Consider the following 576,716-nt stretch of genomic DNA (forward strand, 5'->3'; position numbering starts at 1 on the left):
GCTTTTCCAGCAACTTGCTCCTCCTGCATTGTTTCCTCCCCTGCACCCCCATATTCTAAAAGGCTCATAAAAACCTCTGCCATTTATGGGGCCAACTATTCATGCAGCCTCTTTCTGCACATCATCCGTGATTCTTGCATCAACTGGGAGAAGTGGATCATGACTCTGTTTTATAGATGAGGAAACTGAGGCTCCCAGAGGTGAAGAGATTTGCCCAAGGTCACAGCTGAAGTCAGTGAGTGACAAAGCTAGGAATCTGACCAGGAAGAGCAGGCTCAACTCACCTCTCCAGTCCTCTCAGTGGACGCAGTCAAGCAGGGGATGAATGTCTCGGAGGTGGATGTGGGGACACAGCTCCTCTGACCCCCGCCCCCGGCATACTTTCTTTATTTTCTCTGATGTTTGCTTCTGCGGTACTGAGGATTGGACCCTGGGGTGCACCACCACTGAATGACATCCCCAGCCCTTTTTGGTTTTTAGTTTGAGACAGGACCTTGAACTTGCGATCCTCCTACAGCAGCCTCTTAAATTGCTAGATCACAGGCCTGCATCCTTGGGCTCAGACAGGATGGAACTGCAGGAATCCCAGATGCCCTAGAGTTGGTCTGGCCATACTTGTGGAGAAGGGGTGGCCCCTGTAAGATATGAGCTCAGATGCCCCAAATCTGATTCACCCCAAGGACCTAGAACCTGCTATGAGCATTTTATGACTTTTGAACCCTAGTACAGCCAGGACTCCAGCCGTCTAATTCCCAGTTCTCAGTCACTGTGGCCACTTTAAGGCATCAGCCTTACCCTCCCCTCCTGGAGCGGGGTATGGAAGTGCCTAAGGGCTTCCGAGCCCAATAGCCAGGACTCAGGTGCCAGCTCCACTGTTTTCTGCTTGTGCTACCAGGGGCCAGTCAGCTACTTCTCTGTACGTCAGTTTCCTCCTCTGTGAAAGTGTGATTAAAGGCAGCCCTTCCTGCCTCTGTGGTGCATGGTTAGAGATGTTTCTTAGCCCACTGGGCTGCGGTGAGGACCAAGTGAATTTATACCCTCTCAGGCAGCACTTGGTGCAGAACAAGGTCCATACATGTCAGTTACAGTGAGTCTTCCTTGTTCTGCAAGAGTGAGCTCAAGAAACCAAGCCTCGGCCCCAGCACATTGCCGAAGCTCTCTCGGAGCCTTCCAGACCTCTTTGGAAAGCACTCCCTCATAGGCTTTGAAGTTGGGGGTTGCAGCACCTCATCTTTAAACCAGCAACCAAGGATCTCCTGGGCTCTGGGAGTCTCCAGTGGGTCCCATCTCTGCCCCAGGAGGTAAGGTTCATGGGCAACATCCATGACTACATGTCCCCTGGGATCCAACCCTTCCCAAATCTGGGCCTATCCCAAGGTAGATGCACCCATCTGACCCAGGAGGATAGGGGTAAGAGGAGGCATGCAGGACACTCACCCTGGTTGAGCGCTCTCTATGCTGGACCGTGTAGGAGGTGCTTTGAAATATTATTTAATTTTCACCTGTCCTGTGAGATGGGTGGAATCAAACATCATCTTATTATAGTTGTGAAGAAGAGACTTAGAGAGTTTAAGTAATATACCCAAGGTCACACAGTACTGGGATTCAGACTGGGCCCACCTGGCTTCAGAATCTGGGTTTCTTTGTGCAACTCACTACCCTAAAGTGGACAGCTTTCTGGGGTTAGCTGTGGATCATCCTGAGGGAATGAAAGTGAACCTCCCAACTTTCCCCAAAGAGAGGACCCCATTCTTACTTCACAATTGAAGACATTTCAGGATCTTAGGAGATGGGAATCATGTTTCATCTCTAGAGCAATTTGAAGTGTGTTGCCATTCCAACTGTACTGTCTCTGATTCATGAACATGGTATGCCTTTTCAATTTTAATTTTTAATTTTTCAACAATGGTGTAACTTTCAGAATACAAATTCTACATTTCTCTTGTTGAATTTATACCAAATATTTTATTCTTTATGCTATCATAAGTGGAATTGTTTTCTTAATTTTTTTTTTTTTTTTTTTTGGTACTGGGGATTGAACCCAGGAGTCTTAACCACTGAGCCACATCCCCAGCCCTTTTGTTATATATTATTTAGAGACAGGGTCTCACTGAGTTGCTTAGAGTCTGGCTAAGTTGTTGAGGCTAGCTTTGAGTTCTTGATCCTCCCACCTCAGCCTCTCTAGCTACTGGGATTACAGCCATGTGCCACCGTGCCTGGCTTCTTAATTTCATTTTGTATTGCTCATTCCTGGTATACAGAAACCAAGTTGACTTCATATATTGATTTTTCCATGTTGCAAATTTGCTGAAATTGTTTATTAGTTCTAATATTTATTTATTTAAGTGCTGGAGATTGAACCCAGGGCTGTGCACATGCCAGGCAAGTGCTCTACCACTACATTACCCCCAGCCTTCTAATCATATTTTAATGAATCATTTAGGGTTTTCTCTCTGTAGATCATATCATCTGCAAACAGAGATAGTTCTATTTCTTCCTTTCCACTCTGGACGCCTTCCATTTCATTTCTTGCCTGCTCACCCTGGCTAGGACCCCCAGCACAAGGTTGGATAGGAGAGGGGACGGCAAAATCCTGCTTCATTCCCAACTGGGGGAAACCACCCAGTCTGCGCCAATAAGCATGATGTCAGTAATGAGTTTTCTGGAGAACACCTTGGGTTGAGGAGGTTCCTTCTCATTCCTAATTTGATGTGTTTTTATCATAAGAAATGTCACGCTATCTTAATATCATAAGACTGTGTAAGCAATGACAAGAGGGCACATAGTCCCTTCCTTGCTTGGGCTTGTCTGTTCCACAGAGGGGACTCAGCGCTATCCCTCCTCCTGCTGCCTCCTGGCTGGAGCGGTGACCTGTCAGAGCCCACAGGTTCCACTCAAGTCTCAGGGTGAGAACTCCTCCCCAGGACAAAAAAAATCACAACCCCGAGACTCGGTGGGGCCAGGCTTGCCCCGCCTGGCTTTGAGTGGATTCAGCCCCCTCTCCTGCTGGGGGCAGGCAGGCTGGGGGCTGGGTGGGGGCAGAAAAGGGAGGGAGGGAGAGCTGTCAGCCTGCCACCTTCTCAGGGGTTCCCTGGCCTGAAGAGGGAAGAGAGACTGGCAAGGGCCTATCTAGGGGCACCTGTAGGTCTCCTGTCACCAACTCAGGGAGCCTTGGGGGACAAGAGACAGGACAGTCCATGAGTTGCTTTGGCACCCTGAGCTTCAGGACACATACGCCGCCAGACACACTGGAGCGTGAGGCCTGGGCTCCAGGCTCATGGGTGGCCTGGGGCATCTGGTCGGCTCCTCCAGTCCATCCCCCTGGCTCTGCAGTGGCAGCGCCACTTTACCCCTTTCACCCCTGGCCTGTGTCCTTCCCTCCCTCTCCTCAGTTCTTTCTCTGGAAACAGCTTCACCAGGGAGAACCCATCCCTTCCTAATAAGGGTCACCTCTTGGTCCCTTAGGATGCTGGGCAGCCTTATCACAGGGGGCTTGGTACACAGCAGGTGCTCAATAAATGTTCTCTTCCCTGGATACCCAAGCAGAGGCACACTTACATGGATACATGTGTGGGGACACAGGAAGGGCACGGGCTGACTCGGAGGGTCCTCAGATGGCCCTGGTCAGGGAGCCTCTCCTGGCTGCGACAGGCCGTTCCTTCCCCCAGCCCAGGACAGCGGTTCTCCTGGGTCTGCGCTCAGCTCTGCAGGCCGAGAGCCTGGGCTCCGGCGGGGGAGGTGTTCAGGGCTTTCTGGAGGAACCTCCTGGCTTCACGCTCATGACCTAGTGCTCAAGGGGACAGCCACAAGCACACTAGGCAGGGGCCACCCTGAAGTAGGAGGAAACTGAGGCCCAAAAGGGAGACAGTTCATCTGCAGATGTCACCGTGGGGCCAGAGGGTCTCAGGAAATAGGAGCCGGCCCTCCTTTACCAAAGCCCCGTGAGGGCAGCTAGAACAAAGGGCCCCGTTAGGCCTGCCCAGCAGGTCGGGAAACTAGGGGAAACCAAGGCAGAGCTTCGCCCTCTTCCCAGGGTGTGTGAGGAGCGCGGGAACCCAGGGACGCCCAGAGAGGGGCAGGAGTGGGCTGGCTGTGCACGTGGGAGCTGCTGAGCTCAACTCCGGCCCTGGGGGCCTGGGCCTGGGCCCCCAAAGCAGGGACTCTGCCTTCCGTTCTCTAACCCCTGGTGTCTGCTCCACCAGAGACCTGTCAGCGCTCTGCAACTTCCTGCCCCTGCCCATGGCCCTGCTCAGGACAGGGAGGACAGGTCCGCACAGCCCCATTTATGTCCAGTTCTGGGGGATCTGCATTGAGGGCAGCTAGTCCACAGAATCCTCTGCACCCCCTTAGCAGTGGCCAGCAGGCTCTGCCCGGGCAGAGCTGCCCCCCACGCCCCACACAGCCGAGCAGCTGGAAACCTGGGGACTTGTGCTGGCTGGTCAGCCACCTGCAACTCAGCCTGCATGGCTGGGGAACGGAGGCCACTGTGACCTGGGCCCGCCTCGGGTTAATAGTTTCATCTCCTGCACTGCCGAGCACGCCTGAAGCCTGCGGCGGGTCTGACCACATTCAGCCCTCACGGGACCTTTACCTCTGCTCTCCAAGTCCCCAGAATTCTGAGGATTCAGGTGGTCTGGAATTGTCTATCCTGTCTTTGGGGACTCTTTGGACACCCCAGTTCTGGCCTCCCAGGAGTCCAGACTTGTGCCTCCAGGATTGTCTGCGCACGTGCACAGGGACGTTCCGTGCCTTCGGTCTCTTCATCCCCACCCCACATTAGGGACCACTTCCCCGACGGATGCCCTCTCCCCAGCCCCAGTGGGGCCTCTTCCAGAGGCCAGGCTCTTTCCTCCTCCTCCTCCATCCATAACTGGAGCTGAGCTCCGGCCTCTGCCAGAGGTGGCTGCTGACCAGTCGCTGAGGGAAGGCCCTGCTCCGAGCGTGTGACCTGGATCTCAGAGCTCCCCCTGGAGCCTCGGGGCACAGCCTTCGTGAGGGCCCCTTCCCCAGCGCAGCTCGGGACGCTTGCCGGGTCACGTCCCAGCCGAGACCCCTGAAGGCTGGCATCTGTTGAGAGCCAGCTGGCCACATGCTCACGGGGGACCCGACTTCCATCCAGCATTTCCCTACGCCGTCCCCACTCCTGGGTGAAGAGGGCAACCCAGCTCTGGCCTCAGTGCCCCTCGCCCTCAGTGCCCTCGCTTCCCCTCATGCTCCCTCAGGGCCCCAGGCCCCTGGCTCTGTCAGTGGAGGGAAAGGAGGCAGGGCCTCGGCGCCCAGGAAGATGCGCAGTCAACAAGGAAGCGGGCGGCTGGATGCTCAGGTCTCCAGGTCAAGGCAAAGGAGCTCCGGGAAACATGAGCTCAGCGGCCACGCCCCAGGGAGGGGACGGGCCCTTCCCTGCCTGATGGCAGGGCCAGTGGTGGACACGACCCATGAGCTCACCTCTCCTGGCTCCAGGCAGCAGCCCTGCCCACCTCTGGAGAATTCCATGACTCAGGTGAAAGGGCGGGGCCCTGCCAAAGTCTCAGAGCCAAGGTCACACCACCCTGTACCCCACCATCTCTGCAGCATCTGTGGGAGGTGCAGGTCGGGACTGTGGGCACTGCCTTCCCACTGGGCAGAGGGAGCAGGAGGGGCCTGGAGCAGAGCTCTGGAGCGTGGGGTGCTGGGGAGCTGGGAGCCGCGAGCTCCTTCCTGGCTCTGCCCCAGCAGCCTGCAGGGTGGGAGCTTGGGTTGCAGCTGGGGCAGGCAGAGCCTGGGACCTGGGAGGTGGGGACCTGGCCTGGCCTTAGGGAGCTTCCCTAGCAGATGGAAGGCCAGGTGTGTGCCCAGCCCACACCCACACAAAGGCTGCCAAACCTGGCTGCCTGGGTTGTGCACTGCCAAACTCCAGGGGGCGCCCCATACATGGACTTGATAAGCTGGTCATGGGTTATGGGATGTCGCTGATTATCTCAAGAACACACTCACACACACACACACACACACACACACACGCATGCACAAACATTTGGTCACACAGTATCTTGAAAGTAAATTCACACCAATGTCCTCCTCCCTGCCTAATGACACCAACAGCAAAGTAAAGGGGTGACTATGGCCTGGGGCAGAGTTCAGAATGGAAGAGCTAAGCTGCCTTCCTACCAAAACCCCTCTGTGGGGTCTGCTTCAGGTTCTCAAAGGTCAAAATCATTGTCACAATCCTAATTGGGACCTCTCTAGGCCAGTGCTGGGCCATCAGGCTCCACTTGGCTGGGCCGCGGGAGCGGGGCGCTCTGTTGGTCCCTTGCTCCGGGGTGGGCCTGGCCCTTGCTCCTAGTGCCCCTGACCAGTCCTGGTCCACTGGGAGTTGGAGGCACAGTTGAAAGGTGACCTGGTGCACAGGGGCTGCCTGGCGCCCTGACCGTCACCCGGTCCTGCACTGCCATCTCTCCTTCCCTGGCCTTCCCCTCAGCCCGGACACGCCCCTCTGGGTGATGCGCTGGTCAACAGTGGGAAGCAGACGGAAGGCTCCAGACCCTGCTGAGGGTGCCTCTTAGCAAAGGCTAAATGTGAGGATCAGCACTACGCTGTCTCATAGAGCAGGGCTTGAGGTCCCTGCAGCCAGCCGGTGGCAACTGTCTCCAGGCCCGAGTTCCTTAACCCTTCTTCTTTTTTTTTTTTTTGCGGTGCTGGGGATGGAACCCGGGGCCTCATGCCCACGAGCAAGCGCTCTACCCACTGAGCTGCATCCCCAGCCCTCAAGACCCTCCTAGTGTCCCCACTTTCCCTTTCAAGTTTCCAGGGGGAGTTGGTGGAGTCGCTTCTGCTTCACTGGCCTGTGTCCCCCTCTCCAGGGCTGCCCGCGGCAAAGAGGCCCAGGCGGGAGCCGCGGTCCCAGCCTCAGCCCCGCCGAGCTTGCGGACAGCCAGCAGCAGTCCTCGGTCGGCTGAGGGCAGCTCCGGGGCCTCTTGACCCTGGCGTTGAGTCACCCCAGCCTTGGTGTCTTGCCAGCAAGCCCCAGACGTCACGGGCAGGCGTGAGCCACCCCTTCTACGCCCTGTCAACCTCCTGACCCAAACTCCGGACAATGGCTGTTTGAAGCCACTAAGTTTCGGGGTTATCTGAGGTGCAGTATCAGATAAATGGAACAGCTGCCATCTGCTCCTGGTCCCGCTGTCACTGAAACCCTCTCAGCACACTGGCCCAGGACTTCCAGGTGGCTAAATTCCACGGGCTCATTTCTGCTGGCCTTTCTTTACCTCTCAGCCACCATCAGGGCCGTCTTGGAAACACCTGGCTCTTGGCTTCTATGACAGTCTCTCCCTCCTGGCCTTCTCCCTCACTGCCTGTGCCTTGGTCCCCTCATGGGACTCCTGTCAACTGCCCTTGAATGCAGGTGTCCCCCAGGGTTTCTGCCTTGTCTGTTCTTATCTCCCCCACACAGGGCTGTGATTCCACGTCGCCGATGGCCCTTGGACACCAGTCGGCAGCTGGCGGCCTCTAGCCTCTGTCCCTGCACCACCCCAGACTTCCTGTGGCCCAGTTCCTGCCGTCACATCACTCCCCAGGCAAGGCCTGGACACTGTGGCCACAGAACTGGCATCTGGGAAGGCCACGGGTTCTGTGATGACGCTGATGATCACCCACAGGGAGACGGTGCCAGGCTAGGGCAGAGGCGGTGGCTCCTCTGTCACCCGCACAGCCTTATCTGATGGTAACTGCCGTTGCTCTTTCGCTGTCCCGCCCGCTGGTCTGCTCAAGGGCCCAGTGCCCAGGCTGAGGTTGTGCTGACCATCGGTCAGTCAGTTCACACGGAGTGAAAACCAGGGCCCGCGCTCCCTGGGCCCTTCCTCTTGATTCTGCCTTGTGCGAGCACAGTGGCCAACGGGACTCCTCGGGTGAGCTGGCCATTCTGTGGTGGAGGACGGAAATGCCCCTGGGCTCGTCCTGGGTTCTGCTGTGCCCTTCTGGAGCTGCCCCCGAGGACAGACGATGCTAACAAAGTAATAAGCAGGTACCCTCGGGGCAGAAGGAGGGTCTGGAGGTCAAGAGCAACGGGCAGGTAGTGGGGCAGTGGGGCCTGGGAGGCGGGTGGGTCGGGAGAGCCCCTAGAGGGGCCGATGGTAGAACAGACCCACAGGTGACTCCATTTAGGGCGTGACCTCCGCCTTGGGAGCAGCAGGGAGTCAGGGTTCCCGGGGAGCAGGAGCATCCATGTTCCCACGCCAGAGCTGGAGAGTGGCAAGCCTGCCTGGATGCGCACGTCCATTTGAGAGTGGGAGTCGGGGTGTGTGTGTTTGGGGGACCTAACGGAAGAGGACAGCAAGGAAGTGCAGTTAAAAATGAAGCGGGGGAAGGTTCGGCCAAGTGGGGCAACTCAGGGGTGGCATCTGGGGTCACAGGCAGAACTGCATCCCTCAAACTCAGGGACTGAAGTCGACCCCCACCCGGCCCCTGAGATTGGGACGGTCATCAGAGACAGGGCTTTAAGGAGGTAATTAGGGCAAAACAAGGTCACCGGCGGCCTCACCCCACCTGACTGGTAACCTTCTGTGCGGTGGCTTTGTGGTGCTGGGGATGGAACCCTGGGTCTCCCACGTGCCAGGCCAAAGCTCTACCACTGAGCCACATCCCCAGCCCTGCGTGATGTCCTTTGAAGACGAAGAGATTAGGACAAAAACATGCAGGGAGGGAAGAGGAGGCGAGGACCAGGAGGAGGAAGGCGGCCCTGGGCAAGCCTGGCAGACTGCAGAAGAAACTGGTTTCCCAGCGGGCGACCGGGACCCTGGAATGCAGCTCCCAGAACGGCCGGGAAGGAGGTGCTTGTTGTTGGAGCCCCTTCCCCGCCCGTGGGCTCCGCAGGTGGCCCCAGCACGCGAGCACACCTGGATCCCAGTCAAGACAGAAGGGCATGGTGGGTGGCTGGTGACAGGATCTCAGATGGGCTGTGCTTCCTGCCCCACGGAGCCGCAGGGCGAGTCACGCCCACCTTAGCGTCGCCCCCAGTTCCTGAAGCTTCAGCTCCTTTGCACCAGCAGAGAAGCCGGAAGTGACCCTGGCTGCCCTTTAAGAACAAGCACCTCACCTCCTCAGATGCCGCAGCTCCAGAGCCACCAAGGGCCCGCGCACATGCGCACACGCACAAATATGTCATCCATTAAAATTCCAGTTTTACAGACTTGTTCTGAAATTGCCCAGAGGACATGGAAAATAGGCCTCTTTGAAGCTGCGTGCCTTTTGGAATGGCTGCCTCAGCCAGCATCTGGTTTCCTGGTCCCTGGGCTGAGGGGGAGGCTGGGTCTGGGCCCTGTTCCCTGACAGCAGGGGCTGGTTGGGGTGTTCTCCCTGCCCCGGGGCCCCTCTACTCTGCCTGTGTCATCTGGGTGGACGTGACTGTCCCTGTGTGGTGCCACTCTCCACTCCGTGCTGCCAGCAGACCTCAGCCTCCTCCAGCCCCAGGCCTGGCATCCCTCATCCGGAGGTCCTGCCTCAGTCCCCACAGTGCCACCGTCTCTGAGCCCAGCCCTGACACTCGGGCAGGCTGACCTCCGCCAGGTGGCAGGGCAGGGTGGGGAGCAGGTCCGCTATGAGAGGGCCGCTCTTCTGTGTGCCCCAGGCTCCTGTCCAGGCGGTGGGGACCGTGGTCCACCTGTAGACCCCAGGCTGCTCCGAGGGCCTGGTGGGCCCTGGAGGCCAGAGGGGAGGCTGGCCCACGCTGAGGCGGGGCGCTGCCAGCTTCTGTTGGGGAAGAGGCTGGCGAGGCTGCGGTGCAGCCGTGGAGGCCAGCAGGGCGGGGCTGGTGCGGACGGCTCCTGGAGGAGGCGGGGTTACACGGGTTACCGCGAGCCTTCCTCAGAGGTGACCAGGACCCCTGCACCCTCTGCCCCCACCTGAAGACAGACAGCCCCACCGCAGGGCCCACCTGCCAGGCTCTGGGTCGGGGCTCAGGTGTTCCCTCGCCAGGCCTGTCCCCCATCTCTTCAACGGACACCAGGGAAGTCCCCTCCAGGGGTTGTCAGGTGGGTTCGGGTCAGGGCGGACATCCCTGGCAGCCTGCGGGGAGAGCTGCCCGTGCAATCCCCTGCCCTCTGGGGAGCCTCCACTTCCCACCGCTCCTGTCCTGCCCTGTGGCCCTGCACCCTGGGCATGTCGGGTTTTTTTTTTTTTTTTTTTTTTTTTTTCATTTAATTTTTTTTTGATTCATTGTACACATATTGGATACAACTTTTTTTTTTTTTTTTTTTTTGGGTGCTGGGGTTCGAACCCAGGGCCTTGTGCTTACAAGGCAAGCACTCTACCAACTGAGCTATCTCCCCAGTCCCCTGGATACAACTTTTCATTTCTCTACAGGATGTAGATTCACACCATTTGTGTAATCATACATGTACACAGGGTAATGATGTCTGTCTCATTCCCCTGTCTTTCCTTCCCCCGCTCCCTTCCCTCTCCTCATTTTCCTCTGCACAATCGAACATTCCTCCATTCTTCCCTTACCCGCCCCCACCCCCGTTGTGTATCGGTATCCACTTATCAGAGAAAACATTCGGTCTTTGGATTTTAGGGAATTGGTTTATTTCACTTAGCATGATATTCTCCAACTCCGTCCATTTACCTGCAAATGACATGGTTTTATTTTTCTTTATGGCTGAATAATATTCCATTGTGTATATATACCACAGTTTCTTTATCCATTCATCTATTGAAGGGCATCTAGGTTGGTTCCACAAACTAGCTATTGTGAATTGAGCTGCTATAAACACTGATGTGGCTGCATCACTGTAGTATTCTGATTTTAAGTTCTTTGTGTATAAACCAAGGAGTGGGATAGCTGGGTCAAAGGGTGGGTCCATTCCAAGTTTTCTGAGGATTCTGCACACTGCTTTCCAGAGTGGCTGCACCAATTTGCAACTCCACCAGCAATGTATGAGTGTGCCTTTTTCCCCACATCTTTGCCGACATCTTGTTGCTCGTATCCTTGATAATCACCATTCTAATTGGGGTGAGATGGAATCTTAGGGTAGTTTTGATTTGCATTTCTCTTATTACTAGAGATGTTGAACATTTTTTCATATGTTTGTTGATTGCTTGTAGATCTTCGGTGAAGTGTCTGCCCATTTCCTTAGCCTATTTATTGACTGGGTTATTTGTGTTCTTGGTGTAGAGTTTTTTGAGTTCTTTGTAGATTCTGGAGACTAATGCTCTGTCTGAAGTGTGTGTGGCAAAGATTTTCTCCGGCTCTCTAGGCTCCCTCTTCACATGGCTGATTGCTTCCTTTGCTGAGAGAAAGCTGTTTTAGTTTGACTCCGTCCCACTTGTTGATTGCTGCCCTCATTTCTTGTCTTCTCCCTGCTCAGCACAACAAGGTTGGGAGTCCGTGAGACGACCGGCTCCAGGACCCAGAGCTGGAGACCACGGGCGGGTGGGGGCTCCAGTGTGCTCGGCCCAGGTAGGCTGGACGGCCTCAGGCGCCGGGCTGTGGCAGGGTGGGAGCTGTGCAACGGCAAGGACGAGGCCCAGGTCTGAGGGCCTGGGCCCCCCAAACTCTGTTCCCTATTAAGCAGACCTGGGAGGTGCAGTGGCCGCTGTGCATCCTGCAGACGTGCGGGGAGCCCTGAAGGGCGTGGGCTGGCAGGCCGAGGTGGCTGTGGGTGCTGTGAGCACATCCCTCCTCGCGGCTCCTGCCCCCCACAGGCAGGCTGGCCTCTGTCCTGGGAACTGGGACTCTGAGCAGCCTCATTCAACGGGAGGGTGGGAGCTGGGACTCAGGCATCCCTGGATGGGTTTTCATTAAGATCCTTGCACCATCCCCGCCCCATGGCCTGGTGGCCTGCGTGGGTACCCGGCCGCCCTGACGCTCCCTCCCTCCCACAGCAGACTGGCTTACGGGTTCTGTATTCCCTTCACGTGGCCAGTCAGCCTGGCTCCAGCACCGGATTAGTTTGCCATGCTAATGGATCCCTCTCCTTGCCAGTGTTGCTTTAGGAACTGGGCATGGAAATGTGCGGGGGCTTCTGGGATCAGATCTCATCTTGATGGAACACCAGGAACTGTGGCAGCCGTCTTGTAACTGAGGGGAGCTGGCCGGAGGGTGTCAAATGACAGATGGGCGGAGCTTGGTTCTGTTAAGATGGCGCTGAGCTGCCGTGTAAACCGTTAGTGGGTTCCTATCATGTAAGGTAATACTAGTTGTTATTTATTGGGTACTTGCCATTTTTAGAAATGATGCTGGAGTTAGTCAACAGATGCTTTTTTTTCTGTACTGGGGGTCAAATGCAGGGGCACTTTAAAACCGAGGTACATCCGTGGCCCTTTTTATTTTTTGAGACAGGGTCTCATTGAGTTGCCCAGATTGGCCTTGAACTTGTGATCCCACTGCTGTGCGCCACTGCACGGGGCCAACAAATACTTCTTGAGGTCGGATGCTGTTAAGGGGCATTGGCTGCAGATGTGTAGGAATCACAAAGTCTCTGCTCTCAGAGTTTACATTCTCCGTGCCTTCAATACTGTATCACTGAAGACTCAAACAACACACACCTGGAATCCCAGCGCCTCGGGAGGCTGAGGCAGGAGGATTGCAAGTTCAAAACCAGCCTCAGCAGCTTAGTGAGGCCCAAAGCAACTTGGCGAGACCCCATCTCTAAATAAAATATATATATAAAAAAAGGACTGGGGATGTGGCTTAGTGATTAAGGGCCTAATCCTCACTACAAAAAAAAAAAAAAAAAAAAAAGACTCGAACAACTGCCTGATGTCCAGTGACGGACACCACAGTTGGGCTCAAGAGGTCCCAGGAACGGGGTTTTCCTGAGGCTAGGGGCTGGAGAGCAGAAGGTGTCTCTGGCTCCCCTGCAGCTGGTGTTCTTCCCTAGCTGAGGCTTGAAAGGTGGGAGGGATTATCAGGGGTAACAGGTAACAGGCATTAGGGATAAGTGGTGGCACTTGGTTCCTCTGGGGCCGCTGTAGGCCGAGTTTAGTGACGGGGCTGTCACTGCATGGATGGATGCTGGGTGCTGGGTGGGACAGCACCAAAGCTCTGTGCTGGGGAGCCACTGGGCATTCCTCTGGCCATGTGTCATCCAAGCCGAGGTCCCTGGCCCACCGCAGAATTGGGCAATTACCCAATACCCAGAAGTGAATCCTTTTCTGCTCAAGTAGCTCACATGCTTGCCACGAATACCACCTCCTCAAATGCCCCACTGGTTTAGGGGAGATAGCTGGTGGTGGATGAGACTCCGCCCACCGTGGGTGAGAGGCTGGTGGCTCTTGACCTGTGGTGGGAAAGAACCTGGTCGGGGGGTTGCCTCCAGTATTCAGGGAGGGAGGCAACAGGACACAGGGCCGGCAGAGGAACAGGCTGGGCTTGGGCATAACTTCTTTGCAGAGGGAGCCTGGTGCTTTGCTGGGGAATGTGGGTGGACAAGGCTGAGGCCAGTAAGGGGACAAGGCCTCAGTCACTCAGCCAGTCTCTCCAGCTCCCAAGACAGCACAGGGTTGAGCAGTCAGTCTTACTGCGCTCATGAGACAGAGATGGCAGGTCCCGCAGCCAGCATAGCTGGAAGTAGAAGAAAAGAGTACCAGAGAGAAGGGAGCCACGTTTTTTTTACTAATTAAAGTCATTGACTCTAAAGCTGAGTCCGTAGAGGGGAATTCTCCAACCTGGAATTCTGTATGCAGCGAAATTACCTTCAAAGATGAAGGCGAATAAAGACTTTTCATGTAGACAGAAGCTGGATTTATCACAGCACTGTAACGACCCTTGTCATGGGCCCTCTAAACTATGATCAAGGTATAAATGACATTATTTTTAAACATCACCCTGTGTAAAGCAACTGAGAGAGACTGGTTTTATTAAGCTCAAATTTTTGAACCCAAAGGTTGAGCTTCACAATTATTCCTGCTACATTTCATCTTGTCACATCAGCCTATTGCTCTTTGGATTCTCCCTCTATCACTTCCCAATTTCAGGTCATTCACAGATCTGGAGAACATTTTTTCCAAACTTTCATCCAAAGTGCACACACACACACACACACACACACACACACACACACACATAAAATTGATTAAGAAGGTTGAGGGGGCTGGAGATAAAGCTCAGTTGGTAGAGTGCTTGCCTATTAAGCACAAGGCCCTGGGTTCAATCCCCAGCATTGCATAACAAAAAAGAAGGTTGAACAGGCATGGCTGAGACCAGAGACCAGAACCATCTAGAGGACTTCCCTTAGATCAGTGGTTCTCAAAGTTTCTGGAATCAACAACCTTTGTACTCTTAAAAATGACTGAGGACCCCAAAAAGATATGTTCATATGGGTTATGTCATTGATATTTACTAAAAAAATTGAGAAATTAAAAGAAACTTAACAATTCAGTAAAGTATAACAATACTAAACACATGACATGTTAACTCAATGTATTTTAATAGAAATCCTTTAAAAATTGTGAGAAGGGAAAGTGGCATAGTCTTGCATTTTTTGCAAACTGCTCTCCTGTCGGCTTAAGAAGAGCTGGGTCTCAGTCAGGTTCTGCATGTGGTCTTGCGACACCACTCACTGTGAAACTTCTGGAAAACTCCACAAACCCTCTTGGGAAAATGAAAGTGAAAAAGAAAATGACTGCTGATGATGGTGAGGCCTCAAGGAGCCCGGAGTGGGCGCGCTGGGAAAGGGCTGACCGCGTCTCAGAGGAGCCAGAGCCAAGGCGCTGAGGTTCTATCACACTATTTAGAAATTCACACCTGGAGCTTTCCATTAATATATCAGAGGTAACCGAAATTGCGAAGAATGATAAGGGACAATACTGCGCTGCCCTTTGTTTGTACATTCTGCCTTTGATGACCCCTGGGTGCTTCTGGTTTCGAGGCGTTATGAACAATGCTGTCTCCTGGTGCACGCGTCTGCATTTCTGTTGGGTGTCTTCCCAGCCCTGGGATTGCTAGGTCTTAGGGTACCAACATCGTCAACTATGGTGCCCAAGTTTCCTGAAGTCTTTCCATTTATATTCCTACATGCAGTATATGCGATTTCTATTACTCTAAATCTTCACCCACGCTGGATGTTTTGGAGAGCTTTGATCTTTTTAAAAAAATGAGTTTGTTCATTTTGGTAAAAATAGAAAAATAACTTTACTGAGGCATATTTGACATCAAAACTGCATGTAAAATGTATTATTTGATTAATTTGACACAAATATGGCCCTCACCATAATTTAGATCATTTAATCGAGATTTAAAATAAACTAGTATGCGTAATTGCTATGGTTTGAATGTCTCCTCCAAAGTGCATGTTGAAATTTATTGCCATTGCGTTCGGAGGGAGCAGACCCGACGAAGGGATGAAGTTTGGCCTCAGATTCTCTCCATACCCCACCAAGCTTTCCACCATGTCGTGACAGAGCAAGGCGGCCCTCAAAATCCTGATGTTGGAGTCCTAGCTTTCTGAACTGTGAGAAGTCATCTTATTTATTTATTTATTTATTTTGCGGTGCTGGGGATCAACCCAGGGCCTTGTGCTTGCAAGGCAAGCACTCTACCGACTGAGCTATCTCCCCAGCCCCTTATTTTCTTTATAAATCACTCAGTCTGTGGAATTCTGTTATGCCGGCAGGAAATGGATGAATGCAACACTACTATATTTTCAATGTCTGCACATGGTCTGAAGGAATCCACTCATTCTCTTCTGATACTGGCTATTTCTCCTCTCCCATGCTGTTTCTTCTTTGATCAGTGTTGTGTGTGTGTGGGGGGGGTTTCAATAAGTTCTTTTAAAGAAACAACTTTTGACTGTTTTGATTTCCTTCATTGTATGTTAGTGTTCTTCTGCATCAATAGTTTTGGCTTTTATATTTATTTTTGGGTTTCATTTGTTGTGAGCGTGGGTGTGTTTTAAATTTTGAGATGGTTGCTAGGATAACTGATTTTCAAAATTTTCTTTTTTCTAACACATGTATTTAACAGAATACACTTCTAAGAACAGTTTCAGTCACCTCCCATAAGTTGTTTATCCATTAGTTTTCATTTCAGTATGGGGGACTGAACCCAGGGCACTTCACCTCTAAGCTATTATATTCCTAGCCTGTTTTGTTTTTTGACACAAAAGCTGCCCAGGCTAGCCCAAATTCAGGGCCTGCTGTCTCTGAAGTGGCTGGGATTACAGGCATATACCACCCTAACCATGCATTAGTTTTAGCATGTACTTATTTTTATTATCATTCAGTTCAAAATACTTCATATTTCCTTAGTGATTTCTTTGCCTGATGGATTTAGAAATCTAATTTCCAAACATATGAGGATTGTAACATTTTTAAATAACTGATTTCCAGTTTAATTGCATTGTGGTCAGAGAATATATTCCCTTTTAGTTTTTTTAAAGTTTGTTGAGACTTTTATAGTCAGCATTTTGGAGCAAATGCCATTTGTGTTTGAAAAGTACGCTACTGAATGTTCCACATATATCCACTTGGCCAAGTTTGCTAATTGCATTGCTTAAATCTTCTATGACTTGATTTTTGTATGCTAGTTTTAAATGATCAAAATAGTCATGTTAAAATCTGACTCTCATTACATATATGCTAAGTTTCTTACTTCTATCATATTATTTCATGTATTTTCAAATTATATCATTAAGTGCATATACATTTAGTATTATTTCCTCTTGAACCTTTTACTTCTGAAAAAAAAAAACAACTTTTTTTTTGCCATGAAGTTTGCTTTCATACATTTATACCAGTTTCTTCATAATTACTTGTTTGCTGGGTATATAGTTCTCCATTTTTCTTTCATAATTTCTAAATACATGTTTTAAAGGTTCAAAATCAAGCTTGATAATCCTTGTCAACATTTGCACATTAGTTCATTTGCATTTAATGCAACAAAGGGTTTGTCACGAATACATAGCTTTGTATTTTTTCCATCTGTTCTGCTTTTTCTTATTCCCTTTATCAACTTTTGTGACTCTTAAACCTGTTCGCTGAATTGATTATTCCAATTCCCCTTACTGGGTTGAAAATTACGTTCTCTTTTACTAATATGTCAATTATTACAATATACGCACATATCTAAGTCTCTTATCAAGTGGATTTTTACCTCCTTGAATGTTTCGAGGGTCTTAGAATGCTCACCCCTGCTTTGACTCATGCATTTTATTTCTACTCCATATTCGAAACTCTGTATAACAGACTTGTTATTGTTTTATGTAGTCAATGTTTATGTTGAACTCCATGTTTCTCCTTTTTGTTGCTTTCACATCTTTCCTGAAGCTGTCTTCATGTTTGGGATCATTTTCCTTCAGCCTTTAAAACACCTTTTTTAGTACTTGTTTAGGGTAGGTGTGCTGATGAATTCTTCCAGCTGTTTCTCTAAAAATGTCTATTTCTCCTCATTCTTGAAGGATATGTCCCGATTAAAAATTTTTAGGTTGACAATCATTTCCAGTCCTTCGAAAGGCAGGATTTCGCGTTTCCACTGTTTCTATGAAATTGGCTGTCAGTCCAACTGTTGCTTCTTGATGGTTCCATCTGCCCACCCCTCCCCAGCAGGCTGGATATTTTTCTTTGGTTTTCAACAGATTTACTATGATGCATATAGGTGTGGATTGTCTATTTTTATTTATCCCGCTTGGGGTTTATAGGAGGGCTTTTTGAATTTATTACTTGATAACTGTCTTGAGTTTTAGGAAAGTTCTATTTATTTAACTATCCCATGCTCCTACCCTTTTGGGATTCCAACTGCACTTTGATCAGGAATTCTGGTGTGCCCTTTATGTCTCTTACTCATAGTCTCTGTTTTCTATCCTTGACTCTGCTTCACACCCCCAGATTTTTACTGTCCACATTCTCTTTACTCATGTCTAATCTGCTTTTAAATCCATTCAATGAATTATGCTTAAGTTCTTGTTATAGTATTTCCAACTTAAAAAAAAGTCTCCAATTCTCTGCTGAAATTCTTGGCAATACATTTAGTTTTTTGAACATAGTAAGCACAGCTGTTTAAAACGCAGCGACTGACTGATCTGGGTGTTTGTGGGTCCCCCCCACCTTGAATTTTAATTGAAGTCATTCATATTGTTTGGTCTTCCATACCTGAATCTTCTTCTTCTTCTTTTTTTTTTTTTTTTTTTTTGGCGGTACTGGAGATTGAACTCAGGGCCTTGTGCTTGTGAGGCAAGCACTCTACCAGCTGAGCCATCTCCCCAGCCCACTGAATCCTCTGATTGTAGTATTGTAGAAGTAATTCAAGGACTTGGGTTATGTCCACTTTCTTCAGAGAGAAGGCACATGTGCTTTGGGAGGTTACTCTTGAGCTAGTTACACTTTAATCCACATTCAGACCCTGTGGTGGCTTAGGACGTGAGCTTCAGTGTGCAGGACGTTTGGTCTAGACATAGTAATGGAGGTAATCCAAACCAACTCTCTAGCTAAGGACAGTTTCAAAATCTGGTCAAAATACTTAACAAAACAAAAAAACAAACAAACAAACAAACAAACAAACTTGTTTGGAGGAATTCCAGAGCCAGCAGGACGGTGAAAGGTCACTTTAGCTGGGTGGGGCTGTGTCATGGTTTCAACATTTGTCCTTTCTAAAACTGGTGTTTAAATCCAACTGCCACTGTAACACTATGAGGAGGTGTGCCCTTAAGAAGTGATTAGGCCATGAAGGACCTGCCCTCTAGGAAGGAGTTTAGAAGTGGTTCTCTTTTCGGTCCTCTGTCCTTTTGTCATAGGATGAAACAGCAAGAAGACCTCACCAGATGCTGGCACCTTGATATGGGACCTCCCAGCCTCCAAAATTGTGAGAAATAAAATTCTTTTTCTTTACAAATTGCCTACTGTGTGCTACTCGCACCACAGAACAGACTGAGACAGGATGCAGTCAACGGGGGTTGGATCATGACCTGATCAAGGGGATGGGGATGCTGATGAGTCTCCCCTGCTCTGCTTTGGGGCCCTGACTAGCTATACCCTGATGATTAAATTTTGTGCTTTAACATAATTTTTAATAAAAGAAAAAAAAAATGCATTGCTTGCTGTGGATTGTGTGCCCAGGTCTTCCCGCTGATAGAAAGCTTGGCTCATCAGAGAACAGAACCCTGGCCTCCTTAACTTCAGGTGATGGGCCCTGGAGTAGCCCTGAAGTTGTCACTGCAAGGCCCAAGAATCAGTCCCTGCTATCAAGTGGTAACTACTGAAATAGCAGCAGGCACAGTACCTCAAGGGAACCAAGAGACTCGCAGGGTTGACTTCATGCACAGGCTGGGAAGTGTCAGCCAGGACCCAACTCTAATTCATGGCCTGCCACACACAGGGGCTCGGTTATGTAGGCTTCATGCCTGGTGTAAAACCTGGCTCCCCCGCGTCTCAAGGATGGCATGGCTCCTGAAGAATGATATACCAAGAAAGTCAGCACCTAAAAGCACACTTCTCTTGGAAAAATACCTTCACCCGTGTTCGTGGTAGGGGCGAACACTGTCCAAGGTTGCTCCTCTGTTCTCTCCTCTTCCATCTTCCACTTTCCCGCGCTGCAATTCCCTCTGGAGAGAAGTGCGTGCACAGTGTGCCTACTGCGCTGCCCTGCCCCTCCAGAGGTCCTGTTTTCTTTACTTTCTGCCTTTGCCCTTGAGCTCCCTGGTGGGCCCCGCTTAACGGAGGCATGGGCCTGTTCAAGGTCGCTCCTGTGCCCTGTGACACCAGACCCAGTGGGTGGTTGTGGGAACCAGAGTTATAATTCTGACGCTTTGTGCCAAGTACCTTGAACTCTTGATAGAGAAGGTGCGATTGAAAGGGGCACATTCTTTTAAAATAAATACAGTGGCAGAACCCTTTGTTCATACAAGGACAAGCTGCAATAATGGTTTCATGCCTCGGGTAAAATCACAAGTTAACTTCCATCTGACCACAAGATGATCCTGTGTTGCTTCATTTTACACACTTTTACTTTGGGTAAAACAAAAAGATTTCTAAACAAATTAATACTCAAAATGAATTCGAGCAGGGCTGGGGATGTGGCTCAGTGGCAGAGCATGTGCCCAGCACATGCAAGGCCCCAGGTTCAATCCCCAGCACCGAAAAAAAAATTAATTCAAGCATAATTCAAGCGTTATCACTTAAATTTATTGCCATCTGAAAAATATTTCACAAAAATAAGGAAAAAACTCCGGGTGGTTTTGCAGAGCTGAGGCAGTGATGCAGGTAGAGGCTTCGGTGCTGGCAGCCCAGGTGGAGGAGGCTGTACTGAGACCCCTTTGGAGGCTGCTGTCCCAGGGGAGCTCTTAGGCTCACACTTGTGCTGTGTGGCAGGTTGTCGAGGAGGAGAGGGAGGTATGTCTGAGGCCAGGGCCTTTGGGGACCATATTCTCCCCCTGTTCCCACCACATGAACTGAAAGTCCTGTGTCAGTCCTGTGTCATGGTTGTTCCTTGGAACTACCCAGCCCTTGGACTAAGAGGAAAATCCTGTGGCTTTTTTTTTTTTTTTTTTTTTTGGCACCAGGGATTGAACTCAGAGGCACTCAACCACTTAGCCACATCCCCAGCCTGTTTTTCTATTTTATTCTCACTGAGTTGCTCAGCACCCTGCCATTGCTGAGGCTGGCTTTGAACTCAAGATCCTCCTGCCTCAGCCTCTAGAGTTGCTGGGATTACAGGTGTGTGCCACCTTGCCTGGCAATCCTGTGGTCTTAACAGAGATCAAGATGCTTCACATGACACTTAAATTCTTTTTTATTTTTTTTGCTATTGTTTGTTCAAAGGAAAAAGGAAACAAATTAGAAATGCTCTGGAAACAAATTAAAGCTGTAAATCATTTCCCACATAGGAAATAGGCGTAATTGCTACTTGAAGTTACAATTAAATCATTTCCACCTTCAGATCACCTGTCCCCCAGAGCTGGATGGAGAAGGTGTGAGCCACAGCACTAGCCAGAGATCCCGCGTGAACCACAGGATGGAGTCCGTGGCCATTCCTGGGACAGAGGGGCCTGAAAGTACAAGCATTGATGGGCAGGTGGCCCAGTCATGTGAAGTGCCGAGTCTCCGGAAGGACCTCTGGGAGGGCCACGGGACGGTCACTGGATGCATTTGCTTCCTGTACCCACCTGTCCAGGCACAGTTAACCCCTGCCCTTAGTCTTCTGGCCTCAGGGGCTTCTGCTTCATCCTGTCCAGATGAGGGTAAGGAAATGCTGACCTAGGTCAGTGGCCCATGAGGGCGGCTCAGCCTGGGCTTCTCACAGGTGGAAACCACATAGCTGTGCACTGAAGTGCTGGCATGGTTTTTAACCTTTACAGCAGGTGTGGTGACTGAGGATGTGACAGGCCAAAATGACCAGACTCCCAGTCCTGGTGTGGGGGGACAGGCAGAGGGCTGGTCCTGAAGAATTGAAGGGGTGACTGCTGGTTGAAGCAGCCGCCCAGCCTCATTGGGATTATGTGCTTCCTCTGCAGGAAACCTGGGGACACTTTTTTGCATCCTTGTGGAGGAGGAAAAACTGGGTTCCTCATCTACACTGGGCAGGGACCAGCCAGGGACATAGTATGTGACTTGAAAGGACAGTCCTATGGTCCTCACACTACTATTCTGCTCCACACAGCCTGCAGCATGTTCCTCAGAGAAGCCCCTTACTCCAGCTCAGGGACCAAACCCACAGTTTTCATAGCCCCAAAGCATTTTTAAAGTATCAGAAACAAAGAGAAAATCATGTTTTTCATTCCGCTTGGTGTACAGCATTGATAAATGAGTCTCCTTTCGCCTTGACTAGCCTGGTTGAAGGAAAACAACTGCTTTCAAAATTAAGCTTTTCTTTCCCAGTGCTGAATACAGTGCTTAACTTGAGCTCCACTCGAGTTGAATTCCAGCTGTAGTTCGGAGGCCAACTCTCCCCAAAGGAACCTTTTTCCTTCTTTGAAGGAAAGACAAAGAGCCTTGAAAGGTTAGTACTGTATTGCCCCGGCACCGTGTTTAAGAAACCATGGACCGCTGACACACACACACACACACACACACACACACACACACACACACACGTATGTGTGCACACGTGGCCAAAACAAATGTGTGAAAAAAAAAAAAAGGGGTGCACTGCTGTGTTTGTTATGTGTCTAGGGCATCAGGATCCTGGGAAGCTCTAGATTTTTGGTTTAGAAATAAAACTGCATGTTGACTAGCAGGTTTCCATGTTTATTATTGTTGTGTACCCCCAACCCCTTGCGCTACAATCTACGCTGAGTGATCTACTGCCAACTGGCACCAATTCTCCAAATCTAAGCGTGTGAGGGAAACACGTTTGTGTGATCCTCTCCGATGGAAGACACACTGGGCACTCTGTCTGCTTCTGTTCCCCAGAAATAAAGTAACTAGCAGGGCTGTTTGGCTGGGGGGTGGTGGGAGGTGCCTCCTGCCTCAGTCAGAATCCATTGTGAACAGCTGGACGTCCTGTGGGTTCCAGTACAGGCCTACTGCTGAGTTGTAGACCAGAGACCAGACGTAGGGGATGAAAAACTCCTCCGGCTGTTCCTCTTCCACATATTTGAATTTCAATTCTGGAAATTTCTGGAACAAAAACAAGATGATTTTATCACCTCCTGGTTCTACACACAAGCAAAAGCAGCAGGAGTTTGAGTGGTGTCGTGTACCGGGAGTCCCCTCCCTTGGTCGGTCCCCAGCTTTTGGGACACTTTGGTTGTCCAGGGGCTCCCCAGGAAATGTAAATCACCTGTGGCCGTAGTGAACTCACATGAGTTCTGGTCAGTTAATGCCAGTGTGGCCACCAGTTTGCTGAGGAGGGACCCAAACGGGGCATATGACTAAGATGAGACCCATCTCAGCTAAGCGACAGCTCCTGTTGGGGTCAGAAAGGGCTTCGGCAGGCGTCCTCTGGTGTACAAGGCTGAGGGCGGGTCCTTCCTGAGACCTCATCTTTAGGGTCGAGTCATTCTGGAGATGAGGACCCTCCCCTCACAAGACCTGAGCCTTGAACTAAAGAGGCCGGTGCCGGCTACAGGACGGAGTGGGCAGCTTTCTCCATAGCCTTGGCTTTGCAGAGGGGAGCCCAAGCTCACCCCTCCCCTGGGTCTGGCTCTGCACAGCACTGCAGGTGCTCTGGGCCTGGCCTCCTCAGTCTTGTACCACAGGGAGCTGATTTCGTTTATGAATTTGTTTACTTGTGTACCATGTGTCCCCTATTAGAATACAGGCTCTAGGAAGATGGCAGCCATGTGAGCATCTGCCATATTAATGACACGAAATGTTCGTTGAACTGAATGAATGACCTCACATTTGCACAACAATCTGGTGATAGGTATGATTAACCCTACTGAGGAGATAAGAAATGTGAGGCTCAAGCAGGGTAAGCAACGTGCCAGAGGCCACGGCCAGACCTGCTGGAGGCAGACGTGAAGGAAAGTCACACCTTCCCTCTGCAGCCTCCTAGTCACTAGGGGCCCAGTGCACTCTTTTTTATTTTTTAATTTTAAAATTTTATTTGTTCTAATTAGATATACATGACAGTAGAATGCACTTTATACTTTTTGATAGAAAATACATATAGTGCAATCTCTCATTTTTCTGATTATACATATTGCAGGATCACATTTGTCATGCAGTCTTACATGTACATGAGGTAATAATGTCTGTTTCACTCTACTGTCATTCCCTCCCCTATTACCCCTTCCCTCCCTTCACTCACCTCTACCTAGTAATATAAAGTAACTTTATTCTTCCCTATCCACCCTACCCTTATTGTGAATTAGCTTCTGCATTTAAGAGAAAACATCCAGCCTTTGGATTCTAGGTTTGGCTTATTTCACTTAGCACGATATTCTCTAACTCCATCCATTTACCAGCAAATGCCAGAATTTCATTCTTCTTTAAAGCTGAGTAATATTATATCATATATATATGTATATATCACATTTTCTTTATCCATTCATCTGTTGAAGGGCATCTAGGTTGGTTCCATAGTTTAGCTATTGTGAATTGAGCTGCTATAAACATTGATGTGGCTGTGTTACTGTAGTATGTTGATTTTTAAGTCCTTGGGGTATAAATCAAGGAGTGGGATAACTGGGTCAAATGGTGGTTCCATTCCAAGTTTTCTGAGGAATCTCCATACTGCTTTCTATAATGGTTGCACCAATTTTCATTCCTACCAGCAATGTATGAGTGTGCCTTTTTCCCCATATCCTCGCCAACATTTATTGTCACTCATATTCTTGATAATTGCCATCTGATTAGAATGAGAGAAAATCTTAGAATAGTTTTGATTTGCATTTCTCTAATTGCTAGGATGTTGAACATTTTTTCATAGATTTGTTGATCAATTGTATATATTCTTCTGTGAAGTGTCTGTTCAGTTCCTTAGCCCATTTATTGATTGGGTTATAAAATAAAACACTTGGGAGTCAATCTGATAAAAGAGGTGAAAGACCTCTACAATAAAAACTACAGAACACTAAAAAAAAAAAAGAAATTGAAGAAGACCTCAGAAGATGGAAAGACTTCCCATGTTCCTGGATAGGCAGAATTAATATTGTCAAAATGGCCATACTACCAAAAGTGTCATACAAATTTTAATGCAATTCCTACTAAAATACCAATGTCAGTCTTCATAGAACTAGAAAAAGCAGACATGAAATTCATTGGAAAAATAGGAGACCCAGAAGAGCCAAAACAATCCTTAGCAAGAAAAGTGAAGCAGGAGGCATCATAATACCAGACCCCAAACTACACTACAGAGCTATAGTAATAAAAACAACATGGTATTGGCACCAAAACAGACACATAGACCAATGGAATAGAATAGAAGACAAAACCACATAAATACAGATATCACATCCTAGACAAAGGTGCCAAAAATACTCACTGGAGAAAAGATAGCTTATCCAACAAATGGTGCTAGGAAAACTGGAAAGCCACATGTAACAAAATGAAATTAAACCCTTATCTCTCACTCTGCATGAAACTCAACTCACTGTGGATCAAAGACTTAGGCACTAGAATAGAGACCCTGCACCTAATAGAAGAAAAAGTAGGCCCAAATCTTCACTATGTCAGCCTAGGATCTGACTTCCTTAACAAGAGTCCTAAAGAACAAGAAGTTAAATCAAGAATCAATAAATGGGATAGACTCAAACTAAAAAGCTGCTTTTTTAGCAAAAGAAACAATTAATGTGAAGAGCGAGCCTACAGACTGGGAGAAAATCTTTACTACATGCACCTCAGAAATAGCATTAATCTCTAGGATATATAAAAAAACTCAAAAACAACCCAAAAAAACAAATAACCCAATCAATAAATAGGCTGAGGAACTGCCCAGTGCACACTTGTTTAGAACATGTACAGGTTTCCAAGTTTCCCAACAAATGACAAGGAGCTTCAATGTTAAGTCACTTAACCTTTGTGCTGAGTGTCGACATTGTGAACAGAAGGGACTGCTCTGCTGGAGCCCCAGGCTCAGGAGGCCTGGGCTCTGTCCTGACAGCTACTGCTATGCTAGGCAGTTTGGGGCAAGTCACAGCTTTTTGCTAGAATGTGATTTTCTTACCTTGTGAAAGTGAAGGACCTCTGAGCTTCTTCTAGTTATGACTGGGTGTGGCTTTATGAGGTGACCCCAGTAAGGTCTAAACATTTGTATCCCCTGTCTGTCTCTGGGCTCTGCTGGGCTGGTCCAGAGAAAAGCCTGAATGGACAGGGTTTGGGCTCAGCTGAGGTCAAGTAGCCCTGAGGCCCAGTGGTGCTGATTCTGCTCAGCCAGTCTCCACAGCAGGGACTGTGTTCCTGCACTGTCCTGGGTATAGACAAGAGATGGTTTGAAAGGCCAAGTCTCTCAACTGCTTATAACAGCACGAAGTTGCTGTTGAGGAGCTCTCTGGTCTGAAAGCTTACAGGTAAGCGGGCTGGGTTCCAAGGTTCAGCCCCCAGAGATGGGGCCTTTGGAGCATCTGGCATATTATTGACATATGTCAATATTGTGTTGGCTAGTTAAGGTCTGATGCTTTCCACTGATATGTTCCCAAATTACTATTTCCCACATGTGTGCCACTGGGGAAAATCGGGGAACCAAAAGAGCAGGCCGACAGAGCAATATCACTACCGGCAGAAAATCACCTGAACACCTAGACAGCTCATGCGCACGTCCCCGAGTCCACAGCACCAGCTCTCTATGTCCCAGAGTAAACGCTGAGCTCTGACCTAGTATTTCTTGGGTTGTTTGCTTGAAACTTTACCTGCACTTGAACAGTTCAGCAAAGGGAATCATCATGCACAAAAAAACCAAAAAACAAAAAACCAAGGGCTGTTCTCCAAACTGGCTACATTAGGCTAACACTTGAAAGCACAAGGTAAGGAGCTTCCTCTACTGAAATGAATTGTTTATAAGACCAGTGTCCTGGGAGCACTCTGCAAGGGTGAAAAGTCAGCATAAATCACAGGAGTTTTCACAATGCCATTCGCCAACCTGATGAGTGTGATGAGGCTGCTGAGGGGCTGGGCAAGAGTCACATTTAATTGAACCCCTTCCCAAATCAATCTGTCAGTCTCTCCAGCTGCAGGGAGACTGAAACAGACATCCTTCAACCATGAGCTCCTCTGAGATGTCTCAGAAGTCTGAAGAGCCAAGGAAAAGAAAGACAAAAGGTTTTATTTAGCACTAAGGACACTGGGGACACATTTCTTGGGACCCAGTCCAAGAAATGTCATGTCTGAAAGTCAAATCAACAACCCAGAAAAAGTCACCCTTTCCTTTATGTTCCTTTGCAAGCCTGTGGAGAACAATAATGCCATCCTGTGGGGCTGAGGGAAGTCCAGCTTCCTCACTCCGGAGTGCCTTTGTCCCTGACACCACCAGCAAATGCCGCTTAACAGTGCGTGAGGGCCACATGGGGATTTTGAGGCCTTCCCTGCTCTGATATGTATCCAGTGCTTCTCTCCCACTTTCTCCTCCTTGGTTTCTCAGGACCCGTATGGGCTCCAGGGCTGTAGAGTGCCGTGTCCTGAGGACCATCGGGGCTCTGGAAGGCAGGGTAGGTGCTAGGAAAGGAGAGGCCTTGGTTTGCTAGTTAGGAACTGGCCAGCAAAGGGCAGGGTGCTGGTAATCTCAGTCTAGGATAACCTAGGAAAGTCCTTGGCGTCCACTCCTTTCTGAGGTCCTTGTCCCCTGACTCAGCCCAACAAGGAGAGAAAACCCGTCTCTGAAGCTCGGAGTTTGGTGTTGATCCAAAGCTACTTACAACAATCCTGTTGTTTTGATTTTTGGAGCCAGAGGTAATGCTAGACTCTCAGTGTGGCCGGAACATTTTTATCAGTTCCAGCAACTCAACCTACCACAGTGGGACATCCGGACGCCCAGCTCAGACAAAGCAGAGGTCTGATTCAGTGGCGGAGACCTGGATATAACAAACAGACCAAGAGCCGTACAGCCTGACTCTGCTGTCAGTTATGTGACCTGATGAAAACCCACAGGAAGTTCAGTGCTGAGAGGTAGGGCACAACTGTCATAATTTTATTACCACAAAAGTTCAATGGAGATTTCCAGCTTCCACGTAAAGGTTATACAGATAGCATCAGAAACTCCAGCGAGCACCTGGCATGGCTCCAGGGAAGTTTAATACAATTTAAAATCAAACGGCTACACAGCACATTAAAAACTTAAGCCTGTATTAAGCCTCTGAACAGACGAATAGATGGGTGACCGCTGGCAGTGAGGCTGCCGGGGAGCTGCCGGCAGCGGGTTGCCCCACTGGATGGGCTGAGCCACCTCAACAGCATGTGCAGGGTCTGTGGTGGGCAGTCCTGTTAATCCTCTCCACAGACTACTGCACGTGACTTTGGTCCACCCTTCAACTAAAGGTTGGTCAGCATCATGACACGGAGGTGCTGTGTTGGGGCTGCAGAGGAAGGAGAGGAATGACGCTCTACTTCAATGGTGTGGGATTTAGGAAGAGGAAAAGGATTAAGCGGGGAGGGTGCTTCAAGATGGGGAAAAGGGGCGCCCCAGGGGCCCGCTCCCAGGTAGCTCTGGCTAACCCTGGGGCCAGCAGGGTTTAGGTAGGTTTGGATAGCAAAAGATCGGGAAACATCTATGGTATAAACTCAGTTGAATTACTGGCTGAGCAAGACTACAGAAAAGGCTCTGCCATGTGTAAGGGACAAGTTACAATGTATCAAACACTATAAGCACTGGCAAAAAGAAAAGTGGGCTGGTCTATGAGTAATAGCATTGAATATGGAGTATTCTACTTTATGTGAATTTGTTTATTTTATTTTATTTTTTTGCAGTGCTGGGAATTGAACCCAGGGCCTTATGCTTGTGAGGCAAGAACTCTACCACCTGAGCTATATATCCCCAGCCCTGTTTATTTTTTTTTGATGGGGTCTTGCTTTGCCCATGCTGACCTTGAACAGTCCTGCCTCACTTCCTGAGCAACTAGGAGTACAGGTGCATACCACCATGCCTGGCTATGAATTCTTTAAAGAGGATCCAGAACTAAATTCAAAATATAGAAAATCATGAAGGGTCACTTTCTGGAAGTTACACATTAAGAAAGACAAAGATAAAAGTAAGTAAGCCCATAATGTGGGCACTCAGAAGACAGGACACTTTGCATTTCAGGAATGCAGTCACTGGCCATGCACAGGGCCCGTGGGGGCTCTCTGGAAGTGTGTTGCCTCAGGAGGGATGATCATGAAGCTGGAAGACACCACCCTGAAAGCCCAGGCCACCTGGAGCTCAGGAAGCGATTTCTCCACTTCTGAGTGTCTACGAGTGATACTAATGACTTCCGTATTGGGGACAAAAAGACTCCCCCCAAAAGTGGGAAAGATACAGAATAAGGTTGAAGTCCTCCCAGGTGACAAACTCTCCATGCTTGCCATCATTTCACCAACCAGAATTTGAAGCCCATGAGAGCCTGAAGCCTGGCATATGCCCCTGTGGACCTTCCTTGCCAGGTGTGGAGCCCGGGGAAGGAGAGCTTTTCTGTCTCTAGTTTTTATTGTCTTTCTCTTCACCTGAAGAGCAGCCTGGAGCAGAAGGAAGGACAGGTCTGGGAGGGGACCTAATGGTGCAGGGACCCTTGTGAGCATGATGGCTCTCCATGGACTAGCTGGTAGCAAGGTGCAGGGGGCAGCTGGAGGTTGGAAAATGGGGTGCAGGGAGGTGGCCTCAAGGATTGGGTGAAAAGTGTGCTCATTTGCTGAGCAGAGTAGAGAGCAGGTTGAGGATATTTATAATTAAAAAGTCACTAGCTTCCATGTGTAACTCCTTGTCAAGACAACTATCCCTGGGCCAACTCCAACACAGGAGGCTGGAGGGCAGATGTTTTGATCCCGAGGTAGGAGGGGTACAAAAGTGCAGAGGTTACCGTAGAACTTATTGTGCTGAAAGGTGGCCCAGAGGAGAGCTAGGAATGTCTGAAACTATTTGTCCTTCTGTTGTAGGTTCACTGTCACAAAGACCCAGATGCCATCCAAGAGCAAGCTCTCAGGAAACCAATGTGTTTCTATGATATGAAATTCTAACTAGAATATAAGCTCCATGAGGGCAGGGATTCCCCTGCCCCCGACAACCAGGGCTGCCCTAGTGCTTAGAATATCGCCAAAGGCTTAACAGATATTTGCTGAGCAAATGAATTAGCAAACAACAAACAAATAAATGGGTAAAAATTATCTGTGGACAAATTTAGAATTACATATAAAATAAAATGTTGGGAAAATTTGGTCCCGTATATTAAGTGAAATTAATGGAATAACTGCCCAAAGTTATTTGGGATCAATATTTATTAACTATACATTATAGTTATTTAGGCAATATTTAGTCCATGGTCCTTTAAGAAATAAGTGAGCTGTGCTATTTAGAATTTGGGGGACAATAGTCTAACAGATTAATTTATTTCTCAAATTGCCCAATATACTACCACTGTGAAAGTTTCACCTAGGAAAATTCAGCTCACGGATAATGGATAATGTTGACAAAGGGTCACCTGTCATATTTCTCACACATACACACACACAAATTATGAAAAGGAAATGAACTCCTTAACAAAGTGCATGAGTTATAGGTAGTAATGGGCTAGACTGATGCATAAAACATAAGCTGAGAAGTTCCATGGTTATGACTCCTATACCTTTGACTCTTGTCAAGGCTGTAGTAAGGTTGAAAAAAAAAAAAAAGGAAAGCTTATGACCTCAAAATGAGAGTTAAACCCTAACTACTAAATCTGTGATAATCTTTCTTTTTGGTAAATTTTTTTCCAGACTAATCTGTGAACCAGAGTGGTAGGAGATGAGAAGTTGGAAGAAGATTCGGAATCTTGTTTAGACAAGTTGTTGTTTGCCATATCTGAGACACTTTTGCTGGGAGTTACATGTGAAAGGACATACAGAAGATGAGGGAACAAGGGCAGAAGTCTGCCAGTGACCTGCCCAGATGGTGTGTCACTACGTAAAGGGGAGTCTGGGTGATTTTATCAGGTGGGGACATAGCCTTTGCCACAGGATGTCAAAAAGAATTCCAACCAAGACAAATATGGAGATAAGAAATTAATTTTCAGGAGCTCTCTTCTGGGAGCATCCTAGGATTTACACTGTAAACACACTTGAGTTTTCAAGTCTCCAATGGGCACCACCCACTACTAGAAGCAAGAAGCAGAAACCAGGCTTCAATATTACTACGCATCCTTGACAGAAGAGGATTTTTTTCTTTCTGCTTATGGAAAGAACAACCTACTCTTGGTGGTGTGTGGAAATCCTGTGGTTGCTAAGCCAGTGATGCTTTCTCCCATCTATGTGGAGAAAATCAGACTTAAACCCCATAACTCTTTATTTTGTTGTTTTTTTGTATGCTGGGGATCAAACCCGGGCCTAAAGGATACTAGGCCAACACTGGCACAATTCTGATGAATATTTTAGAGTGAAGAGGAGGAAGCTCAATCTATACTTCTCATGGCCGTATTTCCCAGGGATTCAAGCATGCTCCAAGACTGACTGAGCTAGTACTGTGGCTTTCCTGCCCAGTATGACAGTCCTGGCTCCACAGTTATCCCAAAATGTGTCACTGACGAATCAGAAAGTACATAATGCCATCTGTGTACTTTTTCATAGCCATGAGGACTAACAAAGAGAATCAGGAAATCTAGAAATCAGCCTCTTGGACCTTGGGCTAGGCAGGCCCCATGACACAGAAAGATGGAGAAACATATGCCTAGGATCTAGAACACAGTTAAGGTGAACACCAAGAATACATGGGAAAAGGTGGACAAAATCAATGCAGGACAATCTAGTTGGTTCAAATTTTGCTAGGAGTTTCCTAGTTACACTAGTTTGCAAATAATTGAGCAAATAATTATTTTTATGTCACCGTTGTATCTTCAGAGATGATCATGTTAATGGGAATTAGAATCTGAATATGATGTGCTAGGAGTTATAACACAGAGTAGTAAGACTCCTTTTTGCTTTGAAGTCCTGAAGATCCTCCACGGGATCCTGCTATGGCCCAGCCCCTGCACAGCTTCACGCCATGCTGCAAGCTTCTCCAAGTGCAGGGGCTGAACAGGCAGAACATTAGCCACAGTGGGGCAGAGTGCTTTGGGTAAATAATCTGAATTCCCTTTATTGGACAAAGGTCTCTCTCAGAAAGAATGGAAAGGCAAAGACCATGCTGAGCTGGAGACTGGCAAGGCTGGGCAGATAAAGGTCTCTCTCCAGGGTTCCAAGAAACGTCCTGGGAGGGCTCATAGAAAATGAATGAACAGTACTCAGGGAGGCTGACTACAATGTAACAGCAGGGCCTGCTGCCAGTGGAGATGACTTTGGGCTGGTAAGGCCACAGGAACACTGTGTGCCTGGCTTGGGCAAGTGAGTAATGGGGATGGAGGGAGAGGGTAGAAGGGGACTTGGGTATTTCTTAAGTCATGCCTGTCTCTTCAACTGTTACCCTTCCCTTCTACCTCCCTGAAATAGAGGCAGAACCATTCAGATAACTCAGATTCAAGAGCCACAAAATGTGCTCAGGGTCCTTCCTTATTCTGGCACTGCCCAGAGCAACTAAAGAGTCAGCAAAAGAGAGTGCATTTTTATTATCAATATTGTGACAGAAAAGAAAAATAATACTTCAAATTCTCTCTTTCCAAAACCAGTGCAGAGACAGGATAATAAACAGGTGATGTGACTGTGAATCAAACATGATCCAATTTCAGCCTGCTTGCCCCCAAGGAAAATACTCACAGAAAGCTAATGAATGTGAAAGTACTGATATTTATAAACTGAAAGGTTGAATCTTTCATTTACAAGTCTGTTCTTTGCCATTCCGGAGTCTGCTTTTACCCTTTCTTAGACAATAACCCATCAGTGCTGTTCATTACTCAGTGGGTGAGCAGTTTAAACAAATGGGCCACTATATCCAAGCTGGAGACTTGAATTGGTTTCGGGGACATTAGACACTCAACTACATAGGTACCAACCTATGCAATTTGAATTTTTTCTCTAATTTTTTATGAAGAGAACATTTTCATATTTTATAACATTATGAACAAGCAACAACATGGCAAACAGCTTAAAGGAAAATTATGTTGCCAGGTGGCAGAGGGATGATAACGGCTGGGGCTAGGACACCAGAGTAGATGAAGAGGCTGCTGCTGGAGCCCTGGCCCTTCATGACTGCTGGAGTCCTGGTCACTCAGGTCCACAGAGGAGCACACCTGGACTCTCAGAAATGGTGGCCAGAAGCAGCCAGGTGAGGAAGCTGGAGGCATGCTTGATTTGTGTGCTGCAAATATGGGGTCCAGGTGGTATAATTCCAGCTATCTACTCAGGACCCTGGAAGGGCCTTGGGAGTTACCCTGCCCTGTGCCATTTGTAGTCTGAAAGCTGAAGCTGTGCCAGATATGATGCTTTGCGTTCTGCCCTGCTCTAATTCCCCAGGTGAGACAGACTGGAGGTGGCAAGAGGCAGGAAGTTGACACTTAATGCTCTCTAAGTCAGCTGTCACAGTTACCAATTATTTGAAATTTAAATCAATGTCATAAAGAAGCATAAACTTTTATGACTGATATGTACACCTGCCATCTAGAATAAGAATGGCAGAATGGAGGGAAATTTAGGATGTCTGAATTTTAGAGTTGGCCCCAATACTAAGCCAACTTGGACAAATAATGTCACCTCTTTGACACTGAGTTACTTCATCTGTAAACCATCATGGATGACCAGGCCTGCTCTGACTGGTGGCTGAAGACTGGTCCTGATGAAGTGATTCACACAGGGCTGCAGGCCCAACACGGGCCAGGTGGGGCTCCTGGCTGAACTCGCTTAGCCCTGTGCCTGGCCTTGTCTAAATGATGCCATCAAAGAGGCCTCAGAGAACTCATATCCTGCCAGTGACATAGGTCACAGCCAAAGGAACGCTGAAAAGTAGAGCGCCTCTTCCCTTCTTTATTTCGGTCTCTAACACTACTTTTTCAAATCAACATCCCAGAAAGCAATAAAACTCAAAAATATATAGTCATTTCCAAGACATGACAGTGGTCTAAGAGTAAGTCAACATATTTTATAGTACAAGCTCTGATTATTCCAAATTTACATCTTCCAATAAAGAAAGATGCACTGCTTATCTCTTTCTGGCATCAAGCATGAATAGTTTGGTTGTTAAACACTGCAAGCATCAACATTAAAAATATTGGAATTTACCTTAAAATATTCACAAAACATTTTAAAGGATCTTTTGAAGTGAAATTCTAAATTTAAATAATCAACATATGATGTTTTAGGATTTGGTTACAGGAAACAATAAGATATTCTTTTATATGTGGGTTTATTTAGAGTAACAGAATGCAAAACTTCATTTTTGTAAAAACAAGTCACAAAAAAAACTCCCATGATCCTGGATAGGCAGAATCAATATTGTCAAAATGGCCAAACTAACAAAAGTGCTATACAGATTTAATGCAATCCTATTAAAATTCCAATGACATTCTTCACAAAACTGGAAAAAGCAGTTCTGAAGTTCATTTGGAAAAATAAGAGACCCAGAATAGCTAAAGCCATCCTTTGCAAGAAAAGTGAAGCAGGAGATATCACAATACTGGATCTCAAATTATAAGACAGAACTATAGTAACAAAACCAGCATGGTACTGCAACCAAAACAGGTACCAATGAAGACCAATGGAATAGGATAGAGAACACACAGACAAACCCACATAAATACAATTAACTGCCAATACTAGACAAAGGTGCCAAAAACATACACTGGAGAAAAGATAGTCTTTTTAACAAATGGTGCTGGGAAAACTGGGAATCTATTACATGGAAAAATGATATTTAACCCCTGTCTCTCAGCCTGCACAAAACTCAACTCAAAGTGGATCAAGGACTAGGAATTAGGCCAGAAACCCTGCAATTGCTAGAAGAAAATGTAGGCCCAATACTACAACATGTCACACAGGAACTGACTTCCTTAACGAGATTCTTAAAGCACAAACAATAAAATAAAAAATCAGTAAGTGGGATGACATCAAATCAAAGAGCTTCTGCGTAGCAAAGGAAACAAGAGTGTGAAGAGAGAGCCTACAGGATGGGAGATCTTTGCCACCTGCTCCTCAGGGCATTAATGTCCAGAATATAAAAAGAACTAAAAAACATCAGAAAACCAAATAACTCACTTGATAATATTGACAGATGCTTCTCAAAAGAAGAAATACAAATGGTTAACAAATGAAAAAATGTTCAACATCTCTAGCAGTTAGGGAAATACAAATCAAAACTACAATGAGATTTCATCTTATTACCGTCAGAATGGCAATTATCAAGAATACAAATAATAATAAACATGGGAGAGGCTGAGGCAGGAGGATTGCAAGTTCAAATCCAACCACAGCAATTTAGCAAGGCCCTAAGCAACTTAGTGAGACCCTGTCTCAAAACAAAAATAAGGAGAGATCCAAGATGGTGAACTAAAGGGAGGCTGTGTTCCTTGTCCCTCCATAATTCTGCATTTCAAGCAGAGGCTATCTGTTTCTTGGTGAGGCAGTTTTTGCTGCTTGTCAATTCCCTGCTGTTTACCCCATGTGTCTACTGCGATCACCTGCAGTCTGCCAGCATATCGACTACTTTTTGAGTGCAGATTGCTCACTATCTGGCATCTACCATCCGCCATTTGCCTGCCTCTTGCCTGTCCATCACCTGCCTTTCACCCCATCACTCACCGCCTGAGGTTCACCTCCCGATTGTCTAACAGCAGCCAGCAGACTGACCGCAGATTGCCAGAGGAGCGCTAGCTGCTCGCTGTTGCCTGGAAGTCCAATGTCACAGTACCTGCAGGTTTGGTTGCACGTGGCTGCCGCCATTTTGAGAAAACAGCCAGGACCTGTAGGACCCCTGACCTGACTGACTGAGCCCCATCTCCAGGACCCCGCAGCCCAACTGACCACTCCCTGCCTCTGGGGCCCTCAGACCAACTGACTGCTCCCCACTGCCAGGACCCCCAGACCGACTGACTATGCCATGCCTTCAGGATCCCGCAACCAGACCGTCCACACCCCGCCTCCAGCATCCCTGCCCGACCAACTGCACCCCGTCTCCAGGACATCCAGCTGAACACACTCACACCCTGTGCTGCAGCTTCCCATTTGCCAAAACATTTGGAAGCCAGAGCAGCCATCTTGGATAATCCTGGAAGCCGTATCTCCCATCTTTAGGTGGAGCAAATCCCATCCTGAGATGCCTGCTGGAGACTGGAAGCTCATTGACAGGTATCTCTCATATGTAAGGCTACTGAAGACTGGGAGGTTTGAATACTGTATGACTGTTAATAGTGTAGATTTTTTTCTCCTTATTGAAAAATTTTAAGTTTTCATTTCTTTACTTTTCTTGCTCTATTTTCCTTTTGTTTACCTGTTCCCTCAGAGTCTCTTTCTCTCTTTATACTAACAACCAACTTCTTTTGATTATACTTTCACTTCCTATGATCTAGAACTTCTATATATTCTTTTCTTATTATCTCATTAACAGCTATATTCTACACCCCTCCCCATCCTCTTTGTCCTCCATTAGAAACTGCAGACCTTATTGCAAATCTATTTGTTATACTATAGATAATAATTAAACTCATTCTATTTATTATGATAATATTGTTAATGTCCTCATAGGGGCTATTTGGTTTAGGGTTGCATATTCTCTGTACTGGGCACTGCTGATATAGATCTCCCCCTTAAAGAAAAGGATTTGGAAACCTATAGGGTCACTATAGGCCTATAGGTGGGAAACTGCAATACCCCATATCTGCACTGCTACAAGGGAAGATATATGAACAACATGAAAAAACAAGGGAAGAAAATGATCCTAACAAACCTAGATTCTATATTAACAGAATCCAGTGACAGCATGGTAGAAGAAATGTCAGAAAAGGAGTTCAGAATATACATAATTAAAATGATTTGTGAAGCAAAGGATGAGATAAGAGAGCAAATGCAGGCAATGAATGATCACTCCAATAAGCAGTTGAAAGAGCAATTGCAGGAAGCAAAAGATCATTTCAACAAAGAGATATTCTCAAAAACAAAAACAAAACAAACAAACAAACAAAAAACACCAAATGAAAATCCTTGAAATGAAGGAAACAATAAACCAAATAAAAAACTCAACAGAAAGCATCACCAACAGACTAGACCTCAGACAATGAAGATAAAATATTTAATCTTGAAAATAAAGTTGCCCAAACAGAGAATATGGTAAGAAATTATGAACAGAACCTCCAAGAACTATGGGACATCATGAAAACACCAAATTTAAGAATTATTGGAATTGACGAAGGGACAGAGATACAAACCAAAGGAATGAACAACCTATTCGATGAAATAATATCAGAAAATTTCCCAAATCTGAAGAATGAAATGGAAAATCAAATACAAGAGGCTTACAGAATACCAAATGCACAAAATCACAACAGATCCATACCAAGGCATATTATAATGAAAATGTCTAACATACAAAGTAAAGATAGGATTTTGAAGGCTGCAAGAGAAAAGCAGCAGATTACATATAGGGGGAAACCAATATGGATATCAGCAGATTTCTCAGCCCAGACTCCAAAAGCTAGAAGGGCCTGGAACAACATATTTCAAGCTCTGAAAGAACATGGTTGCCAACCAACAATCCTATACCCAGCAAAACTAACCTTCAGATTTGAAGACAAAATAAATCTTTCCATGATAAACAAAAGTTAAAAGAATTTACAAACAGAAAGCCTGCGCTACAGAATATTCTCAACAAAATATTCTAAGAGGAGGAAATGAAAAACAACAATGTAGGTCAGCAAAGGGAGGAACTACCTTAAAGGAAAAGCAAATCAAAGGAGAAAACCAAGTCAAGTTAAAAACCAAAATAAGCCCAAATGACTGGGAATACAAATCATATCTCGATAATAACCCTGAACGCTAGTGGTCTAAACTCATCAATTGAAAGACATAGACTGGCAGATTGGATTAAAAAGAAAGACCCAACAATATGCTGCCTTCAAGAGACTCATCTCATAGATAAGAACATCCACAGACTAAAGGTTGAAAGGAAGGGAAAAAACCTACCTCGCACACAGACTCAGTAAAAACATGGGCTTTTCCTTCCTTATTTCAGATAAAGTGGACTTCAAGCCAAAGTTAGTCAGAAGGGATAAAGAAGGACATTTCATACTCCTTAAGGGAACCATAAATCAGGAAGACATATGATCATAAATATTTATGCTCCAAACAATGGTGCATCCATGTACATCAAACAAATTCTTCTCAATGCTAGGAATCAAATAGACCACAACACAATAATTCTGGGTGACTTTAACATACCGCTGTCACCACTGGATGAATCTTCCAAACAAAAACTAAACAAAGAAACCATAGAACTCAATAACACAATCAGTAACTTAGACGTAACAGATATATATAGAATATTCTATCCATCAATGAGCGAATTCCCTTTCTTCTCAGAAGCAAATGGAACCTTCTGGAAAATAGACCATACGTTATACCACTAAGCAGCCCTTAGTAAATGCTCTCTCAGAGCATTATCTTAGTAAATGTTCTATCAGATCATAATGAAATGAAATTAGATATCAATGACAAAATGAAAAACAGGAATTACTCCAACACCTGGAGACTAAATAATATGCTATTGAATGAAGCATGGACAACAGAAAACATCAGGGAGGAGATAAAAAAAAATTCTTAGAGGTAAATGAGAATGATTCTACAACATATCAAAATCTCTGGGACACAATAAAAGCAGTACTAAGAGGAAAATTCATTGCATGGGGCGCATTTAAGAAAAGAATAAAAAGTCAACAACTAAATGACTTAATATTACAGCCCAAAGCCCTAGAAAAAGAAGAACAGAACAACACCAAAAGTAGTAGAAGACAGGAAATAATTAAAATCAGAGCTGAAATAAATGAAATTGAAACAAAAGAAACAATTCAAAAAATTGACAAAACAAAAAGTTGGTTCTTTGAAAAAGTAAACAAAATAGACAAACCCTTAGTCACACTAACAAAGAGACAGAAAATTCAAATTACTAAAATTCGTGATGAAAAAGGAAATATCATGATAGACACCACTGAAATACATAACATAATGAGAAGCTACTTTGAAAATCTATACTCCAACAAAATAGAAAATACTGAAGACACTGACAAATTTCTAGAGACATAAGATCCTCCCAAACTGGACGAGGAGGACATACACAATTTAAACAGATCAATATCAAGCAATGAAATAGAAGAAGCCATCAAAAGCCTACCAACCAAGAAAAGCCCAGGACCAGACAGATTTTCAGTCAAGTTCTACAAGACCTTCAAAGAAGAACTCATTCCAATACTTCTCAAAGTATTCCAGGAAATAGAAAAGGAGGGAACCCTACAAAACTCATTCTATGAAGCTAATATCACTCTCATACCCAAACCAGAGAAAGACACATCAAGAAAAGAAAATTTTAGATCAATATCCTTGATGAATATAGATGCAAAAATCCTTAACAAAATCCTGGCAAACTGCATCCAAAAATATATTAAGAAGATAGTGCATCACGATCAAGTGGGGTTCATCCTGGGAACACAAGGTTGGTTCAACATCCACAAATCAATAAATGTAATCCATCATATCAACAGACTTAAGGATAAGAATCATATGGTTATTTCCATTGATGCAAAAAAAGCGTTCGACAAAATACAACACCTCTTCATGCTCAAAACACTATAAAAAATAGGGATAGTAGGAACATACCTGAACATTGTAAAGGCTATTTATGCTAAGCCCACGGCCAACATCATTCTTAATGGAGAAAAACTGAAACCATTCCCTTTAAAAACGGGAACAAGACAGGGATGCCCTCTTTCACCACTTCTATTCAACATCATCCTTGAAATACTAGCCAGAGCAATTAAACAGACTAAAGAAATTAAAGGGATACAAATAGGAAAAGAGAAACTCAAGCTGTCTCTATTTGCTGATGTCATGATTCTCTATTTAGAGGATCCAAAAAATTCCACCAGAAAACTTCCAGACCTCATAAATGAATTCAGCAAAACAGCAGGATATAAAATCAACATGCATAAATCTAAAGCATTTTTATACATAAGCAATGAAACATCTGAAAGGGAAATGAGGAAAACAACTCCATTTGCAATAGCCTCAAAAAAAATAAAATACTTGGGAATCAATCTAACCAAAGAGGTGAAAGATCTCTACAATGAAAACTACAAAACACTGAAGAAAAAAATTAGGAAGACCTTAGAAGATGGAAAGATCTCCCATGTTCTTGGATAGGCAGAATTAATATTATCAAAATGGCCATACTCCCAAAGGCGTTATACAAATTTAACACAATTCCAATTAAAATTCCTATGACATTTCTCATAGAAACAGAAAAAGCAATCATGAAATTCATGTGGAAGAACAAAAGACCTAGGATAGCCAAAGCAATCGTGGGCAGGAAGAGTGATGCAGGAGGTATCACAATACCAGACCTTAAACTCTACTATAGAGCAATAGTAACAAAAACGGCATGGTATTGGCACCAAAATAGACAGGTAGATCAATGTACAGGATAGAAGACAGGTAGACATACCCACATAAGTACAGTTATCTCATACTAGAAAAAGGTGCCAAAAACTTACGATGGAGAAAAGATAGCCTCTTCAACAAATGGTACTGGAAAAACTGGAAATCCATAAGCAGTAAAATGAAACTAAACTCCTATCTCTCACCCTGTACAAAACTCAACTCTAAATGGATCAAGGATCTAGGAATTAGACCTGAAACCCTTCACCAAATAGAAGAAAAAGTAGGCCCAAATCTCCATCACGTTGGCTTAGGACCAGACTTCCTTAACAAGACCCCCATAGCGTAAGAAATAAAGGCAGGAATCAATAAATGGGATAGATTCAAACTAAAAAGTTTTTTCTCAGCACAGGAAACAATCAATAATGTGAAAAGAGAGCCTACAGAGTGGGAGAAAATCTTTTCCACACGCACTTCGGACAGAGCACACTCATCTCCAAAGTTTATAAAGAACTTAAAACACTTTACACCCAAAATACAAAGAACCCATTCAACAAATGTGCTAAGAAAATGGGCAGACACTTCACAGAAGATACACAGGTGATCAACAAATATATAAAAAAGTGCTCATTATCCCTAGTAATTAGAGAAATGCAAATTAAAACCACCCTAAGAGTTCATCTAACTCCAATGAGAATGGTTATTATCAAGAATATAAGCAATAATAAGTGTTGGCATGGATGTGGGGAAAAAGGCACACTCATAAATTTGCTGGTGGAGTTGCAAATTGGTGCAGCCACTCTGGAAAGCAGTGTGGAGAATCCTCAGAAAACTTGGAATGGACCCACCTTTTGACTGAACTATCCCACTCTTTGGTTTATACCCAAAGGACTTAAAATCAGCATACTACAGTGATGCAGCCACATCAATGATTGTAGCAACTCAATTCACAATAGCTGGATTGTGGAACCAACCTAGATGTCCTTCAATTAACAAATGGATAAAGAAACTGTGGTATATATACAAAATGGCATATTACTCAGCCATAAAGAAGAATAAAATTATGGCATTTGCTGGTAAATGGATGAAGTTGGAAAATATCATGCTAAGTGAAATAGGCCAAGCCCAAAAAAACCAAAGGTCTAATGTTTTCTCTATAAGTGTGTGACAATATATAACGAGGGGGGGTGGTGGGGGGAAGAGAAGAATGAAGGAATTTTGATGGTGTAGAGGAAAACGGGGTGGGAGGGGGTGGAGGACAGAAAGATAGTTGAATGAAACAGACAGTATTACCCTATGTATAAAAAAATTAATGCTTTTTTGAGATATAATTCACATGCCATAAAATTCACCTACTTAAAGCATGCAAATTAATGGTTTTAGTATTTTCCTGGAATCGTGCAATCTTCACGATTAAATTTCTAACACTTTTGTCACCCTGAAGGGAAATGCTCTATCCATTAGTAGACGCCCATCTACCTCAACCCTTCCAGCCCTACACAACCACCGTCTACTTCCTGTTGCTATGAGTCTGCCTGTTCTGGACATTTTATTTAAATAGATCATGCAGTATGTGACTATTGTGTCTGGCTGCATTCCCTTAGCATAATGTATTTAAGGTTCATAATATTATAGTATCATTACTTCATTTCTTTTTATTGATGTTTTATGATTCACTGTATAGATATGCTACATTTTCTTAATCCATTCATCAGTTGATACATGTTTGGGTTATTTCTGCTTTTTGGTTATTATAAATTATGCTGCTATGAACATTCGTGTAAAAATAATAATAAATATGGGTGAGGATGTGGGGGGAAAGGTACACTCATGCACTACTGGTAGAACTGCAAATTAGTGCAACCACTCTGGAATGGAACTATCATATAACCATATCCATATCTAGTTATCCCACTCCTTGGGATATATTCAAAAGATTTAATTGATGCAACCACATAAATGTTTATAGCATCATAATTCACAATAGCCAAGCCATGGAACCAACTTACATGCCCTTCAACAGATGAATGGATAAAGAAAATTTGGTATGTATACACAAGGGAATATTACTCAGCCATAAAGAAGAATGATATTATGGTATTTGCTGGTAAGTGGATGGAACTGAAGATTATCAAGCTAAGTGAAATAAGCCAGTCCCAAAAGTCAAAGGCCAAATGATATCAAAAAGCTAATCCAGGGGCTGGGGAGATAGCTCAGCTGGTAGAGTGCTTGCCTCACAAGTACAAGGCCCTGAGTTCGATCCCCAGTACCGCAAAAAAAAAAAAAAAAAAAAAAAAAAGCTAATCCAAAATTGGGGGGGGGGGGTAAAAATCAAAGAGAGAAAGGGAAAAAAAGGAGAAGGAATTTCACCAAAATAGAGGGAAGATTAATGGAGTAGATAAAGAGATTTGAGAAGGAAGAAGGAATGGGAAAAGAAAAGAACAGTGGAATTAATCTGACCAAACTTTCATATGTGCATGCATGGATGTGGCCCAGTGGACCCCAGCATCAGGTGTATCCATAGGAACCTAATCTTAAAAAAAGTATACTGTATATCCTGGCATTGTTTATAACCAAACAATTAAAATAAATAAATAAAATTTTGGTCTCAATAAGAAAACAAGGTGAAAACTATGAACCTCCCCTGTGTAGTAGCTGGAAGTATAGCTCAGTGGAAGGACCCTTGCCTAGCACGTTCAAGGCTCTGGGCTCAGTCCCCAGCACTGGGGGTGGGGGACTGGGGGAGAAAGAGGACCCATGTATACTCATCATCAAAAGCATGATGATATGAACTTCTGGGACTTTTAAAATGTTGCTTTACTTTCACAAAAGTAGCAGATTTAAAAAGAAAATGTGCCTATTTAAAAGTAATTTACATACACTGTAGAAACATCTTTCATGGTTTCTCCACTCTAGTGAACATAAAAAATACTTTCTGATGAGAAAGATGTGTTAAGATAAAACTTCTGATTAAATTCCTCCTGTGAGGGGCTGTGATCTGAATATTGGTGTCCCCATCCAATTCATATGTTGAGATTAAAGTGATCTTAGATGCGGGGCCTCTGGGAGGTGGATGGGATTAGTGACCTCATAAAAGAGACCAGAGCTCGCGACCCACTGTCTTCCACCATGGGAGGATACAGCTAGAAGGATGCTGTCTATGGGACAAAAAGTGGGCTCTCACCAGAAACCAAGTCTGCCAGTGCCTTGATCTTGAACTTCTAGCCTCCGTAACTGCGAGAAATCCATTTCCAGTATCTTTATAAGCCACCCAGTCTGTGGTATTTTGTTAGAGCAGCCTGCATAGACTAAGACAAAAAGTGACCTGCTCACCCATTCATCTGTCCTTCCTTTTCATTAATTTTACCTTATAATTATATAAACACATGCTTTAAAAACAGTATTTTTAATTCAATGGTGGATACAAAATAGTGGTCTTCTTTGGCATCAGGCGGCTGGATCCTTATCATTTGCCTGTGACTCTATCAACCAAATGGTGGATCCTCAGATATTTCCCTGGCTCTTCTGGGGATCAGGGCAGTAGCAGTGGGCTGGACTGGCAGTGAGAGGTGTAGGTGGCCGCTAGCCAGGGAAGCGAGGAAGTGGGAAAGGGCTGGGGCCCTGCAAGCTGAAGGCTTACTGGGCCCTACTGCACACCCAGGGTTTTATCAGGGAGAATTATCTACAGACAGAAGTGGAGAGGATAGTACCGTGGGCCTGTGTGTCCACTGGCCAGCTCCAAGTCACTAACTCATGGTCATTCTTGTTTCAACTACTTCCATTTTCCTCCTCTGAACTGTTCTGGTACCAGTTCTGGATATTATATAATTTTGCCCTTAAGTATTATCAAATAAGTAAGAACTTTTTGCTCCACTTTAAGATAACTCAATATGAGAATAGATTAAAGGGTGACCCTGGTACCATAAAAGCATTTAATAAAATATGAAACATGGTCCTTGCCCTTCAGGATCTTAACATTTACTTGGAGAGCTAAGATAAATGCAAATGGAAAAAAAAAATCACTAAAAAGCAATCTCCAATGTAACCTATCATTAGAAGGTACCATGTAATAATTGCCAGTTCTGATTTGAATGGATTCTAGGATCTCCACAAAGTGGCTGCATGAGATCTCTTAGCTTTATCTGCTTTCTCTCACACAAACCCATCAGCTCTGTGCAAAGGAACTCCACAAGACCTCTGCGCCCTCTAGGCTGATGCCACCTCCATCTCTGGGAACCAGGTTCCATATCAATAAACTCTGAGCTGGCCCCAATACTCCCCCTCCCACGGATCGTCCTGCATGGTCCTCCCCAGGTTCAGTCCTACCTGCCTGTTTATAGCATTTATTTGCAAATTTCCCACAAGGTAACCTGGCTGGATCCAGGTCTGGATATGGTTTCCACTCACAATGGACATAAATGTTTTGAAAGCTGTGCGTAGCCAGCTACAGCTCAGGTAAGGCTTTGCTGATTGAGGAACAGCACTCTACCAAGGGCTGTGGTGGCTTAGGGGAAGAGACCCTGTGGACCAGAGCAGTGAGGGGAGGCTCACAAGACACAGAATCTGGTGTGGTTCTGAGGGACAAGGGAGTGTGGCAAGGCTCTTGGGGCAGAGAGGGTCATGTAGAAGCCTGGCCAACTAAGAACAGGGACCTCTCTGAGGAGTGCCTGGGGAGTGGGGGAGCATGAGCAAAAAGTCCCATAATGAAATCTGATTGTGCTACTCTGAGCTTTAAAAAGCCCTTCCTGATGGCAGCCACTGCCACGGAAGGTACAAAAGCACAGACAAAACCTCTGCACTGGTTGTGCACAACTGAGGCACGGAGCTAAGACATTAAAAAAATTATGGGACAAGATGTGAAAAGGTTCCTGTAGGGTACTCTAGAAAGTGTGACTCGTGGGGCTCTGGGAAAGAGACTCAAGTTGAGGGTACCAAGAAGGGCTTCAAGAAGCAAGTGGCACATGGGGGGTTTGCACACAAGGGGCAGGATTCAGGCTGTGGAGGTGGGAGGAAGGCAAAGTAGACAGGACTAATGAGCCCACAGAGCTGGTGCTCAGGGGTGTGCAGCACAGGGTGGGTTGTATGAAGAGAGCGTGAGGGCGGGTTTACAGAGACCCACTGGGCTGGAGCCTAGACTGCGTTCTGTGTGCAGAGGGCATACTCATGCCTGTGAGCAGGGCAGTGCCCAGGGCCAGAGTGTGGCTCTGGAAGGCTACTCAGGAAAGAGTGTGGGGTACGGTTCATGTGGTTCAGAGGTGGAGCACAGCCTAGGGGAGGAGCCCCTGGAGGACTATTGTCCAGGAAACAGAGGACAAGGGATTGGGCCCAAGAGATGGCAGAAGGAACAGAAGAGGGTGAAGAGCAGGGAGTCTGGGCAGTTCCTCTCAGCTAGTGTCTTTCCCCAGAAAGGAAAATCAGGCTGAGAAAAGACATCAGGAAAAATTCAAGGGCCTCCTCTCTCCACCATCAAATTTCATGTTTTAAATCCAGTGACCTTTGTTACTTTTGCTTTTCACTAGAAACAAAGATGCAGACAAATATTATTCTGTTTCCATCCCCTGTCTGGTTCCATTCTAATGTGTCTTTATCTTTCTGCCATGGCTTCTCTAGTTGGCTTGTCTTTGGGAAAGGGCCTCTGTGCTGCAGACTGCACGGGCCTTGACTATGCACCCAGGCTGGACAGCCTGAGAGCCCAGATTAAGCAAAATGTCTGGAAGACTTGACAAAATTGTAATTCTTTTGCTGTCTTCAAGAGCTAGACAAGAGGGAAAGAGGTTCTGGGAGAAAGTCCCAATCCACCTTCCCGAAGGAAGACATTTTACTTAGTTCTGCACATTTTAATCAGGGATCATCAGCCCTACATGTAAACATTACAGTGCAACGACAATGGCTTAGGAAAAAGGAGAGACTACTGTCCCTGATGAAGACCTTCTGACCAGGGTCTGGGAAGCATCCTTATCTAGCTTGAGCTCAGGACCCATTGACTAATGCCCTCAGTGGTCCCTGGACTTGATAGGGAGCGCTGGTACCTACAAATGCAGTGACTGATGGGCCTGGTTAGTCCTGCCCAAAGTGGGAAGCCAGTAAAATACTCCCACAGGCTTTGGAAACACATCAAGTCCTAAGATTCAGAGGCTAAAGACAAAATGGACTGGACTTGGGGTGTTTCAGGCCCATGGCACAGCACCAAGCCTGTTTCCCACACACAGAACACACATGGATAGTCATACCGTTTGCATGTGCCCCCTCCTCTGTGAATTATTTGGAAAGGAAGTAGGAATCCTTGAGAAACACTAGGATTAAGGGTTTCAGCTTAGAAAAGCTCCCCTCCAGGAATGCGTGGGCAGTGCACCCTTTCCTTTTCACTTCTGGAAACGATGATTGGGAACGAGGCCAGGGAGAGGAGTTTATGGTAAGCTTGGAAAGTCATTTAGCTAACCTGCCTTATTCTGAGGGTGGGATGCTCCAAACAGGAGCTCTTGTGCATCTGCACTGTTCAGTCACTGCCAGTTTTTACGTACCGCTCCTCTTCCTCTCTCCAGTGTGGCAAATCTAGGTAGAACCCTACTAATTAGAACTGTCCCTAGAACACATCTCTTATTAGGACAAATGAACTAATATGAGAACAAGCACATATTCATCATAGGTCAGTAACACACACACACCAACTCCCGAGGAGCCCACCACTGAAGGGATTGTATACGCTGCCCCGTTTCCCAGGCCTCACTCACGCAGGCCTCCACAGGAGCCCTCAAGGCAGGAGGAGGCTCCTACCACTCTGAGAGTTCCCCCTGCTGAAAAGCTTGGGGAATAAGTCTGCCTTTGTGTTTTGTAAAAGAAAGAAATAAATGAAACTACAGAAATAGGTAAATGAAAGGTACTATGTCACGAGGAGGAAACTGGAGGTGGAACAGGACAGTTCCTGCTTGAGAGGTGCATTCTCTGCAGGACAGACCACCTGTAGGACACACAGACAGTTCAAAGTGGGAGGCCCTTTTGGAGCTGGGCAGCTGAGGGGTGACACAGGCTTGAAAGGGCTGAGCGGTGTGGGGAAGAAGACTCAGAGGTGGGAAAAGGCAAGTGCGCAGCAGGTGCGGTAACAGCTTCATCCTCAGAGGGAGACAGTACAAATGGCCCCTCATGAAGGGACTAGGCTTTAATTTTTTCACTCTTTATAAACAGACTGCTCACACTATATAACCCTGTAGAGACCTCCTATCATCTGCATTACGAAAACTGCCATGCGTAGGAAAGGAGCTTTCTCCGGCAGACTCCTGCCTGGAAATATAAATCCTTGGCCTGCAAAACAGGATGTTTCAAAAACCTATTCCCTGGCCAATAAAAATTAACTTCTGAGATTTCAATTATTTATAACTATCCTTTTTTACTCTATCTTCTCCAAAAGTCACCACTGATAAAGAAAACACCTTCAGATAAACATGAAAACATTTGTATCAGACACACAATTCTGAAAACAGATTCATTCGTGAAGCTCTCTAGAAGGGTTCAAACTCCTCAAAGGAACTGTTAATGGTCGGAAATGTCACATTCACTCACTGAGGGCCACAGAGAATTTTCAGTCATGATGGATTTGATTAGATCCCACTCGAATGTGTATATACACACACACATATATATATATTTACACACACACACACACACACACATATAAAAAGGTATACATGCTTTCAGACTTCTAAATCTACAACTAAATTTATTTTTCCATGTTCAAAAATTACAGTTTTCTCTTTACTTTTACACACTATTTTGCAATCCAGCCCTTTTTGTTGCTTATTATATATGTAGTATTAATTTGCAGTCATCTTATGACATAATATTGCCTCTTAAAAACACAGATGTCCTACCCTTAAGGGTTGTTAATCTATAAACAAATTATTTTCTCAAACTTTTTACTTACTTCCATGATTTAAATTAGCTACAGTCTCATTTCTGAAAGTACTAAACTGTTTAAGGTATACTTAAAAGATACTTGTTTAGCTAATTCATTGCTACATCAGAGAGAATAACTCAAAAACACAAATTGTCTCTAAGTGCTCACAGACAAATCACAGCTTTGCCTTGGGGTTCCTTGCACAGCATGTCACTAAAGTACCCACAGGAGGCCTGGGCCTTTATGTTAGAGGGATGGAATCTATTTCCCTATTCTCAATTGCTTCAAAACCATTAACTGCACATTCATTATAATCTCCTCTAACTCATACTGCCTGGACCATCTTTTCTTTACTTTCTTCTTTTTTTTTTTTTATGAAAAACTATCACAAAATTTTTACTACATGCCTTACAGTAGAATAAAATATACTATACTATTCATTGAAGGAAAGTTTTAAAACAGATTCAAATACTTTTACTGAATTGTAAAAACTGAAACATGGTGCTCTTTCTCTGTCTTGTCCTTTTGGGGGAGGGGCATAGATCATATTTTAGAAGAGAGAAAAGAGGTGAACATTTGATTTTCATACCCAAATGAAATACGGAAGAATTACTTTTTTTTTTTTGAAACCTGGGATTGAACTCTGGGCTACTTGACCACTGAGTCACATCCCCAGCAGCCCTATTTTGTATTTTATTTAGAGACAGGTTCTCACTGAGTTGCTCAGTGCTTTGCTTCTGCAGAGGCAGGCTTTGAACTCCCAATCCTCTGCCTCAGCCTCCTGAGCTGCTGGGATTACAGGCATGCACCACTACGACTGGCCCGAATTACACTGTCGATAAAAATATTCTTGCCTTCAGTGGAATCCCCTTAACATTTCTATCACTTGCACACTTTGTTCATTTTCAAATAATGGAGTCTATGGAAAGTTCCTCACCCCATACCTCTTCTTACCCTTTTCTCTTGTGAACCATACCACACATCCACAGAAGCATGCAGACCTGAAAATGGAGCAACTGAATTAGAGGATGGCAAGCACCGGAGTCTGGACGAGGGGACTCAAAGGCACCCCTTTACACCATCCTGGCTGCCATGGGCATCACTTCCTTGTTCTTTCTCACATTTCTCTCACCTGTATCTACATTCCCCAACACTACAGTACGTTCTACTTATCTCTGATGGAATCATATAGTATGCACCCTTAGGTGTCTGGATTTTTTCCTTTTACCACTATGTGTGTGAGATTCATAAGGTTAGGGTTAGCCAGGATTCAACCATTTTCACTGCTGTGGAGATTTCTACTGTTTCAATATACCACAGTGTATGAATTAATTCTACTGTTGATGAACATCAGGTTGTTTCCAGGGTTCGCCTATTCACAACGATGGTATGGGCATTCTTACACGTCTCCTCATATACAAGGGCAAGCATTTAGGCCAGTTAGATTCCTAGGGGTGAAATAGAGCACAAGAGTCCCTCTTTATCTGCAGCGGACACTTGAAACTGTGTAGTACCAAACTTCGAAACTAAGTAGTAGTATACTATAACCACTGATCTGGTAACAGAGATGCTGGATGTTTGGGATATAAGAAGGCAGATGGCAAGCTTCTGTTACAATGGAGTCTTAACAGAGGTAGTATAATAATAAGCAGCAAATAATCAGTGTAGCCAAAGAGTGCTGTGGAAGCACAGCAGAGGAAAGTGTGGGGTGATAGGTGAAAATCTTGACGAGGAGATCACCCTTATGGGGAAAACAGGGCTGAAACAAGCAAAGGCAGAGGCTGGGAACCTGTAGGCCATGTTTAGGATACAGAGAAGGCTGAATGATATCTTGTGACAACTGGATGTGGTCCCTTCAAGGCCTAGATAGATCTGGGATGTTCACATACTACCAAGTACTCCAAACTGGCCCTCTTACAAAGATAGTCCCTTAATCACAAAGGAGACAGGTCAGTGAAAGAATCTAATGAACATGAATGAATTGAGAACATGAAGCCAACACTCACCACATCCTCTTTGTACACAAAGATCAGCAGAGGGCTAATTACTACAAGCAGCAGGACTTCCCAGATTTTCAGGGCTCCTTTCAGAGAAGACTTTAGACTGACACTAGTCATCACTGTTTCCCCAAGTGCAAGGAAGAGTCATGCAGAACACAGAAATGGTACCAATCAGGGTCAGGAAACCTGGAGCCTGCCCCATCAGCCTTGTGACCTCGGACAAGTCAATTCTCATTTCCCTACTGATAAAATAAAGGGTTTGAAACAGAGAGTTTCTGACATACCTCTTCTCTCTTTATTCTAATTACTGATGGTGAGCAATGAGATGTTTTCATTCTACTTCCTTAAGAATGGAGGAAGCCCAGGCCTTGCTCCTCCATACTTTTTTTTCCTTTTTGCAGTGCTGGGGATTGAACCCAGGACCTTGTGCTTGCAAGGCAAGTACTCTACCAACTGAGCTATATCCCCAGGCCTCCTCTGTACTTTCTTTAAACATTCCCTCAAACTGTAAAGTTTACAATGGAGAAAGGCCCCAGTTTGATGCTGCTCCTTAGAAATGGTTCTGAGAGTATCGTTTTGAATCATTTTAGTACAGTTTTTGTTAGGCTGGGTTGCTGGAGGCAAGACACGCGAGACAAATCAAAACAACCAAAAAGATGAACTAGGCATCCTGACACTTGGCTGCTTTTGTTAAAACTTAAAAAAATCACACGTAGTGCTCATATGCAGAAGACAAAAATAGACATTTAAAATAAGAAAGTGGGTGCTGTATTCAGTTCCTCGCCATGTCGTCTCACAAGACTTTCCGAATCAAGCGATTTTTGGCCAAGAAACAAAAGCAAAATCGTCCCATTCCCCAGTGGATTCGAATGAAAACTGGTAATAAAATCAGGTACAATTCCAAGAGGAGACATTGGAGGAGAACCAAGCTGGGTCTATAAGGAATTACATGAAATGGCACACATTTATGCTGTATCAAGACTGTGGTTGATCATCTTGTCATGTCTGCATTATCAGGACAGTTGGGAAGAATTAACTGGGAATATGAGCTTTGTTACAAAGGTGCTGTAGTACTGGTTTTGTTTGGTTTGGTAATAAATATGTGAAACATTAAAAAAAAAAATAAGAAAGTGGCTTCTCCTGTTTCCTCTCTAGGAGTGATTTACATTCTAAACCATCTTGTTTCCCTGCCCCCCTATTTATGACATTCAGAATCATGCTCAACTTTAAGGAGGTCACATGAACACGCCTGCATGGAATTAAGAAGGCTTTTCATAAATAAACATACTAAAGCACTAAAGGATCTTAAAACCACCAGAATCAGGGAACAATCTATAATCCCAAATATTCAGTTTTTGTATATTGAGAATAGAATGTATACTAAGGAAATATGGGCAAAAGAGAAGTACAATAAATTGATATGGAAATAAAAAAGATATTCAGTTAGGTTAGCTCAGCCTCAATCTGTATCATATCAATAAAATATTTATCTGCCTAGTGGGGCAATTATGAGTTAGATTAGATAACTTAATTTTGATAGTTATTAATGTTTTCATGGAAAATGGTGAATAAACCATTTATTATAAACCAAAACATTTTTAAGGGGCTGGGGTTGTGGCTCAGTGGTAGAGGACTTGCCTAGCACATGTGAGGCACTGGGTTTGATCCTCAGCAACACATAAAAATAAATAAATGAAATAAAGGTATTGTGTCCATCTATAACTAAAAAAAAAAAAAAAAAATTAAAACATTTTTAAGAATCTTGCTATGCTTCTTTCCAAAATAAAAGAACAAGCAATCTAACCAACTAACAAGTCCCTCAGAAATCTGTGCTCTGAAAGGTCAGACCAGTGGAGGCTTCTCTGGCCATAGGTCCTCCCTTTGCTGTTCAGCTGTGTGTCCTGGAATCATCCCAACTTTTCCTCAGGTCATGACCTTTCCAGACTTGCACATTTTTCTGATGTCTTTACAGAAGTAGAATGTAAAAGTGTTTTTGTTTGTTTGTTTGTTTGTTTTTGTTTTTTGTACTGGGGATTGAACCCAGGGATGCTTAATCACTGAGCCACATCCCCAGCCCTTCTTTATATTTTATTTAGAGACGGGGTCTCCCGTAGTTACTTAGGGCCTTGCTAAATTGCTGAGATTGACTTTGAACTTGTGATCTTCCTGCTTCAGCCTCCTAAGTTCCCACTGAGATTACAGGCATGTACCACCTTGCCAGGCAGGATGTAAAAGATCTTAATAGACACCACAGGGAGCATTCACATATGTTGCTTTCTGTCCCTTCCCTGGCTAATGAGTACAAGTGGCCCTCCATTTCCACTGCATTGCTGTATGCACTTGAAGTGAGAAGTGTCAGATTGTAAGGGGCTCACAGCCCTCTACTAATAAAGTACACTGAGGGGACGTTGAGCCACTGCTTCCATTGTTCGGAGCTGATGGCCCTAGTTCAAGTTTTTGTTCTAGAAAAGTGAAGCTGATTCACTCTCATGCCCTGCAGCATCCTGCCTGCCGGTCCTCTTAGGCCTGTCAGGGTATTGGCTTCAGGGTCTGTACTCTGCCCACAGCCCTTTCTCATTTCAAGAAAATCAAGGCATCCCGAAGTCCCCAGGGTTTGGCAGTCTCCTTCCCCATCTTTCCCCTCCCCTGACTATTTGCATTCCTAATTTGCTTAAGATTCATTCCTTACCTTTGAAAGAGGAGAGTAGGGAAGCTGTTTCTTTGAATGTTACTTTAAAAATGACACCCTCCTAAATGGAGGGGCCCTTTAAGGGATAACTCCTGCCGGGGCAGGAGTTGCTCCATGAATATTAGTTGAACAAATAAATGAAAGGCAAGAAAATCACTATTGCAAACAGTAGCTTTGTAAAAAGAGAAATGTCAGGCACTGGATATTGGAGATGTCTACTCAAGAACTCAGAGGTCTCAGGACTTTGAGAACACCTTCAATATATATAATGACCACAGGATTGCATGGGTCCTTGTACCCCATTGTGTCCTGACTTGGAAAACCTCCCGTACTGGATCTGGGGTTTTCTCTTAATCTGTTAATGAGAGGCCATACAGTGGAATGCACAGAACAAGTATAGAGAACTAGCATGCTCACCGTTTTCCTGTTTCAGTTCCTGCAAGTTGGGGTGAGGGTACAGAGAGCCAGAGATGAAGGTGAATTTTTTACAGTACTTGCCTGTTATTATTTTTCATGTCTGCATCAGCCAGAAGAATGCAGAATGCACACAGCTGATAAGACTGATGTTTATTTAATGGCAGAGGTTGTTAAAAACAATAAAATGAACTAAACATACTCTTTGAATATTTCATTAGTGAAATTCATCTAATGCACATTTTTAATAAAAGACTGTACTTTTCATTTCCAAAAATATGGTCTTTTGCTATAAACATATTATAATTGAATAAAAAAAATAAGAACATCCTTGACAAAAAGCAACCACCCACTTCAGTCTGTGTAACATTCTGGGATACAATTGAAACCATGGACACAATGGTCTAAAAGCAATTCAAGTTCACAAAAGCTTATCTCCCTGTGATGAATAAAGAAAATGATTCATTCATTTACCCTTTATGGAACCAGTGTCTCTCTTCAGGGCTCAGATTATGAGCAAAGTCACCAGCTGGCAGAGGCTAAGGGCTGGCTTTGTGACCATAAGCACATTTTTAGCTAATAGAAGCCACAACAGGCAAGGCTAACAGGGCTCACCGACAGTAATTGTCTACTTGTATAGCCTAATACAATCAAGGCAAAGAGCTGAATGACAAGAAAGGGGGAGAGTAAGTTGAAGGAATTCACTCCTGAATTTTATCAAATATATACCTTAACTATCACATTTAATGACAGAGAGAGAAAGGACAATAACAGTAGGACTACAAAGGGACCCATTTATTGCATCCTGTCATAGGGACTACTGAAAATTAAATAAGGCTGTCTCTAGCTGCTACTGCTATCAATTAGCCAGCAACTACTCCACAGCCATGACAGCTGCCACATGCCTACTGTGTGTTTACCTCTGGGCTAATTCCAAACACTGGAGGTCGTAGTTGGAGACAGCACCAAGCACACTAGCCTGTGACAGAATGCCTTGCTCCACTGACTTTGCTTTACAAAATGCAACAATTCAGTACGTCACAATATTTTGGATAACGTAGCCTCGTTCTGTTCCTTACACATATGAACTAGATTATACACTTGGCCACGGTTTCACCTTCCCTCACCCAAACCATTTCTGTGCCACACAACTACATGCTCCTTTTTGTGTTCCTTCCAGCTTCACAAAATTTAAACAATAACCAGTTTATGCTGCCAATAAGGTGACTGTGTCATGTTTAAAGGCTTTCATTTTTGAAAGTGAAAAAGTCCTGTGAAAGTGAGACTGAAGTTTGAAAGATGATGATGTCAACATGAAAAAAATATCCCATGCCCAAGGGCCATCTTTTAATATCAATGAAAGTAACCCCCAGACTCACTCCACTCCCTGCGGCGTGGCTCAGACCCTTGTTATTGACAGGGCTCCCAGGGACAAAGGCTGCAGTGCTGACCAACAATAGTTAATGCTTCCCCTGAACTTTGGAAGAAGTCAGCTGTCGTCAGTGAGGTTTGGCAATGTGAAAAACTCTGTAACCAATTTCATTTCCTGATAAATGAACGGTCCACAGGGAACGTCAGTCAGTGAGTTTGGGAACTTTACTGAAGGCTCCTTAAAAGATCCAGACTGACTCTGCTTATCATTGCTGGGCCAGACAGCTTCATGCTAACAACCAGGCTCCATTTCCAGCCTTCTGAAGCAGCTGTGATAGGGCTTCCCTGGCATGCAGTATCCTCCAAGAAAGGACACTAGTGTCCCTTCCATCAGATGAGGCCTTTTAATCTGTAGGATTGGGAATGTGGGCCTATTAAAATTATTTCAGAAGAGCAGGCTTAATGTCTCCATCATTTAAACTTAATCCCCCTTATGCAGCCCCAAATGAAATATCCTCAGCCTTCAGTTTCAGTTCGGAGTTGGAGAAATGCAATGTACCCAAACACAGAGGGGAGTTACAAAGAATACCAAGCATCACAAAGTGTTGGGAAAAAAAAAAATTCATCTGAAATGTGAAAAACCTCATCAATCACAAGATCATTTATATTTTAGGCTTGAAATGAATACTTTTGTGTATGAGGAAATTAAAAGTCAATTCTCATAAATATAGCCCTATATGTTGAATTTATGCTGAAAATTAAAAAAAAAAACTTAAAGAACATTTTTCATATTACTTCAGAATTGGTCAAAGCACATCCTTAAAAGTATATTCACTGAATTCAAGTAACTTTTTGTCAAAGGTTCACTGGAGAGATTTAAGGTATCTAATTTGGTCTTGCTTAGAATGCATACACGGTTACCCCTCATAAAATAGTCAAATGAACACTTGGAGGCAAGAGAAAGGGGAAAGTCTTAAATAATGGCTTCAGGCCCTAATTATAAAAAATAAAGAAAACAAAGGCTGAGACCTCGAGCTTCCCGGAGACTGGCAGGCTCAGGCTGGCAGTGGGGAACCTGGAGCTGATTAGCCTCACCCTGCAACGTGGCCCAGCAGCATGGAGGAAGCACTGGAGGTCTGCAGAGAGGGGGACACTAACTTCATCCGCCAATAAAAATGATGTATAAAATAAGGGAGGCGGGAGCACCAAGGAGCCCTTTAGCTTCCTTGGTAACCTTTTAATCCATTTTCTCCTCTTCCATGATTTTGGAACCATGAGATTCATTCTTTGTTTGACTTCAATTTTAGACTCTTGGTGACACTGATTGAGTTGTTTCCAGGCCCAGGCCAAGAAGAGATGGAGTCGTGCACTTCCCTGCAGGAAATCAGCACTATGATTTATTAAGATCAAATAATTTGATAACAAAAAGGAAAAGTCAGTTCCCTAGGCATTTTAAAACCAGCTGAGGTGTGGGGTGAAAAGAGTAATCACCTTCACACCAGGGCTCTTTCAGTCTCCACAATTTAAAAATAAAGAGGAAAAGTAGCTGGGTGTGGTGGGGCATACCTGTAATCCTAGTGGTTCAGAAGTCTGAGACAGGAGGATTGCAAGATTGCAGACAGCCTCAGTCATTCAGTGAGACCCTGTCTTAAATTAATAATAATAATGGCTGGGGGTATAGCTCAGTGGCATCATGCTCCTATATTCAATGCCCAGTACCAGGGGAAAAAAAAATAAGAGTAAAAATAAGTTTTGGGCATGATATTTTCAAATTCAGAAAATAAGCAAAACTAGAAAAATGGAAAGGTTTAATTTAAAAACAGAGCTTGTTACCTGTGGTGGGTGAATTAGTCTGTTTCCTAACATGAAGGCTGAGTTGGTTAAAGGATAACCATCAGTGCTTTGTACAACAGACTCCTGAGTTTAATGGCCAAAAGTGAATCTGAGACTTCTATTGAATCTCAAGGACCATTTCTTGTAAATATTCTGCAAAGCATATGAGTTTCTTATACAATGAATTCCAAGAGAACTAAATGTTTTTCTGTTTGCTTCTGAGTGTGACTGCTTTCGGATGGTTTCAAATTCAGCAGCCAGATGGGATGGCAGTGAGGGAGAAAGGGGTGGAAGGCTGAAGGCCAATATGTTGAGGCTGCCATGGAACAGGCCCGACAGGACAGCAGCAGAGGCTGCTGAAGGGCCACGAGGGAGGGAGAAGAACTGGATTCTCCTCAGATGCTCATCAATCCCAGATCCTGGAGGTCAGGGATCTGGCTTTGACTTCTGCCTCCATGCTGGACAGGATCAATAAGGTTGTTTTTATATTTATTTAAAAAAAATTTTTTTAGTTGTCCATAGACCTTTGTTTTAATTTATTATTTATATGTGGTGCTGAGAATTGAACCTAGTGCTTCACACATGCTAGGCAAGTGCTCTATACCACTGAGCCACAACCCCAACAAGGTATTTGCTGCCAGTGAATGAAGGCCCCTGACCCGTGGGTCTGGACACAGGAATCTGAGGTACTCATAAGCAGGCACTGGTGAGATTCCCCCTATCAGTATGCTTCTCCCTGCTTGCAGGTTCTCATGGATCAATGCAAGTCACAAAACTCCCCTCTGAGGGCTGAGGTGTGGGTCCTGTGGAGGAGTGGTGCAGGTGGCAAGGGGCAGAGAGGCCTGCACGTGGGAGGTGTGCATGCTCTCCCACTCCCCACACCTCTTTTCAGATTGTCATCAAAGCACCAGGGTCACTCAGAAATGTGTAATTACAGTGAGCAATGTCTATTTTAGAGCTGAGGATATGTAGGGACAGAGAGATTCAGTGAAGGGGAAAAGGCATCAGTGGCAGGGTCAGAGGAAAACACACATTTCTGGAGTCTGACTGGGGACACTGGCAACAGTTATGAGCAAGACCACAGCCAGAGCCTCCCGCCCACATTTCGATGGCGGGGCTCATGGGTAATGCTATGAAATGCCAGAAATTTTCCAACACTGAGAATTCAAAACATTTACTACTGTGAGTCTTGGAAACAAGGAATAGGCAGTTGAAGTTGCGAGGTGGGGAAGCGGAAGGATCAAAGACTGTTTACTTTGTTTTGTAGAGAAAAAAGTTTTATGAAGTGCTCCTTCCAGTGGAAGACATAATTATTATTTTCTGCTGGGAAACTTTCTGGCTAGTTTACAGTAAAGATCTAATATAACATGTGAAGATTTTAAACCCTATACACTTAAAAGTCTGCTAGCACATATTTTCCTGTTGAGGCTGTGGCAATGTTAACCCTCTAGTTTGATAGGGCAATGTTGGAAATGTGTTCACAGGGCACCCTGTTACAGAAGAAGCGTAATAACATTAAAGAACGTTTTAACAAAGCAAAACAAAGCAAAATAGGCAAACAACCCACTCACTCTTAACCCTACTCTAAGTAAGTAAATTTTCATTTTGGGGAAAAATCTTTCTGTCCCTCTGTGCATATACATATAAATATATATATATATATATATATTTATATATGAACACAGTTGCAATCATATGAAAAACATTATGATGTTTTAAATTTTGCGTCTGGAAGACACATTAAGAAAAACTGCCATGCCTTTCTACTTGTAGATGACAGAAATTATTTCCTACTTTTGATTTATTCTCCATGCTACAGAGATTATGCCAAAAGTAAACTACTGAAATGTGTTTGGTGAAACATACTATTGTAATTGTTTAAGTAATCCACAACTCCAGCTAACAGCAAGCACAGTGTTATTTAGGTTTTGAGACTACAGTCACGTAAAATGGTTTTTCTGGAGTCATTTTGCTTTCCACTAGCTATCATATAAATATGTAGTAACAGTAGAAAGTGCAGAACCCTCACATCCTGAAGACACTGGGAAGAAGTGAATTGTACATTCCACTTTAAAACAACCCTTGAAGGTACTACAAAAATATGGTATCAGTTACTGCCAGAATTCTCCCTGGGAGTGCCAAAGAGAGGCGATGGATCCACAGAACACAGCTGCTGTCAGCCCCCATCACTTTTTGACAGATAATAAGCTTAGGTGGAAAATCTTTTTTTTTTTTTTTTTTTTTTTAATTCCACATAAAAAAGCTCATTTTTAAAGGGTGGGTATTATATAGCTTTTACTCTCTGTTATAAGAACTGACTCTGGGCTGTATGAGAATATGGAGAAAGAATGGTCTTAGGTCCTTGTCAGGAGCTTAGCTTGTATAGCTCCTTTTTCCAAAATCTGATCTCTTTAAATGTTCTAACCATGAATTAGCTCTTTTTTCAACTTGTGAGACACATAGTACCCTGCACAATATGGGAGCATGGGACCTTCAAGTACTTTTTGGCAATGTTTTTCTGGTCTCCAATTATATTTTTGGAATTCAACTCTGCCCAAATACATTCTTTTCCTCCTTTTTTCTTTTCTTTTCTTTTTTTCTTATTGAGGTTATCAGACAATAAAACCATTCAATTTCATAAATTTCATTACTTGAACATCATGTGATCACTGCCACAATCATATACAGAACAGGTGCCTCTGCGCTTGACTCCTTGCACTGTTGCCCTGGTCCAAGGCAGTCTGCTTTCTGTTACATACAACTTTGCCTTTACTAGCATTTTAGTGATTTCTAATCATGTGTTTTGACTTTGATGATTCTAATGATTTTAATTTTTGTTTAGATTAGTTCTAAGGCTCAGAATAGGGTTTACTTTGGTAAATGTGCCATGTACATTTGAAAAGAATGTGAATTCTGCCACCATTACGGGAAATACTCTATAACTATCAATCACATGAAGGTGGCTGATATGATAGTACCTTTCAGATCTCCTATGTCTTCACTGATTTTTTTGGTCTAGTTTTACTAATTACTGAGGGAGGGATGTTAAAATCTCCAGCAAATATAGTGTATTATCCATTTCTCCCTTCAATTCTGTCAACTTTTTGTTTCATGATTCAGAACTTTGTTATGTTTGTGATTATTGTATCTGCCTATGGGTCAGTCCCTTTAATCATTAAGCAGTATCACCCTTTGCCTTAGGTCTTGTTTTGAAATCTGTATTAGCCGATATTAATATAGTTACTTTAACCTTATACTTACTGCTCACATGGTATCTGCTGTTCCACCCACTTGCTTTCAACCTAGTTTTATAAGCAAAGAAAGTAGCTTTGCACACATCATGGAGTTGGGTCTTATTATATCCATCTGACAATCACGCCTCTTAATGTGTTGGTGCATTAACATTTAATGTACTTATCTATGTGGTTATGTTTGGGTCAGTCATCTCATTTTCTGTTTTCTACTTGGATTCTCTCTTGTTGCTTCATTCCACTTTTCCTGCCTTAGTGGTGGTGAGGGTTATAAAAATATTTTCTAGTATTCCAATCTTTCTGTTCATTTAAAAATATTTTTATAGTGGTTGCTCTAGAGATTACAAAAGATATCCTTAATTTTTCATAGTATATCTACAAATAATAATATACTACTTCATGTATACAGCCATACAGGACCATATCCCTTCTCTCCTTTCCTTTATACTATAGTTCTTATATATAATTCACCTACATATATTATAAACCCTAAAAGGCAATATGATGATTCTAGTTTAAGAAATGTTATATAGTTTATTAAAAATTGGGGGTGGTGGAGGAAAAGAGAATGAAAGTATAAATATGAACATTTTGCATTTATCTAGGCATTTATCACTTCTTATAAATAGTTCTCATTCATCTCTGAAATCTGAGTTTCCATCTGGTATCATTTCTGCTCAGTCTGAACTTCCTTCAGTGTTTTTTTTTTTTTTTTTTCCTTACAGAGCAAGTGTGCTGGCACCAAGTTCTTTCAGCTTTCTTTCACCTGATAATGTCTTCATTTCACTTTCATTCTTGAATGATCTTTTCACTGGATACAGAATTTTGGGTTGATAATTGTTTTCTTTCAGCACTTTAGACTTTGTTCCCCTCTCTTTGAGACTGGTTTCTCATGAGAAGTGAGATGTCAACTGGACTGTTGTTCTACCCATGGTGTTGTACTATGTGGTTTTTTTCTTGGTCTTCCTCACTTGCTTTCAATGGTTTTGACGCTAATGTGCCTTGACATGAGATTCTGTGCATTTATTCCGCTTGGTATTAGCATCTCATATCTGCACATTTCTGCCCTTTTTCCATTTGGTTCTTTCTTATTGTTTCTGTTGCTCAGTGGAGACATCTCATTTCTCTACTGAAATTTTCATGCATTGAAAATGTTTCATGCTATGAAACAACCGAGGAGTTATAGTAGTCACTGTAAATCCTTGTCTGTTAGTTCTAACATCTGGTTCATTTTGGGATTGAACTTAATTGATTTTCTTTTATGTAAGGAATGTGTTCAATTTTCTTGATTCCTTGGATGTTAGGAAATTTTGGATTGTATCCTGAATAAAATTAATGTTATGTTGTTGAGATTCTTGTCTACGTTTGAACTGCAAACTTTTTTTTTTTTTTTTTTTCCTGGCTATGCTGGGGATTGAATCCAAGGTCTCACACATGCTAGGTGAGTGCTCTGCCACTGTACAAACTGTATTCTGAGTAGCAGCTCTGGTCTCTGTGCAGATCTTCTGTCTTTAGCTGGGATGCTCATTTCTGCAGATATGTGGTTCAAAGTCTCATTCAGAGATTTGGTAGACAGTGTTTAAGGATACCCTTGGACTCTTTCTCTTCTGGGATTCCCCCGCTATTTTCAGGGTTCCTGGATTCTCAGCTTCTCTTTCCTGATTTATCAGGCCAGGGAGGCTTCAACTTTTGCACATATACCCCATTTCTGTTGTAAGTGTCATGACTACAGCAAGTCCAAGGCTAAAAGCCTCAGTGACCGGAAGTCTGCTATTTTCCATTCTTCAAGTGAACAATATACATCCTTCCCTACAGGCTTTCTGCATCTGTTCACACTTCCCAGCTTCAGAGCTGCAAGTCTGGTCTTAGTTCAGATTTCTGGTCTTAGGTTGAGCTGCTTTGAGTCTGTATCTTACATGTGGTTCAGGTATCAATCAGAGATCTGGATAGATACAGTTTGGGGATCCCTCCTCTGGCTCTTTCCCTCCTGGGATTCCTCTACTCTTCAGCATTCGTGCTTTCTCAGGTTCACTTTTGTGGCTTCCTAGACCAGAAATATTAAAGTTTTTCTATGAGAGCTCCTCCTTACCATGCTGGAAGCTATGCAGATTGTACTCAGCCCCAGGTCACGGAAAGACACATGTACTCATATAGCGTCCTACCTCCCCTCTTCTAAATGGGCATGAACTCACTGTAGAGTCTGTTTCTACTCACTCTCCAGAACCCTCAGGTAGTTATGTTTTGAATTATTTCTCTAGACTCTTTTCTTCCTTCCCTGCCTCCCTACCTCTATCTCTTTCTTCTTTTGTTATAGGGGATTGAGCCTAAGGGTCCTTAATCACTGAGCCACATCCCCAGCCCTTTTTATTTTGAGAGAGGGTCTTGCTAAGTTGTGTAGGGCCTCCCTAAGTTGCTGAGGCTGGTTTTGAACTTGTGATCCTCCTGCCTAAGGCTCTTGAGTTGCTGGGATTAAAGGCATGCACCATCACACCTGGCTTCATAGCTGTCTTCTGAAGGAGGTATTACCTGAAAGATGCTTAGACCAGGATACATGGAAGCAGAAAATATTAATTCCCCCACTAATTTTTAACCATTTCACATTAATTCATTCAAGAATGTTTAATGATTAGCTAGTCTGTGCAGGGTAGTATGTTAAGATGTTATTGGGAGACAGAAACAGAAAACACAGCAAAGAACAAAATGAAATAAAGAGAAATTAAAACATGCACATACACATTAACATATAAAGTAGCATGGAATAAAACAGTACAAGAAGGTAAAGAAGAACTTGGAGACTTAAGACAAGGGTTTTGGTCATGCCTCTGAAATGGATAGAATTTCAAAGGAAGGCATATAAAGGCAAAGAGGTGGAAAAATGCAAGCAATGTTTTCACAAGAATGCATGGCTCAGTGCACGAAGAGGAGAGGGTTAGATGAGACTGGCATGCCCAAGAATGTGAGGACATAATGACAGGGCACATGAATACATGGGTAAAGATAGAGGGGGAACCTCCAGGCAGTTTAGGAGCCAAAATAGCAAAATAGCTTCATTTTAGGCGGTGTTTCCAGAATGAAGAGATAATTCTAAGAAGCAGAAAATGGAATAGAATCACAAGGAGATGCTCAAACACATCCACTGGGTTAATCAAAATAAGGGAGATGACTTTTTTTTTTTTTTTTTAAGAAAAAGAACTATAAACACACTGCTGATGAAATGATACAACCAATCTGGGGAACAGTTTGACACTGAAATTGAACATACCTATGTTATACAATCCACCCTTGAGTATATCATTGTTAATACAATACTGTTTTTAGTATAAAGAAACATAACAGTTTTTGTACGTGAATTCTTTATCTAGCAACATTTTTGGGGTGAGTACCGAGGACTGAACCCAGGAGCACCTAACCACTGAGCCACATCCCCAGCCCTTTTTTACCTTTTAATTTGAGACTGGGTCTTGCTAAGTTGCTGAGGCTGGCTTTGAACTTGCAATCCTTCTGCCTTAGCCTCCTGAGCTGCTGGGATTACAGGTGTGCACCACCATACCTGATTCTAGCAACATTTTAAACTCATTTATTAGTTCTAGTAGTTGTGTTGTGGAGTCATTAACATTTTGTAAATATAGGATAATTTCACATGCAAATAAAGACAGTTTTACTTCTTCATTTCCAATGGGTACACATTTGATTTTTAAAAAATATTTTTTAGATGTTGATGGATCTTTATTTTATTCATTTATTTTTATGTGGTGCTGAGAATAGAACCCAGTGCCCCATACATTCGAGGCAAGCGCTCTACCACTGAGCCGCAACCCCAGCCCCCACATTTATTTTGTTCATCCCATCTTAATGACCACCGTTCAATGCTGAACAGATGTGCTGAGAGAAGACATCCTTGTCTTCTTCCTGATCCTAGAGGAAAAAGCATTCTGCCTTTCATGACCATGTGTGGCATTGGCTGTGAGTTTTTCATATATGCCCATTACCATTTCTAGTTTTTTGAGAATTTTTATCATGAAAAGATAAAATAGTTCTGTCTGCTACAGGGACTAAACACTTTTTCTGTAAAGGACCAGATAATAAATATTTTAGATCTTGTGAGCCACATGATCTATATCACAACTACTGGATTTTGCTACTGTAGTGTGAAAGTAGCCATAAACAATATGTGAGTGGATGGAGCTATGAACCACAGGACTCCGCCTGTGGGTCATCCATCACTTGTTGATCTCTGGTCTATGAAGATGGTCATGTTTTTTTTTTTTCCCCCCTGCAGTGCTGGGGATTGAACCCAGGACTTTATGCTTGTGAGGCAAGCACTCTACCAACTGACCTATACCCCCAGTCCATGATCATGTGGTTTTGTACTTTATCAGTAAGGCATACTGCATTATTTGATTTTTGAATATAAACCAGATTTTGCATTCCTGAGATAAATCTCATTTAGTCAAGGTATATAATCCTTTGTGTTGCTGATGTTGGCTTGCCAATATTTTGTAAAAGATTTTTGTGTCTGTTCATGAGAGACGTGACATGTACAAAGTTCATGGTCTGTACTTTTCTTTGATCTCTTTATCTGGTTTCGGTATCAAGGTAGTACTGGCCTCGCGGATGAGTTGGGGAGCATTCCTCCCTCCTGTAGTTTCTGAAAGAGTTTGTGGAAGATTTATATTATTTCTTTTTAAAAACTATAAGTGAAGCTACATGAGTCCGTTTTGTTTTTCCTTATAGGAAGATTTTAATTACTAATTATTTTTATTTTAATTTTTAAACTAGTGATGTGTCTATTCAAACTTTCTAATTCTTAAATCAGTTTTGATCATTTGTGTCTAAAAATTTCCTATTTCATCTACAATGTTTAATTTTTTGGTTTAAAGTTGTTCTTAATATTCCCTTACATTTCTTTTTATTCTACAGGGTCGATGATGAGATCCCCACTTTCAGTCTTCACTTTGGTAATCTGTGTTTTCTCTTTTTTGTGTGTTCACTCAAGGTAAATGTTTATTCATTTTATTGATCTTCTAAAAAAAAAACGGATTTTGATTTCACTGATATTTTTACAGTTTTTCTCTTTTTTATTTCATTGATTGGCACTATGAGCTTTAATTTCTATTCTTTTGTTTTTGGCCTTAATTTGCTTTTCTTCTTTTAGTTTCTTTTGGTAGAAGCTTAAATTATTTATTTGATATACACAACCCCCCTACCCCCACCAATACAGGTATTTAAAGCTATAAAAGTTCCTCTAAGCACCACTTGGGCTGCATACCGTAACTTTTCATAAGCTGTGTGTTCATTTTCATTCAGGTAAAAGTGTTTTCTAATTCCCCCTGTGATTTCTTCTTTGATTCATTGAACGTGTGTTGCTTAATTTTCAAATATTTGGGAATTTCTCAAACTTCTCTCCATTGCTGACTTCTAATTTAATTCTGTTGTTGTCCATGAACACATTTGTTTGACTTCAACCCTTTCAAATTTAAGATCTGGCTTGTGACCTACCGCATGGACTACCCTGGAGAATGTTCCATATGCACTTAAAAAGATTATGCATATTCGGCTACCACTGGGTAGAATGCTCTACCATTCAGATCAAGTTGGTTGATGGTGTTGTTCAGATCTCTATTCTTGCTGACTACTTAATTATTCTATTATGGAGGAACTGAAATCTACATCTATTAGTTTTGGACTATCTCTATTCCTTTTCAATTTTGTTTAAGTTTTGCTAAACTTATTGTTTTTAGTAGCTCAGAATTTGAAATAATCTAAATGTCTGCCAATAATAGAATGGATAAACTTTGAACTATTTATATGATGTCATATTAATGCATCAGAGGAAACAATATGTATAACAACATAAATGTCTCTCATAAATGCAATACTGAGTAAAAGGAGAAAGTTGAAAAGGAAAATACAGTGCATGATTTCATTTATGAAAAGTTCAAAATCAGAAACCATATTGTTTGGGAATATACACACAGACGGTGAAATGATGAAGAATGAGATGACTGTCTCTAAAGAAAGGACAGTGCTTATTTCTAGGAGGACACGGTATATGGCGATTTCTGGGATGTTGACAACATTCCATCCTTGATCACAGCAGTGATCATATGGATATTCACCTTATAGTTACTCTTTTCAAGTGTATGTCTATTATGTAGTCATCTGTATTGTGATATCTTTCTCAATTAGAATAGTAAAAAAAAATAAGGGAGGGATTTCTTTTTTTTTGTGGTCTGGGGATTGAACTCAGAGCCTCATTCCATGTGTAATATTTCTGAACTGCATCCCCAACCCTTTTTATTTTTTTATTTTAAGACAGGGCCTGACTAAGTTGCCTAGGCTGGCCTTGAACTTGATATTCTCCTGCCTCAGCCTCTTGAGCAAGTGGGATTATAGATGAGTGTCACTATGCCTTGCTGGAGGAGGTTTTATTAGTAGAGAGAACCTTGACTATGTTTTAGATATGATGTTTGACCAGAAACAGGTATCATTTCTGTGACTCGATCAACATCTGAAATTAGCAATAATATACGTTCCTTCCAATTTCATTCTAAGATTATTGAACAACAGTATAATTCTTACCTAATACTAAAGAAAAGCTAATGTAAGGGTTTTTTTTTTTTTTTTTTAAACTTTCATATTTGAAGTGTAATAGGGTCATTTCTAGTTGAAAGAGTGCACAAGAAATCTTTCTGATGAACAAAGATAATTTCTGGACACAAATAATTAAGCCTATGATTTATCATTTTTAATATGAGAGTTTCTGTACAGTGGATATTCTTGAAGTGGGGCATATTGGTAGTGATCTTTAAAATCTAGTAACTGACATTACATTAGCCAAAGATTAGGAAATCCCCTGAAATATTTATCCACACTCATATTTTAAACTGGGCGTGGGGGTTAAAGATCATATCATTATTTTTAAGTTTTCAAAATGAATTTGGTTCCTACTTATTAAAGTGTGTAATGTCTAAGTACTTCAACTGCCTTCAGAGCTGCCAGGCAAGAATTCTATAGAGAACTTATTTGTAATGAAGTGCCAAGAAAACAAAACAAAACATTACATGAACTAATAATAATAATCGGGGGGAAGGGAAAAAAAATAATGAATCAAACACATCATTGCCCTATGTAAATGTATGATTACACAAATGGTATGCCTTGACTCCATGTACAAATAGAGAAACAACATGTATCTCATTTGTATACAATAATAATAAAAAAAAAGAAAAGAAAAGAAAAAAAAATAATAATCTCAAACTCACTTTTAGGCAACAATATTATCCATATTCTTCACAGAGCTAGGCTAGATTTCAGGACCTCAAATCCTCTAAAAATCAGCAAATGCAGTGCACCAGGAAATGTGAACCACTTGTCCAGATGCTCACCAGCAGCCTCCGTGTGATCATCTATATGTCAATCACTGCTACCTCCAATTTCCCTCAAAAACAAAAATCATTAAAGAAAGTGGCCTTATTCCTTCAAATGACAAATTTTTCTGTGTAAGGTATTACAGTAGTATTTAAGACAATGAACATTGTCTTTTTTTTTTTTTTAAAGTCTTATATCCCCTTCAAAGTTTTCAGAAACTTTTGGGCTCTCTGTATGTTAAGAATACCCCTTCAAAAATCATAAGAACCAAATGCAATCATTTTGTTTCCTTATATTACTTAAAAAAGTCTATATGAAAAAGCTAAATTGAGAATATTAATAAAATAAGCAGAACCTATAGGACAAATCATTATGATCTATTAGCTTTCTTCTTATCAAAATAATTCATTAGTCACTGATGCATTAAAATAATTTTATAACTATCTGGGAACCACTAGTTTTTGGCATATGTTAGCAGTTCAAAATGTTTTGTAAGAATTGAAATAAATAGCTTGAATGGTAACTACTTAGGCAATGAAAGTCTCAGTGACACTCATATAGTCAATCCCAGAACAGTCAAGGTTGGGACAGATGAATGATGATACTAGGTTTATTTTTTAAACTACCATAGGAGATTCTCTTTTTTAGGAAATTTTAGTTTGTGACTCACAAGTTTCTTACCAAAGAAAACCCTATCAAAACTAATAGCAGGGATTTAAAGATGAAATCACACAGAATAAAATTTCATTTTCTACCAAAGAGGATCAGCATGTCCCATTGCTACCCTTGTACTGTGAACCTTGTTTCTTAGTCACTGGAAACCATGGTTTGGAGAACTAGGTGATACAGACTGAATGTTTATGTTCCCCACAACTTCTTTTAAGATATTATAATCTAAGACATTATAACAAATATCATCTTGATTGTTTATCAAGAATGGCTATGACAGGCACAGTGGCTCAAATCTGTCATCTCAGCTACTCAGGAGGCTGAGGCAGAAGGTTTACAAATTCAAGGCTACCTGGGTAACACAGTGAGATCCCATCTCAAAAAACTGTTGGTGGTACAGTTCAGTGGGTGAGTACAGGCCTAGCCTGCACGAGGCCATGGGTACAATTTCAGTATCTCCAAACAAACAAACAACAACAAACCTCCCTAAAAGTAAATATGTCGTGAGACCATGTGTTTAGTACAATTTCTATGTTATGTATGAAAAAGGTCTAATAGCCTTGTAGTATTCCTTACAGCAGTGACATCGCAGAGATTATAACACAGTGTATGGATATTGTCAAACCAAGAAGCTAATCTGGCATATTGTGAAGGAGTTAGGTTAAACAAATTGATCTAATTGTCAGAAGTGACAGGCACAGGCTCCTATCAGTTTCTGTCAGAACCCAAGAACATGCATGCTGTACACACATTGGAGGAGGCAGACAAAAATCAATCAGAAAAAAAGCACAGTGGCTCTTTGCTAGACCTTCTACCATGTTCTGAGAAAGAACCAGAAATAGGAAAAAACTAAGATCATTTCCCAAATTGATGCTAATAACATAAATCAGAATATTTTACTGTTTGAACTATAATGAAATCACTGTGAGTAACAGCCAAGAGCACCCTGAGAAATATTAAAAATTTAGTAAGGCCAGACTACACAGGAACTACCTTCCCCATGAGGAGAACTAAAATGGAGGTCCTCATGTTAGGCTTTTGTACAAAGCTATAAGAAAGCATGAGTGTAGGGGCTGGGGAGATAGCTCAGTCGGTAGTGTGCTTGCCTTGTAAGCACAAGGCCCTGGGTTCAATCCCCAGCACCCAAAAAAAGAAAGCATGAGTGTGGAATATTATCACAGAATTAAGTAACTATTCCACCAGTCACACCTGAGCTTCTCTATTACATGTTGGCTTGGAAGCAGACTCTTCAAGAGTCTATGGAGAACTGTTCTTCAAAGAATGTTTTCAAAACAGCATTACAGGCCATTACATGTTGGCTTGGAAGAGTCTGCTTCCAAGCCAACATGTAATAGAGAAGCTCAGGTGTGACTGGTGGAATAGTTACTTAATTCTGTGATAATATTCCACACTCATGCTTTCTTTTTTTGGGTGCTGGGGATTGAACCCAGGGCCTTGTGCTTACAAGGCAAGCATGCTACCGTCAATGGGCCTATTCTTCTTTTTCTCTCCTTCCTCCCTCTTCCCTTCCTCACAAACAGCAAATAGCAAAGTGTCCAGGATATAGCAGATATGCTTCAGATACTCCAGAGCAAAGTGTAAAGACCCCTGACCTCCTGGAGTTTATGTCATCCTGCAGAATAATAACAAATAACTATATAGTATGCTGGTGAGAAACGCTGTGGACAGAGAGAAAAACATAGTAGGGTTAGAGGGGCTGGGAATGCTGGAAGAAAAACGAGACAGCCAGGGCAGGCCTCATCTGCTCAGGTGAAGAAATGTGAAGACAGTGCAGGAGTGAGGTGAGAGGTACCTGAAGGGGGAGTGACCCAGGTCCAAGTCCTAGGGGTAGAGAGCAGGGGTGCTGTCCAGTGCTGTGCTTCTCCAATTTGAGCAGGCAGCAGAACCGCCGGAAGGCCTGGTATAGCACAGGCCCCCATTGCTGGGTTCCAGCACCACTTCTTCTGATTTAGCAGGTGTCAGGTGGGGCCTAGGAAACTGCATTTCTAACAAGTTCTCAGGGGATGCTGATGCTCCTAGTCCAAGGATCACACTTTGAAAACCACCGATTAAATGCACTGTTTTTAACCTCTGAATCACTAAGTGACAATTGATCATTAAATCAATCTAACAAGCCTGTCCAGCAATTAAAAAAAAAAGAATAGGAAATATGGCAGCATATTGCATTTAATGAGGGTAGTACTATTCTATGAAGTTTTTGTTTCAGTTACATACAAATGTGCATATTGCATTAATAGCGTAAAATGTACTTTTTAATGGGAATGGCAGTCAAAAAAGATCAAAAGCCATTGGTCTAATGACTATTGTAGCACTGAATGACAAAAGCCACATTAATTTGGCAGAGGGAATTGAGGAGCCCTACTGTTTCTGTTGAGTACTAAGCCGATCTGGCCTTGGGCCCTCTCTTCCACTCACAGGTGCATTTCCTCTGCCTGCATTTCTCCTCTTTCATCTTTGCCTAGAATCCTTCCAAGACAGAATGTAAGTTCAGGTTCCTCCTTAACCTTTCTGACAAGCTCTTCCAGTGATGTCTCTGTTCCTTCCTCCTGACTTATTCTCTACACCTGTCACTGGACACACAGCATAAGCTACCCAGCTTGGTTAATTATCTTTCTCTCCTGAAATGGGATACACACACACACACACACACACACACACACACACACACACGCACACATACTTTGAGGGCACTGCTTGTGTCTTTTTGTTCCCTCAATATTGTCCTAGCAATGTCCTGTTCAAAGTGAAGTCAAATAACTAACTGTGGGCAGAAAGAACAGTCAAGCCACGTTTGTTAATTATAATGTATTATTTCTAAGTTAAAGGTAATGAGAGACCTGACAGAGAAATGAAAGATATTTGGTGGAGGGGAACGAGGGAGATCCCAACAGAAGAAAGTTTTTAAGCAAGTCAATACTAAGAAGCTATGAAAAAACTCTTGGAGCTGGTTGTGGTGGTTCATACCTGTCCCAACAACTCAGGAGGCTGAGGCAGGAGGATGGCAAGTTTGAGGATAGCCTGGGCAACTAGTGAGACTGTCTCAAATTAAAATTTTTAAAAGGGGGGGGGTAGCTCAGTGGTGGTGCTTGCCTAGCATGTGCAAGGTCCTGGGTTCGATCACTAATAATGAAAACCAAAACCAAAACCAAAAAACACCACTTGAAATTTCTGTGTAACTTTCTATATTTCTCTTTGAGTAAGTGTAGACAATGGTGAAAGTACTCTAAAAGGAGCATACAAAAATGAAGGTTTTTAAGTCAGTGTGAAACTGGTTATCACTTTTAATTTCTGATTTACCAAGTGTCTTAAGCAAATGAAAAGTTCATTTAATGTCATAACTTAAACTATTCCAAAGCTTCCTACTTATACTAAAAGAGAAGCTATCTTCTGGTTAGTTCCTCTTGAAAAGCATGATCTCATTTGTGTATTTGAGAACACGCGTGCGCGCGCACGTGTATGTGTGTGTGTGTGTGTGTTACTGGGGACTGAACCCAGGGCCTCATTCAGGCTAGGCAAGTGCTTTTGCTTTTCCATTTAGTTACACCTTCAGCCCTGGTAAAATCCTTAATCCTCAAATGATGTAGACAGTTCACCAAATTGACAGAGACAGGGAACCTGGGAACTACACATAATTGAATATGAGGTGGTGTGGTTGTGAACATGCATGCAACTGGGTGAACTGTGCCCTGTCACCATGACATTCAAATTGTCCCACAATAAGTGAAGTAGGAGCCAGGAGCTGTTGTGGACACAGACAGTGAGAGCTTTGAGCTGTGGCTTCTAACTCAGCTCCCAGGGGACATACTGACTTTCTTTATTTCCTTCTGAACCCTAAAGGAGAAATAAGCAATTAAGGATTTCAGAGCTTGTTCTTTAAGTCTCTGTTTAAGCAGGAGGGTCCAGAAAAAATAATTACCTGGAATTGCCTTTCCCAGACTTCACAGAATACAAGTAAGAAGAGAATGTTTAGAATGATATTAATACTATTTACTCTGAACAGCCAAGTTGTTTAACTATAGAGACAGATTTATTCAAAGAGTATATATTCCCACACAGGATATTCTACAAATATTTTAGAAGACTATGTCAAATAGTATTTGATTGAAAAATATTTTATTTGGTTGAAAGTAAGTTACTATGCCTTGGGCTTCCAGATTTTAATGTTTACTTGCCCAAAAGTGGAAGAATAATTTTTCTACAAATTTGGCTAGAGGTCTACAGTACAAGGGAAACATCGAAAACTTTTGACTCATCTGCTTTAGCTGACATTAGTGAATTCATGAGTAAGGGGCACTGTGATCCTCTTAACAACCCACAAGGTAGCTAGAAAGAACTCTGAATTTTTTAATGTTTACTATACATATTTCAAGAAAGGTGAATCAATAAGCGTACACTATTCTGCACTTTCATAGAGAGCTCACAAAAACAGCATTTTCTCAATTTAAAACCAACTCTTCCATTAAAAACTCATATACAAAGCTATTATTATATACCCAACAATTATTTTATCAGTATATATTAGTAAACCACCCCAAAAGACTATGATGTGCTCTTATATGGTATAATACAAATATTATTCAACACACAGCTTGAATTTTCAATCAATTTTAGATAACATAGTATTCTGTGAATTAACGCTAGAGGTTTTAAGTGATTCATTTTATTATAAACATTCAATCCAAAAAGATGATTAAAATAATTGAGATAAGATAAGCCTTGATTATAAGTATAAAGAGACTTTTTTTCTAGAAACATCTGTGGTAATAATATGCTATCATTTAAACCAACTGAGGATGACTCACCATCTGTGAGTAAATGTAATTTTTGTTTCCTTTCCCAGTACTGGTGACGGTTTTTTTTTTTTTTTTCTTTGTTTTTTAAGACAGAATCATCCATCTTCTGTCCTTTTTTGCAATCACAGAGTGAGAGGGGAAGCTGGATCAGGAGCACAATTTCTTATTGTGCTTCAGAACAAAATTAACTCACTCACTTAAGGGATTTAGTCATGACCTTGGCCTCAGCAAGATCTAACTTTAAGTAAGAGCTAACTTTCCTAGGACCTCCCACAGATCGATTAATTTCTCTATTTAGTTGTAATCCTAAAAAACACAGAGTTATATTTTCAATTACATGCCACTATCTCAAAGATAAAGAATAGTTGCTCTCTGAACATGGTAGAGTAAATGAGCATTCAAGCAGTAGACTGCACACTACAGTTAATTTCACTTTAAGGTCAGTGTTACAGTGAACTAAATACAAGGTTAATCTTTTGTATCTACTGTGGCCCATGGAGGGGCTCTTGGGCCCCAAGTGTTCATTAAAGGAATTAGAAAATAAATCTGGAATTGCATTAAGTAGAAAAAAATGGGACAAGGACACAGTGAGAGATAAGCCAAAGATAAGAGAAAAGATTTATCAAAAAGAAGAAATACAGGGCTTGGGTTGTGGCTCAGTGGTAGAGCACTTGCCTCGGACGTGTGAGGCACCAGGTTTGATCCTCAGCACCACATAAAAATAAATGAAGAAGATAAAGGTATTGTGTCTCTCTACAACTAAAAAAAAAAGGCACAAAAGGAAAAAGTTTGGGTATTTATATGGCAGTGGAATGAGAAAGTACTTCAGCTGTAGAGGGAGATGGGAGAGGAGGGCGGGCAAGGCTCTAAGAAGGTGGTGACCTACTACACACACACCAGGTCTTGGCTCCTAAAAAGAAAACCTAAAAGGAACTGGAGCTTATTGGAACAGTGGCTGACTTCTGAGCTGAGCCTGAGGCAGGAAAAATGCAGGATTACTCTGCAGCATCCCGTGGAGCCAGGAAGTAAGGAAGTTCTCAGAACAAGATGGGGTCACATGGAATGATAGGGGATTCAACTTGGAGAAGCCACACTGGCCAAAGCTGGAACAACCTGAGTAACAAAATAAACAAGTGCTAAAACTGAGTTATAACCCATGGAATAAAATACAAAATCACCATTAAGTAAGTACCATGGTAGTTAGGTGTTATTATGTAGGTAAGATCCACCCATGATGATAAAATCAGTGGGCAAAACTGTGAGGAGACACAGGATCCTAGTAAAAACTCAAGTATCAACACCAAGATATTTATCAATGACAAAGGGAAAATGACTTTTCACTGGAGAAACCTGGAGACAGCACCTTAATCAAATGACAAAAGACAACCTCCCAGTCACGAGATGTGCTGCCCTCACACATCTCCTGATAACGCACTGAGGACACAACACTTCTGCGGTGTTTTGCCAAATATGCTTAACTTCAGTAGACTGATGAGAAAAAAATCAGAAAAACTAAATTGAGAGACATGCTGGAATGCAAAAAAGGGCACTGGGAGAGGAAAAAAGGCAAAATTCAAGGTAGGTCTGAATCAACTGAATTATGCTAATTTAGTTAGTGATCTGGGGGTTTCGATCACTGTACTATATAGCTACACAAGCTGTTAACATTATGGGAAGCTGGATGAAGATTCATGTGAACTCTACAATCCTTACAACTGGTGCCTACCACAAACAGGGAGGGACGGGGAAGTTAAAATTCCAAAGAGGATGGTGGAATAAAATTTGAAAAGCAGGTCTAGAAATTGAAAATTTTACTTCCCAACTCCTGAGTTCTGGAAGACCCCCTTTCCTCTGCAGAGCATAAAGTGAGCTTTGCCCTTATCTGTTACCATAGTGACTGAACAGCTACTCTGTACGAAACACTGAACGTCAGGGCAAGCACGCGTATTGCTGATCCTACCCCGGAGGAAGTTAGAGGTGAGGGGAGAGAAGCACTGAAGACCAGATGCACAGCAGGACACAAGCTACAGGCTAGGATGCTGTGGGTGCTTTGAGGAGGGAGGCATATGTAGATTGAGGAGTAAAAGTAAAGGTTTCACAAAGTTGTTGGCTTCATCAGGTACTTTAATGAATACCAGAACTTGGCTGAGCAAAAAGCGAAGTGGGGGAAGCAAGTCAACCAATGTAGAAAAGGACAAAGCAAGGCACAGGCAGCTGGTTGGCTGGAGTGGTGGGTGGAGAAAGAGAAGAGGGAGGAGAGAGGGGGCTGGGTTCAAACTGGGAGGGTCTAGAATTCCAAGCTAGGACTCCAGACTTTATCTAGTAGTAAGAGATCACTCACCCCCGAATCTTTTTAAGTAGGAGATGGAAGATACTAGAACACTCTTAAGAACTGCAAGAAACTTTTGGGTTCTTCTTGTGTGACTTCTGTCAACCGCATCTCCTGTGCCATGGATTTGATATCCCTGCAGTACGTATACACACACTGACTATTATTCAACTATAAAAAGAAAAAAAAAATCTGCCATTTATAGCAACATGAATGGAACTAGAGAGGACACTGTATTAAGTGAAATAAGGTACAGAAAGATACATACTGCATGTCTCACTTGTATATGGAAGCAAAAGGTTGATCTCAAAGAAGCAGAGAAGAGTAGAACAGTGGTCACTAGAGTCTAACAAGGTCACTAGAGTCTTGGGTGTACAAGGGGTGGAGACAGGGGTTAACAAACGGGGTGCAGGCGGACAGGAGACATAACTGCTAGCATTCTGTTGCACAGTAGGGTAACTATTGTTGACAATGATTAATTATTTCAAAATAGCTAGTAGAAAAGATTTTGAATGTACCCAACCAAGCAATGATAAATGTCTGAAATTGCAGGCATGCCAATTACCCTTATCTGATCATTATATCTTGTATATATGTATTGAAATGTCACACTGTACTCCATAAGTAAGTACAATTATTATGCATCAATTTAAAAATAAAAAGATACTAAAAATAAAATAAAAGTGCTGCCAGTTCTTTTACCATTCATTTACTTATTTTGGGTTTCAATTTTGTTTAAAGGACATATTCTTCCAGTTTGAGATTATTCTCACTGAAGGAGATAAAAGAACTGAACTAGAATTAAAAATGGGAGAATGTATAAACAAATAAATCATGCAGTAACCTTTCTGTGCTAAAGACCCACAGCTTCTGGTTTCCCCACAAGAGGATCAAAATCCCTTTCCAATTTGAGTCTTATGATGATGCTGTGTAAGCCCGCACCACTCCATCACATCTGGCCTCCACACACTGCTCCCTCCGTCTTTCGTACACATCCTTTCAGAAAGCCCACGCTGTCTGGGAGGCGCTTTACTACTTCTCACGCTGCTTTACCAGTGTGTTTACATCCTGTGCCACATTTTAAGGGGCAACTTAAACACCCTCCTCTCTGTCTCTCACGCTTTCCCCTGTGGGCAAGCTCTAGGTGAACAGGACCTTTCCTATCTTATCTCCAGCAGGGCTTGGGGGTTGACTGTGGCAATGAGAGGAACTTATATTTTGGGAGGCAGAAAAAGAAACCCGGGTCTGGTGTCAGTGTGGCAGGACTGTGGGCGTCAGCCAGAAGCTTAGAGGTCCTGCAGACCCTCACTTTGATGCTCTGGGCAGGCCAGGTCATTTGTGGTGCCGTTCCTGCCACTTCTGATTTCCTCTACCAGCAGTGGCTTGCTGTCAACTTTGCTCTCCAGTCCTTTCAGTGATTTTGAATTCTTCAAGTTACACCTTTGACTGTTTGAAATCAGACAGGTCTGGTAGGAAAAAACAGAAGCTACTCTGTAGCAGTCAAGTGTAAGGGATTCACTGTGAAATAGGCTGATGAAGCTGTCGGGAAGGGTGCAGGCATGGAGTGGGAAGCAGTGACAGAGACAGCCGATGGCGCTGCCTTCTCAAGAGCACACTGCGAGCTGCTGACAATACTCAGCATCCCTTAGTCCTCAGCCACTGATACCCTGAGCTAGCTGCCACACCAAGAGTGGGGCTCTATTGGCATGTAGAATGTCTCCCAAAGGCCCAAGTGCCCATGTCCCCAGTTCACGGTGTTACTGGGAGGTATTGAAACCATGAAGAGGAGGGGCCTGGTGGAAGTTTTTAGGTTACTGGGTGTGTGCCTATGAAGGGGATGGCAGGACACTGGCCCCTTCCTCTTCCTCTATTTTGCTCCCTAGCTTGTAATGAGGTGAGCTCTGCCATGTGTTTTCTGTATAAATATGATGCCTTGTCACTGGCCCTAGCAGTGGAATCAACTGATCATGGACCAAAACTTCTAGAACCGTGAGCCAAAAGAAGTCTTTATCAGTTCATTAGTTCAGTCATTTTATTACAGTAACAAAAAATGTGACTAACACAGCAGGTGAGGGCAGAGGCCTGATTCTGGAGAATGATGGGTTTTCTTTTTCTTTTGCCCTCCAAATCTCATGCAAGTACCTCTCCCTGGCAGACTACAACCTAGAATGATGAGGAGGACTCTGGGAAATGTAATAATCTTGGCCCCTCCTCTGTGACACAGAAAGACAGAAGAGGGTAACAGTGATGCACAGATGATACTAGTTACTCCAGTACAAACGTATCTCTCGTATTTGCACAAAATAATCACTAAGTATGTGATCAAGACCTCCCAGACCCACCTTCCCCAGTTTTCTAGCTTTCTTGAACCAAATTCTTTTTCTTGTTATGAGTGATACACAACTTCTAGCACGCAGGTCTGTCATCTGCTTTCACAAACTGAAAAGTGAATTCTTTGTAATGTAAATCTGCCCACAGTCACAGCTTTTCTTACTGTTTTTTTGCATTTTCTGAGAGTGATAACAGTCACCAAAATTTATGTGGTTCCCCCTTTGGGAGGAATGACAATTTTAGTACATGCTTAGACAAAATTAAACTCGTAGGAATGGAAAAATCTTTAGCAGTAACATAGTTGGATTTCCCAACCAGTGTTTGAATCTTTACAATCAGAATGGCGAAGAACAAGGAATACATGTGCTCCTTGCTTTCTGCTCTTGCTGCCAGTGGCAGACCTTGGTAACAGACCTCAGTGCTTTTCTTGTTAAACCTGAACTGAGTCTTAGAATCCTTCTCTATTCACTTCCATCCAGCTAGCACCAAAAGTTAAGAGCTGCATTCAAGATGGAACTTATTCACTTCCCTGCCAAAGGGCCATCAGTCTGTTACCCTCATACTCTAGTGAGAGTGAACATTTCACCTCCCCAAACTTGCCCATTCCATCTGTTAGAAAATTCTTCCTTCTATGGGACTGAAATGTGTGCCCCTGTATGTGGCTTCCACTGGTCCTAGTCCTGCTCCTTGAGAGCACACATAAAAAGACCCAATCTGTTTCCATAAACGATTTTTCCAGTACTTGAAGACAAGTCTTTTCTTCTTGAATCTTTTCTCCTTAAGGTAATAACCACAGTCTGAGTTCCTGTAGTCAGTCACTCCTTGTGTTCTTTCACAATTTTGGTGATCATCTGAAAAGTCCCCCAACTGGCATTCACTAAGTTTGTCTACAGTCTGTCTACACTAGCAACACTCGGCTGAGCCCACAATACTTAGGAAAGCAGAGGCAGGCTGCTATCCCTGGCACATTTGGCTGACCAACCTCTGAAAGTTTTCTACACTGTTTTCAAGGTATCCTTGAGACCATACAGACCAAGTCCAAATCCACTTTCATCAACAACTCTTCCAGTGTTCAACCTGTTCTCTAATCCTCTGGCAGAACTTAGGTTGCTCTAGTCATGGAGCAGAGCTTTTGTAACCAAGGCAGATGGCGGCTCTCTCGTAGGGGGCCTGAGTGCTCTCCTCACCCCTCCAGATATCCATCCTCTTGGATGACTTCGGTTGGTACTTCCACTCTTAGCACCGTGGTCCAATACAAGTAATAGTTTTTTAACTGGTTTGTTTCTCAACCCAGTTGCCAGAGTTATTCTATTAAATTTCTATTAGTGATTCATATAATTTCTCTTCTCAAATCTTACAAAGTTTCCCATTTCACTCAGGAAAAAAAAATCTAAAAAACAAATTACTAAAATAGTCTAAAGGCCACACTGTGTGACTGTTGCGTGCCTCCCGCTCCCGTCAGCTCTGTCCACACTCTTCCCCTCCCGGCCTTGCTTGCCCAGCTCTCACTGTGCTGGTCTCCTTGTTTTCATCACATGCAGCATCCTCCTGCTGTAGGAGCCCTTGAGTGGCTCTCGTCCTGTGGTGTCAGCCTGTTTAAGTCCCTCACCTTCTTGTCTTTGCTAAATGTCGCTCAGACTGTTCTCTAATTCTACAACTTTCTCCCACCACAGCCTCACTGATCCGCCCAACCCCTTAACCTGGCCACGTTTCCTTCTTTTCCACAGCACTCACTATGCTCTAACACACTAGATGCATTGTTATTTATCACGCTTCTTGCTTACTGTCCGCCCCTTCCTGCTGTACAGTAAGCCCTGTAAAGGCATGGCATTGGTCACTGAGGTAGCCCAGGCACCTACAGCAATGGCTGTCACAGAGCAGATGCTTGAGGATTTATTCAGTGTTGATGGGGCCTGTGGCAAGCTTAAAGCTAACATATCATATGACTTAATCTCCCTGGCTTTGCTTTAGACATAAGCCCTCCAGCCAGCCATCCTCTCCTACACTTTGGTCCTCTACTGCTTTTTGCCTTCTCTCCCCTGCCCAGACTCGTTTCTTCACTTCCTCCTAGACCATGGTACCGTTTCAAGCCTGTTCATGCCCACATCCTACACCCTTACCTCTTTGATTGAAGTGGGGCTCTATTCAGTACTCCGATCCCCTGAGGTTTTCATACTCTATATTCTTCAGGTCTGGAAGTAGGGTTGATGATCTTTTTGCTTTCTTTACTTCTTCCTATTACTCTTCTACCCTGAAGCAAAATACAAGGCTGGTAGCTGCCTCTTTTCTTCCATGAAGCTGTCTGTCATTGACTTCCAGGTGGCTGCCCCATAGCTCCCAGTTCCTCACCTGGCTCAATCATGCTTTCATTCACATCTATACCATCTCTGTCCCTCACACTCATGGTCAAATTCAGATCATGTGATCATGAAAATTTGTCTCACTTTTGAAATCATAGTCTAAATACACTTCTCTCCAATCACAATCTTTTTTACTCCCACTATACAAATTCTTTAAACTTATGAAAAATCTTCCTTCTCCCATCTCTGCATTATCCTTTTTCTGATGGCCTACTGATATTTCTTTCTTGACTAAGCTTAGAAACCAAGATCCATCACTTCCTGTGAAGAGCCACTCTGGTCTTCACGGATTTTTGTACTCGTTCATATGGCATAGTGCAAACAAATATAAATAGTGCAAAAACCAAAATCCAACACACCAGTGTCTTAGTTTATGTAAGAATGGGAATAAGTGAATTCTTGTATTTAAAAAATTGTCAGGAATAGAATAATGTGAAAGCCAAAGGGTCCAGTGAACTGTTTTTATGCTGTTAGTACATGTGGTGCCACTTAGTTGATCAACAGAAACATCTGCCATTTTTGCTCAGGACTGTGTGAGTCTCACTACTGTTTATGCACAGGGGAACTTCTGTAAGTGATTAAAATGACTAATGTGCTGTTATTTTACAAACTCTGTTATTATAACTGAAAATATTTTTATAACCTACAATAATATCTCTCAAGCATTCATTAATCAATGGTTCTAGTGATAGTACAGAAAAACACAGCCCCAAACAGCAAATACGGAACAAAGTTGGTTGCGATAAAACATGACGAAGGTGGCCAAATATCCACTATGTTGATAATTTAGGAAAAAGCATTCTGCAAAATTAGACCTAACGAAGGACAAACTTATTGAGAAGTATTAAAATAAAACTATGTTACAATACTATTCATTCATACATCTCCCAAAATAGCCCATTTGTATTTTTTCCTATGGGAAAGTTAGTCTTAACGAATGAATTTTAAATCATGAGATCACTTCAGGAATACATCTATCACACAAATGTAAATGACTTCCCCAAATCCAGTATTCCTCCTACCTTTTCCTCGAAATGCTTTCTTTCCCTTGCTATATTGCTGGCATATAGTAAATGGTGCAGAGATTATGAGCAGAGGCTTGTAGCCAGACTTCCTGGACCTGAATCCCCCAGCACAATCATTTTCTAGTTGTGTGGCTTTGGGTAGGTTTCTTCACCTCTCTCTACATCAGTTTCCTCATCTGAAAGACTCAGATGATAACACTGCCCACTGTACAGGACTGTTGTGAAGGCAGATGGGCTGATGCAGGTGAGAAACACTGTGTAAGGATCAGCTACTGTGGCAGCTGCCATCACCACCACCTTCCCATTGACACTTGATACTTTTACACGGAATTTGCTTAATTGGGTTAAAATAATTAGGTGCCTCTCTGTTAATGACATATGAATTACTCACAGGACATACAGGGGTCACTTAAAGGATGTGCTGTGGTATCCTTCTTTTGCTGTTTTCTTTTGAAAGGCTGCAGAAACCTCCACAATTCTGAGTAGCAGTACACAGAAAAGTAGGGACTACTTGGCCTTCTAGCACATGTACTGGATAAATGGTACAACTCTAAGTAGAGTTTGCTTAGGGGATGACGATTCATAAAGTGACATGGCAGGAAGTACCAACAGAGCATTTTTCTAGCCATCTTACCTTCAGTCTGTCTTTGGGCAGTGCAACAACCCCTTGCTTAATGATCTCTAAAACTCGCTCCACAGATAGCTCAGCTCCAGCTTGTAGCAACCTTGAGCTAAAGAAGGTGATCACCTGCAATACAAAGATAATTTTTTTTCAACAGGTAATTTTAAGAAATGTATTTTCAGTAGATGTCTTCCCACGTGGTAGTCGAATGATCATAATTCCATTTCTGAGTGACCTGGCATTCACTTCACCTGCCTTGCTACATGCAGTCCTGTCTTTACAGGGTTTAATGACTACATCAGGACCAACCCTGATTATTCAACGCAGGGCTGATTATTCATTCTGTGAATTAGGTAGCTTCCTAAATTCTGCTCTTTCTTGGGTTGCCCCATCCTGCATTTGTATTTCATTTAGAGAGCAACACTCAGGAGATGGTGGGAAGGGAAAGCTCAATCTTAAAGTCTGTCAATTTTGAAGCTTAACAGGGAGGGCTCAGAAAAAGGCTTAATAGGAAAGGAATTTAAAGTTAATGGCTAAAATGATGTTTTGGGGATTATCTGTTAAATTAAATTTATCCACATCATCCTCATCCCTGATCACCAGAGGTAATCAACAGCAAGCTATAATTACTCTTGTTTCATGTCACAGCACAACCTCAACTATGTAGCAAGACATTCACACAGTAGCATTCTGGAAATAACATCTAAATATTTGTCATTGTAGTTCAGTGGTAGAATACTTGTCTAGCATGTGATAGGCCCTTGATTTAATCTTCAGTACTGCCAAGAAACAAAACAGAGCAAAACAAATAAACAAAAATGAAACAAAAAAACCTAAAGAATGCCATCATTTTTTAACAAACCATGTTTAAAATCACGATATTAACAAATCAAGATTTGTGTTGAACTGATGATACATGCATATAATCCCAGCTACTTGGGAGGCTGAGGCAGAAGAATCACAAATTTGAGATCAGTCTCAGCAACTTAGTGAGATGCTGTCTGAAAATTATAAAAAGAACCAAACAAATGGAGGAGGGATGGTGGCTGGGAATGTAGCTGAGTGGTAAAGAACCTCTGGGTTCAATTCTCAGTAAGCCACCCCCTCCCAACCAAAAGGCCACTTCTGACCCTTTTTATTCAGGAGAGTAACACTGAGATGTTAATAGTCAAATATGCAAAAATAGAAAACTTCATTTTTTAAAACAACTTTCCTTTTTACATGTTTTAATTTTATGGGTAAAATGCATTATAAGTAATACCTGGCAAACATTTTAATATGTTTTCTTTTTAACTGCTCTTCTAAATATTATTGAAGAGCACAGGACTAAAACTTTTAACTATTCTGTGCAAAGCATGCTATATTACATGAATGCCGCTGAAATGCATTTGCTCTGCAAACAAAAGACATGGGGTGGGGAGCAGCACCATCTCCAAGCCTGGGCCTCACAACTCAGGTAATCAGCAAATACAAAGGGAGCCCATGGCTGGCTACACTGCGTTTGATTCTAGATAAATCATTGTTTTATCTCAAGCAAATTGTTGGCACAGCTCCTTTACAAGTTGCTTATTTTGTCCATAACAGGTTAGTTGTGCTTATGCAGTATGTGCTTACTGGGTCTTGTTTTTCCCAAATCAGATTTTAAATTCCCTTTGGTATTCTGGAATTAAGTCTGTTTAAGAGTTTAGATAGAAGTACATAAATAATTTTTAATATAGTGAATAAATTTTTGAAGAAAGACACAAATAGGAAACATACTGCAATAATTCCACTAAAATCTTATTTTAAAATATGCTAGAAAGATGTGAAATAAATGCTACCCTTTTGTATAAATATCCTCACAGGTTTTATTTTAAAATTTTAGCATTATTTTATTTTTTAGGGACAGGGTCTTGCTGTGTTGCCCAGGCTGGCTTCAAACTTGTAACCCTCTTGCTTCAGCCTCCCACGCAGCTGGGATTATAGGCACTTGCCATCATAACCAGCCAGGTTTGAAACATATACAATTTTTCTGAGGAAAAACATTGATTAACCATATAAAATAACATTTTTTTAAATTTTAATTTATTTTTATTGTAAACAAATGGGATACATGTTGTTTCTGTTTGTACATGGAGTAAAAGCATACCATTTGCGTAATCATACATTTACATAGGGTAATGATGTTTGATTCATTCTGTTATTTTTTCCTTCCCCCCACCCCTCCCACCCCTCTTTTCCCTCCATACAGTCCCTCTTTCCTCCATTCTTGCACCCCTCCTACCCCCCATTATGTGTCATCATTCGCTTATCAGTGAGATCATTCGCCTTTTGGATTTTTGAGATCGGCTTATCTTACTTAGCATGATATTCTCCAATTCCAACCATTTGCCTGTAAAATAACATTTTTGTTGGTAGAAAAAAAATGGCTGAATATTGGCAGTTTCATATGGTTTAAATTAATACCTGTACATAAAATTCTCTTCTTTGACCAAAAAATAGTTAGAGAATAGGAACATATTTGTTAAAAACACATTCTAAGAAATGAAACACTATCAGTGAAACAGTAGATATTGCTTGAGGCTTACAAATGGTTTTCTTTTTAATATTTACTAAAAGCTGAGATTTTGTTATTGGATGATGTTTAGCTTATAGCAATGGAGACAAGGGTAGTTCCCAAATATGGCTGACCATCAAAAGTGGCTGGGAAGCTTATGGAACACTGATCCTGTAGCCTAGCCAGAGGCCTTCTGTGTTGATCTCTCCAGGAGGTTATGACCATTAACCAGAATCTAGATTGGAGGTCTCCAAACTTCTGATTACATATGTCTACAGGTTAAAAAAAAAAAGAGACGGTACTTGCAATACATGTTCTATTTATTTATAAATTATGTAATAAAGTACAGCATTAATGTTTTATATATCAAAAATGCACACAGAAGGAATAAAAAGAATGAGATAAATACAAATAAACTAATATAAAAATACTTAACCAATAAGAAAACACTTTTTTTGTACTCATTAAATATTATTGAAATAATTTGAGCCAGGTTCAACAGAAGGATTGCAAGTTTGAGGCCAGTGTCAGTAACTTAAGGAGACCCTGGGTGCAGTCCCCAGTACCACAGAAAGGAAAATAATCTGGACAACTTGTTATATCCTATGTTTTGCTAATCACAAAGGCTTCACATTATCATCAGCAAGCAAAGTATATATATGCACAGTAAGACACACTTTATTATAGTGGATACAAACCCATAATGGAAATAGTCTTCTGGATAATGTTTATGGATCCATTTCTTGTGAGATTAGGTGGGTTTGTCACTGTTTCTACCTTGAAATGCGGTACCTGTTCTAGGAGGAGGGGAATGTCAGCTCTACCACTGTCTTCTGTCATGTGCGTTGATATTATTACTGTGTGACCTTCAGTCTTGGGGGCAAGTACCAGAAATGCAATACACGATGTCAACTGTAGGGAAGCGACAAGGCGAGAGCCCATGTGCCAGGCTGCGTGCCAACTCTCCTCTCTTCCTCAGGGCACCTGGAGCTCTGGAGCTGATCCCTGGTGTGTTGTCTATGCCAATACCATCAGTAAAATGATATCTCTTTATTTTTAAGTGAACAAATAAAGCATTGGCATATTCTTCCCTTGCTTCTCTGAACTGCTGGTGCATCCATTTACTCAGGAGATTGATGATCGAGATAACAAATGCCCGTAATCAGAGTTGAGTGGAACACATGGCATTCATATCCTCGCAGACATTATGAGCCAACAAAAGAGTGAGTACTCACATGTCACATCACTAAATAACAAAGTGATGCAATGACAGTTCTGTTTTGTTCTCTCTGTGGCCTACGCTGGCTTGCCTCTAAGCCCTAAGCAGTTTTCACCCCACCAGGACACCTGCAGAGGGGGCATGAGGCTTAGGTTCTAAGAAGACTTCTTCTTTCAAGCTCTCATTTGTATATTTTAAAGCTGACATTCTAATGTTTTTGCATTCAAATTGACACTATTTTAGCAAACTACCACTTCCAGAAGGAAGTATAATTTATACATCAAGAAGGAAGAAAACGAACCTGCACTGAATGCTTACTATGGACCATGTGCTCTACCTATACTATTTATTTCATTCTCCCAGAAATTCTATGAGGCTGATAAACAGTCCTTTTCCTATAGAGGAGTAAACAGGATCAGAGACAGAGGAGGGGCTGGAGTATGCCTGTGTCAGGAGCAGAACAGCACTCAGGTTAGGTCTCCAGCGTTTTTTATGTACAAACTGGAACACAGGTTTAATTAGGATTTTCATTTTTGTTTTGTTTCCCAGTAGTGGGGACTGAACCCAGGAGGGTTCTATCATTGAGCTACATACCAGATTCTTTCCCCACCATCCCCATTTATTTTTGAGACAGGGTCTTGCTAAATTGTCCAAGCTGGCCTGGAACTTGCAATTCTTCTGCCTCAGTCTCCCAAGTAGCTGGAATACAGGTATATGTGCCAAGCTTAGTTGTTGTTATCATTTTTTTTTTTTAAACAGGAAATATTTGAGCCAAAAGGTATAGATTACTTAACCAAAAAATTCAGACAGAATTAAGACTATAATACCAGCAAAGAATGTGAAAAAATTCATCCAGATATGAACTTGTATTTCCTACTCCCAGTTTAGAATTTTTATGCACTAGTAACTTTAGTGATGAGATTACAACAGATAATGTAGTTTTCATGAACTTGCACAGCAAACTGTTAAAATTGTTCAAAAGGATAAACTTTTTTTCCTCTGAAAATGTCTGCACAATATGTAGCAATAGAAAAAAACAAAACCTTCAACTAAAATGGGAATGAGTGCTTTGCTAGTATAACTCAAGGAAGGTACTTTCCATAGTGCATGCTTTACAACTTTCTCTGCCTGCTGAATTTGTCTGCAACTCATGAAATCCAAGTATAACAAGTTATCTCCCACTATGCTATTAGCCTGGAACCCTGACTGCCCAATGCCATGTTCTGATTAATCAGTGTACTCTTCAAGTAATGTCAAAATCACAGTTGACTACCTGTCATGAAACCAGTGAATGATCATTCCATCCAGGTTTATGGAAATGAGCTTTTGTGGGGTAGATGGGGGTAAAACAGGAGCTAGTATGTGCTAGTCAGGTAAACATTCTTCCTTAGCCACTCTCCCAAAAGTCAAACATAGAGAGATTATTTGTTTTTGTTTTTAAAGATAATAATAAATAGGTTTTAGAAAGTAGAATATGTATGTATTTCTGCATCAATTTCTTTTGGTTTTCTCTGAGATTTTTGTGTTTTAATCAATACATGCATGGATAACCTACTCAGCAGAGAATATCTCCAGAGGATTTACAAGGGAAAAAGATAATTTTCTGTCTTCAAGAAAGATGCAATATAAGTGGGAAGATAGGACACAGCTCAAACATGTAAAATCAATAGGTCAGACACACAGTACACTAGACTCTAAACTACTCCAAGTGAAATGGCCCGAGTTGGGTCTTGCCTTGGATACATACTAGCAATGTGCCTTGTACGACACCTAACTTCTTCCAGAGGTGGCATCATGCAGTGGTTCAAGGAACCTACCCAGTGTCAGAAACTTGGGGTTAAATTCTAGCTCCACTTTAAGCCTTGGTAAGTTATTTCAATCTCTATGTCTCAGTGTCCTGATCCACAAGCAAGGAAAAAATATAGTGCCTGCCTCATGGGCCTACTGTGAAAATTAAATGTTACCATCTGCAAAGTGAGGAGTGCTTTGCACATAGTAGGTGCTTGTATGATGTCAACTACTATCATTATTAAGTGTATTTCAGTACTGCCATTTACAAAATGACAGAGTTGCTCTGTGCAAGGCGTAGAAACCAGCAATGATAAAGCACGTGAAACAGTCTGTTAATGATGAAACCCATACACGTTACTATCACCATTGCCAGTTTATACCATCAATGATCTTTGTTGGAATTGTATTTCCTGATTTTATACTGCATGCAGGTGAAAGATTTGACAGAACTGAGTTTGGTGGCAAAGGTCATCTTACCCAAACCAAACAGAACAGCAAGTAAAATCTATCAAAAGTAAATTCCAGGAAAATCTGCAGGTTAAAACCAACAAGATCGCCACTAGCTTAATACATTGCTGAGGGCCAACTAAAACCTCTTGGATTTTTAGTTGAATGTATGCATAAATCTTTTCTTTCAGAAAAAGTAGTTTAGTTTTATTATTTTAAGAAAAATTAAACAGTATCAGATTGAGGTAATTTTCTTTAAAATTTAGTTTGCAGAAATTTTTTTTTTCTATTGTGAAAAATGCTGGATTTTAACAAAGGCTTTTTCTGCATGTATTGATATGATCAGATAGTTTTTCCTTTTTGGTTTGCTAATATGAAGAATTACATTTTTCTAATGCTAAATATAGTTTTCTAAAGCAGAACCAGCCTTCATTCCTGGGATTAATGCCAACTGATTACAATATATTACTCCTTTGATATATGGCAAATCTGCTAAGCTTTTGTCGAGGATTTCTGAAACCATGTCCAAGAGCAACCTATAGCCTATAGGACAATTCTGGCCTGTTGTCTGAAGTTCTAAATGAAGTCCTACTGGAATACAGCCATGCCCACTTGTTTACATATTGCCTATGACTGCTACTAAAGTCTACCAGCAGGGCTGGGTAGTTGTGACAGAGACAATGTAGCCCTTAAAGTCTAAAATATTTACTATCTGGCCACTTTCAGGGAAAGTCTGATAACCCCTTTAGAAAGTCAATTGTTGTACAGAGTGAATCAACATAACAAAAAGTCTTTTATGTTTGCTTTAGTTTTACCATTTCAGGAACTCTTACTTTCTGTTTGTTAATTTCTAAGTTTCTGTCAGGTACGTTATTTCTCGTGTTTGAATGATGTCTTTTAGTAGTTCTTTATGGTACTGTTAGCAATACCTGCTCTCCATTTTTGTCTGAAAATGTATTTATTGTGTTTGCAGTTTTTAAAGATATTTGTAGGAGGTCTAAATTCTGGGTTAGTAAGACTGCTTTATCTTGATATTTAAAAGATGGCACTCTGTTAGTCTGACTTGCAGAGTTTCTGTTATTATCTTTATTCCTGTTATAAACATTGTATATAACATTTTTCTCTTCTCTGTGTTTTCTCTTTTTTCATTGTTTCTCAGATATTTAAATATAAAGTGTGTTGTGGGTTTTTTTAGGGGGTGGGGTGGAGATTGAACCCAGGATTGAAGCATGCTGTGCAAGTGTTCTACCACTGACCTATACCCACACCCTTTATTCTTATTTATCTATTTTTAATGGACTTATCCTGACTGGAGTTCTCTGAGATTCTTGGATCTGTGGCTTAATATCTTTCAGTATTTTGAAATTCTCAGTCACTCTCTTTTCTAATATTTCTTCTGACCAGTTCTTTTTCTCTTTTCCTTCTAGGACTTCAATTATGTATATTGATCATTTGATATTGCCCTGCAGTTCTTGGATGTCCTGTTCTCAGCCCCTGCCTGCCATACTGGGGACTGAATGCAGGGGCACTTTACCCCTGAGGGGTATCTCCAGCCTTTTTATTTTTGAGACAGGGTCTCACTAAGTTGCTAAGGCTGGCCTCAAACTTGTGATCCCCCAGACTCAGTCTTTCAGCTAGCTGGGATTGAAGGTGTTTGCCACCATACCTGGCTCTGCTCTCATTTTTCACAGTTTTTCTCACTTTGTTTGTTCACATACTTTATAATGACCTATATTCAAAATCACATATTTTCCCCCTTTGACTACACCCAAGCATACCAATGAGCCAGATATGGAAACTCTGTCATATCATGTTTTTTATTTCTAGCATTCCCATTTGATTTTTTTCTTGATGTTTCTATCTCTCTGGTGTCAGAGAGAGATATTTATACATCTGTTTACACAACTCTATTATGCCAGGGCACAACTCTATTATGCCCTGGCATAATATGTGATTTTGAATATAGGTCATTATAAAGTATGTGAACAAACAAAGTGAGAAAAACTGTGAAAAATGAGAGCAGAGCCAGGTATGGTGGCAAACTTTCTATAAAGGACAGGTAGTACATGACTTAAGTTCTGTGGTCACAACACAGACTCTGATACACATTCTTCTTTGTTTAAATACATCTTCAAAATGCAGAAAACATCCTTGGTTCACGGGTTGTACAAAGACCAGTCTCGGGCTGTACAAAGACTAGTCTCAGGCTGAATTTGGGCCATGGTTCACACTTTGCTGACTGTCACACTAGATCCTCTATCTGTATTAATCATAAAGTCCCTTTCTGATAGTTCCAACATCTGAATCATCACTGAATCTGGTTTGGCTGTCTCTAGACAATTACTTTTTTCTTGCCTTTTTGTGTCTCATAATGTATGACTGAATGTTGAACACAGCGTGTAGAATGTAGAGACTGAGATGAATTCTACGCTAGAGGGAACACCTCTTCCCAGCTCAGGTTTGGCACAGGCTAATTTACTCAGAAGGTGAGCTAGATTTGAGTTTTTGTTGCTATGGCTGCCCTCAGTACACCATGTCCTCTAACGATGCCTTGTGCTTAGTTAGGACCTGACGTGCCTAACTGTGTTTTTCCATGCTCTGGCTCCACTCTCTGCTTTCTCTGCATGCCTGGGTGATGGAGCAGGGTGGGCACCCCTGCTCTTGATCCTTTCCCAGTGGTAGACTGCTCTGCTACTGCTTGTAACTCAGAACTTGCTAGCCTGGTGATAGGAGGTATTGGGTCTTGTGTTGTCCTGGCCCTGATGTCCTAAGACTTCAGTCTTAAGTGGGCTACATACAGCTGGGCCTAGAGCGTGAGGTTTTCTCAGCTTTTTCTTCCCTTTCTTCCAATGACAACGGAACTTTGCCTGTGGTGAGTCTTGGGGTAGGACACCTCTAATGGTGCTCTTGGAAGATACTGGGGTTAGGGCAGTTTCCTGCCCCTTTCCCACAAGTAGAGGGTGTTCTTTCTATCCTTCCCTGTCACAAAGGGTCTCCATCCATGCCAGAGGGCAGTAAGGAGTGGTTCTTTCCTAGTTACATAAGGCTCTTGTACCATGAGAGAAGGGCTGGTATGGACACAGGACTAGATATTTTTCAATTGCCGGCATCTCCTTGAGAGGCTCTCTTTAGTTTCCTGCTGACCACCAGTCTCAGAGCCTTCCAGTGCAAATTCCTCTAGTACCTGGGTGTCCTTGGTGTTTTATAATGTCATTCTGGTTCACATTCAACCTTTAGCAAACTCTTAAACTGCATCTAATTTCTTTTTATGCACTTGTATGTTGGTTACCTGGATCTAGTCCTGGTGTCTCACAGCTTTGGGGGTGGATGGGCCCATCTCTCCTTGGTTTCCAAGTTACCTGGCTGCCCTATGACCTCAGTTCATTGATGGGTTCAAAAGAAGTTATGATTTCATAGTTCAACTCTTTTTCTCTTTGTCAAGGAGTGGGAATTTGTACTAGTTTTCTGCATCTTAGGCAAAACCCCACTCCAGAAAATTTATTTTTAATGGTAAATTTACTGAGGTACAATTTGCATACCATATAATAAATCCACTCATTTTATCAAACAGTTCAGTGAATATTGACAAATATCCTGTAACTACCATTATCTCAGAACACTCTGCCTCCAGAAAGTTCACTTTCCACCTTTTGCACATCTTGGCTTAAATGTACCTTCTGAGAGGACTTGCCCGACCACTCTCTGTAATACAAAGCTGCTCCCCCTGCCCTTTCCGTTGCATCACAACCTAGCTTGTCAGTCTGAAAGCTGCTCTCCCCACCCTTTCTGGTGCAGCCATTTTCCCCACCTCCCAACTACTGTCAGTCTGTGAACATCCTAGCTAGCTATTGGTTCATCAGTCAGCTTGCAAGTATCCTTCTCCATTAGTGGTCCCCTGTTAGCCCAGCAGGATTCTTAAAGATAGCTTCACTGCCATCTTTTCTCTCCCCCTGCTTTCTTTCTCTTCCTCGCTTTCCACTCTCTCTAGCGCTTGCCCTTTCTCTTTCCCTTTCTTTTCCTCTCATTTTCTCTCTCACCCTGCAGGAAGACACTCTGTTTGCTTAATAAACTCCCTTATGTGATTTCCCATGTCTGGCGTGGTTTTTGTGGGATTCCTTACACTCTCTAAATCTGTAATTTCCCATTTCTACTCCAATTCATTCTCATTTACCTTTTTTATTTTTTTTAGGGTGGGGTGTGGGAGTTTTACCAAGGATTGAATTCAGGGGCACTTGACTACTGAGCCACATCCCCAGTTCTAGTTTTTGTATTTCATTTAGAGACAGGGTCTCAGTTGCTTAGTGCCTCACTGTTGCTGAGGCTGGCTTTGAACTTGCAATCCTCCAGCCTCAGGCTCCTGAGCCACTGGGTTTCCTTTCTTTTTGTTGTTCTTTTTCCCCATAAGCAAATGGGTAGATATTGATGCTATTTAGTAAGATAAAAGAAGACAGCAGAAGAAAACTTTCTTTTTTTGTATTTGTGTTTTGGACAAAGTCAAGAATTATGATTGAACCTGTTGAACATTTATGAACTGTCAAATGGGCAACTGAATATGCTAGCCTGGTGCTCAGTAAGGACAGTCAGGTCTAGAAGTACTCAGGCTCTGAGGTCAATTTTGCATTGCCCAGAGATAAAATAGTTCTTGCCTTTACCATATTATATGACTACTGCAGTTCACTGTATCTGTTCTCTACTCACATTCAGCCACTTCTTGCCTTAAGCAACTAGAAAACTCTTCTCCTGAACTCTCCTGTTTGGTGTGGAAGTTCTGCTTTGTCCTGCTGCTTAAGTCAACCAGATCACAACATCCCATGTTTGGGATGGGAGGGAGAGGTGCCAAAGGGTAATAAAAATGTGGGTACTTGGAAAACATGTCTTGTTCCTTTTGCCAAACTTAGAAGTACTCCAGCATTAGTCACTTCTGCCTCAGATATTCAGTACTGCTGGATGTCTTAATGAAAAATATCAACTCTCAACTCGTCAGCTAAAATAACAGTAGATTCCTAGTCTCCTCTACTAACACTTTTCAAGGTTAACTCCATGGAAAAAGAAAGCAGCAAAGGTGAGCTTAAGTCCAAATTTCAGGGCAGTTAGGAAAGTAGGAGGAAGGTGAAGTGCTGAAAGAGGCAAAAAGTAGAAATGTTATTTTTACCTGTATCAACTACCATTCTTTTCTAAATATATGAAAAGAGTTCAAAAAATTTTAAGCGAATTTCCAGTGTGCCCAGCACATTTTTGATGATAGTATTCAACAAAAAAATCGGTGAAAACCCTGTTCATTTTGAATCTTATGTTTCTCCAAGTGAATAATGAAAACATGGGATTTAGAATGAGAAGACCTAGATTCACATGGTCAAGTGACTCAGCAGTTAAGTGACACTCCACCAACTATTTCCCCTCTCTAGGTACTGCACTGCCTCCCTCCCAGGGACAGAGGAAAGGTCAATGAGATATGGGTATGCAAATAACCAGCAAGGATGAAGGCTGAGCAGATAAAGTGATCACCTAAGACAGGGATGCTTAGGGAGGGGTCTGTGTGTTGGTTTTCTTATCTGTCAAATGGGATGATAACTGTGGTTTAAAGGGAGCAAAAGAGATAATCTACATAAAGGTACTTGGCCTCACAAGACAGTAGCTAGCCTGACAATGCATTTTCTGCTGTATACTGGTGAAGTATCAGGAAGTCACTTATTCTTGTGACAATGATAGGAAAGTAGGCACAGGATATATGTCCAAATGAACACACTGCTTTTATTTCCACATGGCCCTTCCTGTACTTCCTCACCTACACACTGTACTGTTCCCTGAGACTGTTTCAAATGGATATAATTTAAGTCCTTTGATGGTTCTTGTGTGTCCTCACAAAAAGTAGTACAGTGGTTCGAAGACATTTTTAAGGATATCAATAGCTTTGTCACTAAGAATGTTCTTCATTTTTATGAATGGTGGAATAAAGACGGATTTGACACTGTGAGAAGTGATCTTGAGGGAGAAAGTAAAAAATGGAAGCTTGAGGCATGGAGGTCTGATCAGACACTTTCAGGGAGCGAACATGTGAACCAATGAAAAACTGCAGGTGCAGCTGGCAAACAGGAACGCAGTCAGGCGCAATGACTACAAATGCTGGCCTTATCGCCAGACTGTCTGAGTTTGACTGCTGGCTCTAGCACTTTCTGAATGTGTGACTGTGAACAAGTTAATTAATCTTTCTAAACCGGTTTCTTTATCTGTAACTTGAGGATTAAAATGAAATACACCTCACAGGTTTATTTTTAAATGAGGATTAAGATAATGCATGTAAATGCTTAGCAGGCATGCAATAAAAGCTAGCAATGACAATGAGAAGGAGGTAAAGGAGGGGGAGGAGGAGGAGAAAAGAAACAAATGGTTTTCAATGTGGTATAAACAAGAATTTAAAGCTAAATAATTGAAATGATGTGTTATCATATAATAATCTATCACCTATTACATCTGTGACCATGGGAGGGGATAGGAGGAACTCTGGGTTATTTTTTTGGGAAATGCAAGAAAATATTGGCAATCACAATGAAAGCTATTTGGAATTGAACAGAGTATTTCTCCCTAATATATCATTGATGTATATTATCAGACATATATAGTAGATAGCTCAGGTGCCTGTCCTGTCCTGAAAAAAGAAGACAAAACCAAAAGGAAGGTATGGAAAAAGAAACTGAAATCAGAGAGAGTCAGAGAAAGGCATAAGTTAGGATGATAGAGGTGATAGAGGACTGTTATAAAGACAGACTAAAATGAACAGGACAACAAAGATCAGAAACAAAAGGTTGAAAAGTCAGCTTTTTATTGCTGTGACCAAAAAACTCAATGAGAACAATTTAGAGGAGGAAGTTTATTTAGGCTCATGGTATCAAAGGCATGCTGAGTATATAGCTCTGGGCCCAAGGTGAGGCAGGACATCATTGTGGAAGGCCCAGCAGAGGAAAGCTGCTCCCCTCATGGCTGGCCAGGAAGCAGAGAGAAAGGGGGAAGGGCGGGGCATAGTTGTATTCCCAGCAGCTCGGGAGGCTGAGGCAGGAGGATTGCAAGTTCAAAGCCAGTCTTAGCGACTTAGCAAGACTGTTTCAAAATAAAAAATAAGAAGGGGCTGGGGAGGTTAAATGCCCCTGAGTTCAAACCCTTGTATCCAAAAAAAAAAAAAAAAAGGGAAAAAAATAAAAATGGGGAAGGGGCCACAGAGAACAACCCTTTCCAGGGTATGACCCTAGTGACCCACTTCTTCCTGCCACCTGTCCATAGTTACTATTCAAACTACGATGGATTAATCAGGTTAGAGCTCTCACAATCCAATCACTTTACCTCTGAACTCCTGTATTAACACAAGAGCTTTTCAGGGACATCTCATATCCAAACCATAACAAGGAAATATTAAATATTTTTATGACGTAAAGATCTGGATAAATCCTGGAAAACTAGGAATAATCTCTATCCTAGAGCTTGAAAGTGATACATTTATAAATAAATACAAGAACATACTATCTCACCATTGTAATGCCTACTCCGAGGTGATATTCTTAGGCCCAATTAGATATGAAGAATATTGAGACCATAAAAGGCCACACTTAGCATCAGGTTAATTTAAAAGGATAGAAGGACAGAAAAAAAGAGCATGCTAACAGCATAGTCACAGATTTTTGTTTTCACTGAGAATCCTTACAATAGTTTTGGGACTAAAATTTGGTCCCTCATATGACAGTTCAGATGCAAGAGAATGAGACTGCTGTGGTGGGTGCAGCAGGCACCCTCGCTTAGAACTCTGACAGTCTCAGCTTTTGGATCATGCCTGAGTATCAGAGTTATCTTGCTCAGAGAAGCCCAAAGCTATTGCTTCCTACCAGGTATTTATAGTTCCTTTCAGTGCCGACTCAACTTATCAATCAAATGTCATTTTATCATTTTCCCATAGCAGGGATGCTGGTGATGCAGCTGACATCACCTTCATTGGTTTTCCAGGGACCTGAGTGAGAAGCAGCTAACCTCAAGGCCAATTTCTCATGTAAAAGGAGGAAACATTTTGTTAAACTTTTATTCAGAGACATCATGAATATTAAACTCAGTATTTTACTTCTAAAAATAGTACTAGCAAGAAACAGAAAGGAATTTGGACAAATCTACAATGGTACAAAGTAGTTCTTTTAGAAATAAATAGTCTATAAAGTTGCCTTTACAGTAAAAACCAGCTTCTGCTCAGCATTATAATCCTTAAGACTGCTGTTAGGAGTCAACTGTTAGAAAGGGATGAAGGCTCTGCCTTCCTTCTCCACAGTTTCTTTGTAAACCAGGATCATTCTGCCCATTCCTGGTGTTCTGTATTCTCATCTTTTACCAAAGCATACAATTAACATTAATTATTAAACTACGAACCACAGTCGACCCAGCCTAGAGTTTAGTCTCCCCCTCTAAATGCCTAGTACAAATAACCAAGGTTCAGGAAATCATGAAATCTCATGAGAATACAAGATCAAGAGGCCAGAAATGCTTCTCAAGAGAACAGGCAAGGGCTGGGGATATAGCTTAGTTGGTAGAGTGCTTGCCTTGCAAGCACAAGGCCCTGGGTTCAAATCCCCGGCACCACAAAAAAAAAAAAAAAAAAAGAACAGGCCATACACAAAGGAAGAAGAATAACATTTTCAGACAGAAAGTTAAAACATTTAAAAAAATCTTTATTTCAAAATAACTAGGAGCTGAGTGTGGTGGCACACGCCTGTAAATCCAGTGACTCAGGAGGCTGAAGCGCAGGAAGATGGCAAGTTTAAGATCAGCCTCAACAACTTAGTGAGGCTCTAAGCAACTCATATGAGACCCTGCCTCTAAATAAAATAAAAAAGTAGTCTGGAGATGTGGCTCACCGGTTAAGTGCCCTAGAATTCAATTCCCAGTACCAAAAAATAAAAATAAAAAAAAAATAAATGAATGAATAATAATATCTAGAAGAGAGAACTCCGAACATTCTCAACAAATAAATGATATATATTTGAGGTAATAAGGATGCAAATTACCCATATTTAATCATTACACATTATATACATGTACTGAAATAAATGTACAATTATGTATCAACTTTTAAAAAAAATCTATATCATACCATTCTTTTCCCAGAAAGTTAATGTAGTGTATGCTCCACAAACATGAAACCATAAACCAAGAAAGGGGAAGACACAGGAGCTAGGTTTGACCAAAGGAAAACAGTGAAGGAAATTCCCAGGAAGCCAGTGCAGCTGTGCAGGAGAACCAGAACACAGTGTGTGTGGCAGGAATCAGGTTCCCAAGGAAAGATGGAGCAGAATGTCCCCTGATCTGTTTTATCATTTTGAGAGGACTTTTAAAGTACTGTCAGAAGACTGTAGCTGTGTTAGTGACTGCTAAAGACTGAGAATCTAGAGCATAATGGAATAATAATAATAAAATGCAATATTAATAAGAAACAGATAAATACCTGAACAGAAAAACTGGCAAAAGATTTGCATAGGCACTTTACAAAAGAAAAAATCCAAATGAACACTAAACATATGAAACATGCTCATACTCAGTAATAAAGGAACTATAAACAAAACTATAACAAGATACCATTACAAAATTGGCAAAACTATTAAGGTTAGAATGTTAAGCAACAGGAACTCTTTAACGCTGTGTGCTGGAATGTAAAATGGTAGTATTGTGGTATGATTTGAATATGAGATGTTCCCCCAAAGCCTGTGTGTTAATGCAGAAATATTCAAGGTGAAATAATTGGATTGTGAGAGCTGTAACCTAATCAGCCATCCTAGTGTGAATGAACTGGGTGGTTAACTGCAGGCAGGTGGGGCGTGGCTAGAGGCATTGGGTCCCTTCTCGACTTCCCTCTCTCTGCTTCCTGATTGTCACTCCTCCACCACATCCTTCTTTTTTTTTTTTGCAGTGCTGGGGATTGAACCCAGGGCCTTGTGCTTGCAAAACAAGCACTCTACCAACTGAGCTATATCCCCAGCCCCTCCACCACATCCTTCTGCCACGAAGCATGAAGTTCTGTTTCATCTTAGGACCAAAGATATCTCTGAAACCATGACCCAAAATAAACTTTCCCTTCTTTAAGTTGTTCTTGTCAGACATTTTGGTTACAGCGATGCAAAATTGATTAACACATACCCCAGGGTAAACCCTTTGGGGTATGAGACAGGTCATGTAACAACTGCACCATTGTGAAGACACCCTAGAGAAAGGTATATATACTTATGCTTACTTACTACTGAAATCATAATATTTGCTTGTGTGACAGTTTATTATCAAAACTTTCCTAAATGTAAGTAACATTACATTAGTTGATTTTGGTGTCTACCACCATGAATCATATCAGCCATTCAAAAACATTTATGAAACCAAACTGGATCAGAAAACACTCAATTAGCAATAGAAAATTTAACCAAAATCCTTTTCGAAAGGACAGAAAGCAAAAGTTCATCGACCTATAAAAAATGTTCAACCATACTAGTAATTAGAGAAATTAAAAATAATGATGAAATATCATTTTTTCTATAAAAAGACAAACATTAAAATAATTTTAATGCTCCAAGCTGCAAGAGCACAGTGAGATAGGTTCTCTCACAGGTCACTTGCGGAAGTATACAATGATATACAGATGCATAAACTGTACAATGTTTCTGGAAAGCAATTTAGCTTTGTGTTGAATCGTGAAAATATACGTACTCTCTGATGGCAAAAAGCAGCAAAATTCTAGCTTTAAAATAATACTAAAAATATAATTTAAAAATGTGAGCTAAGATTTATTTATAAACTGTTCATTAACTATGAATTGATATAAAACAACCTGAAACAATCAAAATGAGCAACAATGGGATAATGGTTAATATATTTTAGGACATTTACAAGGCTAGCCAGATAGATACTAAAGTGTGAGATTCAAAGAACTGATTATACCACAGAAAAAGGTTGATGATCTAAATGTTAAGTAGAACACAATAGAGAATTATTTAAAATTAAGTACGATCTCAATTCTATTAAATGTGTGTGTTTAAGACACACGTGCACACAGGGAATGCAACATTTGTTACATAAAATTATGATCAAGGAATTACAAATTAAAACTATACTGAGATGCCATTACAAAATTGGCAAAACCATCAAAACTAGGATGCAAAGCAACGATAATTCTTATACACCATGGGCCACAAATACAGTTTAAGGAAAGGACTCAGTGTTATAGAGTTCATAGCAAGGTTTGTTAAATTAAACTTTTTCTGCTTTAGTACTTAAAAAAGAATTATAATAAATACCTCCATTTACACTTACTAGATCAATATTTTGCATTATATCCTGAAATGAAGGATGGGTTCGAAACTGTTCAAAGAGATCTCTTTTGTAAAGCAGTGCATACACCAAATTTGGGTTGTGGTGAAGAGAATTTGTCAGGCAGGAATTGATGATCTCCAACATCATTCGAATCACTTCTTCAATGACGTTGAGGTCCTGTGCCTAAAGAGAAAGTAAACCCCAACAGAGTCAGTGTTTTTCTCCTTGCTATAGAAGTAATCAAAATTCAAGTGATTATTTAAAACTACAGCAGCATTAAAAGATCATGCAGGAAAGCTCTTCAAGGTTATTTCTATCAAGAGTCTTTAGAATTAGTTTTATCGGTTACTAAAGGATTTGAATTAAAATTATTTGAATTTATTATGGTGATAATTAGGAATTTCATATAATAAATATGAATAAATGATAGACTAGCCAATTTAGCGGCAAATTTGGAGCTTGCTCAGCTTCAACAGATCCTTATTTATATTCTCATCCTAAATCATTAGACTTTCACAATGTAAATTAGTAAGGGGGTCTTACTGTTTCCCAGAAAAGTGCCTAAATCAGAAAATGACCTCAGTTTTCTATACTGTCATTTCAATCTTTATATTTACAGATAAATAAGCTGTGGTTTTGTCATTGTTTCTTAGAGTTAGCAGTCTTTGAGAATCTGAACGTAAAATAATTTACAACATCAAAACTCAAAGCAAGCAATGAACAAATTTTTCAGTGAAAGATCTACAATAGCTCCCAACTTCCAGCAGCGACTGTGGCCCAGTGTGGTCCTGGTACCTTGGGGATCTTGAGGGCTCTTCCCTTCAGTAGGCTGAGCTCCCAACCAGTCTTGCTGTCTGACAGTCCAAGGCTCAGCAGGCTCCTGGAAACGCAGGGTTCCCTGCTTTGATTGCTCTTTCTGTTTTGGGTCCATCAAGAAACATCCCTATCATTTTTAGGTGTGGCTATGTATTTTAAATGTTTTCTTATCATGGCTCATCTCTTACTGGTATATTTTTGTAGCAAAGGGGAGGAGATCAGGCTTCAAATTTGGAACTGACAACATAATCTCAACAGTAAGTTTTCTCAAATGTATTTTCATTTATTTCACCTGCTGTTTGAATGACTAGTGGAGGAGAAGACTTCAGAGTTTCAGAATATTCTCTCAGGTCATTTAAAAGCAATTCAGTGAGACAGTACACTTCAGAAATAAAGGTCAATCAAAATACTATCTTTCTGTAGAATTTTATGTTAATAAATATTTCATATACTCATTTATGTTGTCTAATATATTAAATTTATTTCCACAGAATTATCTGTTGATAGATTACAATTTCTGCTTTCGAACACATTGTTTATTTTCAATATTTAATTAAGTAATTTGCTGAAGCAAACAGGGTGACATACCCAACCCTCAAATAGGACTTGCTCATTTAAACCTAAGTTAAAATACTGACCATTTATTTCATTCCCACGTCAGGAAAGTATAAATGGAAACTTTAGATCAATATGCAATGCTCTGCATTAATTTTTACTATGCATCAATCTGACTGAAGGCTCTTTAAGAATCATAGTAACCCTTTTATGTTTAAAGGAGTTTCTAGATACTTTATTTAACTTATTTTGTTTCTCTGGTAAGTTCTAATACTATCTTTTATAGACTATATTCAGTTACAGGTATATAAACTGAATGACAATAATACATAGTTTCTAATGTTATTCAAATTGATTGAAAATGTAATGTGGGAAGAAGTAGCAATGATATATAATATCAAATTTTGCTGTATTGTCAAAATAAAAGGCGCTTCTATATTTTAATGTGAAACAAGGGAAAATGAGAAATTATACACAATTTAGAACACTAAGTGTAACTTAAAGAGTAGCTGATTATAATTTTCTGTCAAAATCTATTTTAACATGTAACATTATCAATTATTTAGGTTATGAAAATTTCTATACAAAGAGTCTCTAATCCTCAGCCCAACTACCCTTTTTATAAGATAAGGTCAGTTTCCTTCCTGGCTATACCCAGGGGTGAAATTCTAAATATTTAACAACTAGTAGACACGGTTAGTTCTATTAGATGTGGGCTGTACACAACCCAGGCAGCCCCACCAGCTTGCACCAGCTGGATGTCAATTACAGTTATTTTCACAACTACTCTCAAAGGAATGATTCCTTGAGAAATTAAATGGGGTTTACTTGAAGTCAGTTATCTACATTGATTACTTTTATTATGTTCCAAACACTATACCAAAAATTGCTACATGTATCATTTCATTCAATTTAGTAATTCTTTAGGTTAATTCTGAGTTAGAAAGCTTAGAATTTGATCAAAAGAATCAACATCACAAAACATACTCAGCACTAGACACTAAAGCTACTTCCTTTAGTGTTAGAATCTCTTGCCTTTTATAAGGTTCATCTCAAGTGGTCAATCAGCTTATCCTTGAACACAGAACATATAATCTTTGCAACTAATTCATTTCCATTTTTAAGTGACAACAGTTCTCTGCTAACCACTACTTTAATTATCTTTAAGAAACAGAGTTCCTACTGTGCAAGTTGTTTCCTACAAACCATGCTGTGTGGGGTCCTTTCATTTCTGTTGGAAGATCATTTGCAGCTTCAAGATATGAAGAAGACTGTGAAATAATTATGGGCCAGAGGGGTAAACTATGTTTACTAAAAACAAGACAATCAAACTTTTGGCTAATTCTAATTTCCAAGAAAAATATAAAAATAAATATAATTTGTAAGACTATTTGCATTTTTAAGTTGCTACTATGATTAGATTCTGGTGCAGGTCACTACTGGATATGGCAGTAAACCATATCTTTCATGATTCATTTAAAAAAAGCATTATTGGGCAATAATCATCACTTGTAAAAAGATGAAAAATTAGAATGAACTGATTAGAGTTTTTAGAAAAACTACAAATTCATCCAAATCTCGACATTTAAATATACCTAAAGGGTTGTTCAATTTAATCATTACTTAGGTGCCAACATTTCAAATGGTATTTAACAGTTTTGTTGTTGTTGATTTTTCTTTTTGGTACCTGAAGACTGAATCCAGGGCTTTGCACATGCTAAGCATGAGCTCTACCACTAGCTATGTCCCTGTGCCCATTCAATATTTTTTTTAAGGTTGTATTTGTTAAATTCTTAAAACTGTGTAGCATCAGCTAAGCACCATGTGAATATGCTCCAAAATAAAACAAAAATATTATTAAAGTACTTTAAGAGGGAAAAATCAATGCAACTTTAGACATTATTACAAAAGAGCAAAAAGGTAAATGCCTTTCCAAAGTTGCTACATTAATATAATTACCATAAATGCAAAGAACTCAGAAATCATATTTCTAAGCCTTAAATCTGAGTCACATTTTTTTACTTTTATTTATAAAACCAGTCTTTTAGGGGATGCTGTGTAGAAAACTGACTTATACTTAAAGAATAAGGTTTTATAAAATTGATATGGTTTTAAAAGTTAACCATGTTTAAAAAAAGTTAACCATGTTTCCTCCGAACTGTATCAAAATTAGCTTTGTCAGACATAAAATCTCATTGACAGAGCAAGAAAATATGGAGAGATAACAAGATATGTGTTATCTCATATATCTCATTCATGGTCTTTGCTTTTTAGTACATATAGCTTCCATAACAGGAATAAGGTCCAGATCAAAAAAAGGTGGGGTGCATACTTACTTTATTGCAAACAATTTCAATCTAAAAACAAGTACGCTGAGAAAAAGATTCCCATTTTCACATGTCTGACTGTTTGTACATGTTGGGACTGAAAGTCTAACAAATTTTACTTTAAGTAGTAATTTAATATCTAACAGACAAGTTGGCAGTTGTGGGAATATTTTACCTAGTTAACAGCACTCAGAGATGCCTTTCATTCTATAAACTTCCCTTTCCTTTTAAGAGGGAATTTATACAGTTAAATAGTTTCAAATAATTTATTTTTAGTTTCCTTAAGAGGAGCATATGTATCTTGTTTGTATTAGTTTTGGGGGGATTCCAAGAGAGTTGTCTAAATTTCCTGCATTTTCAGCAGAAAATAAAACCTTCAACAAAATTAATGGGACTTTGCCAAAGGCAGGGAGGGAGAGGAAACATGCAGGCAAGGCCCTTTTTAAAGTCACTGAGCCAATGGCCTTCAAGGGCAATCCTCCAGTGATAGACTTGTTATCTTTATGTTGTTAATTCACTGGCACACACACTGAAAAGCTTTGTGACCATGTTATTTCCAGACGGAACTGGATTTGTCTCAAAATATCTAATTGAAAGAATCAGCTTTATGTTAAACACAAAATCACAGCCAATGAACAAATCCTGTGACCAACTTAGACAATGGGTAACCTTAATCAAAGGGTGGGAGGGGCAGGTGGAGAGAAGACAGCAGAGTTCTGGTCTCACTGTTCCTGCGTGTGAATGGAAACCACGTGGTCTTCACTTATCCTGGGGCACTGTCTGAATGAGACCCATGCTAGGACCCTGGAAAGTGGCTATTCACATACAACACACTGGTGTACAGGCAGTGGTGGCATGGGCAATGGTGACCACTAGGGCACTGGTTAACTTTGATGGTTTCCCATATCTGGAAAATGATCAAAATCCAATGAAGCTGCAGCCCCCAACAATCAGAATATCTTAGCAGGCCATGGCACAGAAAGTGGGTACAAAACAGTGCTGCCCGCCCTTCTTCTAGAAGAGACTAAGCATACACCAGAGCCTGGTGTTTTTAGCTTTTTAACTCAAATGCATTACTTTAAGAATTAATGTTCATTTTCATTCTTTTAAAAATATATTAGGGGCTGGGATTGTGGCTCAGTGTAGCGTGCTTGCCTAGCACACGTGAGGCCCTGGGTTCGATCCTCAGCACCACATAAAAATAAAATAACGGTATTATGTCCACCTACAACTAAAAAATATATTTAAAATAATTAAATAATAAAAAGAAATACCCTTTCATGTTCTATAAAAGGTAAAATAGTACTCTGGGAAGGTGTGCATTTGTGGATTTGACTTTCTCCTGAGTGCCTCCTTTTGCTCCAACTTAGGTCTCAGTGTTCCAGCTGGGTCCCAGCTCTACTAATAACTAGCTTTGTGACCTTTGGTAAGTCACTTGAAGTTACAGTTATGTGCCAAAACAAGTGCTCTACTCTCAAGTCTCAATTTCATAAAGAATGTAAAAAATACTGAATTTAGAAAGAAAATTATATGAGTATAACCAATAATGCAATTAGTAAAGAAAAATCTTTACAGTGACCTCAAACCTCAGTGAAGTTCAGAATTTACTTTCAATTACCCCACCACCTTGAATAGAATCATTGTTAGTTTTTAGAAGAAAATGCAATGCCCCTTGAAAGGACAAAAGTGCAAGGCTAAGTTCCAAAATGACCATTCTCTAGACCAAAGAACCTACTTCTGCTTCTGTTCTCCATGCATGTTAATTATCTTTGCCATTGTTAACATGGGAACAGCAGGGGATCATCTCTAAACCTGTCTGTCATGGACTCTGCACTGACTTCAGAGACCTATGATATTTGGTACCATTTTTCATTCTTGTTTGAGAAAGAGAGTCAGTGACGCTAAGAAAGGCAGTGAAGAATCACACATGGGGGTTTTGTTACCCTGAAGTAAAAAGGAAAAATGTAGCTGCAAGTTAGCAGAGAGCAGCTGTAGATTGGGTCAAGTCCCAGTTTTGCCACCGACTGGGCAAGTCACTTTCTTGGACCTCAGTTTCTTTAAGTGTAAAATAAATGGGTTCTCTGGGACAATGTCAGGAAGCATTATCAGGGACTTGGATTGGGCTTCTGCTTAGGATATGGAAGGAGAGGGAAAAAATGCCCCTCTATCCAACCCTAACAATGAAAAATAGCCAGACAATTTAGAAAATCTCAAGTCTTGTTCTCAGAGAGCAATTCTTCAAGTGAAATGAATTCCTTCTCTGTAAGAAGAGAAGGAAGACAGGCACTCTCACACCCTGCGCTGAGTGCGGAAGGAAGCTGTGTTTTCTGCTAAACTTCCAATGAATTTGTAAGAGCTAAGTGTGGTCAGCTGGGTGAGACTGAGAAACCAGGCCCCAGGTGGAATGAAGGCCTTCACTTGAGAGCTCTTTTCCACAGGCCTCCAACAGAACACATGAGAAAGGCTGTGTGTGGAACAGGAGACCTAAGGGAGTCGCTCCATCAGTCAAGCTTACAGAAGGTGGTCAGCTGCTGCTGGGGACAGATGCCAGACTCATGGGCTTCCCAGACTCTTCTCTCATGCTATGCAAAAGCCTAGAGCCTTAAGCTAAGCCAAGAGCACAGGCATTTCCACTGCTTCTAGGCGAGAAGTATAGACTTAACCCATCCTGCCCCTGAATGGGTAAGAAAAACACCCTTATGCCTCCAGGATATGGGCAAAGTCCACTCTGCTGGTGGAGGAATAAAAGCAAAAGAAATTCTAAAACTGGGATTTGAGGTCGGGAACCAGCTTGGGTTCGGGATCTCACACCTGTATCGAGCAGGGGCTATCCACGGGAAGGGACAGGACGTCTGAGAATGCCTCGCCTCTAAGATTCAGCACACTCAGGGACTCCCCAAGATTGAGACAAGGACGACAAAGAGATCCCTCTTCAACCTCACTGCAGGAACTGCTGAAAGCAGAGGGCAACAAAGGAACACTTAAACAAACAAATAAAACAAAAAACCTCCCTCTGACACCCAGACAGACCTCTCTCATGAAGTAGAAAATAACAACTGTGGGGAGAATTTGAAGCTATTCTCACCTATATAAAACCCACTCACCTATAGCAGAGGCATAAGGACTTCAAATCCCAGTCTCTTCTGTTCTATTCATAATGTCCAGCATTCAACAGAAAATTATGAGATGCATAAAAAAAACCATACAGTCCCCGAGCACAGTGGCCTATATGATGGGTAGGCACTGTGGCAGGTGCTGGTGAGGAAGTGATGATTCAGACATATCTGCCTCACAAAGGTTAGCACTTAGGGGAGAGACACCCTAAATGGATGGAAGTATGGGCACCCTGGGGTAGGGTAGGGTTGGCCTGGGATGGGGAGTACAGCAGAGTGATTAGGAACATGAGTTCTGGAGCCAGGCCAGGATTTGAGTCCCAGCTTTAGCATATACTAGCTGTGTGTTCTTAACTCACTGAATCTCTCTGAGCCTCAGCTTTCCCATCTGAAAAATGGGAATACTACCAATTTTAGAGAAAGTGAGGATTAAATAATGTAATGTATTAAAAAACATTTGCAGTCTTACTTAGCAGATAAAAAGGGCTCATTACATGACAGTTTTTATGATCGCCTATTTTATGAATAGGCAGAGATCTGTGTGAGATGTGGGTAAGGGGAAAGGTAGAGGGAAGTACATGTACAAAAAGCCTAACAGTGAAATGGAACACAGCATGTAGGGGACAAAAAAATGAAACTAGATCAAGCAGGCCTCACAGATCAGTCTGATGAGTGCAGGACTTCATCCTTAGTGCAAAGACAACCTTCAGGGTTTCTCTCCACTAGGAGATATCCAGAAGAGAATTTAAAAACTTCTGGCTAAGAAGCAGCACTGGGGAACTCTAAGCGACTAGTGGAGAAGAGAGGCTCCAGGAGGTCCAGGGAGAACACTGTGCAAATCTCTCAAGGGGTACTAGCTCCCAGGTCAGTGCAAAAGGTTCTAGAGATGGAAAGGAGATGGCAGAGACTGAGAATGAAGGTTGGAGCTTTGGGATTACTATCAAAAATTCTGAAAAGGAGCCAAGGGGAGACATGTTCTACCACAACGCGTAGTACAAAACTACACCAAAAGTCTTCAAAAATGCAAAGTTTTTTTTGTCCCTGCAAATCTAATGTTACAAATTTATCCTAACAAAAGAAATAAGGCTGTGTCCAAAGATTTAGCCCCATGGATATTTATTATATAATTACCCTAGAATTTGATCATAAAATTTGAATTTAGTCTTCAATTCAGTTTGACGTAACAAACTACTACAAATTTAGGGCGTTACTACAACATAAAATTTATCTCATAGTTCTGCAGGTGTTTAGGTAGATTTGGCTGGGTTCAGTCTCACCAGGCCAAAATCAGCTAGGCGGGCCTCTTTTCTGGAAGCTGGGAGAGAATCCAATTCCAAGTTCATTCAGATTGTTGGCAACATTCAGTTCCTGCGATGGCAGAGCTGAGTTTCCTATTTTCTTTTGGGGTAGCCCTAGGAGTCTGTTAGCAGCTCAGGCTGCCTGAACTTCTCATCACATTGCTCCTTCCACCTTTATACCAGGAACAGCCTGCCAGACCCTAGTCAAGCTCCGACTCTCTCTGAGGTCCTCTTCTGGTATAGCTCCTCTACTTCAGCTGGAGGAAGTTCTTTGCTCTAAGGACTCATGTGTTTGGATTAGGTCCACATGGACAAACTAGGTCTTCTCTCCCTATTTTAAAGTCCATAACCTCAGTTCTGTCTCCAAAGTCCCTCTTGCTACATAACCTAACATATCTGCAGGTTCTGAGATGGGATGGGATCATTTTCCAGGGACCATTATTTTACCTACCACAATCCCAGTTGCCCAACAGTAGATGAAATGAACAATGAATACTATGAGGCTATTAAAATGATGAAAATAACTTTGAAATGCATAAAAATAGGACAGATTGATGGAAGAACAGAGAGATGAACAGGTAATGATAAAGTAAGCTGAATAAAATGTTAATTGGAGAATAAGGGTGGTGGGTACATAGGCATTCACTGTAAATATATTTTTTCCAATGTTTTTGTATATTTGAAATTTTTTCATAATAAAATATTGAGGAAAAATCAGATCAGCCCAATGATCTTTCGAGTCCTCTTCAAGTTTAAGCTTTATTGGGTAAAAATCTAAATATCTGTAAGGATATATTTTTTTCAACAAAGCAGCAGGAAATAAGGTATTGCTTAAGGTTTATAAGGAAATTAATCTCAAACAGCATTAATTATCACTCCACTTTATTTTTCAAATAATTACCAAACTAAAATAGAAAGACAATAGTATAGAGTGCATTGTTGAATTATTAAAGAAAAACCAAATAATACCTCGTTTGAGGAATTTTATTCCCAAAAGTCAAGTTCTTACTGTAATAATTAACATATAAAACTAATGATATCTTGATTTAATTGTTTCTAGACAGGAATAACCAAATCTACTTCACAATTTAACAAAATTCGACAACACAGATCCACTCTATTGAAAAAGATACAATGAAATGAACATAAAACAATGAAAACACACAAGACAGTGGTTTTACAGACATCAACTAGGGGTCAACACCATGACATGAGTACTGTCCTAAGCATGGGGAACAGATGCTGTGGAGATAAAATGAAATGCAATCCTTCTCCTTTACTTTACCTTGGAGTTATACAACATTATCTAGTTTTGTAATGCAGAAATATCTCAAAAACATTTCTTTCAAGATACTTAAGGAATTTAACATTAAAGGAAAAAGAAGAAGGAGAAGTAGAAGAAAAGAAAAACTGATTTTTTTTTTCATTTGGAAATATTGCCAGTGTAACTGAGGAATACTAAACCTCACTGGGCTCAGAAGCTAGTGGCCCAGTCTCTGGCCAACCTGACTTGCCTCTGAATCCTTGTTCTACTACTTATTACTTATGTAACCTTGGGTAAGAGTCTAAACTTGATTTATTTACCAGCAAGACTATTATAGTAGAATGAAAATGAATATGTAAGACACCTACCTCAATGTCTAATACATCGTATTAGCTCAAGAAACTCTTGTTCCTATTAGTAAAAGCAACAGCAATCATGAGTGAGTTTCTCATTAGACACAGATGTGCCTGGGAGGTGCATTAATGCTCTCGGCTACTAAGATAAACTGTCCCTTTCTTTGACTTTTACTTTAGTGTATACTTACAAAGAAGTGCTTCCATGATGCTGAAATTTGGATTTAGAACAAGTACATGCAGTACAAAGAAATGCTCTGAGCTGTGAACCAGAGATCTTTAAGAACCTAAATGCCACTGTTACACTAAATGGTTAATCTCCTTAGGGAATATGTTTAAAAATATTCCAAGTCTAATGTTGAAATATAGGCAATCCCTGATTGAAGACAGCTTGATTTGACACCCAGTGAATTATAATCATATTCCATAATAAGGACCAAAAGTTGTAGTTACAGTTGCCTAATGAATGGTACCAGTGCCTACATTTTGTCCAAATAACCACTAAATGCTCCTGATTCAGTCAAGGTCAATGGCAATGGGGTGACTCAGTCTGCTGCTACAATTAGAGCAAAAGATAACTAAAGTTGCAATGGAAACTGTCTATTGCCCAGCAATTACCATTCAAAACTTTGGGAGGCAATACTGCATTAAATTTGTAGTTTATTTTTTTTTGTGGTGCTGGGGATTAAACCCAGGGCCTTGTGTATGTGAGGCAAGCACTCTACCAACTGAGGTATATCCCCAGCCCTGCAGTTTATTTCTTGAGGCAGAAAATAATTTTAAAGCTTGAAGGTCCTTAGAGTAACAATAAATGTTTGCGATAGAAAGCATTACTATAAGATACCATGAGTCCAAATGTCAGTGAATTTACATTTTTCAAAATCTCAAAGGCACCTAAAAGCATATATATCACCCAATTTTTAGTTGTCAATGTTTGTGATTATATGGTCATAAAATAAAAATTTTCATACCTATTTCTGGGTTTTCATGGTATGAAATTAGTCTTTTGGGTGGAACTTATTAATATGTATAACATTTATAAGGGTCTAACTGAACATGGCTCAACTTAGGATCATATTCTAGCAATCAATTCATGGGTTAGGGTAGCCTATCATTTTGCTAAGTAGTGCCAATTTTGGGGGTGGAGGGAGACAGATGCCTAATTTTATTTTCCTGGGATGGTTTTAGAAACAACTATGAATATATAAAAGAATAATCAAAATAAAAAAACAAACTCTTAATCAGAATGAAGGGAATCTTCCTCCTAGGGGAAATAGAGTTGATATTAAAGAGGAAAAACAGAAAAAGGCTTTATTCAAGGAGCATTCCATTCAAAATTTTATCTAGCAAGAAGGAATGTGACCCCCTCACCTCCTCCTTTCTTCTATAGCACTTATTCAGTCTATCTGTATCAATTTGGGGATAAGGAAGAGACCTTATCAGGGCTAAGACATGAAATGCAAGTAAAAGACATAATGATTATGTAAAGAAAAATTGTGAATACCTGTACCAGTATCAAGAGCAACAAAGACAAGATTCACTTGGTAGTGTTTCTCATCAAAGCATAATGACTATACAAGGAAGTAACATAATGAAGATACAGGTATTTTTCTACAAGTTATGAACACTTTAAATAATATTTGTGTATTCCCATTACCTATTGCAGAATGCACCAAACTGTCACATCATGACCTCTGCTGTGACAAGTAACCACTTCCTTCCTATATCTACCTCAGGGTGACAGGAAAGGATCGGATGAGTTAAGGCACTCAGAACAAGGCCTGGCCCTGGTGAAATGGAAAGAATACTGGGCTAGGGGTCAAAGGACCTCAGTCCTGGACCTGACTCTGATAAAACAGTTGCTTCTGAGCTTGATCCATCAAATCCCATGTTTTCAATTTTGTGAACATAATCAATATTCAAACATTATTTGAAGTTACTTTAAGTGGTATATTTGTTGCTCAATTTAAGTTTTTATAGGTGTTCCACATCTGGCACAATGGGACAAAATTGGTTAAACAACTCATTTAACTTATCTAGGTGGAATTTCCTCTCCTGTTAAGTAGAAATACAGTGCTTGCCTATGCTGCAAAGTTATGAGTATTGACTGATTTGAAAATGACTTGTTAACATTGAATTTTGTAGAGGGAATTGAGGGGTGGGGAAGGGGCAGGGGGAAGGAAAGATAATGGGATGTGACAAACATTATTATTCTGTGTACATCTATGATTACACAGTGTGACTCTACATTGTGTACAACCAGAGGAATGAAGTTATACCCCATTTGTGTACAATGAATCAAAAAAGAAAAAAAAAAAGACTTAACTATAAATGCTATAGAAATGTGTAATCAACTATAACTATTGAACTCCTTTGCCTTTGACTCTAGAAATCCTGCCTTTTCCTAATTTTGTTTGAATATTAAGAAAAAGCAAAGAAGTTAGTGAATTTAGCATCAGATCAACAAAAGTGGCCACGATTCCCTTTGTTCAACTGTCCTTAAGTTTGTAAATAAGAAACAGGCAGTTCTGGGGTTTTCTTTAGTCAAAGGCAAACCATGCTCTCCCTAAGACCCAGCGTCAGAGACAGTATGAGACAAACACCACTCAAGTCCCGTCTCACAGCAGACTGCACACACTGCACCACTCACACTACAGCCACGGGGACAGGAGGGACTATCCTGCCTAACACCTGCAACTCATTTAACTTTGGCAAGGACCTACACATGCACAGGAGCAATTACAGAAAATCTCTATCAGGTTCTATCAATAAAGTCAATGATTGGTTAAAACCTTCTTGAAAACCTCTTGGTTTTACCAAGAAATCACACTAGGCGTTAGATGAACATCTCCGAAGAACTGGGGAAAAGGTAGTATCAAACTAATTTTAGTAATTTAACTGCCTTCTTAATAAAAATAACTCTCCAAGTAAAAATTTTAGAAAGGTGTTTTTCTCCTACACATCTGATAATATGTAAGAAAAATGTTGTAACATTATTTGAACTAATTTATTGGTGATTATCCAATAGGCACTGCTAACTCTTTGATCTGTCAACAAGTCAAATAAAAGAATGATTATAACCTTTTAATGGTTTCTTTGTGTTAATTAAAATATGAGTAGATTGGATAAGGAATCAGACATATTGAGTAAAAAGAATAAGAAAACAAAGACAAATGGAGAAATTAAAAATGCATCCACCTCACACACAAAAAACCATAGTTACAAACTGACTTTTATAAAAGATCTCAAAACAGTCGCTATCTGAATATCCCTTGCAGCTCCTAAGAGCCTCAATACCATGAACACTGAACACCTACTCAGGATTCTAGGATTCACTGTGATCTTCTGGCTGTGGAGGTCTGGGTCAATGTAATTTAAGCAGGTGGGAAAGTTTTGTTAATTCCTTCAGATTACCAATCTAAGTGAAGCAATTAAATCAGTTTTTCCAATGGCAACCCATGAGCCACCTCAATGTTTCCAGATAAAATGTGTTGTTCATTTAAAAAAATAGCCTTAACCGACTTTATAAGGTGGAGCTTAGAGCCCAGTAGGAAAACTGTGAATTGTGGGGAACATTATAAAGGTTAAAAAAAAGGGAGACTAAGTAAAAGCAATTTAGACTTAGACCTGAATAAAGTACAGGAAGTGTTCCATTTAAAACTGCACATTATAATATTTTCAAGAGTTTCATCAGTTAAGTGTCATTAGAGATTTTTACTTAACTGAAGCAGGATGCCAGAAGCAGGAGAAAATGCCTAACGGTGGAATACAAAATGTATCAGTCATTTTTGCCAGTCTTTCCTGAAAGACCAAAAGTCAGACTATGCTTAACCGAGTGAGGGTGCTGATGAGTTTATTACTTTAAAAGCTAAGCTTCAAGAATACAGTACATTAAAAACAATTTTGAGAAGTGGTGCCTATTAGTGTAAATTTCCCTCTACCTTTGCTAATATCATGGCAGAACTTTTCTTACCCCTCGTGAGGCAGTTGTTGACTGAGTTTTTCATCCTTACAATCCTGTCCCATGGTATTTAACATAAAAAAAATAAAACTGTTAACAGAAAAAAAAAAAAAAACAATTTTGAAGATGATTCCAAATAGTTACTGTATATGAGAGTTTGTTTTCCTGTTCTTGTATTTCTTTTCCCTAAATTTCTGCTTTAATTTTTAAAGTAATAAACACAGTTTAAATGCCCAGAAAACTATTAAATTAAAACAAAAAGAGTCATTCCCTGACCTGTCCTTCGCCTTCCTCTCATGCGCACCTAGGGAAAAGTACTCTGAACCATTTTAGTTGTTTCCTCCAATATTTTTGTCTTCTATTCTGAAATAATGTATGCTGTTATTTCTGAATTTTTAATTCCATATTTTAAAGTTATCTACTGACTTCTTTTAAAAGATAAGGCTTTTCCTCCTTTAAAGTAATTCTGAATTAGGCTCAAGTTTTTACTGATTTACTAAACTATGAAAATAACTTTTTTTTTTTTTAATTCACTGTATGAAGAAGATACTAAAAAGAAACGAATATTCTTCCAGGCTAAATTGTTGAAAGAAATGAAACCAAGATTTAACAAGGAATCTGAGAATAAGAGGGTGCTTCAAACTTTATGATTCTGCATTGAGACAATGGCAGTGAACCAAACCCCCTTCTATCTGCATGTCTATTTGTCGGATGAGGGAGAGAGAACAGGAATTTCTCATGGTTGGTTACTGGAGTAAAATATGGGTCTGGGAGGCTACAGCATGTTCCAGAGTGCCCTCTAAGTTTAATTAGGCCTCTCTGAATTGCACTCCATGGTCATTCCCTCCCTTTGACTGACAAATTCATTTTGTAGCTCTCAAATATGATGAATCCTAGGTTGTTGATTTTTTTCCTTTTCTAATTCTCTTTTGTTTTCTCTTCTTTTCTTTCTTTTTAAGAGTCTGGCATTCCCAATAGGCAAAGCAGCAATCCTGCAAGGCTTTCTCTCTTATTCCTGTGCTATTACATTTAATTTGTGCTTTTATAACTTTGTGCTTACGCCCACAGGCTTTTGAACAATGGGCGCCCATTCAATAAATCCAAGAAATAAATGACTTGATGATTGTAAGTGCTTTGAACTCAATGGACAGAAGGCTCTACAGAAGTAATATAATAGTAAGGACACTAGGATAAAAGCATAAGAAAAAAAAAGCCACAATCTAAAGCTTTTTCAGAACACACACACACATACACACACAGTTGTCATCCTTTGTTACACAGCATTCATTTCCCTCATTTATACTCAGTTCTCAAAACCACTCTTCCTCTATATTTTTTGATAGGAAAATGACAAACATTTGTAAAGCAAAAATACATTTATAGTTGCTTTTAAGGAGTATTTCCTTTGAACCATATATGGGTTGATCACTGCAAGGCTTACTATATAATGTAAGAAATATTTAAATACATCCTGCAGTCTCATGGAAATAACTCCAGTGCTTGATGAGGCCATTTGGTACTTCCTATAACCCTGTGATAAAAAAATACATTTGGATTCTAGTGCTTCTTGTTTTATTGTGTAACAACTTTAAATCTGATATGTTTAAAGAAAATTAACCAGGATATTTAGCTACTATGAGGTTTATTATTATGAGTTGTTAAAAAGTACTGACTATCAAATTTGTATTTCAAACAAGCTTATCTATTATCATTAGTCCCCACAAGCACTCACTCATAAAGTTGAGTATGTTAAAACAATAGAACAGGTACATAGACATATTCTAAGGCAAACAGGAGATTGAGAATAATTAATTTTATATCCTTTTTTTCATAGACTTCAATTTATAAATCAATTATTTAAAATAATCTTCTTAGGATTAGTCTAGCTATCAGTTTATATAATTCAAAACTGTTTTGGAATAGTACATGTCTAGATATCATGTTTTGCCAAATCTAGTGGACATGTTTTAATCCTCATCTTACCTTCAATCTTTAAATCCATAAAAGATTCATCATTTCTTCCTCTTTCCAATATGCCTACTTGATATCATGCACTTGGGGTCTCCCTAGATCCCCTCATTAAATGAGAAACAAAGTGTTCTCATGTTCAGATAAATTTTTCCAAGGAAGGATATACAAACAAGATCTTGTCTTACTTTCCATTCCTGAACAATGATAATCACATTTGACCAAATACAATTATGGTATGATTGTGTCTACCATAAGCTGAAAACCTACTATGATCAAGGCAGTGTGCCAAGAACATCACATGTATAATCACTAATATTCAATTCAATTCCATAGTGCAGATGTTAGCATCCTCACTTTATAGATATGAAAAGCTCAGAGAGCACAGAAACTTCACCAAGGTCACTAACTAAATACTAACCTAGAGAGCACAGCTCTTAAATGCTAAGTCTGAGAGTTAACACAAGCCTGTCTAATTGGCAGTGTACCCTTATTCCACTATGCCACAATGCACTGGACAAGATGATTTTTTAATAGGTTTCCTCAGTAATACGCTTTGGTTTTCAGTGACAGATGGCAAATCAAGGACTTATATGTTCTTATCTTTTGAGTAGTAGAAGCTGTAGTGAAATAACAATGGCCACTAAGATTTACAGAGCATAATATGCCAGGTATTTCCTAAGTATTCTCTATGCACAATTTCATTTAATTTTCACAAATCCATGAGCTAGTTATTGTTTTTATTTAACATATAGGAAAACCAAAGATCAGAGGGGTGAAGGTCAAGGTCATAAAAAGGCTAAATCTAGTTTTTTCAGATTCCAAGACCCATATTAACTTTTTAAAAAACAGTGGTGAAATACATATAACATAAAATTCACCCACGTAACAAGTTTTAAGTTTATGGTTCAGTAACCTTCAGTACATTCATACTTGGAAAATTTCAAATATATATACATGGAAATAGGAGAGTATAATTACCACCTCATGACCAATCTTGTTTCTTTACCTTCATCTACTTCCTCCCCTCAAGGGTTATTTCAAAGCAAAGCATCTTTTGCCCATATATGTGTCTTGGTAAATACCTTTAAAAGATAAGGATTCTTCTTCTTCTTCTTCTTTTTTTTTGGTGTGTGTGTGTGTGGTACTGGGGACTAAACCCAGGACCTCACACACAAGGCAAGTACCCTACCACCGAGCTACTTCCCCAGCCTTTTAATTTTACTTCGAGAACAGGGTCTTGCTAAATTGCCTAGCCTGGCCTTAAACTTGTGATTTCCCTGCCTCAACCTCTATAGAGTAGCTGGAATTACAGCTATGTGTCACCATGCCTGGCAGGATTCTTCTTTTAAATATATTAACATAATGCCATTTTCCACATATAAAAATTAATACTAAATATTTGAAAATCATCAAATCTCATGAGTGCTCGACTTTCTAATTAGGTTAAAAAAAGTTAAAGAATAATTTGTTAGAATGAGGATCTAGGTGGGTGTTGTGGCCCACATCTGTAATCCCAGTGGCTCATGAGACTGAGGCAGGAGGATTACAAGTTCAAAACCAGTCTTTGCAATTTAGAGAGGCCCTAAGTAACTTAGTGAGACCCTATCTCAAAAATAAAGAATAAAAAAAGGGCTGGGTATATGGCTTAGTGGTTAAGCACCCCAGTGTTCAATCTCTAGTATCCCCCTGAGAGAGAGAAAGAGTAAGGGGGGGGGGGGAGGGAGGGAGGGAGGGAGGGAGGGAGGGAGAGAGAGAGAGAGAGAGAGAGAGAGAGAGAGAGAGAGAGAGAGAGAGAGAAAGAGAGAGAGAGAATATGAGGATCTAAAAGTCTGTATAGTGCAGCTCATCCTTATTCAAGTATGTTTCTTTCTCTCTTTTTCATGGCACTTTGTCAGCTGAGTAAACAGTTACTTGTCTTATGTAGTTTCTTGCAATCTGGATTTTGCTGGTATTTAATGTTTCTTTGTTCTGAATACTTCTGGTAAATTGGTAACAAAATATAGAGGCTTAGATTAGGTTTTTTGTTTCAATTTGTTTTGCTTTTCAGAAGACTACTTCATAGGTGGTAGTGTGTTCTCCATGAGGAGGAACACAATGTGTAGTTGTATAGTTGTCTCTTTTTCTAAATTGGTAGTCACTGATGATGCTCAATGCTTGGATCCACTAATTTATTAAGGCTTTCAAAATGATGATATTCAAATTCTCTCATCATTAGTTTTTTGGTTTTTTTGTTTTTTGTTTTTTTTGGTATGTATGGCAGGGATTTAACCCAGGGGTACTTTATCACTCAGTCACATCCATAGCTCTTTTTATTTTGAGACAGGGTCTCACTACGTTGCTGAGGGCCTCACTAAGTTGCTGAGGCTGGCTTTGAACTTGTGATCCTCCTGACTCAGTCTCCTGAGCTGCTGGGATAACAGGTGTGTGCCACGACACCTGGCCTTCATTATTAGTTGTTAGTTGTAATATTTCTCTAAAGAGGAACTTTTCCTTATCTACTATTTTGTTACACAGTGTTACCATCTTTTATAAAAGCCAGGATAAAACCCTGGTTCCTCTCAGTGGAAATCTGGTTGCTGGGGGAATGCTCAAAGTTATTTTACTGGGTGGGTCACTGTTTTCATGAGATCAAAGGACAGAAGCAGAATGACTAGACATAGTTAAAGATATTAAGAAACAAAAAAACATGAGTGCATACAGATACATCCTATTCAAATTTAAGATCAAAGTGGTTTTACTCGATTGCTTTATTTTATATCTGCATATAATGTTCCCATACCACGTTTCCAGGTTTCCCAGGACAATGGAGAAACACAATTATAATATTTCACAATTATTCATTTGCTTTATCTCTTGTTACACACACATGCATCTTGAAATAACACAAGGGTTTCTATTCAGACATCATTAGTAAAACAGTTGGATATTTTTTCAGTTGTGTCTTCAAGTATGGCATACTAGAGATGTCGAGTCACTTAGATGTCTGGTTATTCCAACAACCAGACATATATTTAGGTTACTTTATTTCAATTTTAGAGATTGTGCTTTTAAATTGTCTTATAATCAGGTAAAATATTTATGTAGTTCTTAAGTTACATTACAGAACAAGAAATATTCAAAGAAGTCTAGATTCATTCTTGAAATTAGCTAATTACCTCTTCTTTTTCTTCCCCTCACTTCCCTCCTGGCATTTAACTTGAAGTACTATCCATAATTTCTTTCAGAGTATCCTCATGGAAATGACGGAGCCAGAGATTGCTAACACTGAAGAAATCACACAGAGAAACTATTTGAAGATACACAGTAAAGGCAGAGCATCAAGGGCCAAAACAGCAAAGTAAGTCGTCCAAGCTCATAGTAAATTAAAGCTAGCTCAAAAACAGAACTCAAGTCTTCTAATCCACAGGCTATTGCTCTGTCCAAAACGTTCGTGGGTCCCTCCTCAATAAGCATTTGTTCAGGATGACTATCGTGATTCAGATGATCTCCTTTCCAGCCACAATACCTTGCTCAGGTTCCTGCCCTCAAACCTTTGCACTCTCTGTTTTACCTTACCTGAGCACATTTCTTCTAGATAGCTGTGTGACTCTCTGTTTCCTTTATTGGTTCTTTGCTCAATGTCGCCTTCTGTATAAGGCACCTTCTGTGTAAGGCACCTACTCACTGACCACCCACTTATGTGGTTACCTTCTCATTCCTAGCACACCCAATCCCTTTATCTGCTTTGTTTTCTAAAGGGACTTAATAATTTTTTTTTATTCATTCTGTTATTTTTTCCTTCCCCCCACCCCTTCCACCCCTCTAATAATAATTTTCTAACATTTTATTTATACTTCCATTTATTTACCATTTATACTATTATTATATAAGTCCCTGCATTGGAACATAGGTTTCATGAGGACAGAGATATTTATTGTCACTGGGCAGAGAATAGTGTTTGAAACCCAACAGTAACTAAATTTTTGTTGAAAGAATAAGGGAATATACATGTGCTACTCTCTCATACTGCTGTTAATACAGATAACATTTGTAATTTACGGTCATGTGAAATTTAGAATTAGTTAATGAGTCATTTCGCATATAGGTTTAAAGTACTACTAATAACGAAACAGAAATTATACTAATTTGAATTCACTGACCAGATGAAACCTCTGAAAAAGAGATAATACCTGATTATTAAGCTCAGTACTGTTTAGGCTGTTATAAACTGAATATTTGTGTTCCTTCCCTGTCCCAAACTTCATATATTGAGGTCTTAACTCCCAAAGGGATGGTCTTTGGAGATGGGGAAGTAAACAGGTGATGAGTGTAGGGTCATAGTCTGAAAGTGCCCTTATCAGAAAAGACACCAGAGTACTTGATTTCATTCCCTCTTGTAGTGCACACACTGACAAAAGGATTGTATGAGCACATATCAAGAAGGAACACAACTGAGCTGGCACTCTGATCTTGGATTTCCAGTTGCCAGAACTGTGAGAAACAAACTAAGCCACCCAGTCTGTGGTATTTGGTTGTGGCATCCTGAGCTGACTATACAGGTTTAAAACATGACTCAGAAGAGGACAGATCATTAATTCAATCACTGTGTTGATCACTAGCACTGAATCTTAAATGAAATAGGATGTCTTTGAGCAACACAATACACACCTCATGACCTCAAGCAAATTCAAATTTAAGATCATAGGAGATACCAGAAGACAGAAATTACAGGAGACTCAAACATGTAAAAATAATTAAACATTCTTGTCCTATGGATTATTAAATGAACATGCTCATTCATTTTGGTGGTTCCAACTATATTTAAGTTCTGAATGTTTAATTCCTAAACTTCAACCATGCAAAAGTAGCTGCTTTGTTGTATTAAATAAATCAAGAAAATCAATATACTCCAATCATGAAATGGACTCTAACAAGCATCAAAGCACAAATTACCTTGCTTTGCTACATCCCAAAGTATACTGACTCCAATTACCAAGATCTCTGAATTCTTATCTCAGAAACTCAAATAATCTAAGAATACATTATGAAACACTTTAAGGCTTAGCTCTATCTAGTGTTCTAGTGTTCAGTGAAGTTTTATATAAAACCTTAAGTCTAGATAAACTCCGATACTTTTCATGTTCATTCTTTTCATTTATAAGGCGGTTCTCAAATATTCCTGTAAGGATTCTTCTCCTAAGAATTTTTCAGAAGTCCATAAAATTTCCAGAAAAAAAAAAGCTAGAACTGAATTCTCAAATACAATTTGTTTTCAGAAATGAAGTCAATCAAGGAAAGGATTGAATTTCCACTCATACAATGAGTAAGATTACTGGTTTTTTGGGTCTTATTTAGAGAAACTAAAATAAAGTGCCATTTATAAAACATTTGTAGCTTTGACTATAATCAACAGTAATAATAAGATACCAGCTCAAAAAATTCTTTTCATTTAAGCCTCTTTTGTAATACTGTTTTTTAATAACCCTCATAATAGCCGAATTAAAGGACCCCAACAGAAATCATTCATCCCACATAAAACAAACATTGCCTTTTCTTCTTAGCTTTGTTTTACAAGCTACATTATTTCCAGATGACGCTTGAGGGGACTATGGTTTCAAGAATTAGATGCTTAAATAGACAGCTGCTTTCTATTTGCCATGTAAATCAAGGATAAATCAAAGAAAATTCCAAATAGTGGACTTCTTTTCTTCCCATTAGGAACTATGAATTCAGGCAGAAAGGGAGAAAGAGAAGGAGAAACAATTAAGATAGGAGTAAACAGAACATTTAAAAAGGGATTTATTAAATAAAAGGAAGCTTGGAAGATATCTCAGGAAAAGGTGTTTTTATAACAGCTCTAAGAATTTTTTTTTTTTTTTTTTTTTTTTTTTTTTTTTTTTTACTGTGATGAAAAGGAGAGGAAAAAAGAAACCATGACCACTGGTTTTTACAAATATACCATACATTACTACTGAATTTAATATGCATGGGTTATTTTTTTCTGTATTCTTTAAAGTTCACTTAGAAAGTTAATTAATCATTGCCAGATTTCAATTCAAACACATCCTATTTCTTTTTATATGCCACAGGAAGGAACATAAAAGTTATTTAAGTATTTTTAATAATTTTTAAAAGTCCTTAAAAAGAATATTCTACCATTCTCCTTAAGAAGGGACAGGGCAAGCTTCCTCTCCAGGAATAAAGAGATGCAACTTTTTTCTCCTGAATCTATGCTTTTTAAGAATCAAGAAATTTTTCTAAAAATCAAGACAGGAGCCCTCCAACTAAATGTCCCTAAAATCATTCTCAGAAAAATTTTGGAACTCTAGTTTCCTAGCCAAGTTATAGCACAACCCTGAAAATCTGTCTTATTTGTTAATGTCAGGCGTGGTCTTTATGGAAAATTAGTGAGGTGGGAGGCAGGGAGCTATTTGCTTGCTAGAGACTCTGTTTATTTGAATCTTTTAAATCAATTGTATTGGTACAACCACTATAGAAAACAGTATGGAAGTTTAAAAATTAAAAATGGAACCGACCATATGACCCAGCAATCTCACATCTGGGTATGTATCCAAAGGAAATGAAAGTAGAATCTTATAGAATTATCTGAACTCTGACATTAACCATACAATAGTAAAGATAAGGAAACAACTTAACTGCCTGCTGACAGATGAATGAATAAAGAAAATATGGTGTATGCAAGACAACGGAATAACATTCAGCTATAATAAGGAGATGCTCCATTTGTGACACTGCAGATGAAGCTAGAGGGTGCTATGTTATGTGACTAAGACAAAGACAAAGACTGTGTTGTCTCACTTACCTTTGGAATCTGAAAAAGCTGAACACATAGAAGCAGAGAAGAAGATAGTTACCGGGGGATAGTGGTTGGGGCTGAAGGGGAAGATGTTGGTCAAAGTACACAATCTTTCAATTATAAGATAAATAAGTTCTGAGGATTATTACGCAGTATGTTGACTGTAGTTAATAATACTGTGTTTACTAAGGAAATAGATCTTAAATGTTCTCATTCCCCTAAAAAAGGTAATTGTGAGGTTATGAAGTATTAATTAAACTTTGAATGTAGTAAACATTTCACAATATGTACATATGTAATAAATCACAATGTTGTACACCTTAAATTATTTATAAAACATTTATTAGTCAATTATAGCTTAATAAACCTGGGAAAAATTAATTGAACTAAAAAATAAACTTATGAAATCTAATCAATGTGGGGTTTGGGATCTATTTAAATTCAAAGCAGTTGTCTGAGTGATGCTCACCAATCTTATTCTCAAGATTTGGCTCTAACTGGTGTTTTATACTGTTCCTTCATTATGAAACTAACTAGAAAGATCTTGATAGAAATTCACAGTCTTCCTTGGAGAACTAGTTGATCTCAGGGAGAGGGCAGGGAAAGACCAGATGAACTACAGAATCCTGATGGTCTCAGAACAGAGACAGAAGTATACCAAGAGGGCAAAGGATGTAACATGAAAGAGCCCCCAATGGCCAAATCTGGAACAACATGAGCAACATAATAATGGTATTGAATTATAGCACAAAGAATAAAATAGTAGCCATGAGTCTATATTGATATATATTAATAATTGCATAAATAAAGACAGTGGGAAGATATGACAGCTTTTCCTTGCAAAATTTTATTAATAATTGTAAAAGGATGAGAAAAACAGAAATCACCAGTAAATCAGTGATAGGTGCTAAAGGCAAGATCCATGTATAATTTCTAAAATTTTGGGGGAAATGTTCAAGCAGAAACAGGCATAGTCTAAGATCTCTCCCAAATATATAGCAATTACAAAGGAAAAAATAATTTTATGGTACAAAGTCTTTGCAGACGACCTTAGCAAAGTGATCAAGGTAAACATCCCCAGCAACATTTATCGATATTGTGCATCCCTTGATATGATGCAGGGGAGGTGCATTACCTCTGCAGCATGCTTCTCAAGAAGACATAATGTTAATCTAATCCTAGGAAAACATCAGACAGACTCAAATTGGGGAATATTCTACAAAATAACTGATTAGGAGTCTTTAGAAGTGTCAAGATCATGAAAGACAAGGAAGATCAAGGACAGATGAAAACGAAATTTAATGTGGGTTCTTGGGTTGAATCCCAGAAAAGAATGAGGGCATTAATGTTAAAATTGGTGAAATCCAAATGAGATTTGTACTTCAGTACTGTGTACTTCAGTATTCACAGTATTGTATCAATATTAATTTTTTAGTTTTGAAATGTTATATGCTCATGTGAGAAAATAAAAAAGAGAAAACTGAGTAAGTATATAGAAATTCTTTAAAACTCTATAATCCAAACTGTCAGAAGAAAATAAAGGAAAGAAGATAGAAAAGAGAGAAGAAAGGGAAAGGAAGGTATGTGTGTACTTGATAAAAATTTCAAGATCTATTCTATAAAAGGTATATAGGTGGACCTGTGCATTATATTAGCATGCAGATGTGAAAGAAACATGCTTTTCTGGGTTAAATCTCTCTTTAAGTATAGTTAGATTCAATTTTCTTGTATTTATGCTTTTTGCATCTGTAGTCAACTCTTACATATTATGATATAATCTTATACATATTGTGCATGTATGTGTACGTAAAATCTAGCACAAAGTATAATTTTGTACATAGAAGTATATATTATATAGAATAATTTATAAAAAAGTATTTTATCTTCTCTCCTTTCTTCAATCTGACTCCCCAGAACTAACCATTACTTTATAGTGTCTTGTACATTATTCCTGGAAATTTTAACACATCTTTTCAAGCACGTATGTATATGTGTTACTTACATACTACAATTGTGTTTTTAAATAGATTTATATATTGACACCTTTCACATAAACCTGTATGAATTGAATTAACTAAAAAATAGCTGCAGAATACTATGCTGGATGAATTTATACTTTATTTAAGTAGTCCCTTGTTGATGGATATCTTGCTTTTTTCTGTTTTTGCTCTTAAACAAGGGTGAGAAGAAATACACTCTCGAGTAAGTGAGTATTAATTACCAGACCCTTCCCCACTAAAAAATGCAATAAAAAGCCTTATTGCTTATTTTCAAAGTCAAGACACTGCTCAAGAAGCAAATTTTGCCCCCTTGAACATATTTTTTCAAAGTGTGAAATTTATTTTCCTCATTCACTTTTGTGTCATAATTGCAGTCAAGATGATATTTATCTTCTATTACACCTACCAATTGGTTCTTTTATTCTAGTCCTCTAAACATGACTTTTTTAAAAAAATGGCTCCATAGAGATATAATGCACAACCATATATATATATCACCAAATTTAAAGAACACAATTTAAAATTTTTGTGTAATCATCACCAAAATCTTATCTTAAATCATTTCCAAAATCCCCCCAAAATAAAAACTGCCTCTTTGGCAGTCAATCCCTCTCTGCCTCGCATTCCCAAGCCCTAGACATCTACCCTCTGTCCCTCTAATATTTGCCTATTCTGAACACTTTGTACAAGTGGGACTATAAAATAGGGGTCTGGGTACTAGTTGGTAGACATTTGGGTTGTTTCTATTTTTGGCAATTATGAATAATGGTTCTATGAACATTCACATTTTGGGGTGCACATATGTTTTCAATTTATTTGTATCTAAATTCAGGAATAGAATTACTGGGTCATATGGTAATTCTATGTTTAACCTTTTCAGAGGCTGCAAATTGTTTCCCAAATGACTGCACCCACTTTACATGAAGGATATGAGAATTCTAATTTCTCCACATCATTGCCAACATTTGTTATTAGCTGCCTTCTTGATTCTGGCCATCCTAGTATTTCATTTGGTTTTGATTTGTATTTTCCTAATGACTAGTGATGTTTTAGCAATTTCTGATGTCCTTATTGGCTTTTTAAAATATCTTCTTTGAAAACTATTCAGACCCTTTCCCACTAAAAAATGCAATAAAAAGCCTTACTGCTTATTTGAATCATTGTCCAACAGGTGCTCAGCTGACCTTCCATGAAATGATTCAGGGATCCAGGCAATGCCATCCTCTGGAGACTTGGAATCTCCTACTGTATTTCTGCGTCTGGCTAGCAAATGAGGGAAGGGAAGGTAGGAAAGATGGTATAGTGGTGACGTCACTTCTTCCTACACTCCCCTGACTTCCCCTAATCCTACAGCCCTTTCTAGATACAATGGAGTTAAAAGACATTGCTTTGCTGTGTAATTAGGAGAAAATGGATACTGGTGAGCATTCAGTCAACCTCTGTCTCACCCAAAGTTGGGTGCCTAGCACATCAGGAAAGGTAGCTAACTGACTGGAAGTTGCCAACATAACCTGTTCCTTTGTTTATGGTGGTTACTCTGATTTATATTTTGAAGCTCCAGGACACACTGAGATCTTGTAATTCCAAGGTCAGGAAAGTGGGAGCCCATCATTGGTACCAAGGAACTACTGAGATGTCCTCACACAGATTAGAAGGCCCTCCTGATCTTGTTACTTGCCTGTGGACAGTTAACCTTACCTCTGTATCTGATGTCTTACACCTCACTCTCCTGCAGGAACCTCTTCCTGCCACTAAAGGGCATAGAGATAGCCCTATCCTCTGAACTTACACCTGCTGTCCCAGAATGTCTCTCCACACTTGGAGGCATCAGACAAAGAGTTGGTCTTAAGTGCCAAGGATCCTACCTGGATGCACTCATTTAATCCTCACAACTACCTGGGGGTGGTCAGTTCTACTGTTAGTCCTAATTTACAGATGAGGTAACTAAGGACCAGAGAGGCAAAACAACCTTACACAAGGTCAAATACCTCGCCAGCTACAGAATCAGGTTACAAAATATAATATTTGTCCTTTTGTTTTTTCAATACTGGAGACTGAACACAGGGATGCTGTACAACAGAACTACATCCCCAGACTTTTCTTATTTAAGTTGCTCAGACTGATACTGAACTTTCAATTCTCCTGCCTCAGCCCCCTAAGTTGCTGGGATTATAGGCATTTTCCACTGTACTAGCTATTTGCCTAATTAATTAATTAATTTTTTATTTATTTTTGCAGTGCTGAGGATTGAACCCAGGACCTTGTGCTTGTGAGGCAAGCACTCTACCAACAGAGCGATATCCCCAGACGTATTTGCCGATTTTAAAATTGGTTATTTATATTTTTACTCTTTTTTTTTTTTTTTTTTTTTTGCAGTGCTGGGGATTGAACCCAGGGCCTTGTACTTACAAGGCAAGCACTCTACCGACTGAGCTATCTCCCCAGCCCTATATTTTTACTCTTGAGTTTTAAGAATTCTCCACATATTCTGAATATTAGTTCCTTGAGAGCTTGTTTGAAGGTTCTAGCAGAGGAGTACAGCTACTCTTATACCCTTGACTGAAGAATGGTCCTTCTCAATCAGGGAAGGTTGTCCTCTTTGACTGAGCCTGCAGCTTTGGGAAGGATGCACATGGAGCAGTGAGGGAGCAAGGGGACACCTGCCTAGCCAGCCAGTTTAGCAAATCAATGGAGGTGATCAATGGGTTGACAGATGTTGAAGCCAGATTGCCCTCACATCCTGGATATTAGTGCCTGATCCGTATAATTTGTAAACATTTTCTCCCCTTCTGTAGGTTTTTTACTTTCTTAATTGTGTTCTTTGAAACAAAAAGTTTTAAATTTTGATGAAATCCAATTTATTCATCCTTCTTTTGTCATTTGTGTCTTTGGTATTATCTAAGAAATCTTTGCTTTATCCAAAGGCATGAAGACTTACTTATATTTTCTTCTAAAGGTTTGTTGTGTTACCTCTTATATTTAGATCTATGGCCCAACCTAAATTGATTTTGAGTGTGAACATGAGGGGTAATAAATAGATCTTGATCTGTGATTATAGATCTTTTGCAAAATTTGTCATATGTTGAAATGTGTTCTAGTTGTACATTTGTTCTAAGTAGTCTTTTAGATTCCCTGGGTGTAGACACAATACCCTCTTCACTTTTACCATGCTAAAGTAATTCCCAAACAGAAGTTTTAGCAACATTCTGAGGAATGTCACCATCATTTTAATAACTGCATGTAAAGCCAGTAACCACAAATAATTCTTTCAAAAGTGACATCATCAGCTGGGTGCAGTGGCACATTCCTATAATCCCAGTGGCTCAGGAGGCTGAGGCAGGAAGATCGTGAGTCCAAAGCCAGCTTCAGCAAACGTGAGGTGCTAAGCATTTCAGTGAGACCCTGTCTCTAAATAAAATACAAAATAGGGCTGGGGATGTGGCTCAGTGGTCTAGTGCCTCTGAGTTCAATCCCCAGTACCCCCTCCCCCCAAAAAATAAAGTGACAATATCTTAAAATAAAGTGACAAATGTAAGAATTTCAATATTTGGTCATGCCAGTATATCCAAAATAATGGTTCCCATGTTGTATGAATACTAAATTCTTGATTCCAGTCTTGAGTTAAAGAGTAAACACTAACAAGTAATCTTGAAAACAGAACGACTTAAAATGAAAGTGGGGGAATGATAGAAAAATCTCTAATAAATTTTCTTGTCATATGGTAACAGGTTAGCACGTCCCTTAATACATTTCTGAAGAAACAAAATGTCTAAAAGCAGATATAAAACTTATAAACATGACGTAAAATATGATTAATAAGCGTTATCAATGTAAAAGGTAAGACAAATGCCATATACCAGGGTTAGCAGTGTCTTAGGGTTACATATAGAATGATAATATGCAATCATGGCTTGATAAAATAAATTTCAAATACATAAGATAAAATTTCAAGGGCTGGGGAGATAGCTCAGTTGGTAGAGTGCTTGCCTTGCAAGCACAAGGCCCTGGGTTCGATTCCCAACACCCCTCCCCCCAAAAAAAAAATTTTCAAATACACTAATTCTTCAATAAGTTACAATCTAAGCAAACTATTCAAATCAGATTGAGAAACTGAACCTGCTCTATTTATATTGAACTAAAAGGAAAAAAATAACACAACTGTCTCACAAATATGAAAGCACAGATTTTTGATATACAGATCATGCAACAATTAATGGGGAAATTTAGTTATTTAGCACAGAAATTACCCATGTTTAGTATATGTAAGGAACTAATCTGTGACTAGAAAATGTTCAAACAATTCTAATTGTATGTTATACAGATATGGCTGAGGCCCAAGACTTTTTCAATTGAGGACCTCTCCCAAAGTATGCACATATGCTGAGCAGGGCTTCATCCCCTTCACTTAGTAATGTAGTCTGTTTTCTCAGGCTAGGGTATGACAATCTCTATGCCTTCAGAGTGCATTCCTGCCTACTAGAAGAGAAATAATTACAGAATATAAAACAGGGACTATTTAGTTGATGCACATATGTGTGTGTGATACATCACACATTCTCATAGTTCTCAAACATTTTGGTCTCAAGATCTCTTTAACTTCTTAAAAGTCATAGATGCACTCAAAAATCTGTTTTCATATGGATTATGTATATTGGCATTTATCATAGTAAGAACTGAAAATAAGAAAAAATTAAAGCACAAGAATATACAAACACATTGTTACCTGTCAGAGCAATGACTATCATGAATCATGTAGCTTGTGGACAAATCCAACGTGAGACCTGGAGAACTACAGGAATGTGTCTGTATATGTTGGCAATGTGATACTGACTTAGCAAGTCAAGGATAGACCCTTACCTACTGTTTATACTTCTGCTGATTTTTCCAATTCTGGCTCCTCACTTATCTTTGTGAGGGCTTTTTTTGCCTTGTGTCCCTGTATTTACTTTTTGAAGTTACATGATACATCAGTTCTACAAAAAGATTCCAAAGCTCTCCAGGGAGGAAAAAGAGCAACATAATTTCATTTCTATGGTTCCTCCTAGAACAAAATTTAGATTCTTCTCATCCCAATAGTTGTTGAAGCAATTGTTAAGACTAGGGAAACAAAGCCTATATGATGCTGTGACAATATTAACAATTTAAAAGCCACAGTCATAATTTAAAAAACAACTTAAAAAGCAACTATAAGTAATTTGTTATATCTTTGTTTCATTTTCTATATTCAGGTTCCGTTATATGTGACCAAAGTTGTCTGAAAAGTCCATTCTTGTTTTTAAAAACTGTTTAGTTTCCTTTAACAATTCTGTTCTTTTGGTCACTAAATTTTAGAAAGCAAAGCACAGTCAAGCTGTCACCTTGCCTGCCCCTGTAGAGGCACCATCTGTAGTGGGTCTTCTCACTCCCTGCAGAGGACTGGCATGGGATTTCCCCGCCCGCCCCGTCCCCAAAGCAGCCAGGGCAGTTTCCTCATTATCTGAAACTTAGTTGAAAGGTCTCCCCTGAGATGCTCAGACAAACATGGTTGTACTAAACTATTAATACTAATATTTTGGTAACTTGCAATTTGCTTTCTATGTTGTTACTCAACTGACTTGTGAATTACACAGTATAGTAAGTGTAAACATTTTCTTAATAAACTCAGAAACCTCGAGGTAGCCTGAAAGTACTCTATGTACTACAGTGAAAAGAAAAACATATCCTTATTTTTAAGTACTTGTTCAAACTCTTTGCTAATATAGTTTATTCAATCTTGGTACAGTGAGTGTACATTTGGGAATCCACTGCTGCATTAAGACCCTTTCATTTTCCTTTTCCATCTTTTATAAACAAGTAATCTAAAGCAGTAGTCCAGGACACAGAATTTTATGTGGTTGTTGGCAAGGATACTTACCAAGTAAAAATTCTGGGGAATAATAAAAGAAGGAACATACTCATTTTTCAGTTAATGACTAATTTAAAAGAGAAAAAACTATGAGAAAATGATATTAAATTTGCAAATCACTTAATGAACAATGTTTTGAGCAACAGGAATTACCAATAAAATATTGAGTTATCCTGAAAGAGGCGTGGCAGTTCTCATTTTTAAGGTTACTACTATTTTCTTTAATCACCTTTCAGATTGGTGGCAGAGGGAGTGACTGATTCAGTTACCATCACTACCACCGAACTGCTGCTAACCAACCTCTTCAAATAATTCTGAGGAAAGGTGGCAAAACTCAAGTTCATAAACCTATCTGGAAAATGTTGTGATTTGCAAAGTCTCATATATATGAATGCTAAAATAAGAACTGTTAGTGACAGATTCCAAACAAAATTTTCCCACTATTCCTAGGAAGCAGATGCTTTACAAAATTCATTTTACTTTATGAAAATTTCATTAAAGAATAAACTGTGACTTAAAAACTATAAAGTTCAATAACAATTAAAATCTCTGCTACAAATTCAAACTATCCTCTATCATTGCACAATCAACTTCATGATTGGAAAATATCATTACATATGATCTATTTTCTTTAAGAAATCAATTTTATGGATCTCTAATTAAAGGAGGACACTTCAGGACTATATAAATCCAATACAATTTTTGTGGGTAAAATGACAAAGGAATACTGGGTAAATCAAATAATGACAGCATAAAAATAACAAAACATATTGATTGCACCTGGGGTTTCCAAGGAGCTATCAGAAAGAGAGTTTTTCTTATCAAAAGTCAAGGCAAGTATAGAATTAAGTGAACTGTTAAGCTAATTCTTAAAAAATTTTTGAAATTACAAACTTAATACCTTAATGGGATCATACCATATAAAAGTGTGTGTGCGCATGTGTTCATGCTTACACTTGTGTGTGCATGCACACACAGGATGAAAAAGAGCACCAGTTAGGTTATGGCTACACATAGCTACTATGTTTATCAACAACTGATATCCGGTCTGGTTGCTGCTCCCACAGTCTCATATCAGCACAACTATTTAGAAATTAAACAAACCACAGGAAATAAGCAAAACCACTTTTTAGCTGTCTGGTGGCATTGCCACTTTAAACACAAATTTTTAAATTTTCTAATAAAGTTTCTATGTATCAACCCACTTAGCTGTTGTCTGGAGATTTAGGGATGTCTCTATTAGAATTTAATGATCTGGCAAGGTAACTTTTAGTACCCTCATCTAAGCGATGCTCCCAAACCTGAGAGACATCACAGATAGCAGCACTGCCCTAAGGGGACTTCATGCAGCCTCTTCATCCCAGTGCTGCTTTTGTTGTGTTCCATCAGTATCCTGCAAGGTCAGGTGGTAACAAGCTCTTCACCTTTAAAGTGGATGGAACACACAACACACTATTGCTGTCACTTCTGACCACTATTGATATGTCAAATCCCACAGGCACTGAGAATTGGTGCTTCAAGACTCTGATCAGTTAGCTAAAGGCACTACAGTCCCAAGGACGCATTAGGTGGTGCTGTGAAGAAGGGGAAGGTTGAGATGCGATCTTTTGCACAAGTGAGCAAACAGAAAAACCTGGCTGGTACAAATCACCAGAAGAACAAAGCAGAAGTAAATTCAGAAATCAGAAACTCAATGGCTCTCAGTAATGGGATATTCCTAAATCCAGTGAATTTTCAATTTTAAGTTCCAGTTCTTTGTGAAATCCAGGCGTATTTATGCCCCCCACACTCCCTGCCACCCAAGTTCTTCGAGAAAACCTTTATACGCTTCCTATAAAATACCTCCTTTTTTAAAAAAAAATTATTTTTATTGTAAACAAATGGGATACACGTTGTTTTTGTATATGAAGTAAAAGCATACCATTTGTGTAATTATACATTTACATAAGGTAATGGTGTTTGATTCATTCTGTTATCCCGCCCCACCCCTCTTATCCCTCTATACAGTCCCTCCTTCCTCCATTCTTGCGTCCCTCCTCCTTTTGTTTTAAGTAATTAGTTTGAGTGGGTTTTCCTGACTTAGTAGGATTTCTAATTATTAACAACCACTGATTTAGGGTTGATTTTCTTCAACCTCTTGATAACAGTGAAAGACTTTTCCCTTGTTTTGAGACCTCATTCCTTTATTTGCATGTAGAGGTTTCTAAGAGCATGAGAGAGAGATACTGTTATTTATAAATTTAACAATAAGAGGAAGATTTTTATTGATGAAATAAGGTAACTACTTACATAATCTGGCAGAGGAACATCATTGGAACTCAGTGAACCTCTCAAAGACTGTGTGGCTTGTTCCAGAACTTTGTTATGTTTTTTAGACAGCAAAGAAAACAAACTGAAAAAAAAAAAATACACACACACAGAGGAAAACCCATTACATTAAGAGAACTAAGTGTCTCCTTTTTTAGGTCTAATATGGAGTTACATAGTTCTACAGCATATCAATTATTCTGAAATCTACTTGTAAATAACTTTTATCATGCCTACATTAGCAGGATTAATAATACTATTACATAAAAAAACAGTGAAGAGGATGTTTAAATTCTGAATTCTGAAAAATAAAAGAAGTTTGATAGTTTAAAATTAGGTTTCAAATCTAGGAGAAATTTTTAAAACATTACTATAGTGGAGAACAGTGGACAGAGATTGAGAAAACCTGGGATATGGACTAACTTTATAACTAATTCACAATGTAACCTACTATAGGTCACTTGAGCTTATGTATCTTAATTTTCTCATCTTACAAATAAGTGTTGTATTATACTATTATTCTATGCTGTAATATAGGATCAATGCTTCTGTATTTTAGTTTTAGGTTCTTGATTCTCAAAAATTATTTTAAATAGATGTTTTATAAAATTTTACTTCTGGCTATGATGGATTAACTAAAATTAGACTAACTCTCCTGCTGTAATCAACTACAAACTAGAAAAAATTACATGAAACAAGTGTTTTCAGATATTCTACAATATCTGAAATGAAGGATTATAATCTCTAAAAGAGAAATACACATAAGCCCCATAATGGTGAGTTTCTGCATATAGGAATATTCCCGACTGTGACCCAGAAAGGTGGGACCTAAACAGTATACAGCAGGACTGAGCTGAGAAGACTGAGATATGAATTTGGGGCTGCTGTGGCCGCTGGAATTTACAAAGCAGGATACTAGAGAAGAGAGAACTGCAAGAAAGGAGTTCTAGAAATCCAGGTGTCTTCTTGAGTATCTGAGCAAGTACTAAGCTGTGCCTGAGCACAGCAAGATACTACAAGATGTGGCAATGATCTATGCAGAAGCTGTATACTGAACAGAGACTTTGGAGGTCATAAAAGACTGAGGGCTACTGGTGTTCCAATCAGTCAGTGGACAAAACTCCTTGAACATGGACATTCAGTTGAATTCTCAGAAATGCCATGCTTGAGGAGTAGGACTACTCTAATCTAGATTATTGTAGCCTAACAAAGCTAGTGAACAACCATCAAAAAATTAAGTTGATTTATATTAAATGTAAATGAACTAAACACTGAAGTTCAGTATCAGAGATTTTCAGACTGGATAAAACAGCAAGACCCAACTATTTGCTGTTTAAAAGAAACATACTGTAAATTTAAAGACCCAGATAACTTAACAGTTAAATGATATTTAAAAAATCATACAAATATTAATAAGCAAGCTAGAATGGCCATACTGATTTCAGACACATAGGATTAAAGACCAGAATATTAATAGTAATGATAAAGAGAAAGATTTTATAATGATGAAAGCCAATTCACCAAGAATACTTAACAATCCTCAATATTAGAGCCTCAAATATGCATATTATAATTATATGATCCTAATATTCAATCTATTATATCTAATAAAAGAAAGAAATTCTCTTTGGGCTAAATGGTGGCATAAAAATAGAGGCAATTTTGATATCAAGTACTTTCTATGTAAATTTGAGATATGATTATATGTAGTATTTTTTTAGATGCCCAAAATATTTTAAATAAACTATTGACTCAAATATCAATTTAACAAAGTAATGATTTCAGATGATTTAAATGAAGTCTAGACCACTAAAGATTCTTTCTAGATTAAGTTTTTTTTTTTTTTTTAAATGGTGCTGGGGATCAAACCCAGGATCTCATATGCATATTAGGCAAGTACTCTACCACACAGCTACAACCCCAACCCCAGATAAAATTTTAACTAACATTATCAAAAGCATTCTTATACATCAGTGATGAATCTACTGAAAGAAAAACTAGAAAAAACTACCCCATTCACAATAACCTAAAAAAAAAAAAAAAAAAGCTTGAGAATCAATCTAACAATAAAACTACAGAACACTAAAGAAAGAAATTTAAGAAGATCTCAGAAGATGGAAAAACCTCCCATGCTCCTGGGTAGGCAAAATTAATATTGTCAAAATGGCCATAAGTGTTATACAGATTTATATGCAATTCCTATTAAAATCCCAATGACATTCTTCACAGAACTAGAAAAAGCAATCATGAAATTCATTTGGAAAAATAAGAAACTCAGAATAGCCAAAGCAAGAAGAGTAAAGCAGGAGGTATCACAATACCAGACCTTAAACTATACTACAGAGCCATAGTAACAAAAAAAAGGCATGGTATTGGCATCAAAACAGACACATAGACCAATGATACAGAATAGAAGACATAGAGACAAACCCACATAAATACAGTTATCTCATACTAGACAAAGGTGCCAAAAACATATTCACTGGAGAAAAGATAGTCTATTTAACAAATGGTGCTAGGAAAATTGGAATTTCCTATGTAGCAGAATGAAATTAAACCCCTATCTCTCACCATGCATGAAACTCAATTCAAAGTGGATCAAAGACTTAGGCACTAGAAGACAGACTCTATGCCTAACAGAAGAAAAAGTAGCCCCAAATTTCATCATGTCAGCTTAGGATCTGACTTCCTTAACAAGACTCCTAAAGCACAAGAAGTAAAATAAAAAATCAATAAATGGGATGGATTCAAACTAAAAACTTCTCAACAAAGGAAACAATAACATGAAGAGAGAGCCTACAGAATGGGAGAAAATCTTTACCACATGCACCTCAGAGCATTAATCTCCAGGATACATAAAGAATTTAAAAAACACCAAAAAAACCAACCAACCAACCAAACAACAACAACATCAACAACAACAAATAACCCAATCAATAAATGGGCTAAGGAACTGAACAGACACTTCACAGAAGAAATACAATCCATTTCAACAAATACATGAAAAAATGTTCAACATATCTAGCAATTAGAGGAGTGCAAATCAAAACTACTCTAAGATTTCATATCTTACTCCAGTCAGAATGGCAATTATCAAGAATACAAGCAATAATAAAAGCTGGCAAGGATAGGGGGGAAAGGTACACTCATACATTGCTGGTGGGAAAGCAAATTGGTACAACCATTATGGAAAGTGGTATGGAGATTCCTCAGGAAATTTGGATGGAACCACCATTTGACTGAGTTATTCCACTCCTAGGTTTACACCCAAAGGACTTAAAATCAGCATCCTACAGTGATGCAGCCACATCAATGTTAATAGCAGCTCAATTCACAATAGCTAAACTATGGAATCAACTTTATTTCAATAAATGAATGGATAAAGAAAATGTGGTATATGTATACAATAGACTATTACTCAGCCTTAAAGAAGAATGAAATGATAGCATTTGCCAGTAAATGGATGGAGCTGAAGATCATGCTAAGCAAAATAAGTCAATCCCAAAAAACCAAAGGTTAAATATTTTCTCTGATATGCGGATGCTAATTCACAATACCTAGGCAAGAACAGAGTTACTCTGGATTAACTAGAGGGGAGTGAAGGAAGGGGAAGGGGGCATGGGGGCAGGAAGGACAGTACAATGAATCCAACATTATTACCCTATGTGCATGTATGACCACACAACTGGTGTGATTCTACATGTACAACCAGAAGAATGAGATCTTATGTAATTTTGAAAGGAAGAAAGATTCATTTGGGCAGGACAGGAAAGAAGGTATTTCTGAACAGAAGGCAAAGCACAGAGGCATAGATAAAGGACAATGAGAAGCTTGGAGTGGAGGTGCTACACAACAAAGAAGGAAAAAGAATTTAATCTATGAGGTTATATCCATTTTTTTCAATCATTTTATTTTTCTGGATCTTCTGCATTTGAGGTTTTACTTTATTTTACCTTTTCATTTTAAGTTGAAAAGTGAACCACACTTTTCACTTACCACTGTTCTCATGATCCATTGATAACTAGTATCAGAAGTTTATTGTATATGATTTTAGAAATGTTACATATACCAAGCCATGTATAAATGCATACTGTATGTATGTAGCCATATTTTTTATTCTACATTATCTTGTATTTTGTACTTTTCCCTCCATTCATTCAACAAATTAAGTGTCAGCTATATGATGTCTATGCACACAAATGAGCTATGCTTCATATTCATGCTTCATTATTCATCAGTCATTGCCATTGTTGCCAGTTTTTATATTATATGCAATACTGCAATCAACACCCTGTACATAACTTTTAGCATAACTGAGACTATATATATGATAAATTCTTTGAAGTAAAGCTGCTAAGTAAAAAAGTAATTGAATGTAATACTAAATTTCATTCAGGGCACATATTTTAAAATACGCAAATTATTTTGCAGAAAATGAAAAAAAAGGTAATAATATATTGGGATTGCATATATAAAGCATGTTCAACAGGAAATGCATAAAGAAGGAAATTAGTAAGATGATTCAATTGGTTGTGTGTGTTCTGTGCTAGAGTGGCACACGTCTGTAATCCCAGCTAGCTCAGGAGGATGAGACAGGAGGATCACAAGTTTAGAGCCATCCTCAGCCACTTAGTGAGACCTTCAGCAATTTAGCAAGACCCTGTCTCTAAATAAAATACAAAAAAGGGCTGGGAATGTGGCTCAGTGGTTAAGTGCTCCTGGGTTCAATCTCAAGTACAAAAAAAAAAAAAAGACTCAGAGGAATCAACTGGATATCCAACAGAAAGGAAAAAGAACAATGGAAACAGAGCAGTGTTTGTTGAGTTCAGAGAGAACTAAGAAGGGGCTTTATGAGTTCACCAAACCTGGGATATCCCCCGTGAGCTCCACATGTGTGCATCCCATTACTGTGCCTTCAGAGAACAGAAGCAATCTATGGTAAATCCTATCATCAAAAGAAAATTATTGAGTAAATCCTAGAAATCAAGAGCAAAAACAAAACAAAACAAAACCCCACCAATACTTGAAGCTCATTCCTTTTCTTTGGAAAAGAAAGACGAGTGTGAGTGTGTTTACTTATTTATTTTACAAGAGAATACTAACAATCTGTTTTCCTTGTTGGTAGGAGACCAAACAAGGAAATGAGCTTCAGTTCAAACATAAGGTATTTCAGTTGAGCATGATAGAAAGTGTGACTATTAAAAGCATTGAATTTTGCAGCAGTATACCCCAAGAAACTGTAGTACTGCTCACAGCTACCTTTTTTTCCACAGTTACCTTTTAAGAAATTGTGTAATAATAGATCATTTGAGGTCACTTCCAATTCTCTACCATGAATGAGAAACAGAATTCACACTAACGCTTGAGATGTTATTCTCACATACTTTGATAGGCTTTCCCCTCAGTTCTTATAACTAATGCTTTCAAAGTTTTGTGGGTTTTTTTGGCTTTCATTTAGCATTTTTAAGACAAATGACCCAAATTTATATGAGAAATGACTTGCAAATTGCTATGTGAGAAAAGTGACTTTTGCTTAAAGCTCTGCATTCCAAGTACTTAGCCCCAGCTTAAGATAGTCAAAGTAACAAAGACTCATGATATTTGAATATAAAAAAGACAAATAAGTTTATAAGAATAAGTGAAGTTGATCTTAAAGTGTGCTTGATATTCACTTGGTTGGGATGTATTTGCCAGAATATTTTTTTAAAATTAGAAAAAGATTAGTTTTTCTTTAAATACAAAAATGTGCATTGCAAACTAGGTAAACAATGAAAAGATAAAAACATCTAAAACGCTGAAGAAGAACTGGGGTAGTCATACCGTGAAGTACTATATAGCAATTTAAAATATTCTAAAGGTACATGTTTTAAATCATCTAAAACTACAAGGTTGAGCAAAAAATAAGGATTCTGAATGTGAACAAGGTGATGATATTTACACAATGTTTTAAAAAGTAGAACTATTACACAATTTCTAGATAAAACATGAAATAATATAAAATATATATGGAATGATAAACTCCATATTTAGGATAGTCATTGTTCTCTTGAGGAAGGAGGGAAGAAAATGGAATTAAGGGAGGAAGAAACCACGGATTTAGCTTCCCTCATAAAAACGTTCTGGTAATATTGAATATATACACAGGAGATTGCTATAGTACTGTCTATTTCTGTGTGTGTGTGCCTGAAATATTATATACATTTTAAAAACCTGATAAAAAGAGCATGCTGTCCTGAAGAAAACAGAGCTCCTGCCAACAGCCGGCATTTCATAAAAGAAAGAAGCATGTAAATAGAATCTGCGTGGTCAGCCCAAACTGGGACGTGCGGAGAAGATCACAAGCTGGTGAAAATGGCTGCAGTTGAGGGTGCACAGATGGTGGCAGGAGCTGAGACCAGAATGAAGGCAGCGAGAAGACAGACTTCGAGGGGCTGCTCACGCATCAAAAGCCCTGGACTTTATTTCACATGGAGCTGTGAAGCTAATGGAAAATGATGAAAGAGACCTGGTTTCTTGGCCCCAAGAAGCTCAAGTCTAATGGGATAAGGAAAAAAAAGAAGTCTACAATTGCTGAAATCAGAGAATGCTGGGGTCTGAAGAGAGTGCCACGGGGACACAGAGGAAGGGTACGTGTATTCCCCAGAGGAGATCTAGCTTGAATGTGGCCTTGAAGGATAGGGACTTGCTAATTAGAAAAGTAAAGGGGGAGGAAGAGTCATTCACAAAGGTGAAAAAGTGTACAGGAAGTGTATCATAGCTCACAGTGAGATTAGAGAAAGTCCACGGGGGTGAGCTGTGGTAAGAGATGAAGCTAGCAACAGGCAGAGGCTATAGGCCAGATTCAAAAAGGTCTTACATACCAAGATAAGAGGTTTATATTTCACCTTGTCAAGTTGAAGAGACAGAAAGTCAGTCAGATATTTACTAAGGGCGCACTATGCGCCAGGCAGTGTGAAAGCTGCCTGGGATATGATAGCAAGCCAAAGCAACGATCATCATTCCGCCTTCCTGGGGGGTATGGGCAGTTCAGGGAGGATATACCTGGACAGACTGGAGTGAACACAGAATGTCATGAGGAAACAGGTGAGGGGTGCCTAACTACACCTCAAGATTAGAACAGGAAACAATTTCTGCAGACAATGTCTGAGTGTCCCCTTCAGCAACAATTAGGAGTTGGCCAAGTAAGTTAGGTAATGATACAGGTAACCTGGGCAGAGATAAGAGCACGGACAGAGGCTGAGAAATGCTAACACCGTTGGTATAGGAACAGCACCACTCGCGGGCAGCACGGGTTCAGTGCATGGTGGGACACAGCTGCAAGCCTTGGGGGGAAGGCAGGGGAGTTCAGCACCTCTAAGGCCTCACATGCACCTTGCCCAGAGGTGCTTAAGGACAACAGGACTGCAATGCAGGCCAGAGACAAAAGTCAAGCTGCCGTGCTTGGTATTCAGGCATGAAGAGGGATGTAGGGTTTGTGGGAAGGATGGTAGTTACTCCTGTGCATCTGTGGCCGTAGCTTCTTCCCTATGCACTCCCATTCTATGGTGGCCAGTGTCCCTGCCATGGAATCCCCCAGGGCTCAGAACTGATGTTTGAAAATCACTGACCTGAATGATGAGGCACAAGCATATAACTATAACTATATTTACTTTAGAAAGATTCCTCTCTCCTGCAGGGAAAGAGGGACAGGAAGTTACAAGAGAACAGAAGTGGAAACAGAACTTTAGGGAAACATTTACATTACCCAAAGTAAGAGCCAAGGAGGCCTGGAATTAAAGAAAGTAAGAGTTATTTGGAAGACAAGAGAGAAAACACAGAGAATAAAAGAAGGGAATCACAGGTGATGGGGGTTTCCAGCAGCTGATTAATAGGTGCTGGGACATATATAGAAGACCTGAGGCAGGGAGAGGGCTTAGGAGAACAGCAGTTCACAATAGCAGGGGCAGCTCTGTGTATCAGGCTCTGTCCATCGAGCACTCAGGAGAGGTGGGTACCACCACCATCATATTCCCTCCACCTCTTTTTAAAGGGTTATGGATGAAATTGAAGCAGAGAGGGCTTAGGTAATTTGTTCAGGTACATAGCTACTAAGTGAAAGCCAGGAGTTAAATTCAGACATTCTGGCTCCAGAACCTAGAGTTGCTCAGGGAAACCAGTGGATATGGGTGGGTGGGGGGATTCTAAATGACAGCGTAGGAATACTAACCTGATGCTTATAAGAGAAGTGATGAGAAATTTTGGGGTAAACTGTACAGCTTTGATCAAAAAAGTGGAGGTGATCTCCCAAAGACATTGTGTAACGTAAGCAAAGAAATGTATGGTCAGAACCTTGGGAACCACCAAGACTGAAAGGGTAAAGAGAGCAAATGCAGTCAGTAAAAGTCGATTAGGGAAGTATTCTGAAGTAGGAGAATGGGAAAAGACAGACTTTCTGGAAGGCAACAGAGCAATTCAAGAAGAGAATAATCATCACTGTTAAAAGCTGTCAATTGGGTAAGCAGGGTTTAAAAAGGAAACAGGGCCACTGGATTTGGCACAAGGAAACAAATGAATGGTGACCTAATCCCTTTCAAGGGGGAAAAGGAGCAGGAGTAGGACTGCAGAGGTGAGACATATACATGGGGGAGCAAAGAGGTAGCTCAGCACCAGGAAAGGAAGGCCCTAGGATAGAGAGCCACTGGGTGGAAGGTGGTGAAGGGGGCTCTGCTTTGAGATGTTGTTCAGACATCTCCCACGGTTTTGCCAGTCCTCAAAACACTGAGGCAACTTCTCCCCATGCCGCATACCTTCCCTCCACAAGCTGGCAAGAGCACTCACCAGGGAGAAGATGAGTTTATTTTCACAAAAGAACATAAGCAGCTGGCTTACAGATAAAGAAATAGGTACAGAGAGAGCTGGGTGGTTGACCTGAGCCCAATATTAATGTTGTTTTATAGTTTTATCTCTTTTGCAGTGACTACAAACATTCTTCACAAATCCTAAAGAGCATTAAAATGCAAAACAATTTTTTAAAAACTATTAAAGTTATCAGAAGCAGGGCCCTGAAACCAAATCTTTCCAAACTCTAGGCTCTTCTGCTGTGGTCACTGGCCTCCTCCTTCTTCCTCTCATTTAAGGTACAGCTCCAGAGCCCCATTCCAAATGCACAGGGAAGATGTTTCTCTCTTGTGCTCTCCCTGCCTCTGAACTATACAAACTTCTCCACTACTTGCAGCATACTTACATACAGTCTTATGCTACTGGTTACCTTATTTTTAATCAGTTTTGTTGAGGAATAATTTGAATATGATAAAACAGTGATTTTAAGCATACAATGTGATGTTTGGAAAAAATGTAAACATTCATGTAACCCATCACCACAAGCATCATATAGAACATTCTCTTATGTTCTTTGACAGTCGATATCCTCCTCTAATAACCTCCCCTACCCTCCAGGCAACCACTGTTCTGCTTCTATAGCTTTGCATTTTCTAGAATTTCATGAAGATAGGATCAACCCTATGTACTCTTTATTTATTTATTTATTTTTGGTGGGGTGGTATTGGGGATTGAACTCAACCACTGAGCCACGTTCCCACCTCTATTTTGTATTTAATTTAGAGACAGAGTCTCATTGAGATGCTTAGCACCTCACTTTTGCTGAGGCTGGCTTGGAACTTGTGATCTTCCTGCCTCAGTCTCCTGAGCCACTGGGATTACAGGCATGCACCACCACACCCAGTCATACCCTATGTGTTCTTTTGTGTCTTCCTTCCATCTCTTCAGCATGCTGCTTTTCAAATTCACTCATGTTGTTCAGTGTGTCCATAATACATTCCATTTTATTGCTCAGTAGTTTTCCATTATACGGACATACCTCAATTTCTTCATCTATTTGCTAGTTGATAGATATTTAGGTTGTTTCCAGTATCAGGCTACTATGACTAAATCTGCTATAAACATTCTTGAACAGGTTTTTGGGTGAACCTGTTTTCATTTCTCTTTAATAAACACCTATGAGTGGGAATGCTGTTTTGTTTAACTCTATAACGAACTTCCAAACTGTTTCATATTCTTACTTGGTTTTCAGTTTTTTTTTAACTTTAGCCATTCTAGTGGGTGTGAAGTAGATTTTCCCTATGGGTAATCTGCATTTTCCTAATAAGTTTTCTTCAATATTTTCTTTGAAGGATCTATTCAAATTTTTTGCCCATTTAAAAGTGGGCTGTTTTTCTTCTTTCAAAGTTGTATTCTGGATACAATAATCAGGTGGCCTGGGGTGGGGTAGGTTGTTGAGCTGTCTTTTCATTTTCATAACAGTGTCTTCAGAAAAGAAAAAAATTTAAAATTTGATAGAGTCCAATTGACCAAATTTTTAAAATTGTGTTTTTGGTGTTCTATCTAAAAAATCTTTGCCTAATCCAAAACCTCAAAGATTTTCTTCCACGATATTTTAGAAAGTTTTGTGGTTTTAACTCTTACATTTGGGTCTATGATCCATTTTCAGTTAGTATGTATATATGGCACAAAATAAGAGTCAAGGTTCATTTTGTTGGCTTTGGATTTTTTCTTTTCTTTTTGGCATATGGATGTTTAATTGCTCCAGCAGCATCTGCTATAAAGACTAACCTGTTCCCTTGAATGACCTTGGCACTCTTGCTGAAATTTCATTGCCCACTCATGCATCCATCCATTCTGGACTATACTCCATTCCATCAGCCTATCAATCTATCAGATGCTGATATCATACTTTCCTGATTACTCCAATTTAGATTTTCTTTGTCAAAATGACTTTTGGTTATTCTAGCTTCTTTGTATTTCTATACAATTTTTAGAATTAACATCGATTTCTACCAAATAGCCTGGTAAGATTTTGATTAGTAAGATTTTGATTAGCACTGTGTTACATGTATAGATCAACTTCAGAATCTTAACAATACTAAATTTCTGATCCCTGAGTATGAAATCTCCCTGTTTAGTTCTTTAATTTCTTTCAGCAATATTTTTTAGTTTTCAGTATACAGGTCTTGCATGTATTTTCCTCTCATATTGAATGTATTTTTTAAGTTTACCCTTAAGTTATTTAATATATATGTGAATATGTAGCCCCGAGTAGCTGGGATTACAAGTGTGCACTGTTGCTGCCCATGTGGTAATTTAATATTTTTAATGCTAATATAAATAATAACATTTAAATTTTTTTGATTTCTGATTGTTCCTAACAAGAATATAAAAATAAGATTACTGCTAAATAGTGACCTTCTATCCTATGACCTTGTTAACACTCTATAATTCTGGATTATTTGTAGATTACAATTTTTTAAAAAGTAAGTACATTTTATGCAAATACTAGAGAATGAAAGACAGTTTTAAATCTTCTTTTGCAATGTGAATTTTTAAAATGTCTTTTTCTTAACTTATTGCACTGGCTAGGACTTCCAGTACATGTTGAAGAGATGTGAGAGCAGACATCCTTACCATTTTCTTGATCTTAAGGGAAAAACACCCAGTCTTTCATGATTATAATTTTAGCTGTAAGTTTTTTATTGTTTCCTTTATTGGGTTGCAGAAATTCACCTCTATTCCTTATTGGGAAAGTGTTTTTTTTTTGTTTGCTTGTTTTAAATCATGAATAGGTGTTGAATTTGTTAAATGCTTTTTCTGTGCTTACTGAGATGATTATAGTCTGTTAAAGTAGTAGAATGTACTGATGTATGGAAAATTAAATCAACTTTACATTTCTCAAATGGATCCTTCTCTTTCTCTTTCTCTTTTTCTTTTGTTGTACTGGGGATTGAACCCAGGGGTGCTTTATCTCTGAGCTACATCCATAGCCCTTTTTTATTTTGAGAAATGATCTCACTAAGTTGCCCAGTATGGCCTTAAACTTTGAACCTCCTGCTTCAGGCTTCTCAGTAGCTGGGACTACAGGTGTGAGCCACTATGCCAACCCTAGAAAGGATTCTGATAGTTACCTTTTTATATGATGATGATACGGACATGGATGATATGGAGTAAGGATGGTTGTCACTGAGAATGTATTCTATGCAAGCATATTTCTAATCGACATGTTAACAACATTAACATACAACTGTTTAATGAAAAAAATTACTATTATTATTACACTATACATGAAGGAACTAAGGTACTCAGAGGTAAATGAGCCTGCCAAGGATTATATGTTCACAAGTGGAGAAGCCAGAATTTATACTCTGAAAATCTTACCAGACCCTAGACTCATAACCAGTTTACTATCTCTTATCTAGATTTATTTTATGATCATGGTCACTATTGTTTTTCTGTCCTGCATGATTCACTCTCATCTCTTTCTTTTAGGAACGGAAATTACTCCCCTAAAACAAAATTCATGATATATTCATGATATAGGCCACGTTAATTATAATTCCCCATTCAACAGGTCACAAAAACTGGTCAGGGGATACATGCTCCTAAGTTGAGCCAGCTGAAAACTTTTCCTAGGATTATTCTAATTAGGGATGGTGAGAAAACTGCGTGTCCTCTCTGGCCAGAAGACTGTAAAGAGGGAACTATGGAAATGTTTCAGACTCATGGAGAAAACCTATGTGCCAGAAGGAGGACCAATCTATGTTGAGAAAGAGAGAGAGAGAGAATACAAATATGAATGTGAGAACGAATACAGTTTGTACTTTCAGCATTTCTCCTGCATCCTTGTAATTCCACTAAGTATCCTAAGTCAACTCTTTCTTTTTCATATGTGCTAGAGCCTGCTATGGCTTACTTCCTCAGTTTGAGATTTGTATTCAACTATCCCCTCTTCCTTGAGGCCTACCACAATCACCCTAGCTAATATCACTACCCAACCCTGGCACACCCACTTTTTCCTTTCACTACTTAATTTTCCCCCTTACAACTCGTCCCCTTCTAAAGTATCATGTACTTTCTCATATATTCTTATTGTTTCCATTACTAAAACAGAAATTAGCCAACTACAGCTTGAAGACTGAATGCAACCCACCATTTGCTTTTGTAAATGAACCTTACTGGGACACAGTCATATCCATTCATTCAAGGACTGTCTATGGCTGCTTTCCTACTCTAGTGACAGAGCTGTGTAGTTTGGTCAGAGGTCATGTGATAAGCAAAGCCTAGTGCTACTTTAACATGAAAGTCTGTTACAGAGAGTTTCCTGACTCCTCACCAGCATGTGAGTTCCTCCATGGCAGGCGTTCTTACCTGCTTTGCTCACTATGACATCCCAGGTCTGGAACAATGCCTAGCACATCATGAGTCCTCAATATTCACTGAATAAAATGCAAAGTAGAAATTCTCATGGTCAAAACTTTTGTTAAGTTTAACATGTCAGAGTTTATCTGGTTTCTGATTCTTAAGACAAATACCTGATAGTTTTATGGTGAGGAAAGTTATCTTTTTTTCAAATTCTTAATACACTAAAAACAAAATTAAAAAACAAGCATTCTCTCATATTTACCTAGAAGTACAACTGTCTTATGTGTTTCAGTTTCTCCTGAGAGTAATCCTTCAATATTTTCCCTGAATACAGAAACCTAGTTGGTGGCAGAGTCAACCAACTAGGATTTGCTGCAGATTAGATTTGGGGTATAAGAGAAAGAGCTGAGGATATCATGGAGGTTTTAAGTGTAAGCATATGGTTCAGTGATGTACCATTTACAGAGACAGGAAGACTGGGGGAAAGGTACAGGGAGACCAGCAGTCATTCCTTTGGGATATGCCAAGTTTGAGAGGTCTACTTGTTATCCAAGGGGAGGTTTCAAGTCAGGGGTTGGTTTCTGAGTCTGGATTCAGGTAAAGGTATCCATCTAGGAAGTGTAAACATATAAGCAGAATTCAAAGCTATTCCAATGGTTGAGAAGACTCAGGAAAAGCTGAAAATTAAGCTAGCAGTGGTGAAAGGGAGCAGTGAACGAGCTATACTTCAGAGCTCCAGCAGATATAGGTACTGGCAGCACCAGGTATTAGGAAGTAAGGGTACAGGTGAGTTTTGAAATAGCAAGACTGACTGAAAAAATCAGAATTTTAAAAGGCAGACTTTCAGTTCCCACCCCTGCCCCACTCAACAGAGTGGATGCCTTCCTATACCTTGGTAGAAGAGAGGTGCTCACTCTCAGAAGGTGAACCTGGACTCTGGACTTGGGATAGAAGCCCCATGTGAGAGTGGAAGTGCTACACTGAAAAGGAGCAATGCAATCACACCTCAGTACCAAACACTGCAACCTCCAGCTCCACTCCCAGTTGGCTCAGAGAATGCTAGGTTTGCAGACTTGGGAGAAACCCTGGAGGATAACTCTCAGCAGAAATGGAAGAGCATTAAGACAAAAGGACCCATAGATACTAACGTTTAGAAATTCCTCAAAAAGCCCAAGTTAGAGCTTCCGAGACTTTAGTCAACAACACCCAACCCATGGGTACAGAACTTCTAATCAGTTCTTTTATTTATTTATTTTTTTTTGTTCAGTGTTCTTTACTTTCCATTGTGAAAAGTTATTTCTGAGGAATTGAAACCCCAGAGGATAACTGCCACAAAAAAATGATAAATGTTTCTTTTTCAAAAGATGATGATTCAAAGGCAGACCTGAAGAGAAGTAATATTTAGAAGACAGAAGGCAGCAAATGCAGCCTCTAAAGGAATTGTTATAATTATTGCCTAAAAAGTAAAGTCATACAGCTACATTCAAGGTCATAAGATAAAGCACTACTTTAAAACTAGAATGATCACTTGGGTGGGAACAAAAAACAGATGAAAAAGGAAAGAGAAATGGACTAAATAATTTGAATTTGAACAATGATCCATTGGTTCTAGATGCTTCTGGTATCTGAATATCTTGAATCATATTGTGTCCTGTCTTTTCTCCATCTTCACTGACATCTTAAAGGAGCATTCTCATGAACTAAATAGTTGTCAATTTGTTTGGATTCAAAATTTCAATCCAGTAGCCATCAGGATCTTGAATAAATGCCAGACCTTTCATTTTACCTGTAAATTGAAATTTTTCATTACTGGAAAAACATCATCAGGTTTCTTCACAAATTTGACTCCCAGTTCTTCAAATCTTTTACAAGCTCCATATACATCAGGAACAGCAATTCCAATGTGACCAAATCCCCGAGGGTCTGAATTGCCATTGTGGTAACTCTGAGTCTCATCATTTTCAGTACCCCAATTGTGTGTCAGTTCAAGTGTTGCTTTTCTGGAGAATACCCATGCTAATTTTCATTTTTATCTTTAGGGAAGTCATTTTTATCCTCATAAGCCAAGAAATAGAGTGAAAAATTCATAGTAGGAAAATCTAATTTTTGAAGTAACGTCATTCCAAGGACTCTAGTATAAAAATCCAGTGACTTCTTAGGATCCTTAATTCGCAGCATGGTCTGCTGCAACAGAAAATCCTTGGTGCTAGGGTCCGGGTCGGAGCAGCAACTGAGGGCGACCTCGTCAGTGAGGCCGGCCTCGTCAGTGAGGCCAGACGTGGACTGAGGTTCTGCCATGGCTGCGCCGCACTAACACCGCTGACTGAACCCGGGAACAGAGGGCCACCAACACCCACTACCAAGTCCCTATGCCGACTTTAATCAGTTCTTTTAAATATAAACTCTTTGTTAAGATCACCAGAGACAGCCACTCAATGACAAAACAAGCAAAAAAGAAGGGATAAAACAAGAAGTAACACAGGGAGGAGAAAAGCGCTTCCAAAATGTTATGATTACTAAGCAAATGAAGAACGGTAAAGTAAATATACTGCAGCTATGAAACAAGAAGGAAATCATATTAAAAAGGAGCATCAGGAAACAAAAGAAGAATTATTAAATGGAAATATGCCAACAGAAATGAAAAATTTTAATAGAAGGAAAGTAAATTTGAAAAAGTGGAACCAAAAAGACTAAAGAGTTGGAAAAACAACAGGGAAGGGGTGGGGGGAGCAATTAGAGAACGGGTCCATGAGGCTGCTCACATAGGATATCTTAAAAAAAGAGATAGACTAGGAGGACATACTGAATAATTATTTCAAGGGAAGTTCTCAAAACTGAAAAACGCGAATTTCCAGGATGAAAGAGCCACCAAGAATCCAGAAAAGAGATGGAAAAAAAATGTTATAGTATGTAACTAGAATTTCAAAAGTTGGTCTTAAAAATTAAGAGAGAAAACAAAGGAGGGAGAGACATACAAATATCAAGTATTGATACAGCATTAGAGATCTCAACAGCTACTAAACAATGAGCAATAACTTCCAAATGCAGAGGGAAAATCACTGTGAATATAGAACTAAAATCTGCCAACTTAAAAATTCTAGAACAAAGATTAAAATAAAGACTTTCAAAGATAAATTGTTTAAGGAATGACATATAATCATATTACACTCTGTGGATCACCTTGAATAATATCTGGTTATAACAGAGTAAACACTGAGACTGACCTCATGTGTAATGACCAGCACTGGGAATGAGGGGAGATGCACTCTTGTGTGGCACGTGCCTGTGAGCAGCTGCAAGGCAGTTTAAGAGGAGGAGAACTACAACTTTTGAATACTGGTCTGTTCATGTAGAATACTTCTCTTCCTTAATCCACATTTCTGCTGCTTCTTATGAAAGAAACAGAAAAATCCTCTATTACAAGAAAATCAGACAGACCAATGATGCCAGAGCAAGATTCAGGCACCCTTTGTCAAAGACAATTAGAGCAAATCAGAGGTGAGAAAAAAGACTGAGGGAGGAAGGAAGCTGTCAGATGACTCTACAAAGTGTGGAAAAGATTATGAGGAGTAAACATTCTTAATAAAATAAAAATTTTTTAAAACCACCTCATCTATGAAGATAGCCAATTTCATTTTGTGAAACTTCTCTTTGTAATTGTAGATACAACAGGAATAGTGACATTCCAGGCTTTGCCTATCAATTTACGTCATTTAAAAATTTTAATATGCTGTGTGGTATTTGCTCTTAAATTGCTACACAACTGTGTATGTATGATGTATTCATGTATTATAAACATGTTTTTTCCAGATAATAAGTTAATTTGAAGCTTTGATTATAGAACTTTGGACAATGTTCTGTATACAACATGGTCTAATGATGTGTCTTCTTTTTCTCTTCTATCTTTCTTACTCCAGTAGAAGAAACTACAAAAAATGTCAGTATTCTTACCTTATGAAATTAGGAACAAGAAGTCTTAATTTATTTTTAGTTAAAAAAATACTTTTTAAAGTTACAACGAAGGAGATGGTCAGCTACGTAATTATCTTTGCTAAGAATATGAACATTTATACAAAGTAGCAAGATGAGGGCACAGTCTACTGCCCTTTCATTCAAACTTCATTGCCTTAATAACCATAAACATTTGTGTATTTGTATGTTTGTGTGTGTGTATCAACTAGCTTAAAATTCATTTCTCTACAAGACAAGTAATAAAATGGTGTTGAGTTTATGGAACAGAAGATAGAAAGCAAAATAGGAAACCTCAGCATTGCAGTTTGCCAATTGTTAAATAAGGCTTGTTAAATGCAAGCATCTTGTGCGACAGCAGCAGAGTGCAAGGCATGGACAATGATGTGTTCATCACTGAAATGAATATCACACAGTCTATTAGAATCTATGCTGCTCCACGTTTCAATGCTACAAGGAAAAGTACATAACTCATCTTCTCCAAATCTTTGAAATAAAAGCAAAAAAGAAAAAGATATATATGTATTAAATTGGTAAGCAAAGTTCCATCCAAAGGACACATCTTGAATTGCAACTAGAGAACCCAAAGGGATTGCCAAAAAACACACAAGGTATCTTAGTGAATCTGCAATTAAAGCTACGATGTTCAAAAACAACTAGTCATACATCATGGCAAAGTACACTATTAAATAATGTTTCTTTAAAAATAAAAAAGTTAAAACTCAGGAAGAGAACCAAATAAGGTAACTGAATTCCTAATAAGGAAGACAGGAGAGCTGAAAGATGACTAACAACGTTAAAAAGAATGTTACATAATTACTGTAATTACTACTAGTAAAAATATGTCGAAAATAGTGGATAAAACATAAGATCTGTCAATACATGATCTGGTAACTATATTACTAAAAATATAAGTGAGTGAAACAGAATCTGTCATTAAATACAATTACTTTTATCTTCACAAAGGTATCCATGCAAATTTCTTTTATGTGTTTCTAACTTTTACTCAATGAGAAAAATATTTAGTAAGTGGAAATAATATGAAAGGGGTTTTTAATGCAGATCTTCCCCAATTTTGAATAAATTTGTTCAGAAATGCTGCTTAGCAAGAATAACTAAATTAGAAGATTGGTAATTTGGTTTCACTCAAAAAAAGAACTATACTCCTAATTTTCACTCACGTTTATACCTATTTTACTGCAATATATTTAAGAATGTATATCCCTGATATAAACTATAAGAAATAACTTACATATTTTGTAATTAGTATGTGATTCTAAGGAATTGGACTTAGAAGTTTTATAGTATTTTCTCTTCTGTATTTGAAAAATATATTCTGTAAAGAACAGAAATAGGGGCCGAGAATGTAGTTCAGTGGTACAGAACTTGCTTGGCACATACAAGGACTTGGATGAAATTTCCAGCACTGCAAAAAAATTTTTAAATAAAATAAGAACAGAAATCGTTTTTCTGACTTGAAACCATGTAGTTTTTCTTTTCCTGTCACCCTTTCTTAGTCCCCTGAGAAAGGTACATAACTACCAGATACCCCACCAATTCATGTTAAAAAAATGAAACAAAACCCCATAGCATGATGTTATTAATTTATGGCAATAATGAGATCCAAATATTTAATGACTAAATTCACCTGGAAAAAGGAATTACTTTACAGTGAGTACAAGAGGAGCCAGGGTGGCAGTTAAGAACTTATTATTATCATAGGTCATAAGGCATTTCCTAAAGTGTAAAGAAATTTCCTTTCAGGGGAAACCTACCAAATAAAGCATGTTTCCTATATGTCAGACTTTACAAAGATGGTCACAGGGAACTTGATAGTGGCCACTATGAGGAAAATGCCACAGATTATCTACAACTAAATTGTAACACAATTTATAAGGAAGACATTTTCTAAATGTTGAACTGTTAATTTGGAAATCCCAATTAGAACTTTGGCATTTCTATTTGCTTAGCCCTTAATCTTAATTTAACAAATGTAATTAGGCTTTGAGAGGGCCATAGGAAAAGGAAGCCTTAATTAGAATTATTAGGTCTTTACTGATAAATTCCTTTTTTTCAACTTCTGCCAGCTTCATTACTATTAAAAAATCTTAGATCTGTAAAAACCCTATCCATTCATTTCAACTTCCGGAGATCTTTGTGTACTTAGTTACTAATTTATACTTGCTTTAAACATTTTTAACATAGATCTTCCTTGACATCTTGCTTGTGCATTTGTCCTGCTTTCTATGAACACAGTTCAAGGGTACAGATGACCGCGCCTCCTCCTTCCTTCAACTCTCCTGCCATGGTGGTTCCAGTGGGTTAGTTATCCTGGCTCTTTATTTTCCTTTTTCAAAAAGTACCTCCTGACTACATTGGTAGATACAATATACTTTTAGTTAAAGTTCAGAAAAGCCTTTTAGAAAAACCGCAAAACCAAAGATACTTACAGTAACTTCATAGGAAAGCCACCTCCACTGTGACTCATCCTGAAACACAGGAGTGGCCCTTTCCACCTCCTAAGACAAAAACCCAAACCATGAAGAGACAAAGATTTCCATGCATGAAATGGCCATTAAGGCCCAAAGGAAAGCTACAAATTTAACTCCTCAGGCCTTGGTTCAAAGTTGTATTAATTTGATTTTATGAAATTCTCAACAAGCTCAGTTATTAGCATCCTCAGCTAAACATTCTAAATAATAAAAACAACAAAGAAGAGGCGAAAACCAGATGGGAACATGTGGAGATGGTGAAAAGTTAAGAGAAGCGTAACCAAAACGAGGAAGAAGTCAGGACACCAAAACAGGAGCAAACTCAGGATCCCATCATGGTTCAGTTCAAAGAGGCACAAATTCAAAGTGACAACTCTGCAGAATTGAGAAGACTCGTCAGTGTGTAAGGTCCTGTACTTAAAAACTTCCAGTGAGGTCTTCATCCAAATACCTTAAAGACATTTTTGAGGTAGAGATTCTGTGAGATGTACTTTGTTATCTGGGAAATATGTGGGACTCCACAATTCCCAAGGGTACTAAATAAATGAGATCACTTAAAATGGGCTTTAAAACTTGTGGCTTTGAACAGTAGAGCTGATGCAAAATCAACAGAATACCTCTCTCAACATAAAATTACAATGCTTCTACTAAAATATATTTAACAATACAGAAAATAAACTACAGTGATCCTTATGAAAAACCACTGATTAAAATATAGCTATTGATTTTAACTACCAATAATCATAAAGGTAGAAGTCTATCAGTAATTGTAAAAATGCCATCATTTCAAGAAAAAATTGCAGTTCAATATACTTTGAACATAACCTGATAGGAAATACCCTCCTTTTAAGAAGGGTGGTTAGTGTTCACTTTAGCCCCTCCACAGTCCTCAGGCCTGCACATAAGTTCATACTTTGTGCTCCCCCTACTGGCTCTGTGACTACACTTAATCCCATTCGGGGGTGATCTGCTGCACAAGGCATTCCTGTTACAACACACTGAAAGAAGGAACTGCTTTATAGTATCTGGGATCTTAAAAATGTATACCAGTTCCCTCCTTTGAGTACTGAGGAAAAACAAGAGAAGTGACATAACTTAACCAAGGTCACGCGGCATTCTCAGAGACTAACAACCCTCATCTTTTGACTCAATACAGTGCTCCTTCTCTTTCACAGTGATCTCATTGTTTCCATATACAAGACTATAATTGAACTGTATTTTGTTACAGGTTATCTAAAATATGAAGCTTAAGGTCTTGGTCACAAAGGTTTTTCCCTTGCTATAATTATAACTGGTAGGAGGTTTGACCAATATTCAGTGCAGACATTCTGGGCTTAATGAGTATCCATGTTTCAAAATTTCTTGACAGTGCCCAATCTAAAAGAGCTACTGTAAAGTTTCCTAACACACCGAGCACTTATTTCTCCTACATTTCTACCATTTGCTTACAAATCATGTCACAATTTTTGTCTTGGAATAAATAGTCAACCTACAATGTGTCTTCAGGTCAGTAAAACCCTCAGTTATCATCCATAGGATGCCTATTACACTCTAATACAGGGCTGCAACTTTATTGCAACTGTGTATAAACCATTGTCAAGAGTAATCTCTAAAGAAAGCATTTTCATCCCAAGTTTACACAGAAGCAAGCTGAGGAAAAGTAACTTCTCCAAGGTCACATCAAAGTCTATGCAACTTCTGCTGTGCCTAACTGCTTTGTTGTTTTGTTCACTCTAGGGATCAACAGAGATATTAACAGGAAAAGAGACTCTCTCACCACCACTGCCATCACACAACCTCCGGCAAAAACAAAAGCTTCAAGCAAAAGACACTTTACTACAAGCATATGTTTGCTTTAATTTCTTTTAAAGTTTTAAGCGAAGAGGGTTAATTATTTTTTAGACTAAGTTACATGACCTGCACCATAAATTTTAATCAACCCGAGTATGTTAATATTTAGTTTCCAATTTATTTTTATGTAATGTATTTAATTATTCGTCAAATAGTGTGTGTTTGGGAAATTGATAACACTAGCTCTATTCTGATAACAATGCTATTTAGATAGAAACAAACAGTCTGGGATTAAAGAATCTAATCTGTGCAGACTAAAAGTAAATATTTATCAGCTAGAATATACAACTCTGTCTTTGTGGCAAAGAGACATTTGTTTCTCAAGAGATATAAACTGTTATCTAAATCATGAACGATTTTCATTCAAAATGAAATTTAAATTCTGGGTTCCTTTAGAAAACTACAGACATCAGTATCTCTTCTTGTAATCTGGTAGTGATTAACTGTTATTTTCATGGAAAGGAATCACGTTAAGGTATTTAAATACATTATTATTTATCAGTAAACTATTTGGACAATACAGAAAACAAATTTGTCAATGTTTCAGAAATAATAGCCTATGGTAAATCCAGCCTTAAGGAATTTAGAGAAAAAAGGCAAATGAATGGAAATTTTAATCATGTACCATTTAAATAATTTAATAAACTTGGTATCTTGGGCTTGATGGCTAGCACCATGTATTTATGGACATTAATGATTTTTCAACTGAAATGAAAGGTGAAAGTAACATTTTTGATGTTATCAAGAAAGGAACTAAGGATAATACAGGCATGCTTGTATTTAAACTCCAGCCCCACTACTTACTAGACTGGTGAACTTGAACATGTCACTCTTCTGAGACTTAGAGTTCTTACATGCAGTGAGGGTAATAATGACAGTTACTGAATAAGAAATGCTCTGATGAGAGAATTAGTGTAAAAACCCTTAATAGAAAGCCTCTGAGAAAAGTCTTCATTCAGTTCCAACTGACTACTGGCATGGGGAATGTGGGTTCTGGGTTGTCAGCTATTCTAGTTCTTTGTTATATATTAGGAATAAATCTTAACTTTTAAAAAACACTATTCAAACTAAACACAGCACCTCTCTGAGCTCAGTTCAGATTTCAAGATATTGGTACACAATTTCCGTTCTGGAGAATCACTGGAAATGCTACACGTCCTGAGACTGAGCAAACAATCTGGAGTCAGGGTTGTGCTGGGGTTAGATGGATGTTCTAAAAGAAAGATGTGCTCTGACAGGAAAAGTCAGGGGTAGAGGCTAAGATGATCTGACAAGAGAAATTCAAAGCAAAAAGTGTGTTTCCCTGGATGCTTTGAGATGGCCTGATATATATTTAAGTGACAATTAAAAATCTTTTGCTTTAATATACATATTTCAACTTAATCCTTGATTCCTCAGTTCTATGAAAGTCAGACAACTAGTTTATAATAAAACAGGCTCCACATTCATGTGTCCAGGGTATATCTTGGCTACAGGGTTCTCAGTTTTATTGATCTTCTCATGGAATGAGCCTTTGGTTGCTGATTTTTCTCTATTATCTTTTTGTTTTCTATATCATTGATTTCTGCTCTTTATTATTATTTTCCTTCTTCTTAGGTTTAATATCCTCTTCTTTTTCTAGTTTTTTCAGGTAGAAGCTGAGGTCATTGATTTGAGCCCTTTTTTCTTTTCAAATACAGGCATTTCAGGTTATAAATTTCCCTCAAAATACTGTTTTAGTGGTATTTCACAAATTTTGATATGTCACATTTTCATTTCTCATTTAGTTTAAAATCCCCTTTGAAATTCTTCTTTGATTCATGGGTTATTCAGAGTGTACTATTTAATTTGCAAACATTTGGGGGTGTTCCCAGAAAGCTATCTTCTCAATTTCTGTTACAACTGCATTGTGGCCAGACATGCTTTCAGTGACTTGAATTTTACTGAAACGTGTTTGATGGCTTAGAACGTGGTCTTTCCTGATAAGTGTTCTTATGTATAAATGGGAACAGAGTATATTTGGCTGTTATTGATTGGAGTATTCTATAAATGTCAATAAGTTCTTTTTTATTGGTGCATTCCAATTAGACAAAATAGTTGGATTCAATGTGCCATATTTGTGCACGTGCATAACGTAATTTGATCAATCTCATTCTCCTTGCCCTTTCCCTTTTCTCCCCTTTTCCCTCCCCCTGATCTGTTAGCTTTACTCTACCAATCTCTCTTCTGTTGCTCTTATTTTACTTACTGTATTATAATTATACATAAAAGTGGGATTCATTGTGGTATATTTGTGTATGGGCATAGCATATTGGTTGGTCTTATTCCCTAGTACTTCTCCATGCCCTCTTCTCCCTCCCAACTTGATCACTTTCCTCTCCCTTCTGTTTCCATGAGACCCTTTGCCCCCACTTTTCTTTTTAATTTTTCTTCACACCCCCATCCCAACCTCTCCAGCTTTTACATGTGGAAGGAAACATTCAACCCCTGACTCTCTGTGTCTGGCTTATTTCACTTAGCATGATGTTCTCCAGTTCCACTCACTTACCAGCAGATGACATAAATTTCATTCTTCTTTACAGCTGAGTAACACTCCATTGTGTGTATCCACTATCGCATGCTACGGCGGTACATACACACCAATGCTTACAGCAGCACAATTCACAATGGCCAAGCTAGAGCACCAGCCTAGGTGTCCACCAACAGACAAACGGATAGAGAAAATGTGGTGCATATACTCAATTAGGTCTTCCATATTAATTGGTTATTAGTATTAAGTCTTCTATATTCTTGCTCATTTTTTATCACTTGTTCTATTTAATTACTCAGAGGAAGGAACTATATAATTGTAGATTTGTCTATCTCTCCTTGCAATTTTATTAGTTTTTTGCTTCATGTATTATGGAGCTCTGCTATTCATTGCATAAACATTTAGGATTGTAACAGTCCTTTTGGTGAACTGATTCCTTTATCATTATGAAATGAATTTATTTATTCTGCTAATATTTGTGCACTGAAGTCACTTTGATATTAATACAGTCACTCCTACTCTCTTTTAACCTCTGTAAGTGATACGGTTACATTGAAGACTTGTCATTTTGGTATTGATTGTTTGTTTGTCCTATCTGCTCTCTTTTCCCCTTTCCCTTTTATCCCCGCCTTATTTTGGGTTGAGTATTTTATGATTCCATTTGTTGACTTATGAGCTATAATTCTAACAGTTGTCTGGAAACACTCTCAAATAGTAAGCTACACTATCATAGGGCTGACCTCACTGGTTTTCCTTCTCCATAGTGTTTTGCTGTTGTTGTTGTTCTTGTTGTTTTTGAGACAATGTCTCTCTAAGTTGCCAAGGCTGGCCTCAAATGTGATCCTCAAGCCTCAGTCTCCCGAGTTGCTCAGATGACAAGACATATGTGCTGTGCCCAGCTGGATCTCCAGGGTCTTGAAAACCATTGTTTCATATATTGGTTTTTTGTTTTTTGTTTTTGTTTGTTTGCTATTTCAGGCAGAAAAGTAAATATAGTCTGTTACTGTCTTGATTTTTTAACATGTGTGTGAAGAAGAAAAAGATTTCTAAAAGAGTTTTAGAAATCTTATGCAGAAACTTAAGGAATATTGGCTAAAACCAAACTTTCTAATGTTTTTCCTTACTTGAAGAGGTAATTGTACAATTTTTTCCATCTCTGATAACCACAGTATTTAAATTTTACCCTGATTTTTCAAATGTAATACTAAATATATGTTTCCTTCACCATTTTTTCCCTGAATCTCATTAATTAAATTCTTTGTATCACTGTTTATATTTGAATAGTTTCTTTTCACATATTATAAATGTCAGTCATTGCTAGTCTTTGAAAACTTATTACTTCTTTTTTTTTTTTTTTTGTCAATGGATCTTTTATTTAATTTATTTATATTTGGTACTGAGTATCAAACCCAGGGCCTCACATATGCCAGGCAAGTACTCTAACACTGAGTCACAACTCCAGCCCCAACCTATTACTTATTCATTGTGGAAATCAACATACTAGGTGCTCTCAACTTTTTTAGCATCAGGAAAGACAAATACCATAACACAATTTTACATTTCCAGATTCATGCCCACCCACCCCTTCATTCACTACCCATGCTATCCATACAGATCTGCCTGCTATTTCCTAAACATACTATACTGTTGCTTATATTAACCTCTCAGTCTATACTTCCTTTCTCCACAAAGGCTGCCTGGTAATTTTGACTCACTCTTCAAATGTAGCTTATAGAGACATTTATTACATTTACCAATTAATTACATTATCCATATTTATTTCCCTCACTAAAATATTTCTTGAATATGGTATAATTCATTTCTGCCTCCTTGATAATTAGTATAATGCCTGTTACACTTAATAGGGTCTCAAAAAATGATTGTTTATGTGAATAAAGTTCAGAAGTAGAAATAATCTGGGATGTTATGTATTAAATGTTTGTGTCCCCCCACAATTTATACACTGGAAACTTAGCCCCTGTTGTCACTGCATTTAGGATAAAGAATCAAGGTTAAATGAGGTCATAAGGGTAACACCCTGACTGAATAAGAAAAGACAACGGAGGGTGCTCTCTCCACACATGCACTAAGGACAGGTGATATGAACACCCAGTGAGACAGCAGTCATCTACAATGGAAAGGGAGAGCCCTCATCAGACACCACCCAACCCTGTTGGCACCTTGGCCTTGGATGTTCAGTCTCAAGGATTCTGAGTAACTAAATGTCTGTTATTTAAGTCATTCAGTCTATGGTATTTTGTTATGGCAGGCAGAGCTGACTAATGCACAAAGGTACGTGGGTAAAACAAGGCAGTTGCATTCTTCCCACTAAAAGGTAAGTTAAGGCTCTTTGGTCTCCAAGACCAGCAGTAGAAACTCTCTTCTGCTGGAGAGAGAGAAAACAAAACAAAACAAAACAAAAAGTTTTTTTGGCAGGGGGAAGAGGGGCTGCCTTTTGTCTAGTGGGCTATATGCCATCAGTCAACATTAGCCTCATTAACTATCACTACGACTAACCCCAAACTGAGATGGTTAGACTTTCTACAACCTCTTTTACAGGCAAACTAATTTAAAATGAAAGCTCAATTCCCTAAGTACTGACCACTGAGATAACAGGGAAGTATAAATCTTTATTCTAACCTAGGGTCAGTGTTTAGAGATTCTCCAGAAGCATCTACCTCAGAGGTGTGGAGAACCATTGTAGGATCTCTCAAATAACCACTATTTATGAAATCACAGAAACAAGGTTAAAGAGGAAATGGCTCAAAAGAGGCTCTAGGTCTGAACAGGTGGTCAGGAATGGCTTTACTGAGAAGGGGATATTTAAGCAAAGGCCTAAAGGAGGTTAAGGGGTGAATTATATAAGTATATGAGGAAAGAGCATTTCAGGAAAAAAGGAACAAGAAATGCCAGTGGTTCAAAGAAGAATATGTTCAAGTTAAATTACTGACAATTTCATGAATCTCTTTAAATGATTATTTAAAGCTTAAAAGATCTTAATCATATCATTTTTATTTGCCAAGAACCATCTCCTCCCAGCCCCCAAAAAAGTTTCCACTCTCTTACTTACAACAGAAAATGTAATGATTAATTTATCAGTCGTCACAGTGATGGCAGATGCAGAACAAGAGATGGATTTGAAAAATAACACTGCTGAAAATATCTTTAGGACTTTTTTTAAACACATGAGAATTACTATTCTCAATAATTTATTAGAGGACTGTGAAAACCTACTTCTGAGAAGTGAGAACAGCCTAGATAGGTAGAAGGTGTGATGTGAGCTATATTAGCCACCAATATATAGTCGTCATCCTAGCAATGGTAGGAAAAATGAACGTAGTGGCATCTGAGTGCTTAGCATATGACAGGCTTTATGATAAGTATTTAGCACACATTACCTCACTGAGGCCTCACCTCAGTGCAGAGAGGCAGGTTTCCCTAAGAGCCCCATCTTGCCAGAGGGTCAATGGCAGAACCAGAATTCAAGCCCAGGCAGCCCGACTCAACACCTAAGCACCATGCATGTTACCACAGAAACACTGTCAGTCAACATCAGTGACTACTCCTGCTGATCCTGATGCATCTGACACTTATTTACAGTTCTAGTTTTGTTTGTTTTCCTTTGTGCTACTGGAGATTGAACCCAGGGCCTCCTGCATGCTACCCAAGCACTCTATCGCTGAGCTATACTCCCTGCCTTTAAGGTTTTTTACATTTAAGCAATGCATTAAAATGTGATTATGATGTTTCAATACTCAGGATTTAAATTTTTCCCATCTTTCCTATCTTTGTGCTCTACTAGTGAAGCCCATGTAATTGTTCATAAGTAAAGGCATAACCGCATGTCCTGATTTGCCCAGCATAGTCTCAGTATACATATTTTGTCTCATCCTATTAGTGTCCCCTTTCACTCTCTTAAAGTGACCTGGTTTGAATGATAGATTATATGATTCCCCCATTTAATAATCACTTCCTTCTTTGCTCACTGTCTTTATTATTAAACAATGAAGTTTATTAAATTGGCAGCATTCTTTCTTTTGGGATGCAGGTTCACCACACCTCTTCTACTCGAATATGGGCTCTCAACATTTACAGCACATTTTTTCTTGTCTTCAAATGGCTCCACAACTCTTTTCCAACTCTTGTGTCTGATCTCATCTCCTCCTACGTCCTGTCCCATTCCTTATTCTTTCCTCTTAAACGAATCCTTTGTCTCTCTCGCCCACTCTTGCCTATATCTTCTTTTATGCCACCCCTACGCTTGGAACAAACCTACTAATCCCCCAAATGTCTGTCCTCCAAGCTCCGTTTTAAAAGTCACTTTAGTCAGTGCGGCCTACCTGAGCTCACCCATCCACCCACCTGGCCTATTTGTTAACTGAATTCTTCACACTAACCTCTATGAGGCTCTAGTTTGAAATGTTATTATTTTTATTACACTACAATTTGGTTCACGATATTCACTCACATCAAAGGGAATTCTTGATAAACTTTATAGTTTGAAACTTCGGTTTTCAGTTAATCTATTAACCAAAGGGAATACATAATCCATAGGGATCTTGCTAACAATCGTAAATCCATGGGCTGGGATGTAGCTCAGTGGCAAAGTGTTAGCCTTGCATTAGCAAAGCCAGGGTTCGTTTCCCAGTTCCAAAAAGAAAAAAAAAAAAAAAAAAAAAAAAAAATCATAAACCCAACGCCTGCTTTTAGAGGATACAGGAGCAAACTCTTCAATGTGGACATTTGATTATCAAAAGGGAGATCATACTCATTGGTAGTCACTCTCAATTTCATGGAGGGAAAACAGGTGAAGTGGGCTCTGGTCTCAGTCTGCTACTATCTCCTACAATTTGAGCTCTGAACACTAGCTCTGTGTCTCTCTGTTCACATGGACAATAAGGACAGCAATATATATATATATATATATATATATATATATATATATATATTGCTATATATATAGAAACAAAACGGCACAGGGAAAACCATCTCTTTTGGATCAAAGGCTACACACTTAGTGAACTAGTATAATGAGCCAATGAATTAGAAATTCCATTAGCCTATTATGGGTTTAGTGGACCTGTACATTAAATAAGAAGATAATTAATTCTAGATAACACTAATTTCTGAACATCCTAGTTTGCCTAAAATGAACACAATGAATTCAAAGCTGAAATAGGATAACACCAAAAATATATTTTAATGAGATAATGTATTTAAAATAACAGTATTAAAACTAAATTCTCTTCAAATATTTGAATAACAAAGATTAACAAGCTTGGAAAAATTTTTCTTTTTTGTACTGGGGATTGAACTGACCCATATTCCCTGCACCCCCCAACCCTTTTTAAAATCATTTTTCAATTTTGAGACAGGATCTTGCTAAGTTGCTTGGGGCCTCACTAAGTTACTGAGTATGGTCTTGAACTCACAATCCTCCCATCTTAGCCTCTTCAAGTTGCTGTGATTACAGGCATGCGTCACCATGCCCGGCTGTGATATCAGAAGAAATGTCGTTTCACTACATAAGTAGGAAAACCCAGTTCTTCTAAATGTGTAAAATCAAAGAATGCCACCTACAGAAACAGATTGGGAATAATAACATTAATAAAGGGAGCACTGTTATGCTAAAAACATAACAAGTATTGGGAAAGTGAGTTCTATGGTTTTGGCTACAGGGAGGTATGTCAAACTTGCACATGTCCTAAATGAATAAAGCTACTTCATTCTCTCAAAAGATTACTTGTTAATTCATTTTTGTTCTTGACATTAAAGAGCACTACTTAGAGAAGTATGTACATTCCTCAATACACAAAAAACAGTGACTTAAGTCATGTGTCACAAATTCAAATCCAAGAATACAAATACGCCAGAGTTGAGCTAAGTATTAGCAATCATTTAAGAGTTCATTTTGCTGTTTGGGGTAGCATTCTCACTGAGCAAAACAAAATAACTACCATTTGGACTACAAAAGGCATTGCAAAGGAAAGGCAGATTAACTTGGTCTCATTAAAAGGAAAGATGCACAAAAGGCAGGAGGTGGAAGTAACTCTGTACAGGGAGTCCTGGTCCAGATGGTGTGGCACAGAAGGTGCATGCTCTTAACGCATCTTTGTCCATGGGCAGTGTGTGGCACACAGACAAGAAAGTTGAGCCTTCAAGACCTAGCTGTTTGTAACTAAGAATCTCCCCTCAAGAGTGTGGGTGTAGCCGCTGCTTTCTTCTAGTGCAAAGCAATTTTTGCTTTTATAGTTCTGGTCAAGCTTCTAAATGGCATACGGAGCACCAGGGAAGCATTAGATAATATACTGTTTTCTTGTTCCCAAAGCAGTCTAATACAAGTAATCTGAATTTACTATTGAAGAAGCAATGAACTCAGCCTAGAAATGCCAGTTTACAAGCACGTGGGCAAACAGCAACAGAAGAGTGAGTAGAGCAACCCAGAAGTCAGATTACATACACCTTTGTAGCCAATGCCTCTTAGTTTATACCATGACAAGCTTAAGTGGATCTTCTTTAAGTAGAACCATAAATTCTTAGTGCATACAGATTCAGTGTATGAACAGGCTGTTGTTATCGCTATTGTATTCACAAGAGAAATGGAGAGTCGAGACAGGCTGAAATACAAATACTCTATAAACAACCATGATAAAATGAAATACCACAGACCTCAAGAGTCGCACCAAGGGTCACACAAAATGTGGTAGCTTGGCTACCTCTTACATTTGCTATTAGTGCCAGGCACAGGAATTAAGTGATAGTGATTCTTCAGAAGGAATATTAAAAAAACTAATGAAAATGGAAGTTCTTTTCCTCCTTCTAAACAAGACAACCACAACACACTGTTCCTGCAGTTCGCTTACTGCAATAAAATAGTGTTATGTAAGATGGGAAAACAGCAAGAATCAAGTAACCATAGAACAGATGACTGCCTTCTCTTACTGACGAGCATTTAACTCACAATGATGCGCTCTGACTTGACCATGTAAGGATCCTAAGAGAATTCAGAGGCTTTTTCACAATTTAATAAACTATAAAAAATATTTTCCAGACTCACTTTTTTACTAAACATTAGAAGTTTAATTATTTTTCTGCAGGTTTTTTAATCACTAATTTCAGATTTATTTGTAAACTTTTCCTTTACTTCGTCACATTTTATAGAAAAGATATCGAATATCATTGTAGCTCCACTGCTATCTTGACAAGTTATTTAGGAAGTTTAGGATTGAAGGATTTAAATTAAACCTACTGGAACGACCTTATGCAGACCCAAATTGCTGTCTCTGCACAGATTTCCAATGTCATGATCACTGCATGCTATTTTATAGAGACCATGTATTGAATTCATGAAACTTCTACCATCCAAAATAATGCAACTTGAACTCCTTCCTATTGACTTACGATATGTGTTATTTGAAAACAAATACACACAGAGAAAGAAATTAATAGTACTAACATAAACCTACAACCAAATGAGCTTTTAAGTAAACATCTTTTAAGTCTATATAAAGGCTATTTGTATAAGACCAACTGCCTTTCTATTAAACACCCAGGAAAGTTTCCGCTTATTTGTTTACTTAAAGATAGAAGAATGCCACAAATGTTAGTCAATAAACAGGAATGACAAGGAGACTGGAAGACAATTAGTCATCATTCCCAATTATATTCAGGTGTTGTTTTATTTATTTATTTCTTCCTCTTCCCAGCAGTAAACCAAAAAACTTATCCTTCAAGTCACCTTGAAATCTCCATAAATGCTTAATTTGTGAAATTCAGTTAAAAACATTTGAAAGGGCTGGGATGTGGCTTAGGCATAGAGTGTCTCCCACGCATGCATGAGGCTCTGGATTCTGTCCCCAACACCGTAAAAACAAAACAAAACAAAATAAATGTTCTGTATTCATTCCATAATTACCTTGAGAAGAAAACAAAAATCAAACCTCTATAAAAAAATCAACACCACACTAGACTTGGAATATGTTATGGTTTGGATCTGAAATACCTCCCCCAAACCCATGTACTAAAAGTTTAGTCCCTAGTGCAGCAGAGTTCAAAGGTGGAGCCTTGGGAGACCATGAGAGCCTCCAACATCATCAGTGGATTAATCATTGATAGATTCATAGCTAAATAGGCTATTTGGGAAGTGGTAAAAAAACTTTAGAAGGTGCTCCTCCCACTTCCAGTCAGATGAGGTAGCAGCTTTGCTACAACAGCAACAGTGGAACTCAATGACCACGGGCTAAAACCTTGCGAAGCCTTTCCTCCTTTTCAATTGATTCTCTGAGATATGTTGTCACAGAAACACATACATTCCTATGAAATTTTGTAAAGACCAGTATGGAAAACAAGAGATGCTATATGTTTTTAGAGTAGAAACTAGAATAAATGGTGTGTAGAGGATTTTAAAGGATGGAAAAGTAAAATCAAGATTCCTGTTTCTATAGCCTATACTTCAGCTTAAAAATTTTTACTAATTTTATAAACTATCTCCAAGTGAAACTGTAAGTGGGTTGAGAACAGAAGTTGTTCAAGAATTCAGACACAATATAGTTTAAAATGTATAATTGCTAAATAAATCAGATTTTTAGTGGGCTTTAGAATGGGTCAATATGATTTCAAGGACAAAGTTAATTAATAAAACCTTATTATTATTATAAAGGCTTTATAATAATATTTTTAATAATATCTAGGAAGCAGTATAAGATTAAAAGTATGGCTTCTGAAGTCAGCATATTTGGGGTTCAATACTGATTTTTTTCACCTCTGGCAAGTTATTAATCATTCTGTGCATTAGTTTCCTTATCTATAAAATGGGAATAATCATACAGTAGCTCAAAGAGGTTATTTAATATTAAAACAAAATAGTTAATAATTGGAACAGTTCTGCTAAAGAGTAGAACTCAGTATTAGCTATTATCACAACCAGTAGACAATAATATATTTTATATGTATACTCTAAAAAAATCTATATAGTACATCTAAAGTTCACCTAAAAATTAATTTTTAATTAAGTGCCTCTAATAGACAGCTAGTTGTCTAAACAAGTGACTCTTAGAGAATGTTTTATTCTAGTTTAAGATCAATATACAAATGCACATGGAAAAGCACCAAAGCAACTCTCCGATTCCCATTCCAGCTCAAATCTGTAAGAGAGATCTTCAAATGTAACAGAAGAGAACTGAAGTTTTAAAATCTCAGAACATAAAAAGTTTAAAAAATAGAACAGCTATCTATTTAGAATAATTCACTAAGCACATGTATAGTAAGATACATTTATCTTACTTTATAATGCTGTGATATTCAATAATATGAAACTTTGATCAGAGCAGGGACTCCAGAGAGACTGGATTTACTTTCAGCTCATTGTGTGATCATTGCCAAACCATTTAACTCTGTATTTTTTTCTGCCTCCTCATCTTTTGTAACACAGAAATAAATCATTTTGTTGTCAATATAACTTAGAGGGATCAGATTAGCACAAATGCCATTTCCATCCTGCAGTCAAATTGAAAAGAATTTACCTGCTTTATCACAAGTACAATGGTTTAGTCACTTAGTGCCAGTAGGTGAAATATTAACTTCTGATTTACATCAGTGCCTATTTAAATTCTGGAAGTCAAATAAATGTTACGGGCTGGTATCATGACATGCCAAGGCATGGAGAGTGGGTGGAATGACTTTTCTTCCATATACGGGAAACCCTGTATGTTTAAGTCTGTGAGACATTAGTAACCAAGAATATTTCTATAATAAGCAGTTGTGCAAGTCTGCATGTCTGAATATGTACATGAAATTCCCTGCAAATGGCAGCCCCAGGGGAAGAAGATCCACTCTAAATCCCTATACACTTGCCTGAGAAATTTTATTATTTAGAGTGTTTGGGAACTCTGGTCACAACTACACACCCACAGATATGTCAACTGAGACCTGAGTGTGTTCTTTACCTGAGATTAATACACAAGGAGCAATTGGTGGGAAAAAGAGCTACCTTTTTTAACCGTATATGAATTTAATATTGCTCTTTCATAAGATTTTATCAATTCTCATTTTGTTTAAATCTGTCAAAATTCTAATGACATCCTCCTCCCAGTATAAAAATTTACTTAGTTAATAATACCTTTTGGTATATTTTTAGCTATTAATTTTATCTAAATTTCTTCCCTTTAATGATAAATTATACAATACAACTTTGTGCCATTTTAGTGTAGATCATCATGACAGGCTAGTGTAACATTTTTTTGTATAGGATTTTAATATTGGTTTTCCTAAATCTTACTGACACACAAGGAACACACTGAAATATTTTCTAAACATTTCTTTTTCTTTTTTTTTTTTTTTTTGGTTCCAGAGTTTGGCTTTATTTTGCAGTACAGAAATCATTTGGAGCCATTTTGGGATAGACATCATTGAAGTAGAGGCTATGTCAAATCAATACTGCATTGCAGCTTGGTCCATTTGAAGAAGCCACACCTGGGATACAAAAGTTGCTTCCACATTTTACCTGTTTTTTTTTTTTTTTTATGATAGGTTCCTTTCCCCTTCTCATCAATTTTATTAGGTTAAAAAACCACATACTGGCTTCCTACAAATGAATCCCTAAGTCTGGAGTTTGGTTAGAAGTTTATGCCCACATAAACCAAACTTTTGGCTATGGTATTTGGGCCCTACCATAATACTTAGCACAAAATGTAGTTATAGGGAATATTCAATTTAGAATCTCCTTAATGTCAAGATGGCACACAAATTGTATGAATCCAGCTCTTGAGTAGCAGAAGCACACAACTGCGAAATCTACCCTGATTAAAAGATACAAATACTGTATCGAGTTCTCTGTATTGATATCAGAATGTTTAAAACTGCTCCTTCACTAGAAAAAAAGCCAGTTCAGTTAAATTGAACAGAATGTGGTAACTGGCCAACTCTGAATAGCCACTCCATGAAAACAAGTTAATACATGATATTAGAAAGATGAAGGGGAAGAGTATTTACTAATACAATGCTCTTCAATCTCTCCATTTGATTACAAAAGCAGGCCTTACAATTTTGATTTCATACAATATGCATTATTTGTCAAATTTTAAATGTGTCCTAATTAGATATTAATGTGTACTGCTGTTAGTCTTCCCCATAGATGTCATTTTTCTTGCGCTTCATTTCCTCAAAATCAAACTCAGATCCTGTCATCCTCTTATAGATGTCTTTAATGTCATCACAGTCGCCTCAAAGTCAGTTATGGCATCATACGTGCAGAAAATAAAGATCTGGCTCTCTTTTCCCAAGTCTTTTGGTACAAGGAGGTCACTATGCTAACAATTTTTATTCAATTGGTTCCAAGAGTTCCAAAGCTGGTCTGATTTTTTTTTTTTAGGTTCCTTGTACTAATAATGGCAATGTACTTTCCTTGCACTGCCACGTTGTGTGCAGAGGAGATCATGCAAACGTAGATATCAGACTTTCGATTGACTTGGTTATGTGGAATAATGATCTGACAGGAGTTGGCATCATTGGTGTTCTTAATGGGGTAGTTGAGGATGCATATAACTCTGATCACCTGGCCCACTTTTTATACCCGATCTTTTACATAGCTGGGGTCACATATGAGCTGCTGACAGCGAGCAATCTCTCCTTCAGACTTTACACCAACCACTTTTCCATTTTGCACAATGATTTCTTCAAATGGTTTATTCAACATGTAGGTACCTCCATAAATAGCACTCAGCCTTGCAAATCCTCGTGGCAACTCTCCAAGGCCACAGAGTGGATAAAGGTATGGGTTTTTGTCATATCTTGCCAAAGACTCACTGTAAAGTTTAATTCTATTAATGGTTTCACAACATGGTTGATCTAAATAGTCATCAGTTCTGTAAAGTGCAAGAACTTGACCAGTAAAATCTATAACATCTTGGCCCAAATCAAATTTCTTATACACATCTCGCATCGTGGTCTTCTTAGGATCGATACCCTCAAAAGTTCTAGGATCTTTTCCATCAAAGTTGGCAATGTACACTAGGAATTTTCTGAAGCGATGCTTTTCAAACAGTCCCATTAAATTAGACGCCAGGGTTTCTGCTTCAGTGGAAGGAACCTTGTAGATTTTTCCTTCTTTATAAACAAAGCTCCCTTCAGTCACTTTGAAATCTAGATATCAAGTGACCTCTGTATAAAGCAGCATCTTAACCAACTGACCATTAGCCATAAGAAACTTGGGAATTAAGTCAACATTCCAGTCTCTTCCTCTCCCCATTGATGCTGGTGGTGGTCCTGGTCATTTAAATCTTTTGTATTAATCCTCCAGTGGTGTTACAGATGCACTTTCTCCTCCATAATATGGGTTTCTATCCATATGAAGAGCCTTCTTTCCATTCTCTGACATTCCAGACAGAATACATTCCGTCAGGCTCATGCCCAGCACGATCACGTCGTACTCCTCATTCACCGAGGGGCAGGGCGAGGACCGCGGAGAGAGAAAGCGCAGAGGCTCTGCAGCCACCCCAAGGAGGCGGGAAGGTGCTCCGGCCGTTTCGGGCCGAGGGAAAGGGAAGAGCGTAGGAGAGGTAAAATGGAGCTGACGAGGGGGTGAGGCCGACCGCCACCTCAGACGGGAAGGGCGGAGCTGGGCCTCTGAACATTTTCAATTGGACTTAGTATTGTAAGTTTGGTTTTCTACTAGGTTATTTTGAATTAAAAAGCTAAATGGAATTTTTACTACATACAATAATATATTTTATTTCTTATTTATATTTTTAAAACTTCATTCTGTTATTGCCAGTCATTTACCCCCATAATTTATTACATCAAGAAAAAGTCCACTTTTTTTAGGAGGGTAGTAAAATTTGTTACTAACTACTCTGTTTTCAAATAGTTTTTTCAGTGCTGTGTTTACATTTAAAGAGGCAAAATGAAATGTAAAATAATTTTACTTCTGTGTTCTTTTGCTTAACTAGAGCTACCAGAGTACATGTTTTTTATCAGGCATTTTTTAAAGCATGGTGATATTGCCTTGCTGGTCATGGATTATCAGATATCCCCAGAAAAGAAAATTTATAAAGTACTTTACTGGGAGAAAAAAGCAACCCAGCTTTACATGTTCCGAAGAATTAAGGATCCTTCCTTTGCCAGGGAGTTTTACTGCCAATCTGTGGAAACTATAACCAGAGAATTATAACTAGAATCCTCCATTATCTAATGATGCTATCTTAAGTGATACTCTGAAGATGTAAACGTACTGTAAAATGATGCCACTTTTCCTACATTTGGATAAAAACAATCTCTGAAGTAGGTGGTCATTAGGAGACTGAACAAGTCTGCATTAAGTTAATTTCAATTAACTAAAACCATTTGTTCTCAGCAATATGAAGCACCTATTGAATAAGAATAGCCAAGAATCGTATTAGGTGGCTGGGTCAGTGGTTAAACATAAACGTTCCCTGCCTCTGTGAAACTTATAATCAACTCAGGGTGGGGTGGGGTGGGAAGAATGAGAGAAAAGAGTAAGAGATATGAATGTGTGAGAGAGATAAAACACAGTATGCGAGCATAACAGTGGATGACGAATATAAGAGACAGAGTAGGGAAAAGACAGGAAAGAGCATGTGAAAAGTCCTAAGACAGAAAAGGGGTCAATAAATCCTGGCAAAGAAAAGACAACTAGTGTGGCTAGATAATATACCAGCTTAAGGGCAAAAAACAAACCACTCAAGGGTTTGAGTGAGGAAGAGACACGATCTGATTGAGAATACACAAAGACACTTGCTAGATGAGAGTTGGGGTGGGATGGGAGTAGAGGAGAAGCAGAGAGAATCTGGGTATGAGATAAGGATGTTTGAGCCAGGGTGGCTGGCAGAAGGAACAGAAAAAAGAAGAGATTCATCTGTATTTTGGGTACAGAACTGAGATAGAATGAGGATGGATGCAGAGGTGAAGGGGGAAAATGATGATTCTCATGAGACAGGCAAAAGCAACTTGGTGGCTGCAAGCACTGAGATGGAGGGAATGACAAGAAAAGGGTTACAGAGAAGGCCTAAGAATCGCTGGGAGAGGGTGAATGAGAAGCAGGAGCGGTGGTGCTAATGTTAGGCGCCTGACAAGTGTGAACTGGAATTCAGCATTTCAGCAGGACTTATGAATCTGGGAAGTATTGGCTCATGGTTGACACTGCAAAGTGACAGAAAATGGTGAAAATGCCTGAGGTAAGAATTTGAGTGAAAAGAAGGGAGCATCTCAGGAACAAGCCCTAGTGAATTCTAATATTTAAAACCCCAAAGCCTAAAAAACAAATGGCAAAAGGGTGGAAAGAAAACAGAGTATGTTATCAGAAAAGCCAAGAGAAGAGGGTGGGTCAAAGCTATCTACCCCGGTTGTAACATCCAGCACAGATGGTGGCCGAGTGTCCCCCTTTCTTCTTCAGAGTGTGCAGCACCAATTCATTCCTACAGCACTTGAGAAGAAGAAAGAAAACCCCAAGCCAGAACACATACCAAGTTAGAAGAGGGAATTCTAAAACAACATTAACTGCTTATTGTATATTCTAACCAACTTTTCAAGTCTGGATTACCTGTTCTATTTGATTTATACGTACTAAGTACAAAGCAGTTAATCTCCAAGACCAAACAGCACATTCTAGAACATGGAAGGAGTATGATGACAGCATTAAGCAGGGCATACGTAATACAAAAGGAAACCATAATGACTTAAGTTGGATAATACATTTCATTTCATGCCACAGAAGTGGCACAGAAATCAATAAAGCACACAGCCACAACAATTATTAAGACAGTATCATATGCATGAAAAATTATTACTCTGGTTTCAGATTTTTTTTGTTACAGATTTAGTGAGTGGTACACCATGAAAAGACTATTTTGGTTATTTTAAAAAACTTTTGAGGGAACTCATTAAAACAGTGTGTTAGATTTAGAATGAAGATGCAATTCTTTCAAACCAATGAAATGGCACAGATGTGATTTTTATTTTTTTATTTTTTATTTTTTTGGGGTGCTAGGATTGAACCCAGGGCCTTGTGCATGGAGGCAAGCACTCTACCAACCGAGCTATATATCCCCAGTCCACCAGATGTGATTTTTAAACCATATATAAAAGACACAATGAATGGGCCAAAATCTGGAAAGTGCTACAGTTTAGATATAGAAATGATTTAATGTTGTGCTTACTTAGAATTATAAACCTATTTAGTTAAAAAGGAAAGAGAAGAAAAAAGTGAATGTATACACATTCTAAAATAAGTCATCAGAGAAAGTCTCTGAGGTCACACCATGAGAGCTCCTACCCACTCTGCGAGTCACTGCAGTTCTGTGTCAATAAAATGACACTACATTACACTGACATGGTGAAAAACTTAGGGCAATGAGGAGGAGGGCAGAGATAAGGAGGGGAGAAACTTTAATAATTTGTATAATCTTGAAAAATTCAATAAAAAATGACATTTGAAATTATTTTAAAAGAATGTCAATATATATTATGCTCAGTATTTATAGCTATTATATATATTATTTAGTTTTTTGTCTAATGCATATAATTTTTAAGTGTTTTGAGTAGGAGTATATAATTTTGTATTCTCTTTTCACTTAATATATTTCAAATGTTTTCTGAATATCTTAATTTATTTTTCTTTATAATATTTTAACGGCTTGCATATTTTTCCACTGAATTGACGAGGATACATAGTTTACTTAACCAATCTAGTATTTTGTACCTAAATATAACTCTTTCCTTAGGATAAGTTTCCTCCGATGATCACATTTTAATGAATTTTGATAGGTATTTCTAGTGTATTTCTTAACAGAAACCAATATTTTTCACTACTCTTTTCAAAATTATTATTAATTGACAAACACTATGTATCGTTATAGTGTACAACATGTTTGATAGAGGTGCACCTGTGGAATGACATGTCAGCTTAATTACAATCTATTAACCCTCACATACTTATTCTTTTTATGGTGAGAACACTTAAAATCTACTCTCTTTGCAATTTTCATTTACAAATATACTGCTATTAACTATAGTTACTATGTAATAACCATAGTTATGATAATAGGAAGACTGATCACATCTCTTGAATCATCATTTTTTATCTAGCAGATCAATTTATGATTGGAAAATAATTCAGATTGGATATTATACCATATCTCTAGACTATTAAGCAGAGTTTAAAAGTCTTTGCTCTTGAAAAATCAACCTTTACACTAGATTACATAAAGCTTTTTAACATTATTAGTAACAAGAATATCTCTGCATATTCTTACAGCATAAAATATAAATCATGCTGACATATATACTAAACAGGTGCAGTGCTGATTGAAAAGAACTAAGTACACACACAGGAAAAATGGAAGAATTATGACAGTGTTTTCATCACTGCAATGATTACAATCCTCAATATGGCTTGCCAATTCATTTTTCCAAATTCATTTACATTGATTCCTTCTTTAATCACCTCCACTGCCACAATCAGCTAGTCCTCTGTTTTGGTCTATTGCTTAAATTCAGATTCTTCCCTCTCAACTTTGTATAAATGCCTAACAATCATCATCAGGAGCATGCTGTTGACCATAATCATACTCATGCTCAAAACACTAAAGTAAATTCAACTGCCTACAGAAATCCATATGCAAATAAAAAAATTGTCAAAACATAAAAACGTACATACAGAAATTGTTCTGGTCTAACATTCAAGGTCCTCAGGAGTCTGGCTCCACAACTAGTATAACTAGTTGCAATACTGAGTAATCCTATATGTAATTCTGCTTTGCCAAATGACCCTATTTACTGCCCCAGAATATAATTGTGTGGCTCTTCCTTTGAATTTGAGTTTTTGGCACCTGCTCTACTGATCTAACACTATCCTTTGTTCCTACTTAAATCCTACTTGTTTGAGGATACTTCATATCTCCCTGTCAGAAAAAAAAATGTGACTAATTTACACTTAACTAACAATACAAGGCAGGGATTTTACACAAGATTTTGTCTTGTCTTTGTCTTTACCATAAAGTCCTCTTACTGGCATTATACTAATTACATAGTAATAATTGAGTACAACATGTGCGAATTCTATGACCCAGGACAGGAGCTTTCAATGGTGAGGCATGACAGTAGTCCCCAAACAATCCCCACTTCCTACCCAGGAAGAACAATTTAGCACACCACAGTCCCTTCGCTAAAGACTCAACTTCCGCTGTCCAGGCAGGTTGGATAGTCTTATGACTAACTTTTAGTTGAGGGATGTGTGATGCCATAAACTGGAAATTTACATGCAATCCAGTCCCTTCCCCCTCCTATTGTCTGGAGTGCGGACTTGTGGTGAACCATACCGAACTCTTTGGATGAGGTCCAAGGTACTGTGGGAGGTGGAACACAAGAGAGGAAGCTTCCGGGTTTGGAACTTCTATGGGGCAGAGCTGCCACATCAGCTCACTTTACTTTCTTTTAGAAATAAATGGCTACCTTGTTTATTAATCCATTGTTATGGAGGGTGTTCCTCTTTTACAGTAGTTGAATCTAATTTTCTATCTTAATCAGGTCATGAAATTTCTAAGTTTAGAGGCAAAAATTTCTCTTTCTGACTTTTGGTGAGAGGGTTCATCATTTTTAACAATTTATAGAAGAATTCTATGGCATCCAAAAGGTCAGGACCACTGATGATAGCCAAAGTATTAAACTAGCCAAGGAATTCAGTGTCAATATGCTTAATTTTCTAAGAAGAGAACATAGTACCTTAAAATCAATGTGATAGAAAACAATTTTTAACACTGCTGGTGTTCTTTTTCAGTTTTCAAGCACCCAGAAGCAATAAACTGAAGTACCAAGTTAACAGTATTTCAAAATAAATGGTGCAGTACAACAGAATCATCTCAACACTGAACTTTTCCCTGATCTCTCCTTGCTTCTGGCCAAATTAAACTAATAGCAAGCAACTATGTTTTTTTACATCAGCCAAAATAAATATATTAAATATGCAGTCCATTAAAAACAAGGAAACAGGTATTTCTTATTTCACAGATTTCTTATAAAACTTATTTGCAACTCCACCCTGAAACCTTAAGAAAGTGGAACTTAAAGTTGGACATAAAAATCTAAGCATTTGACTTCATGTAGTTACCAGCAATGAATTCAAATTCTCAAGTGCTATCTCAGAATTCTAAATTTGATTTCCGCAGAAATCAAATCTAAGGTTAGTAGCTCAGAGGTGATCTCAATGTTTTGAGGCTAAATCGAGGAGGCACCAGCTCTGAAAAGTTTATAACTTCATGAAGTATGACTCAAACAGAAAAAAAAAAAAAAACAGTAAGAATACATTTATTCTTTCGTTACATTTAAGTAAAGCCTCTCCACAATTACATCCAATAATTAAATATAGAACAAGTCCAGGGAGATGTGTATTCCCGTGAAAAATATCTGAGAATTCTATAGAAGCCAAAGTGTGCCTGTTCTCAAACACCAGTGCAGTCCTAGGACAAATTATGAGTACTATGTATATGAATGTGTGAATTATACATAACGCACACACACGTACACATGAACTTTTTTTTTTTTTTTTCCTTTTGTACTAGGGGTTGAACCCAGGGCACTTTACCATTCAGCTTTATCTGCCAATCCTTTTTCTTTTTAATTTAAGACAGGGTCTTGCTTAGTTCCTGGGGGCTTTTCTAAGTTTGCTCAATCTGACCTCAAATTTGTGATCCTCCTGCCTCAGTCTCCCAGATTATTAGGATCACAGGTTTTGTGCTACTGCATCCAGCAAACTGAGTAAAATTTATAAATTATAATTTAAAAATTTTAAAAATACCCTTTGGATGTTTATACCTTAAAACTTAGCTGAGAGCACGAGAAGAGAGAGGAAGCAAAATGGATAGTGATGAGGGGGTTCCAGGAAAGTCATAGAATGAGGAAGTAGAAAATCTAGATGGATTTCTATGATGATCTGAGGAACAGTGGAGATTTGGCTCCGTGGCAGGCAGCTGAAGCTGGCACAGGAAGAACACACTGCTTTTGCCACATGATGCCTCCATCTTCTTTTTCCTCTCAAACATTTTTACTCTCGTTCCTCCCTACTGTGTTTTCCTTGTTCTTTTCCTTTCATCTTCCTACCTGACCATATATTTATTTTCCCTTTCTGTCCCTGCCAGGTGAAGGGTGGAGTGACTCCAGAAGACACTAGACAGTGGCCTCTATCACAATGGCAAATGGGAGAAACTGCTGCCAGCAGTATTCATGAGGGTTAATGATGTGAGGCATGAAGCTACAAGATGCATAACAATGAACAAGACAGAGTGTTCACTCTTAGGAGGCTTGTAGTCTGACAGGACAGATCCAAACACAGGGGAAAAAAAGAGGAGAACAGTGTGACAGTTACTTTTTTATGTTCAACTTGTCTAGACATGGCACCTAGTTCTAGTCCATGGTCAAACACTAGTCTAGATGTTAGTATGAAAGTATCTGCAGATGTCTCAACACTTACGATCAGTTGATTTCAAGGGAAGTAGACGGCCCTCCATAATGTGAATAAGACTCATTCAGACAGCTAAAGGCATCACAAAGACTGGGCTTCCCAAGGAAGAAGGAATTCTGCCTTAAGACTACAACATAAAACTCCCCATGAATTTAGACTGCAACATTGATACCTACCTACAATTTCCAGCCTGTCAACCTGCCCTACAGATTTCAGACTTGATAGACCCTAGAGTCATAAAGTCAATTCCCTATGATTGATTCCTCACTGCCCATATATATAAAATCTCCTATCAGTTTTGTGGACAGTCCTGACTGATGTACTAGTGAATAAGGACAAAGTTAATTGTGCTGCCAATTTAAGAGGTTCACTGATCAGTAGTGCTTCCCATTCCTTGCAACTAGACAATTTCTAAAAGTATTCACTGACCTGACAGTCATTTTGCATAAGTTAGTGAAATGTCATTGACTTTAGTTTTGATAGATTCTTCTACACTGTATACTGACTTTATTATTTTCTCTTGATTTTCTATTCTTGATTTCTCAAAGTATCTGCATCATACTGATCTGTAATGAGTCTGTAAAAATCTTTCTGCTACCAAGAAAAGGCTCTGCCAACTTAGATGCCGCACAGTGTTCCTTTCCTAAGAAGTGTTTCACTTAGATATAATGTGTAGTCTGAGCTTTTGTATGTTTCTTCATCTGTGAGGATCTATTTTAATTCTAAATGTTTTCCATTTCCTGGTTAAGGTTGCCATGGGAGTTTTTTTCCTCCTCCTTCTAATCATTTGGCAATGACGATCCCGTCTTAAATCATCATATCTAGCTAACAATATAGTGTTGGTATAAGTCATCTCTGACTTATAGGAAATGTGTTTAAAAATGTCAACTGCAAAGTACAAAGCAGTAATGTCATAGTTGCCCCTCTATTTTGGTACATGATACACACTAAATAGCAGGTGTCAATTTCTCTGATATTTGAGATTGATTGCTTGTCTGTTTACTACTCCCACCATCATTATGTTTAATCTAAACTCATCTATGACACATTGCACTTGCTGACTTATAACAACGCTGTATGTAATAAAATGAGCAAGAAATACAAAACCCAAATAGGATGATTTCTATCTTCCTATAAAATCAAACCTGTTCAACTGAATGTGCCTCTATCAGAACAAGGGCAAAGTCCTACAGTAAGCTCTTAGGTGCATTTACAGAGCCAGAAAGAGAACTCAAAATTAATTTGTAATTGATGGTTAACTAGAGTGTATTTCATATGCAAATCAGACAGACCACTCCAACTACTATAAATTAAGTCAGAGATTTCCAAAGGAAACAAAATACAGAAAAGTTCTGACAAGTTTATGTGACAATTGTGGGCTGAAGTCTTCCTCTTTCCCATGAAACATAATATAAAGTACTGAAGACATATGTAAGGAACAAATCCCAGGTAGCACTTTAAAGAATTATTTAGTAGTAGTTAAATATAAATTTTCACTCTTATCATTTAATTTACATGTGTCCCATAAAGCATGCAATTATCAGTTATATACAACATGCAACATGCAGTAAATGGACAGCAGAGGTTAATAACCTGGAAGCATAGGATCTGAGAATGTGAAACAAGTTAAAGACAAGAATTCCTCTCCATTGTCACTGAGGCCGAGAAGCAATGCTGAAGCGTAGAAGAGTGAGAGTGGGGGAAATTACAGTTTGTCCCAACACATAAACATATCTCCGCAAGTGGCGGCAGGTATAACTGAAAGACAAAGGTAAAAGGAGAGAAACAGAAAGAGGAGTTTTCCTTTGAACAAATGTCATTCTTTTAGTCCTCAAAGTTTTCTGTGTATCTTCACTAGATGGTGCCCAATATAAAACAACTATTAAAAGAGAACATAAAAAGGATAAAAAAGCAAGCAAAAAAAAAAAAAACCCACTAAAAAATGGGCAAAAGATATGGACAGACACTCACTAAAGAAGATATACAGATGGCAAATTAGCACATGAAAAGTGTGTTCCCCATCATATGTCATTAGAGAAATGCGAATTAAAATAACAATGAGACACCAGTACAGATCCATTAAGAATAGCTAAAAAACTGGAATACTGATCATATCACATGCTGGCAAAAACTGGGAACAACAGAAAACTCACTCACTAGTGGAGGGAATGCAAATGGCACAGTCACTTTGGAAGACCAATTCTGCAGTTTCTTAGAAAACTAAAGATACTCTTACCATACAATCCAGCAATTGTGCTTAGAATGTACCCAAAGAAGGTGGAAAATGTATGTCCACCCAAAAACCTGCATATGGATGCTTATAGTAGATTTGTAACTGCAAACACTTAAAAACAACCAAGAAATCCTTTGGTAGGAAATGGATAAATTGTATTATAGTTCAGAAAACAGAATATTAATTATCACTACAAAAATGAGCTATCAAGTCATGAAAGATAGAGAAGGAACCAAATGCATATATCAAGAAGTCAATCTGTAAAGCCTACATACTGTGATCTAACTATATGATGTTGGTGAAAAAAAGCAAAATTAGGGAGTTTTAGAATGATCAGTGATTGCCAGGGGTTGGGAAGGAGGGGAGGGATGAAAAGGCAAAGCACACAGGATTGTTAGGCAATGAAAATATTTTGTAGACACTATAAAGGTGAATACATCCTTTATATATTGTCCAAAGCCATAGAATATACAACATCAAAAGTGAACCTTAATGTAACATACAGGCTTTGGGTTATAAAGATTTGTCAATGCATCATTACCTTGGAATGAATGCCCGATTCTGTCCACAGGATGTTGATAGCGGGGAAAGGTTGAGAGCCACAGGGATATGTCAGAACTCTGATTTTTTCTGCTTAATTCTTCTGTGAATCTAAAACTATTTTTTTAAGTCTATTTTAAAACAAAACAAAACAAAAAAAGACGCATAAGGAAAAAGATCTTAAATAAGTTGGAATCATTAGTCAAACCACATATCTGTTTTGGTGGAATAAGTAATCTATGGTATTTTCTCTTCACAGTATTTCAATACATTCTTGGCAGATATGTGATAATATACCACAATAGTATGGAAGATGCTGTGGCAAAGGAAATATTAAATAAGGAATCAGAAAACTTAAAAAGTCTAGATCCAGCTCAGCCACTGGTAGCTTTAAAATAATGAGTATTTGATCTCTTTCAAGTCTTAATTCCACAAAACAACACAGAAACTTAAAACTTTAAAAATGTCCCCAAAACTTTTGAAGCAATATTATGAAAAGTAATACGAATTATGATTATAATAACTGTCAGGGCAATTTCACGGGTACCATATTTAGGCCACTTACATGTAATAAGTTTGAAAGAGGAAAACACAAATCAATCTGAGAGGGTGAACAACAAAATAGTGAACACCTCAATGATACACCTTAACTACTTGTCTTAGGGAACTGTGTCTAGAGAACCACATCAAAAGCATAAAGTTACCAAGGGGTGTCAGATGATTTTTTAAAGTATGCTAAACTCCAAAATAATACTGACTTTAATGGGCGAATTTCCACAATGAACAATGCACTCATCCATTTAAACCACTAACCAACCAACCAATCAACCCATTGGCCAGGCACTAACTACCTACTGTGTTGGGCACTGAAGACAGGGTGAAGAACAAAATACAAATCCCTACTGTTACAGAGCTTTATACCCTAGAGGGAAGATAGAGGGAAAGAGATTAAAAAAACTTTACTGAAATTGGAAAGTCTTAGAAAGCTAATAATGTCCACAATAAGACAATTGAAAAGTCTTATAGGTTATACTTAAATAACTCTAATGAATCTCAAAAAGGACCCATCCACCAAGGAAGAGTAAAATCATGAAAACTGAAAAAACTGTATTCTTTAAAAATGGGGATTCACAGCCAGGAGTGGTAGAGCATGCCTGTAATCCCAGCGGCTTGGGAGGCTGAGTTCAAAGTTAGCCTTAGCAAAGTGAGGCACTAAGCAATTCAGGAGACTCTGTCTCTAAATAAATACAAAACAGGTCTGGGGATGTGGCTCAAGTGGTCAAGTGCCCCTGAGTTCAATCGCCGTACTCGCCTCCCCCGCCTCCCCAACATGTGATTCAGCACCACTTTGTCAACAAATGATCAGCAGTTAAACTTTTACGATCAGAATGGGAATAAGCAGACATCATGTGTCTCCTGATATGACCACAGAAGAGTCAAAACCTAATCCTGAAGAATCAGACAAACTCAAATTGAGATTTATTCTACAAAAAAAAAAAAAAAAAAAAAGTGTACCCTTTAGTTTTTGAAGGCCATGAAAGACAAAGACTGAGGGACTGTTTCAGATTAAGATGAACAGGACAACAAAACTGTAACATGTGGTTTTGGTATTGGATTCCCTACTAGAGGGGAAAGGCATTTTTCTCTAGAAGGGAATTAGCAGGGCAAAGGACAAAAAGTTGAATGACAGCAAATTAGACAATAGCTTTAAAAATCAATGTTAATTACTGATTTTGATAATGTCCTTTTTTTTAAAGAACAACACTGAAGGGCTGGGATATAGCTCAGTTGGTAGACTGTTTGCCTTGCAAGCACAAGGCCCTGCATTTAATCCCCCAGCCCGCAAAAACAAAGAAACACATTGAAGTCCTCAGAGGTATGGTGCATCATGTCTGCACATTCATTCACAGCATTTCAAAGAAGAGAAATGGAATGATGATAAAGTGAACTGATAAAATTTTAAACATTGTGGAATCAGAGTGAAAGGTTACTATTTTTTGTAACCCTTTGTAATCTTAATTTCAAGATAAAAAGCATTTTAAAATTAATCAGTATTAAACATCAAAAAAACTAATCTTTTTTAATCTAAAAAAAAGAAAATAGAACTAATAGGTTTTTGCAAACTGAATAAATATCCATTTTAACATGAATTCTAATGGAGGACCTTCAAAATGTTACCCTGACCTCTATACTTAAAGCTTGGGCCATCAGAAAAAGTAGAGCGTGGGAAGTAAGCAAATGTGGTCTGGAGTTATCCCATAAAAAACAGTCACTGTTACTTAAGAGTCGTACTTTCATAAAAAAATAAAACCTCCTTAGTGCCTTCTTATACGAAAATGTCCAAGATTATGCAATGTATAGTTCTGAAATGTTACTCGATATGGTTATCCTTCACCAAAATAAAGTATGAAAATGTTCTGTCCTAGAACAACATTCAAGTCTGTAGAGGATGCCAAAAACCACAAGCAAAAGAGTAAGGCTTAAAAAGGACTCCAGAGTCAAGTCTTCTAATGATGTATTTTACAGTACTTTGATGATAAAACCGTAATTTTCACAGCGATTTTTTACTAACTTATTTTCTCAATTATTTATATGCTTAAAAAACTTTCAAAGAAAAATAAGATTACCAGAGGCAGATTAAACTTTAAGGACTACTGAGAATATTCTGAATGCTAGCTACCCTTTTCTTTTTCCTTTAAGTTTTCTCCCTTTCCCTTCTTTCCTTAGAGGAAACTTGTTAACAGATCCATTAGTAGACATAAAATATTAAAAATTAATTTAATAAGAAAGATTTAGAACTTATATGAAGAAAATTATAAAAACTTACTGTTGCGTATAAAGAACCTGGAATAAATGAAGAGACACTGGCACGTTTCTGAATGGGAAAACAAATTATTATAAGGACATTATTATCAAGCCCTGTGTGTTTTTTTTAACCCATTTTGAGTTCATTTTTGCATGTGGTATGAATAAGGATCTGATTTCATTCCTCTGCATATGGAGATCCAATTTTACCAACACCATTTATTAGAGACTACCCTTTTTTCATAGAGTATTCCTGGCACCTTCGTAGAAATCAGTTGACTATATATGTGTGGGTTCATTTCTGGTCTCTCTTGTCTGTTCCATTGGTTGAGTCTTTTTTTTTTTTTTTTTTTTTTTTTTGGCCATGCTGTTTTAATTACTGTAGTTATACAGTATGGTCTCCTACTTTGTTCTTTTTGTTCATGATTGAGTCGGCTATTCAAGATACCCTGTGGTTCCATTTAAATTCTAAAATTGTATTTTCTATTTCTATAAAAATAACATTAGAATTTTGATAATGATTATGTTGAATCCGTATGTCACTTTTATCAACATTTTACTTCCTTGATTAAATTTATTCCTAAGTTTGGTGGCTGTGTTTTCTTTTTCTTTTCTTTTTTTTTCTTTCTTTCTTTTTTCCTTTTTTTTTTTTTTTTTAAGGTAGCTTCTGTAACTGGGATTTTTCCCATTGACTACTTTTACAAATAATTCATTGTTAAAATATATAGAAATGTTAGTGATTTTGTATATTGATTTGCATCCTGCAACTTTTACTTTGTTTAGTATTTCTAACAGTTTTTTAGTGAAGACTAGGATTTTCTTTATCTAAAATCATGTTATCAGTGAATAGTGATAATTTTACTTTTTCCTTTTCATACTGTCTCCAAGAGACTCATCTCACTTTTAAGGACACACATGAGCTGGCCATGGTGGCTCATGCCTGTAGCTGAAGCTACTTGAGAGGCTAAGGGATAACAGCTTAAGTCTGCAAGTTTGAGATCAACCTAGGCCACACAGTAAGACCCTGACAGGAAAGGAAAGGAAAGGAAGGGGAAAGGGAAAGGGAAGGAAAAGGAAAATGAAAGGCAGGCAGGCACAAACAGACTGAAAGTGAAGGAATGGAAAAAGATATTCCACACAAATGAAACCCAAAGACAGTAGAGGTATCTATACTTATATATACAGACAAAATAGACTTTAAGTAAAAAACTGTTAAAAAAAAAAAAAAGACACACAAGGATATTACATAATGTTAACAGGATCAATTGATCAAGAGGATATAATAATAATAAATATATATTCACCCAATATGAGCAGCTAAATATGTAAACACTAAAGATCTAAAGAAAGAGACTACCAGTACAATAATAATAGAGGACTTCAATATCCCACTTTCAACAATGTATAGATCATTCAGATAGAATATTATCAAGGAAATACTGGATTTAGACTTTAAGTCTAACATACTACAATTACACTGAACACACATTCTTCTCAAGTACACCCAAAACATTCTCCAGGATAGATGAAATCACATAGGGTAGGGCTCACACAAGCTTTAGCAAATTTAAGAAGACTGAAATTTTATCACGTATCTTTTCTGACCATGATCATATGAAACTAGCATTAAATAGGAGGAATTTCAGAAAATTAACAAATACATGGAAATGAAACAACATGCTCCTGAACAATCAATGAGTCAATGAGGAAATTAAAGGAGAAATCTTTAAAAATCTCAAGATAAATGAAAATGGAAACATAACTTATCAAAATTTGTGGGATACAGCAAAAACAGTTCTAAGAAGAAAGTTCAGGGACCGGGGAGGCAGCTCAGTGGTAGAACGTTTACCTAAAATTACTTTAACATTAAAGTCTGTTACAGAGAAAGGGTCCTGCCTCAGGCACAGTGGCACACGCTGTAACTCCAACAGCTTGGGAGGCTGAACTTGGAGAATCACAAGTTCAAAGCCAGCCTTAGTAACTTAGTGAGACCCTGTCTCAAAATAAAATACAAAATGGACTGGGTATGTGGCTCAGTGGTTAAGTGCCCCTGGGTTCAATCCTGGGGTGGGTTAGGTGATGAAAGTAAGTTTCCTGACTCCTCAGGACCAGTATGTGAGCTCCTCCATGATGGCAGACCAATGTTTTTGATAAACACAGATGTAAAAATCCTCAATGAAATACTAGGGAATGGAAGTCAGTAACATATTGACAGGATCATCCATCATGATAAAGTGGGATTTATCTCTGGAGTACAAGGATGGTTCAATATATGCAAATCAATAAATATGATATATTACATCAATAGAATGAAAGACAAAAGTATATATCATCTCATTAGATGCAGAAAAATCATTTGACAAAATTCAACATGATTTCATGACAAAAACTCTCACCAATTAGAGTCAACACAATAAAAGTCATATATGAGAAGCCCATACCTAACATACTCAGTGGTAAAATACTGAAAGTCATTCCTGTAAGATTTGAAACAAGGCAAGGATGCCCAAACTGGACACTTCTACTCAACAATGTATTGGAAGTACTTGCCAAAGCAATTAGGCAAAACAAAAAAACAAAATGGCACACTGTAGTTTCTAAGCATCATGCCCACTAAATGAAACTGACCTCCTGGGAAGAATGGCTATTTCTCGAACTGCAACAGAAAATATACAAATGAGCCTGAGATATGTTCACCTAAAGGCAAACAAAGAAGGAAATTATCAAGACAAATGGGGTCATGGACTGGGGATATAATTGAATGACAGAGTGCTTGCCTAGCATATGTGAGTTCCTGGATTTGATCACCAGTACCATAAAAAATAAAACCAAACAAATGAAATGAATGGGTACTGCGAAAAAGGACATAAGAAACAGTATTAGGGGTCTCCCAGTGGCCAAAGACAAACAGAAATCAAAATGAATAATTACTCTGCAAGTGACTAAAACACACAAACTATATATAAAAATCCAGGAGTTCATTAAAAAAAACAACATAAAAAAGCAACAACCAAAATTTACTGGCTACTCCTAGAGGTAAGAAAGGCATCAATATCTATTTCTGAAAATTGAATATTAAAACAAAAAATTAAGGACAAATCCTGCCTTTTCAGCTAACAACAGATGATGAGGAAAAATCCTCCTTTTTACAGAAGAATTCTTAACAAACATGCACTTGCTATTACAATTAAAATACTGCCATTTGGCAGCCCATAATAAAATAACTAATTTAGTCCAAAATCATGAATAAGAACATTATGTGAAAGAATGATGATGAAATTTAGAATAAAGGGAATAGGCTATTCACCATATGAACCTACTAATAAATCCCAGCTTATCCAGCATAATTAGACATATGTATCTCCTGACATGATAAAATAGGAAATATACAGGAACAATTACTAAGAATATTTACAAAAACAACCCTGAATCTGAATGATCTATTCTCTAGAGTTAATTTTCAGTTTACAGTAGAAATTAATGTGAGAAAACAAATTAAAGAATATGAAAAGAAGCAAATTCAGAATGCAGGATCTTCTGTACTCTATTATAGAGTAGGCAAAGATGTTAAAGAAAACAAAAAGAAAGAAAGGGATACTGCTCTAGACTATACATCAGCAACTTTTTTCTTAAAGGGTTAGATATTAGGTGGGTAGTGAGGTATGAATTGATCAAATTATTTCATGTGCGTGTACAACTATGCCAAAATGAATCCCACTATTTTGTTTGGCACATAACTATTATACATCAATAAAGAGTTTTTTTTTTTTTTTTTTTAGAGCCAGATAGAAGCATCTAGGTCCTGCACTCATTTACAACTAGTTAATTTTCATTTGCTGAAAGAAAGCAATCATAGAAAAACCATAAATGAAATGGGCTGGCTATATGTAATAAAATTTATTGAAAAATCCAAACCTGCTAGACTGAAAAAAACCTGATCCATAAGGAATCAAATGAGGCGAGGATCATGGTGTATTCTGATTTGAACCAACCAAAATCGCTTTTTTTTTCCCCCAAGATATCAGGCACAATATGAATACAAATTTGCTATGAGTTGGTATTAAGGAACCACTGTCAATATTTGGGTGGACAGACTAATTAATAATCAAATTTGCAGTAAACAGGTAATGAAAGTACTACAAATGAACTTAAAATAGGTGAAACTTCACCTGATCAGATAGGTAAAGGAAGAATTTCCTAAGAATGACTCCGTCAAGTTTTAAAGGGTGAATAAGATAAGCAGGAACAGAATTTCAAACAGAAGTAACAACACAAAGAAAGGACCTAGGTTGGAAGGAGATGTTTCCTACATAGCATTAGGAAGTTGACCTTGGGGGAGAAGAGGTAGGTAGAATCATAGCACAGAGGAGTTTTGTCTTTATCCTAGGAACAATGAGAAGCATCTGAAGTATATTAAGAAGAGATGTTCCAGGTGAGATCTGATTTTGACATGATCAGTCTGGTTACAGGATGATGAATCAGAGTTGACAACAGACCTGCTAAAAAGTTAACAAAGCTGGGGGTGCTGGCACATGCCTCTCATGTTATTCCAGCTACCCAGGAGGCTAAGGCAGGACAATTTCAAGTCTGAGGCCAGCCTGGGCAACTTAGTGAGACCCTGTCTCAATAAAAGAGCGAAGGGGTGCAGATGTAGCTCAGTGGTAGACTGCTGGCCTGGCGTGAGTGAAGTCCAGGATTCCATTCCCAAAACCATTCCCCAAAAAAGTTAACGTATTAGAGACCAAGGTAACGGTAAAGGAAAATCGCTGAATTTTAGGTATATTTATTGACAAGTCTTGGTAATGAACTGGATATGGTTGGTGAGAAAAAAGAAGAGTCAAAAGTGACTTCCATATTTCTGACTTGCATAAAACATAGTATCACTCACATGAGCAGGAACAGGAAAAGGAGATAAAGTAAGGCTGGAAAAGGGTAGGATTTCCATTTTGGATGAGAGGGGAAAGATGATATCAACCATCTGACTGGGCATGCAGTTCTCAGAGACCAGACCTGGAGATGTGTGTTCTGTTCATCTGTACATTGGTGAGAGAGACTATAATCACCTAGGAAAAGGGGAGGGAGAGAAGGGGCTTGCAATGCTTTGAGTTTGTGAACCCAGTCTCCCAAATTCATATGTCAAAATAATAACCCCCAAGGTGATGATATTACATGGTAGGGTCTTTGGAAGTTGGCTGGGATTAGATAAGGTCATGAGAGCAGAGCCTTGTGTACAGAATTAGTGACTGTGTAAGTCCTTGCCTCTTCTTTTCACCTTGGGAGAACACAGAAAAAAACTGAACATATAAGAACCAGGAAGTGGGTCCTCACTGGACATTAAATTGGCTGGCCCCTTAATTTTGGACTCCCCAGACTCCAAAATTATGAGAAGTGAATGTCTGTTCTTTATAAGCTACTCAGTTTATGATATTTCATCATAGCAGCCCAAATAAAGACAAGGTGACCCTGAGAAAAGCACCATTTAATACAAAAATTCACTTTAAAACAAGATAGAGGGGGTTATCTTTCTACTGTCTTTCATTACAGAATTTTGAGGAGTGGCAAACACATACACACACACACACACACACACACAAAGAAAGATGAGGAAACTAAGAAGAGATTATCTAAGGAAAGAATAGGTAACTGTCCAAACACAATTGTAAGGAAAATTCATTGGATTTAGCAGTATGGAAGTCACTGCTGATCAAAGTCCTTTTTGCTAATAATATTAAAAATACCATTCATAAAACATAATCTGAATGAAAGACTTCCTGAATATGTTTAATCCCACTGATTCACTCATTTATATAAATTAAATATGCATTATGTTTCAGGGGAGGTTAACTGCAAACTTAAAAATTTATAAAATAGCACCACATACAATTTTATATTATTTTACACAGTTTAAACTTCCATATCCAAGAAAATAAGTAAAGGAAAATCTGGGATGACTGTCAGGAAACTATACAACAGTGGAGGGAGCACACCCTTGAATCATTAACTCTTTGGCAGCAGAAGCCTTTTTCCTGGAGCTGAATCTACTGCTAGCAAGGAACATCTTGGGAATCTGTAGTATGAAGGATTAACAGACTGGCCCAAGCAGTGGAAAATACATTGAAAGAAACCATCCAGAGCTGGTGGATGAAATGACCTAATCTCCCAGGGCCAGATCTAGAAAGTAACAGAGATCAAAATAACAATAATAAAAAATTCTTTTAACAAAATAATATAACATAAAAATCTTTTCTGTGAATTATTTTATTATCTTGGTTGCTGAAGAAATTCAGAGTAAGGAATTTCCTAACTTTGTAGCATAAAATTTATTTTTAATTAAAAAACATTTTTGTAGTTATAACTGGAGAGAATGCCTTTATTTCATTTATTTATTTTTATGTGGTGCTAAGGATTGAACCCAGTGTCTCACACATGCTCGGCAAGCACTCTGCTACTAAGCCCCAGTCCCAGTTCATGTAGCATAAAATTTTTAAGCAACTAAAATTACACTACCATTAATACATGAACATTTAATCAAACTCCCTAATTTAGAATTTTTTCCAGTAAGTACTTTTATTCTACATTAGGTACTTATTTTGGCAAGTAAATGCATTAATAAAGAGCTAACTTAAACATTTTTGGAAATCTAAAAAAATAGTCAAATATTTTAGATAGTAATGTTACAAAGTCTTTGTCAAATTACTTGCTTCATGATTTAAAATATTTGTTAGATTCAGACACAAATATGGTAGTAACTACAGATTAATCATATTTTCTCTTAAGCTTTATTTTTTTGAGAACTTCAACTTGTTTTGAAGACATGATCATAGTGTTGCAGAATCTCATTCTCCTGTTTATATAAAACAAAATATACTTAAAGGCACTGATTTTTCTTCTGCTACCAAAGCAGATAAAGCACTTGAAAATAGATTTAAAAAAAAAAGTTTCATAAACAGTAACAGTCATATGCATCAGGTATCTAAAAAACTAGGCTAAGTAGACGTAAACTTAAATGGTCCCTTGTTTTAAAGATGTTATAATCTATATTTACAGGTGTGGATAAAATGATCAATTTATTGCCAGGATTCCTTTCTACATAGCATGAATGTAAAAAATGTCCTTCGACTTTGGACAAAGCAACTATTTAAAAGAATGTTGTCATGGCTCTCACTACAGACATTTGCTCCGCAAATGCCCAATATGGCCATGTAGTAACGTGAAGCTGGCTGGGTTCCCAGCAATGCATAGTGTGCTATATGGTTTGACGCTGTATTTCAATGTGTTAATAGCATGTTGCTATCTACTCTCTACTTGTGGACTAATGAGCAAAATCTAAAAATTCACAAATGCAGACGTTCATTCCAATTCCCTTCTAATGTTTTCTTTTCGTGAACATACAGTTAGAACGAAGGGAGCACTGACAGAAATTTCTTTCTTTCTTTTTTTTTTTTGGGTGCTAGGGATCGAATCCAGGGCCTTGTGCTTGCAAGGCAAGCACTCTACCGACTGAGCTATCTCCCCAGCCCCAACTGACAGAAATTTCATAAGGAAATACCAAAATTATTTTAAATCAATTTTTTGATTAAGTTTTTTACAGCTTATACTTCAAGAGGCATTTTCATGTCATTATGATCTTCCTTGTACAAGGGAAGTGATAGATTGACAAAGGACACATTAAAACAATGACTCCCACAGATGCCAAATTGGGTCTAGTGGGGTGCAGCTGACTAAAAGAAAACAGATCTAAAGGATGCACTCATTATGTAAACAGCTACCGGAGGCATACAACTAGCCTGAAACTTTTAAAATTTGCCATTTCATGTCATGTGGAGAAATCAAGATACACATTCTAAAAAGTTTAGTCTTTGAGGGACATTAACAATGCCTACATACTGGATTCCGTAGTTTGAGAAGTAATTTCGTCAGTGTTTTCCAGTCCATGCACATCTGTCTACACTGAGTAATCCAGGGTATAAATACTAAGAAGTAATGGAAAGACTGGGTTCACAAAGAAATAGGTATAAAATGGCATATTTGGCACATTTTATGATAACCAAAAAGCTTGCTCATTTTTAAAGTCATTATATTTTATAAACTCCCTCTTCACAAAACGATTTATAGCCATTGTAAAATTCTTCTAAAAAGCTGAGTTCTAAGTTTGACTCTTCACATACGTGCCACAAGTGTTACATCAATGAAGTTAGATAATCTGGAGCCATGAAATAAGGAAAATTCTACTGAGGCTGATTAAATGTTTATGTCACATCCTTTATGCAGCAGGGCTGGAAAAAATACACACAAGATAAAATGCAATAAAGGAGTTGAAAATATACTGGAATCTTTGAAAAAAGGAACAAATATTCCCACAGAGAGAGAAATTTTGCTAATAACTCATCAGTGGAGGACCATCTCAAAGTCATTTTTTAGTTGCGGTCATAGACAGACACTGAAATATTATCTACATGCCCTCACCATTTCACCCACATGGGTGTGGTGACCCACACTAAACCCACATCTGTGAGGATTATGGGTGCTGCCTTTCACAGGAATGTGGTCATCATCAAGCTGAGGCTCACTGGCGTGGGTGGGTGGAGATAAAAAGCCAGATCTTGGTCTCACCAGTTCAGTCCTCTAACCAGACTCACTGAAGAAGAAGCTGAATTCCATGAACATTCTCCCAGGGAAAAGTCAGGAATCCTCTTGCCTCTGGGTCTTTCCACTGGCTGCCAACTATCTGAAGAGGCTTGCTTAACCTTCTTGTCTTTTTGGCAAACTCCTTTTACTCTAATCTTCCAGGGTGACCCTCATAAGATGCCTTCCCTGACTGTTGCAGGAACAGCTTTCCCTAGTAGCTAGCACAGTGTTTTGGCCCAAGAAGATTCAATATTTATTGATTTATGGGAGGAAAACTGGCAAAAATTAACATTCCAGATTCAATGGTCCAAAAGTTATCTTGTTTATGGGAGTTTCTATGCATCACAATTACCTTTATATTGTTCTGACAATCACAGTTTAGGCTGGGCTAGGATTCAGAGTCATAACCATAAACATAAAATTACTTCCTTCCTTAGGAGTGAGCAAAGGTCTATAAATCACTGACAACAGGAACTTAAACAATAATTTCTCTCTAAGGCCTTAACTGCTAATTTTTTTAATCCTAAAAAATCCCACGATCTGCCCACTTTGCAGAAATGCAAAAATTAATCATTTTAATCATCCTAGGCCCCCAATCAAATAAAACCTTCCCGTCTTCATCCAGTAGAGCAGAGAATTAGAACATGATTAATGTCATGGTTGGTCAATCTGAAATAATTCTGAAGGCATTAATAATTATCACTTATTTCATTCTATGAATTATTTTAAGTTGTTTTGGATCCAATTAGCAATATTTCTACTAAGCTCTAGAATTAGGATGTCTTACAAAAGGCTACATATCCTTTTAAAGCTAAAAGTTGTAACTGTTGAATATAAGAAACAGGCAAAATGGTATATGTACAAAAGAGATCATTGGTGGGGATGTTATTATTTCACATTAGACTTGTCCTTCTCATCTCTATTTTGTATACAATCTACAAGAAAATTAACCAACAGTTATTCATCAAGCAGTTTATAATCTAGTTGAAGAATCAAAATACAAACATTAAAAATTAAATAACAAGAAAAACAACATCAAATATACAACAATTAAATATATTTTCTATTTAACAAAATAGTAAATCTGTAACAATAAGACCTACAAGACCAGGGAGAGAGAGAGAGAGTACTACAGATGATGAAGATAAGTATCAAGAAAAATATTAAGTGGGTATTATGAGTTGAATTTTTTCAAAGGCATTGTTAAGAGAGAAGCCAAAAAATGGTAGACATGCATTTACAAAGCACATACCTATAAAGAACTTATATCCAAAATAAATAAGAACTCCCAAATTCAAACTGAAAATCCAAACAACCCAATACAACATGACAAAAAAAAATCTCAATACACATCCTACCAAAAAAGGTATGCAGCAAAATAATGCATGAAAAGATACTCAACATTATTAGTTATTAGGAAAATACAAAATAAAGTAAGATGGTACTACATAACTATTAAAAAGGTTTTTACAAGAAGACAGTACTAATTGCTACTCAGTAAAGATGTGGAATAACTGGAACCCACTTGTGTTGCTGGCAGAAATGCAAAATGGTATAGCCACTAGCAAAGGATCTGGCAGTTTCTTATAAAGATAACACTTGCCAAATGACCAAACCACTACTCCTAGTATTTATCCAAGAGAAATGAAAACTTAGGTTCCCACAAAATTCTCTATGTAAATATTTATGACAGCTTCATGCATAACTGTCCTCAAATAAAAACAACCCAAATGGTGAATGGATAAACTGCAGTAAGCATATAATGGAATACTGCTCAGTAATAAAAAGGAACAATATACACAAAGCATGGATAAATCTGTAGACTTGAAAGACTATATGCTGTATGATTTCCTTTATTATAATCTAGAAAATGGAAGACTACAGACTAGGAAGGGGTTTGAATAAGTGGAAAGATCTGACCACAAATTAGCATAGGGAAATATTTACAGAGATGAAATCTTTCTTAATCTTGATTATGGTGGTAAGTATCATCATTACACAAGACTATCTGTGTTTGTGAACTCAAAGATCTATACAAAATGGAAATTTTCCATATTTAGTTTTATATGTTAAAAAACACAGTTTTTTTAACTATCCTAAAAAGTTAGAAATGATGATAGCCTTTGATGAAGCATTAGCCTATCTATGCTTGTCAAATATCACATGTTTTCTAAGGAGGAAGAAAATAAGGTTGTAGATTTTAAGCAAAGTTCTATATGTTGTATTCAAGCACAGACCATTTGTTTTTGTAAAAACCTTTAAATACAAGTCCTTTATAATCTCCATATACTTTTTAAATTTCTTATTCCATACCAGCATCAAAAATATCTTACTATTCTTAAAACAGAACTATGTACTGTCAGTTATGTGGGAACAAAAACCAAGTGTTTAGTGCAAGGATAGAAATTTATCAATTTCCTACCCAAAATGAACTATGTTGAAATAACATAAGTTCTTAAGAAGAGCTTTCCCTACCCTAAATGCTACTGCAATGGCTCATTTTGTATCAATCAGTGTACTGGCCCCAAACAATTGAGAGGATTATTAGAGAAGACTAATTTCTTCAGATCTTAATGGAAGTTAGAGGAAATAGTCAATGAAGCCCTAAATATTTAATTCAAAACACTCAATATAGTTGGTTTGGTAGCTTAAGACATATGCCTTTATAATTAATAAAACAGATTTTCCCCTAAGAAACCATATTCTACCTGCTAACAGATAAAATTCTGTAAGGCAGAGAATAAAATAGAATAAATATTAGAACCAAATAGAAAAACTCAATCATCTTCATGTAGATATAAATAAAAGACAAAAAAGTCTCTACATCACAAATTTATTTTAAAAGGTACAGAGTCTAGTCAAATGAACCTATTATCTATTTTTTAAAAACCCTAGACCTTCAAGAATAACAATAACAAAATAATTGTTATTCTTATAATGTATACTATCCATAGAAAGGTTCAAGGAATCCTAAGATTAACCTCAATACGCCACCATTTAAAGAAGTGTGATCTAATTTTCATCTTATTTATTCATGCATACATGTATATATGTCCTTGTGTATTTAAAGCAATGGAACCCTTTCTTCAAATGAAATCTGATGGTAAAGAATAACATGTAAAACAGAAAAAGTCAGAACAGAGCTGCTCTGCGGACAGTGTGTACTTTTTGGGGACAGGGGTAGTGTCCCAGATTCCTACATGCTCAGGTTGCCACAGACAAAGAAAACAAGAGATCTGCAGGAAAACAAAACACAAAACAAAACCTAGAAACCATACTTTTGAGTAAAGACAACAGAATCACAGATTCTTAGATTGGGAGGGATACCACTTAACTTTCCATCCATATCTCTTGTGGTACTTGCAAAGGTCTAGAGTCACTATTGAAGAGTTTACATTCTTAGTTCTCTTCCAGGTTAAGCCAAATGCAGGTCATATTACATTTTTCTACACTGCTGTATGTGAAAGATACTGAAATGTAAGAATAAGCTGCCACATCCCTCTTAGTTATTAGCAACATGTTCACTTTGCAAAACAATGTAGGGTGGAATGGATTGATTTGTATCTGATTCCTCAGAGTCAAGGGGCAGTTCAAATCCAACTCTAATGAAATAAGCAGTCTCAAAATGCTTTGTTTTGTACTAGCACATCCAGAGCTGAAAGCTCACCAGAAGAATCTTAATGAAGGTTTAAATATAAACTAGGACCAACTAGTCTTCAAGAGGGCCATGTCAACACAATTCCTAAAACTGATAGTGTACCTGATTTTAATCTTGCTGGTGGACTGAAGAAAATTTCAGAAGCAAACATTCATTGATATAAAATTAAAAAATAAAAAGCAAATTCCTTTACAATAATACACGGTTCCATACATTTTCCAAAATTCTCCTTCCATGCCAACCTGTTGATGGTTTTTAGTCACACATGTCATTTTCCTATTCCCCTACCTTTACCCACTGAAATAGTCTTCATGTTTTAAGATCTCACTTCAAAGCCTCGACCTTCATGAAGTCTGCTGTTTATCCTAGATTAGAACCACTCGTTCCCTCTCCCTTCCATGTTCCTGCAGCACTGTGTACCACTAAACACTTTTGGTCATGGATCTGTTGGCCATACAAAAATTCTCCTGCAATGTGTCAAAATACATTTTACTGTATAACCAATTATAACAATTTAAAAAATTAATTTAAAAAATTCTCCTGGATTGAAACTGCATTTCTTTTTCCTAATCTGTACTTTGACATTTTCTTTCAGTAGATAAGATACTTAGACATTGTAAGAATTAAAGGCAAAAATGTATGGACTGGTTACAGACTGGAATGCCTAGCTGAGACTTAACACAATATTCAAGTATTCAAGAATGTACATTTCACAGAACAATTGGATATAAAAAGGATCCTCTGTAGCTTTATAAGTAGCTTTCTCACTCAAAATGACACTAGAGGAGTAAATAAAAAAAATAATTACTAAGATTTACTCTTGGAAAGGACAGAAAAATCAGGACTAGGTATCTTTAAAGGATAGAAATTTTGTGTTCCAATGTCAAAATGTACTATTTAAGGATTTTTCTTCAACCTGAACCTAAGGACCTTTAATTTGCTCACAAAGTTATTGAACCCCATCCTACAATATGGTATTTGTACTACTGCATTAGAGACCTAGGTTCCTGGTCTCCAATGATGAGATGGGCAGAAGCTGCTGGTTATTCTCCAATAAACCATTTCTACTTCTACTCTAACAGATTTTTCAGTTGGGCACCTGGCTACAGTGTCATCTCCCAACTTCTACTTCTGCTAAGCAAGGTTGCATGTCTAAGTTCTGGTTTATTAAACCTACATTTCCTGGCAGCTGCTGGGAACCTTCATCAAAATTCACCCAATATCTCACCTCACTTTTTATTCTTTGTCTCTCCCTCACTTGGAAATTAAATAGCATTCTCTGAAGAACCAATGAGTCCGTGAAGAAATTTACAGGATAATTTTTTAAAGTTCTTGAGACAATGGAAATGAAAATACAATGTTCCAAAACCTACTGAATACAGCAAGAACATCACTAAGATTATAGTAATAACTACTACCTACATCAAAATAGAAAAATTTCAAATAAACTGCATAATAATGAAATTCAAGGAACTAGAAAAGCAGGGGGAAAGTCCAAAATTAGTAGAGGACAGAGACAAAATAGAGACTTACAAAAATACAATCAATGAAATGGAGAATTGTTCTTTTTAAAAGACAAACCTTTAGCGAGGCTAAACCAAACAAAAAGGAGAGGAAACCCAAATAAATAAAATCAGAAATGAACAAGATGACATTACAGCTGACACGTAGAACCTGAAACTATGAAATAACTGGGGAAACACTTCAGGACATTTATCTGGGCAAAGATTTTTAAAAATATGATCCCAAAGCACAGGCAACAAGAGCAAGGACTGACGAATGGGATTACATCAAATTAGAAAGCTTCTGGACAACAAAGGTAACAATAAACCGAGGAAGAGAGAATCTACAGAATGGTAGAAAAACAATTCCAAACTATTCTTCCAACGAGGAATTAATTTCGAGATATATATATAAAGAATCTAAACAATTATACAGCAGTAATAACAACAATCTGATTTTTTAAATGGGCAAATGAGCCACATCTGTAATCCCAGTGACATGAGAGGCAGGAGGATTTCAAGTTCAAGTCCAGTCACAGCAACTTAGACTTTTGGTGACTTAGTGAGATCCTGTCTAAAAATAAAAAATAAAAAAGGGCTGGGGATGTAGCTCATAGCTCAGTGGTAGAGCACCCTGGGTTTAATTCCCAATACAAAAAAAAAAAAAGAAAAGAAAGAAAAAGAAAATGACCTGAACAGACATTTCTCAAAAGAGAGGATAGTACAGTAGGACAACAATGGTTGACATCTGATGCAACATTTCAAAATAACTAGTAGGTAAGTTTTTTTTTTTTTTTTTTTTTTTTTTTGTGGTGCTGGGGATTGAACCGAGGGCCTTGTGCTTGCAAGGTAAGCACTCTACCAACTGAGCTATCTCCCCAGCCCAGTAGGTAAGATTTAAAATGTTCCTGACACAAAGAAATGATGCATATCTGGGGTGGTAAACAGGACAATTATCCTAATCTGATAGTGATATTTTGTGTTTGTGTATTGAAATGTCACACCATATTCCACAAATATGCACTTAGTATGTGTCAATTTAAAATAAAAATACATTTTTAAAAAGATTATATATTTTAAAACAGGAAGGTAATCCAGATGTGCACAATTCAGTCACATGAACCCCTTAAAGCAGAGAACTTTCTCTGGCTGGAGTCAGAGAGAGGTGGTAGAAGTTAGAGGGACTGCATGCATACGAAGTGGCATTTGATGTTGCCAGTGACACTAGGTATAGAGACCCCTGCCTGAGTGCAGGTAAGGCAAGGAGAACCTCAATCCTACAATCACAAGGAACTGGATTCTGCCAACAACCTGGTGAGCCTGGAAGAATGCTTTGACAGCATCTCCTGGTAAGAGCCCAGGAGGCCAACGGTTTGACTTTGAACCTTATGAAATCTACAGGAGAGAAACCAGCTGAGCCAAGTGAGATTTTTCACCTACAGAACTACAATCAAGTTGTATTGTTTTAAGCATTTATGTTTGTGGTGATCTGTTACAAGTGCAAATGGAAACTAATACAGACTCCGTGGAGCAAGACTCCCCATCAGCCCTGGAAGGGCTGCTTTCGATTTTTATTGCCCTGGAGAGAAATAAAATTCTATCTTCTTTTAGTTATTTATATTTCCACTTTTCTGTTACTCATAGTTGAATCCAAATCTGATTGATACACTTGATGAAATCTTTGAACACATTAACAGTACTATTATCAACAGCTAAAAAAATAACAGGGGCTAAAGTAAAATACTTCTTTAAACTGTAATGATTTAAAAAAAATAGATGTAGAGATAACACTTCGAAAGACTTTAATAGGGTCTATTATCACATTTTAAGTTGTAACAAAGAGAGGCATGTGATATTTCAGACTTACTTTATTCAGTCTCTGGACAATTTTAAGAGAGTCTTTTAAAAATGGCCTACGATTACACTGCTGCCAGAGTCTGGACCAATCAGGGTCAGAAGATACTTACGGGACACAGCAAGTTCAGTCAACATACATCAACAGAACAGGTGCAAATGGTACAATAGGAGAGAAAAGTACCATTTCAAATAAGTGCTATACACAGTTATGAAAAAGAAATAAAATACTTGTGCTTTGAAAAAATGTCTAAAAATCTTTTAATTATCACACAATATTCATGCCATTTCCTAAGTGTAGTATAAAAACAGGCTGCAGAATCTTTTCATATGGAATCAAAGACTTCTGCAAATAAAATTTGTTTGCACTAATTCAACCAGTTTAACATGAGATGTTACATTTCTAGGAATCCAAATATATACCAGGAATCCAAAATTTGTATAAAATTCTAAGATAATTTAGTTACAACTTTCTTTTTGGTTCTGGAATGCTTTATTCACATTTCAGGTGTCATTTTGGATAATCTAAAAATAAAAACCTTCTTTTAAAGCCTATCAGAAGAGACTTTCAGTTCTTCCTTCATGGCGGGGTGGTCTGTGAAATACCCACTAATACATAACTCACAAAAATATGTAAACAGTCATTTTCAGTCATATTATTGGTATTTCAGAACTGTTTCAATTTGATCAAATATACACCATGTCAAGAAAGTCAATTTGTAGAAAGGAGAAAAAGCATAATTGGTGACTCAGAAGCAAAATAGGCAGGCAGGGACAAATTCAACAGCTAATTAACAATTATTAATAGATGAAAATCAAGCCTTTTTAAAATAATGATGTAGGTAAATATGAAAAGCACGAACTGACTGCCCGAAAGTCAGTTCCCCTGGCACGAGGAGCTTCCTGGCACTCAGGTAGGATAAGCACAGCACGAGCATCAAGAGGGCCAGGTTAGACTGAATGGATGTCCTCTCTGCTACGATAACTTGGTGGAAGAGGACTCAGCAGTCCCTTAGGCCCTGAACAACTTTTTCTGATAACTTGGTGGAAGAGGACTCAGCAGTCCCTTAAGCCCTGAACACCTTTTTCTGATCCGGAAGCCCTGCAACTCGTACCATCTCCTTAAGAAAGGGAACTGCCCTGAAGCCACTCACCCAGGTGCTTTCTAAATGCTAAGCTTCATCAAGCCACTTATCCATAAGGGTTTCTTGCTCCTGACCCCAGGGATCACTTTAGAGAACAATACCAAAAGGATAAGCTATAAACAAGTGTTTGGGAAGGTCTCTAGGCGTACAAATGTTCATCAGTAAAACAGTCACTCAGAATGAAGTCTGTCTTTTGTTTTGCCCACATTCCACATGGGGAGAAGGGATGGCTAACATTAAATGTAACATTGTTCTAAATGGTTTTCCTGTTTTTACTGATTTAACCATCACAATGACCCACAAAGTAGGTTATCCACTTATTATAGACATTGGATTGTACACACAGAACAGTTAGGTAGCCTCCCAAGCTCATGCAGCTACCAAGAGGTGTAAGTGGGTCTCACTTCAGGGTTTGCAATGCTAACCACTACCACACACTATCTCTTAAGCATGCACAAAGACTTTTTTGTTGTTGTTTTTTTTGTTTGTTCTATTTAGTTATACATGACAGCAGAATGCATTTTGATTCATTGTACACAAATGGAGTATAACTTTTCATTTCTCTGGTTGTACAGGATGCAGAGTCAAACCATTTGTGTAGGGTAAATGTCTGTCTCATTCTACCATCTTTCCTTCCCCGCCCCCCCTTCCCTTCCCCTCATTTCTCTCTACACAATCCAATGTTCCTCCATTCTTCCCTTACCCCACCCCCCAGTATGTATCAACATCCACATATCAGGTTTTTTGGGATCGGCTTATTTCATTTAGCATGATATTCTCCAACTCCATCCATTTACTTGCAAATGCTATAATTTTATTCTTCTTTATGGCTGAATAATATTCCATTGTGTATATATACCACGGTTTCTTTATCCATTCATCTACTTAAGGGCACCTAGGTTGTTTCCACAATCTAGGTAATTTGAATTGAGCTGCTATAAAAATTGATGTGGCTGTGTCACTGCTGTATGCTGATTTTAAGTCCTAAGAACGCATAAAGACTTTCTCCAGAACTAAATATATGTGTGTACATGTGCAAATATACAAACAACTTATATGCCCAAATATATGGTATTATTAACTTTATTTGGATAAATTTTTCCATATACATATAATGGAAAATGCCCACAAAACTTTTTATATAGTATAGCCTGTATTTATAAAAATACATTACACTTAAATGAACAGAAGTTTTCTAGAGTGCTATATACAATGGCATTAGTTTAAAGATTACTTGGGGAGGCAGGTGAGGGCACAGATTTGTGGTAGAATTCCTGCCTACCTTGTATGAAAACCTGGGTCCAATCCTCAGTGTTATGGTTTAGATACAAGATATCCCCTCAAAAGCTGAAGTATGAGACAATGCAAGAAAGTTTAGTGAAATGATGGGGTTATGAGAGTTTTAACCTAATCAGTACATTAATTCCTGATAGGGATGAACTGGGTGGTAACTGTAGTCAGGTTAGGTGGTGGGAGGAGGTAGGTCATGGGAGGCATACCTTTGAGGCATGTACTTTGTACATGGTGAGTGGAGCTCTCTCTCATTCCTAATTGTCATGTCCTGAGCTGCTTTCCTCCTCCACACCTTTCCACCATAAAGTTCTGCCTCATCTCAGACCCACAGCAATGGAGCCAGTGGTCTATGAACTGAAACCTCTGAATTCATGAGCCCCCAAATAAACTTTTCCTTCTGTAACTGTTCCAAGTCAGGCCTTTTGGTCACAGGAATGAAAAAGTTGACTAAAACGTCCAGTAAGGAAGGAAAGCAGCACTACTTAGACTTGGGCATTATGGTTGTTTTCAAGCTGTGTATACTTTCTGTAATGAGTCTATGTTGCTTTTGTTTTTCAACTTAGTTATTTTTGAATAACCATTTACTCTAAAAATGTTATTTTATGTGCTATATACTGTCATAAATACTTGGGATGTATTTGTGAACAAATAAATACATGATAAAGATAACGCATCCATCACTGTCCTTTTGTGCTCACATGGTAAGAGGAGAGAAAAAGTAAGAAGTCTTGCTTTCCTCCTACCCCACAACCACCCTAATCTGTCTACTGTATATCCTTCCAGAGTTTCTGCAGGTATATAAAGACAAATTGAATATTATTTCTCCTGTACTCACACTGATCACATACCACATATATTCCATGCCTTGCTTCTTTCACATAATGTATCATGTGGAATCTTCCTTTAGTACCCTTACTTATTTTTTTTTTAACAGCTGCACATTGTCTGTTGTAACAGTGTACTATCTTTATTAGGTCTTTATTGATAAACATGAGTCATTTCTAACCCTTTGTCATTATTAAAAAACTTCTAAAATACCTTGTACATTGTCATTTTGCACATGGTTATTGGGTAAAAAAGTAATGTAATTGGAATTTGGACAGATATTGCCATTGTTCTTCATAAAAGTTGTACCAATTAACACTCCCACAAGCAAAGTTTGAGAGAATCTATTTCCATATAACCCGGCAAACAGATTCTTCTAATCTAACAGGTAAACATGATATGCCAGTGAAAATTTTAAATTGTATATTTCTTAGTAGAATGAAATCATACCTTTCAAAATACTTAAAGGGTTATATGGTACCTTTTCAATTTTTAAAATCATGAACTTTGTGAACGCATCATCTCTAGGCAAGCGGGTTAATACCTCCAAGATCAGAGTACCTACAGTCAGCTATGGATCTGGCTGGAATTCAGTTAACTACGTTGTGTCCTCCGCCCCACCTCATCCCATACACACTATTCAGGAAATGTCAAGAAAGCTGACAGCCAGGATTAGACTATGTGGACAGTAACTCTCTTATTAGTCCCTCTAAGCCTAGCACAGGGCCCAGTGCATCTTAGCATTCAATAAAATGTTTGCTTAAAAAAAAAAAAAAACAGGCTCTAAAATGCTGTTTTCTTTGGAAGTCAGTGCAACAGCACCACCAAGGGGAGCTTTCACTAAAGCACCCCCTATCAAATTTCTTCCAGCTACACCTCCAAACCACTGTGAATACACAATCAAGTTGGAGGCGCAAGAATGATGTACAAACGCCAAGTCACAGCAATCTTCAAGCTTCAACCTCCAAACTTAATGCTGCCCCTCAGTCTCTCTTACAGAGAACCTGGAGCTGCCACTGTCAGAGAGTGAACATCTCTCTGACAGCAGGTACTGCCAGTCATGCTGCCATAGGATTAACAGAGTCCTACATTTTTCTCAGACCTGAGATGAGGCATGGTCAATATCAACGCTCTGTGGTCAGCAGGTGCAGCCACGGGAGCATCCATGGAACAGGAACGCTGTGCCTCTGCTCCTTTACTTTAAGTAAAGGCAGCTGTACTACACGCTGGGCATTTCCTTCTCAACAAAATAAAATGAATGCAAGGAAAAGAATGCTTATGTCAAATGTAAATGTAATGAATGTCAAATGTAAATTAAGCAAAGAGAAGTACAACAAATAGCATTTAAAAGGATTCAGCTTATTTTTCTATTTTGAACTGAAATCTAGACACTTATTTTAAGCTCAGGCTTTAGGAATGAAAGGAGTTGTTCATTTGTGACATTGTATTCAACAGTCTTCATCAGAGTCTTGGGGCAGCTAGTATCTAAAGATGGCCACAAGTGAACCATATCTCCCAGCATTTTTTCGATGATCCTCTCCTTCTAGATTTAGTTTGTTCTTATGACCTGATTTTTTAGAATATTTTTTAAGTTGTCAATGGATATATATATATATATATATATATCGTGCTGAGGATCGAATCCAGGGCCTCACACATGACAGGCAAGCAACCTACCAATGAGTCACGACCCCAGCCCCTATGACCTGCTTTTGACAAATAAAATGGGGCAGAAGTGATGTTCTTGGATAGTTGAGCTAGGCTGTAAGAAACTGTATAGTTTCTGCTACTCCTGAGATATTCCCTCTTAAGAACCTAGTTGCACCACTGAGGGGTCAAACTTCATGGTAAGCTCACAAGGGAAAGAACCAACATATTGTGGTCAATGCCTCAACATCCCTCCCAGATGACAGCTAGCTTCAACTGCCAGTTGTGAGCTGGGGTCCTGCTGGGCATCCAACCCAGCTTTTCTCTGACTGCAAACACAAGAGACCTCAAGGAAGTGTCACTCGGTCAAGCAATCAGACCACAGTATGTGAGAGATCATTATAAACTGTTGTTTTCAGCCACTAAGTCTTGAGGTGGGTTGTTACAGAGCAACAGACAATTAAAACAAATTTATTTTACAGTCACACACAGGCAAGATGAAAAATAAACTTAAAAGACAATTTAATATAGTGACACTGCCAGCTTATAACTCTTAGAGACCATGAGCTCCTAAAGATAGTAAACATGATTTATATATTCTGCAGGTACCCTTCTCTTCTAACCCCTGGTAACCATATTCTCAATAAATATTTATTAAATGGAAGCATGAATAATATAAACATAGCCAACTATTGATTATATTGATGGAAGGAAGTAAGGGCATAATTAATTCAAAAATAGTAGATATTTAAAAGTATATACAGTGAACTCTGAAATGCAGACACATTTACATTTGCTCTGCCTACCTTCAGAGGTGAAAAGGCAAGAAGTGGTTCTTAAACTCAACCCCAGAGCCCCTTTTGGCTCAGAGAAACTTGAGGACCTCAAGGAACTTTTTTATATGTATAGACTTTAAAACTGAAAGAAATCTAACATATTCATTAGTTTGTTTAGATGCAATAATGAACATATTATGTGTTAACATAAATAATATGGTTAATGAAAAAGTGATTAATTATTTGAAAAACATTGGTTGAGTTCACTGAACAGATCTAATGTTGATACATTTCATCATACAGTATCTTCAAAACCCCACATTTATTAACATTACTACTGATCTCATCACAAGAGTCTTAAAATTATTGGGAAGCAAATTCATGGTGCCAGGTACAAGTTTTTCAAAATCCTAATTTTTGTTTGAAAGTGCTAATTTTATTATTGGCAACTAACACTGGCAGCTGTTTTGTTTGAACTGACAAGCTTGCTTTATTTCTTTTCAAGGAAATGTCTGTCAAGTCTAAATAACCACAGATTGTCACTGGTTCCTTCTTCTAAAAATGGTATTCCACAACACAAGTGGCTTGCTGAGCTCACAACTGGATTGCACGCATGCTTTTCCTGAAGACAATCACTGTGACTCGGCATACAGGCATGTTTCATGTGAACTTCTAGTTTTATCACATGAAATATTAAAAACACACACTAAAGGGTCAAGATTTATTGCAACAAATCATCTTTACTCTGACATTTTTAAGTGAAGATGAAATAAAGTGAGTACCAACACAGCGTGGTGCCACTTGATTTATGTTAGGGTCTTACCAGATTCACCTCAACTGTGCTTTTGCACAATTGATGCTATTTTCAATACAGCAAAAATGGCAAATGATGTCTTGTTATAAAAAGTTTAGATTCCAAGGACCCTTGGAAGAGGTATGGCCTGCAGACCACACTTTGAGAACTACCACATTGGAGTGAGCTAAGACTGCAGAAACTCCACCCAGGAGACATTCCATTCATTTCTGAGAATCCAGGCAGAAGGTAGATAATATCTGTCTATTCTTCTGAGTATTTATCAATGTCAAGTCTTTCAGAAACAACATTTCTAGGCTAGGGTCAGACCCAGATTTCAGGCTCAGTCGCATCACACTATAAGCTACTCGACCCCGAGTAAGTTTCACAGTCTCTCTGGGCCTTCAGTTTCCTCATTATAAAGTAGAAACTTGGCACCTTTTAGAGGGCTACAGACACAAATGAGATAGTGTTGATGTAACAATGACTAGCACTGTGAGTGGCACAGAGTAAGCCTTACTAAATGACAAAGGACCAAAACTATGGCTAATGTCCATATTTAGTGCTGATTTCATTTTTTTTCTCTACCATTTACAGAGAAACCAAATCATACATATGTGCTTATAAAAACTTGTCCTTTTATATCATTCAATTTAGGTCCATGAAATGATGTCAGGAATTGCTTCAAAATAATCCACAGTACGGAGGAAAAGGTGGTATTAAAAATGAAACTAAGGGGCTGGGATTGTGGCTCAGTGGTGGAGCACCTGCCTAGCATGTGTGAGGCACTGGGTTCGATTCTCAGCACCAAACATAAATAAACAAAATGAAGATCCATCAACAATTAAAAAAAAGAAAGAAAAAAGAAACCAAGTTGGTCACAAATTGATAGTTTTTGAATTGAGATGCAACTTAAAGATTTATCATATAATTCTCTTAAATGTGTTGAGTTTTGTAATCATTTTGAAAGTTCTAAATGATCATGCACTGGCTCTAGTGAATTTAATAATCTGGCAGTTCATAGACTACACTGTCTGTCGCCTTCTGTGATGGTAGTTACCAACTGCTTTCTCCCACCATGACACATACCACACACTACCTAAGGAATCTTCGCTGCGAAGATGAGTGAGTCAACATGAGGTCACACTACCTGTTACACTGCGCTCCACTGAAAAACTGCTGATCTAGTCTGTGTTTAATCAAACTAAACTTTAAGTTAGAGTATTTCAATTATCCAAAAACTGTGATACAAATTGAAAACTAGTTTTCTGAGTAAGAAAAATTAAAATCGGAAGGAGGGTCAGCTTGGCACACAAGCTCTCCAGTAGTTTTTACTTTAATTCATATTATTATTTTTATCACTTCTTGTGGGAATCAAGACAGATGAATGAATTTTGTGTAGGCAGTTGAAAGGGAATCATGTATACGGAAGTTAGAGACCCATACCTAGGGTCTCTAATGGAAGGTGGGGGAAGGAAGGACTAGAAGCAAAACAAACAGAAAAGAGGTGACTGCTCACATTCCAAGACACAACTCCAGCATCGCAGCCTCCCTGATGAGGCTTCAGCAACACTCAGGTGAGCGGCCTGCCCTCTGCTCCACTGCTCGCATCAGGGCACCACAGTCCTCCACAGCTGCTAGACTCAAAGCCCTGTGAAGGCAGTTTATGAGTCTGCTTGGAAATGTCTGACACCACAGACACAGGGAAAACACCTGGCAGTTAAATGACCCTCAAGTACCTGCTCATGCTAAAATAAAATATTCCATGAAGAAAACATTATTCAAATTTCCAGTTTCTTGAAGGGTATATTTAAAATCTCAGTGATTTATTTAAGATTGAATGGTTCTAAATGAGAAGTGTGTAATGATGCAAAGATCTTCGATTAGTTGATGCATTATAACACCATCATGGTACTAAGGTGACATCTGTACTAAGGCAACAGATTATAACTACATTAGGTAGTAAAAATAATGACAGAAGTGTGTACATATCTGAATTTCGAGGACTAAAAGATCCATGAATGTATATTAAGAACATAAACACTCTCATACTTCAATATAATCATCATGTTTGCCTAACGAAGGTAAGAAAACAGGAACAATTCAGAAAACAAAACATTAACAGGAACGTCACACAAGGTTCCTCCAGTAGGTTTTCTTCATCAGTGTACCTAAAATCCAGAAGTTCTCTCAGAGCTTTTCAACCAGGTTCCTAACATGACAATCATTTGTCATCAGTTAAATTCTCTCTTACATGTTTGGAAAGATATTCACTATGCACCATCTTTGGGAGAACTGAGAGAAACTGTCACTCATCTCATTTTTTCTATTGTCTCCTTTTTACTCTTCTTGTGGTCCTTGGGATTGAACATGCAAGCTAGGTAAGTGCTCTACCACTGAGCTACATCCCTAGTCCACTCATCTCATTTTCTGTAGGACTTTCATGAATTCCTGGTTGAAAAAGACTGCTACAATAATACAAGGTAATTGGAACTCCACAGTGCACCCTAGAATCTTGTACATCAGTAACTACTAAAAGATAGTGTGTGAAGAGACAATGGGTTAACAAGGCTGCAGCCCATTTACTGCTCCCCTGCCATTTTGCTGCTGTCATTATTCTGCCCCTCCCCCCACCATTTTACAACCTATATCATTAGCCCTCTAATTTCCTCATCAGTCATTGGTTCGATTGTTATTAGTCCTCGAACTTCCACTGCTTAAGAATAGCTCCCCTTCCATTGTCTCCCCCTCTCTCTCTCTCTTACCCTTGAAGGCAGACACTCTGCTTGTCCGCTTAATAAAATCTCTTGTGTGAGTTTCTGAATCTGGAGTGGTTTTCTGAGTACTTTCAGTGTGTTAAAAAACATATCAACATGGGCTGGGGTTGCATCTCAGCGGTAGAGGACTTCCCTGCACATGTGAGGCACTGGGTTCAATCCTCAGCACCACATAAAAATAGATAAATAAAATAAAGGTATTATGTCCATCTACAACTAAAAAGAAAATAAAAAAAAAAACATATCAACAAAGGGATCACATGCTTAGAAATGCAGACAACAGACCCAAAGTAGAGAGCTATGTTAAACTTTCCTATGGACAAATTACTTGCATGTTTCTAATTTTAAAAGTTCATTTATAAAAAGCATTGGCAATAAGGTGGTACAGGATGGTGATGGAGCAGATAGAGGTTTAAATCCCAGCACTGTCACTTTCCTTAGACAAGTTTCTTCTGAGACTTAGATTCTTGATTGTAAAATGGAAATAACAGCCATAAAACTGAATAACATGAACAACATATTGTGTAGGGCCCAGGATGCAACACGTGGCAAATATAAACTATGCAAACAAAGGCCGTCTGTATGGCATGCTGGCTCCATCTCACCTACAGCCAGTAACCATTTATTTTAGTCCATTTAGAGTAACTGGAATTTTGTCATTCGATGAAATACCCCCCTGAGCTATCACCAACAAGACATGGTGTTGTGTGTCTTCTAACAAGAGAGATTTTTTTCCCTCTGATAATTGCTGTCCAATAGATGTGATTCTAAGTACTTTATATATTAAGTCATTTATTCTTCACAGTGGTCCTGGGAGGACACTGCCATTTTGTAAATGAGGAAACACAAATGAACAAATGCTAAATGCCCAGAAAACTCATAATATATTATCTGTGATAGGAAGCATCTAGATACCCTCTCAGAGTCACTTTTTCCTGGTTCTCCTCTTAGATCTTCTAGGGAAGCATTCTCTCTCCCCTTGTTTCTCCATCTCTGGTACCTCTGATTCACCTTGTATTATCAGTCATTTTAAGTCTCTTTACCTTTGCTCCCATTTCTCCTGTTAACACATTTGTTTGCCTATATTTCTCTTATGGGTCCTTAGCATTTTATAATATATCAGATATCACATTTATGGGGGGAGAGAGACAGAGGGAAGGGGAGGGGGGAGAGAGAGAGAGAGAGAGAGAGAGAGAGAGACACTCTTTTTTCTCCCTAGGGTTCTACAGTCCCAGGTCAGAAGCTAGGCTCCTTGATTTCTATGTCTGCTTCTGCAATAGCTTTCACTCAGGTTAGTCACACAGTAACTCTAGGTTTCAATATTGCCACATGTGAAAAGTACAGATATGTCACAAATGATTTTTTAAAGTCCTTCCAAATTTATAATTTTAAGATACCATAAAATTTTAACAAATTACTTTATCAACTGTAATATTAAAACTATTATACATTATAACAAAAATACTCTGGATCTGTCAAAGACACTCAGACCAAGGTTTTACAGGTTGTGTTATGGACATTGACACTTGAGCTGGAGATTCATTTTGACACATGTGTAAAGTAGAAACCAAACAGGCCCTTCAATACTTCTAACATATATAAAGCCAATGCATTATCAAGTGAAAGAGAGAGCCTAGAGCAGTATCAAACTAGTTACCTTAAAGAAACATTGACAAGCTTTTTCAATCAGCAATTAAAAAAAAAAAATGCACAACCAGGTAAAGATGTTGGGGGACAAATCTCCAGTAGTATATTGTTTATGCATATCTAAAAAGCAGGTGCACGAACAGTCTTGTGCTCTGGATTATCTATTCATAGGTGTTTATATAGTGAATTGACTTTGAAGACAGAGATAGTTGAGATAGTATCTCCCTTCAGAGCAGAGGGCAATTTGTCGTTGACCATATTAAAGATGTCTCCTTCCAAATTAAAGGCTGGGCAAGTTTTTGAAGCCTGCTATTCAAAATTATGGCTTCCTATGCTCAGGGTTCCTCTCCTGCAATGCAACCCACTGCATTTGCAGGTGTGATCTGCCTCTTATCATGTTGTCCTATGGGCAGAGGGACCCACACAAGAAAGTGATGATACTCTGGCTCCCATTACTGTTATAAATAATAATTTACTATAAAATAAGTGAGAAAAAGACAGTAATGAACTGTTCTTTGTTTCTGATCCAGGAATTCTGAATTTCCTACCAGAATCTATAACACTGTGGTGGCAGACTAATTTGCTAGCTTAAAAGCAGGGGAAAATTCTCAGATCCTTCATAGTACAGGAGACAGAAATGGAGGCTTAAAAATTTGTGGCTAACAGGACAAAGTATGAGTCATATTCCTCCACATACCCACTTATCTCTACAATGTGATATGACATCTATAAAGCTCTAAGCAAGTTATTTTAATGTTTAATTTCCCATGTGGCAATTTTGTCCCTAAAGGTCTCTACTTAAAAGAAATCAAAATTCAGGCAACTGTGTGCGACATGCTGCTTTAAAACCTGACATTCTGGATGTGCCAGCAATCTAAACTGAAATTAAATCAGTTATGAAGTTTTCACATGTCCCATCAAAGTCTGCCAAGACTTGTATGATACTAGCAATTCTCTGAATAGTTACAAATTTTCAATTGGGAACTTAAAAATTTTCAACTTGGAGCTTTTTAAATGCTTTCAATGTAACTTCTTAAGAAAACACTAAACTAAAAAAGCAAACCATAACAGATTTCTTTGAAAAATTTAGCTGCCTTCAAAGTACCACTGTCGTAGGAAGCACAGGAAGCCAGATTTCTAAGGCAAACATTCCTCCTTCCTTTCTTGGCTGACGCTCTGCCAGGATCAAACAAGGATCAGCAAAGACCACAGTAATGGAGAAACTGGAACCTGTTTACTGACTAGGCATAAGGCAAGAACAAGTTAATTCTGTTTTTAAAAATGAAACAGGCCTGAGATGTTACTCAGAGGTAGACTGCTTGCCTAGTATGTGCAAACCCCTGGGTTTGATTCCTAGCACTGCAAACAAACAGAAAATGAAATCATGTGCATTTAAAAGAAGTATCTGCACTGTGAGGCCATTGCTCAGATCTCCCACCAATCTAAATAAATGATTATTATTATAAACCTTTATTTACATCCAATGAGATTTTTATTTTCCTCCATTATGGAAAATATAGTCAATTTGATGATCTCCTGGGCAGGGAATCAGAATCTAGGAATATTAACAAAGACCAAGAAATACTTTTGCACAGATGTTATCCAGATTTATTTTCTGATGCAAAATATTTTTAAAATGTTAAAATACTATAATAGAAAAGAGATGAAAAAGTATTTCCAAGCCATTATCAACTCTCACAACACTCACATGAAGTAGGTATACCTTATTTGAGAGGTGAAAAACAGAATTTAAATAACTTTCCAAGATTTTGAAACTCAACTGAACTACTCATTGTAACCCTTTTAATCAAATAATCCCTTCCCTATTTCTTGACTACAATCATATTAGATTGTAATATGAGGGTAAAATTCAATTAGTTTAAAAAATAAAATCACTATAATTTCCAGATACAACAAATGGCATTAGTCTGAAATGAAACTGTAAGAAATTTCAAAGAGAACTTTAGTGGTGGCAGGCATACAGTAGTAGAAGCTCAATAAGTATTTACAGAATTAAAATAAATTTTAACATCAAAGATTAGATGTAAAAATATTAAGAGTTTCAGTCTAAAAGGCACACAGTTCTTATCCTCTTTCATGCTTACTTCCCAGGACAATCTCAACATGCCATGTATGTTATAACTGGACATGTCCACACCTGCTGACTTAGAAACAATTAACAAAACCTTATTGTCTTCACTACTGTCACTTTAGGTACTTAGTTATACTGAAAGGAAACTGGCCTGAGGGATGGGGAGCAGCTAAAAGAATGGCCACCCAGGGTTCAGCTGCCTTGCAGAGCACCATCTGTTTCAGATACCCCCTGGGAGTTGGATCCACAGTGCCAGGCAGGTGAACATTCTGCTAGTCTGGCTATGACAGTACTGTGGAATGAGCACAGGCTTTTGATCTGGGACAATTATCGATCCGTGGAGTAAAGCCAACATCCTACATTGTAAAAGCCACCCAGCCTTTTGCCTGTCTTAAATGCAATAAAAGGGAGACAGCAGTGAGAAATCGAAGGTGATGAGAATGAATTTATCGTTAAACTTATCACTTTAAAAATAGGACAGTATTCCTGAACTGTCATAACCAAGAGAAATGCCCAATGTCATGTTATTGTATCGTATATTTGAAAATGTATGTGTACAGCACAAATTCATGCCAATAACAAACATCCAATTTGCTTATTAAAATTCTCGTTTAGGTTTTCAGTTGTTTGGTTCAGAAAACAATCAATCCATAAAAAATTTAATTCAATAGGGACAGAAGTGAAAAAGGCTGATAAAGTTAAGACTAGAAGGTATTATTCAAAGCCCAAATTTGATTCCATGGACCAGAAAGGTGTGTATTTGCCCAAAATAAAGGAGCTATCTGCCCAGAGTTAAATAACCAATTTGTGCTTTTTGTAGTTTTCAACAGAGTGCTGGGTAACTAGAGTGTATACCATCACATGTGCAGGACAGGAAAGGCAGTTTATTAAAAATGCCAGTGTGGGACTAGCAAAAAGAGGCATAGCTGTGTACTTGGTTAAAATTCAAACAGTACGTGATGGCAGTTAACTGTAAAGTGAAAGCATAAATCAAGTTGTAAAGATTTCTAAATTCTCAAGTTATATGACTAGATTTTACCAAAAATAACTGTACTACTATTATAAAAGTTTTAATTAAAAATAAAATTAATGTTTTATATTAACTTATTCTCAAGAAGTTTGAAAAACCAGAAAACTTTCAATCATGTCTTGCATTGTCTAAAGCACCTTACAGACATGTTCTCATCAACTTCACCAGCTTCAAGTAGCAGCAGATTACCTGTAAAATGCAGCCGAGAGTAATCAACTTACAGGAATTTCCAACTGTGGGTGCCAGAACCAAGCTTAAAATCCCAGACACCAACCCATCCTCCAAGAGTCAGAACTAAGTATTAAAGTTCTGTTGTATGCCTCTCTGTAAAGTATTGTAAAGAAATGTCCAAATCTTCTTGGGGGGAAAAGTGTGAGTTTACTGGGGATTGAGCCCAGGTGCTTAACTACTGAGCCTCACACCCAGCCTATTTTATTTTTTATTTTGAGACAGGGCTCACCAAGTTGCTTTGGCCTCTTTAAGACGCTGAGGCTGGTTTTGAATTTGTGACCCTCCTGCCTTAGCCTCCTGAGTCGCTGAGATTACAGGGGTGCACTACCATGCTGGCTGACAAGTCTATAATCTCCTGTAATTATTACTCTGCACAGCGACAAGATTTGCAACTTTAGGTCAGGCCAGTGTGTCTTAAGTACCTACACTGGACAAGTCAAGACTCAAGTTCCCTTTCTCTTGTCTACTTCTAAGAGATTCTGATTTTCTAGCATGTAACTCTTCGTCCCTGGCCCTTCTTACCAGCTCTTGCCCCAGTAACTTGTTGCTGGGCCAGAAACGGACAGTGACCCACCCACAGGCTGCTACAAGGAGCTGAATAGACTCATTTGGGCACTTTTCCCTTTTAATGTGAATGGGAAATAGGAAGGAACCATGCTAGCAACAGCTGGACCCAAAGTGAAAAATCTGGGAGTTGAATGGAGGGGAGAGGAGGACAAGCCAAAGAAGTCATTCCAGATTCCAGATAAAACAAAAAGAGTAGAATTTGGTTGAAAAAAAGACCTACAGAAGTCGAGTGTGGTGGCGCGGCCTACAGTTCCAGCAGCTCAGGAGGCTGAGGCAGGAAGATCGTGAGTTCAGAGCCAGCCTCAGCAAAAGTGAGGCTCTAAACAACGCAGTGAGGCCTGTCTCTAAATGAAATACAAAATAGGGCTGGGGATGTGGCTCAGTGGCCAAGTACCCCTGAGTTCAATTCCCAGTACCCAAAAGACCTACAAAAAAGCAGTATCACTGGTCAGTGCACTGACCGTTTTTTGTTTTTTTTTTTTTTTGTAGAACCAGACCACATTTATCCAGATATAGGAATGTGGTTGTGGAAGAGCAGAGAACTGTAATGATTCAATGATTCCATCAGGCTGGAAGGGTGGATGTCAAGGAGCAACAGAAGACTAACAGCAAAGGCCAGGGCCCAGACAATGTCACTCTGAGGCAGGGTTTCTACTCCTATGACACCCTGGGCTAGATAACGCTTTGCTGTGGGGTTTGTCCTGTGCATTTTAGCACATTTAGCAACATCTTGGTGTCCACCCACTAGATGTCAGTAGCAACCTTCTCCCCAGGTGTGGCAACCAGAACCAAACTCCAGATAATGTCAAATGTTCCCCTGGGAGGCAAAATCACTCTCAGTAGAGAACCACTACTCTAACCAGGTTGGTGCTCGCAATAGGAAGCCATTTAATAATTTTGTGTGTGTGTGGTAAGGTACCAGGGATTGAACTCAGGGCACTCCACCACTAGGTCACATCCCCAGTCCTATTTTGTATTTTATTTAGAGGCAGGGTATCACTGAGTTGCTTAGCACTTCACTTTTGCTGAGGCTGGCTTTGAACTTGTGATCCTCCTGTCTCAACTTCCCCAGCTGCTGGGATTACAGGCATATACCACTGTGCCCAGTCCATTTAATAAATTTAAGCAAAGGAAGCAATGTGATCAGATTTGCTTTTTGAATAGATAGCAGTGTAAAGGGAGACTGTGGAGGGGAAAAAGGGGAGGCAAAAAGATGAACCACAGACAAAGTTTGAGTGAAGATGGGGAACAGTGAACCAAGGCAGAGGTAACAGAGATAGAGATGAGAGTACTAATGTGAGATACAAGGACAGAGTTGTAACTCCAGGCTCAGTGATATAGAATTTGAGGGGGAGGGAGAAATGTGACAGAATTACTTGCAGGTTTCTGGCTTGGCAATTCACGTGGCTATGGTGTGAGTCATTACCTTGGATAGAAAATTTAAAATAAAGAGTACTTTAAAAATCAATTCAGCTTTAAACATAATAAAAGTAAGTAGAGGCTATCCAGGAAGTGAAGTCCAACAGAGTCAGTGCTCAGCTACTAACACAAAGTACACACTACAAATATTACAAATATTAACTTGCTTAGTCCTCAACATCGTCTTTGAGATACTAACCACTGTCACCCCCATCTTACAGATGGGGAAACTGTTACATAGGAAGGTGAATAACTTCTCCAAGATTCCATAGCTAGTAAGTTTGGGAGCTGGGTTCCCAATCTTGGCAGCTGGCTTGTTCATTGCCCACTTCACTTCACTGCCTGCTAGTACATTTTAAAGAGAAAGAAAAACAATGGTCTAGATAATAAATAAAGATTTGTGTGGTTTTCATTATATGAATGGACAGCAGGTGAAATTATAGGTATACATGTGAACTCCCAAGGGAAATGTGTAAACTCAGAAGAAGGAAAAAAAAAAAAAAAAAGAATGAGCTACTAGAGAAAACTACCTGCTAAGCCAAGGGTGGAGAGCCAGAGGAAGGAGCCATTGGAGGGATATGAAAGGAAGTAAAGCAAAGTTATAAGGCAAGACATTTGTAACCCATGCAATCCCTTGCATATAATCTACTCTCTTCTATAAATGTCTTTAAATTGAATCATTGGCCTCAAACAAGGAACATAGCAAATACCCATGTTTATGGCATATTCAAAATAATTTATAAAGTTGAGCAGATCTCAAATCATATCTGCTTGTGATTTTTCTAGACACTGAGAGTTTGTGAAAGGTACACTGTCATTAAAAATGAATAGCCTCGCTGGGCACTGTGGTGCATGCCAGTAGCTTGGGAGGCTGAGGCAGGAGGATCTCGAGTTCAAAGGCAGCCTCAGCAAAATCAAGGTGCTAAGCAACTCAGTGAAACCCTGTCTCCAAATAAAAATACAAAATAGGGCTGGGGATGTGGCTCAGTGGTCAAGTGCCCATGAGTTCAATCCTTGGTACCAGCTCCCACTCTCAAATGAATAGCCTAGGTTTCATAAGAAATCATTCTTTATACTTATATCTAGCTAAGATGATTTTTAAAGTTTTATTCAAATGCTTTCAAAGCAACAAAATATTTTACTTGTATTTTGTTGACTATCACATGAAATATTGGCTCTCTGAAGTTTTGAAACTGACAGATATAAAACTGTGTAGTCTTTTCCTAAAAGGATTTAGAAAATATATACAGGAGAATTCGTCACTTCTCACTCAAAGGAATTACTTGACCATTGATATATCTAGAGGTATATTTCTTTGTAACTCTGTTATCAAGAAGTTTTGGTCATGCATTCCTTATCAAATTTTGCATTTCTAACCCTAAACACAAAAACATAGTAGGAAATAAATTCCCTCAAGATACAAAAAGATGGACCTACTTTCAATTCAAGACATGCTTCCTCGGGGAATAAATCTTGATTTTCAGGCCAAAACTTTAATGTGCATACAAATCATTCAGAAGGATCAAGCTACAAAGAATATTCTGATCAAGCAAATCCAAAGCAAGGCCCATACTCCACTATTTCTAACAAGTTTCCTCCTGAATGACATGGATTCTCTGGTTCACACAAGTTACTCAAATGTGGTCCTTGGAAAAAATGCACTGGCAGCACCTGAGAACTTGTAAAAATTGAGTTTCTCCCAGTATGACAAACAGAACATAAGAATATTACCTACTGAAATGGTTGGCCCTAGAAATATACCTTGAGGTTTTTAACTTTAAAATCCATCTACAGCTCATTCACTCACTCTTTCATTTTGTTGTTATTAAAAATCACACCTTCTCTTCTCTCTCTTCTATTATCTAAAGCTGTGAGTCTACAGTTCTCTCTGGCTTCTCAGCTATAAACCCTGTACAAGTCCACAACATGCCAATCAGATGGGACTGGTGATTTTCTACTATAAATCATCCTCTCTCTTGTTTTGTTTTGGTTGCTAGGGTTGATACTTCTCCTCATCTGGTCAGTCTCTCTAGTCACCGTGCCTAATTTCTCAATGGAATATGTTCTTACCACTCTCTGAACCAACAACTTACTCTGTTATAGGAATTTTTATTTCATTGTAATGTTTACCACATTCTGCTGACTATAAGACCTTTATATTTTATGTATTTGAGGCTAGGTCTTTTGTCTTATTCCTGCTGCTGAGCTATAAGTTAGACATCTAGAAAATTTTAATCTAACCTTACTTGATATATTTTATCAGAACTTAAATTCTGAACCAATTCATTTGGCATTTTCATACTGAACAGTCCTTATCAGTTGAAAAAAATGAGTCTTACAATGAAATCTTCATGAAACCATTATAAATATCCACATCTATGCACAGAAAAAGACTACAAAACAACCCAGAAATCATTAAATCTGTCATGTTGAAATAAAGTACAGTGAAAAAGATTAACTTTTGGAAACTAAAGGCTCTTCAGGATGCCTAAAAAACTGAGAAGTGTAAAGAGACTGTCATGTCTACTTTAAATCATAAAGTTTAGGTTAGTTCAAAGTTAGCCAACTGAACAAGCTCTCAAGCACAACCCCCTTTTCAAATATAGTAGAATGTATAAAGACCAGATATAAATTAAATAAAACAATGCAAAATATCCTCTACTATTCTGAAGAAAATAAATAAAGTACAGAAGTCAATTCTGAGTAACCATTAAAAAGAAAAATGAGCCCAGGTCAATAAGCATATAACAAATGGACACAATGTGAGATCAGAGCTTAAAAGTGATAAGGAGATAAGTTCAGCACCAATGGCTGGAAACAAAAACTAATGGTCTAAACTGTACTTCCCTAAAAAGAATTAAACAATGACGTCACTGACATATAACAAGTGTTCTATTTGAGAGCTACTAACATTGAGCATCCTACTAGAAGACAAGAAGTAACCGCATGCAGAAAAGGATATTCAATCATGATTAGTGAATTAGCTTTCCATCCTTTAAAGATCATGTCACTAGCAGAGGGTGGGAAAGGAGTTTCTAGTGATGAAAGTGGTGGCACACAGAACAATGGCTCCCCCCTCAAAATGTCACATCCTGATTCCCAAATATGTGAATATGTAAAACCTTACGCGGCAAAAGGGATTTGGCAGCTGTGATTCTGTTAAGAATCTTGAGAAAAAGGAGATCACCTGGGTTATGGGGTAGGGAAGAAACAATTACAAGGGTCCTCTAAGTGGAAGAACAATAAGAGGAAGGCAGGGTGATGAGAACTGAGCAGAACTCAATAATGTGCAGTTGCTGGCTTTGAAAATGGTGGAAGGGACCATGAGTCCAGGAATGAGGAAGCCTCTAACAGCAAGAAGAGACCAGGAAATAGAATCTTCTCTGGAGTCTTCAAAAGGAACACGGCCCTTTGACCTTTGATTTTAGCTAGTGAGACCTATATTAGACTTCTAATCTAAAGAATAGTAACATAACAAATTTATGTTGCTTTAAGCCCACTAATTTGAGATAATTTCCTATGGCAACAAGAAGAAATGAAAACAATGGTAAATTGCTATAAAAAGAATTCTCAGGGCTGGGCATATAGTTTAGTGGTAGAATGTTTACCTGGTATGCCCAAGACCCTGGATTCAAACCCCAGCACCAAGAAAAGAAAAAAAAAAGTCCTTAAAACAAATACAGAAATTTCCTTAAAAGTATAGTAGCATGATGTTCTGTAAAATACTCAGCAAATATGTTGATTTTGTTTGCTTACTAAGAAAAACACCCACTCCTCTGTAAAAAGATATCATACACATCTACCACTAGATAAAAGAATTAAAAGTAAATACAATGAACTTTGATCAAAAAGTGGATGATAAAACAAAATAGAATGATATTTTCAACCAAACAAGAGGGTGATGAAAGTAAGTAGGAAATTTGGCAACTCCTGCATATAACATTTAAAAAGAGATCAATATTGTATTCTACTCATAGGTCAGTCAGAAGGCAAAACTCAATATTTCTTTTAAAGTTTATATTTACCTGATGATCCTCTGTGCAGCATACTGATGGAGGGAACGAAACTGTGCTGACATATTTGCTAGCGCTGCCAAACAATTTGTGTGAAGGTACTTGTCCTGTTAGAAAACAGCAAGTTTAAAGCACATGTCAAATCTCTATATTTTAAGCAAGGTTAACTAGGAGCAAGTGTAAACTCAATTGTTACTTATTTTAGAAAGTTCAGGTGCATCATCCCTTTTCTCTAGTCTCCAATCCATAAATCACAAAGAAGTCAAAGTTTTATCACGACCCATCTTGAAGCAACAACACAAAATATTATGCTACCGATGGTCTCCAACATGCCCACCAAGGAGAACACTACAATAGTTTGCTGCAGAAATATTAATGTTAAGGTACAGTGTGCTGCTTCAGACCCTAATGGTTACACACACTATAACATGTACACTATAATTACCTTCCTAAAATGCGATAAATTCTCCATAAAAAAACACATCTGATTCCTAGGGTCTCAGATAATAAATATGAACATAGATCTACATTAGCCCCATACAGAGAAAAAAGCAAAAATATGTAAGTAAACTTGACCAATTGAGCTATGACTTCTATACATTACTTCCTTTGATAATACATTTCTATGGACCAGAACTGAAATTCACTCATAAGTAGGACAAAAAAAAATCCAGTAGAAAATTTTCTTATACTCGTTCAAGTATTCTCTCGTCTACATTTCTTTCCCATCTGAATTCACATTTTTCCCTGTTCACACCTTCTTATACTTTGTTGCTACTGCTCTGAAAAGGCAAATCAGTGTTATAGTTCAGCAGACATGACTTTGATCTAATGTATTGCACTGCTTGTTTTCTATTTCATGTAAAATATCTCTGCTAATATAAACATCTAATATTAAGAAACAGACATTATACAACAATCATGCAAAATAATGAGTACATATGCTGATCTGTATTTTTCTACCACGTTTCATGAGAATTTAGCATGTAAAAATTGAGATTACTTTAAATTATAATCTTAATTGTACTATGTGCATAAAGATTAAAAAAAAAAAAGCTGTGGAATACTTACTCTTGTCCTTGTCATGTTGTATTGAATGGTTCTTATTACAACCAGAATCAGGAGACTCCCCAGTGAAATTTCAGTTAAAACCCGTTCTGAATACCAAGTAATATTTTTTAATATCTGTAATGGGGAAAAAAAGTTTAAGTAAAAAAATAATGCTTTAAGGAAAAAGGTATTGCTCCACGTCTACAATTTTTTGATAAGCTACAGCTTCACTCTAAAAGGTTAAACAGTAAATAAAAGTGAATTATGAGATTTTCAGTTCTAGCAAGCAAACAGGGCTAATGTGCTTGCTTCTTCCTTCTTAAAATAGAACAAACAAACAAACAAAAACCCCAACCTGTGCACACCCCTGCCTGAAAAAAGCCCAGGTCTGAAAAACAGAGGAGGATATCATTAATAGACAGAAAGGAGATATATCTGAAAGAGATATGGCACACAGGATAAAAGTGACAGGAAAAAAATGATTTGTAAACAAAAATAAGAAAAGATAGATGCCTTTTGAAAAGTAGAGCTTTCTCAACAAGAGTTCAGAAAACCTCTCCAGGCACGTGCAGGAGAGAAGCCAGGAGTGCAACCAGCCCAACTTTCAGGAACGATGTGCAGCAGCCAGCTGTAGCTGTCTGCAGCAGGCAGCTCTGGAGCACAACTCCAGGCCTCAGGGAGCAAGAACTGTTCCTAAACTAAACTGAGGTGTTTCCACAGTAGATCTGTAACATGGGTGTCAAGGATGAAAGGAATTATACACACAAAAACTGGGCATGAGAGGATTCCCCAGTGAACCTTATGGAGGAGCATGCCCACTCTGTAACTTTAACTGGGATTAAATAACACTAACTTACCACTTCATGAATGGACCTATTGAAGCCATCATCTTCTGTAAGGATCAATAATATTATAAGGGCCATATACACATGGTGTGAATTTCTTTCTTCAACATGATACAGAATCTCAAGAATTGGTAAAACCTAGGGAATAAAAACTACAATGTACTATTTCAATACCTTACTCAAATGTTTTAGACCTTTATTTACACTTTTGTACTTTTTACTTTAATGTCATAGTTATATTTGCCTTTAGAGAAAAAAAATATATGCAAACCCGCTCCTGATTGTATGCACTTTCCATATGCATAGCTAAGATACCATGACAGGAAATCATCACTAATTCTGGGAAGGTCTCTGAAAGTCTCTGAAGGTCTATCCAACCTAGAGACTGGATTTTCAGAGAACATTTAGGGTCATGGGCTGAAATGATTAAGAAATCACATGACCTTGCCCCAGCCAAGAAAGAGGAGAAAAGCTCAGATGCCCAGAAATTCAAGAATGTTTTCATTTATATGCTTAGCTTCACATGTATTTCAATGCTAATAAACTAAACAGACTACTGTAGCCCAGGGTACATTTTTGGTCATGTATATTGAGGTTTTACTCTTCTACATATTTCTCCAACATTTCATTTTATAATCCTGTTTCCATACAGACCAATTTAGTTTATTTCAAATCATTACTTTGACACCTTCAATTTGTTCATTCTTTACTAATTAAGTAGCTTACTGAAAGTATCTTTTAAATATGGACTAATCAGCTGTAAATTGTGTCTTGTATGAAACTACACTGACTACTATCCACTGGATACAAGTAAATAAGCAAAAACTCTGTATTGTAAATCAGACAATGACCTGTAATAAGTAAACTGTTCTTGTACATAATTCCCTGCAGCACATGGTACACAAAGCCATAAAAACAGGCACATTTGGGGAGGTAGTGTGTTTCATTTTTTTTACAAGTTACAGCTGAAACTTCCTCTAAATTGTAAAGTGCAGATACATGAACACCACTAAATTCAAGAACTAAATGTACCACAATTACCAAAATAATCATTGATCTTTTTACTTTGTATACCCCAGGTATCTCTGCCTTTAGAGGTCCTTCTGATGTCAAATACAATACACTGCACTCACATTCCACATTACCTAGTTAGCATAGCTAGATTCTGTACTGTCATTTAATTCGGCATTTGTTAATTCTGATTCTGCAGTTTTCAACAGGCATTTTGTGCCATGTCATTCTTGTTCTGGCCAAGCCTTAAGAAACACATTCATCACTGCAGGATGTGATACCTGTAGTACCCAACACACTCTCAAGACCCTTACTTTACTGGACAAGACAGACAAGTAAATGGTATATTCAAATATATAAGCAATAAAGCAGGTATGTAAGTAATGGGCCCAAAAGGACTATGTTGGAATAGCACTTGGATTTTTTCTTTTAAACATTTTTTTTATTGAGTTATAACTCACATACTATATAATCCATCCATTTAAAGGGTACAATTCAATGGTTTTTAGTATGTTCACAAATATGAGTAACCATCACAATTTTAGAACATTTTTACCTCAAAAAGAAATCCCAGACCCTTTAGTTATCACCCCTCCCATCCCCTTTTTTCCTCCCCCTCCCTCCCCTGCCCAACACTCAAAGGAATTTTCTATCTTCATAGATTTTCCTATTCTGGGGTTTCTTTTTTTGTTTTGTTTTAGTTGTAGGTGGACATAATACCTTTATTTTATTTTTATGTGGTGCTGAGGATCAAACCCAGGGCCTCATGCATGCTAGACTAGTGCTCTACCACTGAGTCACATCCCAGTCCCTATTCTGGGGTTTCTAATGAAGAAAATCTCATAAGATGTATACTATTATGAATGCCTATTTTCACTGAGCATGTTTCCACATTGTAGCGTCTATCAGGATCTCATTCCTATTTATGTTAAATATTATTCTACTGTACACGTTTTATTTGTCCTTTCATCTGTTGATGGATTTCTCAATTGTTTCTACTTTAGGACTATTACGAATGCTGCTGCTATGAACATTTATAGAAAAGCTTTTCTGAAGACATGTTTTCATTTCTCTTGAATATGTACTACCACATTCAGTGGAATTGTTGGGTCATATGGTAACTGTTTAATTGTTTCAAGATCTGTCAGACTTCCCCAAAACAGCTGCATGACTCCATGTACCAACAATGTATGAGAGAGAACATTCTCCACATCCTTGACAACACTTAATATTATTTAACATTTTTAACTATAGCCTTCAAAAGTGGATGTAAAGTGGTATCTCACTGTAGTTTTGATTTCCATTTACCTGATCACCAGTGATGTCAAGTATTGTTTTCATGTGTTGATTATTAGTCTTTTAAATGTCTTCCTTGTAGAACATTTAAGCAAATCTTTCAACCATTTTTAAATTGGGCTGTCTTTTTTTATTACTGAATTATAAAGTTCTTTATATAGTCACATACATAGCCTTACTAGACATATGGTTTGCATTAATTAATCTTGTTCATCTATTCTGCAGGCTCTTTTCACTTTCTTGATGGTATCCTTTGAAGCACAAAAGTTTTCATTTCAATGAAGTCCAGTTTATCTGTTTTTTCCTTTTGCTGTTCATGCTTTTGTTGTTATACTCAGGAATCATTTGCCAAATCCAAGGTCATGAAGTCTAACTCCCATGCTTCTGATGCACTTTGAGTGAATGTGGACATGAGTTGAAGGCTCAACTCCATTCTCTCACGAGTGGCTCTCCAGCTCCATCAGCACCTTTGATTCAAAAGACTCTTATCCCTTTCACACTAGTCTTGACCCCAACTAAAAACAGCAGACCATCAAAATAAGGGTTTATATCTGGACTTTTGAATGAATTCCATTGATCTATTATGTCTATCCTGTGGCAGTACAGTCTTGATTACTGTTACCTTGTACATTTTGAAATAATAAGGGATATTTAGGCTATTCCAGGTTCCCTGTAATTCCAAATGAATTTCAGATTTGCCTTATCAATTTCCATAAATAATTTAGCTGAGATTCTAATAGGTACTTTGTTGAATCTGTCAGTCAGTTCAGGGACAACTGCCATCTTAACAAAGTTAAGTACCATGATCCATAAATATGGGATTTTTCCCATTTTTTTAAACAATAATTTCATAGTATAAATTTTATACTTCCTTGGTTAAATTTATTCCTAAGTATTTTACTCTTTTTGATGCTACTGTGAATAGAACTGTTTTCTTAATTTGATTTTTGGATTCTCCATTGTTAAGGAATAAAATTACAATGATTTCTACATATTGATCTCATATACAAATCCTGTATCCTACAATTTTGCTGAACTCTTCTATTAGTTTTAATAGCTTTTTGAGGAAACTTTAGGATATTCTATACATAAGATAATGCCATCTGCAAATACAAATGTTTTACTTCTTACTTTTCCAATTAGATAACTTTGAGCCTGGCATAGTGGCACAGACCTGTAATCCCAGTGATTCAGGAGGCTGAGGCAGGAGGATCACAAGTTTAAAGGCAGCCTCAGCAACTTAGTAAGACCCTGTCACAAATTAAAAAATAAAAGGTTGGGGATGTGGCTCAGTGATTGAGAATCCCTGAGTTAAATCCCTGGTACCAAAAAAAAAAAAAAAAAAAAGGGCAAACGTAGATATCTTTATCCTTGATCATAGGAGGAAAGTATCTGGTCTTCATCATTAAGTACAGTGTTAACTGTGGGGTTTAGTGATGCCCTTTATCAGACCGAGGAAGTTCCCTTCTATTCCTGGTTTGTTAAGTGTTTTTATCATGAAAGGGCAATGATTTTGTCAAATGCTTTTTTCTGCATTTATTTAAATGATCATGTGATTTTTAATTTTTATTCTGTTGATATGATGACATTAATTGATTTTCAGCTGTTGAACCAAGCTTATATTCCTGGGACAAATTCTACTTGGTTATAATATATGTAACTACTTTTAGAACAGCACTTTAAATCTGCAAGAATTATTGAAACTGAGATCTGCAGAATTATGGGAGTTACCTGAGAAAGGGGGCAAACAGACGTTTGTAAGAAGTAGTATTCAAGAGAGAAAAACCACGTTTAAACTTAGATGGGAAATAGATCACACTGAGGGAAATTCAATTAATTCAGTATGACTAGAAAAAGAATACAAGAACAATAATGGGGAAAAGATGAAACCAAAAAAGTGATCTGGGGCCAAATTTCAAATTGTCTTGTTAGCTACATTAAAGAGTCAGAGTTTTAACTAAGGAAACTATGAAGACATGAAAGGTTTTACAAGCTGGGAATGGACATGATCACATCTGACATTAGTAAGTTCACTTTGGCTTAAGGGTTGAGAATGTTAAAGAATGGCAAGACAGAAAGCAGGAAAGCCAGTTAAAGATACTGCAGTGATTGGAGAGATGAGCAGCTTAAACCACAGGAGTGGCAATGAGGAAAAAGAACATTTAAAAGATTCCAAAAATATTATGAAATCAAAAGGACTTCTTTGGATGTGGGGAAAGAAAACAGAAGGATCAAAGCATCCAGTTTTTACCAACTACATGGATGGCTCATCATTGTGGCAGAGAACACAGGAGTAACAGAAGGAAGAACAGGTCCCGGGGAGATAATGAGTCCAATATTTACCTGTTTGGGATAAGGTATCTACGATGAAGCCACGAGGGAATGTCTGGGGCAAGTAGGAACATGGATTTAAGACACAGGTGATCAAGAATGTAAATACAGAACTCAAAAGTTGTCCACATACAAATGACACCATAATGGAATTCACTAGATGTTTTAGGAAGAGGAGCAAAGAAGAAGAAGAAAGATACTAGGACAAAACTCTTCCGAAGGGCACATTTAAAAGTTAAGAAAAGAATAATACATAAAACAGAAACGTAAAAGGCACAGAGGTAGGAATAGCAGCAGAGTACAATGGTCTGAAAGATAAGGGTGTGTACAGGTGCATGATTCTACTCCCTAGAATCCATAGGTTGAAACCCTAACCCCAATGGGATGGTATTAAGAGGTGAAGCCTTGGGAGGTGATTAGAAAGAAGTAGAACCCTCATGATTGTCCTAATAAGAGACAGGACCCACTTGCTTCCTCTCCGTCTCAGCCCTATGCCACATGAGGATGCAGCAAGTAGATGGCCATATGCACACCAGGAAGCAGGCCCTCACCAGACACAGAGTTGACAACCCTCTATATTAGAATTTCCAACCTATAAAACTACAAGAAATACATTTCTGTTGTTTAAGCATCCACTCTACAATATTTTTGTTGACAGCTGCCAGAATGGATTAACACATGGAGGTTGGGTAACTGAAAAATAGATGCGAACACTGTCAAATGTAGCAGAATGCTCAAATAAAGTAGTGATGAAACACGCCCATTGGATTTAGAAACAAGGAGCTACTGACAAGCGAGCTGTGGGAACAGAAGCTGGATCATAACAAGCTGAAAAGGGAACACTGAGTAAAGAAGTGAAGGCAGAGAATGTGGCCCAAGGTTTTCAAGAAACGAAAGTCATAAAAAGAGCTAACCAGATAGGATATTTTGTCTTTTTATTTTTATATAAAAATCATACTCAGAACCTGGGTTTGAGAAGCTAAGGCAAGAGGATTTCAAGTTCAAAGTTAACCTCAATGATTTAGCGAGACCCAGTCTCAAAATAAAAAATAAAATAAGATTTTAAAAAAGGGTTGGGGATGAGGCTCAGTGGTTAAGAAACCCTGGGTTCAATTCCCAGTACCAAAAAACATATAAACAATCATATTCAGAAGATAAAAGACTATTAGCTATCCAGAAGAAGATATAAAAATCCTTATGTAACTTGTTTTGATAATTTATGACACATCCTAGACTTCATGTCACTTGTAAATACTAATTTTATTTTCTATGTGACTCTTCAGTGAAGTTTTAAGTTAGCAAGCAATCAAATGACAAAACTTCCATATGTGCAATATATATGCAGGTTCAAGGCCTAATTCAAGGGCAGAAGACTGGTGGAGGCTTAAGGGAAATGTCCACCAAAAGTTCTACTTGACTGATTAACACAAACAGAAATTCAAATGGTAATTAATTCATAATCCCCTAATTAGAGAAGTTATAATAATGCAATGCTTCAGTGACTATATGTTACTTGTCCAGAATCCCTTTAATAAACCCTCTTGTACACTGAAAAAAGAAATGGAAGAAAAACTCAGAAGATGGAAAGACCTCCCATGTTCATGGATAGGCAGAATTAATATCATTAAAGTGGCCATACTACCAAAAGCAATATACAGATTCAATGAAATCCCCATTAAAATACAAGTGACATTCTTCACACAACTAGGAAAAAGAAAAACAGCCCTAAAATTCGTTTGGAAGAATAAAAGACCCAAATACCAAAGCAATTCTACACCAAAAAAAAAAAAAAAAAAAAAAAACCAATGCTGGAGGCATCACAATACTTGGCTCCAAACTGTACTACAGAGCTACAATAACAAAAACTGTATGGTACTGGCATAAAAACAGATGCATAAACCAATGATACAGAATAGAAGACACAGAAATAAACATACACACCTACAGTCATTTGATCCTTGACAAATGGTGCTAGGAAAATTGGTCATCTGTATACTAGACCCTTATCTCTCACCAGGCACAAAAACCAACCTAAAATGGATCAAAGATCTAGGAATTAAAAGCAGAAACTATGCAATCTCTAGAAGAAAAGGTAGAATCAACACTCCAGCACATAGGCACAGGCAATGATTTTCTCAATAGGAACCCTAAAGCTCAAGAAATAATGCCAAGAGTGGCTAAAACAGAACAGTATTAAATTTAAAAGCTTCTGAGCAGCAAAAGAAACAATTAGGAGTGAAGAAAGAGCCTTCAGAATAGAATGGGAGAATATGTTTGCTAGCTACTATTCTGACAGGGGGATTAATATACATAACATATAAAGAGCTAAAAAAACTTAACTCCAAAAAATCCAATTAATAAATGGGGAAATAAATTAAGCAGACACTTATCAAAAAATAGAAATACAAGTGGCCAATAAATACATGAAAAATATTCAACATCATTGGCAATTAGGGAAATGCAAATAAAAACTACACTGAGATTTCATCTACACCAGTCAGAATGACAGTCATCAAGAATACAAACGATAATAAATGCTGGAATGGATGTGGAGAAAAAGGAACACTTCTACACTGTTAGTGGAAATGTAAATTAGTACAACCACAATGGAAATCAGTATGGAGGTTTCTCAAAAGACTGGGCATGGAACCACCATATGACCCTGCCATACCACTCCCTGGTATTTATTCCAAAGAATTAATGTCATCAAACTATAGTGATACATTCAAATCCATGCTTACAGCAGCATGATAGACAATAGCCGAACTATGGAACCAGCCTAGGTCCCATCAACAAATGAATGGATAAAGAAACTATGTGTTATATATGCACAATGGAGTATTATTCCATCAAAGAAAAGTGAAATATGTCATTTGCAGGAAAATGGATAAAAACTTGATATCATTATGTTAAGTGAAATAAGCCAAGGTCAAGGGTCAAGAGTCATAAATTTTCTCTCATGTGAGGAAGTTAGGTAAGAGGAAAAGAAAGGTGTATGTGTGTGTGTGGTGGTGGGGGGTGTCTCATGAAAATTAAAGGGAGATCAGTAGAGGAAGGAGATCAGAGGATGGGAAGAGGGGAGGAAGAGGGGAAATTCTGGGGAGCCATATTAAAAAATTATATTGTTATATGCTTATATGAATATGTAACAACAAATCCCACCATTATGTACAACTACAATGCACCAATAAAAATATGTGGAAGGAGAAGAAAATAGAGAGAGAGAGAGAGAGAGAGAGAGGAGAGAGAGAGAGAGAGAAATCCTCTTGTTAAAGGTTAAGATGGCTTATCATTAAAAGGGTTCCATTCCACAGTGATTGGTCAAGGAAGGAGTACTCAGTCAAAACAGAGAATACTGGAGCCCTTCACAGAATTTTTATAAATAGTAGATATAAATTTTCTTCCCTTTAGCTTACAAGTGATAAGATGGCATATACCCAGAGCTACTTGTGGTCAATTCTCCATTTCAAAAAGTGTGTGCCTGACAATGAGGCCAAGGCTTTGTTGTTTAAGCATTCACTTTGGAAAGCAGAGGTAAGGGATGGAAATATTTAGCCCTTAGGTCCTGCCATGACTGAAGCTAAAAAGTTTCATGAGTTTTTCATTTGTGCAAAAACATTTCTTTTCACTCAAGGTAGACAAAGAATTTTGTTACTTACAACTAATAGATTTGTGACATTTAAAATGTCTAGCTCCTTTTGTGAATAAACTACTTGTGATGAAAAATAAAAATCATGACTGTATAGGTTTTTCTAAAAAGTTTGCCTTCTTTAATCCTATTCTTAACATTTGGGTACTTGGATTCTGTCTGAAATACTATTCACAGACACAAAAAGAAATTCAGGAGTTATTGCACTGTACTCTAATAAATACCAAAAAAAAAAAAATGTGTCACAAGAAATTAGGCCAGATTAATAAGTACTCGCATTAAAAGAAGTCAGAGCCATTACGTCAGACCACCAGTAGAAAGTGCTCAGGTCAGTCAACACCCGACACTGAAAAAAGGAAGGTCTCTCTCCAACCTCACAAACACCTGCACACAACAAGGTATTCAAGAGACACTGTGATATGACAAACACTGTCTTCTTAATATCAGAGTCTATAGAATTAAAGAATGTTAATAATAACAAAATCAGATCAGTACAATAAATTTCCAACTGACAGCATATTTTCTAAGAAAGGTAAAAGGACACATGGGGACATAAATTAAGAAATTATCAATGTAATCTATGAAATAAAATTAGAAATAAAACTAAACAAAGGCTACTCCATCCCCCTAAAATCATCAGAACAAAACCCTGTCACCATTCACTGTGTATCATCAAACACAAATAGCTGCTGCTCCCTGCCTCATCTTGCATACCAACATCCTCACCATGGAACCGAAACCTGTGATGTCCAGGCTTTCTGCTTAATACCAACATTTCCCCTAGAATGTAATATGCTTAGACTTGTCTCTGTGCTTACAGTATCCATGAGAAACAAGTCTTCTCTTTACAAGTTTATACTCAAAAGCAGTATACTTTTACACCCAATTTTGCTACTTAAGCAAAATATGTTTTTCACACGTTGCTGGTGAGGAGACAGTTCTTTCATCACACTTTGTTCATAGTGTCACAGTGATGCAGAATATGCTCAATGAATTCTAATAGCTCATCTTTCTTCAGTATTTACATAGTACTTATCACTGAAAAAAATGGCTACCAAATGCCTGGCAAATCTGTAAAAACTAGGGAAGAGGAGGTATTCTGTTGCTATCAATCAACTGCTGGCTATTTCAGGAATGTTCACATTTTTATGAATGCATTAATACACTGCCATCTGAATATCAGAGCTTCTGGAATTAAAGAATGTTAACAACAACAAAACTGGACCAGCACAATAACAGTCCACAGTAATCGGTGTATGATGTATATCAAACATACCTTGGTAAGGAGGCTTACCTGCCCCTCAGAGAAAGACTAAAGTCTACACATTAGTTATAATGGAAATCAATGATTGCTTATAAGAGTTTATATCTAGAAACAAATACTGTGGAACCAATTTCAATCATATAATGAAAGAACAGTGTTCATTAAACAGATGTCAAGCCGGTTTCAGTGGTACAAGTCTATAATCCCAGCTACTACGGAGGTTGAAGCAGGAAGATTACAAGTTTCAGGTCAGTCTGGGCAACTTAATGAAATCCTGTCTCAAAATAGAAAATTTCTAAAAAGGACCGTGGGATATGGCTCAGTGGTAAAGTGCCCTGGGTGGGGAGATGTCCAGCAAGGCATTTTAAAATAACTACAACAGGCCGGGAACTGTGTTGAGACAGAGCTAGAATCCAAATCTGTCATGAGGATAGGACACTTGGGAAACCGAATTGAAAAAAAACCATCCTTTTAGTCATTTTCCTCAAGAAGATGCTGCAACTGTGACCAACTGCACAAACCTGGAGGGCAGGCACCTAGCAGATGGAAGGGATCAAGAAGAAATAACAATCTTGAGAACTGCAGAGGGTGCTTCTTAGAAGACTTGATCAGGCTGAATCCTCAGTGGCTGCTAAAGGTCTCAAGAACTAGTTAAGCCTGTTACCAGCTGAGGATTCTGCTGTGCTCAGCTCTGTGAGGTCATGCTAGGAGAGGAATCTTGCACATTGAAGCAACACAGGTCTGTGCCTGTGTCTGATGACACTGTCCCTATCAAGCTCTTAACCATACACCTGTGTGGCACACATACTTACCCTCTTGGGAAAAGAAATTATTCTTCGAAATTTTATCAAATACACAAAACATGGTGTATTTAGCATGATACTTACAAGATTTTCCATATCTGTGCGAGCCAGCATGTATGTTCTGACATTACTATTCTGATGGAGCAGTGTGTACAAGAGAAGCGTTGCTTGATCAGATGTTTGCTGTTCACATAGGGCTGTGTACAAACTGTTAAAGTTAATCTGGAAGGCATGTGGAATTGATGAGGGAAAAGGGCTGCTATCTAGAATACAAAAAACAAGCAGATTTTTAAAAACCGGTGCCTGAGTATTTTCTGGACTCTTTTTTGTACAAACAATAAAAGCAATGTGAAAGTAACGCATACAAATCAATTTCTCTTAGTTTTACGTAAAATCCCTACATCTCAGAGTTAAACTTTCAAATTATATTTTAAACTTCACTAAAATAAGTTACATAGTTTGACTCCGTTACTATTTTTCCACAATATAGTTGAATTAAATCAACTGAGAACATGCACTTAAACAGAGCTATGGGGCAAAAGGTTCTTCCATACATACAATTTAATCAAGATACTGAGATCCCCTGACTGCAAAACGAAAGTACCAGTACTAAAAAAAAAATCTAGAAACAAAGAATACAGCTTCTATATAAAAAGAAAATCTTCTCATAAGATAGGGTTTACAAAATCCTGCCTTGAAGCTAAGTTCATTTACTTAAAACAAATCATGGCTAAAGTATTCACCAATGTTATTAATCCATTTTTAAAGAAAATGGCTAGGAAACAACATATAATTTAGTGAGTTTTAAAATAATAGCTAGATCAGTATATATTCAACATTAATTTCTCTAATGGAGAGAACATACCAAGACTAAGACAACTACCATAAGATTCGTTTAACATTTTGTTTAAAAGAAAGGTTAATTGACCATAACTGCTAAGAAACTTCCTTCTTTTTTTAAAGAATGGTCACTGGAATGATAAAAAGCATAAATCATAGTCTATGCTGGGAAAATTCTTCATATTCTAAAACAGACCCAGTCCCTTCCCTATAGTTCACTAGATTTGCATAGAAATTGAAGTAAGGTTAGAAAAAAAATGAAACTCGGCAGACAGAAAGTCATAATCTCATGAGATAAAAACAAGTGAACGTGACACTACAAAGAACTGACACTTTCATGTGTGCTGAAAATAAGCACCAAAAAATTCTTAAAAACATTAAAGCACAGAAGCATCACCAATGAAACAAAACACTTAGACATTCCTGAAAGCCACACTCCTGTGGGAAACAGTTATGTCCCGACACAAACCACTTTGGTGGCCCTGTGCCTCTGATTCTCCTTCCCATACTCCATGGTTGTGAAAGGCATCTACAAATGCCTTCACTTCTACTTCATGGAGACCTGACTTTTCCTTCCACATTTAAAATAATAGATTATTTTTTCAATCTTAAAACTATATTTTGACACTTATAAAAATAATGCCTTTATGTGACTATTTTTGTAAGGGATGGCAAAAGGAAGTGTTGTCATGTAATGTAAGTATGAAAATATGACGGAATCCATATAAGACTCACTGGAGGAGTTTCTGGACACCCTGAACCTCTTTACAGTGGAAGCAAAGCAGCAAGTTCACCAAGCTGTAGCATATCTGACGGAACCAACATGTACTAAATGCTTCCACTTTGCCTGCTTCCTCTTATTCAATGTGAATGACAGTCCTTTATTCTGACCAGTTGGACCAAGGATGAAATGGAGACTTGGAGAGAATAAGTAACTTTTCTCAGGTCAGTCTTGAGTAAAAACCAAATTAACCTCAGAATTACACTGTTTCTTATAATAATACTAATAATGTGATGAGTCTGTACTATGGATTAAAGTTCATTTAATTCTTACAAAAAACGTGAGGTAGAGATTATAACCCCTGCTTTACAGTTAAGGGCAATGGTATTGAAAGGTGGGGAAAATGGGGTCAGTCTAACCATAAAGTCAATTTTTTAATCTTTGTAATACAAGGTCTCCCAAAAGATGACTATCTCAAGCAAAGTTCAACCCTAAATGCTTACTAACATTTAGCCAGAGCAGCAATAGTAAGTGCAGTAGAAACTATAGTTTCTACCATACTTACTATGTGGTAAAATCTGAACTGAACATTTTAAAATTTTATCTTTCTTAATATTATATGAATGCTATTTGGTGAAATTATCTTCATTTCATAGACAAAATCATTGAGGCTTACTGATTATGTGAACTATCAAAGGTCTCACATTCTAAAATGACCAAGGTGAGGTATGAACCCAGGTCTGCTTGGCTCCAAAAGTTGTTTTCTTAACCATTAAGTCACACTGTCACTAGGAAGAAGAGTGTAGTAATGGAACAGAAAAGTACTACCATATGAGGTTTCATTATTTGTTCGTCAAACTGCTATTGAGTCCCTATTGCTCTGTGCTAAGGCGTGAATGTTAGTATTGAAGCTTAGTCTCCAATGCAATCGTATTAAGAAGTGAGGCCTTTAGGAGGTGGTTAAGTCTTGAATGCTCCTCCCGTGTGAATGGTATTAAGGCTTTCATAAAAGAGACTCCATGCAGCACTTGGCCCTTTAAATCCTTCCATCTCTTCCACCATGTGAGGACATAGTATACATGGTACCATTTTAGAAGCAGGTATCTGATCCTCACCAAACCCAAACTTGCTAGAGTCTTTGATCTTGAACTTCCCAGTCTCTAGAACTGTGAGAAATAAATTTCTGTCCTTTATAAGTTACCCAGTCTCAGGTATTTAATTATACCAGCACAAATGGGCTAAGATACTCTACAAATATTACCAGAATTGGCAAAGGTACAACTAATTGGTACACTAATCCACTGTCTATTAAAAATATATGTTAGAATAGTCTAACAGCACAGCACAGAGCATCAGAAGCCTTAGTGTTCCTACCCAATAACTGTATATCTTGCTTATCTTAATAACATGAGTGTTGAATAAATCTCTCTTTCTTTTTTTTTTTAGTACATTACAGTTATACATAATAGTGGGGTTCATTCTGACATATTCATAAATGCACATAACTTAGTTTCCTCCATATCAATCCCCATGCTGTCACCTTCCTTCTCTTCCTCCCTCCCAATTCCCTTCCTCTACTCTGTTGGTCTTCCTTCCTTTTACTTATTTATTGGTGCAGTATAGTTATATATAAAATTAGAATGCATTGTGATATATTCATGCATACACATAGGATAATTTGGTCAACTCTATTCCCCAGTTCTTCCTTTTTCCCTCTTCTCCTCCTTCCCCTTAGTCCCCTGCTTTTAGTATACTGCTCTCCCTTCTATTTTCATGAGATCCCCCTGCCTTTTTTATTCCTTTTTCCTCTCTAGCTTCTGCATATGAAGGAGAACATTCCATCCTGACTTTCTGCATCTGGCTTATTTCACTTAGCATGATGTTCTCCAGTTCCACCCATTTACCAGCAAATGACATAATTTTATTCTTCTTTATGGCTGAGTAGAACTCCATTGTGTATATACACCACATTTTCTTTATCTGTTGGATACATCTTGATAACCTAGCTACTATAGTACAGTAGAGTGTTATCTTTTATTAGATTACTGTTTCAACATAGAACTATCTGTTCATGTTCTACTTTAGGTGTTAATAACTTACAGCCCAGGAGCAGCCCACTATCTGTTTGGGAAATATTTCTTTTTAGTACATGGCCACGTTCATTCGTTCTTGTGTTATCTATGGCTGCTTTCCTGTTGCAATGACAGGGTTAAGAGGTTGGAGTACAGATGACCCTGTGAAGTTACTGCTCCTTTACAAAAAGAAATTGCTGATTTCTGATCTAATTTTTAGTTCTATAAAATTCTAACTAGAATATAAACTTCAAATGAAAATTTGAAACAACCTACTATTTGGGTTTCATAGGTTATTCTCTGTCCCTTACAGGTAGGACAGGCAGGCCAAATTAAACACAAGTTAGTTTGGTTATCTCTGAAAGAAATATAAACTTAATGGGATATAAAGGATCATGGCACTCTTCTAAGATTTTTTTTGACCTTCCGAAGAATATTAACAGGAAAATCTAAATTATTCTCATTTTTAAGCAATATGAAAATATCAAACAACACCAAAACTATAAGACAATAAACAACTTGGTGTAAACAATAATCTCATTAGAAGGAATAGTCAGAGAAAAAAACATCACAAACCTTGTGTGTTCTTAAAGGACATAATGGCCTGTCTGTAGGGATTGGGTGCATCTGGAGCGTCTGTCAGGTTGGCCAGCACCAGCAGAAGCAGGAGACTCTGGTTGGCCAGAGGGGAAGAAAGCTCTGGAGAGACAGTCGCTTTGCTGCCCACACCGCCTAGTGTGAACACAGTCCAGAGTCCAGCTTGAGAAGAAAATACACAGGATTGCTGTCATCAATAATTAATGCATTTCTGCACAATACTCTACACTTTTTATATTTAAAATTTGAAATAACACCTTTTTTTATTATAAGAGCAAAAGAAGTTCATTATTTGAAAATTCTATTGTTATAAAATGCTATAAACACTTGAAATATTCCCACTAATACCATCCACATCAGCATTGTACTACTGGTGCTCCAAGCAAGATTAAGATAAGGAAAAATGATTTTCTAAAAGTTAGGAAAAAAATATTCATTATTTGCACACAATGATTGTCCATTTAGAACTGCACCGTCCAAAGAGTACCCCTTAGCCACTTGCAGCTATGAAAATGTGAAATGTAGTTCAAATTGCAATGTCCTGTGGGTATAAAATGCACAATGAATTCTGCAATACAAAAAAAGAAAAATGTTAATATTTTACTAGTATTATCTTGGTAACATTGCTTACATGTTGAAATGACAGTATTTGGATATATTAGGTTAACGTATATCATTAAAATTACTTTCATGTGTTTCTTTTTATTTTTTAATAAGACTACCAGAAAACTTTACATATGTGACTTATATTTATATTGGACAAAGATGCTCTAGAACATCAAAGAGAATCAACCGATACTCCATTAGTGACACACTATTATAACTAATAGAAGATTTCGACACAGTATTATGGTTGTAAGATAAAAAAAAAAATCAAAGCCTTCTTATACACAGTGATAAATAATTAGAAAATATATTTAATTCCAAGCTGGGTGCTGTGGCACACATGGGTATCTCACTAGCTCAAGATGCTAAGGCAAGTTCAAAGCCAGCCTCAGCAGGTTAATGAGACCTGTTTCAAAATTAAAAAAAATAAAGAGAGGTGGGGTGCTGGGGATGTAACTCAGTGGTAAAGTGACTCTGGGTTCAAATTTCCAAGTCAAAAAAAAAAAAAGAAGAAGATATTTAATTCCAATCATAATAGTAAAATACAATAAACTATTCAGGAATAAAACTAAAATATGGGATAGCAACCTCAAAACTTGATTGAAGGCCATAGGAGATCTAAATTAATGTACAAGCATAACATGTTTGTGGACAAAAAGACAGTACTGCAAAAACATCAAATCTGCCCCCAACTGAATCTAAAATTTTGTATGGTAGGCATCAAAATACCTACAGGAATTTATATGACAGAAAATTTTATGCAAACAGAAAATTTTCAAGACTGATACCACCCAGCATGGGCAAAAGTGCAAATTGCAAATAGTAAGAGATCAAAGTGAAACAGGATTTGGAGGATATGTGGTATTCTCATTGAAATTTAAAATGCAAGTCCTCAGGCTAGGGAAGAGTTCAAGTGGTAGAGCACCTGTCTAGCAAGCACAACTCCAGGAAGTGTGATATACTTTGGAACTAGAGAGGGAGAAAGGGTAAAGAGAGGAAGGAGAAGAGAAAAAGGAAGGGAAGGGAGGAGAAGGAATGGAAAGGAAGGAGAAGGAGTAGGAAGAAAGGGAGGACTTCTGATAATTTTGGAAGAAAACTATCGCCAACACATTAACACTTATTATATCTAGAAGAGTGACAATGAATATAATATTTTACTTAAATCGTTGTACATGTCTATATTTATTACTTATTATAGTAGGCAGATGTTATTCTTTGAAAAACACCTTTGTGAAAGGAATTAAATGCTTCTGCAAAGTAATCAAAAAACTGCATAGCAAAATATGCAACTGATAATTTTATTCCTCGTGAACTGACACAGGCAGACACTTTTTATTTCTTCTTTACATTATAAACAGTTCAGTGTGAAATTTTGTTATTTTCTAATATGGTGCATATTGCATGCAATATAAACTACCTCATTAAAAAGTCTATAAATGTATCATTTCTTACAGAATTGCAGGCATACAAATCTCAGACTTTTTCTATTCACTGGAATGGTTTACTACTAACTCAAGTTGTTGTAAGGGTCACGTAGTCTCCCACCTCACCAAATTTCAGAGATCCCTAGAGGAGTATGAAGGGAATTTCCAATGACTTATCTGCTATAAGCCTTCAGTGGAGGCACAAGCAGAGCTGAGGTTCAGCAAGGATTTTTGTTTTTTTAAAGCAGGAAGGATTTTAAGATAATCGAGGAAGAAGGGAATGTTTCTGTTAAGTGATATACACCCTTTTATTAGGAAAATCTAGGAAAAATTATCAGTAATTGATAACTAACTATAAATCACAGATTTCCATTAGTCAAAACAATGATCATAACAGTTAAGAAACGAGACATTTAATAAGAAAATCAAAATTATTTTAGGTATAGCCAGAAGCCAAGTATTAATTATTGGGATTGGTTTCTTGTTTATCTGTAATCTATTTTTTTAAACTTTCGGGTCATTTCCTTCTACTTAGAGGTTGCTCCAAGACTTTCTACCCCTTATATCCATCACTGTGTGTTCCAGGATTGCAAGCAAAGGAAAACACAATTAGGAAGTTCAATCTACAACAAAAATAATCACAAAATGCTCTCTAAGATAACACAAGCGGTTTTTTTTGTTTTGTTTTTGTATTCTCTTCATAGCTGCTCATTTTCATTACTAAGAGAACCAAGAGTTGACTATCCCTGGACAAATTTCCAAATCAAAATACCAACTCTACTTCAGCACAGCTTCACTTTCCTTCTCCCATTCCCTCCAAGTTTTTCTAAGAGGGCTGAGAGTTGCATATTGTCAGATAAACTAACATTTTATGAGGAAGCTCACACACACACACACACACACACACACACACACACACTCTTTGCTTTTCTGGTGAACTGCACTGTTGCCTTTCCTCACAGGGAGAATGAGGCAGCCTGCCATTGCTTACATTGTAGTTTAAACTGGCCCATGATATTGGATCAGAATTCTTCCAAAAGTTCATTTCTTTCTGTTGATCCAAGCCTCTGATCTATGACCCAAGAATCTTAGTGGAACTGTACTTTCCTGTTGGGGGTGGGGGGTGGGGACATTCCACCAGAAAAATAAAGGAAAGTTACAGTGTATTTCCTTCTGTTCCAAAAATTAAATTAAGGATGGTTCCCAAAGTTATTCAATTATATCCCTTGGATATTCCAAATAAGCTCTGAAAATAAAATTGATCTAACTAAAACTAAAATGTACTGAAAGTAACTAAAAAACAAATCTGGAGTTGATTCTATTTTTTTAAAGTACTCAAGGATATGCATTCTTAAAAATCAAAATGCAATGAAAATACAAAGAATGGCAAACTAAAACATTAATAAATATTGTAATCATCAAGGAAAAGAGACCTCTCATTTAAAAAAAAAAACTCAAAAATCAATATTTCCTCAAAATTTTTAAAAAAGAGGTAAATTACTATTTTTCCATGTTAGTACATATGCTACTTGCTAAACTATAATTTGTTATGTCTAACAAATATATTACAAAATGCTAAATATTCCTTCAGAACTATACAAAAAATAACTGATAGCACTGTAAGCATAGTTATTAAATCTGGTAAAATGGTCACATCCATATATTTTGAAGCTATAATATTATAACAAACTACAAACTTGAGAAAATTAAGAAGACCGGTCAGTTACCAGAGACATGAATGACAATTCCACCAGAGATGTTTCGATCAACACCCACAAAAGGCTATTCAGCCAACAGATTAGGAATGCCTATCCAAATTCCCTGGAACATATCACTCAATTTAATGTTTTTCAACTAGAGTTTATGAAGTAATATTTTATATCACCCAAACTCACCAAAACATTTTTAACAAATAATGTATAAAGAAAATCAAGTATCATTATAAAGATAACTGGCACAAAGAATCACGGACATTTTGAAAACTAAAGTGATGTATGTCTCATACATTACTGGTACCAAGAGAATAACACAGCAGCATGTCCAGAGTTCACCATTTTCCCACTGGGAACACAAACTAACCATGTTTCCATAAGACCTTTCACAATGAGTCCTTGATTTTGCTGAGTGCTATACAAAAGGCAGAAGTTGATAAGGTGTTAAGAATATTCTGGCAAAACTAACAGAACCATACACTATAAGGTACACTATTAGGTCTACAAGGGTAAGTTTTACTATTTATAATTATACTTCAATAAATCTATCTCCATTTCCTCTCCTCCAAAAGTGTTGCTATGGATGTGGAGCAACTGGAACTCTCATATAATCTATTAAGTGTATAAATTGGTGCAAATAATTAGGGAAACTATATAATTTTAACTATTAAAGCTGAATTATGCAAAACTAGGATCCAGCAATTCCACTGGTGATTAATACAACAAACACAGGTATGAGTGTTATTAAGTCAAAATTTAGAAATAAAATAAATGCATAATATAAAGAATAAAGGATGAAATAGTCTTAAAATGGAATGATACAATAAAAATGAAATTATGCTTTGCACAAAAATAGGATGAATTTCTCAAATTAAAAAAATAAAGACAACCACAAAAGAATACATAGCACATGATTCCATTAATATGAAGTTCAAGGTCAGATAAAACTAATCCAGTATCAGAAGTCAGGATAGTGGTTTCTTTACCGGTGAGGGGTAAAAGTACTTAGGGAAGTGTGTGTATTCCTTTGTAAGATGGTGATGGTGGGGTACACTGCAGTGCTCACAGTGACTGTTTGCATACTGGAACTAAAGTTGCTTTTTCTCATTAGAATGATTTCTAAAATGATTGTATAGTAAATGAAATAAAATTTTAATTTGAAAAAAGATAATAGTATATTCTTAGAACAATAGTTTTTTTTAAATGAAAACAAGTGTTGGTTTCATCAGGGAAAAAAATACTTGATGTTTTATCTTTATTTAAGAGCACAGTCCTCAAACACCTCCTTTTCTATACAATCAACTCTATGTTAAGAAAACATAATTTTCAGCAACTATTTTTGCCAGCTTAAAACGTAAAACAGTAACATATGGAATCTTGAACTGAAGCCAGACTACATAATGCTAGGAAATGGGGGGAAAGGTCACTAATAGTTTCACTTTTTTACATGTGTTTACATTTAAATCACTCTTGAAATATCTTAAAATGACTGCTAGTTCCTAAAACAGTTTTGAGTCAAATTCAATTTTGCTAACACAAAACAACATATTACTACCCCCATCCTGTCTCCTAAAAGGAATGCTTTGACCTTCTCAAAAGAGAAAGAGAGAGAAAACACACTATAGAGGAACAAAGGAATCTTTTTCTAAAAAATTCATAGCACAGTAAAATATTTTATCCACCTTTATAGTTTGAAATCTGTCAGGATCTCTGACTTATAATCTGCATAATGTAAGCCATATGGAACTTTTTAAAAGTCTAACTCCTTTAAGAATAGAAAATAGAACAATAGTTAAATGTTTTTAAAATATACATAATTCAGTAATTATGAAGATTGATACCTGTTTTCAAAAATGAAAAACGATGAGAGGTAATAGAACTCATTTTTTTCCCAGTAAAACTCTAGATTCATGCATTCCTAAAGTAAACATTCATGAGAACCTTAGATGAGCCAGACCTATATTAAAATGTAAACATTAAAAGAAATAAAGAAGAAACTTTGTGTGCTTGGAGATGAATCCTATCTCATACACACATGCAAAAACAATAAGCAAATTAACCATGATCTATGAAATAGGAAAGAGCACTGAGCACTCAAACAGCCCTCCTCCTGGTTTCCAGTAACTTCATTCATTATGTCCCAATGTCATCCTCTAAAGCAGTTTCCCAAACTGGCACATGAACCACTGGTGATGTGAAGGATGGTTAAGTGTGGCACAGGAAAACTTCTAAAAATCTTTGTTATCATATTAGAACGATATACAACTAGTATTTCCATATCAATTTTTCAAGGATTTTGTCACTTAAGGATAAAGTAAATAATATGCTTAAAATTTTGAAACAGTGAAATAAGTATTAGAATTCAAGTTACACTCATATAAAACAAAATCATGGTTGTTGGCACAGATATGGTTGAAGTTTGGTAAATACCACCATGTAGGAAAATAAACCAGCCTCTAAGTATCTGACAGTGTAGAGCAGTAATGCCATCTCCATGAGGTGCCCTTCAAGACCCACAGTGGAAGCCTGAAATCACAGTTAGACCAAACCCGGTATATGCCGGTTTTTTTTTTTTTTTTTTTTTTTAAAACTATACCTGCTTGCCTATGATAAATTTTGTAAATTAACCACAGTAAGAGATAAACAATAATTACTACTAATAAAACAGAACAAACATAAGAATATACTGCAATAAAAGCTATTCAAAACATACAAAATTTGACAATAAAGATCTGATAGTTCGTGGGGAAAAAAACATACATATTTTATTCCTGGAATTTTTCATTTAATACTTTTAGATCGCCACTGATGGCAGGTAACTAAAACCACAGAAAGCAAAACTGTGGATAAGAGAGGACTATTATATACCACCACAAGAGACAAAACAAGCCCTGTTCTCATGATACACAGTCATTAACACGGCAACACCCTGTCCACCCTTATATCTATTGACAATGAGGTACTCCAACGGAACATAACACCTCAGTGTGTTTAGTGATGCAAGAGAAACATAAGTTAAACAGTTTTAACCTAATACAATCATTGACTTCTTCAGCGGAGGAAATCCAACATGGAGTGTGCCACAACTATGAACACCACAGAGCCTTGTGTGTCTAGAACCTCTATTGTTACTACACACTCTCTTTTCCCCGTATCCATCCTACTGCACAGTTGTGATTTGCAAAACCATCTAGACATGGGTTCCCTAAGACGGTACCTCCATTCTTCACCACAGTTTAATTCCTTTGTGCCAAAGACAGGATCTAACATAATTTTTGGTAGTGTATTAAATAGGGGGAAAATAAATGTTTTTTTTAATTTTGCACTTTTGAAGACTAATTTTTTGCTTTATGTAAAAATATTCATATGAAATTTGCTTCGAAAAATCAAAACTAAAATCTGAATTATATATGATTTGTAAGGAACAACCTAGATTAACATGTGATTTTCATATACTCAAAAACATACAAGGTAAACTTACTAACTTTAATAGTATTAGTAAACAAAAAGGACAAATTTGAAATCTACAGATAAAAGCTTCTACATAGTAAAATCTTAGGCTAATTGTTTACACTGACATTTAAGTTTTACTTGTGAAGGCATAAATATAAACCAAATGAGTGAAGAGGTAATTAAGTATATAGTATAGACTTACTCCTATCTTCAGAAGCTGCCATTTTTTCCCACTTTTGTCTCCAACTAATACTTTACTGGGAATTAAGAACTGGTTCCACACAAGATTACTGTAGGCCAAAGGTAAGAGAATTCACAACCACTCCTCCCTTGCTGAAAGTGACATTCAAGAACAGATGGAGAAAATATTTATCAGTTAAATTGTTATTTAACTCTGATTATTTAATAAATACAAATAAATAATGAAATGGCAAAAAAAAAAAAAAGAACAGATGGAGAAAATTTCTTCCCAAAGCTCTGCCAGTTCAATGTTATTAATATATAACCAAGAAGAAAGACACAGTTATCAAGCAAAGTGTCCCAGGCCTTAAACACAGCAACTGCAATGTCATCTCCATTTCTAGGTAAGATAAGAGCTTGGGAGACATTGGGAAACCAGAACTTTGAAATGAGAGGATATACTTAAGTGTTAGAAAAGAGGATTTCAAATTAATGAATCCAGAAGATTCCCAAGACACTAAACAATCAGCAAATGAAAGAATGTATTAAATGTATAATATGCATGTAAGAGTGAAAAGGGAAGACAGGAAAGCTCTGAAAGTAGTCAAGAAACTGAAAAAATACCCTTAGCAGTCAATTCAACTCAGCAAATGAGTTAATAAATATGTGCTAACACTAGTAGTCTCTCAAGTAGGAGAGCTGAAAACTTCATTTTTCATTTGAGAACTATGCAAAAGCTAAGCTTTAGCAGAATGCAACACCCACACTGACATTGTCATGTCAACACCCACACTTCCATCTGTCAGGAAGTCACTGGTCATGTGTGGCACCCCAGGTTTCCTGAGAGAAGTGTGGGAGCCCTGCTGTGCAACAGGGAGGACATAGGTGCTTCCTTCTCTTTCCATATAATGACGAATTGTGGTTTAGTGTGCTTACAATGTTACCTAGGTTCAACTAAACCGACTGTCATAAATTCAATTTAAAAATAATGGAACCATACAACTGTTCTAAAACTTTCTTGCAAAGAAATCACAGATTTAAAAGTATATATTAATGATCCAAATATAAGCAAACAACAAAGTCACAGACACAAACACACACACAAAACCAGCAGAGCTGACCCATCTACTATCTGTATGGACTCTGTTAACCATGTTGTAAGCTAAAAACAAAGAAAATATGAATCAGATCTCCGAAGAAAACTCTCTCCTATCCATTACAAAGATTCTCTGAAATACAGATTTATATTCATCATTATTAATAATGAACATGGTTCTAAAATAGATACTGTTTCTTGAGACAGTACATAATGACACTTTGAAGTCAATGTAATTAATATTATATTAAAAGACTTATCCAGATAATTAATAATTTATATCAACAAGATTTTCTTATTGCTAATAAACCCAATGTTAAATACTTCAAACTTTTTACTTAATCGTATCTTTTTAAAATGCCGATTTATAGATGTCTTTTGTATATATTAACATAATGCGTTACATAATTTATAAATCCATTCCCTTAAATCAGGGTGTCGTTTTAAGTGTTACACTGATGGGACAGATAATTGCTGGAGTTTAAAGGTCACTATACTCAAGGGAGGGGGAGTGAAAGTGAAGAAGGAAAATAGCAGCATCTGTCATTTACTGATGATCCAAATTATCACATCTAAATCTCACTACACATTAGTCTTTACCCAGTTTTACAGATAAGGGAATTGAAGTGCAAAGAGGTTAAATTCCTTACTCACATAACAGAGATGTGCGGATCTGCACGCCTGTTGTTCTGACTCTCCAGTGGATGCACTCAACCGCTGCCCTCCCTTACTGCCTCTCCTACTCCAAAACAACAAAGGGAGTTCCTGTCTCAGTTGGGTTGTAACCAATCTGAAATTTGCCATAGAATAGATCTTCAGTCCCTGGGATGTAAATGCCTATGCCCAATCTTTTTGCTACAAGGTATAGGATTTTTGGTTTACAATGCAGCTAGCACCAAATCATCTTTCCAGACTTCTCTTCCATTCTTCATCATCCTCCACAGAATTCCAGATCCAAAAGAAAAGCATAACTAGTTAAAAAAAAAAAAAAAACAAAAAAAAAAACCTGTGTTCCTGTTGTTTTGTTTACTGGCTCTTCTACCTTCTGCTCATCGTGACACTGCAGTGTGTTTCTTGGTTTCTCCTAAGGAACAATCTCACCTAGGCATTTTGACCCTTTCTTTATGCTTCAACATTTACCAAATTGTCAATTTGGAAGGTCTGCTCAGATTCTTCAATGAATAAACTGCCATTACCATACTTGAGGTGCTATAATTTTAGGAGAGGAAGCAGGCAAGAACACCATTATACACGATATAAGGAGAGGTTTACAAAGTTCTTTGGGAACAGAGGGACCCAGCTCTGCTACCACACTCCACAAGAACTCCCTAAAAAGGCTGCCTGTGACCTGGGGTGTGCAGGTTGGGGACAGATCTGCAAATGGAGAGATCAGACAAGGCTCGTCAGGTGAACCTAGACCTTTTGCTGGAGCTCCAAAGTCAAAGAAGGCAGGTGAGGGCAGGTTGTGCTAGGTGGGCATATGGTCATCTCACAGTCTGCTCCACTGCCCAATACTGAAGGACCACAAACAGGCCACAAATTCAAATACTTTCTAATATTCTTATAAATGACTGACACACAAATATATAACTTTTATTTTAAGCTATTATTAATGCTGACCAAATGATTTACTAAATGAGTTATGGTATATTGTATTTGCTTTTCATAAACTTGGGGGAACTTTTATTTGAGAGATGCAATCCTAAGTTAACATCCTACGAAAGTGTGGCGCTATATGTGTGTTGCAAAATTTCTTGTGCAAACATGGACACAGACACACCACAGACAGAATTTCTACAGCATGGGATAATGGTCATCTGTTACTGACATACAATCCATTTGGTTTTGTATTGGTCATAGTCTTTGACTAATGTACCTATAACACAACAATTTTCTGTTAAATTACCCCTCAAATGACCAATTAAGGTGGCTGTGGGTTCTCTGGATAACCCTACAGAATATAGTAATGCATTAACTCTAAGATCACAATCCTAAAATATCCATCCCCACCAGGACACACCCAAACAGCAAGATCTAAGAGTCCTTCCCAGAACTCCGAATCCTTCAAGATGATTCACCTCCCCCTAAAAGATCAACAATACTGCCATATATGTTTTATGTCTTTTCTTACCCCAATCATCAGAAAGATCTAAACTGCATCATAGCTGGGTTGTGGCCATAGCCACAGCTCTCCCTAGCCCAGTCCCTCTACTCATCCTCTAGAACTCACCTCTTTCATCAGAAAAACCGGCTCCATTTTCAACCTTGACCTCTCTGAAAGCCCTTGAATTCACAAAAACCTGCATGTCCCTGAGGACAGTTCCTTCCCAAAGGTCTTTTCAAGTAGTGATTCGTTTGTTCCCTCCACAACTCATGTTCCAAAGAGAGGCCTCCTCATGACTGCTTCCAAACCATCACTCCTCAAACCTCCCAGCCACTCTGAAACATCTATCTGACTTCCCCCACTAACTTTCCCTGCTTCCTCATCATGGGACATCCCCATCACTCCCACCTACATACTGATATAGCCTGAGCACCAGCTCACTGTCTTGCTCTCCACATTGCTCCCGTTCTCATTTTAAAATTTTCAGCATAGCCAGACGAATCACATAACAATATGGCCACTGCTTGCTCACGTCCTCTACTCTGTATCAACTACCCATTCCTGCCAGGACACATCCTGCCAGGACAGCCTCTTTACTAACAGCTGCACAATCACTACAATTTTGAAATTGTGTATTCTGCTCTCTGACAAACACCTTCCAGCCACCAGGTCATTTCCTCCAGCACCTGACTCAAACAAATTTTGACCAATCAGATATTTCTATTACTCTTTTCATTCTTCATCACCAACCCAATGTCCTCGCTTCTCTTCTCACCCAGCTAGGATTCTGTGGATCAGCATCAGAACAACTTGCCGCATATTCCTTCCCTGTTCCCTCATTCTGCTCTTCCTCTATCATGTTTGCTGGCGAAATGCCAACCTTGATTAAATCCAACTCTCCACCTATCTGACGTCTCAAAGCAGTTACACATAGCTGAGAACAACATAACAACCATTCCACTTGCTCGTTCATGTGGGTCCCCAGTTTTTCCTTGGGGGAAATGACTGTCCTACTGCTCTCTTTCAACTTCAAACCTCTCTGCAACCTGCAGGCTCTCACCTCTTTTTTTTCCCCAAAAAAATGAAAAACTGAGCCAGTCAGAAGAATTTTCTATCTTAAAATCTACACACTTACCTGCAACAACCTATACACACTCTACTTTCACCCCTCTTATAAAGGGGGCCAATGTCCTTTCTCCTATCTTTAGGAATATCATTTCTGCAAACATTTAATAAAGGTCTGTTGAATTAAACTGAATCATTCCTAACAGAATACAAATGTACTGTGCCATTTTCCTACCGAAAAGAAAAAAGAAAAAAAGAAAAACCTCCCTAGAATCCATGCCCCACTTGTTGCCTTATTTTTCTGCCTATGCTGATTTCTTCTCTCCCCTCGACCCACCCTAACTAGGTTCTTAAATACAATTCCAACTACATGATTCATGCCAAAGTAACCAACAAGTTGAACCTTTCCAGATCCAATAGCTAATTATAAATCCTTGCCTTATTCAATCTCTCACATATTTGCATCAAACTGCATAATTAGGATTGGTACTTTATTGCATCATATGTTATAACTCAAACATTAGAAAACTTCAATGAAAAGACTTAATAGATCAGTTACAGCTGAAAAAGAGCATTAGTGGACTAAAAGATATGCAGATCAAAGAAATGGAAATTCTAACAGATTAAGAAACATGAAGAATAGAATGAGGAGTTTCAACACATATGACAGGAATTTCAGAAATAAATGACAGATACAATGTAACAAATTAAAACTTCAGATCATAAAAGTTACAGAAAGTAGAGATTTAGTGATTTTTTTTCCTCCTCTAAGGTCACAAAACTAAGAGGCGTAAGTCCAGGTTTCAGGCTTTTAAAAATATATTGCATCACTTAGAAAGCAGAGAAAGAAAAATTCAGTCGGTTCAAAAATTTCACTAGATTCAAATCACATATATCCTGCTTCCTCAACTGGGATGTATGAACCCTTGGAGATAATCCATGACATGCTAGGAATAAGCAAAGACACAGAACAAGCATGGTACATTTTCTTAGACCATTAATTTTACATAAACATTCCAAAGAAGCTAATTAATTAAATTAGCATGTAATTACATCTTTTAGAAATAAAACAAATATGGATATGTTTACTAAAGCAGAACTTACATTGTTCAAAAATTATAAAATAAAAGATGAAATCAGAGCACACGCTCACTGGTTGTGTATTCATTTATTTGCCTCAGTTAGTACTGCTAAGCTTTAAAAGTACCATTAAGGGCTCTAAAGGCTTTCTCAACAATATGTGAATTACCATGATTCTCAGAATTAAAGGTCTGTTTACAAGAAAACAATATTCTCTGAATGATTCATTCTGTCTTTGTTGTTGTTTCTTTTACCCAGGATCTAAAATGTTTTCTTTTGTAAAGAGTATGACAAAAATGCCAGGGAACTGAGGACAAAAACTGGTAGAAAGGGAGAAGTACACAGTTCTCTCTCATCCCACACTCTTCTGCTTGCAATGACGTTCTGATGATAACGTCTACAATACCATCCTAGAAAGCTAGTTTATTATACCACGGCCTTGTCTTTATCTCCTAAACATTAACATCTAAGAGTAGAAGTCAGGATTAGGGGCAGTTACAAGTAACAAGCCTGAGCAATAATGGCTTCCACAAAATTCCAAAAGTAAGTGTAGCAGAGGTTGCATGCTGCTTCATGATGTTCAAGAGCTAGGTTTCTTTTCCCTTGTTCTTTCACTGTGTTTGGTTGCCCTTCCTAAGGTTACTCATTGCCCAAGATGGCTAAATTAGCTCCCGTCGTCACATTTTCATTCAAGTCAGCAGGAGAGATGAGAGTATATGAACTTCCTTTAAGAACCTGACCTGATAGGGTAGGGATGTGGCTCAGTAGTTGAGTACTTGCCTAGCATGCACAAGGCACTGAATTTGATCCCCAATACCACTAAAAAGAAAGGGGGTAGGGAAGAAAGAAAGGAAAGGAAAGAAGAGAAAGAAAGAAAGAAAGAAAGAAAGAAAGAAAGAAAGAAAGAAATTAATTTAACCTGCAAGTTTGCCTATGTCCCTTCTGCCTACTTCCCTTTAGCCATACACAGACCACATCTCTTCGTTGCAAAAGGAACTGAGAAATATGTCCTATTCTTGCTGCCCATGTAGTGAATGGGGGAAAAAGAGTGCAATTGGCAGGCTCTGCCACACCACATCTGAGTAAAACATTTGTAGCATCCCCAAACTATGCCCCTTCTGTTTGAGATGGTATGGGACAACTAGTTTGCCTTCTATACTCTGTACTTTAAGTCTTTTAATTCATTCAGTTTAGGGGAAGCAACCATGCCCAGATAAACCAGCTAGCAGTATTAACAACATGAGAATTGGCAGAAGAACTGGTAGCCTTCCCATAATATCCTCCCTCTGAATGCAAGCAGCAGGATGCCTCAAAACATGTGCCATAAATCACAGAGCCAAAAGAACAAGGAAAATAAACTTGCTCCTTTATGGCAGGAATTTGCCTACTTTCCCGATGTGACTGAGTCAGGAACTGAAATTAATAAAAGTTAACAACTTGGATTTATTGCACCTTTCTTTATTAGGATTTGGACTTTTCAAATATATAATAATATGCTATTTTATTTTCATAATATACTGCTACTGTCACCCACAGGTAAACTTGTATTCACCTTCTCAAATACTATTTCACAAGTTTATGATTATCATTTCCTCAGTTTTCTGTATAGTTTCACCACCTATAAACACAACACTAAACCATGTAGCTTAGTTTGGCTAGCTTTCTTTTTTCTCTCCTTCTGTAGTACTAAGGATAACCTGGGGCACTCTGGCACTGAGCTACATCCCCAGTCCATTTTACTTTATTTTATAATTTATTTTTGAGACAGGGTCTCATTAAGTTGCCAACGCTGACCTTGAACTTGAAATAACCCTGCCTTAGCCTCCTGAGCAGCTGGGACTACAGGCATGTGACACCACACCCAGCTTGGTTCTGCCACCTTCGTAGATACAGTTTTGCCTGGTTTTGAGCTTTCACACTCTATGTGCTCTTTTGTAACTTGCTTCTTTCAGTCAGCCCTGTTTTCTAACAGTCATTCAGGTATACACGTATAGCTGTAGCTCCTTCTGTTGCATATAACGAATATAAGATTTGTTGCTAGTCAGTTTCTTGTTGCTGTGACCAAAATACCTGACAGGAACGACTTAGAGGAGGAAGTTTATTTTGTCTCAGTGTCAGGAGTCTCAGTCCATAGATGGCCAATTCCACTGCTCTGGGCCCAAGGTGAGCCAGAACACTGGGGAGACAGGAATGGCAGGGGAAAACCGCTCAGTTCATGGTAACCAGGAAACACACTGAGTGAGAGAGGAACCAGGAACAAAATATAAAGAATACAAGGGCACAATCACTGTGACCTACTTCTTCAGCCATACTCCACCTGCCTACAGCTATCACCCAGTTAGTCCATTCAAATTATGAAGCCATCAAATGAATAAATCTAACATCATTTAGTTATAGCTCTCATAGTCTAATGGAACTCTGAACATTGCTACACTGTCTCATGACCTTTAGGAGGATACCTCATATATAAACTATAGCATTTGTTATTACAAACAGTGCTGCTACAATTGTTTTTATATATGTTTCCTGGTATACATGTGCAAATTCCTCTGGGAGTACACCTGAGAAAGGAGACCCTCAGTTCTAGAACATGTATATGTTCAAATTTTACTAAATAATGACCAGTCTTTCAAAGTGACTGTGCCTTACATTTTCAAAGTGAGTCAGATTTCCTACTGGTGTACAAATACCTTCTTTTGTAATTTAGTAACATGCATCACTAGTTTTGAAATTGTACCTGTTTTCATATTTACCCAATTTTCAAACAGGTTTAATTCATTTTCATTTCATGCAAAATAGGAGTAAAATTACACCTGTAGTCTAATAAGTAACATTCAGCTCCATACAGAACCTGCAGGGGAATTAAGACATTCATGCCCTATGACTGACTCCTAGATCTCTCAAGGAAGTATCAGAAGAACCCCAAAACCTTTAGAACTCTTCACTTCCTCCTCTCTCTGGCTCTTATGATGTGCTATAATCATATTAAGATTGCTTATTTAAATATTTAACATACAATTTTAGTCTTCATAAATCTAAATACCCATGCACAAAAATACTGAATGCTTTTTTTTATCTACCAGAATTATATCTGGCCTGTCTGCAAGGTAAAGGGGAAAAGATAGAACTACCTACATTTGTAGTAAGAAAATGGAATATATTTCTTAAACAATGAATTATATATTATGAAAGTGTGATGTTATAAACTTCAGACACAGTAAAGACATTCTTACAAAGAACTCACCCACTTGCCACCCGCTACTGCCCACTGTGAAACGACCACCAACAGCTATGGTCTTATCAAGCTGTTGCCAGTTACTGAATGAAAATTAAAAGACATGATTTTTAAATACTTTTTTCAAAATAAATACATTTAACATAACAGTTCAACTGCTATCTAATTTTGCCAGAATTTTAAATAAAATTTAAAAGCACATGAATCAGCATATTACTCTATTGTACCAAAGTGTTCATATAATTCATAACTTGAAAGCATCTCTCAGAGGTAACTGTACATGTCAATACTTCATCTTTTTATTTAAAATAAAGTAGTCTACAGAAAACCTCAAGTGTTTTCTTTTAAAAATACATTGGAAGTGTTAAGATAACAAAATAATACAGATGAAAAATAAGTTAGAGACACATACTTTATGATTTAAAAAAAAAAGTCTTACTGAAAGATCTCAAAAGTACAATAAAGATGATAAAATAATGTTTACAGAAGCTGCTGAAAAGTCAGATATATCGTTACAATATTAATAGAATAGTATCGCCATTCTAAAAATGCTGTGTTATACTACTTATTCCTCTCTCCCTCCCCCAAACCTCTGGCAATCACTGGGGTTTTTTATTCTTTTGTTTTTTTTTTTTTTGTTTTTTTTTTGCATTTTCCTGAATGTCATACAGGTAGAATCATGCAATATATACCCTTTTAGACTGAACTCCTTCCCTTAGCTTTTTAAGGTTCCTCCATATCTTTTCTGGGCTTAATGATTGGTTTCTTTTCATTTCCTCTTGAATATTGGTACTTCCCTTCAGATTTTCAAAACTGGTCATATTCTTACAAATATTAGATGATATTTATTCTTTTATCAAACATTTCAGTGCCTCCTACAACCCAGACTCTCTGCTAATGAGCTGAGGCCGTAGGTCAGAATAAGAAGCAATTCCTGCTCATCCGACTCCAGGGATCATAGGGAACAGAAAGGCCTAGCTCAGTTCAAAATCACAGGGCTGCCCAGCAAAACAGATGGCTCTGCACAGATCACCCTCTGAACTTGTTCTCATTCTCATTCCCTTTTGACCCTGTGCCAAACCTAAGCCTGCCATCTCTGACCCTTGCTCCACGGTTCACACTTGAAGTCACCCATGGAGCTACCACTGTTTCCAGCATCATGGACCCAGAGATGGGAGCAGTTGTTCAGGACAGGGCCACACACAGCAGCAAAGCAAGGCAGGAAATATAAGTAAGCCAAGAGCACCAAAGAGGAGACAGAACAGAGCAGAGTGGAGAGGTGAAACAAAAATAGGAAACTGGGGCTGGGGACATAGTTCAGTTGGTAGGGATACAGTTCAGTTGGTAAGCACAAGCCCTGGGTTCAATCCCCAGCACCACAAAAAAAAAAAAAAAGGAAACTGAGATAGGTCTAGGAACCATCTTTAAAAATAGGCAGATAGGGCTGGGGTTGTAGCTCAGTGGTAAAGCACTTGCCTAGCATGTATGAGGCATTGGTTCAGACTCAGCACCACATAAAAATAAATAAATAAAGTACTGTGTCCATCTATAATTAAAAAAATAAAGTTTTAAAAAAATAGGCAGATAACTACAAATTTTATTTACTCACGTTATCATCTCTTGAGCAACATGGATAGATATGTAGGTAAACTTATTTTTACCTGTAGAAGCACTCCTATGAAACTTTATATTTTGTAATAATAACTATTGAAAAAAATGGCTCCTTTAAAACCAATATTTGTTGGACTGTCTACACTTTTTAAAATAAATAAGATCTAATGTATATCATGAAGACAATAATAAATAATCCTAAAAAATGTTAATAGGCCTAAAAAATAATACCAATAGTTAGTAAGGTTTCTTCTAATTTGGTAAAGTAAGGATGAAGATGGTTATGGAAGTTGTTGCTGAATCTATATTTACCATCTTTTTTGATAATTTGGAAGGGAAGAAATTACCTTAATTGAAAACAGACAGGCTGAAAAGCCCAGGACACAGGAAAGATAAAATATTTAAGGTGTTTGGAAAATTAAAGAAATTGACATAGATGAGGGGAGAAAAAGATAAGGTAGGTGAACAGTAACTAGTACAGTACTATTTTCAGCATCCACGTACTAGACACATGTTTATTTCTTGCCACATGTCACCTAAATATAACAAATGTTCACAAAGACATCCTAAATTCTGCCTTTAAAATGAGGAAGCTAAGTAACTTGCTCAAGGTGACACAACTTGTAAAAGGCAGGGCTCAGCTTCCACTCAGACTTTTCTGATGCCAAAAGCTTTATCCTCTTCCAACCCTGCTGCTAAGGATGGCCACTGGCTTCTCTCTTTCCTTTCCCTTTGTCTTGCCCCTGCCAAGCATGGACCTGGACAGCCTTGCAGAGTGAATCTGGCAGCTGATGAGCACCATGAAGAGTGGGGCTTCACCCTCTTTCTCCACCATTCATCCCAATAGATTTGATGGGTCTTCAAGGACCATGTCCTGGCTCACAAAGACTAAACCAGTAAAGGAGGGCAAGAATGAAGGGACATTTGCCATAACCCTGCAAGGAAGCCTCATTGTATTTTTTAAATGAGGAAGGGCTGAGAGAGGTTATAAAATTTTTCCCAAGAGAAATGCAAATTAAAATTATACTGAGATTTCATCTCATTCCAGTCATATGGTAATTATCAAGAATACAAGTAACAATAAATGTTGGCAAAGATGTGGGGGGAAAGGCACGCTCGTACACTGCTGGTGGGACTGCAAATTGGTGCAACCATTATGGAAAGCAGTATGGAGATTCCTCAGAAAACTCAGAATGGAACCAACATTTGAGCCAGTTATCCCACTCCAAAGCATATACCCAAAGGACTTAAAATCAGTATACTACAGTGATGCACCTCATCAATGTTCATAGCAGCTCAACTCATAATAGCTAACTTATGGAACCAACACAGGTGCCCTTCAACAGATGAACAGATAAAGAAAATGTGGTATATACATACAACGGAATATTATTCAGCTTTAAAAAAGAATGAAATTATGGCATTTGTTGGTAAATAGATGGAACTGGAGACTATCATGCTAACTGAAATGAGCCAACCCCCCAAAACCAAAGGCTCTCTAATATGTGGATGCTAAACATAATAAGGGGGCTGGGGAAATAAAAGTTCATTAGATTAGACAAAGGGGAATGAAGGGAAGGGAAGGAAGATGGGAATATGAAAGACAAAAGAATGACTTGGACATAATTTTACTATGTTCATATATGAATACATGACCAGTGTAACTCCACATCATGTACAACCACAAGAATGAGAAGTTATACTCCATGTATGTATGTCAAAACAGATTCTACTGTCATGTATAACTAAAAAGAACAAAAAAAAAGTTTTAAAAAATAACTTTCCCAAGTTTAGTCTGCAGTCTGGGTTCCAGCCCAGGTCTGATCAGACCCCAGCTCTTCAGAAGCTCTTATTTAGTAATTCTGGAAAGATTAAGGAAGTTCAAAGAGATAACGTTTTTTTTCCATCTTTGTTTAAAGTGGACAAAATGAAATTTAGAACAGTAGTTCATCCTTTGAGTGATTCCATATTTTCCCTCCAACATAGTATGAAAATTGTCAATCATACAGAAAATCCAAAAAAGAATTATATGGTGAATTGCCATACATTCACCATCTAGACAATACATTAACATTTTGCTGTATTTGTGATACCATCCCTATTTGTAATACATCTATCAATATAACTTATTTTATTAATGCATTTCAACATAAGTTGCAGAAACATAGTGATTTCATTTTAAAAGGAAAGGTTTTGCATATTTTCTAATAGGCTTTTTAAATTTTTATTTTATTCACATCTAGAGTTGGTCTCAAAACTACACCAGCTTTAGATTAGTTTACTAACATTCACAAATTCTGTCAGCAAATAACACTGAATAAAATTAATCTTTAAATTAATCCAATTATCCATGCTGAAATTAATATGTCAAATAATTGCTCCATAAAAGTTATGCTCTCTTGACTAGCATAGGTTCTAAGTCTTAAAGCAAATCAACTTTAATCACTTTGTTTTTCAAAAAATAAAATTTGCATTCTCAAAAATTCAAATTCCATAATTTTAATAATTTTTGTGTTCTTAGTTATATTTTAAACCCCACAATAAAATTTACATTAGTAGTTTCAAAAACAGATTAATTTGTACCAAATAGATAAGTAATTGTAGCAAGTCTCAGATATACATTCTTATGATTTCAACTAAAATTTATTATTTTACTTCTCTATTCTACAGAGTAAATACAAAAGAATTCACTCTCCAGCTGTTTGTGACATGGAAGGGGCCATCACTCTTCCCTTCAAATCTGTAAAGGACATGAGAACAAAGGACTGGAAGGAAGTCAAAACTATTCTGACACTATATTACTTATAATAAATATCACTTAGCAAACACCTATCAAAAAGTCTAAATCTAAACTAATACTTTTGTCAGAAAGTAATTAAAATTTAATTTTAATAACATTACTACTCTACAACTAAATACAGTAATTTTGGATTGTAGATACTATTCTGAATCTTCATTGTCTCTATCCCTGCACAGAAACACACCAAGGAAATAGTCAACTGACATTAACTGTATTTTATAAGTTATAAAATGAGTTCAATACTGGACAAAAAAAAAAAAAACAAGTCATTCTCTCACATGGTAGACAAAGTCAAGCAAATCATTCCAAATAAAAATGAAATGAGAATATTATTATTGTTTATAAAGCACTTTGTTTTGAAAGTTCAAAGTGTTTTAATTAGGAATCTGTTATTTTCACAGCAATGCCTGCTTCTGAGTGTCACATACTTTTTCTCTTACTGTAGTTTTTCTTTCTCTCAGTGAGTCACCCCAGAAAAAGCCAAAACTGAAGAGAAAAATAACCATCATGTAAAAATAAATTACAACTACTAGATACCATATCTATAGTAATAACTTTCTCAACAGCAATTGGAGAAATAAGAGTTTTAATTTTCAATTTCTACCTTATTAATTTCTCTATTTCAGCATTTGCCTAAACAAATAATCACTACTCTGGCCTTATAATTTGCCTTGGACACCCACCACTGCAAGCAAAGGGAAAAAAACATTTTTGATGGCTCATTCGAATGGAAAAACCATATATCAGAAGTTATTGTGTAAAAACTCGGGACTTGTGATGGAAAGCTCAGTTTGGCAGAATACATTTAATTAGGCTTGGCTCTTTAAAATATTAAATAGTTATAATCACATTACAGTTTTGTCTTATAACTTAAAACAGAATAAATTTCAAAGTCAACCCTTCCTTGCTTCACCATTTTTGCAGACATTAGCAGCAATTAAAATGCTTGGGAATATAGTAAAAGACAAGATCAAAGAAGTAAGGATAGAAGCAAAAGAAAATCTGAATAAATGTTGCAACTTATTTCTCCATACAATATCAAATTTTCAACATAATACTTCTTTTCACAACTATCTAAAGTCTGTTATAGTCATGCACCACATGACATTTCAGTCAATGACAAACCAAATACACAATGGTTGTCCTGTAAGATTATGATAGAGCTAAAAAATTCCTCTTGCCTAGTGACATCCATAACCATCATAATGTTGAGTCTACCCTGGTACTTGTCTGTGATGATGCTGGTGTAAACAAACCTACTATGTTGTCAATTAAATAAAAGAATAGCATGTCGTAAAGTTAAGTACAGAATACTTGGTAATGATAATAAATGACTAAGTTACTGGTTCATGTATTTACTATACTTTTTATTGTCATTTTAGAGTGTATTCACGCTACTGAAAAAAAAAAAAACATTGCTGTCCACAGTACGCCAGGTGATGCTGGCAGGAGCCTCACATATCTCAAGATTACTGGATCTCTTGGGGCTGCGGTTGTGGCTCAGTGGTAGAGCACTTGCCTAGCATGTGTGAGGCACTGGGTTCGATTCTCAGCACCACATATTTACAAATAAAGTAGAGGTTCATTGACAATTAAAAATATATTTAAAAAAAAAAAAGATTACTGGATCTCTCGATGGCAGCATTTTTTTTGAGTGTGCTTGATTTAATCTTGTGTTGTTTTGTTCATTATGGCCCATGGAGCCATCTAGGTTTGTGCAACTGCACTCTATGATGTTTGCATGATGAATCACCTAAGGACACATTTCTCACAAAATATCCCCACTGTTAAGCAATACATGACTGTAGTACAATATACAATACAAAAATACAATGTACCAAATAACTGATATTTTCATCATTTATACATTAATACATTAAAATTTATACATTTATACATTAAAATAAAAGTAAATTTCTACATCATTATGAGGCTATTTTTTCTATTTTAGCTTTTTTTTTTTTTTTTTTTTCTTTTTTTTGCAGTGCTGGGGATTTGAACCCTGGGCCTTGTGCTTGCAAAGCAAGCACTCTACCAACTGAGCTATATCCCCAGCCCAATTTTAGCATTTTTAAAACAAAGTTATATTCTAAGTGTTACTATGTGGTATCTATTACTATTAATGGTCATTTATTGTGTACCTAGAAGATATCAGGCTCTTTCCACACATTTAGTCATCTGATCTCATCAACCCTACAGAGGAAGGTACAGTGTCCACCCACTCCAATCCACAGAGGACATGCTCAAAGACCCCAAGAGGATGCCAGAACCTGTGGATAATACTGAACCCTTTATATTCAATGCTTTCCCCCCATATATACCTACACAAATTTAATGCCTTTTCCATCTTACCCAAGCACTTATCACACACTGTTAACTTTAACTTATACAGTTTAAGGTGTAAAGAGCAAAACAGGCATGAATTTTTTTTCTTTCCTCACAATTTCACAGACTGAAGGTTCATTTTTACCACATATCTTAGCAACCTTAGCATTTGATATTTTTTCTTTCCTTATTAAGTGAAGAACATTCTCACATTTCCACTCAAAGGAAGCAATTTATGGCTTCTGTTTGGTATATCCAAATTGACAGCATCACTTTTTCTTGCACTTGGGGATAATAATTAAGTAAAATAAGGGCTACTTGAACACATGGACTATGACAGTCAATCCAAGGCAATTACCAAGTAACTAATGGATGGGTACCATATACAGCACGGATACACTGGACAAAGGGATGACTCACATCCCAAGCAGGCTAGAGCAGGACAGTGTGAGATTTCATCACACTTTGCAAAGCAGTATGCAATTTAAAATTTGTGAACTGTTTATTCCTAGAATTTGCCACTTGATATTTTCAGACTACAGCTGGATGCATGAAGGTAACTAAAATTATAGAAAGTGAAAATGTGAATAAGAAGGGACTATTGTATTGACCTCTTTTACCATGAGGAGTTTAAATCATTGAGAGTTTAATAGCCCAAGAACACATAATAAATGGCAGGACTGGCATTCAATCCTAGTTCAACCTAATGCCTATATACAGAGTTCAATACTTATACCTTTTGCATAATATCAAATTATTAAAATCCAGAACTTGCTTCTCCAAGGACAATACAAACAGTGGTCCCCAGAGTCAGTATATAATTTATTTTAATCTTAGAATTGCTTTTTTCTTGGATTTCTTATATATTTTGGCATGATTTTTAATTAAACAAGTTAGTATGGTTAGAATGGACTGTGGATGACATACTTCACCACCACCACTAAGCAGGATTGTGATTGATGTAAAATAAGTTCCTGGAGCCAAATGGTGTCTTAGCTACCAATGTATAAGAGATGAGTGCCTTTACAAGTTGAGAATTACAGGAAGAAGAATTCTAGCATAACCTACTTAATACCTGGTGCTATGATCCAAATATAGTTTGACCTCCAAACTCACATAGGAGGTTAATCCCCAAAGTTATGTGTTTATGGTATTATATTAATCCGACTATGGGGCTTAAAGATAGGAACTTTGTAGAATTATTAGGAAGATGAGGTCATTAGGGTGGAGCCCCCACGATTAAATTTTGGTGCGTTATAGAAAGAGGGTGAGAAACCAGAAGAGACAGTTATGGGCTTTCCTTTATGCTTTAGGACATGGCAAGCAAGAAGGACACCATCAAAAGGCAAACCAACAAAGTCCACCAGATAATGGACTTTGAACATCCAGAACTATGAACCAAAATAAACCTTGTTTTTCCTTATAAAGAAATTTGCTTCAGTTATTTCATTATTAAAAAAAAAAAAAAACTGTGTAGTATACCTGGTTACAGAATTGATTTTTGCATCACCTCCAATATCCATGTTGAAGCTTTCTCATTGTGATAGTGTTGGGGGTAAGGTCTTTGGGAATTAATTAGGTTCAGATGAGGTCATGATGGTAGAGCTCACATGATGAGTTTAGAGCCCTTACAAGAGGAGAAAGAGATGCCAAAGCATCTTCTGTCTGCCATGTGAGGACAGAATAAGAAGGTGGTTATCTGCAAACAAGGGAAAGGGCCCACACCAAGAACCAAATATGCTGGCATCCCAGTCTTGGGTTTTTAAGCTTCTACAACTGTTAGAAACAAATGTCAGTTGTTCAGGCTGCCCAGTCTATGATATCTTATTGTAGCAGCCCCTGCTGACCATACATCCTTCAAATTAACAAATAATAGACATAAAGGTCACTGGCCATTTATAAAACATTTTTTAACAGGGTAGGGTGATGTGCCTATAGATCAAAGAAAGAATTATCAATTATCTTATTGACTATAACTAAAATTAACAATACTGTTGATATCTATGATTAGTTGAACATTTGGAATACTTATTAAAACTCAGAGCAGGCTAGCATCAAATCTTTTCTATTAAAATCTTTGGCTAGTTTTATAAACAAAATGTCAAAAAGCAAATATAATAATCTATCAGATAAATTACTGTATAAGAAATGGTACCATAGTGATTGTTGTCAAGGCAAGCTCATTTAGGAAGCAAGGAGAAATCTCTTGTGGAAATATCTATTTAACAATCAAATTTTCCTTTCTAACTGTCATTGGCCAAATTTTGCACCACATAAAATGAAAAGCCAGTTGGAGAAAAAGCAAAAACATGGCAGGCATATTCAATTTAGTAAGTTTTTCAAAATATTTTTTACATAAACTTTAAAAGTTTAAGCAAACCAAAAACATACAAAGATCTAAATTTTTTAGTCTGCAATAAACATGTCTGGCTTTTCTGATCACTAGATGTTACTCTAAATTTGTTCTAATTATTTTTATTTTAACAAACAAGCATAAGAACTGCAGTACAGATAACAAAAGTTATTTACATAAGGACAGATATTGTATAGTTTTACAAGTGATTTCATACACAATATCTCATTTGTTCCTCATAATAACCCTATGTAGAACTGGTCTTATATCTATCAGTGTTATATATTAGGTAATACAATTTAAAAAGATGAAGAACTTGTCTAAGGTCATGCTGAACTGTGACTCCATCCCAAATCTTCTGATTCTGATTATAAGGCTCTAGAATCCAACCTTATCCACCAAGATTCCCAGGAATGGAGGTGAGGAAAAGCACCTGAGAGGTCCCTGGGGTACAATAACAGTGGAGACATTGACAGATTTAAGGATTTTTTTTCCTTAAATGAAATCTATATGAGTTAAGTGTCATTGCTCTCAGTAACAACAAATAACTTATTAGTTGTAATTTTTTAAAAATTAATAAATCCTCCAATATTTATTACACTGATTGCACACTTCCCCAGGACTCCCTGTACACTGCAGTACTGACAACAGAAAGAAGAAAGACTTGTGCTGTGCCAGGGAGCCTTTAGTCTAAGATAGTTAGAGGAAAACCCAACCGTAAAAATTCAACCTAAGTACAATACAAATAATTGTAACTTAATAAAGGAGATTTTTAAATACAGAGGAAAAAAAACTCTATTTCTTTATTTTTACTGGGGTAAAAGCAAATTCCCTAACTCATCTGTTTCTAAGGGTAGTGAAATGTTAAACATACTGAAGTTGGTAAGTGTGCTGCAGTTGTGTAAGAGGCATCCCCTTCTACGCTACAAGTACACTGAAGAAATGAGGCAATAAAAAGCCGTGATGCAGATAACTTGCTCTCAAGCAGTTAAAAAAATATATACTGTGTGTGTCTGTGTGTGTGCACGCATGCACGCACGCCACATAGAAAGAGAACACAATGACAAAGCAAGAGGATAAAATGCCAATGTAAAGCAATCTTGATAAAGATACATATAGGATTTTTTAACATTTCATTTTTGAAACCTTTCTAAATATATAAACTTATTTCCAAATAAAAGTTTGTTTGTTTGTTACTGTACAAAGAAGGAGAAAAATGAAAAAACAGTAAACCTGTCTAGAAGACAGGTTGTAGGTAAATGGGAGTTCATCTTACCATTCTCCCTACTTCTGTACATCTTTATTTTATATAGTGAAACGTGAAAAAAGAAAACAATGGATAAAATCATGTATATAAGGTAGCTATGATAGTGCCTAACAAACAGAAGGTATTCAGTAAACAAAAGACACTCCTCTCTCAACAACAGTCACATCTCTCAAGTGTAGACAAGTATTAGCTTTTAGTGTACAATTACATACTAGTATTTACTAATAATTCATATGTGTAAGGTGCTTTGCTGGACACTGTAGTGCTAAGAAGTAGTTCAGAACTCAGGTGGTCATGACACTGTAAAAAGTAGAACAGCCTATTTCATATAGATGAGGTTGCTATGGGAATAAAGTAAGTGCTTAAAGATAAACTCAGAAGAGTTATATAAACATTATCTCTCATTTATTGTACATGGAGCCAATATAGGGAGAATAAGGCACATATGTAAGTAAATATAATCAAAGCCAAGTGGCAAGTGCCACAGAAAAAGATCACATCTAACTAGGAATACAAAGGAAGTCTTCGTGGAGAAAGTGGTACTCAAGATGGACTTTAAGGAATGGATGGGCAGAAAAATCAAGTCAGTGGGAGGAGGAACTAGCATGCAAGATTACTAAAATAATCCGAGCAAAGGCATGTGCAAAGAGAGTGTGAGAAAGCAAGAAGTAGTAGACTGTTTGCTAGTGCCTGGGAAACAAACAGCAGTATGATCACAAACATGTCTCTAAAAGTAAGTGAGAAAAACTGCAGAAGGCCTTGCCCAGCTTGGGAGGCTCCAGGTATGTGGCTCGCTACTCATCTGGACTCCAGTTCCATCACCAGGTGTCTCCTCTCCCCACTGCTGATGCTGACAAAACTTCACTATCCAAGACTATGAAGTTTTTTTGAAATAAGATACTCTATTTCAAAAGGAACAATTTAAATAAAGCATATAATGCATTCATTGCTATGAAATAAAATGCTTTCTATATTCAGGAAAAATTCAATCACAACAAAAATGAATGTAATCCAATTGAGTTTGTAATTTTCACTTGGCTTTTAAATAAATATTTTTCTATGAGAAACTTCCAAATCATATACTTCACAAGCTGTTTTAGTCAGCTTTTTAATCGCTGTGACCCAAAGACCTGACAAGAACAATTTTAGAGGAGGAAAAGTTAATTTGGGGCTCATAGTTTCAGATGGTTGACTCTATTGCTCTAGCCCAAGGTGAGGCAGAAAATCATGGTGGAAAGGTGTGGAGGAGGAAAGCAGCTCAGAACATGACAATCAGGAAGTATGTACAGAGAGCTCTGCTCACCAAGAACAAAATATAAATCCCAAAGGCACACACCCGCAATGACCCACTTCCTCCAGTCATACACTACCTGCCTACAGTTTACCACCCAGTTAATCCCTATTAGTGGGTTAACCCACTGGCTAGGTTACAGCTCTTATAATCTAATCATTTCACCTCTGAACATTCTTACATTGTCTTACACATGAGTTTGGGAGATACCTCATATCTAAACCATAACACAACTAATATTAATGAGAGAAAATTCCTTAACCAACTAAAAAATAAAAAATGATTATACATGACATTAGTTTTGTCAATGTAACTGATATTCCTGAAAGGTAGCTGAATTCAAAATTACATGACTATGATAGTTCTTACATTTTGTTTTGTTGACATTATACAGCTGCATTTTTAGTAGTATGTCCTTTGTTGTTTTTTATGATCTTTTGACTCATATACTGTAAAATAATGAATCCATAATTATTCCATCCTGATTTATGCTTTCACATAGTTTTATGAAGATGAAGGAAGAGAACTATGCAAAATGTCTTTGTGACTATAGCATGCTAAAAACCATAAATTTATTTTAATGGCCTACTAAATTTTAAAACAGTGGGAAAAAAAATACCAGAGAATCTTTGAAAGTTATTTCAGAAATAATTTCAGAGACCATTATCCCAACCAATCTTCTCACTCAACAGGCAAGGAAACAGAGTTAGGAAAATTAGAATGATATGCTAATGATATAATAACCTCCTTATGATAAGCTGCTAACGAATTAGAAACAGATCTAATTTTAAATTCATGTTTTTTGCCACCCATAATACAAGTGGCACCAGATACAATACTGGGCATCCATCTAATACAACATATAACTGAACAAAAAATCAAAAACTATACATGTTTACTTTAAAAAAGAAACTGATTAAGTATTACCACTGCTTTGAAGAAAGTAGATAATGAACTTTAGTATCTCTCCCCCAAAACTATATACTTTTAAATACTTAGGCCAGCTTAATGACTGTGTTAGCTTTCTGATGCTGTGACAAAACATGTGAAATAAACAACTAAAAAGAAGGAAAATATTACATATATGACTGTATGACTGATGTGATCCTACAATTTGTATAATCAGAAAAATGAGAGCTTATACTTCATTTGTGTATGATCTATCAAAATGTATAAATGCATTCTACTGTCATGTACAACTAATGAGAACAAAAAAAATTTTAATTTAAATAAAAATAAAAATAAAAAAGAAGGTAAGTTTTATCTTGTCTCAAGGTTTTAGAGGTTTCAGTCCATGTGTGGCCCAGTTACTTTTAGGCCTGTGATGATGGAGTACATCACCATGGTGAGAGAAAGTTACAAAGAGGAATACTCACCTCATGCAGCCAGGAAGCAACGAGAAAGAGCAAGAGGCCAGGGACAAAATAAATGTTTCAAGGACAAGCCCCCAGTAACCTACTTCTTCCAACTAGGCCCCACATTCCAAAGTGTCTACCACCTCCCAAAGTACCAGCTGGGAACAAAGCTATCACACATGAGTCTTCGGGGGACATTTCAGATCTAAAATATAACAATGATTAAAAAAAAAAAAAGAATTAAAAATACTAACAGATTAATTAAGCTTTCCCATGGGACACAAAAAGTCATCCCTGTGTTGCCTAAGTCTTTGAGCTCATGGATGAGCTATACATAGCTTCTTCATCTAAAATAGCACAGACATTGGATAGGAGTAAGTTGGAGAAACCAATGCAGGTACAGCATTCTAAGCAGGCTGCTCAACCCCAAAGATGAGGGCATCAGTGATTCTCACATGTATTTAAGTTCACAATATTAAAAGAAATCAAAGGAAGACAAATCTAGAAAGTCTAGTTCACTGATCAATTTCTTATCAACAAAACATACCCAGAGGGATTGTGTTTTCTTTCATTGTTTGTTTGTTTTTAACCACTAAGCTACATTCCCAGCCCTTTTTTAATTTCTTCCCAGTCCATCTTATTTTAAGACAAGGTCTCAATAAGTTGCTTAGGGTATCACTAAGCTACTGAGCCTGTCCTCAAACCTGCAATCCTCCTGCCTCAGCCTCCCAAGCCACAGGAATTACATACAGGTATGCACCACCATACCTGGCAAGCTTACCACTTTTTAACAAGAAGTTACCAATATTCATTATCTAATAAGTTACTGCACAGTACTGCCTTTTCCTATCACACTGATATACCTGCCTGAGGGTGGAGAGCATGCCATGGTCATAACTCCACAATAGAAACCAGTTTCATCTGGACCTTGCCCTCAAAAGACAGAGTATACTGGAGCTTAGTAAGAGTAAGCACACCATGCAGACCTGACAACTGCTGAAGTATTACTCTACTTTTTATTTATTCTTCAGAATAAAGCAAAAGGTTCATGTGTGCAACCTCACATGACCCAGGCCCCCCATGCTAACCAAGGGGAGGACCAGAGGTACTCTGTGCCTCTCAAGTCCTCAGGTCTGAATCCTGTGAAGCAGAAATGAGAACTTCCCCTGTGGTAGGAAAAAGGGGCTTTCTTCAGCTATGACACTTGTTCCCAAGCAGACAAAACTCAAATTTGTAGCACTTCAGAGTTCAGTACAAATTCTTCCAAATGTGCTAATTTGTCACTGAATAAAACAAAGCACTAAATGTAATAGAAAACTATACTCAATTGGTCAAACAAAATCTTAATCAATGAAGACTAAAATAGAAAGGTCTCTTATAACAAAAGCAGTAAGAAGTTTAAATTTTATTTTTAAAGTTATTTAAAAAGGCTTACTTTTATTTTTATTGTATAGCCAGTTTACTGCATAGCCAGAACTCATGAAATACACATATTTATGTGTAAACATTCTTCTTGAAAAATGGAGTTTTGTAGGTCAATAATACACTCATTATTTGCATATATTTAATATAAATCACTGCACGGAATGAAAGGAGTAATATTTTAGTTATCTCCATTATTTCACATTTATCCCACTGCACAGATCCAACATAACTGCTAAAGGTGCCAAGAGAACAGAATTTTATTATGCCCAATTACAGTAAATGTAATACATAAAAGAATTGAAAAAAATCTTATAGGACTTACTTGCTACTCCTGATGCCAGTCCATAAAGCAGTCCTCCCCCATCGGACTGCTGAGGGTAAATATGGGCTCCTGGAGGAGGTGGCTTTTCTTGTCTGATAAAGTTATATAATAAAGTTTTCACAAGTTTGCTGGTATACGGAAGACTATATAAAAAGAAAAAAAAAATCAAACATGTTTATGGGAGTCACCTAATTCTACAAAAATGACATAGAAGTAACTCTGTCCTTAGTATTACTTCAAAGAAATCTGCACTGTCACATAATAGTCAAGACCCTGGGGGCTGAGGTCAGTGCTGAGGCTTACTTCTGACTTTGCCTCTTGCCACACCAGAAGACACTGGTCACATCTTTAAAACAACTGAGAGTCAGTTATTCTTATCTGTAATTAACATAACATTGTGAGACATTATAAATTTAGTGCATAATATAGTACCTGCCACTAAAAGGAACGTAGTAAAGGATGAGCGAGGATTTAAAGATAGTAATAAAAGACTGCACTTTTTAAGCACGAAACTTCAATATATCTAATTAGCTGACTGGTGATAAACCAGTTCCTGCAATCTATATTAAATTTCTTAACAGATCTTTGAATGTACTATTGAACTTTTAAAAATACTGCTGTCAAAATTTACAACAAAAATAAGCATAACAACATATTATGGTTTAAGGATCTGATACCATAATGGTACTATAAAAACCCTAATATCTATTGATTCAACCAACTGAAAATATTCAGGAAAAAATATGCATCTGTATCACACATGTACATTTTCCCTTGTCATTATTTCCTCAGTGATAAACTACATCATTTATAGTTTGCACTGTAGGTATTATAAGTCATCTGGAGATGATTTAAAGTATAAAGGAAGATGTGCATAGGCTTATGTATTTTATATAAGGAACCTGAGCACACAAGGATTTGAGTGTCCTTGTTGGGGGGTTCTGGAACCAACTCCCTGTGGATACCAAGGGAAAACTTTAGTGAGATGGACATAAGTGAGAAGGAGAAGATACAAGAACAATTTTAACAAACAAGTATGACTGGAAGACTGCTTAGATATAGAAAATGAAGGAGAAGAAGGAAAAAGAAAGACACTTTCAAAATTTTCCATTCTACAAAGCAACCACTAGAGATGGCAACAAATTTAGGGGACAAGAAAGATAGGGAAGATGAGTAGTTTGGACACAAAACTGAATTTGGACGCTTATGCACTGGATATGAAACAATGATAGAAAAACCAGAAGCAACACGTTGAAGATGAAGGACAACACTCAGATAAAAGGATAAGAATAGAAATATAAATTATACAGTTAAAAGAAGGACAAATTTAAAATAGAAACCTACCATGGACCTTGCATCAAATACTTGTGACTAATGCTCTGTCGCAAAATTTCTTTGTGAAAGAGTTGGCAGGAAAGGAAAACAACCATTGTTGATATAGCTTCCACTGATATTTCATATGTAATGTCTCTGGAAAAATGGGGAAAAAACAGTAATGATCATTTTGGAAGATTAATGTATTACTCTTTTCTAAATAAGTTGTATATTTTAAAACTCATGATATTAAAAAACTTACATATTTAACATAAAAATTAAGTCAAGCAGAAATATGAAACCCTTTCCCAAGCATTAGTTCTTTTACTCTGGTATTCCATTATTTTCCCAATTTCCAGTTCCCACCTCATACTGAAGTACATGTCTATCATAAACACAGTAATCAGCAGTGTCCTACTTTGAAGATCCTCTCTAAACCCCTACATTTATGTTGTTTAGTAATAGCACAGAGACAAATATTCAGATTGTAAAATGGAAGAGAAATCACAGTGCAGGGAAGAAAACAATGTATTTAAGATTCATAATCTCTTTACACTCATAACCATAGTACAAGATCTTTCAACTCTAGTGTGTGCTTTCTCAAGATCAACTTTGCATGTTTAGAAAAATATTAGCAGTAAACACAACATTCCTGTTTTATTAAGCATATTTCTTTTAGGAAGGACTATCCTGTCCTCTCAAGATCATTAACCAATTTTAGAAACAAATCTTAGATCAGTAAAAAGCAAAGTTTCAGCTGAGTAGGGAGACTAAACAAGAAAAACATATCAAGAAATCTTGAGTTACTATAAAAGTTTAAACAGAATTATCACAGGGACCAGGAAAGCAGAAATCTCAACAGCATAGCAAGAAGAGTGGCAGCTTCAAAAGAATAACAAAAGGCTTTCATAAATTTGAAATGCAAAGTCAAAATAAAAGTACTTAACACCTACTTAAATGAAGCCTCATTAAATAATTTAGGGACAACTTGACTGTAGAATTAGACAAGGTTAAACTCTACCAGATACTTTAAGGAGTTATCAATGGTAGAAATATGTTTAAAAAACAAAGTGTTTTTCCCCACATCCTTGCCAACATCTATTGTTGTTTGTATTCTTGATAACAGCCATTCTAATTGGAGTGAGATGAAATCTTAGGGTAGTTTTGATTTGCATTTCTCTAATTACTAGAGATGTTGAACACTTTTTCATATATCTGTTGATTGCTTATATATCGTCAGTGAAGTGTCTGTCCAGTTCCTTAGCCCATTTATTGATTGGGTTATTTTTATTTTTGATGTAAAGTTTTTTAAATTCTTTATAAAGTTTGGAGATTATTACTCTATCTGAAGTACATGTGGTAAAGATTTTCTCCCACTCTGTACACTCTCTTTTCACATGATTGTTTCCTTTGGTGAGAAAAAGTTTGTTAGTTTGAATCCATCCCATTTATTGATTCCTGCTTTCACTTCTTATGCTCTAGGAGTCTTGTTAAGGAAGTCTGGACCTAAGCCAACATGATGAAGATTTGGCCCTACTTATTCTTCTGTTTGGTGCAGGATCTCTGGTCTAATTCTTAGGGCCTTGATCCACTTTGTGAGAGTTGAGTTTTGTGCAGGGTGAGAGATAGGGGTTTAATTTCATTTTATTGCATATGAATTTTCAGTTTTCCCAGTACCATTTGTTGAAGAGGCTATCTTTTTTCCATTGTATATTTTTGGCACCTATGTCTAGTATGAGATAACTGTATCTATGTGGGTTTGTCTCTGTGTCTTCTATGTGGGGAAAAAGGCACACTCATACATTGCTCATGGTGTTGCAAATTGGTACAGTCACTCTGGAAAGGAGTGTGGAGATTCCTCAGAAAACAGGGCCCACCATTTGACCCAGCTATTCCATTCCTCAGTTTATACCCAGAGGTCTTAAAATCAGCATACTACCATGATGCAGTCATATCAATGTTTATAGCAGCTCAAGTCACAATAGCTGGTTTGTGGAACCAACCTAGATGCCCTTCAACAGATGAATGGATAAAAACTGTGGTATATATACACAATGGAATATTATTTAACCAAAAAGAATAATAAAATTATGTCATTTGCAGATAAATGGATGGAGATGGAGAATATCATGCTAAGTGAAATAAGCCAATCCCAAAAATTCAAAGAAAATGTTCTGCCTCATAAGTGGATGATCACGTTTGACAGGTGGGGTGGGGATGGGAGGTCTAGAGGGGTAAGGAAAGAATGGAGGAGCATTGGAGTGTGTAGAGGGAAATGATGAGAGGGGAGGGGGTGGGGGAAGAAAAGATGGTGGAATGAGACAAACATCATTACCCTATGTACATGTATAATCACACAAATAGTGTGAATCTACAGTGTGTACAACCATAGACATGAAAAGTTGTACCCCATTTGTGTACAATGAATCAAAATGCATTCTGGAAAAAGAAAAAGAAAGAAAGTAGAATAAAAGACTGCAAAAACAACAAAAAAAAAAGTGTGCAGGTCTGGGGTACAGGACTTTAAAAAAAAAAAAAAGTATACAGAACAAAAGAAGCCCCTGCAGCTGACCCTATTTTGTAATGAATACATCTTGGTTCTACTCAGAAATTTTATTTTTAAAGTACTTTGGTTTCCTTTCCTAAAACTTTCATAATTACTGATATAAAAATTAACCATATAAAAAGCAATTTTTGGGGTTGGGGCTGTGGCTCAGTGGCAGAGTGCTTGCCTACCATGAATGAGGCACTGGATTCAATCCTCAGCACCACATAAAAATAAATAAAATATAAAAATATTGTGTCCATCTACAACTAAAAAAATATTTTTTTAAGAAAGCAATTCTTTTTTTTTCTCTCATTAAACTTTTGTTTTAATGGGTCTCAAAATTCTGTGACAGATTTTTGGTCAATTTGTTTCCATTAAAAAGTACTGATTTTAAAAACTAATAACTTAAAACTGCCACACACACACACAAAAAAAAAAAAAACAAAAAAACAAAAAACGGTCCACAAAACATTCTCCTTTCCTTCTGAAAGTTTTATGATGCACTGTTATCATTGACCAGTCTTTTACTATTAAACTTAAATGGCCAATTGAGACAAACAGTTCTGAGACCGTTCTTCCACCACTGATTAAGACTGGGGTGGCAGGTGTTAGGGGTAATATTCCTTTAGCCTTCTGAGCTTTCCGGGCAGACTTGGTGACCTTGCTGGTTCCAGCAGCCTTCTTGTCCACTGCTTTGTTGACTCCCACAGCAACTGTCTGCCTCATGTCACAAACAGAAAAATGACCCAGAGGAGGAGAGTCAGAGAAGCTCGGGCTTTCCTGGAACCATATCAACAACGGCAGCATCACCAGACTTCAAGAATTTAGGACCAGCTTCCAGCTTCTTACCAGAATGGCGATCAATCTTTTCTTTCAGCTCAGCAAACTTGCAAGCAATGTGAGCTGTGTGACAATCCAGTACAGGGGCACAACCAGCACTGATTTGGCCTGGATGGTTCAGGATAATCACCTGAGCAGTGAAACCAGCTGCTTCCATTGGTGGGTCGTTTTGTTGTCAGCAGCAGCATTGCCACGACGAACATCTTTGACAGACACGTTCTTGACATTGAAGCCCACATTATCTCCAGGAAGAGCTTCACTCAGAGCTTCAGGGTGCATTTCAACAGACTTTACTTCAGTTGTGACGTTGACTAGGGCAAAGGTGACCACCACATGCCAGGCTTGAGAACTCCAGTCGCCACTCAGCCCACAGGGACAGTACCAATACCACCAATTTTGTAGATATCCTGGAGGGGCAGACGCAAAGGCTTGTCAATTGGACAAGTTGGTGGCAGGATACAATCTAAAGCTTCAAGCAGTGTGGTTCCACTGGCACTGCCGCCATCTTTACGGGTGACTTTCCATCCCTTGAACCAAAGCATATTAGCACTTGGCTCCAATATGTTGTCACCATTCCAACCAGAAATTGGCACAAATGCTACTGTGTCAGGGTTATAGCCAATTTTCTTAATGTAGGTACTGACTTCTTTAACGATTTCCTCGTGTCTCTTCTGACTGTAGGGTGGTTCACTGGAATCCATTTTGTTAATACCAACTATTAGTTGTTTCACACCCGGTGTGTAAGCCAGAAGGGCGTGCTCACGAGTCTGCCCAGTCTTGGAGATACCAGCTTCAAATTCACCAACACCAGCAGCAACAATCAGGACAGCACAGTCAGCCTGAGATGTGCCTGTAATCATGTTTTTGATAAAGTCTCTGTGTCCTGGGGCATCAATGATAGTCGCATAATACTTGCTGGTCTCAAATTTCCACAGGGAGATGTCAATGGTGATACCACGCTCACACTCAGCTTTCAGTTTACCCAAGACCCAGGCATAGTTGAAGAAGCCCTTTCCCATCTCAGCAGCTTCCTTCTCAAATTTTTCAATGGTTCTTTTGTCGATCCCACCACATTTGTAAATTAGATGACCAGTAGTGGTAGACTTGCTGGAATATACGTGTCCGATGACAATGATATTGATATGAGTCCTTTCCTTTCCCATTTTGACTTTGATTTAGTGGTGATTTTCATGACACCTATGTTCTGGCACAAACCCGTTGCAAAAAGCAAGAAAGCAATTCTTGTACTTAATCTGATTCTGGAACTGAATGAAAGATAATCCTGATGTTTCATGTCATGTTATGATTCTCTAATGATGATCTGAGTCTCGGATAAGATTTTACATCAGGTAATCATTCATTTGTATTGCCTAAGCTTGTCCAGAATCCATACTCTATGTCAAATGATTAGGCTTTTTGGTTGGGTCAAAGTTTAAAGTTAAATCCTGAGTTAACAAATACTCTATCAGAGTCTATTCATAGGCCTAAACATACAAATTCACAGGTGATGACCTGCAAATGTGTTCAGTCACTGAATCAAAAATAAAGCAACAACTTCAGTGCTTTACAACTCAGGATCTTGTAGAAATAACAAAGACCCTGAAATAAATGGTTTCATTTTGTTTAAACTATAAACTGTGACTATTAAGAAATACTAGGCCTAAAATCCCTGGGGAAAGAGCATGTATTTAAAACACAAAATTGTTCTCCTTCACACATAATTGGACTAAACAAAATCACAAGTGAAAAAAAAAAAAAACAGGAAAAGTATTAACGCTTGAATCATCCTCTTTGATCAAGGAATTCTGAAAATCTGAGTAAAGAGTAGAGGGTTTGATGTGGGGGGTAAGTAAGTTCACAATAGACAGAATGCCGAACTAACGTGACATTATATTCCATACCAGGCTATAGGTGCATTCCCCAAAACTTCTAATTGGAACCACCTGTGTGAACTCACAGGCCTGAACATACAAATTCTATCAAATCATTTATCGCATTGTCCTTCAGCTCACACATCATTCAACAAATATATATGAAGAACTTATTCTTACTATATACTTAGTTATGATTTAGATATGAGGTGTCCCCCAAAGCAGGAATGTTCAGAGGTGAACTGGTTGAACTCTAAGAACTGTAACCTAATCAGTGGATTAATCCACTGATATAGATTAACTGGGTGGTAACTAGGCCAGTGGGATGTGGCTAGAGGAGGGAGGTCAGTGGAGGTGTGCTTCTGAAATTTACAGTTTGTCTTTGGTGAGTGGAGCACTCTCTCTCTGATTCCTGCTTGCCATGTTCTAAGCTGCTTTCCTCTGCCATGCACTTCTGCCATGATGTTCTGCTTCACCTTGAGCCCAGAACTATGTAGTCAGCTCACCATGAACTAAACCTCTAAATCCATGAGCCAAAATAAACTTTTCCTCCTCTACACTGTTCTTCTCAGGTTTTTAGTCACAGTGGCACGCAGTTGACTAAAACATCTAACCAGGCATTACATTACATATTAAAGACAAATCCAATGATAAATAGATAAGGAGTCTACATTTATGGAGTTTATGATTTAATGAAGAAGACAGAAATCAAACACTTAGTCCCAAAAGGGACATTAAGAAAAAAAGAGCAAGTAATAACAAGGATTATAGGGAAATGATTTTTAACTTTGAGATTAAAAGAAAGTTTATCTTAAAAAATGACATTAAATTAAGACCTGATGTAGTCCAAGGGGGCAGTTCTTTGCAGTCAAGTCTTTCTTACTAGAACACAGGAGGTTCTAGCTTTCATTTTGTTATTGTTGTTATTCTTAATTCTAGTACCTAATAGGTATTCAACAGATTAAAAAGATAGAAGGTTCTTTATTGCTCTGGTTTTGACTAAAATTTATTGGGTACTTTCTTAAATAGATTCAGCAGCATAATGTAAGAGACATGCATAACTTAGAAAAAATAAAGAGGAGGAAGTATGTTGAGGACGTTTATTATATGTGAATAAGCACAAAAGAAATACTCATTGCATCAAAATGTAAAGGGAATTTCACAAAAGAAGAATGCAGGAGAAAGCCGCATATGAAGAAGGCCTTTATATAAAGCAGAAGAGATAGCCATCCCAAAAGATGTGCAAATCTCAACACAGAAATACACAAAATGGAAAAAAAAAATAAGGCTAATATGAAATCTCACCTGCAAAGACATACACAAACTGAAAGGATGGAAAATGGTACTCCAAGCAAATGGAATCCAAAAGTATGCAGGGATAGCTATAATAAGATCTGACTTAGAAAAAAATCAGGAGAGATAAAGTAGGTTACTATATGTTGACCCAGGCAACAATTCATTAAGAAGATATAACAATTATAAATTTATACACTGAGCATATAAATTTAGCATCAAGAAGATATAACAATTATAAATTTATACACCCAATTACATAAGCACTACTAGACATAAAGGGAAAGAGGAGACACCATACAATAATATTGACATCCATGGCCCACTCTCACCAATAGATACACCATCCAAACAAACAAAAAATCAACAAGGAGTTAAATTAAACTGCAGATAAAATGGACTTAACATAAGCTTACAGAATATCTCATCCAACAGTTGCAGAATATATATTCTTTTCATCAGCACATGGAACTTTTTCTATAATAGACCACATATTACAAGTCTTAATAAATTTTTTTAAATCCAAATGATGCCCTGCATCTTCTCTGATAACAGTGCAATGAAACTATAAATCAACACCAAGAGATACTGCAGAAATGATAGAAACTCAACAACACACTTCTGAACAAACTTCTGAACAGATGAGATCAGATGGGAAATTTAAAAATTCCTGAATCAAACAAAAACAAAAACACAATATCCAAAAACTTGTGGGATATAGCAAAAGCAATACTAAGAGGGAATGTTATAGCAATTACTGCCTACATCACAAAAACAGATCTCAAAGAACCCAATTATATCTCTCAAGGTCTTAGAAAAAAAGAAACAAACCCAAAATCAGAAGGAAAGAATAATAAAGATCAGAGGTGAAATAAATGAAATAGATGCAACACAAAGAATCAATTAAATAAAAAGTTGAACATTTGAAAAGGTAAACAAAATGGACCAACCTGTAGCTAAACTAACCAAGAGAAAGAGAAGACCCAAAATAATAAAATTATAGTTGAAAAGGAGACATTACAACTGAGACCACAGAAATTCAAAGGAACATTAAAGAAATATTTTGAAAAAATATATGCCAATAAATGGGAAAATCTAGAAGCAAAGGATAAATTTATGGATAGAAATGACTTATCAAATTAAAGCAAGTGGACACGGTGGCACACACCTATAATTCCAGCAGCTCAGGAGCCTGAGGCAGGAGGATTGTGAGTCAGTGGTAAAGCGTTGGCCTAGCATGTGTGAGTCACTAGGTTTGATCCTCAGCACCACATACAGAAACAAATAATAAAATAAAGTAAGACCTGAAACTGCTAGAGGGACACGCTTCAAGATAATGGCACAAGTAACAATTTTCTGGCTAGGACTAGAAAAGCACAGGAAACAAAAGGAAGAACAAACAAACACAACTACATCAAGTTGAAAAGCTTCTGCACAGCAAAGGAAAGAGTGAAGAGACAAGTCTACAGAAATGGGAGAAAATCTCTTGGCAGCTATTCATCTGACAGAGCATAATATCCAGACAATATAAAGAACTCAAAAAACTTAATAAAAGAACAAGTAATCTAATCAAAAATGGGGAAATGATCTGAACAGGTAATTCTCAAAAGAAACATAAGTCAGGCTCAGAGATGCATGCCTGTAATTCCCAGTGATGGGGAAGGCTGAGATAGGAGGATTCTAAGTTTGAGGCCAGCCTCTTAATGACACCCTCAGCAACTTAGGGAGACTCTGTCTCAAAATAAAAACTAAAAAAACCAAACTGGGGATGTAGCTCAGTTTTAAAGCATCCCTGGGTTCAATCCCCAGTACCAAAAAAAGAAGAAGGATCAGGGAAAGGAAAAGGAGGATGACAATGACAACAAATGGTCAATAATAGATGAAAAAATGCTCAATATATTTAGCCATCGGGAAATGCAAATCAAAACTACAACTAGATTCTATCTTACCCTAGTCAGAATTATTTTTTATAAAAAATAAACAAATAACAAATTCTGGAACCCTCATATACTGTTGGTAGAAATGTGAATCAGTACAGCCATTATGAAAAACAAAACTACAACATGACCCAGCCATCACACTCCTGAGAACACATCCCAAGGAATCCTGTAGTACTACTCACAATAGCCAAGATATGAAATCAGCTCAGGTACCTGACAATAGATGAATGAATATAGAAAATATGGCATATACATAATTCAGCCATAAAGAACAAAATCCTATCTCGCTGATAAGCAGATGACGACACATAATGGGGGTGGGAGGGGGCAAGAATGGAGGAAGGAGGGACTGTATAAAGGGAAAAGAGGGGTGGGAGGGGTGGGGGAGAGGAAAAAATAACAGAATGAATCAAACACCATTACCCTATGTAAATGTATGATTACACAAATGGTATGCCTTTACTCCATGTACAAACAGAGAAACAACATGTATCCCATTTGTTTACAATAAAAATAAATTTAAAAAAAGAACAAAATCCTGATTTTTGCATGGATGGAAATAGAGGACATCATTTTGAGCAAAATAAGCAATACACAGAAAGACAACTATTGAATATTTTCTCTCATGTGTAGAAACTGAAGGGGAAAAAAAGGAAAAGATGATCTGAATGTAGGAAGGACTATTAAGAAACTGGAAGGGGGCCCAGTGGGGAGGGCAACAAGAGGAAAGATGGGGGGAAAGGGTAGAATAAGGGTGGATAAGCATGATCAATGTATAATATATACATGTATAAAAATATCACAGTAAATTCCATTAATTTGTACAAATAAATGTGCTAATTATTATAAAAATAAAAGTATTTGCATTAAACACAAGAGAGTGGCTGTTCATGAGAAAGAAAAGGAGTAGGGAACAAATAAAAGGAAATGAATGAATGAATATTAAATAGAAGGAAAGAGAGGCTTCACACAGGTCGATGTGACAATAGTGCTGAAGAATGTGATTAACTCACCCTGTGCATAATGGGTCCAAAACCAGGGACTATGGGATGAAGAGAAACATAAGAGAAGAAGAAACATATTAAAGTGGGAAAATCCTTAAACTAATCCAGAATGCAGAAGGAGAGAGCAATAAGTCATCTGGTTGGGGCATTAAGACAATCTCGACTATGAGAATGGAAAAGAGCAATCAGACATGAATGACATTTAAGAAAATAAAACTAGTACCACTCAATAACAGATCCGTTTCTTAAAGTGGGAGAGAAACTAAGACCAATCAAGAAAGACTAAGGTGTCTAGATTTAGAACTCACATGGTAATATCATCAACCTAAATTGAAAAAAACAGAAAATCATTATGTATATAGTCAATGCTCATTATTCACAGATTCCAATATACTTGTGATTTTACTTACTCACTAAAATTGGCTTGTAAGTGCAAAATCAGCATTGCAAGAGTTTTGCAAACTGAACTATTTACATGATTTTTCTAACTCACATCAAAGAAATCCTAGACAAAAGTTAACAAAAGGGGCTGGGGAGATAGCTCAGTTGCTAGAGTGCTCGCCTCGCAAGCATAAGACCCTGGGTTCGATCCCCAGCACCGCAAAAAAAAAAAAAAAAAAGTTAACAAAAAAAATGGAGCTAAAAATTGCAAGTGAATTTCATAATGTATGAAAGAATATACCTTATTATAAAGATGATAAAAACAAGAACAGTATTTTTTTTTGGGTCACTGGGGAACATGAGTTAATAACTGCAACAGCAAAACTTCACATAGAATTGCTCGGAAATGATGTGCCTCATATTTTCTTTAAAATAATTCAAGAGGTGGGGAAAGGGTGGTTGTAGAAACAGGAGTGTCCCTGAGTTGATAATTATTGAAGCTGAGGGATAAGCATATGAAGTTTCATTATTTTCTCTGTATTTATATGCTTATACTTTTCCATAAGTTTAAAAATATAAAATAAACTGACCATTTATGAAGTGATTGTAGACCATGAGTTTGGTATAGATAATCTTCTCTTCCAATAAGAACTTACCATGATTCACAGAAGTCAACAAATGTTAGTTGAAATGAATGAACCACTCAAAATTCTGTACTTAACAAATCTAACCTGCTGAAGTTTTTGCTTAAAAAGCTGAATACATTTCATCCACCTGTATTAGTTTTATATATATATACTGTTGCCATTAAACAAATCTTCACAGTCACTTATTTATTTATTTATTTATTTATTTATTTATTTATTTATTTATTTATCTATCTATCTATCTATCTATTTTGAGGTGCTGGGTATTGAACCCAGGCCTTATGCTTGTGAGGCAAGCACTCTACCAACTGAGCTATACCCCTAGTCCCTAAACAGCCATTGAAAACAGCACAAATTAGTTACCATATAGTTCTAGAGATTAGAAGTCTGACACTGGTCTCATAGAGTCAAAATCTGCGTTGGAAGGTGTGACTCCATTTCCTGCTCATTTGGTTGTCGGGAAGATTCAGTCCTAATAGTTGTAGGGCTCAGGTTTCCATTTTCTTGCTGGCACTTCCCCGATTCTACAGGTCACCATATTTTTCTGATCATACATCTCTTCTTCCATCTTCAAAGCTACCAACAGCTTTGAATAATGCATGTCTCATCTCTACCTATTCTGCTTTCCTTGACTACCTTTAAGGACTCATGTACTGAGACTGTCCCTCTGGGAGAATGGAGGGCTATCTTTCCATCAGAAAGTCTTTAGCTTTAATCACACCTTTGTAATCACTTTAGACAGGGGGTATGTCACTCACAGGCTTCAAGGATAAACTTAAGACCAAAAAACAAATAACCCAATCAATAAATGGGCTAAGGAAATGAACGGACACTTCACAGAAGAAGATAATCAATCAACAAATATATGAAAAAATGTTCAACCTCTCTAGTAATTAGAGAAATGCAAATCAAAATAAAGATTTCATCTCACTCCAATCAAATGGCAATTATCAAGAATACAAGTAACAATAAATGTTGGCAAGGATGTGGGGGAAAAGGTACACTCATACATTGCTGGTGGGAATGCAAATTGGTGAAACCATTATGGAAAGCAGTATGCAGAGTCCTCAGAAAACCTGGAATGGAACCACCATTTGACCCAGTTATCCCACTCTGAGGATATATATGCCCAGAGGACTTAAAATCAACATACCACAGTGACACAGTCACATCAATGTTTGTTTACAGCAGCTCAATTCACAATAGCTAAACTTTGGAACTAACCTAGATATCCTTCAACAGATGAATGGATAAAGAAAATGTGATATAAATATGCGATGGAATATTACTCAGCTTTAAAGAAGAATAAAATTCTGGCATGTGCTGGTAAATGGATGGAGTTAGAGAATATCAAGCTAAGTGAAATATGCCAAACCCAAAAATCCAAAGGTTGATGTTTTCTCTGATATGCGGAAGCTAATTCACAATAAGGGTGCAGGGGACAGGGAAGAATAGAGTTACTTTATATTAGCTAGAGGGGAGTGAAGGGAGAAGAAGGGATAAGGGGGAAAGAATGATAGAAGAGTAAAACAGACATTATTACCTCGTGTACATGTATGACTGCATGACCTATATGATCCTACAATATGCATAATCAGAAAAATGAGAGATTACACTCTATTTATGTATGGTCTATTAAAATGTACAAATGCATTCTACTGTCATGTACAACTAATCAGAACAAATAAAATTTTAAATATTTTTTTAAAAGGATAAGGGTATGGACATCTCTGGGATTAAGCAGAGGACATAACTTTGCCTACTACCAGCACCCAGTATGAAATAGGTTTAAATGCTAATTACAATAAAAACCAAAATCTGTCCAACAACCTGGCTGTAGCTGGTGGGTTCCATTCCAGTGCCATAGCATCTCCAGCAACACATGACTGACTGACAAGGGCTTTCAGTTTCAGGTCTTTGAGACAGTGTTTTATCACAAAAAATAATAATAATTTTTTTAAAAAGAGCCAAAAATCTGCCTACCAGTCAACATGAAAATATTAATCAATAGTTATATTAATCTATCAGATTAGGTGGGGAAGTGTGGATAATAAATATATAATGTCCAAATACATAGATTAAAATAGGCTCCAATAAACTGGATGGATAGAAGAAACAATTTAAGTACACAATGCTTCAAACAATAACAAAAGTGTAAGTCCTAGAAATCGCTAGAACAGAATCTTTTTTACCCCAAAGATGTCAAGAACCTAATTTCCAATTTCTGTTGCCTACGAATAGCGTTTATAGGTACAGAACAAGAGAAAATTTAAATGCGAATGGTGAAAAATATTTAAATAAGATAACTACCCAGTAATATAGTTACACATCTTATTTGGAAAAAAAAAAAAAAAAAAAGCAAAGTCCCTACTAGCTAACTCCCTGAGACTCCATGATTTCTGGCTAACCACACTGACCTTCCTCTACCACGTGCTCACTCTACTCCAGCTTGACAGACCTACAGGGTCTCTGGGCATGCCTAGCATTCATCCTTCTCAGGGCTTTGCATCTGTGGTCCCCTCTGCTTAGAATGCTCTCCCTTCAGACAGCAAGAGAACTTTCTCTAACTTCATTTTAGTTTCTATTTAAATGTCTTTTTCATAAGAAGCCCTCTTTTATAATCTTGGCTAATATACTACCACCTATTTTTTAAAATAAATAAACATATATATATATTATTATTATTTTAGTTATAGGTGGACACAATACCTTTAATTTATTTTTATGTGGTGCTGAGAATTGAACCAGGTCCTCATGTGTGCTTGACTGGTGCTCTACTACTGAGCCACAACCCCAGCCCATACCACCTATTTTTTTCACTGACTTTATTAATACATTCTGACATCATATTATATATTAATTTACTGTTGGTCCCACAACTATAGTTTGTCATATTCAGCATTATATCCCTGGCACCTAAAACAGGAGCTGAAAAGTACATAGTCGCTATTTGCCAGTCTTTCTTACTATGTTCACAGGTACAGAGAAAGATTAATATTATTTCAGATTACCAAAACAAAACAAAAAATACATCCATTTGTGCACAAATTTTACATTGCCAAAAATACCTGAAACTCCCAGTTTCCAAACACTTTCTGCTTTAGTACTATGTATTCAAATTCACTAGACTCCCAGGGTCACAGTAGCAGAACTAGTGGCAACAGTAAAAAATAATTACTCAACATAAATGGTACTAAAGGTGATTGATGTTTTTTAAAAACTCAACTACAAAATAAGGAACCCAAATTTGTGTTCTGCTCATCTGAGGAAAAAAAATCTCTCAAATAGCCATTAAAGAAATACAATTTAAAGACACACAAAGATAAGATGCAACTATCTATCAATTGCTGTCTCCTAGTTACCACATCCCCTCACATCTCCCAAGTTAGAGTGACAGCTCCAGCTTCCCCATCTGCCTCCAAACCACTGGGCTGAGTCAGACTCATCATTCACAACTGAGGACTAGTTTCTTCCTCCACAAAACTCAACTCACAAAGCAGGTTAATGATGTTTCTATAACATATTCTCAACACCACTATTAGAATACTTTTTATATTCTGTAATCTATAACATACAGACAAAAAAAAATGCTGATTAAAAAATTCAACCCGCATTAGAAAATATTATAAAACAGCTATACACTGTATTAACTTATAGAACCTCATAATATTTAAAGAGAATATGAAAGTTGGGGCTATTCCCATTTCAGTAATGGACACAAAATTCAGAACCATCTTCTGATGAAGTTGCCAAAAGTCCTTGTGGGAAGTAAGGGTAGGGAAGGGTACTTCCTAAAAGCATCCAAGAACTAACAAAATATTAAAAGACTATAAGGCCAAAATGAAAGGTACTAGGAAAAATCCAGAGTTCAGTGTGATATCTGGAATTGCTTTGGCCCAGGCATGTTTACTGATCTACAATGTGAGAGGTAGCTGGGAATCAGAGGGTGCTCTTGACATGGTTGAGGGTCGTAGGGACAAAAGTTGGAGTCCAAAGGTACAGGCCCTGGTAGTCCATCTCACACAAAGAGTTAGGATCCTCAAAGGTATTCTTACCTGGTAGTAAGGGAGAGAAGAAGTAAATCAACTACCCTGGGACTATAACCCAGCTTTAAGTTGTTGGAGTGCCAGAAAACTTCAGTCCTGAAAATGAATTCAAAGCACTCAGTAGAAACAAGAGACAAAGCTCTCTGAAGAAAGATAAAATTATCCTAACCATCAAATCATTGCTACAATATTGCAAAGACTAAGAAGTAATAAAAATTAGGCAGATAAATAGAAAGGAATGCATGAAGAACTACCATACACCCATAAAACAATCAAAATTCTCTCAATAATAATTATCAAACACAACTGTACTTCCTATATTTGTGGGATAAAAGGCAAATTTTTTTAAAATCAAAATTTTCTTGAAGATCCATAAACTACACAAATAACATCTAAAAAAAATAAGCTCCAAAAAAAAATTTCAGAACTTAAAAATATAAAATCTAAATTTAAATTTTAATTCATTTCTTAAAAATAAAAGGAAGAAAGAAGATAAACATATTAGATTCAAATGAAGAGAGATATAAGGACATGGACAGTATATCACAAGAAGTTACCATAATAAAATATAGAAAGGCAGTAAGATAATGTTGATGGGCATTTGGGTTGTTTCCAATTTAGAGCTATTTTAAACAAAGCTTTATAAACTTTGCATATGAGTCATTTGCAACAATATTTTTTCATTTCTCTTGGACAATACCTGAAAGTAAAGTCTAAGATGAGAAGAGAGGTGAATATTTGACTTTATAAGAAACTATCAATGAAAACTAAAGAACACCAAAAGAAACTGAAGAAGACCTTAGAAGATGGAAAGACTCCCATGTTTTAGGATAGGTAGAATTAATATTGTCAAAATGATCCTATTACCAAAAGTGCTATACAAATTCAATGCAATTCCCACTAAAATTCCAATGTCATTCTTCATAGAAACAGAAAAAGCAGTCATGAAATTCATTTGGAAAAATAAGAGGACCACAATAACCAAAGCAATCCATAGTGAGAAAAGCAAAGCAGAAGGCATCACAATACCAGACCTTAAATTATACTACAGAGTTATAATAACAAAAACGAAAGAAGAAATGAACTATTACTGTATGGCAAAAAAAAATAATATATATATATATAGATAGATATAGATATAGATATAGATATATAGATATTTTCCCTCCAAAACAAATTATCAAACCTTTCCCCAAAGTGCTTGTACCACTTTACATTCTCAAACCAATAATTTAATATAATTTTATATTTTAGAGCAGTTTTATGTTGACATAAAATTAATGGAAAGCAAAGAGAATTCCCATCTAATCCCACACATCTACACATGCATAGCACCCCCTACTACAACTAGAACAGTACATTTGTTATAATCAGTGAACCAACACTGACACTATTATCACCCAAAGTCCACAGTCTACAATAGGATTCCCTCCTTGTGTTGTATATTGTTTTTTTTTTTAATTGTTGCTGTTTGTTTTGTTTTTAATATTTTTTAGTTGCAGATGAACACAATACCTTTATTTTATTTATTTATTTTTATGTGGTGCTCAGGATCAAACCAGTGCCTCATGCATGCTGGGCAAGCACTCTACCACTGAGCCACAACCCCAGCCCGTATATTCTGTTTTGACAAATGTATAGCGAAATGTCTTCATGTTACAGAATCACTCAGAGTAGTTTCACTGCCCTAGAAACCCCCTGTGCTCCACTTCTTATCCCTCCCTCCCGCAACCCTTCACTACCACTGTTTTTTTCACTGATCCTAGTTTTTGCCTTTGTAGCCTTTTCAAATTGGCTTCTCCCATAGCAGTTCCTGAAAGTTCTAATTGCTTCACATTTTCATGAATTTTTAGTAGTCAATCTTTTTATTTTTAGCTATTCTAGAGGGAGTATGACAAAATCTCATTATCATTTTAATTTGTATTCTCTGATGATACTAAATACCTTTTAATGTACTTACTAGCCACTCATATCTTTCATGTAAAATATAAACTTTAAGTCTTTATCTTTTAATGGGTAACTTACCCAAAATGTTAACAATATTTTAAGTTGTAATACACCTTGATATACTCAGGAATAAAGGCTTCTGTCAAAAGAAAAAATTAATAGTCTATCAGATGTGTGATTTTCAGACATTTTTTCCTATCTATGACATGACTATTCATTTTCTTAGGAGTGTCGTCCACCCACCCCCCCTTTTTTTTTCTTTTTGGTACTCAGGGTTGAACCCAGAGGCACTTTTACCTTTTACTTCATTCCTCAGTCAGTACTTTTTAATTTTTTAACCCTTTTTTTTTTTTTTTTTTTTTTTTTTAGACAGACTGGCCTCAAACTTGGGATCCTTCTGTCTCAGCCTCCTGAGTCACTGGAATTACAGGCATGTACCACTGTGCCTGGCTATCCCATAAGCTTTTGATTTATTGGAACATTTGCTTCAGGATGTGTTAAGCAAAGATAGCAGCCTATGCCTACGGTGGCAGATGTGTCCATAAATGCATATACATGCAGATGCTGATGTGAAAAAATAAAAACAGCAATCCTGAGAGATGAGATTATAAGTAACAACTTTTATTACTTTTAATTGAAATTCTTAAAATGATAAGGGTACAAAAGTGAGGGAAAAACTAATGGTCTCTACTGGTGAGTTTCCAGAAAAATTATAAAACATGGTCCAGGGATTATATCAATTGTCATTCTTTCACTTCATCATAAACAATCAAAGTAAAAGCTATATGCAAATAGGGGAAAATACTCTAACATGAGCTAGCCATACCAGCCAAAGGTATGAGTTAAGTATTTTTGCTACTGGCAGAGCCACAGATTAATAAATTCAGTCTCATTTAAAAGTGTTTAGTTATTAAAAATATTTAAACACTATTTGATAGGCTTTACACCTAGAAATTCTATTCCAGAATAAGAAAAAGTACTCACAGACACCTAATTTTTACTAACCATAAAAAATGAATACACATTTCAGCACCAAAAATTGCACTCAATATAAAGCTTAGTGACACAGTCCAAGATAGTATTTGTTAGTCTTGATTATTTCCAAAATAGCTGATAACTACAAACCAAAAACCAGGAGATTCCACATGTTGACCTCCCACTTAATATGAATAAAAATTTATGACATATTTATTTCAAAATAAAAATATTTATGTTGTTTGCTATTCAACGTCATTAGAAACTTCCATGATAAAGGTAGAAAAGTCAAGACATGAATGAAAATTACCAGTTCATGTAAGGGTCTTGTCAACAAGAAAGGGGGAAGAAAAAAAAAAAGCAAATGATTTTCCTTGAGTGTTATTAGAGCTGGAAAAATAAAATACAAGCAAGTGTTAAAAAATATATATTTATGTTTATTCCTAAGTGAATATAAATCTTATATTTTTATCTTCCTTCTTAAAGAAGAAGATAATGAATTTTAGAAACTACTAATAATTTATCACAGGAATGCTATGATTTTAAATAGGAAAACCATAACAAGAGGTTGACATCTGAGCAAAGACACGAAAGAAATAAGGGGACATGACTATAGACTTCCAGGTAGAGAGACCAGAACATGCAAAGGCCCTGAGATAGGGGCCTTTCTTGCCTAAAATATTTATGGAATAGTGAAGAGATCAGTGGGGCTAAAATAGAATATGCAAAAAAGGAGAGTAGGAAGAGACCAGGTTAAAAAAAAAGTTACAGTTTATAGATTCTGAAAAGCAGTCAAAGACTGATAAATTAAAATTGTTAACATTGTTTTTAAATATTCATTATGGCAAACCCAAGAATATACTACAAGCAAAAAAGCCAAGTCAAGAGACAAACAGAAACAATACACTTTAGATTCATTTCACTAAGGGCTAATCTTGCTAATATAAAAAGGGTACTAGAAACAGATACAAGAGGCTCCAATACAAATATAAGCAAAAGATATGAGCAAAAAATGTTAACGATCCTCATGTCCATCAAGAGGGGAATGATTAAATATATTTTGTGTGATCTACAACAGGATATTATGCAGTTTTTAAAGAACAATGAGAAAGGATGTGGAGAAACTGTAACCCTAATACACAGATGGTGAGAATGTAAAATGGTAAAGCCACTGCAGAAAACTCTGGCAGTTATTCAAAAAGTTAAACACAGACTGCTAAAGGCTCTAGCAATTTCATTCCTAGATATCCATTCAAGAGAACTGAAAACATAAGTCCACTCAAAATCTTATACAAGAATTTTATAGCAGCACTATTCAAAATGGCCCAAAAGTAGAAACAAACCAAATGTCTAGCAACTGATGAATGTTTAAACAAAATGTGGTACAGACATACAATGAAATACTTTTCAGCAATAGAAAAGAGTGAAGTCTTGGTGACAACACAGATAAACCCTGACCAATTTTTTCAAAAGCCATATACAAAAGGCCCAGTCTCATTTCATTAATATAGAATATCTACAATGGACAAATCTATAAGGAGAGAAAAGCAGATTGTTACCAGGAGCAAGGCTGTGGGGATGGTCACAGGGACAACTGGGGAGGGGCTGCTAATGGTAATGGACTTCTCCCAGGGTTAAATGAAATGCTCTGGAATTAGTGATGAGGTTTTCAAAACTCAAAACCACTGAGTTGTTTCCTTTGAAAAGATGAATCTTGGGGAATTTAAATTATATCTAAAAAAAGTTATTATTTTAAAACTAAAAAATAAAAGCCCTCTAAACACTGGTAGGCAGTGATCCAAGATGGCGGCCTAGAGGGAGACTGCACCCCCAGTCGCTCCAGAACCCAGGAGTTAAGAAGGGGAGGCATTGAGAGACTCGGACTGAAATAGAGCCACGGGTGAGTCTGCCCACTGGGTAAAGCTTGGCCCGGGTGGCAGGCCCAGATAGAGGTGGCTTATCGGAGCCGGGCAGGGCAGCTAGAGTCATCCACAGGCAGCCCTGCGCACTCCGTCGGTGGGCCCTGCCCACACAGCCAGCTTCTCCAGGTTCTCGGAACGGAACTGGCCCGCTAGTGAGAGCCTTTCTGACCAGAACAAGCTCCGAGTCCCGGAGCCACTGCAACACAACGTACTCCGGCACACAAGCAGCTTCAGGGACCAGGATAGGGCAGCCAGACACCTCCCCGAGTAGCCTGGACCCCTGCAGTGGGAGGTGCCTTTCAAGTCTAGCTTCTCAGACCAGACCGCCCAGTGAGAGGTTTTCTACATAGAACCAGCCACAAGTCCCCGAACCAACAGAGAGCTTCGATCTGCAAGCAGCCTCTGGGATCAGGGCAGGGCAGCCAGAGACCTCTTCAGGCGGCTCTGCCCACTCCGGCTGCAGGCTCTCTTCACGGGGCGATCCAAGATGGCGGCCTAGAGGGAGACTGCACCCCCTGTCGCTCCAGAACCCAGGAGTTAAGAAGGGGAGGCATTGAGAGACTCGGGCTGAAATAGAGCCACAGGTGAGTCTGCCCACTGGGTAAAGCTCGGCCCGGGTGGCAGGCCCAGACAGAGGTGGCTTATCGGAGCCAGGCAGGGCAGCTAGAGTCTTCCCAAGGTAGCCTTCCACACTCCGGCAGTGGGCTCCTCCCACACGGCCAGCTGCACGGTGCAGGCCCACACTGAGAGCATTTCCGCACAGAACCAGTTCCAAAACGTGGAACCAGTAGGGGGCTAGGGGCAGTTTTCTTCGGATGCGCTGCTTTATCAGACTCCTCCAAGACATCAGGCTACTGAAGGCTGGGAGGTGATACACTGGAAATCTACCGGGACACTATAAGACAATAGTGGAAAACTGCAATATCTCAGGGTCCCACTGACAGCTGACCAATATGAGAAAACAAGGGAAGAAAATGTCCCAAACAAACCTAGATACTACATCAATAAAACCCAATGACAGCACAGCAGAAGAAATGTCAGAAAGGGAGTTCAGAATGTACGTAATTAAAATGATCAGGGAAGCTAATGAGGAGATGAAAGAGCAAATGCAGGCATTGAAGGAGGAGATGAAAGAGCAAATGCAGGCATTAAATGATCGCACCAATCAACAGTTAAAAGACCAAATACGGGAAGCAAGAGATCATTTCAATAAAAAGTTAGAGATACTGAAAAAAAACCAAACTGAAATCCTTGAAATGAAGGAAACAATAAACCATTAAAAACTCCATAGAAAGCATAACCAATAGGATAGAACACCTGGAAGACAGAACCTCAGACATTGAAGACAAATTATTTAATCTTGAAAGCAAAGTTGGCCAAACAGAAAAGATGGTAAGAAATCATGAACAGAATCTACAAGAATTATGGGATATCATGAAAAGGCCAAATTTAAGAATTATTGGGATTGAGGAAGGCTTAGAGAAACAAACCAAAGGAATGAACAATCTATTCAATGAAATAATAACAGAAAATTTCCCAAATCTGAAGAATGAAATGGAAAACCAAGTACAAGAGGCTTATAGAACTAAAAACATACAAAATTACAACAGACCCACACCAAGGCACATTATTATGAAAATACCTAACATACAAAATAAAGACAGAATTTTAAAGGCCGCAAGAGAAAAGAATCAAATTACATTCAGAGGGAAACCAATAAGAATATCAGCAGATTTTTCAATCCAGACCCTAAAAGCTAGAAGGGCCTGGAACAACATATACCAAGCCCTGAAAGAAAACAGATGCCAACCAAGAATCTTATACCCAGCAAAACTTACCTTCAAATTTGACGATGAAATAAGATCCCTCCATGATAAACAAAAGCTAAAGGAATTTACAAAAAGAAAGCCAGCATTACAGAACATTCTCAGCAAAATATTCCATGAGGAAGAGATGAAAAACAACGATGCAAATCAGCAACAGGAGGAACTAGCCTAAAGGAATAGCCAAATAAAGGAGAAACCAAATCATGTCAAAAACAAATATGAGTCAATTGACTGGGAATACAAATCATATCACAATAATAACCCTGAATGTCAATGGCCTGAATTCATCAATCAAAAGACACAGACTGGCAGATTGGATTAAAAAGGAAAAATCCAACAATATGCTGCCTGCAAGAGACTCATCTCATAGAAAGAGACACCCATAGACTAAAGGTGAAAGGATGGGGAAAAACATACCATGCACACGGACACAGCAAAAAAGCTGGAGTATCCATCCTCATTTCAGATAATGTGGACTTCAAACCAAAACTAGTCAGAAGGGATAAAGAAGGACATTACATGCTGCTTAAGGGAAGCATAAATCAGCAAGACTTAACAATCATAAATATCTATGCCCCGAACATTGGCTCATCCACGTACGTCAAACAAATCCTTCTCAATTCCAGAAATCAAATAGACCACAACACAATAATACTAGGCGATTTTAACACACCTCTCTCACCACTGGATAGATCGTCCAAACAAAAATTGAATAAAGAAACTATAGATCTCAACAACACAATCAACAATTTAGACTTAACGGACATATATAGAATATACCATCCAACAAAGAACGAATACACTTTCTTCTCAGCAGCACATGGATCCTTCTCTAAAATAGACCATATTTTATGCCACAAAGCTACTGTTAGCAAATACAAGAAGATAGAGATACTACCTTGTACTCTATCAGATCATAATGGATTGAAATTAGAAATAAATGAGAATAAAAAACAGAAACTTCTCCAATACCTGGAGATTAAATAATACACTATTATATGATGAATGGATAACAGAAGACATCAGGAGGGAAATAAAAAAATTCTTAGAAGTAAACAAGAACAAAGACACATCATATCAAAATCTCTGGGACACTATGAAAGCAGTACTTAGAGGAAGATTTATTTCATGGGGTGCATTCAAAAAAGAAGTAGAAATCAACAAATAAACGACTTAACACTACAGCTCAAAGCGCTAGAAAAAGAAGAGCAGACCAATACCAAAAGTAGTAGAAGACAGGAAATAGTTAAAATCAGAGCCGAAATCAACGAAATCGAAACAAAAGAAACAATTGGAAAAAGTAACAAAATAAATAGTTGGTTCTTTGAAAAAATAAATAAAATTGATAAACACTTAGCCACACTAACAAAGAGAAAGAGGGAGAAAACTCAAATTACTAAAATTCGGAATGAACAAGGAAACATCACAACAGACACGAGTGAAATACAAAACATAATTAGAAGCTATTTCGAAAATCTATACTCCAATAAAACAGAAAACCTCGAAGACATCAACAAATTTCTAGAGACATATGAATTACCTAAACTGAACGAGGAGGACATACACAACTTAAATAAACCAATTTCAAGCAATGAAATAGAAGAGGTCATCAAAAGCCTACCAACAAAGAAAAGTCCAGGACCAGATGGGTTCTAAGCCGAGTTCTACAAAACCTTTAAAGAAGAGCTCATTCCAATACTCCTCAAACTATTCCATGAAATAGAAGAGGAGGGAACCCTCCCAAACTCGTTCTATGAAGCCAATATCACCCTGATACCTAAACCAGACAGAGACACATGGAGAAAAGAAAATTTCAGACCAATATCCTTAATGAACATCGACGCAAAAATTCTCAACAAAATTTTAGCAAATCGCATACAAATATATATTAAAAAGATAGTGCACCACGATCAAGTGGGTTTTATCCCAGGGATGCAAGGTTGGTTCAACATTCAGAAATCAATAAATGTCATTCACCATATCAACAGACTTAAAGTTAAGAATCACATGATTATTTCAATAGATGCAGAAAAAGCATTCGATAAAATACAGCATCCCTTCATGCTCAAAACACTAGAAAAAATTGGGGTAGTGGGAACATTCCTTAACATTATAAAGGCAATCTACGCTATGCCCATGGCTAATATCATTCTAAATGGTGAAAAACTGAAAGCGTTCCCCCTAAAAACTGGAACAAGGCAGGGATGCCCTCTTTCACCGCTTCTATTCAACATCGTCCTTGAGACTCTAGCCAGAGCAATCAGACAAACCAAAGAAATTAAAGGGATACGAATAGGAAAAGAAGAACTCAAACTATCCCTGTTCACTGATGACATGATTATATATTTAGAGGAACCTGGAAATTCCACCAGAAAACTTTTAGAACTCATAAGTGAATTCAGTAAAGTAGCAGGTTACAAGATCAATGCTCATAAATCCAATGCATTTTTATACATAAGTGATGAATCTTCAGAAAGAGAAATTAGGAAAACTACCCCATTCACAATAGCCTCAAAAAAAAATAAAATACTTGGGAATCAATCTCACAAAAGAGGTGAAAGACCTCTACAATGAGAACTACAGAACACTAAAGAAAGAAATTCAAGAAAACCTTAGAAAATGGAGAGATCTCCCATGTTCCTGGATAGGCAGAATTAATATTGTCAAAATGGCTATACTACCTAAAGTGCTATACAGATTCAATGCAATTCCAATTAAAATCCCAATGATGTACCTTACAGAAATAGAGCAAGAAATTATGAAATTCATCTGGAAGAATAAAAAACCTAGAATAGCTAAAGCAATCCTCAGTAGCAAGAGCGAAGCAGGGGGTATTGCAATACCAGATCTTCAACTCTACTACAAAGCAATAGTAACAAAAACGGCATGGTATTGGTACCAAAATAGACAGGTAGATCAATGGTACAGAATAGAGGACATGGACACAAACCCAAATAAATACAATTTTCTCATACTAGACAAAGGTTCCAAAAATATGCAATGGAGGAAAGATAGCCTCTTCAACAAATGGTGCTGGGAAAACTGGAAAACCATATGCAATAGAATGAAATTAAACCCCTATCTCTCACCCTACACAAAACTCAACTCAAAATGGATCAAGGACCTCGGAATCAGACCAGAGACCCTGCATCTTATAGAAGAAAAAGTAGGTCCAAATCTCCAACTTGTTGGCTTAGGATCAGACTTCCTTAACAGGACTCCCATAGCACAAGAAATAAAAGCAAGAATCAACAACTGGGATAGATTCAAACTAAAAAGCTTTCTCTCAGCAAAGGAAACTATCAGAAATGTGAAGAGAGAGCCTACGGAGTGGGAGAATATCTTTGCCAACCATGCCTCAGATAGAGCGCTAATTTCCAGAATCTATAAAGAACTCAAAAAACTCTACACGAAGAATACAAATAATCCAATCAACAAATGGTCTAAGGAAATGAACAGACACTTCACAGAAGAAGATGTACAAGTAATCAACAGATATATGAAGAAATGTTCAACATCCCTAGTAATAAGGGAAATGCAAATCAAAACTACCCTAAGATTTCATCTCACCCCAATTAGAATGGCGATTATCAAGAATACAAGCAACAATAGGTGTTGGCGAGGATGTGGTGAAAAAGGAACACTCATACATTGCTGGTGGGGTTGCAAATTAGTGCAGCCACTCTGGAAAGCAGTGTGGAGATTCCTCAGAAAGCTTGGAATAGAAACACCATTTGACCCAGCTATCCCACTCCTTGGCCTATACCCAAAGGACTTAAAATCAGCATACTACAGAGATACAGCCACATCAATGTTCATTGCTGCTCAATTCACCATAGCCAGATTGTGGAACCAACCTAGATGCCCTTCAGTTGATGAATGGATAAAGAAACTGTGGCATATTTATACAATGGAATATTACTCTGCAATGAAGAATGATAAAATTATGGCATTTGTAGGCAAATGGACGAAATTGGAGAATATCATGCTAAGTGAGATAAGCCAATCTCAAAAAACTAAAGGACGAATGATCTTGCTGATAATCGGATGAGGACATATAATGGGGGGTGGGAGGGGTTAGCATTAGGTTTAGGGTTAGGTTTAGGGTTAGGGATAAGGAGAGCAGTAAGAATGAAGGAAAGAAGGACTGTATAGAGGGAAAAGGGGTGGGAGGGGTGGGGGGGAAGGGAAAAAAAATAAACATCATTGCCCTATGTAAACGTATGATTACACAAATGGTATGCCTTGACTCTATGTACAAATAGAGAAACAACATGTATCCCATTTGTAAACAATTAAAAAAAATAAATAAATATAAAAAAAAAAAACACTGGTAGGCAAACACTGCTAGGAGAGATTGCTAAAAGGACAAAGTAAAAAAAAAAAAAAAAGGTGGCATTTTCTACCTTTGTGTGAAAACAGGATGAAGAATCTATACTTATAATTGTGTGTGTGTGCACGCACGTGCAAATGAATAAAATTTTTCAAGAAAGATACATAAAAAACTAAGAACTGTAGTTAACTACAAAAGTAAAGGGGAGGGCTGGAGAGATAGGAGACAAGGATGAAAGGGAGACAATTCAAGCACTTTTGTGTGATGGGTTTTGAATCATGCAAACATATAAACTGAATTAAATTTACTCAAGAGCTGAAAAAAAATTGCCACAAAATCTTAAAAACCGAACTTTTACCTATTAAAATTTGATGACACATTGAAATAAAAACAAATAAAAAACTTAGTCATCCAAATCACATTGTGGTACATTGTAGGAGTCACTGACGTAAAATTATTAAAGTTGGTATCTATTTCTCAGTTCTCAACTCTGGTAACTTTGACAAATAATTTCTCTATATCTTGGTTTTCTTATTTGAAAATAGGCACATTAATCAAGATGATCTCTAATGTCATTTCCTGCTATAACTTACTATAACAGTTTAAAAAAAAAAAGGAACTCAAGGTAACGTTAGATTCCTGTGAAAACAAAATCTAAAATATTAATTGGGCTATCTTAAATGCCAAATAATCAGAGAAATGAGCCAGAGGGGTCAATACTTGAAAGAAACCAAAATTCTACCATGCTGAGTGTGGTGGCTTTCAAAAGATGAAAAATATATTAAGCCAACAGATCTTTCTTGTTTTAATGTTCTTGTATAATCTTCAGAAGATTTTCATTACATAATCACCAAAACAAAGTCAACTTTAGAAAGCCAAAGTGTTGCTTTGGCTGCCATATCATCCCAAGAACTTTCCACCATCTGGTCTGGAAATGTCCTAGAACAAACTACTGTTGAAGCAAGTTATTAATTTTGTGTGAAGAAAAAAGGTAGGCGCCATGACCTTGTACTGCTCTGCTAGGGCAGAGTGGAACACTTGGATAAAGACAAAAGCCTCCATGAAATGGGTGTTAGTGTTGGCTAAGTTCAAAATCAATGAGCACAGAGGGAAAAAACATGCTCCTTTGACTTACTATTGGATAAGAAACCTGAAGGTACTGTAAATGGAACATAAGTTAAAACAAGTGACAAGTTCAAAGGATTACCAAAATTTAGAAATATCAATGCCATGCCAAAGAGGAAATTCTAAAAGACAAATATAAGGAGAAATTAAAAAGTGGTATAATATGTTAGATACTATTAATAGTGATGACTAGTGTTAAGTTAATGAATTAAAGACATGGTAATAATTCTCATTTATAAGTTCTTTTTTTTTTTTTTTTCCTGGTGCCCAGGATTGAATCCAGGGTCTGTGTATGCTAGGAGTGTACTCTACCACTAAGCTACATCTCCCAGCCCCTATAAAAATTTAAACAATAAAACAAAAAGTGCCTGGAGATCAAGAGTCAAGAAATCTGGATCTAGTCTCAGAACTGACACTCATTACCTTTATCAACCACCTTATCTGTCTACTCATCATATGTAAAAACTAAAGGGTGGGGTTCATAGGAGCTCAAATATCCACTCCTTGTTTCCAGTTTCTCAAAGAACTGATACTCCATATGTAAAAATGCATTGAATGTTTAAAACAGAGCCACAAATATTGAAACAAAGTTTAACTCACACAGAGCTTCTAAAAATTCCTTTAAAAACAAAAATTTAGATTGACAAATTGATAAAATGGAAACATAACAATATTGCAAATATACTAAAATCATAACAATTACAGAATTTATGGTATGTGTGTTGATGTCCCCAAGTGTAATTATGTCAACACAAAATGTTTTGTTCATAAAACGAAATCAGAAACAAAAAGCTCCTGAGGGGGGAAAATGATTGCTAAAACTTCATCAAAAGTTAGAAATAGCTTTTAAATAGACGTGTTACATAACGAGGTTTCAGTTCATGACAGACCACATACACAGGGTTGTCCCATAAGATTATAATGGAGCTGATAAATTCCTATCACCTACTGACTTTGCAGCTGTTATCACACAGCAGTTATGTGTTTCTCGTGATGCTGGTGTAAACCAACTGTGCTTCCAGCTGCATAAAAAAAGTATAGCACATAGGACTGCGTACCACATATAATATTTGATAATAATACACAATTATGTTTAGTTTATGAATTGATGATACCATACTTATTGTTATCTTAGAATGTACCCCTACTTTTAAAGAAGTTTACTATAAAACAGCATGCCATGTGATCAGCAGCAGCAGCCTCCTACATTTTTCTGAGAAAATGCATACAAAAAAACCCAATTTCCATTCTAAACTTATAAAACTGAAAATAATTTTTGACTAGTTTTTTTAAATTTTTAATTGGCACATAACTGTATTCACATATTCATGGAATATGGTATGCATTTTGGCACACATATACAACTGTAATGATTAAATCAGGGTAATTAGTATATCTATTACCATGAATGTTTTTTTTTTCTTTTTTTGTGTTGGAAACATTCAAGATCCTTTCTTCTAGTTATTTTGAAATGTTAACCTTAGGGACTCCATTGTACTATACAAAGTTAGAACTTGATGCTCCTAGCTAACTGTATTTTTGTAATTATTAACCAGCCCTTCTTTATTCCCCCTCCTCCTTACCCTTCCTAGCCTCTGGTAATCACTATTCTATCCTCTACTTCACGACATCAACTTAAAAATAACAATTTAACACACAGCAAGAAAAATAGCAAAAGAAAGTGTACAAGGAAGCAAAAAGAATCACCTGGGCAGACATCAATAAATAATTTAATGAATCAAGAAATGGTGGTATATACTTATATCAGCACTCAGAAAAATGAAATGCTAGGATAAAAACCTAACAAAATATTTACAGAAAAAAATATTTTAAATAAAAATTTAAAAAATATATGTACTATGAGAGAAACTACAAAACTCTTGATGGTTGGGTATCAGATCCCTGCTAATTGCAGGTAATTAAAACCCCAGGAAGCGAAAGTACAAATAAAATAAGACTACTGTTATTAAACTATCACCTTGCTTAGCTGTTCCTTCAATGTTCTTTGAGTTGTTTTCTGAACTGATGCAACTCCATTTCCATATCTAAAATATTTAAAAACTGAACTACTTGTCTACAAATGTCTTTGGCAAGTCACAGTCTCTAATCTATTAACTCCAGTTTTATTGGGGGGAGGGGAGGGGACTGGGGATTGAACCCAGGCCTAACACATGCTAAGCATGCACTCTACCACTGAGCTATACCTCCAGCCTTAACCCCAAATTCAAAATGAGAAAACAGGCTAGATGTGATGTTGCTGGTTAGTGATAGAACTAGAATTCAAAACTTATCTTCTGGGTTCATAGAATACATGGATTTTTTTTTTTCTCCATGATATACAGCTCATACCACTTTGACAATAATCAGTGAAACATTTATAAGCAATCTAAGCACCTATCTTTTAAAATCAACACTGTGTGTACTGATAAAAATTTTGGTCAGATTCAAATAAACCAAATAATGTTTTACATATTAAAAAAAAAAATTAACTGGACTTCCCTCCACCCAAGACACCAGGCATCAGGTTTCTTTCTTTGTGGTTGTTGGTTTTCGTTTGGTACCAGGGATTGAATCAGAAACCACATCTCCCTTTTTTAAATTTTTTATTTTTTAATTTTGAGATAGGGCCTCACTAAGTTGGTTAGGACCTCATTAAGTTGCTGAGGGTGGCCTTGAACTTGAGATCCTACTGTCTCAGCCTCCCAAGCTGCTAGGATTACAGGTGAGTACCACCACACAGGTCAATTTTCCAATTAAAGAGCTATTGGAAATTTTATTTTAAATAAACATTTTTAAGTATTTATTTATTTATTTATTTATTTATTATAGGTGGACACAATACCTTTATTATGTTTTTATGTGGTACTCAAGATCAAACCCAGGGCCTCATGCGTGCTAGGTGAGCACACTTCCACTGAGCCACAACCCCAGCCCTGGGAATTTCAAATATATAATACTATCTTGAAAACCCTATAATCTTTAATTCAATGGTTATAGTGTCTCAGATGCTTCACTCATGCAGAAAGCTGTATGAGATGTTTACTTCATAGCACCTAAAACTGCTGACTTGCTGCAGCCCACACCCCACCAGGTCCTGGTTGAAGCCAGCTTTGGAGAAGTGTTTGAGAATCACCACGCAGGCTGGAGCAGAGCATTTTCCCAACAAGCCCTTCACTGCCAACCACAGGCCTCTCAGACCTTCACTCTCTTCCAATAACAGAGACTTCATAAAGAACTGTTTATGACTCTTCAGGTTCTTCAACCACCTACTCACTGTTAGCAGCAAATGCTTTCAATATTCAAACTTTCCACAATATAACATCTGAAGACTATGGGTTGAATAAATGTGCATTTTGCATAATTTTATTACATTTCAGAAATCCTGTGGATACAATGAATTTTATAAAAAAGATTCTTAAATCAGTTTTAATTTCATCCCTCCCCAATATACCCAAAATGGACAGCAGAGAAATAGATATAAAAATTATACTGTTTTATCTAAGAAACAGAATCCTAAGCATAATTAAAACTTTAGTCCTCTAACAGGCAAGTCTTTGCTCCATCGAACAACAAAGCTTTCCCAGTCCTGAATTTCCACAAATCTGCTGTAATCAAACTAATGCACTTATTATTCTCCAAACATATTATTCACCCTACAAGGTCCCTATCCAGTTCCTTTCTAACTCTTCAATGACCTAGGTACTGCTAATCACTATGGCTCCAAACAAATTTATCAACTGTTTGTCTTATGGGGCTATCTTTCTGTGTATCTTTTCATCTCTCAGGTTTTCAAGAGTCACTCCTTTCTATATCAAGGGCCTCATACAATATATATCCATCATATATTTAAACTACATTTTCAAGAACTAACTTAATTAAAAAGAAATTATTGTACTGTGAAGAGATAATCTGGGGGCAACTGAAATACAAAGCCAACAGTCCCTCATTTCCTTAAATATTGTCAGATGTTTTGACTTCTATAAATGTCAGTAAGACACCTGTTTTTTATAATAAAAGGTACCAAGTACAAAGGAATCTGAGCCATGACACTTGCAATGGAATATGCCTTCGCACAATACTGTGTTTCTGTACAGACTAAATAATGAAAAACAAGCAAACAAAATGCTTTAAGCACACTAAATAGGTTGTACTCTACTAATTTACTTATCCAATAAATATCTCCTGAGGCTCTACCACATGGAACTGAGTACCAGGGATACAGCAGAGAACAAAACAAACACTGGCACATGAAGACTCCTGGCTTTTATGGAACTTTCATTATAATTTTATTTGAAAAATGCAAACGAGAGAGAACAGATAGTATGAAAAGTTGTACTAAGTGTTTAGACAAAGAAAGAAGCATGATAAAAGGACAGAGAATGACTGGGTCTGTTGGAGGGTACCTGAAAGAACAATTTCTAGGAAACAGACCCCGAGCAGAAGAAAGCTGAAAGGAGGTCAGGGAAAGAGTCATGGAAATGTCTGAAGGGAGAGAGACAGGTAGAAGAAGAAAGTTAAAGACACTGGAGGCAGGATGGCTGGCCCACTTTCCATGAGCCACAGTAGCAGAGAGGTTGAAACAGATGGGGTACGGCAAGGTGAGCAGCTGACACCAAACATTCCCTACACTCAGCAAGTACACAAAGTCACACTACGCAGTCACTCACTAAACAGCAGCCGTGATGGTGACTAATTACAAAATCTCATCTTCATCTATCTAAAACCCATGAAAAAACTAGGAAAGGTTTCCTCAGATTAAGTTCTTGATGAAAAATCTACAAATCAAGGCCAGAGTAAGAATTAACTGAGCTCCAGTCCACAATGAGTTCACAGATTCTAAAGGGAGAACAACACATGAATGCATCTCAGAGGGAAAGGCTGCATGGCAGACCTGGTGCCAACAGAAAGGCCTGCTCTGCATAGACCTCTCAGGGACCAGCGCAAGAGAGGAGGTGCAGGGCCTGTATTTGACAATGACATCATCACATACAGCTGGAACACCTACGGCAATGAAAACAGATAAAAAGCCTAGGAAAGAAATCTAGTTCAGGTCTTCTATTCAAAAATTTCTATTTCACAAAAAAACAACATTGCAAGCAGTCCCCAAAATTTAAGTACAGTATTCGGACTACACAACTTAACTGATACTACAGTCTCACATATACCCTGCTACTGAGTCGATTCTCACAGGTCTGATTCAGCCCTTACAGTGACACTGTGTGAACTAACGCTGTATAAGTTCTAAGCTCTGGGTTTGACTCTGACCTACATATTACACTTCACAGTAATGTCCTAAGGAAAACACCTCTCACTCTATTCCTTTCCAATCCCCCTGAGATCACAGGAAAGATATAAAAATCAAAGACATGATTTTACTTTTGGAAGACTCATTTAAATTCTAGTGGTATCAAGTGGTATCAACCCAAACACACTGAAAATTGTCAAGGGACAAGTCCACATATGACAATCTTTATTTTAAATATATAAAAGCTGAGCGATATGGAGTTAAGGAAGGGTTCCTGAGAGACCTGCAACTCTAATTTGACTTAAAAGATGTATACCTCAGAGAATTAATATTTTATCAAGAAATCCAAAGTGCCTGAAAAGTAATAGCCGCTAACTGCTTAAAAGTCAATCTTCTCTACAAATGAACTCTGCAAAGTTCACTGCAATGAACTTCTAGGTGTTTATCTAACCTACGGTACTAAAGTTGATCCTATTCTCTTAGTAATAAAGTAACATGTATAAATATGTATATGTGTATGGTAATCATTTTCTTTCAATTTTAACAGAACAGTCTCATGAGAAACATTTAAGCTAAGTTGTTTTGAATTATTCTCCATGAGTAATAAAATTAGATTCCTCACTATTCACCTGCTAATTCAGCACAAATATGTCAATGTTAATGTGAAGACTTTATGGCAAGCTTGATGATGTTTAGGTGTGACACCATTCCCACTTCTCATATATTGATAACCCCTGTAAATCATAAGCAGATCTATAACACTGCACTATGGTTATAGTAAATGAAACATTTAAAGAGTAGCTTGGTTTCACATGGAAACTGTAACCAAGACAAACCTTCTTGTAGGATGGAGTTCCAAGAACATTAAATCATAAAAAATTGTTTCAGCAGCTGGTTAAAGCTGAGTGTACATAATACAAGACATCTGGGTGTCTGTGCATTTTCAGTTCATTTAAAAAGTATAAACACATTAAAACACTGAAATGTTTGATAGATTGTAACATTGTCTGCTTGCTCCTCAAGAGTGTCTAAGTGGCTGTTCCACCAACTGTGTTCACACAGCTTATTTTCTATTTATCTACTGTTTTCATACCCCTTAACTTCACCAAAACATTTTATTAATAAAGGCTAAACAACAACAAAAAAGAATGTACCTATTTAGTATATATAAATAGGCCAGAAATAAAATCAGGAAGTCAGGAAAAAATATAGAACAAATACGGGGTGACCAACTTGCTGCGTCTACGACATACAGATTAGATGCTAGCTGCTTCCCTCTCAAACTCATTTTCAATTAAGATCTATAAAAGTGTCTTATTGAGATTAATCTAATTCTGTGCCTAATGCTTAATATTGCCAAAAGGTTTAATGATTTTCCCTTAACAAAAAATTCTTGTTTTGATTATAGATAGTCAAAGTATAAATACTATTAGGCAAAAGAGATAAAGAAATTCCATGGATGTGTCCTTACAAGACACACAGAAAAGTACTACACCAGGACCTATAAACTCTTCTATGTAATCTATCATCTTCAATACACAAAAGAGAGAAAACGAATCCGTACTTAGCCAGAACTTACAAGAGTGGAATATCAGTGATTAACTGCATCAAACAGCAGAGCAATTCTTCCAAAAGGTCTTCTGAGTCAGAACCTGGCAAAACACAAAAAAAAAGTTTTTAAAAAGGAATACAACAGAATGGAGTTAAGTTTTCAGTCCTAGTGAAAATAAGAATAATTATCATTATATACATTCAGATGCTACTTTTGACCTTTGAATAAAATTCAAATCATAAGCAAGTGAGTATCACTATTAATAATGCATTAGCTATTAATACAGCTTTTAAAGCTGGAAAGTACCTTAAGGGTCCTGTAGGCCAGTAGTTTTGCAATTTCTTATACTGACTACATTTCTTTTAATAAAATTATATAGTAAAGTAAAATAATGTTTGAAGCAAGGGAGATTACACGTACCCCTTACTGCCATAAATATCTGATCTTATCTTTGGTCTTCTTGCTAAGCCCCAAGGCATCTTTCTGAACCCTTGGGGTTCCACAGATCAGACTGAATTCCATCAAGAAGCTAACCACATCTTTACAGACAAAGTGACAAATGAAATGGCTTTCCCAAGTCACAGAATAAATAAATAGCAAAGATAGGATACAAATTAACATTCCAATGGAACTGCCTTCTGTCCCTGACTGCTACTGCTAAGTGACTTTCAAATTTCTAAAGCCAATCAATACCCTATGTGACTTCTGGTTTTGGACACTACTGAAACCTGTTCTTTTTTGTTATTCTTTCCTCGGTTCCTATAACATCTTATTTCTGACCCACTTCTTTTTCTATTTCTTCCGAATGTCTGCTTCCTCAGAGTACTTTCCCTGAGTGCTCCCTTTGGCTATCTTCTCATTCCCCACCCTGTCTCTTGTCAATCACCACTTCCATACAAGTGACTCCTAAGTCTACAGTTTTCCTCTTAGCCTCCCCTCTAACCATCTTATTTCTTTCCAATTGCCTACTGGCCATCTCTACCTAAAAATCAAATTCACCTCTCCTAACATTTCTTCTTTATTCTCCTTTTTGGCAACTGCATCAGTAAACAAGTTCTAAACCCAGACTACTCTCCTACTCATCCTTCTGTAACTAAAGCAGAATGAATTTGGGAGCAGTCCTCTGAATTAAGAGGAACTACCAAAGTCAAGAATCACATGATCATTTCGATAGATGCAGAAAAAGCATTTGATAAAATACAGCATCCCTTCATGCTCAAAACACTAGAAAAAATAGGGATAGTGGGAACATTCCTTAACATTGTAAAGGCCATCTACGCTAAGCCCATGGCTAATATTATTCTAAATGGTGAAAAACTGAAAGCATTCCCTCTAAAAACTGGAACAAGGCAGGGATGCCCTCTTTCACCACTTCTATTCAATATCGTCCTTGAAACTCTAGCCAGAGCAATTAGACAGACCAAAGAAATTAAAGGGATACGAATAGGAAAAGAAGAACTCAAACTATCCCTATTTGCTGATGATATGATTGTATACTTAGAGGAACCAGGAAATTCCACCAGAAAACTGTAAGATCTCATAAGTGAATTCAGTAAAGTAGCGGGATATAAGATCAATGCACACAAATCTAAGGCATTTCTATACATAAGCGATGAATCTTCAGAAAGAGAAATTAGGAAAACTACCCCATTCACAATAGCTTTGAAAAAAATAAAATACTTGGGAATCAATCTCACAAAAGAGGTGAAAGACCTCTACAATGAGAACTACAGAACACTAAAGAAAGAAATTAAAGAAAACCTTAGAAGATGGAAAGATCTCCCATGTTCTTGGATAGGAAGAATTAATATTGTCAAAATGGCTATACTACCTAAAGTGCTATACAGATTTAATGCAATTCCAATTAAAATCCCAATGATGTACCTTACAGAAATAGAGCAAGAAATTATGAAATTCATCTGGAAGAATAAAAAACCTAGACTAGCTAAAGCAATCCTTGGCAGAAAGAGTGAAGCAGGGGGTATCGCAATACCAGATCTTCAACTCTACTACAAAGCAATAGTAACAAAAACGGCATGGTATTGGTACCAAAATAGAAAGGTGGATCAATGGTACAGAATAGAGGACACGGACACAAACCCAAATAAATAAATTTTCTCATACTAGACAAAGGGGCCAAAAATATGCAATGGAGAAAAGATAGCCTCTTCAACAAATGGTGCTGGGAGAATTGGAAATCCATATGCAACAGAATGAAACTAAACCCATATCTCTCACCATGCACGAAACTAAACTCAAAATGGATTAAGGATCTCGGAATCAGACCAGAGACCTTGCATCTTATAGAAGAAAAAGTAGGTCCAGAGCTTCAACATGTTGGCTTAGGACCAGACTTCCTCAACAGGACTCCCATAGCACAAGAAATAAAAGCAAGAATTAATAACTGAGATAGATTCAAACTAAAAAGCTTTCTCTCAGCAAAGGAAACTATCAGCAATGCGAAGAAAGAGCCTACAGAGTGGGAGAAAATCTTTGCCAATCATACTTCAGATAGAGCGCTAATCTCCAGAATCTATAAAGAACTCAAAAAACTCTACACCAAGAATGCAAGTAAACCAATCGACAAATGGGCTAAGGAAATGAATAGACACTTCACAGAAGAAGATCTACAAGCAATCAACAAACATATGGAAAAATGTTCACCATCTTTAGTAATAAGAGAAATGCAAATCAAAACCACCCTAAGATTCCATCTCACCCCAATTAGAATGGCGATTATCAAGAATACAAGCAACAACAGGTGTTGGCGAGGATGTGGGGAGAAAGGTACACTCATACATTGCTGGTGGGGATGCAAATTAGTGCAGCCACTCTGGAAAGCAGTATGGAGACTCCTTAGAAAACTTGGAATGGATCCACCATTTCACCCAGCTATCCCACTCCTTGGCCTATACCCAAAGGATTTAAAATCAGCATATTACAGAGATACAGCCACATCAATGTTCATAGCTGCTCAGTTCACAATAGCCAGATTGTGGAACCAACCTAGATGTCCTTCGATTGATGAATGGATAAAGAAAATGTGGTATATATATACAATGGAATATTACTCTGCCATAAAGAATGATAAAATTATGGCATTTGCAGGCAAATGGATGAAACTGGAGAATATCATGCTAAGTGAGATAAGCCAATCTCAAAAAACCAAAGGAAGAATGATATCGCTAATAAGTGGATGAGGACACATAATGTGGGGTGGGAAGAGTTAGTATTAGGTTTAGAGTTAGGTTTAGGGAGGGGGGCAAGAATGGAGGAAGGAAGGACTGTATAGAGGGAAAAGAGGGGTGGGAGGGGTGGGGGGAAGGGAAAAAAATAACAGAATGAATCAAACATTACCCTATGTAAATTTATGATTACACAAATGGTATGCCTTTACGCCATGTACAAACAGAGAAACAACATGTATCCCATTTGTGTACAATAATAAAAAAAATAATAATAAAAAAAATAAATAAATAAATAAATAAAAGAGGAACTTCCTCCACTGGGAGTAAGGGTCAAAGGGCTGCAATCCCTGACCTAGACAGGTGACAAAGAAGCTGGGAGCTGGGAGCGGAAATCAGTCTCTGCCCGGGCCTGTGTAGCACTGCCATCTAAATCTGCCATTTGTATTTCCTGCCATTTGTCCCATTTTGCCCCCTCTTCAGGCCAACTAAATCTACACATGTCTATCACCTGGCTTTTGTTTCTATAAATTGTAAGGCTTCTGTGGGGCTGGTGGGAGAAGTAAAAGAAGCAATACAGTTGTTTCTTCCTAGTTTGATTGAACTGCATAAAGTTCATTTTTTTCCCTTTTCATCTTTTGCCTATTTCTTATGTGGGCAGGTGGTGGAATCCAACCCGTCAGGATTCAAGCAGGATCCCTGGGCCAGGCTGACAGTAACCTAACCACCCAGTCTCTGGGTTCTGTCAACTACTTCGTCCACCTCTCTGCCTCTTTCCTTCATTCCCTCTGTCATGCCTATATTCATTAGCTCATCATCTCAGTTCAGTTAAACAAGTTTACTAAATTAAAACTCACTCCTGAATATTTCTAAACCTTCCCAGTTCTAGTACTCATACCTCCAATTTCAATTATCTTCAATCCAAACTCCAGATTACAACCAGAGGGAGCTAACTGAACTCCATCCTTTCACCTCCTGGCTTAGATCTTTTGATTACTTTAAATTGATGACTATATATCAGTAAAAAAATTCTAAGATCTAAAGCAGAGAATGGCAGTCCCTTCATATTATAGGGCCTGAACCCACTTCTACTTTCTCTCCCTCCATTACCCCTTTCATGGTGTATATGCCGAGCTATCTGCTACATGCCATTTTATACTTCCACAACATTCTCATTTCTTAGAATACTCTCCAACCATAAAAATGTGATTTTTTTTCTTATCTTTTTCTTCCTTGTACTGGGGGTGGGGGTTGAACACAGAGGCACTTTACCACTGAGCTACATCCCTAGTCCTTTTTTAATTTCTTATTTTGAGACAGGGTCCCAATTAAATTGCTGAGCCTGGCCTCAAACTTGAGATTCTCCTGCCTCAACCTCCCAAATCACTGGGATTACAGGTGTATGTCATGGCACCTGGCTAATGATTTTTTCTTCTTCTTTTTTTTTTTTTGGAACCCAGGATTGAACTCAGGGTTGTTTAACCACTGGACCACCTCCCCAGCCCTTTTTATTTTGAGATAGAGTCTCACTAAGTTGTTAAGACTGGCTTTGAACTGATGATCCTCCTGCCTCAGCCTCTAGAGTCACTGGAATTAGAGGCATGTGCCACCATGCCTAGCTAATGTTTTTTTCTTAAAGTTCATGTTTATCCTTCTGAGCCACTAAGTTTCCATCTCCTCCATAAAATTCAGTTGCCTCACCAAGAATAAAATAATAATCTGCCAGGTGCAGTGGTGCACACCTGTAATCCCAGCAACTTGGGAGACAGTAGGATCATGAATTCAAAGTCAGCCTCAGCAACTCAGTGAGACCCTGTATCTAAATAAAATACAAAAAAGGGCTGGGGATGTGACTCAGTGGTTAAGTGCCTCTGGGTTCAATCCCTGGTACCAAAAAAAAAAAAAAAATCATCCTCCTCCTCCTCATCATCATCATCTATAAAGTATCCATGCCTTAAGCATGACTTTCATTGCATACATATGCATATATATTGCATTCACTGACTATGGTAAACCATTATTACTTCCTATCTACATGCAGGCAGATCCTTATTACACTCTGGACTTCTTGAGGGCAACAACTGACAAACAGCTTGAACATACAAACAGCTTGAACATACTCCATGCCATCCATAGATTCAACATCTACAGATTGAAAATATTTTAGGGGTAAAAAAACTGCCCATGCTGAACACATGAACTTTTTTTGTGTCACTATCCCCTAAACAATACAGTATAACAACTATTTGCATAGTATTTTTATTGTGTTACATCTAGACATAATCTGGAAATGACTTACAGTGTATAGGATGATTATATAGAATATATTCAAATAGTACACATTTTATATAAAGGTATAGAGCATCTGCAGATTTTGAAATCTACAAAATTTTGGGAGGTGGGCATTCCTGGAACTTATCCCCCAAAGATAGGAGAAAATTATAATATATACTCAAGACATATTTGCTGCACTGAACCCAGGCATATTAGTAAAGATCCAGCAGTTATATCCAAAGCACTTGAGTCTCAAAAAAAATTTTTTGGCCTTTTTTTTTTTCTAGGCCACAATATTACTTGCTATTCAGAAATTATAGAGAAACTTGCACAGTAGTCCTCAGACAAGTGAGTATAAATACTGAAGAAAATATTAAACCACAGTGAAACATATCAATCAATACTAAAGAGAAAACAAAGCAAGACTCAAGTTCAACAATCACTTCAAAACTCAATCCAAATGAAGAAGATAAAATAAGGGAATAAGTAACATTTGTCTCTCAGTCTACACAATAAGGAACAGATCTAACTAAAATGTCTCTCACTGCCAAGGCTATCACCCTATCCCAAGGGAGTTAACAACCTATTCTAATAGGTTGATTTCTTGGCACATAGTATATACTCAATTCTTGTTTGCTGGACTCACTCTTTGGTTTATCCCACAGAATGTAGTGACCCAGTGAGAACCTTTAGAATCACTCACTGATTCTCTAAGGAACATTTCAAACCAAATACCAATTTAATAACCTATCCCTGTTCAGCCAAGCAGCCAGGATAGCTTTTTATTATAGAAGGTGAGGGATCAACACTCAGGACCCACAGATGGTTTCTGATTGGATTTTTTATTTCCTGGCCTATAAGCGCATCTAATTTTTAAGACTTAAAATAGTGACAAGAACTCTCTATCCAGTTGCATGTGCCATCATGAGCATGGCCAAGTTTACATCTAGGTGAAGGAAGGCATAATCACAGTATTATTATCAATTTAATATAAAATTAAGATGATGAATAATTTCACACAAGTAAAATATAACATTTCAAACCCAATGTCCTAAAAAAAGACAAGAAAAAGCAATTTCCAGTTCAAATTTCTGAAGACGTAAGTTTATTTTAAAAAAGCTTCAGAATAATTATTAAAATAAATCTTCAGAATTATTATTGTTTGGGGCTAATCCTGAAGTAAATACTTACACATTAAGTGAAGAGTGACAAGGTTTGACTGCTTACCTAGTTGGCCATTAAGCAAGTCATTCATACTGCACTGTTCCAAAGGGTATTTATATCACCTTAGCTTTCACAGAAAGTCAGATATCTTCCTTAGTTACAATTTAAAACAAATAAGTATAAATTCATCTAACAAAAATTACAAAACGCTCATAATACTTCTCATAGTAAAGAGAATCTTAGAAGTCCTTCAGATTAACAGATCAATGACAAAGTACACAGAGATTCTTTTAGCAAAGAATATTCAATGTGCTTACTGTACTGTGAATTTTACTACTTAGAATTTTTCGCTTTAAAAAAGACTATATGTCTCTCTTAAGAATTTTCTTTCTTAAAGAGTTTTAAATTGAGGGCTGGGGTTGTGGCTCAGTGGTAGAGTGCTTGCCTGGCATGTGTGACACACTGGTTCAATTCTTAGCACCATATATAAATAAATAAATAAAATAAAGTTCCATTGACGATTTAAAAAATTATTTAAAATTTTTTTTTAAATTGAGGCTAGAATGTAGCTGTGGTAAAGTGCTTGCATTGCATAACACAAAGCCCTGAGTTTGATCCCAGTTCCAAAAAAGAAAAGACAAATAAATAAATAAACTGCCTCCCTAGCTCTAGCCAAATGTTTTAATATTTTAACTCTTAGTTTCTGTGAACTTAATATGAATAGCAAACCTTTACTAAGTGCTCTGCCCTTTGAGAGGAGAACTTCTCACTGTCTCACAGTGATCTGACAATAACTCTTAAAGAGTTGGTATGATTACAATCATTTTACAGGTGAAAAAGTCAAGACTCAAAGAGGTCAGTTTACTTAGAGTAAGGGGTACAGGTCACATGTGTACCCAAGCCCAGACATCCAGACTCTCAAGGGTTTAAAAAAAAAGGAGGAGGAAAAAAAAATCTTACAAATTATTCTAAAGCCCTGTTTCTAAAACCTAATCAACCAAGCCATGTTTCACTCAAAAACCTAAATACAAACTCTCTGGTAAGTGAGGACTATGAGCCAGGTAAGGGGAGAGAGACATGAACTACCACATATTACTTTACATATCCGGATTATATTTTATACACCCATCAAGGCACACAGGAAGTCCTTGGTGTCCTAAGTACCCAATCTAAAATAATGAATAAATATAAACTACTATTATCATTATTATACAGAAAAAGTCACTATAATCTTAGCTCTGTCCCTGGATCTCCCCCACTCTAAAGGCTTAACCCATTTCTCTGGTTCCTATGAGCTTCACCAGAGGCAGGAGCAAGGACAGGAGGATTTATCAGGTCCCTTCCAGCTCTACTAATCTATATCCAAAATTGAGCTACAGACCATTTATTCCTTCTATTCGACACCCACTCAATACCATTGGTTAAAATATTCCTTGTGCTTTGGGAAAGGAGCAGTAGTAAAATACTGTCCTAATCAAACGCTTCTATCAGAGCAGGAGGGGGAAAAAAAAAGAGAAAAATAAAAACAAAAACAAAACAACACTCACTGATCACTGCTAAAAAAAAAAAAAAAAAAAAGGCAATCAAAATAAAGGAAAATATGGGTCACTTAAATCAGGTTATAAGGAGTTATTAAAAGGAATATCAAAAGACCAAGAGCTAATTGTTGTCATCCTCTTTGCATTCAGAAAGTTAAATTGCCAGTTTCTCAGGGTTGCCCAAAACCACAATGTCCCAAGAACAAGTGCTAAAAACAATCAAGAACAGAAACATGCTCCAAAAACATAAACAGTACCTGAAAAGTTTGGAACTAAATTGAATTCTTTAAAATTGAAGACATATAGCCACACTTGTAATTATTATAAACTTAGGAGTCACAAAACCATGATAGATTCTATGTTGCCACCAGTTTTAATTGTAAAGTGAATATTACAATTATTCTAAAATATTAAACATCTAATTAGCAAAATTTTAAAAGCCTATTAGCTAATCACAAAGTAGAAAAGCACATAGACTTACTTCTTTATAAAAATAAAAGTGATCTATATCTCAATGCATTACAATATTTATAAGCCGGTGTCCTATATCATTCTAATGAAATCCGTAAGAATTTTGGTTGAGTGCTATGACTGTGGACAAATAGAAATGGTTTTAATTGCCTTTAAGAATAATACTGTCAGAGGTAGAGCGCTTGCCTAGCATGTGTGAGGCACTGGGTTCAGTTCTCAGAACCACATATAAATAAATGAATAAAATAAAGGTCTATCAACATCTAAAATAATTTTTTTAAAAAAAGAATAATAAGAGATCCAAGATGGCGGACTAGAGGGAGGCTGCGTTCCTTGTCGCTCTGTAACTCTGGTTTCAAGCAGAGGATATCTGTTTCTTGGTGAGGGAGTTTTTGCTGCTTAACAATCCCCTGCTGTTTACCCCATTTGTCTGCTGTGATCACCTGCAGTCTGCCAGCATATCGACGCCCTTTTTGAGTGCAGACTGCTCACTGTCAGGCGCCTATCATCCGCCATTTGCCTGCCTCTCGCCTGTCCATCGCCTGCCTTACACCTATCCATCACCCACCAAATGAGGTTCACCTCCCACTTGTCCGACAACTGTCAGCAAACTGATCACCGACCGCCAGTGGAGCACCAGCTGCCTGCTGTTACCAGGAAGTTCACTGTTACAGTACCTGCAGGTTTGATTACATGTGGCTGCCACCATTTTGAGACAACAGCCAGGCCCCATAGGACCCCTGGCCGTATTGACTGAGCCCTGTCTCCAGGATCCCTCAGCCCGACCGATCACTCCCTGCCTCTGGGGCCCTCACATCGACTGACTGCTCCCTGCTGCCAGGACCACCAGACTGACTAACTGCGCCCTATCACCAGAATCCCAGACAGACTGATTGCACCCGGCATCCAGGATCCCGCAACCAAACCAAACACACCAGACCTCCAGGATCCCTGCCTGACCAACCACACCCCGCCTCCAGTACCTCCAGCTGACCACGTCCACACCCTAAGCTGCAGCGCCCCATTTGACAACACATTTGGAAGCCAGAGCGGACATCTGGGTAATCCTGGAAGCCGTAGCTCCAATCTTTCTGTGGGGCAAATCCCATCCTGAGATGCCTGCTGGAGACTTGAAGCTCAAAGTCAGGTACCTCTCATGCATCAGGCTACTGAACACTATATATCATTACTATATGATATGACAGTTACACTGTAGATTTTCTTTTTTCTCCTTATTGAAAAATTTTAAGTTTTTATTTCTTTACTTTTCTTGCTCTCTTTTCCTTTATGTTTACCTGTTCCCTCAGAGTCTCTTTTTCCCTTTTTTGCATGCTAACATCCAATTTCTTTTGATTACATTCTCATCCTTTCTATTATCTAGAACTTCTGTATATTCTTTTCTTATCCCATTAACAGCTACATTCTACATCCCTCTGCATCCTCTTTGTCCTCCATTAGAAACTGCAGACCTTATTGCAAATCTGTTTGTTTTACTGAAGATAATATTTGAACTCATTCCGTTTATTATGACAATTTTGTTATTGTCCTCGTAGGGGCTATTTGGTCTAGGATTGCATAGTGTCTGAATCGGGCACTGCTAATATTGATCTCCCCTTAAAGAAAAGGTTTTGGAAACCTATTCGGCCACTAAAAGCCTATAGGGGGAAATCTGCAATACCCCAGATCTGCACTGCTAGAGGGGAAGATACATGAACAACATGAAAAAACAAGGGAAGAAAATGATCCAAACAAATCTAGATTCCATATTAATAGAATCCAATGACAGTATGTTAGAAGAAATGTCAGAAAAGGACTTCAGCTTATACATGATTAAGATGATTTGTGAAGCAAAGGATGAGATAAGAGAGTAAATGCAGGCAATGAATGATAATACCAATAAGCTGAAAGAGCAACTGCAGGAAGCAAAAGATCATTTCAACAAAGAGATAGAGATTCTCAAAAAAAAAAAAAAAAAAAAAAAACCCAAACGGAAATCCTTGAAATGAAGGAAACAATAAACCAAATAAAAAACTCAATGGAAAGCATCGCCAAAAGACTAGACCACTTGGAAGACAGAACCTCAGACAATGATGACAAAATATTTAATCTTGAAAATAAAGTTTCCCAAACAGAGAAGATGGTAAGAAATCATCAACAGAATCTCCAAGAATTATGGGACATTGTGAAAAGACCAAATTTAAGAATTATTGGGACTGAGGAAGACACAGAGATACAAACCACAGGAATGAACAACCTATTCAATGAAATAATATCAGAAAATTTCCCAAGCCTGAAGAATGAAATGGAAAATCAACTATGAGAGGCTTACAGAACAACAAATGCACAAAATCACAACAGATCCACACCAAGACACATTATAATGAAAATGCCTAACATTCAAAATAAAGATAGGATTTTGAAGGCCGCGAGAGAAAAGCATCAGATTACATACAGGGGGAAACCAATACAGATAGCACCAGACTTCTCAACCCGGACTCTAAAAGCTAGAAGGGCCTGGAACAACATATTTCAAGCTCTGAAAGAACATGGTTGCCAACCAAGAATCCTATACCCAGCAAAACTAACCTTCAGATTTGAAGATGAAATAAAATCCTTTCATGATAAACAACAGTTAAAAAAATTTACAAATAGAAGGCCTGCACTACAGACTGTTCTCAACAAAATATTCTAAGCGGAGGAAATGAAAAACAACAATGTAGGTCAGCAAAGGAAGGAACTATCTTAAAGAGAAAAAATCAAAGGAGAAACCAAGTCGAGTTAAAAACCAAAAATAAGCCCAAATGACTGGGAATACAAATCATATCTCAGTAATAACCCTGAATGTTAATGACCTAAACTCATCAATCAAAAGAGAAGACTGGCAGAATGGATTAAAAAGAAAGACCCAACAATATGCTGCCTACAAGAGACTCATCTCATAGAAAAAGACATCCACAGACTAAAGGTAAAAGGATGGGAACAAACCTACCATGGACATGAACTCAGTAAAAAAATGGGGGTTTCCATCCTTATATCAGATAAAGTGGACTTCAAGCCAAAGTTAGTCAGAAGGGATAAAGAAGAACATTTTATACTGCTTAAGGGATCCATAAATCAGGAAGACATAACGATAGTAAATATTCATGCCCCAAACAATGGTGCATCCCTGTACATCAAACAAATCCTTCTCAATTTCAGGAATCAAATAGACCACAACACAATAATTGTGGGTGACTTTAACACACTGCTGTCACCACTAGCTAGATCTTCCAAACAAAAACCAACCAAAGAAACTATAGAACTCAGTAACACAATCAATAACCTAGACTTAATAGACATATATAGAATATCCCATCCATCAATGAGAGGATTCACTTTCTTCTCAGCAGCACATAGAACCTTCTCGAAAATAGACCATGTGTTATGCCACAAAGCAGCCCTTAGGAAATGCAAAAAAATAGAGATACTGCCTTGTGTTCTATCAGATCATAATGAACTGAGAGTAGAAATCAATGACAAAATAAAAAACAGAAATTACTCCAACACCTGGAGACTAAATAATATGCTATTGAACGAAACATGGGTAACAGAAAACATCAGGGAGGAGATTAAAAAGTTCTTAGAGGTCAATGAGAATGACGATACAACATATCAAAATCTCTGGGACACTATGAAAGCAGTACTAAGAGGAAAATTCATTACATGGAGCACATTCCAGAAAAGAATGAAAAGTAAACAACTAAATGACCTAACATTACAGCTCAAAGCCCTAGAAAAAGAAGAAAAGAGTAACAGCAAAAGTAGTAGAAGACAGGAAATAATTAAAATCAGAGCTGAAATCAATGAAATTGAAACAAAAGAAACAATTCAAAAAATTGACAAAACAAAAAGTTGGTTCTTTGAAAAAGTAAACAAAATAGACAAACCCTTAGCCACAATAACAGAGAAGGAAAGAGAAAACTCAAATTACTAAAATTCGTGATGAAAAAGGAAATATCACGACAGACACCACTGAGATACATAACGTAATGAGAAGCTATTTCGAAAATCTGTATTCCAACAAAATAGAAACTACCGAAGACATTGACAAATTTCTAGAGACATATGATCCTCCCAAACTGAACCAGGAGGGCATACACAATTTAAACAGATCAATATCAAGCAATGAAATAGAAGAAGCCATTAAAAACTTACCATCCAAGAAAAGCCCAGGACCAGACGGATTCTCAGCCAAGTTCTACAAGACCTTCAAAGAAGAACTCATTCCAATACTTCTCAAAGTATTCCAGGAAACAGAAAAGGAGGGTACCCTACCAAACTCATTTTATGAAGCTAATATCACCCTCATACCCAAACCAGGAAAAGACACATCAAGGAAAGAAAATTTTAGACCAATATCCTTGATGAATATAGATGCAAAGATCCTTAAAAAATATTGGCAAACCGTATCTAAAAACATATTAAGAAAATCGTGCACCACGATCAAGTGGGGTTCATCCCTGGAATGCAAAGATGGTTTAACATCCGTAAATCAATAAACGTAATCCATTATGTCAACAGACTTAAGGATAAGAATCATATGGTTATTTCAATTGACGCAGAAAAAGCTGCGGAGGTGTCCGGAATTCCATCCAGTGCTTGACAAAGATCCTCTGGAGGATGATTGCAAAGGCTCATCCTAAAAGGAATTGCCAGATGTTTTGCTCCGAAGATTCGTGTTTATTCTGCTGTGTTTTTCTGATAATATATTACTCATTTCAGTCTGAACAGACTGCTTAAGGGGACGAGGGGAATACAACAAAAATTCCAGAAAATATTACCTACAATCTGAAAAACAATGGGTCTTTACCACTAACAAAATTAAAAATAATTCTGCAACTGTGCAATGAGTCCCTGAAAGCCTCTGGAGAAAATAGTTATAGATCTGCCTTTGTCTCCAACAGGCTGGTTAAATTTTAACGATGGTTTTGTTTATGTGTGGTAGTAAGGTAAAAAAAATAATGTTTCACAACATTCCTTCCTTCCTACAAAGAATATGTCACCCCCATAATAAACGTTGGTACACAATAACCATTGGGACCGCTACCCTCCTGTAACCCTTAACTCAGCAATTTAGATATTAACCAGATGGACCTAGTAGAGATGGTCACACGAGATTACTTGTCTATCACTTTAACCGCGAGAATAATAAGAATAGTCTTAGGTCACATAGAGTTTAGATATTAAGGAAAAAAACATTGTATTAGCTCATTGACATAGTTAGTTATTCTTAAAACAATTGTGATTAGGTAAGGATAATCTGTAAGGTTGTTGTTTTCTGCCTATGCTTTGGAAACTTCTTTAATATTAACCACAAGACTGCCATTATAGCCTGAAGAAAAATGTATATAAACCCAGCCTTCCCCAGAATAAAGTGGGAGTGATTGCACCAGAACTAGAGTCTGTGTCTTTCATTCTCCATCCATCGCCGACGCTGTCTCCCCGCGCCCCGTTTACCAATGTGGAACCCATGGACTCCTACTAGGGCTGGACCCCGGCAAAAAGTGTTCAACAAAATAGAACACCCCTTCATGCTCAAAACACTAAAAAAAAAAAGGGATAGTAGGAACATACCTGAACATTGTAAAGGCTATTTATGCTAAGCCCACGGCCAACATCAATCTTAATGGAGAAAAACTGAAACCATTCCCTTTAAAAACGGGAACAAGACAGGAATATCCTCTTTCAGCACTTCTATTCAACATTGTCCTCGAAACTCTAGCCAGAGCAATTAGGCAGACCAAAGAAATTAAAGGGATACGAATAGGAAAAGAGGAACTTAAGCTTTCACTATTTGCTGATGACATGATTCTATACTCAGAGGATCCAAAAAACTCCTCCAGAAAACTTCTAGACCTCATCAATGAATTCAGCAAAGTAGCAGGCTATAAAATCAACATGCATAAATCTAAAGCATTTTTATACGCAAGCGATGAAACATCTGAAAGGGAAATGAGGAAAACAACTCCAATAGCCTCAAAAAAAATAAAATACTTGGGAATCAATCTAACCAAAGAGGTAAAAGATCTCTACAATGAAAACTACAAAACACTGAAGAAAGAAATTGAGGAAGACCTTAGAAGGTGGAAAGATCTCCCATGTTCTTGGATAGGAACAATTAATATTGTCAAAATGGCCATACTACCGAAAGTGTTATACAGATTCAATGTAATTCCAATTAAAATCCCAATGATGTACCTTACAGAAATAGAGCAAGCAATCATGAAATTCATCTGGAAGAATAAGAAACCCAGAATAGCTAAAGCAATCCTTAGCAGGAAGAATGAAACAGGGGGTATCTCAATACCAGAACTTCAACTATACTACAAAGCAATAGTAACAAAAACGGCATGGTATTGGCACCAAAATAGACAGGTAGATCAATGGTACAGAATAGAGGACACGGACACAAACCCAAATAAATACAATTTTCTCATACTAGACAAAGGTGCCAAAAATATGCAATGGAGAAAAGATAGCCTCTTCAACAAATGGTGCTGGGAAAACTGGAAAACCATATGTAACAGAATGAAACTAAACCCCTATCTCTCACCCTGTACAAAAATCAACTCACAATGGATCAAGGACCTTGAAAATCAGACCAGAGATCCTGCATCTTATAGAAGAAAAAGTAGGTCCAAATCTTCAACATGTCAGCTTGGGATCAGACTTCCTTAACAGGACTCCCATAGCACAAGAAATAAAAGCAACTGGGACAGATTCAAACTAAATAGCTTTCTCTCAGCAAAGGAAACTATCAGCAATGCGAAGAGAGAGCCTACAGAGTAGGAGAAAATCTTTGCCACTCATACCTCAGATAGAGCACTAATTTCCAGAATATATAAAGAACTCAAAAAACTCTACACCAAGAATACAAATAACCCAATCAACAAATGGGCTAAGGATATGAACAGACACTTCACAGAAGAAGAACTACAAGCAATCAACAAGCATATGAAAAAATGTTCACCATCTTTAGTAATAAGAGAAATGCAAATCAAAACTACACTAAGATTCCATCTCACCCCAATTAGAATGGCGATTATCAAGAATACAAGCAACAATAGGTGTTGGAGAGGATGTGGGGATAAAGGTACACTCATACATTGCTGGTGGGGATGCAAATTAGTGCAGCCACTCTGGAAAGCAGTGTGGAGATTCCTTAGAAAACTTGGAATGGATCCACCATTTGACCCAGCTATCCCACTCCTCCGCCTATACCCAAAGGACTTAAAATCAACATACTACAGAGATACAGCCACATCAATGTTCATAGCTGCTCAATTCACAATAGCCAGATTGTGGAACCAACCTAGATGTCCTTCAATTGATGAATGGATAAAGAAACTGTGGTATATATATACAATGGAATATTACTCAGCTATAAAGAAGAATAAAATTATGGCATTTGCAGGCAAATGGATGAAATTGGAGAATAGCATGCTAAGTGAGATAATCCAATCTCAAAAAACAAAGGACGAATGATCTTGCTGATAAGCGGATGATGACACATAATGGGGGGTGAGGGGGGGCAAGAATGGAGGAAGGAGGGACTGTATAGAGGGAAAAGAGGGGTGGGAGGGGTGGGGGGGAAGGAAGAAATAACAGAATGAATCAATCATCATTACCCTATGTAAATGTATGATTACGCAAATGGTATGCTGTTACTCCATGTACAAACAGAAACAACATGTATCCCATTTGTTTACAATAAAAATAAATTAAAAAAAAAAAAGTACTGGGGATATAGCTCAGTGGTAAAGTGGCCCTGGGTTAAATCCTCAGTACCAAAAACAAGAAAAAAAAATAGAATAATACTGTCTACTAGGTTTGATTATAAAATATATGCTTATTAGCAAAGTTTAATTGTTTTTGTTCCACTGATAACATACAAGATACAGCACTGATAACATACAATGGACAGCACCCATCTCAGAACCAAAAAACCACTTAGAAAGTTCCTGGAGGCACATTAGTTTTTCTGCAAAGATAGATTACAGATCATATTGTGTTGAATATTTTAACACAATATTTAATATTTAAAATGCTTCCTTTTTTCTCTTGAGTTGCATTTTTCCATTATTAGTTTATTGTTCACATTGCTTACCTATAACCAACAAAACTGTTAAATTTTATGCTAAAATAAAAATACAACCAAAACTACTCAGCCATTCACTAAACAATTCCAGGTTTACCTCTTGAGCTACTATAATTTGCCCCAGTCTCTGGGGACCAGATCAAGCAGAGAAAAGTGAGTTGTGAAGACCCTTTTCCAGGGCAGCCAAACCACACTGGTCAGCAGAAAAAAACGAAATGGTTTCAAGGAAGAGAGATTTACCTCCACTGAGTTTAGAAATATGAAAATGCCATGGATTTAAGGGTAATTTCAAAGAAAGAGTTTGAAAAAGTTTTAAGCCACAGGAGAATGGAAAGAAATTGGTTGTTAGAGTACCATCAGAGATTTTTATATCTCTCCACAAATTTCCTCTTATATGACTTCCATCTGTTTGCTGTATCACTTACAAGTTAGCTGTCTTTTCAATTATTTGGCTCCATGGCTCTCTATTTACCTGCCACAGTAAAGCGCACAGAGTTTGCCATGTGGCAGTTCCCACTGGAGAGGTCAGAGCTGCTTCAGAGGACACCCAAAAATCAGACCTTTCCTTGTTTTGGTTCACTGTCTCTAGAAGCACATCTACTCATCTGGCAGGAAGGTGAAATCCTGGTGCCAGCATCTAGCAGCCAAGTCCAGAACGCCTCCTTCCACTGCAACCTTTGCACTCACCCTGTGCTCAGCCAGCCAGGCCCTTACTACACCTCAGGGCCACTCAGGGAGGCCTGTAGTTCAGCCTCCACCAAAAACAGACCTCCCAAAACTGGGGAGGGTTGGTCTCATGACTGTGTGCCCGGGACAGGATCTTGGCATCTATCTGCCTCTTTCAAGCGGTCCTAGTTGTCTGCACTTCTAATTCCCAAACCTCTCCTGGCACTTCCAATTCCCAAACCTGTCCGGGGTTGTGGGGCAAAAACTGGCTTTTCTCTGATGTTATCCAACCCTGAAGGCATTCAGCTTTCAGCTTCCACCAAGCAGTTAAGTTCTTTAGTGCTCAATTTTCTAACTTCCAAAATGTTACTAGCATTGTGCCCACCCTTCACATTATCAGTGTCTTTTTGAAGTTTTGAGAAAATGCAAAATAAACATGCATGTTTAATCGACTATGGCTAAGAACAAGTTCTACAAAATAATTAACTTTAAAAAATAAATTTATAGCCAGGCGCAGTGGCACACGACTGCAGCTGAGGCAGGAGGATTGCAAGCTCAAACGCCAGCCTCTGTAACTTAGTGAGGCGCTAAGCAACTTAGTGAGACCCTGTCTCAAATAAAATATAAAAAGGGCTGGGGATGTGGCTCAGTGGTTAAGCACCCCTGGGTTCAATACCTGGTACCAAAATAAATAAATAAATTTATACTGAACTATTTTGTACTTTTTACTTGGGCTTTCCAAGTACCTGTTCCTTTTCTACTCTCTGTAGAACTGAACTAACCAGTTCCCCAAATTCCCTGCTCTCCCAGCTTTAAGCATGTGACCACCTATGCCCCACCACCACCAACTGTTCCCACCTCCAGCAACCACAGCTCCACAGCAGGCACTCAAGGACCACGTGGTACCTGCCTTCCCAGCAGGCCTACACTTCCTCTGTATGCTCCCCTTCCTGGCACCTCCTATTTCCCCGGGCCTGCCTTTCAGTCTTTATCCCCCTTTGTGCCTTGTATCTTCAGTCTCTCAATCTCCTTCCTCTTTCCTTTAAAAAAAAAAAAAAAAAAAAAGATAAAAGGGTTGGAAGTGTGGAACCCTTGCCTAGCATTTGTAATACCTTGGACTAAATCTCCAGGATTTATATTTTATTATAAATATTTTTATCATAAAAAATAAATGAAAAAAAAATAAATAAATAAATGAAAGTAATGAAACAAACTGCCTTCCACTGGCGCCAGCACCATGAGGTAGCTACTCCATCAGGCCATCCTGCACAAAACAACTAGTTGTTGACTAAAATAACGCTTTTTTGAATAGTGATGGGCTCCCAGAAAGTAAAGATCTCCAATAACCCCCCACCATAACCAAAAAGAACAATCGCAAGCAAGGAAATTGACTTGAATCCAGAGCAAATGCTGTGCAGCAAAGTCTAAAGCGGCACGCCCACAGGAAGGAAGGCTGTGATCGGCAGACTGTCTCCACGGCAGCCCGGAATTCCCTCAACCTGAAACCCCACGTGAAGCAAGAACTGAACAACTGCTGCAGGAGCCACAGTGGTGTGAGGCATACTGCCCCTGGGTCCCCTCAGAAGCAAATGCAGATTCCTCCCTAATTTGGGGACTCAGTTTAAGATCAAACAAATACACTCAACATCATTAAATACATAAGGAAACAAGCCATCAGAGGAAAGGGACTCAGATTTAGAGGGCTAAAGATTTAAAGTATTGGATACAAAAGACACAAAATATAAGATATTTTGTACTTATAAAGCAATATGAAGTTTTACTTTGACAAGAATGGGACATAATATCAAAAGAGAGGGAATAAAGTCTCATGTTGAAGGCAAGAGGAAAATGGTAACAAATTTGTAGAAGTATTTCATAGTTTTGCTGAGAGCTGACTTTGTCCCCTTTGACAAATTCTCAAAGGCAGGCAATATAAAGAGCTATCCTCAAATAATGATGGAAATTGTCAGTAACAATCTGCTACCACATCACATAGCCATGGTAAAATGTTCAAATACAAAATCCTCACAAATTTAGATTACAACCCAACCTCACTGACAGTCTCATTACTCCCATAAAGACTGCTTCATTGAAAATGCCAGCAATATCCATGTGATCATGGCAGCATTACAATGGATTGAATAAAGAAAAAATGCTATAATAGTCAACATACCTAAGATGCCTCAGTTGACTGTACTCAGCAGTTTGCAGATAGTCCCATACTTATGTAAATTCAACCTTCACACCACCTGTACTCCTGAATATTATCCATCCCTAAGCAGTCTTTCACATACCTAACTCAGTTCATACATGAGCTGATAAATGAATGTTTTCTCAGCTATGGCATAGTGAGGTTCCTGTTCACTACTCTTTAATTATTTAATGTTATTACACTATTATAAATTGTAAAAAAGTTGGAAGAGAATCTGAAAGGGCTTAAATTAGTGATCAGAAGTAGAAATCTTTAAACTAACAATATGTAAGACTAAAACAAAAATAATTACATATGCCAAAAACAGCTAGTCTTTAACCTTAAAAAGACCTTATGCTGGTGGGCCAATAGTAGACTCAATGATAAACAAAAAGAACATCATTAAAATGCATGTAAAAAATCCTAAATTGCTAACTCCATGTAAAAGCAGATAGTTACCAAATAGCAGACCACACAGATGGCTCTTTAAGAGCGACAACCACCTTGATAATGTGGTCTGTGGTTAAGAAAGTGTTGTTTTTACACAGTCCCTAGGTAATCTAGGATGATTAACAACAACACAAACATGCTTCTCAGGCCTGGATGAGTGTGCATGAAGGGGCAAAAGGGATACTGAAGGGAAGATGACTAGCCCAAAATAAACACAGTGCATCTCTTAATTACATCAATTTAATCAATATTAAGTAACAAAAAATAGTTTCATATTAGAATAAAAAAGACATATTAATATATAAAGTATGCACGATTTTTAGAATGGAATACAAAACCAAGCACTGGGTTTATAAGTGTTGGCTGATTACTCTCTTAGGCCCCATGGGGATAAATACTAATTCTGTTCTTGCTATAGAACTGGAAAGGTTTGCAAATCAAGAAGTAGAACTGTTCCTTATACTGTTAGTTCCACAAACACGAAGGCTAGCATTAACAGAACTAATACATGCAAGTCACAATTCTGATTTAAAACTCTGCTAAAATGTCAGTGCAGATTTAAGAAATACAGAAAGCTAGTTATCAAAATAATAAATCAAACATATTCATTCTTAAAGAGTTTCAAACTCAAAATCAATATATAAAACTCAAGCTCTGAAAATCAATGCTGAATGATAAACAATAATTGTGAAAGATAATGGAGTATTTTAGAGATAACTACATCAAATTAATTCTATGTAACTTTCACAAACATTTCCTCCTAGAATAAGCAGTTCATAACATTCAAGACTTCAAAATTCTGCAGAATTTCTCATACACCAATTTAGTTTATGTCATCAAAATCTCTGATTAAGTCTATGACTATAACACATAGTTACACAGTATATTAGGGTACATAACAATTGATCCAGAAAGAGGATCAAAAGTAGCAGAAATTCTAGCTATATTTAGAAGTATTTAGAAGATCTAGGCTTCATTATGTTCCTTTATGAAAGAGAAAAGAAATATATTTGATTTGTGACTAGTTTAGGGTTAAAAAAAAAAAAACACTGTTTTTTCAGTACAACTAATTAAGTAAATTTGGAGCCAGAAGATATTTCATTATTAAAACTACTTTTGGAGAAATAGTGGCTCAATCTCTAAATGTGCAGGATGGTTGTGTGTGCTTCCCATACCCAACCTCCATTTCCAAAACACTTCACAGAACTTTTCAATAAAACTGAGTTGCCTGTCCTCGTTAGAGTAGAATCTGAGGGGTGCCACGGGAGACACTCAAGAGTGAATAGCAGAGAATTCAAGGAAGGAACATTTATTTGATCTACAACAGAACTGGACAGCTGCTTCCAGAGACTGACAAAGTAAACATTTTCATTCAAGGGAAATACACATGAAACAGTCCCCAAATATCTAGCACTCTCCATTAAAAAATGAGAAGGGGGAAAAGATACATATAATCCATTCCTACCTTTGGTTTTTTGTTTATTTATTTACTTGTTTGTTTATTTTTGTACTAGAGACTGAACCCAGAAGTATTTTACCACTGAACTTAGTCCCCAGTCTTTTTTATCCTTTGAGACTAGGTCTTGCTAAGTTGCTTATTAGGGGTTCACTAAACTTCAGGGCTGGCTTCCATCTTCCCATCCTCCTGTACCAACCTCCCAAGTCCCTAAGATTACAGGCTTGAGCCACCACACCCAGCTACCCTTGGTTTTAAAAGTAAAAATTATCTGTGCTTATTGTATTTTATTCACTCTTTATAGAAGGTATGCTTTACTTGATAAATTATAATATGGCACATTATTTGAAATATAACTGTTTTTAATAGCATCAAGCAGAATTTTTGTATCTACACCTCTCTCCTGTCTTTACCTTCAGTACTGTTTCCCAAACTTAGGGAGGTAACAATTCATATTAACTGAAAACTGAATAAAACAGGAATGATTTTCCATGGAATAGGTCTTTTGAACAAAAGGGGCAATAAAAATGACAGCAAATAAAACTGTTAAATATTAATATGCTGGCTTTGTTCAATAATAACCTAGTTAAAGTTATTACATTCTTGCTTTGAAATGAAGAATAACAGCTTTAAAAGAAAAATAGACCATATCAAGATTCGGCTTCCCTGAAACCAGAGAACTACATCATTTGTTTGGAAAGAAATTTTAGAGTATTAAAGAAATAAAACTTAATTTTTTGTTTGTTTGTTTTTTTAATTCAACAGTCTCTTGAGGAGGAAACTGAAATAAAGGTAAATAAATTCAAGTTGTATTTTCCCTATATTATCATCAGAGGAAAAATAAAGATTTTTCACAAAAGTTAGCAGAAAACAAAAAAGAGAGCTGATATCTTCTTCAAACACAAACTAGATTTTGCTCATCCACCTACAGGAAGACAGTGCATGAGTAAATTTTGGCAAAATCCAAGCAGTCTACAAACTTCTTACCAAACAAAAAGGAAAAGCACTTTCCTGCTCACTGTCCTGTACAATGCTATAAAGAAAAGAATTTCCTACCTTGTGATATCTGCCACCTTTCAGTTTCCTCAAAAACTGCAGAGGTGGCTGCGCATGGTGATGCATGCCTGTAATTCCAGTGGCTCAGGAGGCTGAGGCAGGAGGATCAAGAGTTCAAAGCCAGTCTTAGCAACTTAGTGAAGACCTAAGCAACTCTAAGACCCTGTCTCTAAGTAAAATACAAAATAGGGCTGGGGATGTAGCTCAGTGGTCGAGTGCCCCTGGGTTCAATCCCCAGTACCAAAAAAAAAACCCTACACAGTCCCATAGTAAAATTTTTACTTCAGTGAAATGGAAGGAGATAGTCTCCTTAAGGATGTACCTACTAAATGGCTATCAAGACAGTCAGACACATACACAAAAAAATATGTTAAAACATTAGAAAACAGAAGAATCACATTTTTAAAGGTTGGTCAAGAAGGATAACCTCTTGACTGGAGTTGTAGCACGTGTGAGGCGCTGGGTTCAATCCTCAGCACCACATTAAATAAATAAATGAATAAATAAATAAATAAATAAAGTATTGTGTCCATCTACAACTAAAAATATTTTTTAAAAAAGGATGTTCTTATTCAACATATGCAAATCAATGTAATGTAATTCATCCCATAAATAGAATGAAGGTCAAAAATCAATAGATGCAGAGAAAAACTGACAAAATTCAGCACCCACTCACAATAAATAACACTAAAGAGCAGGTGTGGTGGCACACGCCTATAATTGGCTAAGAGACTAAGGCAGGAGAATGACAAATTCAAAGCCAGTTCAACAACTTAGTAAGGTCCTAAGCAACTCAGTGAGACCCTACCTCAAAAAAAAAAAAATTTATATATATATATATATATATATATATATATATATATATATATAAAAATAATGCTGGGGATGGGGTTCAATCCCCTGTACCAAAAAAAAAAAAAAAAGTTCCACCAGAAGACTGCTGCAGCTAACAAACAAATTCAGCAAAATAGCAAGTTATCAGGATACAAAATCAACATACAAAAATCAATAGCTTTCCTATACACCAATAATGAATTAGCTGAAAAAGAAATCAGGAAAACAATTCCATTCACATAGCTTCAAAAAAAGAGAAAGATACAGCTCAGAATAAATCTCATTAAGAAGGGGAAAGACCTTTACAATGAAAATTATAAAAAACTGAAGAAGACACTAGAAGATAGAAAGGCCTCCCATTTTCATGGGTAGGCAAAATTATTGTTGTTAAAATGGCCATATTACCAAAAGTGATCTGATCTATAGTTTTAGTACAATCCCCATCAAAATACCAATGGTATTCTTCACAAAACTAGAAAAAAGCAGTCGTCTTGCATGGCTCAGCTCAGTCGGGCAGTGGGCAGGAGCAGTGCCAAGGTTGCAAGGGCTAGCAGTTGTGCAGCACATGGGACTGGACTTGTCCTGGCCCATGCCTTTCAGTGGGCACTCGTACTTATTCAACAAGGGTCTCTCGTGAGACCCTGAGCCCCACACAGGCCTCAGTAGTGCTGTGGAGCAGTGGCACAAGAACTTTGGTTGGAGACATGGGATGAGGTTCCATGACAGGACACGACTCTGCCTGGGGATTCTGAAGACAAAAGGCTTTGGATAGTTGAATTCATGGCTGTGGAAATCTGGTCCAAATTAAGCAATGTCAGATGTCCGACCTCTGACCCATTGCACCCTAGGCCTCTGGAAGCACCGCTCGACAGCTGGAACTGCATAGTGGAGATGCCCATCCTGAATTCAGGACATGGCACAGTGGCCTTCAGTGAAGCACAATCCATGCAGGATATCATGAAAAGGTGCTGAACAAGGCAGTGGGTATCTGAGGGACCACACCATCACACCAACCAGAGAAGACCTGGAGAAGATCAAAGCTCTACAAATAATGAGGAGCAGTGACAACTACAACATCAAGTTAGCCCAGGACCAAGGCATCACTACCTGCAATGTGCCCATGGCATCTGTGGAACAGACCACAGACTCAACCATGTGCCACATCTTGAACCTGTACCTGCAGACCACCTAACTGCACTAGGTACTGAGGGATGGCCTAGGTGCAGAGTGGTGAGCAAATCCTCAAAGCAGTTTCAGGAGCAACCAGGAGTTGCAGGGAGATTGTGGGCAGACCATGAGTATCATCTGACTAGGTCACACTGGGCAGGCAGCAGCGCTGTAAGACAAGGCCTTGGTTTTCAATGTCCTCTTCAAGGACTCATCTCTGTCCTAAAGCATCAAGCAGGCCCTGGGGCTACAGCATGTGAACTCCTGGCAGAACCTCCTCTTCCAGAGCGACCATTTGTCCCTGCATGGCTGATTCAATGAGCACAACCACCAGCTCATAAATGACTTCACTGTCGAGCTAATGAGACAAGGGGCCTTCCTGGTGAACACAGCCTGTGGGTTGGTGAACCTGGTCCAGGCCCTGAAGGAGGGCTGGATCTGCAGCATAGTGCTAGCCGTGTATGTGTCAGAACCCTTAGATTTCAGCCAGGGCTCCTTGAAGGACACACCCAACCTCATCTGCAACCTCCATGACCCACAGTATGGTGAGTGGCCATCCATCGAGATGCACAAGGAGGCAGCCCAGGAGATCCATGCTATCATAGACCAAATCCGACAGCCTGAAAAACGGCTTTGACAAGGACCACCTAATAGCCTCCACACACACTGGACCAGCACGGATCCAGTTATGGGGCACACTGAGCTCAACAGGGTTGCCTATAGGTACATGCAGACATCATGGGTATGGCCCCAACTGGCATCCCAGCCTCAGTCAAAGGAATTGTCCCTAGCACCATGTCCCTGTCTCATCCCCACCCCCATGGTTCACCCACCCCATGCCCCTTCTCCTGGCCAAAATGTCAAGTCTGAGGTGGACAGAGACCACACAAGTGACCAGTTGTAGCCCACAGAGAGCTCTCTAGTCTCAGACTGGAGTGTGCAGAGGTGGCGCCCCAGAGACTGGGCCAGCAAGAAGCAGTGTGGCTTCCCCGTGTCTATTGTTGTTGTCTGGTACCATGGGCTGGCTCACTGGCCTGCGTCCTTTGCATTCCTCATAAAGTAAAAGAAGTTAGTAGCTAATTCTATCATGAATGTTCTTGTCTGTGTACAATTTTTAGGACATTAGAGAGGATGTGTTTGCTTAGCTGTCAACAAAAAGAAAACCTGAGGAAGTGTTCAGCAAGTCAGTTTGAGATTCTTTCCCTTTTCTGTGTTGGAACATGCCTGGAGCAATGGGTGGCTGGCACGCTTCTCAGGACAATGCATCCTTTCCATCTTTCTTTTTATGCCTCACAGTGTGCGTTGTTTTTTCTACCTGCTTGTCTTATTTTTAGAATAATTTATAAAAACAAAACAAAAGCTGCTTTTCTAATTTGGGCATGAACCCCTTTGTTCAAAATGGAGACAGCATCTCCAAGCAGCTCAGAGAAGAGTGAGCACCCAGGCAGTTATAGCTGCCTGATAACTTCTGTCCTAGAGGACACTAGCCACAGTGTCTATGACTAGGCCCATGCCATCCTGCTAATGTGGTAGACTAGCAACATTTTGATTAAAATCATGTTTTGTGATTAACCATTTATATGAATTATTTCAAACAAATAAAAATCCCAGAAAGTAAATTAATAATAAAAGATATATAATAGGTAAAGAAATTCTAAGCAAATAAAAAAAAAAAAAAAAAAAGCAGATCTTTTCTCTCTTGCTTTTCTCTCCCCCAACTCACTTTCTTTCTCCTCCTCACTTTCCACTCTCCCTAGGGCGCGCCCTTTCTCTTTCCCTTTCTTTTCCTCTCATTTTTCTTTCTTACACTGCTGGGAGACACTCTGTTTGCTTAATAAACTCCCTTATGTGATTAAAAAAAAAAAAAAGCAATGCTGGAAGCATCACAATACCTGACTTCAAATTATATTACAGAGCTATGGTAATAAAAAATGCATGGTACTAGCATTAAAAAAGAACATAGGAGCTGGGGTTGGGGCTCAGTGGTAGAAACCTTGCCAGCATGTGTGAGGCAGTGGGTTCAATTCTCAGCACCGCATAAAAATAAATAAAATAAAGGTCGACTGATAACTAAAAAAAAGTTTTTTCAAGTCAATTAAAAAAAAGAACAAATACAAATAGCCAACAAATATATGACAAAATGTTCAGTATCTAAGCAATTAGGGAAATGCAAATCAAAACTACACTGTGATTTCACCTCACTCCGGTTAGAACGGCTATCATCTAGAATACAATGATAATAAATGCTGGACAGGGTGTGGGGGAAAAGAAACTCTTTTACACTGTTGGTGGGACTGCAAATTAATACAACCACTACAGAAATCAATATGTAAGTACCTCAAAAGACTAGGAAGGGAGCCACCATATGACCCAGCTATTAGATTCCTTAGTATTTATCATTTATCCTTGGTATTCCTTGGTATTATACTATAGTGATACATGCATACCCATATTTATAGCAGCACAATTCACAATAGCCAAATTATAGAATCAGCCTAAGTGTCCACCAACAGATGAATGGATAAAGAAAATGTCATACAATGGAGTTTTATTCAGTCACAAAGAACAACAACATGATGTCATTTGCAGGAAAATTGATGGAACTTGAAAGCATTAAGTGAAATAAGTCAACACAGAAAATTAAGTGTCATTATGTTTTCTCTCACATATGAAGCTAGAGAGAAAAAAGGAAAAAAAAGACAGGGGGTTCATGAAAATAGAAAGCAGATTAGTAGAAAAGAGGAAGGATACCAGTGGGAGGGAAGAAGGGAGGGAAAGGGGAGGTACTAGGAAACAAAATTAGTCAAATTATATTGTTATATTGTGTGAATATACAAATTTCTAACTTTGGATTTCACTAATATGTATAATTATAATGCACTAATAAAAAATACCACATCCACAATAAAAAATACATAATAAATTTTGAAATGAAAAACAGAAAAATGTTGTTCTCTGTTGTGGAAATACACTAGGATGAGAATGAATGAAACATTATAGTAAATGAGAAATTTATATTCTATTTCTACAAAACTGTTTCATAAACATTAAAGAGGCCATAAGGGCCCTAAAAAAGAATAAACTGACTATCCTAAGTTGTTGGACGGTATGTGTAGGAAATGTCTCTACTGTCATGTCATGTCAAGAGAGGGGAGATAAATACACACGGTGTATGTCTTTTCATTTATTTTAAATGTAACATAATTCCCTCAAATATTTAAAGGATAATAACCAGAATTTCTATGAGATTCCTGCTATCTAAAAATGGTTTTAAGAAATGCCTAAGTACAATAAAGGTTAACTGTCATTCCACAGGATCTTTTCTATCTCCCTACAACATTGCTTTTAAATTTTTCAGAATTCAGGAAATATTATACAAGTGAACATAGATTTACTCTAAAATAAATACATTGTGATTTTTGACTGGGTGAGCCATTAACCCTTTATATGTTTATTTTCCTTTGTCAACACTTGACTTTGACATATAAAAGCACATACATTAGCAACCACAGTGGAGTGAGAATCACTTGTAAGTATACGAAAGTAAGTGAAATTAAATATGCGTGAAACTCACAAGGCATAGAGGCCTCAATGAAAAGTGTAAATATAAGTGTTACAAAGTTCTCTCAATGCCTGCCCCCAGGAATTGATAAACTCTGAAGCACATATGATCCCCGTAAGCCTGAAGGTAGAAAGATATTTTGAAAAAACGGAATTTGTAAAACTGAGGAATGACACTGCTCTGGGCTCAGAAGAGGAAGTTGGTGGCAATGGAGTACAACACATGGCATTCCCCATATTTCATTTGTTAATGATCCTATTCTACTTTTCAACTTGACTTTTCAAGTTGTAAGTTTTAATGCTAACAAATGAAACATCAGCATTTGATCTTGAAAACTGCAGGCCCTTCTAACATGTGGAAAGAGGGTGGGGAACAAACCTCCAGCAATATCAGGAGAAAATGAAGACCTTTCCTGTATCTTCACAAAGAGGCAGATTTCAACAACATGAAACGGTCCTTAAAAATGTTATTTCTGATGAAGCAGACCCAAACACACCCGGTCTCAAACTGTTTCTGTGTCTTGTGAAAGTAAACGTTAACATTTATAAAATCCCTAATTCTGATTGATGTATTCTTCTGCAAAGTATATTTACAATTGATACCTTTGTTTTTTAAAGGAATAAATACTTGTGAGCTTTATATTTATTTAACTTCTTTCTTCTTTCACATGTATGCAAATGGAATAAATAAAAGTCTTGTTCCTACTTGCTTTCTTATCAAGAAAGAAAAATAAAAGTGATGATAGGAAAATTGGAATTTTCAAAGTTATACTTTTATTCCTCAGACTTTAGCCTTATAGGTTAGACATACTATACTCAGAACAACTTCAAAAGGCAATGCTTACCATAACTACCAGGAGACTTTTCTTCATAAGTAAAATGAAGTTGTAATTCCTCATCTGACATTTCACAGATGAACACTTTCAGCAAACAGCAAATAATAAACAAAGCATTATGTGTCTGCCAAATGAAGATGTGGCTAGAAAGGAAAGACCGAAATCATGTAAGAATGATAAACATGATTATTCGTAGTCCATGATTTCTTCATGATTTGTCATTCATTTTGCCCAGTCTACCTGTAATATTTCAACAATGTTCATATATTTTAATGGCTAATGATTACATGGGACCAGTGATGCTTACTGCATTCATATTTTACTCTGATAATCTCCCATAGTGAGTCTACTTATAATAATAACTTTATTGATTCCTGTAGGCATATCTGCTGTGTTAACATTACAGTTTTCCCACATAAAGGTAATTAAAAGTAAAGAAACTAAAAACTCCAAAAAATTATGGAAAAATAAACAGTATATGCAAATATGTAACAAATTTTAAATGAGCCATCAGCAGCAGCTCAGTATAATGCTTGCTATTTGTACTGATGACCATAAACTCAAAAAAAAGGGATTATAGGGCTGGGGATATAGCTCAGTTGTCAAAAATGCTGAAATCAAACTTTCCACAATTTATAACCTCACTCTAATGACTTATGACACTGAACTTAAACCTCCCTTTCACCTTTTTTCCCTTAATAATCAGGAGAATAAAGACTTCAGGAGAATTTTCTAAAGACCATAGTCTATTTCCACCAATAAATGAAAAATAATTTTCATATTGTTAAATGAAAAGCAAACATAATTTAATCAGCCAGCTTACTTCTGACATTCTGCTGAAAGTTTGAGTTCTTTGGTTCTAGAAAGGAAGACCTTAATTAGTGCACCAAGATTTCCTGTTCGAGGATTGTTTTCAACTGCAAGAGAAGAAAAGAATTTAAAAAGTTAAAATTAAGCACTGAAAAAGAGAACATATAATAACATTTATAAAATCAAATGTCAAATTGAAATTGCTTATTGACCAACCTTATACCAATTTCACATCTAATTATGGAAATAAGCAATGAGAGAAACTGTTGCTCTTGGGTCATAATTCTAAACATCAAAAATATGATTAACAAAATGAAAATTACAGGAATAGTAGAAGAAAGCAGCTTATCTCAGAATCAAAAATTGTAACTTTGCAGTTAACAGATACATTCAATTTACTCACCTACATTTCTCCCTTTAGGAAAACAGACATTTTAAAATCCTTGAAAATTGTTCATCTATATCTTTAGTATATAGAATATAATAAACTATAAAAGTAGAATTCTATTCAGAACTTCACAAATCACTCTAATGAGAAATGAAGACACATAAACAAAGCAATGTGGTGGGAGCTTTTTTATTAGACAACACTTTAAAGAATACTTTCATTTAAAGTTTTAAAGGAACTGAGAGAATCATGAAAGAGCACAGGAAAGTACTAGGGAATAAAATCTACCAAATTATGCTCTCTCTGTGTATGAATATACCATGATGAATCAGTTTATCTATGTAACTATAATGAAATAATAATTGAAATAATAATTACTAATTGACAATAATAATTGAAATAATAATTACTATAGAAGGGACTAATTGAAATAATAATTACTATAGAAGGGACAACAGTATCGTACAGCAAGCAGATGAGGGGAGGGTTCCAGGGAGGGAAAGGGAACTACTGGACAAGATTGATCAAATTATGTTAGGTGCATATACAAATAGGGCATATTGAATCTCCACTGTTATGTATAATTATATTGAACCAATAAAAAAAGAAACACATTTTTAAAAAAAGAATTGAGAGAATACTAGGAATCAGAAAATCTGGTTTTAAGAGTCAGTGATTTGTCTGAGGTTCAGACTTTTCCAACCTCAGTTTTCTCATCTGTAAAATAAACAACAGCTAACACATTGAAGAACATATACTAAGTCCTTCATGTGTATTATCTCATTTAATCCTAACAACTCTATGAGAAAGGCACCAATATTACTTTCATTTTATAGGTCCTTACCTGTAGGGCTTGCTCAAGGACACATCCTTACATACTGACTCAAATCCTTAGCTATAACCAAGGAATTCAACAATGAAACTATAAAGTCCTATTAGACTGCATAATTCATATGTGCAAGAAGTTAAGAATTCATCAGAAGAAAAGATTATTTAGTCAGAACTTTTAATTTTACTAATGAATAAAGAAGCTCGGACAGGTTAAGTATTGGACCCAAAATCAACAACACATCAGTAATTTAAGTGTGCAGTTATTTTCCTTCGCCAATGGTTTTCAAAATGTGAGATTCCAGAGTCCTGGATATTTCTTTCTCCTTCAAAGTACCTTTTGAACGATTTTTAAAATGCAAAAACTCAAAATTCATTGGCCTGTGCTGCCAGAATTCATTTTTGTGCATATTTAGGAACTATGCATACATCTGAATTTCTTGAAATGTGTCAAAGATTTTCAAAGATGGTTTTCAAAAAAAAAAAAAATACACACACACACACACACATACACATGAAGACTTGATCTTTATATATTTTAAAAGACTATACATAAGGATAAATACACCTTTGCAGTACACCCAAATTGTGGTTAACAACTGCCAAATTAACTCAGGTTTATCTGCTTGAGAGTCAGCGTAGATTACTGCTTAACTTCCTCTGGTGATAACAAGTTGTAGCATCTTGCTGTTCCCAGTGTGGCTCAAGGACTAGAATAGTAGTATCAGCATTATCTGGGAGCTTGGTGGAAGTTCAGAATCCTAGGTCCATCCTATACTGTTAAGTCGGAATTCAGGCGACTATGTGAGGGATAGCGGAGCAACTGAGACAAAGGGCAGCTCACCACACTGCGACCACTTACCTCCACCTGTCACTCAGCAGGACCCCCGCCCATTCCAGCCTATAAAGACCCTGGACAGCGGAGCCACGTGCAATTTTCTCTGGCTCCCTAGCCACTAGCCGTGCCCCCAAACTTACATATACCTATGGAAGCTAAAAATCCTTCTCTAAATTTAACGTGCATTTAAATCACAGGGTATTTTATTAAAATTCTGATTCCACATGTGTGAAGTGTGACCTGAGAATCTCCTCTCTAATAGTGTCCCAGGTGATGCCCACTGTTGCTGGCTGGAAAACTCCACTGTGAGTAGCAGGGTGCCCCATGTACTGCAAGTTGGGGGAGTTTCTGTTCAGTTTTCACAACCAAGAACAGATAAGCAGTTAGACATCAGATAACATTAGAGTTTCACTTTGAAACAAAAATTTTCTAGTCTTCTTTCTAGCTTTGGGTTTAGTTTAATTAAAAATACCGTGTAAAAAAAATACCTTGTGATTTCAGAAAAAAACTGCTTAAAAAAATCAGTTAAGGTTTACTTACAAGTATATCTCGGTGGGGTTTAATATTAGCTAGCTTCTATAAATTAAAATAATAAATTTGGGTGTGGTAGCGCATGCCTAAAATCCCAGCAACTTGGGAGGCTGAGGCAGGCAGATCAAAAGTTCAAGGCCAGTCTCAGCAACTTAGTGAGACTATGGTTCGAATATTTTTAAAAAGTCTGTAGAAGTAACTCAGTTGTAGAGTTCCCCTGGGTTCAATCCCCAGTGCCACAAAAATAAATAAATAAATAGAAATGAAATGAAAGAAACTAAAGTGAGACTGGTGTGACAGTTATCACTCCAAATTCCAACTTCACAGTCTTTGTTAAACATTTGTTAATGTTAATGAACAGTCCTTTTGTTAATGAATGACTTCATAAATAATCAATTGAATTTGCAAATGGTTACCTATTTAAACACAAAATGAGTAAAACAATACTGTGTTGTTGGAAGGAGCAACCAGACTACTAGACTGATGTAATTAAAGCTTCCTGCTAGGTGGTGGTACAGGCCTGTAATCCTATCTACTAAGAAGACTTTTGCAGGAAGATGACAAATTCACAGCCAGCCCAGGCAACTTAGAGAGGGGCTGTCTCAAAATAAAAAATAAAAGGAGAAGCCAGACAGGTAGCTCCTCTTGCAAAGCGCTCACCTAGCATATGTAAAGACCACAGTTCAAATCCCTGGACCCTCAGATGGGTCAGGGACCAAAAAACTCCCCATTTGTTTATAATAAAAATGAATTTAAAAAATAAATAAATAAAAAAGGAAAAGAAATATACTGGTTTAATCCCCAGTACCATAAAATAAATAAATAAAATAAAGCTTTGTGTACCTTTTTCATTCATCATGTATTTACTGAGCCACTCTCATACACCTGCACTAGTTCAGGCACTAGAGGCACCTGTAAACACAACCTCCTGTCTTCATGAAGCTTACATTCTAAAATAGTTTCCACAATACTCTTTTTGATAAGATGGAGATCAAAACTATAAATTAATAAAATTAAATATCTTCAATGAGTTTTTAATAACTACATCCCATGGTAGGCTCAAGATTTCAAAAGACTGGTGGAGCTATTGGCAATAAAAATTTATCTTTTTTTCTGTATCCAAAGGTATTTTTAATGACAGCCTTCTAATACAATGTCAAGCAAAAATATACATAAAAAATATACACATATACATTAAAATAATCTTGTGCATGTGTGTATGTATGTATATGTGTATGTATAGTGGATGATATACATATAGATAAACACATATTTAGCATGCTTGCCACCATGTATCTAATGAGTAAATATAACTTCCAATTATTTAAATCAAGTTTTATAAAAAACCATGGTCACTTTAAAGTCACCATCACAATGACTACGTTGATACCACTGTGATATACAACTGTAATTTTCAGTATTAAACTGCCACATGATTTTTGAGAACCAGCTCTAGTTAGCATAAAATTGTCTAATCTATGTTTATAACTGAAGGCAAATACAACAACAGCATCTCTATCATTACCAACATAATTTGTTTTCAAATACAAAATATTTCATCAAAGACTGTTTCTGGTAAAGTAACTAACATGAGAGTTGCCCATACAACTCATATGCTTATCAACATGGCTTGATTTATTGTTTTAGTTTTGTTTTGTTTTGTTTGTTGTACTAATGATTGCACTTGGTTAAGTGCTTTACTACTGAGCCACATCTCCAGTCCTTTTTATTTTTTATTTTGAGTCAGGGTCTCACTAAATTGCTGAGGCTAGCCTCAGAACTTGCAAACTTCCTATCTCAGCCTCCCAAGTTGCTGGAATGATGGGTATACGCCACCACTCCAGGCAACATGGCTTGATTTTAAAACAGAATATTAATCTCACTTTAAAGTTCCTTATACTGGGTATTTTATAAACACGTTCTCTCTCATTTTCAAAGCAATAATGCAAGGTAATTACAGTTATTTGCATTTTAAAACCATTTTTTTAAAAGCATATACATTCCATTCTAATTACTACCAACTTGAAAATAAAGCATTTGAAAAATGAGCCCAAAAAAGGAAATACTTGTTGACATAAATACTGCATGACAGGGGCTGGGGTTGTGGCTCAGTGGTAGAACGCTTGCCTAGCATGTGTGAGGTACCAGGTTCGATTCTCAGCACCCCATATAAATAAATGAGTAAAATAAAGGCCTATCAACATCTAAAAAATATTAAAAAAAAAAATACTGCATGACAACTAGATACTCTGTGCTATACTGGATATTTCATGTTATATAATTCTTAGCCTTTCAAGAATCCTGTAAATTAGTTGTTCTTAACCTCAACTTTGATGAGGAAATAAAGGTTCAACTAAAAAGTAGCAAAGGGGAAATAAATATCATAAAAGTATTTTTGATCCCATACTTTTTACCATAATATCAAGCTATCATGGAGAAGCTTCCTAATATACTTTTATGAGTAACAATTATTCTGGTTAACACAGCCAACAACAGCATATGTAGTCAGGGCAATTGGCAAATCACAGGATGAATGGTGAATTCTACATGAACTGTCCATTACTAACCTAATACTTTGATTTTTCTCAGTATTTCAACATTCACAAATAGAATAAGCCAAAAGAGTACCTATGTCTTAGCACAATCTATCACTACCACTACAAATATAGCTCAGTGTGTATTGACTTGAATGGTATCAATAAATTAACATCAATAAATCCTATGAGCAGAAATAATTACTTCTTATTATCATCAAGAATACATCACTTCATTCATTCAATTCATATTACACTGGCAAAATCTGTAACAGAAAATTTGAAAAAGTCTTCTACACACCTACACACACGCACACACACACACGCACACACACACTTTGTCCCTTACCTAAAGCCTTGCAGACTGAAATGGTTGCTTCCTCCAAGAGCTTCAACTCAGTACTGGAACGACAAAAGAAGAAAGGTACTTTACAACAACAATACTATAAATACTTATCAGTTAAAGGAATATACAAAAAAGAGAAAAATAAATTTAAAAAATATTGTACACAAGGTAAACAATAAAATGAGAAATATAAAATAAAGCTTTAAGCTAGGAGTGATGGTTAATCCCAGCTACATGGAAGGCTGAAGCATGAGGATTCCAAGTTCAAAGTTAGCCTCAACAACTTATTGAGGACCTAGGCAACTCAGCAAGACCCTGTCTCAAAATAAATAATAAAAACAGCTGGGGATGTTAAGTACCCCTGGGTTCAATCCCTGGTGTGAATGTATGTATGTACAATCCCTGGTGTGTGTATACATGTGTGTATTAATTACTTAAAAGGGTTGGGGATGTGGCTCAGTGGTTAAGCACCCCTGGGTTCAATCCCTGGCATGTATATATAAATAAATCAAATACATAAACAAACAAACAAACAAATAAATAAATAACATAGCCAGGCTTGGTGGAGCATGTCTATAATCTCAGCAGCTCCGGAGGCTAACGCAGGAGGATCACAAGTTCAAAGCCAGCCTCAGCAATTTAGTGAGACTCTGTTTCAAAATAAAACATAGGAAAAGGGCTGGGGATGTGACTTGCTGGTTAAGTGCCCCTGGGTACAATCCCTGGTAAATAAATAAATAAAATTTAAGTAAAATGTAGCTCAGTGGTAAAGCACTTGCCTAGCAAGTACTGAGGGCTCTGCATTTAATTCCCTGCACTGCAAAAATAAAAATAAATTTAAAAATAATAAAATGTCAATTTTTCATTGTTCTTTGACATTTATAATTTTCAACATAAGATTGTTAGAAGAGAAGAACTTGGGGTACCCTGTCTTTTAGGCATTAGGTGGGAAGAAGACAGAAATTTTTAAGAAAGGCATTCCAAAGTAGAGAGCATAAGGCAGGTGCCCCATAGGCTGAATCTAAAGTAGTGCTGATACTCAGATTTTGATTATTTAGGAAAATGCTACTATTATTTAGGAAACACATGAGTATCATGATGTCTATAGTACTTACAAATAGTTCAACTAAAAAGAAAAGGAAGAAACAAGGTAAGAAAAGAAAGAATACATATATAAACTTCAATGGTTCACAAATAAATAAAATACTGACACATACATATACAGATACAAAGGCACAAGATAGACACAGAGACAGACACAAACTGACATAGAAACATGGGGCACCAACAGACATACAGAGCACTAAGAAGAAACCCTAAGGGAAAGCTTTATGACATTTGAGTTGGGCAAAGATTTCTTAAATATGACAACAAAAACACAATGATCAAAAGAAAATATAAGCTGGGTGCAGGGGCACACTCCCGTAATCCCAGCATCTCAGACGCTGAGGCAGGAGGACTGCAACTTCAAAGCCAGCCTCAGCAACTCATCGAGGCCATAAGCAACTTAGTAAGACCCTGTCTCTAATATTAAAAAAAAAAAAAAAAAGCCTGGGGATATGGCTCAGTGGTTGAGCCATTCTGGGTTCAATCCCAGATACAATCAATCAATCAATCAATCAATCAATATAGATATAGATATAGATAGATAAAGATCAAACAGATAAAAAGCCAATCTGGAGAACAGATAAAAATATTTGCAAATCATATTATGTGATAAGGCACTAAAATCCAAAATTTAAAAACTCCTACAACTCAACAACAAAAACCACCTAACTAAAAAATAAGCAAAGGTCTTAAATGGTCACTTTTCTAAAGAAGATAACAAATGACCAATAAAGCAACTGAAAAGATGCTCAACATCACTAGTTATCCCAGAAATGCAAATTAAAACCACAGAGACCGGGGTGGTGCGAAAGAAGCAAGAATGGAGGAAGGATGGATTGTACAGAGGGAATAGAGGGATGAGAGGGGTGAGGGAAAGGAAAAATAACAGAATGAGACAAACATCACTTCCCTATGTACATGTTATGATTACACAAATGTACAACTCTACTTCATGTACAACAAGAGAAACAAGTTGTACCCCATTTGTTTACAATGAATCAAAATAAATAAATTATAAAAAAAAAAACAGTAAAAACTGACTGGATGTTTGTTATCTTTCATTAGGATAACTACTCTCAAGAAAAGAAAAGGAAAGGAAGGGAACAGATAATAACAAGTTTGGACAAGGACGTGGAAAAATGGACTGATGTGCTGCTAGTAAGCATGTAAAATAATGCAGTCACTGCTGAAAATCACATGGAGGCTCAAAAAGATAAAAGTTAAAAAGAAAGTAGGATTTCCATATGATCCAGCAATTCCACTTTGTACACCCATGTTCAAAGCAGCATTACTCACAAGAGTCAAATGGCAGAAGCAACTCAATTGTCTACTGAAAGACAGATGAATAAACAAAATACAGCATATACAGATAATGGAATATTCTTTGACTTAAAAATAAGGAAATTCTGACACATGCTATAACATGGATGAACCTCGAAGACATTGTGCTAAGTGAAATAAGCCAGTAACAAAAAGATAAATCTTGTATGATTCCTCTTACATACAGTACTTAGAGATGTCAAATTCATAGAAGAAAATAGAAAATGGTTGCCAGGTGCTGGGAAGGAGATAATGCAGAGTCAGTTTTCAGTTGGTACAGAGTTTCGACTGGGGAATGCGAAAAAGTTCTAGAGATGGATGGTGGTCATTGTTACAAAAGACTGGGTATGTACTTAATGCACAGAACTGTACTTAAAAATGGCTAAAATTATAAATTTTTGTTGTATGTATTTCAACTCCGTATTTTTAAAAGGTACATTCTCGCACCAGTTTACTTACCAGAAAAGCAACCCTGGACTAGTTTCCTAACTTTATGTTGTAGTTTTTTCATATATAAGAAATACTGGGGAAGGGAAAAAAATAACAGAATGAATCAGACATTACCCTATGTAAATTTATTATTACACAAATGGTATGCCTTTACGCCATGTACAAACAGAGAAACAACATGTATCCCATTTGTGTACAATAATAAAAATAAATAAATAAATAAATAAATAAATAAATAAAAAAAGAAATACTTCTCGGGCTGGGGATATAGCTCAGTTGGTAGAGTGCCTGCCCCACAAGCACAAGGCCCTGCTGGGTTCAATCCCCAGCACCTCAAAAAAAAAAAAAAGAAAGAAAGAAAGAAATACTTCTCCATTCTATATGAATAAATATCTCCATTCTATATGAATAAATATTGTTTCCAAAAAATAGCTGTGACTGTATTTTTATGCCTTATAGGTACCAAATTATGATTGTCAGATATACATTTTAAATTAATACTAGGTTGCCATTCTTAGGAAATTGGTTTGAAATTTATAAATAACATAGAAATCTTATATCACATTTGCTTCTATGTTAAGTAAGACATAGTTTTAGACTCAACTGTTTTGACATTATTTCTAGAATGCAAAACCCTTGAAAGTAAACAGTCTCTTAAAACAAAACAAAATAAAATCCCATGAGAGTACAGATCCATTTAGACTTGAAGATTTGGAAGAAATAATATATGTAAGAATGATCAAGACAGACCACTCTTAAGTTTGACTAGACTTCATATGTATAAAAGTATTGTCTATTTCAGTATAAAACTCTTGAATTTACAAAGTGTTATATTTTATAAATTTTCATGAAGCCCAACACAACTTCTATTTTTTTAAACAATTGTATGTTTAATCTAGTTCTGAAATAATTTTGCAGTCTATGGAAATAGAGTAGCAGTTGATTTTTCTAAATTGTGAACTTTAGATTGCTTTTGGGAAGTGGTAGTTTTTCACTCTTTTTGCTTTTGAGGCAGCCATGAGGTTGAAAATATATTTATCATATAAAACTTGATGCAATTTGCACTACTTTCCATTTGTATGCTGCAAATAACTATAGTCTTTTAAATATGGAAAATCGGCAGTCTAGAATATTAAATTCTAAATTTTTAAAAATCTTTTAAATCTGAATATCCTCCAAAAGTTGTAAGGGGTTTGGTTCAATAACTTGTGATGGGAGAATTCTTTGATATCTTACTGTTTGTTAAGGCACTAATTTTACTTTACTATTAAATTTTGAAAGCATCTGAAATATACAGGTTTCCCTGTAGGAAATGTAAAAGAAAAGCACAACAGAACAGAAATTTTTTTTTTGAGGTTTTTATTGTTTTACTTTTTGGTTGGTTTTTAGTATCAGATGCATTTTTGTTTCTATGCAATATATCCATACAATCAATCAACTATCTGAAAGGACCATAAAATCTGAGAAATGTTAATAGAGACTTGCTGGTACATAGGAGCCTAGCAAATTCAGGAACCAAGGGGAAATGTTCTGAGATAATATTTGCATTGTAAACCTCTGTTGACTGTTTTTACAATAAATATTTTGCAACTTCAAAAAAAAAAAAAAGAAATACTAGTACCTTCATAAGTTTGATGTTATGGTTAAATTATAAAATATGTATAAAGCACTCAGAACATTTCCTGGCACAAAGTAAACTCTCAATAAATAATAGTTTTTATTGGTTCCAAAATGTGGTGGACTTTTTACCCCTAGTTAAATTAAAGTAATGCCTTCAATTTAGAACCTGTAAATGTCTTTCAAAGTATTTTTCAAATTTATCAGTGTATTTAAATCCCATGAAAATCTCGTTCTAATGAACAGGACTATTATAAGCCCTATTTTTATAGATAAGCAAGCTGAGGGTCCCAGAGAGGTTAAGTGACAGTGCAGGAATAAGAAATCTGAGAAGAGGAGGCAGCAGCTTCCAACCTGGAAACCTGGTTAATTACATGTCCTTTTCACCAATATAGGTGGCACAGCAAATCCTCTGCTGTGGCTGGTTCTAAAATCCCTACCCAGCTCCCAGCCCCCAGAGTTCTCTGCTGATAGTGATGAAGGGCACTTTTTAAAAGAGTGATCTTTTAGCATTAAAGCCTTTGACAAAGAAATTTTAGAAAAACTGAGGAAGAAAACCAAATGTTTTTAGACAGTTCTAAAACTGTTTAGCTACAAGTAGTTATCATTTGAAATGTGGTTATTCCAAATTGAAATGTGTTGGAATATACCATAATGCAAAAATTCAGGAAAAAATGGAAAATATTTTATTCTCAATTTTATATTAGTGAAATTATAATATTTGGGATACATGATTCAATGCATTTTTCAAATTAACTTACAAATTACCTACTTCATTTTACTTTTTCAGTATGGCTACTAGAAACTTTAAATCACATGTATGGCTCCCCTTATATTCATATTGAACAGAATTGCTAGGAGCTATTTCCCAATAACTGAAGACAGTATCACATATAATAAATATCATCAGGGCTGGGATTGTGGCTTTGGTAGAGCATTTGCCTGTAGGCATGAAGCCATGGGGTCCATCCCCAGCACCACGAAAATGAAGAATGAAAGAGAAAGGAAGGAAGGAAGGAAAGGAGGGAAATATTTCCATATACAGAAAACTAAGACCAACAACATGTGAATATGCCATGACCTTAAATATCTCAATTTACATTCATATTAGAAAGGGTGAATATGATTTTGAAGAGTTAAATCTTTCAGGTTCATATGAGATTGATTCAGGGGACCAGATAAATTAGAAAGGATCTCACAGTGGTTTACAGTTCTCCAGTATTTATCACTCTATTAGATGTTTTCAGAGTGCCGGACAGCCTCACAATGTCTCTCTACCCTCAACCCTTTTTTTACCATCTTCTCACCTACAATTTAGATATGAGCAGAAGCAGGTTTGTCAGCATGACCCCACATCCAGCCATAGCTGCTGACTGGATCAGGGTTTGACATGCAACCTGAGCCAAGCCTGAAGTCTTGGGGAATTTGGAATTGAGATGGAAAAACAGGCTTTCCATATGGCTGGAACTTGGCTGCAAAACTGAGCATTATGAGAGGCCACCCTCTACCCACTGAGAAACAGAAAGCCAGTTCACAAGAAAGATGAATAAAAGAGCTTTGCTGAAAAAGGAAAACAGAAAGATTTGGGATTCCTGCAGGCCTTCCAATTCTCAGTTCCAATTCTTCCTGAAGCCTCGCTGTGTTCCTAGTCTTGGATTTTATGAGCTGCCCCTGTCTCTCCATCACATATTCCCCCTCTTTGTCACACAGTCTAAGTCAAATTGATTTTTGTTAACATCAAAAGACTTCTAATTAATTTAAAAACTGTGCTACAATTTAAAAATACACATTAGTATTTAGTTAACAGGTAGTGGGAACCATGAATTACTCAGTTTTTTGGTTACTCAGGCAAAAAGTAAAGAGGTATAAAATGCAAAGGACTATAACAAGCTTTATGAGGTTAATAACCAGACCACATGCATAAAATCTGGTGCTTCTACATTTTTCAGTAAAATGACACTCTATTTTATAATTGGCTAGAACCAAGAGCTTCAATTATACATGACTATAACCTTCAAAAGTTATTAAATCTGGTTCATTCAGCAAACACTGACTAAGCACCAAGGGTATGCTGGCTCTGTGAAAAGATCCCTCTGCCTCCAGATTATATGGAGGAATGAGGAAGCCAGACTTCTTGGTACAGTGCAAGTGAAAAATTAAGACCAGCCTGGCCTGGTGGTGCACGCCTATAATCCCAGCGGCTCAGGAGGCTGAGACAGGAAGATCATGAGTTCAAAGCCAGCCTCAGGAACTTAGTTACACCCTAAGCAACTCAGAGAGACCTGTCTCTAAATAAAATACAAAATAGGGCTGGGGATGTGGCTCCTGAGTTCAATTCCCAGTACTTAAAAAAAAAAAAAATTAAAACCAGTATTGTGTGTGAGCTCTAAGACATGTACCCAAACTCCCCTGGGTAGAATCAAGGAAGAAGGAACTTCTGTCCTGAAGGACGAAGAGAAGTCAGACAAGAGTTCTGGCAGTCACAGAGACGCTGGCACATTCTGGGACCTGAATGAAAGTCAATCAACATAGTAATGGCAAACTACCAAGCTGGGAAAGTATGCTGATGGACGGAATATGGAGTTCAGTCCGACTTCCTTTCAACAGAGAGTTGCTGGGTGCTCCCAAAACAGGGTTCTGTTTATTTTTAATATAATATTAGCCTTTAAAAAGGAATTAACTCCGACATTTAAGGTTGGTATGAACATTCCTTTTTCCAAGAAACTTTCTTGATCACCTAAGACCAGGTGAGAAAAGGACCCAATCACAAAATTGAGCCCAAGGCAGTAAGACTGCCCAATTGCTTGTCTGTGAGCTCCTTGTTCATCACAGCTCTCCCAGTCTGGTACAAAGCAGGCCCTTAATAAAAATTTACTGAATGAATAAATGCCACTGTCAGGTACTTCCTTGGCAGAGGACAAAACTATTTCCCCTTGCTCCTGAAGAAACACTTCCTACTTTCCAGCCCTTAAGGCAAGCTCTGACCTCAAGTTTAAGTTTTTATTAAAATATTTTAAAAGATGTTTTTTTCCAAGTGTAAAATAAAGTGTCTTTTTGAAGCAGTCTAATTTCTTGGAAAGCTCCCCCTTGTGGCAAGTCAGCCAGCACCTGCCTTCTGTGATGAGGCCCACCAGATCTGGGCCCCCCTACACATAGCCACCACTGCCTCAGTAATCACTACATCCTGGAGAAAGCATCTTCACTGCCTAGATTATATGTTCTATGAGAACAAGGAAAGTGCTTCACTCACTCATGCATCGCCTACTCTGCCTCGCTCCACCAGAATAAAAACCCTTGGTAGTTATCTGTTCAATAACAGACTCACAGGGCTCTGTCTGTTGTACTCCTGCAATTTCTGCACTCTGAAGTGTTACTTATTTCTACAAAGGAAATCAGCCAGGCACATCCCTGCCAAAACCAACACACTGATTGTTATAATAGAATTTCTTCCCTCTCATCCCTTCGTTCTCCAGTTTTCTAAACTTATTGGAACATTTTAGGAATAATCTGCTTTCCCTTTTGCTTGACTTAGAGCCATAATGAGGTGGTAAGCAACTGGGGTGGTTGGTAACTGTCACTGCCTGTTATAGGCATCTATGCATGGTACTGTTTTAGTTAAACAAATGAGCTCAGATGTTCTGGCAGCAGGCAACTAACAAATCATCGTTTGCAGTAAATAAAAGTAAAATGGTACTGCAAAAACATGCCAATGTTTCCAAGACAATTACAATTAGAAACTGAATGTTATTTTTGAAGGCAGACTTGAGGCACTGGAAACATGCAAAAAGGGGACAAAAAGGCAACAAATATTCACAATACTTCAGATTAAATAAATTAGAACCACACAGAGTACTTCACACTTAGTATATACATAAACTCCATACCTCTAGAACAATCAGAAAGCTGTCAACTGTGGAAGATTAGAAATAAATGCTTAACACTAGTAATCTCTTAGTCAAACCTTTGCTAAACAAACTAACTTACATAAACAACCATATTGATCCAAACTCCAGGTTAAGACTACCTGGAGCAATTCTTATTATGTGACGGAATATCAGGCACCCTCTTCTCATTTGGGCAGCATCACAGAAAGGAATCTCAGTTTTGCTAGTGACATCCCCATGAACAATGAACCTGAAAGTACTAGAGAACTGTACCCCAAAATCTCACACACGTATACATTCCATAAGAAAATCTGAAACAGATTGAGTTTTCCACAGTTTTAAGAACCTCCACTGGGCTTCCCTGAGGATAATTAATTCACCAAGGAAATGGTTACTAAAATTTTCACAACCATGGGGAAATTATTAAACATTACTGTTGCCACTTCTGGGCTAAATTCTAAACCTATATACCTCCTTACTTTGATTTAATGAAAAGAATATCCCAAGGAAGACAACTGCCATCACCACCAATCTCACACTCTCCACGCACTGCTGTAAGGGCACTGCTATAAAATTCCACAAGGAATACCAAAAATACAACGAAATTATATTCCTTCCTTCAAATTATCTTCTCCCCTCCCCCCCATCCCCTTCCCTTCCCTTCCTTTCTTCCCCCCACCCCCCGCTTTTTGGTCCCAGAGATTGAACCCATTGCTACATCCCCAGCCCTTATTTTTTAATTTGAGACAAGATCTCACTGAATTGTTTAGGGCCTCGCTAAGTCGCTAAGCTTTGAACTTGTGATCCTTCTGTGTCAGCCTCCCTGAGTAGTTGGGATTACAGACCTGAATCACTGCACCCAGCTCCAAATTACTTCTAAACTGGTCTTGATCAATGTAATCTATGCCACCTCTGCTAAGTCTGCCAACATGTATCATGATAAAGTTAAGTCACTAAGGAATGTACATAGCAGAGAAGACTGGCAAGGTAAAACAGAGAAAAATAATAATCTGCCATTTAAGGAGTTTGGATTTTATCCCAAATGTAATGAGTCATTAAGCAAAAAAATCAAAAACACACTAACCAAACTCAACACAGCATCAACAGCAGCAAGATACAGTGGTTAAAAAACTGACTCTGTTCATTGTGATGCATGCCTGTAAATCCAGCAGCTTGGGAGGCTGAGGCAGGAGGATCACAAGTTCAAAGTCAGCCTCAGCAACTTATTAAGGCCCTAAGAAATTTAGTGAGTCCTTGTCTCAAAATAATAAATATCTGACTCAACTGATGACCTGATGGCACAGGTAGGAGGGCAAGAAGTTGTCCCCATCACCAGCTGATTGGTATGCCCTGAATCCCTTTACCTTGGTGTTTGTTTTGTGTTGTTTTTTGTTTTTTTGTGGTGCTGGGGATTGAACCCAGGGCCTACCGACTGAGCTATCTCCCCAGCCCTACCTTGGTGTTTGAAGCAGACATGATGAACCCAACCAGCTCTACTCATCCAGGACTGTGCCTAACCCCAGTGGATTTTCCAAGCAAGTTCAACTTCGGGGGACAGAAGTGATGGCGTGACCAAGAGTCAGCCAAAGAGCTTCAAGGGCTACCTAAGAAGGTCCAGCAGTTTGGATTCTTTTTACCAGAAAAAAAGTAGTTTTATGAAGATAAGTGTAGCTAAATGACACCATATTTAATAAAATATTAGTTTGAAAAAAATCTGACCCTGGCTATAACTATCCTGACATTTTTGGCAAAAAGAAAAAATTTTAACAGATAATTAGAATAACAATAATGATATGCTTTGGGACTGGGGTTGTGGTTCAGTGGTAGAGCACTCACCTATGAGCGCCTATGAGGCACTGAGTTCGATTCTCAGCACCACATGTAAATAAATTTTAAAATAATAATAAATAATAATAATAATAATAATAATAATAATAATAATAATGTCTCTGTCTCTACTAGCACATAAGATAAGGCCTAACCATGTGCCCACAACAGCATAATTAACCACTGCTGCCAAATGTCAGGCTACCACACTTGGTCAAACCACTAACTGTTACTAAATCAGAACACAGGCAAGTACATCATCTTTAAAACTTCTGGTTAAGTTCCACAAAAATTTTATACCAAATTAAAATACTAGAATGAATTTCAACAGCAAGAATATGTAACGTCTCTGTAACCACTGGAGTCACATGCTGATCACTTTCAAAATGTGCTCACCAAACATACTACCTCTCAATTTAACCACTACCATCAATTAACAAAACTCAAGACACTATATGTGGATTTTCAAACTGTGTGTGAACAGATTGCAAAGTTGAATATTTAAGTCCCAGAGTCTGCATTCTCTACTGGTATAACCCATTCACATTACTTAGTTTGAGTCTCAGTTTCCTCCTCAGTAAAAAGGAAGGATACTACCACCTCATGTAAGTTGTAAAGAACATATGGCAATGTAAGGAAAGTGCCCAGCACAGATCAATCAAGTTTCCTAACCCTCAACAGTCACAACAACAACAAAAACCCCACCAGTATTAAACTGTCAAACATGAATTCCTTAATACACTTAAAAGTAATTTACCAGCACTGCCTTCCCCTGTTAGGCAGGAGGGAAGCAGGTAAAACTTTGGCAGTTCCACATAAAAGCAGGTGATCTGCCAGGCATGGTGGTGCACTACTATAATCCCAGCCCCTCGGGAGGCAGGAGAATTGCAAGTTCAAGGCCAGACTCAGAAACTTAGTGAGACTCTCTCAAAATAAAAAATAAAAAGGGTTAGGGATATTGATCAGAGGTTAAGCACCCCAGGTTCAATCCCTGGTACAAAAAAAAGAAAGAGAAAAGAAAGGGTCCTGTTTCTTGATTGCGGTAATGGTTATATGAATCTACACATGTGATAAAACAAGATAATGCTATGTATAATTTTAATACACCAATTAAAAAATATGAAAACATATAGTATAATGCTATACAGGCACACACAAATGGATGCATGTGTGACCAATCAGTGAGTTCTAGGGATTGTACCATGTCAGTTTCCTGGTTTTAATATTGCATTGTAGTTGTGCAAGATGTTACAGTTAAGCAAAGGGTGCTAGGAGCCTCCCTGTACATTTTTTTGCAACTTTCCATGAATCTAAGTTATTTCTAAATAAGTCTGAAAAAGTGAGCCATAAAAATAAAAAACTACTCAAACTTACACAAAAAAGTTAAATAAATGTACACATCTTTAAAATATATACAAACACAATTCACATGAACAACATCATGCTGTGCAAACGGTTTATAATTGGCTTTCACCACTGAACACACCATAGATTCTTTTCCTTTTTTATGAACATATAATCATTTTTAATGGTTATGTTGTTCCAACATGCAGATTTTTATTTATTTATTTATCCAATCTCCTTACTTGTGTATATTTAAGTTGTTAGCAATTTTCTGCTATCATAAAAACTGTTATAGAAGTCTTTATACATGTATCTTTCTACATACATTTCTGAAATTGCCTCCTTTAGCATAAATTCTAAAAGTGCAATGGCTAGGTAAATGAAAACTTCCGTACTAAAGAGTTTCATAAATTATATGACAGAAAGATTTAACCAATTACCCACCAACACTGCTTAACTGTGGCTTGTAAGTGCCCACATAATGTTAAATTTATAAAATTGTAAACTCAGATCTTTTGGCACCCAATCTTGTGGTCTTTATACTTAGACAAGTATGGATTGGCAGTAAGTAATCATAAGATTCTTTATTACAAATATAGCCATCACATCCCTAAAATGGCCTATAGGGAGGAATTCATGAAGGATAGGATGTCTATCTAACCAACTATTACCACATCACCATAAATGTAGAACAAATTCTATTCACACTTCTATTGGTGAATACTATTCTATACTATTCACTATTCTTTACTTGTATCAGGTAATCAATTTTTGAATTAAATAACATGGAGGATGAGGTACGTCATTGTACAGTTTACAACTCCTCTGTATTTAAACTCCATTTACAATCTTCTGGCATGAAAAATGGCTCTGGTCTTAACTTCAAGAATGGTCTGGCAGTGGAGCCAACTGTGGTGGTGCACACCTGTAATCCCAGCAACTCAGGAGACTGAGGCTGATGAATTGTAAGTTCCAGACCAGCCTTACCAACTTAGTGAGACCCTGCCCCAAAAGAAAATTTTAAAAATAGGGCTAGGAGTATAGCTCAGATGTAGAGCACCACCACCCCCGGGTTAAATCCCTAGTATCTCAAAAAAAGAGAGAGAGAAGAAAACGAGGTGAGAAAGAGAGAGAGAGAAGAAGGAAGAGGAGGAGGAGGAGGAGGAGGAGGAGAGGGAGGGATCGAGGTAGGAAAAAGAAAATAAGAAAAATGACTGGGGGTGTAGCTCAAACATAAAATCTATAGGTTTAGAATTCCATCCCCAGAACCTAAAATTTTTTTTAATTTAAAAAAAGAATGATCTAATAAACATGCACAAATGTTCAGTTGTGATAGAAAAATAAAAATTTAGCAAATATTGTGGATAATACTTTTCATTATAAAGAGGGATGATCAACTGTATTAGCCACTGAAGCAGAAAATGCCTCCAAATGTCACTGGCCACAATTCAGGAGGTGATAAAAGAGAAACGACCCTTGGTGAGTAGAAAATAAGATGATAGATGACTTGTACCTATAATAAAACCATATTTTGACAGGAAACTACTTTTTTAATATTCCCTAATTCCCTAATATATATTCCCTAATTCATGGCTCTCTGCCCTTATTTTGCTTTTAGGTATACCAGCTCCATATTTAAATTTCAATAATGACAGATAATAAACTCATAGTTCAAATCTTTTAAAGAAAAGTAATTGGGGATGTGAGGGTGACATGGTGCGAAATCTATCACCCCATTGATCACCAGAGTTGATTCGGCTGATCTCATTGGCTAGGTGGGTGTCCCTTCCTCCCTCACTGCTCCACATGCGTCCCTCCCAAAGCGACACGCTTAGTCAAAGAGGACAACCTTCCCCAACAGAGGAGGACCTTTCTTTGGTCAAGGGTATACAAGTAGCTGCACTCCCCTGCTAGATCCTCCAAACACTTGGTGTAGCCACTCTGGAAAGCAGTGTGGAGATTCCTCAGAAAACTTGGAATGGAACCACCATTTGACCCAGTTATCCCACTCCTCGGTTTATACCCAAAGGACTTAAAATTAGCATACTATAGTAATGCAGCCACATCAATGTTTATAGCAGCTCAATTCACAATAGTGATATTGTGGAACCAAACTAGATACCCTTCAATAGATGAATGGATAAAGAAACTGTAATATTCACAATGAAATATTATTCAGCCATAAAGAATAATAAAATTAGGGCATTTGCAGATATATGGATGGAATTGGAGAATATCATGCTAAGTGAAATAAGCCAATTCCAAAAAACCAAAGGCTGAATGTTTTCTCTGATAAGTGGATGCTGATACATAATGGGGTGGCGGGAGTGAGAGAAGAAAGGAGAAACTTCAGATTTCGTAGAGGGAAATAAGAGGGGAAGGAGGTGGGGGTGTGCAAGACAGTGGAATGAGACAGACATCATTATCCTATGTACATGTACGATTACATGAATGGTATGAATCTACATTGTGCATAACCACAGAAATAAAAAGTTGTACACCATTTGAGTCAATGAATCAAAATGCAGTCTGTAAAAATAAAAAAAGAAAACTCTTTACTAAAATAAAACAAGAAAAAGAAAAAGAAAATGGGCACAAAGCTATTGGGAAAAAATTAAAATACACTTCTGAACACAGATTTGTTGAACAATCAAACTATAATTATGAGGTTCATAAAATAAATACAATGATTAAGTCCCTTTCACTGAAAATTCTGCTATAAATTGCTTCAAACTTGACACTTTATATTAATAATGTCATTTTTCAGTCCACAACATACCTATTCTGATAAATATATAGTATTTGTCGGTTTAAGACATAACCTGAAAAAATTAACAAGTAACCATTCAGAAAAGTATAGAAGCATTTCTGAAGACTCCCCCCTCCTGCCCTTACCTTAGCAAAAAGAATTACAGACATCATTCACAAAACGAATACGAATCAGCCCATTCAGTGGTTACACTGTGAGAAAGTTAATGTTTTAAAAGGACCTATTCATAGCAAAAAGTCAAAGGATAAAAACCACATATAAATTTATCAATGAAATTTTTAATGCACCCAACAGAACCAAAAACGTGTTTATACTTATGTGATTCACAGACAATTCTGTATTCTGTCATTCAGCTGCCAAAATGAAACAATTGTAGCCACTAAACTGTCAAAACTCAGGGAACTACCATGCTAGATAATGTTGTATTTATTTTCTCAAGAAAGCAAGAGGGAAAAAAGGACTTAAAAAAATCAGAATCTGGGCTGGCGTTGTGGCTCAGTGGTAGAGCGCTCAACCAGCATACGTGAGGCCCTGGGTTTGATCCTCAGCACCACATAAAAATAAAATAAAGGTATTGTGTCCACCTACAGCTAAAATAAAAACATGTTTTAAATTTTTTTTAAAAAAATCAGAATCCAACCAAGAGTGAGAAAAAAATCAAGGGTACACTGGACTAAAACTTGCTTGCTCCTTTATTTTAATGCTTTAAACAGTGCTAATTGTTTCTCCCCAATGAAACTTCAAAGTTTAAGGGAGTAGTTACTCCTAGGCAAAAGCAATCATTTTCTAAAATAATTCTGCATAGAAAAGTACAAAGGGAAGAACAAGAAATAAAATTTCTAACTCAAAATGCAAAAACTGAACTTCCTGTGGCTCCTCAATTTGAGAAAATAAAGATGCCAAGAAAAGTATTAAATTATGTATTCCATTAGTAAAATGGCCTAGGACATTATTTTGGTCAACATCCAAGCAAACGAATGATGAAAGAACTAGAAAAGAATTTAGAAGATAGTTTAGTAGCTATCCCAGGCCCACCTCTGCGACAGAGCAGATTGTTTTAATTTGAAAAGTTCTAATAAAATTGTACATAAAGTATGCCAAAGAGAATAAAAATATAAAAAACAGGCACCAAAGAGTCAAAGAAAAAAATAATTTTACAATCATTTAATTGTTTCTTTCAGTTAGAAACTCGTGACCCAATTCAATAAAATCTCTTTCCCCATTTCTCAAATGGGGAAAGAAATTAAGAAACCTTGAAAAAGGATCATTCAGGCAGTTCCCCCTAAGTAGAGAGAAGATACACTACACTACAGATAGGTAAAAATACTAGACAAATGAGCTATCAGCTTGCATACATTATTCTGAATAATGGCATTCAGACATAAGGTACCTGTGACTATGACCTGTACCTTTCAAAAAGCTTGAAAACATGAATATATTTATAGTGATTAACAGATAATTAAATGTCATAGCTCTTTGTCATTACTTGAAGCTCAGACTGGGAGTAATCTATGTTTCCCAAAGGAGACAGTGTCACAAAATGGGTAACAGAATACATCTCTGGAGTTACATAAACCTGATTTAAATTTGGTCCTTACCAGTACTTGCTGTGTAATAATGTACAACCCTTCTAGACCTTAGTTTTCCCATACATGGGATAATGATAGATATGAGAACTAAACAACGAGACAGATGTACCTAAGGCAATGAGCCCAGCAACTGGCACACAGAAAGTACTCAATACACAACTGGTAAATTAACAATGATGTTTATGTTAGTGAAGATTCTTAGCAGAATATAAGTTTCTTTTATTATAAGGAAAATCTCTGAAAGAAAAATCAGTGTAAATCAGAATTTAATAATGCTATCATGTACAATCACAAGAACAGGATTCTAATAAGTTATACTCCATATATGTATAACATATCAAAATACACTCTACTGTCATGTATACCTAAAAAGAAAGCATTTTTTGAAATTTTTAAAAAGAATTTATCAGGCCCAATGTGGTGGCGGTAGCTCACACCTGTGGTCCCTGCAGCTCTAGAGGCTGAAGCAGGAGGATCACAAGTTCAGAGTCAGCCTCAGCAACTTAATGAGGCCCTGAGCAACCCAGCAAGACCCTATCTCTAAATAAAATATAAAAAGGGCTAGGGATGTGGCTCAGTGGTTAAGAACCACTGGGTTCAATCCCTGGTACCAAAAAAGAAAAAAAGAATATAACAATGCTAAAGAAAAATAGGAGCTCTTTAAAAGAATTTATAAGTTTTACAAAGTGAATTTTAAAAAACATTATATGATAAGGCATATACATACAATGGATATTATGGCACATGCTACGATATGGCTGTAACTTGAAAACATTATGCAAGTAAACTAAAGCAATCATGAAAGGGTGACTGTTGTACAATTCCACTTATATAAGATATCTAGAGTAAGCAAATTCATACAGAGAGAAAGTTACACTAGAGGTTACCAAGGACTGAAGAGAGCGGGGAATGGAAGTTAGTACTATTTAAAAGGTACAACATTTCTGTTTCAGTTGATGAAAAGGTTCTGAAAATGAAGAGTGAGGGTAGTTGTATAACACTACTTAACAACACCAAATTACACATTTTAAAATGTTTCTAAAAGGTAAATTTTATGTTGTGCACATTTTAATCACAATAATAAATTCTGTTAGTAAAATCTTACCACATTATAGGACAGTTAGTAAATTATAGTAAACTAGACTCAATTCCCAAATATCAAAATTAAAACATGCTCATTTCTAGAATACCAGAAAACATAAAAAAATCTTTAACCTGGCCGAAATTCCCTGGGATATTTGTTCCCTTGCTCACCCTTCCACCACACTCACCTTCTTGTATTCTAACATGCAGAACTTACTCCTGCTTCAGGTTCTCTATGCTTTTCTTCCCTCTACCTAGAATACTCTTCCCTGGAATTCGCAAGGCTCACTCCCTGGTGCCACAGGCGTCTCTGTTCTGAAACACTGCTATCTCAGGGTGTCCTTATCTGAAGAAACCTCCTTCTTACATTTACTCCCATTACATCCCTTTCTATGGCCTGGCTCTGTTTGCTTCTTTTTTATACTTGGGACTTCCAAGAATGACCTTATATATTTTTTCATTCATTATTAATCTATTCCACTAACATATAAACTGCATAAGGGCAAAATACTTTGTCTCTCATGTTTTCAACCCTTAAGAACAGTGCCTGTTAAATGGGAGGTGCTCAATAACTATTTTTTAGGTTAAGTAATCAAAAAAGATTCTTTTATTAAAAAGGATATATAACAATAAATTAATTCAAAAACATATAATAGTGATACAGTATAATACAATTTTAGAAAAAAAGAAAAAAATATATAAATACATATCCACATAGAGGACATGTGTATTTCTATAAAAGCAACAAAGAATACATACCAAAATATCAACTGTGACTGTCTTTCTGTGATGGAAAAACATGACTATTTTTCCTTTTGTTTCTGTGTTTACTGACTTCTCCATAATGAAAGATTACTCAAGTGGTTAGAAAGGATTATTTTACTGGAATATCGACCATAAAGAATTCATCTACTTATATAACTAGGGATTAAGCACAAAGACTTGTTTACAAGGAAATTCTTCATACTTTCTGTATAATAGAGTGCAGTAAGAATGAAATGGTTGACATTAATTAAATAACTCATGGATATTCATAAACTAGACTACAACCAATTAAAATTATGTTATAGGAAAACACTAACAGGAGGAAAATGTGAGTTAAAGAAACAATGTGTAGAATATAATGAAAACATTTTAAAATGAGAACTAAAAGGATATGAATAGTTACTCCTGATTGTTATTTTTACCATTTTTGCCTTCTTTGTGTCTTTTTGTATTTAAAAGTATCAAAAATGAACATATACGACTATGGTACTCAGAAAAAGGAGTTGTAAATGACTGTGCCAAATGCTATCTTTTTGCCTTATATGAGCACCATCTAGTGTTCAGTACATGTAATATAATTTTCATAATGCAATCAACATTTCTGAACAGTAGCATTTATAAAAAATACATTTAAGCAAAAAGACAAATATTATTCTCAGTGTCTGACAATTTTTAAAACAGCTGAACAACTAATTCAAGAGTCATATGACTAAATCATCAGGATAAAGAGATCATCAGAAAACTGATTAAATTTCTGTTTATGTTCATTCCTCAAACATTTTAAACTCTCAAGACAGGGTCCTTGTTCTCCTTTTAAACTAATAGATAATTACTCTTTGAAAGAAAAGGAAAGTCAAACATTTTATGTGTATTGTGGTGTTTTATGGTCCCTATACATTTCTGTGGCAGGGATTTTTCTTTCCATTTTACAGAAGCAGCAACAGACTCAATGAGATTAAGTAGCTTGCCTGAGTTCACAGAGTTGGTAAGTAGTGGAACTGAGCTGCAAGTCAAGGTCAGTCTGGCTCCAAAATCTATATTCCCCACTATGCTTCTCTCCCTCCATTCTTCACACCTCACCCAAAATCACTGAACTTCTGAGGTGCTTTACCACTGAGCTACATCCCCAACTCTTTTTATTTTTTATTTTTTGAGATATGATCTCACTAAGTTGTTGAGGATCTCATTAAGTTGCTGAGACTGGTCTTGAACTCACAATCCTCCTGCTTCAGCCTCCTGAGTGGCTGGGATTTCAGACATGCACCACTGCACCCAGCTTCACAGAACCTTTTGACAAAACAATTCCGCTTAAAAGTACACAAGTTGTTGCCATATTGCTTAGTTTTGCTCTCAGACCTAGAACTTTAAGCTCATTAAATATTAGTCCTAAATAAATATCAACTTAAACCAAAAGAACTTTTAAAACATATTATTCTATATAATGTTAGGTGGATAATGTCAGCTTTTATAGGGATCTAAGATTTTCCATTTCCTATGTAACACAGAAAGTCAGACCTTCATCACATCATGGGTACATTACTACAGATGCCTCAGATTTGGTTTCTCTGTCCTAGTTATTATTTCCTGCTCTTTCCAACCTATCACTCAGTCTATTTAAATAGCAAGCTCCCTAAAACAATGCTTTCACCAAATCCACCCAACAAGAGCCCACAATGAACTCTACTTCTAATACTTAGCTTTCTAACAGGTATGTCAAAAATAGGTGAGCGGCACGTAGATTTTTATTTCTCCGGACAGCCTTCTGTGGTCAGAATTCGAATCCCTGAGAGCTTCTAGGCCTCTCTAGACCTGAACAGCCTGGTCAGTTGTTTGAAACTCTAGGAAAAATGTTGGGAAGCATTTTGAATGCTCCCTAAAATCTTCCCAATCTATTACACTTGCTTCTCATGCCCTCCCAACACAAACTGGAAGGGTTTATAGAAGTCATTTGGTCACACTTCCTTCACAGTACAAGAAATCATTTCTACTTATATGTATAAGGTTACTCATTGCTGCATTATATGAAATGACAAAACACTGAAAGTAATCTAAGTGATAAAAGTAAATGGCTGGGTGCAGTAGCACACACTTGTAATCCCAGCGGCTTAGGAAGCTGAGGCAAGAAGATCGAGAGTTCAAAGCCAGCCTCAGGAACTTGGTGACACTGTAAGCAACTCAGTGAGACCCTGTCTCTAAATAAAATATAAAGAAGGGCTGGGTATGTGGCTCAGTGGTTAATTGACTACAGATTCAATCCCTGGTTAAAAAAATAAAAATAAAAAAGTTAATGATTATATTAATTTTGGTAGACTCAGCAATGATGTACTGTGCCTCCATCAAGAAGAATGAGGAAGCAAATACATTCAAGGTTCTCTAAGATACACTCAATACAAAAGACACAAAGTGAAGAAGCATGCATAATACACATGCCATTTTGACTAAAAAGAGGGTGATATATGTGCATATTTGTATGCATATGTACAAAATATCTTTTGAATGAATATTTAAGTAAACTGATAACACTGATTGCCTGTGGGGAAGAGAATCAGGCATACAGGGGGGACAAAGGATAACCTCGGTATCCTCTGGGTTTTGAATCACAAAAAAATGGGTTATCTTTTTAAGCAAAAATAAATAAAATTATAATTTTAAAAATTCCATCTCCAGACACCATAGCCCCTTCACTTCTCATACCACTGCCAATGCTGGGAGGGCTCTAACATTCAGAGCAAGCCCTGTAACCAACATTTTCCTTTGGCAGGCCAATATCCACTGGCCCACATCTGCAGACTGAGCTATGTTCTGCCCCAATGACTTAGGCCATGTACTTTTCAAATGTGTGAACTCTCTTGTTCTTGCTGGCTGTCTCTAAATCACCCACCCACTTCGGGGCTCTGTTCATATTCTGATGCTTCCAAAATGCTTTCCAGAATCCTATAATCATGACCATCCCACCAAGGACAATATACCATCTAAAACTGTACTTTGGAACATGTACATCTGATTTTATATTTCAACTGTTTTTTAGAAAAGGAAAAACTTTGTAGTCAAGAAGTAATAACTTCCAGCTATGCACATGCCTGTAATCCCAGCTACTCAGGAGTCTAAGACAGTAGGATTGAAAGTTGAGGTCAGCCTGTACAACCTAATGAGACTCTGATGTAAGACAGAATTTTTTTTTTTTGTAAGACAGAATTTTTAAAAAGAGTTGGGGGTATAGTCAGCAGTAGAGCACTTGCCTGGCATGCAGGAGGACCCCTGGGTCCAATCCCCAGTACCATTAAAAAAAAAAAAAAAAAAAAAGTAATAATTTCTCCTGAAGGACAAAGTGACTACCACAAGGGAAGCAATTAAAATATCAAATCAAATAAAAACCTGATCATGTCTTTCTGATTAAAATCCTTCAATGGTATCTGCTGGAATCAGAACAAAGTTGAAATGCCTTAGTATTCTTTAGAAATACGCTCGAATCTTCCAAACCATCTCCCCTTACCACTCCTCTTCACTTCTGAAAACTTGGCATGTTCTTCCCTACCATTGGGCTTTCCTCCCTCCTGCTGTTCCCTCTACCTGGACCAATCTTCTGCTCCCAGCCCCTACTCCTCTGACTCAGGTCTCAGTTCAAAGGTCATCTCTGGCTGCCTTCAGAAAGGAATACTGAGGTAGCTGAGGGATAAGGATGGGAAGGTGACTTCATTAAATATCTGTTGGTATGTTCTGAGACTCAAACCTGGGAATTAATTACCTTTGAAAACATAAGTGAAATAAATAATATGAACCACTTCTTCCAGGAAAACTCTGACCCAACCTGCTCATTCCAACTTCGGTGAGGGGATACTCCTGGTATATGCATGCTTCCCTGTATGCTTCCATAACAGCCCTGATCACGCTTCACCAAAGCCGACGCTGACATACAAATAAGATTACAAGCCCTTTGAGAACAAGTGGTCTCTTCTATCTAGCTCACCATTATAGCTTGAGAAACAAATAAATACCAGATGGATCAATACACAGTGAAAGGTCACCTGGTCCTTCAGTTCTAAATGAAAAGCATGACACACATGAGTACGGTCACATAAACCATAACTTCACGTGGGAATATTCAGATGTCTACAAACTGAAAAAACAATAAGCACAGATTTGTTTTGCATTTTTGCTACTATTATGGAATTTAGAAACAAAATCAGTCATGTAAGTAGCTTAAAAATATTTTATTAAGAAAAATAAATAGTATATTATGTAAACTTTACTCTTAATTATTCTTGATTTCAGAACTTTGCTTCACAAGTAATAATAAGGTGAAAAATTTAAAACTATTAAAGAATCTAAGTAGGATTTTGCAACCAGGCCTGGAAGCTCTAACAAAATCAGTTTACTCTGGTGCTAAAAATGGTTAATAATAAAGAACAATCAGATTAGTCCTGAAGGCTTCTAAAACTTGGCAGATATTAATTTGTGGCTGCAAAAACAGGCTGTACTTGAAGATAGTACCTATTTCAGGAATGACCAAATCTCTGAAATATCTGGATTCATAGTTTTTCCCAACAGAGACTCATCTTAGCCCTGAATGATTCATAAACAAGGTAATCCTAGCCCCTGACTGTCAAGGGGGCACCTGCTACCTCAAAGTCTACTCAATCTCAAGGTTTTGTTTTGGGTTTCAGGGATTAAACCCAGGGGAGCTTAAACACTGAGCACAACCCCAGGCATTTAATCTAAATTTTGAGACAGGGTCTTGCTAAGTTGCTCAGGATCTTGCTAAGTTGCTGAAGCTGGCTATGAACTTGCAATCCTCCTACCTCAGCCTCCTGAGCCATTGGGACTATAGACATGCACCATTACACCCAGCTCTCAATTTCAAAGCCACACAATAAATACTATCACTAGGGAGCGAGGAAGTCTCAAACAGAAAGTATACTCCATCAAAATTATACATAACCCCATAAGTGACATCTCTAACAGTCTCACCCACACACACATAGACCCACAATGTGTGGTGTATTCCCTTTAGAGCTTTTTACCTAAGATTCACTTATGTCCCTTTTATTAACTGGGTGAATTAAGAAAAGAAATCACAACAAAAAGAATAAACGCATGAGAAGAGCAAAAGATATTTTAGAAAAGTAGTAATTAACAGAACAATTATAAAGTCATAATAACTTAAACTGCAAGGCATTAGCACAACTATGGCAAACGTGGAGGTCAGAAAGACAAAAATGACAGATTATTCCCATCGCTGTTTCTTAGATCCATCTCTTTTCTCACTGTTCTGGAGTGCCAGCTCCACACAATAGTCTTTGTTTATCCATGGTTTCAATTTTCAGAGTTTCAGTTACCCAAAGCCAACCACGGTCTGAAAATATTACATTGGAAAGTCCAGAAATAATTCCTAAGTTTTAAATTATCTGTCTTTCAATAGCACCGTGCTTGTATACAGGGTTTGGTACCATCTGCAGAGTCAAACATTCACAGAAGGTGGATAATTCTACAGAAAAACTTAACCAACTTCTTAAAAACATTTTCTTTTTTTTTTTTTTAAATGGAATGATGGGGAAAAGTGGCAGGGGTAGGGAGGGGATACCTCTTTTCTAGATTTTAAAAATATTTAAGATATGTAACAACCAAATGCAATGTATGCACCATATTTGGTTTTTAGTTAGGTTCCTATATATAATAAATGAACTATAAAACAACTGGAGAAATTTAAATGTGAACTAGGTAGCAGGAACAAATTTTGTTAATTTTGTTGTTATGTAAAAATGTCCTTACTAATTTACTTTAAAGTTATGTAAGCTAAAAAAATGATGAAACAAATATGGAAACACAATGTCTAATAACTAATGTTCAATAACAACTAAATGTCTAATGGACAAAATGTGGTGTATATATATATATATATATATATACACGATGGAATGTCACTGAGGAATAAAAATAAATGGAAGTACTGGGTACATGTTATAATGTGTGAACATTATGCTAAGTAAAAGACACCACATACAAAAGAGCACATATCTTATGGTTCCATTTATGTGCAATATCTAGAATAGGCAAACCAAGAGACAGAAAGTAAATTAGAGCTAACTAGTGTGGGGGCATTGGGGAGAAAATGGGGAGTGACTGTTAATGCCTATGAGAAAAGGTTCCTTAATTTGTGATGATAATCTTCTAAAACTGACTGGAGATGTTTGTGCAACTCTGTGAATATGTTAAAAATAATGAATTATAGACTTGTGGATCATATCTCAAAAATGTTTTAGTTTTCTATTGCTGCTATAAAAGTTGCCACAAATAAAGTAGTGTAAAATAATGAAATTTTATTATCTTACAGCTCAGAAGTCTGACACATGTCTCAGTGAGCTAAGATCAGGATGTCAGGCTATAGGACGAAATCAGTCTTCTTATCCCCTTCAGTTCCTCAAGGATGCTCACCTTTCTAGACTCATGACCCCCTCCTCTAATTTCAAAACCAACCAGGGTAAGCTAAGTCCTCCTCTGTCACATCACATGACTATGACTTTTTTGCTCTTTTTTTTTTTTTTTTTTTTTTTTTTTAGCGGGGGCCGGGGGTACCAGAGCATTCAACCACTGAGTCACATCCTAGCCCTATTTTGTATTTTATTTATATAGAGATTGGGTCTCACTGAGTTGCTTAGCACCTTGCTTTTGCTGAGGCTGGCTTTGAACTATCGATCTTCCTGCCTCAGCCTCCCGAGCTGCTCCTGCTTGGATTACAGGCATGTGCCACTGTGCCCAGCCCTGGCTTGTTCTTAGTCCCCTGCTTCCTCTTTTACTTTTAAGAATCTTTATGATCACACTGGACCCACCTGGATAATCCAAATTATCTCCCTATTTTAAGATCAGCTGATTAGCAACCTTAAATCCATTTGCTCCTCTAATTCCTCTTTGCCACGTAACAACATTCACAAATCATGGGAACTAGGACATAGACATCTGAAGGCAGGAAACTATTCAGTCTCTTACAAGAAGGTTATTAAAAATATATTTTTTTAAAAGTCTACTTATTGAATACACGAAATTCAATATTCTAGTTATCCTACATTATATGTCAAGTTTTATAATGAAGGGTTAAAATTAGCTACTATTTTTCATCTACCAAATTTTCTACAATTCAAAGTAAAAAGTTCATTAAATTGACAAAGATGTGGAGAAACAGGCTCTCTCTTACATTGTTCATAGGAGTATAAATTGGCAAAACTACCATGGAGCACAGGTTGGCATATTTACCAAAATTACAAACTGGCCACAGTGGCATATGCCTGTAATCCCAGTGACTTGAGAGGCTGAGGCAAAAGGATCCCAAGTTGAAGGCCAGCATGGGCAACTTAATGAGACCCTCAGTGACTTAGGGAGATCCTATCTCAAAATAAAAAACAAAAAAGGACTGAGGAGGTAGCTCAGTGGTAAAGTGCCCCTGGATTCAATTCCCAGGATAAAGGAAAAAAAAATTATAGAAGCACTTACACTTTGACCCCACAATTCTACTTTAAGGAATTTATAGTAGAGGCAGAATCCTATAAGTAAGAAATGATGTATACAACATCATCTGTTAAAACAAGAGACTAGAAACAGTCTAAATGTTCATCAAATAGAAAACTGAATAAATATATTCCCCAGTTGGCCTGTGTCCATTAAAAAGAAAAAGATATTTTCATGTAGTCTTATGTATACAATACATATTTTACTTAACTCTGGGGAAAAAGCCAGAAACAGAATAGCATATATATTCTATCATTTGTACTTAAATAATTGTATAAGACTATATGGAATATATGCTTAAATAACCTTGGACTATCTCTGAAGGATTCAAAATAAACTGCTGCTGCACACAGTGATGCATGTCTTATAAGCCCAGTGGCTCAGGAGGCTGAGGCAGGACGATTAAATGTTGAAAGTCAGCCTCAACAAAAGCAAGGTGCTAAGCAACTCAGTGAGACCCTGTCTCTAAATAAAATACAAATAGGGCTGTGGTTCAGTGGTCAAATGCCCCTGAGTTCAATCTCCAGTACCAAAAAAGGAAAAGAAACTACTACTGGCAATCATTTCTTAAGAAAGGAGGTGGTGAAGTAAAAAGAAAAGGAAAGAAAAACTTATTTCCTACTGTTCATACCTTTTGGATTTTCTATTAGTACATGTATGACAGACAGATCGAATAAACACTAAAAAATATTTTTTAAAAGTAGCATGTCACACGAGTTCAGATGGCCTTCTATATGAATTTTTCAATTTCCGGGTAATCTCTTACCTGCTAGTTGGTGCAGGGAAAGAAAACGAGAGAAGCTGATTCCAGAATGGGTCATTCTCAGAGACAGATTCTGTGCCTGATAACTTTTTTAAGTACTCATTTTTAGGAAGATCACTGATCCTGCTGCTGTTTGATCCCATCTTCTAAAGTGGTGAGATAACTTACACCTTCATTTCCACAGTACAACCTATAAAAATGGAGAAAAAATTCAAACTTGTTCAAATAGTCATCATATAACTTTTCCTGTCTTTAACCTACATATAAAAAACTATAAGCTTACTAAAGGAAATCTCATCTCTCCTTATTTGCAAGTGTATTAGACATCAGATACAAAGTTGCAAGGGGAAAGATAGGGCTAAAAATCTTAGTCAACACAAACATAAAAATCCAAATCTATACTTGTACCTTAGATCTTAGGATGGGCCTACCTCTACTTATAAAAATGTCTCAAAGCATATTCATACTGATGGTAACTTATTATTATTATTTTTTTAGTAGTAGTAGATGGACACAATACCTTTATCTTATTTATTTTTATGTGGTACTGAGAATCAAACCAGGGCCTCACACATGCGAGGCAAGCACTTCACTGCTGAGTGCCAGCCCCAACCCCTGACATTCCGAAAATGAGACTCATTTACAATTGAGACAATGGTGTAGAGAAATACAGAGACCAGTCGTTGGTGGTGCACACTGTAATGCCAGCCACTCAGGAATCAGGTGAGAAGATCTTGAATTTTAGGTCAGTGTGAGCAACATAGTGAGACCCTGTCTCAAAAAGGGACAGGAGGGGATGGGGGCAATTATAGAGACTGGAAGGCATGAATGTGTAAGGAGGAGAAAATAGTTCAAGTAATTACCATGTGCTACCAACATGTACAGTGGGGTTGACCTGAATTACCTGCTTCTCCTCAAAGAGCTCCCAATTCTAAAGGAATCACATTCTCTCTCATTCTGCTAAGCATACATATAATATTTGTTGACATACTCCTTCACTAAACCTTGAATTTTTGATGATAGAAGCTTTTAATTCATCTTTCTATTCCTATTACTTAGATAAGCATGTAAGAGGCATTCCCTAAACAATGTTGAAAAGAATGAGTGACTTAATAATTATCCATAAAGCTCTTCAATATTTGTTGTTCTTACACAAATGGTATGCCTTTACGCCATGTACAGAGAAACAACATGTATCCCATTTGTTTACAATAATAAAAAAAAAAATATTTGTTGTTCTTGATCATTAAGGAGAAAACTAATCATTCAAATATGAATTACTGTCTTCCTCAAATCACACTTAACATATTTCTAGAACATGTTTTATCTCAATTTTTCAGAATAAGTCTCATTGAATAATAAAATGGCAGTGAGATTAACAATAATTACACTATTTTCACAATGAAAGAAAACTATGTGGGCTCAGTGACCAAAAAAGTTCAGTTCAGATGAGAATTTTTATTAGTAACTGACTTTCTTATTTACGTCCCTCCTTATTCCATAAAGGCAAGGAAGCCAAGGGCAGAATTTGGAAGAATGTCTTCTTGTGTTCTCTACAGAACAGAACTACGCTTATCTGAGGGCATGAGGCTTCCCCAATGCACATGGGCAGCTGGGTCTTAGAAACATGTGTGAGAAACACCAATCTGGCTCCTTGGCTCCTGCCCCTGAACCCATGGCCCCTCTGTTTTCATCCTCCCTAGTCCTGGGGACAGGGACTCCAATAATGGCTGGCTCCAATTCAGTTTCCCTGCCAAGTCAGCTAATTATAAGGTTTAATTTCTTACAATAAGCATTGTTAAGTCAAATTAGAAAATTCTACAAAGAACTATTCTAAAGTGCATAAGTTCCTTACCTTTTATACCCCAAAGCTACGTTATATATTTTAAGCTATTTAAAATTAAAATTTTAATAGTCTTACAATGGGATACAATACATTGGTAAAAAAATGAATGCTATCAGAAAGGCGAGAGGGGCTTCAACAGTATCAATAAATAGTTTCTTAAAGGGGAAAGGAAGCTGGAGATACAGCTAAGTGTGAAGCCCTTGACTAGTATGTGGAAGGCCCTGGTTTTGATAAATGCGGGGGCAGGGGGCAGGGGAGGTGAGAAGGAGAGGTACAGAAGACAGATGAAGTACACAAATAGCAAATATTTACATTTGGTGAAAGACAGTATGTATGTAGGTTTTTGTTATATTACTTTCTATTATCATTTGTTTCATTTTCTTTTTTTTTTCCTAGTACCAGGTACTGAATCCAGGGGTACTTAACCACTGAGCCACATCCCCAGCCCTTTTTATTTTTTATTTTGAGACAGGGTCTTGCTAAGTTTGTCAGGGTCTCACTAAGATTCTCAGGGCCTCACTAAATTGCGGAGGCTGGCTTTGAACTCGTAATCATACTGCCTCAGACTACCAAACTACTGGGATTGCAGGCCTGCACCATTGCACCCGGTTCATACTACTAATATTTAAAAAGAAAAGAATGGTTTTCAACATCTCAAGAGCAATACTTGAAGCTAGATGACAGGAAAGCAATGTCTTTAAAATATTAAAAGGAAATAATTTACTAGAATTCTACGGGTAGCCAAGCTACCAACCAATTCAGTATGCAAGTATAATAAAGACATGTTTTAACTTGTTAATAATCAAAACACAGTCCTGTATCCCTTTCCCAGGAAGGTACTGGAAGATATTCTTCTTCCATATAAGAAAATAAGGCAAGACAAGGAAACACATGGAATTCAAAAAACAGGGATTCAACCTGGCCAATGATGAAGAGAAGTCATAGGACAAAAGCTATGTAGCAGGCCAAGACAAGAGTCAAAACAGCTGCAGGATCTCCAGGTAGAAGTGAAGCTCACTTGATGTGTCTGACTTTATTATGTGAGTATTACAAGACTGTCAGAGAACCTGGAAGTAATGAAAAACTTACATAGAAAACATAGTAAATGATTTTTTAAAGAGTATGTACTTTTGGGAAAATAAAAATTGTTCATGTAGCTCAGTGGCAGAGCACTTGCCTCATGTGTGAAGCACTGGGTTTGATTCCCATCACTGGAGGGGGGGGAAATTAAAGGTATCAGACATATTTAGAGTTGGGGATGCAGCTCAGTAGTAGAATAACTGCGTAGCATGTGTAAGGTCCTGGGTTCATTCCCCAGCCCAGTCCCACCAAAAAAAAAAAAAAAAAAAAAGAAAGAAAGATAAGTTCAACAAAAGTCACATAAAAATCAAAAAGGACTAGGGATGTAGCTCAGTGGTAAAGCTCTCCTGGGTTCAATCATTCATTTGTGTTTATGTGTGTGTGTGTGTGTGTGTGTGTGTGTGTAAATTCACTATCTTCTAAATATTAAAGATTTAACCAAAATTGTTATGTGCCTATATTGAGAAGATTCCAGAAAAAGAGGAGGGAGTAATGATCTAAGAGGGGTGGGAGGGGTGGGAGGGGTGGCAGGGGTGGGGGGGAGGGGAAAAATATAATAAACATCATTACCCTATGTAAACGTAAAAAAAAAATAAAAAAAAATAAAAAAAAAGAATATAGCCTATGTTGTATACAGATGCACTATGAAAAAAAAAAAAAAATCTATAATATTCCTGTATAGGACTCTGGAAAATTTAGGTAGCTTGATATGCACAAAAGCATAATATCTAGGACACCAAGGTGTCTAGAATGATTGGCAACTTAGACTCAGTTACCTGGTTGTGCTACTAAAGTAACACTCCATTGCAATCCATTTGGCTATATTCATTATGGAGTATGAGTCACATGGGGATGAAAATATTTCAAGTATACTGGATACTTTAATGTTGTGACCTGTAATTTGTGGAATTTTCTGAGTTGGAAGGAACAAGGTATTCTTGTGATATCAGTTGAGAGTAGGTAATTGATAAAACTTTAAGATCCTGTGAACTAAAATAATCTTTGCCACGAAGAGCATGGCTATGTAGAGAGTAAGGATCCTCATATCACATAATCCTGAGTAAAACGACATCCTTTGCATTTCCCCTTTAGACACAATCATGTCATGAGACAGTGTGGGTCTTTAGCTGAGGCAGATGTAAGAACCAGGTCTTAAGATACACTACTTGGGGAAACATTACTTTAAAATACTGTGATTATTTTTCTGATTGTGAAGTAGTATAACTTATTTTTAATGGTGAAAAATCCATAGAAGTTAAGCAAAATAAATAATATTTAAAAAATAAAAAAAAAAGTAAATATATTTTAAATTCCAACATCCCATACCCTATTAAAATTTAAATCTTTAACATACATGAAATATATAATGTTACTAACTAAAGTAACAATAACAAAAATATGAATTATGCTTTACTGAAGCACATAATTAGCTAACTTAAGAAAATTTATGTCTAATACAGTTTAATGTCATATATATTAAAGCTGATATCTTCCAAATTATAAATTCCAAATTTATACCATTGTATGAATTCACTAGCAAGCATAAGTCAATTCTTAGTCAGAAATACAGGAAATAAAATTCAACCCTACAATAGTGATTGATATATAGAGCAATAAAACAAAATTTAAAAAATCCAGTCGGACCCAATAGCACATGCCTATAATCCCAGTTACTTGGAAAATCAAGGAAGGAGGCTCACAAGTTCCAGGCCAGCCTGGGCAACTTAGCCAGATCCTGTCCCAAAACAAAACAAAAAATTAATAGGTCTAGGTTTGTAGCTCAGTGGTAGAGAATCCCTGGATTCAATTCCAAGTAGAGAGAAAAGAAAGAAGGAAGGGACGGAGAGGAGACAGGGAAAGAAAAAGAGAGAAAGATTCAGAAATGAACTCACAAAAGTATAGACAATTTATTTTTTTTTTTTTACTTTTTTTATTACTTCTTTTCTGTTATACATGACAGTAGAATGTATTGTGACACACCATACATACATGGAGTATCACTTCCCAATCTTGTAGTTATACATCTGTGGAGTTCGACTGGTCATGTATTCATGTAAGAACACAGGGAAGTTACAGACAATTGATTTTTGTCAATGGTGCAAAATCAACTGAACAATGGAAGGAGAGTCTTTTAAACAAATAGTGCTAGAACAAAAGGACAAGAATAGGGACAATTCTGGGGTGGCAGGAGAGGGAAAGCACCTTGACCTAAACTTCATACCTTATATAAAAATTAACTAAAAATGCACCACAGATCAAAATGTAAAACATAAAATCACAAAAATTTTAGAAGAGAACATAGGAGAAAATATTTGTTATCTAGGATTAAGACAAGAGTTCTTAGAACATAAACGCATAATCTGTAAAGAAAAAAGTTAATAAATTGTGCTTTGTTAAAATTTAAAAACTTCTTTTCTATGAAAGACCTATTGAGAAGATGAAAAGACAAGTCACAGACAGGAAGAAAATATTTGAAAATCACATATAAAACAAAGTCCTTATATCCAAAAATATATCAGGAATGTTCTAATTGGGGTGTAGTTCAGTGGTAGAATAACTAGTTAGCATTCATCACCAGACCCTAGGTTCAAACTCCAATACCACACACACACACACACACACACACACACACAAAAAAAAAAAAAAAAAAAACTCTCTAAAGTCAATACTCAATAAGAAAACAGACCAATTAGAAAGTGTACAAATGATTTTAACAGGCTACCAAAGAAAATGGAACTCAGTGATAGACTGCTCACGTAGTATGCCCAAGGCCCTGGGTTCAGTCCCAGCAAAAAAAAAGGTCAGACTTTTGCCAGGAGCAGTGGCACATGCCTGTAATCCCAGAAACACGGGAGGCTAAGCTGAAAGGGCTACGGATATAACTCAGTGGTAGGGCACCCTGATTCAATTCCTGGTACCAGAAGAAAAAAAAGAGAAAGAAGGGGTGAGGGAGATATTGATTCTGATATCATTAGCCACTAGGGAAATGAAAATTTAAAAATCACAATAACACACCACTACACATCTACAGAATGGCTAAAATAAATAGCACCAAATGCTGCTCAGGACGTAGAGAAACTTCATATGTTGCTGGTAGGAACTTAAAATGACACAATCATTCTGGAAAACGGCTTAGCAGTTTCTTATAAACATATGTTTCAATCAACCCAGTAATTGCCCTCCTGGCCTATAAATGAAAAGTTAACAATAATGACATTTGTGTACACAAATGTTCACAGCAACTTTATTTGTAATTGCCAAATTGGAAACAAACCAAATGTCCTTCAACAAGTTAATTTAAGCAAATTGGAACACCCATACAATGAAACAAAAGAAGTTACTGATACCAATAACTAGGATAGATCTCAAGTACATTACTATTAGTCCTTTAAAAAAAAAATCTTTTCAAAGGTTGTCCTCAAATGATCAGTTTATATGTAAGGGAAATGAATGACAGCAATAATACAAGGGAAGGGCAGAAGGAATTAGCAATATAATACTTTGTTATTATAAAGTACATGCATCACCTGGGAAGCAATATATTATTCTTTGAAAGTGAACACGGGGCAGATCCAAGATGGTGGACTAGAGGGAAGCTGCGGGCTTCCTTGTCCTTCCATAACTTCGGTTTGAAGCAGAGGCTATCTGTTTCTCGGTCAGGCAGTTTTTGCTGCTTGTGGATCCCCTGCTGTTTACCCTATTTGTCTACTGCGAACACCTGCAGTCTGCCAGCATATCGACTACTTTTTGAGTGCAGATTGTTCACTCACTGGTGCCTACCATCCGTCATTTGCCTGCCTCTTGCCTACCCATCACCTGCCTTTCATCTACCCATCACCCACCGACAAGGTCCACCTGCCCATCGTCCGCCGGTAGCCAGCAGACCGACCGCAGACTACCAGTGGATCACCAGCTGCCTGCTGTTACCTGGAAGTCCACTGGCACAGTACCTGCAGGCTGGGTTACACGTGGCTGCCACCATTTTGAGACACCAGCCAGGAACTGTAGGACCCCCAGCCAGACTGACTGAGTCCCATCTCCAGGACCCCTGGAGGAGACCAACCACACCCCACCACAGGATCCCTGGCTGACCACGCCCACACCCCAGCTGCAGCTCCCCATTTGCCAACACATTTGGAAGCCAGACTGGCCATCTTGGATTATCCAGGTAGCGGTAGCTCCATCTTTAGGTGGGGCAAATTCCAACCTGAGACACCTGCTGGAGACTGGACGCTCATTGTCAGGTACCTTTCATCAATCAGGCTACTGAAGACTGGGAGGATTGAATACTATACGACTATTATAGTGTAGATTTTTTTTTCTTTTTTTTTTTCACCTTTTTGAAAAATTTTTAAGTTTACTTTTATTACTCTATTTTCCTTTTGTTTACCTGCTTCCTCAGTCTCTTTCTCCCTTTTCTCATGGTAACAACCAACTTCTTTTGATTACACTTTCACTCTTTCTATGATCTAGAACTTCTATTAGACTCCTTTTCCTATCCCACTAACAGTTCCACCCTACACCCTTCCCCATCCTCTTTGTCCTCCATTAGAAACTGCAGACCTTATTGCAAATCTAATTGTTATACTGTAAATAATAATTGAAATTCTGTTTATTATGACAATATTGTTAAAGTCCTCATAGGGGCTATCTTGTTTAGGACTGCATATTGTTGGTACTGGGCACAGATAATAATGATCTACCCCTTAAAGAAAAGATTTTGGAAACTTATAGGGTCACTATAAGCCTATAGGGGGGGAACTGCAGTACCCCAGATCTGCACTGCTAGAGGGGAAGATACATGAACAACATGAAAAAACAAGGGAAGAAAATGATCTAAACAAACCTAGATTCTATATTAATAAAATCCAGAGACGGCATGGTAGAAGAAATGTCAGAAAAGGAGTTCAGAATATATATAATTAACATGATTCATGAAGCAAAGGATGAGATAAGAGCAAATGCAGGCAATGAATGATCACTCCAATAAGCAGTTGAAAGAGCAACTGCAGGAAGCAAAAGATCATTTCAACAGAGATAGAGATTCTCAAAAAAAAAAAAAAAAACGGAAATCCTTGAAATGAAGGAAACAATAAACCAAATAAAAAACTCAATGGAAAGCATCACCAAAAGACTAAACCACTTGGAAGACAGAACCTCAGACAATGATGACAAAATATTTAATTTTGAAAATAAAGTTGCCCAAACAGAGGAGATGGTAAGAAATCATGAACAGAATCTCCAAGAATTATGGGATATCATGAAAAGACCAAATTTAAGAATTATTGAGACTGAGGAAGGCACAGAGACCAAAGGAATGAACAACCTATTCAATGAAATAATAGCAGAAAATTTCCCAAGCCTGAAGAATGAAATGGAAAATCAACTATGAGAGGCTTACAGAACAACAAATGCACAAAATTACAACAGATCCACACCAAGGCACATTAAAATGAAAATGCCTAACAATACAAAATAAAGATAGGATTTTGAAGGCTGCTAGAGAAAAGCACAGGATTACACATAGGGGGAAACCAATACAGATATCAGCCGATTTCCCAGCCCAGATCCTAAAAGCTAGAAGGACCTGGAACAACATATTTCAAGCCCTGAAAAAACATAGTTGCCAACCAAGAATCCTATATATGCCCAACAAAACTAACCTTCAGATTTGAAGATGAAATAAAATCCTTCCATGATAAACAACAGTTAAAAGAATTTACAAATAGAAGACCTGCACTACAGAATACTCTCAACAAAATATTCCATGAGGAGGAAATGAAAAACAACAATGTAGGTCAGCAAAGGGAGGAACTACCTCAAAGAGAAAAACAATCAAAGGAGAAACCAAGTCAGGTTAAAAACCAAAAATAAGCCCAAATGACTGGGAATACAAATCATATCTCAATAATAACCCTGAACATTAATGGCCTAAACTCATCAATTGAAAGACATAGACTGGCAGAATGAATTAAAAAGAAAGACCCAACAATATGCTGCCTTCAAGAGACTCATCTCATAGATAAGGACATCCACAGACAAAAGGTGAAAGGATGGGAAAAAACCTACCTCGCACACAAACTCAGTAAAAAAGTGGGGGTTTCCGTCCTTATTTCAGATAAAGTAGACTTCAAGCCAAAGTTTGTCAGAAGGGATAAAGAAGGACATTTCATACTGCTTAAAAGAACCATAAATCAGAAAGACATAACGATAGTAAATATTTATGCCCCAAACAATGGTGCATCCACGTACATCAAACAAATCCTTACAACGGTGCATCCACGTACATCAAACAAATCCTTCTCAATTCCAGGAATCAAATAGACCACAACACGATAATTCTGGGTAACTTTAACACACCACTGTCACCACTGGATAGATCTTCCAAACACACACTAAACAAAGAAACCACAGAACTCAATAACACAATAACCTAGACTTAACAGACATATATAGAATATTCTATCCATCAACGAGCTAATACACTTTCTCCTCAGCAACACATGGAACCTTCTCTAAAGCAGCCCTTAGTAAATGCAAAAAAATAGAGATACTACCTTGTGTTCTATCAGATCATAATGGAATGAAATTAGAAATCACTGACAAAATAAGAAACAGAAATTACTCCAACACCTGGAGACTAAATAACATGCTATTGAATGAAACATGGGTAACAGAAGACATCAGGGAGGAGATAAAAAAAATTCTTAGAGGTAAATGAAAATGATGATACAACAAATCAAAATCTCTGGGACACTATGAAAGCAGTACTAAGAGGAAAATTCATTGCATGGAGCGCATTTAAGAAAAGAATAAAAAATCAACAACTAAATGACCTAACATTACATCTCAAAGCCCTAGAAAAAGAACAGAACAACACCAAAAGTAGTAGAAGACAGAATTAAAATCAGAGTTGAAATCAATGAAATTGAAACAAAAGAAACAATTCAAAAAATTGACAAAACAAAAGGTTGGTTCTTTGAAAAAGTAAACAAAATAGACAAACCCTTAGCCACACTAACAAAGAGAAGGAGAGAGAAAACTCAAATTACTAAAATTCGTGATGAAAAAGGAAACATCATGACAGACACCCCTGAAATACATAACATAATGAGAAGCTACTCTAAAAATCTATACTCCAACAAAATAGAAAGTGGACATGGAGGGCTGGGGATGTGGCTCAGTGGCAGAGTCCTTGCCTACCATGTACAAAGTCAAAGGTTCAATCCCCAGCACCTCAAAACTTTTTTAAAAATTTATATGTGTATATGTGTGTGTGTGTATGGGGAAAGTGGAAATGGATTATTTGTAAATGTAAATATACTGCAAACTCTAGGGCAGCCACTAAAAATGATTTTTTTTATTTTAAAAAGGATTGGGGATATAGAGTTTGTCTTGCCTAGCATGTGTGAGGTTCTGGGTTCAATTCCAGTACTATCAAAAATTAAAAAAAAAAAAAGCAGAAAAAGAACACAAAAGTAAAAAATAAAGAACAAGGGCAATGAATAGAAAACAGCAACAGGTATTAATCCAACTGTATCAATAATCACCTTAAACATCAATGGTCTAAATATACTAATACAAAAAGATTATCATAGTAGATGAAAAAGAAAGACCCAACTGTAAGTCGTCTATAAGAAACCCACCTTAGGGCTGGGAATATAGCTCAGTTCGTAGAGTACTTGCCTCTCAAGCACGAGGCTCTGGGTTCAATCCCCAGCATCGCAAAAAAAAAAAAAAAAAGAAACCCACTTTAAATATAAAGACATGAAAATTTTTGTTGGTGGTATTAAAGAAGATACAGAAGAATATAATTTGAGAGATTACTTTGAAAAGTATGGCAAGAATGAAACCATAGAAGTTATGGAAGACAGGCAGAGTGGGAAAAAGAGAGGATTTGCTTTTGTAACTTTTGATGATCATGATACAGTTGACAAAATTGTTCTTCAGAAATACCACATTATTAATAGGCATAATTGTGAAGTGAAAAAGGCCCTTTCTAAACAAGAGATGCAGTCTGTTGGATCACAAAGAGGTTGTGGTGGTCGATCTGGCAACTTTATGGGTCGTGGAGGAAACTTTGGAGGTGGTGGAGGTAACTTTGGCCATGGTGGAAACTTTGCTGGAAGAGGAGGCTATGGTGGTAGAAGTGGTGGCAGCAGAGGTAGTTATGGAAGAGGTGATGGTGGCAACTATGGCGGTGGTCCTGGTTATAGTAATAGAGGAGGCTATGGTGGTGGTGGACCAAGATATGGAAACCAAAGTGGTGGATATGGTGGTGGAGGAGGATGATATGATGGTTACAATGAAGGAGGAAATTTTGATGGTGGCAACTATGGTAGTGGTGGGAACTATAATGATTTTGGAAATTACTGTGGACAACAGCAATCAAATTATGGACCCATGAAGGGGGGCAGTTTTGGTGGAAGAAGCTCTGGCAGTACCTATGGTGGTGGTTATGGATCTGGTGGTGGAAGTGGTGGATATGGTAGAAGGTGTTTTTTTTGTTTGTTTTTTTTTTCACAGTCCAAAAATACTAGTATTTGGGTTTCTTTGTTGTTGTTGTTGTTGTTTTTGTTTTGTTTTCTTTTTTTTTATTGTAAATGGTAGAAGGTTTTAAAAACAGCAGAAAAGGTCTACAGTTCTTAGCAGGAGAGAGAGCGAGGAGTTGTCAGGAAAGCTGCAGGTTACTTTGAGACAGTCGTCCCAAATGCATTAGAGGAACTGTAAAAATCTGCCATAGAAGGAACAATGATCCACAGTCAGAAAAGTTACTGCAGCTTAAACAGGAAACCCTTCTTGTTCAGGACTGTCATAGCCACAGTTTGCAAAAAGTGCAGCTATTGATTAATGCAATGTAGTGTCAATTAGATGTACATTCCTGAGGTCTTTTATCTGTTGTAGCTTTGTCTTTTTCTTTTTCTTTTCATTACATCAGGTATATTGCCCTGTTAATTGTGGTCGTGGTACCAGGAATAAAAAATTAAGGAATTTTTAACTTTTCAAAAATAAATAAATAAATATAAAGACACATAAAGATTAAAAGTCAAGAGATGAAGAAAGATATTCCATGTTAACACTCATCAAAAGAACACAGGATGGAACTGGGGGTATGGCTCAGTGGTAGAATGCTTGTCTATTGTGCACAAAGTCCTGGATTCCATCCCCACCCAAGAAAACAGGGGAGCAGGGTGCCGCTGAGAATATAACTCAGTGGTAGAGCACCTGCCTAGCTATGCTTGAGGTCCTGGATCCAAACCCTGACCAAAACGGGGGGGGGGGGGGGGGGGGGGAGAACGCAAAGTACTCATATTAACCACAGATGGAGCAGACTTCAAAGCAAGGACAATTATCAAGGATACAGAAGAACACTGTGATGGAAGGATTAATTTTTTAAAATCCTTAATGTGTATGTACCTTACAACAGAGTATCAAAGTACTCGAGTCAATCTAAGAGAACACAAGAAGAAATAGATGAATCCAATATTATAGTTGGAGACTTCAAAATTCCTCTATTGGAAATGGTCAAATTTACAGTCAAGTAGAAAATCAGTAGACTAGTTGAAACCAATGGCACCATTAATCAACTGCCTAAAACTGACATCTATCCTATTGGACAACATGGAGGAAGGGTGTGGCAGAGGTAACTGCTCAACTCATGGCATCCATCATTCAACAACAGCAAAATATGCATTTATCTCAAGCTCCATGGAATCATCACCTGAACAGATGACATTCAGGGCCATAAAACACTTTAACAAATGTAAAAGAATAGATTACAAGCTAGATGATCCCATGAGGAAATATTCAGACAAATGTAGAATATAAACCATTGCAAAGATCATCTTGACCTTTTCAAAAAGTCACTATCGTGGAAAATAATGTACATGCAGGAGAAAGGTATTCTAAACTAAAGGAGACTAAAGGACTATGTTAATGATTGTATATGAGGTGTCCCCCCAAAATCTCATGTTAGGCAAGACAAGAAAGTTCAGCAGTTATGGGAGCTGTAAACTAATCAGCAGATTAATCCATTTGGTGGATACCTCATTTGAATGCACTAACTGGGTGATAACCTATTAACAGGTAGGACGTGGCTGCAGAAAGCAAGTCACTGGGGACGTGCCTCTGGGGTTTATATTTTGTCCCTCGTGTCTCGCTCCCTCTCTCTGCCTCCTGGTTGCCATGAGTTGAGCTATTTTCCTCTGCCATGCCCTTGCTCCATGAGGTTCTGCCTTACCCAGGGCCCAGAGCATTGAAGTCAGCCCAAAGTGGACTGAACCTCTGAAACATAGCCAAAATAAACTTCCTCCTCTAAATTGATCTTGTCCTGTATTTTGACACAGTGACAAAAGGCTGACTAACACAAGTGTAACAACCAAATGCCATGTATGAATTTTGATTGAGCCCAGATTTGGGAAAAAAATGGAAAAACAAAAAAACACTATACACAATCTTGAGACCATTAAGACCTCCTGATATGGAATGATATTATGAATAATATTATAGACTAAGAGAGGATAATAACATGGAACTGCTATAGTAGGAATAACACTTGATCCTTAGGAGATTATGCTCAAACAGTTAGGGGTAAAAAGTCAGCATGTGGTCTGCAACTACTTTCAAATAGTTCAGAAAAAAATTAAGACAAAGAAAAACTATGAACAACTATAAAATGTGGATGGAGGGATCAGGTAGTGTTTATTATACTATAATTTAATAAGTATGTTTTGAAGAACCAACAAATATATATAAAACACTCAAGAAATGATAAAACTACAATGAAGCAGAACTGAAGTTTGTAGGAATGGACGATTTCTGTATCTTGGGTGCTGATTATCTGAATCTACACGTAATAAAATTTCACAGAACTATACACAAACACAAGAGAAAAATGAGTGCATGAAAAGTATGAAGAAACACAAGTCCAGTCTGTGGCTATTATATTGTGCCAATATCAATTTCCTGGTTTTGCAATATGCTACAGTTATACTAACACTGGGGAAAGCTAGGTGAAAAGTACACAGGTACACAGGACTTCTCTATACTGTTTTTGTAACTTCTTATGAGTCTATGATTATTTTAAAATAATAAGTTCTTAAAAATTAAAATCAAATAAAATTAAAATCTATATGTCCCAAAAAGATGCCAATAAATCAGGTTAACACGGGTGGCATGCAGCTCTGTGTTAAAGAGTGCTTACCTAGCATACTTGAGGGCCTGGGTTCAATCTGGAGTAGCACCAAAAAAAATCAGACTAACAAGTACTTCCTTTCACACCTTCATTGTTTATTTTTACATATCACTTTATCATCTATACCATCACATGATGAGATATTAGGATCTCAAATTCTAGCTACTTGTATCTTGGAATGCTCTTTCACTCATACCTGTTTACCCAAAAAAATTCTTTCAAATATTATTCAGAACTGAACACTGAACTGTCAGGGCTGAGTATACAGCTCAGTGATAGAGCACTTATCTACATGAATGACGCCCTGGGTTTGATTCCCAGCACCATAAAATTAAAATAAATAAATAAAAATTTTAAAAAGCTCAACTGTCCTCTTAAATAAAAGCAAAATATGTATTTGGGTCTTTGGGAAGTTATACTAACTTCATTAACTCTGAGAAATATACAACAGATTTTTCCTCTTCCACCCACTTAAGGGTACTGCTATTTCCACTTTACCAAACCTTTAAAATTCTTTTATTTTTTCAATAACTCCTGTGACCTCTGAGTATGCCTCAGTGAAATATTTTTTTTAAAAATAAACAAAAATGTCCTTGATCACTTATTTACAATCTATTTATCAGGAACTCTTATTAATTAGCAGTTAACACTGTAGTGTCTGACATTAGCACACTAGATAAACACCTCTAAGTGTATGGTTCACCCTGGGCTAGTTGAGAGAGTTTTGGTTTACCAGCACATGTACCATTTCTCCTGGCTCTAACATAGAATCAATTTTACCACTCTATGCTTCATTAAAATAAAAACTCTACAAATGACACCAAATCAAAAGAAATGAGAAATCAGAGTGATTTGTTCTGAAGTAATTCAACCAGTATTTTACTTTTTGTGGTACCTAAAAGTAATCAATTAAAACAATTTACTTTGGGAGTTTACCATTGTACATGAATGCTAGATTTTCAAAAGAACAAAATTTCACTTTAAAATCAACTCCCTTCTCCTCCTAGACAAGGCGACAATGAGAAACAATACTTCATAGAAACCTAATGATGAAATTTAAGTCAGATATGTTATTTTTATTTTGTGAATCAAAACCTATTAAAACATATTGGAAATCATTTCCTATTCATACATGAAGCATTTCACTCCTTTTTACAACTGTGTATCATTCCATTTCATAACAAAATAATGCCATATTGATAAACATTTACAGACTTTTGCTATTACAAATCATTCTCCAGTAAGAGATGTGTTATTTTTATCACATACAGTCACTTACGTGATTATGTAAGATATTTCACACATGTACAGGCATGATAAATCTAGAGAAAAAGAAATGTGAGTCAAAGGCTATGTGCCTCTCTAATGTTGATGGGCACTGCCTAGTTGCCTTCCTAGTTGCCTGAACCAATTTTGCACTCCTACCAGAAATGCCTGTTTCTCCAAAGTGTATGATCCTTACCAACTAATAGGTAATAATAATAATAATAATGATAATACTTCTTTACAGTTTTAGCTTATATATCTATTACTGAGAATTAAGTCATTGCCTGTTCATATTCTTTGCCTATTTTTTTATTGATTTATAGGATATACTTTACTTTCAAAACTGCTAGTGTAGACCACAAAGTTAGGTATTAAACCAAAACAAGTGCTCTGACCAGGACCACTGTTAAATCTTTCTAAAACAACAATATGAATACAGCCTGCAAGTTTATCAGGAGAGAATGGACAGAATACAAAGAAAAGACAGCCTACTGAACACAAAGGGCAGGGTCTCCTTTCTCCTCTTTTCTCACTAAACCTTAGACATAATGTAGGAGATTTTTTTTTTTTTTTAATGGTGAATGATTACACAGCCATGCTCAAAAATTCACAGGGGAGCCAAGCATCATTGTCTAATCCCAGCTACTCAGGAGGCTGAGGCAGAAGGATCCAAGTTTGAGGCTAGCCTCAGTAACTTAGCAAGACCCTGTCTTAAAATAAAAAAAAAGGCTGGGGATATAGCTCAGTGGCAAAATGCCCCAGGGTTCAATCCCCAATACCAAAAAATAAAAAAAAATAAAAAAAAAATCACAGGAAACCACAAGCTTTGAATAATCCTCATGAAATAGAAAACGGCTGGAGTTGGGTTAAAAACTCAACTCAAAATGGATCAAGGACCTAGAAATTAGACCAGAGACGCTGCACTAAACAGAAGAAAAAGTAGGCCCAAATCTTCATCATGTCGACATAGGACCAGACTTCCTTAACAAGACTCCTAAAGCACAAGAAACAAAAGCAAGAATCAATAAATGGGATGGATTCAAACTAGAAAGCTTTTTCTCAGCAAAGGAAACAATCAATAATGTGAAGAGAGAGCCTACAGAGTGGGAGAAAATCTTTGCCACTCACACTTCAGATAGAGCACTAATGTCCAGAATCTATAAAGAACTCAAAAAACTTTACACCAAGAATACAAATAACCCAATCAATAAATGGGCTAAGGAACAGGACAGACACTTCACAGAAGAAGATATACAATAGATCAACAAATATATGAAAAAATATTCAACAACTCTAGTAATTCGAGAAAAGCAAATCAAAACTACCCTAAGATTTCATCTCACCCCAATCAGAAAGGCTATTATCAAGAATACAAGCAACAATAGATGTTGGCAAGGATGTGGGGAAAAAGGTACACTCATACATTGCTGGTGGAGTTGCAAATTGGTGCAGCCACTCTGGAAAGCAGTTTGGAGACTCCTTAGAAAACCTGGAATGGACCCACCATTTGACCCAGCTATCCCACTCCTTGGCCTATACCCAAAGGACTTAAAATCAGTATATCACAGTGACACAGCCACATCAATGTTTACAGCATCTCAATTCACAATAGCTGGATTGTGGAACCAACTTAGATGCTCTTCAATAGATAAATGGATAAAGAAACTGTGGTATATATACACAATGGAATGTTATACAACCATAAAGAAGAATAAAATTATGGTATTTGCAGGTAAATGGATGGAGTTGGAGAATATCATGCTTAGATAAGCCAATGCCAAAAAACCAAAGGCTGAATGATTTCTGATAAATGGATGATGATACATAAGGGGGGGTAGAAGGGAGGCAAGAATGGAGGAAGGATGGATTGTATAGAGCAAAATGAGAGGTGGGGAGGGGGCAGGGGGAAGGAAAAATAATAGAATGAGACAAACAATTTGCAAGTAAGTGCCATAACAAAGGTAAGTTGTCTTAGAGTCTAGCATGCTCATCCACACCTCTCCTCCTGCCACTCAGGTGTGTCTTCCAACAGCCCTGTACCTGTTCCACACACCTTCAACCCTACTCACTTCCTCACAGTGTGAGCCTCTTTTTCCCTCTGTAATCCTGCAGCACTCACCTCACTACTCATTTGGAATTTAAGTGCGCTTCCTATATGCCTTGTCTGGCTGTCAAATCCTTATTAACTTTTCAGATCAGTTACTTCACCAGGTCAATTTTACCGTCATGGGTCAAAACAATACTGTGAAGCACAAGACAACATGCTCAATGTGTTGTATGTAATTTGTGAAATATTTAATATAAACAGAAAATTAAACCTCATCTCTTTTGTGCACCCATTCACTGTCTCCTAACCCAATATGCCTTAATGGAAAATAAACATTAGTGGATCTGAAAATCCATAATAGCCAAATTCTGTCCTAACACCCTCAAAATAAATAAACAACACCAGAGTGCACTTGGTCCCGTTCTAGGTTGAGAAAACATAAATCGAAAGCTATATTTAACTCTCACTCCATAAAGAATCCATCAAATATTCCAAAACATTTTTCCTGCCTCCTAAAAAAGGAAAAATATGTATATGCCCCACTTATACTTAAAAGACTTTAACCCATTTTGTCCCATCATCCCAGATGTGGAACAACTATAAAAACTTAAATTGAGCAACAAATATACCACTTATGATAACTTTGAAATAATATTTGAATATTATGTTCACAGAATTGAAGACCTGGAACGTAAAGGGTTAGAGAGAAACCTCTAAGTTGAAATAGGAAACCAAAGAAATAATGGACAACGGTCACTTGCCACATGACATGTTAAATGCCACAGGCATGTTACACTCTCTGAAAGGCTACTATGTTTCAAGTGCTATATTAAGTACAGTTGGGTATTCCAAGCCAGTAAATGAGAAGTGAAAATTAAAAAGAGCCAAAAAATAAGATCCGAGCCTGGAGATTTAGCTCAGTGGCATAATGCTTGCCTAGCATGCATAAGGCCCTAGATTGAATACACAGCCCCGGAAAGAAAAAAAAGAAAAAGAGAAAAAAAAGATAAGATCAGGGGAGATGGAAAGGTGACAGAGTGTAACCAAACCCACAGTTGAGGAGGCACCAACCTAAGTGCCTGCCAAGGGGGACTAACGAGCAAGGCAGATCACACCCACGGAACCCTGGGAAGGCTACAGAGTTAGTCAAAGTGCCAGCAAAATAGGTAAGATGCAGGGCTCTGTGTCCCCATCCCCAGGAAGAGCCCCAAGTGCACTTTCTGGACGAAGCTGACTAGAGGGATCTGGGGCTCCAGTGCCAAGGTTGGGAGGGTAATGAGGTAGAAGACGAAGCTACAAGAATGAAGATAAGAGTCACACGGCGGGGCTCTCAGGCTCCCAGACAAGAGATTGGAGGATTCTTCTCAAGAGAAACTGAATGTGACCCATGGGCAATGCCACCACTCAACAAAATCCACTTAGGCAAAGAGCTTTCAACCTCCACGGGGACTCGGGGGGGTCTCAATCTTAAGAAAAGACAGCCAAAATCATTAGATTTGTAATGAAAGCCTCCAACATGAAAGGAGGATGAGGAAAGGAATCACAGAAAACAAGACTATATGACAAAATCAAAAACGAAAAGTAATATCCTCAGAGAGAATAATAAAAACACCAACAGTAATAACAGGAAGCATCACATAGCACCTAAGTCCCCCAGCACTGTTTCCAGTGTCTGACACACTGATTCATCCATCCTCCACCACAATCCAGGAGGTAGTACTGTCATCCTCACTGCCTAGATCACGGGCCAGCAAATGATGACCCAGCGGCCAAATCCAGCCTGCTGCCCAAAGACTGATTTTTAGATTTTTAAATGGCTGAAGGAAAAAAAAATTAAACGATAATTTGGGACATGTGGAGATTATATGGAATTAAAATTTCAGTGTCCATCTAGAAAGTGTTATAACACAACCATGCTCCTTTGTTAACACACTGTCTGTAGCTGTATTTCTGATGTGACAATAGAGATGAGGAGCTGCTATAGAGACGGTGGGTGGTGCCCTCAGCCCTTTATACCACTACTCAGCAGACCACACTGCTCTATCACAAGTCACAACTCAACAGTATTAGCCAGGCATGGTGGGGCACACCTGTAATCCCAGCACTCAAGAGGCCAAGGCAGGAGAATTGAAAGTTTGAGGTCAGCCTTGGCAATTTGGCAAGACCCTTGTCCCAAATTTTTAGAAAGGTCCTGGAGGTATAGCTCAATGGTAGAGCACTTCCCAGTATATGAAATGCCTGAGCTTAATCCCCAGTATAGCAAAAAAATAACAGTAATAATAATAATAACAGTATTTCAAATGTCATGCATATTGCCATACTATGACTATTTTTTATTACCAGTGAGTAAAATCATGTCAACACAAAAAAAGTAAACTTTGATGCCATCCAGACTTTCAAGTTACAATGAAGTACAGTTTTTTAAACTCTAATTAGACATCAAAGCATTTTGTTTATATGTAACAGCACTATAGCTATGCTAGAATACTACATAGGAAGCATTACCAGACTAAGCTTCTGTCACAATATCCTGAGGTGCCCCACCACTGCCCAACTCATGAGAGCAATGATGAGGAAAATTAGAAAATGTAACACAAGGTAAATCATCACAACAGAATGTCTTCCCCAAAATAAAAAATGAAAATGAGGCTACAAGCAAATCACATTTCCAAATGGCTAATTTGTTAACCAAGTAAACAAAGATATTTATCAATGGTGAGTTAATTAAATCGTATTAGATTACAGCAGCCAAAGCAATGTGTCCAGAGAAAACAAACATCTTTAAACATCTGAATCCTTCAGTGAAAAGTTAATCATAGAACAGTCCATATGGAATGATTACAACCATGAATATTTTCAAAAATAACTTTAAAAATACTAAGTCAGGAGAACCTAAAGCAGAACCTGCTAAAATGCATAACAATTGATGGTGGTGAAAAAAACGTGTAAAGCAAAAAGGCTTAGTTGAACAAATGTACAACCCCTGCAAAATGCAAGTGTTGGAAGTGTGTGGAAATGACTTTGCTGCAGACTTGATAGTATTTCTTAATGAATTCAACCTAAAATCAGAAGACCCATAGTACTTACATATAAAACCTAGAGGTGAAGTCATTTCAAGAACAACCAACATCACTTGAATCATGAGTAACACCAAGCTGTTTTATACACTTCTCATTCTGTCTAAAATTATAAGAGATGGGCATGGTATAATCCCAGCAGCTCGGGAGGCTGAGGCAGGAGAATTGCAGGTTCAAAGTCAGCCTCAGCAATTTTGTGAGGCCCTAAGCAACCTAGTGAGACCCTGTCTCAAAATGAAAAATAAAAAGGGCTGAGGATATGGCTGGGTGGCTAAATGTCCCTGAGTTTAGTTCCTGGTACTAAATAAATAAATAAATAAATAAATAAATAAATAAATAAAACAAAACAAGAAGTCAGGCACATTGGCACACACCTACAATCCCAGCAGCTCAGGAGGCTAAAGCAGGAAGAGTTCAAAACCAGGCTCAGTAAATTAGCAAGTCCCTAAGCAAATGAGTGAGACCCTGTCTCTAAATAAAAATATAAAAAAGGTCTGGGGATGTGGCTCAGTGGTTAAATGCCGCTGGGCTCCCTCCCTGGTACCAAAAATTAAAATGAAAACAAGAACGAGATCTCCATTTCCACACAAATATACAGCAAATACATTCTCCAAAATCAAAAAACTACATTTCCAACAGCATTTTTCAGACCTCAATGCAAGTACAAAAAGAAATTTCCACATTTCAGAAAACATTTAGCTGTGTAAGGAAGAACTTCTACCTACCCCTCAACTTTAGAGATTAGTCTGCAGTGTAATGATATGCTGACAAATACCAAGAAAAGAATTTAACAGTTCAGTAAATGCCTTCCAAGCAATGAATATGCCCTATTTAAACAATATGTTCATGAACTGATATCACTTTGGCAATACCTGTATAAGATATTTTTAAAGATGAAATACATAAGGGCTAGGTTTGTAGCTCAGGCACTTGCCTAGCATGTGTGAGGCACTGGGTTCGGTACTCAGCACCACACATAAATAAATAAAATACAGGTACGTGTCCACCTACAAAAAAAAATTTTTTTTAATTTTTTAAAAAGATGAAATACATAAACTATCATTACAAGTCAAAATTAATAATATTAAATCAAAATGAACATTTATAATCAATTCTGACAAAAGGAAATATTAACTTCAAACTCCAATTAAGAAAAATATTATCTATTCCCCACCAAAAAATTTTTTCATTCTTCCCACTATCAAATCTTCATTATGAAAAGTTCTTAATCATTTTAATATTACATTTTCAATCTCATTAATAAACTCTTGTAGAAAATTATTTTCTCCTATTATAAAAGTACCTACATAATATTCTTCATTTTGCCTCCTGAGTCTAAAATATTTAAAATCTAGTTCTTTATAAAAAAAATCTGCTAACTCCTAACCTACATAAACAAATTGAGGCAAAGAAAAGTTAAATAACTTTATAAAGCTAGAACATTATAAAGCTAGAATGTGACAAACCAAGTTTCAAACTCAGGCAGGCTGTGTGCAGAAAATATGCTCTTTTTAACCATTACCTCATATTGCTTCATAAACCAAGAACAGGTCATCATCAAAAAGGAAATAATCAAAGAGCAAGAAAGGACTTTGAAATTAAAAATAAGATAAAAAATTTAACAGAAAGGAGAAAAGAAAAGGTCAATGGGATGAAATAAGGAAACTCCCACAGTAAAGAACAAAAAGACAATGGAAAATGGCAAAAAAAAAAAAAAAACAGAAGATTAGAAGACAAATTTAGAAGATCTTATTATATTAATAAAACACACAAAAAAAGAGGAAAAACAAAAAAGAGGAACATTACATTTTTGAGTCAGGAGTATAAAAGGTCTAAAGATTTTTACCTTATTTGCAAAGCTAACAAAGAGACAAATCCTCTGGGGTAGGGACAAAAAAAAACTAGTATTCACTACCGTAACAATAGAGTAACATCTTACATCAGTTCCCTGGGCCCTGATTCCCACAGGTCTTCCAAAGTATTTGGTAAAAATTAATATGTTCATGGAAATTAACCAAATTGGATCAAGTGGGGGGGAAAGCACCCTATTCACCAGCAGTGAGCAATATTTATATTTTCATTTTAATGTATAATAACTATGTTGCCAGTTTTGTGTCTAGATAACAAAATAGATAATTATTTTGTGTCTGAAATAATTAATTTATAAAGAAAAAGATTTATTTTGGCTCGGTTTTAGAGGTACTACTAGTCCATGACCGATTGGCCTCACTGCTTTGGGCCTCTGGCAAAACTGCTCATATCACAAGGCAGGGAGTGAAGATAGAAAGGAAAGGGTCAGAGTCCTATAATCACCCACAGGTACATGCCCCCAAAGACCTATAGACCTCCCAAAAGACCACACCTCTTGAAGATTCCAAAACCTCCCAATGTTTGTTCTAAGCACCACCCAAGTGACCAAACCTTTAACCCGTGGAACTTCGGGAAACATGCAAAATCCAAATCATAGCAAAGACTCAGGGAAAACTCAACAAAGGTCATATCACAAAAGCTAGGGCCTGAAGAATAAGTGAGATTGGACTGCTTGGATGTGAGAGTTGAGAAACTTCCAAAGCAAAAAGAACAGCATGTGTGAAAAAATAGGCAGAACTCATTCAAGGACTGAAACAAGTTCGTCATGGTTAAAGAAAAGAGACAGTCAAAGTGGAAACCTACGACGAGAGAATATAAGCTGATGCTTGATGCTTTATAGAGAGACTCACTCTGTACTCTGTAACCTACAATCACATTCATCCCAAGACTTCCAGATTAGGGAACGCTACCTCATCAGTGATGAACCCAAATCATCTGTGTCCAGTCCAGAACTGTCTGGTGATTACGGATACATTTTTCTGATTACATCATCTGGTGTCCCAATGCTACCTCAAATTCAACATGTCTAATACTGAACTGAATGTACATCTTTCACCTATCCACCTCCAATTCCTTTTTGTACCACCTATTCAGATACCCAAGTCCAGAAACCCAAAGGAAGAGAATAAAAACAACTAATATCTATAATATATGTTTGCAAAGTTCAGGAGGGAGGAGGATCACAAGTTAAAGGCAAGCCTCTACAACTTAGTGAGAGACCTTCAGCAACTTAGCAAGGCTATATCTGAATATAAAAAAATAAAATAAAATAAATAAAAAAGGACTGGGGGGATTAGGGTTGTGGTTCAATGGAAGAGCACTTGCCTAGCATGTGTGAGACACTGGGTTCAATTCTGAGCACCACACATTAATTAATTAATTAATTAAAATAAAAGATTCATCAACAACAAAAATTTTTTTTAAAAAAAGGACTCGGACTATATAGGACTATATCTCAGTGGTAAAGCAACCCAGGTTCAATACCCAGTATCAAAAAAAAAATAAGTACACATATTGCTAGATAAAAGTATTTTCACTCAATTCTCTAACAAACATATAAATTAAATATGTATCCCATTTTACAGATGACGAAACGGAAGCTCAAAAATTTGAGGAACATGCCAAAGCAAAAAATGACAGAACTGGAATTGAAACCCGAAGTTGTAGAAGTATGTAGATTAGTCTGAAGTCCACAGATAGAAAAACTGGTTGTGAGGTACGGCAGAATATGATCATTGCCTACCCAATCTCCAGTCCTCCCCTACTTTCAGTAACAGAATCAGGATTTTTGAGTACCTTCCTGTTCAGCTAAAGGATATACTTAAGACTCCTTATGACGGGGTGGTCACTTCTTTGTCCCTTCCTCCTTCCTTGGAACATGGCTATTTTAGCTACAACTCCTGCAGTCATCCTGGACCCAGAAATCAAAGGCCATACCCTAGGGATGACAAAGTAAGAAACCACAGGGGCTAGGTCTCTGATGTCAGTGAAGCTGCCATACCAATCTTCAATTGTCTACCTCTGGATTTCTTTCACAAGAGAAACAAACTACTACAATTTTGAAGCTATTATTTTTCAGAACTCTGATACTTATTGCCAAACCTAATCCTGATACAGGAGGTTTTGAAAGTATTCTAAGAAAAAGGTGAAGGACTGCATGCAATATTTTGAAGGAAGCATTGTCAAAATGCAGTAATTAACTTAACCTAAAATAAACTGTCAATGGGTGTGGTGGTGCACACCTATAATCCCAGTAGCCCAGGAGGCTGAGGCAGGAGGAGAGAGAGTTCAAAGCCAGCCTCAGCAACTTAGTGAGGCCCTAAGCAACTCAGTGAGGCCCAAAGCAACTCACTGAGACCCTATTTTATTTCTAAATAAAATATAAAAAAGGGCTGAAGATGTGGCTCAGTGGTTAAGTTCCCCTGCATTCAATCTCCAATACCTTGGGCAAACTGGAAATTCATATGCAGCAAAATGAAATTAAACCTCTATCTCTCACCCTGCACAAAACTCAACTCGAAATGGATCAAGGACCTAGGAATTAGACCAGAGACGCTGCACTAAACAGAAGAAAAAGCAGGCCCAAATCTTCATCATGTCGACATAGGACCAGACTTCCTTAACAAGACTCCTAAAGCACAAGAAACAAAAGCAAGAATCAATAAATGGGATGGATTCAAACTAGAAAGCTTTTTCTCAGCAAAGGAAACAATCAATAATGTGAAGAGAAAGCCTACAGAGTGGGAGAAAATCTTTGCCACTCACACTTCAGATAGAGCACTAATGTCCAGAATCTATAAAGAACTCAAAAAACTTTACACCAAGAATACAAACAACCCGATCAATAAATGGGCTAAGGAACAGGACAGACACTTCACAGAAGAAGATATACAATAGATCAACAAATATATGAAAAAATATTCAACAACTCTAGTAATTCGAGAAAAGCAAATCAAAACTACCCTAAGATTTCATCTCACCCCAATCAGAAAGGCTATTACCAAGAATACAAGCCCCAACAATAGATGTTGGCAAGGATGTGGGGAAAAAGGTACACTCATACATTGCTGGTGGGGTTGCAAATTGGTGCAGCCACTCTGGAAAGCAGTTTGAAGATTCTTTAGAAAACTTGATATGGACCCACCATTTGACCTAGCTATCCCACTCCTTGGCCTATACCCAAAGGACTTAAAATCAGCATACTACAATGACACAGTCACATCAATGTTTACAGCATCTCAATTCACAACAGCTGGATTGTGGGACCAACCTAGATGCCCTTCAATAGATGAATGGATATAGAAACCGTGGTACATATATACAAAGAAACATTACTCAAACATAAGGAAGAATAAAATTATGGCATTTGCAGGTAAATGAATGGAGTTGGAGAATATCATGCTAACTGAAATAAGGCAATCTCAAAAAACCAAAGGCTAAATGTTTTCTCTGATAAGTGGATGCTGATACATAACGAGGTGGGGGGTAAGGGAAGAATGGAGGAACGTTGAATTGTGTCGAGGGAAATGAGGAGAGGGGAGGGGGGGGAAGGAAAGATGGTGGAATGAGACAAACATCATTATTACCCTATGTACATGTATGATTACATGAATTATGTGACTCTACATCCTGTACAACCAGAGAAATGAAAAGCTGTACTCCATTTGTATACAGTGAATCAAAATGCATTCTGCTGCCATGTATAACTAAATAGAACAATTTTAAAAGTTCCCAACTCAAAAAAAAAAAAAAAAGAAATTGATTGTCAGTCATACAACATACAAAAAATTTTTAAAAATATAATCCCTCCAATGTCCCTAAAGAAGAGTTACAGCAACTTTTGGTGCCATTGTTTTTAAATAATGTGATAAAAATTAGAGAAGACATAAAAATGTACTGTCCAAACTTCCTTAAAGGAATGAAAAAAGTCTTTTAGTAAATAAGATCTATATGTAAAGTTTAGGTTATTTTGTCTAGAAATAAGTAATGTGAAGATAACATACAAACTATTTACAAGCACAGTGTGAAATTCAGAGCACTAAGCTCTGCTAAAAACCTTACCAGGGAAAATAAGCTTAAAGGCAGGAGGAGATATTAATTTCCATCACACATCCTGATTTAAAAGTGTTTTAAGGTGCTGGGAGATAGCTCAGTCGGTAGAGTGCTTGCTTTGTAAGCACACGGCCCTGGGTTCGATCCCCAGCACCAAAAAAAAAAAAAAAAAAAAAAAGCTTAAAAGTGTATTAAAACATACCAACAGAGTGAGGGCCTTCATATCTAGGAACAGTCAAGACTTCCGAAGCTAAGTAGGAAAGTGGAATCACACCAGGAAGCAGGATATCAAACTAGGTCTTCCAGAAATTCCTGCTACCTTCAAACTAACCTGTTTCAGAAGGGGAGAGGAGCAAAGACCATCTTGTCTTTATGCTTTTCAGGTCCACAGTACTCAATCACATCCAGCTGAGTCACAAAATGAGAATTTGAGAGGGTGCTTCAAGTCCAAATCTCATACCAGCTCATTCTGCCTAAAAAATGTTCTCTTTACTTTAAGAGTCCTCTCTTCCTGCTGAATTATAAGTGCCTTTATCTCCCATTAGGACAAAGAGTCCCTGTCCTCTCAATCTGTACACAGCAAACATCATTGCCCCAGAGCATCATAGATACACACACACACACACACACACACATACACACTGATTACAGGTATACAATATTTCGAAAACATGAATATGAAAGAGACGAAATTGAAATACAGAAAAACTTTACGTGCATTATATTATTTTATACTTTTAAAGGTCTCACTTTACCAAAACCAGTACCATAGGTGTATTTCCCAAGTATCTGTTCAGTTAGTAGGGAAAAAAGGCAACAGTCGTCTCTAGCTCTAACCATTATCTACTATCATATATGAAAGATGGCATTCTTGTTGCATTTGCAGAGCAAAGAAAACCACCTACATTCTGAAGCCTCAACAAAACATTCCAAAACACACTGGGGCAGGCAGAAAAATCCAAAGATGTCCACTTCTTAATCTGTGGAACCTTTGATTGTTATTTGCAAAAGGGACTTTCCAGGTGTGATTAAATTAATGATTTTTAGTTGGGTAGATTATCCTGGACTATCCAAGTAGGTCTAATCCCATCACCTAGGTCCTTAAAAGCAGAAAATTTTCCCCAACTGTCGTCAGACAAGTGTTGACAGAAGAATGATCAGAGAGATGCATCACTGGTGTCTTTGAAGATGGAGAAAGGGAGACATAAACCAAGGAAAGTGACAGACTCTAGAAGCTGGATGAGGCAAGGAAATGAATTCTCCCCTAGAAACTTCCAGAAAGGAACAAGGCCTTGTTGACACACTGATTTTTGCCCACTGAGACCCATTTTGGACTTCTATAGAAGTATAAAATAATACATCTGTGTTATTTCAAGCACTAAATGTGTGATAATACATTATTAATCATAGAAAACTAATAAACACACACAGTAAATGACTTTTCACAATATGTAAAATTATCTGGAGGGGAAAAGCAAAATCAAATTTCCCAAATATTTAGAGCACAATAAGAGTTAGTTGTGCATACTGCAGAATATTTCACTTCTATTTCTCTCCTGCCATCACAAAATTCCATTCAGTAGAAAGCCAACAACACCTATAACCCTAGTGACTTGGGAGGCTGAGGCAGGAGGATCACAGGCTCAAGGTCAGGTTCAGCAACTTAGCAAGACCCTGCCTCAAAATAAAAAATAAGAAAAATGTCTAGGGATGTAGTTCAGTGGTAAAGGATCCCTGGGTTCAATCCCCAGTACCAGAAAAAAGAAAAAAAAAAAAAAAAAAAAAAAAAAAAACGGAAAAACAAGGTAAAAGAAAAAAAGCTAGCAAATGTGTCTTCAAACTTTTTGCACTGAATGAGCTATTTTATTTTTTTAAATGGAACAATTAGAATAGCAGGATCTACAGGAAACAATCAAGAGACAGTTACACTGTATTCCTCAGTCAAATATAAAAGTGTTTGCACTGTTTTCCCCCTGTATCAAATGGATACCACATAAAAAAAAAAAAAAAAAAAAAAAAAAAAAAAAAGTCCTGCAGAGTGCGTTGGCAAATACCTGTAATCCCAGTTATGTGGGAGGCTGAAGCAGAAGGATCACGAGTTCCAGGTCAGTCTGGGCAACTTAGTGATACCCTATCTCAAACTAAAAAATACACAGGGTTGTGGGATATAGTTCACTCACAGAGTACCTCTGGGTTAAATTCCCAGTACAGGGAGAGGGGAAATCTTTCTAGACAACATTAAGATTTATTATTAATTTTTGTGTAACAAGGTATTATGAGCACATTAAAAGGAGAGACTGATCAATCTTTCATAGATTTATACTGAGATATTTACAGATGAAATGGTATGCCTAAGATCTGCTTTAAAATAATTGGGAGTGGGGGGATAGGAATGAATAAGAATACAGTTGAAACTAAATTGGCAGGAGTAAATCACTGTTGGAGTTGGGTAATGGGTACTTGGGAATACATATTTCACTGTTTGCTTTTGGTTTTTTCTTTTCTTCTTTTTTCAGGGCCTCATACATGTTCAGCAAGTTCTCTACCACTGAGTTACACTTCCAACCCATCTAAACTTTTCTATAAAAGATACTAAAACAAAAAAGACCTTGACCTATCATAATAATATAGACTTCTCAATACCTGAATTGCCTTCATATTAATATTGCCCTACCTCAATTCTCTACCACTCGCAATTGATAGTTTTATCAAGTATTCTTTAACTTCTACTCATTTTACCCTATTTACTAATCTTATGAGCTTAAGCAAGCCCCCTAGCCTCTAAAAAACTGGTTCTTCATTTGCACAATGGGAATATTCATACTTACTCAGACTATCTCTGAGTTGCCAAGAGGATTATCCAAGATAAAAACTCCAAAAGTAAGATAATCATTCTAGAAATCCATATATTCTTAAATTTCATCATCTGCAGCAACCATTCACCTCTTTCTATAGAATTTCTTCCCTTCCACGGGGGGTCAAGAGCTCAAGCACCTGCGTTTCTCTTGCAAGATTACACTCCTTTCCATTGTCTCCACCCGTTTTCACATCTTCCAGTCCAACACTTGCTCTCCACAGGACCTCTGACCAATCTCTACTATCCCCTTTCAAGGATTCCACTACATCTGACCCTAATCTTTCCTGGGTACCTCCTCTGCTGGCCGTATTACAATAATGCCCTCACCTCCCTACCCCTTTGCAGTACTCTGATTATCTTTATCACCCCAGTAGCCTCAAACCCCACTACTGCCATCCCCCCTGCTTCCACAAACACCTTTCACCCTTCAATTACAACACAACTGCTGCCCTGCGGTGGCGCTGGTCTCTAATCCCACCAGTTCAGAAGACTGAAACAGGAGAATCTCAGGTTCAAAGTCAGCCTCAGCTATTTAGAGAGGCCCCCAAGAAACTGAGACCTCAGTCCCAAAATAAAATCAAAAGGGCTGGAGATGTGGCTCAGTGGTTAAACGCCCCTGGGTTCAAACCCTCACACACACACACACACACACACACACACAAAAGAAAAAAACTTCTCGGGCGAATACGTGGAGACAGAAAAGACGATTGTTGCGGGGGTCGGGGGCGGGGATAAAGTGTGCCTGCTAACAGGTACGGGCTTCTTTCGGGGTGAGAAAAATGTCCTGGAATTAATGGTAAGGTTGCACAACCAGGTGAATATACCAAAAGCCACGGAGCTGTACTGTAGTTGTACTTTTAAAAGGTGAATTTTATTATATCTCAATAAAAGTATATATGTCAAACACACAAACTGCTCACCCTGCCCACCACACGCCCATTTGTCAGGCCAACATCACCCCATCTCCGGAAGCACCGAGTTGCCCTTCGGTATCCCCCAACTCCCACCCCAGACGGACCGAGGTCCCTCGCACTCTCGCCTCACACACCCCCTCGGGCCCGCCGGGAGGGGAAGAGAGGCCCGGCTCCCGCGGCTCAGCACGGCCCCGGGGGTGGCCCAGGCCCCTCCAGTAGGAAAGTGTCCCTTCTCCCCCGGCTGGCGGAGCTGCCACTCACCGCCCGACGCGGCCGGGAAGGGGAGGTGTCCGGAACCCGCTCTGACAAGGGGCGGTTGCCGCGCTGCGGGGTCCGCGCTGCCAGGGGCGGCGCCACAGCCCACCTGTCTCAGCCCGCGGGAGCTCCGCTCCGGCCCCACGAACGGCGGGCGGGTTGCAAGAGGGCGTCAGAGAAGCGCGGTCCCGCCGCAGCCCGGGTGGCGCACCCCAGCTCAGGCCTCCATGTTTCCACCTCTCTGCGGCTCCGACTCGGGCTCCGGCTGTGAATGGGTTCCGACTAGGCTCCAACCCCGGCCGCGTCTGTGCGGAGGCCGGGGGCGGGGGGCGGGGGAGAGACGAGGGAAGCGACCAAGAACGCGACGAAGGACCGAACGGCCGGGCGCGCGCTGGCGGGCGGTCCCTTGGCGCGAGGCGCACAGGCTTCTGGGAAATGTAGTCCTTCGGGCGTGGCTCGTGTCTTCACGTCTCCCCGGCAACCTCCCAGCCACGTGGCAGCACCTTGAAACCGCAAAACTCGACTTCCCAGGTGCCTTATCTATATATATTAAGGCTCCTGTTAATTCCAACAGGCTAACCATCCCAATGTCAAGCAGTTTCTTGTGGGGCTCTGAAGAATTGAGAAATGGAAAAAACAACTTTTGATGGAGGCAACTGGAAGGTCTAAACCTGCCTGCAGTAAGGAAAATCAATATGGTGTAGTGACAGAAGGACAGAAATTGAAGCCAAATGGGTTGAAGTAACCTTAATGACAACCTTAAGCAATTAAACTTTTCCTCTCCCAACCAGTTTCTGCATCTAAAATATATACATGATGATTACTGACATTACAATAATAATTAACCATTCACATTGAGTTATTTTCTGTCTGCTATGCACTGTTACTCCTCCACCTAACCCTATGAAACCACTCTCATTTCTATTGTATAATCAATTGTTCTCTGTAAAATATGAACAGATGCTAAATATCCTTTTCCAATATCAACTGCCTATAAATTCACTGAGTCTGCAGAAGAACAGGAAAATATACTAAAACACAAGATACCTAGCTAAAAAGAGGTGGGCACTAATGTGCAGCCATTGTAAAGAATGCTATGGATGAATGTTTATTTGAAAACAATATATACTGAGTAGAAACAGTATTCATAGTATTATCTAATTTTTGTAAATTAATTATATTTATAATACCTAATATATGTTCCCAGGGGAAGAGAGGTTAAAAGAATATTAACAATATGCAACTTGGGATCATGATTGTGTCATTAAAATTTATTTTTCCCTATATGTTGTCTAATTTTTCTGCAATGGATATTAATTACATGTATAATATTATTTTTAAATTATAGCAAAAAGAGAAGTAGGCACCAAATCCAAAGTAATTTGTGATTTTGCCTGCACACACTCTTCCTCCAAATTGACCCAGAAACAATTATGAACCTTATTTTTGAACTGGCTTTATGGATCAAGAAGCAGCATATTCTACTTTAAGGTGATCCTAATAGAGAAATTTTATATTCCCTCTCTTTTGTATTTTCAGATGGTGTTAGTCAACTTCTGGTGGCTGCAGCAGGATACTCAAGATAAACAACTTCAAAGAAGTAAAGATTCATTTGGGGTTGTGGTTTCAGAGGTTTCGATCCATGGTCATTTGGCCCTATCACTTTCTGCCTGTGGTAACAGAGTAGATCATGATGCAGCTGCCTGGGAAGGAATGCTGCTCACCCTATGAGGGCTGGGAAGCAAAAACAGAGAGGAGAGGACAGAGTTCAAATATCCCCTTCAAGGCACATCCCTGGACCTAACATCCTTCCCTAGGGCCCCACCTCCTAAAGGTTCCACCATTTCCCAATAGTGTCACAGGCTGGGAACCAAACCTTTAGCAACATGGGTCTTGGGGAACTTTTAAGAGTCCAACCATGACAAATGACTTGAAATTAAAAGGATCTTGCCATTGTTCCTAGACAACTCTCATAATGTTGCTAGGTGAACTTCCTAAGTCACAGGGTAAGATTAGGAATGGTTCTAACAATACAGGAAGTCTGGATTAGAATAGCAGTGCTTCAGTAACTTTAGTATACATGTAAAATGCCAAGTATTATCCTTGTTCACTAATTTTCAATACTACCTGAAGAAATAATCATGATACTTTGACCAACTTCTTCAATGTGTCTAGTTAGTGCAGCTACACCCACAGGCAAGTCATGAAAACCTTCCACCAAATGCATCAGGGTGTCCTGGATTGGATCCCAGAATCCAAAAACAAGGCAACAGTGGAAAGACTGATGAAAGCCAAATGAAGTCTGAAGCTCAGGTAAGTGTATTGTACCTATGCTAATTTTCTACTTCTGACAAATATATCTTTATTACATAAGATGTTAACATTAAAGGAAGATGGGCAAAGAAAATACAATTCTTTCATGAATCTAAAATAATTCTATGTGATTGGCAGAATAGTGTCCACCCATTAATCCCCAGAGCCTATGAATATGTTAGGTTACACAGCAGAGGAAATCAACCTTGCAGATAGCATTGAGATGGCCAATCAGTTGAATTTAGATAGGAAGATTATCCTGGGTTATCAATATGGGTCTACTGCAGTCTTGAAAAGTAGAAGAGGAAGATGGAAGTCAGAGGAAGGTAGCTGCACATCAGAGTGATGCAATGTGAGGACCAGGTACTACTGGCTTGGAAGATGCGAGAGCCCAGGAATGTGGGCGGTTACTTCTAGAAACTGGAAAAGGCAAGAAAAAATTATCCAGAAGTGCACTCAGCCTTGCCAGTGCCCTGATTTTAACCCAATGAGACTGTGACATAGTTAATGTGTGTTGTCGTAAGTCACTAAGTTTCTGGAAATGTGTTATAGCAACCGCAGAAAATAAATACATTCAAAAATTGGAAGTGTAATAAAACTGGGGGGAAAAAACCCACTTCCAAATGACTGCCTGTCTCTCCAACACGTTTCCTATCTGGGATTGTACAGTTGTTCACAGTACTGACAAAGTAATCATAGAACAGAAGATGCACCCCAAAACGTTATACTTTGTTTTGGAAGACAGGCAATAGTTATTTGTTTATGCAGCAGCATACTTATAACATTTCCCTGTTGGTTAGATGATTATGGAGAACAACTATACTCCAGAAAGAAAAGCCAGGGAAACAATGACCTGTGAGACACTGGATAGGGTCCAGAACTGCAGTCCAGTGTAACCTCTTCTTCCTTCTCACTGCTCTGCAACTTTCCAAGAAGATACTGTTGTCCTCAAAAGGAGGACCCGTGCCTGCAATGGAGGGTTTCCATTTGGTTCATTCATTCATTCATTCATTCATTCAGCAAATAGCAACTCTGTCAGCACTATTTCAGACCCATCCTAACCTCATAGAACCTAAGGACTAGTGGAGGAAAATAGGCTTTACGCAAATTAAAATTTCATTAGATTATCACAAAAGGAAAAAATAGCCAGGACAACTTAGTATTTAGCCCCAGAGGAATTGCTTTTTGAGAAATAAATGCTGAAAATGAACTGGGAGTAGCACATCAGAATATTCTTCAACATTGTTATAACAGAATTTACATCTGTGCAACTGAAACTTACCTTGGTATTACAGCAAACAAACAGAACTGACCTAAATGAATGGTTACTCCAGAGATACTAAATTCCATCATGGCTCTTTAGAAGTAAACGTTTCCGAAAGCCATTTAATGGCCTTGGCTGTGGGCTCATGATCCTATTTTGATACCACACCAATTCAAGATTTTGTTTATTTTCCATTATGAATTTCTAACTTTATTCTATTTTTTTGATCAGAGAATAATACTTTGTAGTACATCAATCTTTTTAAGTCTGTGAGACTTTTGTGATCTAATATACAGTTTGTCCCAGAGATTGTACCACATGTACTTCAGAAGAATCCACATGTGGGCTGGGGATATAGCTCAGTTGGTACAAGTCCCTAGGTTCAATCCCCAGCACTGCAAAAAATAAAATAAAATAAAAGAATCCACATGCTGCCCACGTTGAGTGGGACTTCTGAACACAGCTGTTAGTTCTAGGTAGTTCCTCATGCTGTTCAAGTCTTCTATTTCTTATCTTATATCTGGAGATTTTATCCATTATTGAGGGTGGGGTGTTAAAGTCTACAACTATTATTATAGGAATATTTAGTTCTCCTTCAATTCTGTCAGTTTTTGCTTCTTATACAATATAAGGTATGATTATAGTATTTTTGGTAATATCCACTGATCTTCAAGGTGTCTATTTTCTGAGATATACATTTAACTGAAAAAAGACAACCAAAAAGTGCATGTTGCATATACCATTTACCATTAAAAAGAGAAAATAAAATACATACATATACCTGTATTTTCTTGGGCAAACAGAAACTATGTCTGGATGATAAAGAGACTGGCAACCTTGACAGCCTCCTGGGAGGGAAACTGGGTGCTTGGGAACCTTGAGAAGGAGAGAAATCTTGGTCTGCTTATACTCTTGTCTTGTGAAGTTTGTATCTAGTGAACTTATCACCTACTCAAATAATAATTAATAATAATAATAACAAAATAAGTACAATTTAAAGTTTTTAAATTCTGCAGACTGAAAACTTAAAAAAAAAAAAAAAGCCAGATAGGATGTGGTTCAAGTTCAAAAGAGCCTGGAAGGTATTAGAAAACTGAATTCAGTAAGTAGGGCAGGCAACTGAAAGAGTTCACTTGTATTCTGGGAAGTTCAATTTAGATGTAATATAGTAAAAGGCAAAGAGTAGCAGCAGCTACTTATTCATTTGTTATTTTGTTTATACCTTTCTTCTTAAACTACTTAAGATGACTTGCAAATATGTACATGAAATACACAAAATGGCAACATTAAAAACAAGAGGAAAAGAAGTGTAGGAACCTAAAGTAGAAACAGTTGGGGAAGTCACCTGTCCTTCTCTGCTAAACTTTTCATAACTACTGGTTTGCAAGGTCGGAGGGCAGCTTTACTGTATTGCAAGTTAAATATTCATCAGAAGCTGATCGCTGTGGTACATGCCTGTAATCCCAGGCATTTGGGAAGCTGAGGCAGGAGGATTGCGAGTTCAAAGCCAGTCTCAGCAACTTAGTGAGGGCCTGAGTAATTTAGTGAGATCCTGTCTCAAAATAAACATAAAAAGGTCTGGGGATGTGGCTCAGTGGTTAAGCACCCCTAAATTCAATTCCTGGTATAAAAAAAATTAACACACACACACACACACACACACACACACATTGGAGCTGTAGGGGGCTGAATTTCTTTTTAGAAGGTAAAGAGCCAAAAACTGACCTATACCTGAGAGGACACGCCACAAGCAGCACCAAGAATGCCCCCACGTCTCCAAGTTATTGTCTCAAGTCTGTTCCAGAAAGAGTGCTCAGGTTTGCACCTTCCTGAGAAAGAAGAGCAGAATGTAGAGCCAGACAGATCTGGGTTAAGTTCAGGTTCCATAATTTATATCCTGAATGACTTCGGGCAAGCCGCTTCACCTCTCTGTGCCTCAGTTTTCTCCTGAAAAGGTAGTCAGAAGAGGTTGACAAGGTAGGGAATGTGAGCAGTTAAACAAGTCCCTTCATTTTAGAGATGAGGAATTGAATCCTAGGAACATGAAAGAACCCCAACAAGAACACCCAGTTAGTAAGCTGAGTTAACGACTGGGCAGGCTCCTGAAATAGCATTGTGGAAGCTCGCCCGATGCTATGGTAGTGAATTTCCTGCAGTGCCAGCTGTTAGCAGTCAGTCAGATAGTCAGAATGCTCAAGTGACTCAGCTGCTACTTGGGACACAGAGGCAGGAGGATCACCAAGTTCAAGGCCAACTTAAAGATACTCTGTCTCAAATCTTAAAACAATGAACATACAATAAATAAATAAAAATGCAGTGACTCCGGTGTCCTGGGTGTCACCTGCCTGACACAGTGGGAGGCTACATCACTAGTTCTCCTTCCTGCAGGAGGGTATACCTTCAGCCCTTTCTTTTCCTGAGCCCTGAAGCCACGCCAATACCCAAGGTCCAGAACTGTTCTCTGCCTGAGAGGAGCTATTTATTGCAGCACTACTGGAGGATCCTAGGGAGGGGGCTGTGATGTCCTCTTCTTGCTGGGAACAAATTAGTAAAAGTCACAAACAAATAATAGTTAATGTTGTATCAAAAACTCTTGCCCATGTTAGGTACTTTTCTAAAATTTTCAGTTGTATTAATTAACTGAATGGTCATTAGGAACTTTCAGACTAGTTTTGCTATGGTTTCAATGTATGAGTGCCTCCAAATTTCACATATTGGAACTGAACCCCAGGTGATGGGATTTAGAGGTGAAGAATTTTAGGGTGATCCAGCCACGAGGGCTCCACCTCTATAGAAGGGAGTAGTACCTTCATAAAAAAGCTTGATGGAACTAGCTGGGCCTGTTTTGCTCTTCCACCCATCTGCCATTGGAACATACAGCAACTGAACCTCTAGTGCCTAGATCTTGGACTTCCTAGCTCCCTGAATGGTGAGAACCAAATTTTTGTTTTTTCTAAATGCCCCAGTCTGTGGTATTTGGGTATCATAGCACCAACAGACTAAGACAAGGGACAATCTCTCTTACCCATAGTTTAACTTCCCACAGTTTCAGTTACCCACAAAGTCCAAAAATACCAAATGGAAAATTCCAGAAATGAACAATTCATAAATTTAAAATTGTGTGCCATTCTGAGCCCCACGATGAACTCCAGTGCCATCCTTCAAGCCCCTCTGAAGGGGGCGAGTCAACCCTTGTCCTGCATCTCCACGTTGGGTACACCGTCTGCCCACCTGCAGTCACTGAGTCTGTTTTCAGATCAGCCGTTGCAATAGTCACGCCCGTGTGTGAACACTCACACTCGACTTCCTCAGAGTCAGTCTTTCTAGTTAAAAGGAGATGTAAAACTTGACTGCGCTGGTCTGGGGCTGTAGCTCGGTGGTAGAGCGCTTGCCTCCCACGTATGAGGCACCGGGCTCCATCCTCAGCACCACAGAAAAACAAGTAAATAAAGGTCTAAAAAAAAAAGTGACTGTACTACCTGGGTTTGGTGGTTTGCTAGGTACTGCAGACTGAGTGACTTAACCAGGCATCATCTCACAATTTGGGTGGCCAGAAGACCAAAATCAAGGTTGGTGCCTTCGGATGATTATGAGGGATGACCTGCCCATACTTCCCTCCAGCTGCTGGAGGCTTGCTATCAACTTTTAGCACTTCTCAGCTTGTAAATGGATACAATACCTTTATTTTATTTATTATGCCAGCCCCTGGCATTTCTCAGCTTGTTAGGATGCCCCCCGTTTCTGCCTATATCTTCACGTGTGTGTGTGGGAGTTGGGGGGGCTCAGAGTTCCCCTTTTTATAAGGACATCAGGCATATTGGATTAGGACTCACCCTATTGACTTCATTTTAGCCTAATTCTATATGCAATAATCCTATTTCCAAATAAGGTCACAATCTGAGGCACTGGGGATTAGGACTTAAACATAGGAATTTTGGAATTTTTGGAATTTTGGAAAGACAAGTCAATCTCTAACAGACCTGGTTTGAAGAATTGTAACTGACATCAGAGGGCTTGAACAGATTTATTTACTAGTGCCCTTGACCAAAGTAGATAAAACTTGTTTTCACTCATGTCTTACAGAAGCATGTGATTATACAATAATGAGATTGCTAGTCTCTCTAGGAAAAGTGAAACTTCCTGGAAGCCAACAGGATGGCCTATAGGGTTTGTGACTTAGTCCGTGCTATGCTACATTTTGTGCAGATTGGAGGGGGAAGGGGTGGTGTCTAGAGAACAGAGCACAGAAACCAGTGACCCAGCCTTCCAGTTTCTCTCGAGTCATCAGGTGACCTAGCTGTTTGACCTGTTCGCTGAAATTGCCCTTCCAATTCCACTAAAGTGGCAGGGAAAGAGGTTTCAGTAATGTGTTAGTTCAGCATTTGGTAATTTCTTATTGTATTACATTTTTTCCTATTAGTTCCAAAACATTTAGCAAACGTGTCCTCCATGGTATTGCGGAAGGTGTCAACATAATGACAGTTGTAGTCTAGAAGGAACTCACCATCCTGTGACAGACACAGTAGGTAGGAGGCTCCTCGAGTACAAGGTCACCTGTATGGGAAGCTTTGAGCGGAGCTTACAGCCTTGAGAGGCAAGAGAGGCCTGAAGAGGAGAAAGGGAAAGACTGCCGGAAGTGAGGGCAGAATGGGCAACTCAACACAGTCTATGCTGCCTCCTACAGGTGCCAATGAACCCGAGTCTATTAAAGACTCAACATGCGCCTTCTTAAAAAGGAAGTGCTCAGTGAGAGATTAAAGAAGATAGAAGATATTCCTTTGACACATTCATCAGAATTAAAAGAGCATAGAGAACCAGGCATGTGGGGCATGACTCCAAGTCCCCGTGACTCATTGGGCCAAGGCAGGAGGATTAAAAGTTCCTCATCAGACTCAACACTTTATTGAGACTCAATCTCAAAATTAAAAAAAATTAAAAAGGGCTGGGGATGTAGCTCAGTGATAGAAGGCTACTGGGTTCAATCCCAAGCACTGCAAAAATAAATAAATTAAAATTCATTTGTTAAATTAGCTTACATTTTTATTAGCTTTTACACAGCAAACTGACAAATGTTAAGGACATATCTAAGTATTTACATGTGTACATATCTGGTAACCACCTCTCATATCTAGAGATAGATCATTTCCAACAACCTAGAGAGCTCATTCATTCTCCTTTTCAATCAAAATCCTCCAGAAGTAACCACTATTCCTACCTCATAGTTTTGCATTCATTCACATTTCACTGCTGCATAGTATTCCAATATATCTATATTTCATGGATTTTTGGTCATAAAGTAATTGCTGTTTGGCTCTTAGATCCCTTGATCAGGTGAGCTAAGCAAACTTGCCTCTATCATTTCATCAACCCAAAATGGTATGTGTAAGGAATCCCACGAAAACTACGCCGGACTCGGGAAATCACATAAGGGAGTTTATTAAGCAAACAGAGTGTCTCCCTGCAGGGTAAGAGAGAAAATGAGAGGGAAAGAAAGGGAACGAGAAAGGGCACACTCAAGAAAGAGTGAGAAAAGCAAGCAGGAGAAAGAAAGTGAGTCAGGGGAAGAGAGAAACAAGAGAGAAAAGATGGTAGTTGAATTCCGCAGGGCTAACAGGGGACAATATCGGAGACGGATAATTGCAAGCTGACTGATGAACCAATAGCTAGCCAGGATGTTCACAGACTGAAAAGTGGTTGGGAGGCGGGGAAAATGGCGGCAAGGGAAAGGGCAGGGGAGCAGCTTTATGCATTTCAGTATGATTCCACAGTTCACACAATGGCATTTTTTGAAAATCACATAAAGCATTATTGGCATCAGATCTGCCCTTTTAGGTTGGGAGCCATTTTTACCTATGGGGCTCCTAAATTTCAATCCTGACGCAATGCCGCTTAGCTTCCTGAAAACGTAGAGGTCAACCCCACTCCAGCCCACGATGTAACCCCTAGGAAAAATTCCTATTGCATGCTATAAAACTCCCTGTGAGAACAGACACGCTGCTGCTCTCCCCAGGGGGTCAGGCTTGTCGATTGGCCTGTGTGCTACTGACAATAAATCTCGTGTGAGACTCCGGTGTGTGGCATGGTGCTTGAACTCTGTTCAGACTTTGCTCATGTCCTTTCAGCATTATAATAGAGTTTCACGTGGGTGTGTGCATGTGTCAATGGGGATTAAGCCCAGGGCTGCTTTACTACTTCCTTTTAATTTTTTAATTAATTAATTAATTTTGATACCGGAGATTGAACACAGGTGCTTCACCACTGAACTACATCCCTAGTCCTTTTTGTTTTTAAATATGAGACAGAGTCTCACTAAGTTGCTTAGGATCTCACTACAATGCTGAGGCTGGCCTTGAACTTGTGATCGTCCTGTCTCAGACTCCTAAACTGTTGGGATTAAAGGTATAAGCCACCGTGCCTGGCCCTTCTTTATTTTTATTTTGAGACAGCTCTCCCTAAGTCACAAAGGCTGGCATTGGACTCGTGATCCTCCAGCTTCAGCTTCCCCCCACAAGTAGACGGGGTTACAGGTGTTTGCCACTGTGCCAGCTATAACTAAATTTTATTACAGCAATCAATTTATTCTTCCTATCCTAAATGGACTTTTGTGGGGGTTTTGCTTTGTTTGGGCTATTACTATGCAATGCTTCTAATAACACTCTCAGAAATGTATTCTCGTACACACCTCCTGGCACACAGGAACTGTTTCCTCTGGGATCTAGACTCTGGGAATGGAACGGCTGCATCGCAGTGTGAGCACATTTAACTTCACCAGTTGTTCCTGACAAAACAGTTGGACCAATTTCCACTCCCAGCACCAGTAGGAACCTCCCCTGCTCTCCAGCCTTGCAACATTCGATCTTTAATTTTAGCTGTCCTGGTGGTTTCTCCCTATGATTCTAATTCGAATTTTCCTATGAAACATGTGTTTTCATATTTGTGGGTCTCTCCTTTTCCCTCTTCTCTGAAATATACCATTTCTTTAGCTGTCTTCCTTACCTTTCCCCTATCTGAAATCACTTCTAGCCAGCCAACTTGGAGTCAGAAATGCCTATGCTGAGTGCTCTTTATATTTCAAGATATAAACTTTCCAGACAATAGGGGCATTGATAGGTGGTGACATGAGATTCAGATCCACAGTGGGTTCTTCAAGTGTGATATTGTAACATAGGTTTTTGAGTTTTGTCCCTGGTTCCCGATTCATAATTCGCTCCCCCAAACAGGACATAACTAGAATTTCTCTCCCTCCAAAATGGGTCAGAGAAAATACCTTCCCCCACCTTTCTATCTTGGAACCGGCTACAAAGAAATTCTCTGACTTAGCCAGGTGCAGTGGCACATGCCTTTACTCCCAGGGACTCAGGAGGCTGAGGCAGGAGGATCTCAAATTCAAGGCCAGTCTCAGCAACTTAGCAAGGCCCTAGCAGCTTAGGGAGACACTGTCTCAAAAATTAAAATATTCTGACTCACTATTGTCAACAGCAGGTCACAGGACCCTCCTTATTCCAGAGGGGTCCTGCTCTGAATCCTGGAGAGAGGGCAGTTGCCCAGAGAGGCCAAGAAGACTAGATGCTGTTTCCCCACCTAATCTATGAGCATTTGATCATACCCTGTGGGGAGCCATCCATGTTTAGCAGAATCAGGCCTGGCTGAGCCATGGGATATGGAGGTCTGACTCCCAGGAACTGGTAGTCACGAGAGACTCTCAGACAGCCAGGGAGTAGGTGGCCCTGTACAGAAGTGGCTCACCCCTGAGGAATACTAAATCTCTAAGCAAATGGCTTCCCTAACTCCACCGCATCCTGTTCCTCACAGAAGAAGCCCCTTTGGGTCTGGACCTCTTTACCTGTGGGACTATAAATAAAGGGGAAGGTGGGCTTCTCCATCTTGTTGGAGGCCAGATCTGGTATGGCCCAGTCCACCACACCCCCCTCCACTTGAAGATTATTGGCTCTTGTGTTTATTGATTAGATAGGCTTATTAGTAATTAATTGATAGCCAGCACTGTCATTCTCCGACAGAAACTCTTCCCCTTTTCCATGCGGGATGTGGAAAACTGCCCACAGTACATCACATATTGACACCAATGTCCATGTTTCAATCATATTTGTGTAATGAAGCCTTCACAAAAATTCCAATGGGCAGGATTTGGACACCTTCTGGATAACCGAACAGGTGGAGATTCCTGGGTTCCTCCCAGAGAGTGCACGGAAGCTCCACGCCCCTTCTTTTTACCTCCCCCTGTTCACTTCTTCATCTGTATCCATTGTAATGTCCTTGATAATGAACCACTATATGTTTCCAAGAGTTCTGGGAACCACTTGGGCAAGGGGTGAGTGGGAACTGATTTATAGCCAGTTGATCAGAAGTACAGGTAAAACAATTTGGGGCTTGTAACTGGCATCTCAAGAGGGGGCAGCTGGGGGACCCGAGCCCTCCACCTGCAGGATCCAAGGCTATCTCCAGGTAGACTGAATTAGAGGACACCCAGCTGGTGTCTTGCTGCAGGATCACATACTTTGGGTGTGGTAGAAATGACTTGTCAAATGAGAAAATCTGAGATTGACTTGGGGTTGATTTTCCCCAGCACATCAGTAATTAAAGGGTTAGAATCATTAGGAAAGTGACCAAATATGGCAAGCAGACTTTTTAAAAATATATATTTTTTAGTTGTAGATGAACACAATACCTTTTTTATTTATTTTTAATGTGGTGCTGAGGATCGAACCCAGTGCCTCACACGTACTGGGCAAGTGCTCCACCAGAGTCACGACCCCAGACTTCTAAGATGGTTCCCTAGATTTCTGGTCCCTGGTAGAAATCATGCGTCATCTCCCAAACATCAACCAAATACTGATCTAGGTGCTGCTGTGAAAGAATTTTGAAGATTGATTTCATATTAGTTGAACTTCAACTAGGGAGATTACGTACACAGCCTGACTTGGTCACAGGAGCCCTTCAAAAGCGGATTTCCCCACTGGCCCCAGATTAGAAGCCAAAGGAAAGTGCTCCAGCAAGGCAGGAAGAAAGTGCACACCAGTGTGGGGAGCGCACTGCGGGGCTGTGTGCGAAGGAACGGGAGCGGCCTCTAGGGGCTGAGAGGACCTGGTTACTGGTTACCTCGAAGGAAACCCAGGACGCAGCTCTGTCACCAGCAAGCTCTGGAGAGGGCCCTGGGGCCTTCATGAAAACCACAGACATAACCAACACCCTGATGTTGGCCTGCCAAAACTCTAAGCAGAGAATCCAGCTATGCTATGAGGCCCTCCAACTGTGAGATGATACATTTGTTGTTTTAAGCCCGAGTTTGTGGTAATTTGTAATATAGCAATAAAAAGCAACTACACCAATGAAATATGAAATAACACCTGCCAAATGGCCAAGTCAGGAGCAGAACCCCATGTGCGGTTGTGTGGGTGTGTAATGCATAGACCTAGGGGAATCGCTTACATTGTTGTTCATTGTGCCTTCTGAAATCACCAGTGCACACGTGGCACAACTGTACCCAGTAGACGTGCAGGGACTCCACTCTTGCCCTATTCCAGCACCTGGACCACCTCTTTTGTTCTTAGTGAAAATGAGAGGATTGGGTTAGAGGTACCCTAAGGGCCAGTGGCCTGGGTGGGTTCTTGATATTCAACATTGAAATTTCAGGAGGCAAGGTAGAAGCAAAGATTTATTTAAGCATAGCAAGTGTACACATCCAAAGGCAGGGTTTGGGAACCCCACCTCAAAGAGAAAACCAGTGACATGCCCAGGTTGGGGTCTGATTACCATTTTTTCTGGAAAAAAATGTACAAGTTCTAAATCTTTTTTGAAGTAAAGTCCCATGAAAATCATTTTGTATCTGGGGTTCAGAATGTTGTTCTTTGGCCAAACCGTCTAGCCATGTCATTTGTGGGCACATTGATAAGTATTTGAATCTGGTGACATTTAAATTAATTATGTTTTTGTTCTAGTTGATCTGTTACAAACATGCCACGGAGGTTTTGTTTATCCAACAAAGGGACAAGCATGACACTCTAGATCCAGTTCTCCACTTTTTAGAGTCTCTTTTTCTTTCTTCCTGGAACCCCAGTCTCACGCTTGTCCAACTACTGGGCCAAATTCTTTTTCTCTTGCTCCATGTGGTCATTTCATAAGAAAAAGTTCGCCTGTGATCTTCGTGTCTTTCTTAAAGCAGCAGTCCACATCAACAACTAATAGCTTTGAGGATAGAACCAGAAGCTCCCTGTGGAGACCAGGAGGAACCTTCTCTCCCCCTTCCACTCTGTGACTGAGTGAATTCAGGACATTTAGCTTTATGGGGTTCAGGAGGCTGGAGATCAGTGATTAAAAGTTCTTTTTATTAGAGGCTGCCTAAAACAGCAGCAAGTAAGTGGATGGTCATTTTGAGAAAAATGCTGACTCACCCAGGTTTCCTAGGAAAGGATAGCTCAGTAATGAAAAAAGGTGATGAAGCCCAAGTCTTTCAGGTGAGCCTTGAATAATTATGTGAGAAAATGAGTATGACTCAGAGAGAGATAGGAAATGTAGCTAGAATTTACCAAGACAAAAGTGAATTATTGAAAAGTAGGTAAATTAAAGCATCATGGTTTAAGGTGAGCAAAATTAGGACTTTAAAACAAGCGCACAAAAACTGATCAGTTCAGACTCATGCTCTCCATTTTTGCTTAATTATTTCCAATAATGTATTACTAGGAATTATGGTATTACAAAGGACTCCTTAGTGTAAGTGAAGGAGATCTTAGTCAGGTGTGGTGGTCCATGCCTACAGTCCCAGCTGCTTGGGAGGTTGAATCACTTGAGCCCAGGAGTTCAAGACCAGTCTGGCCAAAACTGCAAGACCCAATTTTGGCCGGGAGGGGGTGGGGGTGGGGTGGGGGGGCAAAAACAAAATCTTGAAAACATAGACTTGCCATTTAATATGTCTAAACTCTATGAACCTGTTTTCTTGATCACTTCAAAGTTTCACAAATATCCAAAAAGTTCAAGGTGTTCCCTTGCACAGTGACAAGCACAATGTATTACAAATGGTAGATCTTAGTAGGACAGCAGCCCTCAAGTATAGACTGTCAAACAGTAGGACTGATATTTTGGGGAAGGGTGCACTGGTGTGGTACTGGACAGTAGTTATCAAACCCAGTACAAGGATAGTTGATGAAAGCATTTCTCAATTAGCCATCAAAATGAAGAAAACATGTTCGGGTGCACACTTGTAATCCCAGTGGCTTAGGAGGCCGAGACAGGATGATCACAAGTTCAAGGCCAGCCACAGAAACTTGGTGAGACCCTAAAGAAACTTAGAGACTCTGTCTCAATATAAAAAAGGGTTAGGGATGTGGCTCAGTGATAAACTGCCCAATACCAAAAAAAAAAAAAAATAGAAAAAGAAAACATGGACAAAATAGTAAATTTTTCACAAAAATAATTTTCATAAATTAATGAGCTATTGTTATCTTTTATCCTTACATTGTTTTATTCTTTTGCTATTAAAATGTCTTATGAAATATTGGTAATAAGTGATTTTTTTTTTCTTTGCGGCACTGGGGAATAATAAACCCGATGCTTTATCACTGAACCCTTTTTCTTTTAAGACAGGGTCTTGCTAAGTAGCCAACGGTGGATTCAACATGAAATCAACCTGTCTCAGTCTCCCAAATTGCTGGGATTACAGGCATATGTCTAGTTGGCTGCAGCAGAAAAACTGAGACCTGCTGATTTATATCAAATGAAGTCCAGGGTGGGTCCACAGGTTGACAGGCACATAGCTTAATGTAATCTTAGTTAAGATCCAGGATTTCACTGAGGACCCAAGGGCAAAAGTGCCTTCTAATTCATTTGTTTTCGAGAAAATAAATATAAAGATATATCTCATCATCTTTGAATATGTACAGATCCCTAAACTGAACTAAAGAAGCCCAAGATGAAAGAACAAAGCCCCCAGCATGTAAGAGCTCAGAACAGCCAAGAACTGCCCAGACAAGTCATTGTTATTGAAACCACTCAATTATGTCCTGTCTTGTCATGCAACAGTATGTTGTCCCATCACTTTGTAGATGCCACCTTAGTATTGTCTTATGATGTGGTAAATAATTTTCTTTTCAAGTATTTGATAAAGACTTTAAAAGAACAAAGAACCACAAATTAAATTGAATGTTTAATGCATTTGTAGGAATGGAAGGAATGCAAAAGCATTATAATTTTATAACACATTAGACATGTACGTAAAAGATGTTTCATTTTTCAATGAAGTTTCCTCTATATCCTTCTTCTCCATTTTCCTCAGAGCAATAAACAGTAGTTACTTACTCACAGATAAACTGCTCCATTGTGTTGGACAGTATTTTACCTTTATGTTTCACATCATTATCATCTGTATTATTTCACAGTAAAACTTACTCCATTCAAATTAAAAGAACCCGTAGAATTAGAGCAAACAGCAGTCAAATTCATGAGGATGAATGCTAGAGGCCTGAGTACTGAGTATTTACTGGCATAAACCTATTTATTCATATTACTAAATCAGCAATAATAGAAATAAAAGCTACTATAATGAAAATGGAAACCAGGAATGAGGTCATTAAATATAACTAAGTACATTTTAAATATAAATACCATGTATTTTCTGTTAAGTATCAGATAAATAAACTCTCTATCCAAAATCCTAGTTTCAGAGAAAAAGGTCAGAGACAATTACAAAGAAGGTGCTTCGTGTTATCAGGTCCATTTTAAAAACAACTGAGATCCTTTGGGAAAATTGCGTTAGTCTTTTTTTTTTTCATAGATTCCTGTTGGTCCTTTTGTTGGTAATCCATTTCTGTCAGCATCCTAAAATGAAAAAACATTTTAAGAATTATTATAACAAAAAGATACTCATAATAAGAAACATTTCTTAAAAAACAGACAACTTTAGAATGAAACAATTTTGCTTCCAGAATGCCTAAATTAGGCATGCCTAGGTTAGTACAACAGAACACAAAGTTGAACTTAACAAGCACCAATGCTAAAGGCGACAATTTTCAAATATCTTCAGTTTGTTTTGGCCATAAGTCAAAGGACAAATGCACTAATCCTTTGTCTAATTTAAACTCTTAGTTTAAATGTTAATTACCTGAGAAAAATTATTGAAGCTTCTGGCTCCAAGTATTACTCTAGGACCTCCCCCCGCTTTACCTGCTCCTATTCAAGGCATCTGAATGTTCTTACCTTAAAGTCTACTTTGCCTTTGTTTTTATCATTGGATTCTTGTACAGCTTTTCTAGGCCATATGCGACTAACAAAAGGGGAAATCATAGGGTATATGTATGGCTCCAGGAATTTTTTGTAGATCCAGAGAAGAACAGGAATGACGATACAAGGAATGCACACCATTGTCCCAGGTTCAAGTCCCTAAACTGTTGATACATACGAGGAAAACATTAGTTCACCAAAGAATAGTGACTGAAGAACTTTACTTAGAATAAGATATCTGTAAGGGTAGGGTGTGGTGGCACATGCCTATAATCCCAGCTACGTGGAAGGCAGAAGTAGGAGGATCACAAATTCAAGATCAGCCTCAGAAACTTAACTTTCTCAGAAGAAAAAATAAAAAGGGCTGGGGGTGTTCCTCAGTGGTAAAGTACCCCTCGGTTCAAATCCCACTACAATAAAAAACAAAAGAAAACAAAACAAAACTGAAAGGACTATTTTTTAGAGTGAAGGAAAAGTTTAAAACCATCATTTCTTTATTTCCTTTAAAAATTATTTATATGCTCTACCACTGAGCCACAACCCCAGCCACCAAAACTATTATTTCTTAAAACAAGGGTTTATTAAATAAAAATGCTATCTGCAAGATAAAGGAATAAGATAGTAGACAAGAATAATGAGATGGCAGCATCCAAACCTTTTCAACCACTGTTCCCCAATCATAAATTTGATGATAAAAGACGCCAACCCTCAATAGGTGCAGTGTAGTTTACATATACCAACTCATTTAATCCTGAAAAAGCCCAGGAGGCTGGTGTGCTTGCTATCTCCAATTACTGATAAACAAATGGAGAACAAAAACATCTGACTTATACTCCACTAAAGTGGAGCGTGCACTTGGCGTGAAATAACTCACAAGTCCCAATCTTCAGGGACTGATAATATAAATTAACCATACAACACTAAAGGCAAATTCTGTAATCAAGACATCACTTTGGAAGAGCCTGAAGCTACAAATCAATTGGCCTTTACCAGGTAACAACTCTTGGATGCTTTGTTTTTCTTTCTCTTTTTGTGGTGTTGGGGACAGAACCTTGAACACACTAGGAAAGCCATCTTCACTTGGTTACACCCCCAGTCCTATTTTTTTTGGTTTTTAAGGACATAATTTAAGGTGTGCTAACTAATAAAAATCTTACTCAATATTATCATATAGGTAAAGTTCTAAAAATTAACGTGGCCAATTTCTTTGGAAATTATAAATTCTATTTGGAATTTCTGAAAAGTAGCAATTTCTTAAAGGGCCAATAACAGTAACATAACACAATTAAGCCAAAATGTCGTTTAAATTTACAAGAATTTTTAATCCTCTAAGTGTACCATTCAGGGCTTTAAAAAGTAAGCAGCTTCAGAGCAGTGCATAAGGCATAATTCAGTATGTTAAAATTTCTAATTTCCAAAATATTGTAAATTAAGTAGTATTGACTGGTAAATAAGTCAGCACCATGAGTATACTAGGCAATTTTTAATTGTTCACAATTCAGGTAGTAAACAGTTGTATCGATAATCCAATCTGAATGTGCCTTTGACATAATTTACAAATGAGATGTAAATATACATCAAGGAATGGCCAGTTACTTTACAAAGAACCCAATAGATTCTTTGAAATAATCCCCTAATCAAAGTAATACTTTTTAAGAATTTACCAAAGTAACCTGTTGCAAAAATTTAATATTCTCTGATTAAAATATGACAAACTAGCCATGCATGTTGGCACAAGGTGTAAGTCCAGCTCCCTGGGGAGGTTGAGGCAGGAGAACCCCAAATTCCAGGCTAGCCTGGGCAACTTGGTGAGATCCTGTCTCAACTTAAAAAAATTTAAAAGAGCTGGGAATATAGCTCAGAGGTAAAGCTTCCCTGGGGTTTAATCCCCACTATGTATTGGAGAAAAAAAGGATAAAAAAGACAAACTAGCACTGAGTCTCAGGATTTTTCAAGGGATCATTATTTTTGGCCACTGATGGTTAGAATCTGATCTGAAGAAATTTCAGAGGTAATCTGATTTGGATCTTGAATTTTCTTATTGGTACTATGGCACAATAGTTACAGACTTTGGCTGACAGATACCTGGTTTTGAGGGGGGCATCACCATTTTCTAGGTGATGTTTCTGCGCAAATAATTTTTCTCATTTGTAAAATACAGACAATGATAGTACCAATCTTACAGGAATGCAATGTAGGTTAAATAATGTGAATTAAAGCTCATCCTGGGGCAGTGGCACACACACGTAATCCCAGTGGTTCAGGAGGCAGAGGCAGGAGGACGCAAGTCCAAAGTCAACCTAAATGAGGCCCTAAGCAATTCAGGGAGACTCAAAATCAAATATGAAAAGAGTTGGGGATGTGGCTCAGCTGTTAAGCGCCCCTGCGTTCAATCCCCAGTAACAAAAACAAAAACAAAAAATGCTCAGAACAATGTCAGCACATATTGTAATTTCGGTATTATTTTTAAAAGAAAAAAGACTCAAAAGTTGTGACCTATCCAAAGTTCAGAGTAAAGAGAGTTAAGACCAGAATTTCCTGTTCTGGTTTCCTAGCCCAAGACTACTGATTTTTCCTCTTTCAAAAAAACACAGTGGTCATGTTCTCCACCTTCTACCAAACCTTCAAATCCAACTGACCCCTTGCAAAACAACGGGTAATACTACCAGCACTAGATTATGCCGGTGACTGGCAATCCATCTGAAAGATTCATTTTTACCTTTGAGGTCGTTTGAAGTAAGATCGTATACATTATGTTGTAAATAAACTCTCAAAAACAAATGCTACTAACCGCTTATGCTACAATTAAAACTTTTTACGCATTTTTAGCTCTTTATAAAAGAAGCTACTGGTATTTTATCTTTTAATCCTCATGATTGTCTACAGGAGAACGTGGTTTTAGAAAAGTCTGGAAGGTGGCAAGGACAGAATCATTTTAACTGTTCTCCAAGACACCAAAGCGAGCAAATTGAGTTAGAACTGCTGCAGAGCAATCACCTTTCATTTGACTCGGTCCAAGATGACAGTGAAACAGAGGGGAAAAGGCAAGGCTCCACCAGAAGTAGGTCAGGTGGGGCGGGCCAGAAAGTCACCTCGCTTGAAGAAACCCAGCAGGCAGAGGTTGAGTCAAAGATAATTGAAAAGACAGAAAAGAACAGCAGGACCAGTGGCGAGGATCACAGAAGGGAAGCGACACGTACAACACAAGGCCAAGACGGGGAACGAAACTAGCAAGGAGAAAAGGAGCAGCAGGACCGAGGCCCCGAGCGGGCGGGTGGAAGGGACGCGCGTGGGGAGCGAGTGTACCGTGAGGCCAGGCGGGGTGTATCGGGAGCGCAGGCCGCCGCAAGGCGCCGGGCAGGGCGGGGAGGCGAGCCACGCACCGGCTGAGGATCCTGAGCGCCGCCGGGAGGAGCCTGCGGAGCTGCTCAAAAGCGCCGCGGGAGCGCGGAAGACAGAGCCCACCTTCCGGCCCCTGCCCCTGCCAGGCGCACCGAAGCCGGGCTCACCCGCTGCGACAAAGCCACCAAGGCAAAGTCCGTACTTCCGGGAGGAGGGACCAGCTGCCGCCCAGCCAATGGGCACCTCCAAAGGGACTGACAAAGGGTGCTGCGTCAGTTTGAGGACGTACAGGACGTAATGGGGTCGCGGGGCTGGACTCGCCGGGACTTCCGGCGCTGCTGCCGGGAGCCAGAGCCAGCGGGCCGGGAGGTACAGCTAAGCCTTGTAGGGCGGCGCTAGGTGCAGTTCCTTTCCGAAGAACTCTTGAGCTAGGGCCTATCCCAGAAAGCAGAATTCAAAACACGGATTCTGGAAATGACGCCGGCCAGCGGCTCACCACATAGGAAAGGTTAAATAGGCTGGCTGCAGACGCACACTTGCTTAGGTTATTTGCTTATTTAAGTATCTTAAAATGGAAGGGCAGGGATTTGGGGGTGAACTTGAAACCTAAGATAGGGGTGTAGCTAAGTGGTAGAACACGTCCTTGCCAAACGGATTCCATCAGCATCACCAAATCTGTTCTTAGTAGAAACGGTTATACCACTTCACCTACTTTAGGATTTCACAACCAGACTGGTGCTGGTGAGAACATGAATATGGAACTACTGCTGGTGGAAGTGTCTTTTGACAGTTACTCAAAATGTTGAGATTATCCTATGATCAAAAACTCGCAACCCTAGTTCACAGCAATAACAAAACACCCAATTGTTCATGAATATGAATACATGCTATATAGTATGTACAAACTCTCAAAACATGCTGTGAAAGCCAAGTCAGACATTTAACTCCATCTTCATGAAATGTCCCGAAGAGGCAAATACATACAGAACATTTTTAGGGATGAATAGGGTAAATGGCCAGTGGGAATCAACTATTGTTAAGATTCTTTTATGGGGGCTAGGGTTGTGGCTCAGTGGTAGAGCACTTGCCTAGCATGTGTGAGGCACTGGGTTTGATCCTCAGCACCACATACAAATAAAGTGTCCATCAACACACACAAAAAAAAATAAAATAAAAAAAGAATTTTTATAGGCCGGGTGTGGTGATAGACGCTTCTCATCTCTGAGGCAGGAGGATTGCAAATTCAAGGCTAGGCTCAACAACTCAAAGGTTATGTAGCCAGGGTTAAATTCCCTGTATCCCCACCCCACAAATTCTTTTATGGGACAAGGAGTAAATGCTAAAATTGATTGTAGTGATGTAATACCTCACCAAATATGCTGCCCTCTGTAAATGAGTTATATGGTCCGGTAAATCTCAAGACTGAATACAAAGTTTCAGAAATTTCCCCTTATTCTAATTCTATTTTATGTAAAGGATCTCAAGAGAACTAAGCACATTTTGGCCTGTCCTAGCTACTTCAGAAGCTGAATGATGACTTTGATCCTAGAGGTTCAAGGCTAGCCAGGGAATAAACAAGACCCAAAAGAAACGACCCCCTTCCCAAAAACCCAGCCATCAAAATTAGTGGGGGGCTGGGGTTGTGGCTCAGTGGAAGGATGCTTGCCTATTATGTGTGAGGCCGTGGGTTCTATCCTCAGCATCACATATAAAGGTATACTGTGTTCATCTACAACTAAAAGTATTTTAAAAAGATCTTAATTCTTTTAAAAAAATTAATGGCAAAGGGCAAATAAAAACTTGTTTCTAATTTTAGTCATAAACAAACATATTTGGTCCATCTTATGAGAACACCCAAACGATTTACTAACTTAAGACAACCAACATTCTTTTATTTTATTTGCATTTATTTTATGCTGAATTTATTCCCGTGCCATAAGTTTTTGTTTCTTTAGTTTCTTCTGGGATATCTGGGAAAGAAAAAAAAAAAAAGAGACCATTAAGTTTCTAGGTGAAAAGTCACATTAAATCTTGGGAGGACTTCATTTTATACTCAAGACACAGGAAGCCCAGTTGTAAAGACAATGGGGGAGGCAAGGACAGAGGATATTTACATGATAAAAATCTACACATGCTAAGTCCATTAATTGTGAAGGGGGAAATGGAGAACTACTCTCAGGTGCATAGCTTAAGGAAATAAATGTGATCATTTTCTAAAAAGTTTGAAGTGACTACAGAAACCTGAGACCACAGATAATTATATGCATTTGATATACTGAATACAAAGTCACTTTTATTATTAGGCAAGAAACAAATTAGGGTTATGAATGACAAAGTATTAAAGGGTTGCTCAGAATATTTTCCTTTCACGGTTATTCCAAAGGTGTCCTAAGATGGTCATCACAGCAACCATAGTATACACCAACAAAACTAAGCAACTACTAAGTAATTACCTTTTTCTTCTGTGCAACCTCCTCTTCTGGTTTAGGAACAATCTGTTCCTTTTCAGTGAGGATCATCTCAATGTGGCAGGGGGAACTCATGTATGGGTTAATCCGACCATGAGCTCTGTAAGTACGGCGGCGCATCTTGGGTGCTTTGTTCACCTGGATATGTTCAATGACCAGAGAATCTACGTCTAAACCCTGCCAAGAAGAGGAAGAACAAAATAAGGTAACATCTTTCACTTTCTTAATGCTATAAACTACATTATAGGGAAATACTAATCCCCAACCATGCCCTGAATCCGTATCTGAATAAATCATTTTTGAAAGGCAATCCTTTAAGACCTTTAGTGGTGTATCTTTTCAAGATGCTGCCTCCCTTCTGAGTTATCCCCACGATGTTGTTCTTACTGTGCTAGGTTAAGTGCTCTACTACTGAGCTATATCCCCAGCCTACCACCATGTTTATGTGACCACCCTTAAAGCTATTAAAGAGGGTTGAAGACTGGCATACCTGCAACCCCACATTACTCAGAAGGCTGAGGCAGGAGGTTCTCAAGTTTCAGGCCAGCCTATAGTAACTTGGGCAGTAACAGTCACAAAAAAAAAAGGGGTGGGGGGAATGGTGGCAGCAGCTGGAGGATGTAGCTAGAGAAGAGCACTCTTGGGTTCCATTCCCAGTGAAGGAAAAAAGGGTGGGGATGGAGAGGTGAAGGATAATGTAGAGTCAGTTTCTACACTTTACGCCTGTTCTGATAAATGCGAAAGGGTAATGGATAAATTTGTTCTGTCAACTTTATCACTCTTTCGACTTCTAAATTTTAACATTTTCCCTCATTACAAAAGTAGGCAACAAACCACATTAACCACCAATAAGGCAATAATTTGGATAATTAACCATACTACCAAAAAGTTCCATTGCACAAGAAAAGTTAAGACTGTTGGTAGAAGAAAATGTTACTTTTGGAAGTACTGGGATAAAGTTAAACCAGAACTGTGGAGAGACAGACCATGTTTGTGAAAATCTTTAGACAAAATTTTGGACTTGTGGAGACAGAAGGCAGATTTTAAAATAAATCTTTAAATGAGAGATTTAATCAGAGCAAGACAATGATATAATGATATAATTCTGGAATAACCACCTAAGTTGTATATACATATACATAAGGATGTTTACGGTTTGAGATACCTTAAGTTCAGCATTACTCTCTGCATTTTTAAGCATATGCAGCAAAAATTCAGCACTCTTTTTGGGCCACCGTCCCTGTGTCCAGCCCCACTGTTTGGCCTGAGAAAACAAAGGAAGGTGATTAGTAATTTCCCAGTTTAAGTGATCATTAGAACCATTGATGAATTTATTTTATCCAACACCAAGGTTGCTCAGCACATGGTTTATTTCACGGTTAATCCAAAGGTGTCCTAAGATGGTCATCACAGCAACCAGGAAAGCTTGACAAAAGTAGACTCTAGCCAGAATTATACCAGCTGATCACCTTTCCTTACAGTTTGTCTTTTCAAATAGCAACTAAGAATTCTCACCTGGGCACACCTACCAACTCCACCATTGTAACGCCGGAATGGCACACATTGCTTCTTTAAAGTGACATCCTTCAGGTACTTGGTAGCTTTTCGGATATGCATACCCTTGATGGCCTGTGCAGTTTCACGGGTGTTCTAAATACAAGTAATGAAGTTTTGGTTAACCATGTCAAAGTATAATTTTTAAAACAAATATTAAACATCAGAATGTCAAAATTGTGAGACATGACAATTGTGAATAAGAGCCAGGAAAACTGAAATTGGGGAAAATTAATCCTAACCCTGCATGTATCCACTGTAAAGTGTTTAAATCCCAACATCTTATAATTGTGTCTTATCTTGAATTGGATAGTTGTTTCTCAAGTAGTTCTCTGGTACTTTTATTCAGTTTCACAAATCCTGAATCAAAGTGCTCATAATACTGATGATCAATATATAAATAAAAAGTGGCTGCTCAGAACATATTAGTTTTCATGATAAATCCAAAGGTGTCCTAAGAAAGACATCACTGCAGCTTCCATGTAAGGATGAGTAACACTATAACGTGGAAACACATTGGATTACGAGTCCCATACCTTAAAGTGAACGCGAAGATTTGAACCTCTTGATTTGCATGCTAGAATATAAAAAATTTTTGGTTAATTTTAGGTATACTTTCATGCTCACCCCAAAGTAGGAATTATGGGTCTGTCTTATTCACTTACACTTTGTGGGGTTTTCTGGGTCAAGAGAGTAGCGGACCATTTTCACAGATCACCTGGAAGGGGGCACAGCATACTTGTCAGTAACATATAGTGAAGTTTCAGTAAGTGTTAAATGACATTAGACGCTGCTCAGAGAGTAGTTGTTTTCATGATTAATCTAAAGGTGTCCTAAGAAATGCCATCATCGCAGCCATTCTTTCCCTCCACCCTGTGCTTTCTTCTCTTCCTCTTCGCATCTACCAACCTCTACCACACTGATTACACGAAAGAGCGACTCGAACTTCTATCAGCCCTCTCCTGCCCCTTTGGAGAAAAACAGTTTCGAGTTAACCGTGGGTCTTTTGGACCTAAGATGCTGCCAATGCCCATGATGGTAAAAGCCAACTTCAATCCTCCCCATCCTCCTTCCTCTTTATAGAAACCTTCACTCACACAGCTTCACAGGAATAGCCTTCCCACACGACAGACTTTTGCACTATCACCCACTTTAGGTAGGAGTCATCCAATATGCACTTAATTGAAAAGAATTTGGTCTAGATCCGCCTTCATCCCCTCCAAACTTTCTCGCATTGCGGCGACAAATGCGCTGCATACTGGTCAACCACTCACCGCGGGGCACTGGACCTCCACAGTCGGAGTAAACACGAAGCACTATTGCCCGTAACCCCGGTCACCGACGAGCCCCTCCCTCCCCCGTCCCCATCCATCACGTTCCTCTGCAGGACTCAAGAGGCCGGCCGGCCCCCGAGCGCCAAATCGGGCGCTCTGCCACGTCTCCTCGCACAGAAGGACATCGCCTCCAGCACGGAATCGTAGCCCTGGGAGTTTCCTTCCCGGGAGCCTTGGCGCCCGCCATCCAGACATCAGGATGGCAGTGATGACCCGAGGATTGAACACTCACACCGAGACTCCAGAGAAACACTCACCTGAGGCCGCTTACAGGAAGAGGAAGAGGGGTGGCTTCTGGGAGAATTCATGAAAACTCGACCTCTCGCGAGATTTCAGGCTGAAAACGAGATCGGGGAGGGTAGAAAGGGAGTGTAGAATATGACACGTCTGAAACGAATTGCTTCCTTAGAGACTGTCTAAAAATTCTTTTTATTTGGTTTCCAGAAATAAATTTGTAGAATTTAAATATCAGTCAATTAAAAACAGGTTTGTAGTTCTAGGTTAGAAAACGTGTTACTAGACATGACCGAGAGACATTATTTAGTCGTCAACATTCGTTAGGTTTGAGTTTGTGATTATGTACCACTTGAAAGTGATTTAAAACGGCAATTAAGAAGAAAGGAGCCGGGCGCAGTGGCTCACGCCTGTAAATCCAGCGACTCGGGAGACTGAGGCAGGAGGATCACATGTTCAAAGCTAGCCTCAGCAACTTAGAGAGACCTTGTCTCAAAAAAAATAAAAAGGATGGTATGTGGCCCAGTGGTTGGGCACCTTGGATTCAATTAAAAACAAAGAAATCCTCTACCTCCTTTCGTTTTTGTTGTTTTTTTGGTACTGAGTATTGAACCCAGGGGCGCTTTATCACTGAACCACATCCCCAGCCCACATTTTATTTTTTTTGAGATAGGGGCTTGTGAAGTTGCTGAGGCTGGCCTGGAACTTGTGAACCTCCGTCTCAGTCTCCCCTCACTGACATCACAGGCGTGTACCACTGTGCCTCGCAATTCCCTTTGATTTGCAAACACTTCCACGTGTAATTCTAATAGATAAAGATTTTCTTTATCTCCTACTCTCTCCTCCTCCTTCCCTCCTAGTTTCACCTTTTAACATAATTACTATGTCATTATCATACACAAAGCAATAACAACAATAATGCCTTAATATATCTCATACCTTAATTTGTGATCAGTTTTTTTCACTTTCAAAAATGTTTTCACAATTTGTTCAAGTCCTGATCCAGATGATCCAGGTGAAATCCAAATATTGGTTTGTTTTTTTTTTTTTTTTTTTTTTTAGCTTGTAAAAGAAGTAGGTAATTTATTTTGACTTTTAAGTTTTATACATGGACATTTTTTTTTCTCTCCAGTCTTTTTGTTTTTTTGGGTACTGGGGGTTGAACTTGGGTACTTTACCACTGAGCCACATCACCAGCCCTTGTTTTCAATAATTTTGAGAAAGGGCCTCCTTAAGTTGCTGAGGTTTGTAGCAAACTTGGAATCATCCTTCCTCAGCCTCCCAAGTTGCTTGGATTACAGGTATGCACCACAGTATCCAGCTTTTCTCTCTACTTTTAAAAGTAAAGTATATTTGATAGAAAACTTGAGAAATCCAGAAAGGAAGCAAATAAAATCACTCATAACTATAATTCAGAGGATAGTCACAGTAAAATTGTGCCATATTTCCCTTGTCCCTTGTACATAATGTTCTTCTGGTGCAGGTTCTTTGTCTCAACTGGTATCATTTCTTATATTAAAAATACATTTTATGTGCCTATTGAGATAACAGATCATCTTTGCTTTGTGCAAAATTGAAAATGTATTTTAAGTCACTTGAATTTTAAATTTGGCAACTGTTTTCTTTAAATAGGCTAAGAGCATAATATTGCTTAACATTTAAGTCACTACATTTGAAAGGAGTTGAGATATGCTCAGAATATGATATTGGATAGGATTTAAGATTTGACGTGGTACTTTTCTGTGGTGACTAAGTTGCTTCATAAGAAAGTGCTAGTCTAGATGTGTGTTGGCCAATACTGTAGCCATGTATCCAGATTTTAGGTGCTAGTGGCTAACAGGATACTTTTCATCACAGGTTGGACAATGCTGATTCAGGTCCTATTATAATCAAAGAAAATGGTTTAAAGAACTAGGATGAGAAATATTTGGAAGAATACAACAGATCACTTAAAAATTTAAATGCTCTCTTAGTGACTGAATCCATGAAGATATGTCAGAAAGCAAAACAAGAACCAATAGGAAGAATATATATCTACTATTAGAGTGCCTGATGTGTCAGGTGCTATTAAGTAATTTATGTATGTAATACCAGTCTTGAGTGAGGTAACTGATGAAGGTACTGAGGATTAGAAGTTAGTTAGCTTGCTTAGTACATATGTACAAAAAGGAGTGATTCAAGTCTCTGATGATAACTATCCCACAACAGAGAGAAGCTTTAAAGGATGAACTTCGTCTATATCTTACAAAAATAGAGCTTTCCAAGAATATAGGTTAGCATTGATGTCCTGTGGGGAAAGTTATAAGTTCTAAAATTTTATGGGTTAATGATACCAAGGTAACACCCTGAACTGAGGAAACAAAGTAAAAGTAACTTTTGCTATGTTGATTTTTGTTTTAGTTTTCCTGTTTGACTTTGTGAAGTCTTCATGGAAAATTGCTGAATTTTTTCTTGTGTGTTACAGCCCAGATTCACTGCTTAATGTATTAAGAGGGCATCTTTCTTGAGTCCAACCTTTGTTGCCCTGTGTGTAGCCTTTTGTTGTAGGTCCCAGAATTATATGTCTTAAGATAAATTATAAGTCTGTTTATTTTTAACATTAGAGTTACAGGTTGTCTTTATAATTTTATTTTTTTGTATACACATTTGCTTAAAATCAGTGAATTTCTAGGCCAGGTTCAGGTAACTGAAGGGCCTTTATAAGTACTTTATATTGTGTAGACCCAAGGTATGCTGCAAACATAGTCTGAAGTAAAATGGGAAATAACATCCTTCTGAAGATGGGCTTAGAAATTCTAATCCAGTAAGTTAAGGTGTTTCCTTTCTCTGGTAGCAGAGCTGATTGATACCTGGCTGCTAGGCCACCATTTACAGGTATAGCCAAGAAAACAGGGTACAGTCCTCCTAAAACAAAACCAATAAGTCCACTCCGTGTCACGATACAGGTTTCACAATGCAGTTCACCTGTACTCAAAGGTAAACTTACAAAACCTTTGAAAGATGCATTTGCTGTCAGAAATGGGAGCACTGCCATTGGTAAACCAGCAGCTATTCCGGCCTGTGTCACATGTAAGACGCGCCGAAAAAGACTGTTTGCTATTAGGCCACAGAAAGCAGCATTGAGTCCAACATATGTGGATCCGTGTTCAAGTAGATTCCTTTCTGCTTCGGGTACTAGTTCAATTTTTCTGACCATGATATCAAAAATTGAGTTTTCCCTGACGGTATATGTGGTTTATGGTTTTCCATCTTGATCCTGTTGCTCTCCTCCCAGCAGCAGCGGGTGACTCTCCAGTTCTTCCTCCAACACGCCGGGGCTTAAACTACAACCTTTACTCTGCTACCCAAATATTGTATTTGAGAGAGACCTCTTATGTCCTCTTATGTCTTTAAATTTTTTTTTTTTTTTATATATTGGGGATTGAACCTGGGGGAGCTTTACCACTAAGCTACATACCCAGCCCTTTTTATTTCTTATTTTGAGACAGAGCCTTGGTAAATTGCTGAGGCTGGCCTTGAATTTATGATCCTTCTGCCTCAGCCTCTAAAATGAGTGGGACTACAGGCCTGCGCCACTGCCCCAACTCTCAGGTCATTTTAAATTTGTAACTATTTATCTTCCTCGTAATCTGTAACCTCCCATTCCCCATTCCATGCCAACTATTTGTGGAAGAGATTGGATCATTTTGTCATGTATTCTTTATTTCAGGATTTGGCTAATTGTACTTTCATTGTGTCTTTGAACACGATCTTCTATTCTTTTTTCTTTTTGTGGTACTGGGGATTGAACCCAAGAATGCTCTACCACATTTTAATTTTTTGAGACAGTTCTTCCTAAGTTATTGAGGGTGGCCTCAAACTTGAGATCCTCCTGCCTCAGTCTCATAAACCCTTGGGATTATAGGCCAATACCACTATACCTGGGGTTTTATTTATGTATCTTGAAACTTAATCAGATTCACTTAAAATTTTTTTCCACTTTTTTTAGTGCATTATAGTGGTACATATATTTTTATTTTTTTAAAGTTCACAGGCCTTTATATTTTTTACATTTGTTATGCCAAGAATTCTTAGGGAGTAGGTTCCAGCAGCTCAGGCTCCTTTCCATTTGTTCTCACAAGACCTGCTTCTCTGAGTGGAGCAGGCTGGTGCTTCAGCTGAACCCAGTACCTTTCTCCTTGGCTTCCTTCTTTTCCTGATCATTTCCTTCACACGTGTCAGGAAGCTGTCTCGGCTCTTAGAGTGCTTGACATGCTCAATATGCACATCAGTTCTCTTGGCAAGACTCTTGCCCTCAACTTGCTTACTTACAACAATGCCAACAGCATGCTGGGTAACACTGCAGACTCTCCCAGTTTTGCCATGATAACATGTGTGGGGCATTCCTTTTTGAACAGCACCCATTCCCCCAATGTCTACAATATCACCCTTCTTGTAGATTGACATATATGTGGCCAAAGGAACATATATAGGAACAAAGGCCTAGAGAACATATATTGGGTTCCTCTCTTCTTTCCCTTTGTGTTAGTCATTTTGGCGAATTACTGGAAGATGGCGGTTCCAGCCGAAAGGAACAGTGGTATATATTGATGGGATTTGTTGTTACATAGTCATACATGCACGCAATATAACAATATAGTTTGGCCAATATCACTCCTCAGCACTTTTCCTTCAAGTTTTTTGACAAGAAAACTTCACAGGTGGAACTGTGTATTTTCTATTGTATTATATCAAGAGGTACATAATGTCTTCTGATGGTCTCATTTTTGCTGATACTAAGGTGGCCAAGTGCGTTCAGGAGTTGTCACCCTGTTCCCTTCATTATACAGTTCCACATCAATTATTCAGTGGCTTTAGTAGCTATTTGAAGTCCATTACCTAGACTCATTATTTCATCATGTAGTGGAAAATGGTGATTTAAAAATATTCTATCAGTCCATTAGTTTTTTTTTTTTTTTTTGGTGCTGGGGCTGGAACCCAGGGCCTCATGCATGCTAAGCATGTGCTCTGCCACTGAGCTACACCCTCAGCCCCCTTATTAGCATTTTTATATGGGATTTGTACAAAAGAGAATGTATAAAAAAGAATGTTATATTGATGATATGCCAAGACAACTGTATTTAGGATACATTGCATTATATAAAATAAATTATCAATATATTATATTAATAATTAATACATCACATTAGTAATTAATTTTGTTATATTAATTATATTATATATTTATATATAAATGAAATCTTATAAGTACGGTCATACTTTTTTATGTTGAGTGCTTTTGCTCGATACTATGTGAGCACATAAGTGACTTCAGTGACTATTTTGCCATTCACTGTTATAACTTTCATCCTTCATTTATGCAGTTATCTTGAAATAAAGTTCCCACAGGAAAGGCAGGATAAAACCTAATTCTTCCCTTAAATTGACTTCCACAAAAGAGAACTGGTGTTTTTGCTATGAAAGGTGAGTAATTTTTAAATCTGTTTGTTTGTCTAACAAAGTTTTGTAGTTTTTGATGTACAAGTTTTTTTGCTTTTAAAACTAAATGTATTCCATCTGGGGGCAGTGGTGCACACACAATTCCAGTGACTCAGGAGACTGAGGAAGGTGGATTGCAAGTTCAAGGACAGCCTCAGCAAATTAGTGAGAGCCTGTCTGGTTTTAATCCCCAGCAACAAAAGGAGAAGAAAAAAAAAAAAAAAGAACTCTTCAGTCTTTATTCTGCAGAAGAGGCGCGGTGGAGGTGGGAGGGTGGCGGGGTGGCGGTGCTGGCAGTTCCAATTTTCTAATCCCATGGTCGGTTCCTTTGGCAGCCAGCCATCATCTCAGGACTTTTCCAAAAGTTATCTCATTACCATAAACTCTGGTATGGTTTAAAGGGACTTGTTAAGAATAACAAGACACTCCTGTATCACTCTTATTGGTTAGGCAATTACAAGAGCTTTAGGAGCTCTGTGCCACCAAAAGGAGATGAAGATGTATCTAGATCTCTCTATTTTTTTTTTTAATCACAATATCACAGGCTTTTACTGAACATATCAGTAACCGTGGGCTTTACTTCATAGGTCCTAGAGTCAGAGACTAGAGGGATCTTAGGATCAATTTAGAAAGTAGATAATAAAATCAGGAGAGGGATAAGACAGGGGTGGTGAGATGGGAGCAAGCAGAGCCTCCACCAAAAGAATCCAGCAATAGAAGGCAGTAGGACACTTTTGTAACATGGATTCCTGAAGGCATTGCATAATGCAAGACTAATTTCCCAAAGCAATGAACATACACTAAAGGGGAACACATTCTACTATGCCTAAACATGTGACAGTCATAACCTTCTACTTATTATTTCCAGGAGTATCTCTAAAATTTCACAGTGTGGTACTTAACAGCATAGGCCCTTTGAGCCAAACTTTTAAGTTCAAATCTAATTTCCTGTCCCCTTTCTGGAACCGTTTACGAGCTGTCTGACCTAGAGAAATTTGGTTAAGCTCTGTGCCATGGTTTCCTTACTTTCATCTTTCCTTGTCTGTAAAATGAGGATGGTAATAATCAAACCTACCACAGGGAATTGTTATGAAGATTGAATGTGTTAATATTCACAGAAGACTTTGAGTGGTGCCTGGCACACAGGAGGTACCATACAGACACTTGTAAGCAAAAATCATTAGCTGTGTTTCAGAGAAGGATTTCCTAAGTCATCAGTATGGTATAGCATGGATTTTTATTTATTTATTTATTTTTAAATATTTTTAGTTGTCAATGGACCTTAATTTATTTATATGTGATGCTGAGAATCGAACCCAGTGCTTCATACATGTTAGGCAAGCTCTCTACCACTGAGCCACAACCCCAGCTCAGATTTTTATTTTTTAATTAGAAAAATTTCTTTTTTCAAGGTGTTGATAATCAAACCTTTGCCCTAGCACATGGACAAGTGCTTTACCACTGAGCTACATCCCAGCCCATGTCATGGATTTTTAAACACATTTTTCATAGAATTTAATCACATTTAAATTTTCCTGCAAAGTGATTAATATTTGGGGGTAGCTTTTTAGCAGTAGTGTTAGCACCCCATCTTAGCAAGGACATTTAGGAGATAGAAATCACTTTTTAGGCCAGGTGCAGCAGTACATGCCTGTAATCCCAGTGATTCCAAAGGCTGAGGCAGGAGGATTGCAAGTTCAAAGTCAAACTCAGCAACTTAACCAGACTCTAAACTTGGCAAGACCCAGTCTCAAAATAAAAAATGAAAAAGGATTGGGAATTTAGCTCAGCTATATCATGACCTTGGGTTGGGTTCAATATCTAGTACCAAAAAAAGAAAAAAAGAAAAAAGAAAACACATTTTAAGTTATAATAGTGCATAGCACAATAGTCACTAAAGTCACTCATGTGTTCACATATATAATATGGAGCAAAAGAGTATCGCACTTATAAGAGTTCATTTGTGGTGTATTTTAATGTTAACAGCTTATTTCATATAATGCATCCTGAGTACAATCCTTTTGGCATGTCATTGTTACAGGGCATAGGCCTGCTGCCAAGCTAAGACAGCTGTGGCAGTCCTTTCTCACCTCGACTCTTGCCCTCAGGCCAGAATGATTTCAGACATGTCACTCAGAGTAGCAGGCATGAGTTTTATTAGAAGAGATTGGAAAAGGGAAAGGGGGACACTCAGAGAAGAGGAGGAGGACCTCATGGCTTTCCCTTTCCTACCCCCCAGTTGCTGGTTTTGGAGCTGGGATTGAACCCAGGGGTGCTGTACCACTGATTATCCCTAGTCCTTTTGTTATGAGAGAAGAGATGTCTTGGGGAAACATCCAAGGAGTTCTCAGAGGGAAGTGGGAATTCAACTCAGGACAGAAAGGAACTTCAGCATGAGCCAGTCAAAGGCATAGAAAGGCTTATTGGGAAGTAGATACACATTCAAGGGAGAATGTGGGCTGTCTCCAGAGTGAGAAGCCCGGCCTGTGTTGGGGGTTCAATACTTTAAAGAGGTTGTATCAGGGGCAGGTCTGGAGCCAGAGTAGAGCTGCACTATTTTATGCCAAGGGCCTGCTGTTCAAGATTTACAGCTGTGCTTTCTGCATCTCAATGACTCATGGACGTTTCCTTTAAGACTCAGTATATCTCTCTATGCTAAATTGCTATCTCTCTTTTTTATTTTTAGTTTTGAAACAGAGTGTCACTAAGTTGGTGGGACTGGCCTCAAACTTGCCATCCTGCTACCTCAGCCTCCCGAGTCATCTGCCCTCCAGTTTATTCGGGATCCCATGGAAGTTTCTAGAGAGTACCACTCAGATTCACCTCTTGACTTTTGATTGACAGCAGGATGACATCAGAATTTCAAGTTCCCACTGTGCATGACAACTCTAGGTCACTTTGGTCCATGTTTTCCAGTTCTAATTGAAATCCATTCTTACAGATTTTATGGTTAGGGGGAATTATGCTTACCTCCCTGAGCTCTGGGATCTGATTTGTGTACAGTTCACAAAAGTCCCCCCCTTCAGGGTAACTTGTGTTCTTTTTATTGGCATTTTGGGCCTTCATTTCTCCTTCAGATGACAGGTTGTTTGCTGAGGAATATAACATATTGACTTAAGCCAGACAGGGCTGCAGGTAAATTCTTTTTCTTTTTAGAGAATGCATGTGGAGGTCAGCATGGTGGGCCAAGTTTATATAATTATTTCCTAACCTCATGTTCCCCCTGCCCTCTATCTGTTCCTCCATCATCATCAGCATAAAAATTGTTGAAATATTTTACAAGTTTCTTAAAAAATAGATTAGGTCTTCAAAAACCAGTGTGTGTGTTTCATACCTGGTGCAAAATCCCTCGTCCAACATCCACTGCCACCTGTGCTCATCAGGATGCGCCCGCTGAAGGTGGCGCTGAGGAGGACTGTTCCAGCTTGAGGCTGGGTAGATGGGGGTGGCCAGAGACCTGGGACTGGATTCCAGCAGAGCATCAGGAAAGCTATAGGCACCAGGTAATAACAGTATGGCAGGGGCGAAGAAGGGGATTGTGGATGTCCCCGGCTCCTCAGATGGAATTGAAGCAACCCTCCTGAGACCCTGTTTTTGGTTTACTTAATGGTGACCACTGGGACTTCACATACAGTGTGGCTCTCCTCAGAGGAGCAGGAAGTGACAAACCCCTAGTCTTTTCCAAGTAGTAACCATTGATTCTTCTACTGACCGCCAAAGACAGATGTCAAGTGCGCCCAGCAGGAGTTTGACAGTTTGGACAAACAGTGAAGCCATAAATCTCTTAGGAAGGGTTGTTCAGCTGGTGCATTCAATCAGCCAGCCATGTGGATTAGTAACCATCTTCTTAGAAAGGATTGTCTTTGGGGATTTCAGATGAGTCAGTGTTCCACGTTCTGTCTTGTGGCGTTATCACACACCTCCCCTGTCCCTTGAATAATACTGTTCAGAGTCTCAGCTCCTGGCCTCCAGGGGAGACCAGGGAGTAAAGTTTTAATCCCTCCACAGGGATTCGCAGGGATTTGTTCCACTCTCCTCTGTCCCACTCTCCCATACAATGCTGTTTTCATCTTCACTTAGAAATTAGCCTTATTAGCCTGGAAAGGGGAATTCTTTTGTGACAATAAGGAGAATGTAATCCTTTCCTCAGGGTGTCAGAGTCCTTCTATTTGCTGCTCAGGATGTCTCCTCTTTGCCCCTGGCCTGTTTTCTCTTACCTCCCAAAGCTGTTGTAGTACTAACTTATTTTTCTGCGTTAAGCTTTTCTTAGGGATCCTATTCTGCTTGTTTTCCTAAGACTCTTCAATTCCTTGAGCTACAGAGTTTGTTCTTTATCATTACAGCGCTACCTCAGTTAAATTTTTAGGAGGGTGTGTGTGTGTGTGTGTGTGTGTGTGTGTGAGAGAGAGAGAGAGAGAGAGAGAGAGAGAGAGAGAGAGAGCGCGCGCGCGGGAGAGAGCAAGAGAGATTTCTTTGGCAGGTCGTAGCATAACTTCACGGAGGAGGACTGATATTTGCATTTACCCTGCTGTAGAGCAGCCTTCTAGACCCTCCCTTTACTGATCAGCCCCTGGATTCATGCAAATCTCTACCCTCCTTGTTGAGCAACAAAAGCTCCTGAATTACTGTGTATTATTGTGGCATTACTTGGTATTACTGTGGTTGTGTAAATGCAATTCCTCATCAAACATTTACCTACTAGTGTGTGTGTGTGTGTGTGTGTGTGTGATACTAGAGATTGAACCCAGGGGCACTCTTCCACTGAGCCGTATCCCCAGCCCTTTTTATTTTTTGAGACAGGGTCTTGCTCAGTTGCCAAGGCTGGCCTGAAACTTTCTATCCTCTTGCCTCAGCCTCCCAAGTTGCTGGGATCACAGGTGTGTGCCATCAGGCCCAGTTCTACCTAATGTTTTATTAACATCCATTAGTGATATTTGCCAGAATTAAAAATTTTATTAGGGTTTATTAAGTTACGAATTTTCTTATTTCTATCATTTTTTAACTTAGCCAATTTTTCTTTAATTAAAAAAAAGTTGAATTGGAAAACATTTCTACTGTGAAATTAGTGATATATGCCAGAATCAAATATTTTATTAGGGTTTATTAGAGTGCTAATTTTCTTATTTCTATTATTTTTTTAACTTAGTCAATTTTTTCCTTAATTAAAAAACTGAACTGGAAAACATTTTCTACTGTGAAATAATTTCAAACTCGCAGAAAAATTTTCAAGGCTAATACAACCAATTCTGTTCACTCTTTATTTGGGTTCATCAATTAATAATTTTGTTTTATTTCTTATTCTCTGTATTACATATGTATGTATAAATGTGTACATCTCTGCACAGACTTAGGTGGGCCCACCTTCATTTGCTCACTTTCCATTATACGTGCCTGTCATAGGGCAGAATTCCAGAAAGGGGATACTGGAATTCTGGGACAGTTTGCCTTGGATTTTGCTAGGAGGTAGTCCAGAAAGAAGCCTGAGAACCATCCACAAAAACTTCACTAGGACATATTCCTGTGATGGGATGGCTGGCCACCAGATGGCAGAAGTTCAGCGTGGGAGTTGCTTTCTCCTTCCTTTTCAGGGGCAAAGGGCTTGTGTAGCATGTTTCCCTAGATATGTACATTTAACTTTGACCTAATGAACTCTGTATTTCCTCGAAATGGAGTTGACTTTTAAGCTTTCCAATGGTGTGATTGTGAGTGGGAGTGGGGACTTAGCACGATGACATCCAAGCCCCAGGGAAACATACTGGGGACACGCAGTACCCAAACTGTCATTCCACACCAAGGAAACCATTCAAAGCCCTTGAGAGCATTAGGGTTGGAAGGATGTGAGGAAGTCATCTGGCCCAACTCTGATTAAGCAGGTGAAGAAACATCCTTCCCTGCTCTCTTGGGGAGGGATCCCCCAACTTATCCAATCACTGTAATAAAAATTATTGGCCCAATATCTTGCCCCTGTGACCTCCCCAGTAACTGAGTCCTTTTGTAAGGGAACCAGATAGAGGATGCAAATTTTGCTCCCTTCCCTTTGTTTCCAAAAAAGGAATTCTTTTCTTTCTGCTCAATCGAAATTCTCTGGCAAGTTTTTCAAACTTGATTAATTTGACAGTCTTGTGAGGCTAAGGTGAAGGCGTGTTTGGCCTGGAGCAGGGAATGCTCAGAAATAGGATTCATGCTGACATGTCTTGAATTTGAATTGCCATGTGGATGAGGGTGCAGAACTAAATCCAGCAGGTTGGAATGATCAGGAGTAGGTTTGATCTCAAATAAAGGACTCCGTCAGTGACCTGAATAGAAGGAGCAGGCTGCCTCCAGAAGTGGTCAGTCATGAAATGATGCATGGCTTCATTCCACGGTTGCAACCAGCATCCAAGGTGAGATGAACTGTACCCAGGACCCTGGAGGGATGCCACCCCTCCATGGGGGGTCGGCTGGGTAGGGTTTATGATCTCAGAAATAGTCTCTGTTACGTGGAGATATTTAGGGTGGACATTGTAGAACAGGAAGCCAGGTGGAGCAAATATCCTAGAGGAAGTTGAACTTCACCCTTCCTGGGAATCTATTCAGGTCTAAAGCCCCTCCAGAGGGACCCCTAGGAGGCTCCCCCTTCTCCCACTGAGAGCCTTCCAGGGAGTAAAGGTCAAGATGACAGCAGCAGTGTTCCCACGTGGCAGGATCCAAAGAAATTTTTCATAGTTTTATCATCCTGTCTGTGCAGATAAGGTGACTGACCAACTCGGGGAGAGAAGGCAGAGGCCACTGTGTGGTATCTTTTGGCAGGTCACACTCAGTCTTTTTCTGCTCACATCAGCTGGGTTGCAACAGCTGATGTGTCTGAGCTGGTTACCCAATGGCTGAGTGAACATCTCACCCCACTATTTCCTGCCTCTAGAACGAATTCCTTGTCTTGCTGATAATTCTTTTGCCTGCCACTGAAATTGTGCCAAACATCATCAGTTCTGGGACAACATGCATAACCTTGCATGGAAGATAAAGCTCTATTTATTTATTTGGCCAGATAGAATTACTATTACTTCTTTTATGCGTTTCTGACAAAAAGACAGATGCAAGTGGCAGTTTCTGAACTGTCATATTTATGCTGCTGAATGGATTCCAACAGGGGGCCCGTAGGTCCAGGCTGTCCTTTTCAATCCTGCCTCAGCTGATGCATGGCTAATGCTTTGCTTGTTGTTCATACTCTCTCAGGCAGAGATGCACTTTGAGGATGGAAGGGAACGTATGTGTGTTTGTGTGTGCACGCATGTGTGTCCTATGGGAACTGGGAATGGGTCCCACTTTCTGGGCTTTTCTTCAACTGTACCAGCTAGCCTGAATTGTTTACTTTATCTCTGTGTCTCTGGGCCCTTCTGTCTGTCAAAGTGCTTTTCTGGAAAAGTTGGTCTCTCATTTAATGAACAGGACTGAGAAGCCCTGCTCTATCCCTGATTCTGACACTGCAGGCTGGGTAACCTTGATCCCAGCACCTGACTTCATTGCATGTCTCTTGCTGGTGTGTGGCTGGTAATCTTGGTTAACTCAAACTGAGTGTGGACAGTGGGAAAATCTGCCAGAACCAGCACCTTGGATTAAATAGCATAACAGAATTAATTTTTTTATTTAGCACCGTGCTGTGATGGATCTAGGGCCTTGTGCATGCTAGGCACGCACTCTTTCGCTGGGCTACAATCCCATCAGTAGCTCCAACATAACAACATTTAAAACAGGGCTCCATTTTGACTCCTGTCTGTCATCCAGGCCCAGGCCAGAGTCTTTTTGATACTGCAGCCCATAGTGACTGTTCTCCGATCCACCACTTCTGTAGCCTCATGCTGCTGTACTTATTTGTTATCTGTTTATGTGTGTGCTTTGCCCTTTCCTTTTGTCCACAAAGTTTCTCTGCCCTTTTGAATCTTTTCAGATTCTAGAGCGATGCCTTAATCATAACTGGGTTCAGTACATCTTTGTAGACTGGCTACTTAATTGAAACTGGGATACTTGGAAGGAGACTTACTTTACAGGGACCACCCAATGCAAGGATGCTGGGTTTGAGATCATTTTATGCCCTCTTTCATGGTGGGATGAAGAATGAATAACAGTCCTAATGAATAATTCAGTGTGTCATGAGTTGGAAAGGGAGAGAAAAAGAGGGCATCTATACATGTCATTTTCAATCATTTTGACTTGAATCGCTGGGTTTTATTCTGTCAAACAATGAAAGCTGGGGAGAATGGTGAAACATTATTTGGGTCTTTGAGACAAAGTAACTGGCTGACTGTCTTTGGGGCTCAGCAGAATTTGCTGGCCCCTGAAGCCGCCACCACTATTTGAACAGACACAAATAGGAACATACTCCAGAGGAAGCAGCAACATAGCAACATCTTTATTTTTGCCTTATTAGTGTAACTTCGTTCACAAAGAACACATGGAAAAGAAAGGACTTGAAGAGTGGGAGAGGGAAAAGAAAAGAAAGATGATAAGGAAGGACCAGGAGGAGGTAAATAAGCCTACCAGTTAATGCTCAGGGAATATTCCAAGTGTCCAGTGGAAGAGCGAGTGATGGGTGGGTTTGTTCCACATGCTGAGAGACAACTCGTTAGATGTACCTTCCTCCCAGCTCTATCCCCAGAGGGAGGTTGGTGTCCATCCCTTGTGTGAGTAATTCTCAGACCTGTCCAGTCCCCAGCAGGAGGCAAAGTTCCCCTCTCTCTATCCTTGATCAAGCCTCACTCAGATTTCATTCAGCCCTGGTGCACTGGTCAGGGTTCTCTAGACATACTAACAGAATGCGTGTGTGTGTGTGTGTGTGTGTGTGTGTGTGTGTGTGTGTGTGTGTGTAAAGAGAGATCTTTCTTCCTTCCTTCCTTCTTTCTTCCTTCCTTCCTTCCTTCCTTCCTTCCTTCCTTCCTTTCCTTCTTCTTTCTTTCAGTACTGGTGATTGAACCTAGAGGTTCTTTACCACTGAGTTGCCCTTTTTATTTCATATTTGGTGACAGAGTCTTGCTAAGTTGCTGAGTCTGGCCTCAAATTTGGGGTCCTCCTGCCTCAGCCTCCCAAGTTGTTGGAATTACAGGCATGTGCCTCTGCACCTGGCAAGATGTTTATTTTTGACAATTCCAAACTCTGCAGAGTAGGCAGACAGACTACCCTGAGGGAGAGTTGCGGTTTGAGTCCAGAAGCCATCTGCTGGCAGAAGTCCTTTTTTTTCTGAAGAAGTCATTCTTTTTTCTCAGGACCTTGAACTGATTGGGTAAGGTCCATGTACACTATGGAGGGCAATCTGCTTTACTCCAAGTGTTAATTAATTAATTTTTGTTACCCAGGATTGAATCCAGGGGCTCTTAGCAACTGAGCCACATCCCAGATCTTTTTTTATATTTTATTTTGAGACAGGGTCTTCCTGAGTTACTTAGGGTCTCATTAAATTGCTGACTTTGAACTTTCTATTTTTTTTTTTTTTTAAGATGTTGATAGACCTTTATTTTATTCATTTACTCATATGTAGTGCTGAGAATCGAACCCAGGGCCTCACACATGCCAGGCAAGTGTTCTACCACTGAGCCACAACCCCATCCTGATGACTTTGAACTCTATCCTCCTGCCTCAGCCTCCTGAGCCGTGGGGATTACAGGCATGTGCCACTGCATACGGCAAAGTTTGTTAACTTGATTGGTAATCTCACCTAACAAATACCTTCGTAGAAACATCTAGAATAATGTTTGACCAACTGCCTGGGTACCATGGTCCAGTCAAGTTAACATAAAATTAACCATTGCCCCTGGGAAGAGAGGATGGTTTCATGGTACAACTGACTTTGGAAGTGGATGACTGCTTCCCGCTCCCCACATTTCCCTTTTTAGCAATATTTATATTTTCAAGCAGGAATGTAGGTTCATGGTACAGAACATGAACAAGTCTAGAAAGATATACAATGGAAAGAAGAAAACTCCTTCCCACTTCTAACCTGTTTGGGGGGAAGTGTTTCAAAATATTACATGACTCTATAAGCCTATTCCCATTAAAAGTAAAGGTAACAAACTTCACATGCCTTTCTAGATCTTGCTTTTTTCTTAGCTTACCTAGAAATCTGGAGTTTTTTCTCTAAGGGCCCACATTGATGTACCTGATTGTTTTTAATGGCCATGGAGTATTTCATGGAACATTCAAATAGTTTCCCAGGTATACACAGGTATGATTTCCAATCTGAAGCTGTTGCAAACCTTGTAGCAACAAATGTGCCTACCCATGTGTCACTGAAGCAATCTCATTTTCTTGCTTATACCTATGACATGCCAAATGTGTCCTTCAGATGAATTTCCCCATGTTTTTAATCTGCTGTCCTCCCTTGGGCTCACTCCCGGCTTCAGTCGACCTTTCTGGGCTAAGCTACCACCTCTCCTGCAGACTTAATCTCTCCCTTCAGTAAGAAGTTAATCTCTCTCTGATTCCCTGAGGCTCAACTGAATTGGACAGTGTCTGCCTGTGTGTCTTTGTCACACCCTAAATGTGGTTCTTCAAATTCAGCCAGGCCCGCTCTTTGTTGGAGACAGCGTATATTTTTCTAAGCTTATTCCAGAGGCAGCAGCATTCAGATTCAAATTTCTCCTGGCACTTGGCTGCAGTCAAAGTGACCAAGGAGAATAAATTGTAACCAAGACAGGCAACACAATCCTCTCACCCGACAGAGGGTTTTGTAGGCTGCAAATCCTGTCACCGGGCAAGCGGACATCCTTATCCTCCATGGCAGCTCCTGGGGCTGTGATGGAGAGTGAAGGTTGGGTCACCTCCAGGCTCTGCAAGTGAGATCTAGTGCCCAAGCGCCTGGACAGTGTGACAAAAGGCAGGGTAGCCAGAACTGGAGGAGGTTACAGAGATCTTGCAGCCCAACCCTGCTTTGAACAGAGTCCAGGGAATAGCTCTCTGAAAACCAGTTCAGAGCTGGGTCCATCAGCCAGAGGACCTAACCTAATCCTACTGGGGTCCACAAACCTCTTTAAGAACCGAATGCAACTTTGGTCCCATCTCCCCAGTAAATGCATTGTCACACAGTGTTTTGCACAGGCTGTGTTTGGTTGGGGTTGTGGGTGGTAGGGTGTGTGTGAGGGAGGCATTCTGTGTTAGGAGTTCCATAACAGGATGCCTGGGAAAGTTTTTCTCTTCCACTGCTACATAAATGTCAGGTGCTATAATTATTTCATTCTCCTGCCCAGAACATTCCTCCACTAACCTGTCTTTGACTAGACTGGCTTTAAAAATCATTGCAATGAGGGCTGGGGCTGAGGCTCAGTGGTGGAGCACCGTGCTTGCCGAGCATGCGTGAGGTACTGGGTTCGATCCTCAGTGCCACATAAAAATAAAGGCATTGTGTTCATATACAACTAAAAAAATAAAAAAAAAAAATCATCAAAGTGCTGGTTGGAATGTAGTGACTGACTGCTCTGTTCTCTGAGAGGAAGCGGTTTTCCCAGCTCACTGGGCTGAGGTGTAGGCAGTCTACTTTGCTTAGAGGCTGAAGAGCTCCTTTCTGCTCACAGTGGGTGGCACATGGTCAGGCTGAACCTGCCATGCTGAACCTGCCCTGATCTCTCTCCTGCTGACCCACCTGGACCTGCGTGAGGGGAGAGTCAATAGGGCTGGGCCCAATGGGAGGATACGAAAAGACCTGTTTCACTTCTGTGAAAAACAACTCTATCTCTCCTAATCTTTGCCTTTTTCCCCAGGTATTGGGAATTGAACCCAGGGCTTTGCACATGCTAAGCACATGCTCTACCACTGAGCTACTCCCCAGATCCTCTCCATGAATCTTAAATAATATGTAATTTTCAAAAAGGAGAAAAAAAAGAAAACTGAAAAAAATCTACACTATAACAGTCATATAATATTCAAACCTCCCGGTCTTCAGTAGTCTGATGCAAGATAGGTACCTGATAATGAGCTTCCGGGCTCCAGCAGGCGTCTCAGGATGGGATTTGTCCCACCTAAAGATGTGGGCTTCCCACTTCCAGGATAATCCAAGATGGCTACTCTGGCTTTCAAATGTGTTGGCAAATGGGGAGCTGCAGCTTGGGGTGTGGGTGTGGTCAGCTGGGGTTCCCGAAGGTGGGGTGTGATTGGTTGGGCTGAGGTATCCTGGAGATGAGACCCGGCTGGAGTCCTATAGGTCCTGGCTGTTGTCTCAAAATGGCAGCAGCCACGTGTAATCAAACCTGCAGGTTCCGTGACTGTGGGCTTCCAGGCAACAGCAGGCAGCTGGTGATGCATTGGTGGTCTGCAGTCGGTCTGCTGGCTACCAGCGGTCAATGGGCAGGTGGACCTGGGGCGGTGGGTGGTGGGTAGGTGAAAGGCAGGCCATGGGCAGGCAAGAGGCAGGCGAATGGTGAATATAGGCACCAGTCAGTGAGCATTCTTTCTGGGTGGTTAAGGACTTTGCCTGGTCTGACATGTGTGGTCTTGTAGAACCGGTGCTGAGGGGTCACCAAGCACTCTGGTCTGCGAGGCTCTGCTGCCTAACATGTGGCCAACCTCTGGGACCTACATGCACCTTCTTTAGCCCTGGAAACCCTGGCCGGCCTCCATCGATTCGGGACCATCCATCAACAATATGTAATTTTACTTCTTCTCCCTCTACCAGAGCAAAACTTGCTCACATAAAAAGATATAGACAGGCACGAAGAAAAATTAAAATTCACAAATAATCCCAACCTTTAGAGTGTCAATATTTTGGTGTATGACCTTACACACACACACACACACACACACACACACACACACACACACACACAGGCTCATTTTACACAGTGTGAATGTGTATTACGCTTTCTGCTTTAGATCCAATCATATCTAAGAAGGAAAGGAAGAAAGAAAGAATCCTCCAACAACCAAAGTGATTCATTAATGGAACTGGTGAATTGGCTGCATCAAAAGCAGTAAGGCCCACTGTGTCTGGAAGTATTTAAGTATTTAAGTGACCGTGGGAGCTTTCTGCAATGTGGCAGCAGTTGGCCTCAAAGCTTTCTAAGGCTTGCATGCACTAGAGGCCTGAGGCATTGGTTCAAAATTGTGTTTGCAGGAACTCTTTGGCAGGTGGCTTCCTCCCTACCTCACCTCCACGGGACTCCACAGTGCCACCACCTGCCTCTATGTGAAGGGCCTCCCGAGCCAGACAAGTGAAGTCAACATTCCTCCACTCTTCTGCCTGCGTTGTTACCAGTCCTGGCAACAATCTGACGTGCAAAGGCTGTGTCAGTGGTCCCTTCCATTTCCAAGCAGTGACCTAATTGGTTCTTTGGTTAACACAAAAGAGAAGACATTCTATTTCTATTCTCTTGCTATCCTTCTGTGGGCACTTTGGATTTTTTAAATTTAGCACTCTACAGCTGCTGGTGGTGGTTGTGTGTCTGTGTGCACGTGTGTGGTGTGAGTTTTCCTTGCCCAAATCGTCCTGTCACACTTGTGTTCTCATATTCAAATCTTCTCCCACTGATGAGTGCTTCAGTGAGTGGACAGGGGCCCGGGCTTGCGAGCTTGTGGGGCAATGAGAATTTGGTCAAAGTATGAGTGTCACTAAGGCATCTGACCTTTATTTTATCAACTTAATTTAAATTTTAGATTTTAAAATTTGATATTTCAAGAGTATAGAAGAGTACAGAAAAATCTAATTGTCTCCATCTTGCTCATTCATTGGATTTAACAAAAGTATAATATTTAGTTTTTGGAACTCTCTCCTTTTGTAGGAGAAAAAAAGGCACAGCTAAAACCTGACTTATTCTTCCCAGCCTCTCCTTGGGCTAACCACTAACCCGAAATTTCATATTTTTAAATTTTGTAACTTACATAAATGTGGCCATGAGTGATATATTACATTATCTTATTTGTTTTAAAGATTCACTAAATGGTATCATACTGCAGATTTACAGCTTTGTTTTTCACATAATACTGTATTTTTAAGATTTATCTATGTTGACCCGTGCTACTTTCATTGATTGATTTACTTTCTTTCTTTTTTTTCCTCTTTTCAGTACTGGGTATTTAACCCCAGGACCACTTACACACTGAGCTACATTCTCAGGTCTTTTTATTTTTATTTTTTATTTTGAGACAGTCTTAAAAGTTGCCAAGGCTGGCCTCGAACTTGCCATCCTCCTGCCTCAGCCTCCCAAATTGCTGGGATTAAAGGTGTGCGCCACCACATCTGGCCATGGATTCATTTTCAATGTTATATAGTATTCCAAGGTTTGAAAGGTGCATTGTATCTGTTTTCCTAATGGGACCTTGGGACACTTAGGCTGTTTTTCTCCCTACCTCTCTCCTTGTGTTGCTGTTGCAAATAAGGCAGAGGTGAAAATCTACCCCCTGAGCTCCTTCCTTTCATGTACATGTGGGAATATTCCTCAGGTCCAGATACCAAAGTAGAACTGAAGGTGTATAGGGAATAGAACTTCTTTTTATAGCTGAGAATAGAGGGCATTTCAGTTGTTAGTATAGATTTTAGAAAATTGTGATTGACATATATATGTTTATAAACTAAATATATGGATATATATCATGAAATTTACCATTTTAACCATTTTGAAGTTCAGTGGCATTGTGTACATTCATATTATTGTGTGTCCATCACTACCATCCCTGCGACCATCAAACAATAAGGCCTCACTTAAGGCCCTACATAAACATTTATTGAGTATCCATCATGTGTCAAATATATACATAAAATTTTGTTTTGCTATCAAGAAACTCCCACCCTAATCAAAGAAGATACAGGAGTAATGGTGAGGGACAGGTGTTAGAATCCAAGTGCTCGGGGCCCAGAGGCAGAGTGATGAATTCAGAGGCAAGGATGAGGGAGATGGAGGGGGAGTGGGAGAAAAGAAAGTCCTCAGAAAGGAAAGAATTTTAAAATTTGCAATGCCGGGATGGAACCCAGGGCCTGGCGCATGCTAGGCAAGTGCTCTACCCCTGAGCTATACCCCCAGTCCTTCGAGAGGAAAGGATTTTAAAACTGACAGTTTTTCTAGTCAACAGGGTGGGGGTATGGATTTGCAGAAGGACCTGCAGAAACCAAACCAACCAATCACCCAGGGGCTAACCAACATCCACGGAGCCACCGCAGTTGTGCGAGACAAGGGGCCGTGGTGTTGGGAGCTGGCTACCCAGGTGACGGAGCTGCTGAGGAGCCCAGCAGGGACTGGAGAGGCAATGCAGGGACTAGCAGCTGAGGAAGCTCCTCCCCCCCCAAGTCAAAGGCCCAAGGGAAGAGATGACAGCAGTGGGAGTTGTGGTGGAGCCACTGCCGCCTGGGACAGAGGGAGGGGATGGAACACCTGGCTTCTTCCTTCCTGCCGCCCTTCACTTCCCGTAGACAGAAAGAGCAAAAATGAAGCCTAGGCATACCCAGAGGCAGTGACCACAGCAAGCAGCTCCCACCCCAGCGTGGGGACGGGTGGGACAAGGAGAAGAGATGGGGGCTTAGCAATGAGAGGATCAGAGAGGGCTCCCCTGAGCTGGTGCTCAGACCTCTGACAATGCTCCTGGGACTGCAGGACGGGAGGCCAGGCCCCTGCTAGGTGGGTGTACAGACTTCCGAGCATCTAGAAGGTCCTCCTTTCACCAACACTAAGAGAGCCACTGCTCTCACTGACAGCCTGACCTGCCAGCCACAGGGACTAGTGCAGGGGCCCAGTGCAGCCATTTCCCCAGATGTGTGAGGGAGGGAGGGAGGGAGGAAGATCAGCTGGCCACCTGGTGGTGGGTCGATGACCTCAATCCTCTTCATTATGAAGGGGACAATGTTTTGTTCATTGAGATAGACAGTATTCTGAATGTGGATTTTCCTCCTCAGCCTCCACGTGCCATACCAATGCTATTTGTGGACCTATAGGATGCCTTAGACAGGGTAGCATCTTCTATACAGCATTATTTCTGTCCAAGGAACTCAGTTCACAAAAACAGTAATGATGGGTGCAAACCCAGGAGACTCCCTGTTCTTACCACGTGCCCCAATTTGGCCTGGGAATACAGACTTAGATATGGCACCAATTGAGACCAATGACCCGAAACGCTGAGGTTTCAACTTACAGGATGTGGTGTATGCTTCGAGTCAGTGATCAGAACATGGTGCGGCTCTTCCCACAGACAGAACATACTGGTCTTGGAATCAAGGGGTAGATGTGGGAGAGGTTTTACGAAGTATTACATTTAGCCCACTCTCAGAACTTTTGCCTGGTATTTCTGCAGCTTCAGGCTCTGTGGTTTGAAGGTATTAGTTACCAAGAAAGGAATTCTTCCACCATAATGATTCCATGGAACTGGGGGGTTAGAGTACATTTGGCCATGAACTATGGCTGAAGTGATTGATTCTAATAACCAGGGGAAATGTGGTTGCTGCCATACAATGGGGACAAGGAAGACCACGTCTGGAACCCAGGACATTCTTGGAGTGGGCTACTTCTCTGTCCAATAATGGAAGTTAATATAAACATAGAGCAATTAAAAAGGCAAGCCCACTAGAGATTCAGGTTGAAGTCACCCCAACAGGTAAAGTACTCAGCCAGCTGAGATAATGGTTGAGGAAATTCAACATGGAATTGGTAGTTGAAGAAGTCATATCAACTATAGCCTTGTGACCAGTTGTAGAAGTGAGGATAGTAGCAGCCATGCATATTTTCCTTATTTATCTCTTTATGGTTTTGGCTTTCCGATATATGTTTGCTTATATATTAATTATATTCTTATTTTCTCTCTCTTCCTCTCCCCGTATTATCTCATTGTTGTATCATCCTGTAGAACTTATCATTTGTATCATGATAATCTGTTATGGGTCTGCCTCTCCGCTAAGAGAGACCCTTGAGAGATGGAAGCTTTTATATGTCTGCCAAACACAGGCCCACTCTGCTGGGCACGGCAGCCTAGCTGTTTTCAGTTGCTCCTGCCAATGAGCATCTGCTAACCACCTGGAATTCTCTGTACAGAAACAAAGGGTTAATTCAATGCAGGAGCTGTTACTGCCCATTAGTTACAATTATCACTTGGCTCAGCAGGCCGTCCCTGCTGGGAAACCAACCTCACAAGAGAGGAGTTAGACATTGTTTAAAGAAGTTGCTATGATTCATGAAAAATAATAAGTAATCTCTCTCTCCCTTTTCAAACATATATATGTATATTTATATATAGTGCTTGATGACAACAGCTTAATAGTTAATATTAATTGAGTAGCTAGCCCTGGAGGTACAGAGAAGACATGTCCCACGACAGTGGGAGGCGAACTGGTAAACCCTGATTACAGGACAGGGTGATCAGTGTTCTGCCAGAGGTTGGGAGGGAAGCTGCAGGAAAACAGAAGAGCGGCATCGACTTAGACAGGGAGGGGTCTGCAGGGAAGGCTTGTGGGAGGAGGTGGCCTTGGGGATGAGGCTAGAAATGAGAGTGGGACTTAGCTTGGCTAGTGGGTTAAGTCTGTGTTGGGTTCCTCTGATGCTGGAAAACAAAAGTTAGTTTCCAAGAGAGGAATTCTTAGGCTAGCTTTAGCAGTGGGTTTGTTGTAGACATAGCCAGGGACCCACGCACAGGAGTCCTGCTACAGCTGGGTCTCGCAGAGACTGGCCTAGGGCAGTGGGCTCCCACTTCAGACACACATCGGGGGGCAGGCTCCCACTCTAGACTGCTGGGCCTCCCCAGAGGTTATGATTCAGTAGCCCTGGGATGGGGCCTGAGAATGTGCTTTCTAACAAGCTTGCAGGTGTCCTGGGATTGAACCCAGGACCTCACACATGCTAGGCAAGTGCTCTGCTACTGAACTATACCCCCAGACTCCACTTTTTTTTTTTTTTTTTTTTTAAGTCATTTTAAGACAGGGTCTCACTAAGTTGTCTCAGGCTGGCCTTGAACTTGCAGTCCTCCCACTTCAGCTTTTCCAGTAGCTGATGTTACAGGTGTGCACCACCATATCCTGCTCAGAAAATGGACCGTGAAGCAGGTGGTTTATTCCCTTAAGCCAAGAGTAGTTCCCAGGGAGGGATTCAGCTGTGAGTCCTCAGTAGCCAGTACTCCTATCAGCTGGGAGAGTGTCTTGGATGTGCAAGGGCCCTTAGGTCATGTACCATGGCATCCACAGTTCACCCATGATGCAGTTGGCTCCTCTCGATTTATCATGTAAATTCACCTCTTCTGGAACAGCATCTGCAGAATCCTGATTAGTCTCTTTATGGCAGGAGGGGATTTCTGACTTAAGATTTTTTTTTCCATATTTTTTTACTGGTGCACATTTGTATATGCACACAGTGTCACAATATAATTTAGCCAATATCACTCCCCAGCATTTCTCCTTACCTCCCCACCTCCCGCCCCTTGGTCCCTTTCCCCTACTGATCTCCCTTTGATTTTTAGGAGGCCAGCCTCCATCTTTCTTTCCTTTTTCCTCTCTAGCATCTGCATAGGAGAGAAAACATATGACCCTTGACCTTCTGAGTTTGACTTATTTTGCTTAACATAATGATCTCAAGTTTCATCCATCTTCCTGAAAACGACATAATTTCACTTTTCCCCATGGCAGAATAAAACTCCATTGTGTATATACACCACATTTTGTTTATCCATTCATCCACTGATGGACACCTAGGCTAGTTCCATAGTTTGACTATTTTGAATTGTGCTGCCATAAACATGGATATGTGTGTATCATTGTAGTAAGATGACTTTAATTCTTCAGGATAAACACCTAGGAATGGTATAACTGAGGCATAGGGTGGTTCCAGGCCTAGTCTTTTTTTTTTTTGTTTTTAAACATTTTTTAAGTTGTAGATGGACATAATACCTTTATTTTATTTATTCATTTTTATATGGTGCTGAGGATCAAACCCAGTGCTTCACATGTGCTAGGCGGGTGCTCTACCACTGAGCCACAACCTAGTCCAGACCTAATCTTTTGAGGAACCTTCATTCTGGTTTCCATAGTGGTTGTACTTAGGGTCCCACAAACAGTGTTCCTTTTTCTCCACATCCTCTCCAGCATTTATTATTACTTCTCTTCTTGTTGACTGCCATTTGGACTGGTGTAAGACAAAATCTCAATATAGTTTTGATTTGCATTTCCCTAATTGCTAATGATGTTGAACATTTTATTGAGCATTTGCATTTCTTCTTTTGAGAAGGGTCTGTTTAATTTATTTGCCCATTTATTAACTGGGTTATTTGATTTTTTGGAGTAAAGTTTTTTGAGCTCTTTATATTCTAAATATTAATCCTCTGTCAGAATAGTAGCCAGCAAGCAAAGATTTTCTCCCACTCTGTAGGTTCTCTCTTCATATTCCTAAATGTTTCCTTTGCTGTTCAGAAGTCTTTTAATTTGATACCATCCCATTTATTTACTCTAGGCATTATTTCTTGAGCTTTAGGGGTCCTATTGAGAAAGCCGTTGCCTGTGTCTTAAAGTTGGAGTGTTGACCCTAGGTTTTCTTCTAGGAGTTGCATAGTTCTGGTTTAATTCTTAGGTCTTTGATCCATTTTGAGTTGATTTTTTGTGCCCAGTGAGAGATAATGGTCTAGTTTCATTCTTCTATGTACGAATAACCAGTTTTCCCAGCATCATTTGTTTAAAAGACTGTGTTTTCTCCATTGTATGTTTTTGGCACTTTTTTTTTTTTTTTTTACTTTTTTAAAAAATTTTTTTATTGTAAACAAATGGGATACATGTTGTTTCTCTGTTGTTTTTGGCACTTTTGTCAAGGATTAGATGACTGTACAGGTATGGGTTTGTCTCTGTGTCTTCTGTACCATCGGTCTATGTGTTTGTTTTTATTTCAGTACCATACAGTTTTTGTTACTGTATCTCTGCAGTATAATTAAGGTTGAGTATTGTGATGCCTCCAGCATTGCTTCTTTTGCCTTTGAATTGCTTCGGCTATTCTGGGTCTTTTATTCTTCCAAGCAAATTTTAGGACTGTTTGTTTTCTAGTTCTGTGAAGAATGTCTGACAGATTTTTAAGGATGAATAACATCTTGCTAATTTTTGAGACCTTGAACCTATAATCCTCCTGCCTTGGCCTCCCAAGCCATTAGGATTACAGGAGAGTGCCACCACACTCAGCTCTTTTTTCTTTTATTGTCTTGTTTCTATTCTGCTTAGAGAACCCTTGTCTCTGACATTGGAAAAGTAGAGACTTTTGTAAATTCAGTATGTAATCATCCTTGTTATTGAATTATGTTATTTCTAATTCATTTCAAACACCTATTGAAATAATTTTTTGTCTGCCTTTGGCAAATACAAAAGTGGCAACTTATATTTATTGATTTCCACATATTGAGCCATGCTTGCTTGCATTTCTGAATTGATTGAATGTATCACAATTGCTGGGGATGTCCTTTTAATGCACTTGTGAATTTTTTTTAATTTTTATTAAAATTTGTTCTAATTATACATGATGGTAGAATGCATTTATGCATTTTGACATATCATACATAAATGGAGTATAAGTTCTCATGCTTCTGATTGTACATGTTGTAGAATCACATTGGTTATGCAGTTACATACATACATGAGGTAATAATGTCTGCTTCATTCTGCTATCCTTCCTACCTCCATACCCCTTCCACTCCCTTTACTCCCCTCTACCTAATCTAAAGTAACTCTATTCTTCCCTAGTGCCCCCCCACTTATTGTGAAAACTCAAGAGTTTTATTTGCTAATATTTTATGTTAAATACTTGGCATGAGATTGGTTTATAGTTTTCTTCTTTTTTTGGTGTTTCAATCTTTGTCAGATTTGGTATCAGTTTCTTTTAAATTTATTTTTTTGTTCCTTTTTGGTATCAATTTTACTCTGGAGCATTGTAAAAAGAATTTCGATGCTTTTTATTTGACTCTGAGAAAGTTTAGAGTTTGAAAATTTATTATGCATTTATTCAACAAATATTTATTAAGTCCTGGTGCTGGGAATACAACAATGATCCAAACAGACAAAAATTCCTTTCATCTTAGTGGGGGAAGGCACACTGTAAACAAATAGTTAAGATATAGAATTTGTCAGGTGGTGGCAAGTGTCATAGAGAAAAATTAAAGCAGGGTGGAGACAGTGCTGGCCGTGGGGTTTGCATCTTTAAATCTGGTACTCAGGGAAGCTGCACAGAGAGTGACACTTGAGCAAAGACCTGAAGGAATGAGGGACTCAGTCCTCCCATCTTAGGACTGAGTGATCAGCAGAGGAAATAGCATAAAGGCCTGCAGGGGGAGCACAGAGGGTGTGAAGGTCAGAACCAGGAGGGAGCTGAGCTGGGCCAGTGTAGGGTGCAGTCATGTCAGGAGGTGAAGCAGAGGTGAAGCAGAGTCAGGGACTCATCTTTACTATGAATGAGTGGAGGTGACACTGGATGGTATGTCAGTTGGTTTATATCAGCGAAAGATACGGTTGGTTGGACCAGGGTGGAAGCCATGGAGGTTTTCGGTTTCTGGACTAGTATTGAAGGAGGAACCCCTGGGATTTGTTGGCCATTGCATTTGGGGTAAGAAGAAATGGGAGAAGTAAAATCTGATTTTAGTTATTGGCCAGAATGACTGGAAGGATTAATTTGCTGTTTATTAAGATTGGGAAGATTGAGGCAAGAGTTGATTTGGAGGGACAACTTGGTGACTCAGTTTTGAATGTAGCATGTTTGAGATGCCGTTTGGGTAACTAAGATCTTCATCAAATCTGGAGTCCAGCGGAGGGTTCAAGCTAGAGATAAACATTAGAGAATGACATAAACATGGCTTTCAAGGCATGGAGCAGATGAGATTAATAAATGGAGTGTTTGTAGATAAGCAGTAAAGAAGAGACCCATGCTGAATGCTGGGGCACTCCAGCAAGGAAGGTCAGTTAGCAGAGGAGGGAGGGGGAGAGGGGGAGGGGGAGAGGGAGAGGGGGAGGGGGAGAGGGAGAGAGAGGAGGCACATCAGGAGTGTGGGTCCATGACAGGGTCAGGTGAGGGCTGAGGTTTGACCTGGCTCAGAGGAGGCCAGCGGGGACCTTAAGGAGAGCAGCTGTGAGGTGGGCATGCCTGGCTGGAGCTTAAGAGGTGATAGAGGGGGGATGTGGAATCAGGCAGGAGAGAAATAGAGTCTGGAGTGGGAAGTGGAGTTGATAGAATTTTTTTTTAAGATGTAGAGATTATACCTTGTTTATATGCTGACGGAAATGATCCAACAGAGAGGGAAAAAGAGTTGGAGTGATGTCCTTGGGTGAATGAGAGGAGACTGACTCTGTCATGGAGGTTAGATAGAGGCACTGACCTCACTGGTAGGTGAGGGACACTGAAGACACGGGTACCGATACAAATAGGTGTGCCGATGTGAGGGTGGGCCTTGAGGGTGGTCTCTTATGATTGTTTTTACTTTCCCAGTAAAATGGTCAGTCAGGTCATCAGCTGAGCTCAAGGATGGGAGAGATGTTGGAATTCTGAGAAGAGAAAAGAGGTGAGAGAGTTGTCTAGGAGGAGGAGTAGAGGTACACAGGGTCTAGGAAAATAGAGTTTCATGCCAGGCAGAATTGAAAGACCAGTTGAGGTTAGCAGTCAGGAATTTATTTAGCAGCAAACTTGTGTGATTTTTCCCCCTCTACCTGTGTTCTTCCATGTTGGCATAGATTGCAGAAAGGCTGAAAAATTAGATCTGGCCAAGAGTTTGATAGTATAAAGAACTCTAAACCATGTGCACTTGGCACTTTGGGGTGGGTGGGTGGATAGGATAGTTGGTTATTTTATCAATCTTTTTTTGTGGTTATTGGTCTATTTGGATATTCTGTATCTGCTGGTTTCAGGTTTTTTTTTTTTTTTTTTTTTTTTTTTTTGCAGTACTGGGGATCGAACCCAGGGCCTTGTGCCTGCAAGGCAAGCACTCTACCAACTGAGCTATCTCCCCAGCCCTAGTTTCAGTTCTCTGTAATTAGAAAATAGAGCATTTGGGAACAAGTTTAATTTTTTTTTAAAACAGATCTTTGGAAATGCCCAGAGCATTAAAAAACAAATATAATTTGGTGATCTAGTTCTCCAGTCTGTCACTTGGTCAAAATTCCCTTTGCATCACCCCTGGGTGAACCCTGTCTCATTCCCAGGGGGATGGGAGAGGGAGAGCCTCAGCAGGCTGACTTGCATGGTTGTCTGGGCTCCTCAGCACAGGGCTGGCTGCAGTCCTTTCCCTGGGAGGTGCCGGTCTCCTGGCCTGCTTCAGATCTTCAAGTTCTTGGCTGATCTCATCAGTGATCATTTAGCTTTTGTGTGTGTGTGTGTGTCTAATTGGAGAAGATTAACCTAGCAAATTAAAATAACATTCTGAGCTGAAACCCCCCCCCTTTTTTTGGGGGGGTGGGGAGGAGGTAGGTAGATTTGAGTGGATCTTACCAAGCATTTCTGAAGTCCCTTCTCTGGGTCAATCTATATTGTGAACTCTGACCATCACTGCCTCTACCCACAGAAATGTGCTGGGTCTGGCTGGTTTCTGGTAAATTCCTTTAGAGTACTCCAAAATCTAGTAAAGTCTAATTATTTTCACCTGCTTTTTGCCTGTTTATTTGTAGGAGAAAAACAAACAACTGTGTATAAACTCATGAATGAAATTTCACTACGATATTTTTACTAAGGACAATTACTCGTCCTGCCTTAGATATCTTCTGAATGGAAGAATTCAAGGAATCGGAGCTCATGATTTGCAAAAGAGTGGAAACACAAAAATAAAGAAACCAAAGCAAGCCAGGAGTGGCTGCACACACCTGTAATCCCAGCAGCTCAGGAGACTGAGGCAGGAGGATTGTTATTTCAAAGCCAGCTTCAGCCACTTAATGGGGACCTAAGCAACTCAGGGAGATCCTATCTCTTTTTTTTTTTTTTTTTTTTTTTTTTTTTTTTTTTGCGGTGCTGGGGATTGAACCCAGGGCCTTGTGCTTACAAGGCAAGCGCTCTACCAACTGAGCTATCTCCCCAGTCCCCTATCTCTTAATAAAATACAAAAAAGGGCTGGGGATGTGGCTCAGTGATTTAGTGGTTAAATGCCCCTAGGTTCAATCCTTGGTACCCAAAACAAAACAAAACAAAACAAAAACAAAAACAAAACAAAAACCAAAGCAAACCTACCCAGAGCTACCTTGATCATGCTGGCAAACTAAGGTCAAACTGAAAATGGAGATTTAAATTTAGGCTCAGTTCATTTCTTCTCTAGTCCCTGAACCAATGCTTCCTAAATTGTTCTGATCCCTCACTAAACTCTTTTATGGGGTGAAATCAATTTAGCAAAGGCTAAATATTCTGTCCCCTTCTTGGAGAGTCAAAACACACTCCATTTACAGAATAATTAATCAAAGATTGCATGAGCTCCTTCTCCAAGTCACACTTTGTACTGGACTCTGAGAAAATAATTAGAAAACAGAAACCCAGTGGCTTCTGTCATGGGGCTTATGCTAACAGAGAGATGGACGTTAGACAAATAGCCAAGAAAAAATGCATGATTACACATCAAGGTAAGTTCCAGAAAAGAAAGGAACATGCTTATGGAAAAACTATGCCAGGTACCAGGAAAACTTCAGAGGAAGGGACACAGACATCTATCAGAAAACTAGAAAAGAGGTCATGTTAATTAGGCCAAAGAAGTAAGTAAATCTTAAGATTTTAGACTGTCTAATAAAAATACCAAGTGAGTCACATGTGTAATTAAAACTTCTCCAGCAACCACATTATAAAAAGTAAAGAGAAATGAGAAAATAATTTTAATAATATATTTTACTTAACGCAGTGTATCTAAATATTGTCATATGAGGGGCTAGGGAGATAGCTCAGTCAGTAGAGGGCTTGATCTGTAAGCACAAGGCCCTGGGTTCGATCCCCAGCACCTAAAAAAATAAATAAATAAATAAATAAATTGTCATATGAACATGTAATCAACTTAAAAATTATAAGGTGACATTTTACATTTTTTTTTAACAAGTCATCAAAATGGAGTGTGCCCTGTATGTTCACAGCACACCTTAATTTAGACCAGTTGTGTTTCATGTGCACAATAGCCATAGGGAGCGCGAGGGACTGCGTTGGATGGCATAGATTGGGTAGGATCAAAGGAATTGAAGCAAGGCTAGTGTGGCAAGAAGAAGGGGTGCGGTGTAAGATGAGGGACTGCCACTTCCCTGCCCGCCATTCAGGGGGTTGTGGGTCATGTTAAGGATCTTGATCTTGAAGCTGAAACCATCGGTAGGTTAAAGCTTATTGAAGGACCTGGGTGTGGTGGGCATGCCTATAATCCCAGTGACTGGGGAGACTGAGGAGGAGGATCACAAATTCAAGGCCAGCCTTAGCAACTTAGTGAGATCCTGTTTCAAAGTAAAATTTAAGAAAGGTTTGGAGAGAGAACTCAGTAGTAGCATGCCCCTGGGTTCAATCCCCCTTCCCCTGCCATATTAAGGGTCCTGAGAAGTTTTGCAGTTTTATTTTTGCTTAACTCAGTTCTCACATTTATTCTATGTGGGATATTATCTCAACATCCCAGGGCCATACAGTGGGAAATGCTGCTCTACTTTACTCCTTTTAGAGGAAAAGTTGCTACTGATAGGAACTTCAATAACTGGAAGCTTTTGGTCTTATAATTTATGGAGTGGAAGCCAGTCTATTTGTTACTTGGAACTAAGAGCCAAGTTAGCAGAGAGAGATGTTGCTTTCTCTCTCTCTCTTCCTCTCTCTCTCGCTCTTTTTTTTTTTGATACTAGGAATTGAACCCAGGGGCACTTTACCACTGAGCTACATCCCCAGCCCTTTTGATTTTTTATTTTGAGACAGGGTCTTACTTAGTTGCTGAGGGACTAAATTGCTTAGGGCCTCACTAAGTTGCTGAGGCTGGCCTCTAACTTGGAATTCTCCTGCCTCTGCATCCCAAGTCTACTTGCTGAAATTACAGGCATGTGCCACCGTGCCAGGTGAGATGAGGCTCCCTTGATGGAGTTTTAGCAGACCCTTTCCAAACTGCGCAGTCAGTAAATAACTCAGGGGGAATCCCAGTGCCTGGCAAGAGTTGAGGTGTAAGGCTTTTTCACCCACTAAATTCTTCCCATGTCTCATCCTCACCCAACGGTCTTTCACATCAATTTAATTCACTTATGTTTTCTCTTCTCTGAACTTTAGTAAGCTGTGCAATCGATTGTATCTTTCAGTTCTTTTTTGAGTTTCCTGTAGCATCTAGTACAATGCCGGGGATACAATAGGTGTTTAATAAATATTTGGGGACACATTTGTGTTAGTTATGTTTATTCTTTCTTAAACCAATGGTGTGACTCTTTTCCAGGTGTCCCATGAAGTCCAGTCTTCCCAGCCCACCATCATCCTGTTTTTGAACAAGAAGAGGCCATCAGAAAAGCTCTGTTTCGTCTTGGAATCAGGAACCTGGATTTGTGTCTCATCTCTGCCTTTTTGCTACTGTGTGACCTTGAGCAAGTTAGTTAATCTGGCTGGGTCTTCATCTCTTTACCTGTAAAGTGAGATGGCGTACTAAATGATCTCTAAGACCTGTTTTAATTCTAAGACTCTAGATCTATGTCGTCTAATATGGTAGTCCTGTGGTTATGAACGTTTGAATTGTGGTTAGTTCAGATTGACATGTTTAAGTGTAAAACACATACTGGATTTCAAAACAAGAATATAAAATATCTCATTAATAATTTTATATTGGCAACAGGTTGAAATGATATTTTAATATATTGGCTTAAACCATATTATTAAAATTAATTTTAATTTTTTTTTACATTTTACAATGTGGTTACCAGAAAATGTAAAATTGTGTATGTGGTGCTAAAGGTGGAATCTTGTCCCTCCAAATTCATATGTTGAAGCCTTAACCCCCAGGGAGATGGTTTTCCGATATGGGACCTTTGGGAAATTGTTAGGTTTAGATGATGTCATGAGGGTGGGATCATGATGAGATTAGTGTCTTTATGGGAATAAATATCAACACTTTCTCTCTTCCTGCTCTGTGAGGACACAGTGAAAAGTCAACCATCTAGCAACCAAGAAGAGGGTCCTCACCAGAACCCAACTATGCTGGCACCCTGAACCTGGACTTCTAGCCTCCAGAACTGTGAGAAAATAAATTTCTGTTGCTTAAATTACCCAGGCTATGGTGTTTTGTCATGGCAGCCCTAGCTAAGACATGCAGCTTGTGTTATGTTTCTACTGGACAGCACTTGTCTAGAGATTTGGGAATTCTTAAACCCTAGGCTTTCGGCACCTGCATTTCTGCATTGTGTCCGTGAGAGCAGGGAGGGCTTCTGGAGCATTCCTTAAGGCAGTCAGTCCAGTGTTTCCTCCTGTTGGCTGTTCAATAAACATCTGATGATTAAGTTGTTTTGTTTCTTTCTTTCTTTCTTTCTTTTTTTTTTTAGTTGTAAGCAATACAAGCAGTCTCTGGATAATTAATAGGCTATTAATTCATTAATAGGCTATTGGGTGGCATTTGGAATCTCTGCAGGGCAGAAGATCCAGGCTTGGAGGACACACTGACGTAGACAGCAGTGCCCCCAACTCTCTGCAGACTAGTCAGGTGAATGAAGACTCCGCTATGGCACTAGAGAAGCGGAGCTGGTTGGGCACTGGCAGAGGGGAGTGGGATGTGTTTCCAGCCTCACTAGCTGTTGCCTGAGTTTAAATTGGGAACTAACTGCAAGGGAGATGGAGAGGCGAGGTCTTGCTTTTTAGCTTCTGTAGTGCAAAGTGGGCTCTTTTCATACCAGGAAGGTTCACTGCCCTAACACAGGATGGGTCTTTAGAGGTTGAGCTGCCAAAGGAAAGTGACTAGAGTTCTTCACCATGGTAGTCCAGACCTTGCAATTTTAGCTAAAACACCACCGAAGCTTCCCCTGAGACTTCTCAGTTGGTCTGCATGTAGAAGGCTCCTAGATCTCCTTGTGGTTTTTCTGAGAAGTATGAAGAACAAGACTTATGATGTACATTTGAATGCTACTATTATAATTTCATTATGTCCTCTGGAATTTCTCACATGATATTTTAATATGGAGACACAGGGGGGCACTCTAACCAACCAGCAATAAAACTTAACTGGTTTCATAGACTTGGCAGTTAAAAAATGGACATCGATTCGTTGAACTTGTTTTTTCCCCCAGACAGGATAACCAACTTTTCAGGGATACCTACCTCTCTCAGAATATCTCACCTGTGACAAAGTTCTCCAAGACACACCCTCTATAACGTGCTGTGAACAACTCAACAGGGAAGGGAATTTTTCTTTTTTCCTTATAAGTCTTGCTATGTTGCCCAGGTTGCTCTGAACTTCTGGGTTCTACCAATCCTGCCTCAGCCCCAACCCCCGCCCCCAGCAACTGAGCCTGCTGGGCTAAGGAGGATTTTTTTATTCTTTATTTTTATTTATTTATTTATTTTTTGGGTACTGGGGATTGAACCCAGAGGTACTTTACCTCTGAGCTATATCCTCAGTCCTGTTTATTTATTTTTACTTATGAGACAGGATCTTCTAAGTTGCTAAGACTGGCTTTGAACTTGTGATCCTTTTGCCTCAGCCTCCTGAGCCACTGGGATCACACGCGTGCACCAGCTCTGTGGGAACGAATTTTTAAATTGTAGTTTATCCCCTGCCTTAGCTATTAAAGAGATGAAGATAAAGTTGCCAGGGGTTCATATTTAGAGGTCACAATTGGCCAAATCAAGCCTAGGGCAGAGAAGAGGGATCCTGTTATGAGATTTCCTTTAAATGGGCAGCCTATCCCGATGCCGGTTTTCGCATCTGCACAAAGGAGCTAACACCTGACCTGTGTCTGTATAGTTTGCCAATGTAGAGGGAGAGCGGGCGGAGGACGGGAGTAACATGTCTGGGGGTGACATTAACCATCCCATATAGAGTATTGATTTTTATATTTAAAACAAAATACAGCCAATTTGCCTCCTGTTAATGCATGATAGCACACAGGAGGGACAAAGCGTGCTCCGCTGGCAGCTGGAGTAACAAAATAACAAGGATAGGTCAGAACAGGACCTGCTCGCTCCGGATCGTTTTCCTCATTTGGGTCTCTCAAGCTGGAGCACCAACACCAGGGAAGGGGCTGCTGGTGACGGGGGAGGGGTTCTCCTCCCTCAGCAGGGGCGGGACTGGTTCCGGATGACTGCAGGGTTACTCGCGGTCAAGGGTGCCGCCTTGCAGAGCCAGCTCTCGCTGGTTGGAAGGAGCCTGGATGGTTGTGTGCAGCCTACGGCGGCGCGTTCCAGCTCTCCGGCGCGCCTAGGGTCCCCACAGGTTTGAGGCGCGGTGGCTCAGCCGCGGTCCCAGGCTCAGCCTCTGCTCCCCTGCGCTGGGCGCAGAGGTCTGGCCAAGATCTCAGGCGCTCGCCACTCTTATCTGCGGGATCTCAGTTAAAAGAGGGAAGGAGAGGAAGGGGAAAAGATAGAGGAAAGAGGAAGAAGGTGCCTGAATCCACTCACCAGATAGTTACAGCGCGCGGCGGAGGTTGAGCCACGCGTCAAAGACCCTCTACATCAAGTTAGGATCACTCTTCCTTTTGGGGACGGTCGCCTACTATTTCTCTACTCCTCCACCCTCGTGGTAGGAGAGCGCCCACCACATTCCGGGTATCGCACTAAGCGCTTTCCAACATTAAACTCTTATTATTTTCCCCAAGATCCCGAAGTGGCAGAAACGTATCACTCGCGTATTGAGGACGATAGGATGGCCTTGGAGAAATTGGGTGGCTGGCTGAGTTTTGCAGCTAGTGGTGGAACTAGGTCTCTGAGCAAGGTTTGTGTGACTGAAGCGTGATCCCAGCTCTGCGTGGCAATAGTCCAATCACGGCGGTTGCACCTGTTGCGGCCCTCTTTGGGCGGGAGGGGAGGGGGAAGGATCAAGAGAATGACCAGGTGGCAGTCCCCCAATCGGGACCCTAGGTTAGGGACGCGGAGGGACCATTCCTGCGCTTCGGAGAAGACTACCTCCCTTCGCGTAGGATCGCGTTCCCAGAGGGCGCACGGCTTCGGGGAAATGTGCCCCACGGGGCAGAAGGGGCTAGTGGAGGATCTATAGGTCTGCGAGAGACACTAAGGGGAAGCGGAGGTGGCGGGAGTCGCGGCAGCCTGCGCAGCGGACTCGAAGCAAGGCCACTTGTGCCAGTGTCCACGCGGTGGGTGTGCGGCGCTTTCATTCAAACTTTGGGGAGTCTCGATTCGGGCGTCAATGAGGGTGTGACCAATCAGAGCCTAGAGATGGGAATAAATTATGCAAATAACCATCTGGCGATGGGTCAGATGACTTCAATACTTTAAAAAACTACCTCGCTAGGAGCTCTTGGTGTGACAGCGGCGAGCCCCGGCTTCCCGGCAGTTCAGGGAGAGCGCAGGTCGGCTTCTGGAGCAAGCCCCTCCTCGCTCTTCCCTCCCACCTCCCCGCCGTCAGGGCAGCCAGGTTTTCAATTTCCACCTTCTCCTCCAGCTGTCTAGCCCATCAGTCCTGACCGAGAGAAGGGTGCCCACTTTTGGTCTTATTGACTTGGGAGGTGGTGGTGTTTTGTTTTGTTTTGCTTTAAATCCCTGTTTCGGGGGAGGGGGCGTGGCGGGGAAGGATGAAAAAGTCCGTTCCTTTACTCTGCTTTTGGAGTGTCTATTGTTGCTTTGCGGCGGGAAGCCCCACACCCCTTGGTTCGGAGGGACGGCTGGAAGGTAACGTGTATTTATATTTATTACTCCTTCCCCACTTCTTTTCCGTGCTGGGACTCCTCTGTCTTGTAGACTGTCCTCTGGTTGCTCCTCGTTCCTACGAAATCCTCCTTCCTTCCCCACTGCGCTGTCCATTGTTCTCATCGACTTGTTCTTCAGCGCTTCTAATGAGGGCATCCCCTGGCGAGTCAAGAGGAGGAGGCAACAGGCGGGCAGGGTGCTGTCTTGCCCTGTCTCTCCCCGCCTGCTTCCATTACATGATTCCCTTCATCGGTGCTGTCCAGCCACCCGGACTACCTATGTGCAGTTCTTAAACCTTGTCCAGTCTTTGAACCTGGAGATTTGAGAGGCAAAAAGTTGTTGGAAATTCCGTCTTCCAGAGCTCCTCCTTTTAACCTTGGCCTAGGGTTTTGAAAGTGAAGGTGTCAGGGGAGCTGGCTTTGGTTTGATTAGTGCTTGCAGGGAGGATCTGGTGGGTGACTTGGGTTGAGAGGCTGCCTGGTGTCCGAGTTCCTCCAGATTGTCAGCTCTTCCTCCTCAAAGCTCTTTCTTCCCCCACTCTTTCCATTCCTCCTCCTAGCTTCTAGCATTTCTTCTGTTTGGGTTTTGTTTGGAAGTCTGATCCATTGGAGGCAGCCTGCCTGGTGGAGTGAGGGTAGGGTCACCTGGAGCTAGTACTATCTGGTTAAGCAGAGGAAGACTGGGAAATCCCAAAACCCAGCCCCATGTTTCATCTACTTGGCTGCAGGGGTTGAGTCAAATGCTCTAGGTCTATGCTGGCTAGTGTGTGCATGGGGGTGTTAATCGAATGAATGGGAAAGGCTTGCTTTGCCTACCAGGTTTCCAACTCTAGTGCTAACTAGAAGCATGACCTGGGATAGGTTGCCTCTCTAGTTTGTCTACTGAGAAATGCTGAAGTTCCTTCCAGGTCCTGTGTTCTGGCTTCTGAGGATTTGGAGGCCAGGACATTCATTCAAAAACTATTCATTGCTTTCCTGCTTAGTGCCAGGCAATCTTCCAGGAGCAGGGGTGACAGCAAGAAACAGAACAGGATTACAGTCCCTGCCTCATGGAACTTACATGTCAATAGTGGGAAAACAGATAGTGAACTAATGAAAATATGTACATGGTGCCAAGGGTCATGGAAGAAACGAAAGCAGGGGGAAGTTATGGAGTGTTGGTGGGGGCAGGTGGGAAGATTTTAATGTGTGGTCAGGGAGGGCCTTACCCAGAATTTGACCCTTAAGCAAAGGAGCTGAAGGAGGTAAAGAATGAGTCACAAGGACACCTGGGTGCAGAACAGTCATAAAGTCCTAGAGACTGAAGTAACCCTGGCCCAAAGTAGCAGGAATGAAGATAGAGAATTGTGGGGTCAGAGCAAGCCACAAGCCAAGGTGAACTTTCTTTGTCCATCCATGTGCTTATCTGTAAGTCTGTCTCAGGGACCAGTGCACCTCTTATCTTCTAAGCTTCCCCGTCTGCTCTCTGTGTGAGTGGCTATCCAGGTGGAAGTTGGGGAGCTGTCAAACTATGTCCAGGGTTCAAATTTCTGCCAGTTGGAGCTTTTGTTCTTGACTTTCATGACAGCCTGAGTTCTGGTCATGTGCTGTTTTCCAGAACATTATCCCCCTTACATCTGGTATATTTATTTCCACTTTTTGTCCCTTTGCCCCACTTCAACACCACCCTCTCCACAACTATAGTCTCTCTTTCCATAATTTCTTTTACTTCCTCTTTTTATTTTGGGAGCAGGTAGGCAACTGGGACTAAACCCAGGGCCATGTGCATGTTAAGCAAGTGCTCTACCACTGAGCTACATCCCTAGCCCTATTTATTTTGAGATGGAGTCTTGTTAAGCTGACAAGACTGAGTTTGAACTTGTGATCCTTCTGCCTCAGTCTTCCAAGTAGCTGGTATTACAGGCATGTGCCACCATGCCCAGCTCCTTTGGCTTCTTTCTGCAATAAATTAAGCCCTGGATGCTCATTTTTATTTCACCAATTGCAGATGACAAGTTTGATATCCTAACTAGTTGCCAAATGATGCTTACCAAGATGACTGAAAGAGTGCTGGGGGGAGGGGGATCCATTAATGACCATCTGAAATAATGTGGTGATGACAATGCCTACCCAGACAGGGACCGTCAGTGGCACAGGCTGCACTTTGGGGAGCAGGGCCATTGCCTACGTGGCATTGTGTGCAAGCAGAGTAGCTGGAAGGGTGGCTCTACCACTCTGAGAAGTTTCTTCATGGCCTCAGTCCTTTATGGATTCACAAACCAGGTGAACGCCTGGCGCCCGTCAGTGCTGCAGGGGGCCCTGAGGATGCATGAGGTCTTTGAAGTAAGTGCTGGAATAGAGTTGGGAACACAGGGGAAAGCCCACTGTTCCACTGGTCAATAGCCTTTGAACTCCAATTGCAAAATCCAGTATCTCTCAAAATTGGAGAATTTGTTGGGAACTCGTTTGGCAGTAAAACCTGGCCTTACCTGATCTGAACTCCTTTGGCAGCAAAACCTGACCCAAGCAGGCAGGAGGCTATTTATAATATTTATTTCTGCCATTAAATGTGAATACCCCTGTATTTCTCTGCAGAAATCTCAATGTATTTGATTCATGAGGAATTCCCCAGACCCCACTGGGAGTGTTATGTAATAAATGGTATATGTTTTGTAATGCTTTTCCAAAATATGAAAATTTCTGAGTTCTGAACCTTAACAGGACCTAAGCATTTCAGAGAAGAATTGAGGACTCATGCTTTAAAAGCATAACCTGAGGGAAGGAAGAAGTTATTTTGGTGAGAATAGAGAAAAGCAGAGATACTCTTTTTATTTTACAGCATAGTAATTAATGCAAGTGACTAATTAATACTGGTTGCATATAGACGAGAGGTCCCTTTATCTTCACAATTCTCTTGAAAGGTGAAATCCAAATGGCTTAAGTAATTTGCTCAAGATTGAATTAGAACTACACCCTAGATCTCTTACTACCCAAGCCACCTGAAGCATCCATACTTTTCTTTCTCCCCAGATGAATCCAGGGAGGTCCAAGCCGTGGCCAAACCTTCTGTGAGTTTTAACCTCCGCACCTCTAAGGACCCAGAGCATGAAGGATGCTATCTCTCCCTAGGCCACAGCCAGCCTTTAGAAGACTGTGGCTTCAACGTGACAGCCAAAACCTTTTTCATCATTCATGGATGGACGGTGAGCCTGAGGAGAGGGCTCTGTGGCTTTACACAGATTTGGTTCCTTTTGTTTTGGTCAATTAAAAAGAATACTGGTGCTTCCAGATTCTAAACCCTCTCCCCCCCTCTCCTTGTGGGCTGCTTGTGTTTCAGACAGCTGTGAAGAATGTAATGGGCACTTCGCTGAGGGGGCAATCTGGACTCCAGCAGGGCGGTATTTAGTGCTGGCACATAACGGGCTTTCAGAAAGTGGGTCTCCTGAGGGCAGCAGCCCAGCTCCACTGGCTCTGAAGGACCCTCTAATTACACTTAATTACGTTGGTCAACCACTGCCTGGAGGGGGCCGTCCTGCCATAAGAGCTGAGCTGAACTGAAGCAACTCGACTAGCTCAGAGAGCCTGTGAGAGGCCAGCTGGCCTGGCTGGCTGGCTGCCTTTGGCATGGCGCCCTTCTATTTGCAGAGAGATGGGTCCATTTAAAGGCACCAGGGCTCTTTATGTGCCCTAGCTGAGCAATTCCCATTGAAAGGCCCATGACAAACTTCAACAAAAAAGGGCTTTGACGCTCAGCTTCAGAAGCTCTTGGCCAGCAAGGGATTTATTCATTCATGTAATGACAGTCTATTGGAAAATGGCACCGTTAAGCGAACAGGTTTTTGCCTGGGCTAATTGCAAGAGGACATTCTTCCTCTTAATGATGAGAAATTCATATCCGTTGCATTCTTTCTGGGTGTTTAGGTCTGTCACCAACAGTTGAGATGGGGTCAAGAGCAGGAAGGGTTGGTGTCTACCTAATGGGAAGGAAGGGTTGATTAAGGGTCTGTCCGTTTGTCCACATCTTGTAGCCCGAGATTGGGATCATGTGTTTGAACCTTTTTAAGTCTCTCCTGTCAAAATGCAAATACAAACTGCCTGTGACTTACAAATGGAGTGCATTCCAGAAAGTTCTTTTATAATGTGTTTGGAACTTGGAACAGCCGTTTCCCATAGAAGCAAGATTGTAAATTGTGTTTGGGTTCCCAGGCTAGACACAGAAAATCTATTTATTTGATAATGTACTTGTAGATAGGTTTTAGTCACCATTTATAACTTTGTTTCTGTGGGAAAATGTGTTCTGAGTTCTAATTTGGAATTCCAGGGATGGATTTTCACTTCTTTGGGGTCAAGAGAGATGGCAGAGATGGGTTGTGGGAAGGGATCGTTTGTTAACTCTGTGTTTGCCTAGGAGACAGCATCACCCTGCATCTCTAAGGGAGTAGCTAATTCTCCAAGGCAACCCTCCCCAGCTGCCTTTGAAGGATGGAGAAGGCCACTTGCCTGACTGTGACAGGGACTCAGATCAACTTCATTTTTGTAACACCACCAACACATATCTCATAGACAGTGGGGTCGAAGCATAGGGCACCACCTGAGAAAGTTTTGATAGGAAAAACTGGGGACGTAAAGAGAAATGAAAAAAACACCCATGTAGAAATTCTGCCTCTGACTGGCTGTGCTCACATGCAGATGTTTAGTTCCTGAGCAGTAAGTGTGAAGGCTCTAAAATTGGATGGAGAGAAGGTCAGAGATGGAATGCTGTAGTCCCTGGGATTTTTGAAGCCCAGAAGAAGAATATGTAAAAATAAGTTCCCTATCTTCTTTGCAGATGAGTGGAATGCTTGAAAACTGGTTGCACAAACTTGTGTCAGCCCTGCAGACAAGAGAGAAAGATGCCAATATAGTGGTGGTTGACTGGCTGCCCTTGGCTCACCAGTTGTACACAGACGCCGTCAATAACACGAGGATGGTGGGTCACAGCGTGGCAAGGATGCTTGACTGGCTGCAGGTAACTAAGGACGAAAGAATGAAAACAGTCATTACCTCTCACAAGCATGATTTTAACTCTGAATGGCCTTAGGAGATATAGGCAACACTTGACCATGACCTACCAGATTCTGATCAAACTCGTTGGTATTCGCCAGGCAGAGTGGCACATGCCTGTAATCCCAGCTACATGGGGGGCTGAGGCAGGAGCACTGCAAGTTCGAATCCAGCTGGGCAATTTAGTGAGACCCTGTCTCGAGATAAAAAATAAATAAATACATAAATAAAAAGGGCTGGGAATGTAGCTCAGTGGTAAAGTGCCCCTCAATGTAAACAACGAACAACACCCAAAACACTAAAAAAGCAAAAAACAAAACAAAACAAAAATAGAGATTACAATTTTTGCTGAATTCAGTATTTGAAATACTTGAAAGCCTGACCTTTTAGTGAGCCTTTTTAATTATTGATAGATCTTTTGATTTTTTTCTGTGACTCTATTTGTTGTAAGAAAATTTGCCTTATGGCTAGTTACTTGCTGATCTTAGAAGCGATACTCTTGGTGTATTGGGAATGGCCAGGAGCCAGGTCAGGTTTGTAATCTTAAATAACTTTTGAGGTCTGCTCTTGCCTCTGAAGCCTGACTATGCTGAGGGTTGGAAGGAGATTTGTTCAAACAAATGCCGCCTAATACCTCATTTAAAATATTTAGTGTGGAAAATAGATCCTGAGGGCCTGTGTTTGCTTTTTATAGGTTAATGATTTGCCTGAGACCAGTGGACTTAACTGGGGCAGGAGGGACAGGGGTACACTGGCAAAGTGGCTCTAGGATCTGGGCAATTCCAGCCTGACCTTCCTTTTACTGGTGGAATGCTAGCGGAATTCTGGGCAAGATTCTTGAGCAGACCTGCTCTGCTCTGTCAAAACTGTTTGAGAGAGTTGGGTCCCTGAGCCGTGGGTCAGTCCTCTAACCCCTCACTCCCTCGCAGTTGAGTACTCTGGAAGGGAACCAGTTTTCAACTCTGACATCATGTGTGGACTTGTGGTGAGGATGCCAACAGCTTCTGGGCCCAGGGTGGAGGCCAAGGCCTTATGAGGGCAGGCAGAGAGCAATCTGCTGCAGGCTGCACATCACTTTCTAATGAGTATGGTGGCTTTGACCTCCATCCACACTGTTCCCTCCCTCTGTCCCCTCATACTGCTAAAAAGAATAGAAAACATGTAGGGAACACGTAGGGGAAGGGTCAGGTATGGAGCCTTTAGTCACATCCTCTACCCTGCCTCCTTGGCATTGGAAGTGCCACCAAGTCCTTTTGACCTCCCTGTCCTTGGCTGGGAGTCTTGTGTGTTGCATGTTCAGCAATGCCAGCAATGCCCTGGGGAGTCTCTGTGCCCATGGCCCCTCCTCCATCCTAATGGACTTGTTGAATTGTGGTGGCCCTGGGGGCTCAGGATCTTATTCTTCATCTCACCCTCTTTGGTGACTTCCTGCAGGAGAAGGAGGATTTTTCTCTGAGAAATGTTCACTTGATTGGCTACAGCCTTGGAGCCCATGTGGCTGGGTATGCTGGCAACTTTGTGAAAGGAACAGTGGGAAGAATCACAGGTAAGCCCTGCTTCTGCCACCACCCGTGACCCTGAGCCCCCTTTGTCACTCTCCAACGTGGGTGTTCTGAACCAGAGTGCTCCCCAGTGGGCTTGCTTTGGAAGGAACTTGGAGGATACCCAATCTAGAACTTTCCAAAGGTTCTTTTCAGTCACAGAAACCCTTTTCCAAGTTGAACTTGTGCAGGACCCTGATATATGAGATGATAGAGGAGGATATTTTGATTGAAGCTGGACGGGAATATGTGGTTGATTTTAGCCTTGCCATCTGGACCTAACCCTCCCTGGAGGAACTTCAGGGTCTCTGAACACTGGGGAACACAGTTTGGAAACCACTGGTCTAGTCTAAAAGGTGTAGAAACAGTCCGAGGTGAGGCAGCTTACCCAGGGACAATGGCTGAGAACTAAAGAGCAGAAGCTGATAGGGCCTGGCCTCTAGGCTTCCGGGTGTTCCTTTCAGGTCTCCACCCACCATACTCCAGGGACTCAAGAGAAAAGAAGGAACGATAGGATTCTAGCTTATATTCAACCTCTAATGTCCATTTCATCCACCAATGGCCTGGTGTTTAGGATATTTATTAATAATAGTTATTTGTTTAGAATGAGTGGTTAAGCTCTGTAATTAGAGACTTTTCTGACGTTGGTACCAAGGGATCAATAGAAAATTGAGTTTTCTATCTGGAAAACTGCATCTTAGTGAACTTCTAAAGTGAGAGTTTGCATTAAATCATTTAATGATTGTGAAAAGTGTGAAAGATTCTTTTCTATCTTTGGACTCTAGAGTTTTCTCCACACTAAAATTAGTGGTAAATTCGTTGGCCTGACATCCTCCCCTCCTTCCAGCGTTCTTTTACATGTATTTGTACCCAGTCTCTCCCTCACCCTCAAGGTACCAAGAATGCCATTTTAGAATCTTCTCTGTTGCTATGACTGAGTAGCAGAGACTGGGTAATTTTTAAAGCATAGAAGTTTATTTAACTTCCGGCATCTGGTGAGGGCCTTCCTGCTGCATGATAACATGGTGGAGGGCATCCTGTAGCCAGACAGAACAATTGTGCTAGCTTGACTCTTTTTTTTATAAAGCCACTAATGTCATCATGGGGACCTCACCCTGATGTCCTCATCGAATCTAATCCTAATCACCTCCCAAAGGCCCTCCCTCCAAATACCATTAACATACATGAGTTTTGGGATCAAGTTCCAGCACATGGACTTTTTGGGAGACACAAACCATAGCAGGTGGTAACCTGGAAAGAAAGATTGGTCGATTTCTTTCTCTGTAGTGTTTTTATTTTAAAACAGGAGTTAGTCCCCCCTGGTGCTTACCAGAGGTTGTGTCTTACACTGACCTTATAGAAGAAGAGGAGGCAGAGTAAACCTACCCCGGGTAGGCCTCAGCCCAGGCCCTGCACCTGGTCTGCATTGTGAAAGGGGAAACATGGAGGAAGAAAGAAAGAAGAAAAAACAAAAACAAAAACAAAACAGGACTCCAGCAGAAAGAGATCCTTAGATAAAGAATGATTCGGTAAAGATAGGATTTCAGGTTTTGGCAATAAGGTGGTAGGGTAGGTTTTTTAAAAAATATTTGTGAGGCTTCCCTGGACCACCTCAATTTCCGTCTCTTGGGCTCAAGTCTAATATATACACACATATGAAAATATGCATGGACATTCATTTTACAGCCAATTATTCCATTCAGCTTGGTTGCTTTGTTTTTATTTCCAAGAGGGTGGGGCTTGACTGTCTCAAGTGGGCTGTGGGAGTGTAGCCACCCTTGGCTGCTCATTAACCCACCGTGGGTGCAGGGTGACTCCACCTGAAGCCACTTTGGGTTCTACCAACTGTGTACCTCTGCCCAGCCCCCAAACCAGAGGTGCCACGTTCTAGGGACAGACCCTCCGGATTCACTCTGCAGCACTCTGACCTCCTCAGAGTCAAGGCCCTGGTGTCACTGGCAACAGGGACAAACTGCAGATCTGGCCTTTCCCTGCTCCCAAACCTGCAATGAGCTGGGGCTACAGTGAGGGGCTTTCCAGTTCTCTACCCTGCTTGTTTGGGTGGCAGCTGTTGAGAGGGCTTCTCGCCTGTGGCTGGCCAGGGAGCCTGCAGAATGCTAATCAGTACTGCGTGGAGCCTGGTGTCCTAAGTGCAGTCCCGTTTCGCCAGCCTGTCTCTGTGGAGCAGGGGCCAGCCTCTGTCGAGTTGCCCACTGAGGCAGCTCTGAGGGTATTCGTGCACTGCTCCACACTGCTGCGCATGTCTGATGGAGGAGGCTGTCTGCTCGTCTCTCCCCTCAGCTTGGAGAGGGCTTGTGCACCGGGTGGTTTTGAATGGTAGGAAGATACAGATTGCAGGTAGTATGGGGTACTCGGGCCAGTATGCTGTTGTATCAAGGCCACCACCACAGAATCCTTAGCATGGAGTTTTCAAGGGGATACCTGAACCCCAATCTTGCTTGGGCCAGAGGGTGTGGACTGGAGTCTGCTGGAGTTTTATCCTCTTCAGCTCCTGAGAGAAGCATGTGCTATACTAGGGAAGAAGGCATATATTTCTAGTTAGTTATAAATAAATAAGCAAGCAGAATTCACAATGGGTGGGGGGAGAATAGAGGTAATTTGAACCGGACAGAGGGGAGTGAAGGGAGGGGAGGCGGCATGGGGATAGGAACGTTGGTAGAATGAATCAGACATCATCACCCTATGTCCATATATGATTACATGGCCTGTGTATCGCTACATTATGTACAACCAGACGAATGAGAAGTTATACTCCATTTATGTACGATGTGTCAAAATGCTTTCTACTTCCGTGTATAACTAATTAGAACAAATAAAAAAAGCAAAAAAAAAAAGCAAGCAGATTAATTCATATTATGAATTCATATTATGAATTAATTAAATATGAATGAAACGTTCACTCGGGGTAGACTCCAGGCTGCACGCTGCCCGATGTCAAGTGCTTAAATGCCTTTACTTGACAGGTGAGTGATGAGGTACTTCATGCTATTTTTAAACTACATAGCAACTCTGCGCATTTTACAAATGGGTAAAGTGGGATGCGGTGATTAAATAACAGGCCCAATACCTTGCACCCTATAAGTAGCAGAGCTGGTATTCAAACCCAGGCTGCCAGGTTCCAGAGCCTGCATCTAACCATGGAGGCATCCTGCCTCTCTTCTGGAGGTGGAGATAAGGTAGCTGATGAACAACAGCAGCTCTGCCCTGCTAGGCCAGAATGTATGGCCCCCAGCCTTTTCTGTGTGTGTGTGTGTGTTTTCCATTTGCTGTTTTGGGGGAGTCTACAACTGATTGAAAGACAGAGGTCCTCCATCTACCCTTTATTTTTTGGAGGGTATAAATTCTTCCTCCTATTACTAGTTTAAAAAGTAGATCGTGTCACTATTTCCACCCGGAGCCTGTGGGCCATAATTGTGTGTCAGGGCCAGTTCGATCAAGGAGGCTGGGCCAGTCTGGGTAGGTGAAGGCCCCGCCTGCCTGCTGGCTGGCCTGTGAGGCCCTATCAGCTGCCTGCATTCCGACAGCCCAGCTTGGTTTCCATGGCACTGCCCGTCTGGTGGGGACCTTTGTTCACACCAAGCAAAGAGCCTTTCTCTTGTCTTGGTTGCAGAGCAGAATCAATCTTTCTTCTTTTCTTTCTTTCTTTCTTTTTCTTTCTTTTTTTTTCTTTCTTTTTTCTTCTTTCTTTCTTTTTCTTTCTTTCTCTTTCTTTCTTTCTTTCTTTCTTTCTTTCTTTCTTCTTCTCTCTTTCTCTTCTCTCTCTTTCTCTCTTCTCTCTTTCTTTCTCTTTCTTTCCCTCTATTGCACATGGCAAGAGGCAGGGAGAAGCCCCTTAGTCTGTACTGTGGTCCTTGCAGTCTCTAAAATGGGTCATTGTGGTCTATTCTGGAAGAACCCTGCTTTTGTGCCATCTTTCTTTTGGATTCTGGATTAGGGATGAGCCCCTAAACATCCTGGCTCCCTTTCTGCCTTGGTCATACATGGACTCATCTAAACTTCTGGAAGCTCTTGAATTTCAGCCTCAACTAGTTCTCATGAGTAGTGAGTCCTACAAGTTGACTGCTTGCTCTAGACAGCTTTGCATTTTTTGTATCCTGAAATGACACTCTCAAGCTCCCAGTTGCTCCCTGGTTCTTTGTACTGGGGTCTGATGAACCTGGTTCTGTTACCCATCTCCTCCTTTTAGGGCAGAATTCTTGGCCACATCTCCTCCTGGCCTTGGAGCTTTTAGGCTAGTAGAGGCACTGTTGATAGGTGGGGCCAGTCAGAGCTTTGTTGTGTGACTGTGTGGGGGGATTGTCTTGTGCATTGTTCCCCTTCTTACAATTGTGACAAACAAGAATGTCTCCAGACATTTTCAAATGTCCCCTGGGGAGGGCAAAATCACTGAGTGGCAAACCACTGTTCTAGAGGGAACAGAGCCTTTTCTCTGCTGCATCGTGTGTTTCTTAACTTTCTCCAGGTCCTCTCTGTGTGTCTGTAGGGCAAAAAGCCTTCCTGGTGGGAATGAATCCAGTTCCCATAATTACTTGTGCTTTGTAAATGTGGTTATTATTGACGAGTACTTATCTGTTAAGATCTCAATATGAACAGTATGAATGAAGGCATTTAGGTTCTATTTCATAGATAATACTGAAGCACAGGGACATTTTTCAATACCTGGTCTACAGACTACTGACTTTTAGGATCACCTGGGGAATTCATCAACATTTCTGGATTTTGTGCCAGAACCGACCCATTGGAAGCTCTAGGAGTTGGAAATCTGCTTTTTGTGCTTTGCAAGTTATTTTTTTAATGGTTTTACATTCATATAATTCCAGAATTAAAAGATGGTGGAAATCTCTTACTATTGCACATTCCCTTCCCCACTTGCTCTCCTCTTCCATCTACATACAGATAACCATTTACTGTGCATCCTTCCAGAGGCTTCTTTTTTTTTAGTTACATGGTACACTCCAAATTTTTAACAAGCTCCTCAGTTCTCTTGGTTGCATTTCCAAGTGTGAGGAATCAGGGCCTATGTAGGGCTTCCTGTCTGCTCAATACAGTTGGAGGCAAAAAGATTTTCTCACGGTGGACTGCTAACAAGAATTCTGGAGGCGTGGCATATGGATTTTCATTCTCAGTGTCTTAGGGGTATTGAAGGTAACTCCTTTCTCACCATCCCATTCCTGGGCCCTGACTCATAACTAAAGGAAGGGGAAGAGTCAAATACAAATAGCTTAGTTTGGGGGAAACTGAGTTCTTCTAGAAGAATGTAGCATTTAGTTACTTTGTAAACTTCTGCTGAAGAGCAGGCGGTGACCAAGGAGGAATTTCAGGGTGAATGGATTACTCCCAAGTTCACTGCTACTCAACCTGAGGTTGCAGACTGGTCTGCAGGTGTGCAGGTGCCCTCTGTGCCTATCCAGCAGTTCCCTGCTGAAGACTGGGGTGCCCAGCCGGCCACTGAAGACTGGTCTGCAGCTCCCACTGCTCAGGCCACTGAGTGGTAGGAACAACCATGAGTGTCCTTGAGCTGTTCTGCAGACACTTATTAAGCAAGATGGAAATAAGGTTATGGAAAATAAACACCAGTTTCTTAAAAAAAAATTCTGCCAAAATTAGACCAGTGGAAGACTGTCAGTGGCCAATGACTGGATTGAATGGCTGGAGACTGAGGCAGCCCAGGTCCTTTTAGAAGTGCTGTAGTTCTGACCACCCCATGCTTCCTCAGAGCTGGTGGCAGTGGTGGACTTGTTGCTCGTCTGCTCGGTCAGCTAAGTCCTCAGGCCATGAGGAGGCTTCAGAAGGCAGGTGTCCAGCTCTCCATCTGTAGACTATAGTTCTCATGGCAATGTCTTTGGTCCAACTGCTTGCAGAAATGGGTTCCTAATTTTATTCTATGTTTCCATGTCTGATTCATGGTGCAAGGGATACCTTCATTCTGCACAGTGAGATTCAACTCTAACTCAAGTCTTGTTGACATGGCACACCTAACATAGTCTCTCTTGGGCTTCTCCTGCTGCAGGCTGGATCCCGCTGGGCCCATGGTTGAAGGGGTGGACTCAACAAGAGGCTCTCCCCTGACGATGCAGACTTTGGGATGTTCTGCACACCTACACACGATCCTTTGGCTTGAGCATTGGGATTCAGATGCCTGTGGGCCACATGACATCTATCCCAATGGGGGTGACTTTCAGCCCGGCTGTGGATTCAATGATGTCTTGGGATCAATTGCATATGGAAGTGAGTTTCTTATCTTCTGTTTTCATGTTGACTCAGTTTATTCCAGACTCCTTCTAAATCAGCCAGAGCTATTAGTGCTCCCAACACAACTCATCTTACTATTCTCACGTCCTCCCACAGTGGCCCCAATGCTGTGTTTAAGGTTTCCAGTCCTACCGTGTGCCTGTTAGTAGCATCCATTTGCTTTCTCATGCTTCTATGCCACAGGTGTTATTGATTAATTTCTTTTTATGAAAAGTAATACACATATGTTTATTGAAAAAACCTAGGCAATATAGAATGACATTAAGCAAAAATACCCCTGCCCCCTGCCCACTACTCTCATGTTGCTCTTCAAGAGTAGCCAGCATGGATGTTTTTGTGTGTGTTGTTTCAGTCTGTTTTCTTTGAAAATTTATGTATGTTCTTCTGATTTTTCTCAAATCACTTTGTTCTGTAACTTTGTTCTATTGTAATATGTGATGAACATTCTGAAACATCAGAGAAAGTAGATCTATTAATCTTATTTTTTATGGGCTATCTGATATTCTGTAGTGTGGCTACACTGGATTTTAATCTTTGGTAACATTTGAAAGAAGCAAAACCAAGAAGCTTTTCCTATTCACTTATAATTTATCATCTGAATGCCTGAACTTATTCTCAGCAGACTTAGGCTGTGTGGCCCAGGGACCGATCACTCCATGGGCTTCCCATACTCTCATTGCCCTGGACTCTGGCAACATTTCCCAAGTCTTGACCCCAGTTGACTCCCTGCACTCTGAGACTTTGTGCTTTGGAGGACCCACTCTCTCACTTGGTCTTAAGACTGCTCCTCACTCCCAATGTAGTTCATGTGTAAGTTGCCCTGCGTGGCTGCAAGGCCCATGTGAGGATAGTTCTCCTCTGCCCAGGCTATGGGATAATGACATTTCTTAAATTGGTGGTGCCAGTGATGAGGGGGTCAAGGGAGCATTGCTAGATTTTTCTGATTCCAGGAATTTCTTAAGCCAATTACTATTGACTTTAGCCTCTGATTGCAAGAACAATGATGTACTATGGACCAGATAGTACAAATTATACTTTTAACTTTGCACCCAATTGTCTGTATGACCCTGAACAAATTATCTCTGGACCATTTTTTAATTTTTTTTTTTTTTTTTTGGTACTGGGAACTGAACCCAGGGTTTCTTTACCATTGAGCCTTTTTATTTTTTATTTTGAAACAGGGTCAGGCTAAGTTGTTCAGAGTGTCACTAAGTTGCTGAGGCTGCCTTGAATTTGTGATCCTCCTACTTCAGCCTCATGAGCTGCTGGGATTATAGGCTTGTGCCACCACATCCCACATATGGGCCTTTGAATTATAATCTGTAGTTGAAGGCATTGGACTAAAATGGTGTGGGTGTTTTATCAAGGGATTGGCTAGTAAATATTTGTAGGCTTGTAGGCCGTACAGTTTCTGTTTCAACTAATCCACTCTGTGGTGGTAGCACAGAAGTAGCTACAGACAATACCTACACCATCGCTTCTTGGTCTTTTGACTAAGATCAAAGAATACATACAAGTGGGGTTACGTTCAAATAAAACTTTAATTACAAAATCAGCCAGCTGGCCAGCCACATTTTTCTGATCCCTTGACTAGATGACATGCAGCATTTGATACCTGTCCTCCTTTTTGTGACCATACAACTCTGATAGGACTCAAGACTCCCCCCGTCAACTGGTCTGCATCTCTTTCTTTAGCACTTATTATATGAACTTTCTTGCCTCTTTATTTCTCTCTGTCTTACTGGTGCTGTATTCTTACCAAGAGAGTGAATGGTTAGGAGGTCCAAAGGGTCATAAATTCTTCCACATCTTCATAGGAGCCTAGCACATCACTGGGCCTATATTAAGAATTACACAAACGAAAAGGCTCATAACCTTAATAAACATAGCTCTCATTGATCAGGTGTACAGTAAATATAGACACAGTGGTGTAACCATGGAGGAGTGGCTTGTCCTACATACTCTATCTCCTTTCCCCAGCCATCACGGAGGTGGTGAAATGTGAGCATGAGCGAGCGGTACACCTCTTTGTGGATTCCCTGGTGAATCAGGACAAGCCAAGCTTTGCTTTCCAGTGCACAGACTCCAACCGCTTCAAAAAGGGTATCTGTCTCAGCTGCCGGAAAAATCGTTGCAATAGCATTGGTTACAATGCTAAGAAAATGAGAAACAAGAGGAACAGCAAGATGTACCTAAAAACCCGGGCAGGCATGCCCTTCAGAGGTAACCTTTGGGCCCCAAAGTGGCCCTTAGTTGTTTTCCTCCTTTATTTATTTTTATTTTTGGTACTGGGGAGTGAACTTGGGTATTTAAGCACTGAGTCACATGCCCAGCCTTTTTTGAATTTTATTTGGAGACAGGGTCTCACTGAGTTGCTTTAGGGCCTCACTAAGTTGCTGAGGCTGGCTTTGAACTCATGATCCTCCTGCCTCAGCCTCCTGAGCCGCTGGGATTACAGGCATGCACCATGGCACCTGGCTCCACATGCTTCTTTTTCTTCTGTCATGCCTTCTCATGAAGCTAATGAAAAGGCATTTTCTAAGGTTCTTTTTCCATTTTCTGGGATTACAGGTGTGCGCCACTGCGCCTGGTTTTTTCCTCCTTCTTAATACCTTGTTTCCCAAGAGCTGTGGTCAGCCAGCACAGTTATATCAAATTATTGCAAATCAGATCTCATTGTGAGTGTATGTCCTCGGAAAATTATTCTTCAAAAATCCATGGTGCAAACTCCTTTTGTGCCTGTGAATAGCACTCCACGATCCCAATATCAATATCTGAAATTTCTGTCTTGCATTAAACTTTGCCAAGCTATTTCATATTTGCTTTCTCATTTGATTGCAACAAATCTGAACTAGGTTGAACACAGAGTTACAAAGTGATAGCTTATGTTTTTATAACTGTGCTATGGAACTACAGTGTTTTTGAGTGTTACATATGAGGCTCAGAAAGGTTAATACTTTAATCCTTAGTTAAGGGTCACACAGTTAGAAAATTTCTAGACCTAAATCCCCAAAACATCTCCTAATCCCTAAGTTTAGGGCTCTTCCTTAGCAGTGACTCTTATGCCTTTGGACAGGATAAGGCTAGAGGGAGACTGGAGGCCAGGTTGCACTAAAAGGATGTCAATTCCTAAAATCCAGTGTGCTGGTTGACTTGGTGTGGGAGAGGGTGCTTGAGATGACACACCAGGCTCACCAGCATCTTTGATTTGCTGTCTCTACAGTTTACCACTATCAGATGAAAATCCACGTCTTCAGTTATAAGAACAGAGGGGAAATCGAGCCCACCTTTTATGTCACCCTCTATGGCACCAATGCAGACTCTCAGATTCTGCCTTTGGAAATGTAAGTCATGAGTTTCCTTTGCAACTTTGGTTTAGGACCGAGAACGAGTTGGTCTGACACTGAGAAAGTGCAAGGAGCTTTGGAACAAGTGCAGAAGTGCGGTTGGATTGCCCAGGGGAGGAGCTGGTTCTAGCTGTCCTGAGTCCTCTCTCCCGGTGTCATGCGCTCCATCAACACTTGACTCAAAATGCTCTGGGAGGGAAGCTCCTGGGATGAATCAGGGCGTGAGAAACTGCTGGATCAGCTGGGCAGAAACTGCTGTTTCATTTCAGGCCACACCTGACACCTCAGGCGTTAGGGAATCTGGAACTTGGTGAACGTCATTTCTGTACCTTTTCAATGATCAGCTGTGGGAGGGGCACATGACGGTCTGTATGTATTTTTGAGAATCCACAGGGGACAAAGTGCCCTGCTAAGTAATGTTGATCGAAGTAATCCACTTCTCAGGGCTCAGGGTCTATATGCACATGCACACTGACACATAGCTAGGGCCAGGACAAACCACACTGAGTGACAAATGAGAGGGACAGGCAGGAAGGGAATAGGAGCTGAGAGGGAGACAGACACCCATGAGCAGAAAGAAGAGCACACTGCTGTGTGGTGATGTGACTTCCTGTGTCTTCTCGTTTCTACTCTTTCTTGGTCCCGTCTCCCTGGGAAGAAGCAGCATGAACTGAGAGATACTCAGAAATGTTTTTATTTTTTTTTAAACTTATTTTTGGTACCAGGGATTGAACTCAGGGCTCTCAACCACTAAGCCACATCCCCAGCCCTATTTTGTATTTTATTTAGAGACAGGGTCTCACTGAGTTGCTTAGCACCTTGCTTTTGCTGAGGCTGGCTTTGAACTCACGATCCTCCTGCCTCAGCCTCCCGAGCAGCTAGGATTACAGGCCAGAGATGGTGTTAATAAGAAATCAGATGCCGTGGGCAAAGTTACCTCTCTGTCAATATAGAGCACAGCTGAGCTGCCACCTTGGTCCCATGGGAGGGACATGGAGGGCAGGAGGTGGGGGAAGGACTTAATACCTGTTTCTCTCCAGTCCTTGTTGGGGAGGTGCTGCCACTGTGTCACCTGGCACAGCATGGCAGTTTTTCAGGTGGCAGGGGAGTGAGACGAGCTTCTCTCTCACTTTCTAGAGTGGAGCATATCGGGTTGAATGCCACCAACACCTTTCTGGTCTACACGGAGGAGGACTTGGGTGACCTCTTAAAGATCAAACTCACCTGGGAGGGGACTTCTCAGTCCTGGTACAACCTGTGGAAGGAGCTCCGTAGTTACCTGTCTCAACCCAGCAACCCCAAGTGGGAGCTGCATATCCGGCGCATCCGCGTCAAGTCCGGGGAGACCCAGCGGAAGTAAGTACTCCTGCCCCTTCTTCTGCCACATCCATGTAAGTGGTGAGCAGAGGGCTCTGAGCTTATGCTCTGATCACAGGCCCTTGGTTGGGAGGGCTGGGAAAGAGGGGCTGGATTCAGCCCCTGTTCTGTTTTCCCAGCCCTGTGTGGGCCTGGAGGGAGGAGGGCTCCTCTGGGCAGGGCTCTTCGGGGGCTGCCTTGTTGATCTACTCACTGGAGGGCCAACTGGAACAGCATGCCCCACTGATGAGGTCTGTGAGCGTCCTGGTTTCCCCCAGCACCTTGTTTCCGGAGCACGATGTTATCTCTCCTCCGGAGGGTCTGAGTCTGGGATGTAGGGCTGGAGTTCAACCTTCAAGTAACAAAGAATCCTCTGTGCCATGCCAGCTGGCAGCTTCCCCACTCCTTCGAATCCTGAGCCTAGCATGAAAGATCCAGACCTTTATATATCAACTTCTGATACTGTGCCCCGACTCTCTGAACAGGCTTCTATCTAAACAGAAGTGGAGGAGGGCTCAAAGCCAGCGGAGCCTGGGAGACCTTTGTCAAGAGACGAGGGTTTTCTTAACCACATCCTTCCCTGCAACTTCTGCAGTGGTCACTGCCAGTCTCAGTGTGGGGGAGCAGCTTCCACATTCTTGGTCCCTTTTCTGGCCTTTTCTCCATTACAATTCTTCACATGACTTGTTTAGGTCCATCCACCTGCGGCCCAGTTTGGCAGCAGATGGGCTGAATTGGAGTCTTAGATCCTTTCTCTGGGCACTTCTGGTCTGGGGGCTCAGATGGGGGGAGAGCTGTTAGTACCAAGCCGGTGAGCTAGATAATCATGTGGCTCCTTTCTTACTTCTCTAGGCTTCTAAGCACAGTCTATGCCTATGGGTGTGGTAGCAGAAAGATGATCACTTTTATAAACTGTTTCAAATATAATAAACACCCATTTAATCTCCATTGAGACTTAACAAATGTAAGCAGTTTTCCATATTGGTTTCAGATATGAGGTTTTCAAAGTAAGACATTATAGATGCAGTTGAAATCCCATTATGCTCTTTTCCGGTCTTATTCTTCTCCTTCTTTCAAGCCAAATATAAAGAATGTTTCAACATTAACTAATGGTAGGGTTTCCTTACTTCATATTTTATGCTATTTGTATTTTTGTTTATATCCATAAGCCATATATGAATGATTCTGAATTTTCCATGATTGGACATACTATTTTATAAGTTGCTTTTGTGGAGGGGAGGGTGCTGGGGATTGAACCCAGAGCCTCACATACGCTAGGCAAATACTCTGCCACTGAGCTACACCCCAGCCCTGCAAATTGCTTTTTTTTTTTTTTTTTTATCAAAACATCGTCTGTGAAATTAATCCAATGCATTCAGATCTAGTCCAGTCACATTTAATTCCTGTAAGTCATCATTGTATGAACACTGAATACTTAAACTTTTGCTATTTTTTTGTAGTTACAAATAGTACTGAGGTGAATGTCTTGGTACATTTTCCTTGCACCTGTGTGTTAGGCCTTCTTTGTGGACTGTCTACTCAAAAGTGGAATTGCTGAGTTCTGGGTTATGCAGCCTCCAATATGATCAGCTATTATTATCTCTCTCCATAGTGGTTGAGCTAGTTTTCAAACTTGGTCAGGGCGTAACAGCTGCCTTTTCCCTTCCTCCTCACCATTGGTGGGACACTCTTGCCATTCTCATGAGACCCCTATTGTTGTATTCATTTGCATTTCCAGACTGTGAGCGAGGCAAGCCCTCTTTTTAAGTTTATAAGCATATAGGCCCTAAAGTCCTTAGGGCTTCCTGGGAAAAGTTCTTAAACCATTCCGAATGTGGCTCTTGTCCCCTCAACATCAGGGTCAAGTTCCTCACGCATTTTTGATCATGCATTCATGCTGGTCAAACAGAGAGACTACATGGGCAGCCTTAGGTTATCATGAAATGGTTATCAGGCCCCTGGTTGTGATCTTGGCTGTGCATTTGCTGAATTGTTCATTTTGATTTGCAGCTGGGTTCCATTTGCTCTTGCCAATGGGTATTTGTGAAGCACTGTCTTAGAGGCACCTGGAACTTGTCCATTCAAGGAGCTCACAGAACCCATAGCAGTTTCAGGCAGCATAGAATATTGTAAAATAAAATGAAACATTCATTTTTAACTTCTTGTCATAAGAACTAATGACAATTGTAAAATCAACATGTATATAAGAATAAGCCTTTTTACAAGGTTGAGAGAGAGGATTAGGTTCATGAGGACTTCCAAGAGGCAAGGGTCTTGACAGGCAGGCAGGATTTGGGTAGACAGGGAAGAAGGTGAGAGCTGAGGCTGTGTGAAGTTGAATCCTGGAAGCCTTCAAAGCAAGACACAGTTTGGAGTCCAGCTGCAACCGTGGCCATGGCAGTTTTGAAGGCTCTGGCGTTGGCATGACATGATGAGAACTTCCCTTTCCCTGCCTCCATTTGCCTGGAATCTAGAAGGCATTGTCTGGATGCGCCTAGAATTTTGGCTATGTCAGTGGTTTCTTTTCCTTTTAGATTGACATTTTGCACTGAAGACCCCGAGAACACCAGCATATCCCCTGGCCAAGAGCTCTGGTTTCACAAGTGTCGGGATGGCTGGAGAATGAAAAATGAAACCAGGTAACCAGGACTTTCTCTGTGTTCTGACCACCTGTGGGGCTGGGCATGGACCTGGGAACTTGGGACGTGGCATGAACAAACAGACAAGAACCCCTTCCTTATGAAGCCCATCTTCTGCTAGAAGGAGATAGATGATAAATACATGAAAAACTAGGTTGTCAGAGGGTGTGAATGTCCCTCTGCCCCTTGGTCTGCCTCCCTCTGAAGATGCTCATTGCCTGTGGCCCTGTTGGAATCAGGGTTTTTGGTTACTAATTCCCTGGGTTTGGTGTCTATGCCCCTCATTTTAGATTGACATCTCCTCTGTAGGGACCAGGGCTATGGGAAGGTCCAGTCTTCTGAGCTTCTTCTGGGATCAGGTTGGAGTGGGAGCCTCCTGGGAGGGAGAGAAGAAGCACAGAGCATATTTCCCTTTCTAGGTTTTCTGGAACCCAGGTTGGTGCTGGTAGATATTAGTGGGACTATTTCACCCCCCTGAGAAACAGGAATGCTCATTGTGTGGAGCTGAGTCAGTGGACACTTCAGTATTCCACTGTGCTATCCTGGAATCTCCTGATTTCCAGCTGAAGAAGGCCCAGGTCACAGTGTGAGGCAATAGACTTCTCCAGGGAAACCAGCCACATGCCTTCTGAGCCTAAGTGCTTGCTGAGAAGAAGGGGAGACCATCTCTTCATGCAGACACTGAGCACTTAGCACATGCTCACCCAGCATCCAGTGACTTACACAATCATTGAGTTCTATCATCATTTCCAGAAGGCAGGTATTATCCCTGGGTACAGCTGAGGAGACTGAGGCCCAGGGAGATTAAGTCACTCTCCTAACTTCCCCCAGCTAGTGATGGCAGAATGAGGATTTGAAGCAGTTCCTTCTGCTCTGAAGTTTGTGCTCCTGAGTCTGCAGGTTCCACCTGCTCAGATGAACCACCTCATCTTGGTCTGGGTACCAATTATCAAGCATACTTGGGGGCCCCCTGTGATTAACCGTCTGCCAATCCTGAGGGCTGGGCTGCATCCCCAGCTGCTCTGTCTCCAGGTTAGGAGCATCAACAGGACTTCAAGCTCAGTGATCATAGGACGTGTGGAATCTGATGACTGCTTGTCTAAGTAAGGGACTCCATCTCGTGCAGGCTCATATGATTTTCCAGTATCATCATAATTTTAATGCTTTATGTTTGTATTCAAATTTATACTTTTCAAAATGCTTCCATATATTAACTTCATTGATCCCCTGAACAACCATGTGCATTGGACACACCCAGGAAGACTGTTCTTACGATGAGGGGTAAATATGTGAGTCTTTTCTATTCCAGAACTTCTAACAGTTAAAAATGCCATGGCTTGCCTCACACAACTTCTTTTAGAAGACAAGTTGGCCTTTCCCTTCCCCAGCAAGGAACAGAAAACAAGCGAATCTCAAGGAATAAATGAACACTAGGAAGTTGTGGTATAGGCAATAGGCAATGTTGTCATTATTCTTCCTTTTGACATGTACACTGTACACCTGCTCACTGATTAAGAGACTGAGGTTCAGAGTGATTCAGTAGTATCTTCCTGTAACTGAAAGTAGAATCTGGGTCTCTTGACTCAGCCTTGCCTCTTTGTGGCCATATTACAGTTTCTTGTGTTTCTAGATAAAGGCAAAGGGTGCACTTTGATAGTCCTCAGATTTGTGTGGGCTTGGTTTCACCTGTTGTGCTAAACATGTGAATGCATGGGCTGTCGTATATACAACTAAGGTTTCAAGAGAGGCTTCCCTGGAGTGTTTCTCAGAGTGAAGCTGTGACTCTTTGGCAGGAAGCTGTCAGAAGCTTGTCTGCTCTTCAGAAAGGAAATTGAGCAAAATAGTTTCACAGAGGTGTTAGAAAGCTGGGTCAGAGCACATGCTATTCTGGTTTGCCGGTTGCTGGTGAGCAAGCTAATGAATGCCGGACTTACATTATTCCTTTCAGTCCAACCATGGAGCTCATCTGAGGATGCCTGGAAATGTGGCCAGCACGTACCCCCAACCCTGCCATCCAGCCGTCCATGCACATGGAGGAAAGTTACTGCTGAGGACCCACCCAGTGAAGGACTCCTCTTGGCCTTGACCTTGGAGCCTGCTGAGCCTGCCTCTGTTGCCTATGAGGGTTGCCACTTCCTGCAGGAGGAAACTGCTCTGCTGAAGCACCAGTTGCCAGTCTAGATGAAGTCTAACTCCAAACCTCCATTGATGCTTCCGGGAGCCAAGTCCAGATCTGTGTGGAAGCATCAGAATGCCTGGGTCCCTGAGCATAGCCGTGGGTCTCCCAGTGGCTGGGTGAGCCCAAGCTCTGCTGACACCAGAAGGACTTAGCAAGAGGTCTTTTTCTCCAGAGCTGACTCATGTCAGGTGGCAGTCCTCTTACCTCACTGACCCAGAGAGGGACATTAGATCTGGGTCAGGGCTAAGGCCCTGCTGTGGAAGTTCCCCTGGGCTGCATTGGTCAATATTGGTTGTATCTCAGAACGTCCATCCAACTCCTTGCTCACCCTCTGAGGCACACAGCATCTGCAATCTCCCGTTTCCACTGTTCATCTCTTGATTGAACAAGTGCTTTTGGGGCACCCAATTAGCTTGGGGCAGTAGATACATTACTTTGGAAGCTTGTGGGGTTGGCGTTCTAGAATCCTTACCAGTTTAGTGATCCATGGGTATACATGTGGTGAAAGACAGGAGGGGAACGGGCTGGGCTATAAGCTGTAAGCGCTGGGGACTGAGATTTTTAAGTGGTTCCTATCTGTTGCTTCTTAGTTAACAGGTGCCATTTCCTCCAAGAGTGACACGTGCAATCACTAGCAGAGTATCATACGCACTGGGACCACAGTGGTGGCCAATTGCTAGACAGGGTCGCTGTGGAGTGGAATCTCTTCCACTTAGGGATCTAGAAGATACCACATATGCTTACATATCCATTTACACAGAAACCCTGGCTGGGGATGCATGTCGAGGGCTTGCCTAGCACATACAAGGCCCTGGGTTGGATCCCCAGTGCAGCAAAAAATCAAAAACGAATAAACCCTGTGCTCCAGAAAGTAACCCCTGTCAACAGAGCTGGTCCTAAGAGTTAACACAGTGCTTTTCCTCCTTGAAATGTCTTGTTTTCACATGAGTGCATTTCCGGTGTTGAACTTGGAAGAGCCTTCATTTCTAGCTCTTGTTGTGAATGAAAAAACATGACATCTGAGCAACTCTTTCATACTTTTCAAATGATTTGCATGTGTCTCACCTGGAGCGAGGTGAGCAGGCAGCTATTATTAACCTTATTTTATAAAATCAGGGCTTAGTAAGATTCAGCAACATGCCTGGGATTATATACCAAGCTGGTGGTGGAGACAGGCCAAGGATCCAGATTTCCTGGAGGCAAAGTTCATGGTTCACTCACCTCTGAAATTTCATGAAGATATCTATAACCAATTCCTGCCAATATGCCCCAGATGTGACAAACATGGAATCTTTCTGGAGCCATCCATAAAATCCTAAACACTTTTATTAATATATAACCAGGAGAAACCTGTGCCAAGAGGTTGGGTTTTTTTATGGGTGAGAATTATTTGGGAGGAGGTGTGGTATCTGGTAGGGTGGGACAGCAATTTTCTTGTACTTAGGTTTTTTTTAAGGACATTGTTTTAATCTACACTGTGCCAAAGTTGTGTCACTGTTGAATATCAAACTTCTGAAGACATAACCAGTCAAGTCTTAACTCAGAGTGTGCTCTCAATCCATTGTGTACTTCTGTAACTGCTTTCTAGCCAAAGTGAAACTTGTATTATTGGCCTTGCGTCCTGGTTACTTCTGACTTCTGTTTTCAGTAACAGGAGCTTTGGGAACCAAATCTTCAGTGGGTTGTATATTTATGCATTTGGCTTGAAGCCTTATTTGTATATATGATCCTTTTTTTTTAATGCTACTTAAAACTCTATTTATTTCTCAAATGTATAATGTAAAGATGAATGTATGATTAGTTTTTACTTGAAGATTAACCAATTTTGAGATTTAAAAATTTTAATAGTAAAAAAAAAACTACAAAATTCTTAATGGCTTGTCAACTCATTTCTTTTTTTAAAATAGTTTTTTAGTTGTCAATGGACCTTTATTTTATTTATTTGTTTATTTATTTATATGTAGTGCTGAGGATCAAACCCAGGGTCTCACACATGCTAGGCAAGTGCTCTACTACTGAGCCACAACCCCTGCCCTCACTTTATAGCTGCTCACACCTTGGGTTTGACATGGAGTTACTTCAGTGGAAGATATATTCCCTATTTGATACTTATTGTTAGCAGGACGTGGATAACAATTCTTTTCACTAAAGAACAAGAAGGACAGTTATTTGAATTGCTGCAGAAAGGTCTGAAGGTGGATGTTGGGAAGAACAGGGAGGGACACCAGGTGACATTAGTGAACATATAACATATAAATGACTTAAACCCGACAGAGGCTGACTTCTCTACTGTGTTAAAGCCCTGCTTGAACTGAGGTTCTGTTCTATGTGGCCAAGACAAGTGCAGGCTCTTAGTTCCCCACTGTGCCATCCTTAGCGTGATTCTAAGGGTATTACCATGGCCACAGCCCAAGGTATCCCCCATTAGGTTCCCTTTTAGCCTGCTTAAGGGAAAGGGAAGGACAGTCCCCTCTTTTTTTTTTTTTTTTTTTTTTTTTTTTTTGCAGTACTGGGGATCGAAACTCAGGGTCTTGTGATTGCGAGGCAAGCACTCTACCAGATGAGCTATCTCCCCAGCCCGGACAGTCCCCTCTTAATGGCTAGATTGAGAAATTGTCCAAATTCTACTGGCCAGAAATTGATCTTACAGTCACAAGGGACACTGGGGAATATTGTTTTTGTTCAGGACCCCAATGAACCCAGCTTTGCAATTACTATTTACAAAAAGGGAAATTGATATTGCCATCTGTTTCTCAGAATCTCTTCTTATTTCCAGGGAGATGGACCAGGGCACCCTTTAAATGATTCAATCCTATAGTCAAGTTTTAGTAACTTTACATTGAACCATCACTAGGAAGTTAGATGAATCACATAAATTTGACTTTATTTCTAGGCTTAACTGTGAAGACACTTAGAAATGAGAAGAAAGCTCTCTGTGATGGGCTTTCACAATGGTAGAAATGGTTTCATTTCATCTCCACCAATGACATCCTGAAACCAGCCTGGATCACAGCAGTAGGTTCTGAGATAGAGGTGTGTTCTACTTAGTTCAGGAGTGAGAGGAAAGGCAGCAATGGTGTCTCTGCAGAGCAGAGGACATGGTCTCTATGATCAAGAGGACCTTTTGTTTGACTTGGATTCAGCATCACCCATTGCACATTAGAGTCCAGGAACTTCCATGGCCCTATTTGGACTCCCAAACAAAACCGAAGCACCAAGATCTTGGAAAGGATGGATACTCAGTGGGGATGAGAATAGTCACAGGTTTCAAATGGTTTCTCAGTGCCATCTCTGTGTTCAGATCTGCTGGTGAAGTCTGCCACATGAGCTCTATGAGGGTTGAGACTTTCACCTGCTTGTGTTCTGCTGTTACCTAGAACCAGAATAGTGTCTGGAACAGAATAGGTGCCCAAAAGACGACTTGAGCAGATGAAATTAGGTAAAGAAACCAGCTGCTTAAACAGGCAGTATGGGAGCTGGGAAAAAGAGCAGTTAATTGGAGTCTGAAGTTCTGGTATATCATTCAGGATTATATCAACTTTAGTCTATGTATAATCTTTCTGAGTCTGTCTGGTCACTTAAGAAACCGATAATACCCTGCAGGGGTGTTGGGAATATTAAATGTATGTACTAAATGAAAGTATTAGTGCTTTGTAAAATTTGAATTAGAAAAAAGACAGTGAGATAAAGATAAAATTAAGTATAAAATCCTTTCCATGTATATTTAGACATTTTATGTATAAAAAAGGGGATCTGTTAGTCATTGAGGAAGAAATGATGGTTACCTGGATCACAGTGGGAAACTAGGCTCATTCGATAAGGAGAAACATAAAACTAGAGCCCTAGTTTACACTATACACAAAGCTGATTCCACTTGAATGAAAGGTATACATGTGAAAGAAAGTCATAAGATTAATAGATATTATGAAATATAAGTTGAAACCTGTATAAAACCTGAAAGATTTAAAATGTCACCATTAGGATGATAAGAAATAGAAAGTTTGAATAGATCAAAAAATATTAAAGAAGTAGAAATGCTAATAAAAGATTCTCCTTTACCCCATCATTCAAAAAACTCCCTGGTCACAGAGGTTTTACTGGGAAATTCTACCAATATTTCAAAGAGCATGTAATACAATTAATACAACTGTTTCCAGATAACCACAAAATCTTTTCCAAATTTCAGCTCATTTATGAAGAAAATTATAAGCCAAATTTGCTCGTTAATATAGATGAGAAACTTAAAAAATATTAGATACTTCTAGGGGCTGAATGTGCCTCCCAGAACTTGTATGTCTCAGAATGTGACTAAATTTGGAAATAGTACTTTAAAAAGGGCAGTTAAGATCAAAGAAGTCAAAGGGGTGGATCCTAACCTACTCTGGCTGGTATTCTTAAAGAAGAGAAAATTTAGATACACAGAGACTCCAGGAATATGTGAACACAGAGAAAAGGCCACGTGGGGACACAATGCCAAGATGGCCGTCATTACGTCCATGAGAGGCCTCACAAGAAACAGACCCTTGCCACAACCTTGATCTTGCCTTCTACTTTCCAGAACTATGAGAAAATAAATTCCTGTCATTTAAGCCACCCAGCCTGTGGTATTTTGTTATGGCAGCCCTAGAAAATTAATATAGTTATTAAATCCAACAAATACTGTAAAGCAATGAATCACGGCCTTAGTTCATCCCAGAAGTGCAAGAACAATTTACAAGGTGAAAATTTATCTGTGTAATTCATCCAATTAATTAACTAAGAGAAATTTCATGTAATTATCTTAATAGATGCAGGAAAAATACTTCACAAAAAAATTTTAAACTTCTGCCACTTGAGAAAGTCTCTTTAACAAAAATTTACAGGAAATATAATGAAGAAACTTTGGATTTCTTTTCTTTAGATTAGTCAGAAAACAAATATTTTTTTGGGGGGGAGCTACTGGGGATTGAACCCAGAGCTTGCTCATGCTAGGCAAGCATTCTATTACTGAGCTACATCCTCAGCCCTTTTTGTTTTTAATTTTGAGGGAGGGTATCACTAAGTTGCCTTGAACTTGTGATCTTCCTGCCTTAGCCTTGCAAGTAGCAAGAATTCTTGCTATCATTTCTACTTAGCATAGTACTGTATAAACTGACCAATACAATTAAAAAAGAAAAAAATAATGATCAAAAGGAAAACAACCGAGGAGATCCAAGATGGCAGACTAGAGGGAGGCTGCGTTCCTTCTTGCTCCATAACTTGGGTTTCAAGCAGGGGAAAATCTGTTTCTCAGTGAGGCAATCTTTGCTGCTCATTGATCCCCTGCTGTTTACCCCATTTGTCCACCTCAATCACTTACAGTCTGCCAGCATATTGACTACTTTTTGGGTGCAGATCACTCACTGACTGCTGCCTATCATCCATTTGCTGGTTTGCTTGCCCATTACCTGCCTTTCACCTACCCATCACCCACTGCCTGAGGTCCAGTTGCTGATCATCTGCCAGTAGCCTGCAGACCGCCTGCAGACGGCCAGCAGATCACCAGCTGCCTGCTGTTACCTGGAAGTCCACTGTCACAGTACCTGCATGTTTGGTTACACGTGGCTGCTGCCATTTTGGGACAACAGCCAGGACCTGCAGGACCCCTAGCCTAACTGACCACATTCTGCCTCCAGGACTCCTGGCCCGACCAACTGCACCCCACACAGACTCAGTGCCCACGCCCCATGCTACAGCTCCCCATTTGCCAATGTGTTTGGTAGCCAGTGCAGTCATCTTGGATTATCTTGGAAATGGAAGCAACCATCTTTAGGTGGGTCCAATCCTATCCCGAGACACCTGCTGGAGACTGGAAGTTCATTGTCAGGTACCTCTCATGCATCAGGCTACTGAAGACTGGGAGGTTTGAAAAGTATATGACTGTTATAGTGTAGATTTTTTTCCCTCCTTTTTGAAAAATTTTAAGTTTTTATTTCTTTATTTTTCTTGCTCTGTTTTCCTTTTGTTTACCTGTTTCCTCAGAGTCTCTCTCTCTCCCTTTTCTCATGCTAACAACCAACTTCTTTTTATTCCACTTTCACTCTTCCTACAACCTAGTATATACTCTTTTCTTATCCCATTAACAGTTACATCCTACACCCCTTCCCATCCTTTTGTCCACCATTAGAAATTATAGACCTCATTGCAAATCTATTTGTTATACTGTAGATAATAATTGAACTCATCTTCTCTGTTTATTATGACAATATTGTTAACATCTTCATAGGGGCTATTTGGTTTAGGGCTGCATATTTTCTGTATTGGGTACTGCTAACATGTGTCTCCCCCTTAAAGAAGATGTTTTGGAAATGTGCTGGGTCACTATAAGCCTATAGGGGGGAAACTGTAATACCCCAGATCTGCATTGCTAGCGGGGAAGATACGTGAACAACATGAAAAAACAAGGAAAGAAAGTGTTCCAAACAAACCAAGACTGTATTAATAGAATCCAATGACAGCATGGTAGAAGAAATGTCAGAAAAGGAGTTTAGAACATACTTAATTAAAATGATTCATGAAGCAAAGGATAAGATAAGAGAGCAAATGCAGGCAATGAATGATCACTCCAATAAACAGTTAAAAGAGCAACTGCAATTGAAAGATCATTTCAACAAAGAGATAGAAATTCTGAAAAGATATCAAACAGAAATCCTCGAAATGAAGGAAACAATAAGCCAAATAAAAAACTCAATGGAAAGCATCACCAAAAGATGAGATCACTTTGAAAACAGAATCTCAAAGACAAAATATTTCTTTGAAAACAAAGTTGCCCAAACAAAGAAGACGATAAGATATCATGAATGGAACCTCCAAAAACTATGGGATATCATGAAAAGACCAAATTTAAGAATTATTGGGATTGAGGAAGGCACAGAGATACAAACTAAAGGAATGAACAAGCTATTCAATGAAACAATATCAGAAAATTTCCCAAACCTGAAGAATGAAATGGAAAATCAACTGTGAGAGGCTTACAGAACAACAAATGCACAAAATTACAACAGATCCACACCAAGGCACATTGTAATGAAAATGCCTAACATCCAAAATAAAGATTGAATTTTAAAGACTGCAAGAGAAAAGCAGATTAATACAGGGGGAAACCAATACAGATATCAGCCAATTTCTCAACTCAGACCCTAAAAGCTAGAAGGGTCTGGAACAACAATTTCAAGCTCTGAAAGAACATGGTTGCCAACCAAGAATCCTATACCCAGCAAAACTAACCTTCATATTTGAAGATGAAATAAAATCCTTCCATGATAAACAACAGTTAAAAGAATTTACAAATAGAAAGCTGCCCTACAGAACATTCTCAGCAAAATATTCTATGAGGAGGAAATGAAAACAACAATGTAGGTTAGCAAAGGGAGGAACTACCCTAAAGGAAAAGCCAATCAAAGGAGAAACTAAGTTAAAAACCAAAAATAAGCCTAAATGACTGGGAATACAAATCATATCTCAATAATAACCTTGAATGTTAATGGCCTAAACTCATCAATCAAAAGACACAGACTGGCGGATTGGATTAAAAAGTAAGACCCAACAATATGCTGCCTTCAAGAGACTCATCCAATAGAAAAAGATATCCACAGACTAAAGGTGAAAAGATGGGAAAAAACATACCATGAACACAGACTCAGTGAAAAAGTGGGGGTTTCCATACTTATATCAGGTTAAACGGACTTCAAACCAAAGTTAGTCAGAAGGGATAAAGAAGGACATTTCACACTGCTTAAGGGAACCATAAATCAGGAAGACATAATGATCATAAATATTTATGCCCTAAACAATGGTGCATCCATTACTTCAAACAAATCCTTCTCAATTCCAGAAATCAAATAGACCACAACACAATAATTCTGTGTGACTTTAACACACTGCTGTCAGGATGCATGAGAAAATGCTTTCCCCTCCAGAGTTCTATCAAGAGTATGTTAGGTAACTGGATTTTTGCCAATGGAGAGAGAGAAAACAAGTCTTTCATCTGCAGTTTTAATTTACATTTCTCTTTTTTAATGAGTAAAGTTAACTATCTTATTGTTTATTAATAGCAAATTTTATTTCCTTTTTCTATGTTTTGGAAGGGTTATGATTTTGTCAATTTACATAGTAGGAAGGATAGCTCTTTGTGATATGAGCTGTAAATATCTCCCTTAGTTGTCTTTTTAGAAAAATCTTGTTTATGATGCTTATTTTCATAAAAAATTGATTTTTATGTAAAAAATTATTTTAAAAATTTTCATTTACTCTTCATGTCATTATTTTAAAATTTGATCCTATAGAACTCTAAATAACAATACACAGCACATGCATATAGTAAAATAGGCAAGTAACAAACTGTATAAAAAAGGAAAACAAGAAACTCTTCTTAGTTGCAAATTCAGAGGATGCTTAAATTAAATGGACTAATGATTAGAAATGAGAGAACTTGGTAATGTTCCCGGTAAAAGGCCACATAATGAAAATCAAATGATGCTGTTTACCAGCTATTACCTACAAAATTTGAAAGAAAACTTATTTACATTCATGATGCACTTTAAACCCTAAGGAATTCTGGAATTAGCTTAACACATATTGTATAAAATCTTAAGGAGAAATTTTAGAAACTATTCTTATAAGTAAACATGAATAAATAAACTTTTAACAGGTGAGATTATTTAACACTGGAGAGATGTCAAATTATTCCACAAATTCAGTATAATCTCAATCAAAATATCTGCAGTATTGTGCTGGGGTTGTAGCTCAGTGGTAGAGTGCTTGCCTAGCATGTGTGAGAAACTGGCTTTGATTCTCAGCAATGCATATAATAAATAATTTTTTAAAATTTCTGCAATTTTTTTATGAACTGAAGATTTTTTCTCAAGAAATATGGAGAGGTAAAGTCCATGAACATATAATTTAATTTTGAAAAAGAAGAAGAAAATGGAAACACTTTCCCTGAGTTATTAAAACGTGCTATAAAGATATGATAGTCACTAGGGCACAGTGGCACATGCCTGTAATCACAGCAAGTCAGGAGACTGAGCAGGAGGATCACAAGTTCTAGGCCAGCTTTAGCAACTTAGTGAGATTTTAAGCAATTTAGTGAGATCCCATTTCAAAAACAAAAATAAAAGGGCTGGGGATGTAACTCAGTGGTAAAGTGTGCCCTGGGTTCAATCTCTAGTACCAAAGGGTAAGGGGAAGATATGATAGTCAAAAGAGTCTGCTACTGGCACATAATAGATCAACTAGATTAATGGAATGTATGGAGAAGTTAAAGCAAGCCTATGTAAAACCATATATGCATGGGAACTTGCTTTAGGATAAAGGTGGCACCACAAAGCCATGGAAAAAAATCTTAATAGTGTTGGGAAATCCAGTTTCATACATGGAGAAAAGCAGTGCTGGCTCCCTATCTTATCACAGGAAAAGGCAGGTGGCAGATAGATTTGAAGCTTAAGAGTGAAAGGCAAAAGTACAAAGATAATTGAATAAAACATGAGGATATATCTTTGAGATCTTAGAGCAGGGTAGAATTATTAAGTATGACTCCCCAAGCGTTAACCATAGATTGAAAATTGAAGCATTTGATTACATTGATACTGAGAGTTTTTGTTCAGTAATAATTATAACATCAGTCAATCAAAACCAATATTTATTGAGCACTTACTATGCACCTGGTATATTTTAAGAAGGATATATAGCAACTCATTTAATTTTTATAGCAACTCTAATAAAGCTAACTATTATTATAATTCCCTTTTACAAATGAGGACATGGAGGCACAGAAAGGGTAAGTAACTTGCCCAAGGTTACACAGCCAGTAAGAGACAGAGTCAGCATTTAATCAGGCAGTCTGGCCCCATATTCTGTGTCCTTAGTTCTGTGCTATATGAATCACACAGAATGACTGATGGCAGACTTGGAGAAGGTATTTGTGACATATAAAACTGACAATGATGAGTATCTGGTATATACAATTAACCTCCACAAGTCAACAAGAAATGGAAAGAAAAATGGGATACATGTATAGAAAATTGGTTAAGAAACATGAAGAAATACTCAAACTCGTAGAAATCAAATAAATGTAAATTGCAACAGTGAGATACTATTTTACCATTAGAATGGCAACTTTTTTAAAAAAAGGATGCAGTAGTCTGCTAGACCACAGAAAGCTAGTTTGTGTATCATGTAGCTGAAACACTATAGGAGTAAAACTCACTGTAAGTTCTGTGTCTGGGGAATCAGGGTGTGAGAAAGGAGAAGGAAGAGGAGAGAGACTCCAAGGCCAGCTCCAGTGAAGATGTTTAACAGGGTGAAGTTTTGGTCAATTGCTGATGTTTCTTTCTTATACCTCTTGCTTCTTTCTACGTAACAGCAAGAGCATTCCTCCTTTTTTGGTAAGGGAGATTGAACACTGAGTCACATCCCCAGCGCTTTTTTATGTTTTATTTGGACATAGTCTCGCTGAGTTGCTTAGGGCCTACTAAGTTGCTGAGGCTGCCTTGGAAGTCACAATCCTCCTGCCTCAGGCTGCCCAGGCACTGGGATTACAGGCGTGTGCCCTGCATCTCCCTTATTTTAATATAGCATGATGATCATTCTTCAAATGGCCACCAGATATCTGTAGAGTAGGGGGACGGTCATCCTTTGTGCTGTTGTTCCTCTGTTGCTGACCACACTCTGTTTCTTCCTTTCCTTTTTTTCTGTTTTTTTACAGACTGCATTTTGATTCATTGCACACAAGTGGGGTACATCATTTCGTTTCCATGGTTGTGCACGATGTAGATTCACACCATTCGGGTGATCATACATGCACGTAGGGTGATGATGTGTCTCTGTTTCTGATGACTCTGCTCCCCTGCTGCCTCCTTTCTTGGCCCCTCTAACATGTTCTTATTTTGCTTCAAACACTTCCACCCCCCTAACTCTCAAGCCCTCCACTTCCCACATTTCATGGGCTTCCTATGCACCTGGTCCAAGCTCTTTTATTCCTTGTAGCTGATTTCCACAAGGAATTTGTTGGACACTTTTAACTGAACAGAGTCACGCTCTTGGGTCAATGACTTGTAGACCTTTAACTGGTACAGAGTTACATGCGATGCTTAGAGAAGAAAGTTTTTAATCCACAATAACCTTTGATTTGCATTGAGGCATCAGAGTAAATCAAAAGGCAAGTTCCTTGTGAGGGTAGAAAGATACTGGAGCATGTGGTCGTCTTACACCTAGGCTGGTTCTGCTTAGGAATCTTTCTTCCAGTCGAGTCCCCTAGAATATCCTGATGTTCACTGATGATTTCATGTCTTCACTCCTCAACCTAGAGACTCTTCACATAGGCACCAGTCTTTGTCTTTCCCCTTTCCTGCCCTCTGGTTTCCATGGTGGCGGCAGTTGCCATGGAGAGGTGCAGAGAGGCGTTAGCACCATCTTTTGTAACTGTGGGTTATCTATAAATTGGGGATGGCCCCTTAGAAAGCATTAATAATAAAAATAGTAAAATAAATAAAAACTGGGACTTGAGTCACTTGTTTGCCTAAGCCTCTGTGGTTATAATACCATTTAGCCTTGACTTACCTGGTGTAATACCCATGCATAAATGTGGTGTACCCAGAAAGGGGAGGGAAGAGTCTGGAAGCTGGGACTGGTCTGATCAGGCAAGAGCTTAGGTCCAGAGGTCAGCCAGGCCAGTGGGGCACAGAGCTATTGGACCAGCACTAATCCTCTCAGCCAGAACAAATTCTATCTCGTTTAAGAGTTTCACCAAAGGCAAGAGATCTTAGAAGCCCAGGAACTGGTCACCATCAGAAAGCAATGGGCAGATGCCATGGCACCTTGAGAGCGTTGTGACCAGGAACAGAGGCTGGAATTCTATCCCTGGAATGGAGAAGCTGAGATTGCATTTTAGAAAAAGCACTATCTCTAGCTTGGTCCTCACCCCAAGGCAGCCCCCCGGGAATTGTCACACGGTCAAAGCCTCAGTTAGTTATGGAGGGGACAGCATCCCAGCACCACCTCAGCAACTCATTTTCTTTTTTCTGTTGGAGAAAGCAGCCCTAATATTTGTCCTATGCCTTTGATTAGGTAAACAGACAAACTCTCTACATGGGCTTCTTTTTGACTGGCCAAAAAGACCCTCAGAAATAAGGCCTGGACTCTCTCCCCTACCCTCTCTCCTCAGGTCAGTCTTCTTCCCCTCTTTTCTTTCCGCTTCTTCTTCTCTTTCTTCCTCCTCCTCTTTTCCTTCCTCCTCTTCTTTCTTCTTCTACTCTCCAGTTTTATTGGGGTATAACAGGTACGCAACAAACAGTGCATGTGTGAGTTCTATAACTCGATATCATGGTATATGAAGTCATCATGAAACTGATACAATATCATGAAACATGATATGAAATGACCACGGTCAAGATGGTGAACACATCACCTCCAGAAGCCCCCTCACACCTGTCTCTTCCGTTCGCTCCCTCTCCAGGCAGATGTGATCTTCTTCTGTCACTGCGGATTCATTTTCTAGGATTTTATTTAAGAGGAATGGATGCACAGAACACTCTTTCGTCTGCCTGCTCTCACTCAGCACAGCTCTTCTGAGATCCACCATATTGTTACTTGTATCAGAAGCTCATTTCTCTTCTGTCTTCTTCTGAAAGTTCTATATATTTAGGTTGATAATCTAAGTAAATTTTGGGGGGGGTGCGAATTTAATAATTAATTGTAAGGTTTCTTTTTTGCATATGGATATTTGCACCATTTATTGAAATAATATTTACTGTCCACAGAATTGTCTTACCACCTCTGTTAAATATCTGTTGTTCAAATATGTGGAGGTTTATAGCTGGGCTCTGTTTTGTATACTTTGATGGCAGAATCTCACCTTTCTTTTTTTTTTTTTTTTGCAGTGCTGGGGATTGAACCCAAGGCCTTGGGTTGGGAAGATAGCTCAGTTGGCAGAGTGCTTGCCTTGTAAGCACAAGGTCCTGGGTTCGAGCCCCAGCACCGCCCCCCAAAATTGCACTGAACCCAACGCCTTGAGCTTGCAAAGCAAGCACTCTACCAACTGAGCTATATCCCCACCCTGAGTCTCTGTCTTGACTACTGTAGCTTTATGTCAGTTTTGAAACCTGGTACTAATAGTCTTCTAACTTTTATCTTTCTTTACAAGTTGTTCCAGATATTTTAGGTCCTTTTGAGTTTTCATATGAATTTTAAAATCAGCTTGTGAATTTCTACAATGCAAAGGCTGTTGGGATCAGGGTAAATTTTTAATCACTTTATAGATCTATTTAGGGAGATGTGATAACAAATTTTTCAATTCATTTTCACCAGTTCATAATTTGAACTGGAACCCTTTTTACATACAAGTTGGAATTTTCCAGCTTGGCTTTCTGATAGTATAATTTCTTTCATTCCTTTTATCCCCCTCCCTTTTCCTTTGAGATGGGGGTCTCACTATGTTGCCCAGGCTGACCTTGACCTCCTGGACTTAAGGGACTTTCTTGTCTAAGCTCCTGATTAGCTGGCACTACAGACATGCATCACAGCACCAGGCTGCTAATATAATGAATTCGGGGGCTGCAACTCACTCTTCTGAATACAGATCTCCTTGCTCACAGTGGGTTCTGATAAATGCATTTAGAAATTAAAAACATAAGTTGAAATGCATTGGATCCACCTTACCTAGGAAGTTTCATATTTTAGCATCACTCTGTGGAGACTTGGTTGTTCGCCCTGGACCATGTGACTGACTGGGATCTGTGGCTCATCTCCAGAGAGAATTGTACCGCACATTGCTAGCCAGCACAGCTCAGTTCACATGATGGTTGCTACTGAATTCATATTGCTTTCACAACATCATAAAGTTTAAAAAACATCTGTGGAACTATCGTAAGTTTGGTTACTGCCTGTACGTAGAAGTGTTTAAGAAGATACACAATTACTTAGTTATAATGGCATTTTTACTTTTAAGATTAAAAACACGAACATTTAGGAATGTTGAGTCACTTTAGATTGTGTTTTGGTCAACTTTTCATCCCTGTGACCCAAATGCCTACATTTACAATTTAAAGGAGAAAAAGATTATTTTGGCTTACAGTTTCAGAGTTTTAGCAAATGGTGACTGGCTCTGGGCCCGAGGTGAGGCAGAACAACATGGCGGAAGGGTGTGGCAGAGCAGAGCTGCTTTCCTTCATGGCAACCAGGAAGCATTGTACACATGGAGGTGGGGATTGGGGACAAGATAGAGTCCCCAAGGCCATGTTCCCAGTGACTTATTTCTCAACCATGCCCCGCCTACTTACAGTTTCTACTCCTTCCAGTAGTCCATTGAAATCAGATGGATTGATCCACCGACGAGGTCAGAGCCCTCAGGATCAGATCATTTCCCCACCTCTGATCACTGATTCCAACACATGAGGCTTTGGGTGACACCCAAATCCAAACCATAAGGAGATGGTGTGTGGTTGTTGTGGGAGCATCAGGTGCCCCTGGGTCTGAGGCACTCAGGGGTGTTGGCAGTGCAGGCTCTCATCTGAGTCTGTCTAGGACTTGCCCTTAGTCACCCATGGGCTCAGGTTTGCAGCTTCTCTCCCGAGGCAGGACACATCCAGTGAGTGGTTAATAAGACCTGACCCCTTTGCTTGAGATGGGAAGTTCTCCAGGGCATTTGGGCTGCAGAGCTCCTGGTGCATCAGCAGAGGCCTTTGTCTGTCATCTCCTCTCCTCCCCTGCCTTTCCTGCTGTCTTCACTCCTCCCTGAGGGCCAGTCCTGAGAGTGCACCCCTGTAAACTTGCCACATGCAATCTCCATCTCAGACACTGTTTCCAAGGAACCATACCTAAAACAGATGGTTATTTCTTGATCAGTTTGCAGGTAATTCAAGAACTTAGAATGTAGCTAGAGACCCCGAGGTCAGCCTGCAAGACTCAGGGATGAGAAAAGCAGTTTATAGTGACTGGCGACTTTGTTTACTTACTGTCAGTGTCATGTACCTCATTTGAAAGTGCTTTGCCTTTCACATATTATGGTGTGAAACCACCTGATGTTGGGAGGCAGAGAAAGTACCTGGCAAACTTCTGTTTTCACAGTGTGGCGGGGACACAGATGACATAGTGGGCAGAGAGGGAAAGGGTAGACTTTATACTAGGACACAGAGGCTTGCCCACAGGGAACAGGGTGTCCCAGAGCTGGAGGGGCACCCTGATAAGAGGTGGAGGTTAGCTTTATAGCTTTCTTAACTCCTGCCCCGGGGTAGGGGCGCAGGAGTGTGAACTGGGAAGTAGGAGGAAATAGTACCAAACGATCATTGAATTAGACATTGTGATGCCCAAACATTTTTATTCACCTATTGATGCTGATGAAATGGAGAGTGATCAGGAAGGACAGGTGGGCATACAGCATCTAATGAATGAAGCTCCTAATTGCTCTCCTTTGCCACAGACCTTAGCTAGAGTTCAGTCTTCCACCCTGATATAAATCCTGTCCTATTGTCCACAAAATTGTGCCTCATGGATTTTCCCCACATTTTCTTTTAAAGTTAGAATAATTTCTTTAAACAATCTTGTGCTGCCTCAGGAGTTTTACTTTATACAACAGGTAGACTTACATAATTTATGTTATAAAATGGTGACTAGTACATTAATTGTATTCTCAAGTCCTTTCCCCTGTTTTTTCTTATTTGATCTTATATGATCTTTGTGAGAGATCCTGGGCTGATTCCTTCCTTAAAAGCACTGGAGGGCTTTACCTTTCAGAGGACTCTCATGGTGAGTTTTGTTTATCTCTGCAGCATTGGAAGTTTCTCTGTAATGACATGGAGACTATCTGCTTTCTCTGGGAGAAATGCCCATTTCAAAATTTTCTAAGAAGAAAATGAACAGTGAAGAGAGGATCTTTCCATTGCTTCAGGTGAGTGGGAAACTGGTAGTCACTAAGATTTCCAGGCTTGCCCAACTGGCTTGCTCTAGGAGGCCCAGGATTACGCACGTTCCTGAAGACTGCCTAGAGCTGTTTTACCAGCAGAACCACCTGGTGTGGTGGGAGAATGCCTTACCTGAGGAGAGGTGCCTTGAGGAGGAATCTATGAGGTAAGACCTGGACACCCTCCAGCTATTGGTTAGGCAGGCCCAGAAAGCCTGGAAGTAATGGAGGACCCAACAGGAGACAGTCCCTTTCCAGGTGGGTAGCATTGAGTCGCCACTGCACCGGTGTGAGAGGAGTTTCCCTGCCTTTATTTCAAATGTGCACACGGACGCATGGAGAGGCCTAATTGCAGGTCAGCTCCGTAAGTGGTGGTCGAGATCTAAGCCCAGGCCTCTCCGACGGCGAACCTTTCGTCTTTAATCACTGTGCTGTGTTGAATGCAGAGCTAGACAGGATAATGACTTGTGTTGCATAGGGTCAGACCCATATTTAAAATGTTTCTTCAACACTTAGTGGAGAGGTGAAGGCCGGGGGCAGGGGGGGTGGGGAAGGTCGGGGGCAGCATCCTGCTTGGAAACCACTCAGCAGACGTGGCCCTGCCTTGGCACCTTCTCCCTGCTTGCGAGGCAGAGGAGGGCTGCTCTGTGCTCACCGGAGTTTACTGTTGGGAGATATGTTCTTCCCCACCTCAACCAGCCCAGCACACAATCCCTTACAGGCACCAGAAGTTTGGACCCCAAGAGGCGGGCGGCTTTGTGAACAATGTGGCAGGGAGGTTGCAGTGCTGAAGGCTGATTTCACTGGCAGTGACGCTATTTCTTACAAGGTCAAACCACAGATCACATCTGTGGGTATAAGCAATTGCTAGGAGGTTCTCTGGAGATCTCACATTCTGTCTCCTGGCCTCATTTTTATGGCCTGCTGATGTGCTTGCTTAGGGCTGGGGACCTGACTGGAAATGCCAGCCCCTCTGGCCAGAAGGCTCCATCTCTCCTCCACCAATCTGCGGGGTGTGCCAGCACTTCCTCTCTGCTGGGGAGCAAGAGGAGATGAGGGATCCTGGAGCTTTCTTCCAGTAATTACTACCTTCTGTACCTGGCTTCCTCCCGGACGACACCCGCTGCATCCCCTCAGAATGACGATAGCTCAGGAAATCAGATGATCTATACACTGTAACCTGAAGAAAGGTTGGATCATGGGAAGGCCATTTTCAGGGAAACCCACCCCAGGATTTGCACACTGTAATTAATAACCAGTGGTCTATACCCTCCCTTTATTTACTGACTGCCATCGCCAGTATACTTTATTAAGGCTGAAGCCCATAGAATTTAGGTTGACTATGAATCCAGCTGAATATTTTAAAAAAAACTATCATTTTAGACAGTGATCCAGACACTTTCCCATAAGGAGTTAATAGTCTACAAAAACCTAGTTCACACTATAGATAGATTTTTACTGTACCCAAACCAGTTTAAACATTTAGGACAAGGTAACGTGACAGCTTGTGCACAAATATATATGGATGTGTAGGAATAGAGGAGAGGAACAGACATGGGCAAAGATGACCAGAGGTGACTGGCGAGCCTGTGCCTGCTAGAATGTGCTCATTGAAATCCTGATTATTATCAGAAGAAAAGAAAAACAAAAGATGAATGCTCTGTCCCCTAAGTTAGGACTATACCAGCCCAGAGGCCCTGAGGAGCCTGATCTAATCTGTGCAAGATCAGGAAGAGTTTTGTCTTGGTAGTCACAAGATTTACCTGAGCACTAAAGATGTGCAGATTATTCCATTAATAGCAGACTCTGGAAGAATGCTCAGTTGGTGCTTGGAAAATGAGCTCAAATTTCCTGCAGAATGTTCCAGGCCTTGAATCACCCTAGCTGAAGATGTGTACATAACTTCCTACTGACTTCTTGTGGTTTTGCCTACGCTCTATGAACAAAGAATTGGCTGATACTACTGAGGAGTGAGATGGTACAGGGGAAGATGCTGGTGTAATGGGTCTGGCCATCCCAGAGATGTAGGAAGGTTGAAACACCCAACTGTGTATGTAACATCTGGATGACATTGTGTTATCCATGGTGATGCCAATGTTCCCTTATTTTATTCTCAAATACTCTAAATACTCTAAATTATTTAATGACTGGTCTCTAAATTCCTGAGAAAGGTATGGAGTAATTAATTAAAACAGAAAAAAAAAAAAAGAAGAACAGAAAAAGTAAGTGACTTATCTAAGATCTTACAGCTCAGTGGTGCTAATCTGAAGCTTCTGACTCTAGTAAATGGCTCAAGGGGACAGACCCTGATACTTTCCCTCTTTCTACCAACTTATTTCTACCCTAAGTGTAGATGAATTACTTTTTCTGGTTCTTTCAGAAAGCAAAATACATTTGTTTTAATAGCTCAAGTGATGTGGTAGGCATCGTTCAGATCAGATTCTAACAGGCAAAACAAATTGCATAAAGTCACTCTAATTGCATGAAGAGAGGGCACACAGTGTATAGAACAAAGAGGATTTGAAGTTAAATATAGGTAAGGGACATCAGTGAAAAGTAGGTACTCAAAGTAGGTAGCTCCAAGGGCCTGTCCCTCCACAGAAACAAAAAAAACAAGCAAAAAGTGTCATAACGAATTTTGTCTGATAAATAGTTCAATGATTTATAACAACCAAGTAAACAGTGAATCAAGAAAGTGATAGAAGAGCCTTACTGTAATCTTACTTGCTCTTGCTTCACCTTCCCCTCAGTGAGGCTAGAAAGTCTCAAAGGAATGCAGTCTTAAAGATGGTAGCATGCATTCCTTGCGTGGATCCTGGTTCTTGGATCTGGAAGAAAAAGAGAAAAACTTATTCTCAAAGAACTGTCTGTTTTAACTTGTCTGCAGGTCACCTGAAGGAAAAACGCAAGATTCTTGCCTTTGTTTTAACTAACTCAGAACCTACTCAGGGTGGGAAAGCATCTATCTAGTGAATATTCCTTGAAAACAATGGTGAACACATGAACGACCCTCTATTTCATAGGCCAAAGATTATAGCCAAGGCAAATGGCAGATTACCAAAGTCTGGGAAAAAATGTTGAGAGTTTCTTTGGGAAATATGGGCATTCAAATATGTACCCTAGGGGAATTTTAGATGACCATTTTCATGCCCAGGACATGATAAATGCTCAGAAAAGAGCTGGGAAGAACTTATGCTTTCAGTTTTGGCTTATCCTTAAGCTCAGTATAAGCAGGAAGTGAAGGCTAAGGCAGAGCTGTAAATGGACTCATTAGACATCGAAGGAGAGCTCCAACATGTATCTTATCTACAAAGACTAGGAGAGGTATTTTTTTCCCTTCTTTTTTGACTTCTGGTGTTGAAAACAAATCATTGTCAAAATACCGGCTGAATATGGGCTAAAGTAACAGTGACATCAGAGATCATACTTGACAAAGAATATAGACTTTACAAAAATAGTTTAGAAAAGGCACTAAGCAAACAACAGGTAGAACTCACAGCAAGCAACAAAAGTAAATACTAAACATGGGCTTAGGAACTGATTTCTATAGTTACCACATAACAATATTCAAAATAACCAGTTTTCAACAAACAAGTATAAAGCATACAAGGAAATAAGAAAGATTGGTTCATTTACAGAAGAAATGAACAGCAACTGTTCCTGAGGAAGTACCAATTCCAGAAATAAACTGTCTTAAATATATTCAAAGGGCTCAAGGAAACCAAAGGAATGATGCATGAATATGCAGAGACTTTCAATAAGCAGATAGAAATGATGAAAAGAACCAAGCAGAAACTTTGGAACTGAAAAAATACATTAATATTGTTAAGACATCAACACTCTTATTTACAGATTCAATGCAATCTTTATCAGAATACCAGCTGACTTCTTATACAAATTGACAGACTGATTTTAAAATTCATATGATATTTGTCTGCTTCATACTTTACCATGAATAGCCAAAACAGTTTTGAAAAGAACAAAGTTGGAGGACTCATACTTCCTGATTTCAAAACTTACTACAAAGCTATAGAAATCAAAATGGTATGGGACTAATATAGGAAGAGACATATACAACAATGAAATAGAGACTCCAGAAGTAAACACATATAATTATGACCAATTGATAGTCAACAATTGCTAAATTTATTCTATGGGGGGACTAATAGTCTCCTCAAATGGTGCTTGGGACCACTGGATAGTCATATGCAAAAGAATGAAGCTGGACCCTATCTCATGCTATGTACAAAAACTAAATCAAAATTGGATGAACAATCTAAATATAAGAGCTAAAACTATAAAACTCTCAGATGAAAACATAGGGATAAACATTCATAACCCTGGATTTGGCAATATGTTCTGAGACATAATAACAAAAGCATAAGTAACCAAATAAAAAATAGATAAGTTGGACATAATCAAAAACATTCCTGTGCCTCAAAAGACATATCAAGCTGGGGGGGTGGGTAGCTCAGTGGTAGAGCACTTGCATAGCATGCATGAGGCCCTGGGTTTAATCTCCTGTGTATATACATGTGCACCTCCTTCCTCCAACACACAATGGCATACCAAGAAAGTGAAAAGACAACCTACAGAATTGGAGAAAATATTTGTAAATTGTAATCATGTATTTATTAAATGACTATATGCAAAATACATACATCACAACTTGAAAAACCAAAACAAAATCTCAATTTAAAAATGGACAAAAAACCTGAATACACATTTCTCCAAAGAAGATAAATGAATGGCCAACAAGCACTTGAGATGTTCAACATCATTAGCCATCAGAGAAATGCAAATAAAAAATGCTAGGTACTTGCCTAGTAGGCACAACACCCTGGATTCAGTCCTCAGTATTTCAAACACACACTTGTAAACAAACAAACATAAACAACTAAAAGCCAAAAAGCAATAAAATAAAAATTAAAAACATAAATCCAAACCCCAAACCCATAATGAGATGCAAAGTCATATTCACTAGGATGGTAGTAATTATAAAAAGGGAAAACAGTATAAGTGTTGATGATAATTGATGTAAATTAAGATGTAGAGAAATTGGAGCCCTCATTATACATTGCTTATGGGAATATAAAAATGGCACTGTGGAAAATCACTGATGACTCCCCAAACAGGTGAACATAGAATTAACACACAACCCAGCAATTTCACCCCTAGGTGTGGACTCCACACAGTACAAACAGGTTCTCAAAAAAAATGCTTGTGCACTTAGTGTTCATAGCAGCATTCATCATAAGAGCCAAGAGGTGGTAACAATCCAAATGTCCTTTGATGGATTCATGGATAAGTAAAATGTGTTGCATCCATATAATGGAACATCCTCAGTCATGAAAAAGAACAAAGTACTGATACAAGCTACATGGATGGATCTTTAAAATACTGTGCTAAGTGAAAAAAACTTGGCACAAAGATCATATAGATTCCATTTACATAAAATATTCAGAATAAGTGAATCCACAGGGATACCATAGAAAATAGGTGGTTGCCAGGGATTAAAGAGGGACAGGTGACTGGCTACTTAATGAGGTGATGGAAGTATTTTAAAACCACACAGAGGTGGCAGTTGTACTACATTGTGATTGTACTAAATGCTACTGAATTGTACACTTTAAAATGACTAATTTTATGTTATATTAATTTCATGTCAAATTTTAAAAAACTTATGATCTTACAATTCAATAAAAAAGAATGCAGTTAAAAAAAATGAGCAAAGATTTGAATGTATATCTCTCCCAAGATGATATACAAATGACCAATAAGGCCAGCCTCTTTAGCCATCAGGAAAATGCAAATCAAAACCACAGTGAGATACTGCTTCATACTCAGTAGGATGGATAGAATGAATACACAGATAAAGAGTGTCACTGAGAATGTGGAAAAGTTGGAACTGCTTCTGGGAACATAATTGCAGCCACTTTGGAAAACACTATCACAGTTCCTTAAAAAGGTAAACAAGGACCCATGTGACCCAACAACACTATTCATATGCGTATACACAAAGGAATTGAAAATAAATGTCCACACGAAAACTGGTGAGAAAATGTTCATAATATCATTATTTATAGTAGCCCAAAAGTAGAAGCAACTCAAAAGTCCAAAAACTGGATAATAACGATTAAGCAAAACATGGTCTATCCATATAATGGAATAATATTCTGACAAAAAAGAAAGTTCTGATACATGCTACAAATACATGCTACAATGTGGATGAAACTTGCAAGCATTATGCTAAATGAAAGAAGTTAAACATAAGCAACCATGTTTATGTATGGAAAAGCATCTATATGGAAATGTTCAGATGAGGCAAAATAGTAGAGACACAAAGTTGATCAGTAGTCCCTTGGGCTGAGGGAATGGGAGATGGGGGGCATGGCTTCTAAATGGTACAAGTTTTCTTTTTTGATGAGAATGTTCTAAAATTGATTATGGAGATCAAATCTGTGAATATACCAAAAACCATAAATTGCCTACTTTAAGTGGGTGAATAGTATGGCATGTTAGTTATATCTCAATAAAGTTTTAAAAAACAAGTGAGGAGAGAGTATTAGTAAGATTTGGGGTGCTGGAGACAGGAGACCTCAGCTGCATTTGCACCCATTGGAGTTCTCCTGGGGTCGGAACTGAGGGTCAGTGCCAGGGTGACAAAGGAATCTTGAAATGGGCACCTCAGAGGCTGAAGACGGTAGGCATACAAGAGTTGAACATACCAACACTGAAGCTGCTGGCCTTTGTTAAGACCCCAGTAGTGATAGAGAAGAGGAGAAGAGGTTGCCATAGTCTTAGGATTTGGAGCTTGGAAAGGCTTTAGATGGTTGGTGGCCTGAAGTGTTTTTTAATTAAGATTTTAACAGAACTGACAATATTGTGTATTTGCACATATGGTCATTGCTCAGGATATTTTGCATCTGGGGTCTCATTGGAATTCTTGGTGCCATGAGGCTGAGGGCTGGAAAGTGGGAGGGTACTCAACATGGAAACCTGGAACAAGGAAACCAGTTGTCCTTAAGAAAAATCATCTTCATCATAACATATGTCATTAAACATGAAGATTTCCTCAGCAGCAAAGCTCACAAAACACTAGAATGAATCACCTCTGGAAAGATGTGAAACTTTTTTTTTTTTTTTTTTTAATGTAGAAGGATGTGTAAGAATTAGATACAACCCAGTATGAGACCAGGATATGGATCACCCCACCTCAGGAAAACCCTGTAGTTAGGGAGGTTGTGATGGAGGCTATTGAAGGATCAAGTTCAGGTATGACCTAGTGGGTAGAACATAGCCAATGGGTCATTTAACTCAAGTTCTAAACCAGTGATTGCTTCTCTACTTTAGTATGTGATGCTAGTCAAGCCACTTGGCTCTATAAACCTGCCATGAAATTGTAAGCAAGGACTGGATTTGAAAGAAAACATGAGCCACCTTCTGTTTTCCCTGTTGCCTAGGTACTTCAGTTTCAAGTACAAGTGCCAAGAGCCAATGTTACCCTCATCTGGTCCCAACACTGTTTCTAAGTAACTTGGCTGGCAGAGAAATCTTCAGAAAAAGAATGGCGTAGGCTGGAACATTCTGATAACAGGTGTCCGCTCAGGCACGCTTAACTAAGGGTTGTTGAACATGTTGCATTTTAAGAGAGTAGGTCAGTTACCTTAAGGGACAATTTAATGAGCCCAAACCTCATTGCAGTAGAAGTTCTGTTCATTTGTTGTAGGTGGGAAGGTTTTCTGGATGCTTCTTAACTGACATCACTTGAGATCAGTGCATCTCACACTTCGAGGTACATATGAATCACCTGGGCATCTTGTTAAACTTGATTCTGATCCAGCAGGTCTGGGGTGGGGCCTGAGAGTCTGCATTTCTAACACACTCCCATGGGTGCTAACACTGCTAGGAGGAGCTGCTGCTGGAGCTCACCTTCAGCAAACGCGGATGCCCTCGGGAAGGAGGGGTTGGATTCGTCTTTGTTGGAGCCTCTTACACTGTGCGCTTCTCCTTCAGAGCACTTCAGAATGGTCCTGTAATGATGCATTTCGGATCCACTTCTCCGTCAGATTGAGAGCTCTTACACAGCAGCCATGTCTTACTCAGCTCCCCTCTCTTGATTTCCACCTCTCCTAACTGCAGCGCTATGTTGCTCGAGGCACAAAGAAGGCATTTCATGTTTGATGAAGAACAGACCCAGCCGGGGGATCAGATGAGATCGTTGTGGCATCCCTCTTGCTGCTTGGCCACACGCGGTAGACCAGTGATTCTCAACTCCTTCTGCAGATTAGGGGAAGTTTGAAATGCTGATGTGCAGGCCCATTCATGTTCTGATTTAACTGTGTACAGATGGTATTAACAGCTCTTCAGGCTCTTGCAACTTAATAAAAGGACAAATAAGGTAAAAATGGGCCAGGGCTGGGGGTTTCTCAGTAGTGGAGTGCTTGCCTAGGATGCACAAGGCGTTGGATCTGATCCCCAGCAACACACACACACACATACACAAGATTTGAACAGACATTTCTCCAAAGAAGTTATACAGATGTCCAATAAATACAGGAAAAGATGTTTATCATCATTAGCATGAGATGTGCAGGGCTCAATGACACACACCTTTAATCCCAGTGACTCCAGAGGCTGAGGCAGGAGGATTGCAAGTTTGAGGCCAGTCTGAGGAACTTAGTGAGAACTTCTCTTAAAATAAAATAAAATAAAATAAAATAAAATAAAATAAAAAGGGCTGTGGATGTAGCTTAATGTTAGAGTGCTCCTGGGTTCAATGCCTAATAGAATGACTATAATAAAAAAAAGAAAAAAAGAAGTGTTGATGAGGCTGTGGAGAAACCAGAACCTCACAAATTGCTGACAGGAACATAAAATGGTGCAGCTGCTTTGGAAAGCAGTTTGGCAGTTCCTCCAAAAGTTAAACAGAGTTATAATATGACCCAGCAATTCCACTCCGAGGTATCTATCCAAAAAGAACTGAAAACATATGCTCTCACAAGAACTTGTACATGAATGTTCATAGAAGCATTATTTATAACAGTCAAAATGTAGACATGACCCAAATATCCATCAACAACTACATTATAGCCAAACAATGGAATATTATTTAGCTACAAAAAGGAATGCAGTACTGATACATGTACAGATGAACTTCAAAAACATTAGAAGAGAAAGAAATCAGATGCAAAAGTGCATGTATTCAATGATTCCATTTCTATGAACTGTCCATAATAGGGAAATCCACAGAGATAGTGATTATCAGGGGCTGAGGGAAGAGGAACTGGGAGATATGGGCTTTGTTTTGGGGGTGACGAAAATGTTAGTGTGATAGTTGCACAGCTTTGTGACATGAAAAACCAGTGAATTGTACAGTTTGGGCATACTTTAAAAGGATACATTTTACGTTATTTGAATTTCATCTCAAAAAATAAAGAGTAAAATGCTGTTTAAGGAAATCTGACTTGCCTCCAAGCCTGAGACCCTCTGATGTGAGGCTACCTGGAGCACGTGCTCCGATGTTTGTGTGATGAAGACCCTGCTGTTGGTCAGACGTTCTCAACTCCGAATGCACTTTGGAATGACCTGGGGAGACTTTTAAAAATGCTGATATGTGGGTGCCCCCCAAAGATTAAATTGATTAAATTTTAATAGAATAGTCTAATAGAATGACTATAATAAAAAAAAAGAAAAAAAGAAGTGTTGATGAGGCTGTGGAGAAACCAGAACCTCACAAATTGCTGACAGGAACATAAAATGGTGCAGCTGCTTTGGAAAGCAGTTTGGCAGTTCCTCCAAAAGTTAAACAGAGTTATAATATGACAATTACATATTACAATTAAATATTACAATTTAAAATTTAAAAATTTAAAAAGATTAAATTTGATTAAATTGTTCTGGGGTGCAGTCTTGAATACTTCCCAAGAGATTCTAATGGGCGCCCAAGTGGAGACAGAGCTGTCACAAAGATCACCAGGGAAGTCATAACTGGACTTCCCTCTAAGGGAAGCCCTGCAGGAGACCGGGGTGGGACCTGGGCACCTTTATCATTAACAAACTCCCTGGTGATTCTGATGCAGGTGGTCTGAAGTTCTCCTTAAGAAACTGCTTTAGAGAAGATTTCTAAAAAAATTTTTTTTTGGTATTATGGATTGGACCCAGGGGCACTTACTCTCTGGGTCACATCCCCAGACCTTCTTATTTTTATTTTGAGAAAGGGTCTCACTAAGTTGGCTAGGACCTTGCTAAGTTTCTGGGCTACCTTTGAACTTGCAACTCTCCTGCCTCAGCTTCCCAAGTCACTGGGATTACAGGCATGCGCCACAGCACCCAGCTAGGTTTCTCAAAATTTAGTGTGCTTATAAGTCACTGGGGATCTTGTTATGCAGCTTTTCATTCTGAACTTCTAACCAACTCTGAAATGATACAGGGGATACCTGGCCACAGTGCACTCTGAGTAGCAAGGCTATACAGCCTGGTTCTCAAAGTGTGGCCTTGAGTATCAGTATCATTTGGGAGCCTGTTAGAATGCACAGCATCAGGCCCTACCTGTCTCTGACTTACTAGATCAGGAACTCAGGGAATGGAGATAGCAGTTTCTAAAAAAAAATTATTATTATTGCATATGTTTATGGTGTGACACTTTGATATGAGTATATGTGGTGAAATGTTTACCACAAACTATTTAACATCTCCATCACCTCACATCGTTGTCTTCTGTGTGTATAGGTGAGAACACTGAAGACCCATTCTCAGCAATTTTTAAGTGTACATTGTCATTCACTATAGTCACCATGCTCCAAATAGCTCTCCATAAATCAGAATTCTCCCTATCCTTTGATGGACATTTCCCCATTTCCCACTCTGTTCTATCTGTTTCAACCAAATCTCCAGGCAGTTCCGATGCACACTGGAGTTGAGAACCACTGCAGTGGCTTACCCACCACTGCATGCTTCCCAGCATGGAGCGGCACCCCACAAGAGCAGCTGAGGGCTGTGAACTCACAGGGCGGCCCCGAGGCTTGACGGAGGAAGTCCTTAAGGACCGAGGATCTGGAGTGAGCGGATTCCAGCATCCTTCCGCCTAGGGTGGTGGCAGAGGGGAGGATCAGCTTGGCACGGGGCTGCTGGAGCCTTGTGGGGAGGAGTGGATCTGGGAGCTGCAGCCTCTGGTCTTCTTTGCATTTTCTTCACAACTCAGCGCACCTGTGTTCCCAAGCTGACCCCAGGTCCCTGGGAAAGCTGCACACCCACCCATTGATACTAAGGTGTTAGCAACTTACTGGCTACTTCTTTCAGGGTCATTTGCATTTAAATAGCAGTCTTCTGGAGAAAGCACTCTTTCTACAGTGGAATTTTAAGCTTTGGGTTCATGGGTGGAAGCTGCCCGGTCTTCAAATCCCACTGCCTCAGTGACAGCTTATGGGGGCCTATGAATGGGACTCTGCCTATAGCTTTCTGGGGTAATGGCTGGCAGCTCCCTCCTTGGGCGCAGGCGGGCTGCGGAGCGCGGGAGGTGGAAGCGGAGGAATTCCCCATCCGCTTGGCTGCCTCCTGGAATCTCTCACAGCCCCATCCTCTGGCAGAGGGGCAGGAATTAGCATAAGTGGAACAGACCCTCTTTGTCTTCACCCCAGACTGTGGGATTCGGGCCTCCCCCAGAGACATGCTAATTAAGTGCAGGGGACCCTGGGTGCCTGTTGGCACAGATCCTTGCTCAAATGTTGCTGCTGCTGGAAAATAAGCCAGGTGTAGGCGGAGCCCTGGCGAGGCTTTTGCGTTGATGAGCACCCTTCTCCAGGAAATTGCTGCTCTGGCTACTTGTAGTCTTGACACCTCTCCCCGGTATCTTCCTCCTCCAGGTTTCCACAGCTCCTTGTACTCAGGACAGCACACTTACTCTTGGCATGAGCATCTCTCACCTGTGATTGGTTTTCCTCCCATCTGGACTGCAGATTGATCAATTGATCAATCAATCAATATTTATTAAATTATTTTCAGGGACTGTCCCAGGCTCTAGAGACAAAAAGATTAATAAGGCACCAGCTGGAATGAGGTGCTTGCAGTGCAGGGGGGTCTAGCCAAGAGGACAGATGCAGGCAACAGAGGGGACAGGGTAATGTGTCGGAGGCTCTGTAAGCACTGAGGAGGGGCTCAGAAATGTGCGGTGGTCACAGGACTTGGCCAGACGGTCCTTTCTCACTGGTTCTTGCAGTCACACCAGAAAATCTCAGACATGTCGCTCAGAGTAACAGGCCTAAGTTTATTAGGAGGGATAGAAGAAGGGAAAAGTGGACACTCTCCAGGAAGAGAGTGGGTCCTTTCCCACCTAAGAAGGGCACACTTCTTCTACTCTCTAGTTTTACTGGGGATTCAGGGAAGTTTCCAGAGAGTCCCACTCAGATCCAGCTCTTGACTTTAGACTGACAGCAGGGACATCAGAATTTCAAGTCCCCACTGCATGACAACCCTAGGTCCCTTTGGCCCATGCTGATTAGTTCTAATTAGAACCTGTCCTTACAGATTTTGTGGTTAGGGGGAGTTATCTTTATCTCCCTGAGCTCTGGGATCTAGTTGTGTACAGGTCACAAAAGTCCCCCGCTTCAGGGTAACTTGGGTTATTTTATTGGCATTTTGGGCCTTCATTTCTCCTTCAGATAACAGGTTGTCTTCTGAGGAATGTAACATATCCTGTTGACTTAAGCCCAGGCAGGGCTGCAGGTAAATTGCTTTTTCTTTTTTAAAAAGAAATCATGTGCTGTGTGTGTGTGGGGGGGGGAGCAGCAAAGACAGACCAGTTTATAGAATTATTCCCTTATGGGCTGGGGATGTGGCTCAGTGGTAGAGCACTTGTCTAGCATGTGTGAGGCACTGGGTTCCATCCTCAGCACCACATAAAAATAAATAAACAAAACTACAACTAAAAATGTGTATATATATATATATATATATATATATATATATGAATAATTCCCTTAACCCCACATTCCTACCCTGCACCTCTGTTCCCTGTCATGTGGAAGGTAAGGAAGAATTGGGGAAGGCTTCCTGGAGGAGGTGACATCTGAACAGTATTGGGGATGAGTAGGGGTTCATCCCAGAGCTGTTACAGACAGAGGGAAAGACATGTACAAAATCACACATGTGGAATTATTGGGTTTTCCTGGGACTGAGGCAGCTGGACGGCAGACCACTTTTGAGGGGGAAGCGAGGTGGAGAGGCAGGGGGTGGCTGGGTCCTTAATGGTTTTATCTTCCAAGTTAAAGAATTTGGGGTTTGACCTGAGAGTACTGGGCAACCAGAGGGGATTTCAAGGAGGGTCATGTGGTCAGAGTTGTTTTAGAAAAAGAGTGGCCACTTACCTGCAAATGCCATAAATGGATAGAGTTGGAGAATATCATGCTAAGTGAAATAAGCCGACCCCCAAAAACCAAAGGCCCAATGTTTTCCCTGATAAGTGGATGATGATACATAATGGGGGTGGGGGATGGAGGTGAGAGAAGAATGGAGGAACTTTAGATTATGTAGCGGGAAATGAGAGGGGGGAGGGGACGGGGTATGAGATGGTGGACTGAGACAGACATCATTACCCTGTGTACATGTATGATCACACGAACGGCGTGGATCTACATCGTGCACATAGAAATGAAAAGTCATACCCCATTTGTGTATAGTGATTCAAAATGCAGTATGTAAAAATAAAAAAAAAAGAAAGAAAGAAAAGAAAAGAAAAGAAAGAGAGCGGCCACATTGGAGAACGGACTGAGGGGTGAACTGGGAATGGGGAGACCAGGAAGGGTTGAATTGCTGAGGAAGGAGATCCAGACAGGGAGAGCGGAAAGCCAGGAGGCAGAGGGGAGTCCGGTCCGCAGCAGCCCAGTATCTGGAATGGAGGCCTATGTGCCAGTGGTGCCATGGGAATTGAGGCAGGAAGATGGAGAGGGCCGCAGCCTACGGGGTGTGGAGAAGGCCTCTTTCGGAAGTGTTAAGTTTGAGGTGCTCGTGGAAGGGCATCTTGTGGACCAGACTCATGGGATGTTGGGCACAGGAGTCTGGAATGAAGGAGAAGGAACTGAAGGCGAGAGTTTGATGGGGCGGCATCAGCTAGCACGTCAGAGATGCTTTAGATTTGGAGCTGAGTTCGAATCCTGGCTTTGCCTTTTACAGAGTGGAGGGATATGAAAGCTCCAAGCTGTTGTTGTTGTTTTCCTCTTTTGTAAAAAAGGAATCTAATCCTACCTTGGATTGTGGAGGACTCATGGAGAGCACATGCGTGAAGTGCTGGTACGGTGCCTGGGCGGGTGGGGGCGCTGAGGGAGGCTTTCCGTCAGCAGGGAGGTGGCCGCTGAGGTTCAACGTGGGTAAGATGGGAAGGCTGAGCAGGTGGTGAAGGGAGAGAGCTACAGGCAGCACCACCAAGAAGTCCACAGCCAGGGAGGCAGGAGGGAGGGGGTCAGGGAGACCAAGAAAAGAGGAGGGAGTAGCCGCCATGGGCTTACAAGATGAAGGCGAGAATGGTGGGGTGTCTGGTATGAGCTTTCTGGAATCGAAGGCAATTTCCATGAAGTGGATTCTTAAAAAATAAATAAATAAATGTTTACTATAAAGGATAGGAAAAAAAAAATAAAAAGAAGCAAAAGAGAATAGACATAGGGAAGACTCCTTGCTTACAGCTGACTCTGTCCTTGTCTCTTACCCTTCGCTTTCCGTATGGTACTCAGGTTGTAGGAAGGGCACCTCCATGGCCTTCCCTCAGCCTCCCCTCTCATCCCGAGCTGCTCTTCTCTCAGCTCCCAGCTCTGCGAGAGCTTCAGCAAAGCATCCGTGTAGTGATCTGAGGTAATGATCACTTAAGTGTCACACTGTGGTGAGTTCAGGAACTCTGCTGTGTGACTTTGGCTTCCCTGCCCCTGTCCCAATGCTGGGCACATAATAGGTGCTCAAGTAAGTGTGTCTGGGACCAGCTTGTATAGGCAAGCTCTTCTAGATACTGCCTTCTTGGGGAGACCTAACTGAAGTTGATTGTGATTGTCCTGTGATAGGAGCTGTGAAACGTGCTAACTCCAGCCCACCTGGGAAAAGAGTAAGAATGGAGGGTGTTGAGTATGCCCGAGGCCGATGCCTTATGAATTCAAGTGTTGGCTCAGCACATCTATGTCCATTTTGGACCACACCAGTTCAGATCTACCCTGAAAGTTACCTGTGGGCCATTAAGGTGGACTTGGAACTCTCTGGTTTTATCCTGTGCTATAATCATCTGGAGGTAATCCAGGGTCAGAGCAGACCCAGGATTGAAGGGAGGAGGCAGTCTCCTGGGTATGCATCGTGTCCATCTGTCTCCTGTTTTGCAGGAAAAGCCTTGGAGGAGCCTCTGACAACTCTTGACACCATGAAGAAGCTAACCACGAAGGCCTGGTTTTAAGTCCTAGTTGGTGGATAGATCAGAGGTTCTAAAAGAGTTTGTTCTTTCTCCTCTTTGGCCTTGAAGTTTCACACAGGAAAGCAAGAGTAAAGATGCATCATGGGCTCTGGAAAGGGCCCATATTTCTTAGGGATTTGCATCTCTCTTTGTGCCTAGCATTTGGCTGGGAAAACAGATGTTCCCTGCAAAATACTTATTGACTGGCTAAATTAATTGTAAACTACAGAAATGAAGGGTTTTCACATTTCCTAAATTATATGTATTGGAATTTGACTCTTAAGGGAGAAGTTCACCTTGGCTGTGTGAAGGAGGGAGCTCCATGCCCTGGGTCCTTTTACTTCTGCAGTAGACACATTTCCAGACCACTTCCATCTGCCACTCAGAGAGCCCAGGAAGTGTTCGTCACCACCTGGCTCTGATCAGGCAGGGAGAGCAAGTTCTGGGTCTTGTTCAGAGCTTGCTCTTGGAGGTGCTTCTTACATCTCCAAGTTGAGGATGCCTTTTCTGCTGCACTATTGCCAAATGGGCTCAGAGAGAATGGGGTGAAGAAATTGCAGCATCTTTGGAGTCTGTTTATAACATTTGATGCAAATACTCCACTCTAAAGAGGAAAGGTGGTGCACTTTCTCAGGAAAAAGTTGTGAATTAGGAGTTGGAAGACTTGAGTGATTCTACCATTTAAGATCCACAAATGCAGTCAGATACAGTGGCACACATCTGTAATCCCAATGGCTTGGGAGGCTGAGGCAGGAGAATCACAAGTTCAAAGCCAGCCTCAGCAACTTAGTGAGGCCCTAAGCAACTTGGTGAGACCCTGTTCCTAAATAAAAAATAAAAGGGCTGGGGATGTGGCTCAGTGATTAAGTGCCCCTGGGTTCAATCACTGGTACCAAAAAACGAAAACAACAAAAAACAAAGTCCATGAATACTTCAACTACCTGTGTCTCAGTTGTCTTATCTATAAAATGGGAACAATAATACCTGTCCTGGTTTGTTTTGAGGATCAAATAAGATTAAAATGTTCCGTTTCAAGAGATGATTCTTTTGATTAAAAGCCATCTGGATGCTCCCTCTGCCAGATATCTGCTAAATCACGCCATGTGGGCCTGCAGGGTGTGTGGGGTGGGCGTGGGGCTCTTTCAGCTCAGGTTTGGGGTCTTAGCTGGCAGCACAGTCTGCTGCCTTGTGTGTTTTGCTGATTCTGCCCTCTGCTAGAGCCAGTGAAGTCTTCAAAACTGGAAATGTTTTTCAGTTTTCTGCTGAGTGAACATGTCCAGTGTTCCAAAGACCGCATTCTGATCCCCTGCCAGAAGACCCTTGTTCCAGAAGGATCAGAGATCCGCCTTTATCTCTGGGACAGATTGTGGCCTTTATAGCCATTAGGACATTTTATTGTCTCCCTAGTGATGACATGATTGGAATGTGGTCCATCTCTTTGTTGCACTCCCTGATATTGAATTTCGAAGGGGGAAGTCACAGACACTGGACAGGGAGAGCCAAACTGGGTTTCTACAAACTCCCAGAAATTCTCTTTTGGTGGGAAGTGTTGACAATCAGGAATTCTCCATTCTGATCTGGGTTTCTGGGGTGAGGACAGAGATGGGCTGTACATTCCCAGCCATCATCTCATTAAAACACTATGTGAGAGAGATCAGTATCAGAGGAGGGGGTTGAGGATGATTGGATTAGCAAAAAAAAAAAAGAAAGAAAAGAAAAAAATTAGTTTGACAGAGAACAATTTTGAACAAGGATATAAAGATAAAAAACATATGGTTTTAGCTGGGCATGCTGGTGCAAGCCCATAATCCCAGTGGCTCAGGAGGCTGAGGCAGGAGGATCATGAGTTCAAAGCCAGCCTCAGCAAAAGTGAGGCACTAAGCAACTCGGTGAGACTCTGTCTCTAAATAAAATACAAAATAGGGTTGGGGGTGTGGCTCAGGGGTTGAGTGTCCCTGAGTTCAATCCCTGGTACCCCAAAACAAAAAGCAAAAACCAAAACCAAAACCAAATGGTTCTTGCTCTTAAGGAAACCTCAGGAAATGATATTGAATGTAGCCACATGGTCATGATCCATGATGGATGTGGTGACGAGTGTCAGGGAGGAGCCCAAACGGTGTGGTTGGGGTATTGCTGGGAGAGCCTAGGAATCAGCAGCAGGGTCTCACAAGCCCAGGCGTCTGCAGAGAAAATATTTGTCATGGCAAGCTGGTGACCTCCAGGCATAATTTCCTTGGTCTGGGTGGTGAGATAAATGTGTCCTCCTGGAGTTTGAGGTCAGTCCCCTTTGAAATAAATGCGTCGCTGTCACATGGGCCAGCTCGGATGCACACTCAAGGATGGCTACCTGCCCTGAATGGCGACTGTCCCCGGGCTGCAGGTCAGTCGTCCCTGGGGTGCTTCCACCTTCCCTGATTGGAATAGCCCTTCCTAAAGACAATATTCCCCCAGGTTAAAAAGAAAGACAGGAAGATAGAAACCAGCAGAAGGGGCTCCAGCCCTCTTGGTCACCACCTTCCGGGAGTGGCTGCACCCTTTGCTCTTTCTCTGTGTCGTGATGGAAGTTGTCTCCCTCTTCCTGTCCAACTGACTCCAGCATCTGTATTCTGGACGTCACAATCCATGGGTCCCATCAAAGATCCTCTCTTTCCGGTGTCTTTCCCGCTCCCCTCTGGGCTAGGCTTTCCTATCTGCATTTAACCAGTTCAAGTCTCGAGTCATTAACAAACACGAAGCCCTCCCGCTCCTCCCCCGCTTGCCTTTACATCCCCACCTAGCGGCCACTGGGTCGTGGAACTCCCTTCCATAGGTCCCCACACCACAGTCCCTCACCTCCCCTGTGTGCCTCAGCTCACTGCTGCTAGGCTCACCTGTCCGGTCCCACGCCACACCTATCCCCAGCAGGGAACCACACTGGTGGTCTACAAGGCCCATATATATTTTCTTGGTCAATTCAATTCTCTTGACCTCTTTTTTTCTGGGGGAAAAAATAAATGCCACTTTCCTCCTGTGTTCTGACACATGTTCCTGGTTTTTTTTCCTAGTTCTCCATCTTCTTCTCATTTTCCTTCCACCAGCCTCTGTTCTCGTGTCCTGCACCGTCACCTGGTCTCTTGTTACTCCTCCCCCTCAGCTGTTCATCCAGTTACACAACACGACCCTCCACCTCTGTCTACTTCCCGCCTACACATCTTTCCTGAGCTGGACTTGGTTGTCTTTGGACTCCCAAACAGAGCACGGATCTGATCTGGTCCTTCTTCTCACGCTTCAACCAGGGGCTCGTCAGCAACCTGGATTTGTGACTGTGCGTGGTTGTGTCTGTGAGTGACTGGTGAGCATATGTTTCCCTCGAGCCCATGTTTTCTACTGTCACCTTCTGAGAGTAGGATTTGACAGAATAGAGAAGAAGGACAAGAAGGAAGAGGAGGAAGAGGAGGATGGAAGAGAGGAGGAGGAGAGAGAAGCATGAGAAGGAGTTTGTCTTTTCTCATTGGAATGAACATCTATGACAGGCTTTATCCATGTCTGTCCCGTTTTCACCATGCAAGGTTGTCCAGGCTGGCTCCTGGCGGCTTCCTCTAGGGACAGGATGACCTCAATTGGGAAAACAGTCTCTGTCTTTGCTTGAGATTAGACCTGGTTGAGGCACCTCAGTAAAGCGTTGATCCAAAAGCTGGAGAAGTCCCTGACACAGGAGGGACAGATGGGCACATGGCACTCATGGGGCATTTCAGAGCATAGGCTGCTCCTTGCTGGCCCTTGCCTCTGGCTTCCTTCTGAGATTGGACAAGAAGTCCTATGGGCAGTCCCACCCTGGCCCTCTGTGTAACAAAAAGCAAAAAACTAAACAAAGCAAAACAATAACAACAACAACAACAAAACCAAACAAACAAAACAAAATAAAAAACCCTTATCTTTCCACATCTCCTTTCTTGCCTGTCTGGTCTTCCATTCTGTTGACTTTTTGAGCCTGTCTCTCGTTGGGATCCCCTTGGGATCAGTAATGCAGCTGTGGGAGTCCACTGTATTTCCATGTGGCCAGTCCCAAAATGTGACCTCACAGATTAACCCTCCGCATTAACCACCCATTCCCGATCTTGTCTGGAGGAGGTGGCCAGGGATCCCTCTTCCCTGACTCCCTTAGATACCCGGAGTTCCCTGTCTTCACTCAGTAGCTCTGTTTTCTATTCCTTTAAGACCTCTCTGATTGAGACAGTCTGGCTCGGGGCCTTCTTGTGCCCTCTTGCTCTCAACCCTTACATACTGTGTCCATGACTTTGCACGTCAACAGGAAACCAAAGCTTCATATGGACACAGTCATCCCACGTAGGACAAAGAAGGCAGGAGATATGTCCCAGCGCTCACTGCTGCCCTGCTCGCTGTGAAGTCCAGCTGCTCTGACTAATTTGTCATTCTGTTGGGACATTCCCTTCTTTCTCTGTGATCCTGGGAGGCATTGGAGGCAAAGTTACCACACACACCTAGTTCCCATGAAGGTCAATGTGAAGACCAGTCCTCTGAGTCCTGGACCTCTAAAGGAAGAGTCACTCTAACCAGGTCAGCTTTTTCATTGCTGCAACTAAGAGACCTGACAAGAACAATTTTAGAGGAGAAAAACTATTTGAGGGCTCATGGTTTCAGAGATCTCAGTCCATACACACAGCTCCATTCCTCGGGGCTCCAGGTGAGGCAGAACATCTTGGTGGAAGCGTGTGGCAGAGGGAAGCAGCTCACAGGATGATCAGAAATCGGAGAGACTAAGCTCAGCTCACCAAATATAGACCCCAAAGGCCTGGCCCCAGGACCCACCTCCTCCATCCTTACCCTACACGCCTTCCGTTACCACTTGGTTAATCCCTACAGGGGGATTCATTCACTGATTGGATTGAGGCACTCATCACCCCATCATTTCACTTCTGAATGTTCCTACAATGTTTCATGCATGAGCTTTTGGGGGACACCTCACGTCCAGACCATAACACAGGGCAATCCATTCACTCGTTCCTTTGTTCTTTCATTTGCTTCTTCCTGGTAGACCCACTAAGAGCCAATCTAGGTAGCACACGGTCCCTGGAGCCTGCCATCCTGCTGTGGGGATGAGACTTGAAGCAAGGAGTCAGTAAGGTGAATCAGGATGTGGTTCCATTCCCCAGATACTTGAGGTGAAGGGTAGACTGAGGAGGCAGAAGCATGGTGGGTGGCAGGAGAGTGTGGTGGTCTGTGGTGTGGCTTCCCAGCCCTGGAAGGAGGGGAGGAACATGGACATGTGGAAGAGAATGTGAAAGACCTTCCAGAGTGGAGAAGGGAGCAAACGCTTGGTGTTTCGCAGTGGGCAGAGGAGTCTGGGGCAGAGGAAGGAGCTGGAGCACATGGGTGTTGGCTCTCTGCAGCTGCCCTCGACACAGCGTGGCTGTGGGCCCACACTGGCCATTCCAGGCCTTGTCTGGGCATCACTCTGGTAACCAAGAATGCGCTGAGAGTGGCATGCTGTGGCCACACTCACCTCTTCCCATGCCCCGTGAGTAGGCCCAGCTGGGGCCTGAGGCCTTGTCCAAATCACTCCTCTTGCTCCAGGTCCAGAGGTAGCAGGAGAAGCTGGAAAGGCAAGTTGTTTGATTTTCAAGGCTTTCTGAGCCAGCCAGGTGGAAGGCAGCCAGAGAGGCAGCAGCTGGTGACAGGCTGCCTGACCGCCTCAGATAGCAGGCAGCTACTCAAGGGAACAATTGGGCAGAGGCAGGGGTGGCCGCTCAGGGAACACGGGCCAGTGGAATTCTGAACAAGGTCAAAGTCCAATTTGGTACAGTGCTTTATTACCAATTTAAATCTCGTCTTTCCTTCCCGAGTGGCTGCCACCCCTGCAGAGGAGGCCAGGACTGCCGCAGGGAAATTTGCATGTAAAGAGTACCAGTGCTGGGCGCCCTGGCAAGGCTGCGGTCTGCCTGCCGTCCAGCCTGTGTTCACCTCTGCAGCCGGTGACATGCTCAAGATGCTATTTTGCCTCAGTTGGCTGCTTGTTTGCTTGCAGGGAGACATCACAAACAAAAACTCTTGCTGCTTCTAATGGGGCAGGATCTTGAGGTCTGCAGGTCGGGGGTGGAGGGGTCTGAAAGCTGCCGGTCGCATGCGTTCCCCACAGGGCTGGAGGGAAGTGTCAAGGGAAGGCAGTCACATGGAGGGGGGCAGGGGACTTTCAGGAATCTGGAATCTGGGGGTGGGGTGGGTGGGATGTGGCAACAGGAGTCAGGAATTTGGGTTAAGTGGGGGTCTGGAGGGTGGATTCTGAACATGCAGTTCTTTGATTTATTTCGGGCATGTGATTCAGGTTGAAAGCTGGCCCCTGGTCACGCCTGGTTACTAGAGACCCAGAAATTCAGATTTAGCAAATCCACCACTTCTATTCCTTCCTATCAATTCCAGTGCCTCAACTACCACCTTGGCCACCATCCAAGACAAAGGGATGGAAAAGTTCCTGCCTACCTCCCTATTCTACACAACTCCCTTGGGTTGGTCTTTTTGTGACCCTCTCCCATTAAATCAACATGTTTATTTGGTACCTAGGTGTTGGTGAAAGACAGCTGCACAGCTTAAGACGAGGCTGCTTTGGTTTTGGATTTCAGCTGTACAGGACCTTCTGTGAGAAGAGCAAGCGTGTGGTGCAACTTGCTGATTACGTCAGGGTTCGTGGGGATAATGACCTTCTCACAGGGTGCTTTGCTCGTGGGTACCCTCAAAGGCAAGGCCAGCTGCAATCCTTTGGCTGCTTGGTGGACTGTGACATTGAGATTGGGTTACCCAACACCCTGTGCCCAGGAACCCAACGGAACAGACAGACAGACATGCATACACCCTGCTGGGGGCACCTAAGGGTACATGTTGTGCAACCTGCAGCCAAGCTGGTGATCAACCAGACCTTGCTGACCCCGTCTCCATCGGAGGACCCCCGGGGACTCAGGGAGTGTACTTAGATTTTGCTGTGGGCCACAGGGGCTACCGCCCTCTCCTTTTTGGAAGGTGATGGGGAACAGAAGATTCTGTAATGGGGGCCTTCTGTTGTCTCTTCTACTCTAATTGGAAGGAACAAGGAATGCCTACAATCATCTATTCAGAGAGGACACGTGGGCTCCTTCAGGCTGCAAGGGTCATGCTGGGGAGAGCTGAAGGCCCCCCTAGGCTCTCAGTGTCTGGCACTGGCCGGAACTCAGGACAGTAGTTACTCAGAGTTGGCCACTAGATAACTAGGCTGCTAACCCCGCACTAGCTAGCTCCATTTACTATTCATTTTGGAAGTGGCAGGAACCTTTGTGGGGCATATTTAAGGACCCACCGCTCATCAGAAATCCTAAGTAGTCCAGAGATCCACTGCCTAAATTGCAAAGACCTTTCAGTGCCAAACAGGGCACTATCACCTGCTCCCAAGGGTATTCAGCCTCACATGCCTCTGCTATCATTCAGAACTTCTTCTCAGACTGGCCCACTCAACCCATTTTACCCTACATGCCCTGGGATGGTCCATGGGCCATCAGTCCCAAGTGCCAAACCACGGGTGTGGAATACCTGCTTCCTCCCTAGACACCCACCAGTTCCAGGAGAACTTCCTCAGCTGGACTTGATTTCTTTGCATTTGTCCAGGGTGGAACCTGAGAAACGGACTATTTGCATCTATGTCCCTAGTGCTTAGCATGGGATGGACAAGGAGCTCAGGAAGAAGATTTGGCTGAATAAACAAAGGCACATTGAAGATCGCCATGGCAAACATGGCCCTCTGTCTTGGATGTGTTCCTCTCATGAGTGAATATTATCTCTTTAGCTTCTGAGCTCACAAGGCCCAGCCCATGCACTTCAGGTCTCCCTACAGGTTGCAGACAGCCCAAGGCCTTGTCCAGGTAGGTGCTCAGTGCAGATGTACTTTGATAAAGAGGAGCAGAGACATTGAAATTAGCTTGCTTTCTGCTTTCTAATTTGGACCCTTCAGTGAGGCCCATTTTTCATGGTCCCTGCTCACCAATTTGCTCATTCTGTTCTGCTTTCTTCCTTTGTCCTCCCAAGCCCTCTCTATTATTGCCAAGACCAGGCTGAACCCTACCTCACCCACCATACCCACCTCTAGACCTGTCAGGACTGGAAGACTTAGGTTCTCAAGCAATATGGTTCTTTATTTTTTTCCAAAATAGCTCAATGTTGATTTCATGTCCCCATCCCATTGGATTGTTCAGGAATTCAACCTGAGTATTTTTGGGTGTCTCCCTAATCCCGAACTGTGTTGGGTAAGGGTTCCAGGCCCCTCTTGCCATGTGTCACTCGTCCATACTCATCACATATGCCCCTATATGCCACATAAGCAGGAGTCGTCTCCAGAGCTCTGCTGCTCTCCATCTTGCCTGTTACCTTTAGGCCATGGACTTCAATGGCAAGTCCACAGTCCAAGGTCCAGCCTCCTGAGGGCCCCTCAGTTTGGGCACTTCAGGGAACTGGTTCCCATAAACTGGTCCCCATTAATCTGGAGGTCCCAACTTTAGTCTAGGAAAGCCCTGTTCCTGAACTGAGCTTTCACCTTGGAAAACCAAGCGCCCACACAAATTCTCTCTGGTAAGGAAGCTGGGGCCTGACACGTGTGGGAACTGGTTAAGGCAAAGAGGATAAAAAGAATGGGACGCGGGGACTGTTACTTCACAAATTACTTCACCTGACCCCGCTTTTCTGAGCTCTATTAGGTTATATAAACACTCGTTAAGTGTTCTTTCCTTCACAAATGCAATCCTCTTGTCTCCCTAATGAAATCATTAACCTGTGAGGTCCATTTCCTGATGTATAACGCATATTTCCCCATATTTTCTCCCTAACAACATGTGCAGAGCTTAGCTAAGAGGTAGCTGGGCCTTAGGGTTTCTTGAGTGATTCTTTGGTTTCCAGAGTTAGTTCATTGGGGAATGACTGGCTCAGCTCCAGCTTCTCGGAAATCTGGTCTGGATGCTTCCCGTCCCCAAGAAGACAGCAGCTCTTCTTGTGGCCTGCTTCCTCTCCCCAAGCCCTCCTGCCAGGCGTTCCCCACAGCAAAGGGGCAAGCCCTCTTTGTCCTCCTGGTTGGGACCTGGCTAAGCAGAACTGAGTGATGTCAGTCCTAGCCTCTCATTGGTAGGAAGGAACAGGTCTCTTGGAGAGAGTTTTGAAATTTTCTTTCTCTTCCTCTCCTGGTGGGACTCCCAATGGCAAGGAGGAGAGAGTTCAGCAAGGAGGGAAAGGTCCAGAGTCACAGCCAGTATTAGGTCCATTTCTCCCTCTGTCCTTTCTCCTCTCCTTCCCTTTTTCCTCTTCACCCTGTCCTTCCTTTTTTAACTCACCTCTTCACCCCAACTTGGGTCGCCAATGTGAACAGACTAGTACACCTTCCACTACTATCTTTGCATACAATCATGTGTTTAGACTGCATATTTGGTAGCAGATTCATAAGATTATAATGGAACTTAAAAATGCCCTCCGAGCGTTAGTTGTAGTCATCATAATGTCTTTTTAGCTGGGCATGGTGTCGCGCACCTGCAATCCCAGTGGCTCAGGAGGCTGAGGCAGGAGGATCACAAATTCAAAGCCAGCTTTGGCAACTTAGTGAGGCCCTAAAGTAACTCAGTGAGATCCTGTCTCCAAATAAAATATCTTTAAAAAGGGCTGGGGATGTGACTCAGTGGTTAAATGAGTTCGATTCCCAGTACCAAACAAAACAGAACGAAAAAACGATAACGTCCTAATATTTTTTTTGGCTAGGATTGAGCCCAGGGCCTTGTGTGTGCTAGGCAAGCGCCCCGCCACTGAGCTCTGCCCCCAGCCCCATCAAAACGTTTTAGTGCAACGCACGACTCGTGTCTGGGATGCTGCTGCAGACAAACCTCCTGTACCGCCAGTCACATACACGCACAGCACATGCAGTTATGCCCAGTGTACAGTGCTGGATAACAAATGACTGTCACTGGCTCATGCACTTACTGTGCTTTTATTGTTACTTTAGAATGATTTCTTCTACGTACAGAAAGAGTGTGCCGCAAAACAGTCCCCTGTGTGATGCTGGCAGGAGCCTCACCCTCTCATGCTCATCGTGTCTCTTGATTTAATTTTGTGCGGCTTTGTTCACCATGTCCCCTACTGCTAATGTTGCCAGCAAGAGGTGGATTGGGCTGGAAACGAAATTAAAAAGCGATTAAGGACTGCAAAGATGGAAAACCAGTGATGGCCACGGCCCCCCATCAGGCATGTCCTCTTCCTCCACAGCTGTGATCTTGAACAGGCACAGCGTGATGGAAGCTGAAAAAGGGTCTGTTTCACTGAGGCAGAGAGACTAGTGAAAATTCCAGAAGGACCTGTAGCAGATATGGAAAAACTTCTAATGGCCTGGATTGAGGACCAGATGCAGAAGCTCATCCCTCTCAGCACCAAGGTGATCATAGCTGGAGCAAAAATTTGTATGTGATGTTGAAAGAAAAGGCTGGACCTGATCAAGATGTTGAATTTACTTCTAGCTCTGGGTAGCGTTACTCATTGCATAATGTTGACAGTCTGCAAATGCAGAATATGAAGGCTGCTGGAGACATTTTGGAAACTCTAGATGAGCTGATTGTGGAGGAAAATACTTGCCAGAGCAAATCTTCATGCAAAACCTCTTTGCATGGGGGATGAAATCATCTAGGAACAGGGCCCTCGGAGCACATCCCCTAAGCTGAGTGATGCGTGACTGCACACCTGTCCTACAACTCATCTGTTGCTTAACTTGTAGTTTATTTAAAAAAAAAAAATCATCGTTCTGTTCCATGCTATTCTTAATATAATGTGAAAAATCCCTCCACAGTAAGAGCCACATTAAGAGCCATGTTGTATATATATTTAAAAACGTATAATGCTGGGTGGGGGTAGTGGCTCAGTGGCAGAGTACTTGCCTAGCATATGCGAGGCACTGGGTTCAATTCTCATCACCACATATAAATAAATAAAACAAAGGTTCATTGCCAACTGAAAAAAATGCATATATACATACATACATATATATATATATACATATATATAAATATATATGTATATATATTAGCTGGGTGCAGTGATACAGGTCTGTAATCCCAGCGGCTCAGGAAGCTGAGGCAGGAGGATCCCAAGTTCAAACCCAGCCTCAGCAAAAGCAAGGTGCTAAGTAACTCAGTAAGACCCTGTCTCTAAGTAAAAAACAAAGCAAAACAGGACTGGGGATATGGCTCAATGGTCAAATGCCCCTGAGTTCAATCCCTGGTACCAAAAAAACAAAACAAACAACCACGAAAAAATAAAAAAGAAAAGAAAAGAAAAGAAAACCCACAACAAAACCAATTTTAAAAAGTATTTAAAAATACATAATGCATTTTAATAAATGACTAAATTCTATTCCTTGACATGGTTATATTATACCATCATTTATTCAAGAGATACCTATTGATAGGCCATCAAATGCTTGGTGCAATATAAGCAATGGTTTTGTGTATGTGCTTTTTGATTCCATGGAATTAAACATGAGTTGCAACCCAGACATGAGTTTTCTGATCAAGGTGAGCGTGTAAAGATACAGTGAGGTTCACCCACTTTAGCGTTAGCCCTGCAGGTTTCTACAAATGCATGCAGTGTATAATCTGCACCACCATCCAGACAGGATATAGATCCTATCCATAGCTGCTTTTTGAGGTCCTATGACCTCAAAAAGTTCCCTCTTTTTTTTTCTAAGCAATAATGAGGATTGAACCTGGTATCTTGAACATGCTAGGCAAATATCTAACACAGATTGAGCTACATCTTCAACCCTTTTTATTTTGAGACAGGGTCTTGCTAAGTTACCCAGGCTGGTCTGCATCTTGCCACTTTTTTTTTTTTTCTTTAATTTTATTGTAAACAAATGGAATACATGTTGTTTCTCTGTTTGTACATGGCGTAAAGGCATACCATTTGTGTAATCATAAATTTACATAGGGTAATGTTGTTTGATTCATTCTGTTATTTTTTCCCTTCCCCCCCACCCCTCCCACCCCTCTTTTCCCTCTATATAGTCCTTCCTTCCTCCATTCTTGCCCCCCTCCCTAACCCTAACTCTAACCCTAACACTAACCCCTCCCACCCCCCACTATGTGTCATCATCTACTTATTAGTGATATCATTCGTCCTTTGTTTTTTTGAGATTGGCTTATCTCACTTAGCATGATATTCTCCAATTTCATCCATTTGCCTGCAAATGCCATAATTTTATCATTCTTTATGGCTGAGTAATATCCCATTGTATATATATACCACAGTTTCTTTATCCATTCATCAATTGAAGGACATCTAGGTTGGTTCCACAATCTGGCTATTGTGAACTGAGCAGCTTATGAACATTGATGTTTGCCACTTTTTTTGTTTCATTTTGTTTTTTGTGTTTTGTCACTGGGAAGGAATTGAACCCAGGGGTGTTTAACCACTGAGCCACATCTCCAGTCCTTTTTATTTTATTTTTTTATTTTGAAACAGGGCATCACTAATTTGCTAAGACTGGCTTTGAATTCCTGATCCTCCTGCCTCAGCCTCCTGAACAGCTGGGATCAAAGGGATGTCCATGGTGGCCAGCCTCCTGGCTGTTTTGTGGTCAGCTTCTCTAGCGCCCACTCTGGTGACCACATGTCTGTTTTCAGTTTCGCCCTGTCTATATTGTCATATAAATGAAGTTGGATGTTAGCCTTTTATGTCTTTCACTTAGCATAATACGATTCATCATTGTGGCAAAACTCAGTACTTTGCTCCTGTTTACTGCCGAGTTTTTCCCTATGTGGATAATTATTCATCCATTCCTCAGTTGAAGGCTTGCGTCCATTTTTTGGCAATTTTAGGTAAAGGTGCTGTGAACAGTTGTGTAAAGGTGTTATGTGGACATGTGTTTTCATTCCTCCTGGTTAAATTTCTAGAAGTAGCCTTGCTGGGGTTGTATAATAAGTATGTGTTGAACTTTCTAAGAAACTGCTGAGGAAGGATTTAAAATGTCACAAAATAAGGTTACAAAATTCTTTAGCCCGGGAGAAACATGTGGTACAGGATTGCAGTCACCTATGCCCTTCTGACCTAGCCTGGCATGATTCTGCTGACTCCCTGACATCATAAAGATAATAAACTACCCCAGGATAGCCTTTTCCCCTTATCCCAGTTCTTATTTTTGTCATCTGATTTTTTTCAACTTATTTTTATTTAAAAAATTTTTTCATACATGTATATAGGGTAAAAATGTCTGTCTCATTCTACCATCCTTCCCATCCCCATCACCCCACTCTTCCCCTCACTACCCTCTGCACAATCCAAAGTTCCTTCATTCTTCCCTACCCATCCCCTGCTATGGATCAGCCTCTGTTTATCAGAGAAAACTTTCGGTCTTTGGTTTTTTGGGATTGGCTTGTTTCACTTAGCATGATTTTCTCTAGTTCCATCCATTTACCTACAAATGTCATAATTTCATTCTTCTTTAAGACTGAGTAATATTCCATTGTGCATATGTACCACATTTTCTTTATCCATTCACCTGTTGAAGGACATGTAGGTTGGTTCCATAGTTTAGCTATTGTGAATTGAGCTGCTATAAACATTGATGTGGCTGTGTCAATTTAGTATGCTGATTTTACATCCTTTGGGTATAGGCCAAGGAGTGGGATAGCTGGGTCAAATGGTGGTCTCATTTCAAGTTTTCTTACGTATCTTCATACTGCTTTCCAAAGAGGTCGTACCCATCTGCAGTCCCACCAGCAATGTATGAGTGTGCCTCTTTCCACATCCTCACCAACACTTATTATTGCTTGTATTCTTGTGATTGCCTTTCTGACTGCTTAGCCAGGTTTTTAACTGGACTGTGTAACATAACTGAACACCAGTCAAAGTCCTGCACATTGTGTCAATCAACACAGTTGTAACAACCAGTTTGCTGTATCCTCCTTCCTGTTCTTCTTTTTTTAAAAAATATTTAAAACTCCAGTTCCCTTGGACATCTTCTCAGGAGCTCTTATTCTAGGCAATTAGAAGGTGTGCTTTTTCCCCATTGGTCATCTCATTCGACTGGAATGAACTTCTTGCTCTCACACTTGGGGTGCCTGGGCTGCTCTAGGCTGACATCTGCTCAGACACCAGCAGGATAGGAAAAGCCCTCCCTGAGAGGAGGACAAGGGTGTCCTCTGGCTTCCCCACACCTTTTCTATAAACAGGATGGGTGGATCCATCTTCCATTGCCCCGGGTGGAGGCAGCATGCAGCTTGCCCAGCTGCAGAGCCAATGTAAAGAAAGTCGGCTTTCCACAGGCTCTGGGTCCCGTGGGCCCTGCTCACAGGCTCCAGGAAGCTGCTGGGCAAGCTCCAGTTGGAGAGGGGCTCCCTGCTGGTCTGGGGACCACAGTGTCCAGCACCAGAGATGCTGGGAAGACACCTTGAGCCTGAGCACGTGAGGCAGCCAACATTCTAGACTCAGCTCGGGCGAGTCTGGGTTTGCTTTCTCCCCCTGGAGAACTGGTTTTCTCTTCCTTCCCTTTCAAGACCCTGAACCAGGGGAGACTCAGGAAATAGCAAGAAGAAGCAGTTCCCAGACACTCGGGCGGGGGCAGAGCACCAAGCGAAGGGAGGCTCCTGGCAGCCTCGTCCAGCAGTGGCTTGTCGGAGGGTATGAGCGGGACCCTGGTCCCAACCTCATTTCACCCTGGTTTCCTTCGTCCACTTTGCCCCCCACATCTGGTCACCCACGCCCAGCCCTCTGCACGGTGCTGGGCCAGGGCCTGGAAAACGTCAGGCTGTGGCCGACGCTATGCAAACAGCCACCGCTCCACCCTGAGGACGGTTTTCCACTCACCTCGCTCCAGGTTTCCAGGGCCGGCGTCGGTGTTTATGTCTCGCCCCGTGAGCAGAGTCTCCTCCATGGGGAGGCCGATCCTTGGGGGCCCTGGACTGGTGGTCACCGGATGAGGAACTGAGGAGAGTCAGCAGCCACACCTGAGCTCTTCAGGACACCGACCCCTTGAGAGAGGCAGCCGGGACCTGTCTCCTGACCTGGAGCAGCCCCGGGGAGGGACGTGCATGTGCCCAGGGGCTTCCCTTGGGCTGGGAAGGGAAGAGCAGCTGCTGGGCAGGGAGCTTTCCCTCCCTCACTCACAGCAGGCCCTGGCAGGGTTCAGACGCAACCTTTCAATAACGATCATAATAAAAACACGGATACTTCGCATTTGAATTGTGCTTTCCAGGTTTCTTTAGCTCATTTAATCTCTGTGTCAGTTTCCCAGGAGGGGGAATTATTTCCACTCTTGTATACATGGGGCCACTGAAAGGTCACTAAGAGGGGCGAACTCTGGCTGAGGTCAGGTGCCCTGGTTCCTGTTCTCTCTCTGTCACTTGCTGTTGAAGCAAACAAGTGACTTCTCGGAGCTCAGGTTCCTGATTTGAGTATGACTTTGTAATGAACAAAATTGTTTCCGGGGCTGGGGTATAACTCAGTTCATACCCAGCCAGCTCTAGGCCCTGGGTTCAATCCCCAACACAGAAAAAAAAAAAAAAAAGTTTTCATTTAAACATGACATATGTCAATCAAAGGCAGATCTTTGTGTACTGATTTGGAAGGGTCTGAGTGTTGGGAACAGGGAGGGTGGGATTGGGGATAAAATGCTAGTATTTGAGTTTTTCTTTTCTTTTCTTTCTTTTTTTTTAAATTTATTTTTATTGTAAACAAATGGGATACATCTTGTTTCTCTGTACATGAAGTAGAGGCATACCATTTCTATAATCATACATTTACCTAGGGTAATAGTTTTTGACTCATTCTGTTATTTTTTTTCTCCCCCCACCCCTCCCACCCCTCTTATTCCTCTATATTCCTTCCTCCATTCTTGCCCCCCTCCCACCCCCCATTATGTGTCATCATCCGCTTATCAGCGAGATCATTCGTCCTTTGGTTTTTTGAGATTGGCTTATCTCACTTAGCATGATATTCTCCAATTTCATCCATTTGCCTGCAAATGCCATCATTTTATTATTCTTTATGGATGAGTAATATTCCATTGCATATACATATATACCCCAATTTCTTTATCCATTCATCAATTGAAGGGTATCTAGGTTGGTTCCACAATCTGGCTATTGTGAATTGAGCAGCTATGAACATTGATGTGGCTGTATCTCTGTAATATGCTGATTTTAAGTCCTTTGGGTATAGGCCGAGGAGTGGGATAGTTGGGTCAAATGGTGGTTCCATTCCAAGTTTTCTAAGGAATCTCCACACTGCTTTCCAGAGCGGCTGCACTAATTTGCAGCCCCACCAACAATGTATGAGTGTACCTTTTTCCCCACATCCTCGCCAACACCTATTGTTCTTTTTTTTTTTTTAAGACTAGGTATCCACATACACATTTGGTTGTATTTATGATGCCTCCACTATGACATATTCCAAATTTAAACAAAATTTAAAAATAAAAAGTTAATTTAGCAACTCAATTCACAATAGCTAAACTATGGAACCAACCTAGATACTCTTCAAAAGATGAATGGATAAAGAAAATGTGGTGTATATAGATACATTCACACACACACACACACACACACACACACACACACACTCACACAATGGAATATTACTCAGTTTTAAAGAAGAATGAAATTCTGGCATTTGCTGGTAAATGGATGGAGTCAGAGAATATCAGCCTAAGTGAAATAAGCCAAACCTAAAAAACCAAAGGTTGAATGTTTTCTCTGATATGCAGAAGCTAATTCACAATAAGGTTGGGGATAGAGAAGAATTGAGTTACTTTATATTAGGTAAAGGGGAGTGAAGGGAGGGGAAGGGGTATGGGGGAAGGAAGGATAGTAGAGTGAAACAGACATTATTATCTCATGTACATGTATGACTGCATGACTAATGTGATCCTGCAGTATGTACAATCAGAAAAATGAGAGATTGTACTCTATTTATGTAGGATCTATCAAATTGTATAAATGCATTCTACTGTCATGTACAACTAATTAGTACAAATAAAATTTAAAAATTTTAAAAAAGAAAGTGCTAGTGGCTTTTTTTTTTTAACCAAGGAGATACTGTGGATGATATATTATTATTGAAGATGGGTAACTTGAAGTCCATTATTTAAACCCTTGGGTTTGGTAACATCAAGAATTGGGAAAATTATGGGCTCAGGTATTGAGTTAAAATTTGGTCTCGGTTTTCTCATTTAAAAAATTAATGGGGGTGGGGAGAGAATAACAGTTGTGAGTTATGAGAAGTAGAACAAAACCCCATGAAATAGTGGATCCAAGAAGGGTGTACCCTCCCCCTTCCCATGACCACGTGCTCACAGGGAAGCTGCTCTGTGTCTCGTGTCTCAGCTAAGTCCTGGCCTCCCGGGAAACCTCTGAGCCGCATTCTCCACAGCAACACAATGCAAGCTGCACATGTAACTTTGGATTTTCTAGGAGCCATGTTAAAAAAAAGTAAAAAGAAACAGGTGAAATTAACCTTAATAATACATTTTAATCAATCCAATACATATTAAATATTATCTATCATGCAAGCAATGTAAAAACTATTCCTAAGATACCACACATCTACTTTCACACTAGGTCTTTGAAACCGGTTGTCCATTCTCGGTTTACAGCTCTCCTCCGTTTGGAACAGCTCCATTACCGGTGAGCAGTAGCCACCTGCTGGGGCAGCAGTTGGAGCTCTGGAGTGTCTTCCAGGGACAATGCAGGGGAAGACTCTGGGTAACCCGCACCTTGGTCCTAGGCTTAAGGGAAAGTGATGGACTGAAAAGCAGGTTTCGCCTGGTCCAGGCTGTGATTAGGTAACAAAAGCACAGAACTTCCCTGAGTAAATAAACAGGGGACCGTGTGCCCGTGGCGCTATCCTCCCACCCAGCTGAAGGTCCAGGGGTGGAGTGGGCAGGGCACTGTGCTCGAGGCCAGGGCAGGGTGAGGGAAGAGGCGTGATGGTCCCTGTGTGCCCTCCAGCTGGGCCTCTCCTCCCCGCCTGCTGAGTGTCCCTGCGGGTCTGCCTCTGCCCAGTCCATGCGTGGGTTCTCCGCTGGGCCTGCTCTGAGCCTTCCTCACGCCACGCCGCTCCTGGGGCATCATTCTCTTCTCATGCCAGGACCAGTCGTGGGCTCAGGATCCAGCTCTGAGAGCCCCCCTAGCTCCGAGACCAGAGCTGCCTGCAGTCTCCACTTGGATCTCCTTGCCCCTCCTGCGTCCCCTCTTTTAAAGGTTGCCTGATTCAGAAACTTGGGGACAAAATGTGGCTCCCTTCCTGCCTTCTGTCTTCCAAATCACCACCAAGACATGCTGATTCTGTCTCCAGTCTGTGGCTATTTCTCACCTGAGTTGCCGGGACAGCTTCCTGTATGGTCTTGTCTGCATCCAATCTGTTCTCTATTCTGAAGTCAGCTTCGCTTTCTTTTTTCTTTTTCTTTTTTTGAGGGGTGGGTACTGGGGATTGAACTCAGGGATACTTGACCACTGAGCCACATCCCCAGTCCCACTTGCTATTTTATTTAGAGACAGGGTCTCACTGAGTAGCTGAGCGCCTCGCCGTTGCTGAGGCTGCGTGTGCCACTACGCCTGGCTGAAGTCAGCTTAGCTTTCTAAAAGCTTAATTCTACCCTGTAACTTTCTGATCTGAACACTTCCACCTTCCAACACTGTCCCCGGATGAAGCCCCAAGGGCCACGTGCGTCCACTGCTACTTCTGAGGTTGTATCTCTCTTCACTGTCACCCTGGTCCTCCGAACTGGGTTGAATGTGTCCCCACCCAAATTCAAGTTCACTATAATCTGAGAATATACCTTTATTTGGCAATTGGGCCTTTGCAGATAATAATTAGTTATGGATTGAGACGAGGTTAGGGTAGGCTCTAAACACAATAACTGGTGTCCTTGTGAGGAGAGAAGACGTGCAGAAAAAGGCCATGTGAAAATAACAGAGAGCTAGGAGTGAAGGAGGTGCCAGCTAAGGAACCCAAAGACTGGGAAGAGGCAAGGCGGGCATGTCCCCTGTGGGCTCCAGAGGAGCGGGGACTGCTGTGCCCTGGACTTTGGACTCTCAGTCTGCAGAACTGCGAGGGTCCTGGATTCTATAGTGCTCACCCCGAGTGGGAATTGACGGGACCGTGGAAGAACCTGGAGGCCTGGGTACTAACATGGGAGGGGACGCCACCCCCCACAGGATGGCTGGTGAAGGTGAGGGAGGCTGTAGGAGATTGAGGTAAATTTGGTCCAGCTGGAATCATGCTGTGGTGGGGGCGGGGATGGGGATATCACAGTTTCTGGAAGGAAAGAACGTTCCTGGAGACTTGCTGTAGGCCCCTGTGACCTGCCACACCTACCAAGCCCAACTTCCTCCTCCTGCTGCCCAAGTTTGCCCAGCCCTCACCTAGGCCCCAGGAGGTTCCATGCCTTTCTGGTCACTGGGCCTTGAATTCTGTTGTCTGCTCACCTGTCTCTCCCACCTCCTCCTATGCAAGGCCTGGGCAGATCCTACCTCCTGCTCAGAGCTTCCCTGAATGTGGGCCCTGCTGATCTCCCCAGAGGCTGAACTCTCCTTGCATGAGCTGGTACCGTTTGGGGTGACCCCCTATTATCAGTATCACCCACATGTGAACTGCTCCGCCCACCCGCATCTATCTCTTGGGTGTGTTTTCTGCCCTATAGAGCCAGGGCAGAGTCCTACAGCACAAAGAGCCTGAGCTTTGAGGCCCCTAAACCTGCACGTGAATTGTCATGTTTTAGTAATGGAACTTCCAGTAAATGATTAACCAAAGCCTCCTCATCCTTATAATGGGAATAAGAACGTCTTCCTTTCAGGGTTGCTGTGAAGATGAAGTGAGGCAACGTGTATGATGTCCTTGGCAGACAGTAGGTGATCAATAAATCCATGCTGATTAACTAAGCAATTGGACAATCATTGCCATAATCATAGCTATGATTAAATCAGGGAACACTTTGGCTTCTCTTTGGGATTTTTATTCGTCTTTTTAAAATTAGAGCTTTAGAGTTATATGTGGTGGTTGAGTTCATTCTGACAAACTCACACATGCATGGTATTGGTCTTGCTTTGCAGAATGGAAAACAAGATTCAGGCACGCTCTGAAGTACTCGAGTTGACTGGGGCTGCGCTGAGGTCTTCTCTCCGGGTGCTGTCGTGCTTGGCTGCAGTCTGGTTGGTTGACAGGTGCCAAGCTGGGTCACGTTTTGATGTTTTCTTCTGTGTTCCTGATGTGTACCACTCCTGTCTGTGTCATGGGGCAGGGCACACACACTGACTTTTCCCTCTTGGTCCCGTCCACGCTGACACCAGAGCTGCCCGTGTGGTCTGGAACATGGTGTATTTTGTAACAGTGTGGTTCTTTGAAGGGCAGGGGTGCAGGTGAGGAGGGGCAGGCTGGTGGAACAGAAGGAAGGTGTTAGGACCTTTCTGGAAAGAAACCAAGGAGATAGGAACCTCCCGTACTTCTGCTGGGCTGGCCTAAGGCCACATTGATTGAGGGCTGCTTCAGGATTCAACTGGGTGAAAGGTCACTGCGGGCCCTTCTGGCGCTGGTGGGAGACATACTGAGTCAGAGCTCCCTGCCCGGCTTCCTGCAGACCCCACTGAGAGAGCTTCAAGTTGCCAAGTTGTGGAGTCTTGCTGGGGCCTGGGTTTCCTGGGCCAAAGGCAGGGAGTTGAGGAATTTAGAGACACCTTTCCAAGAGTCCCTGAATTGGCTCTCTGGATTTTGGTCATAGCTGCAGAAATGAATTCATTTTTTAAAAAAAATTTTGGTGCTTGAGACTGAACCAGGGTGCAGTTATATCTCCAGGCCCTTAAAAAATTGATTTTGAGATAGCGTCTCCCTAAATTGCCCAGGCTGACCTTGAACGTGTGTTCCTCCCGCTTCAGTCTCCCAAATAACTGGGATTATAGTGCGTATCACTTCGCTGGGCTCATATGGGTCTCTCCTTTCAAAGTTTATTCAGAATATAAGATTGCTCTGTCTTCATGATTCCACCAGCATCGCCAGACTCCCTCTTCCCGCTGCCCTGGCTGTGGCACATGGTGCATTTATGGCTGGTATCTAGGGGTTGCCCCAGCCTGGACAGGGGGCCTCCCAACAGCTCCCTTCATGCAGATCTCAACCTCAGCCCAAGGAGTTGGAGGGAAGCTCCCAGGAGCTCCAGGCCCCTTTCCACATCACCAGCCTAAGGTTGTAGCCCCAAGAGCAGCCCTCTCTGGGGGAGACATGCTGGCTGGAAGCTTTGGATATGGGAGCTAAGAAAGGAGCAAAGCAGCCAATCTTGGGCTTGAGGGAGAGCAGATGAGGGTGGGCAGGTGAACGGAGTGAAGGAGGTGAGAGAATCAAAGCCAAATTCAATACGTCCACATAGGAATATCCCAATGAACCCCTTTTTATGTATAATTAAAATTCACTAATTAAAAAAAATAATAATAGAAGGGAGGCCAGTAGATAAAGGAAGCAGGCAGAGTGAAAGAGGAGGGAAGAGAAAGGAGGAGCTGAGGAATGAGATTGATCAAATTGTTACGTGTATGTACGAATATGTTCCAGTGAAACCCAGTACTGTGAATAATTATAATGCACTAATAAAAACCATGGAAATTCCTAAAACCTTAAAGAGAACAATCACAACTACAATAAAAATACTGTGCTACCTAATTTAGAAAAAGGAAGAAGGAGGAGGAGGAGGAGGGGCGGGGGAGAGGAGGAGGAGGAAGAGAAAGAGAAAGAGGAAGAAGGAGAAGGAGAGAAGGAGAGAAGAAGGAGGAGGAGGAAGAGGAGGAAGAGGAAGGGAAAGAGGAAGAAGGAGAAGGAGAGGAGAAGGAGGAGGAGGAGGAGGAGGTGGAGGAGGAGGAAGAAGAAAGAGAAGAAATAATTCCCTGAGTTTCCCTGGGCTTGGGGCTTCCCTCTTCCTCCAGGAGTGTCCTCTTTCTTTCCTGGGCTGACTGGCCCCATATCCCCAGGGAACTGCTTGCGCCTCAGGCTCCTAGGACGCCCCCTACTGTGGCAGTAGAGTGTGATCTTGGGGTGCAGATGAAGGGAAGCTGCTGATGCCCAGTTCTCCCTCCAGTGGGCACCAAGGGCCAGGGGCTTCTCTGAATGGGAAAGGCAGCTGTGAGCAGGGAGAAGAGGACAGCAGAGAGGGCCCTTGGGTCTGTGCTTTAACTCGTATCTTGGGAGAAGCTGTGCAGAGATAGACACCCAGTGAGTCCCCGCCTCCACCCTCTCACCACGTGTGTTCAAACGGTCAGAAGCCACCCCCACACAAGTGGGGGAGACCACCTAGATATCCCCAGCAGCAGCTATTGCTAGGAGTGAGAGAGAACTAGTTGTCACTGACTGGGGTCAAGAGGTGTTTGTTGGACTGCTTGATTGGAGGGAAGAATGAAAGAGTGTGTGTGGTGGGGAGGTCTTGGGGAGGGTCCCCAGTGGGCTCTGCTGGGGTTACTGTGAGAGAACAAGTGTCATTGAATGTTGGAAGTCAGGGCAGGAGTCCCAAGCCTGTGGAGTGTGGCAGGAGGGGCCATTTTCCCCGTGCCCAAACCCAGCAGCCAGTTTTACCAAGAAGGTGATGGGAGAACCAGCCACGCAGGTCCCAACTGAGGCACAGTACCTCAGGTGGAGACAGGAAACAGAAGTCTCTACCCAGAAGCCTATTTTCTTTCTTTTTAAAAAATTTTAATTGTTCTTTTTAGTTATACATGCCAGTAGAATGTATTTTGACATATCATACGTACATGGAGTATAACTTCCCATTCTTGTGGTCGTACGTGACATGGAGTTACACTGAGGGTGTATTCATACATGACCATAGGAAAGTTAAGTCCGATTCACTCTACTGTCTTTCCTATTCCTATTCCTACCCTCCCTCCCTTCCTTCCCCTTTGTGTAGTCCAAAGTACTTCTATTCCTGCCCCTTATTGTGTGTTAGCATCTGCATATCAGAGAGAATGTTTGGCCATTGGTTTTTTGGGATTGGCTTACTTCACTTAGCATGATAGTCTCCAGTTCCAAGTATTTACCAGTCAATGCCATAATTTCATTTCAGAAACCTATTTTCTACAGTGATTGCTATAATGCTTTTTGGTTCTTGAAACACTTTCACCTTCATTCTCCTATTGGACCTGAGGCCTCTTGAGGGCAGGGACCACTCTTAGACACCTTGGAGTTGCTTATGTGCCCGAAGCAGGAATTGGTCCAGAGCTACACAAAAGATCATCACCAGGCTTGACAAACTGCAGATTGTGAAGTCAGGGAAGTCAGAGTTTTGAAATGAGCCTCTGAACTCTTAGAACCAGACCATCTTCTTAATTATAAATTTTATTTGTGCAGAGCATTAGATGAAAACACCTTATCTCCATCATCTTTTCTACTCCAGCCTTTTCTCTTCTCATTCCATTTTCCACGCTTTTCTTGATGCTATCTCACCTACTCTACTTTTTGGCACAACTTAAAATTTATTTTTATTGCAGTAAAGTACACATGACATAAAATTTAGCATTTGGGACTTTTACCCTGAGGGACCCCCAGTGCTGAGTTTGTGACTTTAAGCACATTCACATCATCATGCAATGTGTCACCACTGTCCATCTGCAGAACTTTGTCACCTTCCAAAACTAAAACTCTGCACCCATTAAACCCCCACCCCCAGTCTCCATGCCACTCTCTGCTCCTGGGAATCACACGACTCTAGGGCCTCATGCAAATGGAGTCATCGGTATTGTCTCACCTTCTCTTTTCTTCTTCTCTCTTTTTTTTTAAATGAGATAAAGTTCACAGGATGAACCGCCATTTACATGGCACCTTCAGAGATAATATTTTATTCAGGTCTCCAGGAACCCTAACTGGTAGTTAGTTGGGAGTTAGTTGTGGTCTGGATATTTGTGTCCCCTCAAAGTTCATCTCTTGAAGCCCACTGCCCAGTGTGAGGGTATTGGGAGGTGGTGACTTCCAGAGTCTTCATGATTTAGTTTTGAGGATAGAGCCATTATGAATAGGATTAATCCTCTTATCAAATAGGTCCCAGGATTAATCCTCTTATCAAATAGGTCCCAGAGAGACTTCCTCACCCTCTTTCTGCCACATGAGGATATAATGAGAAGCTGGCAGTTTCAACCCAGGATGACCCTCGCCAGATTATGAGCATCCTGGGACCCTGATTTTTGGTGGTTGTTGTCTTGTTCTTTTTAGATATGCATGACATACATGACAGTAGAGTGTATTTTGACATAATATACATACATGGAGTATCACTTATTCAATTACATTTATATAGTCCTGGTCTTTCAACTAATAGTTAATAGACGTCTCTTGAAATAACCACAGCCATCTTTCTCCCAGCATTACCTTGGCCAGCTGTATTTCCAGTAAACACCATGCACACGCTGCCATCTAATCCTTGCAACCACCCGGACAGTAGGGGTTAGTAATACTCCCACTTCAGAGATCAGTAATGTGAGGCCCAGAGAGGTGGCACGGCTGGGGTGGTGGGGCTGCAGCTGGAATCCCGACTGTCTGGCCCAGGCCTCCAGAGCTTTCTCTTCTCTCTGGCCAAGTCTTGGGTCTGGGGGACAAATTCAAGCACAGTTCGTACCAGGTGACTTCTTCCAGCATCCTCATGTCCCACAGGATTCTGGAGTCAATCACCTCCCTGACTGACTGTGTCCCTTCTTCACAACGGCTCTCCCACCCCTGTGTGCATGGGGACTGGATCCCGTACCCTTCCACTTCCTGCTCCAGTCAGGAAAGAGGGAGACACATCTCTGACCCTGCACTCCACTCGCTCTTCCTGGTCTTTGGCCCTCATCTCCTCAAATACTTGCCAATTGATCCCACCAAGGTTCCCTCCTTTCTTTTTTCCTGAATCATCACAGTGTCCTCTGAACTGACCTTGCTGCTCTGGGCTGGCCCCCTTCCAGCCCGTCCTGCCAAGAAAGCCAAGGAAGAAGCCAGGAGCAGGGATCTGGGGTCTCCCAAGGGAGCGGGGTGCACGCAGCTGCAGACAGGCGTGGTCTCATGCCTGGGCAGTAGCCGCGGTGGGAGAGCTCAGTCTGATCGCTTTACCTTTGCCTGCTATGATCCTGGGGCTCCTCAGAGCAAAAGGCCTCAAATCCTTTGAGACATCATCTCCTGATGCTCCCCACTTACCCCCACCTCCTAGCAAACCCCACCCATCTGCTAGCAAACCCATCTGCAGCACCCAAAGGCCACTTTTAATTCTGTCATGACTGCTAGCTTGGGAGCCCCATGCAACAGTATTCCTGTCTTACCTTGGTGCCCTGGCCTGTTCTTTCCTTTTCTCTGAATTACTGAGCTCCCCCAGTGCCTGAGGGGTGAAGAACGATCACAGGAAAAAGATCCTTCAAATGAGGAAGCACGTGACTCTAGTGTGAAGCGTGCCTATACAGTAAGATAGCATATCTGATCTGTGCTTCTGCTCCAAAATGCCACTAATGTCAACAGTAAACTTATCTAAGGAAATGGAAACATTTCGCTGTGTGTTGGTGGAAACCAAATGCCTCTAAAAGCATAAATGTTCATCTGTGTGAGATAAAGAGTAGAGTTGACTCTAAAGTAGAATAGGGTTCTAATTTATTAATTTGCTAATTATTGTCCTTGCTACACACTTATCTAACAAATTAGGTCGGTGGCAAACTACTTCCCCTGCCTTTTACCCCCACCAGGCGAGGTCTCTTCTACCTTCATGCTTCCTGCCTCAGGAAGTTAGGTCACATGTAGGAAATTAGGCCGGAAATGATGGGCGGGAGGCTCTGGCTAGAAAGCAGGGGTGGCAGGCATGCTTCCCACAGGAAATCTTCGAGGCCAGGAATTGCTCCATCAAGCCACTCCTCTCTTTCCACGGAGAGGGCGTGGGGACAGATGGTGGGCCAGGCTCCAGCGCGGTCAGAGAGATCACACCTGCGGGGGAGCTGCATCAAAGAAGAAAGACAGAGGATCCCCAAGGTTGGGGTGTTCTCCATGTGCCCTGTCATGGCACTTTCTTTTTGAATGAGTCATTAGCCCAGGCGGGGCTCCATTCTTTAGTGAGAGATGTGCTTGCTCTGGGCGGACAGGCCTCCCCAGCAAGGATGGGCACAGCATCAATCACACAGGACTTTTTAAGAATCTAGATAATCCCTCCTTTATATAAGCACTTAAGCCCTCCAAAGCTGGGGCTCTGGTTGTCTCCCTGGCTTGGACTCATGGCAACTGTTTAGACTTACCCATCCTTGGATTAATCTAAAGTACCTCCCTCTCTATCCCCTCTTACCTGCCCTTCTCAAACTCTAGAATCTAGAGATTCAAGAAGATTGACATATGGGGTTGCTAATTCTTTGTTGTGGGGTGGTTCCATGTACCATGGGATATTTAGCAGCATCTCTGCCTTGTACCCACTAGATGCCAGGAGTATGCCCCGCCTCCACGTCACAATCAAACCTGTCTGCAGACCTTGTCAGATGCTCCCTGGGCAGTAAAAATGCCGCCAGCTGACACCCACTGATCTACCTACCATATAGATACCATGTGTCCTACTTCCAACATTCAAATTGGTGGCCTGATTTTGGTTAATGATCAATTTTAGAATAGAATGAGGAAACGGCAGCAGGATCTTAGCTAATGGTATGTTGCACGGGGCATGATGAGACCAGTTCTGCTGTAAACTGGTTCTATGACCCTGGGCCAGCAGACAGTCCTTCGTGAAAATTTCATTTGCTAACACAAAATAACAGTCTTCTCCTAGCTGCAGGTGTGTACTGAGATAAGGGCAATAAAATGCCAGCCACACTGAGGGTTCTTTGGAGGAAAGACTCGTTGGGGTGAGGTCACAGTTAGGTGCCCACTGTCCTTTCGCTGGAGGCGTCCTTAAATCAAGCTTGGCCTACCATTTTACAGCCTTCACAGTCAAAATCTCCATGAAAACCCTGATTTCAAATATGCGGTCCCACTGTCCCCATACACATTTGAAATATCCCAGGAACACAAAAATAACATTTTTCAACCTGCTTCTCTCCCCTGGAGCAAAGCAAGAAGCCTTTGTTGGAACGTGTGTGGGTTTTGGTACCCTTAAGGCAGTTTCTATATCCCACAGGCCTCCAGTGCTGAGAAACCATGAGGATGGATTATAAATAGGCAAGAGGAGCCTCCATGTATCCTTCAGAGACCTGGAGAAGGTGCTGCTCATCCCAAACATTCCTTATATTATAGACATTTTTGCATTACATGAGTCATGAATAAAGAGATCATGTTACTATGAGTTAAGAGCTTGGGTTTTGGTCCTAACTCTGCTACTTCCTTGGTCTGGGTCTTGCCTTCCTTAGATATAATAGGAGAGGGCTGGACTGGATGGCTTCTAAGTTCTTTTGAGGTCCTCTAGTGCCTGATGATGTCCATGTTGAACAGCTTTCAATACACATTCACAGTGAGCATCCAGAAAGTAATACAGAAGTCTAACAGGTGGATTCTTCCAGAAGCTTATAATTTAGGCATATAAACCATTAAAAATTTGGGACCAGACTCCAGGGGTCTGAATCCCTAAGGGCTGTGTGATTTTTTCTAAAATTATCTGAACATGCCGTTTCTTCATCTGTCAAATGAGCACAAATAAATGCTTCATCACAGAATGATGTTCTTAGATCGATGCTGGGCACATAATAAATTCTCAATATATGTTAGCTGTTAAAATGATTACAGTTCAGTTTGGTTAATATCACAGTAAAGCTGTAGACAAAACGGGGAATTTTGTCTACAAAATTGGGACAAAAATGGAGAGACCTAAGTGATCAATGCAATTCAAGGCAATCCACAGAGACTTGAACTTTGTTAGTATGTGGTTCTGACAGAGGAAAAGACCTAGAAAATAGAAGTGCCAAGTAAATCCAGTACCCAGCAGCCCAGGTGGCTTCACTGGAGCCAGTGGGTCGTCCTGCAGAAGTGGGAGTCCGGCTTCCCCACTGTGTCCTCTTCAATGTGGCTTGGGCCCAGGCTCTACTGAGGTCCTCCAGAGGGAAACAGCTGCTTTCAGGGAAGGGTCAGCTGTATGTTGAAATGAAGGAGTTTCCTAGCATTTTAATTGTTTACAAGAAACAAATGACCAGTGAGTCTGCTTTAGCTTTTTGGTTCTAAAGCCATTAAAGCATGACTGACTTTTACACGCAGCACAGCTCAAAAGTCTGGAGAACTGACAGAGCTGCTCCTAACGACGGGCATGTCAGTCCTAGGAGAGACATTGGTACTCTGGGAATGGGGATTGAAGAATTCCAAATTTCCCTTGGCTTTGGCTCCTCTAGCAATCACATCCAATGTAACTATCAAGTGCCAAGAATGTAGGATGGGGAAATTATCTTGTCTTTCGACAAATAGTGCTGGGACAACTGGATATCACATGTCAAAGGATGAAGTTGTGTCTTCCTACATAATCTACAAAGATTACCTTGAAATGGACCGAATGTAAGACTTCAATGTAAGAACTAAAATGTAAACTTAAATGTAAGAACTAAAATGTAAACTTAAATGTAAGAGCTTAAATGTAAAGAGCTAAAAACTACAAGACTCTTGAAAGAAAACAGGGGTGACTCTTCATCATCCTGGGCTAAGCACTAAAAGCACAAATGACCAAAGAAAAAATTAGATAAAACATCATCAAAATTAAAAACATGTGTGATTTAGAGGTTACTATCAAGAAAGTAAAAAGACAAACTACACAAAAATTTGTGGGCAATTGTTCACATCAGCCTGATTCATCAAGGCCAAAAAGTAGATGTGAACCATCGGCTGATGGATGGATAATCGAAGGGGTTGATCCTTCTGATGGAGGTTATTTGGCCATAAAAAAGGAACAAAGCATGACTATATTCTGCAATATGATGAAGAACCTCGAAAACATTATGCTGAGTGTAAGAAGCTAGAAAGAAAATATTTTCTATTTATATACAATGCCCAGAATAGCCAAATCCAGAGACAAAGCAGTTGCCAGGGGCTGAGGGTGGAGGTCGGCTAACGGGTTGGGTGTTTCCTTTTAGGTTGGTGAAAAATTTTCTGGAGCTACGAAGAGGTGAGGTTTCAGTTATGTGAATATACTAAAAATTTAATTGTACATGGATGCAATGTGAATTATTTCTCAATTAGAAAGTAGCTGTGACACTTCTCTTCCTGTACCTCATACATCTTTTCATTGTTTCCTCTGAATAACTACAAGCCAAGTACCTCTATTCTGTACTTTGCAATGGATTATTTTTAGCACAGCAGAAATTAATTTTGTTTCTATTATATTTCATCTTGCTATTTTTGCTTCTCTTTCTATCCCTTTGAAATGTTACTAAACATACAATATCAGCATACCAGGGATTTATGGTCTCCTTAAGTTACATATCATCTATACTTTTGACAATGTATATCTTTCACTAACACTGATTAGCAATGGGGATGCAGATCAGTGGTAGAACACTTGTCTATCATGCATGAGGCCTATCCCCAAGGATAGACATTGATTTAAAAAGCATTGAATAGTAACTGGTCATCAACAGAATATAGTATTTTACCTTAAGAAAATGTGTCCCGGAAATTCAAATGGCCCTCTGGTATGTATGTGATAATTTCATTGTTTGAAGAGATTGGGGTCTAAATGTGTTTGTGGTTTCTGCTGACTCTTGCTCTACCATTGGGCTTTACCTTCAGCCTCTGATGGTATAAATATGGATCTCAAGTCTCAACAAAGGTGTGAGCCTCATTATAAATGATCGGGCAAGATATATTTTCTACCCAGCACTATGATCAAGCTGGAGAAACTACAATCTCTCTTTACTAGTGAGCATGTTTTCCCTCGTTACCTTTTTATCCAGAGTACCAACCTTGGAAAATCTTGGCTCCATGTAAGAGTAACAGTTTCCGTGCATGCTTGCCCTCGCCTGAGGCCTAGCTCTTCTTCCTGTTGATGGCCATCATATCTGAAGGTCTTCAGGTACCTGGATTGGCAGCCCTCCCAGCCCACCTCCACCCTCCCAGGGCAGACAGAGCATCAGCTCTTACTTTTATGGTTTCTTTTGGCTACAAGATTTCCCTTTCTTTAGAAGTTCAGTTAATATTTACAAGGATGTTCATTGTTGCAGCAGGAGAGTTTCTCCATTTTCTGGTCTGCCATACTACCCAAGTGTAAGTCTTTATGATGTAATTGCTCCCCATTATATTGGCAAAAATTTAGCAAGACCATGTGCGAGGGTGGGGGAGGAAATTCCATCAGATTTCTACTGATGGGAATCTAAAAGGTTACATCATTCCTGAAGGAATTTGGCAATCAAAAGTGTGGAAGTTTTTTCGCTTATCTTTTGTTTCAGTAATTCTCATTTCTGGAAATGTATTCTGTTGGAATCCTCATCAATGTGTGCAGTGTGAGCTATAAGGATGTCTGGCATAGCACAGTAATTCCAAAAATTGCAAAACTGGTTAAGTTATTCCAGGCAAGTGTGTGTGTGTGTGTGGGGGGGGGTAGGGCAGAGGAAAGGGAAGCACTTAAATAAGAAAAGAATAACTTTTTGAGAAATTTCCAGCAAACAAGTGCTTGGAACTCTGGTCAGACCCTGTCCCCTGGCCATCTCTAGCTATGAGGGAAATGGAAAATATGAAACTTTTATTTGGGTACAATACTGAAGTTTTGTAAGATAGAAGGGAGGAATGGATAGCACGGTGTCTGTCTGTCTGTTGATATCTGGAAGGAAAGACACCAAGTTCTTTCGATGGTTATTCCCAGTTAGTAAAATTGTAAAGGTGATTTTCCCTTTTCTATTTTTTACATTTGGATTCTAAATTTATTTTCAGCAAAGCTTTATCAGGTTTATAAAAGGAGGAAGTCATTCAGAAAGGCTGCAGTTGTACAGGATGGGATAACACGGGGTGAGTCGGGGTCCAGACCAGGCGTGGTACGGTGGAGAACCTCCACGTCTCGGGGAGGTGAGGAGAGTCCGGGGGACACAGTGACTCGCTTGGTAGCGCCTGCCGGCTGTTCTTGCTGGCTTGTTATTTCCTTGGCTTTCGACTCAGGGGCAGTCAGGGTGCTGCCTGGGGTCTTAGAATGGGCATACAGCACAGTGGTGGGACTCGCAGCCCCTCCCCACAACCCTGGTCACGAGGGCAGAATACTGGTTAAGTGCAGATCATGGTTCCATTCTGCTCCTGACTCTTCGTTTCAGCTCTTTAGTTGACTGACAATGTTCTAAGGCCTTCTTGTGTCACTTCCAGCCTCAGAAAACAGGCCAGAGTCACCCTCCCCAGGAGGAACAGGTCACAGAGCCATCACCATTGGAGCAGCTGCTTGGTCTTGGGAATCTGCCACAGAAGGACAAACACGATGTGCAGGGAACATCAGAGAAACATGGTTCCTCCCTCTGCCAGGAATTACGCTGATGCTGATGGCTCCCGTTTATTGAGTATTTTCTCATTTAGTCCTTAAAACTTCGCAAGGTGAGTTCTCATTTTATAGCTAAGAAAACGAAGGTTCAGACTGGTTAAGTAACTTGTTTAAGATCACACAGCCAGGCTGTCTGGTTTGTCTATGTTTGCAATAATTACTATTCTATTTTTAAAGTGACCCACAATCCTGGATTGCTCTTAACTGTGATGGTTCTAGCATTTAAAGTCCCACTTCCTGAGAAAGCCCTGGGTCCCAGGCAAACTGGATGACAGTTTGTACCCAGAAACCCTCCTTTCCGTCCCCTGAGCTGAATCCTACTGTACTTAAAAGCCCACTTCCGGTTGTACCTCTTTGCTGAAGACCTCCTGGCCTCCTGGGTTCTTTGGCTCTTGGGGAACTCCTCCAGCACTCAGGGTTCTCTCCCCACTGAGCCCCCTAGCACTCTGTGGGCCAACCTCTTCACACATGGGTGCTCACCTGGCTGCAGTCAAGCTTGGCTCTTTTCCATGGTGCCTAGGGCAACAGTGCACATAGCTGGCACCAAAGGAAAAAGTCCTGGTGGAATTAAGGAGAGGATAAATGACTAGCATCACCTACAGCAGGTCCTTGTAAATGATTCACTTCAAGCCAGGCATGGCTAGGTGCTATGGGAAATAAAGAAGTTAGTTTAACTAAATAAATTACTGAGTGACGAGAGTGACTGAGTCACACTCGGGGTAGAGGCTTGTTCAACAAAGGTGAATGAAATGATGCTGCACCCCAGGTGTGGACCTGTGATGGCAGCAGTGACACTCAGTCACTCTGTAGTTTATAAACCTCCAGTGAGCTGAATCCTACCATGCCTGAAAGCCCGCTTCTGAACCGATCTCTTTGTTGAAGGCTCCTGGCCTCCTCAGCTCTTTGGCTCTTACAATCTCATTCTTGATCTCATTTCTTGGCCTCATGGCGACAGTGAGGCAAGCAGAGGATGTGCTCAGACTTCATTTTACGGGCAAGGAATCTGCGTCACTAAGGATGTGCAGCTTGTGACCCAAAGCCGTGACTGCAGAGTAGGGTCCCCGGGTTCTCTACAGGATGCTGTTGTGTTTTGTGGTCTACATAATAGATTTTTTTTTAAACTGGACTGCATAACGCTATTTAAAGAGTGAATGCTTACACATGAAAATCTGAATTTCTGGTTTCTCCTAACAATGTGGAAGACAGGACCCCTCCAAGTTCTCACAAATGGCCATCACTTGGATGAGGCACTGGCTCTCTGGTTTTCTCATTTCCAGGGTCTTCCTGGCCAATGTCCCCTGTGGCATCAAAGCAAAGAGACTAGATGGCAAAACAGACAAACAAACAACGGCTCCAGTGGAAAAGATATGGGGCTATGTAGCTTTAGGGACCCCAGTGGTTGTCCCACGTCCCGAAGGATGACGAGCACAGGTGAGGAGCGCCACATCCACTGAGGCCAGAGGCAGGACCCTTTCTCCTCCAGGAGCCTGACGTTCTTGGTTCTCCCTCTCCGCCATCATGGTTCCCGCCCCCATTTACTTGTTCAAATCACAAAAGGAACTTTCACCTTTTCCCAGTCAGCATTACTTTGAGTAAGTGGCAGCTTACTAACCGCTGTTCAGGCTGAACACCTTGGAGCCATTCTGGACTCTCCCACCTCAGCAAACTTGGCTCTGCCTCGGAAGCATCCAGAACTGCCCACTTCCACCTCTGGGGACAGACCACCAGCAGCCTTTTAGGACTCAGCTCTGGAGGACATCATCGCTTCTTCTTTTTTTTTTTTTTAAATAACCTATTTATTTTGATTCATTGTAAACAAATGGGGTACAACATCATAGCTTCCGATGTACTTGTTGACCATACGGAGCTAGTCCCTGCTCAGAGAGTGAGGGTACCTTGCAAAGCACAGATGCCAGGAGGCACTGATCGCTGGGGGCCACCCCAGAGACTGTGACCACACAGGTATCCACCTGCGATGCTCTTCCTCCAGTGACTGAAAGTTGACTCTTAAATTTCCTGAAGATTGCTGCTCCAGTGCTCCTTACCAGAGAGGCCTTACACCGGCTACTGATAAGCAACACCCGCCCTCTGGGCGTTCTTATCTTGCTTGCTTTTCTCATAGCCTTTCTTCAGCTCAAATGCTGCATGTTTGCTTTGTTTGTTATTGTCCGGCTCCCTCCAGTAGAAGGAAGCCCCAGCATTCAGACCACAGCCTGGAGCATGGCAGGTGCTCAGTATTTTTCAAGTGGGTGCATAGTCCATGTGCATTAAATATTCATCAGCTGGATGAAATCCTTCCTCTTTGAGAACACTTCATCACGTCACAAAGAGTGTGAACACTGTCGACACGATGGATCATGGCTGATGTTGACCTTGATCACCGGGCTGAGACAGTCTTTGTCAGGTTTCTCCACTGTAAAGTTGCTGGGATTTTTCTGCTTTTGGGTTCTGTCTTGATTGCAAGGAAGGCACTGTGTAGCTCCCACTTAAGGAGTGGGAGTTATGATCTACCGTCCTGAGGCTGGATCACTTGCTTGGAATTCTGCACAGGACATTTATCTCTTCTTCCTCGGATATTGACTTAATTATTTATTTGTATCAGCACAGACTCATGGATATTTACTTTGCACTTTGCATTATAATCCATTCCTACTTTATTTATCACCTCAAATTGTTCCAGCTTTGGCCATGAGGAGCTCTTCAGTTGACTCTTCAGTCCCTTAGCGATATCGGTGTGTGTGTGTGTGTGTGTGTGTGTGTGTGTGTGTGTGTGTGTGTCTGTAACCGTGTTCAGCACTTCCTTGCTCTCTGGCACTACAAGCTTCTCTAGGCTCATCTTGCCCTGGTCCCCATGTCTCTAAGGGGTCCTGGCTCATCGTTCTGGAGACTGGTATTGGAACAGGCTTCCAGTTCTGCTTCTCACCCACTCCTCCGGCACTACCCTGGTCCAGGCTGCTGCGTCTCTGTGAGAGCTTGCCTACCACTTATGGGGACCCTGCCATTACGCCTCTTCTACTCCCTCTCCCCACCACTTCTTCCTGCTGCAGGCAGAGGTGCCCTTCCACATCACAGATCCATTGGGCACCATTGGGTACCATTCTTCTCAGGATGAAGTTCAGCTATCTTCTGGTGTAAGAGAAAGCCTCCTTCTTGACCTTGGCCCCGCCCACCCTCAGCCTTTTATTTTCCCTGGTCCCAATGTGGAGGCTGAGCCTCTGTCCTTTATTTCTGTGTCTTTACCTGTGTCCCTGCAGGACTTTCACAACAAGAGACACACTCTTAGCCTAATGACTGCTTGATACTATGTTCAAACGTCTTTCTTCATTCACTGGTAGGAGTTAAATTATAAAAGGCTCCTGTGACATGAAAAGCAAATATTTGGTTTTTCTCCCCTGGTTCCTGGCACAAAGCTCCTAAATCCCTTGGGATTTCCTGGGTTATAGGATGGTCTTTTGTTCTAATGAGGCCACTTTGGTGAGCCCCCAGAGAGCTTCAGGATAGAGGCTGGTCTGGAGGAAGAGGGAGGCATGGTCAGAGGGCTGGAGCTGAAAGTTCCATCCCTGACCCTCCAGGAGGTTTAAGAGGATTGGAGATTGGCTTAATCACCATTGGTCAGTGACCCCATTGATCACACCTACAGAATGAAATGCATAAACCCCCCAAGTCCCAGAGAGTTTCTGGGTTGGAACACATGGAGATCCTGGGAGGCAGTGCCACTGGGGAGGACGTGGAAGCTCCGAGGCCCTCCCTCTGTTCCTTGACCAATGCGTCTCTTCCATCTGGGGTTTCCTGAGTTGTGTCCTTTAAAATAAACCAGTAAATATAAGAAAAATATTTTCCTGAGCCCTGAGAGCTGTTCTAGCAATTTTTCCAAACCAAGGAGAGGTTCATGGGACCTCTGAGTTGCAGCCAGGGGATCAGAAGCACAAGAGGAAACCTGGGACCTATGAGTGGCATCTGAGGGGGGAGACAGAGTGGGACAGAGCCCTAAGCCTGTGGGGTCTGTGCTAACTCTCCGAGTTAGAGTCAAAATTGACCTGCTCTAGGATACCTAGTTGGTGTCTGAAGAATTGGAGAAATGGCTGGTGTGGAAAAAAAAAATATGTATTTTGTATCAGAATTGTTGAGAGAAAAAAATAGCTCATCCCCTTCTAGCTTGCTACAGGCCAGCCCCCAAGCTATGCTCTAGAAGTGCGTGTGTATGCATGTGTGTGTCCACGTGTGTGGCGGGAATGGGCCACGTGGTCCTGCTTTCCCGTCACGTGGCTGTGTTCACCGGCCTCCCCTGTAGCCGTGTCTCATGAGGTTGGGCACTTCTACCGCCCTAGAGTCCAGGGAGACTGGCTCCTACTTACAGGTGCTCAAGTATTTGTTGCTTATGTTTCTCACAAAATGAAGAACTAAACAAAAAAGAATAAATATAAAGATGGGTGCATGAATGGATGGATGGATCGACTGTACCTTCCTTATTTGGTCACAGGATCAGAAGCGGTTTCCGAGGGCTGAGATGTTGAACACCGAATTGAACTGACCTGAAGTTTGGAGGCGGCCAGGGACGGGGTGGTCCTCACACATTGGTGAGCACTGCCTCTCTCGAGCCACAGCACCCGGGTGGGGAGGAGAGTGTGCAGGCTGAGCGGGCTGCCTCAAGCTCTCCCCGGAAGGGCTCCTGGGGAAGGTGAGGTTTTCTAGAACGTCAAGTTGGGAGGGGCCTGAGGAGCCATTCAACCAGTGGAGCTCCAGGTACTTACTTCTGGTCCACCTTGAATCAGGGAGGCCTGAAGAAGGGGGCGTTGAGGAGGTGAGATGCTCAACACCGCTGGGGCTGAGCAGGTGCAGGGGCGGCAGGGGAGCAGGGCGTGGGCAGGGCTGGGCCGCGGCCGGAGGAGCAGCGCAGCTGAGGACCTGGAACCCCAGGGTGAGGAGCTTCAGAGAACTCTAGAAACAGGCAATCCACAAAGAAACTCTCTCGTTTCATTACGAATTCACACATGCTAATTCATAGAATATGGGAAAATATAGAGAAGAATAAAAGCAAAAAAAAAAAAAAATCATGAGTAGGCACCACACTTAGAGAAAGCAAAACATTTTATTTTCCTCTGGCATCTTCTGGTCGTGGTCATTATAGTGACTTGATGACTTTATAACTTGTGTTTTAGCATGTTAAATGGGTTGTGAGGATTTCTCCACAAAGCAGCTTTTTTTTTTTTTTTTTTTTTAGTGTTGGGGAGGGTACCCAGGGGTGCTTAACCACTGAGCCCTTTTTATTTTTTACTTTGAGACAGGGTCTCACTAAGTCAAAGTAGCCTTTTAAAACAATTTTTTTTAAACTTATAGATGGATATAATACCTTTATTTTAATTATTCATTTTTTATTGAATGTGGTGCTGGAGATCCTGGAACCCGTGCCTCACACATGCCAGGCAAGTGCTCTACCACTGAGCTACAACCCCAACCCCAAAACAGCCTTTTGTAAAAAAAATTTTTAATACCAGATTTTTAATGACTAAATTGTAATCCATCTGTAACTTCTTTAAATTCTGTTAATGGTTATTTGATTTTTTTTTTAAATTTAACTATTAATGATGACTTGATGGCATTCTAGTATTTGTATATTTACATGCACCTCTAATTATGTCTTAAGATATATTTCTAGAAGCAGAATTGCTAGGTTTTCTAAGACCTTTGGTGCCTGTGCTAAATCCCAGGGAATGTCTAGAAGTTTCTGGGAGGAGTGATTTGGGAAAACTCTTCTTTTTTCCCCCCATTTTTGCTGATGACATCTAGCTTTTCTGTGGAAAGGTGATCCCTGGGACTCCTGCCTGACCTTCACTCCTTCCGCAGGACTGATGGAGTGTCCACAGTTCCTGATGAAGCTGGGTTCTCCCCTTCATGTCCCCATCCCACCCCATCTCTGGCTACGAGCTCTAAGGCCTGCATGTGGTCAAGGCCTGGTGCAGGGACAGGTCACAGAGAACAGAGCTGGCAGGGTGCATACAACGTGCTGCCAAGCCAAGCTCCCCATGCCTGACAAGATCCCATCAACACGCACCCACACCTCGAGATGTCTCCTTCCCTCCCGACCATTCCTGAATCCTTGAGTCACCTCTGGTTTCAGTTTCCTGGGGGACTTGGAGATGCTGCTTCTGAGCTCTCCAGATCTTCCTTGTCTCTGCCTCTCCCTGCAACTCCCACTCTGCCCCCAGAGAGGCAGTGTGGGTTGTCCTGAGAGTTTCATCAGTAATTCAGGGATTTATACAAGGGGAATTTTATTGCGTCACCATACAGTGGAGAAATGAAAATGAAACCTTTCCATCTTCCAGTGTCCCCCACCTCTGAGGTTCCAGGCACCCCTAGTTCAGTGCTGGCTCCCCTCCCTTCCTCCCTCTTCTCCTCCACCCTGTAGCCTCGCCCTCTCCCTCTATTTCGGGGTGCACTCACACAGCCCTGGACACAGACTTGTGCCTCCATCTACATTGGGTGTCTGTGAGGGGCCCAGGACAAAGTCCGGGGAGAAGAGGAAACACAGGAGCCTGGCAGGAGCAGCCTGCCCACCATGGTCCCCTGCCCCAGTGTGGAGACCCTCCATCAGTGCTGCCCACACCTCAGAACCTGAAGGTGCACCGGAGCTGGCACAGATGTCCCGTCCTGATAGAGCAGGCTTGTGGGTGGCTTGAGGATGGGGATGACGTGGCAGAAGGGCTGCTGCCTAGCCTTCCTACCTTGCAGGGCTCTGGAAGGGTGAAATGCCACATGCAATGTCACACAACTCTAAGGGATGGTTATATGATTGCTTTTATTGGGAAATATAATCTGGGTTCTGAACAACCACTTTCAGTTGAACTCTTGGCCATAACAGGAGTGGACATCTGTTGTTTTTATTCTGTGCAGGGGCCCTTTCCCCTTCTTTTGGCAAAACACTGTCATCCCCCTTCCTTGGGGGAAGTGCAACTCCTTAACTCCAAAACTATGGTACTGCTGGGTCTGCTATGTATCAGTCCACTGCTGGGACATAAGGATGGACAAGGGACCCAGGCTTGGCCAATCACAGTAGCCTCCACCCCTCACAGATCCTCCCCTTACATGAGGATTAGTTGTGGAATCCATAACCAAAGACTGGTCAGTTCCATTCTACCCTGAAATTTTGACATATTGAAGCATTGACAAGGTCCCTTTCCTGTCTCTGGAGGATGCTGAACAGGGGTGACATGAACTGCCTTAGTCTGCTTGAGCTCCTATAGCAAAATAACTCTGATATGGTAGCTTATAGAAAACAGAAACTTATTGCTCATAGTTTTAGAGTCTGGGAAGTCCAAGATCAAGACGGCAGTAGACTTGATGGCTTCTGGAGACCTGTTTTATTTCAGGTGCCTTTTTGCTGTGTTCTCACATGGTGGAAGCAGTGAAGAGTGTCTACTTGACCTTGAGTATGATGACACCAATCCCATTTACCAGGGTTCCATCCTTGTGACCTAATCACCTCCCTCATCCCATCACCTTGCAGAGGTAGGATTTCAAACTATGAATTTGGGGGACACAAATGTTCAGGCCATTGCATGAGAGGTCAGCAGTGCTACCTTGTCTCCCATGGCTATTTAGAGGAAACCTCCACAGTAGAAGAATAAGACCACCCTGGGTGTTGGTGTCGAGAAGGGACTCAAGAGCAGAAAGAGGCTCCCACCCATCATCAGAGCCCTCGTCCTGGCGGCCCCGGGACAGGTGCTGTCCCTGTGCTTACCTACCCACAGAGCAACTCATTCTCTTGCCTTCAGCTGTGGCAAACTTTTTGTCTCCTGTGTTTGAAAGAATCCTGACCAATACAAGTTAACACATTCATGAGCTGAAGGTGCCTGTTTGTGATAATGTCATCTGTGAGTATCTTACTTCTCCAAAGAGAGTCCAAATGTGTCACAGGCAAGACACTGGGGTTTGACGCAGGGTGGTCAGCAGACAGTGAGGACATGCTGAATTAAACTGAATTGAACTAATGCTCTTTACAAATAACCCCTTCCTCCTCCTTCAGATCTTTCCTGAATGTGTTGAGGTATAAAAGGATACAGAATGAGGCCACGTGTAGAAGGTTGAAGGAGCTGATGCATCTACTCACTCTTATCTCTAACTAGAGGCGATTCTGTTTGCTGCAAAGACTCAGGAGGCAAGGTGCATATTGGGGGATTTGGGGGAGGGGTCAGGAAAATTCTCTTCTTGTTCTAGGGTCTTTGTGTGTGTGTGTGTGTGTGTGTGTTTGTTTTGGGGGTAGCGGGAATTGAATCCAGGGGTGCTTAACCATGGAGTCACATCCCCAGCTCATATATGTACTTAAATTTTTTTTTTTTTAATTTAGAGACAGGGTCTTACTGAGTTGCTTAGGGCCTTGCAAAATTGTGGAGACTGTCTTTGAACTTATGATCCCCCTGCCTCAACCTCCCGAGTCACTGGAATTACAGATGTACACCACCGCACCTGGTTAGGATCTTGTTTTTAAGGTTGTTGAAATAACTGGGACTTATCCAGATACTGGCAATCATTTTTGGCAGGAGTTTTCTGATGAGAGAAGATGGTCCAATTGTAGATTGGACCTGTTCAATATGGAGCCTGAAGACAGTAGAAGGTATGAAGAAAGGTGTGTTTTTTGAGTGGGAGGGGAGTACCAGCTGGCAGGCAGCCCAGCCCAGCTCATTTTCTGAAAAATGAAAACAAAACATCATCAATGACAACAACATAACATAATCTTCATCAAGAAAGTGAAGCAAGGAGCTGGACGGGAGACAGATGAGGCAATGCAGAAGCCAGGGGGTGCTTGGGAATTTCAGATTGCCTCATCCCACTATCACAGATTAAATAAATACATTTCATTTAAAGTCACGCCCACATTTATGCTTCTGTTGAAGGTTAATGACATGTGTAACACAACTGGCATGTGAGGAAGGATTCCCACTCGAAGAAGCTCAGGAGGCCCCTCTAATCTGAGGATGAGGATCTGGCTTCCTTGCTTACTCCAGGACTGAGCTGGTGTGAACAGAGCTGGCAGCAGTGGTCCCAGGACAGAGACAAACCTCTGGGACACATGCCATGCCAAGGCTGCCCTGCTGGTTCTGGACACTTAACCTGTCCAGGGACCTTGTTCTTCTTTTCTTCCTCTGCAAAGTTCCCTGTTAGCTTCAAAGGGTAGTTTTTAAAATGAGAGAAATTGTGGGTGATAACATTTTCTGGAAATTGTAAATAACTATAGAAATGTAAGGTGCGATCGGAACAGAATGAATCAAACACCATTACCCCATGTAAATGTATGATTACACAAATGGTATGCCTCTACTTCATGTACAGAGAAACAAGATGTATCCCATTTGTTTACAATAAAAAAAATTGTAAGATGCGATTAGAAATGGGGGAATAAATCCCTAGAAGAAAAACAAAAATGATGTAGCCTCAAATAATAAGAAAATAAAGCTGGAATGTGGATGAGAAAGGACGGACTTCAGAGGAGCAGTACTGCAGACGCAGGAGGGCGCTGCTTCTTGCTGAACCTGTTGGCAGAGGGATTGTTACTAGGATCCTAGCTCTGTGTGCACAGCAATGATTGATGGCCGAGGCACACCTTGGATAGAGTCAGACTGCCTGCGATGGTCCTCCAGCCTCACCACTGATGAGCCGAGCGACCTCGGGTGGGAGAATTAGCCATTCTTTGCCTCAATTCCCTTATCTGTGCAATTCATGAAACCACGCCCATCTCAGAGGAGCGAGGTGAGAATAAGTGAATCTACTTATGCAAAGTACTTGGCATAGTGTGTGGAACATAGCAAGTGCTCAATAAATACACCACCAAGGTTTATATCCCGAGCGGTAGTCCTGGTCCTGACGGCAGTCCGCACAGGCAAAATGCTCAGCTTTTCTACAAAAGGTGAGCTGTCGGCTGCACACGGGGATTCTCAGCGTCAGCACTACTGTGCTTGGGGCTAAGAACACTTTGCTGTTAAGTTCGTATGGGGTCTAGAGGCACCCTGGCCTCTACCTACTAGATGCTTGCAGCACTCTTTCCTTTCCTGTGGGGACAACCAAAAGTGTCTTCAGACACCACCAAATGTCTCCTTGGGTGGGGCTGGTATAACTGCCTTCTTCTGATGACTGTAGACAGAATCGGAGCTCCCTGGAGGAGCCTGTGGTAGGAGAATTCTAGACAGCTGGTCCTGAGTCCCCTCCAGCCCTGACACAGGCTAGCCGTGCTCTGAAAGGGGCAGATGGGCGCCGCATCCTTCTGTCACCTCTGATGCCCCCCGTCCTTCTCTCTGAGCTTTCTGGATACGCTTCCACCTCACTGCCTTTCCTCCTCCACAGAACCTCCCCGTCTCCCGCGCTGATAACTTCAGGGCCTTTTCCACGTTTCCTGGGAAGATGGAGTATGTTCTCCAGCCAGTTTTTCACCCAACTCCCCAGGGGTCCTCTGTGAGGCGTGACGGGGGCAGTGGGGGAGGAGGGAAGAGGAGAGCTGAGGGCAGGTCGCAGGACCCCTCTCTGGGCAACCTCAGTCCTGTGCAGGAGGTTTTCATATCCTTCCCGGGCGGCTGTTCTTCCCGAGTTGTCCTGCGCACAGCCAGGGAGGTGGTGGCCTCCTGCCCAAGGCCACTCTACTGGATGGCTCATACTGATGCCACTGCTGGGGTGTGGGATGAGCCCATTGTGTTTGCAGCCCAAGCTGTGCTCACGAAATGCGAAACGTGGGCCTGGTGGCACACGCCTGTAATCCCAGCCTCTGGGGAGGCTGAGGCAGGAGGATGGCAAGTTCAAAGTCAGCCTCAGCAATTTAGCAAGGTGCTAAGCCACTTAGTGAGATCCTGTCTCAAAACAAAATATAAAAAGGACTGGGAACGTGGCTCTGTGGTTAAACACCCCTGGGTTCAATCTCTGGTACAAAAAAAAACAAAACAAAACTTGACTGGTAACCAAGGTGATCTGTGATCTGTTCCCTTTCCAAATAGAAGCAGAATCTTCATTTAGACTGAATTGGGAGTAGGCAGAAGGGAAGGGAGGCCCGGGCTCTCGGTGCTTTCTGACAGTGTCATAGTTTATATAAGAGAATGGGAGGGGATGAGAAGAGTTCCCTCTTCAGGGAGTCTAAACCTGAAGCATTTGTGACGACAGAGTCCAGACAGGTATAGACTAGCAAACTAGTTTGGGTTTTTGCCAGGTCACCTGGTAGTGTGGCCACTTTTGCATCAGCAGTTGGGTTTTCTTTCCAGGATGCTAATGGGCAGTGCTCTTGGGTCACATGGTCATGGGATGATCTGGGTTTGCCAAATGCAAGAATAAAGAGATTATTATGCTCCTCACAATTCGATTTTTTGGAGTATGTGTATATTATTGAGCTACATCCCCAATCCTTCTTTTTTATTTTGAGACAGGGTCTTGCTAAGTTGCTGAGGCTGACCTTGAACTTGCAATCCTCCTGCCTCATCCTCCTGAGTCACTGGGATTGCAGGTGTGCACCATCGTGCCCAGCTTCACATTCAATCTTTACTAATTATGCGTAAACTACTGAAAGTTTCTCAAGGTATATCCCCTAAGTGAATGTTTAAAAAGATTTTGTTTTCATCTAACTTTTCCAAGTCACCACATCATCATCGACATCATTATTCAAAGTCAGGCCACCTTATGGTCCCAACAGTGTCACTGTCAGCAGCAAGTATTTATCAAAGTCCAAAGCGACTTGGAATCTGAATTTTCTTCCAGCATTCTGGAAAACACAGCAGTCTTCTTAAGCAAAATCTTGGGGCGTCAAACTTCATGAGCCTCAGTTTCCTCATCTGCAAACTGGAGTTAAAAATACCTTCTTCACAGTGTTGTTTTGACAATTAAATGGCATAGTAAGGGGTAGTGCTTTGTATATAATGAAACATCTTCTGATATCGTCATTAATAAGAAGAGGTGTGATGGAATCCGTTGCTCTATGATGAACCATCTCTCCCTGAGAGAGACTACCTTATCAATGGCTTGAGCATTATTCCATTTCTGTGGTTTCACAAACCCACGGACATTTAGGCTAGTAGTAAATATTAATGATTTAACTGATGCATCCCTAAAAATAGAAATTATCCCTAAAAATTAGAAATTTCAAATCTAAATATAATTTTAAGACTGCATTCCAGAAAATATTGCAACAAAGGAAAGTGAAGAACTCTTAAAAGATATTAACGTTTTTGTTTTATTAAACTAAGTCTATGAATTTCATTTGGCAAAGTTAGAAAATTTTGTCTACTAAGCAGTCTATGAAGTTGTAATGGTAACAGAGGGGCTTAAAGTCAGAGGGAAGGTGGGGACCCCTGAGGAGAGACATGGTTAATTATGTTGTAATCATTTCACAGAAGCAGCAGCCACAGGAGGCCAGAGCTAGATGGAGGCTTGCCATAGACTGAATGTTTTTGTCCCCAAAATTCATACATTGAACCCGAATCTTCCATGTGAGGGTGCTTAGAATAGAGGCCTTTGGAAAATGACTATGTCAAGAGGGTGGAGCCTCAAGGAATGAAATTAGTGTCCTTATAAAAGACACACCAGAGAACTCAATGTCCCTTCTGTCATATGAGGACACTGTGCAAAGATAGCTGTCTATGAACCAGGAAGAGGGCCATTTCCCAGTACGGAATCTGCCAGCTCCTTGGGACTTCCCATTTCAGAACTGTGAAAAATTAATTTATTTTGTTTATAAGTCACCAGTTTATGGTATTTTTGTTATAATGACTCAAGCTAAGACAGGCTGAAGATCATTTGGCCAGCCCTACAATGAGGTAACTGGAAAAATCTCTTTGAGTTGGAAGGAAGGACAGTGACTTGCCCACCTAATGAGAGAGAGAATGGGGAGTAGACCCTAGACCTGGATTCTTGACCTGTGCTCTTCCTATCCTGCTCTTAAGAATCAGTTCTGAAGCAAAGTGGTTTTCCCACCTAGACCAAGGTAGTCAACCAAATAATCCAATTGACCGATATCAAACATCAGAGGGTTAAAATAGTGCATATATCAGAGGAAATGTGTGTGTGTGTGTGTGTGTGTGTGTGTAAAGTGGAGTGATATTTCTGGAACATTCTGCTCCATGATATTGTTCTGGCAAGATTTCTGTTGAGATATTGTGATAGGAACCAAGAGTATTAACCATTTCTTTCTATTTTCTTTCTTTCCTTCTCATGAAAGACACAATAAAGTTTCTCGTCCACAGTCCCCCTCACCTTTCTGCCTATGATCAATCTTAATGCTTCCCCATGTGACCCTTGGAATCTGTGAGTAATAAACTATCTTTTCAATAACAGTTGTCTCCTAATCCACTGGCCTCACTGTACCCCACACTTTCTGCTAATGCATAAAGCACCTAGATGTAGGAGAGAAGAGGAAGATGGTCCCATCAAGTTTTAGGCGTGGTTGAATCCAGAGGCAAAATTGATGAGGTTGAGTTGTTGTCTCTCCTGTTCTCTTTCAGTTTTGTTTCCCTCCATTCTTTTTTGTTTGTTTGTTTTTAGTCCTGGGGATTGAACCCAGGGGTGCTTTGCCACCAAGCTACATTCTCAGCATTCACCCACCCCCCTTTTCATGAGAAAGGGTCTTGTTAAGTTGCTTGGGACCTCACTAAATTGCCGAGGTTGTCCTTGAATTTGTGATCCTCCTGCCTCAGCCTCCTGAGTCGCTGGGATTATAGGTATGCATCACCATGCCCAGCCTCTGTTCTTATTATCTAGCTTAACTTTCCATGTTAAAAGAAAATCTCCAAGCTGGGTGCATTCTTGTAATCCCAAAGACTCAGAAGGCTGAGGTAAGGGAATCCCAAGTTCAGAACAGTCCGCTTCAGCAACTTAGTGAGGCTCTAAACAATTTAGTGAGACCCTATCTCAAAATTAATAAAATAAAATAAAAAGGGTTTGGGATGTGAATCAATCCCCAGTACTATAAATAAATAAATATCTCCTTCCCAATGCCATCACAGCAGAAACCCCGCTCTGAGCTCTGGGACCTTACTCCTGGTATCTGCAGGGAAAGGTAGATCACTCATCAAACTCTGGGCTTCCTTGGGCACTCGAGTTGTGCTTCGTCATTGCCTCAAGGGAGCTATAACAGAATACCATAAACTAGGTGATTTATAAACACCAGAAAGTTGTTTCTCATAGTTCTAAGTTCTAGGGCCTAGAAAGCAATGCCTGGTGAGTTCCAGGGCATTCCTGGTTCATTGACAGTTACCTTTTCACTATAATCTCATGTGGCCGAGAGGCACAGAATTTCTCTAGGGACTCTTTTATAAGGGCACTGATCTTGTTCACGAGGTCTCCACCTTCATGACCTGACCACTTCCCAAGGCCTCACCTTACACTGTCACCTTGGAGGTAGCATTCCAACATGCTACCCCCATGTACAAGGGATTTATTCTTCCCCTAGAGCGTGACTGAAGGAGAAGGAGGTTCCCCGAACTGTACCAGCCCTACATTTGTGAATGGGGTGACTTTGGGGTCTAATAATAGTGCCCACCTTATAGGATTCTTGTGAAGATGGAATGAGGTGATGTATCCAAAAGAACAGTGTCTCCACCATAATAAGCAATAAAAATGAGTTATGTTGTTTCTTAGGGGCTAAAGACTATGACACTGAGACAACACTGAGCAGACATAACTAATGGAATAGAGCCCATTTTAGAGGTAAAGAAATTAGATAAGCAGGAGAGAATGTGATAACAAAATGAATATACTCTGATATCAGATTTCGAGAAGCTGGGGCTGGCACCAAAGCTTAGGTTCATGAGCTGTACTACCTTGGACATGAATGCTGTTCCCATGAATGAATCAGCTGGGTCCTCCCAGTGGAATCAGAGCGATCCCATCTACCTCCTTGGATGGGTCGGAACATGAAATGGCTGAGAGTCCGAGAGCTTGAAGATTCAAAGAGAGACTTGGAGAATGTGTAGCCCCCTTGCTTGTCACCAGTTAGCCCAGACTGGACTTGAGATTCAAGAATGAAAGAGATTTTCAGAAGATGCCTGAAGACTACCAGAAAAAGTAGGATTTGGAACAAATGAGATTTTTGTATGGGACCAGAGCAAAAAATGAGTGTTTGGGGGCTTAGAGTTCAGTTGACATTTTAGGAAAACCACCACAACAAAACTCTGGAAGCCCTCCATGAAAACAGGAGTTAACTGTGTTATAGTTGGGGCTCTATATCTCTATTATCTGTCTGTCATCTGCCTATTGAAAGACATTGAAATTTATTTTAAGGAACTGGTTCACATAATTGAAGTGGATTGGTGAGTCCAAAATCTGCAGGGTAGGCAGGCAGGCTGGAGGCTCATGGGAAAAGCTGTAGTCTGGGTCCTGAGGCTATCTGCAGGAGGAATTCTTTCTAGCTCAGGGGAGGTCAGTCTTTGTTCTATTCAGGCCTTTAACTGGTTGGATGAGGCCCATGTACATTATGGAGGGTCCTCTGCTTGACTCATAATCTACCAATTTAAATCATAATTTCATTCAAAAGCACTCTTATAGAAACATCCAAAATTTTTGACTCAATGTCTGGGCACTGTGATCCAGTCCAGATAACACATAAAATTACCCATCACACTCCACAAATGCAAAGCTGGGACAATTGGCTCCTGGAGGGATGTTTATGGCTTGGAGTCAGGAGAGTAACTTCTGATGGACTTCCAAGTGACTTCATGGTCAGTGTCCCTCATTGGTGGAAACTAGGAGCATGTTTCCTGGAGCAGACTTTAGTCTCTTGTCTCTTGCATGTCTAAGTTCATGTTCTTTCCTCTTGACTGAGGGTGGTAAAAGAAACCTGTATTTGCTCAAAATGTTGTCTGCAAAGTTTCTGTCCTCTTTCTAGAACTTGAAATAATGAGGTAACTCGACATCAGGTGTTTGGGACAGATTTTCTCTGCCAATGCAACCCTTGGCCAGCATACAATTTTATATTTATGTTCAGCCCAACTGTGAACAATGTGGTCAGTGTTATGAATTCATGAATAGCTGTGGCACTGTAACTGCCCACTGCCCAGCTCTCGAGCATGGGAAAAGGAGCCCTTCTCTGGGACAGACACAGGGGAACATTCTTAGCCATTCTGCTCACAGGGCTAGGGCGAAACGTTGTCCATAGATGACAGTTCCACTTGAACTCCTCATGAGGTTCCCATGACCTCATAACTCCTGGAAATGGCTTGGGATGGTCATCCCAAGGTGACCCTTTAGTGTCACCCGAGAGTGTTGGAGAGTGAGGTGGGTAGATTCCTAGTGGGCAGATTCCTGGCTAATGGAAAGTCCCCTGAGAAGAGTAAAAGCCCCTGTGAGAGGCGCTGCAGGAATGAGCATCCAAGCTGGTGCTTTCACCAGAGTGGATTCAGTGAACACAGAGGCTCAACTTCGAGCTGAAGTTTGCCAGGTAGTGGGAAGAATGACCCATTTCCCATCAACCCCTCCACCAAAGCACACTGAGCACCTGTGAGCAGGCCTCTGGAAACCCTCCTCCCTCTGAGGCTGGTGTGGGGTCAAGCCTGCCCTCCATGTTGATGGGCAATCCCTTAGGCCAGGTATTTACAGGGCAGGTTGTATTTCAAGAGTCACAGGGCAACCTGAGGCCCAGGGGACCGTCGCTACAGCACATGGCGTGGAAGCGGAGGCATGCAGGGCCCCGCTCTGGGTCCCCCCTGGTGCCTTGCTCTCTAAGCCAGCGCTCAGTCCTGCAACACTGCGGGCTGAAGGCACGGGAGCACAAGGAGGTGACTTGCGTCCTGCACGAGTTCCTGAGGCAGATCTCAGACATGCGTTTCAGTCAGCTTCTTTCGCTGCTGCCACTAGAAGACCTGACAAGAACAATTTCAGAAGGGGAAAAATTTATGTGGGAGCTCGTGGTTTCAGAGGTTTCAGTCCATAGACAGTTGGCTCCATTCCTCAGGGCTCCAGGGCAGAGGGAAGTGGCTCACATGGTGATCTGGAAGCGGAGAGATTTCACCCGCCAGATACCAAATACATACCCCAAAGGCCACCTCCTCCAGCCACACCCCACCCGCCCTCAGAATTTACCCCATCAGAGGATTAATTCACTGATTGGGTTAAGGCTCTTCTAACCCACTCATTTCTCCTCTGAATCTTCTTGCTCTGTCTCACACACAAGCTTTTGGGGGACACCTCACATCCAAAACCATAACAATACTTTTTCGATAATTGCACAATTGCTGATTACTTGATTATGAATCTTGGTCAAATTGGCTAATGAATCTTAAAAAAGTAAAGGGTTAGAACAGACTCAGTCTTTGGTCCAGTCTTTAAGAGTAGTGTGCTCAATTACAGGAAAGATGTTTATTGGTCACAAAATAAAATTTACCTCTTTATAGTATGTCTTACAGAATTTAACCAGGCCTATCTTGATTTTTTTCTGTGTGAAATTGATCCTCTGCTATTCAGGTCAATGAACTGAATTGCTGCAAACCTGCTATTTTTGGAAAAGACAAAGAAAAAGAAATGAGAATATCCACTTTTTTTTCTTAGGGAGTTGATAGAATTTTAAGAGGGAGCCAAGTGAAACAATCAGACAGCAACATAAGTGCCAGGTTGGGGGTAAAGACATCCCTTGGTATAGAATTTATGAAGGGAGAGGGGTAGGGAGAGAGGTGCAGCTGGAGAAGGCTTATTGAAGAAGGGAGTCTTAAACTGGTCATTGAAAGGGCAGGACTTGGATAGAAAGGTGCTCTGGGCTTAGGGAGCAGGGCAAGGGCACAGGACATGAACTGGGCCCGGTGGGCAATAGTGAGGAGAAACCCTGACCCAGGCCAGTGTGACCAGAGCTGTTCCAAGGGCTGTCTGGTGAGGCAGCAAGTCGAATGTTTAAAGTGGCATTTACATATGAATCCACAGTGATATACGGCAGCCTCCTGTATTTGCAGTTTCATTTTCCATGATTTCAGTTACCTGAGGTGGATTGCAGTCCAAAAATATTAAGTGGAAAATTCCAGAAATAAACAGTTCATACATTTTAAATGGCATACTGTTCTGGGTAGGGTAATGAAATCTTGAGCTCTTCCACTCTGTCCCCAACCATCCTGGCTGAGACATGGATTATCCTGTTGTCCAGCATATCCACACTGTATACACTACCTGCCCAGCAGTCACTTACTACTCATCCCAATACCAGACTGACTACACGTTGTCTCAAGTAACACTTATTTACAATGGCTCCCGTGGGCAAGAGTTGTGGTGCTGGCCATCTTATTGCAGCCTACTGTTGGAGTCCTTCTGTTTTGTTATTAGTTACTGCTATTAATCTCTACCTGTGTCTCATTTATAAATTAAATTTTATCATAACTGTATATATATAGGAAAAACCATAGTATATATAGAGTTTGGTACAATTCGAGGTTGCAGGCATTCACTGGGGCTTGGAACATATTCTCCACAGATAAGGGGAGGCTAGCACAAATGAGGGAGGAATAAATGGGCGAATGCAGGAGAAGGGACAAGTTTTCCATACCCAAGAATTCCAAAGAGCATGTCAATATTCCCACCTCCAGGAGCAGGGGTTTAATCTACTTCTACTTCTGCTCTTATCTGCTGAGTATCAGATTTAATGACTTGCTAAGAGTATAGAAAGGGACAGATAGCTGCACACAGTGAAGAAATCTGGCAAACGCCACCTTAACCACACCGTCAAGATTGACATTGCTGGTAATGTGGATATTGAGATATGCTGTGATGAGGATATTTTATTTCTGTGGTATTCCCCACCCCATGCCATCTTTGCCATTCCTCTGCAAATTTAGCATAATTCCAGGGTAAAAAGTGTGAAGAAAAATGTGGTATTTACCCCAGAGCAAAATCTTTGGAATTTTCTAGATTCACAAACTCCTTCCTTTCCTGTGATGATGGCAATTGGTTTTGGAGTACCCACTGGCTGAGCAAATGCAGAACAGCAAACAACCTCTTATATAAGTGCAATGGCTCAGACCCACAGACTGTGACCAAACACTGTCTTGGCTGCTTGTTAGTGGTGTGGTCTTGGTCAGTTACTTAGTCTCTCCATTTAGTCTCAGTTTCCCATCAAAAAAAAAAAATAGAGATAATAATAATTGTACTTTTCTCCTAAGTTATTGTGAAGATCACATGAGTTAATACATGCAAAGTGCAGAGGATAGAGCCTGCAAAGAGCAAATATCTGGATATTATTTTTTGTCACCAAAGCCACTAATGTTTTTAAATGAAACAAACTTAATTACAACCATACCTACTAACATTTAAAATGTGTGTGGATGAATGTGGAGTACATTACACTAAATGAAGTAAACCACACACAGACAGACAAATATTGTCTGATCCACTTATATAGGCGGTCCCTAGGGTAGCCAAATCCACAGAGACAGAAGGTAGAATGGTGGTTTCCGGGATGGGGAGGAGTGGGGCATGGGGAGGGTTGGGAAGGGAGGAGAGTTAGGGCCAGAGTTTCAGTTTCCCAAGCCGAGAGCTCTGGAGATGGAGCTGGTGACGGTTGCACAATGGCAATGTGCTCGATGCCCCTGTCCTGTGCACCTTAAGGCTAAGGTGATAAATTTTACGTTATGTGTGTTTTACACAAGTTAAAAGAAAAAGAAACTGAAAAATAAAATATAGTGTGAGATCTCTACTTCCTTAGTCTGCAGGCAATAGTGACTGAGGGTTGGTGGACTGCAGAGTAGACCCAGGTCTACCATTGGATTTTCAGGTCCTTTGTGGCAAATCCTTGCTTCACCCCACTCCTACCCAGGAGGCTGTCTCACAGAAGCATGGTGCCAATAGTATGGTAGGGAGACACTTGTCCCAGTATGTCCCAGTATGTCACCAACCCTATGTAGACAAATGGAACCCCAGGAGTCTCGGTGGATTATACAGGCCAGGGCTCTGGGATGAAATTTCTTTTTTGCCAGAAGGGAAGAAAGGGACTCTTGAGCCATATAATTTAATTCTACCATGATACAAGCCAAGATCCACCAAGAACCTGGCATATTCTTTGGTGCATGAGCACAGCCCCTGGCTGACCTCGGACCCTTAGCCTTCTGAAACCTTCAGAGGAAACTCATGACCTGCGAGAATGGAAAGAATTTATTTTAATAGCATTAAGCAGGGAATTTCTTTGGCTCTGAAATTTGCTTAGTCTGGGGGAATCTTGTTTATTAGCCACTTCTCAGAGCCCTTAGGAAATCCCAGAGAGTCCTTGAGGTGAGGTTTTCCCCACCATTGTGTTTATGTTTGAGTTGGAGGTGACAACACCAGAAAGGGAGGGGACAGGCCTAAAGTGAGTGGTGGTGAATGTGTGGCTTCCGACACCTGCACTCCGGGACATTTCTCCACGTTCAGGTACACCCCAGAGTGGGAGAGAATTCAGGTGTTATCCACTGCAGTTTATTACTTCATTGTCGGGAACACTGAAGTCCAAAGGGGAAGGGCTTCCCAAGTTCTCCCGAGTGGTTTTGGGGCAGTGCCAGGGCTAGAATTGGGATCTGCCCAAGGCCAGGTCCCAGGTGCCCACCGACACAGCTTAAACTTTTAACAAGATGAAGACACTCTCGTCTAGAGCCTCTGGATGGGAAGAGAGAAGAGAGCAGGGTCTATAACTTCTAGATAAACCTTGAGCCAAGCTGTCCTAGGGTTAGTCTTGGACTTTATCCAATTAACAAATTTGAGTTCTCTGAGCCAAAGAATAATGACCATGTGAAGTTCCAAGTCAGGCCCAAGAAAGTGCCATGTGTGGGCCTGTGTCTGGGTGAGTATTGTCAACTGTCCGCCTCTGAGGCATATGAGCTTGTTTGGCTGCTCACCGTATCCCAGGTTAGATACTCTTCATCATCTGCTGACCTGCTCAGAATTTTCTATTTATTTGTGCCTCTGTCATTTTGAATTGTCCCCCAGAGTGGACAGGCTGCCAGGAAGATAGCCTATGGTTAACCCAGACTCCCTGCCAGAGTCCACCAGGCTCTGCCATCGATAGCCAGGCTGAGTGACCGAGGTTAGTTGTGTGACCTCTCTCGGCCACAGTATTCTTCTCCGGACTCTGGGGTTAGAATACTTACCATATAGCCGTTGGGAGAACTGGTGAGGAACAGATGGAGAAATGTCTTGAAAAGAGCACCTGCCAGAAAGCTGGGTGGGCTGGCAGCCCTCTCCTCATTTCACTGTTTTGCCTATGATGAGATAACTTAGCTGTGGGCAGAGATAAAGCCTGTCCTCTCCCGCCAAGAGCCATCCTGCAAGTCAAAGGTTTGTTGTCATTTTCGGAAACTAAACAACGTGGACCAGGACCATCCCACTGGAATCTGGATCCCTGGGCACTGGGGAAAGTAGGTTAAAAGTTTTGACCAGCACCCCTGGCCTCCAAGGCAGGACACTGGGACAGACCTTGTCTCAAGGCCTGACTAGCATCTCTCCTCCTAGGGTGCTGGTGACCACAGAGGAATGCAGTTGAGTAGAACAAGTTCAGGGACGTTGGGAGAAATACACCCCCAGCGTGGGTCTCCTGTGTTCCCTGATAGGCTAGGAAGAGGCCCACTTGGCAATGCAGTTCTTGACTCCCATGAAGGTTTAAATCCCCTTGGAAGTGGTAACCGCTGATCCTAGTGCGAGTCACATGCACCTCAAGGTGAGTGAGTTTGTCAGATCCAGAGTCTGATTCAGGTTGGGAATTGGAAGGAGAGAAGAGCAGGGAAGGAAGAGGGCGGGGCATGCAATGCAGACCAAGGAGAGGACTGTGCAGTTTCCAAAGGTTAGTAAGTTTCTGGTCGAAAATAAACTTTGGCGATTGCCTAAGACTTGACGATAGCCAAACCCTCCTGTGCCCTTTGGATCTGACAGTTTTGAACTGAGTTTATTCTGATATTTTGCTCTGTGTCAACTAACAAGGCAATTCCCATGGTATGTTTTTGACCGTTTGGGGGAAACATCAGGTTCATTTTCTTCTACTAAGTGATCTGATCGTTATTGCGTGTGTGGTGTTCCAGGAAGTGTGATGGCATGTCAGGTCATCACATACTCCCATTCAAAATCATCCCAGATGCTTTCTCTCCTTGATATCCTTCCCAAATCTTTGTTGCTTCTCTTGTTCTGCTGCCTGGAAGGATGTTTCATAAGTAATACATGCTCTATAATTTCTTAAGGTAATGATGACGAGGATGACAACAGTGTTTTGATTAATCAACGCTTAATCCATTCTCCTTCAAGGCATTTGAGATCTCAGCTTCCTTGACCTACTTTGATGGTTAATCTGCAACAGAGAAAGAAATGAAAATCAGAATCACTGAGCATTGGGGGATCTGGATTCCCTGACCCTGGCTAATAGCCTGAAGTCAACCAATGACTTTCCCTCTTGGGTCTTGGTTCCCTCATGTATGTCGTAAGTGGTTTGGTCATGAAGCAATGGCCACTAAGTCTGATGGCTATGGGGGTCAGTGGGCACAGTGAATAAGCCAAACAGGACTGGTGGGGACTGTGGCAAACTGGAGAGGCTGTGCTTATCTAATAGGGAGGCTCCTGGGTGCTAGGTGACAATGCTCTATGAGAATAATGACCCAATTCAATTCAGAAATTTTATATTGATTTTTTTTTTTATTTTCAAAAGCTAGCGACTAATTAAGACATTTTAAAAAAAATGTTGCAGGCCAAGGAAAATTCAAACAGCTTGTCATCTCCAAGTGGTAGAACACAGAAAGGCCCTCCCAGTAGACAGGCTGTGGTTCTTTGGGTAATGCTAATTCATAGCAAGAAGAGAGATTCTGATTCCCTTCGTAGACTTCAAGTTCAAGGTTCAAAGGTTGCACAGCCAGTGGATAGGACTGAAGACTTCATCCCTAGCAGACCATCAGTTACCCAAGGAATTTGAGCAAGATTATGAAGTCCCACTTTAACTCACTCAGCAGGAAATATTCATAGATCCATCTATTAATTGATCCATTCATCTGCCTTCTGTCTTTGTCTCCATCCTTCCACACCATCCTGAAAATACTGGTTAAGCCATGTTGTGTGTGGCTACATCCTGGTTGTAGCTGTAGCCCTGGTGGTGGCAGCAGCCAGGAAAAGTTCAAACCTGGCTGTCCCCAAGGGACCAAGGGGTCTCCCAGATGCCTGCTTACCAACAGCTGCAGACTCTGGCCCTGGCGAACCTTGATACCAACAGAGCTTATTCTGGGTAAAATTTTAAAACAGCGAAACAAGGGTGGTTCTCAATATTTACCTTTTGGCCTTTTGACTCAACTCCAGGAAAAGATGTACATGCAGAGAGCGAGATAGAACCCATCCCAGTCCCCAGGAGGAAGCTTGCTCATGGCAGGGAGGAGAAAGCTGCCTGCACTCCCAGCTGACTGCGTGGAAATGAAGCAACAGGGGGAGACTCTGGGAAGGCCAGCAGGAAAGAGTCTTCTGTTTCTAGAAGTGCCTGTGGCTAAGCCTGTGGGTCAGACCCAGAACTTGTATTGTTCTTTCAGTCACCAGGACCCATCATGATAGCAATCTCTGCTAAGTGAAGTAGGGGGCACAAGGGGAGAGAAATATAAATTCAGTACTCGCTCTTGAGGCAATTAAGGTCTTATGCAGTACTACACTTTTATTTGAGAGAGCAGAGCAAGACAGGATGTAACCTAGCGTGCAGCCTGTGGGCAGGCAGCAGGCACTGGCAGAACCTCCAGGACTTTGGAAACCTTGTCCCAAAAAGAAGAGACTGTCCTTTAAAATCGTCCTTTTCTTTTTCTTGTGGTCTGAGTGACTCCTGGCAGCATTCTCCTGCTTGGCTCTGCCTGCAGGCTCAATTAGTCTTTCCCATGTAGTTTGACAGTTCCTAGCATTAATTTTGGAGATAAATGACTGTGTGAGCTTGGGAAGGGTACTTAACATCTCTGAACTTCAGTTTCATCATATGTAAAACAAGGACAATCTTACCAAGTTTATAGAATTAAAATGCAAATTAAATAAGGCAGTATATATTAAAATAACTTGAGCATCTTGTCACTCAATAAGTATAATTTCCTTTTTCCATAGAGAAATAGTAATACCAGTGCTCCTAAACCTACACTAACTATCTATTACAGAAACCACCGGCCACATGTGACTACTGAGTACCCAAATGTGGTAGTACATGCCATCCGCAGTAAGTGTAAAATACACTGCAGAGTTTGAGAACTGTATAAAGAAAAGAATAAAAAATACTGATTACATGTGGAAATAATAAGATTCGGGATATATTGTGTTACATAAACTATATTATTAAATTGATCAAACCTGTTTCCCTTTAATGGTTTCAAACTGGAAATTAAAATAAAATTTAATTATACACATAGTATGCATTGTGTTTTTCTTGGGCAGTGGTATTAAACTTTCCCAAAGTACCTGGTCTGACACTCCTGGAGATTTTTCCTGGTGGGCTACTTCTCATAGGTTTGTCTAAGCAGAAAAATTAGGCCACAGTTGGGTGAATGGGTACCAACACTCTCCGGATGGATGTGATGGATGTGACATCATTAATGCCCAGTTGCGTCTCCTGCATCTGGCTTTGGCTACTATTATGCTGACTTCTCCAGCTCTGGTCACGTCATCGTCCCCTCTGCCAGGTTGGAGGCATATCCGGAGACATGAGAAACAAGGAGCTATTCCCACTGCCAGTCAACATTCTACTAGTGTCCCAGTACAGGTAGACCAGAGAGCTCGGTTAGAAGCGTAAGAGCGGCTTTAAAAAGAACCAAACCCTATCGCTGTTTGCAGACATGTGCCAGGGTGGTGTTTGCTAGGACTGCCTCAGCAGGACACCAGAGGCTTAAACCACAAACCAATCTTCTCACAGGCTCAGAGGCTACAAGTTCAAGATCAAAGTCTCATTAGGTTTGGTTCCTTCTGAGGCTCCCTACCTAGCTGCAGATGGTTGCCTTCTCACTCATACGGTCTTTCCTCTGCGTAGGCAAATTTTTGATGCCTGTTTTGTGGGTTCAGATTTCCTGTTCTTTAAGAACTCTGCATCTCCAAATACTGTCACATCCTGAGGTACCGGGGCTTAGGGCTCTAATATATGAATTGGGCAGGGGATGAACAACTCAGCCCATAAAATCTAGTGCACTTGGAAAACCCTAGAAATCAATGATAAAACTAACTCAAATAAGAGAAGATTTAGAAAGACAGTGGGCTATGAGATTTGGTGGCTGTCATATGCACAGCAGGAACCAGATAAAGGACATAATACAGAAAAATCCCATTTACACAGGCAATAGGAAGATTAATAATACTTTGGTATGTAAGCTTTGTTAAGCTTGTTTTTGTAGAAGCATGCAAAATTCACATGAGGAAATTTTAAAACATTCTTGAAAGACACAATAGACTTTAAGAAATGGGAAATATATTTTCCACTATTGAATAAGATGACCCAGTGTTACAAAGATATTAGTTCTTCCTGGGTTAATTTAAAAATCTGACTCAGTACAAATAAAAATACTAATAAAGTTTTTTTTTTTTTAATCAGTCAAGTTAGAACTAAAATTCATACAGAAAAACAAGCATGCAAGAAGAGAGGACAAAAACCTATCCATAAGAAGAAAAAAGTATAAGGACGCACTAGCTTCACATTGAAGCACACCATAAAGCATTGAAAATTTTTAGTTGCAGATGGACACAATATATTTATTTTTTATGTGGTGCTGAGGATGGAATCCAGTGCCTCATACATGTGAGGCAAGTGCTCCACCACTGAGCTACAACCCCAGTCCACCTTAAAGCATTTTTAATTTAAAAAATCATGATATAGATACATGAAGTAGGATAGCAGAAAGGAACAGAAAGTTCACCTATAGACCTAAATTCATATGGAAATTCAGTGTTTAGCAGCCCAAACACGCAGACTAAATTCCAAATTGATTAAAAAATCTAAATATAAAATATAAGACCATGAAAGCCATAGAGAAAAACAGGGATAAATTCCTTTCAACTCAGTTAAGAGTTTAACTCAATTAACCTTGACTCAAAACCCAAAGAGACAATAAAGGAAAAGACTAATCAACCTGACTATGTTAAAAAACATCTTCATGGCAAAAAAAATCCTAAACAAACTCAAAAGACAACTTGGAGGAAATATTTGCAACACAAACCAGTAATAATGGGCTAATTTTTCTAATACATGAAGAACTCTCAAAAACTGAGAGTCAAGGCATCAAAAATCTGATGGAAAAATGGGGGAAAATAGTAAACAGGCAGTTGATTTTTAGGAAGTCCCTTAAAGTCAGCAATTCTGAAGTTAGTATATGTTTACAATAGAATTGAGAAAATAGACATACTGTGGATACAGATAAATGAAGACAGAAATGCAGAGGTCTGTGAGTGTGTGTGTGTGTGTGTATGTGTGTGTGTTCTACATCTGTCTGCTGAGAGAACCTAGAAGGAATGACACCTCATTAGCAATGAGCACACTTAGTGTCCAGATCTTAGTTTCTGAGTACCATTCTGAGATAAAATAAACTGAGGCTTATTGGAAAAGTAGTTGATTTGGGAACTGTAACCTGGGAATACAAGAACCTGTAATATCTTATGGAACCAGAAAGCAAGGAAATACTAAAAAAAAAAATCCATGGGGGGCATGGGAAAGGACTCAGGACCCAACCCGGAGGAGCTCCTGATGCCAAAGGTAGAAGAAGTTGGGTAACAACACTAAAAAATAAAAGTATTAGATTATATGATTATAGTACACATTACTAGGTAGAATAAAATATCTATTAATTCATAATGCTATAGGTAAATAGGAAAGAAGGAATCACTTCCTGCTTAGAGAATTCCAGTTAATAAATAAAGAAGGTATGAGGAAAACAGAAAACCATCATTGGGCAATGTCATAATAATAAGCAAGAACCATTGATGGATGCTAAAATCAGACAAAAGTATGATGGGAAACATGATATATGCATTGTCACAAAGTATTTCAACACAAGGTATGCATTACTTACAAGGGAAAAATGGTGACTTTGTAGTAGAGAAACTTGCCACTGTTACCAAGTGGTCAAGGATAACATCACCAGGAGCAAGGCACACTGACATCACATACTCCAGCGTGATTCAGAGAAAGACAGGGATCACACCTGCAGCGTCTTGCCAAGATTGCACAATCTCAGCCAGTCATGAGAGAGCATCAGACAAACCCAGAAACTGAGAAATTGTCACAGTCCAAGGGAGAGCAAGCACACATGATGACTAAAGGCAGTGTGGGAAAAAGGACAGGAAAAAGGACAGTAGTTGGGAAAACTGGTGAAATTCAACTCTGAGGTATAGTTTAGTTAACAGAATTCCATTAATGTCAATTATCTGCTTTTTATTAACAGGAGTGTTTGTGTTATGTAAAACGTTAACATTATGGAAAGAGGGATGAAAGGTATGTGGAAATCCTATTTTATTTGTTCAACTTTTCCATAGTCTAACTTTATTTCTAAAAAATTTTAATGGGGATGTAGCTCAGTGGTAGAGCACTTGTCTAGCATGCTTAAGGATCTGGGTTTGATTCCCAATACTACAAAAAATAAAAATAAATGACTCTTGCCTACTTTCTGGGTTCCAGAGGCAAATATAGATGCCCATAACTCCCTTAGCTTCTTCCACAGCAGCCTCTCTGAGCCACTCGTTAATTCATTTTATATTATATGTATTATTGTACCTCTGTTGATCCAATCCTAGAAGACAGAAGTTTAAGTCTTACTCATGCATTAAAACTTTTCATTCACCTGTAATGAACAAAACTCCAAAGACAAATTAAAAACTTGAATGCAGTTTCAAGATGGTGGCCTAGAGGGCGGCTGCATTTCACGTTGCTCCAGGACGCAGGATTCAAAAGAGGAGATAGTGAGAGACTTGGGACCAACTCAAAGCCGCCGGGTCTCTCCCGTTGGGGAGGCGTCCCGGATGGGGCGGTAGCCCTGGAACGCAGGGAATTTGTGAAGTAGAGTTGCTCGGCGAGACGCCCCTCCCCCTGCTGGAGCAGTAAACACGGACCACTGGGAACATCGTAGAGGAGGCGGCTCAGCACAGCACTTGGACTCAGAGCAACCACTGGGGCTCCGGCGGCTGCCTGAGGAGGAGCTGCATCGCGAGCTGTTTGGACTCAGAAGGACCGCTTCTGAACACCGGGGGGTTGCCCGGAGGAAGAGGAGAAGCCCGGCGGGACGCTTGGTCTAGGAGTGACTGCATCAGAGCCACAGGCGGTTGCCAGAGGAGGAGGCGAGTGGTGAGTTGTTTGGACTCAAAGCGACTGCTCCTGAACACCGGTGGCCTGCCTGGAGGAGGAGTGCAGTGGGTCGCTTGGTCTCCAAGCCACCGCTCCTGAACACCCGGGGGGCTACCCCGAGGAGGAGGAGGAACAGGGCGGGTCACTTGGACTCGGAGTGACTGCCTAGGGCTACAGGCGGTTGGCGGGAGGAGGAGACGCGAAGTGAGTTGCTTGGACTCCTAGTGACTGTGTCGGAACACCGGACGGCTGTCCGGAGGAAGAGGTGTGTGGCGGGTCTCTGGGTCTCGGAGCTATTGTGCGGGGCTCCAGGTGGCAGCTCAGAGGAGGGGACGCATAGCCAGGCGATTAGGTGCAGAGCAGGGTCCCAGGAGCTAGGTGGCTTCTTGCTGGAAGAGCTGCACAGAGACACGCCTAGGGGCGGAGCGAAGTTTCCAGGACTGCGGGCAGATTCTCTGAGGAGAGGCAGCCTAAGGAGACTCGCCTGCGAAGGGTGAGGCTCCCAGGCCCAGGAGATAGGTCTGGGCCCCTGGGAACTTTGCAGAGGAAGACAGCCCAGCCCAGATGGTAGTTGTAGATTGAGGGGAACCTCTAGGAGGGGAACTGACCAGCGAGACCTCCCCACCGGGTGAGTCTTCCCCGCCGGGTGAGGTTTTCCCACAAGGACGGTAAAACCAGAGACACAGGCACAAACAGGCCTTGCCTCAGCCCGCAGCCTAGTTCCCCTTTGGATGACCATTGGTCAACAAGTGGAGGCACCTCTGCCCACTAACAGGGAATATACCCCACCTGAGGGTCACCATCCCTAGAGAGGCAGCTTCCTTGTGGAGCACCGCATTATCAACTTCCTCCAAGACTGCAGGCTACGGAAGGATAAGAGGGGATATACTAGCAATCTTTAGGGACATTATAAGTTAATAGAGGAAATCTGCAATATCTTAATGACCCACTGATTCCTGAACAATATGAGAAAACAAGGGAAGAAAATGCCCCAAACAAATCTAGATGTTACATCAATAAAATCCAATGACAGCATGGCAGAAGAAATGACAGAAAGGGAGTTCAGAATGTACATAATTAAAATGATCAGGGAAGCAAACGATGAGATGAAAGAGCAAATGCAGGCATTGAATGATGAGATGAAAGAGCAAATGCAGGCATTGAATGATTGCACCAATCGACAGTTAAAAGAGCAAATACAGGAAGCAAAAGATCATTTCAATAAAGAGTTAGAGATATTGAAAAAAAAAACCAAACAGAAATCCTTGAAATGAAGGAAACAATAAACCAAATTAAGAACGCCATAGAAAGCATAACCAATAGGATAGAACACCTGGAGGACAAAACCTCAGATATTGGAGACAAAATATTTAACCTTGAAAACAAAGTTGAACAAACAGAGAAGATGGTAAGAAATCATGAACAGAATCTCCAAGAACTATGGGATATCATGAAAAGGCCAAATTTGAGAATTATTGGGATTGAGGAAGGCTTAGAGAAACAAACCAAAGGAATGAACAATCTATTCAATGAAATAATATCAGAAAATTTCCCAAATCAGAAGAATAAAATGGAAAATCAAGTTCAAGAGTCTTATAGGACTCCAAATACACAAAATTACAGACCCACACCAAGGCACATTATAATGAAAATACCTAACATATAAAATAAAGACAGAATTTTAAAGGCTGTGAGAGAAAAGAACCAAATTACATTCAGGGGGAAACCAATACGGATATCAGCAGATTTTTCAATCCAGACCCTAAAAGCTAGAAGGGCCTGGAACAACATTTTTCAAGCTCTGAAAGAAAATGGATGCCAACCAAGAATCTTATACCCAGCAAAACTTACCTTCAAATTTGACAATGAAATAAAATCATTCCATGATAAACAAAAGCTAAAAGAATTTACAAAAAGAAAGCCAGCATTACAGAACATTCTCAGCAAAATATTCCATGAGGAAGAGATAAAAAACAAAGAAGCAAATCAGGAAAGGGAGGAATTATCCTAAAGGAACTGTCAAATAAAGGAGGAACCAAGGTGTGTCAAATAAATAAATAAATAAATAAATAAATAAAATTAAAAAAATGAACCAAATGACTGGGAATACAAATCATATCTCAATAATAACCCTGAATGTTAATGGCCTGAATTCATCAATCAAAAGACATAGACTGGCAGATTGGATTAAAAAGAAAGATCCAACAATATGTTGCCTGCAAGAGACTCACCTCATAGAAAGAGATACCCAGAGACTAAAGGTGAAAGGATGGGGAAAAACATACCATGCACATGGACTCAGCAAAAAAGCTGGAGTATCCATCCTCATTTCAGATAATGTGGACTTTAAGCCAATGTTAGTCAGAAGGGATAAAGAAGGACATTTCATACTGCTTAAGGGAAACATAAATCAGCAAGATATAACAATCATAAACATCTATGCCCCAAACAGTGGCTCATCCATGTATGTCAAACAAATCCTTCTCAATTTTAGAAACCAAATAGACCGTAACACAATAATACTAGGTGATTTTAACACGCCTCTCTCACCACTGGACAGATCTTCCAAACAAAAATTGAACAAAGAAACCATAGATCTCAATAACACAATCAATAATTTAGACTTAACAGACATTTATAGAATATACCATCCAACCAAGAGTGAATACACTTTCTTCTCAGCAGCACATGGATCCTTCTCTAAAATAGACCATATATTATGCCACAAAGCTAATGTTACCAAATACAAGAAGATAGAGACACTACCTTGTATTCTATCAGATCATAATGGATTGAAGTTAGAAATAAATGAAAGAGTAAAAAACAGAAACTACTCCAACACCTGGAGATTAAACAATATGCTATTATATGATGAATGGATAACAGAAGATATTAGGAAGGAAATTAAAAAATTCTTAGAGGTAAATGAGAACAAAGAAACATCATATCAAAATCTCTGGGACACTATGAAAGCAGTACTTAGAGGAAAATTTATTTCATGGAGCGCATTTAATAAAAGAAGTAAAATTCAACAAGTAAATGACCTAACACTACAGCTCAAAGTCCTAGAAAAAGAAGAACAGACCAACACCAAAAGTAGTAGAAGACAGGAAATAGTTAAACTCAGAGCTGAAATCAACGAAATTGAAACAAAAGAAACAATACAAAAATTTGACAAAATAAATAGTTGGTTCTTTGAAAAAATAAACAAAATTGATAAACCTTTAGCTACGCTAACAAAGAGAAGACGAGAGAAAACCCAAATCACTAAAATTTGGAATGAACAAGGAAATATCACAACAGACACGAATGAAATACAAAACATAATTAGAAGCTATTTTGAAAATCTATACTCCAACAAAATAGAAAATTTCGAAGACATCAACGGGTTTCTAGAGACATATGAATTGCCTAAACTGAACGAGGAAGACATACACAATTTAAATAGACCAATTTCAAGTAATGAAATAGAAGAAGTCATCAACAGCCTACCAACAAAGAAAAGTCCAGGACCAGATGGGTTCTCAGCCGAGTTCTACAAAACCTTTAAAGAAGAGCTCATTCCAATACTTCTCAAAGTATTCCATAAAATAGAAGAGGAGGGAACCCTCCCAAACTTATTTTATGAAGCCAATATTACCCTGATACCTAAAGCAGTCAGAGACACATCCAGGAAAGAAAATTTCAGACCAATATCCTTAATGAACATTGACACAAAAATTCTCAATAAAATTTTAGCAAATCGCATACAAAAACATATTAAAAAGATAGTGCACCATGATCAAGTGGGTTTCATCCCAGGGATGCAAGGTTGGTTCAACATCAGGAAATCAATAAATGTAATTCACCATATCAATAGACTTAAAGTCAAGAATCACAAGATTATTTCAATAAATGCAGAAAAAGCATTTGATAAAATACAGCACCCCTTCATGCTCAAAACACTAGAAAAAATAGGGATAGTGGGAACATTCCTTAACATTGTAAAGGCCATCTATGCTAAGCCCATGACTAATATCATTCTAAATTGTGAAAAACTGAAAGCATTCCCCCTAAAAACTGGAACAAGGCAGGGATGCCCTCTTTTACCACTTCTTTTCAATATCGTCCTTGAAACTCTAGCCAGAGCAATTAGACAGACCAAAGAAATTAAAGGGATACGAATAGGAAAAGAAGAACTCAAACTATCCCTATTTGCTGATGATATGATTATATACTTAGAGGAACCAGGAAATTCCACCAGAAAACTTTTAGATCTCATAAGTGAATTCAGTAAAGTAGTGGGATATAAGATCAATGCACATAAATCTAAGGCATTTTTATACATAAGGGATGAATCTTCAGAAAGAGAAATTAGGAAAACTACCCCATTCACAATAGCATCAAAAAAAATAAAATACTTGGGATTCAATCTCACAAAAGAGGTGAAAGACCTCTACAATGAGAACTACAGAACACTAAAGAAAGAAATTAAAGAAAACCTTAGAAGATGGAAAGATCTCCCATGTTCTTGGATAGGAAGAATTAATATTGTCAAAATGGCCATACTACCAAAAGTACTATACAGATTCAATGTAATTCCAATTAAAATCCCAATGATGTACCTTACAGAAATAGAGCATGCAATTATGAAATTCATCTGGAAGAATAAAAAACCCAGAATAGCTAAAGCAATCCTTGGCAGAAAGAGTGAAGCAGGGGGTATCGCAATACCAGATCTTCAACTCTACTACAAAGCAATAGTAACAAAAACGGCATGGTATTGGTACGAAAATAGAAAGGTGGATCAATGGTACAGAATAGAGGACACGGACACAAACCCAAATAAATACAATTTTCTCATACTAGACAAAGGGGCCAAAAATATGCAATGGAGAAAAGATAGCCTCTTCAACAAATGGTGCTGGGAGAATTGGAAATCCATATGCAACAGAATGAAACAAAACCCATATCTCTCACCATGCACGAAACTAAACTCAAAATGGATTAAGGACCTCGGATTCATACCAGAGACCTTGCATCTTATAGAAGAAAAAGTAGGCCCAGAGCTTCAACATGTCAGCTTAGGACCAGACTCCTCAACAGGACTCCCATAGCACAAGAAATAAAAGCAAGAATCAATAACTGGGATAGATTCAAACTAAAAAGCTTTCTCTCAGCAAAGGAAACTATCAGCAATGCAAAGAAAGAGCCTACAGAGTGGGAGAAAATCTTTGCCAATCATACTTCAGATAGAGCAGTAATCTCCAGAATCTATAAAGAACTCAAAAAACTCTACACCAAGAATGCAAATAATCCAATCGACAAATGGGCTAAGGAAATGAATAGACATTTCACAGAATAAGATGTACAACTAATCAACAAACATATGGAAAAATGTTCAACATCTCTAGTAATAAGAGAAATGCAAATCAAAACCACCCTAAGATTCCATCTCACCCCAATTAGAATGGCGATTATCAAGAATAAGCAACAACAGGTGTTGGCGAGGATGTGGGAAGAAAGGTACACTCATACATTGCTAGTGGGGCTGCAAATTAGTGCAGCCACTCTGGAAAGCAGTGTGGAGACTCCTTAGAAAACTTGGAATGGAACCACCATTTGACCCAGCTATTCCACTCCTTGGCCTATACCCAAAGGACTTAAAATCAGCATATTACAGAGATACAGCCACATCAAGGTTCATAGCTGCTCAGTTCACAATAGCCAGGTTGTGGAACCAACCTAGATGCCCTTCAATTGATGAATGGATAAAGAAACTGTGGTATATATATACAATGGAATATTACTCAGCCATAAAGAATGATAAAATTATGGCATTTGCAGGCAAATGGATGAAATTAGAGAATATCATGCTAAGTGAGATAAGCCAATCTCAAAGAACCAAAGGACGAATGATATCGCTAATAAGTGGATGATGACACATAATGGGGTGTGGGAGGCATTAGTGTTAGGGTTAGAGTTAGGGTTAGGGAGGGGGGCAAGAATGGAGGAAGGAAGGACTGTATAGAGGGAAAAGAGGGGTGGGAGGGGTGGGGGGGGAAGGGAAAAAATAACAGAATGAATCAAACAACATTACCCTATGTAAATGTATGATTACACAAATGGTATGCCTTTACGCCATGTACAAACAGAGAAACAACATGTATCCCATTTGTTTACAATAAAAAAAAACTTGAATGCAAAATAAAAGTAATTGCTGTTTTAACCTCTTTAAAGATTAGCATAAAAAGAGAAATGGTAGGCTGGAGTTGTGGCTCAGTGGTAGAACATTCACCTACCATGTGTGAGGCACTGGGTTTGATCCTCAGCACCACATAAAATAAATAAGTAAATAGAAGTATTGTGTCCGTCTACAACTAAAAAATTAAAAAAAAGAAAAAAAGAAAAAAGAAAAATGACTTCTGCATCTGAGGGCCAGTCCTCTTATGTCCATGTCTGCTATCGTGGTACAAGGACAGTTGAGCATTGTACCAAGACTACGTGGTCCAGAAAACCTACAGTATTAATTATCTGACATCATTTAGAAAATGTCCTGACTCCAGGTTTCAGGCATATTGGGTTCTGTCTGTGCTTTCAAAAAAGAGAAACTCTTTTAAAAAATGAACTTCTTTAAGAAGTTTCCCAAATTCTGTCTTGACTGTTTGACCAAACATTCTAACCCCCGCCAGCAGCCAAGGAAGTCAGGTCACTTCCGTGAGCACTGATCCATTCATCTGTCATACAGAGGCCAGAAACAGCCACATTTGGGGATGAATTCCAACAAAGGATTGGGTAGCCAGAAATCAACTTTCGGGTAAGAACTCTGGAAAACTCCCAGCATGTGTATGCTGCTTTTAAAAAATGTCATAAAATAAAAGTATTTCTTCTGTAAAATGACATTTCTACTAAAAACAATAACCGAAGTTATTATATAACTTGCAGGCAGATCCTCAGTGTAAGTTAAGTCTGTTTTCTGGAGGTACCCATAGTCCCAGGCTGGAGGCAGAAGGGTTAAGAAGGGAAGGTGTGATTTAGGGTAGAGAACTTCAGACTTGTGAAGTTTCTGACATCACTGAGTGTGTCCAAAAGGAATCAGGCTTCCAGACTTTGCCAGCTCGTTCTAAATTTAGACCTGCAGTCTGTGATCCACAAAGGTGAATCCAGACATATGGAAGCCATTGGGGGTTTAGAACACAGATATGTAGTCTTTACACTTTTTACAAAGCCAACATATAAGGTACCAGGGCTTGGTCCTGGTCTGGGCCAATGTGAAAGTTAAGAGCAAAACCAGATATTAAATGGGATACCCAAAATTCTAAGATACCACTTAGGGGCCATATAATCCAGCTAAGAGCATAGGTACGGGCACAAAAAAGGTAACCTGGCATTGGTGTTTCTAGTTGGGATTAGATTCCGCTGTGGTAACTAGAAACCTCAAGACAAGATAGACGTTCAGAGGTCTGCCTCCTTGTGCTGGTGGGGCAGCTCTGCTCCCTGAACACTCGGGGACTCTTCCTCTCAGCCCTCCGCCATTTCTAGGCAATGGCTTTCATCCTTGCATCCTGCTTTCCAGGCAGCAGGAGACAGGGAGAAACCAAGAAGGAGCCAAAGGTATTCATTACCTCTCTGTCAAGGAAGGATTCTGGGCTACTTCATGACACGTTGGCTTAGGTCCCATTGGCCCAAACTTAGGCCAACCTGGCTCCATGAGAAGCTGGGAAATGCATGTGGATGGCCACATGTCTTGCTAAAAATATTAATTACTATGGAAAAAAGTAGCCCACATCTTCTTTGTTATGAAAGACATCTTTTAAATCTTTTGTTTTGGCTGTAAGTTCTGCTTTGTTTTGATATTAATATGGTTATACTGACTGTCTTTTTTTCCATTCTTTTTTTTTTCCTTCCAACTCTGGATTTATTTTAGTCAAATATCTTAGCTATTGTATGCAACTGGATTTTGTTTTCTTTTTTATTCAATCTGCTAAATTCTCTCTTTAAATAGGTGACACCAATTCATTATATGAATTGTGAATAATTTTATTTTTGTAGTCTGATAACTTTCCATTTTTCTTTTCTTCCCTTCCCCATCTCTGCAGTATGCAGAGTTGGTTAAAGTTAGATAGATTTTGCTATTCCCTTGCATCACTCTACTGTTTGACTGTTAGAGCTCCTACTTCTATTCATTCAGTGGTTTCCCACTAAATGAAAATTTCCCCAAAAGAGTCTATAGTTAACATTTTAGCCCTTTAACCCACCATGACAAGAATGTACTTTAATTACCCTTAATGTACTTTAAACACCCACTATGTTGTTAGTTTTTGGCATTGTAGTTGTACATTTCTTGGCACAAAATTATTTTTTAGTTAAATGTTAATTAAGTTCATTGATAGAGTTTTCAGATTCCATGTTTATAATTTATAAAATTCACTTCCTATCTCTGAATTTACTTTTCTTTATATGGAAGCCCATCTTTCGGTAGTGCTTGTGATCAGGAACTATGGTAAATTTCTTAGGCTTTGAAAATCTTCAAAGTATTTAACTCTCACTTTCTAAAAAATATTTTAAAACATTTTTACTTTGAAATAATTTGAAACCTAGAAAACATTGCAAGAGCAACTGGGAACTTCTTTATATTCTTTATCTCGATTCATCAATTAAAACATTTCATCACACTCTATGTGTTTACACATACATATTGTTATTCAGATTATTTATGTAACAATTGAGAATAGGTCACATACATAATGCCTCTTTTTTCAACTTTACTATTTTCCCTATTCTGGAATTATCACTCTTAAATGATAATATAGCCGGATATAAATTTCCTTCATCCCTTTGAAGGTATTGCTATATTGTTTGTGGCTACTGTTATCACTAATGGGAAATCTGCTGTGTGTCCACTAAGGGCCTCTGTGTAAATATTCTCTTTTTTTCTTAAGAATGCATGCTTATTTTTTATGCGTACATGTAGATTTTTCTCATAGAGTGAATTCTGTGAAACTGTCTTCCATTTTGCTTATTATCTCTTCCACTGTGTCTCCTCTGAAGTTTATCATCCATTACACTTTTTATTTTACGAGTTAGAATTTTTATTGCCCCGATTTCTAATTTAATCTTTTTCACAGTAACCTGCTTTTGTTCCATTTTTTTGTGGTTTTGTTTCCTATTTTCTTGTTCTAACTAGATGATACAAGGAGACCCTTATGTCTGAGTTGTGGCTGAGACGTTGATGGAACACACACTGTGATACCAGTGACAAGAGGAACAGATCTCTTTACAATGCAGTTACCAGGGAGATGCTTCCAGAAACCTGCTGTATGACTCTCGGATCTTTCATCTAGGTGAGAGATACAAAAGGCAGTGGAGAGAGGAGTTTTGGGGGAGTTTTCTCAAGAGCAGGTATCTTGCTCTCCACAACATTGAGAGAACAGGTTTCTGTCGTCTAACTTCCAGCTTTTAGGGCATTACTTGAAAAGCTTTGAAATGCATCCTCTATAACTGGGAGACACCATGGGCAGGTGACTGCTCTTACCAAAAACAAAGCTACGGCAGACTGAGGAGCAGGTCTGCAGGAGCTCTGGAACCCCCAGAGCCGCACACGCTGTCCGGAGCCAGGAGAGGCCTGCTGCGTCGGAAGTAGAGTGTCCTGCAGGTCAGCAGAGCAAGGCGCCTTTCATGGACCAAATGGGACCACAGTTGCCTTATTTTAGACCTTACCTATTAGAGTCTTCCAGAGGGCAAAGGTCAGAGGTGTCCAAGAGCTGAGGAAGCAGTTGCAAGGGACAGCCCTGAGGGTAGAAATGCTGCGGGCCACAGGAGACAAGCAGAAACTCTGAGAACCTGGGACTCCTCACTCTGAAAGAAAGTGGACCTTTTATTCTTCTATTAGGTACATCCCAGGACAACAGTTTTATATGGCTTCAGTCAGGTCCAGAGATTGTCAGGTATTATGGTTTGGAGATGAAGTGTCCCCCCAAAAACTCCAGTGTTAAGACAGAAATACTCAGAGGTAAGATGGTTGGATGATGAACACTGAAACCTAACCAGTCTGTCCCAGTTTGGACGGATTGATGGGTGGTAACTATAGGGAGGTGGTGTGTGGCTGGAGGAGGTGGTCCCTGGGGGTGTGCCCTGGAGGGTGCATCGTCCCTGGAGTCCCTTGCCCTCTCTGCTTCTCAGTCACCATGAGTGGATCAGTTTTCCTCGATTACCCCTTTGGCCTTGATGTTCCACCACCAGAGTGATGGAACCAGCCAATCACAGACCAAATTCCTTAAAATGTAAGCCAAAATAAGCGTTTCCTCCTCTAAGTTGCTCTTGTTGGGAATCTTGGACACAAATGAAAACCTAATGCATGAAGCCATTCAACCAACAAACCACTGTGCTAGACCCCCTTTCTTTTCTTTCCCTTCTCCAACCTCCAACTTCAACTCTGAGGATGAGTTGAGTCCTTGCTATCACGTGAGGGGGGAGTCGTACAGAAAGACAGCAGATGAAGCATGGCTCTCCTGTCTCCACTGCAGGGCTGCGACCTGGAGCCCATCTTGTCTGCAGCAGAAAATTAAATCTAGATCAATTACAGAATTGACACTGTGTTTGCAATTTTTAAAGACAAAAGGCTACCTATGAAGAATGAGCAGGAAAAAAAGAAACATCAGAATTGTTGGGATTTTCATCTAAGTGCAAGAGGAGATCACTCTTGCTGAAAAAAGTTTACTTGGGAGTCAAAAGTTTATGGTGGGTGTCAAAAGTCAAGTTTCGTTTAATGTACGACATGTAGATTACACAAGTTATGTTTTAGTTTATATTTTAACACCCTGTGTATACTTATTTCAAAGTTTTTGTCAGATTATGAGATTAATTTCATTTGAAGTGAATTAATGCTTTGAGTGTTAATTTTTTGGACTGTTTCTATAAAGATTGAATTTCTGCATATTTTGGAATTTTGCTTTGCAGCCTTATTTGAGTTGGGGAGGCCTCGAAGAACTTGTTTGTTCACTTGTTCTGTCTTTTTTTTCCTTTTTTTTTCTCTCCGTACACACACTCCTCCCTGGTAAGCAGTGTCGCCCCCAGTCCAGAACCGGATCCTAGAAGGGCAATTCAGAGTTTCCTGTGCTAAATTTGGGGATTCTTCCATCTGGATGCAGAGGCAAAGGATAGCAGTCTTAGTTCTTGGTCACAAAGCAAGGTCTTGTTCTCCGGCTTCTCAGGTCTGCAGCTTGTGAAGATGGAAGGCCCTGGAGAGGGGTTGGTCAGCCTGATTTTATGGGTAAGAAAGGAGCCCCATCCAGAGCCTATCTTCAAGCAAGTCTCTCTCTTGTCCTTTCTACAATCTGGAATGGAGCTCTCTGGGGCTCCTTAGCTCTGTGTCTCCTTCCTGCCTCCAGGTCTAGGACCTGGCAGGTCATAGCTCCAGCTCTGCTTGTCGCTTTGTGCTCCTATTTCTTATCAACAAAGATATGGTTTTCAGTCTGATTAAGTCTCTGGGATTTTTTTTTTTTTTTTTTTTTTTTTGTACTGGGGATTGAACCCAGGGGCACGTAACCACTGAGCCACATCCCCAGCCCTTGATATTTTTTCTTTAGAGACAGGGTCTCACTAAGTTGCTTAGGATCTCACTAAGTTCCTGAGGTGCTGGTATTACAGGCATGTGCCACCACACCTGGTTTGTGGTTATCTTGTAAACATATTTTACCTGTCCATGCTTAGTGATCAAAGAGAGAATGCATGGCACCATTTTGACAGGAAGTATCAGTCTATGATCCAAATGAATGCTCCTGCTGCAAGAGAAAGAAGAGATCCCCAAGGCCTTGCTGGTGGACTTTAAGGGGGATGTGACCTGACTTTAACAAATAGATTTAGGGTGGCTGGAAATCAACAGA

General features: G+C 39.7%; 7 protein-coding genes, 5 non-coding genes and 4 pseudogenes across 15 annotated transcripts; 5 read left to right on the forward strand and 11 right to left on the reverse strand.

Annotated features, from left to right (window-relative positions):
* Nucleotides 1-20,066: 20,066 nt before the first annotated feature.
* Nucleotides 20,067-390,019, reverse strand: Dym (dymeclin). 3 transcript variants are annotated; one of them, XM_047527018.1, is made up of 17 exons: nucleotides 389,621-390,019; nucleotides 359,160-359,346; nucleotides 333,141-333,193; nucleotides 327,686-327,779; nucleotides 326,872-327,005; nucleotides 297,904-297,976; nucleotides 264,412-264,537; nucleotides 263,068-263,210; nucleotides 232,343-232,525; nucleotides 228,218-228,396; nucleotides 217,792-217,917; nucleotides 216,956-217,069; nucleotides 215,897-215,991; nucleotides 130,915-131,017; nucleotides 98,288-98,470; nucleotides 80,985-81,098; nucleotides 20,067-22,521 (listed from the first exon to the last, which is right to left on the reverse strand). In XM_047527018.1, the coding sequence occupies exons 2-17, from the start codon at nucleotides 359,297-359,299 to the stop codon at nucleotides 22,372-22,374; spliced, it is 2,010 nt and encodes a 669-aa protein (XP_047382974.1). In that variant the 5' UTR covers nucleotides 359,300-359,346; nucleotides 389,621-390,019; the 3' UTR covers nucleotides 20,067-22,371. The 3 variants fall into 3 exon arrangements, with proteins under 3 accessions (XP_047382974.1, XP_047382973.1, XP_047382975.1); XM_047527017.1 differs by having other exon boundaries at nucleotides 389,724-390,018; XM_047527019.1 differs by lacking the exon at nucleotides 264,412-264,537 and having other exon boundaries at nucleotides 389,724-390,019.
* On the forward strand, nucleotides 50,659-51,004 carry LOC124965859 (60S ribosomal protein L39). Its single transcript, XM_047527021.1, has one exon. It carries the CDS (start codon nucleotides 50,679-50,681, stop codon nucleotides 50,832-50,834), a length of 156 nt encoding a protein of 51 aa, XP_047382977.1. The 5' UTR covers nucleotides 50,659-50,678; the 3' UTR covers nucleotides 50,835-51,004.
* On the reverse strand, nucleotides 145,698-146,424 carry LOC124965860 (lactoylglutathione lyase-like). The gene is given in 3 exon segments (XM_047527023.1): nucleotides 145,698-145,906; nucleotides 145,939-146,145; nucleotides 146,148-146,424. Coding segments are annotated over 3 exon segments (564 nt in total). The 5' UTR covers nucleotides 146,419-146,424; the 3' UTR covers nucleotides 145,698-145,820.
* Nucleotides 165,255-167,260, reverse strand: LOC124965858 (rab GDP dissociation inhibitor beta-like). Its single transcript, XM_047527020.1, has one exon. The coding sequence runs from the start codon at nucleotides 166,985-166,987 to the stop codon at nucleotides 166,505-166,507; it is 483 nt and encodes a 160-aa protein (XP_047382976.1). The 5' UTR covers nucleotides 166,988-167,260; the 3' UTR covers nucleotides 165,255-166,504.
* LOC124965725 (elongation factor 1-alpha 1-like) lies at nucleotides 264,706-268,932 on the reverse strand (annotated as a pseudogene).
* LOC124965727 (C-terminal-binding protein 1-like) lies at nucleotides 322,079-323,369 on the forward strand (annotated as a pseudogene).
* LOC124965387 (heterogeneous nuclear ribonucleoprotein A3-like) lies at nucleotides 369,850-371,088 on the forward strand (annotated as a pseudogene).
* Nucleotides 390,020-405,917: 15,898 nt separating the features above from the next.
* On the reverse strand, nucleotides 405,918-409,984 carry C15H18orf32 (chromosome 15 C18orf32 homolog). Of its 2 annotated transcripts, none has more exons than XM_047526785.1 (3): nucleotides 409,805-409,984; nucleotides 406,398-406,585; nucleotides 405,918-406,019 (listed from the first exon to the last, which is right to left on the reverse strand). In XM_047526785.1, exons 2-3 carry the CDS (start codon nucleotides 406,560-406,562, stop codon nucleotides 405,954-405,956), a joined length of 231 nt encoding a protein of 76 aa, XP_047382741.1. In that variant the 5' UTR covers nucleotides 406,563-406,585; nucleotides 409,805-409,984; the 3' UTR covers nucleotides 405,918-405,953. The 2 variants fall into 2 exon arrangements, with proteins under 2 accessions (XP_047382741.1, XP_047382740.1); XM_047526784.1 differs by having other exon boundaries at nucleotides 409,728-409,982.
* Nucleotides 409,985-411,550: 1,566 nt separating this feature from the next.
* On the reverse strand, nucleotides 411,551-415,436 carry Rpl17 (ribosomal protein L17). The gene is made up of 7 exons (XM_047526783.1): nucleotides 415,377-415,436; nucleotides 414,451-414,503; nucleotides 414,322-414,362; nucleotides 413,747-413,881; nucleotides 413,397-413,495; nucleotides 412,217-412,408; nucleotides 411,551-411,733 (listed from the first exon to the last, which is right to left on the reverse strand). Exons 2-7 carry the CDS (start codon nucleotides 414,488-414,490, stop codon nucleotides 411,686-411,688), a joined length of 555 nt encoding a protein of 184 aa, XP_047382739.1. The 5' UTR covers nucleotides 414,491-414,503; nucleotides 415,377-415,436; the 3' UTR covers nucleotides 411,551-411,685.
* Nucleotides 412,109-412,172, reverse strand: LOC124965911 (small nucleolar RNA SNORD58). Its single transcript, XR_007105290.1, has one exon. It is a non-coding gene; the product is annotated as a small nucleolar RNA SNORD58 (small nucleolar RNA).
* On the reverse strand, nucleotides 413,583-413,647 carry LOC124965912 (small nucleolar RNA SNORD58). Its single transcript, XR_007105291.1, has one exon. It is a non-coding gene; the product is annotated as a small nucleolar RNA SNORD58 (small nucleolar RNA).
* Nucleotides 414,196-414,260, reverse strand: LOC124965910 (small nucleolar RNA SNORD58). Its single transcript, XR_007105289.1, has one exon. It is a non-coding gene; the product is annotated as a small nucleolar RNA SNORD58 (small nucleolar RNA).
* Nucleotides 414,575-414,640, reverse strand: LOC124965913 (small nucleolar RNA SNORD58). The gene has a single exon (XR_007105292.1). It is a non-coding gene; the product is annotated as a small nucleolar RNA SNORD58 (small nucleolar RNA).
* A 2,573-nt stretch (nucleotides 415,437-418,009) lies between the features above and the next one.
* Nucleotides 418,010-418,602, reverse strand: LOC124965257 (transmembrane protein 126A-like; annotated as a pseudogene).
* A 32,521-nt stretch (nucleotides 418,603-451,123) lies between these two features.
* On the forward strand, nucleotides 451,124-475,750 carry Lipg (lipase G, endothelial type). The gene is given in 13 exon segments (XM_047526746.1): nucleotides 451,124-451,508; nucleotides 454,535-454,707; nucleotides 456,333-456,512; nucleotides 457,982-458,095; nucleotides 464,121-464,154; nucleotides 464,157-464,189; nucleotides 464,192-464,257; nucleotides 464,260-464,337; nucleotides 466,342-466,584; nucleotides 467,585-467,705; nucleotides 468,846-469,064; nucleotides 471,599-471,703; nucleotides 473,652-475,750. Coding segments are annotated over 13 exon segments (1,485 nt in total). The 5' UTR covers nucleotides 451,124-451,411; the 3' UTR covers nucleotides 473,674-475,750.
* On the forward strand, nucleotides 459,402-459,534 carry LOC124965921 (small nucleolar RNA SNORA51). Its single transcript, XR_007105300.1, has one exon. It is a non-coding gene; the product is annotated as a small nucleolar RNA SNORA51 (small nucleolar RNA).
* Nucleotides 475,751-576,716: the final 100,966 nt, after the last annotated feature.

Source organism: Sciurus carolinensis, chromosome 15 (assembly GCF_902686445.1).
Source record: "Sciurus carolinensis chromosome 15, mSciCar1.2, whole genome shotgun sequence".
Lineage (NCBI taxonomy): Eukaryota > Metazoa > Chordata > Mammalia > Rodentia > Sciuridae > Sciurus > Sciurus carolinensis.

Excerpts from the sequence above, each read along its gene's own strand:
- LOC124965858 (XM_047527020.1), bottom strand. The coding sequence starts at position 166,987 with ATGGGACTGTTTGAAAAGCATCGCTTCAGAAAATTCCTAGTGTACATT.
- Dym (XM_047527018.1), bottom strand. The coding sequence starts at position 359,299 with ATGGGATCAAACAGCAGCAGGATCAGTGATCTTCCTAAAAATGAGTAC. Across the intron at positions 263,211-264,411 it reads TATTTGATGCAAGGTCCATG|TCTTCCGTATACCAGCAAAC; the intron begins GTAGGTTTCTAT and ends CTTTTTATATAG. Across the intron at positions 22,522-80,984 it reads TGCCCAAAGACAGACTGAAG|AAATTTCCAGAATTGAAATT; the intron begins GTAAGATGGCTA and ends TTTTTGTTCCAG.
- Rpl17 (XM_047526783.1), bottom strand. The coding sequence starts at position 414,490 with ATGGTCCGCTACTCTCTTGACCCAGAAAACCCCACAAAGT. Across the intron at positions 414,363-414,450 it reads CCCAGAAAACCCCACAAAGT|CATGCAAATCAAGAGGTTCA; the intron begins GTAAGTGAATAA and ends TTTATATTCTAG. Across the intron at positions 412,409-413,396 it reads AGAGTAATGCTGAACTTAAG|GGTTTAGACGTAGATTCTCT; the intron begins GTATCTCAAACC and ends TCTTCTTGGCAG.
- LOC124965859 (XM_047527021.1), top strand. The coding sequence starts at position 50,679 with ATGTCGTCTCACAAGACTTTCCGAATCAAGCGATTTTTGGCCAAGAAA.
- C15H18orf32 (XM_047526785.1), bottom strand. The coding sequence starts at position 406,562 with ATGGTGTGCATTCCTTGTATCGTCATTCCTGTTCTTCTCTGGATCTAC. Across the intron at positions 406,020-406,397 it reads AAGGCAAAGTAGACTTTAAG|GATGCTGACAGAAATGGATT; the intron begins GTAAGAACATTC and ends TTTTCATTTTAG.